This window comes from Aegilops tauschii, chromosome 2 (assembly GCF_002575655.3).
Source record: "Aegilops tauschii subsp. strangulata cultivar AL8/78 chromosome 2, Aet v6.0, whole genome shotgun sequence".
Classification (NCBI taxonomy): Eukaryota; Viridiplantae; Streptophyta; class Magnoliopsida; order Poales; family Poaceae; genus Aegilops; species Aegilops tauschii.
This window is the reverse complement of record NC_053036.3, coordinates 276,175,572-276,752,287: the sequence shown is the minus strand read 5'-3', so window position 1 is coordinate 276,752,287 and position 576,716 is coordinate 276,175,572. Positions and strand designations below refer to the sequence as shown.

General features: G+C 45.7%; 1 protein-coding gene across 1 annotated transcript; it reads right to left on the bottom strand.

Moving 5' to 3' along the window:
* Positions 1–155,108: 155,108 nt before the first annotated feature.
* On the bottom strand, positions 155,109–162,393 carry LOC109733857 (uncharacterized). Its single transcript, XM_020293068.4, has 6 exons — positions 161,857–162,393; positions 160,810–160,969; positions 159,949–160,125; positions 159,797–159,880; positions 155,971–156,052; positions 155,109–155,847 (listed from the first exon to the last, which is right to left on the bottom strand). Exons 1-6 carry the CDS (start codon positions 162,231–162,233, stop codon positions 155,408–155,410), a joined length of 1,320 nt encoding a protein of 439 aa, XP_020148657.1. The 5' UTR covers positions 162,234–162,393; the 3' UTR covers positions 155,109–155,407.
* Positions 162,394–576,716: the final 414,323 nt, after the last annotated feature.

Below are 576,716 nucleotides of genomic sequence, written 5' to 3'. Positions count from 1 at the left end.
ATTTTTGGTCGTATCAAAGGTAGTCATGTCCTCATCATGGTTGGTGTAGCCGTAGCTCTGTCTTGGTGTTGCTCGTCTCGCGGTCTTCTCTTTTGCTCATGAAGCTTGGACTTGGCGTGAAGTAGGTGATGTAGGATGGAACCCTAGGTGGCCGATCTTTCACGAAAGGAGCGGATCCCTACGAAGAATGTGATGAACACGAGGGGAAACACGAGGGAAACACAAGAGGAACACGAGAGAAATCACTGAACCAACAAGAATAGATCACACATGCGCTAGATCAATGAACACAAAGGTAAGATACAAGATCCAAATCCAACAAAGGACGATACAAACGGTAACCGGTTCTTCTCCGTAAGGACGTCTTGATGGGGGCCACCCAAGAGGGGGTCTTGAATCCAAGGTGATCTTCTCCGTAGAGGGGCCGCGGTCTCTCTCGTGGAGTAGATCCGTAATGGATGAGCAAAGCTCTATCTCACATATGAGCTAATCCTTTGTGATAGAGGCAAAGGTGTCCCGTCTTTCGATGAGATGATGGATATCGCCTTGGTGGAAGTCGACTTTGACGATCCGACTACGAACGTGCGATGACGTCGCGCCTTAGCAATCGCTAAACCAACTCTGAGAGGTTATTGACCACGCCGGAGCACGATCAACCTGACCACGAGGGTCTGTTTCTTGCGAGCAAACGAAGAACAAGCAAGAAACGAAGATTGCAATCTGGATATTGCGAATATAAGATGAAAGCTTTATTGATCAAGGTGGGGTTCTGTGACGCCTTTGTCTGGTCGTTGAACACAAACGAAGTACGCCAAGTTGCAGCTATGGCAAACTTTAATCTAAACAAAACCCAAAGTCTAAACGACGCCCTAAGGGCTGTATATATGAAGGAAGAGGGGGGGGGGATTTCGTGGCCCTTGGGGAAGGGGTCCGAAACGAACCCTATCTCTTGTTTCCCCAAACATACGGACTCTAAAAACAGCCTATACTCAAGTATTTCGAAATTACATGGGCCTGGCCCAATAAAAAGGTGACGCAGCACCTAGAATAGCCTCTGGATGAAAGTTATGAAGTAGCATCTTGTATATTTCGTCCAAGGCTTCATGCACGCATTATGGTGGCTTCAACGTCCTGAAATCATCACTTGTAACTCCGTTCTTGTTCCCCATGCGCATGCCATCATCTCCATGCTTGTTCTTGCTCCAATGTTCATCCTTCTCAAAGCTAGGCCCCTCATTTGTAAGCAAAACAAATGTATCCAATTTAGGCAACATCATATTCTCATGAACATTAGAATCATTACCAAGAAACGTAAGTACCTGGTAATTTAATTGGCGTGCGCGAGCTCTAGTAATTGGTCCAGTATGTATAGCAGCAGGGCCTGTGGTTGTAACAATGGTATTGATGTCCTCATCATCCTCCCCTTCTTGAAATGAAGTCGTCCTCGACGGAAGCTCATCTTCCTCACCCAAATCAGGCTTCAAATCTGCAATGTTAAAAGTGGGACTAACCCCAAAATCTGCAGGCAGCTCAAGTTTATATGCATTATCATTTATTTTCTCTAACACCTTAAAAGGACCAACATCACGTGGCATTAGCTTTGATTTGCGCAAATCAGGAAATCTATCCTTACGCAAATGTAACCAAACAAGATCTCCAAGTGCAAACACAACATGTTTTCTACCCTTATCTCCAACAAGTTTATATTTAGCATTCATACGCTCAATGTTTTCCTTAGTTAACTCATGCATTTTAAAAATCAATTCAGCATGTTGTTTAGCATCAAAATTAACCTTCTCCGAAGATGGAAGAGGCAACAAATCAATAGGTGCACGAGGTAGGAAACCATACACAATTTCAAAAGGGCACATCTTAGTAGTAGAATGCAATGAACGATTATAAGCAAATTCAATATGAGGCAAGCATTCTTCCCACATTTTCTTATTATTCTTCAAATAGCCCTAAGCATAGTAGACAATGTTCTATTGACTACTTCAGTTTGTCCATCAGTTTGGGGGTGACAAGTAGTACTGAAAAGCAGTTTAGTCCCCAACTTAGCCCATAAACATCTCCAAAAGTGGCTAAGAAATTTAGTATCACAATCTGAAACAATAGTATTTGGTACACCATGCAAGCGAATAATTTCACGAAAGAACAAATCAGCAACATTAACAGCATCATCGATTTTATGACATGGTATAAAGTGTGCCATTTTCGAGAATCTATCCACGACAACAAATATGCTTTCCCTCTCCTTCTTTGTTCGAGGTAAACCTAAAACAAAGTCCATAGATATATCCTCCCAAGGAACACTAGGTACAGGCAAAGGCATATATAAACCATGAGGATTGAGTCGTGACTTAGCTTTTCGACATGTAGTGCAGCGAGCAACAAAGCGCTCAACGTCCCGTCTCATCTTTGGCCAAAAGAAATGTGTAGTAAGTACGTCCTGCATCTTCTTCACGCCAAAGTGTCCCATTAATCCTCCTCCATGCGCCTCCTGCAACAACAAAAGACGAATGGAGCTAGTGGGAATGCATAGCTTGTTAGCACGGAACACAAATCCATCATTAACGACGAACTTGTTCCATGTTCGTCCTTCTTTACAATTCTGCAATACATCTTTAAAATCAGCATCATGCACATATTGATCTTTGATGGTCTCCAAACCAAATATTTTGAAGTCAAGTTGTGAAAGCATAGTATAGCGACGAGACAATGCATCAGCAATAACATTTTCTTTACCCTTCTTGTGTTTAATAACATAAGGGAAAGCCTCAATGAATTCAACCCATTTAGCATGTCTACGATTCAGTTTAGCTTGACTTTTAATATGTTTCAAAGATTCGTGATCAGAATGTATAACAAATTCTTTGGGCCATAAATAATGTTGCCATGTTTCTAAAGTCCGAACAAGAGCATATAATTCTTTATCATAAGTAGAATAATTCAGACTAGGCCCACTCAATTTTTCAGAAAAGTATGCAACAGGTTTGCCCTCTTGTAATAACACACCTCCTAATCCAATTCCACTAGCATCGCATTCAAGTTCAAAAGTCTTATTAAAATCAGGAAGTTGGAGTAAAGGAGCATGTGTCAACTTATCTTTCAATATCGTGAAGGCTTGTTCCTGTGCGGTACCCCAAACAAAAGGAACATCCTTCTTTGTAAGCACATTGAGAGGTGCAGCAATGGTGCTGAAATCTCTCACAAAACGCCTATAGAATCCGGCGAGGCCTAGAAAACTCCTCACTTGTGTGACCGTTTTGGGCTGCGGCCAACTCTCAATAGCTTCAATCTTGGCTTTATCAACTTCAATTCCCTGTGGAGTAACAACATAGCCAAGAAAATACACTCGGTCGGTGCAAAAGGTGCACTTCCCAAGGTTACCAAACAAACGTGCATCACGTAGAGCAATAAAAACAGCAGGTAAATGTTCCAAATGTTCCTCCAAAGATTTGCTATTAATCAATATGTCATCAAAGTAAACTACCACAAATCATCCAATGAAAGCACGTAAAACTTCGTTCATTAATCTCATGAAAGTACTAGGTGCATTAGTTAACCCAAAAGGCATGACTAACCACTCATATAATCCACACTTAGTTTTAAATGCTGTTTTCCATTCATCTCCCAATTTCATACGAGTTTGATGGTATCCACTACGCAAATCAACTTTGGAGAATATTGTAGAGCCACTCAATTCTTCATGCATATCATCTAGCCTAGGAATAGGATGACGGTAACGAATAGTAATATTATTAATGCCTCTACAATCTACGCACATACGGGAAGTACCATCCTTTTTCGGCACTAAAATGATAGGAACAGCACAAGGACTAAGGGATTCGCTTATATAACCTTTGTCGAGCAGCTCCTGTACTTGACGCATAATCTCCTTCGTCTCCTCTGGATTGGTACGGTATGGTGCACGGTTGGGTAATGATGCATCGGGAATTAAGTCAATCTGATGCTCAATCCTTCGAATGGGAGGTAATCCCGGTGGCACGTCTTGTGGAAAGACGTCAGCGAACTCCTGCAAAATGTTAGTGACAACAGGAGGCAAAGAGGAAGGCACGTCCTTGAATGAAAATAATGCCTCTTTGCACACAAAAGCATAGCAAATAGATTTGCTGAAATCTAGCTCATCACTATCAGATTTGATGGCAAATAAACATGCACTTTTCAATTTAATTTCAGAAGCAACACTAGATGGTTTATTATTGGGCTTCATTTGTTGCTCAAATTCTTTTGCCACAATCTGATTCTCACTATTATTCTTCTCGTGTTTTGCTTTATTAGCTCTATTAATATCATCTTTCAAAATGGAATCATGAGTCATAGGAAGCAAAGTAATATTTTTATCCTTATGAACAAGAGTATACTGATTGTTTCTACCATGGTGTACAGAATATTTATCAAATTGCCATGGTCGACCAAGTAATAAGGAACATGCTTGCATAGGTACCACATCACAATCAACATAATCAGCATATGTAGAGATACTAAAATGCACACGAACAGTACGTGTTACCTTAACCTTGCCGCTGTTGTTGAACCATTGGATGTAGTAAGGATGTGGATGTGGTCTTGTGGTGAGAGATAGCTTCTCCACCATCTCCATGCTAGCCAAGTTGTTGCAGCTCCCTCCATCTATGATGACGCGAACAGAACGTTCCTTCACAACTCCCTTTGTATGGAACAAATTATGCCTCTGATTTTGCTCTGCTTGTGTGACCTGCACACTCAAAACACGTTGAGCAACTAAACATTCATACCTGTCAGCGTCTTCAGGAGCCATGTATTGCGTCTCATTTTCAGAATCATCTCCACCATGTTCTTCACGTGTAATAAGAGCCAAAGTCTCCTCATCATAGTCACTAGCGGACTCATACCCACCATCCTCAGTAGCAATCATTACACGCTGAGATTTGCATTCTCGCGCATAATGTCCTCTTCCCTTACAACGACGACAAATAATATCACTTGTGTGCCCTGTTGATGCCATGGAAGAAGAAGAGCTCTGTGCAGGCCTGGCAGGTGCGCTCTTGGCAAATAGTGGTGGTTGTGCCTGCTTTCTTGTATCACGGCTAGAGGTGGAACCTGATGGAGGTGCTGGTGCAGTGGAAGTAGAAGATGCACGCGGTGTCCATGATGAAGGTCGACCTGCAGAAAAGTTAGTTCGCGCCAATGCTTGTCGATCCTGCACTCCACGTTCAGCTTTACAAGCAAGATGGAATAAACGAGTGATATTAGTATACTCCTTATACTCTAGAATGGTCTGAATCTCTCTATTTAAACCACCCATAAAACGTGCAAGCATAGCTTCATTCTCCTCAACAATACCACATCTAATCATGCTAGTTTGTAATTCCTGATAATATTCTTCTACAGAATTTTTCCCTTGTCGTAAACGCTGCAATTTTTGAAGCAATTCACGTTGATAATATGGTGGAACCCAACGAGTACGCATAGCAGTTTTCAAAGCAGCCCAAGTAGCTGGAATAGGATATAATCTACAATGTTCAGACCACCATACACATGCAAAACTAGTGAAAGCACAAACAGCAGCAGCAACCCGTCTCTCCTTGGGATATTGTAAACATGTAAAACGTTGTTCAGTTTCTAACTCCCAAGTAAGATATATATCAGGAACATATCTACCCTCAAATGGTGGAATATTCAATTTCAGTTTAGGAACATGGTCATTATCTCGTACCTGAGGTGGTGGTGCAGGCCTACCGTTGCGAATATATACGTGAGGTCGACCTGCTGGTGGTGGTGCTGGTGGCTGCACGTAGTTCTGATTTTGATCAACCTCATCCTCATAATCACCCGCATAATCGTCATCCTCCTCAGCCGCCGCAGTAGCAGGAGCCAAAGAAGCATCAACAGTAGGTGCAGCGGCACCCGAATTTTGACCAGTCTCAATTGGAACGCGCTGTGCTCGTCCCACTTGATTTGGAAGGCGGCGTTGGAGATGTGGTTGTTGTTGTTGTAGAGGTGCGACAGGTGCAGCCGGTGGTGGTTGGGGAAGACGCTTGAGCAATTCATTAAACTTGTTATCCAGCTTTGTCTCGATGACTTCTCCACGGCATCTATCTTCTCCATAGCCTCTTCAAATCTGTTTAGCACATCTCCCACCTGGCCACTCATCATTTGCTGAAATTTATCATGCAACTCCTTGTTCGTCATGTTCTCCCAATCAGTCTCATCGGCTTGTGATCCTGCCATGGTTAGCAGCAATAGAAACACAAAAGAATATGATCCTACAGACTACTAGGAAGTGGTGGCTGATGAGGACATCAATACCATTGTTACACCCACAGCCCCTGCTGCTATACATACTGGACCAATTACTAGAGCTCGCGCACGCCAATTAAATTACCAGGTACTTTCGTTTCTTGGTAATGATTCTAATGTTCATGAGAATATGATGCTGCCTAAATTGGATACATTTGTTTTCCTTACAAATGAAGGGCCTAGCTTTGAGAAGGATGAACATTGGAGCAAGAACAAGCATGGAGATGATGGCATGCGCATGGGGGACAAGAACGGAGTTACAAGTGATGATTTCAGGACATTGAAGCCACCATAATGCGTCCATGAAGCCTTGGACGAAATATACAAGATGCTACTTCATAACTTTCGTCCAGAGGCTATTCTAGGTGCTGCGTCACCTTATTATTGGGCCAGGCCCATGTAATTTCGAAATACTTGAGTATAGGCTATTTTTAGAGTCCGTATGTGTGGGGACACAAGAGATAGGGTTGGTTTCGGACCCCTTCCCCAAGGGCCACGAAATTCCCCCCTCTTCCTCCATATATACAGCCCTTAGGGCGTCGTTTAGACTTTGGGTTTGTTTAGATTAAAAGTTCGCCATAGCTGCAACTTCGCGTACTTCGTTTGTGTTCAACGACCAGACAAAGGTGTCACAGAACCCCACCTTGATCAATAAAGCTTTCATCATATATTCGCAATATCCAGATTGCAATCTCAGTTGCTTGCTTGTTCTTCGTTTGCTCGCAAGAAACAGACCCTCGTGGTCAGGTTGATCGTGCTCCGGCGTGGTCAATAACCTCTCGGAGTTGGTTTTGCGATTGCTAAGGCGCGACGTCATCGCACGTTCGTAGTCGGATCGTTAAAGTCGACTTCCACCAAAGCGATATCCATCATCTCATCGAAAGACGGGACACCTTTGCCTCTATCAAGTGGTATCAGATTTCCAGGTTGCTCGGTGAGATTTTACAGTTTTTCGTAGTTTAGATCGAGTCTGTTCTTCATACCTACAGTCCACGAAAAAGCCACACAAAAAAAATTAGGGTTAGTTCATCATATCCGAACCAATCTGAGCCTTTGCATAATCTTTTTAGGGTTTTTGCTTTGTTGAATTTGCGGTTGCATCGTCGTGTCAAGTTGCTGGTCTTAGAGTCTAGTCTTTTAGAGTTTCGAGTTCTGGTCATAAGTTGTCACGCCGCCGCCGCACCATCATCATCGCCTTGCCATCTACCACCATTGCTTATCCGCCACCGTTCTGAATCCGTATCCATATACCACCACCAATCCGTATCCATATACCACCACCGATCCGTATCCATATACCACCACCGCAACCATATACCACCACCGCTGCCATATCCTACCACCATATATCCACCACCAATCCGAGTTCTTTTCATATTCGGTTTGTTTTAGAGATCCATCTATTTTCCGTTTCGTGTTTCCTTGCCTGAGTAGGTCTCGGAAAAAAAGAGTCTGGAGACCCCCAGGCAGTTTTTAGGCCAAAATTTCGGCGACCAAAAATATTTTTTCCCTATCCTATTTTTAGGTCCCGGGGAGTGTTTTGAGACACTCGCCATCATAGTGTTTTTTTGTCGCACTTTTTCATCGTCGCTGCCCTGATTTCTGAAAAAAATAGTCTAAAATTTTTTGTGCCTATCCTGTCAGTTTGACCTGGGAAGAGTTTTGAGACACTCGCCATTATAGTGATTTTTCGCACAAAAAAAGAGGAGCGCAAAAAAAAAGAGCGCGAAAAAAAAGAGCAAAAAAAAATTCCAGAGTGTGCTTTTCCCTTGTTTACGTGCAGCGCCGTGATTTGTTAGTGTTCTAGGCTTGCATATCTAGCACGGTCTAGCCTAGGATCAGCACAGTACCGTCGTTGAGCGTTTATTCAACTTTGCATCTCTGAATTGATTATTGCTGACCATTTTTGCTACCATATTATAAGCATTCCCAGCTCCACATACATCTACATCGTGCGTTTGACTCTCCCTGGTAATCGCTCTATCCAAGCTTTGAGAGTTTTGACTACAACGGTTGCCGATCACCACCTGCTGCTGGGTAAGAACTGGTAAGAATTTGAGATTCGCTTGAAGGATTTGTGACACACCACCATCACCACCACTTCCTAGTAGTCTGTAGGATCATCTTCTTTTGTGTTTCTATTGCTGCTAACCATGGCAGGATCACAAGCCGATGAGACTGATTGGGAGAACATGACGAACAAGGAGTTGCATGATAAATTTCAGCAAATGATGAGTGGCCAGGTGGGAGATGTGCTAAACAGATTTGAAGAGGCTATGGAGAAGATAGATGCCGTGGAGAAGTCGCTGGAGACAAAGCTGGATAACAAGTTTACTGAATTACTCAAGAGTCTTCCCCAACCACCACCGGCTGCATATGTCGCACCTCTACAACAACAACAACCACATCTCCAACGCCGCCTTCCAAATCAAGTGGGACGAGCACAGCGCGTTCCAATTGAGACTGGTCAAAATTCGGGTGCCGCTGCACCTACTGTTGATGCTTCTTTGGCTCCTGCTGCTGCGGCGGCTGAGGAGGATGATGATTATGCGGGCGATTATGAGGATGAGGTTGATCAAAATCAGAACTACGTGCAACCACCAGCACCACCACCAGCAGGTCGACCTCAGGTATATATTCGCAACGGTATGCCGGCACCACCACCTCAGGTACGAGATCATGACCATCTCCCTAAACTGAAATTGAATATTCCACCATTTGAGGGTAGATATGTTCCTGATATATATCTTACTTGGGAGTTAGAAACTGAACAATGATTTACATGTTTACAATATCCTGAGGAGAGACGTGTTCCTGCTGCTGTTTGTGCTTTCAATAGCTTTGCATGTGTTTGGTGGTCTGAACATTGTAGATTATATCCTGTTCCAGCTACTTGGGCTGCTTTGAAAACTGCTATGCGTACTCGTTGGGTTCCACCATATTATCAACGTGAATTACTTCAAAAATTGCAGCGCTTAAGACAAGGGAAAAATTCTGTAGAAGAATATTATCAGGAATTACAAACTGGCATGATTAGATGTGGTATTGTTGAGGAGAATGAAGCTATGCTTGCACATTTTATGGGTGGATTAAATAAAGAGATTCAGACCATTCTAGAGTATAAGGATTATAATAATATCACTCGTTTATTCCATCTTGCTTGTAAAGCTGAACGTGAAGTGCAGGATCGACAGGCATTGGCGCGAACTAACTTTTCTGCAGGTCGACCTTCATCATGGACGCCACGTGCATCCTCTACTTCCACTTCAGCATCACCTCCATCAGGTGCCACCTCCAGCCGTGATACAAGAAAGCAGGCACAACCACCACTCTCTGCCAAGAGCACACCTGCCGGGCCTGCGCAGAGCTCTTCTTCTTCCATGGCGTCAACAGGGCACACAAGTGATATTATTTGTCGTCGTTGTAAGGGAAGAGGACATTATGCGAGAGAATGCTAATCTCAACGTGTGATGATTGCTACTGAGGATGGTGGGTATGAGTCCGCTAGTGACTATGATGAGGAGACTTTGGCTCTTATTACACGTGAAGAACATGGTGGAGATGATTCTGAAAATGAGACGCAATACATGGCTCCTGAAGACGCTGACAGGTATGAATGTTTAGTTGCTCAACGTGTTTTAAGTGTGCAGGTCACACAAGCAGAGCAAAATCAGAGGCATAATTTGTTCCATACAAAGGGATTTGTGAAGGAACGTTTTGTTCGCGTCATCATAGATGGAGGGAGCTGTAACAACTTGGCTAGCATGGAGATGGTGGAGAAACTATCTCTCACCACAAGACCACATCCACATCCTTACTACATCCAATGGTTCAACAACAGCGGCAAGGTTAAGGTAACACGTACTATTCGTGTGCATTTTAGTATCTCTACATATGCTGATTATGTTGATTGTGATGTGGTACCCATGCAAGCATGTTCCTTATTACTTGGTAGACCATGGCAACTTGATAAAAATTCTATACACCATGGTAGAAACAATCAGTCTACTCTTGTTCATAAGGATAAAAATATTACTTTGCTTCCTATGACTCCTGATTCCATTTTGAAAGATGACATTAATAGAGCTAATAAAGCAAAACAGGAGAAAAATAAGAGTGAAAATCAGATTGTGGCAAAAGAATTTGAGCCACAAATGAAACCTAATAATAAACCATCTAGTGTTGTTTCTGAAATTAAATTGAAAAGTGCATGTTTACTTGCCACAAAATCTGATATTGATGAGCTAGATTTCAACAAATCTGTTTGCTATGCTTTTGTGTGCAAAGAGGCATTATTTTCATTCGAGGACGTGCCTTCCTCTTTGCCCCCTGCTGTCACTAACATTTTGCAGGAGTTCGCTGACGTCTTCCCACAAGACGTGCCACCGGGATTACCACCTATTCGAGGGATTGAGCATCAAATTGATTTAATTCCCGGTGCATCGCTACCCAACCGTGCACCATACCGTACCAATCCAGAGGAGACGAAGGAGATTATGCGTCAAGTACAGGAGCTGCTCGACAAAGGTTATATACGCGAATCTCTTAGTCCTTGTGCTGTTCCTATTATACTAGTGCCTAAAAAGGATGGTACGTCGCGTATGTGTGTTGATTGTAGAGGCATTAAAGAATATTACTATTCGTTATCGTCATCTTATTCCTAGGCTAGATGATATGCTTGATGAATTGAGTGGCTCTACAATATTCTCCAAAGTTGATTTGCGTAGTGGATACCATCAAATTCGTATGAAATTGGGAGATGAATGGAAAACTGCATTTAAAACTAAGTTTGGTTTATATGAGTGGTTAGTCATGCCTTTTTGGTTAACTAATGCACCTAGTACTTTCATGAGACTAATGAACGAAGTTTTACGTGCTTTCATTGGACGATTTATGGTAGTCTATTTTGATGATATACTGATTTATAGCAAATCTTTGGAAGAACATTTGGAACATTTACGTGCTGTTTTTATTGCTCTACGTGATGCACGTTTGTTTGGTAACCTTGGGAAGTGCACCTTTTGCACCGACCGAGTATCTTTTCTTGGCTATGTTGTTACTCTACAGGGAATTGAAGTTGATAAAGCCAAGATTGAAGCTATTGAGAGTTGGCCGCGGCCCAAAACGGTCACACAAGTGCGGAGTTTTCTTGGACTCGCTGGTTTCTATAGGCGTTTTGTGAGAGATTTTAGCACCATTGCTGCACCTCTCAACGAGCTTACAAAGAAGGATGTGCCTTTTGTTTGGGGTACCGCACAGGAAGAAGCCTTCACGGTATTGAAAGATAAGTTGACACATGCTCCTTTACTCCAACTTCCTGATTTTAATAAGACTTTTGAGCTTGAATGTGATGCTAGTGGAATTGGATTAGGAGGTGTGTTATTACAAGATGGTAAACCTGTTGCATACTTTTCTGAAAAATTGAGTGGGCCTAGTCTGAATTATTCTACTTATGATAAAGAACTATATGCTCTTGTTCGGACTTTAGAAACATGGCAACATTATTTATGGCCCAAAGAATTAGTTATACATTCTGATCATGAATCTTTGAAACATATTAAAAGTCAAGCTAAACTGAATCGTAGACATGCTAAATGGGTTGAATTCATTGAAACTTTCCCTTATGTCATTAAACACAAGAAGGGTAAAGAAAATGTTATTGCTGAAGCATTGTCTCGTCGCTATACTATGCTTTCACAACTTGACTTCAAAATATTAGGTTTGGAGACCATCAAAGATCAATATGTGCATGATGCTGATTTTAAAGATGTATTGCAGAATTGTAAAGAAGGAAGAACTTGGAACAAGTTTGTCGTTAATGATGGATTTGTGTTCTGTGCTAACAAGCTATGCATTCCAGCTAGCTCTCTTCGTCTTTTGTTGTTGCAGGAGGCGCATGGAGGAGGATTAATGGGACACTTTGGCGTGAAGAAGACGGAGGACGTACTTGCTACACATTTCTTTTGGCCAAAGATGAGACGGGATGTTGAGCGTTTTGTTGCTCGCTGCACTACATGTCAAAAAGCTAAGTCACGACTCAATCCTCATGGTTTATATATGCCTTTGCCTGTACCTAGTGCTCCTTGGGAGGATATATCTATGGACTTTGTTTTAGGTTTACCTCGAACAAAGAAGGGAGGGATAGCATATTTGTTGTCGTGGATAGATTCTCAAAAATGGCACACTTTATACCATGTCATAAAAGCGATGATGATGTTAATGTTGCTGATTTGTTCTTCCGTGAAATTATTCGTTTGCATGGTGTGCCAAATACTATTGTTTCAGATCGTGATACTAAATTTCTTAGCCACTTTTGGAGATCTTTATGGGCTAAGTTGGGGACTAAACTGCTTTTTAGTACTACTTGTCACCCCCAAACTGATGGACAAACTGAAGTAGTCAATAGAACATTGTCTACTATGCTTAGGGCTGTTTTGAAGAATAATAAGAAAATGTGGGAAGAATGCTTGCCTCATATTGAGTTTGCTTATAATCGTTCATTGCATTCTACTACTAAGATGTGCCCTTTTGAAATTGTGTATGGTTTCCTACCTCGTGCACCTATTGATTTGTTGCCTCTTCCATCTTCGGAGAATGTTAATTTTGATGCTAAACAACGTGCTGAATTGATCTTAAAAATGCATGAGTTAACTAAGGAAAACATTGAGCGTATGAATGCTAAATATAAACTTGCTGGAGATAAGGGTAGAAAACATGTTGTGTTTGCACCTGGAGATCTTGTTTGGTTACATTTGCGTAAGGATAGATTTCCTGATTTGCGCAAATCAAAGCTAATGCCACGTGCTGATGGTCCTTTTAAGGTGTTAGAGAAAATAAATGATAATTCATATAAACTTGAGCTGCCTGCAGATTTTGGGGTTAGTCCCACTTTTAACATTGCAGATTTGAAGCCTTATTTGGGTGAGGGAGATGAGCTTCCGTCGAGGACGACTTCATTTCAAGAAGGGGAGGATGATGAGGACATCAATACCATTGTTACACCCACAGCCCCTGCTGCTATACATACTGGACCAATTACTAGAGCTCGCGCACGCCAATTAAATTACCAGGTACTTTCGTTTCTTGGTAATGATTCTAATGTTCATGAGAATATGATGCTGCCTAAATTGGATACATTTGTTTTGCTTACAAATGAAGGGCCTAGCTTTGAGAAGGATGAACATTGGAGCAAGAACAAGCATGGAGATGATGGCATGAGCATGGGGGACAAGAACGGTGTTACAAGTGATGATTTCAGGACATTGAAGCCACCATAATGCGTGCATGAAGCCTTGGACGAAATATACAAGATGCTACTTCATAACTTTCGTCCAGAGGCTATTCTAGGTGCTGCGTCACCTTATTATTGGGCCAGGCCCATGTAATTTCGAAATACTTGAGTATAGGCTATTTTTAGAGTCCGTATGTGTGGGGAAACAAGAGATAGGGTTGGTTTCGGACCCCTTCCCCAAGGGCCACGAAATTCCCCCCTCTTCCTCCATATATACAGCCCTTAGGGCGTCGTTTAGACTTCGGGTTTTGTTTCGATTAAAAGTTCGCCATAGCTGCAACTTCGCGTACTTCGTTTGTGTTCAACGACCAGACAAAGGCGTCACAGAACCCCACCTTGATCAATAAAGCTTTCATCTTATATTCGCAATATCCAGATTGCAATCTCAGTTTCTTGCTTGTTCTTCGTTTGCTCGCAGGAAACAGACCCTCGTGGTCAGGTTGATCGTGCTCCGGCGTGGTCAATAACCTCTCGGAGTTGGTTTAGCGATTGCTAAGGCGCGACGTCATCGCACGTTCGTAGTCGGATCATCAAAGTTGACTTCCACCAAAGCGATATCCATCATCTCATCGAAAGACGGGACACCTTTGCCTCTATCAGTGGCGATTGTGGTGTGTCACAAATCCTTCAAGCGAATCTCAAATTCTTACCAGTTCTTACCCAGCAGCAGGTGGTGATCGGCAACCGTTGTAGTCAAAACTCTCAAAGCTTGGATAGAGCGATTACCAGGGAGTGTCAAACGCACGACGTAGATGTATGTGGAGCTGGGAAGGCTTATAATATGGTAGCAAAAAAGGGTCAGCAATAATCAATTCAGATATGCAAAGTTGAATAAACGCTAAACGACGGTACTGTGATGGTCCTAGGCTAGACCGTGCTAGAGACGCGAGCTTAGAACACTAACAAAATCACGACGCTGCACGTAAACAAGGGAGGAGCACACTCTGAAAAAAAAATCTCTTTTTTTCACTCTTTTTTGCACCTTTTTTTTCCTCTTTTTTTTTGCTCTGCAACAATTTTTTTCGAAAGTCTACAAATGGTCTAAAAACTGCCTAGCCAGAATTTTCCAGACTTAGTTTTTTTTAAACTGGAACTATTTTTCTACTGCGGGTAACACGGAAGTTTGGGAGTCTTTCTCTGTCACGACTCGGAGTATGGCGTGATCTGGAAATCCAAAACATAGTAACAAAATACTGGACTTGGACTAGGACTGGTGGCGGAGATGAATCTGGTGGAACTCGGACTGGTGGCGGAGATGAATCTGGTGGAACTCGGACTGGTGGCGGAGATGAATCTGGTGGAACTCGGACTGGTGGCGGATATATGTTGCAGGTGTACTCGGATTGGCATGATGGCGGCGGATATATGTTGCAGGTGTACTCGGATTGGCATGATGGCGGCGGATATGTGGTGGCGTATATGGACTCGGATTGGCGGTCAATATGTGGTGGTATATGGCAGCAGCGATGATGATGATGCGGTGGTGATATATGGCAGCGGCGACGTGACAACCTGTGAATAGAACTCGAAACTCTAAAGGACTAGACGCTAAGACCAGCAACTTGACACGACGATGCAACCGCAAATTCAACAAAGCAAACATAGAAAAGATTATGCAAAGGCTCAGATTGGTTCGGATAGGATGAACTAACCCTAAATTTTTTTTGGCTTTTTCATGGACTATAGCTATGAAGAACAAACTCGATCTAAACTACGAAAAACTGTAAAATCTCACCGAGCAACCTGGAAATCTGATACCACTTGATAGAGGCAAAGGTGTCCCGTCTTTCGATCAGATGATGGATATCGCTTTGGTGGAAGTTGACTTTGACGATCCGACTACGAACGTGCGAGGACGTCGCGCCTTAGCAATCGCTAAGCCAATTCCGAGAGGTTATTGACCACACCGGAGCACGATCAACCTGACCACGAGGGTCTATTTCCTGCGGGCAAACGAAGAACAAGCAAGAAACTAAGATTGCAATCTAGATATTGCGAATATAAGATGAAAGCTTTATTGATCAAGGTAGGGTTTTGTGACGCCTTTGTCTGGTCGTTGAACACAAACGAAGTACGCGAAGTTGCAGCTATGGCGAACTTTAATCTAAAGAAAACCCAAAGTCTAAAGGACGCCCTAAGGGCTGTATATATGGAGGAAGAGGGGGGGGGATTTCGTGGCCCTTGGGGAAGGGGTCCGAAACCAACCCTATTTCTTGTTTCCCCAAACATACGGACTCTAGAAACAGCCTATACTCAAGTATTTCAAAATTACATGGGCCTGGCCCAATAATAAGGTGACGCAGCACCTAGAATAGCCTCTGGACGAAAGTTATGAAGCAGCATCTTGTATATTTCGTCCAAGGCTTCATGCACGCATTATGGTGGCTTCAACGTCCTGAAATCATCACTTGTAACTCCGTTCTTGTTCCCCATGCGCATGCCATCATCTCCATGCTTGTTCTTGCTCCAATGTTCATCCTTCTCAAAGCTAGGCCCTTCATTTGTAAGCAAAACAAATGTATCCAATTTAGGCAGCATCATATTCTCATGAGCATTAGAATCATTACCAAGAAACGAAATTACCTGGTAATTTAATTGGCGTGCGCGAGCTCTAGTAATTGGTCCAGTATGTATAGCAGCGGGGGCTGTGGGTGTAACAATGGTATTGACATCCTCATCACTTTGCTAACCCTAACTAGGACGAGGAGGGGGTCTATATATAGTGTTAGCCCACGAAGGGGTAAGTGAGGGGGGGATACATGGGCCCTTGGCCCGTTCACTGTGCGTAGCCAGGCGCCGGATGTCCGGGCTGGGGCCGGACGTCCGGCAGCTCACGAGGAGCCGGATGTCCGGGCTGGAGTGGCCGATTCTTCTGCTCTCTGGATAGCGTGCGCCGGATTTCCGGGCAGGCGCCGGATGTCCGGCCCGTCGCGGGGCGCCGGATGTCCTGGGGTCGGCCGGATGTCCGGCCGCTGTAGAGTCGCCTGGCTTCTATCTCTCTTTGGTCTTCTTCTGGTTGGTGGCGCCGGATGTCCGGGCTCTCGCCGGATGTCCGGCCGCTGTAGCTCCGCGGCAACTCCACTTGAGGCACTTCTTGATCCGCTTCCGTGTGGACTTGGCGTATGCCTCGAGCATTTCCATGGTCGTCTCCTTGGTTTCTAAGCACATGTAGCATCTTTGCATTAGGTAGCAACCATGTCTCGTACGAGTGGAAAGGGGAAGCATGTAGGAACGGGTTCACCTTAGGTCCAATGGCGTATGCTCGAGTGTACATGGGGATGATCGTAGGATGCTCCGCATCAGTAGGGCTTGTTGGGACTTGTACGTTTGCGCTTGTGGAGCATCTTCATGTTGATGGTGTCGTTGTCGCACTTGAGCTCGTAGTAGATGTCGTTCGTCGTCGTTGTGCACATGATGCTTGGAGGTGTCTTGCCATTCATGACGATGTTGGCGATGGTCGCCATGGAGATGTTGACGTGGACGACTTGCGCTTGCATCTTGTTTGCGCTCCGAAGATGATCTACTTGCTCGCCGCCGCCTTGAGGATGATGAAGGGGAAGAAGACTTGTAGTCGGCCACCATGTCTCGTAGTTGATCCTTTAGCTCGCCCAACTTGGTGTCGATGTAGTTCCTTTTCCTTGCTTCGGAGTGTCGTATGTCGATGGCGAGGTTGTCGAGGCGCTCTCGCAAGGTAGATTGTGCGCCTTGCATTTCGTATTGTAGTCCGAAGATGGACATTTTGGTGATGTAGTTGTTCGCGCCGTCGTTGTTGTCGAAGACCGGAGATGAAATGCCTTGCCTATCCATCACAAGACTCGAGCAAATATGAGTGGGAGAAAGAGAAGAACTTATACCAAATGTACCTTGACCGATGTTGAAAATGGATCAATGATCACTCAATGTGTAACAAGGAAATAGCACAATTGGTACCAATTCTTATCGGTTTCTCACACCTACACAAGTAAGGCTTATGGTGGAGCTCGGTGAGGATAGTGGCACAAAAATTTGATGCAAAATGTTAGCAAGAGTCAATAATGTTGAAAGAGATTCACAAATTCGCAAGTGAAACAAGTAGACCAATAGCAAAGAATGGCACACGGAAACACACACACGGATAGATAAATGGGGTCGTGCAACCAAGGAATGAGCACAAAATGTGGAGTCCACAGAAAACGCTCGTGTTGCACAACTCAAGAGAGACGCTAGCACGATTGCTCAATAGGCGGATACGACACTTGTGCACAACCTATGATATGCAAAATGGAGAAACTTTCTATCCCAAGTATGCTATATATGTATGGTTCCCGGTGTTTCTCTCAAGATGATCCAAGATGATCGGATATGACAATCTTATATGCAATGTGGTATGATGCTATGGCACTTGCTTACAAGCTTCTTTGCTCTTTCTCTTTTGCTTAAAAGCTTATTCTTTTTTTTTGTATGGCCACTTTTGCACAATGCACAAACCATGATAGCAATTGTGTATATGCGGGAACAAACTTGAGGCACACGAGATGATATGATACCAATATGATATGGTATGTATGCAATGTATGGTGTAGATCACTAATGTGCACAAGTACCGTTGCCGGCAATACTCAAATGGCTAATCTCGATAGGCAAGTAACGCAAAATGGGCTAGGAGGTTTACAATTCAATTGCAAGGGAATATACAATGGAGGGACACCACGATACCGAGATGATATGGAGGTTACCGTCCGTGTCGATGATGAGTGGCGATGTTCTTGATGTAGATACCAAGATGATGGAGACTTGTCCCTAAGTAGCCGAAACACCTTAGGAAATGGAAAAACCGCGAACTCAAAATCTCAAATGTCAAATGGTGGTAGCGGGAATGCGGTGGTGTTTTTGCGGAAGCTCAATGTGATTGCGAAAATGCAATGATTGGTTTTGAGCCGCAATGCGGAAGTGGAGGGTAAGGTGGTGAACTATACACGGTGTCGGAGTTGGAAGCATGGTCCCTAAGTAGCCGAAACACCTTAGGAGACACAACTCACAACACAAGCAAAATTGGGTTAAGTTGAGGTGGCGGAAGTGTATGGTGGGCAAGCCTATGCGGAAGTTATGGTGGTGGTTGATGCAGAAGCAATCGTCCCTAAATAGCCGAAACACCTTAGGAGACTTGAATCACAACTCAAAGAACCTCAAATGCAAAGGGGAACAAAATTGGTTAGGTTGCGGAAGTCAGTGGTCTTGAGGGACGATACACATAGAGATCACACGGTCAAAATCCAACAAGGGACGATACATAGGTAACCGGTTCTTCTCCGTGAGGATGTCTTGAGGGGGCCGCCCAAGAGGGGTGATGAGGACATGTCTACCTTGGATACGACCAAAAATATTGCATACATGCATATTTGTGAGGTGATCTCTAGTGCAAACTATTCAATAATCTATTTGTGTTATCCAGAACAAAAATACTTCACACACTTTTGTGTTTTGTCTAATTGCAGGTGTATGGGACATTTGTACAATCCACATATGAAGATAAGGCAAAAGGAGAAGTTTAGGTTCTGTTCAAAAAGTCCTCTCACGTCACTTTTGGGCCAAGAGAAGATAGAGTCCAAGTCTCTCACGTTCTGGATTCAGTTTCGGACTGCACAGACATACCTGACTCAAAACGCCAACAACTTTTTCATACGGACTCCGAATTGGGTGGTTCTTTTTTTGTTGGAAATCAGATTTCGTTCTCTTTCCAACCCAATTGGATTCACCTTTAAATTCGTCCAGAGCGTTGAGATATGGACGAAACAATCTGATGCCGTAGCAGAATCTGAGTCAAACAACAAGTCCAAAGGTGTTGCATCACCTCCAGTTGGGCCCATGAGCCTTGTACGACCTAGGGTTGGTTTTAGGCTGCCTTGGGACGTCCTCCCACCTCCTTGGCCACCACCCCTTGCTCCTATATAAGTAGATCCATCTAGTAACTTTTTCCTTGGGATTTGTTTAGTTAAAAGTTAGCCATTGCAACTTCGTGTACTTTGTTTGTGTCCAACGACCAGACCAAGACCGCTTACGGATCCCCACCATTATCAATACTTCATATATATTCGCAATATTCATATTGCATTATCATATTCTTGCTTGTTCTTCGATTGCGTGCAGGAATAGACCTTCGTGGTCAGGCTGATCGTGCTTCCGGCATCGTCAGTAACCTCAGGAGATTGATTTAGCGATTGCTAAGGTGCAACGTCGTGCACGTTTGTAGTCGGATCGTCAAAGTCGTCTCTACCAAATCGATAGTTATCATCTCATCGAAAGATCGGGACACCCTCGCCTCTATCAAGTGGTATCCGTTTTCAGGTTGCTCGGTGAGAATTTGCAGTTTCCCCTAGATTAGATTTATTTTCTTACCTATTTTCCAAGAAAAAGCCACAAAAAAGTTAGATCTATTCATCCTTTTATCCAAGCCAGTCTGAGCCTTTGCAATTTTCTTTTCATTATTTACATTATTGAATTATCGGTTGCATCGTCGTGTCGAGTTGCTGGTCTTAGTGTCTAGTTCGTTTAGAGTTTCGAGTTCTGTTCACATTAGTCACGCCGCCGCTGCATCGTTATCCCTTCCGCTGTCCACCACCCATACATCAATTTCCACCATGTGCTACCCACCGTTCATTGTCATAATCATAGTTGAGATCGTTCACATCTTCGCTTGATCCAATTTGCATCCTATCTAGTTTGTTTTGGAAATAGGGAGAGAGAAAAAAAAGAGAGAGAAAAGAAAAAAAAGAGAGAAATAAAAAGAAAAAAAGTGTGAGGAAAAAAAAGAGAGAAGAAAAAAAACAAAATTCAGATCTATCTAGACTCAATCTCGTAGTTGAATTCGGATTGGAATCTGTTTTGTGCACTGATCAGTAAAACAGGCGTAACTTCCTCATACAAAGTCCGTTTTGGCTCCGCGAGTACTCAAATGAAAGCTAGCGACGAGCCGTATCTAAATAGTTGCAGAAGCTAGTTCACTATTTGGCACCTCAAAATCGGCTTCTAAATAGGTCTTTTTGCCCTCCGAAGTTCGCGACACAGCTTATTCCAGTTTTTCAAGCCAGTTTTAGAATTTTTTGACTCCACATATCAACTCGGAATTGAGTGATTCTTTTTGCGTTTGAAAGCTTGAGTCAGTGCCATTCTTGAGAAAAGTTATCAGAAAATTGGCTCAAACCTTTCAAAAGGAAAGTTGGAGAGAGAGTTGTTATATATCCTGCTTGGTGATAGAGGCAAAGGTGTCCCGTCTTTCGATGAGAAGGTGGCTATCGTTTTGGAGGAAGTCAACTTTGACGATCCGACTACGAACGTGCGAGAACGTCGCGCCTTAGCAATCGCTAAACCAACTCCGAGAGGTTATTGACCACGCCGGAGCACGATCAACCTGACCACGAAGGTCTGTTTCCTGCAGGCAAACAAAGAACAAGCAAGAAACTAAGATTGCACTCTGGATATTGCGAATATAAGAGGAAAGCTTTATTGATCAAGGTGGGGTTCTGTGACGCCTTTGTCTGGTCGTTGAACACAAACGAAGTACGTGAAGTTGCAGCTATGGTGAACTTTTAATCTAAACAAAACCCAAAGTCTAAACGGTGCCCTAAGGGCTGTATATATGGAGGAAGAGGGGGGAATTTCGTGGCCCTTGGGGAAGGTGTCCGAAACAAACCCTATCTCTTGTTTCCCCACACATACGGACTCTAAAAACAGCCTATACTTATGTATTTGGAAATTACATGGGCTTGGCCCAATAATAAGGTGACGCAGCACCTATAATAGCCTCTGGACGAAATTTATGAAGTAGCATCTTGTATATTTCGTCCAAGGCTTCATTCACTCCTTATGGTGGCTTCAAAGTCCTGAAATCATCACTTGTAACTCCGTTCTTGTTCCCCTTGCGCATGCCATCAACTCCATGCTTGTTCTTGCTCCAATGTTCATCCTTCTCCAAGCTAGGCCCTTCATTTGTAAGCAAAACAAAAGTATCCAATTTAGGCAGCATCATATTCTCATGAACATTAGAATCATTACCAAGAAACGAAAGTACCTGGTAATTTAATTGCCGTGCGCGAGCTGTAGTAATTTGTCCATTATATGTAACAGTAGGGGCTGTGGGTGTAATAATGGTATTGATGTCCTCATCACTTGGCAGTTGTTTTTCATCATTATCTTTACTGCCGTTGTGATCTTCACTTATATCTTGCTGTCCAGAGCTACTTAGTATCCGTCATTGATACTAGTTGTGCTACGCCGTGACCTCATTAGTGTTCTAGGCTCGCGTCTCTAGTCCGGTCTAGCCTAGGACCAGCACAGTACCGTCATTGAACATTTATTCAACATTGCATCTCTGAATTGATTATTGCTAATCTTTTGCTACCATATATTTAAGCCTTCCAAGCTCCACATATTTCTACACCGTGTATACGTGCGTTCCCCTGGCAATCGCTTTACTCAATCTTCGGAGTTATTTGACACCGCTGGTTGCCTGTCACCACCTGCTGCTTGGTAAGAACTTGTAAGATATTGATATTTGCTTTACTGTGAGCACTTTACAACCACATCCTAGTAGTTCATCGGAACATTATTCTCGAATTTTGTTTCTTGTTTCTACTAATCATGACAGGTTCCGGAGATAGAAGTTCTTTGATGACGGACACATCATTATCATCACGAGAGTTGGGACAACACACACAAGCACATGGTTAGGTTATCTCTTTACCGTCATTTGAGGGTAGATTTAATCCTGCTATTTATCTAGCTTGGGAGCTTGAAGTAGAGCAAGTTTTTAGTCACCATGACTTTTCTGAACATGAGCGAGTACGAACTGCCACTAGAGCATTTACTGGTTTTGCTTCTGTTTGGTGGAGTGTGCATTGTAAGAAAAACATTGATAACCAACCCACAACTTGGAAAGATTTGAAAGATGTAATGAGACAACAATTTTCCCTCCTTACTATAGTTGTGAATTGCTTCGCAAATTTGAACAATTTAAACAAGGCAACAACACTATTCATGCTTACTACCAAGAGTTCAAATCTTATATGCATCATTGTGACATAGAAGAATCTGAGGATGATACAATGAATAGATTTTTTGGTGGTTTGAACCATGATATTCAGGCACGATTTCAGTATATTCCTCGTTGCATTACTGGTATGTATGTTCGTGCTTGTACCTTTGAGAGACAGTTACAGGAGGATGCATTGGGTGACTACAACAACTACTATTCTAGTTCATGCTCACCACCACCGCTTGGTTCCACCACCGTTGCACCTACTAGAGCAGCCACACCTCAGATTGTGAGCGCGACATCATCTCAAGTGTATGGTACATTGCCATCATCCGTACCTACATCAGCTACATCTTTACGACAAGGTAACTGTAAAGGTATTGATGATATAACTTCACATGAGAATGATGCATGCCTAGTTAACTTGAATACATCATGTGTTGAGTTACCTGTTGATTTGAGCGCATCACCTATTTTAGAGAATCATGTTACTGTCATGAATGCGTCATGTGATCAAACAACGGAAATACCAACAATTTTGAGTGCACCCAATGAATTAACTGTTGATGCAAAAGAACCAATGTCTAATCATTTTGATATGACCTCTAATCTTGGTGATGATTCTGTGTCAAATGACTTATTGCATGTTTGCTTATTTAAGCATGTTGTAGCATGTAAATTTGATGCAAGTAAGGTTTATTCACCAATGTTGGGATGGTTTAATGATGAATATTGTCAATCTTTTCATATGAATAAGAGCTTCACTTATATGTGCAAACTGAGTTCCAATACATGTGATATTATTTTGCCTTCTACTTCTTGTGATATTATTTTGCCTTCTACTTCTTGTGATATTATTTTGCCTTTATATTTTATTAACTATGAAAGTTACTCATGTATACATGTGTCATATGTGCATCCAAGGGAAGTAAAAATGGATGACATATACATATACAACATGTACACCTTTTCTCTTTTGTTAGGCACATTTCAGATTAAGCAACGCCGGAGACGGCCTTATTTTCAAAAAGGGGAGGATGATGAGGACATGACTACCTTGGATACGACCAAAAATATTGCATACATGCATATTTGTCAGGTGATTTCTAGTGCAAACTATTCAATAATCTGTTTATGTTATCCAGAACAAAAATACTTCACATACTTTTGTGTTTTGTCTAATTGCAGGTGTATGGGACATTTGTACAATCCACATTTGAAGATAAGGGAACAGGAGAAGTTTAGGTTATGTTCAAAAAGTTCTCTCACGTCACTTTTGGGCCAAGAGAAGATAGAGTCCAAGTCTCTCACGTTCTAGATTCAGATTCGGACTGCACAGACATACCTGACTCAAAACGCCAACAACTTTTTCATACGGACTCCGAATTGGGTGATTCTTTTTTTGTTGGAAAGTAGATTTCGTCCTCTTTCCAACCCAATTGGATTCACCTTTAAATACGTCGGGAGCGTTGAGATATGGACGGAACAATCTGACGCAGCAGCAGAATTCAAGTCAAACAACAAGTCCAAACGTGTTGCATCACCTCCACTTGGGCCCATGAGCCTTGTACGACCTAGGGTTGGTTTTAGACTGCCTTGGGACGTCCTCCCACCTCCTTGGCCGCCACCCCTTGCTCCTATATAAGTAGATCCATCTAGTAGCTTTTTCCTTGGGATTTGTTTAGTTAAAAGTTAGCCATTGCAACTTTGTGTACTTCGTTTGTGTCCAACGACCAGACCAAGACCGCTTACGGACCCCCACCTTTATCAATACTTCATATATATTCGCAATATTCATATTGCACTATCATATTCTCGCTTGTTCTTCGATTGCGTGCAGGAATAGACCTTCGTGGTCAGGCTGATCGTGCTTCCGGCATCGTCAGTAACCTCAGGAGATTGGTTTAGCGATTGCTAAGGCGCAACATCGTGCACGTTTGTAGTCGGATCTTCAAAGTCGTCTCCACCAAATCGATGCTAAACCAACTCCGAGAGGTTATTGACCACGCTGGAGCACGATCAACTTGACCACGAAGGTCTATTCCTGCAAGCAATCGAATAATAAGCAAGAATATGATAAAGCAATCTGAATATTGCGAATATAGATGAAGTATTGATAAAGGTGGGGATCCGGAAGCGGTCTTGGTCTGGTCGTTGGACACAAACGAAGTACATGAAGTTGCAATGGCTAACTTTTAACTAAACAAATCCCCAGGAAAAAGCTACTAGATGGATCTACTTATATAGGAGCAAGGGGTGGCTGCCAAGGAGGTGGGAGGACGTCCCAAGGCAGCCTAAAACCGACCCTAGGTCGTACAAGGCTCATGGGCCCAAGTGGAGGTGATGCAACACCTTTGGACTTGTTGTTTGACTCGGATTCTGCTGCAGCGTCAGATTGTTTCGTCCATATCTCAATGCTCCGGAAGAATTTAAAGGTGAATCCAATTGAGTTGGAAAGAGGACGAAATCTACTTTCCAACGAAAAAAGAATCACCCAATTCGGAGTCCATATGAAAAAGTTGTTGGCGTTTTGAGTCAGGTATGTCTGTGCAGTCCGAATCTGAATCCAGAACGTGAGAGACTTGGACTATATCTTCTCTTGGCCCAAAAGTGACGTGAGGGGACTTTTTGAACAGAACCTAAACTTCTCCTTTTCCCTTATCTTCACATGTGGATTGTACAAATGTCCCATACACCTGCAATTAGACAAAACACAAAAGTATGTGAAGTATTTTTGTTCTGGATAACATAAATAGATTATTGAATAGTTTGCACTAGAAATCACCTGACAAATATGCATGTATGCAATATTTTTGGTCGTATCCAAGGTAGTCATGTCCTCATCATCTTTTTTTTGCTCCGCAATATTTTTTTTCGAAAAAGTCTACAAATGTCCTAAAAACTGCCTAGCCAGAATTTTCCAGACTTAGTTTTTTTAAACTAGAACTATTTTTCTTCTGCGGATGGCTCGGAAGTTGGGGAGTCCTACTCTGTCACGACTCGGAGTATCGCGTGATCTGGAAATCGAGAGCAAAGCAATAATTACTGGACTCGGACTAGGATTGGTGGCGGAGATGAATCTGGTGGAAACTCGGACTGGTGGCGGATATTTGCAGGGCAATGGAACACGGACTGGTGGCGAATCTGTGATGGAGGTGGACTCGGATTAGCGTGATGGCGGTGGATCTGTGGTATACGGTAGCGGTGATGACGATGGTGGTATATGGCAGCGGTGATGATGATGGTGCGGCGGCGGCGTGACAACTTGTGAACAGAACTCGAAACTCTAAAGTACTAGACGCTAGGACCAGCAACTTGACACGACGATGCAACTGCAAATTCAACAAAGCAAATACAGAAAAGATTATGCAAAGGCTCAGATTGGTTCGGATAAGATGAACTAACCCTAATATTTTTTTGGCTTTTTCGTGGACTATAGGTATGAAGAACAGGCTCGATCTAAACTACGAAAAACTGTAAAATCTCACCGAGCAACCTGGAAATCTGATACCACTTGATAAGCCTTCCCAGCTCCACATACATCTACATCGTGCGTTTTACTCTCCTTGGTAATCGCTCTATCCAAGCTTTGAGAGTTTTGACTACATCGGTTGCCGATCACCGCCTGCTGCTGGGTAAGAACTGGTAAGAATTTGAGATTTGCTTGACGGATTTGTGACACCCACCACCACCACTTGTTAGTAGTCTATAGAATCATATTCTTGTGTGTTTCTATTGCTGCTAACCATGCCAGGATCACAAGCCGACGAGATTGACTGGGAGAACTTAACGAACAAGGAGCTTCATGATAAGTTTCAGCAAATGATGACTGAACAGGTGCAAGATGTGCTGAACAATTTTGAAGAGGCCATGGAGAAGATCACTGGCCTTGAGAAGACGTTCGAAACAAAGCTTGATAACAGATTTAATGAACTGCTTGCGCGTCTTCCACCACCGGCTGCACCTGCCGCACCTCTGCAACAACAACAACAACAACAACAACAACAACAACAACAACAACAACAACAACAACGACTACCTCCATGTCGGGAAACAGCCCTTCGCCGAGCGAGTCGTGTCCCTCTTCAGCCTGGCCAAACTGCTGGTGCTGCTGTTGATACTTCTGTGGCTCCTGCTGCTGATGTGGAGGAGGATGATTATGCGGGAGATTACGAGGATGAGGTTGATCAAAATCAGAACTACGTGCAACCACCAGCACCACAACCACCAGGTCGTCCACACGCAAATAATGGCAATGTTAGGGCTCCCCCTCAGGTACGAGATCATGACCATCTCCCTAAACTGAAATTGAATATTCCACCATTTGAGGGTAGATATGTTCCTGATATATATCTTACGTGGGAGTTAGAAACTGAACAACGATTTACATGTTTATAATATCCTGAGGAGAGACGTGTTCCTGCTGCTGTTTGTGCTTTCACTAGCTTTGCATGTGTTTGGTGGTCTGAACATTGTAGATTATATCCTGTTCCAGCTACTTGGGCTGCTTTGAAAACTGCTATGCGTACTCGTTGGGTTCCACCATATTATCAACGTGAATTACTTCAAAAATTGCAGCGCTTAAGACAAGGAAAAAATTCTGTAGAAGAATATTATCAGGAATTACAAACTGGCTTGATTAGATGTGGTATTGTTGAGGAGAATGAAGCTATGCTTGCACGTTTTATGGGTGGATTAAATAGAGAGATTCAGACCATTCTAGAGTATAAGGATTATAATAATATCACTCGTTTATTCCATCTTGCTTGTAAAGCTGAACGTGAAGTGCAGGATCGACAGGCATTGGCGCGAACTAACTTTTCTGCAGGTCGACCTTCATCATGGACACCACGTGCATCATCTACTTCCACTGCACCATCACCTTCTTCAGGTGCCACCTCCAACCGTGATACAAGAAAGCAGGCACAACCACCACTATCTGCCAAGAGCACACCTGCCGGGCCTGCACAGAGCTCTTCTTCTTCCATGGCGTCAACAGGGCACACAAGTGATATTATTTGTCGTCGTTGTAAGGGAAGAGGACATTTTGCGAGAGAATGCAAATCTCAGCGTGTGATGATTGCTACTGAGGATGGTGGGTATGAGTCCGCTACTGACTATGATGAGGAGACTTTGGCTCTTATTACAGATGAAGAACACGGTGGTGATGATTCTGATCATGAAACGCAATACATGGCTGCTGAATATGCTGACAGGTATGAATGTTTAGTTGCTCAACGTGTTTTGAGTGTGCAGGTTACATAAGCTGAGCAAAATCAGAGGCATAATTTGTTCCATACAAAGGGAGTTGTGAAGGAACGTTCTATTCGCGTCATCATAGATGGAGGGAGCTGCAACAACTTGCTAGCATGGAGATGGTGGAGAAGCTATCTCTTACCACAAGACCACATCCACATCCTTACTACATCCAATGGTTCAACAACAGCGGCAAGGTTAAGGTAACACGTACTGTTCGTGTACATTTTAGTATCTCTACATATGCTGATTATGTTGATTGTGATGTGGTACCTATGCAAGCATGTTCCTTATTACTTGGTAGACCATGGCAATTTGATAAATAATTTGTACACCATGGTAGAAACAATCAGTATACTCTTGTTCTTAAGGATAAAAATATTACTTTGCTTCCTATGACTCCTGATTCCATTTTGAAAGATGATATTAATAGAGCTAATAAAGCAAAACAGGAGAAAAATAAGAGTGAAAATCAGATTGTGGCAAAAGAATTTGAGCAACAAATGAAGCCTAATAATAAACCATCTAGTGTTGCTTCTGAAATTAAATTGAAAAGTGCATGTTTACTTGCCACCAAATCTGATATTGATGAGCTAGATTTTAGCAAATCTGTTTGCTATGCTTTTGTGTGCAAAGAGACATTATTTTCATTCGAGGACGTGCCTTCCTCTTTGCCCCCTGCTGTCACTAACATTTTGCAGGAGTTCGCTGACGTCTTCCCACAAGACGTGCCACCGGGATTACCACCTATTCGAGGGATTGAGCATCAAATTGACTTAATTCCCGATGCATCACTACCTGACCGTGCACCTGATACAGGAAAGGTGTCCCGTCTTTCGATGAGATGATGGATATCGCTTTGGTGGAAGTCGACTTTGATGATCCGACTATGAACGTGCGATGACGTCGTGATGAGGACATCAATACCATTGTTACACCCACAGCCCCTGCCGCTATACATACTGGACCAATTACTAGAGCTCACGCACGCCAATTAAATTACCAGGTACTTTCGTTTCTTGGTAATGATTCTAATGTTCATGAGAATATGATGCTGCCTAAATTGGATACATTTGTTTTGCTTACAAATGAAGGGCCTAGCTTTGAGAAGGATGAACATTGGAGCAAGAACAAGCATGGAGATGATGGCATGCGCATGGGGGACAAGAACGGTGTTACAAGTGATGATTTCAGGACATTGAAGCCACCATAATGCGTGCATGAAGCCTTGGACGAAATATACAAGATGCTACTTCATAACTTTCGTCCAGAGGCTATTCTAGGTGCTGCGTCACCTTATTATTGGGCCAGGCCCATGTAATTTCGAAATACTTGAGTATAGGCTATTTTTAGAGTCCGTATGTGTGGGGAAACAAGAGATAGGGTTGGTTTCGGACCCCTTCCCCAAGGGCCACGAAATTCCCCCCTCTTCCTCCATATATACAGCCCTTAGGGCGTCGTTTAGACTTCGGGTTTTGTTTCGATTAAAAGTTCGCCATAGCTGCAACTTCGCGTACTTCGTTTGTGTTCAACGACCAGACAAAGGCGTCACAGAACCCCACCTTGATCAATAAAGCTTTCATCTTATATTCGCAATATCCAGATTGCAATCTCAGTTTCTTGCTTGTTCTTCGTTTGCTCGCAGGAAACAGACCCTCGTGGTCAGGTTGATCGTGCTCCGGCGTGGTCAATAACCTCTCGGAGTTGGTTTAGCGATTGCTAAGGCGCGACGTCATCGCACGTTCGTAGTCGGATCATCAAAGTTGACTTCCACCAAAGCGATATCCATCATCTCATCGAAAGACGGGACACCTTTGCCTCTATCACGTCGCGCCTTAGCAATCGCTAAACCAACTCCGAGAGGTTGTCGACCACGCCGGAGCACGATCAACCTGACCACGAGGGTCTATTTCCTGCGAGCAAACGAAGAACAAGCAAGAAACTGAGATTGCAATCTGGATATTGCGGATATAAGATGAAAGCTTTATTGATCAAGGTGGGGTTCTGTGAGGCCTTTGTCTGGTCGTTGAACACAAACGAAGTACGCGAAGTTGCAACTATGGCGAACTTTTAATCTAAACAAAACCCAAAGTCTAAACGACGCCCTAAGGGCTGTATATATGGAGGAAGAGGGGGGAATTTCGTGGCCCTTGGGGAAGGGGTCCGAAACCAACCCTATCTCTTGTTTCCCCACACATACGGACTATAAAAACAGCCTATGCTCAAGTATTTCGAAATTACATGGGCCTGGCCCAATAATAAGGTGATGCAGCACCTATAATAGCCTCTGGACGAATGTTATGAAGTTGCATCTTGTATATTTCGTCCAAGGCTTCATGCACGCATTATGGTGGCTTCAACGTCCTGAAATCATCACTTGTAACTCCGTTCTTGTTCCCCATGCGCATGCCATCATCTCCATGCTTGTTCTTGCTCCAATGTTCATCCTTCTCAAAGCTAGGCCCTTCATTTGTAAGGAAAACAAATGTATCCAATTTAGGCAGCATCATATTCTCATGAACATTAGAATCATTACCAAGAAACGAAAGTACCTGGTAATTTAATTGGCGTGCGCGAGCTCTAGTAATTGGTCCAGTATGTATAACAGCAGGGGCTGTGGGTGTAACAATGGTATTGATGTCCTCATACTCTAGAATGGTCTGAATCTCTCTATTTAAACCACCCATAAAACGTGCAAGCATAGCTTCATTCTCCTCAACAATACCACATCTAATCATGCCAGTTTGTAATTCCTGATAATATTCTTCTACAAAAAATTTCCCTTGTCGTAAACGCTGCAGTTTTTGAAGCAATTCACGTTGATAATATGGTGGAACCCAACGAGTACGCATAGCAATTTCAAAGCAGCCCAAGTAGCTGGAATAGGATATAATCTACAATGTTCAGACCACCATACACATGCAAAACTAGTGAAAGCACAAACAGCAGCAGCAACCCGTCTCTCCTCGGGATATTGTAAACATGTAAAACGTTGTTCAGTTTCTAACTCCCAAGTAAGATATACATCAGGAATGTATCTACCCTCAAACGATGGAATATTCAATTTCAGTTTAGGAACATGGTCATGATCTCATACCTGAGGTGGTGGTGCAGGCCTACCGTTGCGAATATATACCTGAGGTCGACCTGCTGGAGGTGGTGCTGGTGGCTGCACGTAGTTCTGATTTTGATCAACCTCATCCTCATAATCGTCCGCATAATCGTCATCGTCCTCAGCCGCCGCAGTAGCAGGAGCCAAAGAAGCATCAACAGTAGGTGCAGCGGCACCCGAATTTTGACCAGTCTCAATTGGAACGCGCTGTGCTCGTCCCACTTGATTTGGAAGGCGGCGTTGGAGATGTGGTTGTTGTTGTTGTAGAGGTGCGACAGGTGCAGCCGGTGGTGGTTGGGGAAGACGCTTGAGAATCTCATTAAACCTGTTATCCAGCTTTGTCTCAAACGACTTCTCCATGGCATCTATCTTCTCCATAGCCTCTTCAAATCTGTTTAGCACATCTCCCACCTGGCCACTCATCATTTGCTGAAATTTATCATGCAACCCCTTGTTCGTCATGTTCTCCCAATCAGTCTCATTGGCTTGTGATCCTGCCATGGTTAGCAGCAATAGAAACACAAAAGAATATGATCCTACAGACTACTAGGAAGTGGTGGTGATGGTGGTGTGTCACAAATCCTTCAAGCGAATCTCAAATTCTTACCAGTTCTTACGCAGCAGCAGGTGGTATTGCCAGCCGTTGTAGTCAGAACTCTCAAAGCTTGGATTGAGCGATTACCAGGGAGAGTCAAACGCACGACGTAGATGTATGTGGAGCTGGGAAGGCTTATAATATGGTAGCAAAAAGGGTCAGCAATAATCAATTCAGATATGCAAAGTTGAATAAACGCTCAACGACGGTACTGTGCTGGTCCTAGGCTAGACCGTGCTAGAGACGCGAGCCTAGAACACTAACAAAATCACGGCGCTGCACGTAAACAAGGGAGGAGCACACTCTAAAATTTTTTTCACTTTTTTTTGCACATTTTTTCCTCTTTTTTTTTTGCTCCGCAACAATTTTTTTCGAAAGAGTCTACAAATGGTCTAAAAACTGCCTAGCCAGATTTTTTTTTTGAAACTGGTACTATTTTTCTACTGCGGGTAACACAAAAGTTTGGGAGTCCTTCTCTGTCACGACTCGGAGTATGGCGTGATCTGGAAATCCAAAACAGAGTAACAAAATACTGGACTTGGACTAGGACTGGTGGCGGAGATGAATCTGGTGGAACTCGGACTGGTGGCGAAGATGAATCTGGTGGAACTCGGACTGGTGGCGGATATATGTTGCAGGTGTACTCGGATTGGCGTGATGGCGGCGGATATGTGGTGGCGTATATGGACTCGGATTGGCGGTGAATATGTGGTGGTGGTATATGGCAGCGGCGATGAAGTTGGTGCGGTGGTGGTATATGGCAGCAGCGATGATGATGATGCGGTGGTGATATATGGCAGCCGCGACGTGACAACCTGTGAACAGAACTCGAAACTCTAAAGGACTAGACGCTAAGACCAGCAACTTGACACGATGATGCAACCCTAAATTCAACAAAGCAAACACAGAAAAGATTATGCAAAGGCTCAGATTGGTTCGGATATGATGAACTAACCCTAAATTATTTTTTTGGCTTTTTCGTGGACTATAGGTATGAAGAACAAACTCGATCTAAACTACGAAAAACTGTAAAATCTCACCGAGCAACCTGGAAATCTGATACCACTTGATAGAGGCAAAGGTGTCCCGTCTTTCGATGAGATGATGGATATCGCTTTGGTGGAAGTCGACTTTGACGATCCGACTACGAACGTGCGATGACGTCGCGCCTTAGCAATCGCTAAACCAACTCCGAGAGCTTATCGACCACGCCGGAGCACGATCAACCTGACCACGAGGGTCTGTTTCCTGCGAGCAAATGAAGAACAAGCAAGAAACTGAGATTGCAATCTGGATATTGCGAATATAAGATGAAAGCTTTATTGATCAAGGTGGGGTTGACGCCTTTGTCTGGTCGTTGAACACAAACGAAGTACGCGAAGTTGCAGCTATGGCGAACTTTTAATCTAAACAAAACCCAAAGTCTAAACGACGCCCTAACGGCTGTATATATGGAGGAAGAGGGGGGAATTTCGTGGCCCTTGGGGAAGGGGTCCGAAACCAACCCTATCTCTTGTTTCCCCACACATACGGACTTTGAAAACAGCCTATACTCAAGTATTTCGAAATTACATGGGCCTGGCCCAATAATAAGGTGACGCAGCACCTATATTAGCCTCTGGACGAAAGTTATGAAGTAGCATCTTGTATATTTCGTCCAAGGCTTCATGCATGCATTATGGTGGCTTCAACGTCCTGAAATCATCACTTGTAACTCCGTTCTTGTTCTTGCTCCAATGTTCATCCTTCTCAAAGCTAGGCCCTTCATTTGTAAGCAAAACAAATGTATCCAATTTAGGCAGCATCATATTCTCATGAACATTAGAATCATTACCAAGAAACAAAAGTACCTGGTAATTTAATTGGCGTGCGCGAGCTCTAGTAATTGGTCCAGTATGTATAACAGCAGGAGCTGTGGGTGTAACAATGGTATTGATGTCCTCATCAGCACCATACCGTACCAATCCAGAGGAGACGAAGGAGATTATGCGTCAAGTACAGGAGCTGCTCGACAAAGGTTATATACGCGAATCTCTTAGCCCTTGTGCTGTTCCTATTATACTAGTGCCTAAAAAGGATGGTACGTCGCGTATGTGTGTTGATTGTAGAGGCATTAATAATATTACTATTCATTATTGTCATCCTATTCCTAGGCTAGATGATATGCTTGACGAATTGAGTGGCTCTACAATATTCTCCAAAGTTGATTTGCGTAGTGGATACCATCAAATTCGTATGAAATTGGGAGATGAATGGAAAACAGCATTTAAAACTAAGTTTGGTTTATATGAGTGGTTAGTCATGCCTTTTGGGTTAACTAATGCACCTAGTACTTTCATGAGACTAATGAACGAAGTTTTACGTGCTTTCATTGGACGATTTGTGGTAGTCTATTTTGATGATATACTGATTTATAGCAAATTTTTGGAAGAACATTTGGAACATTTACGTGCTGTTTTTACTGCTCTACGTGATGCACGTTTGTTTGGTAACCTTGGGAAGTGCACCTTTTGCACCGACCGAGTATCTTTTCTTGGCTATGTTGTTACTCCACAGGGAATTGAAGTTGATAAAGCCAAGATTGAAGCTATTGAGAGTTGGCCGCAGCCCAAAACGGTCACACAAGTGCGGAGTTTTCTTGGACTCGCTGGTTTCTATAGGCGTTTTGTGAGAGATTTTAGCACCATAGCTGCACCTCTCAACGAGCTTACAAAGAAGGATGTGCCTTTTGTTTGGGGTACCGCACAGGAAGAAGCCTTCACGGTAATGAAAGATAAGTTGACACATGCTCCTTTACTCCAACTTCCTGATTTTAATAAGACTTTTGAGCTTGAATGTGATGCTAGTGGAATTATTAGGAGGTGTGTTACTACAAGATGGCAAACCTGTTGCATACTTTTCTGAAAAATTGAGTGGGCCTAGTCTGAACTATTCTACTTATGATAAAGAATTATATAATCTTGTTTGGACTTTAGAAACATGGCAACATTATTTATGGCCCAATGAATTTGTTATACATTCTGATTATGAATCTTTGAAACACATTAAAAGTCAAGCAAAACTGAACCGTAAACATGCTAAATGGGTTGAATTCATTGAGACTTTCCCTTATGTCATTAAACACAAGGGTAAAGAAAATGTTATTGCTGATGCATTGTCTCGTTGTTATACTATGCTTTCACAACTTGACTTTAAAAAATTTGGTTTGGAGACCATCAAAGATCAATATGTGCATGATGCTGAATTTAAAGATGCATTGCAGAATTGTAAAGAAGGTAGAACATGGAACAAGTTCGTCGTTAACGATGGATTTGTGTTTCGTGCTAACAAGCTATGCATTCTAGCTAGCTCCGTTCGTCTTTTGTTGTTGCAGGAGGCGCATGGAGGAGGACTAATGGGACACTTTGGCGTGAAGAAGACGGAGGATATACTTGCTACACATTTCTTTTGGCCAAAGATGAGACGGGATGTTGAGCGTTTTGTTGCTCGCTGCACTACATGTCAAAAAGCTAAGTCACGACTCAATCCTCATGGTTTATATGTGCCTTTGCCTATACCTAGTGTTCCTTGGGAGGATATATCTATGGACTTTGTTTTAGGTTTACCTCGAACAAAGAAGGGGAGGGACAACATATTTGTTGTCGTGGATAGGTTCTCGAAAATGGCACACTTTATATCATCTCATAAAAGCGATGATGCTGTTAATGTTGCTGATTTGTTCTTTCGTGAAATTATTCGCTTGCATGGTGTGCCAAATACTATTGTTTCAGATCGTGATACTAAATTTCTTAGTCACTTTTGGAGATGTTTATGGGCTAAGTTGGGGACTAAACTGCTTTTTAGTACTACTTGTCACCCCCAAACTGATGGTCAAACTGAAGTAGTCAATAGAACATTGTCTACTATGCTTAGGGCTGTTTTGAAGAATAATAAGAAAATGTGGGAAGAATGCTTGCCTCATATTGAATTTGCTTATAATCGTTCGTTGCATTCTACTACTAAGATGTGCCCTTTTGAAATCGTGTATGGTTTCCTACCTCGTGCACCCATTGATTTGTTGCCTCTTCCATCTTCGGAGAAGGTTAATTTTGATGCTAAACAACGTGCTGAATTGATCTTAAAAATGCATGAGTTAACTAAGGAAAACATTGAGCGTATGAATGCTAAATATAAACTTGCTGGAGATAAGGGTAGAAAACATGTTGTCTTTGCACCTGGAGATCTTGTTTGGTTACATTTGCGTAAGGATTGGTTTCCTAATTTGCGCAAATCAAAGCTAATGCCACGTGCTGATGGTCCTTTTAAGGTGTTAGAGAAAATAAATGATAATGCATATAAACTTGAGCTGCCTGCAGATTTTGGGGTTAGTCCCACTTTTAACATTGCAGATTTGAAGCCTTATTTGGGTGAGGAAGATGAGCTTCCGTCGAGGACGACTTCGTTTCAAGAAGGGGAGGATGATGAGGACATCAATACCATTGTTACACCCACAACCCCTGCTACCATACATACTGGACCGATCACTAGAGCTCGCGCACGCCAATTAAATTACCAGGTACTTTCGTTTCTTGGTAATGATTCTAATGTTCATGAGAATATGATACTGCCTAAATTGGATACATTTGTTTTGCTTACAAATGAAGGGCCTAGCTTGGAGAAGGATGAACATTGGCGCAAGAACAAGCATGGAGTTGATGGCATGCGCAAGGGAGACAAGAACAGAGTTTCAAGTGATGATTTCAGGACTTTGAAGCCACCATAATGAGTGCATGAAGCCTTGGACGAAATATACAAGATGCCACTTCATAATTTTCGTCCATAGGCTATTCTAGGTGCCGCGTCACCTTATTTTGGGCCAGGCCCATGTAATTTTGAAATACTTCAATATAGGCTGTTTTTAGAGTCCGTATGTGTGGGGAAACAAGAGTTAGGGTGGGTTTCGGACCCCTCCTCCAAGGGCCGCGAAATTCCCCCCCCCCTCTTCCTCCATATATACAGCCCCTAGGGCATCGTTTAGACTTTGGGTTTTGTTTAGATTAAAAGTTCGCCATAGCTGCAACTTCGCGTACTTTGTTTGTGTTCAACGACCAGACAAAGGCGTCACAGAACCCCACCTTGATCAATAAAGCTTTCCTCTTATATTCGGAATATCCAGATTGCAATCTTAGTTTCTTGCTTGTTCTTCGTTTGCCTGCAGGAAACAGACCTTCGTGGTCAGGTTGATCGTGCTCCGGCGTGGTCAATAACCTCTCGGAGTTGGTTTAGCGATTGCTAAGGCGCGACGTCCTCGCACGTTCGTAATCGGATCGTCAAATTCGACTTCCTCCAAAACGATAGCCACCATCTCATCGAAAGACGGGACACCTTTGCCTCTATCAAGTGGTAGATTGCAATCTGGATATTGCGAATATAAGAGGAAAGCTTTATTGATCAAGGTGGGGTTCTGTGACGCCTTTGTCTGGTCGTTGAACACAAACGAAGTACGCGAAGTTGCAGCTATGGTGAACTTTTAATCTAAACAAAACCCAAGCAAAAAGCTACTAGACGTCCCAAGGCAGCCTAAAACCAACCTAGGTCGTACAAGGCTCATGGGCCCAAGTGGAGGTGATGCAACACCTTTGGACTTGTTGTTTGACTCGGATTCTGCTATAGCGTCAGATTGTTTCGTCCATATCTCAACGCTCCGAACAAATTTAAAGGTGAATCCAATTGGGTTGGAAAGAGGACGAAATCTACTTTTCAACAAAAAAAGAATCACCCAATCCGGTGATAGAGGCAAAGGTGTCCCGTCTTTCGATGAGATGATGGATATCGCTTTGGTGGAAGTCGACTTTGACGATCCGACTACGAACGTGCGAGGACGTCGCGCCTTAGCAATCGCTAAACCAACTCCGAGAGGTTATCGACCACGCCGGAGCACGATCAACCTGACCACGAGGGTCTGTTTCCTGCGAGCAAACGAAGAACAAGCAAGAAACTGAGATTGCAATCCGGATATTGCGAATATAAGATGAAAGCTTTATTGATCAAGGTGGGGTTCTGTGACGCCTTTGTCTGGTCGCTGAACACAAACGAAGTACGCGAAGTTGCAGCTATGGCGAACTTTTAATCTAAACAAAACCCAAAGTCTAAACGACGCCCTAAGGGCTGTATATATGGAGGAAGAGGGGGGGGGAATTTCGTGGCCCTTGAGGAAGGGGTCCGAAACCAACCCTATCTCTTGTTTCCCCACACATACGGACTCTAAAAACAGCCTATACTTATGTATTTCGAAATTACATGGGCCTGGCCCAATAATAAGGTGACGCAGCACCTAGAATAGCCTCTGGACGAAAGTTATGAAGTAGCATCTTGTATATTTCGTCCAAGGCTTCATGCACGCATTATGGTGGCTTCAACGTCCTGAAATCATCACTTGTAACTCCGTTCTTGTTCCCCATGCGCATGCCATCATCTCCATGCTTGTTCTTGCTCGAATGTTCATCCTTCTCAAAGCTAGGCCCTTCATTTGTAAGCAAAACAAATGTATCCAATTTAGGCAGCATCATATTCTCATGAACATTAGAATCATTAGCAAGAAACGAAAGTACCTGGTAATTTAATTGGCGTGCGCGAGCTCTAGTAATTGGTCCAGTATGTATAGCAGGAGGGCCTGTGGGTGTAACAATGGTATTGATGTCCTCATCATCCTCCCCTTCTTGAAATGAAGTCGTCCTCGACGGAAGCTCATCTTCCTCACCCAAATAAGGCTTCAAATCTGCAATATTAAAAGTGGGACTAACCCCAAAATCTGCAGGCAGCTCAAGTTTATATGCATTATCATTTATTTTCTCTAACACCTTAAAAGGACCATCAGCACGTGGCATTAGCTTTGATTTGCGCAAATCAGGAAATCTATCCTTACGCAAATGTAACCAAACAAGATCTCCAGGTGCAAACACAACATGTTTTCTACCCTTATCTCCAGCAAGTTTATATTTAGCATTCATACGTTCAATGTTTTCCTTAGTTAACTCATGCATTTTTAAGATCAATTCAGCACGTTGTTTAGCATCAAAATTAACCTTCTCCGAAGATGGAAGAGGCAACAAATCAATAGGTGCACGAGGTAGGAAACCATACACTATTTCAAAAGGGCACATCTTAGTAGTAGAATGCAATGAACGATTATAAGCAAACTCAATATGAGGCAAGCATTCTTCCCACATTTTCTTATTATTCTTCAAAACAGCCCTAAGCATAGTAGACAATGTTCTATTGACTACTTCAGTTTGTCCATCAGTTTGGGGGTGACAAGTAGTACTAAAAAGCAGTTTGGTCCCCAACTTAGCCCATAAACATCTCCAAAAGTGGCTAAGAAATTTAGTATCACGATCTGAAACAATAGTATTTGGCACACCATGCAAGCGAATAATTTCACGAAAGAACAAATCAGCAACATTAACAGCATCATCGCTTTTATGACATGGTATAAAGTGTGCCATTTTCGAGAATCTATCCACGACAACAAATATGCTATCCCTCCCCTTCTTTGTTCGAGGTAGACCTAAAAAAAGTCCATAGATATATCCTCCCAAGGAACACTAGGTACAGGCACCTAATCCAATGCCACTAGCATCACATTCAAGCTCAAAAGTCTTATTAAAATCAGGAAGTTGGAGTAAAGGAGCATGTGTCAACTTATCTTTCAATATCGTGAAGGCTTCTTCCTGTGCGGTACCCCAAACAAAAGGCACATCCTTCTTTGTAAGCTCGTTGAGAGGTGCAGCAATGGTGCTAAAATCTCGCACAAAACGCCTATAGAAACCAGCGAGTCCAAGAAAACTCCGCACTTGTGTGACCGTTTTGGGCTGCGGCCAACTCTCAATAGCTTCAATCTTGGCTTTATCAACTTCAATTCCCTGTGGAGTAACAACATAGCCAAGAAAAGATACTCGGTCGGTGCAAAAGGTGCACTTCCCAAGGTTACCAAACAAACGTGCATCATGTAGAGCAATAAAAACAGCACGTAAATGTTCCAAATGTTCTTCCAAAGATTTGCTATAAATCAGTATATCATCAAAATAGACTACCACAAATCGTCCAATGAAAGCACGTAAAACTTCGTTCATTAGTCTCATGAAAGTACTAGGTGCATTAGTTAACCCAAAAGGCATGACTAACCACTCATATAAATCAAACTTAGTTTTAAATGCAGTTTTCCATTCATCTCCCAATTTCATACGAATTTGATGGTATCCACTACGCAAATCAACTTTGGAGAATATTGTAGAGCCACTCAATTCATCAAGCATATCATCGAGCCTAGGAATAGGATGACGATAACGAATAGTAATATTATTAATGCCTCTACAATCAACACACATACGCGACGTACCATCCTTTTTAGGCACGAGTATAATAGGAACAGCACAAGGACTAAGAGATTCGCGTATATAACCTTTGTCGAGCAGCTCCTGTACTTGACGCATAATCTCCTTCGTCTCCTCTGGATTGGTACGGTATGGTGCACGGTTGGGTAGCGATGCACCGGGAATTAAGTCAATTTGATGCTCAATCCCTCGAATAGGTGGTAATCCCGGTGGCACGTCTTGTGGGAAGACGTCAGCGAACTCCTGCAAAATGTTAGTGACAGCAGGGGGCAAAGAGGAAGGCACGTCCTCGAATGAAAATAATGCCTCTTTGCACACAAAAGCATAGCAAACAGATTTGCTGAAATCTAGTTCATCAATATCAGATTTTGTGGCAAGTAAACATGCACTTTTCAATTTAATTTCAGAAACAACACTAGATGGTTTATTATTAGGTTTCATTTGTTGCTCAAATTCCTTTGCCACAATCTGATTTTCACTCTTATTTTTCTCCTGTTTTGCTTTATTAGCTCTATTAATGTCATCTTTCAAAATGGAATCAGGAGTCATAGGAAGCAAAGTAATATTTTTATCCTTATGAACAAGAGTATACTGATTGTTTCTACCATGGTGTACAGAATTTTTATCAAATTGCCATGGTCTACCTAGTAATAAGGAACATGCTTGCATGGGTACCACATCACAATCAACATAATCAGCATATGTAGAGATACTAAAATGCACACGAACGGTACGTGTTACCTTAACCTTGCCGCTGTTGTTGAACCATTGGATGTAGTAAGGATGTGGATGTGGTCTTGTGGTGAGAGATAGCTTCTCCACCATCTCCATGCTAGCCAAGTTGTTACAGCTCCCTCCATCGATGATGACGCGAACAGAACGTTCCTTCACAACTCCCTTTGTATGGAACAAATTATGCCTCTGATTTAGCTCTGCTTGTGTGACCTGCACACTCAAAACACGTTGAGCAACTAAACATTCATACCTGTCAGCGTCTTCAGGAGCCATGTATTGCGTCTCATTTTCAGAATCATCTCCACCATGTTCTTCACGTGTAATAAGAGCCAAAGTCTCCTCATCATAGTCACTAGCGGACTCATACCCACCATCCTCAGTAGCAATCATGACACGCTGAGATTTGCATTCTCTCGCAAAATGTCCTCTTCCCTTACAACGACGACAAATAATATCACTTGTGTGCCCTGTCGATGCCATGGAAGAAGAAGAGCTCTGCACAGGCCCGGCAGGTGTGCTCTTGGCAGAGAGTGGTGGTTGTGCCTGCTTTCTTGTATCACGGCTGGAGGTGGCACCTGATGGAGGTGATGGTGAAGTGGAAGTAGAAGATGCACGCGGTGTCCATGATGAAGGTCGACCTGCAGAAAAGTTAGGTCGCGCCAATGGCTGTCGATCCTGCACTTCACGTTCAGCTTTACAAGCAAGATGGAATAAACGAGTGATATTATTATAATCCTTATACTCTAGAATGGTCTGAATCTCTTTATTTAATCCACCCATAAAACGTGCAAGCATAGCTTCATTCTCCTCAACAATACCACATCTAATCATGCCAGTTTGTAATTCCTGATAATATTCTTCTACAGAATTTTTTCCTTGTCTTAAACGCTGCAATTTTTGAAGTAATTCACGTTGATAATATGGTGGAACCCAACGAGTACGCATAGCAGTTTTCAAAGCAGCCCAAGTAGCTGGAACAGGATATAATCTACAATGTTCAGACCACCAAACACATGCAAAGCTAGTGAAAGCACAAACAGCAGCAGGAACACGTCTCTCCTCAGGATATTGTAAACATGTAAATCGTTGTTCAGTTTCTAATTCCCAAGTAAGATATATATCAGGAACATATCTACCCTCAAATGGTGGAATATTCAATTTCAGTTTAGGGAGATGGTCATGATCTCGTACCTGAGGTGGTGGTGCCGGCCTACCGTTGCGAATATATACCTGAGGTCGACCTGCTGGTGGTGGTGCTGGTGGCTGCACGTAGTTCTAATTTTGATCAACCTCATCCTCATAATCGCCCGCATAAGCGTCATCCTCCTCAACCGCCGCAGGAGCAAGAGCCAAAGAAGCATCAACAGTAGGGGCAGCAGCACCCGAATTTTGACCAATCTCAATTGGAACGCGCTGTGCCCGTCCCACTTGATTTGGAAGGCGGCGTTGGAGATGTGGTTGTTGTTGTTGCGACATGTGCAGCCGGTGGTGGTTGGGGAAGACGCTTGAGTAATTCAGTAAACTTGTTATCCAGCTTTGTCTCAAACGACTTCTCCACGGCATCTATCTTCTCCATAGCCTCTTCAAATCTGTTTAGCACATCTCCCACCTGGCCACTCATCATTTGCTGAAATTTATCATGCAACTCCTTGTTCGTCATGTTCTCCCAATCAGTCTCATCGGCTTGTGAACCTGCCATGGTTAGCAGCAAAAGAAACACCAAAAGAATATGATCCTGCAGACTACTAGAAGTGGTGGTGATGGTGGTGTGTCACAAAACCTTCAAGCGAATCTCAAATTCTTACCAGTTCTTACCCAGCAGCAGGTGGTGATCGGCAACCGTTGTAGTCAAAAACTCTCAAAGCTTGGATATAGCGATTACCAGGAAGAGTCAAACGCACGATGTAGACTTATGTGGAGCTGGGAAGGCTTATAATATGGTAGCAAAATGGTAAGCAATAATCAATTCAGAGATGCAAAGTTGAATAAACGCTCAACGACGGTACTGTGCTGGTCCTAGGCTAGACCGTGCTAGAGACGCGAGCCTAGAACACTAACAAAATCACTGCGCTGCACGTAAACAAGGGAAAAGCACACTCTGGAATTTTTTTTCGCTTTTTTTTCCGCTCTTTTTTTTTTGTTTGCGCTCCTCTTTTTTTTTTTTGCGAAAAATCACTATAATGGCGAGTTTCTCAAAACTCTTCCCAGGTCAAACTGACAGGATGGGCACAAAATTTTTTGACTATTTTTTTTTTCGGAAATCAGGGCAGCGACGACGAAAAAGTGCGACAAAAAATCACTATGATGGCGAGTGTCTCAAAACACTACCCGGGGCCTAAAAATAGGATAGGGAAAAAATATTTTTGGTTGCCGAAATTTTGGCCTAAAAACTGCCCGGGGGTCTCCAGACTCTTTCTTTTTTTTTTGCCGAGACCTACTCAGGCAAGGAAACACGAAACGGAAAATATATGGATCTCTAAAACCAACCGAATATGAAAAGAACTCGGATTGGTGGTGGATATAGATACGGATTCAGAGCGGTGGCATATAAGCAATGGTGGTAGATGGCAAGGCGATGATGATGGTGCGGCGGTGGCGTGACAACTTATGACCAGAACTCGAAACTCTAAAAGACTAGACTCTAAGACCAGCAACTTGACACGACGATGCAACCGCAAATTCAACAAAGCAAAAACCCTAAAAAGATTATGCAAAGGCTCAGATTGGTTCGGATATGATGAACTAACCCTAATTTTTTTTTGTGGCTTTTTCGTGGACTGTAGGTATGAAGAACAGACTCGATCTAAACTACGAAAAACTGTAAAATCTCACCGAGCAACCTGAAAACTGATACCACTTGATAGAGGCAAAGGTGTCCCGTCTTTCGATGAGATGATGGATATCGCTTTGGTGGAAGTCGACTTTGACGATCCGACTACGAACGTGCGAGGACGTCGCGCCTTAGCAATCGCTAAACCAACTCCGAGAGGTTATCGACCACGCCGGAGCACGATCAACCTGACCACGAGGGTCTGTTTCCTGCGAGCAAACGAAGAACAAGCAAGAAACTGAGATTGCAATCCGGATATTGCGAATATAAGATGAAAGCTTTATTGATCAAGGTGGGGTTCTGTGACGCCTTTGTCTGGTCGCTGAACACAAACGAAGTACGCGAAGTTGCAGCTATGGCGAACTTTTAATCTAAACAAAACCCAAAGTCTAAACGACGCCCTAAGGGCTGTATATATGGAGGAAGAGGGGGGGGGGGAATTTCGTGGCCCTTGAGGAAGGGGTCCGAAACCAACCCTATCTCTTGTTTCCCCACACATACGGACTCTAAAAACAGCCTATACTTATGTATTTCGAAATTACATGGGCCTGGCCCAATAATAAGGTGACGCAGCACCTAGAATAGCCTCTGGACGAAAGTTATGAAGTAGCATCTTGTATATTTCGTCCAAGGCTTCATGCACGCATTATGGTGGCTTCAACGTCCTGAAATCATCACTTGTAACTCCGTTCTTGTTCCCCATGCGCATGCCATCATCTCCATGCTTGTTCTTGCTCCAATGTTCATCCTTCTCAAAGCTAGGCCCTTCATTTGTAAGCAAAACAAATGTATCCAATTTAGGCAGCATCATATTCTCATGAACATTAGAATCATTAGCAAGAAACGAAAGTACCTGGTAATTTAATTGGCGTGCGCGAGCTCTAGTAATTGGTCCAGTATGTATAGCAGCAGGGCCTGTGGGTGTAACAATGGTATTGATGTCCTCATCATCCGGAGTCCGTATGGAAAAGTTGTTGGCGTTTTGAGTCAGGTATGTCTGTGCAGTCCGAATCTGAATCCAGAACGTGAGAGACTTGGACTCTATTTTCTCTTGGCCCAAAAGTGACGTGAGAGGACTTTTTGAACAGAACCTAAACTTCTCCTTTTCCCCTATCTTCATATGTGGATTGTACAAATGTCACATACACCTGCAATTAGACAAAATATAAAAGTGTGTGAAGTATTTTTGTTCTGGATAACATAAATAAATTATTGAATAATTTGCACTAGAAATCACCTGACAAATATGCATGTATGCAATATTTTTGGTCGTATCCAAGGTAGTCATGTCCTCGTCATCCTCCCCTTCTTGAAAATAAAGCCGTCCTCGCCGTTGCTTAATCTGAAATGTGGCTAACAAAAGAGACAAGGTGTACATGTTGTATATGTATATGTCATCCATTTTTACTTCCCGTGCATTTTGCACATATAACACATGTATACATGAGTAACTTTCATAGTTAATAAAATATAAAGCCAAAATATTATCACAAGAAGTAGAAGGCATGGAAGTATTGCAACTCAGTTCGCACATATAAGTGAAGCTCTTATTCATATGAAAAGATTGACAATATTCATCATTAAACCATCCCAACATTGGTGAATAAACCTTACTTGCATCAAATTTACATGCTACAACATGCTTAAATAAGCAAACATGCAATAAGTCATTTGACACAGAATCATCACCAAGATTAGAGGTCATATCAAAATGATTAAACATTGGTTCTTTTTCATCAACAGTTAATTCATTGGGTGCACTCAAAATTGTTGGTATTTCAGTTGTTTGATCACATGACACATTCATGACAGTAACATGATTCTCTAAAATAGGTGATGCGCTCAAATCAACAGGTAACTCAACACATGATGTATTCAAGTTAACTAGGCATGCATCATTCTCATGTGACGTTATATCATTAATACCTTTACAGTTACCTTGTCGCAAAGATGTAGCTGATGTAGGTATGGATGATGGCAATGTACCATACTCTTGAGATGATGTCGCGCTCACAATCTGAGGTGTGGCTGCTCTAGTAGGTGCAACGGTGGAGGAACCAAGCAGTGGTGGTGAGCATGAACTTGATGAGGACATCAATAACATTGTTACACCCACAGCCCCTACTGTTACATATAATGGACCAATTACTAGAGCTCGCGCACGCCAATTAAATTACCAGGTACTTTCGTTTCTTGGTAAAGATTCTAATGTTCATGAGAATATGATGCTGCCTAAATTGGATACTTTTGTTTTGCTTACAAATGAAGGGCCTAGCTTGGAGAAGGATGAACATTGGAGCAAGAACAAGCATGGAGTTGATGGCATGCGCAAGGGGAACAAGAACGGAGTTACAAGTGATGATTTCAGGACTTTGAAGCCACCATAAGGACTGAATGAAGCCTTGGACGAAATATACAAGATGCCACTTCATAAATTTCGTCCAGAGGCTATTCTAGGTGCTGCGTCACCTTATTATTGGGCCAGGCCCATGTAATTTCGAAATACATTAGTATAGGCTGTTTTTGGAGTCCGTATGTGTGGGGAAACAAGAGATAGGGTTGGTTTCGGACCCCTTCCCCAAGGGCCACGAAATTCCCCCCCCCCCCCTCTTCCTCCATATATACAGCCCTTAGGGCACCGTTTAGATTTTGGGTTTTGTTTAGATTAAAAGTTCGCCATAGCCGCAACTTCGCGTACTTCGTTTGTGTTCAACGACCAGACAAAGGCGTCACAAAACCCCACCTTGATCAATAAAGCTTTCCTCTTATATTCGCAATATCCAGATTGCAATCTTAGTTTCTTGCTTGTTCTTCGTTTGCCTGCAGGAAACAAACCTTCGTGGTCAGGTTGATTGTGCTCCGGTGTGGTCAATAACCTCTCGGAGTTGGTTTAGTGATTGCTAAGGCGCGACGTCCTCGCACGTTCGTAGTCGGATCGTCAAAGTCGACTTCCTCCAAACGATAGCCACCTTCTCATCGAAAGACGGGACACCTTTGCCTCTATCAAGTGGTATCAGATTTCCAGGTTGCTCGGTGAGATTTTACAGTTTTTCGTAGTTTAGATCGAGTCTGTTCTTCATACCTATAGTCCACGAAAAAGCCAAAAAAAAATATTAGGGTTAGTTCATCTTATCCGAACCAATATGAGCCTTTGCATAATCTTTTCTGTATTTGCTTTGTTGAATTTGCGGTTGCATCGTCGTGTCAAGTTGCTGGTCCTAGCGTCTAGTACTTTAGAGTTTCGAGTTCTGTTCACAAGTTGTCACGCCGCCGCCGCACCATCGTCATCACCGTTGCCATATACCACCATCATCATCACCGCTGCCATATACCACCATCGTCATCACCGCTACCATATACCACATATCCACCGCCATCACGCTAATCCGAGTCCACCTCCATCACAGATTCGCAACCAGTCCGTGTTCCATCGCCCTGCAAATATCCGCCACCAGTCCGAGTTTCCACCAGATTCATCTCCGCCACCAGTCCGAGTCCAGTAATTATTGCTTTGTTCTCGATTTCCAGATCACGCGATACTCCGAGTGGTGACAGAATAGGACTCCCCAACTTCTGAGCCATCCGCAGAAGAAAAATAGTTCCAGTTTAAAAAAAAGACTAAGTCCGGAAAATTCTGGATAGGCAGTTTTTAGGACATTTGTAGACTTTTTCGAAAAAAATTGTTGCTGAGCAAAAAAAAAGAGGAAAAAAAGTGCAAAAAAAAAGTGAAAAAAAAATTCAGAGTGTGCTCCTCCCTTGTTTACGTGCAGCGCCGTGATTTTGTTAGTGTTCTAGGCTCGCGTCTCTAGTACGGTCTAGCCTAGGACCAGCACAGTACCGTCGTTGAGCGTTTATTCAACTTTGCATCTCTGAATTGATTATTGCTGACCCTTTTTGCTACCATATTATAAGCCTTCCCAGCTCCACATACATCTACATCGTGCGTTTGACTCTCCCTGGTAATCGCTCTATCCAAGCTTTGAGAGTTTTGACTACATCAGTTGCCGATCACCGCCTGCTGCTGGGTAAGAACTGGTAAGAATTTGAGATTTGCTTGACGGATTTGTGACACCCACCACCACCACCACTTGTTAGTAGTCTATAGGATCATATTTTTGTGTGTTTCTATTACTGCTAACCATGCCAGGATCACAAGCCGACGAGATTGACTGGGAGAACTTAACGAACAAGGAGCTTCATGATAAGTTTCAGCAAATGATGACTGAACAGTGATGAGGACATCAATACCATTGTTACACCCACAGCCCCTGCTGCTATACATACTGGACAAATTACTAGAGCTCGCGCATGCCAATTAAATTACCAGGTACTTTCGTTTCTTGGTAATGATTCTAATGTTCATGAGAATATGATGCTGCCTAAATTGGATACATTTGTTTTGCTTACAAATAAGGGCCTGGCTTTGAGAAGGATGAACATTGGAGCAAGAACAAGCATGGAGATGATGGCATGCGCATGGGGAACAAGAACGGAGTTACAAGTGATGATTTCAGGACGTTGAAGCCACCATAATGCGTGCATGAAGCCTTGGACGAAATATACAAGATGCTACTTCATAACTTTCGTCTAGAGGCTATTCTAGGTGTTGCGTCACCTTATTATTGGGCCAGGCCCTTGTAATTTCGAAATACTTGAGTATAGGCTGTTTTTAGAGTCCGTATGTGTGGGGAAACAAGAGATAGGGTTGGTTTCGGACCCCTTCCCCAAGGGCCACGAAATTCCCCCCCCCTCTTCCTCCATATATACAGCCCTTAGGGCGTCGTTTAGACTTTGGGTTTTGTTTAGATTAAAAGTTCGCCATAGCTGCTACTTCGCGTACTTCGTTTGTGTTCAACGACCAGACAAAGGCGTCACAGAACCCCACCTTGATCAATAAACCTTTCATCTTATATTCGTAATATCCAGATTGCAATCTCAGTTTCTTGCTTGTTCTTCGTTTGCTCGCAGGAAACAGACCCTCGTGGTCAGGTTGATCGTGCTCCGGCGTGGTCAATAACCTCTCGGAGTTGGTTTAGCGATTGCTAAGGCGCGACGTCATCGCACGATCGTAGTCGGATCGTCAAAGTCGACTTCCAGCAAAGCGATATCCATCATCTCATCGAAAGACGGGACACCCTCGCCTCTATCAAGTGGTATCAGATTTCCAGGTTGCTCGGTGAGATTTTACAGTTTTTCGTAGTTTAGGTTAAGTCTGTTCTTCATACCTATAGTCCACGAAAAAGGCAAAAAAAATTTAGGGTTAGTTCATCCTATCCGAACCAATCTGAGCCTTTGCATAATCTTTTCTGTGTTTGCTTTGTTGAATTTGCGGTTGCATCGTCGTGTCAAGTTGCTGGTCTTAGCGTCTAGTCCTTTAGAGTTTCGAGTTCTGTTCACAGGTTGTCACGTCGCCGCTGCCATATATCACCACCGCATCATCATCATCGCTGCTGCCATATACCACCACCGCACCAACTTCATCGCCGCTGCCATATACCACCACCACATATTCACCGCCAATCCGAGTCCATATACGCCACCACATATCCGCCGCCATCACGCCAATCCGAGTACACCTGCAACATATATCCGCCACCAGTCCGAGTTCCACCAGATTCATCTCCGCCACCAGTCCGAGTTCCACCAGATTCATCTCCACCACCAGTCCGAGTCCAAGTCCAGTATTTTGTTACTCTGTTTTGGATTTCCAGATCACGCCATACTCCGAGTCGTGACAGATAAGGACTCCCAAACTTCTGTGTTACCCGCAGTAGAAAAATAGTTCCAGCTTCAAAAAAAAACTAAGTCTAGAAAAATTTGGCTAGGCAGTTTTTAGACCATTTGTAGACTTTTTCGAAAAAAAAATGTTGCGGCGCAAAAAAAAGAGGAAAAAAAGTGCAAAAAAAGTGGAAAAAAGAGAAATAAAATTCAGAATGTGCTCCTCCCTTGTTTACGTGCAGCGCCGTGATTTTGTTAGTGTTCTAGGCTCGCGTCTCTAGCACGGTCTAGCCTAGGACCAGTACAGTACCGTCGTTCAGCGTTTATTCAACTTTGCATATCTGAATTGATTATTGCTGACCCTTTTTGCTACCATATTATAAGCCTTCCCAGCTCCACATACATCTACGTCGTGCGTTTGACTCTCCTTGGTAATCGCTCTATCCAAGCTTTCAGAGTTTTGACTACAACGGTTGCCGATCACCACCTGCTGCTGGGTAAGAACTGGTAAGAATTTGAGATTCGCTTGAAGGATTTGTGACACACCACCATCACCACCACTTCCTAGTAGTCTGTAGGATCATATTCTTTTGTGTTTCTATTGCTGCTAACCATGGCAGGATCACAAGCCGATGTGATGAGGACATGACTACCTTGGATACGACCAAAAATATTGCATACATGCATATTTATCAGGTGATTTCTAGTGCAAACTATTCAATAATCTATTTATGTTATCCAGAACAAAAATACTTCACACACTTTTGTGTTTTGTCTAATTGCAGGTGTATGGGACATTTGTACAATCCACATATGAAGATAAGGCAAAAGGAGAAGTTTAGGTTCTGTTCAAAAAGTCCTCTCACGTCACTTTTGGGCCAAGAGAAGATAGAGTCCAAGTCTCTCACGTTCTGGATTCAGATTCGGACTGCACAGACATACTTGACTCAAAACGCCAACCACTTTTTCATACGGACTCCGAATTGGGTGATTCTTTTTTTGTTGGAAATTAGATTTCGTGCTCTTTCCAACACAATTGGATTCACCTTTAAATTCGTCCGGAGCATTGAGTTATGGTCGAAACAATCTGACGTTGCACCAGAATCCGAGTCAAACTACAAGTCCAAAGGTGTTGCATCACCTCCACTTGGGCCCATGTGCCTTGTACGACCTAGGGTTGGTTTTAGGCTGCCTTGGGACGTCCTCCCACCTCCTTGGCTGCCACCCCTTGCTCCTATATAAGTAGATCCATCTAGTAGCTTTTTCCTTGGGTTTTGTTTAGATTAAAAGTTCGCCCTAGCTGCAACTTCGCGTACTTCGTTTGTGTTCAGCGACCAGACAAAGGCGTCACAGAACCCCACCTTGATCAATAAAGCTTTCATCTTATATTCGCAATATCCGGATTGCAATCTCAGTTTCTTGCTTGTTCTTCGTTTGCTCGCAGGAAACAGACCCTCGTGGTCAGGTTGATCGTGCTCCGGCGTGGTCGATAACCTCTCGGAGTTGGTTTAGCGATTGCTAAGGCGCGACGTCCTCGCACGTTCGTAGTCGGATCGTCAAAGTCGACTTCCACCAAAGCGATATCCATCATCTCATCGAAAGACGGGACACCTTTGCCTCTATCAAGTGGTATCAGTTTTCAGGTTGCTCGGTGAGAATTTCCAGTTTCCCCTAGATTAGATTTATTTTCTTACCTATTGTCCAAGAAAAAGCCACAAAAAAGTTAGATCTATTCATCCTTTGTCCAAGCCAGTCTGAGCCTTTGCAGTTTTCTTTTCATTGTTTGCATTATTGAATTATCGGTTGCATCGTCGTGTCGAGTTGCTGGTCTTAGTGTCTAGTTCCTTTAGAGTTTCGAGTTCTGTTCACATTAGTCACGCCGCCGCTGCATCATTATTCCTTCCGCTGTCCACCATCCCATTCATCCATTTCCACCACGTGCTACCCACCGTTCATTGTCTTCATCATAGTTGAGGTTGTTCACATCTTCGCTTGATCCAATCTGCATCTTATCTATTTTGTTTTGGAAAGAGGGAGAGAAAAAAAAGAAAAAAAAAGAGAGAAAAAAAAGTTCAGAAAAAAAGAGAGAAAGAAAAAGAAAAAAAAGTGTGAGGAAAAAAAAGAGAAGAAAAAAAAACAAAAATTCGGATCTATCTAGACTCAATCTCGTAGTTGAATTCGGATTGGAATCTGTTTTGTGCACTGTTCAGTAAAACAGGCATAACTTCCTCATACGAAGTCAGTTTTGGCTCCACGAGTACTCAAATGAAAGCTAGCGACGAGCCGCATCTAAATAGTTGCAGAGACTAGTTCACTATTTGACACCTCAAAATCGTCTTCTAAATAGGTCTTTTTGCCGTCCGAAGTTCGCGGACACAGCTTATTCCAGTTTTTCAAGCCAGTTTCAGAATTCTTTGACTCCTCATATCAACTCGGAATTGAGTGATTCTTTTTGCATTGGAAAGCTTGAGTTAGTAGCATTCTTTGAAAAAAATTATCAGAAAATTGGCACAAACTTTTCAAGAGGAAAGTTGGAGAGAGTTGTTGTATATCCTGCTTGGCAGTTGTTTTTCATCATTATCTTTACTGCCGTTGTGATCTTCACTTATATCTTGCTGTCCAGAGCTACTTAGTATCCTTCATTGATGCTAGTTGTGCTACGCCGTGACCTCATTAGTGTTCTAGGCTCGCGTCTCTAGTCCGGTCTAGCCTAGGACCAGCACAGTACCGTCGTTGAGCGTTTATTCAACATTGCATCTCTGAATTGATTATTGCTAATATTTTGTTACCATATATAGCCAACCCAGCTCCACATATTTCTACACCGTGTATACGTACGTTCCCCTGGCAATCGCTTTACTCAATCTTTGGAGTTATTTGACACCGCTGGTTGCCTGTCACCACCTGCTGCTTGGTAAGAACTTGTAAGATATTGATATTTGCTTTACTGTGAGCACTTTACCACCACATCCTAGTAGTTCATAGGAACATTATTCTTGAATTTTGTTTCTTGTTTCTACTAATCATGACAGGATCTAGAGTCAATTCATGGGGTTTGTCGATCGTGGGAGATGTGCCATCACCTATGCAAATACCACAACCGTCACGAGAGGTGCACAAACATCCAAATGCACATGATCAGGTTAATGTTTCTATACCACCATTTAATGGCCGTTTTAGACCTGCTTTATATATTGAATGGGAGTTTGACCTAAATAATATATTTGCTTCCAATAATTTTGATGTACGTAAAAAAGTTAAGGTTGCGGTTGGTTCTTTCACTGGTTATGCTGTAGTTTGGTGGAGTGAATATTGTCGGTTACACCCTAATGATATACCTACTACTTGGGATGATTTGAAACTTGCCATGCGACATACATTCGTTCCCGCTTATTATACTCGTGACATGATTACAAAGTTGCAACATTTAAAACAAGGTAGTGACACTGTAACGAAATATTATGATACTTTACAAACTACCTTGCTGCATTCCTCTTTAGAAGAAAGTGAAGAAGATTTTATGGATAGATTTTGGGGAGGATTAAATCGTGACATTCAGGAGATACTAATACATGAAGAGTGTTATCCTATGGACCATTTGTTTCATCTTGCTTGCAAAGCTGAACAGGAAATAAAACGACGTGTTGCGCACAAGGAGAACAAGCACGAGATGCACATTCCAAGAGTTGATACGGTTGTCCCTTCAACTACTAAGCATACTATGACAACCACATCCGTTGTTGTGAGGACTACATCACCTCCACCATGTGACACATCATCACCGAGAGTGCCTACCTCATCTGAGTTAATCATAAGAGGTAATGACAAAGGTACTAATCTTCCACTTCCACATGAGTATGATGAATGTCTTGTCAATTTAAGTGCACCATGCGGTGAGCTACCCACTACTTTGATCACACCAGCTACCTTAGAGGACTATGTTGATGATTTGACTTTGCCATGTGATCAAACAATTTTGAGTGAGCCCATTGAATTAACCATCGATGCAAAAGAATCAAGTGAATCAGGGAATAAATCAGATTTGGATCAAATATGTTTGAAAATAATTGTGCCAATGTTTAATCATTTTGATATGACCTCTCATCTTGGTGATGGTTCATCAATGTTGGGATGGTTTAATGATGAATATTGTCCATCTTTTCATATGAATAAGAGCTTCACTTATATGTGCAAACTGAGTTGCAATACTTTCATGCCTTCTACTTCTTGTGATAATATTTTGGCTTTATATTTTATTAACTATGAAAGTTACTCATATATACATGTGTCATATGTGCAAAATCCACGGGAAGTAAAAATGGATGACATATACATATACAACATGTACACCTTGTCTCTTTTGTTAGCCACATTTCAGATTAAGCAACGCCGAGGACGGCTTTGTTTTCAAGAAGGGGAGGATGATGAGGACATGACTACCTTGGATACGACCAAAAATATTGCATACATGCATATTTATCAGGTGATTTCTAGTGCAAACTATTCAATAATCTATTTATGTTATCCAGAACAAAAATACTTCACACACTTTTGTGTTTTGTCTAATTGCAGGTGTATGGGACATTTGTACAATCCACATATGAAGATAAGGCAAAAGGACAAGTTTAGGTTCTGTTCAAAAAGTCCTCTCACGTCACTTTTGGGCCAAGAGAAGATAGAGTCCAAGTCTCTCACGTTCTGGATTCAGATTCGGACTGCACAGACATACTTGACTCAAAACGCCAACAACTTTTTCATACGGACTCCGAATTGGGTGATTCTTTTTTTGTTGGAAATTAGATTTCGTGCTCTTTCCAACACAATTGGATTCACCTTTAAATTCGTCCGGAGCATTGAGTTATGGTCGAAACAATCTGACGTTGCACCAGAATCCGAGTCAAACTACAAGTCCAAAGGTGTTGCATCACCTCCACTTGGGCCCATGTGCCTTGTACGACCTAGGGTTGGTTTTAGGCTGCCTTGGGACGTCCTCCCACCTCCTTGGCCGCCACCCCTTGCTCCTATATAAGTAGATCCATCTAGTAGCTTTTTCCTTGGGTTTTGTTTAGATTAAAAGTTCGCCCTAGCTGCAACTTCGCGTACTTCGTTTGTGTTCAGCGACCAGACAAAGGCGTCACAGAACCCCACCTTGATCAATAAAGCTTTCATCTTATATTCGCAATATCCGGATTGCAATCTCAGTTTCTTGCTTGTTCTTCGTTTGCTCGCAGGAAACAGACCCTCGTGGTCAGGTTGATCGTGCTCCGGCGTGGTCGATAACCTCTCGGAGTTGGTTTAGCGATTGCTAAGGCGCGACGTCCTCGCACGTTCGTAGTCGGATCGTCAAAGTCGACTTCCACCAAAGCGATATCCATCATCTCATCGAAAGACGGGACACCTTTGCCTCTATCACGATGAGACTGATTTGGAGAACATGATGAACAAGGAGTTGCATGATAAATTTTTCAGCAAATGATGAGTGGCCAGGTGGGAGATGTGCTAAACAGATTTGAAGAGGCTATGGAGAAGATAGATGCCGTGGAGAAGTCGTTCGAGACAAAGCTGGATAACAAGTTTAATGAATTGCTCAAGTGTCTTCCCCAACCACCACCGGCTGCACCTGTACAACAACAACAACCACATCTCCAACGCAGCCTTCCAAATCAAGTGGGACGAGCACAGCGCGTTCCAATTGAGACCGGTCAAAATTCGGGTACCGCTGCACCTACTGTTGACGCTTCTTTGGCTCCTGCTACTGCGGCGGCTGAGGAGGATGATGATTATGCGGGCGATTATGAGGATGAGGTTGATCAAAATCAGAACTACGTGCAGCCACCAGCACCACCACCAGCAGGTCGACCTCAGGTATATATTCGCAACGGTAGGCCTGCACCACCACCTCAGGTACGAGATAATCACCATGTTCCTAAACTGAAATTGAATATTCCACCGTTGAGGGTAGATACATTTCTGATGTATATCTTACTTGGGAGTTAGAAACTAAACAACGTTTTACATGTTTACAAGATCCCGACCATTCTAGAGTATAAGGAGTATACTAATATCACCCGTTTATTCCATCTTGCTTGTAAAGCTGAACGTGAAGTGCAGGATCGACAAGCATTGGCACGAACTAACTTTTCTGCAGGTCGACCTTCATCATGGACACCGCGTGCATCCTCTACTTCCACTGCACCAGCACCTCCATCAGGTGCCACCTCCAGCCGTGATACAAGAAAGCAGGCACAACCACCACTATCTGCCAAGAGCACACCTGCCGGGCCTGCACAGAGCTCTTCTTCGTCCATGGCATCACCAGGGCACACAAGTGATATTATTTGTCGTCGCTGTAAGGGAAGAATGCAAATCTCAGCGTGTGATGATTCTTACTGAGGATGGTGGGTATGAGTCCGCTAGTGACTATGATGAGGAGACTTTGGCTCTTATCACACGTGAAGAACACGGTGGAGATGATTCTAATCATGAGACGCAATACATGGCTCCTGAAGACGCTGACAGGTACGAATGTTTAGTTGCTCAACGTGCTTTGAGTGTGCAGGTCACACAAGCTGAGCAAAATCAGAGGCATAATTTGTTCCTTACAAAGGGAGTTCTGAAGGAACGTTCTGTGCGCGTCATCATAGATGGAGGGAGCTGCAACAACTTGGCTAGCATGGAGATGGTGGAGAAGCTATCTCTCACCACAAGACCACATCCACATCCTTACTACATCCAATGGTTCAACAACAGCGGCAAGGTTAAGGTAACACGTACTGTTCGTGTGCATTTTAGTATCTCTACATATGCTGATTATGTTGATTGTGATGTGGTACCTATGCAAGCACGTTCCTTATTACTTGGTCGACCATGGCAATTTGATAAAAAATCTGTACACCATGGTAGAAACAATTAGTATACTCTTGTTCATAAGGATAAAAATATTACTTTGCTTCCTATGACTCGTGATTCCATTTAATAGAGCTAATAAAGCAAAACAGGAGAAGAATAAGAGTGAAAATCAAATTGTGGCAAAAGAATTTGAGCAACAAATGAAGCCCAATAATAAACCATCAAGTGTTGCTTCTAAAATTAAATTGAAAAGTGCATGTTTATTTGCCACCAAATCTGATATTGATGAGCTAGATTTCAGCAAATCTGTTTGCTATGCTTTTGTGTGCAAAGAGGCATTATTTTCATTCGAGGACGTGCCTTCCTCTTTGCCTCCTGCTGTCACTAACATTTTGCAGGAGTTCGCTGACGTCTTTCCACAAGACGTGCCACCGGGATTACCTCCAATTCGAGGGATTGAGCATCAGATTGACTTAATTTCCGGTGCATCATTACCCAACCGTGCACCATACCGTACCAATCCAGAGGAGACGAAGGAGATTATGCGTCAAGTACAGGAGCTGCTCGACAAAGGTTATATTCGCGAATCCCTTAGTCCTTGTGCTGTTCCTATTATTCTAGTGCCGAAAAAGGATGGTACGTCGCGTATGTGTGTTGATTGTAGAGGCATTAATAATATTACTATTCGTTATCGTCATCCTATTCCTAGGATAGATGATATGCTTGATGAATTGAGTGGCTCTACAATATTCTCCAAAGTTGATTTGCGTAGTGGATACCATCAAATTCGTATGAAATTGTGAGATGAATGGAAAACAGCATTTAAAACTATGTTTGGATTATATGAGTGGTTAGTCATGCCTTTTGGGTTAACTAATGCACATAGTACTTTCATGAGATTAATGAACGAAGTTTTACGTGCTTTCATTGGACGATTTGTGGTAGTTTACTTTGATGACATATTGATTTATAGCAATTCTTTGGAGGAACATTTGGAACATTTACGTGCTGTTTTTATTGCTCTACATGATGCACGTTTGTTTGGTAACCTTGGGAAGTGCACCTTTTGCACCAACCGAATGTCTTTTCTTGGCTATGTTGTTACTCCACAGGGAATTGAAGTGGATAAAGCCAAGATTGAAGCTCTTGAGAGTTGGCCGCAGCCCAAAACGGTCACACGAGTGAGGAGTTTTCTAGGCCTCGCAGGATTCTATAGGCGTTTTGTGAGAGATTTCAGCACCATAGGTGCACCTCTCAATGAGCTTACAAAGAAGGATGTGCCTTTTGTTTGGGGTACCGCACAGGAAGAAGCCTTCACGGTATTGATAGATAAGTTGACACATGCTCCTTTACTCCAACTTCCTGATTTTAATAAGACTTTTGAACTTGAATGCGATGCTAGTGGAATTGGATTAGGAGGTGTGTTATTACAAGATGGCAAACCTGTTGCATACTTTTCTGAACAATTGAGTGGGCCTAGTCTGAATTATTCTACTTATGATAAAGAATTATATACTCTTGTTCAGACTTTAGAAACATGGCAACATTATTTATGGCCCAAAGAATTTGTTATACATTCTGATCACGAATCTTTGAAACATATTAAAAGTCAAGCTAAACTGAATCGTAGACATGCTAAATGGGTTGAATCCACTAAGACTTTCCCTTATGTCATTAAACACAAGAAGGGTAAAGAAAATGTTATTGCTGATGCATTGTCTCGACGCTATACTATGCTTTCAAAACTTGACTTCAAAATATTTGGTTTGGAGACCATCAAAGATCAATATGTGCATGATGCTGATTTTGAAGATGTATTGCAGAATTGTAAAGAAGGACGAACATGGAACAAGTTCGTCGTTAATGATGGATTTGTGTTCCGTGCTAACAAGCTATGCATTCCCGCTAGCTCCATTCGTCTTTTGTTGTTGCAGGAGGCGCATGGAGGAGGATTAATGGGACACTTTGGCGTGAAGAAAACGGAGGACGTACTTACTACACATTTCTTTTGGCCAAAGATGAGACGGGATGCTGAGCGCTTTATTGCTCGCTGCACTACATGTCAAAAAGCTAAGTCACGACTCAATCCTCATGGTTTATATATGCCTTTGCCTGTACCTAGTGTTCCTTGGGAGGATATATCTATGGACTTTGTTTTAGGTTTACCTCGAACAAAGAAGGGGAGGGATAGCATATTTGTTGTCGTGGATAGATTCTCGAAAATGGCACACTTTATACCATGTCATAAAAGCGATGATGCTGTTAATGTTGCTGATTTGTTCTTTCGTGAAATTGTTCGCTTGCATGGTGTACCAAATACTATTGTTTCAGATCGTGATACTAAATCTCTTAGCCACTTTTGGAGATGTTTATGGGCTAAGTTGGGGAGTAAACTGCTTTTCAGTACTACTTGTCACCCCCAAACTGATGGACAAACTGATGAGGACATCAATACCATTGTTACACCCACAGCCCCTGCTGCTATACATACTGGACCAATTACTAGAGCTCGCGCATGCCAATTAAATTACCAGGTACTTTCGTTTCTTGGTAATGATTCTAATGTTCATGAGAATATGATGCTGCCTAAATTGGATACATTTGTTTTGCTTACAAATGAAGGGCCTAGCTTTGAGAAGGATGAACATAGGAGCAAGAACAAGCATGGAGATGATGGCATGCGCATGGGGAACAAGAACGGAGATACAAGTGATGATTTCAGGTCGTTGAAGCCACCATAATGCGTGCATGAAGACTTGGACGAAATATACAAGATGCTACTTCATAACTTTCATCCAGAGGCTATTCTAGGTGTTGCGTCACCTTATTATTGGGCCAGGCCCATGTAATTTCGAAATACTTGAGTATAGGCTGTTTTTAGAGTCCGTATGTGTGGGGAAAAAAGAGATAGGGTTGGTTTCGGACCCCTTCCCCAAGGGCCACGAAATCCCCCCCCCCTCTTCCTCCATATATACAGCCCTTAGGGCGTCGTTTAGACTTTGGGTTTTGTTTTGATTAAAAGTTCGCCATAGCTGCAACTTCGCGTACTTCGTTTGTGTTCAACGACCAGACAAAGGCGTCACAGAACCCCACCTTGATCAATAAAGCTTTCATCTTATAGTCGCAATATCCAGAATTGCAATCTCAGTTTCTTGCTTGTTCTTCGTTTGCTCGTAGGAAACAGACCCTCGTGGTCAGGTTGATCGTGCTCCGGCGTGGTCAATAACCTCTCGGAGTTGGTTTAGCGATTGCTAAGGCGCGACGTCATCGCACGTTCGTAGTCGGATCGTCAAAGTCGACTTCCACCAAAGCGATATCCATCATCTCATCGAAAGACGAGACACGTTTGCCTCTATCAAGTGGTATCATATTTCCAGGTTGCTCGGTGAGATTTTACAGTTTTTCATAGTTTAGATCGAGTTTGTTCTTCATACCTATAGTCCACGAAAAAGCCAAAAAAAAATTAGGGTTAGTTCATCCTATCCAAGCTAATCTGAGCCTTTGCATAATCTTTTCTGTGTTTGCTTTGTTGAATTTGCGGTTGCATCGTCGTGTCAAGTTGCTGGTCTTAGCGTCTAGTCCTTTAGAATTTCGAGTTCTGTTCACAGGTTGTCACGTCGCCGCTGCCATATATCACCACCGCATCATCATCATCGCTGCTGCCATATACCACCACCGCACCAACTTCATCGCCGCTGCCATATACCACCACCACATATTCACCGCCAATCCGAGTCCATATACGCCACCACATATCCGCCGCCATCACGCCAATCCGAGTACACCTGCAACATATATCCGCCACCAGTCCGAGTTCCACCAGATTCATCTCCGCCACCAGTCCTAGTCCAAGTCCAGTATTTTGTTACTCTGTTTTGGATTTCCAGATTACGCCATACTCTGAGTCATGACAGAGAAGGACTCCCAAACTTTTGTGTTACCCGCAGTAGAACAATAGTTCCAGTTAAAAAAAACTAAGTCTGGAAAATTCTGGCTAGGCAGTTTTTAGACCATTTGTAGACTTTTTCGAAAAAAATTGTTGCGGAGCAAAAAAAATGAGGAAAAAAAGGGCAAAAAAAATTCAGAGTGTGCTCCTCCCTTGTTTACGTGCAGCGCCGTGATTTTGTTAGTGTTCTAGGCTCGCGTCTCTAGCACGGTCTAGCCTAGGACCAGCACAGTACCGTCGTTGAGTGTTTATTCAACTTTGCATATCTGAATTGATTATTGCTGACCCTTTTTGCTACCATATTATAAGCCTTCCCAGCTCCACATACATCTACGTCGTGCGTTTGACTCTCCCTGGTAATCGCTATATCCAAGCTTTGAGAGTTTTGACTACAACGGTTGCCGATCACCACCTGCTGCTGGGTAAGAACTGGTAAGAATTTGAGATTCGCTTGAAGGATTTGTGACACACCACCATCACCACCACTTCCTAGTAGTCTGTAGGATCATATTCTTTTGTGTTTCTATTGCTGCTAACCATGGTAGGATCACAAGCCAATGAGACTGATTGGGAGAACATGACGAACAAGGGGTTGCATGATAAATTTCAGCAAATGATGAGTGGCCAGGTGGGAGATGTGCTAAACAGATTTGAAGAGGCTATGGAGAAGATAGATGCCGTGGAGAAGTCGTTTGAGACAAAGCTGGATAACAGGTTTAATGAATTGCTCAAGCGTCTTCCCCAACCACCACCGGCTGCACGTGTCGCACCTCTACAACAACAACAACCACATCTCCAACGCCACCTTCCAAATCAAGTGGGACGAGCACAGCGCGTTCCAATTGAGACTGGTCAAAATTCGGGTGCCGCTGCACCTACTGTTGATGCTTCTTTGGCTCCTGCTACTGCGGCAGCTGAGGAGGATGACGATTATGCGGACGATTATGAGGATGAGGTTGATCAAAATCAGAACTACGTGCAGCCACCAGCACCACCTCCAGCAGGTCGACCTCAGGTATATATTCACAACGGTAGGCCTGCACCACCACGTCAGGTACGAGATCATGACCATGTTCCTAAACAGAAATTGAATATTCCATCGTTTGAGGGTAGATACATTCCTGATGTATGTCTTACTTGGGAGTTAGAAACAGAACAACGTTTTACATGTTTACAATATCCCGAGGAGAGACGGGTTGCTGCTGCTGTTTGTGCTTTCACTAGTTTTGCATGTGTATGGTGGTCTGAACATTGTAGATTATATCCTATTCCAGCTACTTGGGCTGCATTGAAAACTGCTATGCGTACTCGTTGGGTTCCACCATATTATCAACGTGAATTGCTTCAAAAACTGCAGCGTTTACGACAAGGGAAAAATTCTGTTGAAGAATATTATCAGGAATTACAAACTGGCATGATTAGATGTGGTATTGTTGAGGAGAATGAAGCTATGCTTGCACGTTTTATGGGTGGTTTAAATAGAGAGATTCAGACCATTCTAGAGTATAAGGAGTATACTAATATCACTCGTTTATTCCATCTTGCTTGTAAAGCTGAACGTGAAGTGCAGGATCGACAAGCATTGGCGCGAACTAACTTTTCTGCAGGTCGACCTTCATCATGGACACCGCGTGCATCTTCTACTTCCACTGCACCAGCACCGCCATCAGGTTCCACCTCCAGCCGTGATACAAGAAAGCAGGCACAACCACCACTATCTGCCAAGAGCGCACCTGCCGGGCCTGCACAGAGCTCTTCTTCTTCCATGGCATCAACAGGGCACACAAGTGATATTATTTGTCGTCGTTGTAAGGGAAGAGGATATTATGCGCGAGAATGCAAATCTCAGCGTGTAATGATTGCTACTGAGTATGGTGGGTATGAGTCCGCTAGTGACTATGATGAGGAGACTTTGGCTCTTATTACACGTGAAGAACATGGTGGAGATGATTCTGAAAATGAGACGCAATACATGGCTCCTGAAGACGCTGACAGGTATGAATGTTTAGTTGCTCAACGTGTTTTGAGTGTGCAGGTCACACAAGCAGAGCAAAATCAGAGGCATAATTTGTTCCATACAAAGGGAGTTGTGAAGGAACGTTCTGTTCGCGTCATCATAGATGGAGGGAGCTGTAACAACTTGGCTAGCATGGAGATGGTGGAGAAACTATCTCTCACCACAAGACCACATCCACATCCTTACTACATCCAATGGTTCAACAACAGCGGCAAGGTTAAGGTAACACGTATTGTTCGTGTGCATTTTAGTATCTCTACATATGCTGATTATGTTGATTGTGATGTGGTACCCATGCAAGCATGTTCCTTATTACTTGGTAGACCATGGCAATTTGATAAAAATTCCGTACACCATGGTAGAAACAATTAGTATACTCTTGTTCATAAGGATAAAAATATTACTTTGCTTCCTATGACTCCTGATTCCATTTTGAAAGATGACATTAATAGAGCTAATAAAGCAAAACAGGAGAAAAATAAGAGTGAAAATCAGATTGTGGCAATAGAATTTGAGCAACAAATGAAACCTAATAATAAACCATCTAGTGTTGTTTCTGAAATTAAATTGAAAAGTGCATGTTTACTTGCCACAAAATCTGATATTGATGAGCTAGATTTCAACAAATCTGTTTGATATGCTTTTGTGTGCAAAGAGGCATTATTTTCATTCGAGGACGTGCCTTCCTCTTTGCCCCCTGCCGTCACTAACATTTTGCAGGAGTTCGCTGACGTCTTTCCACAAGACGTGCCACCGGGATTACCACCTATTCGAGGGATTGAGCATCAAATTGACTTAATTCCCGGTGCATCGCTACCCAACCGTGCACCATACCGTACAAATCCAGAGGAGACGAAGGAGATTATGTGTCAAGTACAGGAGCTGCTCGACCAAGGTTATATACGCGAATCTCTTAGTCCTTGTGTTGTTCCTATTATACTTGTGCCTAAAAAGGATGGTACATCGCGTATGTGTGTTGATTGTAGAGGCATTAATAACATTACTATTCGTTATTGTCATCCTATCCTAGGCTAGATGATATGCTTGATGAAGTGAGTGGCTCTACAATATTTTCCAAAGTTGATTTGCGTAGTGGATACCATCAAATTCGTATGAAACTGGGAGATGAATGGAAATAGCATTTAAAACTAAGTTTGGTTTATATGAGTGGTTAGTCATGCCTTTTGGGTTAACTAATGCACCTAGTACTTTCATGAGACTAATGAACGAAGTTTTACGTGCTTTTATTGGACGATTTGTGGTAGCCTATTTTGATGATATACTGATTTATCGCAAATCTTTGGAAGAACATTTGGAACATTTACGCGCTGTTTTTATTGCTGGTTTCTATAGGCGTTTTGTGAGAGATTTCAGCACCATTGCTGCACCTCTCAACGAGCTTACAAAGAAGGATGTGCCTTTTGTTTGGGGTACCGCACAGGAAGAAGCCTTCACGGTATTGAAAGATAAGTTGACACATGCTCCTTTAGTCCAACTTCCTGATTTTAATAAGACTTTTGAGCTTGAATGTGATGCTAGTGGAATTGGATTAGGAGGTGTGTTATTACAAGATGGTAAACCTGTTGCATACTTTTCTGAAAAATTGAGTGGGCCTAGTCTGAATTATTCTACTTATGATAAAGAACTATAAAAGTCAAGCTAAACTGAATCGTAGACATGCTAAATGGGTTGAATTCATTGAAACTTTCCCTTATGCCATTAAACACAAGAAGGGTAAAGAAAATGTTATTGCTGATGCATTGTCTCGTCGCTATACTATGCTGTCACAACTTGACTTCAAAATATTTGGTTTGGAGACCATCAAAGATCAATATGTGCATGATGCTGATTTTAAAGATGTTTTGCAGAATTGTAAAGAAGGAAGAACCTGGAACAAGTTTGTCGTTAATGATGGATTTGTGTTCCGTGCTAACAAGCTATGCATTCCAGCTAGCTCTCTTCGTCTTTTGTTGTTGCAGGAGGCGCATGGAGGAGGATTAATGGGACACTTTGGCGTGAAGAAGACGGAGGACGTACTTGCTACACATTTCTTTTGGCCAAAGATGAGACGGGATGTTGAGCGTTTTGTTGCTCGCTGCACTACATGTCAAAAAGCTAAGTCACGACTCAATCCTCATGGTTTATATATGCCTTTGCCTGTACCTAGTGTTCCTTGGGAGGATATATCTATGGACTTTGTTTTAGGTTTACCTCGAACAAAGAAGGGGAGGATAGCATATTTGTTGTCGTGGATAGATTCTCAAAAATGGCACACTTTATACCATGTCATAAAAGCGATGATGCTGTTAATGTTGCTGATTTGTTCTTCTGTGAAATTATTAGTTTGCATGGTGTGCCAAATACTATTGTTTCAGATCGTGATACTAAATTTCTTAGCCACTTTTGGAGATGTTTATGGGCTAAGTTGGGGACTAAACTGCTTTTTAGTACTACGTGTCACCCCAAACTGATGGACAAACTGAAGTAGTCAATAAAACATTGTCTACTATGCTTAGGGCTGTTTTGAAGAATAATAAGAAAATGTGGGAAGAATGCTTGCCTCATATTGAGTTTGCTTATAATCGTTCATTGCATTCTACTACTAAGATGTGCCCTTTTGAAATAGTGTATGGTTTCCTAACTCGTGCACCTATTGATTTGTTGCCTCTTCCATCTTCGGAGAAGGTTAATTTTGATGCTAAACAACGTGCTGAATTGATCTTAAAAATGCATGACTTAACTAAGGAAAACATTGAGCGTATGAATGCTAAATATAAACTTGCTGGAGATAAGGGTAGAAAACATGTTGTGTTTGCACCTGGAGATCTTGTTTGGTTACATTTGCGTAAGGATAGATTTCCTAATGTGCGCAAATCAAAGCTAATGCCACGTGCTGATGGTCCTTTTAAGGTGTTAGAGAAAATAAATGATAATGCATATAAACTTGAGCTGCCTGCAGATTTTGGGGTTAGTCCCACTTTTAACATTGCAGATTTGAAGCCTTATTTGGGTGAGGGAGATGAGCTTCCGTCGAGGACGACTTCATTTCAAGAAAGGGAGGATGATGATGACATCAATACCATTGTTACACCCACAGCTCCTGCTGCTATACATACTGGACCAATTACTAGAGCTCGCGCACGCCAATTAAATTACCAGGTACTTTCGTTTCTTGGTAATGATTCTAATGTTCATGAGAATATGATGCTGCCTAAATTGGATACATTTGTTTTGCTTACAAATGAAGGGCCTAGCTTTGAGAAGGATGAACATTGGAGCAAGAACAAGCATGGAGATGATGGCATGCGCATGGGGAACAAGAACGGAGTTACAAGTGATGATTTTAGGACGTTGAAGCCACCATAATGCGTGCGTGAAGCCTTGGACGAAATATACAAGATGCTACTTCATAACTTTCGTCCAGAGGCTATTCTAGGTGCTGCGTCACCTTATTATTGGGCCAGGCCCATGTAATTTCGAAATACTTGAGTATAGGCTGTTTTTAGAGTCCGTATGTGTGGGGAAACAAGAGATAGGGTTGGTTTCGGACCCCTTCCCCCAGGGCCACGAAATTCCCCCCCTCTTCCTCCAGATATACAACCCTTAGGGCGTCGTTTAGACTTTGGGTTTTGTTTAGATTAAAAGTTCGCCATAGCTGCAACTTCGCGTACTTCGTTTGTGTTCAACGACCAGACAAAGGCGTCACAGAACCCCACCTTGATCAATAAAGCTTTCATCTTATATTCGCAATATCCAGAGTTGCAATCTCAGTTTCTTGCTTGTTCTTCGTTTGCTCGCAGGAAACAGACCCTCGTGGTCAGGTTGCTCGTGCTCCGGCGTGGTCAATAACCTCTCGGAGTTGGTTTAGCGATTGCTAAGGCGCGACGTCATCGCACGTTCGTAGTCGGATCGTCAAAGTCGACTTCCACCAAAGCGATATCCATCATCTCATCGAAAGACGGGACACCTTTGCCTCTATCAATTTGACATTTGAGATTTTGAGTTTGCGGTTTTTCCGTTTCCTATGGTGTTTCGGCTACTTAGGGACGAGTCTCCATCATCTTGGTATCTACATCAAGAACACCGCCACTCATCATCGCCAAGGACGGTAACCTCGACGACACCATTGTATATTCCCCTTGCAATTGCATTGTTAACCCCTAGCCCATTTTGCGTCACTTGCCTATTGAGACTAGCCATTTGAGTATTGCCGGCAACGTTACTTGTGCACATTAGTGATCCACACCATACATTGCATACATACCATATCATATTGGTATCATCATATCATATCTTGTGTCACAAGATTGTTCCCGCATATACACAATTGCTATCTTGGTTTGTGCATTTTGCAAAGTGGCCATACAAAAAAAGAATAAGCTTTTAAGCAAAAGAGAAGAGAAAAGAAGCTTGTAAGCAAGTGCCATAGCATCATACCACATTGCATATAAGACTGTCATATCCGATCATCTTGGATCATCTTGAGAGAAACACCGGGAACCATACATACATAGCATACTTGGGATAGAAGTTTATCCATTTTGCATATCATAGGTTGTGCACAAGTGTCGTATCCGCCTATTGAGCAATCATGCTAGCGTCTCTCTTGAGTTGTGCAACACGAGCGTTTTCCGTGGACTCCACATTTTGTGCTCATTCCTTGGTTGCACGACCCCATTTATCTATCCGTGTGTGTGTTTCCGTGTGCCATTCTTTGCTGTTGGTCTACTTGTTTCACTTGTGAATTTGTGAATCTCTTTCAACATTATTGACTCTTGCTAACATTTTGCATCAAATTTTTGTGCCACTATCCTCACCAAGCTCCACCATAAGCCTTATTTGTGTAGGTGTGAGAAACCGACAAGAATTGGTACCAATTGTGCTATTTCCTTGTTACACATTGAGCGATCATTGATCCATCTTCAACATCGGTCAAGGTACATCTGGTATAAGTTCTTCTCTTTCTCCCACTCATATTTGCTCGAGTCTTGTGATGGATAGGCAAGGCATTTCATCTCCGGTCTTCGACAACAACGACGGCGCGAACAACTACATCACCAAAGCGTCCATCTTCGATCTACAACGACAAATGCAAGGAACACAATCTACCTTGCAAGAGCGACTCGACAACCTCGCCATCGACATACACCACTCCGAAGCAAGGAAAAGGGACTACATCGACACCAAGTTGGGCGAGCTAAAGGATCAACTACGCGACATGGTGGCCGACTACAAGTCTTCTTCCCCTTCATCATCCTCAAGGCGGCGGCGAGCAAGTCGATCATCTTCGGAGCGCAAACAAGATGCAAGCGCAAGTCGTCCACGTCCACATCTCCATGGCGACCATCGCCAACATCGTCATGAAGGGCAAGTCACCTCCAAGCATCATGTGCACGACGACGACGAACGACATCTACTACGAGCTCAAGTACGACAACGACATCATCAACATGAAGATGCTCAACAAGCGCAAATGCACAAGTCCCAACGAGCTCTACTTCACGCCAAGTCCAAGCTTCATGAGCATAAGAGAAGACCGCGAGATGAGCACCACCAAGACGGAGCTACGGCTGTAACAACCACTTCGGCATCTTCGCCAAGTGCTATGAAGGCATCTTCGCCTTTGGACGTACGACATCTTCGCCTACTTCCCATGAGTTCGCCTACATCGACATCTTCAACAACAAGGCGACCACCTACGAGCAAGGGTGACACTTCCATCTTCGGAAGCCCCTCAAAGAAGTTGGCCGAGCATGGGAAATTCCCTTCGGTCATGGAGACGAGCTACGAGGTGCCACATCATATGGGCCTCCAACAACAAGACGACGACAAGAAGGTTGAGCATGGGACTATCCCTTCAACCAAGGCGGCGATAGGAGTTGAGCATGGAGACATTTGCACCAACATCTCTCCGTCACCCACATATCATGAGACGACCCAATTGCCATGTGAGGAGAGCCACCCAACCATGAGTGACATGAGTGACTCCACCATATATGACATTGAATGCATTTCCTATGAGAGGATGAGTGTGACCACCACTAGCCCCACACATGAGAGCATGCCACACATCCTATGTGAGGTTGAGTGCCATTTGAGTGACTCCACCAACCATATGAGTGAGAGCATCTTACCGGGAGTGAGTGAGCCACAACACTTAGTGAGTGAGGTAGTTGACACGGCATGTGAGGCCACTATGATTTCTAACGACTTACCCTCTACTCTGAGTGTGTTTTCTTCTTTGGTGCTAGGTCTCCAACATGACGACATGCCTATCCTCGACGAGTCCATACCTCCAATGGAGACGACGATGGCCATGGTGGACAATGATGAACCCCCCACATGGTACCATCTAGTTGCAACCTCACCTACAACACATGAGCTACGCTCCAAAGGTAACATAGGTGATGGTGCTTCTCTTGTCCCACTAGTGGACTATCTCACCAATGATTGTTTGCATGATGATGACACACCTATTACCATGCTTCATGCTAGTGCGACTTCTTCATTTCATGACTTACCCATTTATGATGAATATGATGATGAGCATGTTGAGTTGCCTAGTTGTGATGCTATGCTCCATAGGATATCTTGTGAAAATTCTATTGGTCACTTCATGTTTGACAATCCTTTGAACTTGTCATATGCTATGAGTGAGATCTCCCATATTGTTTCATTTCAATCTCAACATAGTGACTATGCATGCCCCATTAAAATACATCCCATTTGCACTTATGGCATAGATGACGAAATGATGGTCATTGGCTTTTGTTTTTCATGTGATTATATTGCCATGCTTCCTTTACATGATTTACGCAATTCATCTACTATGCCATGCCATGATCACATTGCTCCGAATATGCATTGTTTTGGATTTTGTCAATATTCTCCATGTGATGTTTCTACAAATGCTCATGAGGAGACTCCCATAGTTTCCTCATACATATTAGGAGATCTTGATGCATTCCATACTTTGCATGATTCCCATAATTGTTTGCACCATATGCATTCCATTCATAACAATGCTCTAGATATCACTAGTGATGCATTACACAATTTGAGTCTCCATTATGCTATACATAATAACAAACCTCTCATGATGGATGACATGTTTCTATATCACGCATCTCATTTATTTGAGCATTGGATATTTTGTGCTAACCGACACAAGCACGTATGCATCATGATGGATGATGTGTACATCTACCACGCACACACAATTTTCCCTTTGTCTTTGTTTTGTGTAGGTACTTATGAACACTCGTCAACCTCACAATCCCATGAGTTGACGAAACGAGCTCTTGAGAGCAAAGATGACTTGGGATCCCGTGGATTGTCCTTCCCACCATTCCCTTCGCGCAACGACTTCGCATTCCTTTTACTTGGCTCTCACACGGCTTTGGGCTATATATCACTTGTTACGTTATGTCCATTTTCCCGTGTTCACTTTGCATGTTATGCCTCTTTCTATGATTTTGCCATGCAATTGTGACCCTTGCTTGCATCTACCCATGATTCACCATTATGCTACTCCTATGTGTATTTGCATGTTTGGAGGAGATCCTTGTTGATATTGCCATGTTTATCATGTGCCTCATGCTATTGTCAATTCTTGTGTTGGGAGAGTCATGATGTTCCATTGCTATTTACATAGGACTTCTTGCCAATCATTGATGATATATTGCTCATATCTTGCTTTCATGCTTTTGATATGTCTTGTGAATTATTTATGCCCACTATTTGCACACATGACATGCTTGCCATGATTCCTTCTAGTATGTTGCATCTTCGCACTTCTAGCTTGTTTGACTTGATCAATATGATTGCTTGCTTTGTTGCATCACCCATGTTCCATTCTTACTCGCTTTCTTGGGTTGATGACATATATATTCATGCCTCTCACTTGATTTGTCTTGATCATTGTCTCTTGTCTCCATTAGTTGCATCTCTCATATCACCTTGTATTGAGTGCCAACTTGCTATGCTTATTGATCGTGGAGACTTGGACATGTTACTTGTGCAGCATGCTTGTTTCATTGAGCCTATTGTATTTGGTTGTTCTCGCATCATACGCCTCCATACCATGAACTACACCGTTGTACTTTCTTATGTTGAGCATGATGCATACTCTTGTTGGGTATCTTACCACACGAATGCTAGGTTTTGCATTTACGCTAACCTCATTTGTTTTTCTGAGTGTTTGTCATGTTCTTTCGTTTTGAAGGATTCACAAGGTGGTACGATCATGAAACATTTTGGTTATGAGAAGGCATACATGATGCGCAACTCCATCACCCTTGAGAAACTACTAAAGGTGAACTCATTCCCTTTGAGCCATCTCAAATATGCATATTGGATGGGCCATACTTTCATTGTTGTTTCCTTCTTCTTGTCTACATGATACATATATTGGATGGATGATAGAGGCAAAGGTGTCCCGTCTTTCGATGAGATGATGGATATCGCTTTGGTGGAAGTCGACTTTGACGATTCGACTACGAACGTGCGATGACGTCGCGCCTTAGCAATCGCTAAACCAACTCCGAGAGGTTATTGACCACCCCGGAGCACGATCAACCTGACCACGAGGGTCTGTTTCCTGCGAGCAAACGAAGAACAAGCAAGAAACTGAGATTGCAATCTGGATATTGCGAATATAAGATGAAAGCTTTATTGATCAAGGTGGGGTTCTGTGACGCCTTTGTCTGGTCGTTGAACACAAACGAAGTACGCGAAGTTGCAGCTATGGCGAACTTTTAATCTAAACAAGACCCAAAGTCTAAACGACGTCCTAAGGGCTGTATATATGGAGGAAGAGGGGGGAATTTCGTGGCCCTTGGGGAAGGGGTCCAAAACCAACCCTATCTCTTGTTTCCCCAGACATACGGACTCTAAAAATAGCCTATACTCAAGTATTTCGAAATTACATGGGCCTGGCCCAATAATAAGGTGACGCAGCACCTAGAATAGCCTCTGGACGAAAGTTATGAAGTAGCATCTTGTATATTTCGTCCAAGGCTTCATGCACGCATTATGGTGGCTTCAATGTCCTGAAATCATCACTTCTAACTCCGTTCTTGTCCCCCATGCGCATGCCATCATCTCCATGCTTGTTCTTGCTCCAATGTTCATCCTTCTCAAAGCTAGGCCCTTCATTTGTAAGCAAAACAAATGTATCCAATTTAGGCAGCATCATATTCTCATGAACACTAGAATCATTACCAAGAAACGAAAGTACCTGGTAATTTAATTGGCGTGCGTGAGCTCTAGTAATTGGTCCAGTATGTATAGTAGCAGGGGCTGTGGGTGTAACAATGGTATTGATGTCCTCATCAGGGATAGCATATTTGTTGTCGTGGATAGATTCTCGAAAATGGCACACTTTATACCATGTCATAAAATCGATGATGCTGTTAATGTTGCTGATTTGTTCTTTCGTGAAATTATTCGCTTGCATGGTGTGCCAAATACTATTGTTTCCGATCGTGATACTAAATTTCTTAGCCACTTTTGGAGTTGTTTATGGGCTAAGTTGGGGACTAAACTGCTTTTTAGTACTACTTGTCACCCCCAAACTGATGGACAAACTGAAGTAGTCGATAGAACATTGTCTACTATGCTTAGGGCTGTTTTGAAGAATAATAAGAAAATGTGGGAAGAATGCTTGCCTCATATTGAGTTTGCTTATAATCGTTCATCGCATTCTACTACTAAGATGTGCCCTTTTGAAATTGTGTATGGTTTCCTACCTCGTGCACCAATTGATTTGTTGCCTCTTCCATCTTCGGAGAAGGTTAATTTTGATGCTAAACAACGTGCTGAATTGATCTTAAAAATGCATGAGTTAACTAAGGAAAACATTGAGCGTATGAATGCTAAATATAAACTTGCTGGAGATAAGGGTAGAAAACATGTTGTGTTTGCACCTGGAGATCTTGTTTGGTTACATTTGCGTAAGGATAGATTTCCTGATTTGCGCAAATCAAAGCTAATGCCACGTGCTGATGGTCCTTTTAAGGTGTTAGAGAAAATAAATGATAATGCATATAAACTTGAGCTGCCTGCAGATTTTGGGGTTAGTCCCACTTTTAACATTGCAGATTTGAAGCCCAGACAAAGGCGTCACAGAACCCCACCATGCACCGACAAGTGAACAATGAAGAAGAAGATGATCACATCTTTTGTGACGACGACTCAAGTCCCGCTCTTGTTGTCTCCAAGGTCTTGACTCTTCAACATCAACAAGACGAAGATCAAAGATGCCATATCTTCCACACAAAGGCCGGCATCAATGGACGGTCCGTCAAGGTCATCATCGATGGAGGGAGTTGCCATAACTTGGCAAGTGAAGAACTATGCTCCAAACTCCAATTGGTCAAGATGAAGCACCCGCACCCCTACAAGGTTCAATGGCTAAGTGACACCGGCACCATACAAGTCGAGCAAAGAGTACAAGTCTCTTTCAAGATCGGCGCCTATGAAGACACTTTGGAGTGTGATGTCCTTCCGATGACCGTGTGCCACCTCCATCTTGGACGGCCATGGCAATTTGACCGAGGTGTCATTCACAATGGGCGTACAAATCACTATAGCTTCAAGATGAAAGGGAAAGAGTTTGTGCTACGTCCTATGTCTCCAAGCCAAGTGCTCGCCGACAAGCAAAACACCCATCGTGGAGAGAATAGTGAGAGAGTGAACCACCAAAAAGAGAGTGAGCGCCACAAGCCCAAATTGAGTGCCTCCACGATGAGCGACAAGAAAAACTTAGTCCTATTTGCCACCAAACGTGAGATGAGAGAAGTGTGTGAGAACCCATCAAGTGTCCTACACTATGTCCTATTGTGCAAGGATGAGGCATCAAAAACTAACAACTCTCACGATCTACCTTCGGTGTTATCTTCTTTATTGCAGGAATTCCAAGATGTTTTCCCCGATGAGCTACCTCCGGGTCTACCTCCACTACGAGGCATTGAGCACCGAATTGATCTCATCCCCGGAGCGCCGCTTCCAAACAAAGCGCCCTACCGCGTCAACCCCGAAGAAACCAAAGAAATTCAAAGGCAAGTAAAGCATTTCATAGACCATGGACATGTGCGTGAAAGTTTGAGTCCTTGTGCCGTACCGGTCATTATTGTGCCAAAACGAGACGGTAGCTTTCGCATGTGTTCCGATTGTAGACCTATCAATGCTATAACCGTTCGTTATAGGTATCCCATTCTACGCCTTGATGATATGCTTGATGAACTTTGCGGTGCCACTATCTTTTCCAAAATTGATCTTAAAAGTGGTTACTATCAGATCCGCATACAAGAGGGTGATGAATGGAAAACCGCTTTCAAAACAAAGTTTGGTCTATATGAGTGGTTAGTCATGCCTATGGGTTTATCAGAAGCACCCGGTACTTTCATGCGTCTTATGCATTACGTGTTTCGCCCTTACATTGGTGAATTTGTTGTTGCCTACTTTGATGATATCCTTGTGTTTAGCAAATCTCTCAAAGAGCATGTCACCCACCTTCGCACCGTGCTACAAACTCTTCAAAAAGAGCAACTTTATGCTAATATGGAAAAATGCCTATTTGGTGTTGATAAGCTTGTTTTCTTGGGTTTCGTAGTATCTTCTAAGGGTGTTCATGTTGATGAATCTAAGATCAATGCTATTAAAACTTGGCCCCAACCAACCAATTTGCAACAAGTGCGTAGTTTTCTTGGTTTAGCCGGTTTCTATCGCAGAGTTGTGAAGGATTTTAGCACCATTGCTTCACCTTTGCATGCTTTGAGTAAGAAAAATGCACCGTTTGTTTGGGGAACATCTCAAGATATCGCTTTCAATGAGCTTAAGAATTTGCTTACTCATGCTCCCGTGCTTGCATTACCCAACTTTGACAAACCTTTCGAAATTCGTTGCAATGCTAGTGGTAATGGCATAGGAGGTGTGTTAACGCAAGAGAAGCGCCCAATTGCTTATTTTAGTGAGAAACTCTCCGGAGCGCAACTCAATTACCTACGCCCTCATGAGTTCATCATCCATACCGACCATGAAACGCTTAAATACCTTAAGGGTCAAACTAAGTTGAACAAGCGTCATGCTAAATGGAGTGAGTTCATTGAGTCGTTTCCTTATGTCATCAAGTATATTAAAGGTAAGGAAAATGTTGTGGTGGATGCACTTTCCCGTATATGCATGCTTGTTAATCAACTTTAGTTAAATGTCATTGGCTTTGAGCATATAAAAGACTTGTATGAGCATGATCCTACATTTTCTATTCCTTATGCCAAGTGTTTGACGCATACTTCTTGGGATCGATACTACATCAAAGATGGATATCTTATGAGAGCTAACAAACTTTGCATCCCCGAGTCCTCTCTTCGCTTGTTGCTTTTGCGGGAATCTCATGGAGGCGGACTCATGGGACACTTTGGACGCGACAAGACATTTGCTACGCTCTCCAAGAACTACTTTTGGCCCAAGATGTTCCGCGACGTCAATCGCTTCACCAACCGATGCTCTACATGTCGCAAAGCTAAGTCCAAAGCTCAATCTTGATGAGGACATCAATACCATTGTTACACCCACAGGCCTTGCTGCTATACATACTGGACCAATTACTAGAGCTCGCGCACGCCAATTAAATTACCAGGTACTTTCGTTTCTTGGTAATGATTCTAATGTTCATGAGAATATGATGCTGCCTAAATTGGATACATTTGTTTTGCTTACAAATGAAGGGCCTAGCTTGGAGAAGGATGAACATTGGAGCAAGAACAAGCATGGAGATGATGGCATGCGCATGGGGAACAAGAACGGAGTTACAAGTGATGATTTCAGGACGTTGAAGCCACCATAATGCGTGCATGAAGCCTTGGACGAAATATACAAGATGCTACTTCATAACTTTCGTCCAGAGGCTATTCTAGGTGCTGCGTCACCTTATTATTGGGCCAGGCCCATGTAATTTCGAAATACATAAGTATAGGCTGGTTTTAGAGTCCGTATGTGTGGGGAAACAAGAGATAGGGTTGGTTTCGGACCCCTTCCTCAAGGGCCACGAAATTCCCACCTCTTCCTCCATATATACAGCCCTTAGGGCGTCGTTTAGACTTTGGGTTTTGTTTAGATTAAAAGTTCGCCATAGCTGCAACTTCGCGTACTTCGTTTGTGTTCAGCGACCAGACAAAGGCGTCACAGAACTCCACCTTGATCAATAAAGCTTTCATCTTATATTCGCAATATCCAGATTGCAATCTTAGTTTCTTGCTTGTTCTTCGTTTGCTCGCAGGAAACAGACCCTCGTGGTCAGGTTGATCGTGCTCCGGCGTGGTCGATAACCTCTCGGAGTTGGTTTAGCGATTGCTAAGGCGCGACGTCCTCGCACGTTCGTAGTCGGATCGTCAAAGTCGACTTCCATCAAAGCGATATTCATCATCTCATCGAAAGACGGGACACCTTTGCCTCTATCAAGTGGTATCAGATTTCCAGGTTGCTCGGTGAGATTTTACAGTTTTTCGTAGTTTAGATCGAGTCTGTTCTTCATACCTACAGTCCACGAAAAAGCCACAAAAAAATTAGGGTTAGTTCATCATATCCGAACCAATCTGAGCCTTTGCATAATCTTTTTAGGGTTTTTGCTTTGTTGAATTTGCGGTTGCATCGTCGTGTCAAGTTGCTGGTCTTAGCGTCTAGTCTTTTAGAGTTTCGAGTTCTGGTCATAAGTTGTCACGCCGCCACTGCACCATCATCATCGCCTTGCCATCTACCACCATTGCTTATCCGCCACCGCTCTGAATCCGTACCTATATACCACCACCAATCCGTATCCATATACCACCGATCCGTACCATATACCACCACCGCTGCCATATCCTACCGCCATATATCCACCACCAATCCGAGTTCTTTTCATATTCGGTTGGTTTTAGAGATCCATATATTTTCCGTTTCGTGTTTCCTTGCCTGAGTAGGTCTCGGGAAAAGAAGTCTGGAGACCCCGGGCAGTTTTTAGGCCAAAATTTCGGCAACCACAAATATTTTTTCCCTATCCTATTTTTAGGCCACGGGTAGTGTTTTGAGACACTCGCCATCATAGTGATTTTTTGTCGCATTTTTTCGTCGTCGCTGCCCTGATTTCCGAAAAAAAAAATAGTCAAAAAAATTTTGTGCCCATCCTGTCAGTTTGACCTGGGAAGAGTTTTGAGACACTCGCCATTATAGTGATTTTTCGCAAAAAAAAAGAGGAGCGCAAAAAAAAGAGCGAAAAACAAATTTCCAGAGTGTGCTTTTCCCTTGTTTACGTGCAGCGCCGTGATTTTGTTAGTGTTCTAGGCTCGCGTCTCTAGCACGGTCTAGCCTAGGACCAGCACAGTACCGTCGTTGAGCGTTTATTCAACTTTGCATCTCTGAATTGATTATTGCTTACCATTTTGCTACCATATTATAAGCCTTCCCAGCTCCACATAAGTCTACATCGTGCGTTTGACTCTCCCTGGTAATCGCTATATCCAAGCTTTGAGAGTTTTTGACTACAACGGTTGCCGATCACCACCTGCTGCTGGGTAAGAACTGGTACGAATTTGAGATTCGCTTGAAGGTTTTGTGACACACCACCATCACCACCACTTCTAATAGTGATAGAGGCAAAGGTGTCCCGTCTTTCGATGAGATGATGAATATCGCTTTGATGGAAGTCGACTTTGACGATCCGACTACGAACGTGCGAGGACGTCGCGCCTTAGCAATCGCTAAACCAACTCCGAGAGGTTATCGACCACGCCGGAGCACGATCAACCTGACCACGAGGGTCTGTTTCCTGCGAGCAAACGAAGAACAGGCAAGAAACTGAGATTGCAATCTGGATATTGCGAATATAAGATGAAAGCTTTATTGATCAAGGTGGGGTTCTGTGACGCCTTTGTCTGGTCGCTGAACACAAACGAAGTACGCGAAGTTGCAGCTATGGCGAACTTTTAATCTAAACAAAACCCGAAGTCTAAACGACGCCCTAAGGGCTGTATATATGGAGGAAGAGGGGGGGAATTTCGTGGCCCTTGAGGAAGGGGTCCGAAACCAACCCTATCTCTTGTTTCCCCACACATACGGACTCTAAAAACAGCCTATACTTATGTATTTCGAAATTACATGGGCCTGGCCCAATAATAAGGTGACGCAGCACCTAGAATAGCCTCTGGACGAAAGTTATGAAGTAGCATCTTGTATATTTCGTCCAAGGCTTCATGCACGCATTATGGTGGCTTCAACGTCCTGAAATCATCACTTGTAACTCCGTTCTTGTTCCCCATGCGCATGCCATCATCTCCATGCTTGTTCTTGCTCCAATGTTCATCCTTCTCAAAGCTAGGCCCTTCATTTGTAAGCAAAACAAATGTATCCAATTTAGGCAGCATCATATTCTCATGAACATTAGAATCATTAGCAAGAAACGAAAGTACCTGGTAATTTAATTGGCGTGCGCGAGCTCTAGTAATTGGTCCAGTATGTATAGCAGCAGGGACTGTGGGTGTAATAATTGTATTGATGTCCTCATCATCCTCCCCTTCTTGAAATGAAGTCGTCCTCGACGGAAGCTCATCTTCCTCACCCAAATAAGGCTTCAAATCTGCAATATTAAAAGTGGGACTAACCCCAAAATCTGCAGGCAGCTCAAGTTTATATGCATTATCATTTATTTTCTCTAACACCTTAAAAGGACCATCAGCACGTGGCATTAGCTTTGATTTGCGCAAATCAGGAAATCTATCCTTACGCAAATGTAACCAAACAAGATCTCCAGGTGCAAACACAACATGTTTTCTACCCTTATCTCCAGCAAGTTTATATTTAGCATTCATACGCTCAATGTTTTCCTTAGTTAACTCATGCATTTTTAAGATCAATTCAGCACGTTGTTTAGCATCAAAATTAACCTTCTCCGAAGATGGAAGAGGCAACAAATCAATAGGTGCACGAGGTAGGAAACCATACACAATTTCAAAAGGGCACATCTTAGTAGTAGAATGCGATGAACGATTATAAGCAAACTCAATATGAGGCAAGCAGTCTTCCCACATTTTCTTATTATTCTTCAAAACAGCCCTAAGCATAGTAGACAATGTTCTATTGACTACTTCAGTTTGTCCATCAGTTTGGGGGTGACAAGTAGTACTAAAAAGCAGTTTAGTCCCCAACTTAGCCCATAAACATCTCCAAAAGTGGCTAAGAAATTTAGTATCACGATCTGAAACAATAGTATTTGGCACACCATGCAAGCAAATAATTTCACGAAAGAACAAATCAGCAACATTAACAGCATCATCGCTTTTATGACATGGTATAAAGTGCGCCATTTTCGAGAATCTATCCACGACAACAAATATGCTATCCCTCCCCTTCTTTGTTCGAGGTAAACCTAAAACAAAGTCCATAGATATATCCTCCCAAGGAACACTAGGTACAGGCAAAGGCATATATAAACCATGAGGATTGAGTCGTGACTTAGCTTTTTGACATGTAGTGCAGCGAGCAACAAAACGCTCAACATCCCGTCTCATCTTTGGCCAAAAGAAATGTGTAGCAAGTACGTCCTCCGTCTTCTTCACGCCAAAGTGTCCCATTAATCCTCCTCCATGCGCCTCCTGCAACAACAAAAGACGAAGAGAACTAGCTGGAATGCATAGCTTGTTAGCACGGAACACAAATCCATCATTAACGACAAACTTGTTCCAGGTTCTTCCTTCTTTACAATTCTGCAATACATCTTTAAAATCAGCATCATGCACATATTGATCTTTGATGGTCTCCAAACCAAATATTTTGAAGTCAAGTTGTGAAAGCATAGTATAGCGACGAGACAATGCATCAGCAATAACATTTTCTTTACCCTTCTTGTGTTTAATGACATAAGGGAAAGTTTCAATGAATTCAACCCATTTAGCATGTCTACGATTCAGTTTAGCTTGACTTTTAATATGTTTCAAAGATTCATGATCAGAATGTATAACAAATTCTTTGGGCCATAAATAATGTTGCCATGTTTCTAAAGTCCGAACAAGAGCATATAGTTCTTTATCATAAGTAGAATAATTCAGACTAGGCCCACTCAATTTTTCAGAAAAGTATGCAACAGGTTTGCCATCTTGTAATAACACACCTCCTAATCCAATGCCACTAGCATCACATTCAAGCTCAAAAGTCTTATTAAAATCAGGAAGTTGGAGTAAAGGAGCATGTGTCAACTTATCTTTCAATACCGTGAAGGCTTCTTCCTGTGCGTTACCCCAAACAAAAGGCACATCCTTCTTTGTAAGCTCGTTGAGAGGTGCAGCAATGGTGCTAAAATCTCTCACAAAACGCCTATAGAAACCAGCGAGTCCAAGAAAACTCCGCACTTGTGTGACCGTTTTGGGCTGCGGCCAACTCTCAATAGCTTCAATCTTGGCTTTATCAACTTCAATTCCCTGTGGAGTAACAACATAGCCAAGAAAAGATACTCGGTCGGTGCAAAAGGTGCACTTCCCAAGGTTACCAAACAAACGTGCATCACGTAGAGCAATAAAAACAGCACGTAAATGTTCCAAATGTTCTTCCAAAGATTTGCTATAAATCAGTATATCATCAAAATAGACCACCACAAATCGTCCAATGAAAGCACGTAAAACTTCGTTCATTAGTCTCATGAAAGTACTAGGTGCATTAGTTAACCCAAAAGGCATGACTAACCACTCATATAAACCAAACTTAGTTTTAAATGCAGTTTTCCATTCATCTCCCAATTTCATACGAATTTGATGGTATCCACTACGCAAATCAACTTTGGAGAATATTGTAGAGCCACTCAATTCATCAAGCATATCATCGAGCCTAGGAATAGGATGACGATAACGAATAGTAATATTATTAATGCCTCTACAATCAACACACATACGCGACGTACCATCCTTTTTAGGCACGAGTATAATAGGAACAGCACAAGGACTAAGAGATTCGCGTATATAACCTTTGTCGAGCAGCTCCTGTACTTGACGCATAATCTCCTTCGTCTCCTCTGGATTGGTACGGTATGGTGCACGGTTGGGTAGCGATGCACCGGGAATTAAGTCAATTTGATGCTCAATCCCTCGAATAGGTGGTAATCCCGGTGGCACGTCTTGTGGGAAGACGTCAGCGAACTCCTGCAAAATGTGAGTGACAGCAGGGGGCAAAGAGGAAGGCACGTCCTCGAATGAAAATAATGCCTCTTTGCACACAAAAGCATAGCAAACAGATTTGCTGAAATCTAGTTCATCAATATCAGATTTTGTGGCAAGTAAACATGCACTTTTCAATTTAATTTCAGAAACAACACTAGATGGTTTATTATTAGGTTTCATTTGTTGCTCAAATTCCTTTGCCACAATCTGATTTTCACTCTTATTTTTCTCCTGTTTTGCTTTATTAGCTCTATTAATGTCATCTTTCAAAATGGAATCAGGAGTCATAGGAAGCAAAGTAATATTTTTATCCTTATGAACAAGAGTATACTGATTGTTTCTACCATGGTGTACAGAATTTTTATCAAATTGCCATGGTCTACCTAGTAATAAGGAACATGCTTGCATGGGTACCACATCACAATCAACATAATCAGCATATGTAGAGATACTAAAATGCACACGAACAGTACGTGTTACCTTAACCTTGCCGCTGTTGTTGAACCATTGGATGTAGTAAGGATGTGGATGTGGTCTTGTGGTGAGAGATAGCTTCTCCACCATCTCCATGCTAGCCAAGTTGTTACAGCTCCCTCCATCTATGATGACGCGAACAGAACGTTCCTTCACAACTCCCTTTGTATGGAACAAATTATGCCTCTGATTTTGCTCTGCTTGTGTGACCTGCACACTCAAAACACGTTGAGCAACTAAACATTCATACCTGTCAGCGTCTTCAGGAGCCATGTATTGCGTCTCATTTTCAGAATCATCTCCACCATGTTCTTCACGTGTAATAAGAGCCAAAGTCTCCTCATCATAGTCACTAGCGGACTCATACCCACCATCCTCAGTAGCAATCATGACACGCTGAGATTTGCATTCTCTCGCAAAATGTCCTCTTCCCTTACAACGATGACAAATAATATCACTTGTGTGCCCTGTCGATGCCATGGAAGAAGAAGAGCTCTGCACAGGCCCGGCAGGTGTGCTCTTGGCAGAGAGTGGTGGTTGTGCCTGCTTTCTTGTATCACGGCTGGAGGTGGCACCTGATGGAGGTGATGGTGAAGTGGAAGTAGAAGATGCACGCGGTGTCCATGATGAAGGTCGACCTGCAGAAAAGTTAGTTCGCGCCAATGGCTGTCGATCCTGCACTTCACGTTCAGCTTTACAAGCAAGATGGAATAAACGAGTGATATTATTATAATCCTTATACTCTAGAATGGTCTGAATCTCTTTATTTAATCCACCCATAAAACGTGCAAGCATAGCTTCATTCTCCTCAACAATACCACATCTAATCATGCCAGTTTGTAATTCCTGATAATATTCTTCTACAGAATTTTTTCCTTGTCTTAAACGCTGCAATTTTTGAAGTAATTCACGTTGATAATATGGTGGAACCCAACGAGTACGCATAGCAGTTTTCAAAGCAGCCCAAGTAGCTGGAACAGGATATAATCTACAATGTTCAGACCACCAAACACATGCAAAGCTAGTGAAAGCACAAACAGCAGCAGGAACACGTCTCTCCTCAGGATATTGTAAACATGTAAATCGTTGTTCAGTTTCTAACTCCCAAGTAAGATATATATCAGGAACATATCTACCCTCAAATGGTGGAATATTCAATTTCAGTTTAGGGAGATGGTCATGATCTCGTACCTGAGGTGGTGGTGCCGGCCTACCGTTGCGAATATATACCTGAGGTCGACCTGCTGGTGGTGGTGCTGGTGGCTGCACGTAGTTCTGATTTTGATCAACCTCATCCTCATAATCGCCCGCATAATCGCCATCCTCCTCAGCCGCCGCAGGAGCAGGAGCCAAAGAAGCATCAACAGTAGGGACAGCAGCACCCGAATTTTGACCAATCTCAATTGGAACGCGCTGTGCCCGTCCCACTTGATTTGGAAGGCGGCGTTGGAGATGTGGTTGTTGTTGTTGTAGAGGTGCGACATGTGCAGCCGGTGGTGGTTGGGGAAGACGCTTTAGTAATTCAGTAAACTTGTTATCCAGCTTTGTCTCAAACGACTTCTCCACGGCATCTATCTTCTCCATAGCCTCTTCAAATCTGTTTAGCACATCTCCCACCTGGCCACTCATCATTTGCTGAAATTTATCATGCAACTCCTTGTTCGTCATGTTCGCCCAATCAGTCTCATCGGCTTGTGAACCTGCCATGGTTAGCAGCAATAGAAACACAAAAGAATATGATCCTGCAGACTACTAGAAGTGGTGGGATGGTGGTGTGTCACAAAACCTTCAAGCGAATCTCAAATTCTTACCAGTTCTTACCCAGCAGCAGGTGGTGATCGGCAACCGTTGTAGTCAAAAACTCTCAAAGCTTGGATATAGCGATTACCAGGGAGAGTCCAACGCACGATGTAGACTTATGTGGAGCTGGGAAGGCTTATAATATGGTAGCAAAATGGTAAGCAATAATCAATTCAGAGATGCAAAGTTGAATAAACGCTCAACGACGGTACTGTGCTGGTCCTAGGCTAGACCGTGCTAGAGACGCGAGCCTAGAACACTAACAAAATCACGGCGCTGCACGTAAACAAGGGAAAAGCACACTCAGGAATTTTTTTTTTCGCTCTTTTTTTTTTTTTTGCGCTCTTTTTTTTTTTTTTGCGCTCCTCCTTTTTTTTTTTTTTGCGAAAAAATCACTATAATGGCGAGTGTCTCAAAACTCTTCCCAGGTCAAACTGACAGGATGGGCACAAAATTTTTTGACTATTTTTTTTTTCGGAAATCAGAGCAGCGACGACGAAAAAGTGCGACAAAAAATCACTATGATGGCGAGTGTCTCAAAACACTACCCGGGGCCTAAAAATAGGATAGGGAAAAAATATTTTGGGTTGCCGAAATTTTGGCCTAAAAACTGCCCGGGGGTCTCCAGACTTTTTTTTTCCGAGACCTACTCTGGCAAGGAAACACGAAACGGAAAATATATGGATCTCTAAAACAAACCGACTATGAAAAGAACTCGGATTGGTGGTGGTATATGGATACGGATTCAAAGCGGTGGCGGATAAGCAATGGTGGTAGATGGCAAGGCGATGATGATGGTGCGGCGGCGGCGTGACAACTTATGACCAGAACTCGAAACTCTAAAAGACTAGACTCTAAGACCAGCAACTTGACACGACGATGCAACCGCAAATTCAACAAAGCAAAAACCCTAAAAAGATTATGCAAAGGCTCAGATTGGTTCGGATATGATGAACTAACCCTAATTTTTTTTTGTGGCTTTTTCGTGGACTGTAGGTATGAAGAACAGACTCGATCTAAACTACGAAAAACTGTAAAATCTCACCGAGCAACCTGGAAATCTGATACCACTTGATAGAGGCAAAGGTGTCCCGTCTTTCGATGAGATGATGAATATCGCTTTGATGGAAGTCGACTTTGACGATCCGACTACGAACGTGCGAGGACGTCGCGCCTTAGCAATCGCTAAACCAACTCCGAGAGGTTATCGACCACGCCGGAGCACGATCAACCTGACCACGAGGGTCTGTTTCCTGCGAGCAGACGAAGAACAGGCAAGAAACTGAGATTGCAATCTGGATATTGCGAATATAAGATGAAAGCTTTATTGATCAAGGTGGGGTTCTGTGACGCCTTTGTCTGGTCGCTGAACACAAACGAAGTACGCGAAGTTGCAGCTATGGCGAACTTTTAATCTAAACAAAACCCAAAGTCTAAACGACGCCCTAAGGGCTGTATATATGGAGGAAGGGGGGGGGGGGAATTTCGTGGCCCTTGAGGAAGGGGTCCGAAACCAACCCTATCTCTTGTTTCCCCACACATACGGACTCTAAAAACAGCCTATACTTATGTATTTCGAAATTACATGGGCCTGGCCCAATAATAAGGTGACGCAGCACCTAGAATAGCCTCTGGACGAAAGTTATGAAGTAGCATCTTGTATATTTCGTCCAAGGCTTCATGCACGCATTATGGTGGCTTCAACGTCCTGAAATCATCACTTGTAACTCCGTTCTTGTTCCCCATGCGCATGCCATCATCTCCATGCTTGTTCTTGCTCCAATGTTCATCCTTCTCAAAGCTAGGCCCTTCATTTGTAAGCAAAACAAATGTATCCAATTTAGGCAGCATCATATTCTCATGAACATTAGAATCATTAGCAAGAAACGAAAGTACCTGGTAATTTAATTGGCGTGCGCGAGCTCTAGTAATTGGTCCAGTATGTATAGCAGCAGGGACTGTGGGTGTAATAATTGTATTGATGTCCTCATCAAATAGTCTGCAGGATCATATTCTTTTGTGTTTCTATTGCTGCTAACCATGGCAGGTTCACAAGCCGATGAGACTGATTGGGAGAACATGACGAACAAGGAGTTGCATGATAAATTTCAGCAAATGATGAGTGGCCAGGTGGGAGATGTGCTAAACAGATTTGAAGAGGCTATGGAGAAGATAGATGCCGTGGAGAAGTCGTTCGAGACAAAGCTGGATAACAAGTTTACTGAATTACTCAAGCGTCTTCCCCAACCACCACCGGCTGCACATGTCGCACCTCTACAACAACAACAGCCACATCTCCAACGCCGCCTTCCAAATCAAGTGGGACGGGCACAGCGCGTTCCAATTGAGACTGGTCAAAATTCGGGTGCTGCTGCACCTACTGTTGATGCTTCTTTGGCTCCTGCTCCTGCGGCGGCTGAGGAGGATGACGATTATGCGGGCGATTATGAGGATGAGGTTGATCAAAATCAGAACTACGTGCAGCCACCAGCACCACCACCAGCAGGTCGACCTCAGGTATATATTCGCAACGGTAGGCCGGCACCACCACCTCAGGTACGAGATCATGACCATCTCCCTAAACTGAAATTGAATATTCCACCATTTGAGGGTAGATATGTTCCTAATATATATCTTACTTGGGAGTTAGAAACTGAACAACGATTTACATGTTTACAATATCCTGAGGACAAACATGTTCCTGCTGCTGTTTGTGCTTTCACTAGCTTTGCATGTGTTTGGTGGTCTGAACATTGCAGATTATATCCTGTTCCAGCTACTTGGGCTGCTTTGAAAACTGCTATGCGTACTCGTTGGGTTCCACCATATTATCAACGTGAATTACTTCAAAAATTGCAGCGTTTAAGACAAGGGAAAAATTCTGTAGAAGAATATTATCAGGAATTACAAACTGGCATGATTAGATGTGGTATTGTTGAGGAGAATGAAGCTATGCTTGCACGTTTTATGGGTGGATTAAATAAAGAGATTCAGACCATTCTAGAGTATAAGGATTATAATAATATCACTCGTTTATTCCATCTTGCTTGTAAAGCTGAACGTGAAGTGCAGGATCGACAGCCATTGGGGCGAACTAACTTTTCTGCAGGTCGACCTTCATCATGGACACCGCGTGCATCTTCTACTTCCACTTCACCATCACCTCCATCAGGTGCCACCTCCAGCCGTGATACAAGAAAGCAGGCACAACCACCACTCTCTGCCAAGAGCACACCTGCTGGGCCTGCGCAGAGCTCTTCTTCTTCCATGGCATCGACAGGGCACACAAGTGATATTATTTGTCGTCGTTCTAAGGGAAGAGGACATTTTGCGAGACAATGCAAATCTCAGCGTGTTATGATTGCTACTGAGGATGGTGGGTATGAGTCCGCTAGTGACTATGATGAGGAGACTTTGGCTCTTATTACCCGTGAAGAACATGGTGGAGATGATTCTGAAAATGAGACGCAATACATGGCTCCTGAAGACGCTGACAGGTATGAGTGTTTAGTTGCTCAACGTGTTTTGAGTGTGCAGGTCACACAAGCAGAGCAAAATCAGAGGCATAATTTGTTCCATACAAAGGGAGTTGTGAAGGAACGTTCTGTTCGCGTCATCATAGATGGAGGGAGCTGTAACAACCTGGCTAGCATGGAGATGGTGGAGAAGCTATCTCTCACCACAAGACCACATCCACATCCTTACTACATCCAATGGTTCAACAACAGCGGCAAGGTTAAGGTAACACGTACTGTTCGTGTGCATTTTAGTATCTCTACATATGCTGATTATGTTGATTGTGATGTGGTACCCATGCAAGCATGTTCCTTATTACTAGGTAGACCATGGCAATTTGATAAAAATTCTGTACACCATGGTAGAAACAATCAGTATACTCTTGTTCATAAGGATAAAAATATTACTTTGCTTCCTATGACTCCTGATTCCATTTTGAAAGATGACATTAATAGAGCTAATAAAGCAAAACAGGAGAAAAATAAGAGTGAAAATCAGATTGTGGCAAATGAATTTGAGCAACAAATGAAACCTAATAATAAACCATCTAGTGTTGTTTCTGAAATTAAATTGAAAAGTGCATGTTTACTTGCCACAAAATCTGATATTGATGAGCTAGATTTCAGCAAATCTGTTTGCTATGCTTTTGTGTGCAAAGAGGCATTATTTTCATTCGAGGACGTGCCTTCCTCTTTGCCCCCTGCTGTCACTAACATTTTGCAGGAGTTCGCTGACGTCTTTCCACAAGACGTGCCACCGGGATTACCACCTATTCGAGGTATTGAGCATCAAATTGACTTAATTCCCGGTGCATCGCTACCCAACCGTGCACCATACCGTACCAATCCAGAGGAGACGAAGGAGATTATGCGTCAAGTACAGGAGCTGCTCGACAAAGGTTATATACGCGAATCTCTTAGTCCTTGTGTTGTTCCTATTATACTAGTGCCTAAAAAGGATGGTACGTCGCGTATGTGTGTTGATTGTCGAGGCATTAATAATATTACTATTCGTTATCGTCATCCTATTCCTAGGCTAGATGATATGCTTGATGAATTGAGTGGCTCTACAATATTCTCCAAAGTTGATTTGCGTAGTGGGTAGTATCAAATTCGTATGAAATTGGGAAATGAATGGAAAACTGCATTTAAAACTAAGTTTGGTTTATATGAGTGGTTAGTCATGCCTTTTGCGTTAACTAATGCACCTAGTACTTTCATGAGACTAATGAACGAAGTTTTACGTGCTTTCATTGGACGATTTGTGGTAGTCTATTTTGATGATATACTGATTTATAGCAAATCTTTGGAAGAACATTTGGAACATTTACGTGCTGTTTTTATTGCTCTACGTGATGCACGTTTGTTTGGTAACCTTGGGAAGTGCACCTTTTGCACCGACCGAGTATCTTTTCTTGGCTATGTTGTTACTCCACAGGGAATTGAAGTTGATAAAGCCAAGATTGAAGCTATTGAGAGTTGGCCGCAGCCCAAAACGGTCACACAAGTGCGTAGTTTTCTTGGACTCGCTGGTTTCTATAGGCGTTTTGTGAGAGATTTTAGCACCATTGCTGCACCTCTCAACGAGCTTACAAAGAAGGATGTGCCTTTTGTTTGGGGTACCGCACAGGAAGAAGCCTTCACGGTATTGAAAGATAAGTTGACACATGCTCCTTTACTCCAACTTCCTGATTTTAATAAGACTTTTGAGCTTGAATGTGATGCTAGTGGAATTGGATTAGGAGGTGTGTTATTACAAGATGGCAAACCTGTTGCATACTTTTCTGAAAAATTGAGTGGGCCTAGTCTGAATTATTCTACTTATGATAAAGAACTATATGCTCTTGTTCGGACTTTAGAAACATGGCAACATTATTTATGGCCCAAAGAATTTGTTATACATTCTGATCATGAATCTTTGAAACATATTAAAAGTCAAGCTAAACTGAATCGTAGACATGCTAAATGGGTTGAATTCATTGAAACTTTCCCTTATGTCATTAAACACAAGAAGGGTAAAGAAAATGTTATTGCTGATGCATTGTCTCGTCGCTATACTATGCTTTCACAACTTGACTTCAAAATATTTGGTTTGGAGACCATCAAAGATCAATATGTGCATGATGCTGATTTTAAAGATGTATTGCAGAATTGTAAAGAAGGAAGAACCTGGAACAAGTTTGTCGTTAATGATGGATTTGTGTTCCGTGCTAACAAGCTATGCATTCCAGCTAGCTCTCTTCGTCTTTTGTTGTTGCAGGAGGCGCATGGAGGAGGATTAATGGGACACTTTGGCGTGAAGAAGACGGAGGACGTACTTGCTACACATTTCTTTTGGCCAAAGATGAGACGAGATGTTGAGCGTTTTGTTGCTCGCTGCACTACATGTCAAAAAGCTAAGTCACGACTCAATCCTCATGGTTTATATATGCCTTTGCCTGTACCTAGTGTTCCTTGGGAGGATATATCTATGGACTTTGTTTTAGGTTTACCTCGAACAAAGAAGGGGAGGGATAGCATATTTGTTGTCGTGGATAGATTCTCGAAAATGGCACACTTTATACCATGTCATAAAAGCGATGATGCTGTTAATGTTGCTGATTTGTTCTTTCGTGAAATTATTCGCTTGCATGGTGTGCCAACTACTATTGTTTCAGATCGTGATACTAAATTTCTTAGCCACTTTTGGAGATGTTTATGGGCTAAGTTGGGGACTAAACTGCTTTTTAGTACTACTTGTCACCCCCAAACTGATGGACAAACCGAAGTAGTCAATAGAACATTGTCTACTATGCTTAGGGCTGTTTTGAAGAATAATAAGAAAATCTGGGAAGAATGCTTGCCTCATATTGAGTTTGCTTATAATCGTTCATTGCATTCTACTACTAAGATGTGCCCTTTTGAAAGTGTGTATGGTTTCCTACCTCGTGCACCTATTGATTTGTTGCCTCTTCCATTTTCGGAGAAGTTTAATTTTGATGCTAAACAACGTGCTGAATTGATCTTAAAAATGCATGAGTTAACTAAGGAAAGCATTGAGCGTATGAATGCTAAATATAAACTTGCTGGAGATAAGGGTAGAAAACATGTTGTGTTTGCACCTGGAGATCTTGTTTGGTTACATTTGCGTAAGGATAGATTTCCTGATTTGCGCAAATCAAAGCTAATGCCACGTGTTGATGGTCCTTTTAAGGTGTTAGAGAAAATAAATGATAATGCATATAAACTTGAGCTGCCTGCAGATTTTGGGGTTAGTCCCACTTTTAACATTGCAGATTTGAAGCCTTATTTGGGTGAGGAAGATGAGCTTCCGTCGAGGACGACTTCATTTCAAGAAGGGGAGGATGATGAGGACATCAATACCATTGTTACACCCACAGGCCCTGCTGCTATACATACTGGACCAATTACTAGAGCTCGCGCACGCCAATTAAATTACCAGGTACTTTCGTTTCTTGGTAATGATTCTAATGTTCATGAGAATATGATGCTGCCTAAATTGGATACATTTGTTTTGCTTACAAATGAAGGGCCTAGCTTGGAGAAGGATGAACATTGGAGCAAGAACAAGCATGGAGATGATGGCATGCGCATGGGGAACAAGAACGGAGTTACAAGTGATGATTTCAGGACGTTGAAGCCACCATAATGCGTGCATGAAGCCTTGGACGAAATATACAAGATGCTACTTCATAACTTTCGTCCAGAGGCTATTCTAGGTGCTGCGTCACCTTATTATTGGGCCAGGCCCATGTAATTTCGAAATACATAAGTATAGGCTGGTTTTAGAGTCCGTATGTGTGGGGAAACAAGAGATAGGGTTGGTTTCGGACCCCTTCCTCAAGGGCCACGAAATTCCCACCTCTTCCTCCATATATACAGCCCTTAGGGCGTCGTTTAGACTTTGGGTTTTGTTTAGATTAAAAGTTCGCCATAGCTGCAACTTCGCGTACTTCGTTTGTGTTCAGCGACCAGACAAAGGCGTCACAGAACTCCACCTTGATCAATAAAGCTTTCATCTTATATTCGCAATATCCAGATTGCAATCTTAGTTTCTTGCTTGTTCTTCGTTTGCTCGCAGGAAACAGACCCTCGTGGTCAGGTTGATCGTGCTCCGGCGTGGTCGATAACCTCTCGGAGTTGGTTTAGCGATTGCTAAGGCGCGACGTCCTCGCACGTTCGTAGTCGGATCGTCAAAGTCGACTTCCATCAAAGCGATATTCATCATCTCATCGAAAGACGGGACACCTTTGCCTCTATCAAATCTCATGGCCTCTATATGCCACTTCCAATTCCATATCACCCATGGGAAGACATTAGCATGGACTTTGTGCTTGGTTTGCCTAGAACTCGAAATGGCAAGGATTCCGTTTTTGTTGTTGTGGACCGATTCTCCAAAATGGCACATTTCATTCCTTGCAACAAGATAGACGATGCTTCACATGTTACAAATTTGTTTTGTAGGGAAATCTTGCGCCTTCATGGAGTGCCAAAGACGATTGTCTCGGACCGCGACGTCAAGTTCTTGAGTTACTTTTGGAAGACATTGTGCGCCAAGCTCGGAATCAGGCTTTTGTTCTCTTCGGCATACCATCCACAAACCGACGGCCAAACGGAGGTGACCAACCGCACGCTCTCCACTCTACTATGCGTGTTGATAAAGAAGAACATAAGGAGTGGGAGGAGTGCCTACCCATCGTCGAGTACGCCTACAATCGTGCAAGACATTCGACTACCGGCCAGTCCCCCTTCGAGGTCGTCTATGGCTTCACCCATTGTCTCCATTGGACATTCTACCTCTACCGCTACAAGAGCGCACAAACATGGACGCGAGTGCCCGAGTCAACTTCCTCAAGAAGATGCACGAAGATACAAGAAACACCATCGAGCGCCAAGTACAACGACTCGCGACCAAGCTCAACGTCAACAAGCAACCCATGATGTTCAATGTTGGAGATCTTGTGTGGCTACACCTTTGCAAGGATCGCTTCCCCAAGGAACGCAAGTCCAAGCTACTACCCCGAGCGGATGGACCCTTCAAGGTGCTTGCACGCTACAACAACAACGCATACAAGATCGACATCCCACGCGACAAGTACTCCGTGAGCGACATCATCAACATCAAAGATCTATCCCCGTACCATGGTGATGACAATTTCGATCCGAGGTCGGATCTTTCCCAAGGGAGGGGAGATGATGCGGAGCATCCTACGGTCATCCCCATGGACCTACCATCGTCTCATCAAGAGCCAAGAGGACCTATGACACGAGCACGAGCTAGAGCTCTCGAGAACGAGGTGACTTCCTTCCTTAGTGATATCACATATGATCCACTCGAGACATGGCTGCTACCTAAGTCCGATATGCTATGCATGATTAGGTGTCAAGAGAAGCCTCCCGAGGATGCACGTGAAGACGGACAAGCCGCCAAGTCCATGGATGAAGGGAACCAACGGAAACGGGCAAGTTAACCTTCCAGGCCCCGGACATCCGGCCATGACCCCGGACATCCGGCCCCTGGAGCATCCACAGCAGCAGTAGCCCAGACGCCCAAGCCTACAGGGCCCGGACATCCGGCGTCCAGCCCGGACATCCGGCCGAAGCCCGAAAATCCGGCCAAAAGCCCGGACATCCGGCGCCACGCTACAGAACATCCAGAAGTTTTGCCCTCCAGCCCGGACATCCGGCCTCTCCTGAAGCCCCGGACATCCGGCCCGTCGCCCAGACATCCGGCCACCCCTGTCTGCGCACAGTAAGGGCCGAGGCCCGTGTACCCCTTCGACCCCCTAGACTATATATACTCCTTCTCCTCCATCTTTCTAGGGTTAGCATTGGTTTAGCTCATATGTGAGATAGAGCATTGCTCATCCATACGGGTCTCCTCCTTGCGAGAGACTGTGGCCCCTCTTCGGAGACGATCCACATTGGATTCAAGTCCCCCTCTTGGGTGGCCCCACCTCAAGACCTCCTTTCGGAGAAGAACCGGTTACCTATGTATCATCCCTTGTTGGATTTGGATCATGTATCTCTTTGTGTTTCGAGGATCTAGCACATGTGTGATTGTTCTTGCTGGTTTGAGTGATTCTCTCGTGTCTTCCCCTCGTGTTTCCCCTCGTGTTCTTCGTGTTCTTAGTTGGGATCCGCTCCTTTCGTGAAAGATCGGCTATTTGGGTTCCACCCTACATCACATATCGTTGCTCTTCATTGTGTTGGGGTCGGGGATGATGACGCCCATGTCGTCGAGGATTGACAATCTCATGTTGTGCTTGGCAAGGAGGGTGGTCTTCCTCATGTTGCTCTTGGCGAGGAGGGTTGTCTTCCTCATGATGCTCTTGGCGAGGAGGTGGTCCATTGTCTTCTTGCTCTCGATGGACTTGACGTTCTTGTCTCGCATGAGGAGAAACTTGTCTATCTTGACGAGGAGCTTGTCGATCTTGACGAGGGGCTTGACGATGCACACGTGCTTCGTAAATCCTTTCTTGAGCTTCGTTGCGAAGTGCTTCTTGATGTAGTCGAGCTTGTCGGCCTCGATTGGCTACGGCACAACTTGAGTCTTGAAGAGCACGTTGCGCCTCAAGTGCTTGAGCTTCACGTAGTTGTCGTTCTTGACGTTGCGCCTCGGCGTCTTGTGCATCTTGATGTTGTCGCGCTCGCTCCTCTTGTTCTTGTTGTCGTTGGCATTGCCGTTCTTGTGCTTGTGCGAAAGCAGCTTGGTTGTGATGATGTCGATGCTCTTGCGAGTCGGTGTCGTATAGAGGATTGCGGTTAGCTTGACGGTCTTGACGCGCGGCACGACGAAGAGTGTTCGATGTCGGTGTACTTGAACCGGAGATGGTGTCGTCGTAGTGTCGACTTGAGCGGCTCCGTCTTGACGAGGACGAAGTTGTAGAAGAGCGGACCATCATGGTTCGGATATCTTCTTTGAGGGAACTCATGGATGTGTCGAAGTAGTCTCTTGTACGTTGCTCGGATTGTCGTAGGTCGGTGGCGAGATTGTCGATGCGGTCGCCCAAAGCAAGTTGTTCTTGATGCAAAGCTCGGTGTGCACCAAATAGTTGAGTCTTGGTGACGTAGGATGACATGTCGTCGTCTTGCTCCAAGAAGAGTGGGTTGGTAGAAGTACTTGGCCTATCCATCATTCCAAACAAAGATATGTGAGTGGGAGAAAGAGAAGAACCAATACCAAATGTACCTTGACCGATGTTGAAAATGGATCAAAGATCACTCCAATGTGTATCAAGGGAATAGCACAATTGGTACCATTTCTTGTCGGTTCTCACACCTACACAAGTAAAAGCTTATGGTGGAGCTTGGTTAGGATGGTGGCACAAAATTTGATGCAATTGTAAGTGAGACTCAATAATGTTGGAAAAGATTCACAAATTTGCAAATGCAACAAGTAGACCAATAGCAAGATATGGTACACGGAAACACACAGCAAAAAGATAAGTGGGGTTGGGCAACCAAGGGTGAGCCAAAATGTGGAATCCACCAAGATGCTCTTGTTGCACAACACTAGAGAGACGCTAGCACGATTGCACAATAGGCGGATACGAACTTGTGCACAATCTACTAAGCAAAAATGCAACGACTTCTATCCCAAGTATGCTATATGTATGATGTTTCTATGCTTTGATCCAAGATGATCGAGTATGACAATCTTAATGTTGTATGATGCTATGGTTCTTGCTTAAGCTCTTTGCTTATCTTTCCCTTTTGCTTAAAAGCTTGTTTGGCTCTTTGTTGTTTGAGCTCTTTTCTCATGCAATGCTTCACGAACCAAGATAGCAATTGTGTATGCGAAGACAACTTTTGTGACACAAGAGATGATACCAAGATATGCAACTCAATGATGGTATGTATGCTATGTGAAGTATGAACACTAATGTGCACAAGTCACGTTGCCGGCAATACTCAAAGGCTAGTCTCGATGGGTAAGCTACGCAAAAGTAAGGCCATGGGTTTATCAATGCAAATGCAAGAGAGTATGATAATATCACGATACCAAGATGATATGACGGTGAAGGTGATACTAAAGTAATGTAGCCGTTCGTAGTAGTCCTTGGCGAAGATGAGCGGTGGTGATGTTGTTGCCGAACCGTACCTAGATAGCCGAAACACAATAGGATACGGAAACCACAACTCAAATTCTCAAAACAAAATGGGTCAAAATTATCGGAGTTGGTAGCGGGAAAGGCTATGGTGGTGCTATGCGGAAGTGGTGGTGGTATGTGGAAGTGTATGTGGGCACCGGGACAAAATTTGGTGAGAGTTAGGCGGTAAACGGAGTGGAGGATGGAGTTGATGCTGTCAGGGGCCGGATGTCCGGGCTGATGGCCGGATGTCCGGGCTGGTCGGGCCGGATGTCCGGGCTCGGGATCCGTGGATGAACACCGCATGGAGAGGTCAAATCCGGGGCGAAATTCGGAAGATTTTGTGGATGGAAATTGGGGAAAAGATGGGGAAAAGCTAGATCTACCTGCAACACACGAAATCCGCGGATCAAATCCAACAAAACTTCATCACACCAACAAATCACAAAAAAACTTGGGGCTATTTTTGTCGGTCAATTTTCGGGTTAGGACGAAAAACAACAAAATCAAGCTAGAAAACAAAGAGAGGGGGCTCCGAAATCGTGATCAACGTGGCTCATGATACCAAGATGATGTAGGGTGGAACCCTAGATGGCCGATCTTTCACGAAAGGAGCGGATCCCTACGAAGAACGTGATGAACACGAGGGAAACACGAGAGAAATCACTCAACCAACAAGAATAGATCACACATGCGCTAGATCGATGAACACAAAGGTAAGATACAAGATCCAAGTCCAACAAAGGACGATACAAAGGGTAACCGGTTCTTCTCCGTGAGGAGGTCTTGATGGGGGTCTTCTCCGTGAGGAGGTCTTGAATCCAAGGGGATCTTCTCCGTAGAGGGGCCGCGATCTCTCTCGTGGAGTAGATCCGTAATGGATGAGCAATGCTCTATCTCACAAATGAGCTAAACCAATGCTAACCCTAGAAAGATGGAGGAGAAGGAGTATATATAGTCTAGGGGGTCGAAGGGGTACACGGGCCTCGGCCCTTACTGAGCGCAGACAGGGGTGGCCGGATGTCCGGGCGACGGGCCGGATGTCCGGGGCTTCAGGAGGGGCCGGATGTCCGGGCTGGGGGGCCGGACGTCCGGGCTGGAGGGCAAAACTTCTGGATGTTCTGTAGCGTGGCACCGGATGTCCGGGCTTTTGACCGGATTTTCGGGCTGGGGCCGGATGTCCGGGCTGGACGCCGGATGTCCGGGCCCTGTAGGCTTGGGCGTCTGGGCTGCTGCTGCTGTGGTTGCTCCAGGGGCCGGATGTTCGGGGACTTGGCCGGATGTCCCGGGCCTGGAAGGTGAACTTGCCCGTTTCCGTTGGTTCTCTTCATCCGTGAACTTGGCGGCTTGTCCGTCTTCACGTGCATCCTCGGGAGGCTCCTCTTGACACCTAATCATGCATAGCATATCGGACTTAGGTAGTAGCCATGTCTCGAGTGGATCATATGTGATATCACTAAGGAAGGAATCATGCTCTAGCTCGTGCTCGTGTCATAGGTCCTCTTGGCTCTTGATGAGACGATGGTAGGTCCATGGGGATGACCGTAGGATGCTCCGCATCACTTCCGCCACCTCAACTTAACCCAATTTTGTTTGTGTTGAGAGTTGTGTCTCCTAAGGTGTTTCAGCTACTTAGGAACCGTGTTTCGAACTCCGACACCATGTATAGTCCATCCACCTTACCCTCGACTTCCGCATTGCGTCTAAAAACCCATCATTGCATTTCCGCAATCCCATTGAGCTTCCGCAAAACCACCACCGCTTACACTACCATCGTCTGACTTTTGTCCTTGAGATTTTGAGTTGTGGTTTTTCCGTTTCCTAAGGTGTTTCGGCTACTTAGGGACGAGTCTCCATCATCTTGGTATCTACATCAAGAACACCGCCACTCATCATCGCCAAGGATGGTAACCTCGACGAAACCATTGTATATTCCCCTTGCAATTGCATTGATAACCCTGAGCCCATTTTGCGTCACTTGCCTATCGTGACTAGCCATTTGAGTATTGCCGGCAACGTTACTTGTGCACATTAGTGATCTACACCATACATTGCATACATACCATATCATATTGGTATCATCATATCATATCTTGTGTCACAAGATTGTTCCCGCATATACACAATTGCTATGTTGGTTTGTGATAGAGGCAAAGGTGTCCCGTCTTTCGATGAGATGATGGATATCGCTTTAGTGGAAGTCGACTTTGACGATCCGACTACGAACGTGCGATGACGTCGCGCCTTAGCAATCGCTAAACCAACTCCGAGAGGTTATTGACCACGCCGGAGCACGATCGACCTGACCACGAGGGTCTGTTTCCTGCGAGCAAACGAAGAACAAGCAAGAAACTGAGATTGCAATCTGGATATTGCGAATATAAGATGAAAGCTTTATTGATCAAGGTGGGGTTCTGTGACGCCTTTGTCTGGTCGTTGAACACAAACGAAGTACGCGAAGTTGCAGCTATGGCGAACTTTTAATCTAAACAAAACCCAAAGTCTAAACGACGCCCTAAGGGATGTATATATGGAGGAAGAGGGGGGAATTTCGTGGCCCTTGGGGAAGGGGTCCGAAACCAACCCTATCTCTTGTTTCCCCACACATACAGACTCTAAAAATAGCCTATACTCAATTATTTCGAAATTACATGGGCCTGGCCCAATAATAAGGTGACGCAGCACCTAGAATAGCCTCCGGACGAAAGTTATGAAGTAGCATCTTGTATATTTCGTCCAAGGCTTCATGCACGCATTATGGTGGCTTCAATGTCCTGAAATCATCACTTGTAACTCCGTTCTTGTTCCCCTTGCGCATGCCATCAACTCCATGCTTGTTCTTGCTCCAATGTTCATCCTTCTCAAAGCTAGGCCCTTCATTTCTAAGCAAAAGAAATGTATCCAATTTAGGCAGCATCATATTCTCATGAACATTAGAATCATTACCAAGAAACGAAAGTACCTGGTAATTTAATTGGCGTGCGCGAGCTCTAGTAATTGGTCCAGTATGTATAGCAGCAGGGGTTGTGGGTGTAACAATGGTATTGATGTCCTCATCAAGCACCTAGAATAGCCTTTGGACGAAAGTTATGAAGTAGCATCTTGTATATTTCGTCCAAGGCTACATGCACGCATTATGGTGGCTTCAACATCCTGAAATCATCACTTGTAACTCCGTTCTTGTTCCCCATGCGCATGCCATCATCTCCATGCTTGTTCTTGCTCCAATGTTCATCCTTCTCAAAGCTAGGCCCTTCATTTGTAAGCAAAACAAATATATCCAATTTAGGCAGCATCATATTCTCACGAACATTAGAATCATTACCAAGCAACGAAAGTACCTGGTAATTTAATTGGCGTGCGCGAGCTCTAGTAATTGGTCCAGTATGTATAGCAGTAGGGGCTGTGGGTGTAACAATGGTATTGATGTCCTCATCAGTTTGTGCATTTTGTATATCCAATTCAGCACGTTCTTTAGCATCAAAATTAACCTTCTCCGAAGATGGAAGAGGCAACAAATCAATTGGTGCACGAGGTAGGAAACCATACACAATTTCAAAAGGGCACATCTTAGTAGTAGAATGCAATGAACTATTATAAGCAAATTCAATATGAGGCAAGCATTCTTCCATTCAAACCAGCCTAAGCATAGTAGACAATGTTCTATTGACTACTTCAGTTTGTCCATCAGTTTGGGGGTGACAAGTAGTACTAAAAAGGAGTTTAGTCCCCAACTTAGCCCATAAACATCTCCAAAAGTGGCTAAGAAATTTAGTATCACGATCTGAAACAATAGTATTTGGCACACCATGCAAGCGAATAATTTCACGAAAGAACAAATCAGCAACATTAACAGCATCATCACTTTTATGACATGGTATAAAGTGTGCCATTTTCGAGAATCTATCCACGACAACAAATATGCTATCCCTCCCCTTCTTTGGTCGAGGTAAACCTAAAACAAAGTCCATAGATATATCCTCCCAAGGAACACTAGGTACAGGCAAAGGCATATATAAACCATGAGGATTGAGTCGTGACTTAGCTTTTTGACATGTAGTGCAGCGAGCAACAAAACCCTCAACATCCCGTCTCATCTTTGGCCAAAAGAAATGTGTAGCAAGTACGTCCTCCATCTTCTTCACGCCAAAGTGTCCCATTAATCCTCCTCCATGCGCCTCCTACAACAACAAAAGACGAAGAGAGCTAGCTGGAATGCATAGCTTGTTAGCACGGAACACAAATCCATCATTAACGACAAACTTGTTCCAGGTTCTTCCTTCTTTACAATTATGCAATACATCTTTAAAATCAGCATCATGCACATATTGATCTTTGATGGTCTCCAAACCAAATATTTTGAAGTCAAGTTGTGACAGCATAGTATAGCGACGAGCCAATGCATCAGCAATAACATTTTCTTTACCCTTCTTGTGTTTAATGACATAAGGGAAAGTTTCAATGAATTCAACCCATTTAGCATGTCTACGATTCAGTTTAGCTTGACTTTTAATATGTTCCAAAGATTCATGATCAGAATGTATAACAAATTCTTTGGGCCATAAATAATGTTGCCATGTTTCTAAAGTCCGAACAAGAGCATATAGTTCTTTATCATAAGTAGAATAATTCAGACTAGGCCCACTCAATTTTTCAGAAAAGTATGCAACAGGTTTGCCATCTTGTAATAACACACCTCCTAAGCCAATTCCACTAGCATCACATTCAAGCTCAAAAGTCTTACTAAAATCAGGAAGTTGGAGTAAAGGAGCATGTGTCAACTTATCTTTCAATACCGTGAAGGCTTCTTCCTGTGCGGTACCCCAAACAAAAGGCACATCCTTCTTTGTAAGCTCGTTGAGAGGTGCAGCAATGGTGCTAAAATCTCTCACAAAACGCCTATAGAAACCAGCGAGACCAAGAAAACTCCGCACTTGTGTGACCGTTTTGGGCTGCGGCAACTCTCAATAGCTTCAATCTTGGCTTTATCAACTTCAATTCCCTGTGGAGTAACAACATAGCCAAGAAAAGATACTCGGTCGGTGCAAAAGGTGCACTTCCCAAGGTTACCAAACAAACGTGCATCACGTAGAGCAATAAAAACAACACGTAAATGTTCCAAATGTTCTTGATAGAGGCAAAGGTGTCCCGTCTTTCGATGAGATGATGGATATCGCTTTGGTGGAAGTCGACTTTGACGATCCGACTACGAACGTGCGAGGACGTCGCGCCTTAGCAATCGCTAAACCAACTCCGAGAGGTTATCGACCACGCCGGAGCACGATCAACCTGACCACGAGGGTCTGTTTCCTGCGAGCAAACGAAGAACAAGCAAGAAACTGAGATTGCAATCTGGATATTGCGAATATAAGATGAAAGCTTTATTGATCAAGGTGGAGTTCTGTGACGCCTTTGTCTGGTCGCTGAACACAAACGAAGTACGCGAAGTTGCAGCTATGGCGAACTTTTAATCTAAACAAAACCCAAAGTCTAAACGACGCCCTAAGGGCTGTATATATGGAGGAAGAGGGGGGGGGGAATTTCGTGGCCCTTGAGGAAGGGGTCCGAAACCAACCCTATCTCTTGTTTCCCCACACATACGGACTCTAAAAACAGCCTATACTTATGTATTTCGAAATTACATGGGCCTGGCCCAATAATAAGGTGACGCAGCACCTAGAATAGCCTCTGGACGAAAGTTATGAAGTAGCATCTTGTATATTTCGTCCAAGGCTTCATGCACGCATTATGGTGGCTTCAACGTCTTGAAATCATCACTTGTAACTCCGTTCTTGTTCCCCATGCGCATGCCATCATCTCCATGCTTGTTCTTGCTCCAATGTTCATCCTTCTCAAAGCTAGGCCCTTCATTTGTAAGCAAAACAAATGTATCCAATTTAGGCAGCATCATATTCTCATGAACATTAGAATCATTACCAAGAAACGAAAGTACCTGGTAATTTAATTGGCGTGCGCGAGCTCTAGTAATTGGTCCAGTATGTATAGCAGCAGGGACTGTGGGTGTAACAATGGTATTGATGTCCTCATCATCCTCCCCTTCTTGAAATGAAGTCGTCCTCGACGGAAGCTCATCTTCCTCACCCAAATAAGGCTTCAAATCTGCAATGTTAAAAGTGGGACTAACCCCAAAATCTGCAGGCAGCTCAAGTTTATATGCATTATCATTTATTTTCTCTAACACCTTAAAAGGACAATCAGCACGTGGCATTAGCTTTGATTTGCGCAAATCAGGAAATCTATCCTTACGCAAATGTAACCAAACAAGATCTCCAGGTGCAAACACAACATGTTTTCTACCCTTATCTCCAGCAAGTTTATATTTAGCATTCATACGCTCAATGTTTTCCTTAGTTAACTCATGCATTTTTAAGATCAATTCAGCACGTTGTTTAGCATCAAAATTAACCTTCTCCGAAGATGGAAGAGGCAACAAATCAATAGGTGCACGAGGTAGGAAACCATACACAATTTCGAAAGGGCACATCTTAGTAGTAGAATGCAATGAACGATTATAAGCAAACTCAATATGAGGCAAGCATTCTTCCCACATTTTCTTATTATTCTTCAAAACAGCCCTAAGCATAGTAGACAATGTTCTATCGACTACTTCAGTTTGTCCATCAGTTTGGGGGTGACAAGTAGTACTAAAAAGCAGTTTAGTCCCCAACTTAGCCCATAAACAACTCCAAAAGTGGCTAAGAAATTTAGTATCACGATCGGAAACAATAGTATTTGGCACACCATGCAAGCGAATAATTTCACGAAAGAACAAATCAGCAACATTAACAGCATCATCGATTTTATGACATGGTATAAAGTGTGCCATTTTCGAGAATCTATCCACGACAACAAATATGCTATCCCTCCCCTTCTTTGTTCGAGGTAAACCTAAAACAAAGTCCATAGATATATCCTCCCAAGGAACACTAGGTACAGGCAAAGGCATATATAAACCATGAGGATTGAGTCGTGACTTAGCTTTTTGACATGTAGTGCAGCGAGCAACAAAACGCTCAACATCCCGTCTCATCTTTGGCCAAAAGAAATGTGTAGCAAGTACGTCCTCTGTCTTCTTCACGCCAAAGTGTCCCATTAATCCTCCTCCATGCGCCTCCTGCAACAACAAAAGACGAAGAGAGCTAGCTGGAATGCATAGCTTGTTAGCACGAAACACAAATCCATCATTAACGACAAACTTGTTCCAGGTTCTTCCTTCTTTACAATTCTGCAATACATCTTTAAAATCAGCATCATGCACATATTGATCTTTGATGGTCTCCAAACCAAATATTTTGAAGTCAAGTTGTGAAAGCATAGTATAGCGACGAGACAATGCATCAGCAATAACATTTTCTTAACCCTTCTTGTGTTTAATGACATAAGGGAAAGTTTCAATGAATTCAACCCATTTAGCATGTCTACGATTCAGTTTAGCTTGACTTTTAATATGTTTCAAAGATTCATGATCAGAATGTATAACAAATTCTTTGGGCCATAAATAATGTTGCCATGTTTCTAAAGTCCGAACAAGAGCATATAGTTCTTTATCATAAGTAGAATAATTCAGACTAGGCCCACTCAATTTTTCAGAAAAGTATGCAACAGGTTTGCCATCTTGTAATAACACACCTCCTAATCCAATGCCACTAGCATCACATTCAAGCTCAAAAGTCTTATTAAAATCAGGAAGTTGGAGTAAAGGAGCATGTGTCAACTTATCTTTCAATACCGTGAAGGCTTCTTCCTGTGCGGTACCCCAAACAAAAGGCACATCCTTCTTTGTAAGCTCGTTGAGAGGTGCAGCAATGGTGCTAAAATCTCTCACAAAACGCCTATAGAAACCAGCGAGTCCAAGAAAACTCCGCACTTGTGTGACCGTTTTGGGCTGCGGCCAACTCTCAATAGCTTCAATCTTGGCTTTATCAACTTCAATTCCCTGTGGAGTAACAACATAGCCAAGAAAAGATACTCGGTCGGTGCAAAAGGTGCACTTCCCAAGGTTACCAAACAAACGTGCATCACGTAGAGCAATAAAAACAACACGTAAATGTTCCAAATGTTCTTGATAGAGGCAAAGGTGTCCCGTCTTTCGATGAGATGATGGATATCGCTTTGGTGGAAGTCGACTTTGACGATCCGACTACGAACGTGCGAGGACGTCGCGCCTTAGCAATCGCTAAACCAACTCCGAGAGGTTATCGACCACGCCGGAGCACGATCAACCTGACCACGAGGGTCTGTTTCCTGCGAGCAAACGAAGAACAAGCAAGAAACTGAGATTGCAATCTGGATATTGCGAATATAAGATGAAAGCTTTATTGATCAAGGTGGAGTTCTGTGACGCCTTTGTCTGGTCGCTGAACACAAACGAAGTACGCGAAGTTGCAGCTATGGCGAACTTTTAATCTAAACAAAACCCAAAGTCTAAACGACGCCCTAAGGGCTGTATATATGGAGGAAGAGGGGGGGGGGAATTTCGTGGCCCTTGAGGAAGGGGTCCGAAACCAACCCTATCTCTTGTTTCCCCACACATACGGACTCTAAAAACAGCCTATACTTATGTATTTCGAAATTACATGGGCCTGGCCCAATAATAAGGTGACGCAGCACCTAGAATAGCCTCTGGACGAAAGTTATGAAGTAGCATCTTGTATATTTCGTCCAAGGCTTCATGCACGCATTATGGTGGCTTCAACGTCTTGAAATCATCACTTGTAACTCCGTTCTTGTTCCCCATGCGCATGCCATCATCTCCATGCTTGTTCTTGCTCCAATGTTCATCCTTCTCAAAGCTAGGCCCTTCATTTGTAAGCAAAACAAATGTATCCAATTTAGGCAGCATCATATTCTCATGAACATTAGAATCATTACCAAGAAACGAAAGTACCTGGTAATTTAATTGGCGTGCGCGAGCTCTAGTAATTGGTCCAGTATGTATAGCAGCAGGGACTGTGGGTGTAACAATGGTATTGATGTCCTCATCATCCTCCCCTTCTTGAAATGAAGTCGTCCTCGACGGAAGCTCATCTTCCTCACCCAAATAAGGCTTCAAATCTGCAATGTTAAAAGTGGGACTAACCCCAAAATCTGCAGGCAGCTCAAGTTTATATGCATTATCATTTATTTTCTCTAACACCTTAAAAGGACAATCAGCACGTGGCATTAGCTTTGATTTGCGCAAATCAGGAAATCTATCCTTACGCAAATGTAACCAAACAAGATCTCCAGGTGCAAACACAACATGTTTTCTACCCTTATCTCCAGCAAGTTTATATTTAGCATTCATACGCTCAATGTTTTCCTTAGTTAACTCATGCATTTTTAAGATCAATTCAGCACGTTGTTTAGCATCAAAATTAACCTTCTCCGAAGATGGAAGAGGCAACAAATCAATAGGTGCACGAGGTAGGAAACCATACACAATTTCGAAAGGGCACATCTTAGTAGTAGAATGCAATGAACGATTATAAGCAAACTCAATATGAGGCAAGCATTCTTCCCACATTTTCTTATTATTCTTCAAAACAGCCCTAAGCATAGTAGACAATGTTCTATCGACTACTTCAGTTTGTCCATCAGTTTGGGGGTGACAAGTAGTACTAAAAAGCAGTTTAGTCCCCAACTTAGCCCATAAACAACTCCAAAAGTGGCTAAGAAATTTAGTATCACGATCGGAAACAATAGTATTTGGCACACCATGCAAGCGAATAATTTCACGAAAGAACAAATCAGCAACATTAACAGCATCATCGATTTTATGACATGGTATAAAGTGTGCCATTTTCGAGAATCTATCCACGACAACAAATATGCTATCCCTCCCCTTCTTTGTTCGAGGTAAACCTAAAACAAAGTCCATAGATATATCCTCCCAAGGAACACTAGGTACAGGCAAAGGCATATATAAACCATGAGGATTGAGTCGTGACTTAGCTTTTTGACATGTAGTGCAGCGAGCAACAAAACGCTCAACATCCCGTCTCATCTTTGGCCAAAAGAAATGTGTAGCAAGTACGTCCTCTGTCTTCTTCACGCCAAAGTGTCCCATTAATCCTCCTCCATGCGCCTCCTGCAACAACAAAAGACGAAGAGAGCTAGCTGGAATGCATAGCTTGTTAGCACGAAACACAAATCCATCATTAACGACAAACTTGTTCCAGGTTCTTCCTTCTTTACAATTCTGCAATACATCTTTAAAATCAGCATCATGCACATATTGATCTTTGATGGTCTCCAAACCAAATATTTTGAAGTCAAGTTGTGAAAGCATAGTATAGCGACGAGACAATGCATCAGCAATAACATTTTCTTAACCCTTCTTGTGTTTAATGACATAAGGGAAAGTTTCAATGAATTCAACCCATTTAGCATGTCTACGATTCAGTTTAGCTTGACTTTTAATATGTTTCAAAGATTCATGATCAGAATGTATAACAAATTCTTTGGGCCATAAATAATGTTGCCATGTTTCTAAAGTCCGAACAAGAGCATATAGTTCTTTATCATAAGTAGAATAATTCAGACTAGGCCCACTCAATTTTTCAGAAAAGTATGCAACAGGTTTGCCATCTTGTAATAACACACCTCCTAATCCAATGCCACTAGCATCACATTCAAGCTCAAAAGTCTTATTAAAATCAGGAAGTTGGAGTAAAGGAGCATGTGTCAACTTATCTTTCAATACCGTGAAGGCTTCTTCCTGTGCGGTACCCCAAACAAAAGGCACATCCTTCTTTGTAAGCTCATTGAGAGGTGCAGCAATGGTGCTAAAATCTCTCACAAAACGCCTATAGAAACCAGCGAGTCCAAGAAAACTCCGCACTTGTGTGACCGTTTTGGGCTGCGGCCAACTCTCAATAGCTTCAATCTTGGCTTTATCAACTTCAATTCCCTGTGGAGTAACAACATAGCCAAGAAAAGATACTCGGTCGGTGCAAAAGGTGCACTTCCCAAGGTTACCAAACAAACGTGCATCACGTAGAGCAATAAAAACAACACGTAAATGTTCCAAATGTTCTTGATAGAGGCAAAGGTGTCCCGTCTTTCGATGAGATGATGGATATCGCTTTGGTGGAAGTCGACTTTGACGATCCGACTACGAACGTGCGAGGACGTCGCGCCTTAGCAATCGCTAAACCAACTCCGAGAGGTTATCGACCACGCCGGAGCACGATCAACCTGACCACGAGGGTCTGTTTCCTGCGAGCAAACGAAGAACAAGCAAGAAACTGAGATTGCAATCTGGATATTGCGAATATAAGATGAAAGCTTTATTGATCAAGGTGGAGTTCTGTGACGCCTTTGTCTGGTCGCTGAACACAAACGAAGTACGCGAAGTTGCAGCTATGGCGAACTTTTAATCTAAACAAAACCCAAAGTCTAAACGACGCCCTAAGGGCTGTATATATGGAGGAAGAGGGGGGGGGGAATTTCGTGGCCCTTGAGGAAGGGGTCCGAAACCAACCCTATCTCTTGTTTCCCCACACATACGGACTCTAAAAACAGCCTATACTTATGTATTTCGAAATTACATGGGCCTGGCCCAATAATAAGGTGACGCAGCACCTAGAATAGCCTCTGGACGAAAGTTATGAAGTAGCATCTTGTATATTTCGTCCAAGGCTTCATGCACGCATTATGGTGGCTTCAACGTCTTGAAATCATCACTTGTAACTCCGTTCTTGTTCCCCATGCGCATGCCATCATCTCCATGCTTGTTCTTGCTCCAATGTTCATCCTTCTCAAAGCTAGGCCCTTCATTTGTAAGCAAAACAAATGTATCCAATTTAGGCAGCATCATATTCTCATGAACATTAGAATCATTACCAAGAAACGAAAGTACCTGGTAATTTAATTGGCGTGCGCGAGCTCTAGTAATTGGTCCAGTATGTATAGCAGCAGGGACTGTGGGTGTAACAATGGTATTGATGTCCTCATCATCCTCCCCTTCTTGAAATGAAGTCGTCCTCGACGGAAGCTCATCTTCCTCACCCAAATAAGGCTTCAAATCTGCAATGTTAAAAGTGGGACTAACCCCAAAATCTGCAGGCAGCTCAAGTTTATATGCATTATCATTTATTTTCTCTAACACCTTAAAAGGACAATCAGCACGTGGCATTAGCTTTGATTTGCGCAAATCAGGAAATCTATCCTTACGCAAATGTAACCAAACAAGATCTCCAGGTGCAAACACAACATGTTTTCTACCCTTATCTCCAGCAAGTTTATATTTAGCATTCATACGCTCAATGTTTTCCTTAGTTAACTCATGCATTTTTAAGATCAATTCAGCACGTTGTTTAGCATCAAAATTAACCTTCTCCGAAGATGGAAGAGGCAACAAATCAATAGGTGCACGAGGTAGGAAACCATACACAATTTCGAAAGGGCACATCTTAGTAGTAGAATGCAATGAACGATTATAAGCAAACTCAATATGAGGCAAGCATTCTTCCCACATTTTCTTATTATTCTTCAAAACAGCCCTAAGCATAGTAGACAATGTTCTATCGACTACTTCAGTTTGTCCATCAGTTTGGGGGTGACAAGTAGTACTAAAAAGCAGTTTAGTCCCCAACTTAGCCCATAAACAACTCCAAAAGTGGCTAAGAAATTTAGTATCACGATCGGAAACAATAGTATTTGGCACACCATGCAAGCGAATAATTTCACGAAAGAACAAATCAGCAACATTAACAGCATCATCGATTTTATGACATGGTATAAAGTGTGCCATTTTCGAGAATCTATCCACGACAACAAATATGCTATCCCTCCCCTTCTTTGTTCGAGGTAAACCTAAAACAAAGTCCATAGATATATCCTCCCAAGGAACACTAGGTACAGGCAAAGGCATATATAAACCATGAGGATTGAGTCGTGACTTAGCTTTTTGACATGTAGTGCAGCGAGCAACAAAACGCTCAACATCCCGTCTCATCTTTGGCCAAAAGAAATGTGTAGCAAGTACGTCCTCTGTCTTCTTCACGCCAAAGTGTCCCATTAATCCTCCTCCATGCGCCTCCTGCAACAACAAAAGACGAAGAGAGCTAGCTGGAATGCATAGCTTGTTAGCACGAAACACAAATCCATCATTAACGACAAACTTGTTCCAGGTTCTTCCTTCTTTACAATTCTGCAATACATCTTTAAAATCAGCATCATGCACATATTGATCTTTGATGGTCTCCAAACCAAATATTTTGAAGTCAAGTTGTGAAAGCATAGTATAGCGACGAGACAATGCATCAGCAATAACATTTTCTTAACCCTTCTTGTGTTTAATGACATAAGGGAAAGTTTCAATGAATTCAACCCATTTAGCATGTCTACGATTCAGTTTAGCTTGACTTTTAATATGTTTCAAAGATTCATGATCAGAATGTATAACAAATTCTTTGGGCCATAAATAATGTTGCCATGTTTCTAAAGTCCGAACAAGAGCATATAGTTCTTTATCATAAGTAGAATAATTCAGACTAGGCCCACTCAATTTTTCAGAAAAGTATGCAACAGGTTTGCCATCTTGTAATAACACACCTCCTAATCCAATGCCACTAGCATCACATTCAAGCTCAAAAGTCTTATTAAAATCAGGAAGTTGGAGTAAAGGAGCATGTGTCAACTTATCTTTCAATACCGTGAAGGCTTCTTCCTGTGCGGTACCCCAAACAAAAGGCACATCCTTCTTTGTAAGCTCGTTGAGAGGTGCAGCAATGGTGCTAAAATCTCTCACAAAACGCCTATAGAAACCAGCGAGTCCAAGAAAACTCCGCACTTGTGTGACCGTTTTGGGCTGCGGCCAACTCTCAATAGCTTCAATCTTGGCTTTATCAACTTCAATTCCCTGTGGAGTAACAACATAGCCAAGAAAAGATACTCGGTCGGTGCAAAAGGTGCACTTCCCAAGGTTACCAAACAAACGTGCATCACGTAGAGCAATAAAAACAACACGTAAATGTTCCAAATGTTCTTGATAGAGGCAAAGGTGTCCCGTCTTTCGATGAGATGATGGATATCGCTTTGGTGGAAGTCGACTTTGACGATCCGACTACGAACGTGCGAGGACGTCGCGCCTTAGCAATCGCTAAACCAACTCCGAGAGGTTATCGACCACGCCGGAGCACGATCAACCTGACCACGAGGGTCTGTTTCCTGCGAGCAAACGAAGAACAAGCAAGAAACTGAGATTGCAATCTGGATATTGCGAATATAAGATGAAAGCTTTATTGATCAAGGTGGAGTTCTGTGACGCCTTTGTCTGGTCGCTGAACACAAACGAAGTACGCGAAGTTGCAGCTATGGCGAACTTTTAATCTAAACAAAACCCAAAGTCTAAACGACGCCCTAAGGGCTGTATATATGGAGGAAGAGGGGGGGGGGGGGGGGAATTTCGTGGCCCTTGAGGAAGGGGTCCGAAACCAACCCTATCTCTTGTTTCCCCACACATACGGACTCTAAAAACAGCCTATACTTATGTATTTCGAAATTACATGGGCCTGGCCCAATAATAAGGTGACGCAGCACCTAGAATAGCCTCTGGACGAAAGTTATGAAGTAGCATCTTGTATATTTCGTCCAAGGCTTCATGCACGCATTATGGTGGCTTCAACGTCTTGAAATCATCACTTGTAACTCCGTTCTTGTTCCCCATGCGCATGCCATCATCTCCATGCTTGTTCTTGCTCCAATGTTCATCCTTCTCAAAGCTAGGCCCTTCATTTGTAAGCAAAACAAATGTATCCAATTTAGGCAGCATCATATTCTCATGAACATTAGAATCATTACCAAGAAACGAAAGTACCTGGTAATTTAATTGGCGTGCGCGAGCTCTAGTAATTGGTCCAGTATGTATAGCAGCAGGGACTGTGGGTGTAACAATGGTATTGATGTCCTCATCAGTTCTTCCAAAGATTTGCTATAAATCAGTATATCATCAAAATAGACTACCACAAATCGTCCAATGAAAGCACGTAAAACTTCGTTCATTAGTCTCATGAAAGTACTAGGTGCATTAGTTAACCCAAAAGGCATGACTAACAACTCATATAAACCAAACTTAGTTTTAAATGCAGTTTTCCATTCATCTCCCAATTTCATACGAATTTGATGGTATCCACTACGCAAATCAACTTTGGAGAATATTGTAGAGCCACTCAATTCATCAAGCATATCATCTAGCCTAGGAATAGGATGCGATAACGAATAGTAATATTATTAATGCCTCTACAATCAACACACATACGCGACGTACCATCCTTTTTAGGCACTAGTATAATAGGAACAGCACAAGGACTAAGAGATTCGCGTATATAACCTTTGTCGAGCAGCTCCTGTACTTGACGCATAATCTCCTTCGTCTCCTCTGGATTGGTACGGTATGGTGCATGGTTGGGTAGCGATGCACCGGGAATTAAGTCAATTTGATGCTCAATCCCTCGAATAGGTGGTAATCCCGGTGGCACGTCTTGTGGGAAGACGTCAGCGAACTCCTGCAAAATGTTAGTGACAGCAGGGGGCAAAGAGGAAGGCACGTCCTCGAATGAAAATAATGCCTCTTTGCACACAAAAGCATAGCAAACAGATTTGCTGAAATCTAGCTCATCAATATCAGATTTTGTGGCAAGTAAACATGCACTTTTCAATTTAATTTCAGAAACAACACTAGATGGTTTATTATTAGGTTTCATTTGTTGCTCAAATTCTTTTGCCACAATCTGATTTTCACTCTTATTTTTCTCCTGTTTTGCTTTATTAGCTCTATTAATGTCATCTTTCAAAATGGAATCAGGAGTCATAGGAAGCAAAGTAATATTTTTATCCTTATGAACAAGAGTATACTGATTGTTTCTACCATGGTGTACAGAATTTTTATCAAATTGCCATGGTCTACCAAGTAATAAGGAACATGCTTGCATGGGTACCACATCACAATCAACATAATCAGCAAATATAGAGATACTAAAATGCACACGAATAGTACGTGTTACCTTAACCTTGCCGCTGTTGTTGAACCATTGGATGTAGTAAGGATGTGGATGTGGTCTTGTGGTGAGAGATAGCTTCTCCACCGTCTCCATGCTAGCCAAGTTGTTACAGCTCCCTCCATCTATGATGACGCGAACAGAACGTTCCTTCACAACTCCCTTTGTATGGAACAAATTATGCCTCTGATTTTGCTCTGCTTGTGTGACCTGCACACTCAAAACATGTTGAGCAACTAAACATTCATACCTGTCAGCGTCTTCAGGAGCCATGTATTGCGTCTCATTTTCAGAATCATCTTCACCATGTTCTTCACGCGTAATAAGAGCCAAAGTCTCCTCATCATAGTCACTAGCGGACTCATACCCACCATCCTCAGTAGCAATCATTACACGCTGAGATTTGCATTCTCTCGCATAATGTCCTCTTCCCTTACAACGACGACAAATAATATCACTTGTGTGCCCTGTCGATGCCATGGAAGAAGAAGAGCTCTGTGCAGGCCCGGCAGGTGCGCTCTTGGCAGATAGTGGTGGTTGTGCCTGCTTTCTACTATCACGGCTGGAGGTGGAACCTGATGGAGGTGCTGGTGCAGTGGAAGTAGAAGATGCACGCGGTGTCCATGATGAAGGTCGACCTGCAGAAAAGTTAGTTCGCGCCAATGGCTGTCGATCCTGCACTTCACGTTCAGCTTTACAAGCAAGATGGCATAAACGAGTGATATTATTATAATCCTTATACTCTAGAATGGTCTGAATCTCTTTATTAATCCACCCATAAAACGTGCAAGCATAGCTTCATTCTCCTCAACAATACAACATCTAATCATGCCAGTTTGTAATTCCTGATAATATTCTTCTACAGAATTTTTCCCTTGTCTTAAGCGCTGCAATTTTTGAAGTAATTCACGTTGATAATATGGTGGAACCCAACGAGTACACATAGGAGTTTTCAAAGCAGCCCAAGTAGCTGGAACAGGATATAATCTACAATGTTCAGACCACCAAACACATGCAAAGCTAGTGAAAGCACAAACAGCAGCAGGAACACGTCTCTCCTCAGGATATTGTAAACATGTAAATCGTTGTTCAGTTTCTAACTCCCAAGTAAGATATATATCAGGAACATATCTACCCTCAAATGGTGGAATATTCAATTTCAGTTTAGGGAGATGGTCATGATCTCGTACCTGAGGTGATGGTGCCGGCCTACCGTTGCGAATATATACCTGAGGTCGACCTGCTGGTGGTGGTGCTGGTGGCTGCACGTAGTTCTGATTTTGATCAACCTCATCCTCATAATCTCCCGCATAATCGTCATCCTCCTCAGCCGCCGCAGTAGCAGGAGCCAAAGAAGCATCAACAGTAGGTGCAGCGGCACCCGAATTTTGACCAGTCTCAATTGGAATGCGCTGTGCTCGCCCCACTTGATTTGGAAGGCGGCGTTGGAGATGTGGTTGTTGTTGTTGTAGAGGTGCGACTTGTGCAGCCGGTGGTGGTTGGGGAAGACGCTTGAGTAATTCAGTAAACTTGTTATCCAGCTTTGTCTGGAACGACTTCTCCACGGCATCTATCTTCTCCATAGCCTCTTCAAATCTGTTTAGCACATCTCCCACCTGTCCACTCATCATTTGCTGAAATTTATCATGCAACTCCTTGTTCGTCATGTTCTCCCAATCAGTCTCATCGGCTTGTGATCCTGCCATAGTTAGCAGCAATAGAAACACAAAAGAATATGATCCTGCAGACTACTAGGAAGTGGTGGTGATGGTGGTGTGTCACAAAACCTTCATGCAAATCTCAAATTCTTACCAGTTCTTACCCAGCAGCAGGTGGTGATCGGCAACCGTTGTAGTCAAAACTCTCAAAGCTTGGATAGAGCGATTACCAGGGAGAGTCAAACGCACGATGTAGATGTATGTGGAGCTGGGAAGGCTTATAATATGGTAGCAAAAATGGTGAGCAATAATCAATTCAGAGATGCAAAGTTGAATAAACGCTCAACGACGGTACTGTGCTGGTCCTAGGCTAGACCGGGCTAGAGACGCGAGCCTAGAACACTAACAAAATCACGGCGCTGCACGTAAACAAGGGAAAAGCACACTCTGGAAAAAAAATTCTCTCTTTTTTTTCACGCTCTTTTTTTTGCGCTCCTCTTTTTTTGCGAAAAATCACTATAATGGCGAGTGTCTCAAAACTCTTTCCAGGTCAAACTGACAGGATGGGCACAAAATTTCTTTGACTATTTTTTTCAGAAATCAGGTCAGCGACGACGAAAAAGTGCGACAAAAAATCACTATGATGGCGAGTGTCTCAAAACACTCCCCGGGACCTAAAAATAGGATAGGGAAAAAATATTTTTGGTTGCCGAAATTTTGGCCTAAAAACTGCCCGGGGGTCTCCAGACTCTTTTTTTTCGAGACCTACTCAGGCAAGGAAACACGAAACGGGAAATAAAAGTATCTCGAAAACAAACCTAATATGAAAAGAACTCGGATTGGTGGTGGATATATGGTGGTAGGATATGGCAGCGGTGGTGGTATATGGTAGCGGTGGTGGTATATGGATACAGATCGGTGGTGGTATATGGATACAGATTGGTGGTGGTATATGGATACGGATTCAGAGCGGTGGCGGATAAGCAATGGTGGTAGATGGCAAGGCGATGATGATGGTGCGGCGGCGGCGTGACAACTTATGACCAAAACTCGAAACTCTAAAAGACTAGACTCTAAGACCAGCAACTTGACACGACGATGCAACCGCAAATTCAACAAAGCAAAAACCCGAAAAAGATTATGCAAAGGCTCAGATTGGTTCGGATATGATGAACTAACCCTAATTTTTTTTTGTGGCTTTTTCGTGGACTGTAGGTATGAAGAACAGACTCGATCTAAACTACGAAAAACTGTAAAATCTCACCGAGCAACCTGGAAATCTGATACCACTTGATAGAGGCAAAGGTGTCCCGTCTTTCAATGAGATGATGGATATCGCTTTGGTGGAAGTCGACTTTGACGATCCGACTACGAACTTGCGATGACATCGCGCCTTAGCAATCGCTAAACCAACTCCGAGAGGTTATTGACCACGCCGGAGCACGATCAACCTGACCACGAGGGTCTGTTTCCTGCGAGCAAACGAAGAACAAGCAAGAAACTGAGATTGCAATCTGGATATTGCGAATATAAGATAAAAGCTTTATTGATCAAGGCGGGGTTCTGTGACGCCTTTGTCTGGTCGTTGAACACAAACGAAGTACGCGAAGTTGCAGCTATGGCGAACTTTTAATCTAAACAAAACCCAAAGTCTAAACGACGCCCTAAGTGATAGAGGCAAAGGTGTCCCGTCTTTCGATGAGATGATGGATATCGATTTGGTGGAAGTCGACTTTGACGATCCGACTACGAACGTGCGATGACGTCGCGCCTTAGCAATCGCTAAACCAACTCCGAGAGGTTATTGACCACGCCGGAGCACGATCAACCTGACCACGAGGGTCTGTTTCCTGCGAGCAAACGAAGAACAAGCAAGAAACTGAGATTGCAATCTGGATATTGCGAATATAAGATGAAAGCTTTATTGATCAAGGTGGGGTTCTGTGACGCCTTTGTCTGGTCGTTGAACACAAACGAAGTACGCGAAGTTGCAGCTATGGCGAACTTTTAATCTAAACAAAACCCACAGTCTAAACGGTGCCCTAAGGGCTGTATATATGGAGGAAGGGGGGGGGGAATTTCGTGGCCCTTGGAGAAGGGATCCGAAACCAACCCTATCTCTTGTTTCCCCACACATACGGACTCTAAAAACAGCCTATACTTATGCATTTAGAAATTACACAGGCCTGGCCCAATAATAAGGTGACGCAGCACCTAGAATAGCCTCTGGACGAAATTTATGAAGTGGCATCTTGTATATTTCGTCCAAGGCTTCATGCACGCATTATGGTGGCTTCAATGTCCTGAAATCATCACTTGTAACTCCGTTCTTGTTCCCCTTGCGCATGCCATCAACTCCATGCTTGTTCTTGCTCCAATGTTCATCCTTCTCAAAGCTAGGCCCTTCATTTCTAAGCAAAAGAAATGTATCCAATTTAGGCAGCATCATATTCTCATGAACATTAGAATCATTACCAAGAAACGAAAGTACCTGGTAATTTAATTGGGGTGCGCGAGCTCTAGTAATTGGTCCATTATATGTAACAGTAGGGGTTGTGGGTGTAACAATGGTATTGATGTCCTCATCACTAAGGGCTGTATATATGGAGGAAGAGAGGGGAATTTCGTGGCCCTTGGGGAAGGGCTCCGAAACCAACCCTATCTCTTGTTTCCCCACACATACGGACTCTAAAAACAGCCTATACTCAAGTATTTCGAAATTACATGGGCCTGGCCCAATAATAAGGTGGCCGACTACAAGTCTTCTTCCCCTTCATCATCCTCAAGGCGGCGGCGAGCAAGTCGATCATCTTCGGAGCACAAACAAGATGCAAGCGCAAGTCGTCCACGTCCACATCTCCATGGCGACCATCGCCAACATCGTCATGAAGGGCAAGTCACCTCCAAGCATCATGTGCACGACGACGACGAACGGCATCTACTACGAGCTCAAGTACGACAACGACATCATCAACATGAAGATGCTCAACAAGCGCAAATGCACAAGTCCCAACGAGCTCTACTTCACGCCAAGTCCAAGCTTCATGAGCATAAGAGAAGACCGCGAGACGAGCACCACCAAGACGGAGCTACGGCTATAACAACCACTTCGGCATCTTCGCCAAGTGATATGAAGGCATCTTCGCCTTTGGACGTACGGCGTCTTCGCCTACTTCCCATGAGTTCGCCTACATCGACATCTTCAACAACAAGGCGACCACCTACGAGCGAGGGTGACACTTCCTTCTTCGGAAGCCCCTCAAAGAAGTTGGCCTGGGAAATTCCCTTCGGTCATGGAGACGAGCTACGAGGTGCCACATCATATGGGCCTCCAACAACAAGACGGCGACAAGAAGGTTGAGCATGGGACTATCCCTTCAACCAAGGCGGCGATAGGAGTTGAGCATGGAGACATTTGCACCAACATCTCTCCGACACCCACATATCATGAGACGACCCAATTGCCATGTGAGGAGAGCCACCCAACCATGAGTGACATGAGTGACTCCACCATATATGATATTGAGTGCATTTCCTATGAGAGGATGAGTGTGACCACCACTAGCCCCACACATGAGAGCATGCCACACATCCTATGTGAGGTTGAGTGCCATTTGAGTGACTCCACCAACCATATGAATGAGAGCATCTTACCGGGAGTGAGTGAGCCACAACACTTAGTGAGTGAGGTAGTTGACACGGCATGTGAGGCCACTATGATTTCTAACGACTTACCCTCTACTTCGAGTGTGTTTTCTTCTTTGGTGCTAGGTCTCCAACATGACGACATGCCTATCCTCGACGAGTCCATACCTCCAATGGAGACGACGATGGCCATGGTGGACAATGATGAACCCCCCACATGGTACCATCTAGTTGCAACCTCACCTACAACACATGAGCTATGCTCCAAAGGTAACATAGGTGATGGTGCTTCTCTTGTCCCACTAGTGGACTATCTCACCAATGATTGTTTGCATGATGATGACACACCTATTACCATGCTTCATGCTAGTGCGACTTCTTCATGTCATGACTTACCCATTTATGATGAATATGATGATGAGCATGTTGAGTTGCCTAGTTGTGATGCTATGCTCCATAGGATATCTTCTGAAAATTCTATTGGTCACTTCATGTTTGACAATCCTTTGAACTTGTCATATGCTATGAGTGAGATCCCATATTGTTTCATTTCAATCTCAACATAGTGACTATGCATGCCCCATTAAAATACATCCCATTTGCACTTATGGCATAGATGACGAAATGATGGTCATTGGCTTTTGTTTTTCATGTGATGATATTGCCATGCTTCCTTTACATGATTTACGCAATTCATCTACTCTGCCATGCCATGATCACATTGCTCCGAATATGCATTGTTTTGGATGTTGTCAATATTCTCCATGTGATGTTTCTACAAATGCTCATGAGGAGACCCCCATAGTTTCCTCATACATATTAGGAGATCTTGATGCATTCCATACTTTGCATGATTCCCATAATTGTTTGCACCATATGCATTCCATTCATAACAATGCTCTAGATATCACTAGTGATGCATTACACAATTTGAGTCTCCATTATGCTATACATAATAACAAACCTCTCATGATGGATGACATGTTTCTATATCACGCATCTCATTTATTTGAGCATTGGATATTTTGTGCTAACCAACACAAGCACGTATGCATCATGATGGATGATGTGTACATCTACCACGCACACACAATTTTCCCTTTGTCTTTGTTTTGTGTAGGTACTTATGAACACTCGTCAACCTCACAATCCCATGAGTTGACGAAACGAGCTCTTGAGAGCAAAGATGACTTGGGATCCCGTGGATTGTCCTTCCCACCATTCCCTTCGCGCAACGACTTCGCGCATTCCTTTTACTTGGCTCTCACACGGCTTTGGGCTATATATCACTTGTTACGTTATGTCCATTTTCCCGTGTTCACTTTGCATGCTATGCCTCTTTCTATGATTTTGCCATGCAATTGTGACCCTTGGTTGCATCTACCCATGATTCACCATTATGCTACTCCTATGTGTATTTGCATGTTTGGTGGAGATCCTTGTTGCTATTGCCATGTTTATCATGTGCCTCATGCTATTGTCAATTCTTGTGTTGGGAGAGTCATGATGTTCCATTGCTATTTACATAGGACTTCTTGCCAATACATTGATGATATATTGCTCATATCTTGCTTTCATGCTTGTGCTATGTCTTGTGAATAATTTATGCCCACTATTTGCACACATGACATGCTTGCCATGATTCCTTCTAGTATGTTGCATCTTCGCACTTCTAGCTTGTTTGACTTGATCAATATGATTGCTTGCTTTGTTGCATCACCCATGTTCCATTCTTACTCGCTTTCTTGGGTTGATGACATATATATTCATGCCTCTCACTTGATTTGTCTTGATCATTGTCTCTTGTCTCCATTAGTTGCATCTCTCATATCACCTTGTATTGAGTGCCAACTTGCTATGCGTATTGATCGTGGAGACTTGGACATGTTACTTGTGCAGCATGCTTGTTTCATTGAGCCTATTGTATTTGGTTGTTCTCGCATCATACGCCTCCATACCATGAACTACACCGTTGTACTTTCTTATGTTGAGCATGATGCATACACTTGTTGGGTATCTTACCACACGAATGCTAGGTTTTGCATTTACGCTAACCTCATTTGTTTTTCCAAGTGTTTGTCATGTTCTTTCGTTTTGAAGGATTCACAAGGCGGTACGATCATGAAACATTTTGGTTATGAGAAGGCATACATGATGCGCAACTCCATCACCCTTGAGAAACTACTAAAGGTGAACTCATTCCCTTTGAGCCATTCTCAAATATGCATATTGGATGGGCCATACTTTCATTGTTGTTTCCTTCTTCTTGTCTACATGATACATATATTGGATGGAGGACCGACATTGGATATGGGCCCTTTGGACCTTCAACGGACCACCATTTCCACCACGACATTGAGCCATGGTACACCAACTCCCATAACAAGTTTGCACTTTATACATGGATTGACTTGCATTATGATTGCCTTGGTGCATCTTGTATTTCTATGTCATTCATGATATATGAGCTTGAGCACTTTCTTAGCAAATTTGTTGTGATCCTTCTTGATGGCATATTCATACATAATGATCGCATTGCCTACCACCAATTGCATGATAACATAATCATATTGAGCATCCACTGCCATATTCATGCTATTGATAAATCGTCTCACTATGACATCATTTTGCACCGTGGTTGCATTCATCATATTCACAACACATTTGTGTGCACAATGTATGATTTTTCTCTCATGAACGCTTCGCATATCATTCTCTATTATCTTGATAAGCTTCATGTGTTTTGTCACGAACAATCTTGCCGCACGGACTCATTCTTACATGATGGACACTTTGTGTGCACTAACCATTGTATTTTCGAGTGTCGTTTGTGTTTGCTCTCTTTGCATGTATACCACTCCGGAGACATCGTGGAGTACTTGGATTGCGCCATGACTTCCACTCCGTCCACGACAACTGTTTCCATGGTGATGAAGATTTCGATCCGTGGTCGGATCTTTCCCAAGGGAGGGGAGATGATGCGGAGCATCCGACGATCATCCCCATGTACACTCGAGCCTACGCCATTGGACCTAAGGTGAACTCGCTCCTTTCCGAATATTCCCTTTCCGCATGCAAGACATGGATGCTACTTCAAGCGCGGACCTTGTTCATTCTCAGAAGACACCCGAAGTTGAACCAAGTCAGCCCGGACATCCGGCTCCCAGGCCCGGACATCCGGCCCGTCGCAAGCCGCCGGACATCCGGCCCAGCTCCTGGAAATCCGGCGCCCCATCATAGAAGCTGGACCCTGCCAGCCCGGACATCCGGCCCCAGCGCCCGGACATCCGGCGTCTCGGGAAGGCCCGGACATTCGGTCCGTCCCCCGGACATCCGGCCCCTCCTACCTGCGTGCAGTGTATCCGGGCCGAAAGCCCATCTACCCCTTCACCCTTAGACTATATATACTCCCCCTCCACCTATGTTTTAGGGTTAGCATTGGTTTAGCTCATTTGTGAGATAGAGCATTGCTCATCCATTACGGATCTACTCCACGAGAGAGACCGCGGCCCCTCTACGGAGAAGATCCCCTTGGATTCAAGACCTCCTCACGGAGAAGACCCCCCTCAAGACCTCCTTTCGGAGAAGAACCAGTTACCTATGTATCGTCCCTTGTTGGATTTGGATCGTGTATCTCTTTGTGTTTCGAGGATCTAGCACATGTGTGATTGTTCTTGTTGGTTTGAGTGATTCTCTCGTGTCTTCCCCTCGTGTTTCCCCTCGCGTTCTTCGTGTTCTTAGTTGGGATCCGCTCCTTTCGTGAAAGATCGGCCATCTAGGGTTCCACCCTACATCAGATAGGGTGCGCCGGATTTCCGGGCAGGCGCCGGATGTCCGGCCCGTCGCGGGGCGCCGGATGTCCGGGGGTCGGCCGGATGTCCGGCCGCTGTAGAGTCGCCTGGCTTCTGCCTCTCTTTGGTCTTCTTCTGGTTGGTGGCGCCGGATGTCCGGGCTCCTGCCGGATGTCCGGCCGCTGTAGCTCCGTGGCTACTCCACTTGAGGCACTTCTTGATCCGCTTCCGTGTGGACTTGGCGTATGCCTCGAGCATCTCCATGGTCGTCTCCTTGGTTTCTAAGCACATGTAGCGTCTTTGCATTAGGTAGCAACCATGTCTCGTACGAGTGGAAAGGGGAAGCATGTAGGAACGGGTTCACCTTAGGTCCAATGGCGTATGCTCGAGTGTACATGGGGATGATCGTAGGATGCTCCGCATCACAAAGGTAAGATACAAGATCCAAATCCAACAAAGGACGATACAAGAGGTAACCGGTTCTTCTCCGTGAGGAGGTCTTGATGGGGGTCTTCTCCGTGAGGAGGTCTTGAATCCAAGGTGATCTTCTCCGTAGAGGGGTCGCGGTCTCTCTCGTGGAGTAGATCCGGTATGGATGAGCAAATCTCTATCTCTAAATGAGCTAATCATTTGCTGACCCTAGAAAGAGGAAGGGGATGGAGTATATATAGTCTAGGGGGCGAAGAGGTACATGGGCCTCGGCCCTTTACTGTGCGCAGACAGGCGGAGCCGGATGTCCGGGCGTCGGGCCGGATGTCCGGGCCTTCAGGAGGAGCCGGATGTCCGGGCTGGGGGCCGGATGTCCGGGCCTTCAGGAGGAGCCGGATGTCCGGGCTGGGGGCCGGATGTCCGGGCCTTCAGGAGGAGCCGGATGTCCGGGCTGGGGGTCGGATGTCCGGGCTAGCGGCGATAGCTTATGTAGGTTCTGGTGCATGGCGCCGGATTTCCGGGCTTCTGGCCGGATTTCCGGGATCGGGCCGGATGTCCGGGCTGGACGCCGGATGTCCGGTCCCTGTAGACGTGGGCGGCAGGGCTTCGGCTGGTGTGGTCGCTCCAGGCGCCGGATGTCCGGGGCCTTGGCCGGATGTCCGGGGCCTGGAAGGTGAACTTGCCCGTTTTCGTTGGTTCTCTTCATCCATGGACTTGGCGGCTTGTCCGTCTTCACGAGCATCTTCGGGAGGGTCCTCTTGACACCTGATCATGCATAGCATATCGGACTTAGGTAGTAGCCATGTCTCGAGTGGATCATATGTGATATCACTAAGGAAGGAAGTCACCTCGTTCTCGAGAGCTCTAGCTCGTGCTCGTGTCATGGGTCCTCTTGGCTCTTGATGAGACGATGGTAGGTCCATGGGGATGATCGTAGGATGCTCCGCATCAATAAACTTCGTCCAGAGGCTATTCTAGGTGCTGCGTCACCTTATGATTGGGCCAGGCCCATGTATTTTCGAAATACATAAGTATAGGCTGTTTTAGAGTCCGTATGTGTGGGGAAACAAGAGTTAGGGTTGGTTTCGGACCCCTTCTCCAAGGGCCACGAAATTCCCCCTCTCTCCTCCATATATACAGACCTTAGGGCATCGTTTAGACTTTGGGTTTTGTTTAGATTAAAAGTTCGCCATAGCTGCAACTTCGCGTACTTCATTTGTGTTCAACGACCAGACAAAGGCGTCTCAGAACCCCACCTTCATTAATAAAGCTTTCCTCTTTTATTCGCAATATCCAGATTGCAATCTCAGTTTCTTGCTTGTTCTTCGTTTGCTCGCAGGAAATAGACCCTCGTGGTCAGGCTGATCGTGCTCCGGCGTGGTCAATAACCCCTCGGAAGTTGGTTTAGCGATTGCTAAGGCGCGACGTCTTCGCACGTTCGTAGTCGGCTCGTCAAAGTACGGTTTGCCTGAGTAGGTTTCGTGTTTCCCAAAATTTTCGTAAGGAGGTCTTGATGGGGGTCTTCTCCGTGAGGAGGTCTTGAATCCAAGGTGGATCTTCTCTGTAGAGGGGTCGCGGTCTCTCTCGTGGAGTAGATCTGGTATGGATGAGCTGATGAGGACATCAATACCATTGTTACACCCACAACCCCTACTGTTACATATAATGGACCAATTACTAGAGCTCGCGCACGCCAATTAAATTACCAGGTACTTTCGTTTCTTGGTAATGATTCTAATGTTCATGAGAATATGATGCTGCCTAAATTGGATACTTTTTTTTGCTTACAAATGAAGGGCCTCGCTTGGAGAAGGATGAACATTGGAGCAAGAACAAGCATGGAGTTGATGGCATGCGCAAGGGGAACAAGAACGGAGTTACCAATGATGATTTCAGGACTTTGAAGCCACCATAAGGAGTGAATGAAGCCTTGGACGAAATATACAAGATGCCACTTCATAAATTTCGTCCAGAGGCTATTCTAGGTGCTGCGTCACCTTATTATTGGGCCAGGCCTGTGTAATTTCTAAATGCATAAGTATAGGCTGTTTTTAGAGTCCGTATGTGTGGGGAAACAAGAGATAGGGTTGGTTTCGGATCCCTTCTCCAAGGGCCACGAAATTCCCCCCCCCCCCTCCTCCATATATACAGCCCTTAGGGCACCGTTTAGACTGTGGGTTTTGTTTAGATTAAAAGTTCGCCATAGCTGCAACTTCGCGTACTTCGTTTGTGTTCAACGACCAGACAAAGGCGTCACAGAACCCCACCTTGATCAATAAAGCTTTCATCTTATATTCGCAATATCCAGATTGCAATCTCAAATTCTTGCTTGTTCTTTGTTTGCTCGCAGGAAACAGACCCTCGTGGTCAGGTTGATCGTGCTCCGGCGTGGTCAATAACCTCTCGGAGTTGGTTTAGCGATTGCTAAGGCGCGACGTCCTTGCACGTTCGTAGTCGGATCGTCAAAGTCGACTTCCATCAAAGCGATATCCATCATCTCATCGAAAGACGGGACACCTTTGCCTCTATCAAGTGGTATCAGATTTCCAGGTTGCTCGGTGAGATTTTACAGTTTTTCGTAGTTTAGATCGAGTCTGTTCTTCATACCTACAGTCCACGAAAAAGCCACAAAAAAAATTAAATTAGGGTTAGTTCAGTATATCCGAACCAATCTGAGGCTTTGCATAATCTTTTTAGGGTTTTTGCTTTGTTGAATTTGCGGTTGCATCGTCGTGTCAAGTTGCTGGTCTTAGAGTCTAGTCTTTTAGAGTTTCGAGTTCTGGTCATAAGTTGTCACGCCGCACCATCATCATCGCCTTGCCATCTACCACCATTGCTTATCCGCCACCGCTCTGAATCCGTATCCAATACCACCACCGCTACCATATACCACCACCGCTGCCATATCCTACCACCATATATCCACCACCAATCCGAGTTCTTTTCATATTCGGTTTGTTTTAGAGATCCATCTATTTTCTGTTTCGTGTTTCCTTGCCTGAGTAGGTCTCGGAAAAAAAAGAGTTTGGAGTCCCCCGGGCAGTTTTTAGGCCAAATTCCAGAGTAAGCTCGCGTCTCTAGCACGGTCTAGCCTAGGTCCAGCACAGTACCGTCGTTGAGCGTTTATTCAACTTTGCATCTCTGAATTGATTATTGCTGACCATTTTTGCTACCATATTATAAGCCTTCCCAGCTCCACATACATCTACATCGTGTGTTTGACTCTCCCTGGTAATCGCTCTATCCAAGCTTTGAGAGTTTTGACTACAACGGTTGCCGATCACCACCTGCTGCTGGGTAAGAACTGGTAAGAATTTGAGATTCGCTTGAAGGTTTTGTGACACACCACCATCACCACCACTTCCTAGTAGTCTGCAGGATCATAATCTTTTGTGTTTCTATTGCTGCTAACTATGGCAGGATCACAAGCCGATGAGACTGATTGGGAGAACATGACGAACAAGGAGTTGCATGATAAATTTCAACAAATGATGAGTGGCCAGGTGGGAGATGTGCTAAACAGATTTGAATAGGCTATGGAGAAGATAGATGCCGTGGAGAAGTCGTTCGAGACAAAGCTGGATAACAAGTTTACTGAATTACTCAAGCGTCTTCCCCAACCACCACCGGCTGCACATGTCGCACCTCTACAACAACAACAACCACATCTCCAACGCCGCCTTCCAAATCAAGTGGGACGAGCACAGCGCGTTCCAATTGAGACTGGTCAAAATTCGGGTGCCGCTGCACCTACTGTTGATGCTTCTTTGGCTCCTGCTACTGCGGCGGCTTAGGAGGATGACGATTATGCGGGGATTATGAGGATGAGGTTGATCAAAATCAGAACTACGTGCAGCCACCAGCACCACCACCAGCACGTCGACCTCAGGTATATATTCGCAACGGTAAGCCGGCACCACCACCTCAGGTACGAGATCATGACCATCTCCCTAAACTGAAATTGAATATTCCACCATTTGAGGGTAGATATGTTCCTGATATATATCTTACTTGGGAGTTAGAAACTGAACAACGATTTACATGTTTACAATATCCTGAGGAGAGACGTGTTCCTGCTGCTGTTTGTGCTTTCACTAGCTTTGCATGTGTTTGGTGGTCTGAACATTGTAGATTATATCCTGTTCCAGCTACTTGGGCTGCTTTGAAAACTGCTATGCGTACTCGTTGGGTTCCACCATATTATCAACGTGAATTACTTCAAAAATTGCAGCGCTTAAGACAAGGAAAAAATTCTGTAGAAGAATATTATCAGGAATTACAAACTGGCATGATTAGATGTGGTATTGTTGAGGAGAATGAAGCTATGCTTGCACGTTTTATGGGTGGATTAAATAAAGAGATTCAGACCATTCTAGAGTATAAGGATTATAATAATATCACTCGTTTATTCCATCTTGCTTGTAAAGCTGAACGTGAAGTGCAGGATCGACAGCCATTGGCGCGAACTAACTTTTCTGCAGGTCAACCTTCATCATGGACACCGCGTGCATCTTCTACTTCCACTGCACCAGCACCTCCATCAGGTTCCACCTCCAGCCGTGATACAAGAAAGCAGGCACAACCACCACTATCTGCCAAGAGCGCACCTGCCGGGCCTGCATAGAGCTCTTCTTCTTCCATGGCATCGACAGGGCACACAAGTGATATTATTTGTCGTCGTTGTAAGGGAAGAGGACATTATGCGAGAGAATGCAAATCTCAGCGTGTAATGATTGCTACTGAGGATGGTGGGTATGAGTCCGCTAGTGACTATGATGAGGAGACTTTGGCTCTTATTACACGTGAAGGACATGCTGGAGATGATTCTGAAAATGAGACGCAATACATGGCTCCTGAAGACGCTGACAGGTATGAATGTTTAGTTCCTCAACGTGTTTTGAGTGTGCAGGTCACACAAGCAGAGCAAAATCAGAGGCATAATTTGTTCCATACAAAGGGAGTTGTGAAGGAACGTTCTGTTCGCGTCATCATAGATGGAGGGAGCTGTAACAACTTGGCTAGCATGGAGATGATGGAGAAGCTATCTCTCACCACAAGACCACATCCACATCCTTACTACATCCAATGGTTCAACAACAGCGGCAAGGTTAAGGTAACACGTACTGTTCGTGTGCATTTTAGTATCTCTACATATGCTGATTATGTTGATTGTGATGTGGTACCCATGCAAGCATGTTCCTTATTACTTGGTAGACCATGGCAATTTGATAAATATTCTGTACACCATGGTAGAAACAATCAGTATACTCTTGTTCATAAGGATAAAAATATTACTTTGCTTCCTATGACTCCTGATTCCATTTTGAAAGATGACATTAATAGAACTAATAAAGCAAAACAGGAGAAAAATAAGAGTGAAAATCAGATTGTGGCAAAAGAATTTGAGCAACAAATGAAACCTAATAATAAACCATCTAGTGTTGTTTCTGAAATTAAATTGAAAAGTGCATGTTTACTTGCCACAAAATCTGATATTGATGAGCTAGATTTCAGCAAATCTGTTTGCTATGCTTTTGTGCGCAAAGAGGCATTATTTTCATTCGAGGACGTGCCTTCCTCTTTGCCCCCTGCTGTCACTAACATTTTGCAGGAGTTCGCTGACGTCTTCCCACAAGACGTGCCACCGGGATTACCACCTATTCGAGGGATTGAGCATCAAATTGACTTAATTCCCGGTGCATCGCTACCCAACCGTGCACCATACCGTACCAATCCAGAGGAGACGAAGGAGATTATGCGTCAAGTACAGGAGCTGCTCGACAAAGGTTATATACGCGAATCTCTTAGTCCTTGTGCTGTTCCTATTATACTAGTGCCTAAAAAGGATGGTACGTCCCGTATTTGTGTTGATTGTAGAGGCATTAATAATATTACTATTCGTTATCGTCATCCTATTCCTAGGCTAGATGATATGCTTGATGAATTGAGTGGCTCTACAATATTCTCCAAAGTTGATTTGCGTAGTGGATACCATCAAATTCGTATGAAATTGGGAGATGAATGGAAAACTGCATTTAAAACTAAGTTTGGTTTATATGAGTGGTTAGTCATGCCTTTTGGGTTAACTAATGCACCTAGTACTTTCATGAGACTAATGAACGAAGTTTTACGTGCTATCATTGGACGATTTGTGGTAGTCTATTTTGATGATATACTGATTTATAGCAAATCTTTGGAAGAACATTTGGAACATTTACGTGCTGTTTTTATTGCTCTACGTGATGCACGTTTGTTTGGTAACCTTGGGAAGTGCACCTTTTGCACCGACCGAGTATCTTTTCTTGGCTATGTTGTTACTCCACAGGGAATTGAAGTTGATAAAGCCAAGATTGAAGCTATTGAGAGTTTGCCGCCGCCCAAAATGGTCACACAAGTGCGGAGTTTTCTTGGACTCGCTAGTTTCTATAGGCGTTTTGTGAGAGATTTTAGCACCATTGCTGCACCTCTCAACGAACTTACAAAGAAGGATGTGCCTTTTGTTTGGGGTACCGCACAGGAAGAAGCCTTCACGGTATTGAAAGATAAGTTGACACATGCTCCTTTACTCCAACTTCCTGATTTTAATAAGACTTTTGAGCTTGAATATGATGCTAGTGGAATTGGATTAGGAGGTGTGTTATTACAAGATGGCAAACCTGTTGCATACTTTTCTGAAAAATTGAGTGGGCCTAGTCTGAATTATTCTACTTATGATAAAGAACTATATGCTCTTGTTCGGACTTTAGAAACATGGCAACATTATTTATGGCCCAAAGAATTTGTTATACATTCTGATCATGAATCTTTGAAACATATTAGAAGTCAAGCTAAACTGAATCGTAGACATGCTAAATGGGTTGAATTCATTGAAACTTTCCCTTATGTCATTAAACACAAGAAGGGTAAATAAAATGTTATTGCTAATGCATTGTCTCGTCGCTATACTATGCTTTCACAACTTGACTTCAAAATATTTGGTTTGGAGACCATCAAAGATCAATATGTGCATGATGCTGATTTTAAAGATGTATTGCAGAATTGTAAAGAAGGAAGAACCTGGAACAAGTTTGTCGTGAATGATGGATTTGTGTTCCGTGCTAACAAGCTATGCATTCCAGCTAGCTCTCTTCGTCTTTTGTTGTTGCAGGAGGCGCATGGAGGAGGATTAATGGGACACTTTGGCGTGAAGAAGATGGAGGACGTACTTGCTACACATTTCTTTTGGCCAAAGATGAGACGGGATGTTGAGCGTTTTGTTGCTCGCTGCACTACATGTCAAAAAGCTAAGTCACGACTCAATCCTCATGGTTTATATATGCCTTTGCCTGTACCTAGTGTTCCTTGGGAGGATATATCTATGGACTTTGTTTTAGGTTTACCTCGAACAAAGAAGGGGAGGGATAGCATATTTGTTGTCGTGGATAGATTCTCGAAAATGGCACACTTTATACCATGTCATAAAAGTGATGATGCTGTTAATGTTGCTGATTTGTTCTTTCGTGAAATTATTCGCTTGCATGGTGTGCCAAATACTATTGTTTCAGATCGTGATACTAAATTTCTTAGCCACTTTTGGAGATGTTTATGGGCTAAGTTGGGGACTAAACTGCTTTTTAGTACTACTTGTCACCCCCAAACTGATGGACAAACTGAAGTAGTGAATAGAACATTGTCTACTATGCTTAGGGCTGTTTTGAAGAATAACAAGAAAATGTGGGAAGAATGCTTGCCTCATATTGAATTTGCTTATAATCGTTCATTGCATTCTACTACTAAGATGTGCCCTTTTGAAATTATGTATGGTTTCCTACCTCGTGCACCAATTGATTTGTTGCCTCTTCCATCTTCGGAGAAGGTTAATTTTGATGCTAAAGAATGTGCTGAATTGATTTTAAAAATGCATGAGTTAACTAAGGACAACATTGAGCGTATGAATGCTAAATATAAACTTGCTGGAGATAAGGGTAGAAAACATGTTGTGTTTGCACCTGGAGATCTTGTTTGGTTACATTTGCGTAAGGATAGATTTCCTAATTTGCGCAAATCAAAGCTAATGCCACGTGCTGATGGTCCTTTTAAGGTGTTAGAGAAAATAAATGATAATGCATATAAACTTGAGCTACCTGCAGATTTTGGGGTTAGTCCCACTTTTAACATTGCAGATTTGAAGCCTTATTTGGGTGAGGAAGATGAGCTTCCGTCGAGGACGACTTCATTTCAACAAGGGGAGGATGATGAGGACATCAATACCATTGTTACACCCACAACCCCTACTGTTACATATAATGGACCAATTACTAGAGCTCGCGCATGCCAATTAAATTACCAGGTACTTTCGTTTCTTGGTAATGATTCTACTGTTCATGAGAATATGATGCTGCCTAAATTGGATACTTTTGTTTTGCTTACAAATGAAGGACCTGGCTTGGAGAAGGATGAACATTGGAGCAAGAACAAGTATGGAGTTGATGGCATGCGCAAGGGGAACAAGAACGGAGTTACCAGTGATGATTTCAGGACTTTGAAGCCACCATAAGGAGTGAATGAAGCCTTGGACGAAATATACAAGATGCCACTTCATAAATTTCGTCTAGATGCTATTCTAGGTGCTGCGTCACCTTATTATTGGGCCAGGCCCATGTAATTTCGAAATACATAAGTATAGGCTATTTTTAGAGTCCGTATGTGTGGGGAAACAAGAGATAGGGTTGGTTTCGGACCCCTTCTCCAAGGGCCACGAAATTCCCCCCTCTTCCTCCATATATACAGCCCTTAGGGCACCGTTTAGACTGTGGGTTTTGTTTAGATTAAAAGTTCGCCATAGCTGCAACTTCGCGTACTTCGTTTGTGTTCAACGACCAGACAAAGGCGTCACAGAACCCCACCTTGATCAATAAAGCTTTTATCTTATATTCGCGATATCCAGATTGCAATCTCAGTTTCTTGCTTGTTCTTCGTTTGCTCGCAGGAAACAGACCCTCGTGGTCAGGTTGATCGTGCTCCGGCGTGGTCAATAACCTCTCGGAGTTGGTTTAGCGATTGCTAAGGCGCGACGTCCTTGCACGTTCGTAGTCGGATCGTCAAAGTCGACTTCCATCAAAGCGATATCCATCATCTCATCGAAAGACGGGACACCATTGCCTCTATCATGAGCAAAGCTCTATCTCACATATGAGCTAATCCTTTGCTAACCCTAACTAGGAGGAGGAGGGGGTCTATATATAATGTTAGCCCACGAAGGGGCAAGTGAGAGGGGGGATACATGGGCCCTTGGCCCGATCTCTGCGCACAGGCAGGTGTCGGATGTCCGGGCTGGGGGCCGGATGTCCGGCGGCTCACAAAGAGTCGGATGTCCGGGTCTCTGGCCGGATGTCCGGGCTGACGGGGTTCAGCTTCGGGTGCGTTCTGTGATGGGCGCCGGATTTCCGGGCTGGGGCCGGATGTCCGGGCTTGCGGGAGGGGCCGGATGTCCGGGGTCTGGCCGGATGTCCGGGTCCTGTAGCACTTCGGTTGCTGGGCTGCTGCTGTTGTTGACATCTTCAGGGGCCGGATGTCCTGGCCAGGGGCCGGATGTCCGGCTGCTGTAGCAGCTTGCACTTCTTCCTTCTCCTTCCTTTGCTCCCGCGCACACTTGGCCTTGGTCCTTGGGCTCTCCATGGTCTCCGCGGGTGTACCTGAGTATGCACAAGGTCCGGGCTTGAAGTAGCATCCATGTCTCATATGCGAAAAGGGACGCTTCGGAAAGGAGCGAGTTCACCTTGTGTCCAATGGTGTAAGGTTGAGGTCTCGTCGTAGTGTACATGGGGATGATCGTAGGATGCTCCGCATCATCTCCCCTCCCTTGGGAAAGATCTGACCTCAGATCGAAATCCTCATCACCATGGAAACGGTTGTCGTGGACGGACTTGTAATTGGACGGAGTGGAAGTCATGGCGCAATCCAAGTACTCCAAGGTGTCTCCGGAGTGGTAGACATGCAAAGAGAGTAAACACAAACGGCACTCGGAAATACAATGGTTAGCGCACACAAAGTGTCCATCATGTAAGAATGAGTCCGTGCGGCAAGATTGTTCGTGACAAAACACATGAAGCTTATCAAGATGATAGAGAATGATATGCAAAGCGTTCATGAGAGAAAAATCATACATTGTGCACACAAATGTGTTGTGAATATGATGAATGCAACCACGGTGCAAAATGATGTCATAGTGAGACGGTTTTATCAATAGCATGAATATGGCAATGGATGCTCAATATGATTATGTTATCATGCAATTGATGGTCATTATGTATGAATATGCCATCAAGAAAGATCACAACAAATTTGCTAAGGAAATGCACAAGCTCATATATCATGGATGACATGGAAATAGATGCAACAAGACAAGCATAATGTGAGTCAATCCATGCATAGGGTGCAAGCTTGTGGTGACTATGATATGTCCATCGAGCATGACATGTGTGAGCACAATCAACAAATATGGAGGTGTTGATGCAATGTGTCAAAGGAGTGTTGATGTACCAATGCTCGATGTCGTGGCATGAGTGGAGGTTGGAAGGTGCATCCAATAAGTGCGAGCGCTCCTCAATGTGAAGGTCCATAGAGCCAATCTCCAATGTCGCTCCTCCATTCGCGATATGTATCATGTAGACAACAAGAAGGAAACAACAATGAAAGAATGACCCATCCAATATGCGTATTTGAGGATGGCTCAAAGGGAAGGAGTTCACCTTTAGTAGTTTCTCAAGGGTGATGGAGTTGCACATCTTGTATGCCTTCACATAACCAATATGTCTTGTGATGGTACCTCCTTTTGAATCCTTCAAAATGAAAGAACATGACAAACACTCGGAAAAACAAATGAGGTTAGCGTAAATGCAAAACCTATCATTCGAGTGGTAAGATACCCAACAAGTGTTCTCATCATTCTTATCATAAGAAAGGACAAGGTGTGGTATGGTATGAAAGCAAGCATGCATCACAAGTAATATGTCCAAGTCTCCAAGATCAATAAGCATAGTATGGTTGCACTCACTACAAGTAGATATGAGAGAGGCAACTAATGGACACAAGAGACAATGGTCAAGATATATCATGTGAGAGGCATGAACATATATGTCATCAACCCAAGAAAGCGTGTAATAATGGAACATGGGTGATGCAACCAAGCAAGTACTCATAGTGATCAAGTCAAGCAAGCTAGTAGTGCGAAGATGCAACGTACTAGAAGGAATCATGGCAAGCATGTCATGTGTGCAAATAGTGGTCATGAATAATGCACAAGACATATCACAAGCATGAAAGCAAGATATGAGGGAAGTATCATCATTATATTGGCAAGAAGTCCTATGTAAATAGCAATGGAACATCATGACTCTCCCAACACAAGAATCAACAATAGCATGAGGCACATGATAAACATGGCAATAGCAACAAGGATCTCCACCAAGCATGCAAATACACATAGGAGTAGCATAATGGTGAATCATGGGTAGATGCAAGCAAGGGTCACGATTGCATGGCAAAATCATAGAAAGAGGCATAGCATGCAAAGTGAACACGGGAAAATGGGTATAACGTAACAAGTGATGATGCGGAGCATCCTCTGGACATCACCATGTCAAGAGTCCATTCGGCGAGTGACACGTGTGACATCTACTTCACATACACAAAGGTGAATCATCTCCTTTACACGTGCTCACTTGACACCTTCGAGGATGGTATACTACTTGACACTCCACTCGTGTGCATGCATAGGTATTGTCGGAACACTACGGACGACGTGGAGGAGTGCAAGCGCCAAGATACAACCACACCATCCGCGAGGGAGGCCTGGAAGCGACGACGGAAGAAGAAGACGGAGACAGCTCCCAGGACCCGGACATCCGGCCAGGACCCCGGACATCCGGCCCCTGGAACCTCACAACAGCAGCAACCCAGCCAGTGAAGTACTACAGGGCCCGGACATCCGGCCCCATGCCCCGGACATCCGGCTCCTTCGGAAGCCCCGGAAATCCGGCCTCTCGCCCGGACATCCGGCCCCGCCTATCCAGAGACTACAGAAGGTTGCACCGTCAGCCCGGACATCCGGCCCCCAACCCGGACATCCGGCCCCTCCTGAAGCCCCGGACATCCGGCCCGACGCCCGGACATCCGGCTCCGTCTGTCTGCGCACAGTAAAGGGCCGAAGCCCATGTACCTCTTCACCCCCTAGACTATATATACTTCATCCCCTTCCTCTTTCTAGGGTTAGCAAAGGATTAGCTCATTTAGAGATAGAGCTTTGCTCATCCATATCGGATCTACTCCACGAGAGAGACTGCGGCCCCTCTACGGAGAAGATCCACCTTGGATTCAAGACCCCTCACGGGAAGATCCCCTCGTGGATTCAAGACCTCCTCACGGAGAAGAACCGGTTACCGTTTGTATCGTCCGTTGTTGACTTTGGATCTTGTATCTTACCTTTGTGTTCATCGATCTAGCGCATGTGTGATCTATTCTTGTTGGTTGTGTGATTTCTCTCGTGTTCCTCTCGTGTTTCCCTCGTGTTCATCACGTTCGTTGTAGGGATCCGCTCCTTTCGTGAAAGATCGGCCACCTAGGGTTCCGCCCTACATCATCCTGGTATCACGAGCCACGTTGATCACGATTTCGGAGCCCCCTCTCTTTGTTTTCTAGCTTGATTTTGTTGTTTTTCGTCCTAATCCGAAAATTGCCCCACAAAAATAGCCCCAAATTTTTTTGTGATTTGTTGGTGTGATGAAGTTTTGTTGGATTTGATCCGCGGATTTCGTGTGTTGCAGGTAGATCTAGGTTTTCCCCAATTTCCATCCACAAAATCTTCCGAATTTTGCCTCGGATTTGACCTCTCCACGCGTTATTCATCCACGGATCCCGAGCCCGGACATCCGGCCCGACCAGCCCGGACATCCGGCCCTTGACAGCATCAACTCCATCCTCCACTCCGTTTACCTCCTAACTTTCGTCAAATTTTGTCCCGGTGCCCACATACACTTCCGCATAGCACCACCATAACTTCCGCATAACCACCACCGACTTCCGCAACCTCACCAATTTTGTCCCCCATAGCATTTGTGGTTGTTTGAGTTGTGATTCGAGTCTCCTAAGGTGTTTAGGCTACTTAGGGACGATTGCTTCTTCATCAACCGCCACCATAACTTCCGTATAGGCTTACCCACCATACACTTCCACCACCCCAACTTAACCCAATTTTGTTTGTGTTGTGGGTTAGCAAAGGATTAGCTCATATGTGAGATAGAGCTTTGCTCATGATAGAGGCAAAGGTGTCCCGTCTTTCGATGAGATGATGGATATCGCTTTGGTGGAAGTCGACTTTGACGATCCGACTACGAACGTGCGATGACGTCGCGCCTAGCAATCGCTAAACCAACTCCGAGAGGTTATTGACCACGCCGGAGCACGATCAACCTGACCACGAGGGTCTGTTTCCTGCGAGCAAACGAAGAACAAGCAAGAAACTGAGATTGCAATCTGGATATTGCGAATATAAGATGAAAGCTTTATTGATCAAGGTGGGGTTCTGTGACGCCTTTGTCTGGTCGTTGAACACAAACAAAGTACGCGAAGTTGCAGCTATGGCGAACTTTTAATCTAAACAAAACCCAAAGTCTAAACGACGCCCTACGGGCTGTATATATGGAGGAAGAGGGGGGAATTTCGTGGCCCATGGGGAAGGGGTCCGAAACCAACCCTATCTCCTGTTTCCCCACACATACGGACTCTAAAAATAACCTATACTCAAGTATTTCGAAATTACATGGGCCTGGCCCAATAATAAGGTGACGCAGCACCTAGAATTCCCTCTGGACGAAAGTTCTGAAGTAGCATCTTGTATATTTCATCCAAGGCTTCATGCACGCATTATGGTGGCTTCAATGTCCTAAAATCATCACTTGTAACTCCGTTCTTGTCCCCCATGCGCATGCCATCATCTCCATGCTTGTTCTTGCTCCAATGTTCATCCTTCTCAAAGCTAGGCCCTTCATTTGTAAGCAAAACAAATGTATCCAATTTAGGCAGCATCATATTCTCATGAACATTAGAATCATTACCAAGAACCGAAAGTACCTAGTAATTTAATTGGCGTGCGCGAGCTCTAGTAATTGGTCCAGTATGTATAGCAGCAGGGGATGTGGGTGTAACAATGGTATTGATGTCCTCATCATCCTCCCCTTCTTGAAATGAAGTCGTCCTCGACGGAAGCTCATCTCCCTCACCCAAATAAGGCTTCAAATCTGCAATGTTAAAAGTGGGACTAACCCCAAAATCTGCAGGCAGCTCAAGTTTATATGCATTATCATTTATTTTCTCTAACACCTTAAAAGGACAATCAGCACGTGGCATTAGCTTTGATTTGCGCAAATCAGGAAATCTATCCTTACGCAAATGTAACCAAACAAGATCTCCAGGTGCAAACACAACATGTTTTCTACCCTTATCTCCAGCAAGTTTATATTTAGCATTCATACGCTCAATGTTTTCCTTAGTTAACTCATGCATTTTTAAGATCAATTCAGCACGTTGTTTAGCATCAAAATTAACCTTCTCCGAAGATGGAAGAGGCAACAAATCAATAGGTGCACGAGGTAGGAAACCATACACAATTTCAAAAGGGCACATCTTAGTAGTAGAATGCAATGAACGATTATAAGCAAATTCAATATGAGGCAAGCATTCTTCCCACATTTTCTTATTATTCTTCAAAACAGCCCTAAGCATAGTAGACAATGTTTTATTGACTACTTCAGTTTGTCCATCAGTTTGGGGGTGACAAGTAGTACTAAAAAGAAGTTTAGTCCCCAACTTAGCCCATAAACATCTCCAAAAGTGGCTAAGAAATTTAGTATCACGATCTGAAACAATAGTATTTGGCACACCATGCAAACGAATAATTTCACGGAAGAACAAATCAGCAACATTAACAGCGTCATCACTTTTATGACATGGTATAAAGTGTGCCATTTTTGAGAATCTATCCACGACAATAAATATGCTATCCCTCCCCTTCTTTGTTCGAGGTAAACCTAAAACAAAGTCCATAGATATATCCTCCCAAGGAACACTAGGTACAGGCAAAGGCATATATAAACCATGAGGATTGAGTCGTGACTTAGCTTTTTGACATGTAGTGTAGCGAGCAACAAAACGCTCAACATCCCGTCTCATCTTTGGCCAAAAGAAATGTGTAGCAAGTACGTCCTTCGTCTTCTTCACGCCAAAGTGTCCCATTAATCCTCCTCCATGCGCCTCCTGCAACAACAAAAGACGAAGAGAGCTACCTGGAATGCATAGCTTGTTAGCACGGAACACAAATCCATCATTAACGACAAACTTGTTCCAGGCTCTTCCTTCTTTACAATTCTGCAAAACATCTTTAAAATCAGCATCATGCACATATTGATCTTTGATGGTCTCCAAACCAAATAATTTCAAGTCAAGTTGTGAAAGCATAGTATAGCGACGAGACAATGCATCAGCAATAACATTTTTTTACCCTTCTTGTGTTTAATGACATAAGGGAAAGTTTCAATGAATTCAACCCATTTAGCATGTCTACGATTCAGTTTAGCTTGACTTTTAATATGTTTCAAAGATTCATGATCAGAATGTATAACAAATTCTTTGGGCCATAATAATGTTGCCATGTTTCTAAAGTCCGAACAAGAGCATATAGTTCTTTATCATAAGTAGAATAATTCAGACTAGGCCCACTCAATTTTTCAGAAAAGTATGCAACAGGTTTACCATCTTGTAATTACACACCTCCTAATCCAATTCCACTAGCATCACATTCAAGCTCAAAAGTCTTATTAAAATCAGGAAGTTGGAGTAAAGGAGCATGTGTCAACTTATCTTTCAATACCGTGAAGGCTTCTTCCTGTGCGGTACCCCAAACAAAAGGCACATCCTTTTTGGTAAGCTCGTTGAGAGGTGCAGCAATGGTGCTAAAATCTCTCACAAAACGCCTATAGAAGCCAGCGAGTCCAAGAAAACTACGCACTTGTGTGACCGTTTTGGGCTGCGGCCTACTCTCAATAGCTTCAATCTTGGCTTTATCAACTTCAATTCCCTGTGGAGTAACAACATAGCCAAGAAAAGATACTCGGTCGGTGCAAAAGGTGCACTTCCCAAGGTTACCAAACAAACGTGCATCACGTAGAGCAATAAAAACAGCACGTAAATGTTCCAAATGTTCTTCCAAAGATTTGCTATAAATCAGTATATCATCAAAATAGACTACCACAAATCGTCCAATGAAAGCACGTAAAACTTCGTTCATTAGTCTCATGAAAGTACTAGGTGCATTAGTTAACCCAAAAGGCATGACTAACCACTCATATAAACCAAACTTAGTTTTAAATGCAGTTTTCCATTCATCTCCCAATTTCATACGAATTTGATGGTATCCACTACGCAAATCAACTTTGGAGAATATTGTAGAGCCACTCAATTCATCAAGCATATCATCTAGCCTAGGAATAGGATGACGATAACGAATAGTAATATTATTAATGCCTCTACAATCAACACACATACGCGACGTACCATCCTTTTTAGGCACTAGTATAATAGGAACAACACAAGGACTAAGAGATTCGCGTATATAACCTTTGTCGAGCAGCTCCTGTACTTGACGCATAATCTCCTTCGCCTCCTCTGGATTGGTACGATATAGTGCACGGTTGGGTAGCGATGCACCGGGAATTAAATCAATTTGATGCTCAATCCCTCGAATAGGTGGTAATCCCGGTGGCACGTCTTGTGGGAAGACGTCAGCGAACTCCTGCAAAATGTTAGTGACAGCAGGGGGCAAAGAGGAAGGCACGTCCTCGAATGAAAATAATGCCTCTTTGCACACAAAAGCATAGCAAACAGATTTGTTGAAATCTAGCTCATCAATATCAGATTTTGTGGCAAGTAAACATGCACTTTTCAATTTAATTTCAGAAACAACACTAGATGGTTTATTATTAGGTTTCATTTGTTGCTCAAAGTCTTTTGCCACCATCTGATTTTCACTCTTATTTTTCTCCTGTTTTGCTTTATTAGCTCTATTAATGTCATCTTTCAAAATGGAATTAGGAGTCATAGGAAGCAAAGTAATATTTTTATCCTTATGAACAAGAGTATACTGATTGTTTCTACCATGGTGTATAGAATTTTTATCAAATTGCCATGGTCTACCAAGTAATAAGGAACATGCTTGCATGGGTACCACATCACAATCAACATAATCAGCATATGTAGAGATACTAAAATGCACACGAACAGTACGTGTTACCTTAACCTTGCCGGTGTTGTTGAACCATTGGATGTAGTAAGGATGTGGATGTGGTCTTGTGGTGAGAGATAGTTTCTCCACCATCTCCATGCTAGCCAAGTTGTTACAGCTCCCTCCATCTATGATGACGCGAACAGAACGTTCCTTCACAACTCCCTTTGTATGGAACAAATTATGCCTCTGATTTTGCTCTGCTTGTGTGACCTGCACACTCAAAACACGTTGAGCAACTAAACATTCATACCTGTCAGCGTCTTCAGGAGCCATGTATTGCGTCTCATTTTCAGAATCATCTCCACCATGTTCTTCACGTGTAATAAGAGCCAAAGTCTCCTCATCATAGTCACTAGCGGACTCATACCCACCATCCTCAGTAGCAATCATTACACGCTGAGATTTGCATTCTCTCGCATAATGTCCTCTTCCTTACAACGATGACAAATAATATCACTTGTGTGCCCTGTCGATGCCATGGCAGAAGAAGAGCTCTGTGCAGGCCCGGCAGGTGTGCTCTTGGCAGAGAGTGGTGGTTGTGCCTGCTTTCTTGTATCACGGCTGGAGGTGGCACCTGAGGGAGGTGATGGTGAAGTGGAAGTAGAGGATGCACGTCGTGTCCATGATGAAGGTCGACCTGCAGAAAAGTTAGTTCGCGCCAATGGCTGTCGATCCTGCACTTCACGTTCAGCTTTACAAGCAAGATGGAATAAACGACTGATATTATTATAATCCTTATACTCTAGAATGGTCTGAATCTCTTTATTTAATCCACCCATAAAACGTGCAAGCATAGCTTCATTCTCCTCAACAATACCACATCTAATCATGCCAGTTTGTAATTCCTGATAATATTCTTCTACAGAATTTTTCCCTTGTCTTAAGCGCTGCAATTTTTGAAGTAATTCACGTTGATAATATGGTGGAACCCAACGAGTACGCATAGCAGTTTTCAAAGCAGCCCAAGCTGGAACAGGATATAATCTACAATGTTCAGACCACCAAACACATGCAAAGCTAGTGAAAGCACAAACAGCAGCAGGAACACGTCTCTTCTCAGTATATTGTAAACATGTAAATCGTTGTTCAGTTTCTAACTCCCAAGTAAGATATATATCAGGAACATATCTACCCTCAAATGGTGGAATATTCAATTTCAGTTTAGGGAGATGGTCATGATCTCGTACCTGAGGTGGTGGTGCCGGCCTACCGTTGCGAATATATACCTGAGGTCGACCTGCTGGTGGTGGTGCTGGTGGCTACACATAGTTCTGATTTTGATCAACCTCATCCTCATAATCGCCCGCATAATCGGCATCCTCCTTAGCCGCCGCAGTAGCAGGAGCCAAAGAAGCATCAACAGTAGGTGCAGCGGCACCCGAATTTTGACCAGTCTCAATTGGAACGCGTTGTGCTCGTCCCACTTGATTTGGAAGGCGGCGTTGGAGATGTGGTTGTTGCTGTTGTAGAGGTGCGACATATGCAGCCGGTGGTGGTTGGGGAAGACGCTTGAGTAATTCAGTAAACTTGTTATCCAGCTTTGTCTCGAACGACTTCTCCACGGCATCTATCTTCTCCATAGCCTCTTCAAATCTGTTTAGCACATCTCCCACCTGGCCACTCATCATTTGCTGAAATTTATCATGCAACTCCTTGTTCGTCATGTTCTCCCAATCAGTCTCATCGGCTTGTGATCCTGCCATGGTTAGCAGCAATAGAAACACAAAAGAATATGATCCTACAGACTATTAGGAAGTGGTGGTGATGGTGGTGTGTCACAAATCCTTCAAGCGAATCTCAAATTCTTACCAATTCTTACCCAGCAGCAGGTGGTGATCGGCAACCGTTGTAGTCAAAACTCTCAAAGCTTGGATAGAGCGATTACCAGGGAGAGTCAAACGCACGATGTAGATGTATGTGGAGCTGGGAAGGCTTATAATATGGTAGCAAAAATGGTCAGCAATAATCAATTCAGAGATGCAAAGTTGAATAAACGCTCAACGACGGTACTGTGCTGGTCCTAGGCTAGACTGTGCTAGAGACGCGAGCCTAGAACACTAACAAAATCACGGCGCTGCACGTAAACAAGGGAAAAGCACACTCGGGAAATTTTTTTTTGCTCTTTTTTTTCGCGCTCTTTTTTTTTTGCGCTCCTCTTTTTTTTTGCGAAAAATCACTATAATGGCGAGTGTCTCAAAACTCTTCCCAGGTCAAACTGACAGGATAGGCACAAAAATTTTTTGACTATTTTTTTCGGAAATCAGGGCAGCTACGACGAAAAAGTGCGACAAAAAATCACTATGATGGCGAGTGTCTCAACACTCCCCGGGACCTAAAAATAGGATAGGGAAAAAATATTTTTGGTCGCCGAAATTTTGGCCTAAAAACTGCCCGGGGGTCTCCAGACTTTTTTTTCCGAGACCTACTCAGGCAAGGAAACACGAATCGGAAAATAGATGGATCTCTAAAACAAACCGAATATGAAAAGAACTTGGATTGGTTGTGGATATATGATGGTAGGATATGGCAGCGGTGGTGGTATATGGATACGAATCGGTGGTGGTATATGGATACGGATTGGTGCTGGTATATGGATACGGATTCAAAGCGGTGGCGGATAAGCAATGGTGGTAGATGGCAAGGCGATGATGATGGTGCGGCGGCGGCGTGACAACTTATGACCAGAACTCGAAACTCTAAAAGACTAGACTCTAAGACCAGCAACTTGACACGACGATGCAACTGCAAATTCAACAAAGCAAAAACCCGAAAAAGATTATGCAAAGGCTCAGATTGGTTCGGATATGAGGAACTAACCCTATTTTTTTTTGTGGCTTTTTCGTGGACTGTAGGTATGAAGAACAGACTCGATCTAAACTACGAAAAACTATAAAATCTCACCGAGCAACCTGGAAATCTGATACCACTTGATAGAGGCAAAGGTGTCCCGTCTTTCGATAAGATGATGGATATCGCTTTGGTGGAAGTCGACTTTGACGATCCGACTACGAACGTGCGATGACGTCGCGCCTTAGCAATCGCTAAACCAACTCCGAGAGGTTATTGACCACGCCGGAGCACGATCAACCTGACCACGAGGGTCTGTTTCCTGCGAGCAAACGAAGAACAAGCAAGAAACTGACATTGCAATCTGGATATTGCGAATATAAGATGCCACTTTATAAATTTCGTCTAGAGGCTATTCTAGGTGCTGCGTCACCTTATTATTGGGCCAGGCCCATGTAATTTCGAAATACATAAGTATAGGCTGTTTTTAGAGTCCGTATGTGTGGGGAAAGAAGAGATAGGGTTGGTTTCGGACCCCTTCTCCAAGGGCCACGAAATTCCCCCTCTTCCTCCATATATACAGCCCTTAGGGCACCGTTTAGACTGTGGGTTTTGTTTAGATTAAAAGTTCGCCATAGCTGCAACTTCGCGTACTTCGTTTGTGTTCAACGACCAGACAAAGGCGTCACAGAACCCCACCTTGATCAATAAAGCTTTCATCTTATATTCGCAATATACAGATTGCAATCTCAGTTTCTTGCTTGTTCTTCGTTTGCTCGCAGGAAACAGACCCTCGTGGTCAGGTTGATCGTGCTCCGGCGTGGTCAATAACCTCTCGGAGTTGGTTTAGCGATTGCTAAGGCGCGACGTCCTTGCACGTTCGTAGTCGGATCATCAAAGTCGACTTCCATCAAAGCGTTATCCATCATCTCATCGAAAGGCGGGACACCTTTGCCTCTATCATGAGCAAAGCTCTATCTCACATATGAGCTAATCCTTTGCTAACCCTAACTAGGAGGAGGAGGGGGTCTATATATAATGTTAGCCCACGAAGGGGCAAGTGAGAGGGGGGATACATGGGCCCTTGGCCCGATCTCTGCGCACAGGCAGGTGCCGGATGTCCGGGCTGGGGGCCGGATGTCCGGCGGCTCACAAAGAGCCGGATGTCCGGGTCTCTGGCCGGATGTCCGGGCTGACGGGGTTCAGCTTCGGGTGCGTTCTGTGATGGGCGCCGGATTTCCGGGCTGGGGCCGGATGTCCGGGCTTGCGGGAGGGGCCGGATGTCCGGAGTCTGGCCGGATGTCCGGGTCCTGTAGCACTTCGGTTGCTGGGCTGCTGCTGTTGTTGACATCTTCAGGGGCCGGATGTCCGGGTCCTGTAGCACTTCCGTTGCTGGGCTGCTGCTGTTGTTGACATCTTCAGGGGCCGGATGTCCTGGCCAGGGGCCGGATGTCCGGCTGCTGTAGCAGCTTGCACTTCTTCCTTCTCCTTCCTTTGCTCCCGCGCACACTTGGCCTTGGTCCTTGGGCTCTCCATGGTCTCCTCGGGTGTACCTGAGTATGCACAAGGTCCGGGCTTGAAGTAGCATCCATGTCTCATATGCGGAAAGGGACGCTTCGGAAAGGAGCGAGTTCACCTTGTGTCCAATGGTGTAAGGTTGAGGTCTCGTCGTAGTGTACATGGGGATGATCGTAGGATGCTCCGCATCATCTCCCCTCCCTTGGGAAAGATCCGACCTCGGATCGAAATCCTCATCACCATGGAAACGGTTGTCGTGGACGGACTTGTAATTGGACGGAGTGGAAGTCATGGCGCAATCCAAGTACTCCAAGGTGTCTCCGGAGTGGTAGACATGCAAAGAGAGCAAACACAAACGGCACTCGGAAATACAATGGTTAGCGCACACAAAGTGTCCATCATGTAAGAATGAGTCCGTGCGGCTAGATTGTTCGTGACAAAACACATGAAGCTTATCAAGATGATAGAGAATGATATGCAAAGCGTTCATGAGAGAAAATTCATACATTGTGCACACAAATGTGTTGTGGCGACGAGGCGCCGTCGGAAGCGTTCCTGCTAGATAGGGTCTTCAGGGACTATGAAGTCCTTGGAACCAAGGCTCTCGTCTTCCCAGGATTCTGGCATATAATTGCCGTCGGCCCCTTCAAAGAGGTCGTCGGGGTCCTGGTCCTCGGGGATTCCTTCGGGGCTGGCATGTCGCTCTGGGGAACCTTGAAGATCCTCCTCCCCTGGGTCGTCAGCCTTCTCGGCTACCGCACCGCCATTATCGGTTGTGGCGTTGTTCTCGCTGGGGTCCCCTTGGTGCCCCGTCCGCGTCTGTGCCGAAGTCTGGATGGGTTTCTAGGAGTGTCGACCATATATACATCGTAAGTAGATGTTGCGGTCCACTTGCCGATGTTTATCAATAGTGAAGTGTTTTCTGTAGGGCCATCGACATCTTCCATGCCAATGGCCTCGTCATAGTCTAACACGTCAGTTAAATCATTGACCATGGCGACTAGGTGGGTGGTGGGTGGGACGTAAATTTCTTGATCGTCGGCTTTAAATCTTATCCTGTCATAAACCGAGGTATTGCCATCCGAGATTGATAAGCTCTGGATGCGATCGAGCATCTCATGTAGTCGATATTATTCCTCGGGGTTCATGGCCTGGCCGTAGGCGAGGCTAATTCGAAGTACGCTCGGCGTGTCTTCGGCATGGTGAGGATCCAAAGTTAACTCCAGATTCGGCACAAGGGCCGGTTCTAAATCTGATGTAGTTTCCGAGATGGGGGACGGATTAGTGTCAGGGCTTGATGTCGAGATGAGATCTTCTGGGGTTGACATGTTTGGTTCCTCCAGTGGTGTCGGGGAGCCTGGTCCGACATCCTCGAAGGAGATCGGTTTCGGAGTCGAGCCTCCGATGTCTGATAGACCTTCAGTCCGACCGGGAGTCCAGCCTAACAGAACGAGCTTGCTACGGGAGTCCGCGGTGTATTCCAAGCCTCTGAAAGTCACGATTTGATCTGGGGCATAGTTCTCGATGGAAGCCAGATCACCCGCCGAGTCTGCGCAAAAGATCATGCTACCAAACAAAAAAAGTTGGCCGGGGACGTATATGTTCCCGTAGCCGGTGCCACAGTAGATCTGCAGACGAGCCATCGATCCCTCTATTGATCGCACAGTGGAACTCTCAATGAAAGCACAAGTGCCGATGTAAAATCCGGCAGAGCTCGGGGTAGGGGGTCCCGAGCTGTGGATATCGAATTGGTGGTAACAGGAACAAAGGGGATGATGTTGATGGAAATATGCCCTAGAGGCAATAATAAAATGGTTATTATTATATTTCCTAAATCATGATAAAGGTTTATTATTCATGCTAGAATTGTACTGACCGGAAACTTAAATACATGTGTGGATACATAAACAAATATCGTGTCCCTAGTGAGCCTCTACTAGACTAGCTCATTGATCAAAGATGGTTAAGGTTTCCTAACCATAGACATGAATTGTCATTTGATAACGGGGTCATATCATTAGGAGAATGATGTGATGGACAAGACCCATCTATAAGCTTAACATTTGATTGTTCAGTTTATTGTTATTGCTTTCTTAATGTCAAATACATATTCCTTCGACTATGAGATTATGCAACTCCCGGATACCGGAGGAACACCTTATGTGCTATCAAGTGTCACAACATAACTGGGTGATCATAAAGATGCTCTACAGGTATCTGTGAAGGTCTTTGTTGAATTGGCATAGATCGAGATTAGGATTTGTCACTCCGTGTATCGGAGAGGTATCTCTGGGCCCTCTCGATAATACACATCACAAGCAGCTTGCAAGCAAAGTGACTAAGGAGTTAGTTACGAGATGATGTACTATGCAACGAGTAAACAGACTCGCTGGTAACGAGATTGAACTAGGTATGAAGATACCGATGATCGAATCTCGGGCAAGTAACATACTGACAACAAAGGGAATTACGTATGTTGTCATAAGGTTCGACCGATAAAGATCTTCGTAGAATATGTAGGAACCAATATGGGCATCCAGGTTCCGCTATTGGTTATTGACCGGAGAGGTGTCTCGGTCATGTCTACATAGTTCTCAAACCCGTAGGGTCCGCACGCTTAACGTCCATTAATGATATAGTATTGTATGAGTTATTTGAATTGATGACCGAATGTTGTTCGGAGTCCTGGATGAGATCACGGACATGATGAGGAGCTTTGGAATGGTCCGGAGGTAAAGATTAATATATAGGACGATAGTATTTGGTCACCAGAAAGGTTTCGGAAGTACCGGGTATTTTATCGGGGTGCCGGAAGGGGTTCAGGGAGGCCACCGGCAAGCGGTGGGCCTTATGGACCAAAGGGGAGAAGCACACGAGCCCACAAGGGGCCTGGTGCACCCCTCCAACCCTTTCCCACACACCAAAGAGGGAGGGAAGGAGGGGGAGGCGCCCCAAAGGCAGCCAGCCCCCCTTTCCTCCCCCCCCCCATGCACAAATATGGAAGGGGGGATTCGGCCAGGGCAGGCGCCCTAGGGCAGCCGCCGGCCACTTGGGGCGCCCTAGAGGCTGCCTCCCCTCCCCCTCCACCTATATATATGAGAGGAGGGAGAGGGGAAACACACACCACGATTCTCTAGCCGTGTGCGGCGCCCCTCTCCCTCTAGTCCATCCTCGGTCATATTTTCGTAGTGCTCGGCGAAGCCCTGCGGAGATAGTTGCATCACCACCATCACCATGCCATCGTGCTTCTAGAACTCATCTACTACTTCGTACGTCTTGCTGAATCAAGAAGGTGAGGACGTCACCGAGCTAAACGTGTGCTGAACACGGAGGTGTCGTACGTTCGGTACTTGATCGGTTGGATCGCGAAGAAGTTCGACTACACCAACCGCATTACTAAACGCTTCCGCTTACGGTCTACGAGGGTGTGTAGACACTTCCCCCTCTCGTTTCTATGCATCTCCATGGATAGATCTTGTGTGTGCGTAGAAATTTTTTTGTTTTCCATGCAACATTCCCCAACAGTGGCACCCGAGCCAGGTCTATGCGTAGATGATATGCACGAGTAGAACACAAAGAGTTCTGGGCGGTGATAGTCATACCGCTTACCACCAACGTTTTATTTTGATTCGGCGGTATTGTGGGATGAAGCGGCCCGGATCAACCTTACATGTCCACGTACATGAGACCGGTTCCACCGACTGACATGCAACTTGTTTTGCATAAAGGTGGCTGGCGGGGGTCTGTTTCTCCTACTTTAGTTTAATCGGATTTGACTACAGTCGGTCCTTGAAGAAGGTTAAAACAGCAAACTTGATAAATCAACATTGTGGCTTTTGCGTAGTTACGAACGGTTATTGCTAGAAGCCCGTAGCAGACACGTAAAACTTGCAACAACAAAGTAGAGGACGTCTAACTTGTTTTTGCAAGTCATGTTGGGATGTGATATGGTCAAGACATGATGTGATATACTTTATTGTATAAGATGATCATGTTTTGTAATATCGACAACCAGCAGGAGCCTTTGGGTTGTCTCTTAATTATTGTATGAAATGCAAGCGCCATGTAATTGCTTTACTTTATCACTACGAGTTAGCAATAGTTGTAGAAGCAATAGTTGGCGAGATGACCCTGATGCAACGATAGAGATCAAGGTGTCGTGTCGGTGACGATGGAGATCATGACGATGCTTTGGAGATGGAGGTCAAAAGCACAAGATGATGAAGGCCATATCATGTCACATATTTTGATTGCATGTGATGTTTATCCTTTATGCATCTATTTTTCTTAGAACGGCGGTAGCATTATAAGATGATCCCTTCACTAAATTTCAAGATAAAAGTGTTCTCCCCGAGTATGCACCATTGCCAAAGTTCGTCGTTTCGAAGTACCTCGTGATGATCGGGTGTGATAGACTCTACGTTCACATACAACGGGTGTAAGACAGTTTTGCACATGCAGAATACTTGGGTTAAACTTGACGAGCCTAGCATGTACAGACATGGTCTTAGAACACTGGAGACAGAAAGGTCGAGTGAGTCATATAGTAGATATGATCAACATAGAGATGTTCACCATTGATGACTGCCCCATCTCACGTGATGATCGGACATGGGCTAGTTGATTTGGATCATGTATCACTTAGATAACTTGAGGGATGTTTATTTAAGTGGGAGTTCATTAGTAATTTGATTCATTGAACTTAATTTATCATGAACTTAGTCTTAATAGTTTTTGCATATCTATGTTGTAGATCAATAGCTCGCAATATAGCTCCCCTATTTTGATATGTTCCTAGAGAAAACTAAGTTGAAAGATGATAGTAGCAATGACGCGGACTGGGTCCGTGATCTGAGGATTATCCTCATTGCTGCACAGAAGAATTATGTCCTGCATGCACCGCTAGGTGACAGACCTATTGCAGGAGCAGATGCAGAAGTTATGAATGTTTGAAAAGTTCGATATGATGACTACTTAATAGTTTAGTGTGCCATGCTTTACGGCTTAGAAACGAGACTTCAAAAACGTTTTGAATGCCACGGAGCATATGAGATGTTCCAAGAGCTGAAATTGGTATTTCAGACTCATACCCGGGTCGAGAGGTATGAGACCTCTGACAAGTACTTTCCCTATAAGATGGAGGAGAATAGCTCAGCCAGTGAGCATGTGCTAAGAATGTCTAGGTACTACAATCACTTGAATCAAGTAGAAGTTAATCTTCCAGATAAGATAGTGATTAACAGACTTCTCTAGTCACTATCACCAAGCTACTAGAACTTCATGATGAACTATAATATGCAAGGGATGACGAACACGATTCTTGAGCTCGTCACGATGTTGAAATCAGTGAAGGTAGAAATCAAGAAAGAGCATCAAGTGTTGATGGTTAACAAGATATCTAGTTTCAAGAAAAAGGGCAAGGGAATGAAAAGGAACTTCAAGAAGAAGGGAAAGCAAGTTTCCACTCCTGTGAAGAAGCCCAAAGCTAGACCTAAGCCTGAAACTAAGAGCTTCTACCGAAAAGGGAATGGTCACTGGAAGCGGAACTGCCCCAGATACTTGGCGGATAAGAAGGATGGCAAAGTGAACAAAGGTATATTTGATATACATGATATTGATGTGTACTTTACTAGTGTTCGTAGCAACCCCTGGGTATTTGATACCGGTTCAGTTGCTAAGATTAGTAACTTGAAACAGGAGTTGCAGAATAAACAAAGCCTAGTTAAGGACGAGGTGACGATGTGTGTTGGAAGTGATTCCAAGGTTGATACGATCACCATCGCACACTCCCTCTACCTTTGGGATTAGTGTTGAACCTAAATAAATGTTATTTGGTGTTTGTGTTGAGCATGAATATGACTGGATCATGTTTATTGCAATACGATTATTCATTAAAGTCAGAGAATAATTGTTGTTCTGTTTACATGAATAAAACCTTCTATGGTCATACACCCAATATGAATGGTTTATTCTCGATCGTAGTGATAGACATATTCATAATATTGATGCCAAAAGATGCAAAGTTGATAATGATAGTGCAACATACTTGTGGCACTGTCGTTTAGGTCATATTGGTGTAAAGCGCATGAAGAAACTCCATGTGGATGGACTTTTGGAATCACTTGATTATGAATCATTTGATACATGCGAACCATGCCTCATGGGCAAGATGACTAAAACTCCGTTCTCCAGAATAATGGAGCGAGCTATGACTTATTGGAAATAATACATACTGATGTATGCGGTTCGATGAGTGTTGAAGCATGCGGCAGGTATCATTATTTTTCTGACCTTCACAGATAATTTGAGTAGGTATGGGTATATTTACTTGATGAAACACTAAGTCTGAAACATTTGAAAAGTTCAAAGAATTCCAGAGTGAAGTGGAGAATCATCATAATAAGAAATAAAGTTTCTATGATCTGATCGCGGAGGCGAATATTTGAGTTACGAGTTTGGCCTTCATTTAAAACAATGTGGAATTGTTTCACAACTCACGCCACCTGGAACACCACAGTGTAATGGTGTGTCCGAACGTCGTAACCGTACTTTATTGGATATGGTGCGTTCTATGATGTCTCTTACCGATTTACCACTATCGTTTTGGGGTTATGCATTAGAGGCATCCGCATTTAAGTTAAATAGGGCACCGTCTAAATCCGTTGAGACGACACCGTATGAACTATGGTTTGGCAAGAAACCTAAGCTGTCGTTTCTTAAATTTTGGGGATGTGATGCTTATGTCAAAAGGCTTCGGCCTGATAAGCTCGAACCTAAATCGAAGAAGTGTGTCTTCATAGGATACCCTAAGGAAACTATTGGGTATACCTTCTACTACTGATCCGAAGGCAAGATCTTTGTTGTTAAGAATGGATCCTTTCTAGAGAAGGAGTTTCTCTCGAAAGAAGTAAGTGGGAGGAAAGTAGAACTTGATGAGGTAATTGTACCTTCTCTTGAATTGAAAAGTAGCACATTAGAGAAAACCGTTCCCGTGATGCCTACACCAACTATAGAGGAAGCTAATGATGATGATCATGAAACTTCAGATCAAGTTACTACTGGATCTCGTAGGTCGACCAGAACACGTTCCGCACCAGAGTGGTACGACAATCCTGTCCTGGAAGTCACGTTGTTGGAAAACAGCGAACATACGAACTATGAAGAAACTATGGTGAGCAGATTCCAAAAAATGGCTTGAGGCCATGAAATCTGAGATAGGATCCATGTATGAGAACAAAGTGTGGACTTTGGTGGATTTGCCCGATGATCGGCAAGCCATAAAGAATAAATGGATCTTTAAGATGAAGACGGACGCTGACGGTAATATCACTGTCTACAAAGCTCGACTTGTTGCAAAAGGTTTTCGACAATTTCAAGGGGTTGACTACGATGAGACTTTCTCACAGCGATACTTAAGTCTGTCCGAATCATGTTAACAATTGCCGCATTCTATGAAATCTGGCAAAAGGATGTCAAAAACTTGCGTTCCTTAAAGGGTTTCTTGAGGAAGAGTTGTATATGATGCAACCGGAAGTTTTTGTCAATCCTAAAGGTGCTAACAAAATGTGCAAGCTCCAGCGATCCATCTAGGACTGATGCAAGCATCTCAGAGTTGGAATATACGCTTTGATGAGGTGATCAAAGCATATGGTTTTATACAGACTTATGGTGAAGCCTGTATTTACAAGAAAGTGAGTGGGAGCTCCATAGCATTTCTGATATTATACCTGGATGACATTTTGTTGACTGGAAATTATATAGAATTTCTGGATAGCATAAACGGATACTTGAATAAGAATTTTCAATGAAAGACCTCGGTGAAGCTGCTTATATATTGGGCATCAAGACTATAGGGATAGATCAAGACGCTTAATAGGACTTTCACAAAGCACAACCTTGACAAAGTTTTGAAGAAGTTCAGAATGGATCAGTCAAAGAAAGGGTTCTTGCCTGTGTTACAAGGTATGAAATCAAGTCAGACTCAAAGCCTGACCACTGCAGAAGATAGAGAGAGAACGAAAGTCATTTCCTATGCCTCTGCCATAGGTTCTATAAAGTATGCCATGTTGTGTACCATACCTATTGTGTACCTTGCCATGAGTTTGGCAAAGAGGTACAATAGTGATCCAGGAGTAGATCACTGGACAGCGGTCAAAATTATCCTTAGTTACCTAAGAGGACTAAGGAAATATTTCTCGATTATGGAGGTGATAAAGAGTTCATCGTAAAGAGTAACGTCGATGCAAGCTATGATACCGATTTGGATGACTCTGAGTCTCAATCTGGATACGTATTGAAAGTGGGAGCAATGAGCTAGAGTAGCTCCAAGCAGAGCATTGTAGACATAGAAATTTGAAAATACATACGGATCTAAATGTGACAAACCCATTGACTAAACTTCTCTCACAAGCAAAACATGATCACACCTTAGTACTCTTTGGGTGTTAATCACATGGCGATGTGAACTAGATTATTAACTCTACTAAACTCTTTGGGTGTTGGTCACATGGCGATGTGAACTGTGGGTGTTAATCACATGGCGATGTGAACTAGATTATTGACTCTAGTGCAAGTGGGAGACTGATGGAAATATGCCCTAGAGGCAATAAAAAATGGTTATTATTATATTTCCTAAATCATGATAAAGGTTTATTATTCATACTAGAATTGTATTTACCGGAAACTTAAATACATGTGTGGATACATAAACAAATATCGTGTCCCTAGTGAGCCTTTACTAGGCTAGCTCGTTGATCAAAGATGGTTAAGGTTTCCTAACCATAGAAATGAGTTGTCATTTGATAACGGGATCACATCATTAGGAGAATGATGTGATGGACAAGACCCATCCGTAAGCTTAACATTTGATCGTTCAATTTATTGCTATTACTTTCTTAATGTCAAATACATATTCCTTCGACTATGAGATTATGCAACTCTCGAATACTGGAGGAATACCTTGTGTGCAATCAAACATCACAACATAACTGGTTGATTATAAAGATTATCTACAGGTATCTCGGAAGGTGTTTGTTGAGTTGGCATAGATCGAGATTAGGATTTGTCACTCCGTGCATCGGACAGGTATCTCTGGGCCCTCTCGGTAATACACATCACAAGAAGCTTGCAAGCAAAGTGACTAACGAATTAGTTACGAGGTGATGTATTATGGAACAAGTAAAGAGACTTGCCGGTAACGAGATTGAACTAGGTATGAAGATACCGACGATCGAATCTCGGGCAAGTAACATACCGACAGACAAAGGGAATTACATATGTTGTCATAAGGTTCGACCGATAAAGATCTTCATAGAATATGTAGGAACCAATATGGGCATCCAGGTTCCGCTATTGGTTATTGACCGGAGAGGTGTCTCGGTCATGTCTACATAGTTCTTGAACCCGTAGGGTCCGCACGCTTAACGTTCGTTGACGATATAGTATTTTAGGATTATGTGAGTTGATGACTGAATGTTGTTCGGAGTCTCGGATGAGATCACGGACATGACGAGGAGCTCCGTAATGGTCCAGAGGTAAAGATTGATATATAGGACGATAGTATTTGGTCACCAGAAAGGTTTTGGAAGTACCGGGTATTTTATCGGGGTGCCGAAAGTGGTTCGGGAGGCCACCGACAAGCGGTGGGCCTTATGGGCCAAAGGGGGGAAGCACACTATCCCACAAGGGGGTGGTGCGCCCCTCCACCCCTTGCCCACGCACCAAAGAGGGAGGGGAGGAAGGGGGAGGCGCCCCAAAGGCAGCCAACCCCCTCCCCCCCCCCATGCACAAATATGGAAGGGGGATTCGGCCAAGGCAGGCGCCCTAGGGTAGGCGCTGGCCACTTGGGGCACCCTATGGGCTGCCTCCCCTCCCCCTCCACCTATATATATGAGAGGAGGGAGAGGGGCAACACACACCACGATTCTCTAGTCGTGTGCGGCGCTCCTCTCCCTCTAGTTCATCCTCGGTCATACTTTCGTAGTGCTCGGCGAAGCCCTGCGAAGATAGTTGCATCACCACCATCACCACGCTGTCGTGCTGTCGGAACTCATCTACTACTTCGGTCGTCTTGCTGGATCAAGAAGGCGAGGACGTCACCGAGTTGAACGTGTGCTGAACGCGGAAGTGTCGTACGTTCGGTACTTGATCGGTTGGATCGCGAAGAAGTTCAACTACATCAACCACGTAACTAAACGCTTCCAATTACGGTCTACGAGGGTACGTACACACACTCTCCCCTCTCGTTGCTATGCATCTCCATGGATAGATGTTGCGTGTGCGTAGAATATATTTTTTTTCCATGCAACGTTCCCCAACAAATGTTGCCCAGGTTTGGGCGCTCTTGATGGAGGTAAAACCCTACGTACTACTCGTGTTTATATTGATGGAGATGTATCGAGTACAAGCTTGATCTACCTCGAGATCGTAAGTTGTGTTCTAACCCTAGGGCTAGGTGAATGTAATTGTGATTCGGTCCCCTCTACGGCCTAAATCCATTGGCTTATATACACGCCAGGTAGTGCATCTAGGGTTACATGGTCGGTATCCAAGGGATCGCATGGACCTTAATGGGAATGAGGGCCCACTGGCCCAGCCTGAGGACTACGGGCCGACTAGGTTAGTACCCCCTAGTCTAGGACACCTTCACTTGGGGAAGAATTTTTACAAGATTGGGTGCGTTTCATGGATGGAAATGGTGGGGGAGATGTGGAGAAGCTAGATCCACCTGCACCACTTCGAATCCATGGATCAAAATCAACAAAACATCATCAAACCAACAAATCACAAAAAAATTGGTATGGCTATTTTTGTGGGGATTTTCGAATTTGGGCAAAAGCAAACAAAATTAGGCTAGAAAAGTGGGGGATTGGGGCTCCAAGTTGTGAATTAACCTAAGCTTTGATCCAAGATGTTGTAGGGTGAAACCCTAGTTCATGATCATATCACACTTGGAGGTGGGGAAAGGAGCAAATCAAGAGATAAACACAAGAAGAACACTCCATTGACAAAGATCCAATCACACATGTGCTAAATCCACATACACATAGAGGGGTACAAAGGCTCAAATCCAACACAAGAAGGCAAAAGAGGAACTAGTTCATCCCAATCCTTAGAGGAATTGAGGGCTTGGTATCCAAGAGGATCTTCCCTAGAAGGGGTCTGGAATCCACTAGGGAATCTTCTCACATGAGGCCTTGATATGCATGGGAGAGGGATGGTGGATGAGCAAAACTCAATCTCAAATGAGCTAAACCTTTGTTAACCCTAGCTAGAAGGAGGAGGGGGAGGGGTCCTATATATAGTCTTGGGCGAAATAAGAGAGGAGACGGGTTACATGGGCCTCTGGCCCGGCTGTGCACTCGCAGGTGTGGGATGTCCGGGTTGGGGGTCGGATGTCCAGGGTTGGGGCAGGATGTCCGGCCTGGGGCTTGTCCAATTTCTGTAAGCTTCCAGTGTCCTCGGGCCGGATATCCGGGCGGACGACGAATGTCCGGGCGGTCGGGGCCATATTTCTGGGGCGGGGCCGGATGTCCAGCTCATGTAGCTTTTGCAGCGCAGCCTCACTGCTGTTGCTTGCGTGCTGGGGCGCCGAATGTCTGGGCTGCTGGCCGAATGTCCGACCGCTGTAGACTTTCAGCAACTCCTTTCTTTGTGCTTTTTCGTGCGCATCCGTGGGGACTTGAGTGTCTCTGAGGTCATGTACTCACGTTGTTGGTACCTAAGCATGCACGCACAACACTTCCGTTTGAGGTAATAGCTATGTCTCATGTGGTTCATATGGAAGTCCGTAAGGAGAGATGTCACCTCGGTCTCGATAGCTCTTGCACGTGCTCTTGTCATCGGTCCACTTGGCACTTGGGAGACGACGGTGCGTCCATGGGGATGACTGTGGGATGCTCCAATCACCTTTTAAAAAATCTATATGCACTACATTGTGGAACTGAGGGAGTATAATATAGCATGAACAATCAAAAAATATAAATACATGTGAGACATATCAAGCCACTCCTCCTGCCATTTCTTGTTGGTTTTCAAGAACTCTCCACGTAGGTAATCAGATCCAACATGCTTGATGATGACGGTTCCGCCCTATGCCTAGGTCTTGTCTATGTTCATCTAGAGCTTTACGCGGAAATACTTCCTCAACAAGCTGAAGTTTGGGGAGAAAGGTTTCGTAGAGCGTGATAAAGCACGGAATGTGCAGAATGAAATTTGCGAGGAAATGGTGAAGCTGAATGCAGTAAAACTGTAAAAGGCCTCGAAAGAAGAGATGAATTAGAAAACCCAAACCACAGATGAGGAAGAAAAATCCTCTCATTTGGCTCTGACTGTGGCAACACCTCTGCCTTGACATTCCCGTTGCCAGCCACGGTGCCTAGGACCGCGTGAAGGCGACGGTAGGCTGTGGAAGATATCCATTTGCAGCAAGGCAAACTTGTTGGCTGCACGTGGACGACATCCACTTGACCTTTGTCTTGGAGGTGACTCGCTCCTTGTTTGGTGTGGCAGCGACACCTCGGCCAGTGTCGACGGATTCACCACCCTTCATCAGACGACGGTCGCGGCCCATGGCAGTGCGTAGGGACTGCGAAGAAGCGCTTCTGCGATGGAGCAACTGACAAGCGCGACATCCACTTGACCTTTGTCTTGGAGGTGACTCGCTCCTTGTTTGGCGTGGTAGCGACACCTCGGCCAGTGTCGACAGGTTCACCACCCTTCATCAGACGACGGCCGCGGCCCATGGCAGTGCGTAGGGACTAGGAAGAAGCGCTTCTGCGATGGAGCAGCTGAGAAGCGCAGCAATAGCGTGAGGAAGAAGAAAAGGGCAGAAGAAAATAAATGTCTCATCTGTCCATCTGCCATATGGTGTTGGAAAGGTGAAAAAGCGACAGTAAATATGTGCCATACGGAGAGTAAGCTCTTTGCATCCCGATTACTACCTCCGTCCTGGTTTATTGGTCCTCGTTGTAATCTGTGTAAAATTTTGACCATAAATTTAACTAACAAAATATTCGCGCATGTCAGCAAAAAGTATATCTTTGAAAACTATGTTCAAATATGAATCCAACGATATATTTTTTGTTGACAACTTGACATACACTAACATTTTATTAGTTAAATTTTTGATCAAAATTTAGCACAAATTACAAAAGGGACTAATAAACAAGGACGGAGGTAGTACAAATAAGGACGGAGGTAGTACAAATAAGGACGGAGGTAGTACAGCGTTAAGTGCGCATAGGAATTGAGGCACACGATGGGACATGGCACTGATGGGACCCACACCCACTATGATTAGTCGGTCAAGCCTGAGAAGTTTGGTCTGATGCTCAGATGTATGCACATACACTCACCTTTATGAACCCAATGCACACACTTTACCCTATGAACATCTCCAAGAGACTCAGTCAACACATCATCTTGAGATTAATGAAGTCACCACAAACGCCTTCGCCTTCGCCTTCGACGGGAACATCTCCTTTGAAGTCGGAAGGCCTGAAATAAATCCAACAAAATGCGAGCATCAGTGTCAAGTTTAGGACTTAAACCCTCATGAGTTGACCACTGTCCTCCTAATCATCTCGCTTGAAAAAATTATAATCATCTCGCTTGAAAAAACTATGTTGATGTGATGCCCAAAGTGTAATATTTCACGTCGAATCTCTTATCTCCCGCTATTGGGGATCCTATTTGCGCCAGTGGCCAGCCAGAAAATGATGGCATGAACACAAGTGAAAGTTCGATAGCACTTGCCAAAAGGATCTAGCTTCATACAGGTTCTTCCGCAGTCAATATGCACTTCAAGTCAGCACCGCACAAGATAATCGTCAGCAAACATCAGGAAAAACCCAATGGAACGTACAAAGCTGAAAAGTGCACTCTTGGAACTTGGAAGTTAGCAAATGTTGTTAACAGAACTCACATCTTGAGATACATCGTCATCTAACGATTCCTGATACCACATAATCGGTTATAGCAAGACACATTTGCGATATACTGCTTAAAAGGCACAATCCAAAATTAGGCACCCGAATTATCTGCATCCTGTAGTATGGTATGGATTTCATTCCTTTATCCTCGGTCTCGATTGCGACTTTCTAGACAGAGACAGGCCCTGATGGTCGTGAAGCTCACTTTGTGGATGCTGGTAGATGCTCATCACTTCTTTGCCTGCCTTCTTGCAGCTCCAAGTAAGAGGGCCTTCCCTACAATTCCGGTGTTAAGCACGCAAACGGCAGCCACCGCGCCACCGACCACCACCCACTTCCAGTCGAAACCATGTTGGACTGCCCTGGAGTTGTCGTCCTCTGTACTGGCTTGTTCTGTGCTGAAGGGCCCTTGATCCAAGGAGCCATCAGAACCAGCAATGCATGTCTTGGTGGTCACCCGAGCCATGATGGCACTGCGTGACAGGATGTTTTCTGATTTTCTCATTAGCTGATATGCTCTAAAGCCGGACTGCAGCTTTTTAACAGCACCCCACATGCCGTGGCGGACACCAACTTTAGCAACATCCTTGGGTATGCCCATATCCTCGTAGTGAAACAGTGTTACTTCACATGCCATGTGTTGCTGGCCATCTTTTTTGGGCGATTGAACTGCAGTTTTGCACAGAGAAAAGGAACCGAGTGTCAGAAAGGTCTGAACAATTGGATAGCTATACCTGGAATGTTCAGAACAAATCCAATCGAGGGAATACTGGCAGTAAGAAAAAGAATTACCAGGTCTAATACGCCAACTCGAGAAGTACAATTCCACACGCCTCGGTTTTTCCTTCTTGGGCAAAGATGGATAAGGAATTCCCTGCAAATGTAAGTTGCACAGGGCTATCAAGTCGAATCATAGTATATGCTCTTACATAGCACACGAGTGAAAAAATTCCATGTACTGTATGCCTCAATATTAAGGCTGGCCATGCAAGCATGTCAAACAATGAGGCACCTAATTCTCTGGGCTGAGATCCCGAGTGTGATTAAACAGCAAGCTAACTAACAATAAGGTTGAAAGGTTGTTACTGTGTGGGTTTGTTTTCGCTCACATCAGTTGCTCTAGTCAACTACTTTCAGAAAGAAGAGCATTCTTTGCAAGCATGCCACACAACATTGCCAGGAAAAACAGTGTGAAATATAAGCCGGTCTTTTTTCTTTAGAGAAGGTCAGAAACAAACTGCCGAAAAAGTGGAGCAATATACTCATAAGCAGGTCTATCTTCTCCTAGACCTAGAATACTCGAAAGAAATTGTAATTGTCCAAACAGTTCAGTTACAAAAGATATCATTAGTACAACATCAACCAAAGTCAGGCTAGCACCTAGCATATCACAAAAATGGCTTAATATGAAAATAATTCAAATATTAGTACCAACAGCACTAGATGAGTACTGCGTTATGGCTGCAGGCAATTCAGTGAAACCGAAAACATAACAAAATGTTGATCCTTGAGAAAGGGAAAGCTGGATCTAGGTCGACACAAAAGTGGTGAGCGATATCCTGCCTTAATAGGAAATATAACTACTGATGTTAACAAGGTGCAGCGTGCTTGACCTAGGGGTAATTTGAGAATGGATGACGGACCAGGAAATTCTTCCTGGGTACGCACGAAACATTAGTTTTGGTCTGTGGGGGGCAATATAGATCACGCCAGGTGTAACGGCTGGGAACTGGTGGTTGTGGCCGGGTCGCTACCAAATGATATCAGAGCCAACCCTTGTGGTCACAAGGCCGTGTGTGGCTCTAGGGCGCGGGCATATGGTGCATGGCGTGTGTGGCCCGTCATGGCACATGTGCCGGCACTGGACGGATTGACGTGTGCCAAGAGGGAAGGTTCCTACTGAGCCGACGAGAACGTTGGTTCCTTGAGTGGGGGTGTATGTGACATCCTGCTTAATAGGAATGATAGACTACTCAATGCCAGAAGCATTAGTCAAAGAAGACCTGCAGCACCCGTCGAAGAACCTGAAGCAGCAAGCAGACGCTTAAGTCTCACAATATCCTGCTCAGTCAAGACAATGGCTGAAGATTTCGAAGTAGAAGCACGAGTCCCATAAGAACATGTGCACCCCTTGTTGCGCATGTGCCGCTTCTTCGTGAAGCAATCAGACTCGGGGTGACCATCCTTGTTGCAGTAGCTGCAGTGAGTACGAGAGCGACCCTCACCACCAGGAGGAGTGGGTAGGGGCGGCGGAGCACCAGAGCGGGTGCAGCAAACGCGTAGCTGAATCGCGTGCAGTGAGCACAGAGGGAACCTCAAGTAAACCAGCACCACGTAGGCAAGTCTCCTCAGCACCACTCTGAAAGCGCCTCCATAAGAGAAACACGACCACGAGCTAAAAGTTGACTGTACTGCGGCTCAAACGGAGCCGAGATAAGAACTCGTAGACGCGCTGAAACTTCAAGTCTGACCGCACAGCCTGATAACACTCAACACTGGCAGGTACCACAACCGGCAGTGCGGAGAGTGACGAGCTGGCGCCAAATAGCAGAACTCTCTGCGTAGAAATCATCAACAGTGGAGTCACCTTGCTGAAGAGCATCACCAAATGACTGATAGCAGTGTCGAAAATGGGTCCACATTACCTCAAAGACAATAGTGAGCCCATAAATTCAGAGGCAAACTGAGATAGGACACTGGCACTGAGAACAACCGCAGCACGAGCATCATCATCAAACCACTGAGTGTAGACAGAGCTCATCACGATACATCTCAAGGGCCACTTGGTAGTTCAAGGCTTGCTGCTCATAAGTAGTAACCGCAACATCATCAGCAACCTTGGCAGCATCCTTATCAGCCTAGGAAGCATCCGAGGCAACTGGTGGCGTCGGTGGAGTAGGAGCCACAAGAGGGACAAAGCGCTGCGGACAGAGAATCTTACTAGAAAGAACGCTCCATAGACGAAGGCCACGCATATGAATGCGCATAAAGGCAAAGAACTCGGTGTAGTTAGTATCATCAAAAATCACCGGGCGATGAGGGATGGCGACATAGCCCGATGACGAAGACATTGTACCTTTTTTTACCGATCTAGTTCACGGGTGAGGCCAGCAACTCGATTCAATGGGATCAAACCATAGGGCCGGCTGGGCGTTGAACCAGGAGGTGGCATCGCGTCGAAACTCGGACAGGCGAGCCGACGGGCACGGGGTAGGCAAAGCAAGCCAGCGGGCGAGGCAGAGTTCGGGTGGAGGGGCGGAGTGAGCCGGCATGGAGCAGAAGCGGCGAGGCAGAGGATTGGGAGGCAAGCAGGCAGCCAAGGGGGCAGCGGCCAGGGGGGCTGCAGAGGGCAGGCGGCGGGCAGATGGCGAGCAGAGGCGCGCGTGGGTGGCGGAGGGCAGGAACAACGGAATGAGATCAGGCGGCTGCGTGGATTGGAGATGGTGGGGTGGGGCAGCAGCAGTCGGAGGTACAGTGGCGACGGAGGAAGAAGGAGCAGCAGCGGCCGGAAAGACGGCGGCGACGACGCGTGGACCTGAGCACGAGTAAAAAATTAACCTAGGGCTCTAATACCATGTTAGGAAATATGCAACTTGTATTTCCTAGCGGGCTAAGGGCCAGTATATATATATATGTACATGTACAGGTGGTAAGTATGCAGGACCCCCCCCCCCCCCCCCCCCGCGTACAACAGGGAGAATATACAAGCTATACATGGAACATAATATAACTCTTAACATATCCTTGGGCTAGAAAAACATTTTAAAACCCTACATTTTAAGACTAGTGGATAAATCTGCTCAACTGGTTTGTCATTCTTCCATAACACGCGGTAACACTAAGTCAAACACAAGGAAATAATAGATACACGCTGGAGAAATAGTTAGGGAGAGTAAATGATAAATACCATGGCGCGCATATGTGACAGGATTAATAGTATTGTGTTGCATTTTCTTTTTGAATACATGGCATGCATACATGTTAGGATTAATTGATTGAGCGGTTTATTATAGCCAATGACAGAAAAAATACAATTCATGGGCACTATTGTCACATTAATCGCCTATATCATTTTTTTACCTTGCAATCACCTAAGAGAAGATTTATTTTCTCTGATCAATATTTTTTAGGCCAGAGAGTGTTTAGATCACTAAAGTAGTGATCTAAGCGCACTTATATTTCGTTACGGAGGGAGTACCAAATAAACATGCAACAAGATTTTCAGTTCAAAAGATAAAAAGGAAATTAGACATGCCAAACTCGTTCATCATGCTACAAATGTAACCACGTCACAAGATAGGTTTGTTACCCAAACATGAATGTTCTTCAATTGTTGTCATGTTAAAGTATTTGTAACATCATTTCTTCACATACAATCAATTGGTAAGAATATATGGGAATACAATTTTCATATATCAATTGGTATTTCACAAATTTATTGCTTACTTCTATTCTAAATATTGAAACATAAAAGATACTAATACCTATTTAAGAGTAATGGCTGACCGAGATAATATGTCACCATGTTTTATGTAGACCCTTGGATAAAAAGGTATAGTTCAAAATTGTTTGAGAACATCTTACAATTTCTCATCGACAAAAGTATTTTTGCAGATACCTTCGTAACACAATAGTAAGCCTTCCCCGACTCCCAGATACGCCGCCCAAAAATGTATTCACGGTCACTGCAGAAGAAAGGGAACTGGAAAACAAACATGTTGGAATTGTGAAATTAAACAATGAAAGTAAAGGAATTACAACTAATCAAACCTTTTTAATCCAGTGAATAATTGTGGTTCCATTCAGAGGGAACTCATCCAAAATTTTGAAGCACACAAGCATGGGGTCCCACTTTAGACGAAAATCATCATCCCAGAAGAAATCTCTAACCAGTTCAGGAGTAGCATCCTCGAAAATGGTCTGGCTACAATGCATTATAGGTCCCACCTAAAAAAAACATGAACAAATTAGAGCGCTGCACATGAAAAATTAAATGACAAGATGTTGACAGTTTAGCCATGATATATATTCTCTGCATGTTCCTACAGTTTCTCGATCAAGTAACTTCAGAAAAAAAAGATCGAAATCTAACAAAACACGTAGCAGATGGATAAAGGTATACTAGCAAGTCAATGACATGATAAAAAAAAAAGGGCAGCCCGGTGCATGTAGCTCCCGCTTGCGCAGGGTCCGGCCACTTTGGGTCTATAGTACGCAGCCTTTCCCTGCATTTCTGCAAGAGGCTGTTTCCAGGACTCGAACCCGTGACCTCATGGTCACAAGGCAACAGCTTTACCGCTGCGCCAAGGCTCCCCTTCAAGTCAATGACATGATAACATTGCAAAAAAAATGGCATGATAATATTACCATGAGAGAAAAAGGCCATTTCGCCAGGAAAAAATTACCATGGGGTAAAAGAGCGCTACTGGACTTTAAGTATTCATAACCTATGTCCATGGGGTATTTATTTGAAGTGTTGAAATTCTTCTTTGCTTTTAGAGGCTTATACTACCAACCTGAGAAAAGAAGCAAATACTACCTCTTATAATGAAGGAAGCTTCTTTTTTATATATAAAAATACTATATCTTAGCATCTGTTTCTCTTTCTAGAATCCCATTGACAAAACAAACCTCGGGCTCATGCCTCCAGGCCTTGTACGTCATGTTGGAAGTGGTACGCTCCATCAAATGCTGCCATGTTGTATGCCCACTCTCCTTATTATCTAAAAGCTGCACGAGGTGATCTAGGTCCTTCTCAGTGACAATACCATGCTTGACCTCAAAAATTGACCTTGTAAAAAAATATGTTTAGTGGAAGAGATCGTTGGATAAATGTACATTGATGGGGCTTTTTGGTGCATTCATATCTGAAGAATACAATTTATCTATGTTACCATGCCTCTACTGAAACATATAAACTGAATAATCAAACTAAAGAAACTTCATCACGATCAATCGGACGAAACAAGCAGGTCAAAACAAATTTAAATGATGCTTATCATTAGTCCTTACACTGAAATCAGTCAACTTTAGTTTTCCTATCACAATTCACAGACAACCAATCATTTATTTAACTATTTTGTCACATTGATTTAGCCTATCCTTCACTGCAATGACCATGCCTACATCAAATGCAATTGTTCAAGTAAGTAGAAGACACTTAACCCTCACCTCCATGACCTGGCCATAACAGTAAGCCCAAACACAAGCGGTCAACTACAATTTATAACCTTACTGGCAGTAACTAGTTCTTTATCATAATAGTCAGGCAAGGTAAGCTATATGTTGCAAATCCTTGAACCGTGCAATCTAAACCCAGAAGGCAAAGTTTCGCACAACTGAGGGACACGGGTCATCAGGGAGCCCCAAAACACCCTCAGGAAGTAAACACTACAAAATTTCATCACCACCTATCCAATTAGAAATACAAACCCGCTGTCGCACTAATCTTGCTCCACAACCTCCGTAATCGATTCAGTTTTACTAGTTCAATTTGATGAAAAAACTGTGAAAGCTCCCAAAATTGGTGTTGGTCATTGGCTGAATTGAAGCATATCACACTTCCGTTCTCGTAATTTGTAAATACGGAGACCCGAACCAATTCCAACCAACACAATTGACAAGTCAAATGCCGCCCTGTGCTTCACAGCCAGATAGATTCGACTAGTACGCTCTCACCTGCCGTTAGCGCAAGCGCCAGAATCCCCGCAGGCGTCCGTGTCGTCGTTCGAGGGATCCTTGCGCTGGTACTTCCCATGGCGGCGGAAGGCGGAGGAGAGCAGCTGCGGCGCGACGGAGAAGGCGGAGAGCGCGGTGCAGGCGAGCCATAGGCGGCGCGCGCCGAGCCCGGGAGGCACGTAGAGGAGCCGGAGACGGCTGCGGAAACCGAGGAAGATCAGCCCGGTCCAGCGCGGCCGCCATGCCCACCCTATGAAGAGGCCGATCATGACCGCCGCCCAGATCGGCACGGCGCACAGCAGCACATCTACCGCCATCTCCGCCAACGCCGACCGGCGCAGCAGCAGACCCGCCGCCTCCTCGTACCACCCCGCCATTGCTAGGGCCGGCACCTTCCTCTCCCTCTCCCTCTCGCCACCTTTTTCGTTTTTGATTGATTGCTTTATTTTCTTGGCAAAAATGGCGGAGAGAACAGGAGGGGAAGACACGAGCCGGGACGAGGTCGTTTCTGTCGGTGAGGCTGACCTGTGGGCCGCGATACCGCGCCCCAACAGCCCGCACTCGGCGCCGAAAAAATCCCCCAATCACGCCCTCGAGACGTCGAAATCCATCGGGTTGGCCCGTTTTTGGGCCGGCGACCGCAGGCCGAACTCAGCACATTGGGGGCGCTCGGGGGCTTCGGCGCAAGGGGAAAACACGCCTGGGCCATACTGTCAGGCGAAAAGTCAAGTCAATCGTCCAGATTCGCCCCCACCCCCCGCGCGCTCGGCCACCACCCCGCCGATCCCGGCGCCGCCCAGCACCGCTAGATAGGCCATTTCCCGTCGGAAATGAGAGAAGGTGTCGCCACGGAAGCCTCTCCACCACCGTCCGGGCCAGTTTTCCGGCGCTCCGGCCGCGCAGAGCGGTATACCGATGGGTGTGCGCCCACCACGCCCCGCCAGGTGTTCGGCGTTTTGTCTGCTCGACGATGGACTCGGACGAGGAGGAGGCGCTTGCGGCGCTGCTGCAGGAGGAAGCTGATGCCGACATCCAGGCCGAGGAACACCTCATGGTCCTCGCCGCCCTCGTCGGCCTGCTCGCGAGCAATGAAAAGCCGCGGCGAGGTGGCTCGGCGTCGGGGCGGCTGAAAGCAAAGAAATGGCATCGTCTGGAAGGCTATTGCATGCTCTACTCCGACTTGCGAACACCCAATGCGGAAGACACTGCTTGGATCCTAGTACAGAATGCAGCAAGAGAATTTCCTGGGATGCTTGGAAGCATCGACTGCATGCATTGGAAATGAAAGAACTGCCCATTTGCTTGGTAGGGGATGTACAAAGGCGCCAAAGGCGGTTGTAGTGTGGTACTTGAGGCGGTGGCCACACAGGACCTCTGGATTTGGCATTCCTGTGCTAGGATCTGAGCAGTGTCTTCCGCATTGGGTGTTCACAAGTATTGCGGTCCAAACACTGCCACCACTGCCCCGCAGAACTTGTAGAAACACTCAGTGTCCATGGACTCGGCCATGCGTCCATAGTTGTCGAGTGAATCACCAGGAGCTCCGTATGCAAGCATCATCATAGCTTCGTGCACTTCTGGATTGAGGTGAATCCAAGTTTGCCGGTGCGATCCTTCTTGCACTTGAAGTAGTTGTCGAACTCCCGGATGGAATTCACAATCCTGAGAAAAAGCTTTCGGCGCCGAAATACTTTGCCACCGTGCAGTGGAGCGTCGGCGAAGTAGTCGGAGTAGAGCATGCAATAGCCTTCCAGACGACGTCGGATCTCTTCTTTCAGTCGCCCTGGCGCCGAGCCACCTCACGCGCAGCTTTTCATTGCTCGCGAGCAGGGCGGCGAGGACCATGAGGTGTTCCTCGTCCTGGACGTCAGCATCGGCTTCCTCCTGCAGCAGCGCCGCGAGCGCCTCCTCGTCGTCTGAGTCCATCGCCGAGCAGAAAAAACGCCGAACACCTGGCGGGCGTGGTGGGCGCACACCCGCCGGTATACCGCCCTACGCGGCCGGAGCGCCAGAAAACTTCTCTCTTTTTCGGCGGGGAATGGCATATCTAGCGGTGCTGGGCGGTGGGCGGCACCGGGATTGGCAGGGTGGTGGCCGAGCGCGCGTAGGGTGGGGGGAAACTGAACGATTGACTTGACTTTTCGCCTGACAGTGTGGCCCAGGCGTGTTTTCCCATTGCGCCCCCCAGTGCACTGGGTTCGGCCTGCGATCGCCGGGCCCAAAAACGGGCCGAGCCGGCGGATTCCGGCGTCTTGGGGGCACGAGTGGGGGGGGGTTTCGGCGCCGGCGCGTAAAAAGGCGCCCTGTGGGCTTGTTGGGGGCGCGGCTGGAGATGCTCTCATGCTGCATCGTATCCGCCATCCTGGGCGAGTCTAGCCTGGCTAAGCCTATGAAAAAATGGGTAGAGATATATGTTTGGTTGTGTGTATGATATTGGGCAGGCCAATGCGAGATGGTGTTTGGAAGTCTGTATGAGAAATTGGTGCTCCTGCACCACCAGCGCCCCTGTGACGCCCCCGATTCAATCATACACTAATCATGCACGCAAACGTGTACGATCAAGATCAGGGACTCACGGGAAGATATCACGACACAACTCTAAAAGTAAATAAGTCATACAAGCATCATAATACAAGCCATGGGCCTTGAGGGCTCGAATACAAGTGCTCGATCATAGACGAGTCAGCGGAAACAACAATATCTGAGTACGGACATAAGTTAAACAAGTTTGCCTTAAGAAGGCTAGCACAAACTGGGATACAGATCGAAAGAGGCGTAGGCCTCCTGCTTGGGATCCTCCTAAACTACTCCTGATCGTCGTCAGCGGCCTGCACGTAGTAGTAGGCACCTCCGGTGTAGTAGGAGTCGTCGTCGACGATGGCGTCTAGCTCCTGGGCTCCAGCATCTGGTTGCGACAACCAGGTAGAATGGAAAGGGGGAAAAGAGGGAGAAAAGTGATGTAGGGTGGAACCCTAGATGGCCGATCTTTCACGAAAGGAGCGGATCCCTACGAAGAACGCGATGAACACGAGGGGAACACGAGGGAAACACGAGGGGAACACGAGAGAAATCACTCAACCAACAAGAATAGATCACACATGCGCTAGATCGATGAACACAAAGGTAAGATACAAGATCCAAGTCCAACAAAGGACGATACAAAGGTAACCGATTCTTCTCCGTAAGGAGGTCTTGATGGGGCCACCCAAAAGGGGGTCTTGAATCCAAGGGGATCTTTTCCGTAGAGGGGTCGCGGTCACTCTCGAGGAGACGATCCGTATGGATGAGCAAAAGCTATCCTCACATATGAGCTACTACTTTGCTAACCCTCAAATGGAGGAGGAGGGGGTCTATATATAGTGCTAAGCCACGAAGGGGTAAGTGAGGGGCGAAGGGGTAAGTGAGGGGCGAAGGGGTACACGGGCCTCGGCCCAAGTCATGCGCACAGGCAAGGTCCGGATGATCCGGATGATCCGGGTGTCGGGGGTCCGGATGATCCGGGCGGCCGTCCGGATGATCCGGCTTCGTCGAGCAGGCTTCGGGTGTCTTCGGGCACATTACCCGGATCATCCGGGTGGGGGTCCGGATCGTCCGGCTGGGGATCCGGATGATCCGGGCAAGTCCTGTCTTGCTCCGTCTTCTTCTTCCTTCTCCTCTTCCATGCTTGGCCTTGGTCCTTGGATCCTCCATGGTCATCACGGTTGTTCCTGAGTATATGCAAGGTCCATGCATGAGGTAGTAACCATGTCTCATATGTGGAAAGTGTCGGTTCGAAGAGGACTGAGTTCACCTTGTGTCCCATGGCGTATGGTCGAGGTCTTATGTATGTCCTTTTGGGGCTTGGGGAATAGTCGAAGTGTACATGGGGATGATCGTGGGATGCACCGCATCATCTCCGCCCCCTTGGGAAAGATCCGACCTCGGATCGTGATCCTCATCACCATGGAAACGGTTGTCGTGGACGGACTTGTGGTTGGACGAAGTGGAAGACATGGCGCAATCCAAGTACTCCAAGGTGTCGCCGGAGTGGTATACATGCAAGAAAAACAAACACAAACGACACTCGTAAATACAATGGTTAGCGCACACAAAGTGTCCATCAAGGAAGTATGAGTCCGGGAGGCAAGATTGTTCGTGAAAAAACATATGAAGCTTAGCAAGATGATATGGAATGAGATGTAAAGCATTCATGGGAGCAAAATCATTCATTGTGCACACAAATGTATTGCGAATGTGATCAATGCACCCATTGTGCAAAATGATGTCATAATGGGACGGTGTATCAAAAGCATGAACATGGTAATTGGTACTCAAAGTGATTATGTTGTCATGCAATTGATGGTAGGCAATATGATCATGATGTATGAATATGTCATCAAGAAAGATCACAACAAATTTGCTAAGGAAATGCAAAGCTCATATATCATGGATGACATAGAAATACAAGATGCAACAAAGCAATCATAAGGTGAGTCAATCCATGCATAAGATGCAAATTTGCTATGGGTATGATATGTCCATCGAGCATGACATATGGGAACACAATCAACAAATATGTATGTGTTGGTGCAGTGTGTCAAAGGAGTGTTGATGCACCAATGCTCGATGTCGTGGCACTCCTCAACGTGAAGGTCCATAGGGTCCATCTCCAATGTTGGTCCTCCATCCAATATGTGTAGCATGTAGACAAGAAGAAGGAGACAACAATGAAAGAATGACCCATCCAATATGCGTATTTGAGGATGGCTCAAAGGGAATGAATTCACCTTTATGAGAATGCCGAAAATGTTGGTGTTGTGCATCGTGTACGCCTTCACATGACCAAAGTGTCTCGTGATGGTGCCGCCTTGTGAATCCTTCAAAACGAAAGAACATGGCAAAACACTCGGAAAAACAAATGAGGTTAGCGTAAATGCAAAACCTATCATTCGTGTGGTAAGATACCCAACAAGTGTATGCATCATGCTCATCATAAGAAAGGACAAGGGAGCATTTCATAGTATGGAGGCATATGATGCGATAACAACCAAAGACAATAGGCTCAATCAAACAAGCATGCATCACAATTAATATGCCCAAGTCTCCACGATCAATAAGCCTAGCAAGTTGGCACTCAATACAAGGTGATATGAGAGATGCAACTAATGGAGGCAAGCGGCAAATATCAAGATATATCACGTTAGAGGCATGAATATATATGTCATCAACCCAAGAAAGCGAGTAAGAGTGGAACATGGGTGATGCATCATAGCAAGTAATCGTAGTGATGAAGTCAAGCAAGCTAGTAGTGCGAAGATGCAACGTACTAGGAGGAATCATGGCAAGCATGTCATGTGTGCAAATAGCGGGCATGAATAATTCACATGGCATAGCACAAGCATGAAAGCAAGATATGAGGAAGGTATCATCAATGTATTGGCAAGAGGCCATATGTAAATAGCAATGGGTCATCATGACTCTCCCAACACAACAAGCATCAATAGTATGAGGCACATGATAAACATGGCAATAGCAACAAGGATCTCCACCAAGCATGCAAATACACATATGAGTAGTAAAATGATGAATCATGGGTAGATGCAAGCATGGGTCACAATCGCATGGCAAAGGCATAGAAACAAGCATAACATGCAAAGTGAACATGGTAAAATGGGCATAATGTGACAAGTGATATATAGCCCATAGCCGTGTGAGAGCCAAGTAAAAGAGATGCGTGTAGTCCTTGTGCGAAGGGAATGGTGGTAAGGATAGTCCACGAGATCCCAAGTCATCGTTGCTCTCAAGAGCTCGTTTTGTCAACTCTTGGGATTGAGAGGTTGACGAGTATACATGAGTACCTACACAAAACAAAGGCAAAGGGAAAATTGTGTGTGCGTGGTATATGTACACATCATCCATCATGATGCGCACGTGCAAGTGTTGGTTAGCACAAAATATCCAATGCTCAAATAAATGAGATGCGTGATATAGAAACATGGCATCCATCATGAGAGGTTTGTTATTATGTATAGCATAATGGAGACTCAAATTATGTAATGCATCATGGGAAATATCTAGAGCATTGTTATGTGCGGAATGCAAATTGTGCAAGCAATTATGGGAATCATGCAAAGTATGGAATGCATCAAAATCTCCTAATATGTATGAGGAAACTATGGGGGTCTCCTCATGAGCATTAATGGAAACATCACATGGAGAATATTGACAACATCCAAAACAAAGCATATTTGGAACAATGTGATCATGGCATGACATAGTAGATGAATTGCGCAAATCATGTAAAGGAAGCATAGCAATATCATCACATGAAAAACAAAAGCCAATGACCATCATCTCGTCATCTATGCCATAAGTGCAAATGGGATTTATCTTAATGGGGCATGCATAGTTACTATGTTGGGATTGAAATGAAGCAATATGGGAGATCTCACTCATAGCATATGACAAGTTCAATGGATTGTCAAACATGATGTGATCAAAAGAATTTTCACATGATATCCTATGGAGCATAGCATCACAACTAGGCAATTCAACATGCTCATCATCATATTCATCATAAATAGGTAAGTCATGACATGAAGAAGTCGCACTAGCATGAGGCATGGGAATAGGTGGATCAACATCATGCAAGCAATCATTGGTGAGATAGTCCACTAGTGGGACAAGAGAAGAACCATCACCTATGTTGCCTTTGGAGCATCGCTCATGTGTTGTAGGTGAGGTGTCGAAGATCCACTCGTTGTCATCTTCATCTTGATGGAACCATGTGGGTGGTGCATCGTCGTCCACCATGGCCATCGTCGTCTCCATTGGAGGTATGGACTCGTCGAGGATAGGCATGTCGTCATGTAGGAGACCTAGCACCAAAGAAGAAAACACACTAGGAGTAGAGGTTAAGTCATTAGAAATCATAATGGCCTCACATGCCGTGTCAATTACCTCACTCACTAAGTGTTGTGGCTCACTCACTCCCAATATGATGCTCTCACTCGTATGGTTGGTGGAGTCACTCAAATGGCTCTCAACCTCACATAGGATGTGTGGCATGCTCTCTTGTGTGGGGGTAGTGGTGGTCACACTCATCCTCTCGTAGGAAATGCTCTCGATGTCACGTATGGTGGAGTCACTCATGTCACTCATGGTGGGGTGGCTCTCCTCGCATGGAAATTGGGACATCTCGTCATATGTGGGTGCCGAAGAGGTGTAGGTGCAAACGTCTCCATGCTCAACTCCTATCGCCGCCATGGTTGAAGGGATAGTCCCATGCTCAACCTTCTTGTTACCATCTTGTTGTTGGAGGCCCATATGATGTGGAACCTCGTAGCTCGTCTCCATGACCGAAGGGAATTTCCCATGCTCGGCCATCTTCCTTGAGGGGCTTCCGAAGATGGAAGTGTCGCCCTCGCTCGTGGGTGGTCGCCTTGTTGTTGAAGATGTCGATGTAGGCGAACTCACGGGAAGTAGGCGAAGATGCCGTACGTCCAAAGGCGAAGATGCGTTGATAGCACTTGGCGAAGATGCCGATGTGGTTGTTGTAGCCGTAGCTCCGTCTTGGTGGTGCTTGTCTCGCCGTCTTCTCTTTTGCTCATGAAGCTTGGACGTAGCTTGATGTAGAGCTTGTTGGGACTTGTAGGTAGGCACATATCGAGCATCTTCATGTTGATGGTGTCGTTGGCGCACTTGAGCTCGTAGTAGATGTCGTTTGTCGTCGTCATGCACATGTTGCTTGGAGGTGACTTGCCCTTCATGACGATGTGGATCACGAACGTGATGGTGGTCGCCATGGAGATGTGGACGTGGACGACTTGCGCTTGCATCTTGTTTGCGCTCCGAAGATGATCGACTTGCTCGCCGCCGCCTTGAGGATGATGAAGGGGAAGAAGACTTGTAGTCGGCCACCATGTCTCGTAGTTGATCCTTTAGCTCGCCCAACTTGGTGTCGATGTAGTCCCTTTTCCTTGCTTTGGAGTGGTGTATGTTGACGGCGAGGTTGTCGAGGCGCTCTCGCAAGGTAGATTGTGCGCCTTGCATTTGTCGTTGTAGATCGAAGATGGACGCTTTGGTGATGTAGTTGTTCATGCCGTCATTGTTGTCGAAGACCGGAGATGAAATGCCTTGCCTATCCATCACAAAACTCGAGCAAATATGAGTGGGAGAAAGAGAAGAACTATACCAAATGTACCTTGACCGATGTTGAAGATGGATCAATGATCACTCAATGTGTAACAAGGAAATAGCACAATTGGTACCAATTCTTGTCGGTTTCTCACACCTACACAAATAAGGCTTATGGTGGAGCTCGGTGAGGATAGTGGCATAAAATTTTTGATGCAAAATGTTAGCAAGAGTCAATAATGTCGAAAGAGATTCACAAATTCGCAAGCGAAACAAGTAGACCAATAGCAATATGTGGCACACGGAAACACACACACGGATAGATAAATGAGGTCGTGCAACCAAGGAATGAGCACAAAATGTGGAGTCCACGGAAAACGCTCGTGTTGCACAACTTAAGAGAGACGCTAGCACGATTGCTCAATAGGCGGATACGACACTTGTGCACAACCTATAAGATGCAAAATGGATAAACTTTCTATCCCAAGTATGCTATGTATTTATGGTTCCCGGTGTTTGATCCAAGATGATCGGATATGACAATCTTATGTGCAATGTAGTATGATGCTATGGCTATTGCTTACAAGCTTCTTTGCTCTTTCTCTTTTGCTTAAAAGCTTATTCTTTTTTTTTGATATGGCCACAATGCGAAATGCACAAACCAAGATAGCAATTGTGTATATGCGGGAACAATCTTGTGACACAAGGGATAATATGATGATACCAATATGATATGGTATGTATGCAATGGAAGGGTGGATCACTAATGTGCACAAGTAACGTTGCCGGGCAATACTCAAATGGCTAGTCTCGATAGGCAAGTGACGCAAAATGGGCTAGGGGTTATCAATGCAATTGCAAGGGGAATATACAATGGTGTTGTCGATGTCGACCCGTCCCTAATTAGCCGAAACACCTTAGGAAACGGAAAAACCACAACTCAAAATCTCAAGGACAAAAGTCAAATGGTGCTAGTGGAAATGCAATGATGGGTTTTGCGAGTAGGCAATTTGGGGTGGAGGGTTATGGGGTTATGTGAGTCGGAGTTGAAGTTCACCGTCCCTAAGTAGCCGAAACACCTTAGGAGACACAACTCACAACACAAACAAAATTGGGTTAAGTTGGGGTGGCAGAAGTGTATGGTGGGCAAGGTTATGCGGAAGTGGTGGTGGTGGTTGATGAAGAAGCAACCGTCCCTAAGTAGCCGAAACACCTTAGGAGACTCGAATCACTACTCAAGCAACCACTAATGCTATGGGGAACAAAATGGGTTAGGTTGCGGAAGTCGGTGGTGGTAATGCGGATGATATGGTGGAGGGCCTAGGCAAACTTGCCAAATTTCCGAAATTATGATGGAGTCAAATGATGGTGGTGGTATTTTTGTGGGAAGGGGGATGTCAATAGCTTCAAAACGAGCTAAAGAACGTAAAAAACGGAGTTGCCAAAACAAGATTTCAGCCGAGTTAGTGTCAGGGTTAGCCGGACATCCGGGAGGAGGTCCGGATGATCCGGGTGTTTGGCCGGATGATCCGGGTTCGTCAAGGCCGGTTCTGTTGTCTAGGTGTCCGGACGTCCGGGAGAGGGTCCAGCTGATCCCGGAGGTGTCCGGATGATCCGGGAGAACGTCCGGATGATCCGGGCAAGTCAAACTGCTCGGGATTTCCTCTTGGGGACGAATTTTTTGGCGGAAATGGATGATTTTCGGGGCAAAATTGAGGAGATTTCGTGGATGGAAGGTGGGGAAACTTGGGGAGACGCTAGATCCACTCGAAACCAAGCAAATCCATGGATCAAAATCAACAAAACATCATCAAAACCAACAAATCACAAAAAAAATTGGGGCTATTTTTGGTGGGGATTTTCGAATTTAGGACGAAGTCAAGCAAAAGAAGGCTAGAAAAAGAGGGGTAGGGGCTCCAAATTCGTGATCAACCTTGCTCTGATCCAAGATGATGTAGGGTGGAACCCTAGATGGCCGATCTTTCACGAAAGGAGCGGATCCCTACGAAGAACGCGATGAACACGAGGGGAAACACGAGGGAAACACGAGGGGAACACGAGAGAAATCACTCAACCAACAAGAATAGATCACACATGCGCTAGATCGATGAACACAAAGGTAAGATACAAGATCCAAGTCCAACAAAGGACGATACAAAGGTAACCGGTTCTTCTCCGTAAGGAGGTCTTGATGGGGCCACCCAAAAGGGGGTCTTGAATCCAAGGGGATCTTCTCCGTAGAGGGGCCGCGGTCACTCTCGAGGAGACGATCCGTATGGATGAGCAAAAGCTATCCTCACATATGAGCTACTACTTTGCTAACCCTCAAATGGAGGAGGGGGTCTATATATAGTGCTAAGCCACGAAGGGGTAAGTGAGGGGCGAAGGGGTACACGGGCCTTGGCCCAAGTCATGCGCGCAGGCAAGGTCCGGATGATCCAGATGATCCGGGTGTCGGGGGTCCGGATGATCCGGGCGGCCGTCCGGATGATCCGGCTTCGTCGAGCAGGCTTCGGGTGTCTTCGGGCACATTACCCGGATCATCCGGGTGGGGGTCCGGATCGTCCGGGCTTGGTCCGGATCGTCCGGCTGGGGATCCGGATGATCCGGGCAAGTCCTGTCTTGCTCCGTCTTCTTCTTCCATGCTTGGCCTTGGTCCTTGGATCCTCCATGGTCATCACGGTTGTTCCTGAGTATATGCAAGGTCCATGCATGAGGTAGTAACCATGTCCCATGTGTGGAAAGTGTCGGTTCGAAGAGGACTGAGTTCACCTTGCGTCCCATGGCGTATGGTCGAGGTCTTATCGTATGTCCTTTTGGGGCTTGGGGAATAGTCGAAGTGTACATGGGGATGATCGTGGGATGCACCGCATCAAAAAGTAACCGTGAGTACTCATCCAAAGTACTTGCAAGCAAGGATCTACACTACATATGCAGGGGTATCTGTGTAAAGGGGCAATATCGATGGACTGAACTGCAGAATGCCAGAATAAGAGGGGGATAGCTAGTCCTGTCAAAGACTACGCTTCTGGCAGCCTCCATCTTGCAGCATGTAGAAGAGAGTAGATGGTAAGTTCACCAAGTATCATCGCATAGCATAATCCTACCCGGCGATCCTCTCCTCGTTGCCCTGTTAGAGAGCGATCACCGGGTTATATTTGGCACTTGAAAGGGTGTGTTTTATTAAGTATCCGGTTCTAGTTGTCATAAGGTCAAGGTACAACTCCGGGTCGTCCTGTTACCGAGGATCACGGCTATTCGAATAGATAAACTTCCCTGCAGGGGTGCACCACATAACCCAACACGCTCGATCCCATTTGGCCGGACACACTTTCCTGGGTCATGCCCGGCCTCAGAAGATCAACACGTCGCAGCCCCACCTAGGCACAACAGAGAGGTCAGCACCCCGGTCTAAATCCTATGGCGCAAGGGTCTGGGCCCATCGCCCATTGCACACCTGCACGTTGCGTGGGCGGCCGGAAGCAGACCTAGCCTCCCTAATACAAGAGCAGGCGTTCCAGTCCAATCCGGCGCGCGCCGCTCAGTCGCTGACGTCAAGAAGGCTTCGGCTGATACCACGACATCGAGTGCCCATAACTGTTCCCGCGTAGTTGGTTAGTGCGTATAGGCCAGTGGCCAGACTCAGATCAAATACCAAGATCTCGTTAAGCGTGTTATTATGAAGTAACCGCGAACGCCGTCCAGGGCTAGGCCCACCTCTCTCCTAGGTGGTCTCAACCTGCCCTGTCGCTCCGCCACAAAGTAACAGCCGGGGGCCGTCGGGAACCCAGGCCCACCTCTACTGGGATGGATCCACCTGCCCATTCAGCCCCCATCTCCGAACAGTATCATAAGTAATGTAACAGTATAAAGTATATAATATATGCCCGTGATCACCTCCCGAAGTGATCAGGCCCAGTAGTATAGCATGGCGGACGGACAAGGGTGTAGGACCACTGATGGAATACTAGCATCCTATACTAAGCAATTAGGGTTGCAGGTAAGGGTAACAACAGTAGTAACAAGGACAGGCTATGCATCAGGATAGGATTAACGGAAAGCAGTAACATGCTACACTACTCTACTGCAAGCAGTAGAGAGAAGAATAGGTGATATCTGGTGATCAAGGGGGGGGGGGCTTGCCTGGAAGCTCAGCCGAGAAGGAGGGGTCGTCAACACCGTAGTCGTACTGGGTAGCAGCGGCGTCGGTCTCGGTGTCTAACGAGAGAAGAGGGGGAGAAACAATAAATATAATGCAAACATAAGCATGACGGTGCATGACAAGACAATGCGCAGTGCTAGGTGTGCCCTAACGCGGTAGGAGGTGATACCGACGAAGGGGGGGGGACATCCGGGAAAGTATCCCCGGTGTTTCGCGTTTTCGGACAGATGAACCGGAGGGGGAAGGTTGCAGGTTTGCTATGCTAGGGATGCGTGGCAGACGAACGGGCTGCGTATCCGGATTCGTCTCGTCATTCTGAGCAACTTTCATGTACAAAGTATTTTCATCCGAGCTACGGATTATTTTATATTAATTTTTAAAGATTTAATTCATTTTTAGAATTAACATAATTAATTTAATTAGAAAATGCAATTATGACATCGGCATGATGTCAGGGTGATGTCAGCAGTCAGCTAGTCAGTTGACCTAGTCAAACTGACATGTGGGTCCCACTATCATTGTCTAAGACTAACTAAGCAGGTTTAATTAGTTTAGTTAATTGATTAGGTTAATTAAACTCAATTAATTAAGTTAATTAAGTTAATTAATATTTTTATTTTTTAAATTCCTTTTTTAATATCTTTTTTAAAACATTTTGGGGTGGGGGGTGGGTGGGACCCCATTCGTCATAGGGCCAAAGGCCATAGTGGGCACGGGCGACGGCAGTTACGCGCACGGGCGCCGGGTCGCCTGGACCCGGGCGCGCACGGGCTGGCCGGCGGCCACGGCAGGGTAGCCGCAACCGACCGAAGCGGGTCAGCGGGGTGAGAGGGCGGTGACCAAGCGCGGCACAGAGGGGTTGCGTGCGGGCGCGCACAGCAGGCGGCGGGCGCGGCGCGGATGCAGCAGGGGCTGCGGCGCGCGGCGACGGGGTCCGGCACGGGGAGTAAGGGCGGCGGCTGGACGACGCAAGGGGGCGGTTGCGCGAGCGGGGGTCTGTGCTGGAGAGAGCTGCGGGAGGCCGGGGTCGGGGCGCGTCTGGGGCGCGGCCAGTGCGGCGAGGCGGGGAGCGGAGCAGCACGGGCGGCGGCGGTGGGCGCGGGCAGCGCAGGGGGTGCGGCAAGGTACTGGAGAGGACGAGCGCACGCGTTTGGGCACGGTGGAGGATCCGCCGGGGAGGAAGAGGGGAAGGGAAGAGGGGCTCACAGCGCCCTGTAGTTGAGCGAGGCATGCTCGGGGAGGAGTCGGGGAAGCACTCGGGGAGGCCGGCGGGTCGGAAAGGTGGCCGAAGGCGAGTAGACCGACGACGACGACGTGCGGCGGGAGGTCGGGGCGGCCATGGATGGAGCGCGTGTGGAGCTCGGGGAAGACGACGTTGTGCAGGAAGGAGGCCGGGAGGGGCGGCGCCGGCGAGGTAGCGTCGCGAAGGAGGTCGGAGGCGCGGTGGGGCGGCGTCAGGGGCATTTCCCCCGATCTGGATCGGGGGACAGAGGGAGGAGAGGGGATCGTGTGGGGGCGAGTGGGGAAGTGGGGGTTTGGTCTAGGGTTACGGGGTGCGGGGAGGTTAAGTGGTGGGAGGTGGGCCGGTCGACTGGGCTAAAGCTCAGTGTGGCCGGGGGGTGGGGTCTAACCTTTTGATTTTTGTTTTTCTTATATTTCATTTTGTTTTCTGTTTATTTAATATTTCAAATTATTTTAGTTTTGTAAAACATATAATTAGTACCTAAACTAGTAATAGTGATTATACCACTGCCACAATTAACTTGGCACCTAGAATATAATAGTTGTAATCGTTTATCATTTTAAAAGCATTTAATTAATTGTTTCTTTTTGCTACTGTTTAAATCTTTATAGTCCATTTAAGCATTTTATAAAAGGTTGATTTCTCCACCATATGTACTTCAGATTTATTTGACACAACCCGAACATTTTAGTTTTAATTTTTGAAAACTTTTGTTGTTTGCCTCGATTTTGAATTCGAATTCGAACGGGATTTGAATCATCGTGAGATCAACAACAGTAATCGTGGTGACGTGGCATCCTTAGTAGAGGGTTACTATAGCTTAATTATCCGGGCGTCACAGCCCCATGGCGCCGCCGCGACCACCGGCGGTCGGGCCGAGCCGGCAGAAGCGCGCCTCCCCCTCCGACGCATCTCCTGCAAGCACGCGCATCCAGGTACCGACGAGTAGAGGAGCATGGACGTTCAGCGACGGGCTCGCGGCGGATGATGGAGCTCGGACTGGTGGCGAAAGAGGGAGCTAGGATGGCGGGGTTTTGACGAACAAGGGAGCTATGGCCAGTTGCGGAGGTGGTAGCTCTGATCGGCGGCACAAGAAGAAGCTCCGGCGGCGGCGATTTGTTTCCTCGATCCGATCTGTGAGTAAAGGATAGAGAGTTGCGGAGGCAGTTTTGAAGTAATTCTGGACAATATTAGGGTCATTCTCGTGTACCGCTTCGCTTTAAGTGGAAGCGCGGGTGCAGGCGCGAGGCTGCATCGCAGGAACGCTCGATTCATGTGTTCCTCTCAGCCTGGCTGGGAGGCCTTCTTTTGCATCAGTTGGGCCAGGCTGAGAAGGCCGCACAGGACACCAAACATGCCAACTTTTGCATGCTTGGTGCGATGCAAGTGCGAGCAGAGAAACCAAACACGCCCTAGGTGAACGGTTGCATGTGCTGTCATGTTTATTCCGAGTGCCGGAGTGGATCAAAACAGTAATTAATGCCATTGGTTTATGATAAGATCAGTGTTGGCTTTGCAAAGGGACATTGAATTGGCTGTGGGCAGATCATCCAAAAGGTAGTTCCTAAGACCAGCCATAGCATGGAGTAAGTTAGACTAGTAATATAATAGGGCACTAATCTACGCCGGCGCGGCGGCCCAAATTTGGGCCGGTCGGCCCGCAGCCGTCTGATATGCATGCTAACAACCGTTCGGTTATAGCCTAATATTCGTCCTCGTTCACCTCTCGCACGCAGAGAAACAAAAAGGAAAGTCAAACCAACACTGTGCAATGCCCTCAGCCTCAAAGCACCGTGCACACGTTCTCATGCCGTCGCTGCCCTCGTCGCCGGTCGCCGTCATCGCCGGTCACCATCGTCGCTGTCGGTTGTCGTCTTCAGCTTCGTGCATGCAGCAGCATGCTCCCGCGGTTGTAGTTCCCCATGGCGACGGTCGCAGCTCCGGTGCGCTCGCTGCAGCTCCGATGGCAGTCGGCCATCCTCGTCGCCGGTTGCAGAATCAAAATGGCACAACCGCGTAGCTTACAACCGAAAAAGTGGTGGTAGCAAAAATCTATGCCGATTCCAGCAAAACAAACATACTTTGGAAGCAAAAAAAAAAAGAAATGGGGCACCGGTTCCAGCAAAAACTCGCACAGGGGGTGGAACCAAAAAAATACGAGACGCCGGTTCCAGCAAAAACATGATATGGTGGAAGCAAAATCACACACTGGTTCCAACAAAAATCAAGACTGCGGTAGCAAAAAAATGGTTGTTTCCAGCAAAATCCGAAGACAGTAGTAGCAAAAAATGGGGTTGGTTGTAGCAAAAAACAAACTGGTTGCAGCATCACTGTCGGGCCGTGGTCACCACCGCCGTGGGATGACCCCCACTGGTTGTAGCAAATCTCGTCGCCGGTCGTAGCTTTCCCGGTGCCGGCTGCAGCAAAATCGCAGGACCGACGTCGCCGCCACAAAATCACCGTCGCCTCCCTTGTAACAAATCCGATCGTCGGTTTTAGCATGGCCGATCACTGGTTGTAGCACGGCTATGCAGCCATGGAGCTGCGAGTACGCCATGACCGTGGCCGGAGGAGGACGAGAAGGAAAGTGGTGGACAACCATGGCACCCGCCCAAGGAGCTCAACAGTGTCGACCTCCCGTTCATGCTACATGGAGTCCACCCCAAGGAGCTCGTTGGTGACAACCATGGTGCCCGCGCAAGGAGCTCGCCATCGGAGAAAGAAGAAAGAAAGAGGAGCGAGATATGTGGAGCGGGGACAGGGGTGGGGGAGGGTCGGGGTCACATGGTTCGGGGCACGGGATCGCAGCTGCGGTGATGTGCGGCGATGCCGATGGTGCGGGATGGTGCGATGCGCTGGATGTGAGTAGTAGCAGCGAAGAGAAAGGGGATAAGGAAAAGAGCAGTGTGCGGTGGCCCGATGGCACGTGTTATGACCCGTGACTGCTAGCGCGGGCTGTGTGGCGCACGGTCTAAAAGGATCGTAGGGAGCCCGTGCGACCGGTGCCCGGCTGTAAACGTTTACCAATATAATATGCATATATTACTAGTCTATGTTACTATCTCTATAGTGAGGAGTAAGGGCATCTTAAACGACAACCTGCAAATTTTCTTCAGCATCCGTCCGTGGACAGGGGGACTGATGTAGCTTGAACTACGGCGGTATTTCCCCAAAGAGGAAGGGATGATGCAGCACAGCTACGGTAGGTATTTCCCTCAGTTATGAAACTAAGGTATCAATCCAGTAGGAGAACCAAGCAACACTATGTAAACGGTACCTGCACACAAAGACCAAATCCTTGCAACCAGAAGTGTAAGAGGGGTTGTCAATCCCTCCACGGTAAAAAGATAGATTGTTTTGTGGTAGATTGGATAAATAGATCTCGATAAAACGCAAACACAATAAGTAACAAAAAATTGCAGCAAGGTATTTTTGGGTTTTTGGAATAATAAATCTGGAAATAAAAGTGGCAAATAATAGATCGGAAAGCAAATATGATAAAGAATAGACCGGGGGTGTAGATTTCACTAGTGGCTCTCTCAATAATTAGCAAACGGAGGGTAAACAAATTACTGTTAGGCAATTGATAGAACTTCAAATAATCATGACGATATCCAGGCAATGATCAATATATAGGCATCATGTCCAATATTAGTAGACCGACTCCTGCCTACATCTACTACTATTACTCCACACATCGACCGCTATCCAGCATGCATCTAGTGTATTAAGTTCATGGAGAAACGGAGTAATGCAATAAGAATGATGACATGATGTAGACAAGATCTATCCATGTAGGAATAAACCCCATCTCGTTATCCTTAAAAGCAACGATCAATACGTATCTTGCTGCCCCTTCTGTCACTGGGAAAGGACACCGCACGACCGAACCCATCACAGAGCACCTCTTCCCATGGCAAGAAAAATCGATCTAGTCGGCCTAACTAAACCAAGGATTCGAAGAAGAAATACGATACTATAGATAATCATGCATATAAGAGATCAAAACTCAAATAACTTTCATGGATAAAATAGATCTGATCATAAACTCAAAGTTCATCAGATCCCAACAAACACACCGCAAAAGGAGTTACATCAAATAGATCTCCGAGAGACCATTGTATTGAGAATCAAAAGAGAGACAGGAAGCCATCTAGCTACTACCTACGGACCTGTAGGTCTATAATGAACTACTCACGCATCATCGGAGAGGCACCAATGAGGATGATGAACCCCTCTGTGATGGTGTTTAGATTGGATCTCGTGGTTCTGGAACTTGCGGCGGCTGGAATTGTGTTTCGTCGACTCCCCTAGGGTTTTCGGAATATTTGGGTATTTATAGGGCGAAGAGGCAGCGGGAGGCCACCGAGGTGGGCATCTCCAGGCGCACCCAGGTAGGTTGTGCCCCCCTCGGGGCACTCCTCTGGTACTTCTTTGGCCCATGTTGTTCCATTTGGTCTAGAATTTTTTTCCAAAAAGTTTCGCTGCGTTTGGACTCCGTTTGGTAATGATTTTCTGCGAAGTAAAAAACAAGCAAAAAACAGCATCTGGCACTGGGCACTAAGTCAATAGGTTAGTCCTAAAAAATGATATAAAGTTACTATAAAATGATTGTAAAACATCCAAGAATGATAATATAACAGCATGGAACAATAAAAAATTATAGATACCTTGGAGACGTATCAGCATCCCCAAGCTTAATTCCTACTCGTCCTCGAGTAGGTAAATGATAAAAACAGAATTTTGATGTGGAATGCTGCCTAACATGTTCATCACATAATCTTTTATTTTGTAGCATGGACATTTGGACTTTATATGATTCAAACCAATAATCTAGTTTTGACATGAAGATTTCAATACTCAAGCATATCAACAAGCAACCATGTCTTTCAAAATATCAACGCTAAAGCAAGTTATCCCTAGCCCATCATGCTCAATCATTGGTCCATTCATGAAACACACTAGCATATTAGCTACACCCAATGCTCAAGTACGATCATAGTGCCCCTTAGTTGGTGCTTTATAAGAGAAGATGGAGACTCAAATAAAAATAAAAATTGCATAAAGTAAATAGAAAGGCCCTTCACAAAGGGAAGTAGGGATTTGTAGAGATGCCGGATCTCAAAGCTTAAATTGAGAGATAAAAATTTTGAGAGGCATACTTTTCCCGTCAACGAAAACGACCGAGTAATTCCCAACACTTTCCATGCTAGATATATCGTAGGCGGTTCCCAAATAGAAAATAAAGTTTATTCCTTTTCCCACCATTCTTTCACTTTCCATGGCTAGCCGTATCCATGGGTGCCTTCCATACCAACACTTTCCAAGGAATTTATTATTTGACAACATAAAGTAAATTTCTTTTTCACTTTGGGACTGGGCATCCCTATTACCACCGTACTCTCGTGCAATGACAAGTGAATAAACACTCATCTTGAGAATAACACATCTAGCATGGAAAATATTGGCCACCCCCTGCCGCTTCATGAGCGGTACGAGCACACAAAAAGGAATTTTATTTTGAAAGTTAGAGATGGCACATACAAATTTGCTTAGAACGGCACGGGAATACCGCATATAGGTAGGTATGGTGGACTCATATGGCAAAACTGGGTTTAAGGATTTTGGATGCACAAGTAGTATCTCTACTTAGTACAAGTGAAGGCTAGCACATAGATTGAGAAGCATCCAACCAAGAAACAAAAAATCACATAAGCGAGCATTAAGCATAAGTAACACCAAATAATGCACCACAAGTAGGATGTAATTTCATTGCACAACTATTGACTTTCGTGCTTGCATAGGGAATCACAAACCTTAACACCAATATTCTTACTAAAGCATAATTACTCACCAACATGACTCACATATCACTATCATCGTATCGCAAAACTATTACAAAGAATCAAGTTTATTTTGTCCAATGATCTTCATGAAAGTTTTTATTATATCCCTCTTGAATATCTATCACTTTGGGACTAATTTCATATGTTGCTTTTGATAGCTCAAACAAATCTAAGTGAAGAACATGAGCATAAAAATTTTCATCTCTCAAAATAATATAAGTGAAGCATGAGAGAATTTCTTCAAAAATTTACTAACTCTCAAATAAATCTAAGTGAAGCATGAGAGCAATTCTTCAAAAATATTAAAGCACACCGTGCTCAAAAAGATATAAGTGAAGCACTAGAGCAATTCCATAGCTCATTTTTTAAGTGAAGCATAGAGAGCAATTCTAACAAATCATAGCATAATTTTGGCTCTCTCAAATAGGTGTGTCTAGCAAGGATAGATGACTCTAACTAAAAAGTAAAATAAGCAAAGACTCATATAATACAAGATGCTCCGAGCAAAACTCATGATATGTGACGAATAAAAATATAGCTCCAAGTAAAATACCGATGGTCGTTAGAAGAAAGAGGGGATGCCTTCTGGGGCATACCCAAGCTTAGTTGCTTGTTTCTCTTTGGATAATAACTTGGGGTGCCATGGGGCATCCCCAAGCTTAGGCTCTTCTTACTCCTTATTCCTTCATCCATCGTGATCTCACCCAAAACTTGAAAACTTCAATCACACAAAACTCAACAAAACCTTCATGAGATCCGTTAGTATAAGAAAGCAAATCACTACTCTAAATACTGTTGCAAACCCATTCATATTTTATTTTTGCATTCTATCTACTGTATTCCAACTTTACCATGGCTTATACCCTCCAATACAAACCATAGATTCATCAAAATAAGCACACAATGCAAAGAAAATAGAATGTGTCAAAAAACAGAACAGTCTGTAGCAATATGAAAACTTTGTATACTTATGTAGCTCCAAACATTCTGAAAAATTAGGATGATGTAGGCAATTTGTATATCAATCTTGAGGAAAAAAACAGAATTTTTCGTTGCTTCTGTGATTTATTGAAATTATTTTACTGGACGCAAAAGTTTCTGTTTTCCAACAAGATCAAATCAACCATCACCAAACATAACCCCACAGGATTTACTTGGTACAAACACTAATTAAAAAAATAAAAAACACAATCATAACAGTAGCATAATTGTGCAAACACTCAAGAACAGAAAGAAAAAGGCAAAAATAAAATTTATTCATTGGGTTGCCTCCCAACAAGCGCTATCGTTTTATGCCCCTAGCTAAGCATAATGCATAGATTCAAGTGTTGTCATCTTTCTCCTTATTTTCCTTATATGTGTTTTTGTCAGGAGGTTTTGCAAAAATAACTTGAAACAAATTATCCATTGATACTTTAGCATTATCAAGTTGCTTATCAGCATATTCCCTTTGATTTCCGGCAACAATCCAAGAATAGTGTTGATTAACATCATTGAAAACTTGTTGGATTATATCTAAAACAGGCATTTCCTTTTTAATATTCTCATGAAAATTTTGATTATTTCCAAGCAATGTCTCAACATATAATCACTATTATAAAGGATCTCATCTATCACCGGTTTTTCACGGTCCATACCATAAAAATCAAAAATTTCCCTAGCTTCTCGTATTATGTAATCAAATTCATTAATAAGAACAAGGGTAGCCGACTTTTTAGCTTTGGGATTCTCCATAACGTGTAGCTCATAAAACAATCTTTGCAAGGTAGGATGGGTACGGATAAATTTATTTTCAAGTTTCAGAACTAGTGCTGAAATAGCTTCCGCATAAGATTTAGTTCTTTTAAGTATAGGAGCATCATCAAGAGTTATATTTCCAACACAATTGAAAAATTCTTGGATATGTTCTTTTCCCATAACATTCCCTTGCCCCAAAACAAAGTTTTAGCATCCAGATTGCCAGATCGTCCAATTTTAGGAGTTAGGAGATCATCTGTTTCTGCCATACCAAAATCACTCATGATGACAAGTTCAAGCAAGCAAGAGATCCGACGAAAAAACAGCGAACGAAAAAGAGGGCGAATAAAACGACAAAGTTTTGTGAAGTGGGGGGGATGAAAATGAGAGTCAAATGGCAAATAATATAAATTGCAAGGAGATCAGGTTTGTGATTAGGAACCGGATAGATGTTGATGATGTCTCCCCGGCAACGGCGCCATAAATTCCTTTTGATGCCGCTTGAACTACGTCGGTATTTCCCCAAAGATGAAGGGATGATGCAGCACAACTACGGTAGGTATTTTCCTCAGTTATGAAACCAAGGTATCAATCAAGTAGGAGAACCAAGCAACACTATGTAAACGGAACCTGCACACAAAGAACAAATACTTGCAACCCGACGCGTAAGAGGGGTTGTCAATCCCTCCACAGTAAAAAGATAGATTGTTTTGTGGTAGATTGGATAAATAGATCTCGATAAAAAGCAAAATAAAATAAGTAACAAAAAATTGCAGCAAGGTATTTTTGGGTTTTTGGAATAATAGATCTGGAAATAAAAGTGGCAAATAATAGATCGGAAAGCAAATATGATAAAGAATAGACCCGGGGGCCGTAGATTTCACTAGCAGCTTCTCTCAAGAAATAGCACACGGTGGGTAAACAAATTACTGTTGGGCAATTGATAGAACATCAAACAATCATGACGATATCCAGGCAATGGTCAATATATAGGCATCACGTCCAAGATTAGTAGACCGACTCCTGCCTGCATCTACTACTATTACTCCACACATCGACCGCTATCCAGCATGCATCTAGTGTATTAAGTTCATGGAGAAACGGAGTAATGCAATAAGAATGATGACATGATGTAGACAAGATCTATTCATGTAGGAACAGACCCCATCTTGTTATCCTTAATAGCAACGATCAATACATGTCTTGCTGCCCCTTCTGTCACTGGGAAAGTACACCACACGACCGAACCCATCACAAAGCACCTCTTCCCATGGCAAGAAAATCGATCTAGTCGGCCTAACTAAACCAAAGATTTGAAGAAGAAATACGAGGCTATAAATAATCATGCATATAAGAGATCAAAACTCAAATAACTTTCATGGATAAAATAGATCTGATCATAAACTCAAAGAGTTCATCGGATCCCAAAAAACACACAGGAAAAAAGAGTTACATCAAATAGATCTCCGAGAGACCATTGTATTGAGAATCAAAAGAGAGACAGGAAGCCATCTAGCTACTGCCTACGGACCCGTAGGTTTATAATGAAATGCTCACGCATCATTGGAGAGGCACCAATGAGGATGATGAACCCCTCCATGATGGTGTTTAGATTGGATCTCATGGTTCTGGAACTTGCGGCGGCTGGAATTGTGTTTCATCGACTCCCTTAGGGTTTTCGGCATATTTGGGTATTTATAGGGAGAAGGGGCGGTGCGGGAGGCCACCGAGGTGGGCAGAACCCACCAGGGCGCACTACAAAAAAAAGACACATCCGTGACATTTTGGGCCGAACGAAATTTTTTTCTGTCATACATATGACACTTCTATGACGATAATTGTGACAAAACCCGGTATCATCATAGATGTGGTGGGCTCCTACTTCTATGACAAAAAATCATGACAGAAAATGGGCTTTTCGTCCTGGGCGGGCCGGAGACGCAGCTGCATGACATTCTTTGGGCCGTCCATGACAGAAAAAACCATGGTAGAAGCGAGGGCGAGGAAAATTTTGGGGAGTTCCCGGTTACGGTGGGAGGTCGGGGGCCGAGCGATGCGCGTTTCTCTCGTACACGTACGCGCGTGTGTGCGAGGCGTTGGCTCTAACTGAACCCGAGCGAGGCGTTGGGCTCTAAATGAACCCGAGTGATTGCACTGCAAGCTACGCGTTACTGAACCCGAGCAATCGATCGATGGCTGTTAACTGAACCCGATCGAGCGATTCCTTCGCTACTGCTGCTAACTGAAGCCGATCGATGCTGCCTCTGGATGAACAGTGAGCGTTGCTGGGGGGTTTGGATGAACAGTTCCCAGTGGGGGTGGATGAACAGGACCCCGTGGTGTTGCCTGTGGATGAACAGGACCCCGATCGATCGAGCCGGTTGGGGCTGGATGAACAGGACCCCGTGGAGGGCAGGATGAACAGGACCACCCCGTGGAGGGCAGAATGAACAGTAGACGGTGGAGGGCTGGATGAATAGTAGCCCGTGGAGGGGTGGTTGAACAGGAGCCCGTGGAGAGGGCTGGTTGAACAGTAGCCGGTGGAGTAGCGCGTGGTGGAGGCTGGATGAATAGGAGCCCGTGGATGAACAGTCGTAGGTGGAGGCTGGAGGAGGTCGACGGTGGATGAACAGTAGCCCGTGGAGGCGGGAGGGGGTCGACGGTGGAGATGAACAGTGTCTCGTGGAGTCCCGTTTTGCGGTACGCCAGACCCCTCCCGATGAACAGGACCCCCGTTTCGACCATAGCACTCCAACACAAGTCCGTTTCCTCCGTTTTGCGGTACGCCACACCCCTCCCAGGACCCCCGTTTCGACCGTAGGAGGTCCGTTTCCTCCGTTTTGCGGTACGCCAGACCCCTCCCGATGAACAGGATCCCGTTTCAAACGTGGCCGGTCGAACACAAGGCCGTTTCATCCGTTCTGCGGTACGCCATGCCTCGTTTCCAACGGCTGTTCCGTCCAAGCCCTCCTGATGAACACGACGACGCATTCCGTTCCGACCCAGCCGGTTGGCTCCCCATGAACACGACGACGACGCTGTTTCTCCGTTCCGACCCAGCCATGTACATGAGCCCTGGCCGTACGTATGCGCGAGTAGGCGTTCGAGACCCTGCCCGTATGTACGTACGTGGCCGTATTTTCTTTCTTGCACACTGGCCGTTGTACGTACGTGTACATGCTACGTGCGCGCCTCTACTACGACACGTGCGCGCCTCTACATCGACCAGTATGTACGTACACGTTCGCGAGCAGAATGACAATGCTACGTACGCTTCGACCAGGTGGGTCCCGACTGTCAGGCACTTCCTTGCCTGCGAAGATGTAGCTAGTGGGTCCCAGCAGTCAGGGGGGCGAATCGTTTTTTTTTGCCCGGACGCACTTCCTTGCGTGCGAAGATGTAGCTGGTGGATCCCAGCAGTCAGGGGGAAACGTTTTTTTCATGAAATACAGTGGCCCGTCCGGTGGGTCCCAGCTGTCAAGTGGAGGAATCGTTATTTTCCGCGTAATAAGGAGGCACTTCCTTGCTGCGGCCGTGGACCCAGCTGTCAGCCTCTCCACGTACAGTCCACGTCCGATGGAAGTCGTTCCTTGACCATGTTGACCATGCCGCGCCGAGAGCACCAGGGCGGTGGACGACGGCAAGGCCTAGGAAGGGGACGACGCGGAGCCGGTGAAGACGTGGCAGTGGAAGCCCGCGCGGAGAGGAGTACGAGGGTTCACTGGTTCGGCTACGGTGTGAGGCTGCCGTCGCCGCAGGGCCTGGCCAGCGGTGGGAATAGTAGGGGGCGGTGAGGCCTCCGCGGCAGCACAGCCGGACACGGGAGGCAGGAGCATGCGGCACGACCGGCGCTGCTTTGGGCGGCTGGAGCAAGAAGACCAGAGGTTGAAGAAGCACTACGGCCGTTGGATGGACATCGTAGGATCACTGGAGCTAGAATCGTTCATATTGACTAAAGTTGACAAAGGCCCCCGTCCCAGTCAACTTAGTAGGCCCACAAGTCAGCCTCCCACCATGGTGGGTCCCAGCTAGCAGGGGGAGTATTCATTTTTTTTGTGCGTAATAAGGAGGCACTTCCTTGCGTGCGAAGATATAGCTAGTGGGTCCGAGTTGTCAGCGGCGGTAACATTTTTTTCGCGAAATACAGAGGCCCTTTCGGTGGGTCCCTGATGTCAGGTGGAGGAATCATTATTTTGCGCGTAATAAGGAGGCATTTCCTTCCGTGCGGCCGTCGACCCAGCTGTCGGCCTCTCCACGTACAGTCCACTTCAGATGCATGTCGGTCGTTGACCACGTTGACCAGGCCGCGCCGAGAGCACCAGGGCGGTGGACGACGGCGAGGCCTAGGAAGGGAACGACACGGAGGCAGGGAAGACTCGGCAGTTGTTTCCCATGCGGAGGGGAGTACGACTGTACGAGGGTTTACTGGTTCGTCTGCCGTCGCCGGAGAATAACAACAGGTGTGGGTGAGTAGAGGGATGGCTAGGCCAGCGATGGGAGTACGGTGGGGCGGTGAGGCCGGCGCGGCAGCAGAGCCGGCCATGGGGAGGAGGGAGCAGGCAGTCCCGCCGGCGCTTGTTTGAGCGGCTGGAGCAGGAAGAGCAGAGATTGAAGAAGCACGACGACCGTTGGATGGCCATCCAACAGTCACTGCTTGTGCGTCAACCTTTTTTTAGGAACGCCTCAAATCTGTGGAAAACAGCATACAACCCATCTGCCATTATTTCTAATAATTTACAGCCCATTTGCTAATTATTAAGGTTTTTTTAGAGCCCATATTCTTTTTTGTTAGCATTACAGCCCATATTGTGGCCACGATTAAAAAATTATACGAAATTTTGCATATTTCGGTGCGGTCCGAACTGTTTTTAATCCCAAAATTTCGACTCACATTCAAACTGATTTTAAAAATAAATGTATATCAATATAAAATCCAACAAATTCTCCACGCATAAAAATTAATGTAATTTAAAATCTCGAAATGAAAAAAAAAGATATTTGAAACTAATTGCCGGTTTGATGTGTTTTAAAAATGTACAACCCATTTCTCATTACTGATGGGCCATTTTCTCGGCCAGCCGAATGAAAGCTCTCCTCGTCTTGAAAGATTTGTAGCCCAACAGGCCTGACAAAGCGACTTACTTGGCAAATGATAGAGGCAAAGGTGTCCCGATGTTTCGATGAGATAGCGATCGTTTTCTGTGGGAGTCGACTTTGACGATCCGACTACGATCGTGCGAAGACGTCGCGCCTTAGCAATCGCTAAACCAACTTCCGAGGGGTTATTGACCACGCCGGCGCACGATCAACCTGACCACAAGGGTCTATTTCCTACGAGCAAACGAAGAACAAGCAAGAAACCGATATTGCAATCTGGTATTGCGAATAAAAGAGGAAAGCTTTATTAATGAAGGTGGGGTTCTATGACGCCTTTGTCTGGTCGTTGAACACAAACGAAGTACGCGAAGTTGCAGCTATGGCGAACTTTTAATCTAAACAAAACCCAAAGTCTAAACGATGCCCTAGGGGCTGTATATATGGAGGAAGAGGGGGGAATTTCATGGCCCTTGGAGGAGGGGTCCGAAACCCACCCTAACTCCTGTTTCCCCACACATACGGACTCTAAAAACAGCCTATATTGAAGTATTTCGACATTACATGGGCCTGGCCCAAAAATAAGGTCACGCAGCACCTAGAATAGCCTCTGGACGAAAATTATGAAGTGGCATCTTGTATATTTCGTCCAAGGCTTCATGCACTCATTATGGTGGCTTCAAAGTCCTGAAATCATAACTTGAAACTCTGTTCTTGTCTCCCTTGCGCATGCCATCAACTCCATGCTTGTTCTTGCTCCAATGTTCATCCTTCTCCAAGCTAGGCCCTTCATTTGTAAGCAAAACAAATGTATCCAATTTAGGCAGCATCATATTCTCATGAACATTAGAATCATTACCAAGAAACAAAAGTACCTGGTAATTTAATTGGCGTGCGCGAGCTCTAATAATCGGTCCAGTATGTATAGTAGCAGGGGTTGTGGGTGTAACAATGGTATTGATGTCCTCATCATCCTCCCCTTCTTGAAATGAAGTCGTCCTCGACGGAAGCTCATCTTCCTCACCCAAATAAGGCTACAAATCTGCAATGTTAAAAGTGGGACTAACCCCAAAATCTGCAGGCAGCTCAAGTTTATATGCATTATCATTTATTTTCTCTAACACCTTAAAAGGACCATCAGCACGTGGCATTAGCTTTGATTTGCGCAAATTAGGAAACCTATCCTTACGCAAATGTAACCAAACAATATCTCCAGGTGCAAAGACAGCATGTTTTCTACCCTTATCTCCAGCAAGTTTATATTTAGCATTCATACGCTCAATGTTTTCCTTAGTTAACTCATGCATTTTTAAAATCAATTCAGCACGTTGTTTAGCATCAAAATTAACCTTCTCCGAAGATGGAAGAGGCAACAAATCAATGGGTGCATGAGGTAGCAAACCATACACAATTTCAAAAGGGCACATCTTAGTAGTAGAGTGCAATGAACGATTGTAAGCAAATTCAATATGAGGCAAGCATTCTTCCCACATTTTCTTATTATTCTTCAAAACAGCCCTAAGCATAGTAGACAATGTTCTATTGACTACTTCAGTTTGGCCATCAGGTTGGGGGTGACAAGTAGTACTAAAAAGTAGTTTAGTCCCCAACTTAGCCCATAAACATCTCCAAAAGTGACTAAGAAATTTAGTATCACGATCTGAAACAATAGTATTTGGCACACCATGCAAGCGAATAATTTCACGAAAGAACAAATCAGCAACATTAACAACATCATCGCTTTTATGACATGGTATAAAGTGTGCCATTTTCGAGAACCTATCCACGACAACAAATATGCTATCCCTCCCCCTTCTTTGTTCGAGGTAAACCTAAAACAAAGTCCATAGATATATCCTCCCAAGGAACACTAGGTACAGGCAAAGGCATATATAAACCATGAGGATTGAGTCGTGACTTAGCTTTTTGACATGTAGTGCAGCGAGCAACAAAACGCTCAACATCCCGTCTCATCTTTGGCCAAAAAAATGTGTAGCAAGTATATCCTCCGTCTTCTTCACGCCAAAGTGTCACATTAGTCCTCCTCCATGCGCCTCCTGCAACAACAAAAGACGAACGGAGCTAGCTGGAATGCATAGCTTGTTAGCACGAAACAGAAATCCATCGTTAACGACGAACTTGTTCCATGTTCTACCTTCTTTACAATTCTGCAATATATTTTTAAATTCAGCATCATGCACATATTGATCTTTGATGGTCTCCAAACCAAATATTTTAAAGTCAAGTTGTGAAAGCATAGTATAACGACGAGACAATGCATCAACAATAACATTTTCTTTACCCTTCTTGTGTTTAATGACATAAGGGAAAGTCTCAATGAATTCAACCCATTTAGCATGTCTACGGTTCAGTTTAGCTTGACTTTTAATGTGTTTGAAAGATTCATGATCAGAATGTATAACAAATTCTTTGGGCCACAAATAATGTTGCCATGTTTCTAAGGTCCGAACAAGAGCATATAATTCTTTATCATAAGTAGAATAGTTCAGACTAGGCCCACTCAATTTTTCAGAAAAGTATGCAACAGGTTTGCCATCTTGTAATAACACACCTCCTAATCCAATTCCACTAGCATCACATTCAAGCTCAAAAGTCTTATTAAAATCAGGAAGTTGGAGTAAAGGAGCATGTGTCAACTTATCTTTCAATATCATGAAGGCTTCTTCCTGTGCGGTACCCCAAACAAAAGGCACATCCTTCTTTGTAAGCTCATTGAGAGGTGCAGCTATGGTGCTAAAATCTCGCACAAAACACCTATAGAAACCAACGAGTCCAAGAAAACTCCTCACTTGTGTGACCGTTTTGGGCTGCGGCCAACTCTCAATAGCTTCAATCTTGGCTTTATCAACTTCAATTCCTTGTGGAGTAACAACATAGCCAAGAAAAGATACTCGGTCGATGCAAAAGGTGCACTTCCCAAGGTTACCAAACAAACGTGCATCACGTAGAGCAATAAAAACAGCACGTAAATGTTCCAAATGTTCTTCCAAAGATTTGCTATAAATCAGTATATCATCAAAATAGACTACCACAAATCGTCCAATGAAAGCACTTAAAACTTCGTTCATTAGTCTCATGAAAGTACTAGGTGCATTAGTTAACCCAAAAGGCATGACTAACCACTCATACAAACCAAACTTAGTTTTAAAAGCTGTTTTCCATTCATCTCCCAATTTCATACGAATTTGATGGTATCCACTACACAAATCAACTTTGGAGAATATTGTAGAGCCACTCAATTCATCAAGCATATCATCTAGCCTAGGAATAGGATGACGATAACGAATAGTAATATTATTAATGCCTCTACAATCAACACACATACGCGACGTACCATCCTTTTTCGGCACTAGAATAATAGGAACAGCACAAGGACTAAGGGATTCGCGAATATAGCCTTTGTCGAGCAGCTCCTGTACTTGACGCATAATCTCCTTCGTCTCCTCTGGATTGGTACGGTATGGTGCACGGTTGGGTAGCGATGCACCGGGAATTAAGTCAATTTGATGCTCAATCCCTCGAATAGGTGGTAATCCCGGTGGCACGTCTTGTGGGAAGACGTCAGCGAACTCCTGCAAAATGTTAGTGACTGCAGGGGCAAAGAGGAAGGCACGTCCTCGAATGAAAATAATTCCTCTTTGCACACAAAAGCATAGCAAACAGATTTGCTAAAAACTAGCTCATCAATATCAGACTTGGTGGCAAGTAAACATGCACTTTTCAATTTAATTTCAGAAGCAACACTAGATGGTTTATTATTAGGCTTCATTTGTTGCTCAAATTCTTTTGCCACAATCTGATTTTCACTCTTATTTTTCTCCTGTTTTGCTTTATTAGCTCTATGAATATCATCTTTCAAAATGGAATCAGGAGTCATAGGAAGCAAAGTAATATTTGTATCCTTATGAACAAGAGTATACTGATTGTTTCTACCATGGTGTACAGAATTTTTATCAAATTGCCATGGTCTACCAAGTAATAAGGAACATGCTTGCATAGGTACCACATCACAATCAACATAATCAGCATATGTAGAGATATTAAAATGCACCTGAACAGTACGTGTTACCTTAACCTTGCCGCTGTTGTTGAACCATTGGATGTAGTAAGGATGTGGATGTGGTCTTGTGGTGAGAGATAGCTTCTCCACCATCTCCATGCTAGCCAAGTTGTTGCAGCTCCCTCCATCTACGATGACGCGAATAGAACGTTCCTTCACAACTCCCTTTGTATGGAACAAATTATGCCTCTGATTTTGCTCAGCTTGTGTAACCTGCACACTCAAAACACGTTGAGCAACTAAACATTCATACCTGTCAGCATCTTCAACAGCCATGTATTGCGTCTCATGATCAGAATCATCTCCACCGTGTTCTTCATGTGTAATAAGAGCCAAAGTCTCCTCATCGTCACTAGCGGACTCATAACACCATCCTCAGTAGCAATCATCACACGCTGAGATTTGCATTCTCTCGCAAAATGTCCTCTTCCCTTACAACGACGACAAATAATATCACTTGTGTGCCCTGTTGACGCCATGGAAGAAGAAGAGCTCTGTGCAGGCCCGGCAGGTGTGCTCTTGGCATATAGTGGTGGTTTTGCCTGCTTTCTTGTATCACGGTTGGAGGTGGCACCTGAAGGAGGTGATGGTGCAGTGGAAGTAGATGATGCACGTGGTGTCCATGATGAAGGTCGACCTGCAGAAAAGTTAGTTCGCGCCAATGCCTGTCGATCCTGCACTTCACGTTCAGCTTTACAAGCAAGATGGAATAAACGAGTGATATTATTATAATCCTTATACTCTAGAATGGTCTGAATCTCTCTATTTAATCCACCCATAAAACGTGCAAGCATAGCTTCATTCTCCTCAACAATACCACATCTAATCAAGCCAGTTTGTAATTCCTGATAATATTCTTCTACAGAATTTTTTCCTTGTCTTAAGCGCTGCAATTTTTGAAGTAATTCACGTTGATAATATGGTGGAACCCAACGAGTACGCATAGCAGTTTTCAAAGCAGCCCAAGTAGCTGGAAGAGGATATAATCTACAATGTTCAGACCACCAAACACATGCAAAGCTAGTGAAAGCACAAACAGCAGCAGGAACACGTCTCTCCTCAGGATATTGTAAACATGTAAATCGTTGTTCAGTTTCTAACTCCTAAGTAAGATATATATGAGGAACATATCTACCCTCAGATGGTGGAATATTCAATTTCAGTTTAGGGAGATGGTCATGATCTCGTACCTGAGGGGGAGCCCTAACATTGCCATTATTTGCATGTGGACGACCTGGTGGTTGTGGTGCTGGTGGTTGCACGTAGTTCTGATTTTGCTCAACCTCATCCTTGTAATCTCCCACATAATCATCCTCCTCCACATCAGCAGCAGGAGCCACAGAAGTATCAACAGCAGCACCAGCAGTTTGGCCAGGCTGAAGAGGGACACGACTCGCTCGGCGGAGGGCTGTTTCCCGACGTGGAGGTAGTCGTTGTTGTTGTTGTTGCAGAGGTGTGGCAGGTGCAGCCGGTGGTGGAAGACGCGCAAGCAGTTCATTAAATCTGTTATCGAGCTTTGTTTCGAACGTCTTCTCAAGGTCGGTGATCTTCTCCATGGCCTCTTCAAAATTGTTCAGCACATCTTGCACCTATTCAATCATCATTTGCTGAAACTTATCATGAAGCTCCTTGTTCGTTAAGTTCTCCCAGTCAATCTCGTCGGCTTGTGATCCTGGCATGGTTAGCAGCAATAGAAACACACAAGAATATGATCCTATAGACTACTAACAAGTGGTGGTGGTGGGTGTCACAAATCCGTCAAGCAAATCTCAAATTCTTACCAGTTCTTACCCAGCATCAGGCGTTGATCGGCAACCGATGTAGTCAAAACTCTCAAAGCTTGGATAGAGCGATTACCAGGGAGAGTCAAACGCACGATGTCGATGTATGTGGAGCTGGGCAGGCTTATAATATGGTAGCAAAAAGGGTCAGCAATAATCAATTCAGAGATGCAAAGTTGAATAAACGCTCAACGACGGTACTGTGCTGGTCCTAGGCTAGACCGTACTAGAGACGCGAGCCTAGAACACTAACAAAATCACGGCGCTGCACGTAAACAAGGGAGGAGCACACTCTGAATTTTTTTCTTTTTTCACTTTTTTTGCACTTTTTTTCCTCTTTTTTTTGCTCCGCAACAATTTTTTTTCGAAAAAGTCTACAAATGGCCTAAAAACTGCCTAGCCAGAATTTTCCAGACTTAGTTTTTTTTTAAACTGGAACTATTTTTCTTTTGCGGATGGCTCGGAAGTTGGGGAGTCCTACTCTGTCATGACTTGGAGTATCGCGTGATCTAGAAATCGAGAACAAAGCAATAATTACTGGACTCGGACTGGTGGCGGAGATGAATCTGGTGGAAATTCGGACTGGTGGCGGATATTTGCAGGGCGATGGAACACGGACTGGTGGCGAATCTGTGATGGAGGTGGACTCGGATTAGCGTGATGGCGGTGGGTATGTGGTATATGGCAGCGGTGATGACGATGGTGGTATATGGCAGCGGTGATGATGATGGTGGTATATGGCAGCGGTGATGATGATGGTGGTATATGGCAACGGTGATGACAATGGTGGTATATGGCAGCGGTGATGACGATGGTGCGGCGGTGGCGTGACAACTTGTGAACAGAACTCGAAACTCTAAAGTACTAGACGCTAGGACCAGCAACTTAACACGACGATGCAACTGCAAATTCAACAAAGCAAATACAGAAAAGATTATGCAAAGGCTCAGATTGGTTCGGCTAAGATGAACTAACCCTAATATTTTTTTGGCTTTTTCGTGGACTATAGGTATGAAGAACAGACTCGATCTAAACTATGAAAAACTGTAAAATCTCACCGAGCAACCTGGAAATCTGATACCACTTGATAGAGGCAAAGGTGTCCCGATGTTTCAATGAGATATCAATCGTTTTCTGTGGGAGTCGACTTTGACGATTCGACTATGATCGTGCGAAGACGTCGCGCCTTAGCAATCGCTAAACCAACTTCCGAGGGGTTATTGACCACGCAGGCACACGATCAACCTGACCACGAGGGTCTATTTCCTGCGAGCAAACGAAGAACAAGCAAGAAACTGAGATTGCAATCTGGATATTGCGAATAAAAGAGGAAAGCTTTATTAATGAAGGTGGGGTTCTGTGACGCCTTTGTCTGGTCGTTGAACACAAATGAAGTACGCGAAGTTGCAGCTATGGCGAACTTTTAATCTAAACAAAACCCAAAGTCTAAACGATGCTCTAGGGGCTGTATATATGGAGGAAGAGGGGGGGGGGGGATTTCGTGGCCCTTGGAGGAGGGGTCCGAAACCCACCCTAACTCTTGTTTCCCCACACATACGGACTCTAAAAACAGCCTATATTGAAGTATTTCGAAATTACATGGGCATGGCCCAAAACTAAGGTGACGCAGCACCTAGAATAGCCTCTGGACGAAAATTATGAAGTGGCATCTTGTATATTTCGTCCAAGGCTTCATGCACTCATTATGGTGGCTTCAAAGTCCTAAAATCATCACTTGAAACTCTGTTCTTGTCTCCCTTGCGCATGCCATCAACTCCATGCTTGTTCTTGCTCCAATGTTCATCCTTCTCCAAGCTAGGCCCTTCATTTGTAAGCAAAACAAATGTATCCAATTTAGGCAGCATCATATTCTCATGAACATTAGAATCATTACCAAGAAACGTAAGTACCTGGTAATTTAATTGGCGTGCGCGAGCTCTAGTAATCGGTCCAGTATGTATAGTAGCAGGGGTTGTGGGTGTAACAATGGTATTGATGTCCTCATCAGCAAATCACAAAAAAACTGGGCTGTGGCCGTGGACCCAGCTGTCAGCCTCTCCATGTACAGTACTCTTCCGATGGAAGTCGTTCCTTGACCACGTTGACCACGCCGCGCGGAGAGCACCACGGCGGTGGACGACGGCGAGGCCTAGGAAGGGGACGACGCGGAGCCGGGGAAGACGCGGCAGTGGAAGCCAGCGCGGAGAGGAGTACGAGGGTTCACTGGTTCGACTGCGGTGTGAGGCTGCCGTCCCCGCAGGGCCTGGCCAGCGGTGGGAATAGTAGGGGGCGGTGAGGCCTCCGCGGCAGCACAGCCGACCACGGGAGGCAGGAGCATGCGGCACGACCGGCGCTGCTTTGGGCGGCTGGAGCAAGAAGACCAGAGGTTGAAGAAGCACTATGGCCGTTGGATGGACATCGTACGGTCACTGGAGCTAGAATCGTTCATATTGACTAAAGTTGACAAAGGCCCCCGTCCCAGTCAACTTAGTAGGCCCACAAGTCAGCCTCACACCATGGTGGGTCCCAGCTAGCAGGGGGAGTATTCATTTTTTGTGCGTAATAAGGAGGCACTTCCTTGCGTGCGAAGATATAGCTGGTGGGTCCGAGCTGTCAGCGGCGATAACGTTTTTTTCGCGAAATATAGAGGCCCTTTCGGTGGGTCCCTGATGTCAGGTGGAGGAATCATTATTTTGCGCGTAATAAGGAGGCATTTCCTTGCGTGCGACCGTGGACCCAGCTGTCGGCCTCTCCACGTACAATCCACTTTAGATGCATGTCGGTCGTTGACCACGTTGACCAGGCCGCGCCGAGAGCACCAGGGCGGTGGACGACGGCGAGGCCTAGGAAGGGAACGACACGGAGGCAGGGAAGACTCGGCAGTTGTTTCCCACGCGGAGGGGAGTACGACTGTACGAGGGTTTACTGGTTCGTCTGCCGTCGCCGGAGAATAACAGCAGGTGTGGGTGAGTAGAGGGATGGCTAGGCCAGCGATGGGAGTACGGTGGGGCGGTGAGGCCTGCGCGGCAGCAGAGCCGGCCGCGGGGAGGAGGGAGCAGGCAGTCCCGCCGGCGCTTGTTTGAGCGGCTGGAGCAGGAAGAGCAGAGATTGAAGAAGCACGACGGCCGTTGGATGGCCATCCAACAGTCACTGCTTGTGCGTCAACCTTTTTTTAGGAAAGCCTCAAATCTGTGGAAAACAGCATACAACCCATCTGCCATTATTTCTAATAATTTACAGCCCATTTGCTAATTATTAAGTTTTTTTTGGAGCCCATATTCTTTTTGTTAGCATTACAGCCCATATTGTGGCCACGGTTAAAAAATTATACGAAATTTTGCATATTTCGGTGCGGTCCGAACTGTTTTTAATCCCGAAATTTCGACTCACATTCAAACTAATTTTAAAAATAAATGTATATCAATATAAAATCCAACAAATTCTCCACGCATAAAAATTAATGTAATTTAAAATCTCGAAATGAAAAAAATGATATTTGAAACTAATTGCCTGTTTGATGTGTTTTAAAAATGTACATCCCATTTCTCATTACTGATGGTCCATTTTCTCGGCCAGCCGAATGAAAGCTCTCCTCGTCTTGAAAGATTTGTAGTCCAACAGGCCTTACAAAGCGACTTACTTGGCAAATCACAAAAAAAACTGGGCTGTGGCCGTGGACCCAGCTGTCAGCCTCTTCACGTACAGTACTCTTCCGATGGAAGTCGTTCCTTGACCACGTTGACCACGCCGCGCGGAGAGCACCACGGCGGTGGACGACGGCGAGGCCTAGGAAGGGGACGACGCGGCAGTGGAAGCCCGCGCGGAGAGGAGTACGTGGGTTCACTGGTTCGGCTGCGGTGTGAGGCTGCCGTCGCCGCAGGGCCTGGCCAGCAGTGGGAATAGTAGGGGGTGGTGAGGCCTCCGCGGCAGCACAGCCGGCCACGGGAGGCAGGAGCATGCGGCACGACCGGCGCTGCTTTGGGCGGCTGGAGCAAGAAGACCAGAGGTTGAAGAAGCACTACGGCCGTTGGATGGACATCGTACGGTCACTGGAGCTAGAATCGTTCATATTGACTAAGTTGACAAAGCCCTTCGTCCCCGTCAACTTAGTAGGCCCACAAGTCAGCCTCCCACCAAGGTGGGTTCCAGCTAGCAAGGGGAGTATTCATTTTTTTGTGCGTAATAAGGAGGCACTTCCGGTGGGTCTGAGCTGACAGCGGGGGGAACAGTTTTTTCGCGAAATACGGTGGCCCGTCAGGTGGATCCCAGTAGTCAGGGGGCAAACGTTTTTTTCACAAAATACGGTGGCCCGTCCAGTGGGTCCCTGCGGTCAGTTGGAGGAATCATTATTTTCCGCGTAATAAGGAGGCACTTACTTGCTGCAGTCGTGGACCCAGCTGAGACTCTCCACGTACAGTATACTTCCGATGGAAGTCGTTCCTTGACCACGTTGACCTCGCCGCGTTCCATTGCATGCATGCGTCCATGGGCGTGGTGCGTCCCCACTATCAGCCTCTCACGTACAGTCATATTCCGATGACTCTCGGCTGCTGACCACGTTGACCACACCGTGCCGAGCGCACCCAGACTGGAACGACCCGGAGATGGGGAAGACGGGGCAGTGGAGTCGCAGATGGAGAGGAGTGGGAAACTTCACTGGTTCAGGTGCGCGGCAGCACAGCCGCGGTGCCGCCCACGGGAGACAGGAGCAAGAACAGAGGTTGAAGAAGGAGCACGGCTGTTGGATTAACATCCAACGGTCCAGCTGCTAGAATCATTTGTTGATTAAGTTGACAAAGCCGTGCGTACACGTCCGCTTAGTAGGCCCACAAGTCAGTCACCAAATCTGACGGGTCCCAGCTGTCAACGGGATGAATAATTTTTTTTGTGAAACAAGGAGGCACTTCCTTCCGTGCGAAGATACAGCCGGTGGGTCCCAGCTGTCAGGTGGAGGAAACATTTTTTTCAGCTTAATAAGGAGGAACTTTCCTTGCGTGCGACCATGGACCTCGTGGGTACCAGCCGCCAGGCTCTCCACGTATAGTCCTCTTCCGATGACTCTCGTTTGTTGACCATGCCGCACCGAACGCAGCGAGGCGGTGGACGACGGCGAGGCCTTGGACGGGAACGACTCGGAGATGGGAAAACGCGGCAGTGGAGTCGCAGATTGAGAGGAGGAGAAGGGTTATAACTGGTTCTGTTGCGGCGTGGGGCTGTAGTCTGTGGAGAATAACAGGAGGTGTCGAGGGGTGGAGGGATAGCCTGGCCGGCGGTGGGGTAGCGCTTCGCAGCAATGCGTGCTAAGCAGAGCCGCTAGCCGCCGGAGGCCGGACCAGGCGGTCCCGACGACGCTGGAGGAAGAAGACGAGAGATTGAAGGTGCATGCCGGCCGTTGGATATAAATCCAATGGCTGTGGATGACACAATCATTTGTTGACCAAGTTGACAACGCCCTGCGTAGGCTTCGACCTATTGGCCCACATGTCAGCCTGCAAAAATGTGGCATATACTTAACCCATGTTTTCTAGAATGTATAGTCCATTTGCTGGGCTGGGTGAACAAATAATTTCGCGTCAATCAGGTCCATTTATATTTTCTAAGAAAACCCAGCCCATTTGCACTTCCTTGAAATACACGTATTAGGTGGGCTCGTTATATATATATAATGTTATGTTAGAAGGAGCAATTAATATCAAAGAATAATCCGGAGAGGCACATTATATGTAAATAATTAAGAAATTAGTGAATTATTGCTCAAAATAAAAATGAGCGCGTTATTATTAAATTGGTCCTTAAAATCTTCGCAAGCTTTTGTACGCAATCACCAGGATTTTCCTTGCCTGTGAGTCAAAAACAACCAGGATTTTCCTTGCCAACTTCCGTTAAACATTTACTTTTATAAGTTAATAACACGTGGGATGTTTTTATAATGTATATATAAGTCTCTATAAAATATACGATAATAGTAATAATATAAATATATATAATGTGGTTAGAAGGGAAAACATACATTGGACACAACATTACTTTTATAAGAGACCTGCGTTTTATACCCCACAGTAGGCATACTAACAAGTTCACACACAAATACAACAGAAAAGGTAAACATTCATATCAAACTCAGGTTCACAGGACACGTTCATATTCATAGCCAACATTCACTATCAACAACTCAAAAGATTCATATATACACAAGCTCAGCATATCTATGCATCCAAATGATTGATAGATCACACGACAATATTCATACATAATTCACAAAAAGATTCAGATATACACATGTTCAGTATGTTTATGCATCCAAATGATTGAGATCACAGCCAATATGATCCATGGACGAACTTTAATTACCTAGGGTACAGACTGGTAAATGGTGTTCAATAGGAGGTACTTCTTGCTAAAATTAGTTCTTGTACGAGTAAACTTTCGAGTACATAAGAGGCAGCACAGACAATCCGAACTTTGCTTGTAGGTTTATCCTCAAATAGTGGCCTCGTGCCGAGGGAGGTTTGAGCAACTTGGCCGCTACTTTCATCCAACTAGTTTACTGGCTCATCTTGGTCCTGTATCTTGCCAAAATTCTACATTGCAGACGAGAAAGGAGGCAGTTGAGAAAATGAACCACCCAATTTTTTTGTGCAGTTCAACTGAAATGGAGCATCCTTGGCGTGCAGACTGATTAAGTGCCAGATGAATATACGCGTCAACCAACTTGTCTAGAATCTTTAGACTCCATGCCATATAGTTTGCTACCATATGTGCCGATAACCAAAAGGCACAAGTTGGGACCAAAGACTGGACTGTGTTTTTCTGGGCTATGCACCAAGCAATATTTTTGGCGTTCACTCTCCTAATACTTGGAGTTTGACAATTGGTTGACGCCGGTTGATACTCGAATGAATATAGGCACTTCTTGTCAACATCGATGCTTGTCTGAGTGAACTTTGGAGTACATAGCAGCAGCATAAGTACCTGTCCATCTGATCATTTTGTGCAGTTCTACTGAAATCACCCGATGTAATGATTTGCCTGTGAGTTCAGGCTCCAAATTACTCCTTTATGAAATCGGCAAACAGTAGCACAATACCAAATTACCAATACATATGACAGGCACAATAATCAGGATAAAGACCAGTACCAACCTGTGTGAGGTAGCATATCAATTACTATTTCCTTTGACTGGAAGCCGAGATAAGCCAAGCGACTGACAGCAAAGGAAGAAAGCAAGCGGAGATTAGCGACTGACAGGAAAGGACGGAAGCTGTCGAGGCAATGAAGCACCCAAAGTTTTTGTGCAGTTCCACCAAAATCGAGCATCCCTGTTGGCACATATATTGCGAGAGTGAGATTACTGTAATAGTGGGACTAGTTGATGAAACATACACTAACAAATAGAAGCACCCTCATTATCTTAATGGGTAAAGTTAGCAACATAGTAGTCTTGCTTAAAGAGAGGTATTAGTTTATTTAATCAGTGCCAATATGCTCAACTCAACACTCAAAGCATTGCCATTTATCATAGGTTGCAAAACTTTAACGTGCAAAGATAAAGGAGTTTCTCATGACAGTAGCACGATACAAATAGAGATGACAACAAACTAATATGGATGAAAGCCTTAGGCCCGTACCAACCTGAGAAAAAAAGCTTATTCATGTAGTCCCATAAGAGATGATAAAGCACTCACTGGAATCACACAATAGTATATATTTTTGTGCACTTCAAATGCATGGTTGAAATCACTCTTGTTTACCAGTGCTGAGATTATATCGAAAGATTATCAAGACTTCCAGCAGAGTTAAAGCACTGGCTGGGATACAGTTCATTGTATTGTCTTGTGTAGTTCCACTAAAATGTATGATTGGCACAACATGATCCCTGTTTGCACAAGTAGGAACAAGGTGAAACCTTCATTAGCTTAGTGAGAAAGGATAGGAAGACATTAGCATATTACTCAAACAGTAGCATCAAATTCATGATGGACAATACGCAAAACATTGCCTCATTGAACCAATGGCAATAAATTGACATGCAAAACAATAGCACTATTATGTCATGACACTAATAATATTCCCTCCCTGCTCCACCACATGATTCACCTCCATAGACAAACATACACACGTACATGATTCAGCATAGGGCCCTACTAAAGATTTGTTTAACTCCAACAGGAAAATTAGGCAGTAATAAATTAGTGGTACTTAAGTACTCCTAATTAATTAAGTGAGACATCAGAAGTGGAAGGGCTCCCTGGAGGATCGTCTCACATGTAAGGTAGTCGTTGCCAAAGCCCTTGAATGGCCTCGACTGAGGCCTCTGGCTTCAGCAAGATCGCCTTGGCACTGTTTCTCTTCTTCTTCTTCCTCTTCATGCTCTATTTCTCTTTCTCCTCACCAGTTGGTGAAACCAAGTACATGATTGGCCTTCTAATTCAGAATTGGTTTTGTCAGTGAGGGAGTACAAGTGTACTAGTAAAAAACATCATTATCTTCTCATGGCAGTCGGAAAATAGAGATGAACACATGCATTAAATATCATTCTTACCTAAAGGAAGGTTATGGCGCCAATATGGATGATGAGGATTGGAACACATATCTCCCTTTGTGCAGTTCCACCAAAATGAACCAACTGTTCCATTCTGACATTCCAGTTAAACAGCACAAAAGTCACTTCTTTTAAGAAGAGTTTTGTGCAGTGCACCAAAAGGTCACAACAGCAACCAGGTGAATTGGATATCCCTGTTTGCACAAAAAGGCACAGAGGAAATAGTCAGAGTCTCAAACAATTACAGGAAAAAACATTTGGCTAAACTTGTCATGGTTTATAACAGTGGCATGGCTTCATTTTTACCAGGGACATTAGATTAAGAACATCTAAGGCTGCGTTCGGTTCACAGGTTTGGTGCAGGATTTTCGTAGGAACACAATTCCTATGGTATTCTTTCCCTTCCAACCGTTCGGAACACGGGAAAGGTGAATAGTGTTTCGTAGGAAAGCTGGTCTGGTAGTACTGATTCCATAGGATTAGAAACATCCACGCGCTGCTCATTTTTTGGGCGGAAGCCCGAGGCAGGCGCTTGCTGCCATGCGTTAGACAGGTTGCTGTGCTGTCTTGCCGGAATAAAAAAATTCAACCTATGTGTGGTACGTGAGGTGAGGACAAGAGTAGTCACTGTGCAGCTGAATAAACAAATAGCATCTCATACTGCCAAGCATGCTACTCTAAAAAAACAAATCTGTACATTTCGTAGTCCATCCGAACACATTCTCTTGAGAGTTTCCTCCGGTTCGCTATTCCATAGTTTTATACCTACATTCCTTTCCTATTCCTCTATTTTCATCAAGACCTATGTTTTCTGCCCCTTTATTCCGAACGGAGCCTAAATATTTGGTATAAGGGCACGGGACAGTGGGTGCACCAGCAGTCCAGCACCATGTACGTAAACAGGGGCATAAAGTGGTGATTCATAGTTTGTTGCCCCGAGAAACAAACATCCAAGAAACATATCTGGGTTGGTCCCATTTTTGTTCACTCTAGCCACCTACTCCTATGTGTGGATAGCAAATCTAGTCCTGGTCATACCACTGTGTACAGCGTTACCCCTATATTTCCCTTTTCGATCAAGAGACCGGTTGGATGACCAGTCTGTACTACTTTCACTCCCTTTCCTTCCTGTTTGTACCAAGTCCGATGTACACATACTAAATTCCCCCACCCCCACTTTATTTCTTGTTTGAACCAAGTACTCCCTCCGTCCGGAATTACTTGTCATCAAAATGGATGTGTCTAGAACTAAAATACATCTAGATACATCCATTTCAATGACAAGTATTTTTGGACGGAGGGAGTACAAGATTCGACTCCATGAAGTAGCTTTACCTCTAACAATAGAAGAAAAAAATATGTGACATTGGACCATCCGATCGAGAGGGGCTGAGAGGTAGAAAATGATGCACATGCAGCGACGTAGTGAGCTGGGGAAGTAGAGCTAAGGCGGTTTCGAACGAAGATATACCTGAAGGTCGCCGGGATGTGGATAGGTGGGCGGCGGGAGGCCGGATCCGCCCACAGGCAACGACGAAGGGATCGGAGGACCTCCCGCGCCGGCGCTCGGCCAGAGATAACGGTGCGGCCCGCAGTGGGTCTCCTCCCTCGCTGTCGACGACGGCCTAAACGCTGCCCCTCCTCCCCTTCACCGGCGGAGGGGGATACGTCCGGATCTGTAACCAGCGGTGAGGATAGAAAGCCAGTGTTTTTTGAAGGGAGAAAGACAGTGTTACTACCCCTATCTTGTTTAGATCTGGAGAGGATGAGAGTGTGTGAATAGAGCAACCCTAGCAAGCAAGCGCGGAGGCTCCGGCCTATATATACGTAGTGGGGTAGTTTTCCTTTTTCACTTCATCAAAACAATCGTTTAGAATTGTGTACTACTACATGCCAGGTCGCGGTTTTTTTTAGTTGTTGATTGTTTTTTGAGATAGCTACCCGCTTGTTCCAAGTGGTGTTACGGTGTGCCAGGTCGCACTTTGTATCGTTCAAGTCTGGTACTACAAGTCCCTCCATTAAATGAACAACCAACCCCTCGTAAAAATTGTGAACAAGCCCACGGCTAAAATTAGCGGAAACGTGTGTTGCCCCAACATGCATTATTATTTATATTTTCTACTCCCTCCATTCCTAAATATAAGTCTTTTTTATAAGCCACACCTAAGACAAGATTTTTTTATTAGCAGTGAACCCCACATGTCATAGACACAAAAATTGTGGCAAGATTCCCTTAGGCAAGCCAAAGTGTGTCTAACAATTTGAGCAACTCAGGTTAGGCAAGTGTGGCAAGTGTGGGAAAAATAATGTGGAAACATAAGACAAACATAGTCACAATCCAAACAGCCCCGTAATTTTTTGTGACATGCATGAAAATTTGGTTAGTTAAATTTATAGTCAAAATTTGGCAAGGTGCATCAAATCAACACATGCAAGTATCAAAAGGAAAGTCACGACATGCATGCATGCGTTGTACTCCCTCCGTTTCCAAATATAAGTCTTTTTAGAGATTGCAACAAGTGACTACATACGAAGCAGAATATGTCTACTCCTACATACGAAGTAGCCCATTTTAAATGTGTAAAAAGACTTATATCGAGTGCAGTGCTTTGATGTGTCGCGTCAACTCGTACAAGACCGAGAAATTTGATTACTACAACGCCCTCTCCCTCGCGGACTGAGCTCCGGTGCCTTAACTGCACCTGCCTTTGGCTGCATGACAGGAGGGCCAACCACCTGTTGGGCCCACCTGTCATAGACGCAAAGGCAGGAGCAATAAGTAGAAGCTTTCGCTACACGATATCCCTCCCGCACAAGGTGGACGGACATGCAACAGTGGATTCGATACTGTAGAAGTAGGAGTAACATCATTGTTCGTCTTCTCGAAGAGGCGAAGAGCCAAGCACAACCCGAACGTGGCAGTTGCGTACGCTCGCGTGGTGCGGTTCCTTGGATTACTAGCCAGGCTCTTGCATGAGACAAAATTGCTATTGTTTAACAATTAAACTCCATTATCCATTGGTTGATACTCATTCTGCATAGGTCCACGCGCTTAGCACCGTTTCCTCCTGGGGTCACCAATGTTTATTTGCTAATTAATAGCATTGCATGCAATGAACTAGCCATTGCAAGTCATTAAAAGCATGCACACCTCTCATCTCTTATTGGTTGATATGTCAAGAAACAAGAAACAAGGTAGAAGTTAATGCACCGCGCCTAAGTGTTTTGGGACTATTTGGTTTTCGTAAGATGACTTACACACCTAGACGGAGGGAGTAGTATAGCCCTGTAAACCGGAAAGGAGTATTTGCCTTTCTAGAGATTTCAACAAGTGACTAGGCTGCACAAGGTAAAAAATAATGGCTTATTACCATAGTTGTGGTTTTTGATTATTTGCAATGTGCTTGCTAATATGTTAGGGTTGTGCAGGTGCCGGTGGACGTCCTTGATGATTTCGATGTCGTGGCCCGTCCTGTTGGCATCGCCCCGGAGATCGATTCCGATGCCGCTGTCCATCGTATGGACATCGCCCCAGAGATCGATTCCGATGTCGCGGTCAGTCCTGTGGACATCGCCCCAGAAATCGATTCCCATGCCGCTGTCCGTGCTGTGGTCATTGCCCGAGAGATCGATGACAAGAAATAGTTGGTCGCGCTAATCCTTCAGGGTAGCTTGCATTGCCCTGTGTTTAATTACCAGAACGATGCGTGTTATCAAACCATCTTAGGGCTAGTGCACTGTCTTGTGTGGGCGGATCTTGCTACTTTTGTTTGATAGTGAATCATGCGATGAATCATGCGAACCCTCTCCGAGTTATGGAACCAGATGTATCCTCACCAGCTTTTGATGTAATATATGGCATGCTTAGATGTAAGTTTGAACTGTTTATCATATCAGCAGGGCTTGTTTGATGATTCTTGGTGTTAGTAGGCTAGCTACTGTGCGAGCTATAGTACTTGCAAAACACTCACCGAAGAGAAACGTTGGGGCTGATGAGCTCATGGTACGCTTATACTTATCCCTCGTCGATCGACCAATAGCCCTAGCTCCTAAAATTGTAGGCTTAGCGATCGACCAGACAATAGTCGACATACATTCAGGCCTCATTTGGTTCATAGGGTAGGAAAATCGTAGCAAAAGTACAGAGAACGTGCAACACAAAATCATAGCAGTGCAGAGACGTACTCCCTCCGTTCCAAAATAGATGACCTAGGCGGGCTAGTTTGGCCTAGTGGGTTTCAGTGATATGACGTGGTACAGTGCCGTCCAGTCTTCGCGTGTGGTAGCAGTATTGCGGGTACAGTAAGTTTTCTTGAAGAAGCGGAACTCAACGAAGTCATGATGGTTCCTTCGTCCGAACAACTTACAGTGGGAAAGGTTGGGCCTGCGATACGACCGGGGTAGACCAGGATAATTTTGTGCATGGCAGGTGGACCAGGATGGTCGACGTCCCACATGTCGGCGAATGAAAGTATTCTTTCCGATATAGAGGACGAGCAACGAGTATTCATTGTTTATTTTTGATGAAAGCTATTGTCTCCACTGTTACAACGGAGGAGTGTGAAACACGGCAGCCCAGTGAACTTGGCATGTGCACCACTCCCTCCTTCCTCATGTAATGCCCAGGTTACAGCTTTTTCTCACTTTCTCTCTATCTATTTCCTCTCAAATGTTTTTACCTTTCTTTTTTTAAGACACAATTGTTTTTTATGCCTTTTTTTTAGAATTATTATTTTTATACCTAGGAGCACGTGTAGAGACGGGCTCTTGCAGAGCCCACTCCTTGACTTTGTCAATGCCTCTCTCTCCTCCACATAAGGAGTACTACTTGCTATGCATGCATGCGGCGGGCAGCTGGCGTCTTGAGGGGCCAGGGCGGTGAGAGCGGGCTCCGGAAGCGGTCCGGACTCCAGCATGGCCCACCTCACATTATCACCATATATTTCTTGGAGTCCGTGCGCGGCAGGCGGGCGATCTCTTCTCCCTCCCCCGTTTCTCTCTTCTCAGCCGACGCCCGCCGAGCGATTAGATTTCGGCTATCGACAGTTTATTCAATTACGGTCCCACATGTCAGTGAAATTGCAAGACAACGCGTGTCCCCTCTGGTGAGCGGCGTGCGAGCCAGACTATCGGGGTTGCGACGCGTACGAGTCGTAAGTGTGCCGCCTTTTCCTTTAGAACTTGCGAAGCGTAACATTTTCGCGCGATCGATCGATAGAAATCCAGAACAAAATGACGAGGGCGATGCTTTCCCGCTCGTTAGGCGGGCTAGTTCGAGTGATATGACGTGCTACAGTGCCGTCCACTTGCTCCATTTTTATGTAAGCAAGAGTTTACACTCTTACGCGGGAGGAGTGCGAAACACCGCGGATCTGATTTTGATCGAGGGATAACTGTTCCCTGCCAAATAATGGAGGATTGTTAGCGATTATAGCATGATAGTTAGGGCATCTCCAGTGCTGGCCCACAAATATACATCGGCATCTGTCCGAGGACACTAATGGATGCCATCCGATGCTGCCCGCATACCTTTCGACAACTATATGAACTAACCGGGCGAAATTCGTGCAAACAAAGCAAATTTCAAATTATCCGGATGAAATTCATTACATTTCGAAAACTTTTCCTACAAACTGGACGAAATTCATTACATATTTCGCACAAACCGTACTAAAACCTACTGTAAACCTAATCTAAACGATCGCCGGCGCCCGACCACCATGTCCGGCCATGAACCCGAGAAAGCCGGCCATTGCCTTTGCCTCCTCCTCATCCGCCTCGATAACCTCCTCCTCCAGAGCGGCGGCGACCTACCCTGTACTACTCTTCCTCGCTGTCAGCTGAGCCCGCGCGCGCGCCGGCTTCGTGGTCGTGGCGGCGGAGGGCGGCCGGGGGGTGCCGGCGATCTCCTTCGTTTGCTCCTGCGACAGTACGTCGAAGAGAGCTTTGGAGCGCGCCCGGAGCGGAGCCGCCGATGTCCCTCGTCTGCTCCTACGACAGTACGTCCAAGAGAGCTTCGGAGCGCCAGGAGGCCATGGTTGAAGTGGTGCCGACAGAAGGAAGGGACCGGAGGAGAATAAGTGTGGGTCTGGCTATGGCTGGGAGCTGGGGCTCAAGTTAATATAGCGGGCGAATGGCAATGGGCCGCGGCAGACGGATGGACAACTGGCGCCGGAGTAGGTTCGTCGGGCGTGAATGCGGACGCTGCTTCAGTGACTTAACTGCAGATGCGTTTGGGTTACTGACATGTGGGCCCAACGGGCATCTGGCCCGCATGTCAGTGACACACCAATTGCACCTGCAGTTAAGTCCGGTGAATGTGGCATTGACATTCTGGAGAGACGGTGACCGTTTCAGGCGGGAAGCGCGCGCTAGCGATGGAAGGGGTTTCGGTGTGCAGTGGCACTAAGATCGGTCGCTCACGATAGTACATACTCCGTACCATACTACCATAGTACCCTCTCTAGCTTAGGCTGTTTTATAGATTGTCGTTGTGATGGACGATATACATGAGCAAGGCGGTCCGAGTATGACCGTTGGTGTTGAGCCAGGTGAATACATGCTCGGCATTCGCGTAGGCCTCCATCAAACGTCTAAACAGTAATGTCAGGCACCGCCGGGGCGCGCAGGTGATGAGCTCGCCGTTTGCGTTGCGCCATGAGCAGGACATTGATTTAGAGGGCGACGTGCATGCATTAGCATGCTTTGACAGCGTGAGCATGAGTGTCTGACGCGAAGTATTTCATTTTCATTTGGCTGATGATGGTGCATTGCAGCGACGAGTCCGTGGTTTGATTCCCCACATACGCATAATTTTGGTTTTTACAGTATTTCTTTCTCCATTGACAAGTAGGCCCGTGTAGATAGATAAAGAACACGAGCTGATGAGGCGCATGCGGACTGTTTGACTGGTCAACCAGACAAATACGGAGCTATACGCTGAGCTAGTGACCGTATAATCACCATATCTCGTATACAATGATCAAAGTGAGCTATCAAGACAAGTTCGATGACCGCCAATGCATTTTACTTGGTAATAAATGACCAGGATTGAAGGGGAATCCAAATTTGCTTCATCTTCTGTCCTTGAGCTCTTGACAAACCAATGCACTATACGGTTGTCCGGCCACTCCACCCCAGAGCTCTCACCAAGCGTCGTTCATGCCACCGCGCCGCACTACCGGTAAGGCAGCGATGGCATCCCGCCGCGCCGAGTTCCTCGCCGCCCACGACCGCACACAAAATGGTAGGGAAGCGATGGCATCCCGCCGTGCCGAGTTCATCGCCGCTCGCGACCTCACAACTATGTGGGAGGAATTTGAAGATGCCAAGGCCGAATGGGCGGTAGAGCAAGAGGCGGCCAAAGCCGCACAGAGGGAGCAGAAAAGTCAGAAAGCACTCAAGAAAAGAGAGGCCCGCCGCCGCAAGAAAGAAAAGGACGCACGCGCTGCTGCGGAGAGGTCGGCGGAGATCCAAGCACGATGGGGTGTCGCCGACAAAGCCGGGAAGGAGAACGACGGCGTCTGGCCAGCATGTGAGAAGTAGTAGTACTAGTAGTTAGTGTGTGTGTCTGTGTCTGAGTACGAGCATGTACCAATACTACTAGTTACTACTGTAGTTTTTAGAGCAAATTACCAGTACATTAGCCTAGACTAAATGAAAAAATTCCTATCCTAAGCATCAAATGGCATCTCTTTCTCTATAAGAATTGAGATGCATGTCATCTCACTTCCTATGATTTTCATATTCCTATCCTATGAACGAAAGGAGGCCTCTGTTGGAGTAACTACTGTAGCTAGCAGTACTGCTGGTACAGTAGTTTTCTTCAAGAAGCGGAATTCAACGAAGTCATGATGGTTCCTTCGTCCGAGCAACTTCAAAGTGGGAAGTGGGCCTGTGATTTGACGGCTCATTAGTCATTGTTACTGCGGCGCGACGACCTGGGTGACTCTCCCTTGGAGTTCTGCGTGCATGGCAAGTGGACCAGGATGGTCGACGTCCCACATGTTGGCGAACGGAAGTATTCTTTCCGATATCGAGGAGCAAGGAAACCGCGTGGTATAGTATCACTGCTGATTGGTTCACAAAAAATAGTATCACTGCCGATTTATAATTATTTTTTATTTCTGATGAATGCTAGCGTTTCAACTCTTACGACGAAGGGTGCCAAACACGGCACGTGCTGGATGTTCCACACGTCAGCAAAAGGAGTGGGACATGAACAGCGTGGTAGAGCCCAGCGTAAAAAAACAGCGTGGTAGAGCGTCTCCACTTCTTCCACTTCTGGGTCGGAGACCACACGTAGTAGTACTTAGTGGTATGAACGATACAAAGTGCGACCTGGAGAGAAAGACACGTCTAGTTGGAAGGTCTCGGGGCATACACGTAAACAAATATAAAAGTTAATATGTGCCTCCAACTAATATAGTAGTAGTAGAGTACTTAGGCACGTACTCCATAACATCACCGTGCATTGCACGTACAACATTTAGTGGTAGTACGTAGTAAGAGACAAATGCCGCCCAAGAGTTCCCTTCTCGACCTACTTTTGGGTGTTTGGTAGAGTGTATGGAGGGTGCATGAGTCCACACTAGTTTAGCACAAATACACTAGAAGCATGCATGAAGAGAGCATGCATGAAGAGGGGTGTTGAGTTGAGCATGCATGAAGAGGGAACAACTATGCTGAGACGAGAACGCAACCAAACACACCCTATATGCCACGCATGTTCATACCATTTGTGCCTTTCTACTTCACTTACTGCGCTACATTACTCAAGTTCGTACGTCCACTCCTGGGTACATGTTCGTCTCGTAGTTCCAGTCCCACGTGTTCTTCATATAGATGGAATGATCCTTGCATAACACGTGCACCTTGATGCTAGATGTCTCGCGTGTTGGCAAAAGGATGAACAAAGCTCACGTAAAAAAATAGAGTGGAAGAACATAGATTCCGGACGACCGAGAAGGAGCAAGGAACCTCGTGGTGGAGCGTCTGCACTCATAATATTTAATATTATTCAGCGATATAAAATTAACCAACCATCTCCACAGTGGACTGGAAGAGTACGAAACACGGCAGCCCAGTGTAGTTACATCATACTAGTACATGGCTAACCCACGCTATCACCATATTTCTTGGCTTCCGTGCGACACCTATCGCTAGTAATCCAGCAGCCTGTATCGCTTCTCCCTCCTCGTCTCTATCAAAGTGCGGCAGGCTGGCGTTTCTGCCGTCTATTGAGGTCGGTTAACTATCACATGTTAGCGACATGCCAAGAGCATTCTAAAAAAATTCCTTTCACGTTCCGTTTTCAAAAAGAAAAAAATCCTTTCACGTACAAATTTGCCTGTATGCTTTGAGCAACTTGCATGTCCTATACTGCTCCTGTTTGATACTCTAACTTAGCTAGAGGTTAGACTAACTCATGACTAACCCTGAACTAACTGTAGCCAAAGAGGTGTTTGGGTGACAGGGTTAGATTGACAATTTCATGGAGAGAGAAAAGTGATTTTTCAGTGGTCCCAATGAGAACTATCTCCAGTTAGCACCTCTTGGGTGGGATAGTTTTTTTTGGTGGGTTCGGCGCAACTTGCTCCAATTTAAACCCTCATGCTTGGATACTTTAGGGCTATTTGAGCCCCAACTAGCTCAAACTAACTCCAACCCATGGATCCAAACAGGGCCTATGGCCAGTCTCGACGCGGAGCAGTCGCGTGCACCGAGAAGCGGCGCTCTCTCGGCCGTCGCGCCACTTCAAAGTCGGCGCTAGTGAGAGGTCGCCTCCGCTCTGGCCGGGCATTAATGCGGCACTGACGCTCCAGGGCGACGCTGACCGTTTCACGCGGGAAGCGCGCGCTGGCAAGGGAGTATAGGTTTTGAACCGTTTCAGGTGTAGTACTGGTAGTTTGCAAAACTACTCAATTATTGCACTCAGTTTCCTAAGAAATTGTGGTAAAAAACGTTACTCCACAGCCCACTTCCCTTCTCCTTCCTCTTCCACCGCCCGCGCACGTCCGCGGGAAGCGACCGGTCAACCCTTATATAGGAGTGCTAGCACAAGAAGATGCATGCATGACCACTAAAATTTCCATATTAAAGTGTCGCTCCGGCGGAAGTATGGCGTATGTTGTTACCTTCGGCCGGCCCATGGCTACCGGGCGACGGCGACCAGAGGAGAGGTCGCGGGAGGGGAATGAATGCAGCTACTGTTTGGGTTCGCCTTCCGGCTTAAATAAATGCGCAGCATCACGTGTACCCGCGGGTGCACAAATTGTAACATACATGTCTGCTTAAGTGGGCGTCATGTAACTGGTGTGTGTGTGTGTGAGAGATTCTGAGAGACAGAGTGCGTGTGTGCGACTCTACTCTTCGGACATATATTCAACCTTTTGCATCGGGATATAAGTATAATGGTATTTACTTTAGCTAGTGATTTACGTGGCCATGTTAACGTGGTTGTGTCAAAAAAATGTCACTTCCTGCTCGTGATTTGCGTTATATAATTACAAGAAAGATTCTCGTGCATTGCACGGAACATCAATATGCATTTTTTACAGAACACCTGTTGTGATTGACCCATGCAGGAGTAATCCCATGTGTAAAAACTAATGATATCTCGAGAATTTTATGGGAAAACTGGTATCTCGAGAATGTCATCGAAAAAATGAAAGATGAGAGATAAGGCGAGGAGGAGTGGAGCGTGGTGGTGACTGGTGGTCGGAATGGGCGGAGGCATGGGGATGGACGGCGCCGGCAGGCGGCAGCGGCCACCATGCATGCTAGATTGTTCCAGAGACTTATTCCTTTTTTAATTGCTAAGCAATGAGGTTGCGGGAGATAATGATGTGGAGAGAGGTGCGGGTATCTTTTGTAAAATTATCATAGTTTGCTATCCTCAGATATAGATCATACGGTCTGTATTACAAGATGGCAGGCACACCATCACCGCCAACTCGTTTTTTTATAAGGGTACATATGATAAGTTTGCTGACTACTAAAGTAAAGTGGAATTTGTCCATGTTATGCAAGTAAATAAAGGTGATTGTTTATCATACGGGTAAGGTTGGATGAACGGTGGTAGGAACAAATGCTCCGCCTAGAGCATGTGTGTGTGAGATGGAGTCTTAGTGTGTGTGTGGGGTGTGTGTGAGAGAGAGAGAGAGAGAGAGGAGAGAGAGAGATGGAGTCTTAGTTTGTGTGTGTGTGTGAGAGAGAGAGAGATGGAGTCTTAGTGTGTGTGTGTGGGGGGGGGGTGTGCGTGCGTGCGTGTGTGTGTGTTTGTGAGAGAGAGAGAGAGATGGAGTCTTAGTGTGTGTGTGTGTGGGGGGGTGCGTGCGTGCGTGTGTGTGTGTGTGTCGCGGGGTCCTCTGTGGCGGATGTAATTTAAGTGTGCATGGCTTCATCATAGAGAGGTGATGTGTATGGCAGAGGCCACCAACGATGGGGTGCGAGAGAGAAAATGCCCGTAGAGAGGGAAGAGAAGGTGTGTGCGCGTGAGAGGAGTCGACATCGAGAGAACGTGTTTGTTCGAGAGACACCGAGGAAGACTACTATATATCGATGGTGCATGTAGGCGGGAATTAAACAGAGGGATGGTCTTATTGGTTTGGGGGATATAGGGGAGGAGTGAGAGCGGGGGGGGGGGGGGGGGGGTAGCTAGAAGGAGATTGTTAAGTGTGAGTGTGTGTTTTACCCATCCAGGCGAAAGTTATGTGCACAAAAGAGGAGAACGATTCGATGTGGCGTTAGGATTGAGGGTAATTAACTACGTATGGAGACAGAGAGACCTTGAACGTGCATGTGTGAGAGGTATACATGTATACGTGGGATGTGTATGTGCGCGCGCGCATGATCGAGATAAAAGAAAGAAGACATAAGTCATAAGATCAACGACATGGGAGAGACGGATCGGTATGACAATATGCATGCATGTGAGAATGCAGGGAAGAAGGCCCGACAATTGAGCATGTGTTTTTGTCTTTAAGAGATAGTGGCGTGGGCTGTAGCATGCATCTATGGCGAGCAGAGGGAGCGAGGCGCAACGATTGTGCAAAACAGACCAAGCTATAAATGCATATGTATATATGGAGAGACATATATAGTGTGGGTGATAGGAAGCAAGACTCCGTGCGAGAAAGAAATGTTGACGGAGAAACTACAGATAGATACAGAGATGGAGATGCTAGCTAGAGGGACATCCGCTAGTTTGGGTGTTGGAGATGACCGTCGGGTGGTTCAAAGGGTGAAGTTATATATGTGTGTGAGAGGGCACTTGACTGCATGTAGAGAGAAACATATGTAGTGTGCGTGATAGGAATCAAGAGTGAGGGCGAGAAAGAAGGTTGATGGAGAAACAGATAAATAGAAAGATAAAGATGCTAGCTAGTGTGCGTTAGAGATAGGAGTCGATTGGATCAGAAGGCTGGGTTATGTGTGTGGGTGTGAGAGAGATAGAGAGAGGGTGCATGTGAGTCACATACAAACAGATATCAGAGAGAAATGAGATCCAGAGAGACGGAGTTCTGTGTCTGCGAGAGAGAAAGATATTTCACAACGAGAGTGATAGCTAGAGAGACATACGAGGGAACGCAAGATATCTCTAGGGAGAGAGGGTGTGTGTGAGCGACATACAAGAGAACAATGGAGAAATATGAGACCCTGGGAGACAGAGTTTGTGTTTGTGTGTGAGAAAGAGTCATTGAAGAGGAAGAGTCGTAGGTTCTCATATCTAAGGAGCGAAAGACATCTCTGTATGAGGGGTGTGCGAGTGGCACACATGGGAATAGTAGAGATAAATGAGACCCCGGGAGACAAAGTTTTGTGTTTGTGTGAGAGAAAGAGATTCCACATGGAGAATCATAGTTAGAGACACATAGCAGGGAGCGAGATATACTTAGAGAGAGATAGAGTGATGAAGGTCGAGGGAGAGAGTACCGTCAGTGTGTTACGAAGATAAAAGATCATTGTCGACATACAGGTAGCAGGAGAGATACCTGAGAGACGATGAACGCGTATAGGTCCAGAGAGATAGTCCTATATAAGCATGAGTGATAGCTATATGAGACGAATATCTGGATTAAAGGGGATTCAAATATTTAAACTGGAGATCACGACATCGATAATATCATAACGCAAATTGGTGTATCAAAAATGCATATTCATTTGAATTTGGGCACACGTGTAATGTTATATAGTTTATCAATATTGGTGATCCATAGATTCTTCAATTACAAACAATGCATGGTTTATATGGAATTAATGTCTAAACGGGATTACACTATATGTTGCGTGTGTGAAACACATTATACATGTTTGAGAAGTAAAAAAACCCGCATGAAACACACATTAATTGGAGACAGTTAGCGAGGAATGCATACATTGGATTTCAACATAAAGTGGTTTCAAATATTTGAAAATCCAAATTGATGGATACAACCTTATGAATCTGAGATCATGCCATTTGTAAACCATATTTATGTATAAATGGTGTTGTGCTTTTGAAAGTATATATAAAAAAATGATGTATATAGAATGTAATTCCAATTGAAAATGGATCCCGCCCGAAAAAATATAGAATACAAACGGGATTCGAATTGAGTTGGCACGGTAAACGTGCACTCTGCAAAATTTGAACGAAGCGGGGAAAGTCGCAGTAGCCACCCGAAACCAAAATCTGCGAGTTGGAAATCACTACTGCCTATCCCTGCCACGCAAAGCCTATCTGCTGGATTTCTATAGTGATAGAGGCAAAGGTGTCCCGTCTTTCGATGAGATGATGGATATCGCTTTGGTGGAAGTCGACTTTGACGATCCGACTACGAACGTGCGAGGACGTCGCGCCTTAGCAATCGCTAAACCAACTCCGAGAGGTTATCGACCACGCCAGAGCACGATCAACCTGACCACGAGGGTCTGTTTCCTACGAGCAAACGAAGAACAAGCAAGAAACTGAGATTGCAATCTGGATATTGCGAATATAAGATGAAAGCTTTATTGATCAAGGTGGAGTTCTGTGACGCCTTTGTCTGGTCGCTGAACACAAACGAAGTACGCGAAGTTGCAGCTATGGCGAACTTTTAATCTAAACAAAACCCAAAGTCTAAACGACGCCCTAAGGGCTGTATATATGGAGGAAGATGGGGGGGGGGGGAATTTCGTGGCCCTTGAGGAAGGGGTCCGAAACCAACCCTATCTCTTGTTTCCCCACACATACGGACTCTAAAAACAGCCTATACTTATGTATTTCGAAATTACATGGGCCTGGCCCAATAATAAGGTGACGCAGCACCTAGAATAGCCTCTGGACGAAAGTTATGAAGTAGCATCTTGTATATTTCGTCCAAGGCTTCATGCACGCATTATGGTGGCTTCAATGTCTTGAAATCATCACTTGTAACTCCGTTCTTGTTCCCCATGCGCATGCCATCATCTCCATGCTTGTTCTTGCTCCAATGTTCATCCTTCTCAAAGCTAGGCCCTTCATTTGTAAGCAAAACAAATGTATCCAATTTAGGCAGCATCATATTCTCATGAACATTAGAATCATTACCAAGAAACGAAAGTACCTGGTAATTTAATTGGCGTGCGCGAGCTCTAGTAATTGGTCCAGTATGTATAGTAGCAGGGGCTGTGGGTGTAACAATGGTATTGATGTCCTCATCATCCTCCCCTTCTTGAAATGAAGTCGTCCTCGACGGAAGCTCATCTTCCTCACCCAAATAAGGCTTCAAATCTGCAATGTTAAAAGTGGGACTAACCCCAAAATCTGCAGGCAGCTCAAGTTTATATGCATTATCATTTATTTTCTCTAACACCTTAAAAGGACCATCAGCACGTGGCATTAGCTTTGATTTGCGCAAATCAGGAAATCTATCCTTACGCAAATGTAACCAAACAAGATCTCCAGGTGCAAACACAACATGTTTTCTACCCTTATCTCCAGCAAGTTTATATTTAGCATTCATACGCTCAATGTTTTCCTTAGTTAACTCATGCATTTTTAAGATCAATTCAGCACGTTGTTTAGCATCAAAATTAACCTTCTCCGAAGATGGAAGAGGCAACAAATCAATAGGTGCACGAGGTAGGAAACCATACACAATTTCAAAAGGGCACATCTTAGTAGTAGAATGCAATGAACGATTATAAGCAAACTCAATATGAGGCAAGCATTCTTCCCACATTTTCTTATTATTCTTCAAAACAGCCCTAAGCATAGTAGACAATGTTCTATTGACTACTTCAGTTTGTCCATCAGTTTGGGGGTGACAAGTAGTACTAAAAAGCAGTTTAGTCCCCAACTTAGCCCATAAACATCTCCAAAAGTGGCTAAGAAATTTAGTATCACGATCGGAAACAATAGTATTTGGCACACCATGCAAGCGAATAATTTCACGAAAGAACAAATCAGCAACATTAACAGCATCATCGCTTTTATGACATGGTATAAAGTGTGCCATTTTCGAGAATCTATCCACGATAACAAATATGCTATCCCTCCCCTTCTTTGTTCGAGGTAAACCTAAAACAAAGTCCATAGATATATCCTCCCAAGGAACACTAGGTACAGGCAAAGGCATATATAAACCATGAGGATTGAGTCGTGACTTAGCTTTTTGACATGTAGTGCAGCGAGCAACAAAACGCTCAACATCCCGTCTCATCTTTGGCCAAAAGAAATGTGTAGCAAGTACGTCCTCTGTCTTCTTCACGCCAAAGTGTCCCATTAATCCTCCTCCATGCGCCTCCTGCAACAACAAAAGACGAAGAGAGCTAGCTGGAATGCATAGCTTGTTAGCACGGAACACAAATCCATCATTAACGACAAACTTGTTCCAGGTTCTTCCTTCTTTACAATTCCGCAATACATCTTTAAAATCAGCATCATGCACATATTGATCTTTGATGGTCTCCAAACCAAATATTTTGAAGTCAAGTTGTGAAAGCATAGTATAGCGACGAGACAATGCATCAGCAATAACATTTTCTTTACCCTTCTTGTGTTTAATGACATAAGGGAAAGTTTCAATGAATTCAACCCATTTAGCATGTCTACGATTCAGTTTAGCTTGACTTTTAATATGTTTCAAAGATTCATGATCAGAATGTATAACAAATTCTTTGGGCCATAAATAATGTTGCCATGTTTCTAAAGTCCGAACAAGAGCATATAGTTCTTTATCATAAGTAGAATAATTCAGACTAGGCCCACTCAATTTTTCAGAAAAGTATGCAACAGGTTTGCCATCTTGTAATAACACACCTCCTAATCCAATGCCACTAGCATCACATTCAAGCTCAAAAGTCTTATTAAAATCAGGAAGTTGGAGTAAAGGAGCATGTGTCAACTTATCTTTCAATACCGTGAAGGCTTCTTCCTGTGCGGTACCCCAAACAAAAGGCACATCCTTCTTTGTAAGCTCGTTGAGAGGTGCAGCAATGGTGCTAAAATCTCTCACAAAACGCCTATAGAAACCAGCGAGTCCAAGAAAACTCCGCACTTGTGTGACCGTTTTGGGCTGCGGCCAACTCTCAATAGCTTCAATCTTGGCTTTATCAACTTCAATTCCCTGTGGAGTAACAACATAGCCAAGAAAAGATACTCGGTCGGTGCAAAAGGTGCACTTCCCAAGGTTACCAAACAAACGTGCATCACGTAGAGCAATAAAAACAGCACGTAAATGTTCCAAAAGTTCTTCCAAAGATTTGCTATAAATCAGTATATCATCAAAATAGACTACCACAAATCGTCCAATGAAAGCACGTAAAACTTCGTTCATTAGTCTCATGAAAGTACTAGGTGCATTAGTTAACCCAAAAGGCATGACTAACCACTCATATAAACCAAACTTAGTTTTAAATGCAGTTTTCCATTCATCTCCCAATTTCATACGAATTTGATGGTATCCACTACGCAAATCAACTTTGGAGAATATTGTAGAGCCACTCAATTCATCAAGCATATCATCTAGCCTAGGAATAGGATGACGATAACGAATAGTAATATTATTAATGCCTCTACAATCAACACACATACGCGACGTACCATCCTTTTTAGGCACGAGTATAATAGGAACAGCACAAGGACTAAGAGATTCGCGTATATAACCTTTGTCGAGCAGCTCCTGTACTTGACGCATAATCTCCTTCGTCTCCTCTGGATTGGTACGGTATGGTGCACGGTTGGGTAGCGATGCACCGGGAATTAAGTCAATTTGATGCTCAATCCCTCGAATAGGTGGTAATCCCGGTGGCACGTCTTGTGGGAAGACGTCAGCGAACTCCTGCAAAATGTTAGTGACAGCAGGGGGCAAAGAGGAAGGCACGTCCTCGAATGAAAATAATGCCTCTTTGCACACAAAAGCATAGCAAACAGATTTGCTGAAATCTAGTTCATCAATATCAGATTTTGTGGCAAGTAAACATGCACTTTTCAATTTAATTTCAGAAACAACACTAGATGGTTTATTATTAGGTTTCATTTGTTGCTCAAATTCCTTTGCCACAATCTGATTTTCACTCTTATTTTTCTCCTGTTTTGCTTTATTAGCTCTATTAATGTCATCTTTCAAAATGGAATCAGGAGTCATAGGAAGCAAAGTAATATTTTTATCCTTATGAACAAGAGTATACTGATTGTTTCTACCATGGTGTACAGAATTTTTATCAAATTGCCATGGTCTACCTAGTAATAAGGAACATGCTTGCATGGGTACCACATCACAATCAACATAATCAGCATATATAGAGATACTAAAATGCACACGAACAGTACGTGTTACCTTAACCTTGCCGCTGTTGTTGAACCATTGGATGTAGTAAGGATGTGGATGTGGTCTTGTGGTGAGAGATAGCTTCTCCACCATCTCCATGCTAGCCAAGTTGTTACAGCTCCCTCCATCTATGATGACGCGAACAGAACGTTCCGTCACAACTCCCTTTGTATGGAACAAATTATGCCTCTGATTTTGCTCTGCTTGTGTGACCTGCACACTCAAAACACGTTGAGCAACTAAACATTCATACCTGTCAGCGTCTTCAGGAGCCATGTATTGCGTCTCATTTTCAGAATCATCTCCACCATGTTCTTCACGTGTAATAAGAGCCAAAGTCTCCTCATCATAGTCACTAGCGGACTCATACCCACCATCCTCAGTAGAAATCATGACACGCTGAGATTTGCATTCTCTCGCAAAATGTCCTCTTCCCTTACAACGACGACAAATAATATCACTTGTGTGCCCTGTCGATGCCATGGAAGAAGAAGAGCTCTGCGCAGGCCCGGCAGGTGTGCTCTTGTCAGAGAGTGGTGGTTGTGCCTGCTTTCTTGTATCACGGCTGGAGGTGGCACCTGATGGAGGTGATGGTGAAGTGGAAGTAGAAGATGCACGCGGTGTCCATGATGAAGGTCGACCTGCAGAAAAGTTAGTTCGCGCCAATGGCTGTCGATCCTGCACTTCATGTTCAGCTTTACAAGCAAGATGGAATAAACGAGTGATATTATTATAATCCTTATACTCTAGAATGGTCTGAATCTCTTTATTTAATCCACCCATAAAACGTGCAAGCATAGCTTCATTCTCCTCAACAATACCACATCTAATCATGCCAGTTTGTAATTCCTGATAATATTCTTCTACAGAACTTTTCCCTTGTCTTAAACGCTGCAATTTTTGAAGTAATTCACGTTGATAATATGGTGGAACCCAACGAGTACGCATAGCAGTTTTCAAAGCAGCCCAAGTAGCTGGAACAGGATATAATCTACAATGTTCAGACCACCAAACACATGCAAAGCTAGTGAAAGCACAAACAGCAGCAGGAACACGTCTCTCCTCAGGATATTGTAAACATGTAAATCGTTGTTCAGTTTCTAACTCCCAAGTAAGATATATATCAGGAACATATCTACCCTCAAATGGTGGAATATTCAATTTCAGTTTAGGGAGATGGTCATGATCTCGTACCTGAGGTGGTGGTGCTGGCCTACCGTTGCGAATATATACCTGAGGTCGACCTGCTGGTGGTGGTGCTGGTGGCTGCACGTAGTTCTGATTTTGATCAACCTCATCCTCATAATCGCCCGCATAATCGTCATCCTCCTCAGCCGCCGCAGGAGCACGAGCCAAAGAAGCATCAACAGTAGGTGCAGCAGCACCCGAATTTTGACCAATCTCAATTGGAACGCGCTGTGCCCGTCCCACTTGATTTGGAAGGCGGCGTTGGGGATGTGGTTGTTGTTGTTGTAGAGGTGCGACATGTGCAGCCGGTGGTGGTTGGGGAAGACGCTTGAGTAATTCAGTAAACCTGTTATCCAGCTTTGTCTCAAACGACTTCTCCACGGCATCTATCTTCTCCATTGCCTCTTCAAATCTGTTTAGCACATCTCCCACCTGGCCACTCATCATTTGCTGAGATTTATCATGCAACTCCTTGTTCGTCATGTTCTCCCAATCAGTCTCATCGGCTTGTGAACCTGCCATGGTTAGCAGCAATAGAAACACAAAAGAATATGATCCTGCAGACTACTAGAAGTGGTGGTGATGGTGGTGTGTCACAAAACCTTCAAGCGAATCTCAAAAATCTTACCAGTTCTTACCCAGCAGTAGGTGGTGATCGGCAACCGTTGTAGTCAAAAACTCTCAAAGCTTGGATATAGCGATTACCAGGGAGAGTCAAACGCACGATGTAGACTTATGTGGAGCTGGGAAGGCTTATAATATGGTAGCAAAATGGTAAGCAATAATCAATTCAGAGATGCAAAGTTGAATAAACGCTCAACGACGGTACTGTGCTGGTCCTAGGCTAGACCGTGCTAGAGACGCGAGCCTAGAACACTAACAAAATCACGGCGCTGCACGTAAACAAGGGAAAAGCACACTCTGGATTTTTTTTTTTCACTCTTTTTTTTTGCGCTCTTTTTTTTTTGCGCTCCTCTTTTTTTTTTTTTGCGAAAAATCACTATAATGGCGAGTGTCTCAAAACTCTTCCCAGGTCAAACTGACAGGATGGGCACAAAATTTTTTGACTATTTTTTTTCGGAAATCAGGGCAGCGACGACGAAAAAGTGCGACAAAAAATCACTATGATGGCGAGTGTCTCAAAACACTACCCGGGGCCTAAAAATAGGATAGGGAAAAAATATTTTTGGTTGCCGAAATTTTGGCCTAAAAACTGCCCGGGGGTCTCCAGACTCTTTTTTTTTATTTTTTTCCGAGACCTACTCAGGCAAGGAAACACGAAACGGAAAATATATGGATCTCTAAAACCAACCGAATATGAAAAGAACTCGGATTGGTGGTGGATATATGGCGGTAGGATATGGCAGCGGTGGTGGTATATGGTAGCGGTGGTGGTATATGGTAGCGGTAGTGGTATATGGATACGGATCGGTGGTGGTATATGGATACGGATTGGTGGTGGTATATGGATACGGATTCAAAGCGGTGGCGGATAAGCAATGGTGGTAGATGGCAAGGCGATGATGATGGTGCGGCGGCGGCGTGACAACTTATGACTAGAACTCGAAACTCTAAAAGACTAGACTCTAAGACCAGCAACTTGACACGACGATGCAACCGCAAATTCAACAAAGCAAAAACCCTAAAAATATTATGCAAAGGCTCAGATTGGTTCGGATATGATGAACTAACCCTAATTTTTTTTGTGGCTTTTTCGAGGACTGTAGGTATGAAGAACAGACTCGATCTAAACTACAAAAAACTGTAAAATCTCACCGAGCAACCTGGAAATCTGATACCACTTGATAGAGGCAAAGGTGTCCCGTCTTTCGATGAGATGATGGATATCGCTTTGGTGGAAGTCGACTTTGACGATCCGACTACGAACGTGCGAGGACGTCGCGCCTTAGCAATCGCTAAACCAACTCCGAGAGGTTATCGACCACGCCAGAGCACGATCAACCTGACCACGAGGGTCTGTTTCCTGCGAGCAAACGAAGAACAAGCAAGAAACTGAGATTGCAATCTGGATATTGCGAATATAAGATGAAAGCTTTATTGATCAAGGTGGAGTTCTGTGACGCCTTTGTCTGGTCGCTGAACACAAACGAAGTACGCGAAGTTGCAGCTATGGCGAACTTTTAATCTAAACAAAACCCAAAGTCTAAACGACGCCCTAAGGGTTGTATATATGGAGGAAGGGGGGGGGGGAGAATTTCGTGGCCCTTGAGGAAGGGGTCCGAAACCAACCCTATCTCTTGTTTCCCCACACATACGGACTCTAAAAACAGCCTATACTTATGTATTTCGAAATTACATGGGCCTGGCCCAATAATAAGGTGACGCAGCACCTAGAATAGCCTCTGGACGAAAGTTATGAAGTAGCATCTTGTATATTTCGTCCAAGGCTTCATGCACGCATTATGGTGGCTTCAATGTCTTGAAATCATCACTTGTAACTCCGTTCTTGTTCCCCATGCGCATGCCATCATCTCCATGCTTGTTCTTGCTCCAATGTTCATCCTTCTCAAAGCTAGGCCCTTTATTTGTAAGCAAAACAAATGTATCCAATTTAGGCAGCATCATATTCTCATGAACATTAGAATCATTACCAAGAAACGAAAGTACCTGGTAATTTAATTGGCGTGCGCGAGCTCTAGTAATTGGTCCAGTATGTATAGTAGCAGGGGCTGTGGGTGTAACAATGGTATTGATGTCCTCATCATATAGGTTTCAATAGGGGTAGGTTTGTAATTTCACCCAAACGTGACGTAACCGCCTCTCACCTGGATTCATACACGGTGGGCGCCAAAACACAGTGTGTCCTCGGCCGAAATCGACTCCCTCCCTGATTCATATTCATGCACGGTGGGCGCAAAAACAAACTCTCGTCGGCAAATATTCGGTGTATGCGAGATTACCGTCCTATCCCCAACCGACTAATGTTGCTGTGATGTAGTAGAAATTTGAAACGGGGGCTAAGTTTGTAAATTTCCTCGCATTTGAGACAAGCGCGCCCTGAATACATGGTTCCCCCTTCCTCTCTACCTCCCTTTCCCCCATTCGTACTCTGTGGGCGCCAAAACACCCTCTCCACCCCACCCTCCTCCGTCCGCCGCTGTCCGCCACCCCATCCACCGCCGTCCTTGATAGAGGCAAAGGTGTCCCGATCTTTCGATGAGATGATAACTATCGATTTGGTGGAGACGACTTTGACAATCCGACTACAAACGTGCACGACGTTGCGCCTTATCAATCGCTAAACCAATCTCCTGAGGTTACTGACGATGCCGGAAGCACGATCAGCCTGACCACGAAGGTCTATTCCTGCAAGCAATCGAAGAACGAGCAAGAATATGATAATGCAATCTGAATATTGCGAATATATATGAAGTATTGATAGTGGTGGGAATCCGTAAGCGGTCTTGGTCTGGTCGTTGGACACAAACTAAGTACACGAAGTTGCAATGGCTAACTTTTAACTAAACAAATTCCAAGGAAAAAGCTACTAGATGGATCTACTTATATAGGAGCAAGGGGTGGCGACCAAGGAGGTGGGAGGACGTCCCAAGGCAGCCTAAAACCAACCCTAGGTCGTACAAGGCTCATGGGCCCAAGTGGAGGTGATGCAACACCTTTGGACTTGTAGTTTGACTCGGATTTTAGTGCAACGTCAGATTGTTTCGACCATAGCTCAATGCTCCGGACGAATTTAAAGGTGAATCCAATTGGGTTGGAAAGAGCACGAAATCTAGTTTCCAACAAAAAAAGAATCACCCAATTCGGAGTCCGTATGAAAAAGTTGTTGGCGTTTTGAGTCAGGTATGTCTGTGCAGTCCGAATCTGAATCCAGAACGTGAGAGACTTGGACTCTATCTTCTCTTGGCCCAAAAGTGACGTGAGAGGACTTTTTGAACAGAACCTAAACTTCTCCTTTTGCCTTATCTTCATATGTGGATTGTACAAATGTCCCATACACCTGCAATTAGACAAAACACAAAAGTGTGTGAAGTATTTTTGTTCTGAATAACATAAATAGATTATTGAATAGTTTGCACTAGAAATCACCTGACAAATATGCATGTATGCAATATTTTTGGTCGTATCCAAGGTAGTCATGTCCTCATCATCCTCCCCTTCTTGAAAACAAAGCCGTCCTCGGCGTTGCTTAATCTGAAATGTGGCTAACAAAAGAGACAAGGTGTACATGTTGTATATGTATATGTCATCCATTTTTACTTCCCGTGGATTTTGCACATATGACACATGTATACATGAGTAACTTTCATAGTTAATAAAATATAAAGCCAAAATATTATCACAAGAAGTAGAAGGCATGAAAGTATTGCAACTCAGTTTGCACATATAAGTGAAGCTCTTATTCATATGAAAAGATTGACAATATTCATCATTAAACCATCCCAACATTGATGAACCATCCCAACATTGATGAACCATCACCAAGATTAGAGGTCATATCAAAATGATTAAACATTGGCACAATTATTTTCAAACATATTTGATCCAAATCTGATTTATTCCCTGATTCACTTGATTCTTTTGCATCGATAGTTAATTCAATGGGCTCACTCAAAATTGTTTGATCACATGGCAAAGTCAAATCATCAACATAGTCCTCTAAGGTAGCTGGTGTGATCAAAGTAGTGGGTAGCTCACCGCATGGTGCACTTAAATTGACAAGACATTCATCATACTCATGTGGAAGTGGAAGATTAGTACCTTTGTCATTACCTCTTATGATCAACTCAGATGAGGTAGGCACTCTCGGTGATGATGTGTCACATGGTGGAGGTGATGTAGTCCTCACAACAACGGATGTGGTTGTCATAGTATGCTTAGTAGTTGAAGGGACAACCGTATCAACTCTTGGAATGTGCATCTCGCGCTTGTTCTCCTTGTGCGCAACACGTCGTTTTATTTCCTGTTCAGCTTTGCAAGCAAGATGAAACAAATGGTCCATAGGATAACACTCTTCATGTATTAGTATCTCCTGAATGTCACGATTTAATCCTCCCTAAAATCTATCCATAAAATCTTCTTCACTTTCTTCTAAAGAGGAATGCAGCAAGGTAGTTTGTAAAGTATCATAATATTTCGTTACGGTGTCACTACCTTGTTTTAAATGTTGCAACTTTGTAATCATGTCACGAGTATAATAAGCGGGAACGAATGTATGTCGCATGGCAAGTTTCAAATCATCCCAAGTAGTAGGTATATCATTAGGGTGTAACCGACAATATTCACTCCACCAAACTACAGCATAACCAGTGAAAGAACCAACCGCAACCTTCACTTTTTTACGTACATCAAAATTATTGGAAGCAAATATATTATTTAGGTCAAACTCCCATTCAATATATAAAGCAGGTCTAAAACGGCCATTAAATGGTGGTATAGAAACATTAACCTGATCATGTGCATTTGGATGTTTGTGCACCTCTCGTGACGGTTGTGGTATTTGCATAGGTGATGGCACATCTCCCACGATCGACAAACCCCATGAATTGACTCTAGATCCTGTCATGATTAGTAGAAACAAGAAACAAAATTCAAGAATAATGTTCCTATGAACTACTAGGATGTGGTGGTAAAGCGCTCACAGTAAAGCAAATATCAATATCTTACAAGTTCTTACCAAGCAGCAGGTGGTGACAGGCAACCAGCGGTGTCAAATAACTCCAAAGATTGAGTAAAGCGATTGCCAGGGGAACGTACGTATACACGGTGTAGAAATATGTGGAGCTGGGTTGGCTATATATGGTAGCAAAATATTAGCAATAATCAATTCAGAGATGCAATGTTGAATAAACGCTCAACGACGGTACTGTGCTGGTCCTAGGCTAGACCGGACTAGAGACGCGAGCCTAGAACACTAATGAGGTCACGGCGTAGCACAACTAGCATCAATGAAGGATACTAAGTAGCTCTGGACAGCAAGATATAAGTGAAGATCACAACGGCAGTAAAGATAATGATGAAAAACAACTGCCAAGCAGGATATACAACAACTCTCTCCAACTTTCCTCTTGAAAAGTTTGTGCCAATTTTCTGATAGTTTTTTTCAAAGAATGCTACTAACTCAAGCTTTCCAATGCAAAAAGAATCACTCAATTCCGAGTTGATATGAGGAGTCAAAGAATTCTGAAACTGGCTTGAAAAACTGGAATAAGCTGTGTCCGCGAACTTCGGACGGCAAAAAGACCTATTTAGAAGACGATTTTGAGGTGTCAAATAGTGAACTAGTCTCTGCAACTATTTAGATGCGACTCGTCGCTAGCTTTCATTTGAGTACTCGTGGAGCCAAAACTGACTTCGTATGAGGAAGTTATGCCTGTTTTACTGAACAGTGCACAAAACAGATTCCAATCCGAATTCAACTACGAGATTGAGTCTAGATAGATCCGAATTTTTGTTTTTTTTCCTTCTTTTTTTTTTCCTCACACTTTTTTTTCTTTTTCTTTCTCTCTTTTTTTCCTCTCTTTTTTTTTCTTTTTTTTCTCTCCCTCTTTCCAAAACAAAATAGATAAGATGCAGATTGGATCAAGCGAAGATGTGAACAACCTCAACTATGATGAAGACAATGAACGGTGGGTAGCACGTGGTGGAAATTGATGAATGGGATGGTGGACAGCGGAAGGAATAATGATGCAGCGACGGCGTGACTAATGTGAACAGAACTCGAAACTCTAAAGGAACTAGACACTAAGACCAGCAACTCGACACGACGATGCAACCGATAATTCAATAATGCAAACAATGAAAAGAAAACTGCAAAGGCTCAGACTGGCTTGGACAAAGGATGAATAGATCTAACTTTTTTGCAGCTTTTTTGGACAATAGGTAAGAAAATAAATCTAACCTAGGGATAACTGGAAATTCTCACCGAGCAACCTGAAAACTGATACCACTTGATAGAGGCAAAGGTGTCCCGATCTTTCGATGAGATGATAACTATCGATTTGGTGGAGACGACTTTGACAATCCGACTACAAACGTGCACGACGTTGCGCCTTATCAATCGCTAAACCAATCTCCTGAGGTTACTGACGATGCCGGAAGCACGATCAGCCTGACCACGAAGGTCTATTCCTGCAAGCAATCGAAGAACGAGCAAGAATATGATAATGCAATCTGAATATTGCGAATATATATGAAGTATTGATAGTGGTGGGAATCCGTAAGCGGTCTTGGTCTGGTCGTTGGACACAAACTAAGTACACGAAGTTGCAATGGCTAACTTTTAACTAAACAAATTCCAAGGAAAAAGCTACTAGATGGATCTACTTATATAGGAGCAAGGGGTGGCGACCAAGGAGGTGGGAGGACGTCCCAAGGCAGCCTAAAACCAACCCTAGGTCGTACAAGGCTCATGGGCCCAAGTGGAGGTGATGCAACACCTTTGGACTTGTAGTTTGACTCGGATTCTAGTGCAACGTCAGATTGTTTCGACCATAGCTCAATGCTCCGGACGAATTTAAAGGTGAATCCAATTGGGTTGGAAAGAGCACGAAATCTAGTTTCCAACAAAAAAAGAATCACCCAATTCGGAGTCCGTATGAAAAAGTTGTTGGCGTTTTGAGTCAGGTATGTCTGTGCAGTCCGAATCTGAATCCAGAACGTGAGAGACTTGGACTCTATCTTCTCTTGGCCCAAAAGTGACGTGAGAGGACTTTTTGAACAGAACCTAAACTTCTCCTTTTGCCTTATCTTCATATGTGGATTGTACAAATGTCCCATACACCTGCAATTAGACAAAACACAAAAGTGTGTGAAGTATTTTTGTTCTGAATAACATAAATAGATTATTGAATAGTTTGCACTAGAAATCACCTGACAAATATGCATGTATGCAATATTTTTGGTCGTATCCAAGGTAGTCATGTCCTCATCAGTCCTCCTCCACCATGCCGGAGCTGATACCCTGACACCGCCGTCCATTACAAGAGATCGACCTCTCTCATCCACGGCTTCGGACCGGGATCCTTGCATCCCATCCTCTCGCTTCATCCCCGCCGTCGTCCACCTTGCCGGCGCCACTCCTACGACCGTCTCGTCCACCGTGCCCCGCCGCCACCGTCTACCCTCCTAGATCTGCTTCCACGCTGCCGACAGCCATCACTACCGCAGCACCGTGAAATTCTCAGCAGATGCGTACACGGCGCTGCACCAGAGGCAGTACTCTTTCGTATCTGCTCAACTTATTTATCGCAGCAAGGAAATAGATCGCCACTGCTTTACTCTGATTTCTTGTCTTGGTTGCGAAGTTGCCTTTGTCTGGTTTGCGCCTTCAGATCCGCCATGGCACGCTCAACACTATACTCCCAATGCTTATGGTTTTCCCCTTTTATATTCCACACTAGTTAAATCATAGTAGACTAAATTTCAAAATTGGGTCAGTCGATTTTTCAGAGCTCGCCGGAGTTCGCTGGTGCGAACGAAGGGGCTCGGGTGGTTGTGGGTCCTCGCCGAACGAAGAAAACTCGACGCGGGTGGGGGTTGAGGCGGGGGTGGGGGGTGGGGGTGGCGGAGGAACACAGGCGGCGGGGGCCGGTGGTCCGGCCGGCAGCCCGTGCGGTGTTCTGTATGGGAAGAATCAGAGACGAGGAAGAAGATGGGTTAGGAGACGTAGGATCTTCATCCAACCGCCTGAAATGGTCGAGAGACAGCTGGGAGTTGCATTCTTAATGCGCTCTGGTTCATCATGTGTGGGCACTGCGCAACCAACATTTTATTATCCAAAATCTGCTTGCTCTTCTTTACCATGTTCCTCTTCCGTTCTTCTTTAATATGTACTCTCTCCGTTCCTAAATACAAGTCTTTGTATTGATTCCACCATGGACTACATATGGAGCAAAATGAATGAATCTACACTCTAAAATGTATCTGGATACATCTGTATGTGATCCATAGTGGAAATCTCTACCAAGACTTATATTTTGGAACAGAGGGAGTATGATAGTGGTACAGTATGTACCTTGTACTGAAGATGAGCAGGGACTTTTGCAGTGTAGAGGTCTATACGGTCGGTTGTGATGGACACTTTGAGCCTCTTTGATTCGTAGGATCTTGTAAACATAGGAATAGGATTTGTAGTCACCTGCCCACTTGAATCCTATAAGAATAGCAAGGAAATGCGGGGAGCTGTGTCGCCTTTGAGAGTAACACTGATATTAACAGTACCGCACCTTCACTTGAAGAGAGCTGGTATCTGAAGCCTTTCTAGCCGTACTGGCAATACTAGCACATGTATTCCAGCAAGTTCCACTTTGCTGATTTTACTCTGATGCTTACGGTTTTCCCCGTTATATCTACACTATGATCTGTGTAGCTGCTTTGTGTCGCACTAGCAGCAGTCCACTCTTGAAGCTAAACACTGCAATGACTTACAAAATTGGCACCAAGGCATTGAGTGCCATTCTGGATGCAATGAAACTCATACGCTCCCCACCTGTTGATTCTTGTTCAGAATATGATCCTAATGACTCTTGTTCAAAATTGCCACATATAGAGAGACAACATGGAATTGCATTTCTTTGGGCGCTGTGATTCATCATGAGTGGGCAACCAACATTGTATGCAATGAAGCGGAACCTCAAGAATATGCTTCCTCTTCTGTTCTTTAACATGTTCCTCTTTGTTTATTCTGTATTTAGTACGTACAGTATGTTCCTTGTTAGGAAGGGGCGCAGGGACATCTGCTGTCAACAACTGATAGAGCTGGCCTATACGTGATCGATAGGCTTTCAATTACTAGCGGCAATACAACACCGTATTTTCAAGCCAGTTCCACTTTCCTGATTTATATATCGTGGTTATGGTGTACCCCTGTTATGTACACTATGATCTGCCTAGTTGTTGTGTGCTCTTGTTATCATGGTTTGGCAATAAACTCTCTATATAGTATATTATGAACCTATCATCTGCCAGCTATCCTTACTTCTGGAGCCTTTTTTTTGTGTACTTGTGCCAGATTATATAAATGCACACACCATATTACAGCACACATGAGCTCTCTCATCAGAATCCAGTGATAGCACACAAGTGTTTACGGGGGCGCCCCTATATTAGAATATCATCTGCATTACAAAGATAATCTCACAACTATTTATGTTTTCATGGTTCTCAGATATTATACGCAATTACAGTGAATATCAGAATCCGCGCATCAGAAGAATATTGTGGAACACTGCAATGACTTACAAAATTAGCACCAAGGCATTGAGTGCCATTCTGGAAGCAATGAAACTCATACGCTCCCCACCTGTTGATTCTTGTTCAGAATATCATCCTAATGACTATTCTAACCTCGAGGAGTCAAAGGCAGATGGCCTGTCCTGTTCACCCATCAAGGTGCATGTTCTAATTTGGCAAGGTTTTATTGATTGCGCGTATCTTGCATATGTGTCTTGCATTTCTTCCACTTTGTTGCACCGCCATCTGCTTAGTTTACTCATCATCTAACTCGAGATGCCATGCCCATCCATTATCAATACATATTCCATCTGTCATCATACCATGTTTTCCACTCAAATGCTGTTCTTGTGCATCAGACATCAAAAAGGAAGAGGGTGATTGCCGAACCTGAAGGAGCACCAGCAAAGTCCTTGAAAAACGTGGTGGTGCCGGAGAAATCAGACAGCGCCCCACTTATATTGGCTGTACAACCAGTGACACTAAACGTAGGACCGACTCCAGCAGACTGTACCCATACTTCACTGGCCACACCACTAGCCCCACCACACAGGACCTGCACTCCAGCAAAAGGTATACTGATTTCATTTGCCATAGCACCAGCTGTACCACAGAAAAATCCCACTCCAGCAAAAAGTACAGCAAGTCCACCGGCCGAAGACCTATCCCAACCGCAGAGACGGCCAATTCCTGCAGATTGGAACCCCATTCCATTTATTCCCAGTTTAAAAGACAATGCTTTCAATGTTGTTAGGGACTACGTGCATATATTCCCATCATGGGAAGATTATAGTGAAGACAAACACCATTTTCACATCTTCCTGTCCAACTTACGTGTAAGTGCTATTATTCATGGTTATTATTTTCCTGTTTTCTGCTGATCGAACACATCAATGATTTACATTACATTGTTGTAACTAGGCGAGGGTCAATCTGGATAGTCATGACGAGCAAAGCTTGCTTGTGCTTTTCAAGGAAGCATTGCAGCAGTATCGGTGTTACCTGAGGAAATCACACTTTGATGGCAAGTCTATAAACGAATTTCCGGTGAAGTCTCTTGTGCTAAATTTAGAAGACATTGAATGGAAAAACCTTGTTATGTACTGGTCTCGTTCCCAGGATGAGGTACTGTCTATCAAATCAAATGACAATTTGAACTTCTACTTTTCCGCATGTGCCTTACGGATCTTTTTTGCAGGAAATCTGCTCGAAGAAGAATTCCGGTTTGAAAAGAACGACAGGATATCGCAAATATGCTGCCCGCTGCTTTGCTCTTGTTAGTACCTGTTGTCCTGTATCACTGTACTTGCATACATACCTTGTTCATTATGTGACAGCGGTATGCAGGATAGCTTGCTTATCAATTGTTCGCTCCAAATTATCTGATCTGTATGAATGGTTACATTAGTGTAGAATATATCCAATGCCAATGATTTTTTTAGCTCTGCATTGTTCTTGTAAGTACATGCTGTCCTTTATCAGTGTACTTATATTGACAGGTAGTTGTTCATGTACCATCACTCTGCAGCTTATTTTCCTTTGCCCTCCATTTTCTACACATCAGATCTATATTTACTCTTACCATAAGGTTGGTACTGAAGAAGTTTAGCTGTGCATTGCTCTTAGCTGTGCCTTTTGCCTGTATCGCTGCACATACATTTATAGCTACTTGGTTATGTAGCATCACTCTTCATCTTATCTTAAATATTCTCCATTTTTTGTATATTATCACATCGATATTTACTCTTAACAAAATGTAGAATAAAGGCAATGCTTATGAAGAAGATTCTGTGGTAAACTTCTTGAATTGCCCCCCCCCATCAGCATGGACAAGGGCTTTATAGAGCCTGTCTTCACCAGTAATGTAAGTTTGTCCTTCTCAAGCCTTCAAACTTTGTTGTGTATATTTGGTTAGGCATGACTGCAACAGCTGTTTATTTTTGGTGTTTGCATCAAATTGCATGTTTAAAGTTTATTATGTAGTTCATAAACAAAAGTTTGTCCTTCTCAATTTAAGTTTTCAGTTGTACAACCAAGTTCCTTCTTCATACCATGTAAATTAAACTATACAGAGCAAGTGATCTTCTTTTGCACTGCATGTATGCTTCTGTTCTTCATCCGTAATCCAGTGGCGTGGTGAACCTACCCACTACAACACATTGTCATATTCTGCAATGTCTTAACTATGAACAATGTCATAACATTCTACTATTATTTAAACCGTCTCTTTATTTGCCAATCTGAAATGGGATAAATCGACAGCACACTAACCATTGATACTTATGAGTTCTTGATCTGTAATCCAGTGGTGTCGTGAAGCTGCCAACTCCTTCACAATGTCATTTCCTGCCATGTCTTGACCTGAACAATACCATATTGTGTTAATGCAATTTTAAACTGTGTCACTTTATTCGTCAGTAAGAAATGTGATGAATTGTCAGCACTGATACTTTTATGTGCAAAACCTGTCATCTGTCTACTTGTTTATCTTTCAGAGTGAGGAAGATATATGTGTTGAACAAGCGCAGTCTCATCATCTTGCTCAGGTGGTTGCGCTGCAGCTCGCCAGCAGGGCTAACCTTTCTTGAACTCTATTGAAGTGCTGTCGGTTTTGTATATTATTTTGTCGGCGTGTTTATTTGCCCTGGTGGCGATATTTGATGCCCAGTGTATGTAATCTGCTATCTGCTTGTGCTTTATTATCGTAGTGGCGAACTTTGATGCCCAGTGGATGTAATATGCCGTAATTTCTTTATTGTATAGTCTAGGTTTTTTCTTATTCACGATGCTGCAGTTATTTTACTGTATATATATCCTGTCTTCGCAGTAAACCGGCCAAACCGTAAAATTACGGTACATAATCGGGCCGTCATGCAATCACGATGTATGATCCGCATCATGGGCCTCGTCAAACTGGCCCACTAGTAGATTCGGGCCTTTAATAGGCCGAGTAACCCCCGGCCCTCTTTTCGCAAGAAAACTCAATGGGCTTTTAGGAGGCTAAGAAGTAGGTTGGGCCTGAAACGTGCCGAACAACTCACGGGCCAGCAGCAGCCCGAAATGGAGCCCGGCCCATGATTGTGCGAATCAAATCATGGGATTTTAACAGGCCAAAATTGTCTCGGTCCTTGTTTGTCCCAATCAGATATCGGCTGCGAGCAGGCCGGATGCAAATCGGGCCGTAGTTAGGCCCAACTATATGACGGGCTTTTAACAGGCCGAAATTAATATAGGGCCGAAATGTTAAACGGGCCCTTAACAGGCCGAAACTAATATCAGGCCGAATTACTAAATGGGCCTTTAGCAAGTGCGCCCAAAAGCATAGCGTCCAGTTAACGGGCCCAATCTGATATGGGCCATAATTGAGGCCAAAGCCTCTTAAAGGGCCGGACCTGATCTGGGCCATGATTTGGCCCAGAACGTGGGAGGCTTTTAACGGGCCGGATCTCATATGGGCCATTATTAGGCCCGGAACGTGGCAGGCCATTAATGGACCGGATCAAATATGGGCCGGCATTTGGCCCAAAACATGGCAGCCAGTTAATGGGCCGGCCTACTAGGGTCCTCAAAATCTTGTGGGCCTACAGCTAGGCCGGCCCATTAGTGTCGGCGAAATCTCGTGGGCCTTTAGCTGGGCCGGCCCATTATGATCCGCAAGAATTTTGTGGGCCTTTACCTGGGCCGGCCCATTATGGCACACAAAAATCTTGTGGGCCTTTACCTGGGCCGGCCCATTATGGCCCGCGAAATCTTGTGGGCCTTTAGCTGGGCCAGCCCATTATGGTCCGCAAAATCTCATGGGCCTTTAGCTAGACCGGCCCATTATGGTCCACAAAATCTTGTGGGCCTTTAGTTGGACCGGCCCATTTAAACTTGATGGGCCGTGCCACGTGTCGACGTATCATAGGCGCCTTCTGTCCAATGAGTGGATGACATCTGTCCCAACGATGAGCCGACACGTGTTTCCTCCAGCCAATGATGATTTTACACATGGAAAATCCCCATTGGTCGCGGCTGTTAACGGGTTATCGGATCCAAAACCCGACCCGATAGCTTAACGGCGTTCCGTTATGGTGGATGCCACGTGTCGGTCACCCTTGACGAAAGCACTTCTGTGACGCGCGATTTATCGTCATGGAAGTGGACACTTCCGTGATGATAATTTTGGTAATGTCATGGAACACTTCTACGACAGCACAGGTATGACTATCTTGATTCTGTCATAAATTTTTCATGGATGTACATGCATGACAAAAAAGCGACCTACTGTGACAAACACGTATCATCACGGAAGTGTATTTTTTTTGTAGTGGCGCGCCTGGAGGTGGGTTGTGCCCCCCTCGGGGCACCCCTCTGGCACTTCTTTGGCCCATGTTGTTCTTTCTGGTCCAGAAAAATTCTCCAAAAAGTTTCGCTGCGTTTGGAGTCCGTTGGTAATGATTTTCTGTGAAAACAAGCAAAAAAACAGCAACTGGCACTGGGCACTAAGTCAATAGGTTAGTCCCAAAAAATGATATAAAGTTGCTATGAAATGATTGTAAAACATCCAAGAATGATAATATAACATCATGGAACAATAAAAAATTATAGATACATTGGAGACGTATCAGGGGCCAGCCCGCGGACATGGATGCGGGAGGCCACCATCCAACCATAGCCGCATACATTTTGACAATAGTTCGAACCAACCGAACGAGATTCGTGCAAACATGGCCGAATTTCATATAAACATGAGAGATGTCATTACATTTACATCAACTACAGTGATAGTCCGGCTTTGGAGGTATAAGTAATACCTAATCTAAATGGTCGCCGGCACCCGATCCCCGTGTCCGGCCATGAGCCCTGAGAACAGAAGTTTCGCCTTCTCCGGCTCTGCCTACAGAGACCTAGGAACTGAAGTTGTCCGCCTCGACGTCGCCGCCAAGCGATTAATCGGTCGACGATGCTCAACCCACCTAGCTCGGCGTCGACGGGAGGGGAAAGCGGTGGCCTTCCTCAGACCAAAGCGCTGGCGACCTACCGTGCACTACACTTCGTTGCTGCGGGCGGCGCCCATGGACGTGCCGGCTTCGTGGTCATGGCGGCGGAGCGCGGCCTCAGCGATGTCCTCCTCATCGTCAGTCTCACCGAACACCGCTTAGCCCGCCTCCTCATTGCACTCCTTGTCGGCAGCTGCCACCTCTGCCACCCACTGGCGGTACCGCTAGAGGGCGAGGCGATTCTCACGGGCGGAGCGGTAAGACTCAAGCGGGGTCTCCTGCTCCGCCATGTCCACGTCCGGCACGACTGCCCTGCCATGGCGAGCTGCTCCTCTGTCTGCAGATGCTCCTGGAGGTGGTGGTTGTAGGCGGCGTCAGCCTGCCCCTTCCCAAACTGCTTCTACCGCTCCTCCCGCACCATGTCCATGTAGTGGGAATGGGCCTCGCCAATGGTCATGGTGCAATGCACCGGCGAGGGTGACACGGAGGAGGAGGATGGTGGCGCGGATGAGGATGGTGGCACCAGCTCGTCGTCATCAACCGTGTCCTCCATTGGGACGTCGTCGTCCTCTGGCTGCCTGCTGGCCAGCCAGCCGACGGTAATGGCGGTCATCTCCTTCTTCTGGTCCGGCATCAGCCTGTCCCAGAGAGCTTTGGCGAGGAAGGAATCCATGGTGGGAATGGTGCAGCGAGGGATCGGAGGCGGATGAATGTTGCTATGGCCGGGGCAGTGACTTGTATAGAAATGATGGGCAGTAGAGGGATGGACGGGTGGCATCAAAGGAGACGCCTCGGCAACCGTGCACCATCAATGTGGGTGGCAGACGGACAAACGGACGGCCGTTGTGTCATTTGAATGCGCAGTAGTCGCCTGCACCGGGAAGCGGTGCAGGCGACACTCTCTTGGTTGGCGCGCCGCTTCAATGCTGGCGCTAGTGAGCAGTCGTGTCCGCTCTGGCCGGGTATGAATGCGGGCACTAGCGCTCTGGAATGGCGCTGACTGTTTTGGGTGGAAGCGCGCGTGGGAGGGAGGAGGCGTTTTCAGCGGGCCAAGGCGGTCAGAAGTGGACGTGGGATCGATCCCAACTCCACAAAGCCCCCCCACGTTTGTCTCTAGTTTGTGGGAGAAAACGCGTCCGGACCGTGCCACAGACCGATGCAGGGCCTACATTGGATGGCTTCCGATGTCCGGACAGCGCGATCCGGATGGATGCGAGAGGTTTGAGAGTCGGTGTTGGAGATGCCCTAACATATGTGTGGTGTCCTGCAACACTTCATTTATTAGGTTATAGACTCAGCTTGTGTGGGTAAGTGTGATGTTACCCATAGTGTGAGTAATTATCTATTTTACATATTTTTCTCTCCGCTCATTAATTAGCTGCCAAATCATCTTTTTGCTTAGGTGTCTGATACATCCATTTTGCATCGTGTTACCCTACTGTTATTTATAATGTTTTGGGACAATATTTCACTTGATGAGGCAATTATAATGATTTTTCTCTCTTATTTTGCAAGTTTCACATGAAGAGGGAAATTGCCGGCAGCTGTAATTCTGGACTGAAGAAGATACGGCGGAGATAGATATTCTCCGACGCTCCAAATAACCTAAAAATTTATGAATAATTATTTTGGAATTAATAAAAAGTACTCTAAGAAGAATCATCGGGTGGGGGCCACCAGCAGGCCTCCATGGCCCCCCTTCTCCATATGATGCCATTTTCTCTAGAAAAAATGAGAAGAAGACTTTCGGGACGAGCGCAGCCATCTCGAGGCGGAACCTGGGCAAGAGCACTTTTGCTCTCCGGTGGAGTGATTCCGCCAAGGATACTTCCCACCGGGAGGGGAAATCGAAGCCATCGACATCACCAACGATCCTCTCATCATGGGAGGACCAACCTTCATCAACATCATCACCAACACCATCTCTCTCAAACCCTAGTTCATCTCTTGTATTCAATCCTTGTCTCAAAACCTCAGATTGGTACCTGTGGGTTGCTAGTAGTGTTGAATACATCTTGTAGTTGATGCTAGTTGGTTTATTTGGTGGAAGATTATATGCTCAGATCCTTAATCATATACAATACACCTCTAATCTTGAACATGAATATGATTTGTGAGTAGTTACTTTTGTTCTTGAGGACATGGGAGAAGTCTCGTTATAAGTAATCTTGTGAAGCTGGTATTCGTTCAATATTTTGATGATATGCATGTTGTTCTTCCTCTAGTGGTGTCGTGTGAACATCGACTACATGACACATCACCATGTTTGGGCCTAGCTAGCGTAAGGCATTCGGGTGTAATGAGTAGATGATGGGTTGCGAGAGTGACCGAATCTTAAACACTAGTTTATGAGTTATTCCGTAAGGGGCTAATTTGGATCTGTATGTTTCATGCTATGGTTAGATTTATCTTGAATCTTCTTCCGTAGTTGCACCGGTCCACCCACATATGAAATTATCAAAGTAGTGAATGTGAATCAACTAAATATGATGAACGTGACTAGACGAGAAGTCCCATGTGTCCTCGAGAATGCTTGCTTACTATAAGAGAAATTCCCGGCTTGTCCTTTGATATAAAAAGGATTGGGCCACCTTGCTGCAGCTTTCTTACTTTTGCTACTTGTTAGTTGCTATGAATCACCTTGCTACAAAACTCTTTGTCGCCGTTACTTTCAATAATTGCAGAGAATACCTTGCTAAAACCACTTATCATTTCCTTCTGCTCCTCGTTGGGTTCGACACTCTTACTTATCGGAAGGACTACGATTGATCCCAGATACTTGTGGGTCATCAAGACTCTTTTCCGACGCCATTACCAGGGAGTGAAGCGCCTTTGGTAAGTGGAATTTGGTAAGGAAACAGTTTTATTATGTGCAATTTTTTTTGTTACTTGTCACTATGGAAAATAATCCTTTGAGGGGCTTGTTCGGGGTATCTTCACCTCGACTGGAAGCGGTAAGAGTTGCTCCTCAAACTACAGAAGCTACTGAAAATATTTACTATTAAATTCCTCCGGGTATTATGGAGAAACTACTTGCTAATCCATATCTAGGAGATGGAACAATACATCCTGATATGCACCTGATATATATGGATGAAATTTGCGGATTGCTTAAGCTTGCAGGTTTAATAGAGGATGGAGTTAAGAAGAAGATGGTTCCTTATCTTTGAGGGAAAAATCATTATCTTGGTACAGTGATGCGGAGCATCCGACGATCATCCCCATGTACACTCGAGCCTACGCCATTGGACCTAAGGTGAACTCGCACCTTTCCGAATCTTCCCTTTCCGCATGCAAGACATGGATGCTACTTCAAGCGCGGACCTTGTTCATACTCAGGTACACCCAAGGAGACCATGGAGAACCCAAGGACCAAGGCCAAGCGTGCGCGGAAGCAAAGGAAGGAGAAGGAAGAAGAGACAGCTGCTACAGGCCCCGGACATCCGGCCCCAGCCCGGACATCCGGCCCCAGCCCGGACATCCGGCCCGACCCCCGGAAATCCGGCGCCCATCACAGAACGCACCCGAAGCTGAACCCCGTCAGCCCGGACATCCGACCAGAGGCCCGACATCCGGCTCTTCCCGAGCCGCCGGACATCTGGCCCCCAGCCCGGACATCCGGACCCCGCCTATCCAGAGAGCTCCGAGACCGGCCATGCCAGCCCGGACATCCGGCCTCCCTGCCCGGACATCCGGCCCGTCGCGAAGCCCCGGACATCCGGCCCGTCGCCCGGACATCCGGCGCCTGTCTGCGCACAGTGAACGGGCCAAGGGCCCATGTATCCCCCCTCTCACTTACCCCTTCGTGGGCTAACACTATATATAGACCCCACCTCCTCCTAGTTAGGGTTAGCAAAGGATTAGCTCATTTAGAGAGAGAGCTTTGCTCATCCATATCGGATCTCCTCCTCGAGAGAGACTGCGCCCCCTCTTCGGAGAAGATCACCTTGGATTCAAGACCCCCACTTGGGTGGCCCCCTTTAAGACCTCCTCACGGAGAAGAACTGGTTACCCTTTGTATCGTCCTTTGTTGGACTTGGATCTTGTATCTTACCTTTGTGTTCATCGATCTAGTGCATGTGTGATCTATTCTTGTTGGTTGAGTGATTTCTCTCGTGTTCCCCTCGTGTTTTCCCCTCGTGTTCATCGCGTTCTTCGTAGGGATCCGCTCCTTTCGTGAAAGATCGGCCACCTAGGGTTCCACCCTACATCATCTTGGTATCAGAGCCAGGTTTATCACGATTTCGGAGCCTCCCCGTTGTGTTTTCTAGCCTAGTTTTGTTGATTTTGTCCCAAATTCAAAAAATCCGCACCAAAATAGCCCCAATTTTTTTGTGATTTGTAGGTTTGATAATGTTTTGTTGATTTTGATCCATGGATTTTCTTGGTTTCGAGTAGATCTAGCTTTCCCCCAATTTTCCCCACTTTCCATCCACGAAATCTCTCCAATTTTGCCCTTGAAATCATCAATTTCCGCCCCAAAAATCGAGTTCCTCGAGTTCATCCTCGGATTTGGAGCCCGGACATCCGGCCCATAGCCCCGGACATCTGCCCCCCCCGGACATCCGGCCCGTGCCCCGGACATCCGGCTCCTGGAGCGCATTTTCGCGCGCGGTTCTGGACATCAGGTCCCGGAAATCCGGCCAAACCCCCGGATGTCCGACCCCTGTACATTTCAGCCACCAGTGTTTCACCGTTTTGACCGTAACTTTCACATCCGGAGTCCGATTTTCGCGTTCTTTAGCTTGTTGAGTAGCTATTGACATCCTCTATCCCTCTAGATAGGTCCCACCACCATTTGACTCCATCAAATTTTTGACACTTTGGCATCTTTGCCTAGGGCTTCCACCATAACTTCCGCATAGCCACCACCGACTTCCGCAACCTAACCAATTTTGTTCCCCTTTGCATTTGAGGTTGTTTGAGTTGTGATTCAAGTCCCCTAAGGTGTTTCGGCTACTTAGGGATGGTTGCTTCTTCATCAACCACCACCATAACTTCCGCATAGGCTTACCCACAATACACTTCCGCCAACCCAACTTAACCCAATTTTGTTTGTGTTGTGAATTGTGTCTCCTAAGGTGTTTCGGCTACTTAGGGACCGTGCTTCCAACTCCCACACCGTGTATAATCCACCACCTTACCCTCCACTTCCACATTGCGTTCTCCAAACCCCATCATTGCATTTCTGCAATCCCTTTGAGTTTCGGCAAAACCACCACCGCATTCCCGCTACCACCATTTGACATTTGACATTTGAGATTTTGAGTTCGCGGTTTTTCCGTTTCCTAAGGTGTTTCGTCTACTTAGGGACGAGTCTCCATCATCTTGGTATCTACATCAAGAACACCACTACTCATCATCGTCTCGGACGGTAACCTCCATATCATCTTGGTATCGTGGTATCCCTCCATTGTATATTCCCTTGCAATTGCATTGATAACCCCTAGCCCATTTTGCGTCACTTGCCTATCGAGACTAGCCATTTGAGTATTGCCGGCAATGTTACTTGTGCACATTAGTGATCTATACCTTCCATTGCATACATACCATATCATCTTGGTATCATATCATCCCTTGTGTCACAAGTTTGTTCCCGCATATACACAATTGCTATCTTGGTTTGTGCATTTCGCAAAGTGGCCATACATACAAAAAAAAGAATAAGCTTTTAAGCAAAAGAGAAAGAGCAAAGAGCTTGTAAGCAAGTGCCATTGCATCATACCACATTGCACATAAGATTGTCATATCCGATCATCTTGGATCATCTTGAGAGAAACACCGGGAGCCATACATACATAGCATACTTGGGATAGAAAGTTTATCCATTTTGCATATCATAGGTTGTGCACAAGTGTCGTATCCGCCTATTGAGCAATCTTGCTAGCGTCTCTCTTGAGTTGTGCAACACGAGCGTTTTCCATGGACTCCACATTTTGTGCTCATTCCTTGGTTGCACGACCCCATTTATCTATCCGTGTGTGTGTTTCCGTGTGCCATTCTTTGCTATTGGTCTACTTGTTTCACTTGCGAATTTGTGAATCTCTTTCAACATTATTGACTCTTGCAAACATTTTGAATCAAATTTTTGTGCCACTATCCTCACCGAGCTCCACCATAAGCCTTATTTGTGTAGGTGTGAGAAACCGACAAGAATTGGTACCAATTGTGCTATTTCCTTGTTACACATTGAGTGATCATTGATCCATCTTCAACATCGGTCAAGGTACATTTGGTATCGTTCTTCTCTTTCTCCCACTCATATTTGCTCAAGTCTTGTGATGGATAGGCAAGGCATTTCATCTCCGGTCTTCGACAACAACGACGGCGCGAACAACTACATCACCAAAGCGTCCATCTTCGATCTACAACGACAAATGCAAGGCGCACAATCTACCTTGCGAGAGCGCCTCGACAACATCGCCATCGACATACACCACTCCGAAGCAAGGAAAAGGGACTACATCGACACCAAGTTGGGCGAGCTAAAGGATCAACTACGCGACATGGTGGCCGACTACAAGTCTTCTTCCCCTTCATCATCCTCAAGGCGGCGGCGGGCAAGTCGATCATCTTCGGAGCGCCAAAACGATGCAAGCGCAAGTCGTCCACGTCCACATCTACATGACGACCACCATCACGTTCGTTATCCACATCGCCATGAAGGGCAAGTCACCTCCAAGCAACATGTGCACGACGACGAACGACATCTACTACGAGCTCAAGCACGACAACGACACCATCATCATGATGATGCTCCACAAGCGCAAACCTACAAGTCCCAACAAGCTCTACTTCACGCCAAGTCCAAGCTTCATGAGCACAAGAGAAGACCGCGAGACGAGCACCACCAAGACGGAGCTACGGCTACAACAACCACTTCGGCATCTTCGCCAAGTGCTATGAAGGCATCTTCGCCTTCGGATGTACGGCATCTTCGCCTACTTCTCACGAGTACGCCTACAAGGACTTCATCAAGTCCAAGGCGACCACCTACAAGCGAGGGCGACACTTCCATCTTCGGAAGCCCCTCAAGGAAGATGGCCGAGCATGGGAAATTCCCTTCGGTCATGGAGACGAGCTACGAGGTGCCACATCATATGGGCCTCCAACAACAAGACGGCGACAAGAAGGTCGAGCAAGGGCCATCCCCTTCGACCACGGCGACGAGCGCGAACCTCTTCAACAACACGAAGACGGCGCCCATATTGGACTCATACTCCGAGTGAAGCTACGAGACTGCACATGAGACCTTATCTTTGGTCTTGGAGGAGAGTGATGATGTGCCATCTTCGGCCTTCATCCACGGCTACGACTACGACATGATTGAGCATGGAGACATTTGCACCAACATCTCTCCGACACCCACATATCATGAGATGACACAATTGCCATGTGAGGAGAGCCACCAACCCATGAGTGAGATGAGTGGCTCCACCATATGTGACATTGGGTGCATTTCCTATGAGAGGATGAGTGTGACCACCACTAGCCCCACACTTGAGAGCATACCACACATCCTATGTGAGGTTGAGAGCCATTTGAGTGACTCCACCAACCATATGAGTGAGAGCATCTTACCGTGAGTGAGTGAGCCACAACACTTAGTGAGTGAGGTAGTTGACACGGCATGTAAGGCCACTATGATTTCTAACGACTTAACCTCTACTCCGAGTGTGTTTTGTTCTTTGGTGCTAGGTCTCCTACATGACGACATGCCTATCCTCGATGAGTCCATACCTCAATTGGAGACGACGATGGCCATTGTGGACGACGATGCACCCCCCACATGGTTCCATCAAGATGAAGATGACCACGACTTGGTCTTCGACACCTCACCTACAACACATGAGCGATGCTCCAAAGGTAACATAGGTGATGGTGCTTCTCTTGTCCCACTAGTGGACTATCTTACCAATGATTGCTTGCATGATGTTGATCCACCTATTCCAATGCTTCATGCTAGTGCGACTTCTTCATGTCTTGACTTACCAACTTATGATGAATATGATGATGAGCATGTTGAGTTGCCTAGTTGTGATGCTATGCTCCATAGGATTTCATGTGAAAATTCTATTGGTCATTTCATGTTTGACAATCCATTGAACTTGTCATATGCTATGAGTGAGATATCCCATATTACATCATTTCAATCTCAACATAGTAACTATGCATGCCCCATTAAAATAAATCCCATTTGCACTTATGGCATAGATGACGAGATGATGGTCATTGGCTTTTGTTTTTCATGTGATGATATTGCCATGCTTCCTTTACATGATTTGCGCAATTCATCTACTATACCATGCCATGATCACATTGTTCCAAATCTGTATTGTTTTGGATGTTGTCAATATTCTCCATGTGATGTTTCCATTAATGCTCATGAGGAGACCCCCATAGTTTCCTCATACATGTTAGGAGATCTTGATGCATTCCATACTTTGCATGATTCCCATAATTGCTTGCACCATATGCATACCATTCATAACAATGCTCTACATATTTCTCATGATGAATTACATAATTTGAGTCTCCATTATGCTATACATAATAACAAACCTCTCATGATGGATGACATGTTTCTATATCACGCATCTCATTTATTTGAGCATTGGCTATTTTGTGCTAACCGACACAAGCACGTATGCATCATGATGGACGATGTGTACATCTACCACGCACACACAATTTTCCCTTTGTCTTTGTTTTGTGTAGGTACTCATGTATACTCGTCAACCTCTCAATCCCAAGAGTTGACGAAACGAGCTCTTGAGAGCAACGATGATTTGGTATCCCGTGGACTATCCTTACCACCATTCCCTTCGCGCACGGACTATGCGCATCTCTTTGACTTGTCTCTCACACGGCTTTGGGCTATATATCATTTGTCACCTTATGCCCATTCTATCGTGTTCACTTTGCATGTTATTCCTCTTTACATGACTTTGCCATGCAATTGTGACCCTTGCTTGCATCTACCCATGATTCACCATGTTGCTACTCATATGTGTATTTGCATGCTTGGTGGAGATCCTTGTCGCTATTGCCATGTTTATCATGTGCCTCATGCTATTGTTGATTCTTGTGTTGGGAAAGTCATGATGTTCCATTGCTATTTACATAGGACTTCTTGCCAATACATTGATGATACCTTCTTCATATCTTGCTTTCATGCTTGTGCTATGTCATGTGAATTATTCATGCACACTATTTGCACCCATGACATGTTTGCCATGATTCCTCCTAGTACGTTGCATCTTCGCACTACTAGCTTGCTTGACTTGATCACTATGATTACTTGCTTGGTTGCATCACCCATGTTCCATTACTCGCTTTCTTGGGTTGATGACATATATGCTCATGCCTCTCACATGATATATCTTGTTTATTGTCGCTTGCCTCCAATAGTTGCCTCTATGCTTAATGATCTTGGAGACTTGGATACTTTACTTGTGATGCATGCTTGTTTTATTGAGCCTATTGTCTTTGGTTGTAGTTGCATCATATGCTTTCATACCATACCACACCTTGTCCTTTCTTATGATAAGAATGATGAAACCACTTGTTGGGTATCTTACCACTCGAATGATAGGTTTTGCATTTACGCTAACCTCATTTGTTTTTCCGAGTGTTTGTCATGTTCTTTCATTTTGAAGGATTCAAAAGGAGGTACCATCACGAGACATATTGGTTATGTGAAGGCATACAAGATGTGCAACTCCATCATCCTTGAGAAACTCCTAAAGGTGACCTCCTTCCCTTTGAGCCATTCTCAAATACGCATATTGGATGGGTCATTCTTTCATTGTTGTTTCCTTCTTGTTGTCTACATGATACATCTCGTGAATGGAGGAGCAACATTGGAGATGGACCCTATGGACCTTCAAGTTGAGAAGTGCTCGGACTTAGCGGATGCACCACCGGACCAACACTTCTACCACGACATCAAGCTATGGTACAACACCACCCATAACAAATTTGCATCTTATGCATGGATTGACTCACATTATGATTGCCTTGTTGCATCTTGTATTTCGATGTCATCCATGATATATGGGCTTGTACACTTCCTTAGCAAATTTGTTGTGATCTTTCTTGATGGCATATTCATACATCATGATCATATTGCCTACCATCAATTGCATGATAACTTATTCATATTGAGCATCCATTACCATATTCATGCTATTGATAAACCGTCTCACTATGATATCATTTTGCACCGTGGTTGCATTGATCACATTCACAACACATTTATGTGCACAATGAATGCTTTTGCTCCCATGAATGCTTTACATCTCATTCCATATCGTCTTGCTAAGCTTCATGTGCTTTGTCATGAACAATCTTGCCTCACGGACTCATTCTTACATGAGGGACACTTTGTGTGCGCTAACCATTGTATTTCCAAGTGTTGTTTGTGTTTGCTATTTTTGCATGTGTACCACTCCGGACACACCTTGGAGTACTTGGATTGCGCCATGTTTTCCACTTCGTCCAACTACAAGTCCATCCACGACAACCGTTTCCATGGTGATGAGGTTTTCGATCCGAGGTCGGATCTTTCCCAAGGGAGGGGAGATGATGCGGAGCATCCGACGATCATCCCCATGTACACTCGAGCCTACGCCATTGGACCTAAGGTGAACTCACACCTTTTCGAATCTTCCCTTTTCGCATGCAAGACATGGATGCTACTTCAAGCGCGGACCTTGTTCATACTCAGGTACACCCGAGGAGACCATGGAGAACCCAAGGACCAAGGCCAAGCGTGCGCGGAAGCAAAGGAAGGAGAAGGAAGAAGAGACAGCTGCTACAGGCCCCGGACATCCGGCCCCAGCCCGGACATCCGGCCCGACCCCCGGAAATCCAGCGCCCATCACAGAACGCACCCGAAGCTGAACCCCGTCAGCCCGGACATCCGACCAGAGGCCCGGACATCCGGCTCTTCCCGAGCCGCCGGACATCTGGCCCCCAGCCCGGACATCCGGACCCCGCCTATCCAGAGAGCTCCGAGACCGGCCACGCCAGCCCGGACATCCGGCCCGTCGCCCGGACATCCGGCGCCTTCTGCGCATAGTGAACGGGCCAAGGGCCCATGTATCCCCCCTCTCACTTACCCCTTCGTGGGCTAACACTATATATAGACCCCCACCTCCTCCTAGTTAGGGTTAGCAAAGGATTAGCTCATTTAGAGATAGTGCTTTGCTCTCCATATCGGATCTCCTCCTCGAGAGAGACTGCGGCCCCTCTTCGGAGAAGATCACCTTGGATTCAAGACCCCCTCTTGGGTGGCCCCCTTCAAGACCTCCTCACGGAGAAGAACCGGTTACCCTTTGTATCGTCCTTTGTTGGACTTGGATCTTGTATCTTACCTTTGTGTTCATCGATCTAGCGCATGTGTGATCTATTCTTGTTGGTTGAGTGATTTCTCTCGTGTTCCCCTCGTGTTTCCCTCGTGTTTTCCCCTCGTGTTCATCGCGCTCTTCATAGGGATCCGCTCCTTTCGTGAAAGATCGGCCACCTAGGGTTCCACCCTACATCATACATGCTATTGTTGGAACGTGGGACGGGAACCGACTGAAGCTGGAATTCCACCAGAAAATTTTATCCCATACACTTGGTTCATCATGATCGTAATTATATATATAGTTTTTGGCCTCGTAAAGGAGAAAGTATCGCTCAAGCTTGGGTATGCTTAAATATATGATGCACACATGCCCCAACCATGAGCTCTTAAGAGAGATGATTATACCAAACTTTTATGCTCGGCTTTCTCATAATGATTGATCAATGCTTGATACTTCTTTGACTGGTTCCTTTATGAAAAGAACTACTAAATTCAAATGGGATCTTCTTGAATGAATTAAACGCAACTCAGAAGATTGGTAAATTGTGATGCCATCGAAATTAATCATGCACTAAACATCCACACAGCATGCACGATCAAGATCAGCGACACACGGTATAATATCACAACACAACTCTACGACACAAAGGATAAATATAGAAACAACATAGATTACAAGCCAGGGTCGCAAGACCCAAAATTACATCAAGAGTTAGGTTTGAGTACACACATTTACAAAGGTGCCTTAAGAAGGCAAAAACAAACAATGACTCTAGACCGGAAAGGTGCAGGCCTCCTGCCTGGGGCCTCCGGTCGTCAGTCTCCACGTATTAGTAGGCTCTGTTGGTGTAGTAGTAGTCATCGGCGGGTTCAGTTGGCTCCGTCATCTGATCACAGCAATCAGGTAAAGGGGTAAAAGGTAGCAAATCAACCATGAGTACTCATCCAAAGTACTCGCAAGACTTACATCAGGTCTAAGCTAAATATGCATTGGTATCAATGGGAAGGGGTTGTATTTGTGGACTATACTGCAGAATGCGAGAGTAGAGGGGTAATGCCTAGCCTATCGAAGACTAGCATCTTGCAGCAACACAAGAGAGTAGAATAACATAACATATAGTAACAAGTATATATTAGCCATGCCCAAAGATCCTTCCTCGACTACCTACGAGAAAGCGACCCCGGAGCCATCATATCAGTTTAGTGTAACAAGTATCCAGTTCTTGTTGTAGTAGATCGGGATACAACTCTGAGCATCCCTTACCGTGGACACGAATAGATTACTTCCCTGCAGGGGTGGACCAACTTACCCAAAACGCTCGATTAACTCCCATCGGACACACTTTTCTGGGCTATGCTCGGCCTCGGCTGATCGAAATGTCGTTGTCCTACCTAGGCTTCACAGAGAGGTCCCCGCCGGTCTACATTGTAAGCGCGAAGGGGTTGTTCGGCCGCTCACCCCTAAGCACTCCGGGTTGTTCCGAGGGTGATCGGGACCAAACGGAACTCTTCCAGGCTCCGCTTGCCCGACCACGCTGCAATGCTAAACTGGACATTTGACAAAGCTTTCGGGAGAATTGTACAACGCCGAGTGCCCATACTTATTCCCGCGTGGTGATTCGTGCGAAAAGGCTAGAGGCCTACTCAGATCACATATCCAAACCCGTTAGGGTAAAAGGAGCTCGCAGAAACGCCCAGTGATCCTCTCGCCCTGTCTCGCGGTCTTATGACAAGGGCAGGCCCAGCCCTCTCCTGGGGCGGTCTCTGCCTGCCGGGTCGTGCCGCGTCATTATCTCACGGGTACCGTCAGGGTCAACTTGACTTCAGTAACTCTCGCGGGTACCCCTTGGGTCGACCCGACTTCAACAAAGGATTGAGGTGAAAGTCAAGGTATCCGTGTGTCCATAACATCAAGGGGAATCTAAGGAATCACCCTAGATGGATTCCTACTCGATGTAACTGCCAAGGTGACCTTGGAGGAATCACCCTCGAAGGGTTCACACTTGAGATGTTGCACGGCAGAGTCATCATCTGGAGTGGTGAATGAGGAATCACCCTTAGTAATCCACGACCGATTAGCTACACTATAGACATATCATCAGGAGTGAGATTCCAGGTATCACCCTCGGCACTCGACAGTAACTCTACAGAGTCGTACAACTAAAGGGGTGCTGGTGACGTGTCGGTCTCTGCACCTCGATCACATTGATCGAGTCACCCGAAAGCAAAGCATGGTAACATGGACAAGGGTGCAGGGCCACTGATGGATCATTAACCAATCTATACTAAGCATATAAGATAACATGTAAAGTAACAACAACAGGCTACAACTAGCAGGCTATGCATCAGAATAGGAGCTACCGAACAACGGTAGCAAAATCTAATGCAAGCATGAGAGAGAAAGAATGGGTGATATAGGAATGATCAAGGGGATTTGCTTGCCTCGAAGCTGTGTTGCAAGTGGTAAACGTCTGTGGTGTAGTCATATTCAGTAGCGTCAGCGTCGGTCTCGGGGTCTACCGGAGAGAAGAGGGGGGAAGAAACAGTAAATATAAATCCAACAAAGGCATCAAAAAGCATGACATGGCAATATGTTGCACTAGGGGTGACCTAATGCAGTGCTACGCATTACAGGCGCAGCGGGAAAGTATATGTGATTATTTTCCTGGCTTCACGTAGTTATCGGACACACAAACCGGAGGGGAAGGTTCCATGTTTGTAGTGTTAGAGGCATGTGATAGGTATGTGGATAGTATAATCAGATTCGTCTCATTTTTCCGATCAACTTTCATATATAAATTATTTTCATCGGAGTTATGTTTTATTTTCTATGAATTTCCAAAGTTTTATTGAATTTCTAGAATTATTATAAATTTGAATTAAAAACAGAATATACTTTTGTTACCTAGTGTTACTCTAGCCAGAGTGTATGACAGTGGGCCGGGGGGTGCTGAGTCAGCGGGGTCAATAGTCGACATTGACTGTGTTGACTGGTCAAATCAAGGAAGTGGGGCCGAGGTGTCATAGGATCATTTGTTTAGCAGATTGTTTAATTAGTCCAATTAGTTGTGGGGGTCCACATGTCATAGACACACCAGTTAACACGGGTTTAATTTTGTTAGCTAGCCAGCGGGGCCCATTAGTCTGTGGGGGTTTGGGGTTTAGTTTGTTGCCTAAACTAATTAGGCCACTCTAATTAAACGATGCGGGGGCCCGCTGGTAGTGGCACAAGGCCACCCCAGTGCGGCTGTGTGCACGAGCGTGCTCAGTTAGTGGCCATGGCCACGACCCGGCCGACAGTGACGGCAGCCAGCGGTGGCCGGAAGTGGGCTCGGCCGGCCGGAGGCGGGGAGCGACCGCGGGAGCGCGCGAACATGGTGGGGGTGCGCGCGGGCGAGGCGAGGCTGCAGGCGGCGGCGATGACAAAAGCAGCAACAGGGCAGGTGCCCTCGAAAGTGGCGCGGGGCAGGGACGGCACTAGGCAACAGCGCGAGCAGGAGCGACATGGGCGGAGCCACGCACGAGCGTGCGGGAGAAGCGTTCGGGGGGGGGGGCGAACGAGGCATGGCACAATGGCGCCGAGCAGCGGCAAGCAGGCGCGCGAGCTAGGCGCGGGGTGCGGCAAACGCGGGCGTGGCCCGGGCACGCATAGGGGGCGTAGCAGGCGTAGGCAGACACGGCCGGGGCGGGCAAGGGCTCACGGCGAGCATGACCAGCGATGGGTGGGCGCGGCTAGCGATGAGCAGGCGCGGCCAGAGGCACGAATGCGCAAGGGAAAAAATGGGGGCGGAGGAGGCTCACCGTGAGGAGGCCGGTGGCGAGCTCGGTACGGGTCGGGGAGGCATCGGTGCTGTAGTGGCAACAGTGAGGCAACGGCGGGCGGACGCGGTGATGACGCCCGATCCGGCTGCAGGGGCCTCCGCGGCTCGCGCTCGTGAGCAGGGGTAGCATGGACGAGCGCGGCTAGGCCCCTGGACACCCTGGTGGGGATGGGGAGTGACAACAGTGTAAGTGCATCTAGTGCCACCCCTAGTTGGTTTTGGAGTATTGGCGACAAACTTGGTTGAGGGACTAATGTGTTAGTGAGAATTGCAGGATAACATAGGTAGTAGTCCCTTATTGGTTCGGTTTACCTACCAGAGATGACCCCTAAAAATGTGTGAAGACATTGAAGACAATGGTGGGCTGTGAAGACATTCACAGTGAAGATTATGACATGAGAAGACATTCATGTGAAGACTATGGAGTGCGAAGACATAGTTGTTTCGTAGTTTCTTTTCTTCTTTGTTGAGTCATAGGAACCATCGTACTGTTAAGTGGGGTCCAAGTGAACAAAGTCAGAGTGAATGAAGTGATGCTCAACCAAATCATGTGTCTTCGAGCGAAGACAATGAGAGCAAATCTTATCCAGAGCTAGATGAGTCAGCTTTACTTGTAGCCCAAGTCAAGCTGCCGCGTCTGTTTGAAATCCGACCGTTGGACACGTGTCGGTTCCTTAGTGACCCAGAGTCATTTCGGACAAATCAGGTCGGGTTGCCTCCTGGCTATATATAGCCCACCCCCTACACCATAAATTGGTGGCTGCTCGGAGTTAGTCACGGCTTTTGTCGTTTGAGAGCAACCCAGCTCCGAAGCATTTGAGAGAGGGATCGTTGCGAGGACAAAGCCCAAAACACCCAGAGCCAAAGAGTGTTAGGCATCACTGAAGTCTTTCTGTCCGCGTGATCTGAAGACTTGTTACACTTGAGGACTGTGAATCCTCCAGCCGGTTAGGCGTCGCGTTCTGAGCATCCAAGAGCCATTGTGGATCGCCGGTGAACGAAGTCTGTGAAGGTTTGGAAGTCTACCTTGAAGACTTACCAGAGTGATTGGGTGAGGACTGGGTGTCCTTAGCTCAAGGGGAATAAGGTGAAGACGCGGTCTTCTGAGTTAAATCCCAGCCTCCCTAACCAGACGTACAGTTGTCACAGCAACTGGACCCGGTCTACCAAATCCTTGTCTTCACCAAGCAACTGGTTCCATCCTCTACTTCCCTTTACTTTACAGATCGTCTTCGTGAACTCATTGCTTGCTTGTCTGATCTGTTTGTCTTCACTGTTTGTCTTCACTGTGTGAAGACAATTTATTGTTTGGCTGCATACTGTCTTCCATCCTGATCCATACTACCTAGCTGCTGATAGTCTTCGTGCTTTCACTTCATTGCTTACTTGACTATGGCTTGTGTAGTGTAGTGTACCTTCCACTGCATATCAATAGGTTCATTTCTACTGTTTGTCTTCAAAGACCTCGTGTTTTGAAGACTTTCATAAAAATCACCCATTCACCCCCTCTGGTCGATAACTAGCACTTTCAATTGGTATCAGAGCAAGGTGCTCCCTTGTTCTATGTGATTCGGTTTAACCACCTGGAGTTTTAGCTATGTTGACTGCAGGGATAATCAAGGTCTCCGCTGCATGCCCTGTCTTCGATGGCACTGATTACCCCTACTGGAAGAACAAGATGCGCATGCATCTTGAAGCCATTGATGTCGACCTCTGGTATGTCGTCAAGAATGGCGTTCCCAAGGTCGGTGAAGGTGTCACCGCTGCTGATGTCAAGAGGTTCATTCAACTGGATTCTACTGCCAAGAACATCATATGTGGTCATTTGACCAAAGGACAGTACGGCCGTGTGAGTGCACTGGAAACTGCGAAGCTAGTTTGGGACTGGCTCTCCAAGGTCAACGAAGGCGTCTCAACTCAGAGATATTCAAGGATTGATGTTCTTCGCAGCCTCTTCAACCGCTTCAAGAGAAACGACAATGAGAATGTCCAGCTCACATTTGATCGCCTCACTGATATCACAAATGAGCTTCGCGCACTTGGCGCCACTGAGATCACCAAGCACGAAATCGTCAAGAAGCTTCTGAGATCACTTGACAGCTCATTGGACACCCTGGCCCCGATGATTCAAGAACGTCCTGACTTCAAAGATCTCGATCCGTCTGACATACTTGAGAGGCTCAACACACATGAGTTCCAATTATCTGAGAAGAGAGATATCTATGGCCCCAACTATGGCCGAACCCGGGCTTTGAAGGCAAAGGTTGTTTCCTCATCTGAAGAAGAATCTGACTGCAGTTCTGGTGATCCTAAAGACATTGGAAAGGAACTAGCTATGCTCGTGAAGAAGTTCTCCAAGAAGAAAGGTTACAAAAAGTCTTCAAGATCCAGCTCAAGAAATGATGAAGCTTCTACTCGTGACCACAAGAAGAGAACATGCCACAAATGCAAGAAACCAGGTCACTACATCTACGAGTGTCCTCAATGGGACAATGAGACCAAGAAGAAGAAGAAGAAGAAGAGCAAGGAATATGATTTTGATGACAAGAAGAAGAAATCCTCAAAGTCTTCTTCAAAGTCTTCATCAAAGTCTTCATCTCACAAGAAGAGCTCATCCAGCAAGGCTCGTGCGTTTGTTGGCAAGGAGATGGATTCAGAGGAGGAGTCTACATCTGAGGAGGCGGAGGTGGAGTCTGAGGAGGAGTCTGATTCAGGTATGGCAAGCCTGGCTCTAGCTTCAGCTTATGTCGCCAAGTCCATCTTCAACACTGAAGACAATGGCCTCGTCACCAACGCTGATGCTAATGATGAGGATGACTCTGCTCCTACCTACCGCTTCATGGCACGTGGTGCCAAGGTAAACTCACGCGATGCTTACTTTCAAACATCCAGTGAAGATGACTCTGAATGTGAATCTAAACCTAGCTACAAAACACTTGCTAAAATTGCAACTAAACAACAAACTGCTATGGAACATATTCAAAAGTTGCTAGACAAAAGCGATGACCTGTTGGACGCGGAAATGACTCGAACTCAGTCCTTAATTGAAGACATTAAAAACCTTCACGTTAAGTATGAGGAACTTGAAAGTCGTGATGAAACACTCTCAGCTACTCATGAGAAGCTTTCCTATGATTATCTTCAAAGGAAGCAAGAACTTGAGAACCTGAGAGTGACTCTTGAAGATCTTCAAAAGGAGAGTCACTTCACGCTCAATAGACCAGTTCCGCTCAGGAAGGTTTCGAGCCACCATGTTTAAAATGTCTTGAGCGTGATGATGCTGTCTCTGTTGCTGAATGTTCTACTGCTGCTACTATTGCAATATCTTCAACTGCTGATGTGGTCACTAACCCCTCTACTGAGGATACCACTACCATTGCTGATGAGAATGCTAGCTTGAAGACATTGCTTGAAACAGGATGTACAAAAGCCTCAAAGGGCATCAGACACTCTGTGATGTCCTCAAGAAACAGATTCTAAACCGAAACCCTAGGAAAGAGGGTGTTGGGTTCGAGAGGAAAATGAATGTTGATGGTTCATACTGGAAGCCTGAGCAGTACCCCAAAACCACATGGGTTGGTGCAAAAGAACCTTCAGTGGATCCATCTACCTTATCTGGCTTCACTTGTGCTAACCCGATTATCATTGATGAATCCTTTGATGCAAACTATAACCGTTTAAGAATCAGAATGCTGAAGTGTTTGCCAGGTATATTGGTACTAACTGCAGGAATGGACCACCTTTGAAGAAGATCTGGGTGCCCAAAAGTTGTCTTGAGAAGCTTCCCGTGAATGTCATCATGACACCACCTGGGAAGAAGACAAACCCCAGACCAAGGGCTTCATATGGTCTGAAGGCTTCATACAGACAGAGGACTCACCAGAGTCACCCTAACGCCAATGTGTTCCAGGGAAACCATACTCAGACTTATGAATATGAGCATGTTTCATCAAACCGCTATGTTCATAAGACCAAGAACTTTTCTGCTTATTCTTATGAATATTATTCACCTCCTGCAAGGCTATTTGCTAGGGCTCCAAAGCCAAAGTTCTCAGATGCTGCACTTAGACTCATTGCTTCTAAGCCACCCCTAAAGATGTGGGTGGTTAAGAAAAATTAACTCTCTTTTGCAGGGAAAGGTCTCTAGCCAGAAATCAAAGGCTTCTGATGCTTATGCTGGGGACCTAAAACATCTTGTGGGACGCAAGATAAAATGCCAAAATGGTCTTACTATGTCTTTCGTCCCAGGATTTGTTGACAAACATCCTATCTACCCTAACCAGGATCTGAACTTTGATAATATGCTTGTTCGTCAAATGTTTATGCTTCACATTTCCCTTGGTGAAGCCTATCCCCCAAACTGCACTGTAGGGTACGACACCAAAGGCTTCTGAGTGGATTATGGACAGTGGATGCACTAACCACATGACTGGTGATCGAAGTCTCCTTATGGATTCAACCCTACGTCCGTCTGACAAAAGTCACATCACATTTGCTGCCACTGGTAAAAGCAAGGTATTGGGCCTAGGTAGAGTTGCAATCTCAAGTGATCAGCACATGGATAAAGTGATGCTTGTTGAATCCCTTGGTTTCAACTTAATGTCTGTCTCAATGCTTTGTGCTCTGAACATGATTGTGATATTTGGAAAATATCGTTGCCTTGTGCTTATGGAATTTGACAAATCTCCTGTCTTCGAAGGGTATCGAAAAGACGATCTGTATATGGTAGATTTCTTCGCAGGACCACAGCTGGCCGTGTGTCTTCTAGCAAAAGCTTCAGAGTGCTGGCTATGTCATCGAAGGCTAGGGCATGCGGGCATGAGGAACTTACACACTCTCGCGAAGAAGAAGCATGTCATAGGCATCGAGGGCGTCAAGTTCAAGAAGGATCATCTATGTGGTGCCTGCGAAGCTGGAAAGATGACTCTGGCTAAGCATCCCTCGAAGACAATCATGACGACGACACGCCCCTTCGAGCTGCTTCACATGGACTTATTTGGCCCTACTCACTACTCTACCCTCACTACCACTGCTTGCCTCTATGGCTTCGTCATTGTTGATGATTACTCGAGATATACATGGGTGCACATAATTCTCTACAAGACTGAAGTGTAGGATGTCATCAGATGATTCGCCAACCGTGTGATGACCAACTATGGCATCAAGATCAAGCACATTCGAAGTGACAACGACACATAATTCAAGAACACCGGCCTCGACACTTATCTTGATACATTGGGCATCACACATGAGTTCTCAGCTCCATACACACCTCAGCAGAATGGCATCGTGGAGCGTAAGAACAAAACCCTCATTGAGATGGCACTGACGATGCTTGATGAGTACAAGACTCCAAGGAAGTTCTGGCCTGAAGCCATTGATACTGCATGCCACATCATCAACGTGTTTATCTTCACAAGTTTCTAAAGAAGACATCATATGATCTTCTGACTAGTAAGAAGCCAAACGTCAGCTATTTCAGAGTATTTGGTGCTAGGTGCTGGACCAAGGATCCGCATCACACTTCAAAATTTGCACCGAAAGCACATGAAGGTTTTATGCTTGGTTACGGAAAGGTCTCGCACTCCTACAGAGTCTTCAACCTCTTTCACTATAAAGTGGTTGAAACCGTGGATGTGCGGTTCGATGAGACTAACGGCTCGCAAAGAGAGCACCTGCCAAATGTGCTAGATGAAGCTACACTAAGTGAATCTATCAAGCTTATGGGTACTGGAGAAATCATACCTTCAGAGGCACCGGCTGAAGAGGAAATCATCATTTCTGCACCTAATCAGCCCGAAGACACTCTCAGCCTGAAGCCAATGCTGAAGATGAAGACAATGACCAGCAAGGGTAGAATCTTCGTCCAGTTCATCCTCGTGTTGCAAATGAAGTACAGATAGAGAAGATAATTGATAGCATCAATGCACATGGTCCACTCACTCGTTCTAGAGCAACACAACTAGCAAATTTCTATGGGCACTTCGCATTTGTCTCTATATCTGAACCCAAGAAAGTTGATGAAGCCTTCATGGAACCTGAATCGATTCAAGCTATGCAAGAAGAGCTTCAACAGTTCGAGCTGAACAATGTATGGGAGCTAGTAAAGCGTCCTGATCCTCGCAAGCACAATATCATCGGCACCACATGGATCTATTGCAACAAACACGATGAGCATGGTCAAGTTGTCAGAAACAAGGCTCGTCTCGTTGCTCAATGTTACACAGAAGTTGAAGGGATTGACTTCGATGAAACATTTGCCCCGTGGCTAGACTTGAAGTCGTTCGCATACTCCTAGCCTATGCCAACCACAACAACACTCTTCTATACCAAATGGATGTAAAGGGCGCCTTTCTCAATGGCAAAATTGAAGAAGAAGTGCATGTTGCACAACCACCTGGTTTTGAAGACCCAAAGCGTCCTAACATGGTATGCAAGCTCAACAAGGCACTGTATGGCCTCAAACAAGCACCTCGAGCTTGGTATGACACACTCAAAGACTTCCCGAAGAGCAAAGGCTTCAAACCTGGTTCTCTAGATCCCACTCTCTTCATGAAGACATATGATGGTGAACTATTTGTATGCTAAATCTATGTGGATGACATTATCTTCGGCTGCACTGACAAGAGATACTGTGATGAGTTTGGGCATATGATGCAAGAGCAATATCAGATGTCCATGATGGGTGAGCTGAGATTCTTCCTTGGTCTTCAAATCCGTCAGCAGAGCAATGGCATCTTCATTTCATAAGAAAAATATCTCAAACATTGCCTGAAGAAGTTTGGAATGCAAGATTGCAAAGGGTACACGATGCCAATGCCAACCAAAGGCCAATTGGGCCCCGACGACAATGGTAAAGAGTTTGATCAAAAGGTATACCGCTCCATGATTGGTTCTTTACTCTACTTATGTGCATCTAGGCCTGATATAATGCTTAGCGTTTGCATGTGTGCCCGATTCCAAGCGGCACCAAAGGAATCGCATCACTTAGCTGTTAAGCGGATTCTTTGATATTTGGCTTACACCCTAACACTAGGATTATGGTATCCAAAGGGCTCAGAGTTTGATCTAGTTGGATTATCAGATGCTGATTATGCTGGTGACAAGGTTGATCGCAAGTCCACATTAGGCACATGTCACTTTCTTGGACGATCTCTTGTCTGTTGGTCTTCAAAGAAGCAGAACTGTGTATCCCTCTCCACTGCTGAATCTGAATACATTGCTGCTGGGTCTTGCTGCGTTTAGCTTCTATGGATGAAGCAAACTCTCAAGGACTATGGCATCCACCTAAAGCATGTGCCACTCTACTGTGACAATGAAAGCGCCATCAAGATTGCCAACAATCCAGTTCAGCACTCAAAGACAAAGCACATTCAGATCCGTCATCACTTTCTCAGAGATCATGATGCGGAGCATCCTACGGTCATCCCCATGGACCTACCATCGTCTCATCAAGAGCCAAGAGGACCTATGACACGAGCACGAGCTAGAGCTCTCGAGAACGAGGTGACTTCCTTCCTTAGTGATATCACATATGATCCACTCGAGACATGGCTACTACCTAAGTCCGATATGCTATGCATGATTAGGTGTCAAGAGGAGCCTCCCGAGGATGCACACGTGAAGACGGACAAGCCGCCAAGTTCACGGATGAAGAGAACCAACGGAAACGGGCAAGTTCACCTTCCAGGCCCCGGACATCCGCCCAAGTCCCCGGACATCCGGCCCCTGGAGCAACCACAGCAGCAACAGCCCAGACGCCCAAGCCTACAGGGCCCGGACATCCAGCGTCCAGCCCGGACATCCGGCCCCAGCCCGGAAATCTGGCCAAAAGCCCGAACATCCGGCGCCACGCTACAGAACATCCAGAAGTTTTGCCCTCGAGCCCGGACATCCGCCCCCCAGCTCGGACATCCGGCCCCTCCTGAAGCCCCGGACATCCGGCCACCCCTGTCTGCGCACAGTAAGGGCCGAGGCCCGTGTACCCCTTCGACCCCCTAGACTATATATACTCCTTCTCCTCCATCTTTCTAGGGTTAGCATTGGTTTAGCTCATATGTGAGATAGAGCATTGCTCATCCATCCGGATTCTCCTCCTCGTGAGAGACTGCGGCCCCTCTTCGGAGACGATCCACGTTGGATTCAAGACCCCCTCTTGGGTGGCCCCCCTCAAGACCTCCTTTCGGAGAACAACCGGTTACCTATGTATCGTCCCTTGTTGGATTTGGATCGTGTATCTCTTTGTGTTTCGAGGATCTAGCACATGTGTGATTGTTCTTGTTGGTTTGAGTGATTCTCTCGTGTCTTCCCCTCGTGTTTCCCCTCGCGTTCTTCGTGTCTTAGTTGGGATCCGCTCCTTTCGTGAAAGATCGGCTATATAGGGTTCCACCCTACATCATCTTGGTATCATGAGCCACGTTGATCACGATTTCGGAGCCCCCTCTCTTTGTTTTCTAGCTTGATTTTGTTGTTTTTCGTCCTAACCCGAAAATTTCCCCAATTTTTTTTGTGATTTGTTGGTGTGATGAAGTTTTGTTGGATTTGATCCGCGGATTTCGTGTGTTGCAGGTAGATCTAGCTTTTCCCCATCTTTTCCCCAATTTCCATCCACAAAATCTTCCGAATTTTGCCCCGGATTTGACCTCTCCACGCGGTGTTCATCCACGGATCCCGAGCCCGGACATCCGGCCCGACCAGCCCGGACATCCGGCCCGGCCCGGACATCCGGCCATCAGCCCGGACATCCGGCTCCTGACAGCATCAACTCCATTCTCCACTCCGTTTACCGCCTAACTTTCGTCCAATTTTTTTCCGGAGCCCACATACAGTTCCGCATACCACCACCACTTCCGCATAGCACCACCATAGCCTTTCCCGCTACCAACTCCGACAATTTTGACCCGTTTTGTTTTGAGAATTTGAGTTGTGGTTTCCGTGTCCTATTGTGTTTTGGCTATCTAGGCACGGTTCGGCAACAACATCACCACCACTCAGCTTCGCCAAGGACTACTACGAACGGCTACATTACATTGGTATCACCTTCACCTTCATATCATCTTGGTATAGCGATATCATCATACTCTCTTGCATTTGCATTGATAAACCCATGGCCTTACTTTTGCGTAGCTTACCCATCAAGACTAGCCTTTGAGTATTGCCGGCAACGTGACTTGTGCACATTAGTGTTCATACTTCACATAGCATACATACCATCATTGAGTTGCATATCTTGGTATCATATCTTGTGTCACAAAAGTTGTCTTCGCATACACAATTGCTATCTTGGTTCGTGAAGCATTGCATGAGAAAAGCGCTCAAACAACAAAGAGCCAAACAAGCTTTTAAGCAAAAGGAGAAAGATAAGCAAAGAGCTTAAGCAAGAACCATAGCATCATACAACATTAAGATTGTCATACTCGATCATCTTGGATCAAAGCATAGAAAAATCATACATATAGCATACTTGGGATAGAAGTCGTTGCATTTTTGCTTAGTAGGTTGTGCACAAGTTCGTATCCGCCTATTGTGCAATCGTGCTAGCGTCTCTCTAGTGTTGTGCAACAAGAGCATCTTGGTGGATTCCACATTTTGGCTCACCCTTGGTTGCCCAACCCCACTTATCTATTTGCGTGTGTGTTTCCGTGTACCATATCTTGCTATTGGTCTACTTGTCGCATTTGCAAATTTGTGAATCTTTTCCAACATTATTGAGTCTCACTTACAATTGCATCAAATTTTGTGCCACCATCCTAACCAAGCTCCACCATAAGCTTTTACTTGTGTAGGTGTGAGAACCGACAAGAAACAGTAGCAATTGTGCTATTCCCTTGATACACATTGGAGTGATCTTTGATCCATTTTCAACATCGGTCAAGGTACATTTGCTATTGGTTCTTCTCTTTCTCCCACTCACATATCTTTGTTTGGAATGATGGATAGGCCAAGTACTTCTACCAATCCACTCTTCTTGGAGCAAGACGATGACATGTCATCCTACGTCACCAAGACTCAACTATTTGGTGCACACCGAGCTTTGCATCAAGAACAACTTGCTTTGGGCGATCGCACCGACAACCTCACCACCGATCTACGACAATCTGAGCAACGTACAAGAGACTACTTCGACACATCCATGAGTTCCCTCAAAGAAGATATCCGAACCATGATGGTCCGCTCTTCTACAACTTCGTCCTCGTCAAGACGGAGCCGCTCAAGTCGACACTACGACGACACCATCTCCGGTTCAAGTACACCGACATCAAACACTCTTCGTCGTGCTGCGCGTCAAGACCGTCAAGCTAACCGCAATCCTCTACACGACACTGACTCTCAAGAGCATCGACATCGTCACAACCAAGCTGCTTTCGCACAAGCACAAGAACGGCAACGCCAACGACAACAAGAACAAGAGGAGCGATCGCGACAACATCAAGATGCACAAGACGCCGAGGCGCAACGTCAAGAACGACAACTACGTGAAGCTCAAGCACTTGAGGCGCAACGTGCTCTTCAAGACTCAAGTCGTGCCGTAGCCAATCGAGGCCGACAAGCTCGACTACATCAAGAAGCACTTCGCGACAAAGCTCAAGAAAGGATTTACGAAGCACGTGTGCATCGACAAGCTCCTCGTCAAGATCGACAAGCTCCTCCTCATGCGAGACAAGAACGTCAAGTCCATCGAGAGCAAGAAGACAATGGACCACCTCCTCTCCAAGAGCATCATGAGGAAGACAACCCTCCTCACCAAGAGCAACATGAGGAAGACAACCCTCCTCGCCAACAGCGACATGAGATTGCCAATCTCACCGACATGGGCGTCATCATCCCCGACCCCAACACAATGAAGAGCAACGATATGGCAAGCTAAAGTTCACCATGCCCAAGTTTACCGGAAGCAATGACCCCGAAGAGTACATATCATGGGCATTGAAGGTTGACAAAATCTTCCGCTTGCACAACTACGAAGAAGAGAAGAAAATCGCAATGGCATCCCTCGAATTCCAAGACTACGTCCTCATTTGGTGGGAACAAGTCATTGAGCGCCAGGCGGCAAGAGGTGAACCACCTATCACCACTTGGGCACAAATGAAGGATGTCATGAGAGCACGATTCACGCCAAACTACTACAACCGCGACCTCTTCAAGAAACTCCAACAACTCAAGCAAGGAACCAAGAGCGTTGAAGAGTACTACAAGGAAATGGAGATTGCCATGATACGAGCCAATGTCAAAGAAGATGATGAGCAAACTATGGCACGTTTCTTGAATGGACTCAATCACCCTATCAAGAAGATTGCCGACTTCCAACCATACTCGAACCTCATCGAGCTAGTGCATCAAGCTACCAAAGCAGAACGGCAAGTACAAGACGACTTCAAGTATGCCAAGTTCTCATCCAAGTCCTATGGCCTCTCCAACAATCAAGCTTCGACGACTCCCACCACGAGCAATGGCGACAAGTCAAGTTACAAGAAAGCTTCGACAAGCTCAACTCGTCCTCCTACTACAAGCAACTTCAAGCCGAAAGCTTTATCATCATCTACTCCAACCGATGAGACCATCAAGACAAGTTCCATCAAATGTTTCACATGCGGAGGCCGAGGCCACAAGTCCTTCGAGTGAACAAACAAGCACACCATGATCCTCAACGACGACGGCACCTACGACTCCATGAGTGAAGGAGAAATGGAAGCTCTTGAGCAAGTGGCCATGCACCGACAAGTGAACAATGAAGAAGAAGATGATCACATCTTTTGTGACGAAGACTCAAGTCCCGCTCTTGTTGTCTCCAAGGTCTTGACTCTTCAACATCAACAAGACGAAGATCAAAGATGCCATATCTTCCACACAAAGGCCGGCATCAATGGACGGTCCGTCAAGGTCATCATCGATGGAGGGAGTTGCCATAACTTGGCAAGTGAAGAACTATGCTCCAAACTCCAATTGGTCAAGATGAAGCACCCGCACCCCTACAAGGTTCAATGGCTAAGCGACACCGGCACCATACAAGTCGAGCAGAGAGTACAAGTCTCTTTCAAGATTGGCACTTATGAAGACACTTTGGAGTGTGATGTCCTTCCGATGACCGTGTGCCACCTCCTTCTTGGACGGCCATGGCAATTTGACCGAGGTGTCATTCACAATGGGCGTACAAATCACTATAGCTTCAAGATGAAAGGGAAGAGTTTGTGCTACGTCCTATGTCTCCAAGCCAAGTGCTCGCCGACAAGCAAAACACCCATCATGGAGAGAATAGTGAGAGAGTGAACCACCAAAAAGAGAGTGAGCGCCACAAGCCCAAATTGAGTGCCTCCACGATGAGCGACAAGAAAAACTTAGTCCTATTTGCCACCAAACGTGAGATGAGAGAAGTGTGTGAGAACCCATCAAGTGTCCTACACTATGTCCTATTGTGCAAGGATGAGGCACCAAAAACTAACAACTCTCACGATCTACCTTTGGTGTTATCTTCTTTATTGCTGGAATTCCAAGATGTTTTCCCCGATGAGCTACCTCCGGGTCTACCTCCACTACGAGGCATTGAGCACCGAATTGATCTCATCCCTGGAGCGCCGCTTCCAAACAAAGCGCCCTACCGCGTCAACCCCGAAGAAACCAAAGAAATTCAAAGGCAAGTAAAGCATCTCATAGACCATGGACATGTGCGTGAAAGTTTGAGTCCTTGTGCCATACCGGTCATTCTTGTGCCAAAACGAGACGGTAGCTTTCGCATGTGTTCCGATTGTAGACCTATCAATGCTATCACCGTTCGCTATAGGTACCCCATTCCACGCCTTGATGATATGCTTGATGAACTTTGTGGTGCCACTATCTTTTCCAAAATTGATCTTAAAAGTGGTTACTATCAAATCCGCATACAAGAGGGTGATGAATGGAAAACCGCTTTCAAAACAAAGTTTGGTCTATATGAGTGGTTAGTCATGCCTATGGTTTATCGAAAGCACCCGGTACTTTCATGCGTCTTATGCATTACGTGTTTCGCCCTTACATTGGTGAATTTGTTGTTGTCTACTTTGATGATATCCTTGTGTTTAGCAAATCTCTCAAAGAGCATGTCACCCACCTTCGCACCGTGCTACAAACTCTTCGAAAAGAGCAACTTTATGCTAATATGGAAAATGCCTATTTGGTGTTGATAAGCTTGTTTTCTTGGGTTTCGTAGTATCTTCTAAGGGTGTTCATGTTGATGAATCTAAGATCAATGCTATTAAACTTGGCCCCAACCAACCAATTTGCAACAAGTGCGTAGTTTTCTTGGTTTAGCCGGTTTCTATCGCAGATTTGTGAAGCATTTTAGCACCATTGCTTCACCTTTGCATGTTTTGAGTAAGAAAAATGCACCGTTTGTTTGGGGAACATCTCAAGATATCGCTTTCAATGAGCTTAAGAATTTGCTTACTCATGCTCCCGTGCTTGCATTACCCAACTTTGACAAACCTTTCGAAATTCATTGCGATGCTAGTGGTAATGGCATAGGAGGTGTGTTAACGCAAGAGAAGCGCCCAATTGCTTATTTTAGTGAGAAACTCTCCGGAGCACAACTCAATTACCCTATCTATGACAAAGAGCTATATGCTTTGGTGCGAGTTTTGCATGAATGGGAACATTACCTACGCCCTCATGAGTTCATCATCCATACCGACCATGAAACGCTTAAATACCTTAAGGGTCAAACTAAGTTGAACAAGCGTCATGCTAAATGGAGTGAGTCATTGAGTCGTTTCCTTATGTCATCAAGTATATTAAAGGTAAGTAAAATGTTGTGGCGGATGCACTTTCCCGTATATGCATGCTTGTTAATCAACTTGAGTTAAATGTCATTGGCTGTGAGCATATAAAAGACTTGTATGAACATGATCCTACATTTTCTATTCCTTATGCCAAGTGTTTGACGCATACTTCTTGGGATCGATACTACATCAAAGATGGATATCTTATGAGAGCTAACAAACTTTGCATCCCCGAGTCCTCTCTTCGCTTGTTGCTTTTGCAGGAATCTCATGGAGGCGGACTCATGGGACACTTTGGACGCGGCAAGACATTTGCTACGCTCTCCAAGAACTACTTTTGGCCCAAGATGTTCCGCGACGTCAATCGCTTCACCAACCGATGCTCTACATGTCGCAAAGCTAAGTCCAAAGCTCAATCTCATGGCCTCTATATGCCACTTCCAATTCCATATCACCCATGGGAAGACATTAGCATGGACTTTGTGCTTGGTTTGCCTAGAACTCAAAATGGCAAGGATTCCGTTTTTGTTGTTGTGGACTTCTCCAAAATGGCACATTTCATTCCTTGCAACAAGATAGACGATGCTTCACATGTTGCAAATTTGTTTTGTAGGGAAATCTTGCGCCTTCATGGAGTGCCAAAGACGATTGTCTCGGACCGCGACGTCAAGTTCTTGAGTTACTTTTGGAAGACATTGTGCGCCAAGCTCGGAATCAAGCTTTTGTTCTCTTCGGCATACCATCCACAAACCGACGGCCAAACGGAGGTGACCAACCGCACGCTCTCCACTCTACTACGCGTGTTGATAAAGAAGAACATCAAGGAGTGGGAGGAGTGCCTACCCATCGCCGAGTACGCCTACAATCATGCAAGACATTCGACTACCGGCAAGTCCCCCTTCGAGGTCGTCTATGGCTTCAACCCATTGTCTCCATTGGACATTCTACCTCTACCGCTACAAGAGCGCACAAACATGGACGCGAGTGCCCGAGTCAACTTCCTCAAGAAGATGCACGAAGATGCAAGAAACACCATCGAGCGCCAAGTACAACGACTCGCGACCAAGCTCAACGTCAACAAGCAACCTATGATGTTCAATGTTGGAGATCTTGTGTGGCTACACCTTCGCAAGGATCGCTTCCCCAAGGAATGCAAGTCCAAGCTACTACCCCGAGCGGATGGACCCTTCAAGGTGCTTGCATGCTACAACAACAACACATACAAGATCGACATCCCACGCGACAAGTACTCCGTGAGCGACATCTTCAACATCAAAGATCTATCCTCGTACCATGGTGATGAGGATTTCGATCCATGGTCGGATCTTTCCCAAGGGAGGGGAGATGATGCGGAGCATCCTACGGTCATCCCCATGGACCTACCATCGTCTCATCAAGAGCCAAGAGGACCTATGACACGAGCACGAGCTAGAGCTCTCGAGAACGAGGTGACTTCCTTCCTTAGTGATATCACATATGATCCACTCGAGACATGGCTACTACCTAAGTCCGATATGCTATGCATGATTAGGTGTCAAGAGGAGCCTCCCGAGGATGCATGTGAAGACGGACAAGCCGCCAAGTTCACGGATGAAGAGAACCAACGGAAACGGGCAAGTTCACCTTCCAGGCCCCGGACATCCGGCCAAGTCCCCGGACATCCGGCCCCTGGAGCAACCACAACAGCAACAACCCAGATGCCCAAGCCTACAGGGCCCGGACATCCGGCGTCCAGCCCGGACATCCGGCCCTAGCCCGGAAATCCGGCCAAAAGCCCGGACATCCGACGCCACGCTACAGAACATCCAGAAGTTTTGCCCTCCAGCCCGGACATCCGGCCCCCAAGCCCGGACATCCGGCCCCTCCTGAAGCCCCGGACATCCGGCCCGTCGCCTGGAGATCCGGCCACCCCTGTCTGCGCACAGTAAGGGCCGAGGCCCGTGTACCCCTTCGACCCCCTAGACTATATATACTCCTTCTCCTCCATCTTTCTAGGGTTAGCATTGGTTTAGCTCATATGTGAGATAGAGCATTGCTCATCCATACGGATTCTCCTCCTCAAGAGAGACTGCGGCCCCTCTTCGGAGACGATCCACGTTGGATTCAAGACCCCCTCTTGGGTGGCCCCCCTCAAGACCTCCTTTCGGAGAAGAACCGGTTACCTATGTATCGTCCCTTGTTGGATTTGGATCGTGTATCTCTTTGTGTTTCGAGGATCTAGCACATGTGTGATTGTTCTTGTTGGTTTGAGTGATTCTCTCGTGTCTCCCCCTCGTGTTTCCCCTCGCGTTCTTCGTGTTCTTAGTTGGGATCCGCTCCTTTCGTGAAAGATCGGCTATATAGGGTTCCACCCTACATCAGATCATGTCATGAAGGAAGGTATTGATATCATCATGTCAACACTGAAGAGCAATTGGCAGATATCTTCACAAAGCCCTTGGATGAGAAAAGGTTTTGCAAGTTGTGGTGTGAGCTAAATATCTTAGAATCCTCAAATGTCCTGTGATTGGACACACATCCTAACGCTTATGCATGTTGATGACTTAGATGTGCAACACACGAAGTAACGTATATCTTCAATCAATGAAGACATACACGTGTGAATACATTAACGCGGAATTTATCTTTGGAGCGCCACGACAATTGTGCGCCGTGTCTGGGTCTAATACTTCCTATACGGTGGGTAACGCCACCACCAAACTTTTTCAAAGATTTTCATTTGGCGTCATAATTGCATTATCTTCGCATTTGGTTTGTCTTCAACATTGATTTGACTTCACGGTTTATCTTCGCAATGTTGACTTGGTCTTATACTGATATATTTATATATATGCGTGTTCAGTCCTCTACAGCATTCACTTATAGCTATGTCTTCAAACTTGCATTTTTTTTGAACTAAGTGAATGTGATCGGACCCTAACCCCTTCTGTGCTTGTTCCTCAAACTCTATCTGTCTAGTCATATGCATTCTGTTGAAACGTGTCGAATGTCTTCACTGGGTCCTTGTCAGCTGAAGATACAGCGACACACATTTAAACCTGTTTTTAATGCTATATCTCTTTTGCGTGAATACTGGAGAAGCCGGAATGACCACCCGCCAAACCAGGCGTGCGTGGGAACATGGAACAACTTCCAATGCGTTACATGCATGCCACGTGTCCATCAGATGTGAACCACCAGGGGCACCTGCATAATTGCGCTGTGCAGCCCTTTACCTTATAAATACCCACACCGCGCGGTCATTATCTCCTCTTCCACCTTGCTACCTCGCTCAAACCCTAGCGCCACCGCTAGCTCGCGTCGACGCCGGAGACGAAGCGCTTAGCTGCCGCGACCTCTTCGCCGCCGTCCTCACGCCGGCCGTGGACCTCGTCTTCTCCGCCGCCGCCGTAGGTGTCTTCCACCGCCAAGTTAGGGCACGGGAGATTGGACTGCTCGGCCTCTCATCTGCCTCATCTAGCAGTTCATCTGTGGTAATTAAATCTCACTTTTTACAGTCTTTTTGATCTTTCAAATCCATCCACTTCAACCAAAAGTGGTTTCTACACTTCCAAATCTGGATCTGTCTCTTTCTGAATCTCATATCTTGCCAAGTTGTTCACTTATGCTTGTACTTATTCCTGGATTTGTACAAATCTGGAACCAACTCACTTCAAATAAGTGAATGTCTTCGCACTATGAGGTCATTGTCTTCAAACTGATTTAGCTTCAAAATCTTCTGAGAATGCATATGACCTCTTCCCCTTCCCTCACATCTCTAATGCTGGCACAGGTACATGTCCGTGGGAGAATCCCTTGGTTCTCATAGTCTGCATTCATTTGCAGAATTCTTACAACATCATATTCACTCCCCTGAAGCTAGTTCTTGCTTGACAAGTAGACGGAAGCCATTCACTGTTCTGAAGCCTATCTGTTTGAATATCATGGCCACTGAGAAATCAGCAAGGAAAGGTGGCAGGCAACACCGTTGCAATACTGCTCTAGATCTGCCTCCGGATCTATATGAGATGTACAAGACCGATCCAGAGGAGAACTACAATCAGTGCAAGACCAGAATCCAATGGATCCAAAGATATTGGGCAGAACAGTGGTTCAAGTATAACTTCGTCACTGCTGAATATGCTGAGAAGAATGCCATCAAGCGCCCGTGGGGCGATATTCTTTACAAGAATCAGCAACCCAAGTCAAAGCCTGAAGCTATTGCCCAAGGCTTCTATCCTTGCATGGTCCGAGGACCGAAGCCTGAGAATGCCGACCCATCATCCTTATTATGGTGTCGTGACTCGCAAAAGAGTCAGCTGCGAAGAACAAGAAGGATCTCAGACTCAACTTCAACCCTGGTCCGTCTGCTCCAAGGCCGGATGGCACACGTGAAGAAGCCAAAGGCTCACGGGAGCGCATGAAGTACTATGCGCCGAAATGTGTTCAAGCACATAATGAAGCTGAGAAGCGAAAGGCACTTGGGCGTCCTGGCATCGACCCCAGAATGGCTGCCAAGCAAAAGAAGAAGTCTGCTGCGGCCCAACCCGAAGCACAACGGCGGGAAGAACCTAGCATTGTCTTCCCTGCCAGTATGACTGGCTCGAAGCCAAAGGTCACCTCAGCAGCTTCAGAGCTGAAGAAGACAAGGCAAGCTGAAGCCGAAGCCAGGAAGAGGAAGCACAAAGACACCTCTGATGATGCTCCCTTCAAGAAGAAATTGAAGACAAAGGCTTCAAAGTCTTCCAAGAAAGAGCGTGCTACTGCCATAGAGCCCCTCAACGTTGAACCCATTTCAGTTGCTCTCCCTGCCTTCACCAACCGTGAACGTCGCCTAGTGATCCATGAGCCTGCTTCCACAGAAAGTGAAGAAGTTCCAGCTGTTGACCCCAACGCAGCTAAAGACATTGGTCAAGAAAACAATGTGCATGATGATGTAGTCCTTCCTCAGCTCCAGCCCCAGTTGGTATCATCTCCTGCTCTCACGAGCAGTGAACTCATTAGCATTGGTCATCCATTGACGCCAATTGCTCAAGATGACTCATGGGCTGAGCGACAACAACAAGATACCCCTCTGCAAGATGAGACACCAAGAACACCACCACCTCAAGTCACCACTCCGGTGCTTGACGATGACAACTACATGGAGCAGACCACTCCCTCTCCAAAGGCGTCGCCAGCATTTCGCAGGCTTCGCAAAGGCCTCAAGCCGTAGGTCCCCATGTCAAGCATTCCTAAAGGGGAAGTGCAACACAGCTCAGTCGCACGTCAAGTGTTTCCCGAAGCCACCCTTTCTGCGTCCGCCTCTGAGTCTAAAGCCAAAGTTGCTGAAGACATTCCGGCTGCATCAACCGATGATAAAGAAGATGATAAAGGAGAAGAAAGAGAAGCCACACCCCCTGCAAGTGATCCAGTCATTCATGAAGTGAATGTGATCGTGTCCGACCCTCCAGTCCTTGAATAGATGGAGGTTGAAAACAATGAGGCTGCCACCAACAATGCCACTGAAGCCAATGTGAATGATGAAGCCTCTGTGACGCCAATCACCTCCGATGGCGCTGTTCCACCCCCCAAGGCCTCATACAATGGAAAACGCATTCAATCGAGAAGGCCAGCTTGTCACAGTCAAATGGCCCATTATGGTTCCACCCACTGCTCCCGGGCCACAATATGATTATCATGTGGAGCAGAGGCCTGAAGTTCAGAAGCCAAATCCTAGGCTGCCAAGGCTTCCAAGTGCTGCTACAACACAGGGCTCGTTCAGCGTGCACAACTTCAGATAGCACAATACATTCTTTGACAACTCTAAGAACCCTTACATGAAGCCCAAGATCTCCCCAGACAGGTTTTGGAGCCATCAGCAGCGAAGCTATTACTCGTGCATCCTCTACAACCAAGACCGGATTTCTCCGCACCAGCGTCTGGACTGTGATGCTATGGCTGGGCTGCCATGTCTTGAGGAAGCCCTTGACTGTTTTAGGGATGTTGGACTTCTGCCCTTCGCGACTGACAAGGAACATTGGAATGAAGAGCTCCTGCTGCAGTTCTACGCCACTCTACATATTCGAGGGTACAACAGGGATCTGAAGACTTGGGTCCTTGAGTGGATGACAGGTGATGTTCATCACGAAGCCAAAGCTGAGGATATCATCGAGCTTACTTCCCTGCCCACTCCAGGTGAGTCATATGAACCTGGTTGTCAGCTTCATCAGAATGAGCTGCAGAGCATTTTTCAGAAGCCGGAGCCAAACATGAGTCAAATGCTCAGCATGATGAAGCCATTGCCCCAAGACGCCGAATATCCAAAGGAATTCTTTGTGAAGGACCTTGAGTACCTGCCACGCACAGTGTACCATATTCTGAGGCATACTCTCTGGCCTATCAAAGGATATTCTTCTGAAGCTAAACTTGAAGGCGCTATGAAGACTTTGGTATTCTATATCATCAATGGCATCAGATTCAATACTCGGGATTTCTTCATCAGCCAACTTGCTGCTTCCGGGATTGATCTGTTTGGCCTGAAATTCTATGCTCCATGGGTGATGCGTTTGATTAAGCTTCATTCCACCATTGACTATCAGCCTTCAGCGCACAACCATGTCGTCTTTCTGCCTGAAGTTGATATGTCCATTGAAGCCATCTACCCTGAGCCTGCCAAGAAGCCACTCCACCTTCAGAATGCCGAATTTCAAAGCTTCACGCAGCCAATTGAAGGGATCCTTGTGCCCAATGCTGCAACACCTGCTTATCCTCTGGCTGGAAACATGAGAGTGCCACACCATGCTAATACTGAAGCCACTGCCAGCACAATAGCTCAAAGGCCTCAAAGGCGTCCCCGTGTCCTCAATGACCGTGAGCTTCTGGTAGCTTTACATCAAAAGCAGGATAGGCATCATGACTGGCTGAAGCATCAGATGCAGAGTCTCTTGGTGGATGTTAATCACATTCGCAACTTGGCCACCAAGAACTCACTTGTTGCACATGAAGCCTGTCGGCGGTCCTGGAAGAGCCTCACAATGCTTTGCCCTGAAGAAGATCTTCGCAAAGATGGCTTCACAGAGAACTTCAAGTTTGACTCCAGGCCTCCACAGAATGCAAGCTGGCGTCGCACTCCATCTATTGAAGATTATGAATATTTGTCTTCGGCTGCAACTGTTGTTGCAAGAGTCGTCGATGAAGAAGACGACACCACTTCACCGACTTTGGCTGCACCGCATCAAGATTCTGCGTCAGGCCCGTCTGCACCACCAAACTCCAACGTCGACCCTACTCCATCTTCTACTCCAACTGGGAACGAGTAGATCCTCTATGTCTTCAAACCTTTTTGGTCATTTCTGAAAAAGGGGGAGAAGCATATGAGGTTGATAGTCTTCAAGCGGTTCCATATGGGTGGTTGCATTATTTTTGCTAAGTTTTTACAACTCTCGTTTTGAAACAATTTGGCTTTTGAGTTGTAACACTTAAACTTGATGGTCGTCTGCTACCTTTTGCTTCTACTTTGTGATGCAATGATAAATTCCCCATGAAGTCATTCTGCAGACGCCCATTTCTCATTATGCATGTCATTATCTTTGTTATCTGTTTATATGCATGATGAATTGTCTTCGCAAGTTGAAGAGGATCTCCACAAAGCAAAACCTGCAATGTGCATTTGCATTCAAAAGCAAACTACTTATATGCACATCTTCAGGGGGAGCCTTCTGTAACTTATGAAGACAATGCCTTAATCCTTTACTTTCACATACTTTTATCCCCGTTGAAAACTTCAACCAGTTTGTCACCAATCACCAAAAAGGGGGAGATTGTAAGTGCATCTAGTACCACCCCTAGTTGGTTTTGGAGTATTGACGACAAACTTGGTTGAGGGACTAATGTGTTAGTGAGAATTGCAGGATAACACAAGTAGTAGTCCCTTATTGATTCGGTTTACCTACCAGAGATGACCCCTGAAAATGTGTGAAGACATTGAAGACAATAGTGGGCTATGAAGACATTCACAGTGAAGATTATGACATGAGAAGACATTCATGTGAAGACTATGGAGTGCGAAGACATAGTTGTTTTGTAGTTTCCTTTTCTTCTTTGTTGAGTCATAGGAACCACCGTACTGTTAAGTGGGGTCCAAGTGAACAAAGTCAGAGTGACTGAAGTGATGCTCAACCAAATCCTATGTCTTCGAGCGAAGACAATAAGAGCAAATCTTATCCAGAGCTAGATGAGTCAGCTTTACTTGTAGCCCAAGTCAAGCTGCCGCGTGTGTTTGAAATCCAATCGTTGGACACGTGTCGGTTCCTTAGTGACCCAGGGTCATTTCGGACAAATCAGGTCGGATTGCCTCCTGGCTATATATAGCCCACCCCCTACACCATAAATTGGTGGCTGCTCAGAGTTAGTGCACGGCTTTTGTCATTTGAGAGCAACCCACCTCTGAAGCATTTGAGAGAGAGATCCTTGCGAGGACAAAGCCCAAAACACCCAAAGCCAAAGAGTGTTAGGCATCACTGAAGTCTTTTTGTCCGCGTGATCTGAAGACTTGTTACACTTGAGGACTGTGAATCCTCCAGCCGGTTAGGCGTCGCGTTCTGAGCATCCAAGAGCCATTGTGGATCGCCGGTGAACAAAGTCTGTGAAGGTTTGGAAGTCTACCTTGAAGACTTACCAGAGTGATTGGGCGAGGACTGCGTGTCCTTAGCTCAAGGGGAATAAGGTGAAGACGCGGTCTTCTGAGTTAAATCCCAGCCTCCCTAACCAGACGTACAGTTGTCACAGCAACTGAAACTGGTCTACCAAATCCTTGTCTTCACCAAGCAACTGGTTCCATCCTCTACTTCCCTTTACTTTACAGATTGTCTTCGTGAAATCATTGCCTGCTTGTCTGATTTGTCTGTCTTCACTGTGTGAAGACAATTTATTGTTTGGCTTCATACTGTCTTCCATCCTGATCCATACTACATAGCTGTTGATAGTCTTCATGCTTTCACTTCATTGCTTACTTGACTATGGCTTGTCTAGTGTAGTCTACCTTCCACTACATATCAATAGGTTCATTTCTACTGTTTGTCTTCAAAGACCTCGTGTTTTGAAGACTTTCATAAAAATCGCCTATTCACCCCCCTCTAGTTGATAACTAGCACTTTCAGACGGCCATGGGCTTGACGACACATGCGCGGGCGGCCTCGGGCGAGCAAAACCGAGAGGAAGAGGGCAAGCGAGGCAGAAATTGGGGCTATGGTTTTGAGGGGAGTTGGTGTGACCTTTTAGGACGTCGGTGCGTCGCTCGATGGCCGGTAGGTGGCCGATCCGTCCATGGACGCCGTGGGCGCGTCCAGCGCGCCTCCTGTGAACAGGAGGTAGGAGGAAACCTCGTGGTGGGTTGGGTCAGGCACTGTTGACTTGAAGCCCAATAGTGCAGTGCAACTCTATCCTTCTCATTTTCTTTTTCTGTTTATTCCTCTAGCTACTGTTTTCTATTTAGTTTGCACAACAAATGATTTTTTTAGATGGGAACTTCACACATAAATACAAGGCAAGAATCCAAGGGTGCACAAAAGGTTTCAGCCCATTAGAATTACTTACACATTTTTTAGAAATTGAAATAGTCAACTAATTTGTTGCTGGTCCACTTTGAAAGTTGCTATGGTTAATTTAAAAATTCAATTGATGTTGGTTTCACTTGGTAAATTACCAGGAGATTATTTAAAATATTGTAAAAAAATGTTTGTCCATTTGAAGAAATGATTTCTAACTTGCATTTTTAAATTGGATTTTTGGAGTTGATTTGAAATAGGTGGCAATTTGGCTTAGTCAAACTTGATGGCATGGCACCATTAGTGTGATGCCACTATAGCACGACACTAGGGTGTTACAAATCTCCTCCACTACAAGAAATCTCATCCCGAGATTTAAGAGGTAGAGTTAAGGGGAAGGAATTTCTCACGAAATTCTAGCGAGTCTTCTCTGTCTTGGTTCCTTCTCCCGAAGTAGTTGATCCTTTTCGTTGATGTCTTTATTTCTCTGCTCCAGGTCATCATGAAGAAGTCGTCATCCTTTCTTCAGGATCTTTATCGTACTTACGAAAAGGATAATGGGTAAATTCGGAAGAACAGACCTTTACAAGGTTGATTATCTGGTAGATAAATCAGGGATTGTGGCAGAAAGTATCTCTTGAATTGAAACTTAATAAAACACCGAGAGCAAAGTAAGAAGGTACAATAAGGAGTTTCAAGCAGATACGCAAGCGTTTTATGCCTGAAACAAAGTGTGCAGGGGGTTCAGAGCAAGGGAATAAGTATTGTGTCTGATACTAGAATAGATCATCCCTTAGACGGTGGCTCATGAATTATATATGAAGCCAAGTGCAAAGGGTACTTCGGAATCAAGGATCTACAGGAGAGTCAGGTTTCGATCCTGTGGAACTGTGGTTAATGTGTATTAAAAGTAGGAAGGGCGGTGACATCTTGCATGGTGACGATAGCAAGGTATGTCCGAGTATAGCTTGTCAGCTATGTCGGCAATAATGTCGGTACCAAGGGCGGGGGACGAAGAGAACCATTTTCCCGCTTGTTAAGCGAGGCAGACTAGTAGGCAAAGTTCTCATCCACCGCGGTTACCAGAATATCATCAACAATAGTAACATGGCTTTAGTTGACAGGGTTGTACTTGGGGGTGTTGACATAAGCAGGGAATTATCACTGCTCAGATAATTTAGATTACAAGAAAGGTTAAACAAACGAATGGAAAGGAAAATGTGATTATCAGATTAAACAGGCCAATGGAAAGGAAATGTGTTTAGACACAAGTATTAGGAGATATACTTCACAAGAACAAGCAGAGCATGATATACATAACATGACAGCAAGTAGATAACCATTTAGATAAAGGGGCGAGGGAATTCATGATGTTACCCATACAACGGTGTTTGGATAATTGATCAAGAAATATTTAGCATTATGCTTCCAATGTTCTTGCTGATTTTTGAGTACCACAATCATGCTTCGAGGTAGCAAAGATATGGTGTTTCAAATAAGGGTTGGGTCTGAAGATCACAAGAATGCCCAAGGAACAATTTCAGGAATAGCAAGGAAAACAATGTATAAGCAGAACATGACCAAGTCTGTGTTGGTAAGAAGTCAAGGATGTTGTCAATGATAACAAAAATCATCGAGGGGCAAGGATGGTATTTCTCATCGTGAATTTAACTAACATCTCGGAAGAAGTCAAAATGTTGATGATGATAACGACACATTTTCTTGAGAGGTTTCATGACGATCAGCGACATCATCAAGCAAAAGGAATGGCGAAGCAAAAGGTTATTGGAACCACAAATAAGATGTATTCTCAGATTCCGTAATGTTATGTAAGCAAAACGACACGACGGTGAAAGTTTGACACAGGGTTAGGTTATTGTCAGAAATGTGCACTAGAAAGAAGGACTAGGTAGCACAGTTAAAACTAGCACGATAATGATGTAGTCGATCAGGCTAGGAATGACATGATGGAGTATTAAGCTTCCCATCAACAAAAAATATTAGGGGGTATTGAATGGTAGTGCGGATTCGATTCACTTATAGGTGTTCTGGTTGACGAAAAACCCATAACCTATGGGATGACTTGTAACATCCCAAAATTCTAAGAAACCCATAACTAATCATGGTTAGCCGTGTCCCCGGTTATGGACATCTTGAGTATCTGGTTCTTGGATTATCATATGGATCTCATCACTTTAAATTAATTTGTTGGGTTGTTAACTTTTAATTGGGATTGAGTTGGAGGAACCTTCTCAATAATTTTCAACCATCTTGGTAGTTAAATAAAATTTATTCCTCTGATGTAGGAAAAAATTAGCTTTATGCAAAACTAAACTTAGAGCCTCCACTAGCCAAATATGCATGTAGTGATAGCCATTATTCAGCATTGCTCTACAGTGTGAAATTGCCAGTACATTCAATGTACTGACCTATATGGCTGCAACGTCTCATGTTGCAGGATTCTTACGACGAGTAAGTGATACGTTAGGGTTACGATTTCTACACTCAACTTTGCCGTTGGTGTTGATGGTAATCCACAACCTTGTTGTTACTTCCGCTATTTGGATTGAGGTAATAGTATTTACGTTATTTATACATGTGATTTACCTCTGTTATAAATCCTCGAGTACTGTGTGTGTCAGCATACCGACTCAGGGATGAAACTTAAGCACAGAGACTTGACCGTATGAGGTCGGGTCGCTACAAGATGGTATCAGAGCACATGTTGACTGTAGGACGTGACCCTAGAAACTGGCAAGCCCATAGGAAAGATTTTTCTCTACAACTTCATTTTCAAAAGGATCTTTTACCTCTCTTCTCTTCTGAGCTTATTCAAAAATTCCCTTTTAAGTGAGACTATACCCCTTTCCCCATTTGACCACACAAGGATTCGACGGATGAGACCACTCCAAATAGTACAAGATATCGGACAACTAAGACCACTTCGGAATGAAGAGGATTTTAGTGGGCTGTGAATAATGGAAACTACAACGGTTGAAGACTCCGAAGACTAGGAGAATTTGAAGGCTCCGAAGAATTTCCAGATTGGTATGACCCAGGAAGGCTACCCTTATGTAACTTGTGAGACTATGGAAGCTGTCAATACCCGAGATCAAGGTTTGTCAGAGAAGGACCGGAACATGGAGAGTTAAAGCTCAAAGTTTTTGTCAAGAAAACCCTAAGGCAGGAGATATCAACTATGGAATGATAGCTCATGGCAATGACAAGGGCAGAAGCACGGCTATTCATGATGTTATCGCCCGCTTATGCTATTGTCACCATGCTGAGATAAGCATACATTTCTTCGGAAGGATTAGATGGTAGAAGGCTGATGGAGCATCTATCAGCAAAGGATGAAGTTTTAACCTTAGCTGGTGTATCGCCAGGGTCTAGAGTATTACATCAAGAAGTTTAGGATGGACATTTAGGAAGCCGTATTTGACAAGGAAGCATTTCGTGAAGAACTCGGTACCCTAGAGGCGGAAAGTAGCCAAGCTGGAGGAGCAAGACCTCGAGATACTGGAGATCCGTCAGGAACTGAAGGACAGTAGGACATGGTTCATGCCAAGGATGTTGAAACCAGAAGTTTGGAACGCAACTCCAGAATATTGAAGGACGTCATAAGAGACTTCGCGTCAACAGAGATGATCTGGCAAAAGAACATGAGAAGGACAAGCACGATCGGAAGAAGCCATCGGAGACATGAACAATACTTGAAGAGTTTGGCGACGTTGAGGACCTTAGAAGACCAAACCCCTGTTATATACTTACGTTAGATGCGACGTTTGTGAGCTGTCATTTGTTTGATGTTTTTCCGACAGCCACAAATAAAATCTGTCTTTTCAAAACTATTGTTTGTATTGTGTGTATCCCTCTCTCTCTCTCTCTTATCTCACCCCAAACCCATGGACCCAATAGAGGATGAATGGAGATGAACTCATGTTCCCTGGACCGATAAGTCAATTAGAGACAGACCGATGGATTCAGAACATGGAGGACCACATGAAGAATAACCCTATAGCCGGAAAGGATATGGCCCAACATGCTCTTCAGTGTTTTGAAAGAGGTGCTGCTACTTGGTGGAAGATGTACCAAACCATCAATGGATGGCAAGGAGTAACCACTTGGAAAGAATTTAAGTTGACTTTGCCAAAGTCTCGGTTTGTGTCCCAGAAATTGAAGCCTTATGGAAAGGATATGAAGAAAACTTGTGCATGCAAGCTCTGTGGAGAAAAAGGACACAACCATAAGGAACACAAGGATGAATGCCCAAATTGTGAAGGAAGTCACCTAGCTGAAGAATGCCCAACTAGGCAGATTACTTGTTTCTTGTGTGAAGGGACTACCCACTACCCTGCTCAGTGTCACATTTACCCCATGGTACAAAGAACCGTACAACAGAAGAAAGAAGCAATGAAAGGAGCCCTCATGGAAATTTTAGAAGAACCTGTGATGAAGGAAGAGGTGGAGGACACACCCAAAGAAGACACAATTAAACCCTGCACCAAATCATGCTATTCATGTGGAGAAGAAGGACACATCTCCCAGAACTGTATGAATGGGGATCTAGTAGAATTCCCGACACAGGAAGTAGAGTATGACCCACAGGAAATAGAAGCCCCGATTGGAACGGAAAAGTCCAGGAAGAGGAATAGATTGGATTCCAGGAAGGACCTAAGTCATATCACCTGTTACAGGTGCAAGGAGTCAGGGCACTACCTCAGCAGTTGCCCAAAAAGGAAGCCGAGGACCCAAGGAGGCTATATGATCACAAGGAAACCTCGAGACTTGTCAGAAGTAATATGTTTTCGTTGTAATGAAGCAGGGCACCTTGCGAGAGATTGTCCCAAGGAGAAGGAGACTTGTGATAATTAGTTGTGTTTGTGAGAAATATAGTAGTAGCAGTGGGAACAATTCTTTATATTGAGGTGTTGAGTTGAGGCATGTAATGGAAATGCAGGAGATTGAAATGATTTGAGAACTAATGAAATTAGCATCGATTGGTACTGATATGGATTTTATGAGTTGTTATTCTATGGAGAAAGATTTTGACCATTTTCGAGGATATGAGAAATATGGTCTAAGGATGAGTTTGTGCTTTTCAAGGGTGGTAGTAACTGTGAGGACCCTTGACCCCTGGAAAAGATAATGATATTCCATGGAGTGGACTTTGGACAAAATAAGTAAGAGTTTTGTCTCGATATGTGGGATACCCCAAGGGTATGAAGGGATGAAGTACTACTGGATATAAAGGAGGTATGATGTTGGTAATGTGGAGCAATTATAACTCCAGGATGAGTCTGAGTAACTACGTCTTAGTTTGGAACCAATAGAAGGAAGAAAGACAGTACAATTGGATTTAAGAATGCTAGAAGTTGGATGTTGGAATAATGATCAGTTGCCCCGAGGATGAGTTCAAGGTTTACAAGTGATGAGATGGCCCATAACCCACAGGCCCCAGGACCTGCCAAGAAGCAAGCACACTCTTGCTGAAGGAAAAACCCTGGAAGAGGATATGCCTTTATCAATAGACGATCTTATAGGAGTTACGCAAAACTTGAGAGTTGTGAAGGAACGATAGATGTTTGTTTGGCTTGTAGAATCAATGGATTTTTCCGAACTTAGTTCGTCGACAAGAGAAATTCTGCAATGCTTGTGAGGATGACCGAGTGTTAGAATGCGGGATTCACTAAACCGTATACAAGGTAATGATTTGGGTGCGGGATGGATTGATCACCATACCGACTTACTCTTACTATTCGCCTTACTATATGGGATGGTAAATCTCAGTGACTTACCTATAGTAGAGTGACGACGATCAATACCTTGTTTAAACCTTAGAATGGTAGGACAATTTTTCCCTTGTACAAGGCAGCTGTTCCCAATCATAGGTCATACGGTGAGGTTCAACCCAGACCCATTTCCTACAGGAGAAACCATAAATGGTTGACCACCATGAGATATCAATAGTTGTTTAGCATTGGCGCCAGACCCGTCAGCTAAGAAGACCCAATCACAGAAGAACCTTACCAAGATGAAAGGATAGAAGAATTGCGCTAAAGGTTATGCTACTACCGGAAGAGCCCAGAGTAGGAATTTTCCTGAGGATCTGAGAAGATCGACACTGCCAAGAATAAGGATGGAGTATATGAGTTTTGATGGAACCGTAACCATGCTTCTAAGGGTGGTAGCACCCCAGACCCTCTGCGACGATCAATGGATATTGAGAAGACCCCAAACCTAACCTATTTCTTGCTAGCCTCTCCGAATCTCGAGGACGAGATTCATTTTAAGGGTGGTAGGTTTGTAACATCCCAAAATTCTAAATTTTGGAATGTTATAATTAATAGATAGTTATGATTGATAGTTTGATTGATTGTGTGAAGTTGAGTGAAATTTGAAACTTTTGAAAGTTAAATGAGAGGGAATAAAAGGACTTTCCTAAACTTTCATCTTTGCTTTCTGATCTCCGTGAATTCAAACTCTTTTCAAATACAAAACCCTAGAGAGAAGATGACATGACTTCTTCCATTTAAATAAATGAAAAGGGTTTTGAAAAGATTCGAATTTTATTTGGAAATATTTCCAATTCATAAACTTCATGCAACTCAATGATTTTCATGAGAGAAGATAAAATGACTTCTTCAAAATATATGAAATATGAGTTGGAAGTTTTAAAAGAATTTAAAATCCTTTTGAAATTATTCTCAATTTGGAGTTATTTGGATTTTATTCAAATTATTTTTCTCCAAAAATAAAATATATGGAAATTAGGGTAAAATGATTCCCTACAATAGAAAATTGGAGAGAAATAAATTTTAAATTATTTTGGTATTTTTAAAATGATTTTTATGAGGCTTTATTGCATGAGTAACACTCTTTGTTTTATTTAAATCTGTGTGTATTTTATTTTATTTTACAAAATGTTCAGGTTGTAGGAAATCTTTTTCTGAAAATTTTGATATATTATGTGCCTATAGTTTTATTTTATTTTATTTAGTTTATATTATATTTTTCTTGTCTATAAAAATTGTTTAAAAAAAGAGAAGCCCATCGACCGCGCCAGGCCAGGCCACCCGGCCCAGCCCAGCAGCGGCCTCCTGCGCAGCGCCCGCAAACCACCTCCCGCTCGCTCGCCCGCTCGCAGCCCCGACCGGCCGCCGCCTCTCTCTGTCACCGACAGGTGGGTCCCACCTGTCGGGTTCGTCGCCAACCTCCCACCGGAGTCCCGCATGCGCACGCCTCGCTGGCCGACGTCGAGTCCGCTCGGGACTCTTCCCCGTGCCTCGACCCTTGCCCAAGCCACGCCTCCTATAAATACCCGAGGCCCCGACCTGTTTTTTCCCCATCGAACCACGCCACCACCGCCTCCCCACGCCCCGCACAAATCTCGCCGGAGCTCGAGCTCTGACGAGATCTGCCGCCGTTGCCCCGCGCCCCACCGCCGTCGTCGACCCTCGTCGACACCACCGTTGCCGCACTTAGCAGATTCATCTCCAAGTCTGCCGAGCGGGCCTTGCAGTTCTTTAAAATTTAGAAGAAGGCAGGGCCCATGAAGTGGACCCCGGAAGTAGACGCAGCATTACAAGATTTGAAGACCTACTTGTCCTCTGTGCCCACTTTGGTTGCTCCCAAACCACAAGAGCCGTTGCTACTATACTTAGCAGCAACTAATCAAGTGGTTAGTGTAGCCCTAGTGGCACAACGGGAAGTAGAGGAAACAGTGAGTGAGCAAAGCCCGGCAGGACCGGATGAGGATTAGGACAAAGAGGAGCACGGCAGCAGGGGCAACCCTAAGGACGTGGCAGGGAAGAAAGTGGTGCAACGCCCAATATACTTCATCAGTTCCCTGTTACAAGTTGCTAGATTGAGGTACTCTGTTGTGCAAAAGTTGATTTTTGGCCACTACTTCCAAGCCCATGAGATCACGGTTGTCACCCGCTTTCGTTGCAAAGGATACTCTGAAACCCTAAGGCTACCGTCAGAATAGGGGAGTGGGCTTTGGAGTTATCCAGCTTTGGCCTGAAATTTGAGAGCACATCAACAATTCAGAGCATGGCATTGGTAGAGTTTATTGCAGAATGGACGCCAACCCCTGATGAAGAAGTGCTGGAAATAGTTACCCTCGGCAAGGAAGCGCCCCAAGAATGGATCATGTATTTCGATGGTGCATTCTCCCTACAAGGTGCAGGGGCTGGCATACTTCTCGTTGCTCCCACTGGAGAGCACCTAAAGTACGTCGTCCAGATGCATTTTCCCCGGGAGGAGGCAACCAACAATACAATAGAGTATGAAGGGCTCCTTGCCGGGCTCAGGATCGCCACAGAATTGGGAATCAAGAAACTGATCATTTGAGGAGATTCACAACTTGTGGTGAGACAAGTCAACAAAGACTACCAAAGTCCATTGATGGAGGCATACGTTGAGGAAGTGGGAAGATTGGAGGAGCACTTTGACAGATTGCAAACAGAGCACGTACCTCGTGCGGAAAACAGCATAGCTGATCATCTATCAAAGTGTGTTGCGCAAAAACTTCCTATGGAACTAGGAACTTTTGTTCTCCATCTTATTCAGCCCTCCGTATCCCCGGCAACAATGGCCCGAAAGAGGAGGAAGTTGGACTCTGGTAAGCCTCTCCCGGTAGAGCCTCCTGGGGCTCCTGGCAGGGACCCTGCCGGAAACAACTCCCCATCGATTGCCGGGCTGCGCCCCCTGCCCGGCCACTGGTCCCCGCAGTCGAGGAACTCGCTCCCGCAGATGAGGAGGTGCCACTAGTCCTTGTTGCCGAGCCCCAGGCTCCAACTTGGGCGAGGCACATAGTCCATTTCCTCCAAACTGGAGAACTTCTCGATGAGCAAGAGGAAGATGAAAGAGTAGCCCAGAGGGCCAGTATGTATCAGTTTGTCGATGACACTCTATACGGAAGGAGGCCCAATGGTGTGAAAGTGCATTTGCCGAGAAGAAGGAAAGGAACTGCTGGCAGAAATACACAAAGGCATGTGCGGCTCCCACGTTGAATCAAGGGCATTAGTTGGGAAAGCATTCCGGCAAGGATTCTATTGGCCCACAGCCCTCCAAGGTGCGGTCGAGCTAGTCAACAAGTGTGAAGCCTGCCATTTCCATTCCAAGAACATCCATCTGCTTGCACAAGATCTTCAGACAATCCCTTTGTCATGGTCGTGTTCGGTCTGGGGGCTCGATATCCTCGGCCCTTTCCCCCGAGCTGCCAGGGGGGTTTGAATTCTTGTTCGTTGCCATCGACAAGTTTACAAAGTGGCCAGAAGTAGATGCCATGAGAAAGGTGACAGCTCAGTCAGCTATCAAGTTCTTGAAAGGATTGGTTTGCCGCTTCGGGGTCCCTGCCCGGATCATCACCGACAACGGCACCCAGTTCACGAGTCGCGCCTTCATGCAATACATTCATGCCCTCGCAAGCAAGATCTCATTTGCTTCTGTTGCACATCCCAGAAGCAATGGACAACCTGATAGGGTGAACGCTGAAGTGTTCCGAGGACTCAAGACAAGAAGATTTGATACGCTGCAGAAGTGTGGCAGGTGATGGATCGATGAGCTGCGAGTAGTTCTCTAGTACGACACCAAGTCGAGCTACCGGGCAGACTCCCTTCTCCCTAGTTTATGGGGCAGAAGCAGTTATCCCCAAGGAACTCATTTACGGGTCGCCTCGAGTGCTTGCCTACGATGAAGTAGCGTAGGATCAGCACCGGCGTGACGATGCTGTGCTGCTCAAGGAGAACCGTCCCCGGGCTGCTACGCGTGCTGCATGGTACCAGCAAGTCCTGCGTCGCTATCACAGCCGCAAGGTTCATGCCCGGTGTTTTGAGGAAGGCGACCTTGTCCTTAGGCGCGTCCAGTCTGCCAAGGGTGCAAACAAGTTGACGCCGAAGTGGGAAGGCCCTTACCGGGTAGTACGAGTCACCAGATCTGGCGCAGTCCGTCTGGAGACCGGAGATGGCATTCAATTGCAAAACTCATGGAATATTGAGCATCTCTACAAGTTCTACCCGTAAGGCGCGGCTGTCGGGCCCTGCCCGGCAGCCACCCTTTTGTACAGGCCTTGCCTTAGTTGCATGTAACCCCTTGTACAAAGCCAGGCGCAGACCCTGAGCAAAGGAGAAATAAATGAAGCGCTGGGGGCCCCCAACAAGTTGCATGCATGCATAAGCATTTCATGAGCATCGCATGTTCATGTAGATAAGATCGCATCTAGCATCATTTCCATCTACATAAAACTGTAGGTTGCTACCGAAAACTTGGCCTCCAAGGGGAGATGGAAGGATGAGCCAACACAGCAATCTCCGGCTAGCCAAACAGATAAGTTCTATCTCTTGTCCATACGTGTTCTGTAAGCGAAGACTTGTGCATAAGAAAACCTCGCCACTTTTTGAAACTTAGGTGCTCTCATCCCTTGACCCGAACATTGCTTTGGTCAGGATGGTCGTAGTGGCCTTTGATGAAAAAAAGATTGGCGGGGGGCTGGTCCCTCGTCACAATTTAAAAATATAGAGGCATTCCACCTCTGCATGGACATATACATGCACGAGTCCCCAACAAGGTTCATCTTTTTCATTAATATGTTGATCAAGCATGTACAGACCTTACAGGAGATAGACATGGATTCAAGAGATTACATTATTTGAACTAAAATTTGGCAAGTGCCTACAGATTTAAGATTGAAAAAAGATAAGTGCCCCGTGATGCCCTTTCTTGTCCGTCTCCTCCTAGGCACTGCAGCAGGAAGTGAAGAGGCCAAAAGGGGTGCCTGGGCAGAAGCCCAGCCTGACCCTGTCGGGCTCCAGGAGAGGTAGCCTGGCGGGGGCGGGAGGGCACAAACGGAGGCAATGATGAAGAGCATAGCGGAGGCGACCGGTCAACCACCACCACCAGGGCCAGCAGGATGCGACAGGGCTAACGGAGCTGCAACCCGCGAGGAAGCCTGTCGGGGTCCAGCTGGAAGGCTGCTGGAGGAGCCGGAGGCACCACCCCCACCTCTGCTCCCAACTCCCCGGCAAATCACCCTGCCAGAAAGGAGGTGCAGATGCAGATGGTGCTGCCGCCGCCTGATGGTGACGGTCCGGCTGATGCTCAGCCGGAGTCAGAGGCGTCGCCCTCCCGATCGATGTCGTCGTCATCACCGTCACTGTCCTCCTCATCGCTATCGCTCGAGGAGGAGCTTTCGTCATCGGTCGAGCTCTCTGCGCAGCACCCTAAGCGAGCACCCGAGCTCCCAAAAACTTTGACGGAAAGGAAACCACCCTCCATTAACTTAAAATGGAGGATGTGCCCTTCCGACAAGCTATGGGCACGAGCAAAAGTCTTCCAGCCTCGGCGGAAGTACATGTCGTGAGGGGCGGAGAAATCTACATCCACTCATATGCTGCCATTCCCGTAGCCCCTCATGTGCAATCTCAGTGCGCGAGGTAGTTCGAGCTCCATCTCCCTGGCGAATGGGGTGGGGAGGCGGAGACGGCCACAAACAGGCTTGTACAGCCTGATAACGAACTCCTGTGGCTGATCTCCGACATGGCCTTCTAGCGGAGGAGGAGCGTTCGGCGGGGGCGCAATCAGAGCACCGCCCCGTCCTCCCCCTCATCGAGTGCCACAACGACCACGACCTCGCCCCCTCCCTCCTCCTCTCGCGGCGGGTTCCACCTCCGTGTTGTCCAGAGGAGGAGGGATATGCTGTCGAGCAGAAGCTCTCGTCGCCGCCACTGGAGCGCCACCGCGTCCAAGCGCTCTCACCATGGCAAGCGGGGAATGTTGGAAAGGGGAGAAGGAAAGTGTGTGAGCAAATGCATCGTTCATGCCCCCTTTTATAGAGGGAAAATGCAGGGGGCTGGCCTCTCACCCAGGAAGCAACCGGCCTGCTCCTCTAATAGGGCCACCTTGCACCTTCAATAGCTCGGAGAATTAGAACTGACCCTCTACGCCAACCAACGACGCCTGGTTTTCTGCCATGGTGCCCATCCCCGCGCACTCCGCATCCACCGCCTACCATACCCAATGCATGAGGCACATGTGGCGGATGCACCTGAGGCGGGAGGCGAGTGGAATGGCAGTTTTCGCCCCATGATCGTGGGGCGTGGGCAATCCACGGGCCACGATCTGGCTTTTTCCATAACGCTCAGCACGACGCATGGGAAAACCGAAAACTGGCCCGGACTCAAGTTAATGAAGAAGCAAAGAAGATCTCAAGGGGCCAGCCACTTCTACGCCCCTGCCCGTGCACTGGTTAGGGCCTACCCCGACGACGCTCGACAGTGCGATCGGGCCACGGGGGCTCCTGTCGGTGCAACAAAACCCTGAGTCCGTTGCCCAGACTATGCACAGGCACAAGAACAAGATCACAACACCAAGATCAGATTTAAGCACAAGGGATCAATTCTTCGAAGGACCAATGTGCAGCACAAAAGGACCAAGACTAGCCAGAGAAGCAAGATATCGCTAAGGGAAAAACCTCCCTTGCCGGGCAGGCGAGCCTGGCAGGATGGGGTTGCCCCCGGAAGCAAGCCTTCGGGTCATCCCGGCAGGCCTGCCAGGGCTTATGGAGGCAAAACCACTCCACCGCACCACCTCATCACGACGCACGTCATCGATCAGTGCGGTGTCAAGCTCCAAAGTGACTAAGTGGCTGCTATTCGCCACATGGCAGCCACTTCCTACAGAAAATACCTCCAAGCGACACCCGTCCTGAGACGTGTCAAGCAAGCAGGTGTGAAGCTGGCAAAACAACCCGGTAGAGCCTGCCGGGCGAGCTATGATGTGACGTTGAGCGGCGCATTTAATGCGCTCTGTCAGCCTATAGAGTTAGGTATGATAGCATTGTTTGCTATCTAATAAGTGTGTAATGACTGATTTGCCACTATGGTGACCCCTTGATCTATAAAAGGAGGCCCAAGGCAACCAAGAAAGGGTTGGCTGATTCATACCCTCACACACTCATACGTGCATAGCCGTTCTCGCCCCGAGGCAACCCTGCCGGGCAAACGTGCTGCGCTCACCACCATCTTGTTCACCATTAATCCACCAAAGCAGGAGTAGGGTTTTACACCTCATGGCGGCCCGAACCTGGGTTAAAACTGCCCGTGTGATCTCCGTCGTGCCGTTCCACGCTTATCCGCTCTTTGTGCAACATGCCATCCCCCCGCCGAACCAGAAAGGGGCTCTTGGTCCCATAGGTGGTCGTGGTTTCCTGATGAACAACTAGCTGTAAGAAATGCTTCTCATAATACTCCTTAGTATGCTGACTACGCTAATTATATTGTTGCTAAATTTATACCACCTAGTTTCACATACGAACAAAAGAAAAAAAATCTTCTATGATTTCAGACATTACTTTTGGGATGACCCACATCTTTATAAAGGATTAGATGGTATTATTAGACGTTGTGTACCTGAGCATGAACAGGAACAAATCCTACGGAAATGTCACTCCGAAGCCTATGGAGGACATCATGCGAGAGATAGAACTGCTCACAAGGTATTACAATCTGGTTTTTATTAGCCTACTCTTTTCAAGGATGCCCGTAAGTTTGTCTTGTCTTGTGATGAATGTCAAAAAATAGGCAAATCGGTAAGCGTCAGGAAATGCCTATGAATTATTCACTTGTTGTTGAACCTTTTGATGTTTGGGGCTTTGATTGTATGGGACCTTTTCCTTCCTCTAATGGGTATACACATATTTTGGTTGCTGTTGATTATGTCACTAAGTGGGTAGAAGCTATTCCAACTAGTAGTGATGATCATAACACCTCCATTAAAATGCTTAAAGAATTTATTTTCCCAAGGTTTGGAGTCCCTAGATATTTAATGATTGATGGTGGTTCACACTTTATTCATGGTGCTTTCCCTAAAATGCTTGCTAAATATGATGTTAACCATATAATTGCATCACCCTATCATCCTCAATCTAGTGGTCAAGTTGAACTTAGAAATAGAGAAATAAAATTAATATTAGAAAAAATGTCAATAGGTCCCGAAAGAACTGGTCTAAGAAATTAGATGATGCACTTTGGGCCTACATAACAGCTTATAAAAATCCTATGGGTTTGTCTCCATATAAAATGGTTTATGGAAAAGCTTATCATTTGCCTGTTGAGTTAGAACATAAAGCATATTGGGCAATCAAAGAACTCAATTATGACTTCAAACTTGCCAGTTAAAAGAGGTTATTTGATATTAGCTCACTAGATGAATGGAGAACCCAAGCATATGAAAATGCCAAACTATTTAAAGAAAAAGTTAAAAGATGGCATGACAAAGGAATCCAAAAGTGGGAATTCAAACTTGGTGAACATGTTCTATTGTACAACTCTCGTTTTAGATTTTTGGCAGGAAAACTTCTTTCCAAATGGGAAGGACCATATATCATCAAAGAAGTTCATCACTCTGGAGTTATTAAGATCAATAATTCCAAAGGTACTAACCCGAAGGCGGTCAATGGACAAAGAATTAAACACTATATGTCAGGTATGCCTATTAATGTTGAAACCAATATTATTCAAACCATGACACCAGAGGAACACATAAGAGAAACCTTTCAGAACACTCCAGAACCCTGAAAAGGAAGAGGTACGTGATACGGTAAGTAAAGGAACTCCAAAAAATCTGCAAAAATATTTTCAGTCAGTTTTGGAATATTAGAAAAAATAGGAAAATACGAAACAACCGGGAAGGCCCCACAAGACACCAGGGCGCCCTGCCCCACCTGCGTGCCTTGGTGGGTGGTGGGCCCCTCGGGCACCTTCCCAATTCCGTTTTCCTTTCGTATGCTTGTTTCCCAAGTTAAAAAATATTTATATATACTCCCAGATGATTTGACCACCGTATCGCGGAGAAATCCTATATTCTTGTTTTCGTGTTGTTTCTCTTTCAGATCCATCAAGCCAGGCATCATGTTTCTCCCCCGCCAACAACATAGAAGAAGATGCTCGGCTAATGAAGATGGAATTGAAAATAGAGGGACCAAAAGAAGCCATCAAGGAGGACAAGGGTAAGGAAGCTACGGGAGATCAAGTTCAAGCAGGAGGGCAGGCCATGCTGGCAGAAGAAGAAGAAGATGTCCTTCAACCATACTACAATCATCTCACCCCTATTGAAATTGAAGCCGTTAGGGCCTTTGAAACAGGTTGTGTTCAAAATAAATATCTCACTCGTGAAACTGTTCTGCTACCAGAATAAATTATCGCCCTCCGGAGCATCATTCGTAGATTGGAGTACCTTTTGAGCCTGAAGTGTGACACTACTACCTCATCACCACCATCGTCATCATCTTCCCCACCAAATGAGACTTGAGTACACGGGTATGGGCACTCCCCTTGGCTTTTGCCAAGCTTGGGGAGATGCCCCGGTATCGTATTGATACGTCTCCAACGTATCTATAATTTTTGATTGTTCCATGCTGTTACATTATCATTCTTGGATGTTTTACATTCATTTTATAGCAAATTTATAGCATTTTTTGGGACTAACCTATTGACATAGTGCCCAGTACCAGTTGCTGTTTTTTGCTTGTTTTTTACTTCGCAGAAAATCAATACCAAATGGAGTCCAAACGCAGCGAAACTTTTTGGAGAATTTTTCTGGACCAGAAGACACAAGATGGGCCAAAGAAGTACTAGAGGGGCGCCCCGAGGGGGGCACAACCCACCTGGGCGCGCCTGGGGGCCCAAGCGCGCCTTGGTGTGTTGTGCCCACCTCGGTGGCCTCCCGCACCGCCCCTTTGCTATATAAATACCCCAATATTCCAGAAACCCTAGGGGGGTCGACGAAAATCAATTCCAGCCGCCGCAAGTTCCAGAACCACCAGATCCAATCTAGACACCATCACGCAGGGGTTCATCATCCTCATTGGTGCCTCTCCGATGATGTCTGAGTAGTTCATTGTAGACCTACGGGTCCGTAGTTAGTAGCTAGATGGCTTCCTCTCTCTCTTTTGATTCTCAATACAATGGTCTCTTGGAGATCTATTTGATGTAACTCTTTTTGCGGTGTGTTTGTTGGGATCCGATGAACTTTGAGTTTATGACCAGATCTATGTTTCTATCCATGAAAGTTATTTGAATTTTTTGATCTCTTATATGCATGATTACTTATAGCCTCGTATTTCTTCTTCTAATCTTTGGTTTAGTTAGGCCAACTAGATCGATTTTTCTAGCCATGGGAAGAGGTGCTTTGTGATGGGTTCGATCTTACGGTGCTTGATCCCAGTGACAGAAGGGGAAACGACACGTATGTATCGTTGCTATTAAGGATAGCAAGATGGGTCTATTTCTACATAAATAGATCTTTTCTACACTATGTCATCGTTCTTATTGCATTACTCCGTTTTCCATGAACTTAACACACTAGATGCATGCTGGATAACGGTCGATGTGTGGAGTAATAGTAGTAGATGCAGGCAGGAGTTGGTCTACTAATCTTGGACGTGATGCCTATATAATGATCATTGCCTGGATATCGTCATGATTATTTGAAGTTCTATCAATTGCCCAACAGTAATTTGTTTACCCACCGTATGCTATTTTTCTCGAGAGAAGCCACTAGTGAAATCTACGGCCCCCGGATCTCTTCTTTATGATATTCGCCTTCGAGATCTATTTTTATTTGTTTTTTTTTTCAAATCTATATTTCCAAAAACCCAAAAATACATTGTTGCACTTTAATTTATTTTGCTTTTATTCGTGATCTATTTATCAAATCTATCATATTTTTATCCCGTCAACTCAACAATTTCTGGCACTGTTACCCGAAAGGGATTGGCAGCCCCTTTAACACGTAGGGTTGCAAGTATTTGTTCTTTGTGTGCATGTACTATTTATGTAGTGTTGCGTGATTCTCCTATTGGTTCAATAACCTTGGTCTCATCACTGAGGGAAATACCTACCGTCGCTGTGCTGCATCATCCCTTCCTCTTTGGGGAAATACCGACATAGTTCAAGCCGCATCAAAAGGAATTTCTGGCGCCGTTGCCGGTGAGACATCATCAACATCTACCAGGTTCCTAATCACAAATCTCATCTCCTTGCAATTTACATTATATGCCATTTGCCTCTCGTTTTCCTCTCCCCCACTTAACAAAAAAATTGCCATTTTATTCGCCCTCTTTTTCGTTCGTCGTTTTTCTCGTCAGATCTGTTTTTGCGTGCAATCTTGTTGCGTAGTGATGATGCCTAAAAGAAAATATTATGATGTTCCTTACCCCAATATTTTGCTTGAAATTGAGAAAGTACTAAGGAATATATGACTACACAATTTGAGCAAAATAAGTATTTTACCGAAGAACTTAAGGAGCACTTTGTTGTGCTAGATGCTATAACAAAACAACTTGATGATATTAGTAGAGAAGTTTGCAATCTCCAATCTAAGTATGCTTTTGCTGAAAGTCTGTTAGGCAAAATATCCGATGCACAAGCTACCCTAGTAAATCAAATGGCCGCTAAACCAATCTCGTTAGAAGATAAAAATAATGAAAATCTTAAAGTGATTGGTGTTTCTTCTATTGATTCTTTGTTTAGTAAAATAAAAATTGATAAAAAAGGAACTGAAGAAGAGTCAACTTTAGTTTGAAGGCGTCTCGATAATTTGGAGGGTGAAAATCTTATTGAGAAAATTGATAAAAGTGGGTTTGGAGAGGTCAAAACTTTAACTAGTGATGTGCCCACTCTTTTGGATTACAAAGACTTTAATTATGATAATTGCTCTTTGATTGATTGTATTTCTTTGTTGCAATCCATGATAAATTCACCCTATGCTTATGAACAAAATAAAGCTTTTACTAAACATATTGTTGATGCTATGATGAAAGCTTTGGAAGAAAAGTTGGAATTAGATATTTCAATTCCTAGAAAATTACATGATGAATGGGAACCTACTATCAAAGTCAAAATTAAAAATTATGAGTGTTTTGCTTTATGTGACTTGGGTGCTAGTGTTTCTACAATTCTAAAATCTTTATGTGATCTGCTTGGTCTTACCGATATTGAAGAATGCTCTTTAAATTTGCACCTGGCAGATTCTACTATTAGAAAGCCTATGGGAAGAATTAATGATGCTCTTATTCTTGCAAATAGGAATTATGTGCCCATAGATTTTATTGTTCTTGATATTGATTGCAATCCGTCTTGTCCAATTATTCTTGGTAGACCATTTTTATGCAGTATTGGTGCCTTGATTGATATGAAAGAGGCAATATTAAATTTCAATTTCCACTAAGGAAGGGTATGGAACACTTCCCGAGAACAAGAATTTGGCCACCATATGAATCAATATGAGGGCATCTTATGGATCTAGAACCAAAGATGAGGGCATAAAATGATAGCGCTCGTTGGGAGGCAACCCAATGAATAAAATTTATTTTTGTCTTTTTCTTTCTTTGCTTGAGTGTTTGCACAATTATGCTACTATTATAATTGTGTTTTTTATGTTTTAATTGGTGTTTGTGCCAAGAAAAGCCTTTGGGATCATGTTGGGTGATAGTTTCTTGGATCTTGTTGGAAAAGAGAAACTTTTGCGTCCAGTAAAATAATTTTGAATAATCACAAAAGCGACAAAAAATTCTAAGTTTTCTAACACAAGATTGATATACAAATTTTCCACGTTGTCCTAATTTTTCAGAATTTTTGGAGTTACTGAAGTATCAAAAGTTTTCATATTGCTACAGACTGTTCTGTTTTTGAGAGATTCTGTTTTGTTTGTGTTGTGTGCTTATTTTGATGAATCTATGGACTCTTTCGGGGGGTTTTAGCCATATCAAAGTTGGAATATAGTAGATATAATGCAAAAATAAAATATGAATGGGTTTGCAACATTACTTATGGTAGTGATTTGCTTTCTTATACTAATGGATCTCACGAAGGTTTTGTTGAGTTTTGTGTGAATGAAGTTTTCAAGTTTTGGGTGAGAACATGATGGATGAAGGAATAAGGAGTAAGAAGAGCCTAAGCTTGGGGATTCCCATGGCTTCCCAAGCTATTATCTAAAGAGAAGCAAGTAACTAAGCTTGGGGATGCCCGAGTGGCATCCCCTCTTTCGTCTAACGATCATCGGTATTTTACTTGGAGTTATATTTTTATTCGTCACATATCATGAGTTTTGCTTAGAGTGTCTTGTATGATACGAGTCTTTGCTTGTTTTGATTTTTATTTTTTTTCATGAATCCTTGCTGGATACACCTATTTGAGAGAGCCAAAATTATGCTATGACTTGTTAGAATTTCTCTCTATGCTTCACTTAAATCTTTTTGAGCCATGGAATTGCTCTAGTGCTTCACTTATATCTTTTTGAGCACGGTGTGCTTTAGTATTTTTGAAGAAATGCTCTCATGCTTCACTTAGATTTCTTTGAGAGTTAGTAATTTTTTTAAGAAATTCTCTCTTGCTTCACTGAAATTATTTTGAGAGAAGAAAATTTTTATGCTCATGTTCTTCACTTAGATTTGTTTGAGCTATCAAAAGCAACATATGAAATTAATCCAACGTGATAGATATTCAAGAGGGATATAATAAAAACTTTCATGATGATCATTGGACAAAATAAACTTGATTCCTTGCAATAGTTTTGCGATATGATTATATAATGGGTGAGTCATGTTGATGAGTAATTATGTTTTAGTAAGAATATTGGTGTTAAGGTTTGTGATTCCCTATGCAAGCACGAAAGTCAATAGTTTGCAACGAAATTACATCCTACTTGTGGTGCATTATTTAGTGTTAGTTATGCTTAATGCTCGCTTATGAAATTTTTCGTTTCTTGGTTGGATGCTTCTAGATCTTTTGCTAGCCTTCATTTGCACTAAGTGTGATCACTACTTGTGCATCCAAAATCCTTAAACTAGTTTTGCCATATGAGTCCACTATACCTACCTATATGCGATATTCTTTTGTCGTTCTAAGCAAATTTGTATGTGTCATCTCTAATTTTCAAAATAAACTTCTCTTTTGTGTGCTCGTACCACTCATGAAATGGTAGGGGGTGGCTGATATATTTCCATGCTAGATGTGTTATTCTTTGTATGCTGATTTATTCAGTTGTCATTGCACGAGAGTACGGCAAAGGTGACGGTGTCCTGGACTAGGGGGTACTCACCACGTCGTCTCCCGGCTAGGTGGATTGGGCCGAGGACCCCCATGGCTGTTTACTCATAGGCCAGTTCGGACAGCCAATACATACACGAGGAAGATTCCGCAAAACTTGGTGATCATGACAAGGACTCCTCTCCACCAATGTATTAGACTAGGACTCTTGTTTATCCTAGGCCCCTGGTACATTATATAAGCCGGGGCCAGGCTAGTCGATAGAGGATTATGAATTATTCATCATACCCTTAGGTTTTAGACCACAACATATGGTCTCGAGGTAGATCAACTCTTGTAATCTCTATATTCATCAAGATCAATCAGCAGGAAGTAGGGTATTACCTCCATTAAGAGGGCCCGAACTTGGGTAAACATCATGTCCCCTGTCTCCTGTTACCCATCGATCCATGATCCACAGCTTGGCACCCCTACCCCGAGATATGCCGGTTTTGACACCGACAATGGTGCTTTCATTGAGAGTTCCGCTGTGAGATCAACGAAGGATCGATGGCTCGTCTACAGATTAATTGCGACGTCGGCATCTTCGTCACCAGCTCGACTAGTCACCTTGGCTCGACCGAGGACTGCACTCCGCGTCAGATCGTCATGTTCAGACGATGACCTTCATCAACATCAACTCCGATCTCTCTCAAGATAATGGAGGAATCATTCATGAAGACCGGGGGCTCAACGTCAACATTGCCCTTGAGCGACCGTATTGTTTTTCTGGACAATGAACTTGTATCCACCGCCACTGCCTCCTCGAGTGTCGTTTTAATGATTGCTTCTGTGGAATTGTGCGAAATTAAGTCTACAACAACCGTGCAAAATTCGTCGAGTTCCGATGGAGGAATCTCCGGCAATCTACGATATACCAGAGCCCTGTCAAATTTGGACGGGAATCTGGACGAGTTTAGGGCGTGGTCTCTAGAGCCCAGCTCGGAGTTCCTTTGGAAGATCCAACCATTCATCAGCTGCGGAATTCCCATATCTACCACCCCTCAAATTTTTAGCTCGACCCGATGGTTCAAACTCCGGGAACCTTCCGATGAGTGGACCAATTTTCTGATCTGTTTTCTGCGCGAATACAGATCCGACCCGAATTCATGTTTCTTTATGAACGTGTTATTGGACAACCTTTTTAAAGGAAATTTCTTCTAGGGTATTGTGCGTTGTTCTTAACACATGCCCATAAATTTTTAAGCCTTCTTTGAGGTACTCTTCACCATCATGTTGGTGTCAAACCAGTCCGGTAACATTGCTGCATGGCTACCGACCTGCGCCAGAAGGATCGTCGCTTCATCGACCGAGCCCAACCTCATCGGATCATCATCTCGGCAAGCCGAACAAGAGTTCGGAATCATGAAGGCTAAATCATAACCAACATCATCGCCCGACGTTGCTGCATGGTCACTTCAGCAAGCGGGCGTCGACCGCGTCACAAAATCCAGCCTGCGTCGGCATCGCTGCACTATTGCTTCTTCAAGCCTGAATGCGACCTCTGCGTCCGAAGATCGGGAGTCAATTCTGGCCGGACTCACCTCTCTTATCCCGAATCTAGCTTCAAGTCTTGATGCGACTTCGGCGTTCGAACACCAGGAGTCAACCCTGGCCGGGCTCGCCCCTCGCACCATTGTACTGGAGGACGACTCCGAAGAAATCCCAGATACTAATCCGGCCAACCAAGCCGATGTCCACCACACCGACCTGCTTTGACACCTCGGCTAGCATGGTGCTGCAAACGTCACACTACCGACCTGCCCCGTCACCTCGGCTAGACCGGGGGGCTTCGCCATGTCTTCATCAACCTACTCCGGTGACTTTGGCGTCACCAGCCGACCAGCTTCGTCACGTTAGCTAGACCGGGGGGCTTCGCCTCGCCACATTCACTGTGCGGCATCACCACCTCATCAAGCCGAGCACCCCGCTCGGCCACCTCAGGCTTGGGGGCTTGGACCTTGGCTAGGCTGCGGAATACGTCTTCGTCCCGGCATGAGCTCGGACCTCGTCAAGAATACCGAGACATTAACCAGCTAAGTCGCCTCCATGCTCAGTTTTTTATTTCAATTTATTAATTCTTGTTCGGTTCAACCAAACATTATACTTGTGTTAAACAATAAAGTTGTTCATTCAAACGTTGATTGTTGAACACTTCTTTTTTCGTCACATCGGTCATGAGAGTTTTCGTCGCCTCGGCTGGACCAGGGGCTTCGGCTCGTCACATCGACCGTGCGACATCGCCACTTGATCAAGCCGAGCTCTTCGCTCGGACACCTCGGGATTGGCTTGGAGGCTGGGACCTCGACCGTCTGCAAGCTCGACCCGCGTCATCAACGCCGAACACATTAATCAGCTAAGTCGCTTTCATGCTCAAAGTTTTTACTTTTTTTAATTTGTGTTGGGTTCGACCATACTCACGTGAGTTGTTTGTTAAAAGAACCCCCTTTACGCATGTTAACTGCGGGCTCTTAAAATTTATTTGAGTTGTTCTATAATAAATGTGTTTTCTTCTTGTTCGTTGCAAAGTCTTTTTCTATCACTCCTTCCTCGACTCGAGTATGTGGTCAATAGTCGGATAGCCTGGTTTCTCTCTAAAGTCACTCGAGTTTAGTTCGCTAAACTGGCCTGAGAAGCACTCCGCCTTAGGGATAGGAGGTTGAAGCCGAAGGCTGACCCACTCGAAGTCTTGAGATCGGATGTGTCATGTTAAAGCACGACAGAAGCACAAACTAATTTTAAGACCAATTTTCCGATTGGCACCAAAAAAACTTGATTTAGTTCGGACGTAAAGTTTCCGCATATTTTTTTGGTTTTTTAAGCTTATGGCACTTTTGATCTATTTGTGTGTTTTTCTTTTATGATGCGGGACATCCTCTTGACCGAGGTACCCTGCGTAATAAGCCAGCTTGGGAAGTCTTTTTCGACCCATAGTTCGGCATTTTTCCTGCAGACCTGCACCTCGGTGGTGGGTCCGAGCATAAATTCCGCAGTACACTGCCGAACACTTTTTAAGCATCGACAATATCAACGGGGGGCTGCGACTTGAGCCGAACCCACCAAAAGCCAAGGTACTCCGGGGAGTCCTCGGCAAAATGTTCTCGGATATTGCTTTATATGCATCAGTTTTGAATTGTGTCTTCGGTCAATAGTTGGTTTGCCTGACTCATGTGCTTGCCTCCTACGTTTCGCTTTGTTCGGCTAGGTGCGCAAAGGGAGAACCACTGCGATTGTGCTTCCATCTAGCATGGTTAAGCACCTCAGTGGAGAAAGCCGAAAGCTGACTGTCACAATAAGCGTAAGTTGGTCAGCGATTCGATGACTGTATTAAACTATAAGATCGATAGAGGTCACCCCATGTTAAATGACGGTCCGTTGATAACATTGGCCGAAGTGTTTACGGCTTGACCTCGACTGTCGCCGAACACTAACCGGGGGCTAGTAACTGGCCTCCCAACTTTAAGCTCCTATGACTAAGTGAAAGTTATAAAGCCCGCATATCTGATTGCCTTGTTTCAGCTAGCACAACCGCCTCCGGGCACCGAGACGTTGGCTAAGGGTTGCCTTGTTATTGCGGAAACACCCTGCATAGCATCTACAAAGGGGTAGAAGCCGATGATGGGCCACTTTCAAATGATAAACGGTCGCAACGGAGTCAAAATAAACATATATCATCAGTGTTTGTATTCATTACACAAGCGCTGCCTTCCATAATTATCGTTATAAAGCCATAAATATGCATCAATTTGACTTAAGATTTTGGCCAAGCTGGGTTGCCTGGCTCCTGTGCTTACCCCTACGTTCCCAATCGTTCGGCTAGGCGGTAAAGGGAGCACCTCTATGATTGTTACTACCGGGTCATCCGAGTTAGTACCTCAGACTAGGTGAAGCCGAAAGCTAGCCATCTTAAAGGATATAATTGGTCGGCAACGACGGAGGTGAAAATTCAGGTGCACTAAAGACCACATAGTTTGGGAACTTTCCCCAAACTAAATCCTCAATATTTTCCTCCCGCATTGATCGGATCTGAGGTTTCATGATCATGATCAGCATGGCACCCCAAAGAAAGGAACCGATAGCGGAACTATTTTCTTTGGAAGATATTTCTTCATATAAATATCTCTCCGCATACCTTTGTTTATAAAACCGTATGGCCGAATTGCCTCGTTTGCCACAAATCCTTGCGCTCATAAAGGCTTTAAAAAGTGGGACAAACACTCCCTGGCTACTGGCCGAGGAGGTTGAAGCCGATGGTCGGTCAACAAAGTTTTGTACAATGCGGATCCGAGCATTAATGATGTAAAGTACTTGGGTACATAGAATCATTACACATAAATTGTGAGCAAAAACCAAATTTTCCGTAGCCAATCTTTTAAAGAACCAATGGCACAGTCTCTTTGAGACAACCGAGCAGCTGACATAACGCTCTCATAGTTCCCTATAGGCATTGATTTCCTATCTATTAAGCCCCTTAAGGCTGAACTTGGCGAGCTTAGCTTTCGCTAGCTCTAACTCCTTTATGAGATCTTTAATCTCTTTCCGAGAAGTTTCTGTTAAACACAAGAAAATTTTCTGTCAAACGGATATCGATCCTTAATTTAGCCACCTGTGCCCACATTAAGGCTCGGGGGCTACTGGGCTTCGCGCTTATCGTTTACAAATATTAAGGGGGCACATCGATCCCATGATCTCGTGTTGCCACCCGACCAGTGGCTCGGGGGCTACTGCATCGCCTATTCAATGCAGAAATTTCAAAATGCTCATTGTTCAGTTTGACCTAGCTATGGGTAAATGCGTCTTCGGACAACAATAGGTACCATCTGGACCTATCTGACATCAAGCTAATATATTACGGCAACTTCTCAAAGACCCTCTCTCAAGGGCCCGTTCGCCGATCACTATTTCCTCTAATATATTACATCGCGTTTCTATTCCTAAGTATGCTGCCGAGCTGGGAATTGATCCTCAGGCTGATTTCACTAATCGACCTTAGTCTCAGGGGCTACTAGGATCAGCGGTTTCATGTTTTCCTTCAGGTGCATCTCGGGTTTTAGACTGACACACACCTTGACGGCTACTGGTTATACATATCAGCAGTGAATAAATTGCACCAATCGGAAACAATTCCATAAAAAATCAGTTCATGACCAAGGTGGTAAACCACCTCAGATGTAGTCCGACATAAAGCTTGCACACAAGTGGTTGGCTCCATAGAGGGCATTTCTGGCATTAAGCTCAGCTGAATTCCTTCAAGTTTTTCGAACCAAGGTGATCTATGACACCTCAGATATAGTCCGACATTGGAGCTTGGATACAGTCCAGCGTTGGAGCTCGGATATAGTCCGGCGTTGGAGCTCGGATATAGTCCGGCGTTGGAGCTCGGATACAGTCCGGTGTTGGAGCTCGGACACAAGAAGACATGATGAGGACATGACTACCTTGGATACGACCAAAAATATTGCATACATGCATATTTGTCAGGTGATCTCTAGTGCAAACTATTCAATAATCTATTTGTGTTATCCAGAAAATAAATACTTCACACACTTGTATTTTGTCTAATTGCAGGTGTATGGAATATTTGTACAATCCACATATGAAGATAAGGCAAAAGGAAAAGTTTAGGTTCTATTCAAAAAGTCCTCTCACGTCACTTTTGGGCCAAGAGAAGATAGAGTCCAAGTCTCTCACGTTCTGGATTCAGATTCGGACTGCACAGACATACCTGACTCAAAACGCCAACAACTTTTTCATACGGACTCCGAATTGGGTGATTCTTTTTTTGTTGGAAAGTAGATTTTGTCCTCTTTCCAACCCAATTGGATTCACCTTTAAATTCGTCCGGAGCGTTGAGATATGGACGAAACAATCTGACGCAGCAGCAAAATCCGAGTCAAACAAGTCCAAAGGTGTTGCATCACCTCCACTTGGGCCCATGAGCCTTGTACGACCTAGGGTTGGTTTTAGGCTGCCTTGGGACGTCCTCCCACCTCCTTGGCCGCCACCCCTTGCTCCTATATAAGTAGATCCATCTAGTAGCTTTTTCCTTGGGATTTGTTTAGTTAAAAGTTAGCCATTGCAACTTCGTGTACTTCGTTTGTGTCCAATGACCAGACCAAGACCGCTTACGGATCCCCACCATTATCAATACTTCATATATATTCGCAATATTCAGATTACTTTATCATATTCTTGCTCGTTCTTCGATTGCTTGCAGGAATAGACCTTCGTGGTCAGGCTGATCGTGCTTCCGGCATCGTCAGTAACCTCAGGAGATTGGTTTAGCGATTGCTAAGGCGCAACGTCGTGCACGTTTGTAGTTGGATCGTCAAAGTCGACTCCACCAAATCGATAGTTATCATCTCATCGAAAGATCGGGACACCCTCGCCTCTATCAAGTGGTATCAGTTTTCAGGTTGCTCGGTGAGAATTTCCAGTTTCCCCTAGATTAGATTTATTTTCTTACCTATTGTCCAAAAAAAGCCACAAAAAAGTTAGATCTATTCATCCTTTTGTCCAAGCCAGTCTGAGCCTTTGCAATTTTCTTTTCATTGTTTGCATTATTGGATTATCGGTTGCATCGTCGTGTCGAGTTGCTGGTCTTAGTGTCTAGTTCATTTAGAGTTTCGAGTTCTGTTCACATTAGTCACGTCGCCGCTGCATCGTTATCCTTCCGCTGTCCACCACACCATCCATCAATTTCCACCACGTGCTACCCATAGTTCATTGTCACAATCATAGTTGAGGTCGTTCACATCTTCGTTTGATCCAATCTGCATCTTATCTAGTTTGTCTTGGAAAGTGGGAGAGAAAAAAAGAGAGAGAAAAAAAAGAGAGAAAAAAAAAGAAAAAAAGTCAGAGAAAAAAAAGAGAGAAAGAAAAAGAAAAAAAAGTGTGAGGAAAAAAAGAGAGAAAAAACACAAAATTCGGATCTATCTAGACTCAATCTCGTAGTTGAATTCGGATTGGAATCTGTTTCGTGAACTGTTCAGTAAAACAGACATAACTTCCTCATACGAAGTCCGTTTTGGCTCCGCGAGTATTCAAATGAAAGCTAGCGACGAGCCGCATCTAAATAGTTGCAGAGACCAATTCACTATTTGGCACCTCAAAATCGGCTTCTAAATAGGTCTTTTTGCCCTCCGAAGTTCGCAACACAGTTTATTCTAGTTTTTCAAGCCAGTTTTAGAATTTTTTGACTCCTCATATCAACTCAGAATTGAGTGATTCTTTTTGCGTTTGAAAGCTTGAGTCAGTGCCATTCTTGAGAAAAGTTATCAGAAAATTGGTTCAAACTTTTCAAGAGGAAAGTTGGAGAGAGGGTTGTTGTAAATCCTGCTTGGCAGTTGTTTTTCATCATTATCTTTACTGCCGTTGTGATCTTCACTTATATCTTGTTGTCCAGAGCTACTTAGTATCCTTCATTGATGCTAGTTGTGCTACGCCGTGACCTCATTAGTGTTCTAGGCTCGCGTCTCTAGTCCGGTCTAGCCTAGGACCAGCACAGTACCGTCGTTGAGCGTTTATTCAACATTGCATCTTTGAATTGATTATTGCTAATCTTTTGCTACCATATATAGCCAACCCAGCTCCACATATTTCTACACCGTGTATACGTACGTTCCCCTGGCAATCGCTTTACACAATCTTCAGAGTTATTTGACACTGCTGGTTGCCTGTCACCATCTGCTGCTTGGTAAGAACTTGTAAGATATTGATATTTGCTTTACTGTGAGCGCTTTACCACCACATCCTAGTAGTTCATAGGAACATTATTCTTGAATTTTGTTTCTTATTTCTACTAATCATGACAGGATCTAGAGTCAATTCATGGGGTTTGTCGATTGTGGGAGACGTGCTATCACCTATGCAAATACCACAACCGTCACGAGAGGTGCACAAACATCCAAATGCACATGATCAGGTTAATGTTTCTATACCATCATTTAATGGCCATTTTTAACCTACTTTATATATTGAATGGGAGTTTGACATAAATTATATATTTGCTTCCAATAATTTTGATCTACGTAAAAAAGTAAAGGTTGCGGTTGGTTCTTTCACTGGTTATGCTGTAGTTTGGTGGAGTTAATATTGTCGGTTACACCCTAATGATATACCTACTACTTGGGATGATTTGAAACTTGCCATGCGACATACATTCGTTCCTGCTTATTATACTCGTGACATGATTACAAAGTTGCAACATTTAAAACAAGGTAGTGACACCGTAACGAAATATTATGATACTTTACAAACTACCTTGCTGCATTCCTCTTTAGAAGAAAGTGAAGAAGATTTTATGGATAGATTTTGGGGAGGATTAAATCGTGACATTCAGGAGATACTAATTCATGAATAGTGTTATCCTATGGACCATTTGTTTCATCTTGCTTGCAAAGCTGAACAGGAAATAAAACGACGTGTTGCCCACAAGGAGAACAAGCGCGAGATGCACATTCCAAGAGTTGATACGGTTGTCCCTTCAACTACTAGGCATACTATGACAACCACATCCGTTGTTGTGAGGACTACATCACCTCCACCATGTGACACATCATCGCCGAGAGTGCCTACATCATCTGAGTTGATCATAAGAGGTAATGACAAAGGTACTACTCTTCCACCTCCACATGAGTATGATGAATGTCTTGTCAATTTAAGTCCACCATGCGGTGAGCTACCCACTACTTTGATCACACCAGCTACTTTAGAGGACTACGTTGTTGATTTGACTTTGCCATGTGATCAAACAATTTTGAGTGAACCCATTGAATTAACTATCAATGCAAAAGAATCAAGTGAATCAGGGAATAAATCAGATTTGAATCAAATATGTTTCAAAATAATTGTGCCAATGTTTAATCATTTTGATATGAACTCTAATCTTGGTGATGGTTCATCAATGTTGGGATGGTTTAATGATAAGCATTGTCAATCTTTTGATATGAATAAGAGTTTCACTTATATGTGCAAACTGAGTTGCAATATTTTCATGCCTTTGACTTCTTGTGAAAATATATTGGCTTTACATTTCACGACTTTTGAAGGGTACTCTTGTATAACTGTGTCACATGTGCACCAAATGAGATCAGTAAAAACGGATGACATATAATACAACGTGTACACCTTGTCTCTTTTGTTAGCCAGATTTCAGGTTAAGCAACGCCGAGGACGACTTTGTTTTCAAGAAGGGGAGGATGATGAGGACATGACTACCTTGGATACGACCAAAAATATTGCATACATGCATATTTGTCAGGTGATCTCTAGTGCAAACTATTCAATAATCTATTTGTGTTATCCAGAACAAAAATACTTCACACACTTTTGTGTTCTGTCTAATTGCAGGTGTATGGGACATTTGTACAATCCACATATGAAGATAAGGCAAAAGGAGAAGTTTAGGTTCTGTTCAAAAAGCCCTCTCACGTCACTTTTGGGCCAAGAGAAGATAGAGTCCAAGTCTCTCACGTTCTGGATTCAGATTCGGACTGCACAGACATATCTGACTCAAAACGCCAACAACTTTTTCATACGGACTCCGAATTGGGTGATTCTTTTTTTGTTGGAAAGTAGATTTCGTCCTTTTTCCAACCCAGTTGGATTCACCTTTAAATTCGTCCGGAGCGTTGAGATATGGACGAAACAATCTGACACAGCATCAGAATCCGAGTCAAACAACAAGTCCAAAGGTGTTGCATCACCTCCACTTGGGCCCATGAGCCTTGTACGACCCAGGGTTGGTTTTAGGCTGCCTTGGGACGTCCTCCCACCTCCTTGGCCGCCACCCCTTGCTCCTATATAAGTAGATCCATCTAGTAGCTTTTTCCTTGGGATTTGTTTAGTTAAAAGTTAGCCATTGCAACTTCGTGTACTTCGTTTGTATCCAATGACCAGACCAAGACCGCTTACGGATCCCCACCATTATCAATACTTCATATATATTCGCAATATTCAGATTGCTTTATCATATTCTTGCTTGTTCTTCGATTGCTTGCAGGAATAGACCTTCGTGGTCAGGCTGATCGTGCTTCCGGCATCGTCAGTAACCTCAGGAGATTGGTTTAGCGATTGCTAAGGCGCAACGTCATGCATGTTTGTAGTCGGATCGTCAAAGTCGACTCCACCAAATCGATAGTTATCATCTCATCGAAAGATCGGGACACCCTCGCCTCTATCAAGACACCACCACACGGGAACAACTTCAAACCCGAGGTGTGGCGTGAAGAATAACAAGGCATTGATAACGGCCGAAAACTTAAAGGTCTGCTCGGATGCCCGACGTGTGCACTCTTCGGGTTTAGCTCGGCAATCCTCAAGATCAAACATGGGAAGATTTGTTGAACCAGTTTTCCAGACCGACGACAAGAACCGAGGAGCGTCCCCAACTTGAAGACCGGTTCAGGGGGCTACTGACGGTGTCTTGGACTAGGGGGTACTCACCACGTCGTCTACCGACTAGGTGGATTGGGCCGAGGACCCCCATGGCCATTTACTCATAGGCCAGTTCGGACAGCCGATACATACACGAGGAAGATTCCACAAAACTTGGTGATCACGACAAGGACTCCTCTCCACCAACGTATTCGACTAGGACTCTTGTTATCCTAGGCCCCTGGTACATTATATAAGCCGGGGCCAGGCTAGTCGATAGAGGATTATGAGATTATTCATCACACCCTTAGGTTTTAGACCACAACATATGATCTCGAGGTAGATCAACTCTTGTAATCTCTATATTCATCTAGATCAATCAAGCAGGAAGTAGGGTATTACCTCCATTAAGAGGGCCCGAACCTGGGTAAACATTGTGTCCCCTGTCTCCTGTTACCCGTCGATCCATGATCCACAGCTTGGGACCCCCTACCCCAAAATCTGTTGGTTTTGACAACGACAAAAGGTATTAGGGATGCCTAGTCCCAAAATGAAAAATGAATTTACTTTATGTTGTCAAATAATAAATTCTTTGGAGAGTGTTGGTATGGAAGGCACCTGTGGATACGGCTAGCCATGGAAAGTGAAAGTATGGTGGAAAAAGGATTAAACTTTATTTTCTGTTTGGGAACCACCTATGATATATCTAGCATGGAAAGTATTGGGAACTACTCGATCATTTTCGTTGGCTGGAAAAGCATGCCGCCCAAAATGTTTTTATCTCTATCTTTTTCGCTTTGTGCTCTGGCACCTCTACAAATCCCTACTTCCCTCCGCGAAGGGCCTTTCTATTTACTTTATGCAATTTTTATTTTGAGTCTCCATCTTCTCTTATAAAGCACCAACTAAGGGGCACTATGATCGTACTTGAGCATTGGGTGTAGCTAATACTAGTGGACTCGTTGCGCCAAATGGCGCAGAGACCCGCTGAATCCATGTCCGGATTGAAAAGAAAATCCATGGTTTAGTTGGGGCAAGCACATACGTTAACAAATTTATCACCCTTTAATTAAAAAAAGAAGATTGGTTTCTTGCTGTGTACAATAAGATGTACACATACATTTAAATTTGGCAGCATAAAATTTCAATGAAAACCATGTTGCACTGAAAATATGTGTATATTTTCAGTAATCTTCCATTTGAGCAACCACACACATTACGAATTTAGATCCCATGTATACAAAAAATATGCATAACAGTTAAGAAGGCCTTTATTTTTTTCAAGGTATTGCTTGCATCAATTTGTTTGTGTGTGTGTGTGTGTTTTCGGAAAAAAGATGACCCGCTACACCAAATGGCACAGATGCCCACTTAAACCATGAGCGTGCTTTCAAAAAAAATTGCATTTGTTAATAACTTCATATTTGAGGGCATGTGTACCTCTTGATCCATTGGAACAAACATGGTGTGTTTTAAAAAACTAAGTCTTTGTTGATAAAATTAGGTTTTAGCAATAACATGAGATATATGTTTTTCCTGTCGGGATGATTTAGAGCATCATTATGTTTGACATACATAGCCTAGGCAAGTCTTTCAGCAGTAGGCGATTCCCTAAAGTTCGGTACAGAAATAGAGACCCAACAAAATATTTCAAGATTGTCTTAGCAGGTGTGGTCATCAATTCACAGCTTTGAGTTGGTATACAAAGAATAAATTGGATAGTTATAGGTTGTTCAACTAAGATTAAAGAACCAGAATGTGCGTACAGGGTCAAGCAACCGGATGCCTCTTCTGACACACATAAAACAGATACATCATCTGCTGCCATCCCTCATTCAAAGAAGAGATGCCTATAGAACAAAAACTGGATCGCTGACCTTGATGCTTTTTCCAGGTGGAAAGTGCCATTATGGAGATACTTATAAAGAAAAAAACATTAAGAACAAATGGCCTTCATAAGAGTTCAAATAGTTTCCTAAAAAATAATTTGAACAACAAAGTGGCAAGACAAACGTACAACAGTGGAGACCCGACGACAGCCTCAAATACATGCATTGTGACAACTAACCAGTATACAACAAAAACGTGCTTAAGAGAGTGAGGGACACAACTGGAAAATATATATTATGTGTAACATTACTAACCGATCTCACTACCACAGAGTATAATGAACAACCATATGTTAAGGATGTATTTGGTCATACAAACCGCATTTCTGATCCCTTTTCCATTATATCTAAATAATATCCAGTGGAGTTTTAATTTTTTTAGAGAACCCATCACCAAATGGTGTACCATTATCAAGAAAATTCGGATGAAAGACTGCCAATTCGGTACAACATGTGTTTAATCTTATCCAAGTGTTTAAACCCCCTAAAGCGATCTCATACTAATTCCGTATCTTCAAATATCATTCTAGATGGGAAAGGAAAAAACAATGCATTAACCAAGGACCCTAGTAACATTTTAATTTATATTGAGAGCACTATGATATATATTCTTCTGTGGCAGCAATATAGAACATCATTCATGTATAGTAGTTGTAGGCATCTTTTTTGCTTTTGATACATGGATATTCTGATTGCACGATTCTTTGCAAATCTGCAGTAGTTGTAGGAATCTTCTTTGTTTTTGAATTAAAAAAAGGAGAGTTAGCCGAAATAATACATCAAGTTTTGCAGCATAGCAATCCAAAGAAATCGGTAATACCTATCTCAATCAAAGCCTTGTTTGGAAATAAATAAACAGTGCTCTCATCTTGTTCACGAGCGAGCATGAAAAAAGTTTGGTATATGCTCATGCAAATGGAATAAAACTTACTTGATAGAACAAACAACAAACCTATTATACTCCATGGATATACTATACTATTGCTTTTCAGAGCCAAAATGATCGGAAGTAATGAAATAACACCAAAGTAAATCAACGGCATGATTTGGGACCAGAAAGACATAAAATCATTATACGAAAAGTGCCACACCATATGTTTATTCAAGGCAGAATAATCATGAGCAATGCATAATGAAGAAAGTAATTTCTTACAGAAACAACAGCCAGCTGAGCTGTGGACCATTCATGCTCCTGCAACTTGTAATAACACACTCAAGTTAATGGGATAAGCACACACATTATTTGCAGCGTAAAAAAAGACTTCCCTAAAGATGCAGCGGATATAAGCTCACATTTCTAGACGTAATATGATTTAATAGAAACAAAATCCATTGGATTTGTGGCACCAGTTTGATGACAACAGGTAAGATAGAAACGCACCAAGCGGCCTGCTTGGTAAGGTACCAACAAGAAATTATAATCAAAGAAATGCATACGGAACTATGGCTACTGTTTGTATTTCAGAAAGTTCTAAAGTAGCACAGCTTAATTCTTTTACCAACAGTTAAAGAAAATATGACTGCCAAACTCAATTAGAGCCCATACAGCTACCATATGACAATAGCTCAGAGCCATGTTTCACTTAATTATTTTGTTGACAAAATTAGTGCAGGACTTGTGGAGCATTTAGAAAGAATCGAAGAACAAAAGCACAAGGTACTTGGAAAGTTGGAATATAATACAACATAGGTGTGAAAGTATTATATGTACTCAGTAGAAAAATACTCGTGAAAGTACACTGTTCCAACATGGAACGATAAATTTGACGAACTTGATAACAATCTGAAGCTGAAATCCTACCTTCAGGACATATATGCATTTTGTTATGGAATGCATTGAGGCATAACTACCCTGCCAGGAAAGAAACTCACACAATCAGGATCATTATACACTAAGAGGAAGGACTAAAGCAAAAAATGCAGTCAAATAAAAGTATTAACACACAAAGCTCAATCAGCACCAAGAAAAGGGGTCAGCAAAAGATGTACAGCTGAACCGAACTGAATGTTATTGGGGCTTTTCCATGAACGCAAGCTATTGTTTTATTCGCCTGAGAAAATTACAGTGATGTTGTCTACACAACACAGATTACTCTTCCACCCTGATCAGCTCCTACATTACAATGAGCTAAATGGCACAAATACATCTATTTAACTATTACACCACTTCGAGTAAAACGGAAGGATAGCGCATTAACTAATCAATGCAGGAAACTACTATCACAATATATTGAAAATCATCACCAGGCTGAATCTGTGTTATTGGTTGGACTATACAAAACGTGAAACATGGTCTGGTCTACTGTAATTGAACGACTGGGATTCCAACCATTGTGTGGGATGAGTGATACAATTTTGGTAGGTAAGACTTTAGTTAACATGACGAAAGTGCTTAGGGAACTGGAAAAAATAGTAACTTTAGAAAAACTGAAAAAGACCTCCATGCCAAAAATAACCTCTCCAACCTGTATGGAAAGTTGCAAACAATATTGATTTGATATGAATTGAAACAAAAACAGGAATCAAGAGAAGTCAAGAAGTGCATACCGGACCATGCTTAAACTCCGTCAGGGGTTCGATCTTAAGTCAGGCCTACTAAACGTCCTGCACACACAAACATACAAAAAGTCAAGCTAAGAAGGACGTCATGGTTGATTTAGTCTAGCTGAAATTGACGCACCAAAAATGGCACACGCCAAATTGAGCAGTAGTTCTACTACTGCATAATGCAAGGTTTAATATAAATGGACCAGATTTATTTAAGCCCTGTCATGCAAATCACATAGGTCCAGTATACGTTAACAGAGAAAAATCTTTGATATGTGTACATGTAAGGTCGCCTCATTTCTGAAAGCACAAATCCACCCTAACTTTTCACATGAACAAAATGCAGATTTTCTCTTCCTTAAAATATTACATGACTCGGCATCTTCTTGTATGGAAGGGGGAAAGTAAAGAAAGAAGAAAATAGCACAGGCAATTGCTCACAAGACTACACTCACCTTCAAATGATCTAAAACAAGAAAAAAATTGCAAGAGGCGTGAAGGGGGAGAAGGATTGAGAGAAGCTCACCTTGACATCATCCGAGCTCCTCCCGTGCGTACCATCTTCAGCCGTCGGGACTTCACCTTCCCTGCTGCTCCATGAGGATTCTGCTCCTTCTCTGTCGCTGATACGTCTCCAACGTATCTATAATTTTTGATTGCTCCATGCTATTATATATTCTGTTTTGGATGTTTAATGGGCTTTACTATACACTTTTATATTATTTTTGGTACTAACCTATTAACCCAAGTCCCAGTGCAAATTGCTGTTTTTTTTGCCTATTTGAGTGTTTCGCAGAGTCCAAACGGAATGAAACCTTCGGGAGCGTGATTTTTTGAACAAACGTGATCCAGAGGACCTGGAGTGGACGTCAAGAAATCAACGAGGAGGCCACGAGGCAGGGAGGCGTGCCCCCACCCTCGTGGGCCCCTCGCAGCTCCACCGACCTACTTCTTCCTCCTATATATACCCATGTACCCCGAAACCAACCAGGGGCACCGCGAAACCCTATTTCCACCACCGCAACCTTCTGTACCCGTGAGATCCCATCTTGGGGCCTTTTCCGGTGCTCCGCCGGAGGGGGAATCGATCACGGAGGGCTTGTACATCAACACCGTAGCCTCTTCGATGATGTGTGAGTAGTTTACCATAGACCTTCGGGTCCATAGTTATTAACTAGATGGCTTCTTCTCTCTCTTTGGATCTCAATACAAAGTTCTCCTCGATCTTCTTGGAGATCTATTCGATGTAACTCTTTTTGCGGTGTGTTTGTTGAGATCCGATGAATTGTGGGTTTATGATCAAGATTATCTATGAACAATATTTGAATCTTCTCTGAATTCTTTTATGTATGATTGGTTGCCTTTGCAAGTCTCTTCGAATTATCAGTTTGGTTTGGCCTACTAGATTGATCTTTCTTTCAATGGGAGAAGTGCTTAGCTTTGGGTTCAATTTTGCGGTGCTCGATCCCAGTGACAGAAGGGGAAACGACACGTATTGTATTGTTGCCATAGAGGATAAAAAGATGGGGTTTATATCATATTGCTTGAGTTTATCCTTCTACATCATGTCATCTTGCCTAATGCATTACTTTGTTCGTATGAACTTAATACTCTAGATGCATGCTGGATAGCGGTCGATGTGTGGAGTAATAGTAGTAGATGCAGGCAGGAGTCGGTCTACTTGTTGCGGACGTGATGCCTATATACATGATCATGCCTAGATATTCTCATAATTATGCACTTTCCTATCAATTGCTCGACAGTAATTTGTTCACCCACCGTAATACTTATGCTACCTTGAGAGAAGCCACTAGTGAAACCTATGGCCCCCGGGTCTATTTTCCATCATATTAATCTTCCGTCAACTAGCTATTTCTGTCGCCGTTTATTTTGCAATCTTTACTTTTAATCTTTATCATAAAAGTACCAAAAATATTATCTTATCATCTCTATCAGATCTCACTTTTGCAAGTGGCCGTGAAGGGATTGACAACCCCTTTATCGCGTTGGTTGCAAGGTTCTTATTTGTTTGTGTAGGTACGAGGGACTTGGCTGTGGCCTCCTACTGGATTGATACCTTGGTTCTCAAAAACTGAGGGAAATACTTACGCTACTTTGCTGCATCACCCTTTCCTCTTCAAGGGAAAACCAACGCATGCTCAAGAGGTAGCAAGAATGATTTCTGGCTCCGTTGCCGGGGAGGCTTACACCAAGTCAAGTTAAGAATTGATCTCCCGCCAACGTGCTATTTCTGGCGCCATTGCCGGGAAGTCTACGCACAAGTCAAGACATACCAAGTACCCATCACAAACTCTTATCCCTCGCATTACATTATTTGCCATTTGCCTCTCGTTTTCCTCTCCCCCGCTTCCCCTTGCCGTTTTATTTGCCCTCTCTTTCCGTTCGCCTCTTTTCGCTTGCTTCTTGTTCGCTTGTGTGTTGGATTGCTTGCTTGTCACGATGGCTCAAGATAATACTAAATTGTGTGACTTTGCCAGTACCAACAACAATGATTTTCTTAGTACTCCGATTGCTCCTCTTACCGATGCTGAATCTTGTGAAATTAATGCTGCTTTGCTGAATCTTGTCATGAAAGATCAATTCGCTGGCCTTCCTATTGAAGATGCCACTACCCATCTAAATAGCTTTGTTGATTTGTGTGATATGCAAAAGAAGAAAGATGTGGACAATGATATTGTCAAATTGAAGCTATTTCCTTTTTCGCTTAGAGATCGTGCTAAAACTTGGTTTTCGTCTTTGCCTAAAAATAGTATTGATTCTTGGAATAAGTGCAAAATGCTTTTATCTCTAAGTATTTTCCTCCCGCTAAGATCATCTCTCTTAGAAACGATATTATGAATTTTAAGCAAATTGATCATGAACATGTTGCACAAGCTTGGGAGAGAATGAAATTAATGATAAGTAATTGCCCTACACATGGTTTGAATCAATGGATGATTATACAAAAAAATTATGCCAGATTGAATTTTGCTTCTAGAAATCTTTTAGATTCGGCCTCGGGAGGCACTTTTATGGAAATCACTTTAGGAGAAGCTACTAAACTCCTAGATAATATTATGGTTACTTATTCTCAATGGCACACTGAAAGATCTACTAGTAAAAAGGTGCATGCAATTGAAGAAATTAATGTTTTGAGTGGAAAGATGGATGAACTTATGAAATTATTTGCTAATAAGAGTGTTTCTTCTGATCCCAATGATATGCCTTTGTCTACCTTGATTGAGAATAATAATGAACCTATGGACGTGAATTTTGTTGGTAGGAACAATTTTGGTAACAACGCTTATAAAGGAAACTTTAATCCTAGGTCGTATCCTAGTAATTCCTCTAATAATTATGGTAATTCCTACAACAACTCTTATGGAAATTTTAATAAGATGCGCTCTGATTTTGAGACTAGTGTTAAAGAATTTATGATTTCTCAAAAGAATTTCAATGCTTTGCTTGAAGAAAAATTGCCTAAGATTGGTGAATTGGCTAGGAACGTGGATAGAATTTCTCTTTATGTTGATTCTTTGAAACTTAGATCTATTTCACCTAAGCATGATATCAATGAGTCTCTCAAGGCTATGAGAATTTCCATTGATGAGTGCAAAGAAAGAACCGCTAGAATGCGTGCTAAAAAAGATTGCTTTGTGAAAGCGCGTTCTTCCAGTTTTCATGATAATAAGGATGAAGATCTAAAAGTGATTAATGCGTCTCCTATTAAATCTTTGTTTTGCAATATGAATCTTGATAATGATGAGACTGGAGATGAGTCAACTTTAGTTAAAAGGCGTCCAAATGATTCGGAGTTTTTAGATCTTGATGCAAAAATCGGTAAAAGTGGGATTGAAGAGGTCAAAACTTTACATAGCAATGAACCCACTATTTTGGATTTCAAGGAATTTAATTATGATAATTGTTCTTTATTAGATTGTATTTCCTTGTTGCAATCCGTGCTAAATTCTCCGCATGCTTATAGTCAAAATAAGGCTTTTACCAAACATATCGTTGATGCTTTAATGCAATCTTATGAAGAAAAACTTGAATTGGAAGTTTCTATCCCTAGAAAACTTTATGATGAGTGGGAACCTACTACTAAAATTAAAATTAAACATCATGAGTGCTATGCTTTGTGTGATTTGGGTGCTAGTGTTTCCACGATTCCAAAAACTTTGTGTGATATGTTAGGTTTTTGTGAATTTGATGATTGTTCTTTAAACTTGCACCTTGTGGATTCCACCATTAAGAAACCTATGGGAAGAATTAATGATGTTCTTATTGTTGCAAATAGGAATTATGTGCCCATAGATTTCATTGTCCTTGATATAGATTGCAATCCTTCATGTCCTATTATTCTTGGTAGACCTTTCCTTAGAACGATTGGTGCAATTATTGATATGAAAGAAGGGAATATTAGATTCCAATTTCCGTTCAGGAAAGGCATGGAACACTTTTCTAGAAATAAAATTAAATTACCTTATGAACCTATTATGAGAACCACTTATGGATTGCATGCCAAAGATGACAATACCTAGATCTATCCTTGCCTTTATGCCTAGCTAGGGGCGTTAAACGATAGCGCTTGTTGGGAGGCAACCCAATTTTATTTTTGTTTCTTGCTTTTTGGTTCTGCTTAGGAATAAATCTTTGATATATCCTCTGGTTAGATGTGTTTTTATGTTTTAATTAGTGTTTGTGCCAAGTAGAACCTTTGGGAAGACTTGGGTGAAGTCTTTTTGATCGTGCTGTAAAAAACAGAAACTTTAGCGCTCACGAGATTAGCTACAACTTTTTACTGGAGAGTGCTATTTAGTTGATTCTTTTTGCAGAAGATTAATAGATAAATTCCTCACGTCCAGAAATTTATTTTAGAATTTTTGGAGTTCCCGAAGTATGCGTTTGATACAGATTACTACAGACTGTTCTGTTTTTGACAGATTCTGTTTTTCGTGTGTTGTTTGCTTATTTTGATGCATCTATGGCTAGTATTGGAGGTTATAAACCATAGAGAAGTTGGAATACAGTAGGTTTAACACCAATATAAATAAATAATGAGTTCATTAGGGTACCTTGAAGTTGTGTTTTGTTTTCTTTCGCTAACGGAGCTCACGAGATTTTCTGTTAACTTTTGTGTTGTGAAGTTTTCAAGTTTTGGGTAAAGATTTGATGGATTATGGAACAAGGAGTGGCAAGAGCCTAAGCTTGGGGATGCCCAAGGCACCCCAAGGTAAAATCCAAGGACAACCAAAAAGCCCAAGCTTGGGGATGCCCCGGAAGGCATCTCCTCTTTTGTCTTCGTCCATCGGTAACTTTACTTGGAGCTATATTTTTATTCACCACATGATATGTGTTTTGCTTGGAGCGTCTTGTATGATTTGAGTCTTTGCTTTTTAGTTCACCACAATCATCCTTGCTGTACACACCTTTTGGGAGAGACACACATTAATCGGAATTTATTAGAATACTCTATGTGCTTCACTTATATCTTTTGAGCTAAACAATTTTGCTCTAGTGCTTCACTTATATCTTTTAGAGCACGGTGGTGGTTTTATTTTATAGAAATTATTGATCTCTCATGCTTGACTTATATTATTTTGAGAGTCCTTTAGAACAGCATGGTAATTTGCTTTGGCTATAAAATTAGTCCTAATATGATAGGCATCCAAGTTGGATATAATAAAAACTTTCATATAAGTGCATTGAATACTAGGAGAAGTTTGATACTTGATGATTATTGTGAGATATGGAGATAGTGATATTAAAGTTGTGCTAGTTGAGTAGTTGTGAATTTGAGAAATACTTGTGTTGAAGTTTGCAAGTCCCGTAGCATGCACGTATGGTAAAAGTTGTGTAACAAATTTGAAACATGAGGTGTTCTTTGATTGTCATCCTTATGAGTGGCGGTCGGGGACGAGCGATGGTCTTTTCCTACCAATCTATCCCCCTAGGAGCATGCGCGTAGTGCTTGGTTTTTGATGACTTGTAGATTTTTGCAATAAGTATGTGAGTTCTTTATGACTAATGTTGAGTCCATGGATTTTACGCACTCTCAACCTTCCATCATTGCTAGCCTCTTCGGTACCGTGCATTGCCCTTTCTCACCTTGAGAGTTGGTGCAAACTTCGCCGGCGCATCCAAACCCCGTGATACGATACGCTCTATCACACATAAACCTCCTTATATCTTCCTCAACAGCCACCATACCTACCTATTATGGCATTTCCATAGCCATTCCGAGATATATTGCCATGCAACTTTCCACCGTTCCGTTTATTATGACATGCTTCATCATTGTCATATTGCCTTGCATGATTATGTAGTTGACATCGTATTTCTGGCAAAGCCACCATGCATATTATTTCATACATGTCACTCTTGATTCATTGCCCATCCCGGTACACCGCCGGAGGCATTCATATATAGTCATATTTTGTTCTAGTATCGAGTTGTAAGCATCGAGTTGTAAATAAATAGAAGTGTGATGATCATCATTAATAGAGCATTGTCCCAAATAAAAAAGAGAGAGAGGCCAAATAAAAAAAGGAGGCCCAAAAAAAGAGAAGAAAAAAAAGAAAAAAAAGAAAAAAAGAAGAGAAATAAAAAGGGACAATGCTACTATGCTTTTTCCACACTTGTGCTTCAAAGTAGCACCATCATCTTTATGATAGAGAGTCTCTTGTTTTGTCACTTTCATTTACTAGTGGGAATTTTTCATTATTGAACTTGGCTTGTATATTCCAACAATGGGCTTCCTCAAATGCCCTAGGTCTTCATGAGCAAGAAAGTTGGATGCACCCACTTAGTTTCTTTTGTTGAGCTTTCATACATTTATAGCTCTAGTGCATCCGTTGCATGGCAATCCATACTCCTTGCATTGACATCAATTGATGGGCATATCCCTAGCCCGTTGATTAGCCGCGTCAATGTGAGACTTTCTCCTTTTTGTCTTCTCCACACAACCCCCATCATCATATTCTATTCCACCCATAGTGCTATATCCATGGCTCACGCTCATGTATTGCGCGGAAGTTGAAAAAAGTTTGAGATTACTAAAGTATGAAACAATTGCTTAGCTTGTCATCGGGGTTGTGCAAGATGAGAGCATCTTGTGTGACAAAAATGAAGAATGGCCAAACTATATGATTTTGTAGGGATGAGCTTTCTTTGGCTATGTTATTTTGAGAAGACATAATTGCTTGGTTAGTATGCTTGAAGTATTATTATTTTTATGTCAATATTAAACTTTTATCTTGAATCTTTCGGATCTGAACATTCATGTCACAATATAGAAAATTACATTGAAGAATATGCTAGGTAGCATTCCACATCAAAAATTCTGTTTTTATCATTTACCTACTCGAGGACGAGCAGGAATTAAGCTTGGGGATGCTTGATACGTCTCCAACGTATCTATAATTTTTGATTGCTCCATGCTATTATATATTCTATTTTGGATGTTTAATGGGCTTTACTATACACTTTTATATTATTTTTGGGACTAACCTATTAACCCAAGGCCCAGTGCAAATTGCTGTTTTTTTGCCTATTTCAGTGTTTCGCAGAAAAAGAATATCAAACGGAGTCCAAACGGAATGAAACCTTCGGGAGCGTGATTTTTGGAACAAACGTGATCCAGAGGACTTGGAGTGGACGTCAAGAAATCAACGAGGAGGCCACGAGGCAGGGAGGCGCGCCTGCCCCCCTGGGCGCGCCCCCACCCTCGTGGGCCCCTCGCAGCTCCACCGACCTACTTCTTCCTCCTATATATACCCATGTACCCCGAAACCAATCAGGGGCATCATGGAGGGCTTCTACATCAACACCATAGCCTATCCGATGATGTGTGAGTAGTTTACCACAGACCTTCGGGTCCATAGTTATTAGCTAGATGGCTTCTTCTCTCTCTTTGGATCTCAATACAAAGTTCTCCTCGATCTTCTTGGAGATCTATTCGATGTAACTCTTTTTGCGGTGTGTTTATCGAGATCCGATGAATTGTGGGTTTATGATCAAGATTATCTATCTTCGCTGAATTCTTTTATGTATGATTGGTTATCTTTGCAAGTCTCTTCGAATTATCAGTTTGGTTTGGCCTACTAGATTGATCTTTCTTGCAATGGGAGAAGTGCTTAGCTTTGGGTTCAATCTTGCGGTGCTCGATCCCAGTGACAGAAGGGGAAACGACACGTATTGTATTGTTGCCATAGAGGATAAAAAGATGGGGTTTATATCATATTGCTTGAGTTTATCCCTCTACATCATGTCATCTTTCCTAATGCGTTACTCTGTTCTTATGAACTTAATACTCTAGATGCATGCTGGATAGCGGTCGATGTGTGGAGTAATAGTAGTAGATGCAGGCAGGAGTCGGTCTACTTGTTGCGGACGTGATGCCTATATACATGATCATGCCTAGATATTCTCATAATTATGCACTTTTCTATCAATTGCTCGACGGTAATTTGTTCACCCACCGTAATACTTATGCTATCTTGAGAGAAGCCATTAGTGAAACCTATGGCCCCCGGGTCTATTTTCCATCATATTAATCTTCCGTCAACTAGCTATTTCTGTTGCCGTTTATTTTGCAATCTTTACTTTTAACCTTTATCATAAAAATACCAAAAATATTATCTTATCATCTCTATCAGATCTCACTTTTGCAAGTGGTCGTGAAGGGATTGCCAACCCCTTTATCGCGTTGGTTGCAAGGTTCTTATTTGTTTGTGTAGGTACGAGGGACTTGCGTGTGGCCTCCTACTGGATTGATACCTTGGTTCTCAAAAACAGAGGGAAATACTTACGCTACTTTGCTGCATCACCCTTTCCTCTTCAAGGGAAAACCAACGCATGCTCAAGAGGTAGCAGTCGCCAGCCTCTCCTCCACCCCGTGAGGCGTCCGCCGCCTGGGTCACCGGCCTCGCTGCTCCACCCCACACCGCTGGCCTCTTGGCCCTCCCCTGCTCGTTCACCCCTAGAGGCGCCATCTAGCCGAGGAGGGGGTGTTGAAGAAGAACATGAGGATGGAAGACAGGGGCGAGGCGCATGAAGGAGGAACGTCACAAGAGAGAGAGAGAGAGAGAGAGAGAGAGAGAGAGAGAGAGAGAGAGCAAGAGAAGAATGAGGGTGCGGCGGCAGACAAGGGAGGGACCAGGGAGGGAGACGTGGTTGCTGTGATTCGAGGCTGCCCACGACGGGCCGCACGATGTGCTCCGTGCGAGGACGGGCCGCATGACGCGTCGTACTTTCCCCTTGGCGTCTAGGCCACACGTCGGACTTTCGCTCGCACCACGACCCCGACGAAACGGCATCCAGGGCAGCCGACGAGCGGGACCAAGAGCAGCGCTGGGCCACCCGTCATCCCGGAAGCCCAAAGGTGGGTGCAGAAACTGAGTGCACACGCACCGGCCGGCCCCCGCAGCTGCTGCCCACAACGCACGACGCGGGCAGCATGCTAGGAGCATCCCGCCAAGAGCGGTTGACCCCAAAAAAATCTAGCCAACACCTACACCACGGGACATGCACTGGTGCAACCGACGAACAGGACCAAGGCAGCATCGGCCCACCAGTCAGCAGCCGCGGGCGGAGACACCGGGTGCATAAGCGCCGGCTCACGCCGGACGACGCGGACTCCGTGTGATGGGACACGCGACGCTGCAGGACTGGGTGGCCCGAGTAAATCTGACCCCGTGACGCTCGCGCGCGCAGCGCAGCAGGATCGACCGCCCAGGCACCCAAAAAAGGCTCACCCAGCCAATCGGTTGAGAGGCCGAGCCCACAGGTCATGGTCTGCATGAACTCACCCCGCGGTCAAGGCAAAAATGACCGAAGATCCAACGTCAACCAACGAATTTTTTTGCTGTTTGACCCTCATCCAACGGCCCAAATGGAAACAAAATGAGGGACAACCGAGGAGACGAGTTGGCTAGCCTCATTATATGTTAAAATGCGAGTGTGTTTCATGAATGGATCAATGATTGAGCATAATGGGCTAGGGATAACTTGCTTTAGTGTTGATATTTTGAAAGACATGGTTGCTTGTTGATATGCTTGAGTATTAAAATCTTCATGTGTCGTGGGAAACCACGGCCACCTATGGGGCCATGAGCCCCTTGTGGTTCGGCAGGGGGAATGAGCACATTGCACAAAGAGCACTGAGCATCGCACAACACATCAGAGATCACACGGGAAATTTTACCCAGGTTCGGGCCGCCGCGAGGCGTAAAATCCTACTCCTGCTTTGGTGGATTGATGGTGGATGGTGGTGGAAATGCAGCGCTCTAGCCCAGCAGGGTTGCCTCAGGGCGAGAGGAGCTACGCGCGTATGAGTATACAAGGGTCTGCCCCCTTACTACGGTTGCCACAGTGGCAAATAAGTCATTATGTACTGTTTAGATAGCAAATAGTGCTATCATACCTAACTCTGCAAGCGGGATAGGGCGCATTAAATGCGCTGTCACATCACGGAGCGCCCGGCAAGCCTAGCCAGGCTGTTCACCAGCTTCGCGCCTGCCTGCTTGACACGTTTCTGGACGGGTGTCATTTGGAGATGGTTTTTGTAGGAAGTGGCTACCATGTGGCGAAAGACAACCACTTAGTCACTCTGGGGCTTGACACCGCATCGATTGGTGACTTGCATCGCTGTGAGGTGGTGCGGTGGAGCCTTGGCGGGGTAGTGCGCCCCATAAGCCCCGGCAGGCCTGCCAGGACGGTCTTGAGGCTTGCTTCCAGGGCAACCTCGACCTCGCTAGGCTCGCCTGCCCGGCGAGGGAGGTTTCCCCTTGGTGAAATTTTGCTTCTCTGGCTTGACTTGGTCTTCTTGATCTGCACTCTGACTCTTCAAAGAGCCGATCTCTTGAACTTGGTTTGGCCTTGGTTGTTGTAATCTTGATCTTGGGCCTGTGCGCGGTCTGGGTAATAGACCTAGGGTTTGTTGCACCGATGCCCCCGGGCTTGGCCCGAACTCGCTGCTGGGCGTCACCGGGGTAGGCCCTAACCAGTGCACATGCGAGAGAGGAGTAGCCGCTCGTCCTTTGAGATCTTCTTTGCTTCTTCATTAACTTGAGCCCAGGTCAGTTTCCGGTTCTCCCGCGCGTCGTGTAATGCAAATTGAAGTGAGGGAGATAATGGGCCACGACTCGCGGAGCGCCCATGTCCCACTTTCACGGGATGAAAACTGCCAATCCACTACCCTTCCCGTTCCAAGCGCTTCCGCCACATGAACTGCATGCATTGCGCAGGTCGGTGGCGGATGCGGAGGGCACGGGAAAGGGTGCCATGGCAGAAAGCTAGGTGTCGTGGATTGGAGCAGAGGGTCGGCCTTGATTCTTCGAGCCGTTAATGGTGAGGAGAAGCTGGACTGGTCGAGCGGGGCGGTCACGTTCATGAAGAAAAAACCATCCCCCACTCCGCCCGTCTATTGAAGGGGTCGTGGGGTGAAGTGCTCTCCATATCTTCTTCCTTCTCCATTCCAGTAGTGATCCCCGTCTATCATGGTGAGAGGTCGAGAGTCCGGACCTGCTTCAATGGCAACGAGAACTTCTGCTCGACAGCGTCTCCCTCCTCCTTCCAAGGATGCAGGGGCGGAGCCAGCCGTGAGAGGAGGCGGGAGGGGGCGAGGGCGAGGTCGTCGTGCCGCACGGGGCCGAGGAGGAAGAGGTGGCACTCTAATCGCGCCTCCATCGGCCGCTCCTCCCCCGATGGAAGGCCACGTCGAGACCAGCCTCTGGAGTTTGTCATTAGGCTGTATAAGCCTCCGCGTGGCCGCCTCCATCTCCCCACTCCATTCACAAGGGCGATGGAGCTTAAACAGCCGCGTGCGTTGAGACTGCACATGAGGGGCTGCAGGAATGGCAGCATATGTGTGGATGTGGATTTCCCCGCCGCTCAGGTCATGTACTTTCGCCATGGCTCGAAGACTTTTGCCCGCGCCCATAGTTTGTCAGAGGGGTAAGTCCTCTAATTTAAGTTAATGGAGGCCGGTTTCCTCTCCGTCAAGGTTTTTGGGAGTTCGGGAGCTCTCTTAGGGTGCTGCGCGGAGAGCTCGGCCAATGACGAAAGCTCCTCCTCGAGTGATAGCGACGAGGAGGACAATGACGGCGATGACGACAGCGCCGACCGGGTGGGCGACGACTCTGACTCTGGCTGATCTCCAGCCGCATCATTACCATCAGGCGGCGGCACCACCATCTGCACCTGTATCTCCTCTCCGGCAAGGTGATTTGCTGGGGAGTTGGGTGCAGGGGTGGGGATGGTGCCCCGGGCTCCTCCAGCAGCTTTCCCGCTAGGCCCCGGCAGGCTTCCTCGTGGGCTGCAGCTTCGTTCGACCTGCCGCGTCCTATTGGCCCTAGTGGTGGCAGTTGACGGGCTGTCTCCACCGTTCTCTTCACCATCACCTTCGCCTGCGCCTTCTCGGTCTTGTCTGGCTACCTTTCCTGGAGCCCGTTAGGGTCAGGCCGGGCTTCTGCCTAGGCGCCCCCTTTTGCCCTCCTCACCTCCTACCACAGTGCCTAGGAGGAGAGGGACAAGAAAGGGCATCATAGGGCACTTATATTTTTTCAATCGAAAATCTGTAGGCACTTGCCAAACTTTAGTTCAAATTATGTAATCTCCTTTATCCACGTTTCCGTTCTGTAAGATTTGTACTTATTGGTCAGCATATTAATGAAAAAGATAAACCTTGCCGGGCACTTCTGCATGTAATGTGTCCATGTAGAGGGGGGATGCCTCTATACTTTTAAGTAAACACGTTTCCCGGCAAGCTATCCTGCCGGTACCCTCAGTTTGCTACCGCGGAGCTAGGCCTACTGGGCACAAATCGTAAAGAGGGACCAGCCCCCCGCTAACCTTTTCACCAAAGGCCACTGCAACCTTCCTGACCGAAGCAACGTTAGAGTCACAGGATGGGAGCACCTAAGTTTCAAAGGCAGCGAGGTTTTCTTATGCACAAGTCTCTACTTACATAATGCGTATGGATAAAAGGAAGAACTTATCTGTTTGGTTTGCCGGGGATCGAAATGTAGGCTCATCTTCTCTTCTCCTCTTTGGGATCAAGTCCACGGTAGGAGCCTGCAGTTTATGCAGATGAAAATGATGCCAGATGTGATCTTATCCACATGAACATGCAATGCTCATGATATGTTTATGCATGCATGCATTTTGTCGGGCCCCCCCCCAGCGCTTCATTTATTTCTCTGTTGCTCAGGGTCTGCACCTGGCTTTGTACAAGGGGTTACATGCAATAGAGGCAAGGCCTGTACAAAAGGGTGGCTGCTGGGCAGGGCCCGATAGCCGTGCCTTACGGGTAGAACTTGCAGAGATTCTCAATGTTCCATGAGTTTTGCAACTGAGTGTCATCTCCGGTCTCCAGACGGACTGCGCCAGGTCTGGTGACTTGTACTACCCAGTAAGGGCCTTCCCACTTTGGTGTCAACTTGTTTGTACCCTTGGTGGACTGAACGCGCCTAAGGACAAGGTCGCCTTCCTCAAAACACCGGGCATGAACCCTGCGGCTATGATAGCGATGCAAGGCTTGCTGATAGCGTGCAGCATGCGTAGCAGCCCGGAGACGGTTCTCCTTGAGAAGCACAGCGTCGTCATGCCGGTAATGTTCCTGCATTACTGCATCATAGGAAAGCACTCGAGGTGCCGTAAACGAGTTCCGTGGGGATAACTACTTCTGCCCCATAGACTAGGGAGAAGGGAGTCTGCCCGGTAGCTCGATTTGGTGTCGTTCTGAGGGACCAAAGAACCACCGCAAGCTCGTCGATCCATCGTCTGCCACACTTCTGCAGCTTATCAAATGTTCTCGTCTTGAGTCCTCGCAACACTTCAGTGTTCGCCCTCTCAGCTTGCCCATTGCTCTTTGGATGTGCAATAGAGGCAAATGAGATCTTACTTCCGAGGGCATGAACGTATTGCATGAAAGCTTGGCTCGTGAATTGGGTGCCATTGTCAGTGATGATGCGGGGAGGGAATCCGAAGTGGCACACCAATCCTTTCAAGAACTTGATAGCTGACTAAGCAGTCACCTTTCTCACGGCTTCTACTTCCGGCCACTTTGTAAACTTGTCAATTGCAACGAAGAAGGATTCAAAGCGCCCGATAGCACGGGGGAAACGGCCGAGGATATAGAGCCCCCAGACCGAAAACGGCCATGACAAAGGGATTTTTTGAAGAGCTTGGGCAGGCAGATGGATGTTCTTGGAATGAAACTGGCAGGCTTCACATTTGGTGACTAGCTCAACTACATCTTGGAGGGCTGTGGGCCAGTAAAATCCTTGCCAGAAGGCTTTTCCAACCAGAGCCCTTGATCCGATGTGTGAGCCGCACATGCCTTTGTGTATCGCTGCCAACCGTTCCTTTCCTTCTTCCCGGCAAATGCACTTCAATTTCACACCATTGGGCCTTCTTCTGTATAGTGTGTCATCCACGAACTGATACATACTAGCCTTCCGGGCTACTCTTTCAGCTTCTTCTTGCTCTTCGGGAAGTTCTCCAGTTTAGAGGAAATGGAGTATGTGCCGCGCCCAAGTTGGAGCCTGAGGCTCGGCAACGAGGACCAGCGGCACCTCATTCGTGTGAGTGCGCTCCTCGACCATGGGGACCGGTGGTCTAGCGGGAGGATGCAGCTCAACATCCGAAGGGGAGTTGTTCTCGGTAAGCCCCCTGCCGGGATCCTCGAGAGGTTCTACCGGGAGAGGTCTACCGGAGTCCAGTTTTCTCCTCTTTCTGGCCATTGTTGCCGGGGATACGGAGGGCTGAGTCAGATGGAGAACAAAAGTTCCTGGTTCCACAGGGAGCTTTTGCGCAGCGCCCTTTGACAGGTGATCAGCAATGCTGTTTTTCGCACGGGGTACGTGCTCTTTTTGCAACCCGTCAAACCGCTCCTCCAACTTTCTCACTTCCACAACATATGCCTCCATCAATGGACTTTGGTAATCCTTGTTGACTTGTCTCACCACAAGTTGTGAGTCTCCACGGATGATCAACTTCTTGAACCCCAACTCTGTTGCAATCCTGAGCCCGGCAAGGAGCCCCTCATACTCTGCAGTATTGTTGGTAGCCTTCTCCCGGGGAAAATGCATCTAGAGGATGTACTTCAAGTGTTCCCAGTGGGGGCAACGAGAAGCACGCCACCCCTGCACCTTGTAGGGAGAAGTCGCCATCAAAATACATGATCCATTCTTGGGGCGCTTCCTTGCCGGGGATAACTGTTTCTATCACTTCTTCATCAGGGGTTGGCATCCATTCAGCAATAAATTCTGCCAATGCTCTGCTCTGAATAGTTGACGTGCTTGTCGGATTATGGGTTCTGGCAAAACCTTGAGATTCGAACTCTGGGGTGCGCACGAAGATCTCTCTCTCCCTAGCTCGCTCTCGCAACGATCTCAAGGCCTAGCTTGCCGAACCTAAGGAACAAGAGACACGAGAGTTTATACTGGTTCGGGCCACCGTTGTGGTGTAATACCCTACTCAAGTGTGGTGTGGTGGATTGCCTCGTGGGCTAAGGATGAACTAGTACAGTGGATGAACAGTCTCCTGAGGAGAGGTGTTCTTGAGCTCGATGAGCTGGTGAGATGGCCTTGGTGGAGTGGATCCGATCCAAGATGAGCCGATCCCTAACTACGGTGGTGGCTAGTCCTATTTATAGAGGCCCCGGTCCTCTTCCCAAATGTTAGGCGGGAAGGGAACCCACAACGGACAATTTTGAAGGGAGACAACTAGTACAAGCTATCCTGACAAAAGGTGGTCTTCGCTTGCCAAAGGTTCTGGTGGTGACGCCGCCGTGGGCTCCGCGGTGACCTCCATCCCGCCGTCCTGCTGGTGTTGGTCTTGTTGCACCGATATGGAAACCTTTGCCTAATGCCTCGGGACTCCTCACCTGCGTTTGCCCCTTTAGCACCAAAGAGGAAACATGTACTCTGCGCCCGCTGGCACCCGCCTGGCCTTGGTCATCATGGCTCATGTCACGCGGACCTCGCGAGGTACCCCTTCCATAGATATCCCCGCTCCTCGGGAGTCAGCCTAGCGAGGCCGCCCCTGAGGAGGTCTTGGTGTCGTCTGCCTCGCGAGGCTTGGCCCCTCACGAGGGTCTTGAGTGGTTGCCGCCGAAGGTGGGCCGTACCAGGACGTTGGTGGAGCCACGCCCTGGGCCGCAGGTAGGCAAGTCTGAGTACCCCCGTTCCCAGGACACGACAGTAACCCCCGGGCCCAAGGCGCGCTCGGACTTGGCTTCGAGGCGAAGCCAAAGGGCAAGTGCGGAGCGCCGCGGGCCCCATTCACCTGTGGCCTTGATTGACGCGTGGCGACTGACAGGACGTGGGCGTCTCCACTTACCCATGCTGCCTCGGCAACTGTTCGATTTGACGTGTCCCTGCTGCTTGCAGAAGAGAAACCATCATTACCTGTGATCGTGGAGGCCGGTGTTTGGCGTCCTTCTGACTATAAATGGGGAGAGGGGCGGAGCCCCCGTTGCTCATCTCTTCCTCCATTCCACCATGCTTCTTCTTCCTCTTTGCTCCACCGCCTTGCAACGACACTTATGGCGCCGACAAAGAGGTTGAAGGTTCGCCAGGAGGGGCCTGACTCGCCACCGCCTAAGAGGGGATGTGGTCGCCCTCGCAAGCACGTCGCAACCCCCGCTGTGGTCCCTCGTGGGCGCGGACGAACTTATTTGGGGTCCGGCGCCGTCCCTGGCGGCCGCGGCGGCGTCTCCTCGCGCGGCGGGAGCCACCCGAGACGCGGCAGTCCTGCCCACGAAAGGAGGCGCGCCATGGTCGCTCGGCCTCCCCGGCCGCGCTTCCACTCGGCGGAGGTGCTGCTGGAGTTCGTCGTGTGGTCGGAGAAGCCAGCCGGCACCTGGCTTCAGCTTCGCGCTCCTTTGCCGGCGAGCTGCCGGCCACGGGTCCTGGCGGCCTCTGGCTGCAAGCCGATGGCTGCTGCAGCAAGGCTTCATGGGTCGCGGTGGAGGTCTGATAGAGGCAAAGATGTCCCGATGTTTCGATGAGATGGTGGCTATCGTTTTCTGTGGGAGTTGACCTTGACGATCCAACTACGAACGTGCGAGATGTCGCGCCTTAGCAATCGGTAAACCAACTTCCGAGGGTTATTGACCACGCCGGAGCACGATCAACCTGACCACGAGGGCCTGTTTCCTGCGAGCAAACGAAGAACAAGCAAGAAACTAAGATTGCAATATGGATATTGCAAATATAAGAGGAAAGCTTTATTGATCAAGGTGGGGTTCTGTGACGCCTTGGTCTGGTCATTGAACACAAACGAAGTACGCGGAGTTGCAGCTATGGCGAACTTTTAATCTAAACAAAACCCAAAGTCTAAACGACGCCCTAAGGGCTGTATATATGGAGGAAGAGGGGGGATTTCATGGCCCTTGAGGGAGGGGTCCGAAACCAACCCTAACTCTTGTTTCCCCACACATACGGACTCTAAAAACAGCCTATACTTAAGTATTTCAAAATTACATGGGCCTGGCCCAATAATAAGGTGACACAGCACCTAGAATAGCCTCTGGACGAAATTTATGAAGTGGCATCTTGTATATTTCGTCCAAGGCTTCATGCACTCCTTATGGTGGCTCCAAAGTCCTGAAATCATCACTTATAACTCCGTTCTTGTTCCCCTTGCGCATGCCATCATCTCCAGGCTTGGTCTTGCTCCAGTGTTCATCCCTATTCTCCATGCCAGGCCCTTCATTTGTAAGCAAAACAAATGTATCCAATTTAGGTAGCATCATATTCTCATGAACATTAGAATCATTACCAAGAAACGAAAGTACCTGATAATTTAATTGGCGTACGCGAGCTCTAGTACTTAGTCGGTGCAAAAGGTGCACTTCCCAAGGTTACCAAACAAACATGCATCACGTAGAGCAATAAAAACAGCACGTAAATGTTCCAAATGTTCTTCCAAAGATTTTCTATAAATCAGTAATCATCAAAATAGACTACCACAAATCGTCCAATGAAAGCACGTAAACTTCGTTCATTAGTCTCATGAAAGTACTAGGTGCATTAGTTAACCCAAAAGGCATGACTAACCACTCATATAAACCAAACTTAGTTTTAAATGTTGTTTTCCATTCATCTCCCAATTTCATACGAATTTGATGGTATCCACTACGTGATGAGGACATCAATACCATTGTTACACCCACAGCCCCTGCTGCTATACATACTGGACCAATTACTAGAGCTCGCGCACGCCAATTAAATTACCAGGTACTTTCGTTTCTTGGTAATGATTCTAATGTTCATGAGAATATGATATTGCCTAAATTGGATACATTTGTTTTGCTTACAAATGAAGGGCCTAGCTTTGAGAAGGATGAACATTGGAGCAAGAACAAGCATGGAGATGATGGCATGAGCATGGGGAACAAGAACGGAGTTACAAGTGATGATTTCAGGACGTTGAAGCCACCATAATGCGTGCATGAAGCCTTGGACGAAATATACAAGATGCTACTTCATAACTTTCGTCTAGAGGCTATTCTAGGTGCTGCGTCACCTTATTATTGGGCCAGGCCCATGTAATTTCGAAATACTTGAGTATAGGCTGTTTTTAGAGTCCGTATGTGTGGGGAAACAAGAGATAGGGTTGGTTTCGGACCCCTTCCCCAAGGGCCACGAAATTCCCCCCTCTTCCTCCATATATACAGCCCTTAGGGCGTCGTTTAGACTTTGGGTTTTGTTTAGATTAAAAGTAAGCCATAGCTGCAACTTCGCGTACTTCGTTTGTGTTCAACGACCAGACAAAGGCTTCACAGAACCCCACCTTGATCAATAAAGCTTTCATCTTATATTCACAATATCCAGATTGCAATCTCAGTTTCTTGCTTGTTCTTCGTTTGCTCGCAGGAAACAGACCCTCGTGGTCAGGTTGATCGTGCTCCGGCGTGGTCAATAACCTCTCGGAGTTGGTTTAGCGATTGCTAAGGCGCGTCATCATCGCACGTTCGTAGTCGGATCGTCAAAGTCGACTTCCACCAAAGCGATATCCATCATCTCATCAAAAGACGGGACACCTTTGCCCCTATCAAGTGCTATCAGATTTCCAGGTTGCTCGGTGAGATTTTACAGTTTTTCGTAGTTTAGATCGAGTTTGTTCTTCATACCTATAGTCCACGAAAAAGCCAAAAGAAATTTAGGGTTAGTTCATCCTATCCGAACCAATCTGAGCCTTTGCATAATCTTTTCTGTGTTTGCTTTGTTGAATTTGCGGTTGCATCGTCGTGTCAAGTTGCTGGTCTTAGCGTCTAGTCCTTTAGAGTTTCGAGTTCTGTTCACAGGTTGTCACGTCGCCGCTGCCATATATCACCACCGCATCATCATCATCGCTGCTGCCATATACCACCACCGCACCAACTTCATCGCCGCTGCCATATACCACCACCACATATTCACTGCCAATCCGAGTCCATATACGCCACCACATATATCCGCCACCAGTCCGAGTTCCACCAGATTCATCTCTGCCACCAGTCCGAGTTCCACCAGATTCATCTCCGCCACCAGTCCTAGTCCAAGTCCAGTATTTTGTTACTCTGTTTTGGATTTCCAGATCACGCCATACTCCGAGTCGTGACAGAGAAGGACTCCCAAACTTTTGTGTTACCCGCAGTAGAAAAATAGTTCCAGTTTCAAAAAAAAAACTAAGTCTGGAAAATTCTGGCTAGGCAGTTTTTAGACCATTTGTAGACTTTTTTGAAAAAAATTGTTGCGGAGCAAACGAAAAAGAAGAAAAAAAGTGCAAAAAAAAGTGAAAAAAATTTCAGAGTGTGCTCCTCCCTTGTTTACGTGCAGCGCCGTGATTTTGTTAGCGTTCTAGGCTCGCGTCTCTAGCACGGTCTAGCCTAGGACCAGCACAGTACCGTCGTTGAGCGTTTATTCAACTTTGCATATCTGAATTGATTATTGCTGACCCTTTTTGCTACCATATTATAAGCCTTCCCAGCTCCACATACATCTACGTCGTGCGTTTGACTCTCCCTGGTAATCGCTCTATCCAAGCTTTGAGAGTTTTGACTACAACGGTTGCCGACACCACCTGCTGCTGGGTAAGAACTGGTAAGAATTTGAGATTCGCTTGAAGGATTTGTAACACACCACCATCACCACCACTTCCTAGTAGTCTATAGGATCATATTCTTTTGTGTTTCTATTGCTGCTAACCATGGTAGGATCACAAGCCGATGAGACTGATTGGGAGAACATCACGAACAAGGGGTTGCATGATAAATTTCAGCAAATGATGAGTGGCCAGGTGGGAGATGTGCTAAACAGATTTGAAGAGGCTATGGAGAAGATAGATGCCGTGGAGAAGTCGTTTGAGACAAAGCTGGATAACAGGTTTCATGAATTGCTCAAGCGTCTTCCCCAACCACCACCGGCTGCACCTGTCGCACCTCTACAACAACAACAACCACATCTCCAACGCCGCCTTCCAAATCAAGTGGGACGAGTACAGCGCGTTCCAATTGAGACTGGTCAAAATTCGGGTGCCGCTGCACCTACTGTTGATGCTTCTTTGGCTCCTGCTACTGCGGCGGCTGAGGAGGATGACGATTATGCGGGCGATTATGAGGATGAGGTTGATCAAAATCAGAACTACGTGCAGCCACCAGCACCACCTCCAGCAGGTCGACCTCAGGTATATATTCACAACGGTAGGCCTGCACCACCACCTCAGGTACGAGATCATGACCATGTCCCTAAACTGAAATTGAATATTCCACCGTTTGAGGGTAGATACATTCCTGATGTATATCTTACTTGGGAGTTAGAAACTGAACAACGTTTTACATGTTTACAATATCCCGAGGAGAGACGGGTTGCTGCTGCTGTTTGTGCTTTCACTAGTTTTGCATGTGTATGGTGGTCTGAACATTGTAGATTATATCCTATTCCAGCTACTTGGGCTGCTTTGAAAACTGCTATGCGTACTCGTTGGGTTCCACCATATTATCAACGTGAATTGCTTCAAAAACTGCAGCGTTTACGACAAGGGAAAAATTCTGTAGAAGAATATTATCAGGAATTACAAACTGGCATGATTAGATGTGGTATTGTTGAGGAGAATGAAGCTATGCTTGCACGTTTTATGGGTGGTTTAAATAGAGAGATTCAGACCATTCTAGAGTATAAGGAGTATACTTATATCGCTCGTTTATTCCATCTTGCTTGTAAAGCTGAACGTGAAGTGCAGGATCGACAAGCATTGGCGCGAACTAACTTTTCTACAGGTTGACCTTCATCATGGACACCGCGTGCATTTTCTACTTCCACTGCACCAGCACCTCCATCAGGTTCCACCTCCAGCCGTGATACAAGAAAGCAGGCACAACCACCACTATCTGCCAAGAGCGCACCTGCCGGGCCTGCACAGAGCTCTTCTTCTTCCATGGCATCAACAGGGCACACAAGTGATATTATTTGTCGTCGTTGTAAGGGAAGAGGACATTATGCGCGAGAATGCAAATCTCAGCGTGTAATGATTGCTACTGAGGATGGTGGGTATGAGTCCACTAGTGACTATGATGAGGAGACTTTGGCTCTTATTACACGTGAAGAACATGGTGGAGATGATTCTGAAAATGAGACGCAATACATGGCTCCTGAAGGCGCTGACAGGTATGAATGTTTAGTTGCTCAACGTGTTTTGAGTGTGCAGGTCACACAAGCAGAGCAAAATCAGAGGCATAATTTGTTCCATACAAAGGGAGTTGTGATGGAACGTTCTGTTCGCGTCATCATAGATGGAGAGAGCTGTAACAACTTGGCTAGCATGGGGATGGTGGAGAAACTATCTCTCACCACAAGACCACATCCACATCCTTATTACATCCAATGGTTCAACAACAGCGGCAAGGTTAAGGTAACACGTACTGTTCGTGTGAATTTTAGTATCTCTACATATGCTGATTATGTTGATTGTGATGTGGTACCCATGCAAGCATGTTCCTTATTACTTGGTAGACCATGGCAATTTGATAAAAATTCTGTACACCATGGTAGAAACAATCAGTATACTCTTGTTCATAAGGATAAAAATATTACTTTGCTTCCTATGACTCCTGATTCCATTTTGAAAGATGACATTAATAGAGCTAATAAAGCAAAACAGGAGAAAAATAAGAGTGAAAATCAGATTGTGGCAAAAGAATTTGAGCAACAAATGAGACCTAATAATAAACCATCTAGTGTTGTTTCTGAAATTAAATTGAAAAGTGCATGTTTACTTGCCACAAAATCTGATATTGATGAGCTAGATTTCAACAAATCTGTTTGCTATGCTTTTGTGTGCAAAGAGGCATTATTTTCATTCGAGGACGTGCCTTCCTTTTTGATAGAGGCAAAGGTGTCCCATCTTTCGATGAGATGATGAATATCGCTTTGATGGAAGTCGACTTTGACGATCCGACTACGAACGTGCGAGGACGTCGCGCCTTAGCAATCGCTAAACCAACTCCGAGAGGTTATCGACCACGCCGGAGCACGATCAACCTGACCACGAGGGTCTGTTTCCTGCGAGCAAACGAAGAACAGGCAAGAAACTGAGATTGCAATCAACACACATACGCGATGTACCATCCTTTTTAGGCACAAGTATAATAGGAACAACACAAGGACTAAGAGATTCGCGTATATAACCTTTGTCGAGCAGCTCCTGTACTTGACGCATAATCTCCTTCGTCTCCTCTGGATTGGTACGGTATGGTGCACGGTTGGGTAGCGATGCACCGGGAATTAAGTCAATTTGATGCTCAATCCCTCGAATAGGTGGTAATCCCGGTGGCACGTCTTGTGGAAAGACGTCAGCGAACTCCTGCAAAATGTTAGTGACAGAAGGGGGCAAAAAGTGATGAGGACATCAATTCCATTGTTACACCCACAGCCCCTGCTGCTATACATACTGGACCAATTACTAGAGCTCGCGCACGCCAATTAAATTACCAGGTACTTTCGTTTCTTGGTAATGATTCTAATGTTCATGAGAATATGATGCTGCCTAAATTGGATACATTTGTTTTGCTTACAAATGAAGGGCCTAGCTTTGAGAACGATGAACATTGGAGCAAGAACAAGCATGGAGATGATGGCATGCGCATGGGGAACAAGAACGGAGTTACAAGTGATGATTTTAGGACGTTGAAGCCACCATAATGTGTGCATGAAGCCTTGGACGAAATATACAAGATGCTACTTCATAACTTTCGTCCAGAGGCTATTCTAGGTGCTGCGTCACCTTATTATTGGGCCAGGCCCATGTAATTTCGAAATACTTGAGTATAGGCTGTTTTTAGAGTCCGTATGTGTGGGGAAACAAGAGATAGGTTTGGTTTCGGACCCCTTCCCCAAGGGCCACGAAATTCCCCCCTCTTCCTCCATATATACAGCCCTTAGGGCATCGTTTAGACTTTGGGTTTTGTTTAGATTAAAAGTTTGCCATAGTTGCAACTTCACGTACTTCGTTTGTGTTCAACGACCAGACAAAGGCGTCACAGAACCCCACCTTGATCAATAAAGCTTTCATCTTATATTCGCAATATCCAGATTGCAATCTCAGTTTCTTGCTTGTTCTTCGTTTGCTCGCAGGAAACAGACCCTCGTGGTCAGGTTGATCGTGCTCCGGCGTGGTCAATAACCTCTCGGAGTTGGTTTAGCGATTGCTAAGGCGCGACGTCATCGCACGTTCGTAGTCGGATCATCAAAGTCGACTTCCACCAAAGCGATATCCATCATCTCATCAAAAGATGCCTCTATCACTACGCAAATCAACTTTGGAGAATATTGTAGAGCCACTCAATTCATCAAGCATATCATCTAGCCTAGGAATAGGATGACGATAACGAATAGTAATATTATTAATGCCTCTACAATCAACACACATACGCGACGTACCATCCTCTTTAGGCACTAGTATAATAGGAACAGCACAAGGACTAAGAGATTCGCGTATATAACCTTTGTCGAGCAGCTCCTATACTTGACGCATAATCTCCTTCGTCTCCTCTGGATTGGTACGGCATGGTGCACGGTTGGGTAGCGATGCACCGGGAATTAAGTCAATTTGATGCTCAATCCCTCGAATAGGTGGTAATCCCGGTGGCACGTCTTGTGGAAAGACGTCAGCGAACTCCTGCAAAATGTTAGTGACTGTAGGGGGCAAAGAGGAAGGCACGTCCTCGAATGAAAATAATGCCTCTTTGCACACAAAAGCATAGCAAACAGATTTGCTAAAATCTAGCTCATCAATATCAGATTTAGTGGCAAGTAAACATGCACTTTTCAATTTAATTTCAGAAGCAACACTAGATGGTTTATTATTAGACTTCATTTGTTTCTCAAATTCTTTTGCCACAATCTGATTTTCACTCTTATTTTTCTCCTGTTTTGCTTTATTAGCTCTATTAATATCATCTTTCAAAATGGAATAAGGAGTCATAGGAAGCAAAGTAATTTTTTATCCTTATGAACAAGAGTATACTGATTGTTTCTACCATGGTGTACAGATGTTTTATCAAATTGCCATGGTCTACCAAGTAATAAGGAACATGCTTGCATAGGTACCACATCACAATCAACATAATCAGCATATGTAGAGATACTAAAATGCACACGCACAGTACGTGTTACCTGATGTAGGGCGGAACCCTAGGGGCCGATCTTTCGCGTTTGGAGAGGATCCCTACGAGGAACACGAAGAACGCGCAGAAGAACACGAGGGAAATCACGGGGGAAAACAAGAGAAACACTCAACCAACACGAATATGATCACACATGCGCTAGATCCAAGAACACAAAAGAGATACACGATCCACGATCAACAAGGGACGATACATAGGGTAACCGGTTCTTCTCCGTGAGGTCTTGATGGGGCCACCCAAGAGGGGGTCTTGAATCCAAGGGGATCTTCTCCGTAGAGGGGCCGCGGTCTCTCTCGTGGAGTAGATCCATAATGGATGAGCAAAGCTCTATCTCAACTATGAGCTAAACCAATGCTAACTCTAACTAGGAGGAGGGGGTGGTCTATTTATAGTCTAAGGCACGAAGGGGTAAGTGGGAAAGGGATACATGGGCTGCGGCCCAAGTCTTTGCACGCAGGCAGGCCGGAAGTTCCGGTCGGGTTCCGGGCTATCCAGAGAGTTGGCGCTCGGGGCTGGTCTGGACTCCAGGGGCCGGAGGTTCCGTGCAGGCCGGTGGGTCCGGGGCCCGAAAGTTCCGGGCTGAGGCCGGAAGTTCCGGGCTTTCCAGAAGCTTGTCCCTGCTTCTTCTTCCTTCTCCTCTTCCATGCTTGGCCTTGGTCCTTGGATCCTCCATGGTCGTCGCGGTTGTACCTGAGTGTATGAAGGTCCATGCATGAGGTAGTAGCCATGTCTCACATGTGGAAAGTGACGGTTCGAAGAGGAGTGAGTTCACCTTGTGTCCAAAAGCGTATGGTCGAGGTCTCATCATATGTCCTCTTGGGGCTTAGAGAGTAGTCGGAGTGTACATGGGGATGAATGTGGGATGCTCCGCATCATCTCCCCCCCCCCTTGGGAAAGATCCAACCTCGGATCGTGATCCTCATCACCATGGGAATGGTTGTCGTGGACGTACTTGTAGTTGGACGAAGTTGAAGACATTGCGCAATCCAAGTACTCCAAGGTGTCTCCGGTATGTGGTACATGCAAAATGAGCAAACACAAAGTACACTTGGAAATACAATGGTTAGCGCACACAAAGTGTCCATCAAGTAAATCTGAGTCCGTTCGGCAAGATTGTTCATGACAAAGTGCATGAAGCTTATCAAGATGATATAGGATGATATGCATCATGGGAGCAAAAGCATTCATTGTGCACACAAATGTATTGTGAAAGTGATCAATGCAACCACGGTGCAAAATGATGTCATAGTGAGACGGTTTATGAATAACATGAATATGGCAATGGATGCTCAATATGTGTATGTAACCATGCAATTGATGGTGGGCAATATGATCATGATGTATGAATATGCCATCAAGAAAGATCACAACAAATTTGCTAAGGAAGTGTACAAGCTCATATATCATGGATGACATGGGAATATAAGATGCAACAAGGCAATCATAATGTGAATCAATCCATGCATAGGGTGCAAACTTGTGGTGAGTATGATATGTCCATCGAGCATGACATGTGTGAGCACAATCAACAAATATGGAGGTGTTGGTGCAATGTGTCAAAGGAGTGTTGATGTACCAATGCTCGATGTCGAGGCATGAGTGGAGTTCCGAAGGTGCATCCAATAAGTGCGAGCGCTCCTCAATGTGAAGGTCCATAGAGACAATCTCCAATGTCGCTCCTCCGTTCGCGAGATGTATCATGTAGACAACAAGAAGGAAACAACAATGAAAGAGTGACCCATCCAATATGCGTACTTGAGGATGGCTCAAAGGGAAGGAGTTCACCTCATGAATGTTCCCGAAGATGTTGGAGTTGCGCGTCATGTATGCCTTCACATGACCAAGTTGTCGCATGACGGCACCGCCTTGTGAATCCCTCAAAATGAAAGAACATGACAAACACTCAGAAAAACAAATGAGGTTAGCGGAAGGACAAAACCTATCATTCGTGTGGTAAGATACCCAACAAGTGTATGCATCATGCTCATCATAAGAAAGGACAAGGGAAGGTGGCATTGTATGGAAGCATATGATGCGAGAACAACCAAATACAATGTGCTCAATCAAACAAGCATGCATCACAAGTAATATGTCCAAGTCTCCATGATTAATAAGCATAGCAAGTTGGCACTCAATACAAGGGGATATGATAGAGGCAACTAATGGAGATAAGAGACAATGATCAACAAAAATCAAGTGAGAGGCATGAACATATATGTCATGATGCGGAGCATCCTACGATCATCCCCATGGACCTACCATCGTCTCATCAAGAGCCAAGAGGACCCATGACACGAGCACGAGCTAGAGCTCTCGAGAACGAAGTGACTTCCTTCCTTAGTGATATCACATATGATCCACTCGAGACATGGCTACTACCTAAGTCCGATATGCTATGCATGATCAGGTGTCAAGAGGACCCTCATGAAGATGCACATGAAGACGGACAAGCCGCCAAGTCCATGGATGAAGAGAACCAACGGAAACGGGCAAGTTCACCTTCCAGGCCCCGGACATCCGGCCCCTGAAGATACCAACAACAGCAGCAGCCCAGCCGCAGAAGTGCTACAGGGCCCGGACATCCGGCCCCATGCCCCGGACATCCGGCTCCTCCCGAAAGCCCGGAAATCCGGCCCCTTTCGCCGGACATCCGACCCCGCTTATCCAGAGACTACAGAAGTTTTGCACCGCCAGCCCGGACATCCGGCCCCCAGCTCGGACATCCGGCCCCTCCTGAAGCCCCGGACATCCGGCCCGACGTCCGGACATCCGGCCCGACGCCCGGACATCCGGCTCCGCCTGTCTGCGCACAGTAAAGGGCCGAAGCCCATGTACCTCTTCGCCCCCCTAGACTATATATACTCCATCCCCTTCCTCTTTCTAGGGTTAGCAAAGGATTAGCTCATATGTGAGATAGAGCTTTGCTCATCCATTACGGATCTCCTCCTCGAGAGAGACTGCGGCCCCTCTTCGGAGAAGATCACCTTGGATTCAAGACCCCCTCTTGGGTGGCCCCCATCAAGACCTCCTTTCGGAGAAGAACCGGTTACCTCTTGTATCGTCCTTTGTTGGATTTGGATCTTGTATCTTACCTTTGTGTTCATCGATCTAGCGCATGTGTGATCTATTCTTGTTGGTTGAGTGATTCTCTCGTGTTTTCCCTCGTGTTTCCCTCGTGTTTCCCCTCGTGTTCATCACGTTCTTCGTAGGGATCCGCTCCTTTCGTGAAAGACCGGCCACCTAGGGTTCCGCCCTACATCATCTTGGTATCATGAGCCACGTTGATCACGATTTCGGAGCCCCCTCTCTTTGTTTTCTAGCTTGATTTTGTTGTTTTTCGTCCTAATCCAAAAATAGCCCCACAAAAATAGCCCCAAATGTTTTTTGTGATTTGTTGGTGTGATGAAGTTTTGTTGGATTTGATCCGCGGATTTCGTGTGTTGCAGGTAGATCTAGCTTTTCCCCATCTTTTTCCCAAATTCCATCCACAAAATCTTCCGAATTTTGCCCCGGATTTGACCTCTACACGCGGCGTTCTTCGAGTTCGTCCACGGATCCCGAGCCCGGACATCCGGCCCGACAGCCCGGACATCCGGCTGCCCCGGACATCCGGCCATCAGCCCTGACATCCGGCCCCTGACAACGAAATTTCCATCCTCCACTCCGTTTACCGCCTAACCCTCGCCAAATTTTGTCTCGGTGCCCACATACACTTCCGCATAGCACCACCACTTCCGCATAGCACCACCATAGCCTTTCCCACTAACAACTCTGACAATTTTGACCCGTTTTGCTTTGAGAATTTGAGTTGTGGTTTCCGTGTCCTATTGTGTTTCGGCTATCTAGGTACGGTTCGGCATCAACATCACCACCGCTCATCTTCGCCAAGGACTACTACGAACGGCCACATCACTTTGGTATCACTTTCACTTACTATCGTCTTGGTATCGTGATATCATCATACTCTCTTGCATTTGCATTGATAACCCCATGGCTTTACTTTTGCGTAGCTTACCCATCGAGACTAGCCTTTGAGTATTGCCGGCAACGTGACTTGTGTACATTAGTGATCATACTTCCCATAGCATACATACCATCATCGTGTTGCATATCTTGGTATCATCTCTTGTGTCACAAAGTTGTCTTCGCATACACAATTGCTATCTTGGTTCATGAAGCATTGCATGAGAAAAGAGCTCAAACAACAAAGAGCCAAACAAGCTTTTAAGCAAAAGGGGAAAGATAAGCAAAGAGCTTATAAGCAAGAACCATAGCATCATACAACATTAAGATTGTCATACTCGATCATCTTGGATCAAAAGCATAGAAACATCATACATATAACATACTTGGGATAGAAGTCGTTGCATTTTTGCTTAGTAGGTTGTGCACAAGTTCGTATCCGCCTATTGTGCGATCGTGCTAGCGTCTCTCTAGTGTTGTGCAACAAGAGCATCTTGGTGGATTCCACATTTTGGCTCATCCTTGGTTGCTCAACCCCACCTATCTATTTGCGTGTGTGTTCCTGTGTACCATATCTTGCTATTGGTCTACTTGTTGCATTTACAAGTCGCGAATCTTTTCCAACATTATTGAGTCTCACTTACAATTGCATCAAATTTTTGTGCCACCATCCTAACCAAGCCCCACCATAAGCTTTTACTTGTGTAGGTGTGAGAACCGACAAGAATTGGTACCAATTGTGCTATTTCTTTGCTACACATTGGAGTGATCTTGGATCCAATTTCAATATCGGTCAAGGTACATTTGGTATTGGTTCTTCTCTTTCTCCCACTCACATATCTTTGTTTGGAATGATGGATAGGCCAAGTACTTCTACCAACCCACTCTTCTTGGAGCAAGACGACGACATGTCATCCTACGTCACCAAGACTCAACTATTTGGTGCACATCGGGCTTTGCATCAAGAACAACTTGCTTTGGGCGACCGCATCGACAATCTCGCCACCGACCTACGACAATCCGAGCAACATACAAGAGACTACTTCGAAACATCCATGAGTTCCCTCAAAGAAGATATCCGAACCATGATGGTCCGCTCTTCTACAACTTCGTCCTCTTCAAGACGGAGCCGCTCAAGTCAACACTCTGAAGACACCCTCTCCGGTTCAAGTACACCGACATCAAACACTCCTCGTCGTGCCGCGCGTCAAGACCGTCAAGCTAACCGCAATCCTCTACACGACACCGACTCCCAAGAGCATCGACATCGTCAAAACCAAGCTGCTTTCGCACAAGCACAAGAACGGCAACGCCAATGGCAACAAGAACAAGAGGAGCGAGCGCGACAACATCAAGATGCACAAGACGCCGAGGCGCAACGTCAAGAACAACAACTACGTGAAGCTCAAGCACTTGAGGCGCAACGTGCCCTTCAAGATTCAAGTTGTGCCGTAGCCAATCGAGGCCGACAAGCTCGACTACATCAAGAAGCACTTCGCGACGAAGCTCAAGAAAGGATTTACCAAGCACGTGTGCATCGACAAGCTCCTCGTCAAGATAGACAAGCTCCTACTCAAGCGAGACAAGAACGTCACGTCTATCGAGAGCAAGAAGACAATGGACCCCCTCCTCGCCAAGAGCAACATGAGGAAGACAACCCTCCTCGCCAAGAGCAACATGAGATTGTCAATCCTCACCGACATGGGCGTCATCATCCCTGACCCCAACACAATGAAGAGCAACGATATGGCAAGCTAAAGTTCACCATGCCCAAGTTTACCGGAAGCAATGACCCCGAAGAATACATATCATGGGCATTGAAGGTTGACAAAATCTTCCGCTTGCACAACTACGAAGAAGAGAAGAAGATCACAATGGCATCCCTCGAATTCCAAGACTGCGTCCTCATTTGGTGGGAACAAGTCATTGAGCGCCAAATGGCAAGAGGTGAACCACCCATCACCACTTGGGCACAAATGAAGGATGTCATGAGAGCTTGATTCGTGCCAAACTACTACAACCGCGACCTCTTCAAGAAACTCCAACAACTCAAGCAAGGAACCAAGAGCGTTGAAGAATACTACAAGGAAATGGAGATTGCCATGATACGAGCCAATGTCAAAGAAGATGATCAGCAAACTATGGCGCGTTTCTTGAATGTACTCAATCACCCTATCAAGAAGATTGCCGACTTACAACCATACTCGAACCTCATCGAGCTAGTGCATCAAGCTACGAAAGCGGAACGGCAAGTCCAAGACGACTTCAAGTATGCCAAGTTCTCATCCAAGTCATATGGCCTCTCCAACAATCAAGCTTCGACGACTCCCGCTACGAGCAACGGCGACAAGTCAAGTTACAAGAAAGCTTCGACAAGCTCAAGTCGTCCTCCTACTACAAGCAACTTCAAGCCGAAAGCTTCATCATCATCTACTCCAACCGATGAGACCATAAAGACAAGTTCCATCAAATGTTTCACATGCGGAGGCCGAGGCCACAAGTCCTTCGAGTGCACAAACAAGCGCACCATGATCCTCAACGACGACGGAACCTATGACTCCATGAGTGAAGGAGAAATGGAAGCCCTTGAGCAAGTGGCCATGCACCGACAAGTGAACAATGAAGAAGAAGATGATCACATCTTCTGTGACGAAGACTCAAGTCCCGCTCTTGTTGTCTCCAAGGTCTTGACTCTTCAACATCAACAAGACGAAGATCAAAGATGACATATCTTCCACACAAAGGCCGGCATCAATGGACGGTCCGTCAAGGTCATCATCGATGGAGGTAGTTGCCATAACTTAGCAAGTGAAGAACTATGCTCCAAACTTCAATTGGTCAAGATGAAGCACCCTCACCCCTACAAGGTTCAATGGCTAAGCGACACCGGCACCATCCAAGTCGAGCATAGAGTACAAGTCTCTTTCAAGATCGGCGCCTATGAAGACACTTTGGAGTGTGATGTCCTTCCGATGACCATGTGCCACATCCTTCTTGGACGACCATGGCAATTTGACCGACGTGTCATTCACAATGGGCGTACAAATCACTATAGCTTCAAGATGAAAGGGAAAGAGTTTGTGCTACGTCCTATGTCTCCAAGCCAAGTGCTCGCCGACAAGCAAAACACCCATCGTGGAGAGAATAGTGAGAGAGCGAACCACCAAAAAGAGAGTGAGCGCCACAAGCCCAAATTGAGTGCCTCCACGATGAGCGACAAGAAAATCTTAGTTCTCTTTGCCACCAAACGTGAGATGAGAGAAGTGTGTGAGAACCCATCAAGTGTCCTACACTATGTCCTATTGTGCAAGGACGAGGCACCAAAAACTAACAACCCTCACAATCTTCCTCTAGTGTTATCTTCTTTATTGCAGGAATTCCAAGATGTTTTCCCCGATGAGCTACCTCCGGGTCTACCTCCACTAAGAGGCATTGAGCACCGAATCGATCTCATCCCCGGAGCGCCGCTTCCAAACAAAGCTCCTTACCACGTCAACCCCAAAGAAACCAAAGAAATACAAAGGGAAGTAAAGCATCTCATAGACCATGGTCATGTGCGTGAAAGTTTGAGTCCTTGTGCCGTACCGGTCATTCTTGTGCCAAAATGAGACGGTAGCTTTCGCATGTGTTCCGATTGTAGACCTATCAATGCTATCACCGTTCGTTATAGGTACCCCATTCCATGCCTTGATGATATGCTTGATGAACTTTGCAGTGCCACTATCTTTTCCAAAATTGATCTTAAAAGTGGTTACTATCAAATCCGCATACAAGAGGGTGATGAATGGAAAACCGCTTTCAAAACAAAGTTTGGTCTATATGAGTGGTTAGTCATGCCTATGGGTTTATCGGAAGCACCCGGTACCTTCATGCGTCTTATGCATTATGTGTTTCGCCCTTACATTGGTGAATTTGTTGTTGTCTACTTTGATGACATCCTCGTTTTTAGCAAATCTCTCAAAGAGCATGTCACCCACCTTCGCACCGTGCTACAAACTCTTCGAAAAGAGCAACTTTATGCTAATATGGAAAATGCCTTTTTGGTGTTGATAAGCTTGTTTTCTTGGGTTTCGTAGTATCTTCTAAGGGTGTTCATGTTGATGAATCTAAGATCAATGCTATTAAAACTTGGCCCCAACCAACCAATTCGTAACAAGTGCGTAGTTTTCTTGGTTTAGCCGGTTTCTACCGTCGATTTGTGAAGGATTTTAGCACCATTGCCTCACCTTTGCATGCTTTGAGTAAGAAAAATGCACCGTTTGTTTGGGGAACATCCCAGGATATCGCTTTCAATGAGCTTAAGAATTTGCTTACTCATGCTCCCGTGCTTGCATTACCCAATTTTGACAATCCTTTTGAAATTCATTGCGATGCTAGTGGTAATGTCATAGGAGGTGTGTTAACGCAAGAGAAGCGCCCCATTGCATACTTTAGTGAGAAACTCTCCGGAGCGCAACTCCACTATCCCATCTATGACAAAGAGCTATATGCTTTAGTGCGAGTTTTGCATGAATGGGAACATTACCTTCGCCCTCATGAGTTCATCATCCATACCGACCATGAAACGCTTAAATGCCTTAAGGGTCAAACTAAGTTGAACAAGCGTCATGCTAAATGGAGTGAGTTTATTGAGACTTTTCCTTATGTCATCAAGTATATTAAAGGTAAGGAAAATGTTGTGGCGGATGCACTTTCCCGTATATGCATGCTTGTCACTCAACTTGAGTTAAATGTCATTGGTTTTGAGCACATAAAAGACTTGTATGAGCATGATCCTACATTTGCTATTCCTTATGCCAAGTGTTTGACGCATACTTCTTGGGATCGATACTACATCAGAGATGGATATCTTATGACAGCTAACAAACTTTGCATTCCCGAGTCCTCTCTTCGCTTGTTGCTTTTGCAGGAATCTCATGGAGGCGGACTCATGGGACACTTTGGACGTGACAAGACATTTGCTACGCTCTCCAAGAACTACTTTTGGCCCAAGATGTTTCGCGACGTCAATCGCTTCACCAACCGATGCTCTACATGACGCAAAGCTAAGTCTAAAGCTCAATCTCATGGCCTCTATATGCCACTTCCAATTCCATATCACCCATGGGAAGATATTAGCATAGAGTTTGTGCTTGGTTTGCCTAGAACTAGAAATGGCAAGGATTCCGTTTTTGTTGTTGTGGACCGATTCTCCAAAATGGCTCATTTCATTCCTTGCAACAAGATAGATGATGCTTCACATGTTGCAAATTTGTTTTGTAGGGAAATCTTGCGACTTCATGGAGTGCCAAAGACGATTGTCTCGGACCGCGACGTCAAGTTCGTGAGTTACTTTTGGAAGACCTTGTGCGCCAAGCTCGGAATCAAGCTTTTGTTCTCTTCGGCATACCATCCACAAACCGAGGGCCAAACGGAGGTGACGAACTGCACGCTCTCCACTCTACTACGCGTGTTGATAAAGAAGAACATCAAGGAGTGGGAGGTGTGCCTACCTATCGCCGAGTACGCCTACAACCGTGCAAGACATTCGACTACCGGCAAGTCCCCCTTCGAGGTCGTCTATGGCTTCAACCCATTGTCACCATTGGACATTCTACCTCTACCGCTACAAGAGCGCACAAACATGGACGCGAGTGCCAGAGTCAACTTCCTCAAGAAGATGCATGAAGATACAAGGAACACCATCGAGCGCCAAGTACAACGACTCGCAACCAAGCTCAACGTCAACAAGCATCCCATGATGTTCAATGTTGGAGATCTTGTGTGGCTACACCTTCGCAAGGATCGCTTCCCCAATGAACGCAAGTCCAAGCTACTACCCCGAGCCGATGGACCCTTCAAGGTGCTTGCACGCTACAACAACAACGCATACAAGATCGACATCCCACGCGACAAGTACTCCGTGAGCGACATCTTCAACATCAAAGATCTCTCCCCGTACCATGGTGATGAGGATTTCGATCCGAGGTCGGATCTTTCCCAAGGGAGGGGAGATGATGTGGAGCATCCTACGATCATCCCCATGGACCTACCATCGTCTCATCAAGAGCCAAGAGGACCCATGACACGAGCACGATCTAGAGCTCTCGAGAACGAGGTGACTTCCTTCCTTAGTGATATCACATATGATCCACTCGAGACATGGCTACTACCTAAGTCCGATATGCTATGCATGATCAGGTGTCAAGAGGACCCTCACGAAGATGCATGTGAAGACGGGCAAGCCGCCAAGTCCATGGATGAAGAGAACCAACGGAAACGGGCAAGTTCACCTTCCAGTCCCCGGACATCCGGCCAAGGCCCCGGACATCCCGCCCCTGAAGATACCAACAACAGCAGCAGCCCAGCCGCAGAAGTGCTACAGGGCCCGGACATCCGGCCCCATGCCCCGGACATCCGGCTCCTCCCGAAAGCCCGGAAATCTGGCCCCTTTCGCCGGACATCCGACCCCGCCTATCCAGAGACTACAGAAGTTTTGCACCGCCAACCCGGACATCCGGCCCCCAGCCCGGACATCCGGCCCCTCCTGAAGCCCGGACATCCGGCCCGATGCCCGGACATCCGGCTCCGCCTGTCTACGCACAGTAAAGGGCCGAAGCCCATGTACCTCTTCGCCCCCCTAGAATATATATACTCCATCCCCTTCCTCTTTCTAGGGTTAGCAAAGGATTAGCTCATATGTGGGATAGAGCTTTGCTCATCCATTACGGATCTCCTCCTTGAGAGAGACTGCGTCCCCTCTTCGGAGAAGATCACCTTGGATTCAAGACCCCCCTCTTGGGTGGCCCCCATCAAGACCTCCTTTCGGAGAAGAACCGGTTACCTCTTGTATTGTCCTTTTTTGGATTTGGATCTTGTATCTTACCTTTGTGTTCATCGATCTAGCGCATGTGTGATCTATTCTTGTTGGTTGAGTGATTCTCTCGTGTTTTCCCTCGTTTTTCCCTCATGTTTCCCCTCGTGTTCATCATGTTCTTCGTAGGAATCTGCTCCTTTCGTGAAAGATCAGCCACCTAGGGTTCCGCCCTACATCATGTCATCAACCCAAGAAAGCGAGTAAGAATGGAACATGGGTGATGCAACAAAGCAATCAATCATAGCGATCAAGTGGTGCAAGCTAGTAGTGCGAAGATGCAACGTACTAGAAGGAATCATGGCAATCATGTCATGGGTGCAAATAGTGTGCATGAATACTTCACATGACATAGCACAAGCATGAAAGCAAGATATGAGGAAAGTATCATCAATGTATTGGCGAGAGGCCATATGTAAATAGCAATGGGTCATCATGACTCTCCCAACACAACAAGCATCAATAGCATGGGGCACAAAGAAATCATGGCAATAGCTACAAGGATCTCCACCAAGCATGCAAATACACATAGGAGTAGTAGAATGATGAATCATGGGTAAGTGCAAGCAAGGGTCACAATTGCATGGCAAAGGCATAGAAGCAAGCATAATATGCAAAGTGAACACGGAAAAATGAGCATAAGGTAACAAGTGATATATAGCCCATAGCCGTGTGAGAGCCAAGTAGAAGAGATGCGCGTAGTCCTTGTGCGGAGGGAATGGTGGTAAGGATAGTCCACAGGATCCCAAGTCATCGTTGCTCTCAAGAGCTCGTTTCGTCAACTCTTGGGATTGAGAGGTTGACGAGTATACGTGAGTACCTACACAAAACAAAGACAAAGGGAAGATTGTGTGTGCGTGGTAGATGTACGCATCATCCATCATGATGCATATGTGCTTGTGTTGGTTAGCACTAAATAGCCAATGCTCAAATAAATGAGATGCGTGATATAGAAACATGTCATCCATCATGAGAGGTTTGTTATTATGTATAGCATAATGGAGACTCAAATTATGTAATGCATCATGGGAAATATGTAGAGCATTGTTATGCGTGGAATGCATATGGTGCAAGCAATTATGAAAATCATGCAAAGTATGGAATGCTTCAAAATCTCCTAATATGTATGAGGAAACTATGGGGATCTCCTCATGAGCATTTGTAGAAACATCACATGGAGAATATTGACAACATCCAAAACAAAGCATATTTGGAACAATGTGATCATGGCATGGCATAGTAGATGAATTGTGCAAATCATGTAAATGAAGCATGGCAATATCATCACAAGAGAAACAATAGCCAATGACCATCGTCTCGTCATCTATGCCGTAAGTGCAAATGGGATTTATCTTAATGGGGCATGCATAGTTACTATGTTGAGATTGAAATGATGCAATATGGGAGATCTCACTCATAGCATATGACAAGTTCAATGGATTGTCAAACATGACGTGACCAATAGAATTTTCACATGATATCCTATGGAGCATAGCATCACAACTAGGCAAATCAACATGCTCATCATCATATTCATCATAAATTGGTAAGTCATGACATGAAGAAGTCGCACTAGCATGAAGCATGGGAATAGGTGGATCAACATCATGCAAGCTATCGATGTCAAGATAGTCCACTAGTGGGACAAGAGAAGTACCATCACCTATGTTACCTTTGGAAGGTCGCTCATGTGTTGTAGGTGAGGTGTTGAAGACCAAGTCGTGGTCAACTTCATCTTGATGGAACCATGTGGGGGGTGCATCATCGTCCACCATGGCCATCGGTGTCTCCATTGGAGGTATGGACTCATCGAGGGTCAGCATGTCGTCATGTAGGAGATCTAGCACCAAAGAAGAAAACACACTAGGAGTAGAGGTTAAGTCGTTAGAAATCATACTGGCCTCACATACCGTCTCAACTACCTCACTCACTATGTGTTGTGGCTCACTCACTCCCTCAAGAATGCACTCAATCATATGGTTGGTGGAGTCACTCAAATGGCTCTCAACCTCACTTAGGATGTGTGGCATGCTCTCATGTGTGGGGCTAGTGGTGGTCACACTCATCCTCTCATAGGAAATGCTCTCAATGTCACGTATGGTGGAGTCACTCATGTCACCCATGTGGTAGTGGCTCTCCTCACATCTCTTCATATGTGGGTGTCGGAGAGGTGTAGGTGCAAATGTCTCCATGCGCGGTCGCATAGCTTGACTCGGAGTACGAGTCCAATATGGGCGTCGTCTTCATGTTGTTGAAGAGGTTCGCGCTCGTCACCGTGGTCGAAGGGGATGGCCCTTGCTCGATCGTCTTGTCGCCGTCTTGTTGTTGGAGGCCCATATGATGTGGCACCTCAAAGCTCGTCTCCATGACCGAAGGGAGTTTTCCATGCTCGGCCATCTTCCTTGAGGGGCTTCCAAAGATGAAAGTGTCGCCCTCGCTCGTAGGTGGTCGCCCTGTTGTTGAAGATGTCGATGTAGGCGAACTCGTGGGAAGTAGGCGAAGATGCCGTACGTCCAAAGGCGAAGATGCCTTGAGAACACTTGGCGAAGAGGCCGAAGTGGTTGGTGTAGCCGTAGCTCCGTGTTGGTGGTGCTCGTCTCGCGGTCTTCTCTTATGCTCATGAAGCTTGGACTTGGTGTGAAGTAGGGCTTGTTGGGACTTGTGCATTTGCGCTTGTTGAGCATCTTCATGTTGATGATGTCGTTGTCGTGCTTGAGCTCGTAGTAGATGTCGTTCGTCGTCGTTGTGCACATGATGCTTGGAGGTGTCTTGCCCTTCATGACGATGTTGGCGACGGTCGCCATGGAGATGGGGACGTGGACGACTTGCGCTTGCATCTTGTTTGCGCTCCGAAGATGATCGACTTGCTCGCCGCCGCCTTGAGGATGATGAAGGGGAAGAAGACTTGTAGTCGGCCACCATGTCTCGTAGTTGATCCTTTAGCTCGCCCAACTTGGTGTCGATGTAGTCCCTTTTCCTTGCTTCGGAGTGGTGTATGTCGATGGCGAGGTTGTCGAGGCGCTCTCGCAAGGTAGATTGTGTGCCTTGCATTTGTCGTTGTAGATCGAAGATGGACGCTTTGGTGATGCAGTTGTTCGCGCCGTCGTTGTTGTCGAAGACCGGAGATGAAATGCCTTGCCTATCCATCACAAGACTCAAGCAAATATGAGTGGGAGAAAGAGAAGAACTTATACCAAATGTACCTTGACCGATGTTGAAAATGGATCAATGATCACTCAATGTGTAACAAGGAAATAGCACAATTGGTACCAATTCTTGTCGGTTTCTCACACCTACACAAATAAGGCTTATGGTGGAGCTCGGTGAGGATAGTGGCACAAAAATTTGATGCAAAAATGTTAGCAAGAGTAAATAATGTTGAAAGAGATTCACAAATTCGCAAATGTAACAAGTAGACCAATAGCAAAGAATGGCACACAGAAACACACACACGGATAGAAAAATGGGGTCGTGCAACCAAGGAATGAGCACAAAATGTGGAGTCCATGGAAAACGCTCGTGTTGCACAACTCAAGAGAGACGCTAGCATGATTGCTCAATAGGGGGATACGACACTTGTGCACAACCTATAAGATGCAAAATGGATAAACTCTCTATCCCAAGTATGCTATGTATGTATGGTTCCCGGTGTTTCTCAAGATGATCCAAGATGATCGGATATGACAATCTTATGTGCAATGTGGTATGGTGCTATGGCACTTGCTTACAAGCTTCTTTGCTCTTTCTCTTTTTGCTTAAAAGCTTATTCTATTTTTTGATATGGCCACAATGCGAAATGCACAAACCAAGATAGCAATTGTGTATATGCGGGAACAATATTGTGACACAAGGGATGATATGATGATACCAATATGATATGGTATGTATGCAATGGAAGGGTGGATCACTAATGTGCACAAGTAACATTGCCGGCAATACTCAAATGGCTAGTCTCGATAGGCAAGTAACGCAAACTGGGCTAGGGGTTATCAATGCAATTGCAAGGGAATATACAATGGAGGGATACCACTATAACAAGATGATATAGAGGTTATCGTCAATGGCGATGATGAGTGGCGGTGTTCTTGATGTAGATACCAAGATGATGGAGACTCGTCCCTAAGTAGCCGAAACACCTTAGGAAACGGAAAAACCGCGAACTCAAAATCTCCAAAGGCAAATGTCAAATGGTGGTGGCAGAAAGCGGTGGTAGTGTGCACTTGGCAATGCGGAAGTGGAATGATGGGCTATACACGGTGTCGGAGTTGGTAGCACGGTCCCTAAATAGCCGAAACACCTTAGGATACTCAACTCACAACACAAACAAAATTGAGTTAAGTTGGGGTGGCGGAAGTGTATGGTGGGCAAGCCTATGCGGAAGTTATGGTGGTGGTTGATGAAGAAGCAACCGTCCCTAAGTAGCCTAAACACCTTAGGAGACTCAAGTCACTACTCAAACAACCTCAAATGCCATGGGGAACAAAAAGGGTTAGGTTGCGGAAAGCTATGGTGGTATTGCGGATGATGTGGTGGAAGCCCTAGGCAAAGATGCCAAAGTACCAAAAATTTGATGGTGGCAAAAGGTGATGAAACTAAGGTGAGGACCTCGGGCACGTCAATAGCTTCAAAACGAGCCAAAGAACACCCAAATCGGAGTTCCGAGCGAAAAGTTGTGATGAAAACGGTGAAGAAGGCTGATGCTGAAATTCCGTGCAATGTTTCGGGTTAGGCCGGAAGTTCCGGGGTTAGGGCCGGAAGTTATAGGGGGTGGCCGGAAGTTCCGGGGGTCGCGGAAAAAGTGCGGGGAGTCTGGGGATTTTTGGGGTAAACTTTCTGCTTAGCCCGGAAGTTCCGGGGTAAGGACGGAAGTTCCGGGGGAGTCCGGAAGTTCCGGGGGTCGTGGAATTTCTTCCGGGCGAACCCTAAATCCCAGATCTGAGAATGGGGGCGGAAAAACTCAATTTCCCGGGGCAAAATTGAGACGATTTCGAGGATGGAAAGTGGGGAAACTTGGGGAGATGCTAGATCCACTTGAAACCAAGCAAATCCATGGATCAAAATCAACAAAACATCATCAAAACCAACAAATCACAAAAAAATCTGGGGGCTATTTTTGGTGGGGATTTTCGGATTTAGGACGAAATCAACAAAATCAAGCTAGAAAACAAAGGATGGGGGCTGCAAAAACGTGATCAACATGACTCATGATACCAAGATGATGTAGGGCGGAACCCTAGGGGCCGATCTTTCACGTTTGGAGAGGATCCCTATGAGGAATACGAAGAACGCGCGGAAGAACACGAGGAAAATCACGGGGGGAAACAAGAGAAACACTCAACCAACACGAATATGATCACACATGCGCTAGATCCAAGAACACAAAAGAGATACACGATCCACGATCAACAAGGGACGATAAATAGGTAACCGGTTCTTCTTCGTGAGGAGGTCTTGATGGGGCCACCCAAGAGGGGGTCTTGAATCCAAGGGGATCTTCTCCGTAGAGGGGCCGCGGTCTCTCTCGTGGTGTAGATCCGTAATGGATGAGCAAAGCTCTATCTCAACTATGAGCTAAGCCAATGCTAACTCTAACTAGGAGGAGGGGGTGGTCTATTTATAGTCTAAGCCACGAAGTGGTAAGTGGGAAAGGGATACATGGGCTGCGGCCCGAGTCTTTGCACGCAGGCAGGCCGGAAGTTCCGGGCTCCGGAAGTTCAGGGCAGGTTCCGGCCGGGTTCCGAGCTATCCAGAGAGTTGGCGCGCTCGGGGCTGGTCTAGACTCCGGGGGCCGGAGGTTCCGAGCAGGCCGAAGGGTCCGGGGGCCGGAAGTTCCGGGCTGAGGCCGGAAGTTCCGGGCTTTCCAGAAGCTTGTCCCTGCTTCTTCTTCCTTCTCCTCTTCCATGCTTGGCCTTGGTCCTTGGATCATCCATGGTCGTCGCGGTTGTACCTGAGTGTATGCAAGGTCCATGCATGAGGTAGTTGCCATGTCTCACATGTGGAAAGTGACGGTTCGAAGAGGAGAGAGTTCACCTTGTGTCCAAAAGCTTATGGTCGAGGTCTCATCGTATGTCCTCTTGGGGCTTGGAGAGTACTCGGAGTGTACATGGGGATGAACGTGGGATGCTCCGCATCATTACCTTAACCTTGCCGCTGTTGTTGAACCATTGGATGTAGTAAGGATGTGGATGTCGTCTTGTGGTGAGAGATAGCTTCTCCACCATCTCCATGCTAGCCAAGTTGTTGCAACTCCCTCCATCTATGATCACGCGAACAGAACGTTCCTTCACAACTCCCTTTGTATGGAACAAATTATGCCTCTGATTTTGCTCAGCTTGTGTAACCTGCACACTCAAAACACGTTGAGCAACTAAACATTCATACCTGTCAGCATCTTCAGGAGCCATGTATTGCGTCTCATGATCAGAATCGTCTCCACCGTGTTCTTCACGTGTAATAAGAGCCAAAGTCTCCTCATCATAGTCACTAGCGGACTCATACCCACCATCCTCAGTAGCAATCATCACACGCTGAGATTTGCATTCTCTCACAAAATGTCCTCTTCCCTTACAACAACGACAAATAATATCACTTGTATGCCCTGTTGATGCCATGGAAGAAGAAGAACTCTGTGCAGGCCCGATAGGTGTGCTCTTGGCAGATAATGGTGGTTGTGCCTGTTTCCTTGTATCACGGCTGGAGGTAACAACTGATGGAGGTGTCGGTGCAGTAGAATGTTTGGAAGTAGAGGATGCATGCGGTGTCCATGATGAAGGTCGACCTGCATAAAAGTTAGTCCGCGCCAATGCCTGTCGATCCTGCACTTCACGTTCAGCTTTACAAGCAAGATGGAATAAACGAGTGATATTATTATAATCCTTATATTCTAGAATGGTCTGAATCTCTCTATTTAATCCACCCATAAAACGTGCAAGCATAGCTTCATCCTCCTCAACAATACCACATCTAATCATGCTAGTTTGTAATTCCTGATAATATTCTTCTACAGAATTTTTTCCTTGTCTTAAGCGCTGCAATTTTTGAAGTAATTCACGTTAATAATATGGTGGAACCCAACGAGTACGCATAGCAGTTTTCAAAGCAGCCCAAGTAGCTGGAATAGGATATAATCTACAATGTTCAGACCACCAAACACATGCAAAACTAGTGAAAGCACAAACAGTAGCAGGAACACGTCTCTCCTCGGGATATTGTAAACATGTAAAACGTTGTTCAGTTTCTAACTCCCAAGTAAGATATATATCAGGAACATATCTACCCTCAAATGGTGGAATATTCAATTTCAGTTTAGGAAGATGGTCATGATCTCGTACCTCATGTGGTGTTGCATCCCTACCGTTGCGATGATATGCATGAGGACGACCTGGTGGTAGTGGTGCTGGCAGTTGCACGTAGTTCTGATTTTGATCAACCTCATCCTCGTAATGGTCCTCCACCTCTGCAGTAGCAGCAAGAGCTACAGAAGCATCAACACCAGGTACAGCAGCTCCAGAAGTTTGACCATCCTCAAGAGGAACACGCTTCGCTCGTCCGAACTGATTCGGAAGGGGGCGTTGTTGTTGTCGTTGTAGAGGTGCGATAGGTGCAGCCGGCGGTGGTGGTGGAAAACGCGAAAGCAATTCAGCAAACTTGTTATCGAGCTTTGTTTCAAACGTCTTCTCCATGCCATCTATCTTCTCCATGGCCTCTTCAAATCTGTTTAGCACATCTTGCACCTGTCCACTCATCATTTGCTGAAACTTATCATGAAGCTCCTTGTTCGTCAAGTTCTCCCAGTCAGTCTCGTCGGCTTGTGATCCTGGCATGGTTAGCAGCAATAGAAACACAAAAGAATATGATCCTACAGACTACTAACAAGTGGTGGTGGTGGCGGGTGTCGCAAATCTGTCAAGCAAATAAATTCTTACCAGTTCTTACCCAGCAGCAGGCGGTGATCGGCAACCGATGTAGTCAAAACTCTCCAAGCTTGGATAGAGCGATTACCAGGGAGAGTCAAACGCACGATGTAGATGTATGTGGAGCTGGGAAGGCTTATAATATGGTAGCAAAAAGGGTCAGCAATAATCAATTCAGAGATGCAAAGTTGAATAAACGCTCAACGACGGTACTGTAATGGCGAGTGTCTCAAAACTCTTCCCAGGTCAAACTAACAGGATGGGCAAGAAATTTTTTTGACATTTTTTTTTTCAAAAATCAGGGCAGCGACGACGAAAAAGTGCGACAAAAAATCACTATGATGGCGAGTGTCTCAAAAGACTCAGAAAAGCCTAAAAATAGGATAGGGAAAAAATATTTTTGGTCGCCAAAATTTTGGCCTAAAAACTGCCCGGGGGTCTCCAGACTCTTTTTTTTTCGAAACCTACTCAGGCAAGGAAACACGAATCGTAATTTAGATAGATCTCAAAAACAAACCTAATATGAAAGAAACTCGGATTGGTGTTGGATATATGATGGTGGTATATGGCAGCGGTGGTGGTAGTGATGGTAGTATATGGATATGGATCGGTGGTGCTATATGGATACGGATTCAGAGCGGTGGTGGTAGGTGGCAGGGGCGATGATGATGGTGCGGCGGCGGCGGCGTGACAACTTATGACCAGAACTCGAAACTCTAAAAGACTAGACGCTAAGACCAGCAACTTGACACGACGATGTAACCGCAAATTCAACAAAGCAAAATACTGAAAAGACTATGCAAAGGCTCAGACTGGTTCTGATACGATGAACTAACCCTAATTTTTTTTGGCTTTTTCGTGGACTATAGGTATGAAGAACAGACTCGATCTAAACTACGAAAAACTATAAAATCTCATCGAGCAACCTGGAAATATGATACCACTTGATAGAGGCAAAGGTGTCCCGATGTTTCGATGAGATGGTGGCTATCGTTTTCTGTGGGAGTTGACCTTGACGATCCAACTACGAACGTGCGAGACGTCGCGCCTTAGCAATCGGTAAACTAACTTCCAAGGGTTATTGACCACGCCGGAGCACGATCAACCTGACCGCGAGGGCCTATTTCCTGCGAGCAAACGAAGCACAAGCAAGAAACTAAGATTGCAATCTGGATATTGTGAATATAAGAGGAAAGCTTTATTGATCAAGGTGGGGTTCTGTGACGCCTTGGTCTGGTCGTTGAACACAAACGAAGTACGCGAAGTTGCAGCTATGGCGAACTTTTAATCTAAACAAAACCCAAAGTCTAAACGACACCCTAAGGGCTGTATATATGGAGGAAGAGGGGGGAATTTCGTGGCCCTTGAGGGAGGGGTCCGAAACCAACCCTAACTCTTGTTTCCCCACACATACGGACTCTAAAAACAGCCTATACTTAAGTATTTCGAAATTACATGGGCCTGGCCCAATAATAAGGTGACGCAGCACCTAGAATAGCCTCTGGACGAAATTTATGAAGTGGCATCTTGTATATTTCGTCCAAGGCTTCATGCACTCCTTATGGTGGCTCCAAAGTCCTGAAATCATCACTTATAACTCCGTTCTTGTTCCCCTTGCGCATGCCATCATCTCCAGGCTTGGTCTTGCTCCAGTGTTCATCCCTATTATCCATGCCAGGCCCTTCATTTGTAAGCAAAACAAATGTATCCAATTTAGGTAGCATCATATTCTCATGAACATTAGAATCATTACCAAGAAACGAAAGTACCTGATAATTTAATTGGCATGCGCGAGCTCTAGTAATTGGTCCAGTATATGTAGCAGTAGGGGCTGTGGGTGTAACAATGGTATTGATGTCCTCATCAAGGTCTCCATCACGGGCAACGTAGCCCTGGCCCGCAGCTGGCAGACGTTTGCCCGCGCGGGCGGTCTGAGCAGGCGGTGCACCCTCCACTTCAAGTACGACGGTGCCGCGACCCTCTTCGTGAGGGTGTTCGGGGAAGACGGTCGCCGCGCCGGTTGCTGCCCTAAAGACAGCGATGGTGACGAAGTGCCCGGCCTTGGCGACGGCCGTGACGAGGACGAGGGTGGACTCGCCCTCGGCGACGGCCGCGGCTCGTCCGGTAATGACAGCTCCTCCTCCAGCGAAAGCTCCAGCAGTGGCGGCTATGACCAGCCGCCACGTTGTCGGGCTCCCTTCAAGGACGGTGGCGGGTCGTCCCGTCACCGTGCCCCAGTGAAGCACGAGGAGGGCTCCGGCTGAGCCCGGGCGGCCGATCCTCGTGAGCAGCCGCTGAGGGAGTCCTGGACTAAGGGGTCCTCGGGCGTCCGGTCTGTTATCCATTGGGCCGGACTGATGGGCTGCGAAGACATGAAGGCCGAAGACTGTACCCGTGTTCGGATTGGACTCTACTTAGCGTGGAAGGCAAGCTTGGCAACCGACTATGTAGATTCCCTCTGATGTAACCGACTCCATGTAACCCTAGATCTCTGTGGTGTCTATATAAACCGGAGAGCGTAGTCCGGATAGATAGATACACATTACCCTAGTCATACAGGCTAGACTTCTAGGGTTTAGCCATTACGATCTCGAGGTAGATCAACTCTTGTAACATTCATATTCATCAAGATCAATCAAGCAGAAGTAGGGTATTACCTCCATAGAGAGGGCCCGAACCTGGGTAAACATCGTGTCCCCCGTCTCCTGTTACCATCGATCCTAGACGCACAGTTCGGGACCCCCTACCCGAAATCCGCCGGTTTTGACACCGACATTGGTGCTTTCATTGAGAGTTCCACTGTGCCGTCGACCAAAGGTTCGATGGCCCCTTCAATCATCGACAATGACGCTGCCCAAGGAGGAACCTTCCTTCCCGGACAGATCTTCGTATTCGGCGACTTCGTACTGCGGGCCAACTCACTTGGCCATCTGGAGGAGATCGATAGCTACACCCCTGGCCATCAGGTCAGATTTGGAAGCTTGAACTATGTCGCGGATATCCGTGGAGACCTGATCTTTGACGGATTTGAAACCGCGGCCCTTCGCCCCGATAAGCATGGCTTAAACCTGCCATCGGGCCACATCCAGGAGATAGCTCCCGTAACAACTCTGGCCTTAGATCCGGAGCAGATCGAGTCGCCCGAAGATGGGAAGCTCAACCCCATCACGGAGGCTACCGATTCCGCGGCATTGGAGCCGCACACAGATTCTGCTTCATACGATATCTGCATCAACGGAACCCCGGACTCGTCTCCGGAGACAAGTTCTGAACCCGGCGAGTCCACGAATACCGAACTCAATCGGTTATCAATCTTCAAGTTTAGCGCCGCAGACGTCTTCCAACACTCGCCCATGGGCGACGTACTAAACTCACTAAAAAAACCTATCCCTGGCAGGCGACTCGCCGCTGAACTATGTTCGGTTCGAACTTGCGGCGGACGATGGAGAATTTTTCTTCCCACCCACCACCCACTTCATAGCCACTGTCGAAGACCCAACCAACACGCTTGACCTCGGCTCCGAAGACATCGACGGTATGGGCGACGATGAGGGGCAAGGCCAGAACTCACAACCCGCTAGACGCGGGATGGCCACTTCATGGTACGACGTGTGTATGGTAGACACACCCAATGACGCTCTCAACGATGACAAGGAGGATCCGGTTGAGGATAAACCTCTTGGTACATAGTCCGAACACCGGCGCACCCGGCGCCGCTCTAAGTCACGTCGCTCAAGAGAAAACAATACTAGCACCGGAGAAGATAACACTCCGGACAATGAAGACCCTGTTGAGGTAGGATCCGAACAGGAGGAACAGAAAGGCGGGCAAGACAACCCTGATGAACAGGCCACATATGGAGACTCAGAGGATAGCAATTATCTCCCACTCTCCGAGGAAGAGGAGATCCTCAGGAACGAGGATTTTATCATGCCTAAGGAACCCCTCGAGCAGGAGCGCTTTAAACGCCGGCTCATAGCCACTGCCAGGAGCCTAAGGAAGAAGCAGCTGCAGCTTCAAGCGATCCAAGATTTGCTCAATGATAGATGGACCGAGGTCTTGGCCGCCGAAGAATACGGCCTTAGCGGCCTAGACAAAAGCCACCCCAAGAGTAGCTGGCTCCCTCAGTACGATGGCAGGGCGTTGGAGCCCACACCACCATCGAATAATGCGACAGGCCGACCACAGTTCGGTCCGGATAAAGCAGCAGCCCAAGCAGAGCACCATACCAACCCATCCGGCCGTCAAAACAAGAACAAAACAGCTTGGGGAATACTCGCGACATCCAAAAAGACAAGGAGGGTAGAACAGGACACACAAAATCGATATACAGATCGCAGAGACATGCCCCGATCGGTGATGATGGTTACCTATTCGGACACAACAGAGCCGACCACGCCCGGTCCGAACACCGTAAACGGAGTCCGCCGGAAGTGCTTCATAGTGTGGCCCAACATAGAGGAGCCGCACACCCTCTCTGCTTCACTGACGTGGTAATGGAGCATGAATTTCCAGACGGGTTTAAACCCATTAACATCGAGTCATACGATGGAACAACAGATCCCGCGGTATGGATTGAGGATTACCTCCTCCATATTCACATGGCTCGCGGAGACGACCTTCATGCCATTAAATACCTACCTCTCAAGCTCAAAGGGCCAGCTCGTTACTGGCTAAACAGTTTGCCAGAAAATTCTATTGGCAACTGCGAAGATTTGGAAGACGCCTTTCGAGACAACTTCCAAGGAACATATGTCCGGCCACTAGATGCCGATGACTTGAGTCATATTGTCTAGGAGCCCGACGAGTCAGCCAGGGAGCTCTGGACTAGGTTCTTAGTCAAAAAGAACCAAATTGTCGACTCTCCAGACGCAGAAGCCCTCGCGGCCTTCAAACATAGCGTTCGGGATGAATGGCTAGCGCGTTACCTCGGCCAGGAAGGACCCAAATCCATGACAGCCCTTACCTCTCTAATGACTCGCTTTTGTGTGGGAGAAGACAACTGGCTCACTCGTAAAAGCAACAACGCCAGCGACCCGGGCACTTCTGAAATCCGAGACAGCAACGGTAAGCCACGACGAACCAAACACAACGGTCGCAATAATACTGAAAGATTACGCGACACAGCGGTCAACGCCGGATTTCACAATCCAAAACCCGGTCAATGGAAGAAGCCACTAAAGGCAAACAAGGATGGACCATCCACCCTTGACAAGATATTGGACCGACCTTGTCAGATTCACGGTCACCCTGATAAGCCAGCTAATCATACCAACAGAAACTGTTGGGTCCTCAAGCAGGCAGGCAAGCTTAACGCCGATCACAAGGGGAGGAGGCCACCAGGCGATAAAGACGACGGAGCGGCTCGCCAGCTGAGCACCAGGGGCCAGAAACAATTTCCCTCTGAAGTTCGATCACTCCCGGAACGGAAATGACAGTTCGGTTTCCGCCACCCACCTACTATACTGGCAAGATTTACACCACGCGTACATCACTACGCACTCAAGATACCATGGGCATTGGCGAAAGCACAATACGAACAACCCTGCAAGCATTCCCGTAACGTTTTTATCTGTTTTCATTATTTTTCTGTATCATCTTTTAAGAACAGGTGACCAACAGGACAGCATCTACAACGGACTCTATCGGAGTTCGGATCCGTACACTCACCTAAGGGGCTACTTCCGTTAAGGATTCCCCTCCCCGAGGACGGGCGGCGCAGACGTGCGACAGGAGGTCCAAAATAACTTTTTGTAGACCGCACTCTTTATTCCGAGCCTGTATTATGCCCTTTTTCCTCTGTTCCCGACCCCGAGCATGTCAAATAGTCGGGTTTGTGGTTTCCTTTATATATATATATACATAAATTTATCATTGGCATATTGCTCCGCTCCCAGTAAACCTCATCCGAACTAATCTTTCATACTCTTTCAACAATGAGTACGGCCTCAACGGCTGCTTTACAGATGCACCTCGGCATACCCTGCCAGGGGCTCGGTATGGGAACGAATGAGTTGCCAGTAAAAGTCCGAACAGCTCTATAGCATACTTCGGCGTCGCAAGTTTGGCCTTATATGCATCAGCTCCGAATCATTGTCTTGGGTCAATAGTTGGGTTGCCCGGCTCCTGTGCTTGCTACCCTACGTTCCGCTCTATCGGCTAGGGTAGTAAAGGGAGAACTACTGCGATTGTGCCCTGGTCTAAACCGGATGAGCACCTCAGTAGAGAAAGCCGAAGACTGACTGTCATGATGCGACGAGAGCTGGTCAACCACTTGACGACTTCTTGGAATCCTTAGCGATTCTCCGTATCACACGAGGGATCTTTTTCAGATCAAATATGTAAGGCACTATACGCCGCATACATACTAGGGGCTATGTCGTAGTCCCACCATAAAACTCCTATGGCTAAGTGAGAGTGTTAACGCCTTATAGTCCGATTGCCTGGTTCGCTGCATTATCACCTCCTTCACGGACCAAGACGTTGGATAAAGAGTGATTAAATGCTTTTCCGAACACCCCCGTAATTCCTACGAGGGGGCTGAAGCCGACGACTGGAAAACTTTCAGGTTATATTAAAACGGTCGCACAAGAGGAATTCATGCTTTTGAGCAAAAATATAAAAATAGATCAATTATAAAATTGTCTTTTACAATTCTAATACACCTCACTCGAACATTATGTTCTTCGAGCATTGACCCTCTATCTGGCGGGCGGCTTCCAGGACGTCTTCAGCATAATGCTCTGGTTCACTACGGTCCTTGCCCTTGGGCGGACTCTTCGCCACAACATCGACGGCCTTCATCTTCCCCCAGAACGTCTTGACTCGAGCAAAGGCCATCCGTGCACCTTCAATGCACGCCGACCGCTTCGCAGCATCGATACGCGACACCGCATCAACAAGACGTTGCACCAGGCCAAAGTAGCTCTTTGGAACAGGCTCATTCGGCCACAACCGGATTATGACGTTCTTCATGGCGTCGCCGGATATCCTATGAAGCTCTGCCCATTGGGACATCTCTTCATTCAGCAACAAAGGGCGCTTTGATGCGCCAAATTGTGACCAGAAAAGCTTCTCCGTTGCATACCCCTCTTGTGCTTGGTAAAATTGTGCCGCATCGGAAGAACTCTTCGGCAAGTCCAAAAATTCAGCCGGAGAACTCCAGACCTGGTTCAGCTGAGCATAGTCCGGATCGCCAAACTTAGTCTGAAGCAAAAAGGGCTTACCGGCCGCTATCTCCTTAGCCTGCCGAATCTCTTCATGAGCTGCCCTAGATTCAGACCGAGCTTCACTCGCCTCTCGTACGGCCTTATCAAGTTCAGCCATTTTGGCTTTATTCTCCTTCTCAAGGTATTCACAGCGGCTGGCAGTATTCTTCAATTCAAGCGCCAGTGCGGAAATTTTCTCCTCATTTTGGCGCCGAGCTGCTTGTTCGGCTATTAGATCAGCCGATGCCTTCTCGGCAGCCGCATCACTACACCGGGCCTGCTCCTTGGCCCGGGCTAGCTCCGCCTGAAGAGCTTCAATGGCGGCAGCACCATCTGCACTCATGCACATTTCATATAAAACTCTTTTCGGCATCAAGCCTAAATTACAAGCACATTGGTGTAAGGAATGCTCGAAATATATACCTTGCGAGTCGTCAAGACGCCTGTTGATCAATGCAATGTCATCTTCCGCAATATCCAGCTTTCGCTGCAGTTCGGCCACTTTCGTATTTCGGGTAGCTGCAGGAGGGGAGGCAGCCTGTATTCCAAGTTAAATCAAGGTTAGTACCTGAGCATATCTTTTTGATCCTCCGACCGCTTCCTTCGGAAGCCAATCCGAGTCTCAGGGGCTATTGCATATACAACAGGTGCATTCTGTCAATATTATTCAATTGGCAAAACTACATCACAAACCTCAAAACCTCTTAGAAGGCTCGAGAAGGCCTCGTTCAATCCGCTCTTCGCGGATAGAACCTTTTCGACCACCGTAACCATCAAGGCACGGTGCTATCTGAAATGGACGCTTGTCGCAGCATGTCCGTCAGCATTTCCGGCGCTCCGGGATCTTCGGAAAACGCCGCCGAAGTACGGCATTCCTTTGAAGGAATCCGCTTACTCGCCTCCAGAATCGTCTTCGGCTGTAAACCGGACGGTTCGGGGCCGTCATTCTTGATTCCCGAACCCTGAGTGACAGAGGCACCACCTTCGGGTAACACCTTCTTCGTTTCCTGCACTACTTGACGATCGGGAGGAGCCCTTCGGGACGATACCTCGGTATCATCCCCCCTGTTGGGCGAGGAGGCCGGAGAAAACGTGTCACTCTCCATCATCTCCGGAAGAAGGTCTCCCGAGGAGGAGGACGATTGAGAAACACAAGTCGTTAACCTGCGTGGATGTACATAGTCGGATGATTACTTCACTAATAGGAAAAGAATGAGGTACGTTTAAAGTGCCCCAGCTTCACTTACGGTTTGGCCAGAGGTTCGTCCTCGTCATAAAACCCTACTACAGCATCGCTCACCCGGCCCAAGCCGCCCGACGATGGCATTTTTCCTCTCTTGGAAGGCTTCCCCTCTTGATCTTCGGAAGCGGCGCTCTTTTTGCCATGGATGGCTTCCTCTGCACCTTTGCCCTTGGGCAAAAGGGTTTCGGTTTCCCCGAACACAGCATCTAATTTATCCTCAGGACGGGGATCACATCTGGTCCCCCTGTTCTTGCCCCCTCTGCAGAGACCTAGTACGGTGTTGGAATCAGCATTCTCGTCAGCAGGGCGGTCGCAGAGTCTTCGGGAAGGGGCGCCGGACACCAGATTAACACCGCTTTCTTTATCCACTCCTGTATAGGGATGGATTGTTCAGTATCTTGTCAAGAGATGCTTGAATGGAAGGTGTTCGGAGATTGAATACTTACCGCAGTGTCCGGATGATTGCAGTCAAGGCCAACATCTTCGGTGGTGTCCGGCCATTGCTCTCGTTCCCCGAAATATAATTTCCACATTCCTTCGTGCGTGTTGCCGAAGAAGTGCTGAAGACTCCGCCGCCCTTCTGGATTAGACTCCCACATACGGAGAGGCCGCCACTGACATGGCAGGGTCCGGCAGACTAGCATTACTTGAACGTCGTTCACAAGATCGATGCCCTTCTTGGTAAGGCTTCGGATGCGACTTTGCAGAGTCTGCACTTCATTGACGGATCCCCAGTCCAATCCCTTATTGATCCATGAAGCAAGCTGAATTGGAGGGCCGGGTCGGAACGCAGGCGTAGCCGCCCACTTGGAGCCCCGCGGCTCGTTGATATAAAACCACCCATGTTGTCATAGGCCGGAAGACTTGGCGAAAGATCCTTCAAACCAAACCGCGCTGCCAAGCTTGCCTATTATGACGCTGCCGCACTCTGCCTGCTCCTCCTCTGTCACCTGCGGCCTCACGTCAAAGGTCTTGAGCCACAAACCAAAGTGCGAAGGAGTCCGGGGGAAGGCCTCAGACGTGACGATAAATGTCGAGATGAGGAGAATAGAGTCCGGGGCCAGATCATGAAAATCTAGCCCATAGTAGAACATGAGCCCCCGGACGAAGGGGTTAAGCGCGAACCCTAACCCATGGAGGAAGTGGGACACAAATACTACCCTTCACCGGATTTGGGGGTAGGAATAACCTGCCCCTTTGCGGGAAGCCGATGAAGGATTTCTTGGGTCAGATACCTCGCCGCGCGGAGCTTTGCAATGTCCTTCTCCGTGACAGAAGAAGCCACCCACCGGACTGGACGGCTGGATCCAGACATGATTGGGGCTGGTGGAGATTGGAACCCGAGAGTTAGAACTCGAGGTGGCGGGGGTTGAGGAAGAAGCAAGCGCAAAAGAAAAAGACGAGACTGGGTCCCTATATAAAGACCTCGAATACTGGGCGTCTCCCCTGGGTCTCGAAACTTACCTATCTCCAAAGAGTTGTGCCCAGGGGACAGTTGGGTTATCCACGCCTGCATTAATGAAAATCTCGTGAATAAGGGGACACGATCTTTGCTTTGACAAGACGTGCCAATAAAGCCGCGTCCCGAACCGTGGAGCGACGGGTTAGCCAACGGTTGGAAATAATAAACGGGCAGGCGTGATGCAATGTCATAAACAATTGTCAATGAATTGGACTCGTGGAATATTATATTCTCCACAATTGTATGCACTGGTCCGGATAATCATCCGAAGAGTATCTTGGAGTTCAGGAAAAAGGGGAACCCGCCTTGTAATGCCGAAGACAATCTGCGCGCCGGACTCCTCGTCATTGAAGCCAGGTTCAGGGGCTACTCAGGGAGTCCTGGACTAAGGGGTCCTCGGGCGTCCGGCCTATTATCCATTGGGCCGGACTGATGGGCTGCGAAGACATGAAGGCCGAAGACTGTACCCATGTTCGGATTGGACTCTACTTGGCGTGGAAGGCAAGCTTGGCAACCGACTATGTAGATTCCCTCTCATGTAACCGACTCCATGTAACCCTAGATCTCTCAGGTGTCTATATAAACCGGAGAGCATAGTCCGGATAGATAGATACACATTACCCTAGTCATACAGGCTAGACTTCTAGGGTTTAGCCATTATGATCTCGTGGTAGATCAACTCTTGTAACACTCATATTCATCAAGATCAATCAAGCATGAAGTAGGGTGTTACCTAAATAGAGAGGGCTCGAACCTGGGTAAACATCGTGTCCCCCGTCTCCTTTTACCATCGATCCTAGACGCACAGTTCGGGACCCCCTACCCGAGATCCGCCGGTTTTGACACCGACAGCCGCGTCGTAGGAGCCGCTTTTGCCTATCCTTTCCTTTCCTCCTGCATTACAAGAAACAAGTATGTGGCCCTGCGAGGGCGTGTAATGAACCGTAGTGCTTATGCTGCTTTGTGCTATGTTTATTGTCTCTGGATTGTGTTGTGGAATCTGTGCTTTATGCGAGCGTAGAGTTATAACTTAGCTTGATACATCCGGGGTAGCTTCCACCTTGTGAGGGCGCGCGCCTCCTGGCATCTTGTGGGGCTTCCCTGCCGCCGACTCGGGCGACATCACGAAGCTGCGAAAATTCGTTAGGAAATCCTTATCCCTCCTTGCGCAAGGCCTCAGGCATGGGCTGATCATGGCCTAGTGCACCATGTTGCGGTACCCGTGGGGCACGGACTTAAAAGGGGGTGCGCCGATCACAAGCTCAATTGAGGGCGCCTTGCGGAGACCAAGGGAGCGCGCACACGCACGCACACCTGTCCAGCCCCCTCGCGAGGCGTGCGAGGGAGAGCCTCGGGCAACTGCCGCCCTCCCTGGCACAAAACAAAGAATCGAGGGAAGAATCAGAGAGAAGAGGGGATTCAACCAAGCCATCGAGAAATGCCAAAACTTTGAATTCCATTAAAAAGGGGCAAACCAAATACAAAAAGCAGATGAACAGCCGCTTCCGGCACCTTGTCTAGTCTTCTCACCAGCGCGGAGCTAAGTGCTACCACTAGGACGTGGGAGGGAGCCCCCGAGGCCTGAGGGTGGCACTCCGGAGACTCCGGGGCATGTTCAGCCCCACTCATTATTACGTGAGAGTGTCACGAGCGGAGACCTTCACAGGCACTAGGCCTTGCTTCTTGGGTAGAACTTCTGGAGGTGATGGATGTTCCAGGCGTTCTGGATGGGGATCCCGTCCTACGTCTCCAGGCGCGCGGCGCCAGGCCTGGAAACGCGGGCAATCCTAAACGGGCCCTCCCACATGGGTGAGAGCTTATGCAGCCCTTCCCTGGAGAGCACCCGCCTCAGGACAAGATCGCCCACTTCGAGCGTCCTGGAGCGGACGCTGTGGCAGTGATACCGTCGCAGCGCCTGCTGGTACCTTGCCACTCGGAGCGAGGCTTGGCGGTGGCGTTCCTCCCCCAGCACAAGGTCCATCCCCCGCATGGCATCCTGATGCGTCTCATCAAACGCTAGGACCCGCGTGGAGCGATGCCTGACCTCATGAGGGAGAACCGCTTCTGCTCCGTAGATGAGGAAGAACGGGGTCTCGCCTGTTGGCTTGGTGGCGGTGGTGCGGATGGACCACAACACGGACTGGAGCTCGCCTTGCCAGCACCTGCCGCAGGCCTCGAGCTTCTTCTTGAAGGTCCTGGTCTTCAGGCCTCTCAAGACCTCCGCGTTGGCATGCTCGGCTTGGCCATTGCTCCTGGGGTGTGTCACCGAAGCGTAGCAAATCTGCGTTCCAAGGTTAGCACAATATGTCTTGAAGATATTGCTAGTGAACTGCGAGCCGTTGTCAGTGATGATGCGGTTAGGGACCCCAAACCGGCTCACGAGGCCCTTGATGAACATGACCGCGGACCCGGCTGGGATGGTGCAGACGGCTTCCACTTCCCCCCATTTGGTGAACTTGTCGATGGCGACGTAGAGGTAGCGGTAGCCCCCGGGCGCTCGAGGGAATGGACCCAGGATATCCAGCCGCCATGCCGCGAATGGCCAGTATAGTGGGATAGTCTGGAGGCCTTGAGTCGGCCGGTGGATTTGCTTGGCATGGAACTGGCAGGCCTCGCAGGATCTCACCAGCTCGGTTGCATCGTTTAGTGTCGTGGGCCAGTAGAACCCGTTGCGGAACGCCTTGCCCACCAGGGTGCGCGACGCGTGATGCCCGCAATCTCCGCCGTGTATGTCGGCCAGCAGCTCGCACCCCTGCTTCCTGGAAATGCATCGTAAGGAAACATCGTTTGGTCGTTTTCTGTATAGCTCACCATCCTGGATGCAGTATGCTGTAGCCTGCCGGGCCACGCGCTCTGTGTCCTCCTCCTTCTCCGATGGTACTCCTTGTCCCAGGTACGCCTTGAACTCTGCAGTCCAACACCCCTCCTGAGGTTCGAGCGCGAGGAGCAGGCGCACTCCTGGATTCGGGCCGCAGGCTGGGGCGCCTGAGGCTGGTGTGGCAGGGGAAGCTCCTCCCGAGGCGGTGTGGACCCCGCAGCCGAACAGGCCGCAGAAGGTTTGAAGAGCCGCTCCTCGAAGACACCAGGTTCCTGTGGCTGACGCTTGGACGCCCTCTTGGCGATGTCATCGGCTTCCTTGTTCGTGCCGCGACGCACGTGCTGTAGCTCCAGGCCCAGAAATTGCTTCTCCATCTTGCGCACCTCCGCGAGGTATGCCTCCATGTGCTCGTCCCTTGGCTCATACACTTTGTTGGAAAAGTTGACGAGGTGCTGAGAGTCGCCCTTGGTGGTGAGGCGTTTCAGTCCCAAGGCCACCGCAGCCTTGAGACCGGCGATCAACCCCTCATATTCCGCGATATTGTTGGAGACCTTCTCGCCCCGCTGGAAGCAGAGTTGCACGGCGTAGTAGATCTTGTCTTGGGTGGGCGATGAGCACGGCGCCAGCCCCCGCGCCTTGGCGTGCAAAGGCGCCATCGATGTACATGACCCAGCCATCTGGTGCTTCACTTCCTGGCGAGAGGGACCGGCTCTCCCCTGCTTCGGGCTCCGGAGTGTCGTTCCATTCTGCCACGAAGTCAGCAAGAGCGACTCCCTTGATGACCCTGGTTGTGCTAAACTCCAGCTGAAACGCTTGCAGTTTGATGTTCCACTCAGCGACTCTTCCCGCATCGTTGGGGCTCCGGAGCACCCTCTCCAGTGGGTAGACCGAGACGACCTTGATCGGGTGGCCTTGAAAGTAATGACGCAGCTTGCTTGAGGCCACCAGGAGCGCGAGCAAGAGCTTCTGTGGCATGGGGTATCATGCTCTTGCATCCCGTGACACCGTGCTGAGAAAGTATACCGGGTGCTCCACGAGGGCGGGAGCGTCGGTGGAGCCCGTGGCCTCCGGAGGTTGTGGCGCCTCCCGAGGTGGGGGGACCTCAGGAGCTTGGTCACCCATCATGGCCTCCGCAGGCCCAGAAACACCGTCTTGGCTTTAGTGGCGCCGTCTTAGCGCCGCACCGTCTCGGCTGAAGGTACGGCATTACGCGGCGCGTCCTTGGCCCGGCGCTCCTCCCGGACAGCCACCAACGCCACGCTAGCTGAGTGGGGCGTGGCGGCCATGTAGAGCACCAGGGGCTCGAGGGGTCGAGGCGCAACCATCACCGGAGGGCTGGTCAAATATCTCTTGAGGTCTTGAAACGCCGGGTTGGCCTGTGGGGTCCACTCGAATGGGCCCTTCTTCTTCATCAGCTTGAAGAACGGCAGGGCGCGTTCTCTGAGCTTGGAGATGAAGCGCCCCAACGAGGTCACGCAGCCCGCGAGCTTCTGCATTTCCTTGAGAGTTTGCAGCGGGCTCATGTCTTCTATCGCCTTGACCTTTTCCGGGTTGGCCTCGATCCCCCTGTGCGACACGAGGAAGACCAGAAGCTTGCCGGAGGGAACACCAAACACGCCCTTCTCCGGGTTGAGCCGCAGGTCCACCTGGCGCAGGCTGGTGAAAGTCTCCTCCAGGTCCTGGATGAGGGTTCTTGGCTCCCGAGATTATACCACGATGTCGTCGACGTAGGCTTCAGCGTTTCTCCCTAGCTGCTGGCCCAGGGCGATGTGCATCAGCCGCTGGAAGGTCGCCCCAGTGTTGCGTAGCCCGAACGGCATGCAGGTGTAGCAGTATACCCCACACGGGGTCAAGAAGGCCGTCTTCTCCACGTCTTCCACCGCCATCTTGATCTAGTGGTAACCCAAGAATGCGTCCAGGAAACATAGCAGGTCGCACTCGGCGGTGGAGTCGACAATCTCGTCGATGCGCGGGAGCGGGAACGGGTCTTGGGGGCAGGCTTTGTTGAGGTTGGTGAAGTCGACACACATGCGTTCCTTCCCGCCTTTCTTGGGCACGATGACGGGGTTCGCTAGCCATTCCGGGTACTGGACTCCGCGAATGGCGCCTACCGCTTGTAGTTTGCGAGTTTCCTGGATGATGAAGGACTGCTTCTCCGTGGACTGTCGCCGCGCCTTCTGCTTCACAGGGCGCACATTGGGGCACACCTTTAAGTGGTGTTCGCTTACCCCCCTTGGGACCCCTACTAGCTGCTTGGGCTCCCAGGCAAATACCTCCTTGTTCGCGCGCAGGAACTTCACCAATGCCTCCTCTTGGTCCGGGTCGAGGTTAGCGCCTATGGTGAAGGTGCCTCCCGAGGATCCATCCTCCTCGACCGGCACTTGCTTCGTTTCGGCCCGATCCTGAGTGAACAACTGCTTCTTTTTTGCCGGCGCGGCTCCCTTAGCTCCTGGGGCGGCTTCGTCGGCCGGGCGCGCTGCCGAGGCAGCCCTGAAGGCGAGCTTGAGGGCCGGCAGAGCCTCCTTGGTGTCTCCAGCCACGGTGAGGACGCCGCTACTGCCCAACATCTTCGTGAGGTTGTAGGCCGGATGGGTCACTGCCATGAACTGAGCTAGGGCAGGGTACCTGAGGATGGCGTTGTATGGGAGGACGATGCGGGCGATGTCGAAGTTGACCAGCTCGGTGCGGTAGTTGTCCCAAGTACCAAAGGTGACCGGGAGGCGTATTTGCCCCAGGGGGTTGGTGGATCCGCTACCAACTCCGGAGAAAGGCTTGGCGGGGCAGAGTCGGCCGTACGACACGTGAAGCAAGCTGAAAGCTTCCACGGAGAGGACATTGAGGCCAGCTCCGCCGTCGATGAGGGTCTTGGTCATGGCGACGTTGCAGATGGTGGGTGTGCAGAGCATCGGGAGTGCGCCCGAGCCTGTAGTGGTAGCGGGGTGGTCCCCTGAGTCGAAGGTGAGGTCGGCCTTGGGCGCCGCCCATCCTGGAGGGGCTCCCTGTTGTACAGAGGCGACGCCGATCTGCGGAAGAACTGCTTGACATGGCGGTCCGAGGGCGGTGCCCGTGAGCCGCCGAGGAGAGCCGCGACGGCAACAGGAGCCGGCGCCGCGAAGCGTGCGACAAAAAGGCCGCGCGGCTCCTACCAAGAAGCCACAGAGGACCCCGGCAGGTTGAGCAGCCAGGCGCGCGGTGCGCCAGCAAGGGCCATAGGAAACCAGTTGGCCATGACCTTGTCGTCGCCTCCAGCCTCCAGAACGGCCTCCTCGTATGCCAGCGGGAAGGTTGACGGATCCGCCGCGCCGTCATAGCGGGGTGGCATCTCCGGCCTGAACTTGTGCGGCCACTGCACCCGCCGTAAGGCGGGGGTGAGGGCCCTGAGCCCCATGGCGCCGTCGCGGGCGTCCGTCGGCCCAGTCGGAGGAGCGGCGCCGGCCATGGGGGTCGAACGTGATAGAGGCAAAGGTGTCCTGATGTTTCGATGAGATGGTGGCTATCGTTTTCTGTGGGAGTCAACCTTGACGATCCGACTACGAACGTGCGAGACGTCGCGCCTTAGCAATCGCTAAACCAACTTCCGAGGGTTATTGACCACGCCGGAGCACGATCAACCTGACCACGAGGGCCTGTTTCCTGCGAGCAAACGAAGAACAAGCAAGAAACTAAGATTGCAATCTGGATATTGCGAATATAAGAGGAAAGCTTTATTAATGAAGGTGGGGTTCTGTGACGCCTTGGTCTGGTCGTTGAACACAAACGAAGTACGCGAAGTTGCAGCTATGGCGAACTTCTAATCTAAACAAAACCCAAAGTCTAAACGGTGCCCTAAGGGCTGTATATATGGAGGAAGAGGGGGGAATTTCGTGGCCCTTGGGGAAGGGGTCCGAAACCAACCCTATCTCTTGTTTCCCCACACATATGGACTCTAAAAACATCCTATACTTATGTATTTCGAAATTACATGGGCCTGGCCCAATAATAAGGTGACGCAGCACCTAGAATAGCCTCTGGACGAAGTTTATGAAGTGGCATGTTGTATATTTTGTCCAAGGCTCATGCACTCATTATGGTGGCTTCACAGTCCTGAAATCATCACTTGTAACTCCGCTCTTGTTCCCCTTGCGCATGCCATCAACTCCATGCTTGTTCTTGCTCCAATGTTCATCCCTCTTATCCATGCCAGCCCCTTCATTTGTAAGCAAAACAAATGTATCCAATTTAGGCAGCTTCATATTCTCATGAACATTAGAATCATTACCAAGAAACGAAAGTACCTGATAATTTAATTAGCGTGCGCGAGCTCTAGTAATTGGTCCAGTATATGTAGTAGTAGGGGCTGTGGGTTTAACAATGGTATTGATGTCCTCATCATCCTCCCCTTCTTGAAATGAAGTCGTCCTCGACGGAAGCTCATCTTCCTCACCCAAATAAGGCTTCAAATCTGCAATGTTAAAAGGGGGACTAACCCCAAAATCTGCAGGCAGCTCAAGTTTATATGCATTATCATTTATTTTCTCTAACACCTTAAAAGGACCATCAGTACGTGGCATTAGCTTTGATTTGCGCAAATTAGGAAACCTATCCTTACGCAAATGTAACCAAACAAGATCTCCAGGGGTAAAGACATGTTTTCTACCCTTATCTCCAGCAAGTTTATATTTAGCATTCATACACTCAATGTTTTCCTTAGTTAACTCATGCATTTTTAAGATCAATTCAGCACGTTGTTTAGCATCAAAATTAACCTTCTCCGAAGATGGAAGAGGCAACAAATCAATGGGTCCACGAGGTAGGAAACCATACACAATTTCAAAAGGGCACATCTTAGTAGTAGAATGGAACGGACGATTATAAGTAAATTCAATATGAGGCAAGCATTCTTCCCACATTTTCTTATTATTCTTGAAAACAGCCCTAAGCATAGTAGACAATGTTCTATTGACTACTTCAGTTTGACCATCAGTTTGGGGGTGACAAGTAGTACTAAAAAGCAGTTTAGTCCCCAACTTAGCCCATAAACATCTCCAAAAGTGGCTAAGAAATTTAGTATCACGATCTGAAACAATAGTATTTGGCACACCATGCAAGCGAATAATTTCACGAAAGAACAAATCAGCAACATTAACAGCATCATCGATTTTATGACATGGTATAAAGTGTGCCATTTTCGAGAACCTATCCACGACAACAAATATGCTATCCCTCCCCTTCTTTGTTCGAGGTAAACCTAAAACAAAGTCCATAGATATATCCTCCCAAGGAACACTAGGTACAGGCAAAGGCATATATAAACCATGAGGATTGAGTCGTGACTTAGCTTTTTGACATGTAGTGCAGCGAGCAACAAAACGCTCAACATCCCGTCTCATCTTTGGCCAAAAGAAATGTGTAGCAAGTATATCCTTCGTCTTCTTCACGCCAAAGTGTCCCATTAGTCCTCCTCCATGCGCCTCCGGCAACAACAAAAGACGAACAGAGCTAGCTGGAATGCATAGTTTGTTAGCACGAAACACAAATCCATCGTTAACGACGAACTTGTTCCATGTTCTACCTTCTTTACAATTCTGCAATACATCTTTAAATTCAGCATCATGCACATATTGATCTTTGATGGTCTCCAAACTAAATATTTTAAAGTCAAGTTGTGAAAGCATAGTATAACGAAGAGACAATGCATCAGCAATAACATTTTCTTTACCCTTCTTGTGTTTAATGACATAAGGGAAAGTCTCAATGAATTCAACCCATTTAGCATGTCTACGGTTCAGTTTAGCTTGACTTTTAATGTGTTTCAAAGATTCATGATCAGAATGTATAACAAATTCTTTGGGCCATAAATAATGTTGCCATTTTCTAAGGTCCGAACAAGAGCATATAATTCTTTATCATAAGTAGAATAGTTCAGACTAGGCCCACTCAATTTTTCAGAAAAGTATGCAACAGGTTTGCCATCTTGTAATAACACACCTCCTAATCCAATTCCACTAGCATCACATTCAAGCTCAAAAGTCTTATTAAAATCAGTAAGTTGGAGTAAAGGAGCATGTGTCAACTTATCTTTCAATACCGTGAAGGCTTCTTCCTGTGCGGTACCCCAAACAAAAGGCACATCCTTCTTTGTAAGCTCGTTGAGAGGTGCAGCAATGGTGCTAAAATCTCTCACAAAACGCCTATAGAAACCAGCGAATCCAAGAAAACTCCGCACTTGTGTGACCGTTTTGGGCTGCGGCAAACTCTCAATAGCTTCAATCTTGGCTTTATCAACTTCAATTCCCTGTGGAGTAACAACATAGCCAAGAAAAGATACTCGGTCGGTGCAAAAGGTGCACTTCCCAAGGTTACCAAAAAAACGTGCATCACGTAGAGCAATAAAAACAACACGTAAATGTTCCAAATGTTCTTCCAAAGATTTGCTATAAATCAGTATATCATCAAAATAGACTACCACAAATCGTCCAATGAAAGCACGTAAAACTTCGTTCATTAGTCTCATGAAAGTAGTAGGTGCCTTAGTTAACCCAAAAGGCATGACTAACCACTCATATAAGCAAAACTTAGTTTTAAATGCTGTTTTCCATTCATCTCCCAATTTCATACGAATTTGATGGTATCCACTACGCAAATCAACTTTGGAGAATATTGTAGAGCCACTCAATTCATCAAGCATATCATCTAGCCTAGGAATAGGATGACGATAATGAATAGTAATATTATTGATGCCTCTACAATCAACACACATACGCAACGTACCATCCTTTTTAGGCACTAGTATAATAGGAACAGCACAAGGACTAAGAGATTCGCGTATATAACCTTTGTCGAGCAGCTCCTGTACTTGACGCATAATCTCCTTCGTCTCCTCTGGATTGGTACGGTATGGTGCACGGTTGGGTAGCGATGCACCGGGAATTAAGTCAATTTGATGCTCAATCCCTCGAATAGGTGGTAATCCTGGTGGCACGTCTTGTGGGAAGACGTCAGCGAACTCTTGCAAAATGTTAGTGACAGCAGGGGGCAAAGAGGAAGGCACGTCCTCGAATGAAAATAATGCCTCTTTGCACACAAAAGCATAGCAAACAGATTTGCTAAAATCTAGCTCATCAATATCAGATTTGGTGGCAAGTAAACATGCACTTTTCATTTTAATTTCAGAAGCAACACTAGATGGTTTATTATTAGGCTTCATTTATTGCTCAAATTCTTTTGCCACAATCTGATTTTCACTCTTATTTTTCTCCTGTTTTGCTTTATTAGCTCTATTAATATCATCTTTCAAAATGGAATCAGGAGTCATAGGAAGCAAAGTAATATTTTTATCCTTATGAACAAGAGTATATTGATTGTTTCTACCATGGTGTACAGAATTTTTATCAAATTGCCATGGTCTACCAAGTAATAAGGAACATGCTTGCATAGGTACCACATCACAATCAACATAATCAGCATATGTAGAGATACCAAAATGCACCCGAACAGTACGTGTTACCTTAACCTTGCCGCTGTTGTTGAACCATTGGATGTAGTAAGGATGTGGATGTGGTCTTGTGGTGAGAGATAGCTTCTCCACCATCTCCATGCTAGCCAAGTTGTTGCAGCTCCCTCAATCTATGATGACGCGAATAGAACGTTGCTTCGCAACTCCCTTTGTATGGAACAAATTATGCCTCTGATTTTGCTCAGCTTGTGTAACCTGCACACTCAAAACACGTTGAGCAACTAAACATTCATACCTGTCAGCATCTTCAGCAGCCATGTATTGCGTCTCATGATCAGAAACATCTCGACCGTGTTCTTCATGTGTAATAAGAGCCAAAGTCCCCTCATCATAGTCACCAGCGGACTCATACCCACCATCCTCAGTAGCAATCATCACACGCTGAGATTTGCATTCTCTCGCAAAATGTCCTCTTCCCTTACAACGACGACAGATAATATCACTTGTGTGCCCTGTTGACGCCATGGAAGAAGAAGAGCTCCGCGCAGGCCCGACAGGTGTGCTCTTGGCAGAGAGTGGTCGTTGTGCCTGCTTTCTTGTATCACGGCTGGAGGTGGCACCTGATGGAGGTGATGGTGCAGTGGAAGTAGAGGATGCATGTGGTGTCCATGATGAAGGTCGACCTGCAGAAAAGTTAGTTCGCGCCAATGCCTGTCGATCCTGCACTTCTTGTTCAGCTTGACAAGCAAGATGGAATAAACAAGTGATATTATTATACTCCTTATACTCTAGAATGGTCTGAATCTCTCTATTTAATCCACCCATAAAATGTGCAAGCATAGCTTCATTCTCCTCAACAATACTACATCTAATCATTCTAGTTTGTAATTCCTGATAATATTCTTCTACAGAATTTTTTCCTTGTCTTAAACGCTGCAATTTTTGAATTAATTCACGTTGATAATATGGTGGAACCCAACGAGTACGCATAGCAGTTTTCAAAGCAGCCCAAGTAGCTGGAATAGGATATAATCTACAATGTTCAGACCACCAAACACATGCAAAGCTAGTGAAAGCACAAACAGCAGCAGGAACACGTCTCTCCTCAGGATATTGTAAATGTGTAAATCGTTGTTCAGTTTCTAACTCCCAAGTAAGATATATATCAGGAACATATCTACCCTCAAATGGTGGAATATTCAATTTCAGTTTAGGGAGATGGTCATGATCTCGTACCTGAGGGAGAGCCCTACCATTGCCATTATTTGCATGTGGACGACCTGGTGGTTGTGGTGCTGGTGGTTGCACGTAGTTCTGATTTTGATCAACCTCATCCTCGTAATCTCCCGCATAATCATCCTCCGCATCAGCTGCAGGAGCCACAGAAGTATCAACAGCAGCACCAACAGTTTGGCCAGGCTGAAGAAGGACACGGCTCGCTCGGCGGAGGGTTGTTTCGCGAAGTGGAGGTAGTCGTCGTTGTTGTTGTTGTTGTGGCAGAGGTGCGGCAGGTGCAGCCGGTGGTGGAAGACGCGCGAGCAGTTCATTAAATCTGTTATCGAGCTTTGTTTCGAATGTCTTCTCAAGCCTAGTTATCCTCTCCATGGCCTCTTGAAAATTGTTCAGCACATCTTGCACCTGTTAAGTCATCATTTGCTGAAACTTATGATGAAGCTCCTTGTTCGTTAAGTTCTCCCAGTCAATCTCGTCGGCTTGTGATCCTGGCATGGTTAGCAGCAATAGAAACACACAAGAATATGATCCTACAGACTACTAACAAGTGGTGGTGGTGGTGGGTGTCACAAATCCGTCAAGCAAATCTCAAATTCTTACCAGTTCATACCTAGCAGCAGGCGGTGATCGGCAACCGATGTAGTCAAAACTCTCAAAGCTTGGATAGAGCGATTTCCAGGAGAGTCAAACGCACAATGTAGATGTATGTGGAGCTGGGAAGACTTATAATATGGTAGCAAAAAGGGTCAGCAATAATCAATTCAGATATGCAAAGTTGAATAAACGCTCAACGACGGTACTATGCTGGTCCTAGGCTAGACCGTACTAGAGACGCGAGCCTAGAACACTAACAAAATCACGGCGCTGCACGTAAACAAGGGAGGAGCACACTCTGATTTTTTTCTTTTTTCACTTTTTTGCACTTTTATTCCTCTCTTTTTTTGCTCCGCAACAATTTTTTTTCGAAAAAGTCTACAAATGTCCTAAAAACTGCCTAGCCAGAATTTTCCAGACTTAGTTTTTTTTAAACTGGATCTATTTTTCTTCTACGGATGGCTCGAAAGTTGGGGAGTCCTACTCTGTCACGACTCGGAGTATCGCGTGATCTGGAAATCGAGAACAAAGCAACAATTACTGGACTCGGACTGGTGGCGGAGATGAATCTGGTGGAAACTCGGACTGGTGGCAGATATATGCAGGGCGGTGGAACACGGACTGGTGGCGAATCTGTGATGGAGGTGGACTCGGATTAGCGTGATGGCGGTGGATATGTGGTATATGGTAGCGGCGATGATGATGGTGGTATATGGCAGCGGTGATGACAATGGTGGTATATGGCAGCGGTGATGATGATGGTGGTATATGGCAGCGGTGATGACAATGGTGGTATATGGCAGCGGTGATGACGATGGTGCGGCGGCAGCGTGACAACTTGTGAACAGAACTCGACACTCTAAAGTACTAGATGCTAGGACCAGCAACTTGACACGACGATGCAACCGCAAATTCAACAAAGCAAATACAGAAAAGATTATGCAAACGCTCAGATTGGTTCGGATAAGATGAACTACGAAAGATTATGCAATTTTTTTTGGCTTTTTCATGGACTATAGCTATGAAGAACAAACTCGATCTAAACTACGAAAAACTGTAAAATCTCACCGAGCAACCTAGAAATCTGATACCACTTGATAGAGGCAAAGGTGTCCCGATGTTTCGATGAGATGGTGGCTATCGTTTTCTGTGGGAGTCAACCTTGACGATCCGACTACGAACGTGCGAGACGTCGCGCCTTAGCAATCGCTAAACCAACTTCCGAGGGTTATTGACCACGCCGGAGCACGATCAACCTGACCACGAGGGCCTGTTTCCTGCGAGCAAACGAAGAACAAGCAAGAAACTAAGATTGCAATCTGGATATTGCGAATATAAGAGGAAAGCTTTATTAATGAAGGTGGGGTTCTGTGACGCCTTGGTCTGGTCGTTGAACACAAACGAAGTACGCGAAGTTGCAGCTATGGCGAACTTTTAATCTAAACAAAACCCAAAGTCTAAACGGTGCCCTAAGGGCTGTACATATGGAGGAAGAGGGGGGAATTTCGTGGACCTTGGGGAAGGGGTCCGAAACCAACCCTATCTCTTGTTTCCCCACACACACGGACTCTAAAAACAGCCTATACTTATGTATTTCGAAATTACATGGGCCTGGCCCAATAATAAGGTGACGCAGCTCCTAGAATAGCCTCTGGACGAAGTTTATGAAGTGGCATGTTGTATATTTCGTCCAAGGCTTCATGCACTCATTATGGTGGCTTCAAAGTCCTGAAATCATCACTTGTAACTCCGTTCTTGTTCCCCTTGCGCATGCCATCAACTCCATGCTTGTTCTTGCTCCAATGTTCATCCTTCTCAAAGCTAGGCCCTTCATTTGTAAGCAAAACAAATGTATCCAATTTAGGCAGCATCATATTCTCATGAACATTAGAATCATTACCAAGAAACGAAAGTACCTGATAATTTAATTGGCATGCGCGAGCTCTAGTAATTGGTCCAGTATATGTAGTAGTATGGGCTGTGGGTGTAACAATGGTATTGATGTCCTCATCATAACGGGAAGGTGAAGCTGGTGGAGGGGCGAAGCTTCGGCGCACCCCTACCTGGCGCGCCAAATGTCGGATTACGGGTTCCGGCAAACCCTTGAGGTTCGGACTCTGGGGTGCGCACGAAGATCTCTCTCTCCCTAGCTCGCTCTCGCAACGATCTCAAGGCCTAGCTTGCCAAACCCAAGGAAAAAGAGACACGAGAGTTTATACTGGTTCAGGCCACCATTGCGGTGTAATACCCTACTCCAGTGTGGTGTGGTGGATTGCCTCGTGGGCTAAGGATGAACAGCCTCCTGAGGAGAGGTGTTCTTGAGCTCGATGAGCTGGTGAGATGGCCTTGGTGGAGTGGATCCGATCCATGATGAGCTGATCCCTGACTACGGTGGTGGCTAGTCCTATTTATAGAGGCCCCGGTCCTCTTCCCAAATGTTAGGCGGGAAGGGATCTCACAACGGCCAATTTTGAAGGGAGACAACTAGTACAAGCTATCCTGACAAAAGGTGGCCTTCGCCTACCAAAGGTTCTGGTGGTGACGCCGCCGTTGGCTCCGCGGTGACCTCCGTCCTACCGTCTTGCTGGTCTGGGTCTTGTTGCACTGATATGGAAAACCTTTGCCTGATGCCTCGGGACTCCTCGCCTGCGCTTGCCCCTTTAGCACCAAAGAGGAAACAGGTACTCTGCGCCCGCTGGCGCCCGCTTGGCCTTGGTCGTCATGGCTCACGTCACGCGGGCCTCGCGAGGTGCCCCTTGCATAGATATCTCCGCTCCTCGGGAGTCAGCCTAGCGAGGCCGCCCCTGAGGATGTCTTGGTGTCGTCCGCCTCGTGAGGCTTGGGCCCTCGCGAGGGTCTTGAGTGGTTGCTGCCGAAGGTGGGCCATACCAGGCCGTTGGTGGAGCCACGCCCTAGGCCGCAGGCAGGCAAGTCTGGGTACCCCCGTTCCTAGGACGCCGACAGTGCTCTCAAACTTCAAACTAAAGTTGGATAACTCTAATGCCCATTCCACTATTCTGCCGGTAGACTCAGGGTTCCGGAGTATCCGTTGCAGAGGAAAACGGGTGACAACTGTGATCTCGTGGGCTTGGAAGTAGTGGCGCAGTTTCCTTGATACCATGACAAGGCCAAAAATCAACTTCTGCATGCCAGAGTACCCGGATCTAGCCCCCCACAACAGGGTGCTGACGAAGTATAGTGGGCGCTGCACCACCTTCTTCCTTGCCGCAACCTTGGGGCTGCCTCCGTTGCCTTGCTCTTCTCTGATTTGATGTTTATCTGACCTTGCCGGGGTGTGCTCACTTTCTTCCTTGGAGGGGACGCTGTCTGTGGCTGCCGCTTCTTCCACTTCCCGCTGTGCCACTAGTGCTACACTAACCACTTGATTAGTTGCCGCCAGGTACAACAACAATGGCTCTTGTGGTTTGGGAGCAACCAAAGTGGGCACAGTGGACAAGTAGGCCTTTAAATCTTGTAGTGCAGCGTCTACCTCTGGCGTCCACTCCACGAGACCTTCCTTCTTCAAGATTTTGAAGAAAGGCAAGGCATGCTTGACAGACTTGGAAATGAACCTGCTAAGCGTGGCAACACATCAAGTCGAACACCTCACATCCTTGACTGTCTTAGGTGCCTGAATCTACTCGATGGCCTTGATCTTGTCGGGATTCGCCTCTATCCCGCCATGGGATACGAAGAAACCAAGTAGCTTGCCGGAACGAACGCCAAACACGCACTTCTCCGGGTTCAACTTCAAGTTGATCTTGTGCAGAATAGCCAATGTCTCTTTTAAATCCAGGATGAGGGTTGATCTGTCCTTGGTCTTGACCACAATATCATCCATGTAAGCTTCAATGTTCCTGTGCAACTATGACTCAAAACCAATCTGGACTGCCCTTGCAAACGTGGATCCGGCGCTCTTCAACCCGAAAGGCATTCACATGAAGCAATATGTGCCACATGGGGTGATGAATGAGGTCTTCTCTTTGTCCTCCTAGGACATAAAGATCTGATGGTATCCAGAGTATGCATCCAGAAAAGAGAGCAAATCACACCCGGAAGTTAAAACCACAATCTGATCGATGCGCGGCAAGGGGAATGGATCCTTCGGGCATGCCTTGTTTAGATCCGTAAAATCTATGCACAGCCTCCATTTCCCATTAGCCTTGCGTACAACCACAGGATTTGCTCACCATGTTGGATGCAGTACTCCCCCGACAAAACCAGCAGCCTCAAGTTTCTTGATCTCCTCGGCAATGAACTGCTGCCGCTCCAAGGCTTGCTTTCAGGCCTTCTGCTTGACGGGTCGGGCATGTGGGCAGACAGCAAGGCGGTGCTCGATTACCTCCCTGGGAACACCGGGGATATCAAATGGTGCCCAGGAAAACACATCGATATTCTCACGCAGGAAGGCAACGAGTGCGCTTTCCTATTTGTCATCGAGGGTGGCGCTGATAGTAAAAGTACCATCAGCACCAACTAGCCTCGCCGGGACCTTTTTCACAGTGGGCGCAACAGCCTTGGGTCTCTTGTTGTTGGAACTCTCCGGCTAGTCTTCAACGGGCGCAGCATTCTCCGAAGAGATATATTTCCCGGATTCCTTGCTGGCATCCTTGCTACCTCTCTTCTTTGTCTTGCTTTCCTTGGCGGGAGCAGTGACTTCGGCGGCCTCTGCCACAACTGTGTCCCGGTACATCTTGTCTATGCAAATGATTGCGTCCTTTCGTCTGACGGAATGGAAATGACGCCCACTGGCCCTGGCATCTTTAAGGTGTTGTAGGCATAGTGGGATGCCGCCATGAATTTGGCCAAGGCTGGGCGACCAAGGATTCCATTGTACAGCAGGGGGAGGTTAACCACATCAAACACAACCTTCTCAGTCCGGTAATTAAACTCTCCCCCGAACGTTGTCGGCAACGTGATCTTCCCCTTGGGGCGACTCCTGCCAGGGTTGATCCCTTGAATCGTGCCAGTAACCTTAAGCTCTTCCTCTGCTATCTGAAGTTTGCTGATGACCTTTGGAAAAATCAGATTCAACCCGCCCCCACCGTCAACCAACATCTTCGTGACCTTGAGGTTGCGAATTGATGGTGAGACCAACAACAGCAAGCACCCTACCGCAGTGGTGCAGTCAGGGTGGTCCTCTTCGTCGAAGATGATGGGCGTGCGGGACCACTTGAGCGGCCTCCGAGAATCTGCCGCTAGCTCCACGGCATTGACTTCACACACCCACTGTTTAAGTTGGCGGTGAGAGGAGTGCAGAGACGCACCCCCGTCAGTGCATAGGGCATCAGTTGCCTTCTGGAACTCCTGCTCACTGGTTTCCTATTCATTCCCTCCATCACCGTCATCACAGCAATCCTCCTTCTCATGGCCTTTGGTGGGTTTTCCTTGCCTTCTGGAACTCCTGCTCACTGGTTTCCTATTCATTCCCTCCATCACCGTCATCACATCAATCCTCCTTCTCATGGCCTTTGGTGGGTTTTCCTTGATTCCGAGGAGCCTTGCCGGGGCGACTTGCTTCGCCGCCTCGGCCCTTCCCGCCAACGCCATTCTGACCTTTCTCCTTGTCACGCTTCTCATACTCAGCCCTCTGCTTCTTGACGAGCTGTTCAACCTGATGACACTCCTGGAGATCATGGCCCTTGGTCCGATGGATCTTGCAATACGACCATCACCTTTCCCAGCCTTCTCGGCAGCCGCAGCATCCCGACAATCAGTGCATGCGGCAACTTCCTTGCCGGGGGCTTCGGTCTTGGCCTTCTTGCCGGTACTAGGCGTGCTCGATCCCTCAATGGTCATTACCGCTTTATCTTTGCGCCTTTTGTTGCGCTTCTTGTTCTTCTTCTTCTGACTGATAGCCTCATCGTCGTCCTTTGAATCGACGTCGACGCCATCCTCTTCTCCAGGGAGCCTCCTCCCTTCCTCCACCCAAGCACACTTGTCCACCAAAGTGTAAAGCTCCTTCACAGTCTTGGGCAATCGAACATTCATCTTGGAACGTATCCGATGATTGCGCACGTTGGACTGGAACGCGGCTATCACAGCTGCTGGGTGGATGTCTAGAATATTTCTGTCGACTCGGTTGAACCTCTGCATGTACTTCCGCAGAGTCTCTCCTTCCTTTTGTGGGAGAAGCTGCAAATCGCTGGGTCGCCCTGGTTCTTGATGGCCGCCTGTGAAGGCGCCAATGAACTCATGGCACAGTCAGCCCAGGACTAAATGGAGTTCTCCGGCAGGTGCATCAGCCTAGACCTCATGTTTGGCTTGAGTGCCAAAGGGAAGTAGTTGGCGAAAAGCTTCTCATCTCTTCCCCCGGCAGCTTGAACAACGATGGTGTAGATGCTCAAGAACTCTTCCGGGTTTAGCCTCCCATCGTACTTCTCTGGTATCTCTTGCTTGGACGTATGAGCCGACGACCAACGGACTTGTTATAGCTCTCGAGTGAAGGCGGGGCACCCAGCCTCGGAAGGCAGGCAACCACCTTCATTGAGCGCGGGCTCATCGATGTTGTGGCCGTTGCGCCTGTCGGGCCGGTGGTGGTTGTCGCGGCACCACTCGACGGCGACGCGCGCGCCTTCCCTCCGCCTGTCCTCCAGGGCGTTGCTGGCCTTGGCGCGCTCGAGGGTCAGATGAGGCCATCGAGGCGTCATCGAGCTCTTGTTGTGTGGCTCCCGCGACGGCTACCATGGAGGGGACTACACCGTGGGGGTAGCCCCTTCCGCATGACCAGCAGCGGGAGCCGTCGTCGTTGCCTGGGGAGGCTATGGCGGGCCAGCTCACTGTGATCCTCCCGCTTCAGCAAAACCAATCAGGCCCTGAATGGTGGCTCTCCATTCATCCATCTGATCGGCTGCTGGGAAAATCTGAATAGCAGTTGGGCTCGTGCCATGGCCTCCGAAGCGGTGCTCGGCATGGATGTCGATGAAGATCGTAACATCTCTCGGCTCCTGATGGTGCTGGTAGTGATCATGCCGTGCTCTCGCCGCCACGAGCCAGCCGCTTGGATGGCGTGGTGACGAGGTGGGGGTGCTTGAGGACCAGTGGCTCCGTTTGGCGGATTGGCTAGGTCAACTCGCTCCGGGGGAGGTGCGTGTCCTGCGACCGCGCCCGCGATGGGGGCGGCCGGAGGATTGCGGTTTGCCCTAGAGCGAGTACCACTGCTGTGGCTGTGCCCTTCGGCTGGGCGGAGAGGTGCAGAAGGAATAATCTCTCTACCCGTACCTCGTTGAGCGTGGTCGCCAGGATGCTGTTGGTGCTGTCCTTCTCCGGTGTCTCCTACTCCTGTTTCAGCCGCAGGGGAGGTGGTAATGACGCCGCCTACGTCGACCACGTCCCCTGCAGAGTCCACATCCCCATGTGTCCTCGTAGCCCCCGTGTTGTCGGCGGTCGCGGGCGGCGGGGCCTTCGATGTGGACGGGTGAGCTGCGGCACCAGGCTTCTTCTTGGGCGCCATGGTCGATGGAGCCGTCGATGAAGAGAATGGTGATGAAGATGACACGCTGCTTACGCTCTCGGGTTCACGCAAGTGATCCCCCTACCTGACGTGCCAAAGATGTCGTGGGAAACCACGACCACCTATTGGGCCATGAGCCCCTTGTAGTTCGGCAGCGGGGATGGGCACATTGCACAAAGAGCAGAGAGCGTCGAGCAGCACGACAGAGATCACACGGGCAATTTTACACAGGTTCGGGCCGCCGCGAGGCATAAAACCCTACTCCTGCTTTGGTGGATTGATGGTGGATGGTGGTGGAAATGTAGCGCTCTAGCCCGACAGGGTTTCCTCAGGGCGAGAGAAGCTACGCGAGTACGAGTGTACAAGGGTCCGACTCCTTACTATGGTTGCCATGGGCCTCCTTTTATAGGTCAAGGGGTCACCACAGTGGCAAATCAGTCATTATGTACTGATTAGATAGAAAATAATGCTATCATACGTAACTCTGCTTGCAGGAGATGGCGCATTAAATGCACCGCTTAGTGTCACATCACGGAGCGCCCGACAAGCCTTGCCGGGCTGTTTCGCCAGCTTCGCGCCTGCCTGCTTGGCACGTTTCTGGACGGGTGCCATTTGGAGATGGTTTCTATAGGAAGTGGCTGCCATGTGGCGAAAGACACCCACTTAGTCACTTTGGGGCTTGACAGCGCACCGATTGGTGACTTGCGTCGCTGTGAGGTGGTGTAGTGGAGCCTTGGCAGGGTACACTACTAGGGAGAAGCCTATACACAGAATCTTACCAGCAGCGCGCTTTAAAATAAGGCGCTGCTGCTAACTAGCAGTAGCGCGCTCGCACAAACCTCGCTGCTGAAATAAATGTATCAGTAGCGCGCCTGCTCTAAGACGCGCTCTGCTATAATTGCCACGACGCCGCCGCGAGGCTAGTTCTAGCAGCAGCGCGCTAATATGATGAGCGCTACTACTAGGGACCATAGCAGTAGCGCATTTACACAATAACTGCTACTGCTAAGTTTACTAAAAAAATTAGTCCCACCTCGCTTCGTGAAGAGAGTTTGTACCACCTTAAATATACTACTTCTCAAACTTTCACAACCACTTGGTCTTCATTGAACTCTATGTGTAGAATTTGTGGCCGCAATATGAGTCTTCACCAGTTCCTAAACTGGTGAGGACTCATATTGACAAATCAGATTGTACACAAAAAGATCATTGATGATCAATGTATTTTTGATGTCTATTTTTACATGCTGACACATAATAGTTGCGCGCTCTTTGTGAAAGGCGCTACTGCTAGGTCATTTAGCAGTAGCGCCTTTTGATATAGCGCGCTACTGCTAAGCCATTCCATCTCCCCCACTCTCGGACCTATCCGATCCACTCACACTCACACTCACTCGATCTCGCCCTCAACCCCCACGCCGGTCCTCCCCCGTCACCCCTCCTCCGATCTGCGCTGCCACCACCTCCTCCTCCTCGCTGGACTCGGTACCGGCCTCCTCCTCCGTCCTCCCTCTAGTCGCCGCTGGCCGATCCCTCCTCGCTCCGCCTTCCTCCTCCGTCCTCCCTCCACTCGCCGCCGGCTGGCCCCTCCTCGCTCCGTCTTCCTCCTCTGTCCTACTCTCTTATCCCTCCTCGAGTCGCCCCTCCTTCTCCCTCCTCCCTCCTCCATCTAGTTGGATTTAGTTGATTTAGAACATCTTGATTTAGTTGATTTAGTAGGCTAGTTGATTTAGAACATTTTGATTTAGTTGATTTAGTATGCTAGTGGATTTAGTAGGCTAGTTGATTTAGTTGATTTAGTATGCACCATTTTATTGTTATTTTTTTCTATACATGGATAGGAAGATGCTTTTGTTTTTTTGTAATAAGATATTTTTTGGCAAAATGTAGGTGCCAATTTAGTTAAATTTGCCACTTGTTTTTTTAATCAATTATCTTAGGCAATAGGGGCCAAATGAGATGAAATGTCTTGGTAGGTGGTACCCTTATTTGGTACATATTTGTGAAAAGTTTTTTCGGCAATAGGTGCCACCGAAATGCTTTGTCCATAAAATTGCTTCTCGCGGAAGAACCAAAAATATCACATGCTACTGTTTTTCTTTCTTGTGAAGTGAATCGTTAATCCTTTGCTCATATTGCTTTAGGAAAATGGCGCCACCACCACCACCACTATGTCGACTGTGCAAGTCATGGTGCGCTAGCAGCCTTGCAACTGGCAAGCTGTTCGGCATCTACTTCCAGCCGAGTTTTTGTCATGCGGCGGTAAGAAATTAGATGAAATGTGAGGTTGAAATTTTTAGTGTTGGCATTACTGCATTGTGTCATTTTGCTTAGTTTACACAGATCGTCCCATGCAATGTGAGGTTGAAATTCAACAAGCTGACGAGAGAAACTGTGACATTTGAGGCTCCTGGGGGCCGTACACTATGGAGGTCGAGAAAGGACGCGATATGTCGCAGATTGGAGGAGATGGATGGGCCCGTTTCCTTGCCCACATGCGTCTTACTGGTGGTGAGTTGATCAGCGCCTCTTTCAGAGCAGAAAGACCCAAGCTGGCTGTCATTTATCTCAACCTGGTGGAAGATGACGAAGATGATGAAGATAATGAGGGCCCACTCGATGAAGATGATGAGAACCCACTTCATGAAGCCATCATAGCTCAAAGAATGAGGCTGAGCGAGGAGGAGGTGTGCAACCTATGGGACATAATTCCGCCACGTGATGACTTTGTCAGGGTGCCATTCGTGACCCGCCTGACAAGTACCATGGTCGATCGGCATGAAATGGTATGTTATACGTACTGCCTGTAGTAATTTGATGATACATATATGCTTTATTGTTATACTTACAAATGCAAATTATTCGATGATATGCTTAGTGAATCCAATGATATGCTTAGTGTAGAGTCCAATGATATGCTTTGTGGAATCTAGTCAATGATATGCTTTAGTGTAGAGTCTGATCACATGCTCTTATTAGTGTAGAATCCAAGGAACTATTAATAGTCTAGATAATCCATATATACTTATTAGTAGAATTCATGATTAGTTAGTACAAATGCGTAGTACTGTGTCTTTTGATAGTGTAGAAATCTAGACTTAATAGAAATATATTTGCAAGAGTATGTGCGAGGCTATTTATTAATTGATATGTTTTTCTTATTCAGAAATTGTCAAGGAACCTATCTGTGAGTTGTGGTATCGAGCCTGATGAAGAAGGCTCAGCTGGACTACGCCTTATCGCAAGGGGCTCTGTCACCACCTGTACTTACCGCATGGACACAGACGGTCGCACACACAAACTCGGTTGGGTGGAAGAGATTCCTCGTTGGCAAGAATCTTCGTGTTGGACAGGCCATCCTAATTACTATCAGGAACACCCACCGCCCAGGCTTGAGAATGATGATTGTCGTCGATATCATCTAGAACTGCATATGTGTGTGTGTGGCTATATCATCTAGAACTACATATGATGATCGTCGTCGATATCATGTAGAACTACATATGATGATCGTCATCGATATTATCTAGAACTACATATGATGATCGTCGTCGATATCACCTTGTACTGCTTGAGGATGCATGTTGAGTATATATGAAATTATTATCTAGTACCCCCTCCGTTCCAAATTACTCGTCGTGGTTTTAGTTCCAATTTGAACTAAAACCACGACGAGTAATTTGGAACCAAGGGAGTACTACCTAGTACCTATAATGCTTTATGAAATTGATATCTAGTAGTACCTAGTATCTGGAAATTGCTGTTTATTGAAGCTGAAACGGGGTAGGAAGCCGGGGGGAAATGATGAAAGATATAGCAGTAGCGCGGGGCCAAGAAATCGCTACAGCTAATTAATAGTAGCGCGTTCCGGAAAAGCGCTGCTGATACAGTCCATAGTAGTAGCGCGGGTACAGACCGCGCTACTACTAACAGTTAGCTGTAGCGCCTTATTGGTAGCGCGGCTGCCCGCGCTGCTGATAGCCTCAAAACCCGCGCTACTACTAGGGTTTTCCCAAGTAGTGGTAGTGCGCCCCCGTAAGCCCCGACAGGCCTACTGGGACGGTCTTGAGGCTTGCTTCCGGGGCAACGTCGACCTCGCCAGGCTCGCGTGCCCGGCGAGGGAGGTTTCCCCTTGGTGATATTTTGCTTCTCTGGCTTGACTTGGTCTTCTTGAACTGCACTCTAACTCTTCAAAGAGCTGATCTCTTGAACTTGGTTTGGCCTTGGTTGTTGTAATCTTGATCTTGGGCCTGTGCGCGGTCTGGGCAGTAGCCCAGGGTTTGTTGCACCGACATCATGTCAAAACTAGACTATTACTTTGATCATATAAAATTCCAAATGTCCATGCTACAAAGAAACGAATATGTGATGAACTGTTAGGCAGCATTCCACATCAAAAATTCTGTTTTTATCATTTACCTACTCGAGGACGAGCATGAATTAAGCTTGGGGATGCTGATACGTCTCCAATGTATCTATAATTTTTGATTGTTCCATGCTGCTATATTATCATTCTTGGATGTTTTACAATCATTTTATAGCAACTTTATATCATTTTTTGGGACTAACCTATTGAAGTAGTGCCCAGTGCCAGTTGTTTTTTGCTTGTTTTTTACTTCACAGAAAATCAATACCAAACGGAGTCCAAACGCAGCGGAACTTTTTGGAGAATTTTTTTGGACTAGAAGACACAAGATGGGCTGCAGAAGTACCAGAGGGATGCCCCGAGGGGGGCACAACCCACCCAGGCGTGCCATGGTGGGTTTTGCCCACCTCAGTGGCCTCCCGCACCGCCTCTTTGCTCTATAAATACCCAAATATTCCAGAAACCCTAGGGGAGTCGACGAAAATCAGTTCCAACCCCCGCAAGTTCCAGAACCACCAGATCCAATCTAGACACCATCACAGAGGGGTTCATCATCCTCATTGGTGCCTCTCCGATGATGCGTGAGTAGTTCATTGTAGACCTACAGGTCCGTAGTTAGTTGCTAGATGGCTTCCTCTCTCACTTTTTGTCGGCGTCCTGGGACCGGGGGTGCCCAGACTTGCCTGCCTGCGGCCCACGGCGTGGCTCTATCGACGGCCCGGTACGGCCCAGCTTAAGCAACAACAACCCAAGATCCTCGCGAGGTGGACGACACCAAGACCTCCCTGGGGGGCGGCCTCACTAGGCTGGCTCCCGAGGAGCGGAGATATCTATGCAGGGTGCACCTCGTGAGGTTCATGTGACGTGAGCCATGACGACCAAGGCCAGGCGGGCACCAGCGGGCGCAGTGTACCAGTTTCCAGTTTGGTGCTAAGGATGCAAGCGCAGGCGCGGGGTCCAGAGGAATCAGCAAAGGTTTCCATATCGGTGCAACATGACCAAGACCGCCAGGACGGAAGGACGGAGGTCATTGTGGAGCCCACTACAGCGTCACTACCAAAGGCTTTTGTGGTGAATACCACTTTTGTCAGGATAGCTAGTACTAGTTGTCTCCCTTCGAATTTGGCCGTTGTGGGATCCTTTCCCGCCTACATTTGGGGAGAGGACCAAGGCCACTACAAATAGGACTTAGCCACCACCATAGAGGGGAAGGCTGGACGGATCATTCAGATCATCCTCTCATCCACCAGCTCATCAAGCTCAAGAACACCTCACCTCCAGAGGCTGTTCAACCACTGTACTACTTCATCCTCAGCCCCTCGAGGAAATCCGCCACGAAGCTGGAGTAGGGTATTACACGGCAAGGTGGCCTGAACGAGGATAAACTGCTATGTCTCTCGTCCCCTGGGTTCGTCGAGCTAGGTCGTGGAATCGTTGAGCAGGCAGACTGGGGACGATGAGTTCTTCAGACGCACCCCAGAGTTCAAACCACTGAAGGGTCTGCGGAACCCCCAATTCGACATTTGGCGCACCTGGTAGGGGTGCGTCGGAGCCTCTCTTCCGCTGGACGACTCGCCACCGCTCCACCGCTTCCATGGCTGACACCCAACGAGCCCGTGCCGAGCGTCGGGCCGCCCTCGCCGCTCCCGTCGCCCAGACGGCGCCCGCCGGCCGGCCTCCCCGACGGTCTCCATCACCTGCCGCCAACGCCGCCACTGCCCCGACGGGGCACGAGCAGCAAGCGTCGTCGCTGCACCCCTCCATGCGGCGCGATGGACGCACCACCACCCCGTCGCTGACTCCGGCTGGCTCGTCGTCTCATGCTCGTCACGGGCCAGCAGACGCGCAGGCTGCGCTGCTCATGGCGCGCGAGCTCCTACACTACTGCCCCATCGACGACTTCTACGAAGACTGGCTGGACCGCATCGCCGAGCTTGTTAGCGCCGCTAGGGGCTCGCCTGCGCCGACTCTCTCGCTTCCTCGCCTGCCGCCCGCCGCGGGCGACTTAGCCCATGGAGCGCCTCCGCCACCTCCCCATCAAGATGTTGCCCTCACACTAAGGCGTGCGGCCCCACGGCGTGACCCGTCGCGCAGGGCGCCCGCGCGTGAAGAAGAAAGCTGCCAGGAGGTCCAGCGGCCGCAAGACGATGCTCCTGCACTCCCAGCACCACCACGTCAAGACCGTGCGCCACCTATGGCAGTGGAGCGTGAGCGCCAAGATCAGGCTCCACCTCCGCGACGGGCTGGAGTGACCACGGCGGGCTGCCGCGCCTTCACTCCCGAGCTTCGTAACGTTGTCTGGACGGGGAACTTCAAGCCCGATCTGCCTCGACGCTACGACGGCACCCCCTATAGCTGAGCATCGAGGCGGCCAATGGCGACGAGAAGGTCATGGCAAACTGGTTTCCCATGGCTCTCAAGGATGGCACATGCTCGTGGCTCCTAAACCTACCCGCGGGATCGATATCCTCCTGGGGTGAAATGCACGAGCGCTTCGTCGCCAACTTCCAGGGCACTCACGACCACCCGCCTGCAGCGGGTGACTTGCGGCGCATCAAGCAGCAGCCAGGGGAGACCTTGCAGAAGTACATTTAGCGCTTCAATAGCGTCTGCCTCAAGATCCCCAAGGTGTCGGACGAGGCCATCATTTCGGCATTCTCTGATGGCATCCGCAACGTCAAGATGAAGGAGGAGCTCGTCATACACGAGGACATGTGCACGGCTCTGGAGATGTTCAACAAGGCGACCAAGTGCGTGAGAGCTGAGGAAGGACGCCTCTCCTTCCTCGAGCTCCCAGCGGCCGACCCAGAAGAAAAGAAGGCCAAGGCCAAGGACGTGAAGCGCTAGGGGGCGGCCATGCTCACGGTAGAACCAGAGATGAAGCGCAGCTGCGGCCACCCAGAACCATCCAAGGGCAGCCGCCCATTCTGCGTCTTCCACAATGTACACGGCGACAACACCAATGACTGTCAAGAGCTCAGGGCCATCCGCGACGGGCGCCTCGGTCGTCGCCCCGAGCGCAACGATCGAGGCTACGGCCGCGGAGGAGGCCGAAGTGGAGGACGCTGGGACGACCGTTGCCTCCCGTCAGGAGTGGCGTGACCAGCCTCGTGAGGACCATTGGCAGGGCCAGCCTCGCGAGGGCGCCTGGAGATATCAGCCTTGTGAGGACCGCCCTCAGGGCAACGCCGGCCTCCCTCTGCTGCCACCTCCACCAAGAAGGAACAACGACCACCACTAGGACGAAGGGGCTGGGGGCTTCCAGGAGCCTCGTGCCATCGCCTGCATCTTGGGCGGTGCTAAGGCCCAGCCTCTCAACGCATCTTCAAGCAGTTCGCCCGCGAGGTGAACGCGACCCTCCCCAGGCTCGAGGCAGGTGGTCCAAGTGCACCATCACCTTCAGCTCGTCCGACCATCTCAAGTGCGCGGCAACTGCCGGCGCCCTCCCGGTGTTTTGCTCGCCTGTCATCAGCAACGTCCTCGTCACTAAGACCCTCATCAATGGCGGTGCGGGGCTCAATGTTCTTTCCATTGAGACGTTCGACCGCCTCCAAGTGCCCTATGATCAACTGCAGCCCACCAAGCCTTTCTCAGGAGTGACCAACGGCTCCACCACCCCGATAGGGCAGATCCGCCTCCTTGTCACCTTCGGCCAGCGCGACAACTACCGCACTGAGCTCATCGACTTCGACGTCGCCCACATTCGCCTTCCGTACAATGCCATCCTTGGGTATCCAGCCCTGGCCAAGTTCATGGCGGTGACTCATCATGGTTACAATGTCCTCAAGATGCTAGGGAACTGTGACATCATCATGATCGCCTGCGAGGAGAAGGATGCGGTGGGCTCTCTCGAGCGCGCCTACCAGGCTGCAACGGTCGAGGACCCAGACAACAAAGGCACCATCTACCATCCTATGGCCATCCCCAAGAAGAAGCAGCAGCTCTGCGAAGAGCCTCAGGAGAGCAGTGTCTCTAGTGGCACCACCTCAGGACCTGCACCCACGGATGGGGCGCCTCCCTCTCTCGCATAGGAAGGCGCGCCCGACGCCCCTCTCAGGCTGGGCTCGGGGGATCTCTTCTGGAGGGCCTCTAACTTAGCCAACGTCACGAGGGAGGCGCTCCGGCACCACGTGGAGGCGTGCTTCAGCACACGTTTCCCCCACGAGGTCACAAGGCATGGGGGTGCCCGGTGCTCAGGAGTCCATCACCAAGGCAACCGAGGAGCTTCAAGAGGCAAGGGCCATGCGCAGCGACCGCCGCCCACCACCTGGCGCGGCTCCTCGTCCTGGCGAGGACGACGAGCTGCGTGTCTGCATCAACATTCCAGGGCTCAACAGGGCCGCATCCTAGGAGCGCTTCTGGCCATAACGCGTTGGCCGGTGTGAGGGCCCCCCTCACAGCTACATTCGCATGCCCTTCGGTCTCCCGAACGCGGCTGTCACCTTCCAGCGCCACCTGCGGAGTGTTCTGGCGGCTTAGGAGGCCAAGCACCACACGGTCCGGGCGGAGATGGCGACGGTCCTTCGCGAGCCCCCTGTGCACCCAGAGCCTCCCGAGGTTCGGGACCCAGGCGGCTCATGAGGAGCGACTTCTTCAGCGTGCATCTTCAGCTACTTCAACATCTCTTCAGCAACGATGCCAGGTGACATTTTCTGGTTTATTCAGTTGGGGGCGCCCCCCGGGCTGCATCATCGCCAGATCGCATGGGCCTGTCCCTGCGATGTGTATCCTTTTGCATCTTTGATTCCCTCTGTTGGGGGCGCCCCTCGGGTTGCATCATCCCCAGGCCGTGTGGGTCTCTCCCTATGGCATGTATCGTTCTTGCATCTACTAGAACTCGATCTGCCTTCTTCCACGAATTGCTGAATGTTTACCACCAACTTGCATGTTGTTTATTGCCCTTCGCGGCCTCCCGCGTTGCTGACTGGCCCTCTGCTCATCCCGCAATGGGGGCTACACATGCTGGCATGGCGCTTGTGCTCGGGTCCGTCCCTGCAACGCTGAAAAATCTGAGAGATCGAGCTCTGGCTCGCGGCCCGCCCCGCGCACTTCACCTCACCAGGTCCTCAGTGCCTTCATTTTCTTGCGGAAAGATCAGCGGCAGGACAGCAAACGCGATTATGAGTTATATTCTCCTCTCGAACTAACCCACAGGAATCTCCGGAGCTTAAGTACAGGCGGCCATGCCGACCGTCCCTTTTTTACGCAATTCGCTTGCGCGTTAAAGGGGGGCTCCTGAGCACCGCGCCTCAGGAGCTCCTACTGACTCTCCAGCCCTCACCCCCTGGCCTTGACCACGGCATCGTGACCTAGCATACCAGCGGCGGTAGAGCCTCGCTCAAGGGTCGGGACCCGAGGACGTAGAGCACTTAGATGAGCGAGGAAAGGGGAGGCCGGTGCGTGCCCTACCTGGTAGCACGCTGCTAAAGCGCAAGCAGGCGCCGCACAAACGAATCACCTCAGGCACGTTAAGATAAGTCACCTATTCGTGTTAGCGTGACACCGCTGTCTGGAATTTTCGACTCTCGCAGCCTTGCTTCGGCAATGCCGCCTTCCCTTTCGGCCTTCAGGAAGCTGCTTGCACGCCAAAGGGGACCTCTTGAGCATGGCGCCTCAGGATCTCTTACCGGACCATGGGCCGCTCACCTCCTGGCCTTGACCACGGCATCGCGACCTGGCATACCAACGACGGCCGAAGCTTGCCTGGGGACTAGGACCTACTGGCATAGAGCGCTAAGCTACCGTGAGGATGAAAAGGGGGAATAATGCCGAAGCAAAACACGCACCCGCAACCTTATGCTAGGAGTAATAAACATTGGAGCAAAAGCATTACAAGTTCTTTACATACCCCCACTGGGTTTGTCTCGATTCCTCACAGGGAACAAAAGAAGAAAAAACTCAAGGAGCCCTGGCTATGGGCATCGCCATCGACGCCATCATCAACAGTGGGCCACGTGACGCCGATGCCAACCCCGTCCGGATCACCGTTGACACCGAGCGGTGCCGCTGCAGCGCTCCTGGCACGGCGAGAGCTCGGAGGCACATACCTGTCGTCGCTCTACTCTGGAGACTCGCTCAGCTCGGGAGAGTCGCTGGACTCCGAGGATTCGTCGCTGCTGCTGGAGGAGCTGTCGGCAGGACCGGAGGCAGGTTCAACGCCCGCTGCAGCGCCATGCTGGTGGCTTCCCCCGGGGCAGCACTCCAGGTGGCGACCTTCCTCGTCGAAGACCTTGAAGAACAGCATGGAGGCGCCATCATACTCAAAATGGATGGCGAGGGCCCCTCCGCGTGGCCGGCGCAGGCGGCCTCGCCCCATCCTCGAGTCATGACGATTTTGCCCAGAGGGACGACCTCGACCTCCGCCCCCGTGGCCAGACTGCAGCACCCGACATGCTGCAGCCACAGCTCAAGTGCCCCCCTTGGCGGCATCTCCTCGGCGAAGAACTGCGGGAGCTGGATCATGTGCGTGGTCGCATCATCGCCCACACCACGAACTCGCGTGAGGAGCCTTCGGCGTGAGTACGCGGGCCGGCAGCCTGTGCGACCTCAGCTGCGGCTTATACGGCGTTGGGCGCTGCCGCCTCCCCCGGAGCCTTGCGCCTGGGCGTACAGAGGTAGCGGGAAGCCGGGCGGAGGTCGCTCGTACCAAGGCCGCGTCACCTCTGGCCTATCGCCGGCATCGTGGGGGCAGCTCAGCCTTTTCTTCGGCGGGAGTGGCCCCTGCTCCTCGCGAGGGGTTTTTCCTTTCTCCGCTGCAGAAAACCTCCTGATCGGCGCCATGGGTACTACGGCAAGACGGCGAGGCGAGAAGGAAGAAGGAGTGGGTGGCAAGAAGAAGGAGATGAGCAAGGAGGGCTCCGCCCCTCCCCCCATTTATAGTCGGAAGGAGGCCAACCGCCGGCCTTCATGATCGCACGTAATGATGGATTTTTTCTACATGCAGCAGAGTCTCGACAAGTCAAACGGATGCCGAGGTAGTGTGGGGAAGCGGAGGCGCCCACGTCCCATCAATCGCCACGCGTCAATCCAGGCCGCAGGCGGTTGGGGCCCGTGGCGCTGCGCACTTGCCCTTTGGCTTCGCCTTGAAGCCAAGTTTGAGCGCGCCTTGGGCCTGGGGGCTACTATCGATGTCCTGGGACCGGGGATGCCCAGACTTGCCTGCCTGCGGCCCATGGCGTGGCTCTATCGACGGCCTGGTACGGCCCAGCTTCAGCAGCAACAACCCAAGACCCTCGCGAGGGGCCAAGCCTCGCGAGGCGGACGACACCAAGACCTCCCTAGGGGGCGGCCTCACTAGGCTGGCTCCCGAGGATCGGAAATATCTATGCAGAGGTTCATGTGATGTGAGCCATGATGACCAAGGCCAGGCAGGTGCCAACGAGCGCAGTGTACCAGTTTCCCTCTTTGGTGCTAAGGAGGGAAGCGCAGGCGCGGGGTCCCGAGGAATCAAGCAAAGTTTTCCATATCGGTGCAACAAGACCAAGACCGCCAGGACGGCAGGATGGAGGTCATCGCGGAGCCCAGTGCAGAGTCAGCACCATAGGCTTTTACAGGCGAAGACCACTTTTGTCAGGATAGCTTGTACTAGTTGTCTCCCTTCGAATTTGGCCGTTGTGGGATCCCTTCCCGCCTACATTTGGGGAGAGGACCAAGGCCACTATAAATAGGACTTAGCGACCACCATAGAGGGGAAGGCTGGACGAATCATTCAGATCATCCTCTCATCCACCATCTCATTGAGCTCAAGAACACCTCACCTCCTGGGGCTGTTCAACCAATGTACTAGTTCATCCTCAGCCCCTCGAGGCAATCCACCACAAAGCTGGAGTAGGGTATTACACCGCAAGGTGGTCCGAACCAGGATAAACTGCTGTGTCTCTTGTCCTCTGGGTTCGCCGAGCTAGGCCGTGGAATCGTTGAGCAGGCAGACTAGGGAGGATGAGTTCTTCGCACGCACCCCAGAGTTTGAACCTCTCAAGGGTCTGCGAAACCCCGAATCCGACACTTTTGATTCTCAATATAATGGTCTCTTGGAGATCTATTTGTTGTAACTCTTTTTGCGGTGTGTTTGTTGGGATCCAATGAACTTCGAGTTTATGATCAGATCTATGTTTTTATCCATGAAAGTTATTTGAGTCTTTTGATCTCTTATATGCATGATTACTTATAGCCTCGTATTTCTTCTTCTAATCTTTGGTTTAGTTAGGCCAACTAGATCGATTTTTCTTGCCATGGGAAGAGGTGCTTTGCGATGAGTTCGATCTTAGGGTGCTTGATCCCAGTGACAGAAGGGGAACCGACACGTATGTATCGTTGCTATTAAGGATAACAAGATGGGGTCTATTTCTACATAAATAGATCTTGTCTACATCATCATCGTTCTTATTGCATTACTCTGTTTTCCATTAACTTAATACACTAGATGCATGCTGGATAGCGGTCGATGTGTGGAGTAATAGTAGTAGATGCGGGCAGGAGTCGGTCTACTGATCTTGGACGTGATGCCTATACAATGATCATTGCCTGGATATTGTCATCGTTATTTGAAGTTCTATCAATTGCCCAACAGTAATTTGTTTACCCACCGTATGCTATTTTTCTCGAGAGAAGCCACTAGTGAAATCTACGGCCCCGGGTCTCTTCTTTATCATATTCACCTTCGAGATTTATTTTTATTCGCTTTTATTTTCAGATCTATATTTCCAAAAACCCAAAAAATACCTTGCTGCACTTTATTTTATTTTGCTTTTATTCACGATCTATTTATCCAATCTATCATATTTTTATCCCGTCAACTCAACAATTTTTGGCACCGTTACCCGAAAGGGATTGACAACCCCTTTAACACGTTGGGTTGCAAGTATTTGCTCTTTGTGTGCAGGTACTGTTTACGTAGTGTTGCGTGATTCTCCTACTGGTTCGATAACCTTGGTCTCATCACTGAGGGAAATACCTATCGTCGCTGTGCTGCATCATCCCTTCCTCTTTGGGGAAATACCGACATAGTTCAAGCCACATCACGTATCACCATCACTTTTACTACATTTACCTATCTTAGTTCGATCTTTAGCTATTTCGTGATTTAGTTGAATAAAAGTTTAGTATGATCTATTTTCAACTGCTAGTTTCGTGATCTATCTATCTATGTAATCGAGTGAGAGTTATACAATAAAGTTTAGTTTAAGTTTTTGCTTCTTTACTTTTATGTTTCAATCAAAATGAAAGGAAATAATGAAAAATATCATATGCTAATCTTATGGTAAGTAATGACATCACATAAGGAAAAGTATAAGTGGTAAAAAAAATTGGAAGTTGACGAACACAGCATTGGTCAATGATGCAATTCATGAAAGAATTAATAAGGGGAGAGAAGATTCACATGCAAATACACTATCTTCGACATCTTTTATGATTGTGAGCCCCCACTAAATATCTTACGCCAAACTGTTGACGTTTGACAAGGAAGACAACGTAATGATTTATGTTTGTTCATATTCACATAGAATCTATATTGTCATAGATCCTTCAACATGTGGTGCTTGCTCAATATCTTTGCTAGCCAAGATTCCGCACTAAGTAGGGATACTAGTTGTGCATCCAAAAAACTTAAACCCAAACTATTGTTTTGAGAGTCCACCATACCTACCTATGGATTGAGTAAGATCCTTCAAGTAAGTTGTCATCGGGTGCAATAAGGCAATAAAATTGCTTCTAAATGTGTTTGATCATTTAGTGTAAGAGAAATTAAGTGTTGTACGAACTTGTGATGACAAAGTAATAAAGGCGACAAACTACATAATAAAGGTTGCTATCATAAGGGGAAATATAACGTGACATTCTTTTGCATTAAGAGATTGTGCATACAAACCGAAAGGCGCATGACAACCTATGCTTCCATCTGCGAAGGGCCTATCTTTTACTTTTATGTATTTGCTTTTTATGCAAGAGTCAAAGTTTTTTCCTCTATTCCTTTTTATTTTCTATTTGGCAAGCATCATGTGGTGGGGAAATATCTAGGCACATATATCCAGCTGAATATGAGTGAGCATGAGTTATTATTGTTGATATCAGGCTTGAGGTGAATAAGTTGGGAGGCGAAACTATAAGCCCCTATCTTTCTATGTGTCCGGTCAAAACTTTCTGCTCATATGTATGCTGTGAGTGTTAGTAATCATAGAATATTAAATGATGGTTGAGTACGTGGACTTGCCAAAAAGGCTCCGATACGTGACCCTTCCTGAAAATATGATGAATTGTAGTTGCAAAGTTGACTGAGAACATAGTTTGTTGGTTTTCAATAAAGTTTTAGCTTTTTACTTAGATGTTGTGATGAATTGTTACTTGTACACGAGAAGTTATATGATAGAGGTTTATGCTAAAGTTTTTTGCTGTTATAATAATAAGCATGATGCTACTATGTCCGTATTTTGTTTTTATCGACACCTCTCTCTCTCTAAACATGTGGACATGATTTTCGATATCGGCTTTCGCTTGAGGACAAGCGTGGTCTAAGCTTGGGGGAGTTGATATGTCCATTTTGCATCATGTTAAATACTATTATTTATAATGTTTTTATGCATAATAATGCTTTATGGAGTAATTCTAATGCCTTTTCTCTCATAATATGCAAGGTTTGCATAAAGAGGGAGAATACTGGCAGCTGGAATTCTGGACCTCAAAAAGCTATGTCAAAGATACCTATTTCTGCACATCTCCAAATGAGATGAAATTTTATGGAGAAATATTTTGGAATATATAATAAATATTGGAGCAAATAACTACCAGAGGGGGGCTGCCTGGTGCCCACAAGACACCAGGGCGCGCCAGGCCCCCCAGGCGCGCCCTGGTGGGTGGTGGGTAGCCTAGCCCACCTCCGGTGCCCATCTTCTAGTATAATGTCTTTTGACCTAGAAAAAATAAAGGAGGACTTTCGGGACGGAGGGCCGCCATCTCGGGGCGGAACTTGGGCAGGAGCACTTTTGCCCTCCGGTTGAGCGATTCCGCCGGGGGAACTTCCCTCCCGGAGGGGGAAATCAAAGCCATAGTCATCACCAAGAACCCTCTCATCTTTGGGAGGCCAATCTCCATCAACATCTTCAACATCACCATGTCATCTCAAACCCTAGTTCATCTCTTCTGTTCAATCTTTGTACCGGAACCTCAGATTGGTACCTGTGGGTGACTAGTAGTGTTGATTACATCTTGTAGTTGAATACTATATGGTTTATTTGGTGGAAGATTATATGTTACATTATGCTATTTAATACCCCTCTGATCTTGAGCATGAATATCATTTGTGAGTAGTTACCTTTGTTATTGAGGTCATAGGAGAAGTCATGTTGCAAGTAATCATGTGAACTTGATATGTGTTCAATATTTTGATGATATGTATGTTCTGATTCCCTTAGTGGTGTTATGTGAATGTTGACTAGATGACATTTCACCATCTTTGGGCCTAAGGGAATGCATTGTGGAGTAGTTATTAGATGATGGGTTGCTAGAGTGCAGAAGCTTAAACCCTAGTTTATGCGCTATTTTGTAAGGGGCCGATTTGGATCCATATGTTTAATGCTATGGTTAGATTTTATCTTAATAATTTTCTCGTAGTTGCTGATGCTTGCGAGGGGGTTAATCATAAGTGGGAGGCTTGTTCGAGTAAGAACAGCACCCAAGAACCGGTCCACCCACATATCAAATTATCAAAGTAGCAAACGCGAATCAAACCAACAATATGAAAGTGACTAGATGAAATTCCCATGTGCCCTCAAGAACGCATTGCTTATTATCTGAGACCGTACCGGCCTGTCCTTTGCCATCAAAAGGATTGGGCTACCTTGCCGTACTTACTGTTAACATTGTTACTTGTTAATTGTTATGAATTATCTTTCTATCAAATAACCTGTTATCAACAATTTCAGTGCTTGCAGAAAATACCTTGTTGAAAACCACTTGTCATTTCCTTCTGCTCCTCGTTGGGTTCGACACTCTTACTTATGGAAAGTACTACGATTGATCCCCTATACTTGAGGGTCATCAATCCTATAGAACATGTTCCTTCTTATCATGCTTCAGAACAATTCCCAAATTTCTATACCATGTGGTAAAGTTTGTTCCCTTAACTTTATCTTTTTCCAAGAATGATTTCAAAGCAAAGTTGGGTTGAGCAGGTGGTGCCATTGATCTACAACAGAAAAATATGCAATCACTAAGTAATGTGTTTATGTAGAGTAATTCAAGCCTTAAACAGAAATACTCCCACTGAAGTCGGCATCCCTCAGCAAACTCGCATTGATTCAGGATCCGACTAGCGCATGCGACTAGTGACCATTAGCATCACTGCTAGCCAACATGCCTATCCGGTAAGCAACTCCTTGCTAATCGTATCTCTATACGACTCATGTCGGTTGGGAAGGTATCTCATACCCCGGCCCCCAACCTTCTTTGCCACGAGGCCCAAAACCGTTTTGATAGCCTTGTCAAGTCGACCTGATGCGGTGCATGTCCGTGTCCGACACTAACCCTTCAGTTCAAGGACACCTAGCAGCACCCCAATTTTATGAGCCCACTTGAAAGTGCAAGTGGCACTTAAAATATATTTTTGGTGTGATGACAACGTGGTTAGTGGAACTAATATTGGTTGCTAAAATCTATCTCAGGATATTGGTTCCGTATATTGCTTTTGATGGAGATGTGCGACCCCCAATTAAAAAAGATCAAAGGCGTGGTCTTCCGGCGATTCGAAGGTTTCATTTTTGGGTCAGTAAAGACCGCACTATTAAGAGAGGTCGGTGTGGATATGTGTTGTGTGGGAATGTCATTGCAAAAACATAAACACTAGCCTACCCATTCCTACCACTTAAACCCATAGTGTGTGTGTGCTTGAGGTAATCAGAAAGCTAGCAACGGAAAGTTTCTGGGTACCCCGTGCGCATGGGGTCTTTTGACCCTCGTGCGCATGGGGTACTGTGTAACTCTCTGGGCACCCCGTGCGCACGGGGTCTTTTGATCCCATGCGCGCAGGGTGATGTGAAAGTCTCTAAGTACCCCATGCGCACGGGGCTGACTTAGCCCGTGCACACGGGGTCCAACGGGCAGAAACGGCCACCCGGGCATGAACACTATAAAAGCCCCCCTTCTTCCTCCTCCATCCCTAACCCTAATGTCTTGTTGAGCTCCACCATTGCTACACTCCATTTTGCTCAATACTCTCAATCCCTCCACCCAAACTTGTTGAAACTTTGGGGATTGGGAGAGCAAGACCCAATCTACATCTTGACCAAACCAAATTGTGTTCCCCGCAACATTTCTTCCACATTGACTTGTTACTCTTGGAGCTTGGGCTCCTAGGCGGTTAGAGGTTCCTTCGGAAGTTTCCTTGCTTGTGGTGTGCTCGGGAAAAGTTTGTAAAGGTGTGGTGGTCACCTTCAAGACCAACCCCGAGTGATTCGAGGCTCATCCGTTCGGGTGACTCGAAAGAGACTACAGTGAGCCTTCGTGGTGTTCCTCAAGCTTTGGCTCCAACACCTGATAGAGGCGAGGGTGTCCCGATCTTTCGATGAGATGATAACTATCAATTTGGTGGAGTCGACTTTAACGATCCGACTACAAACGTGCACGATGTTGCGCCTTAGCAATCGCTAAACCAATCTCCTGAGGTTACCGACGATGCCGGAAGCACGATGAGCCTGACCACGAAGGTCTATTCCTGCAAGCAATCGAAGAACAAGCAAGAATATGATAAAGCAATCTGAATATTGCGAATATATATGAAGTATTGATAATGGTGGGGATCCGTAAGCGGTCTTCGTCTGGTCGTTGGACACAAATGAAGTACATGAAGTTGCAATGGCTAACTTTTAACTAAACAAATCCCAAGGAAAAAGCTACTAGATGGATCTACTTATATAGGAGCAAGGGGTGGCGGCCAAGGAGGTGGGAGGACGTCCCAAGGCAGCCTAAAACCAACCCTAGGTCGTACAAGGCTCATGGGCCCAAGTGGAGGTGATGCAACACCTTTGGACTTGTTGTTTGACTCGGATTCTGCTGCAGCGTCAGATTGTTTCGTCCATATCTCAACGCTCCGGACGAATTTAAAGGTGAATCCAATTGGGATGGAAAGAGGACGAAATCTACTTTCCAACAAAAAAGAATCACCCAATTCGGAGTCCGTATGAAAAAGTTGTTGGCGTTTTGAGTCAGGTATGTCTGTGCAGTCCGAATCTGAATCCAGAACGTGAGAGACTTGGAGTCTATCTTCTCTTGGCCCAAATGTGACGTGAGAGGAATTTTTGAACAGAACCTAAACTTCTCCTTTTCCCGTATCTTCATATGTGGATTGTACAAATGTCCCATACACCTGCAATTAGACAAAACACAAAAGTGTGTGAAGTACTTTTGTTTTGGATAACATAAATAGATTATTGAATTGTTTGCACTAGAAATCACCTGACAAATATGCATGTATGCAATATTTTTGGTCGTATCCAAGGTAGTCATGTCCTCATCATCCTCCCCTTCTTGAAAATAAAGCCGTCCTCGGCGTTGCTTAATCTAAAATGTGGTTAACAAAAGAGTCAAGGTGTACATGTTGTATATGTATATGTCATCCATTTTTACTTCCCGTGGATTTTGCACATATGACACATGTATACATGAGTAATTTTCATAGTTAATAAAATATAAAGCCAAAATATTTTTACAAGAAGTAGAAGGCATGAAAGTATTGCAACTCAGTTTGCACATATAAGTGAAGCTCTTATTCATATGAAAAGATTGACAATATTCATCATTAAACCATCCCAACATTGGTGAATAAACCTTACTTGCATCAAATTTACATGCTACAACATGCTTAAATAAGCAAACATGCAATAAGTCATTTGACACAGAATCATCACCAAGATTAGAGGTCATATAAAAATGATTAAACATTGGTTCTTTTGCATCAACAGTTAATTCATTGGGTCCACTCAAAATTGTTGGTATTTCAGATGTTTGATCACATGACACATTCATGACAGTAACATGATTCTCTAAAATAGGTGATGCGCTCAAATCAATAGGTAACTCAACACATGATGTATTCAAGTTAACTAGGCATGCATCATTCTCATGTGAAGTTATATCATCAATACCTTTACAGTTACCTTGTCGCAAAGATGTAGCTGATGTAGGTACGGATGATGGCAATGTACCATACTCTTGAGATGATGTCGCGCTCACAATCTGAGGTGTGGCTGCTCTAGTAGGTGCAACGGTGGAGGAACCAAGCGGTGGTGGTGACCATGAACTAGAATAGTACTTGTTTTAGTCATCCAATGCATCCTCCTGTAACTGTCTCTCAAAGGTACAAGCACGAACATACATACCAGTAATGCAATGAGGAATATACTGAAATCGTGCCTGAATATCATGGTTCAAACCACCAAAAAATCTATTCATTGTATCATCCTCAGATTCTTCTATGTCACAATGATGCATATAAGATTTGAACTCTTGGTAGTAAGCATGAACAGTGTTGTTGCCTTGTTTAAATTGTTCAAATTTGCGAAGCAATTCAAAAATTGTTGTCTCATTACATCTTTCAAATCTTTCCAAGTTGTGGGTTGGCTATCAATGTTTTTCTTACAATGCACACTCCACCAAACAGAAGCAAAACCAGTAAATGCTCTAGTGGCAGCTCGTACTCGCTCAAGTTCAGAAAAGTCATGGTGACTAAAAACTTGTTCTACTTCAAGCTCCCAAGCTAGATAAATAGCAGGATTAAATCTACCCTCAAATGACGGTAAAGAGATAACCTGACCATGTGCTTGTGTGTGTTGTCCCAACTCTCGTGATGATAATGATGTGTCCGTCGTCCAAGAAATTCTATCTCCGGAACCTGTCAAGATTAGTAGAAACAAGAAACAAAATTCAAGAATAATGTTTCGATGAACTACTAGGATGTGGTTGTAAAGTGCTCGCAGTAAAGCAAATATCAATATCTTACAAGTTCTTACCAAGCAGCAGGTGGTGACAGGCAACCAGCGGTGTCAAATAACTCCGAAGATTGAGTAAAGCGATTGCCAGGGGAACGTACGTATACAGGTGTAGAAATATGTGGAGCTTGGAAGGCTTGAATATATGGTAGCAAAAGATTAGCAATAATCAATTCAGAGATGCAATGTTGAATAAACGTTCAATGACGGTACTGTGCTGGTCCTAGGCTAGACCGGACTAGAGACGCGAGCCTAGAACACTAATGAGGTCACGGCGTAGCACAACTAGTATCAATGAAGGATACTAAGTAGCTCTGGACAACAAGATATAAGTGAAGATCACAACAGCGGTAAAGATAATGATAAAAACAACTGCCAAGCAGGATATACAACAACTCTCTCTCCAACTTTCCTGTTGAAAAGTTTGAGCCAATTTTCTGATAACTTTTCTCAAGAATGGCAGTGACTCAAGCTTTCAAACGCAAAAAGAATCACTCAATTCCGAGTTGATATGTGGAGTCAAAAAATTCTAAAACTGGCTTGAAAAACTGGAATAAGCTGTGTCGCGAACTTCGGAGGGCAAAAAGATCTATTTAGAAGCTGATTTTGAGGTGCCAAATAGTGAACTAGCCTCTGCAACTATTTAGATGTGGCTCGTCGCTAGCTTTCATTTGAGTACTCATGGAGCCAAAACTGACTTCGTATAAGGAAGTTATGCCTGTTTTACTGAACAGTGTACAAAACAGATTCCAATCCGAATTCAACTACGAGATTGAGTCTAGATAGATCCGAATTTTGTTTTTTTCTCTCTCTTCTTTTCCTCACACTTTTTTTTCTTTTTATTTTTCTGATTTTTTTACATTTTTCTCTCTTTTTTTTCTCTGTCTCTTTTTCTCTCTCTCTCTTTCCAAAACAAACTAGATAAGATGCAGATTGGATCAAGCAAAGATGTGAACGATCTGAACTATGATTATGACAATGAATGATGGGTAGCACGTGGTGGAAATTGATGGATGGGTGGTGGACAGCGGAAGGGATAACGATGCAGCGGCGACGTGACTTATGTGAACAGAACTCGAAACTCTAAACGAACTAGACACTAAGACCAGCAACTCGACACGACGATGCAACCGATAATTCAATAATGCAAACAATGAAAAGAAAATTGCAAAGGCTCAGACTGGCTAGGACAAAGGATGAATAGATCTAACTTTTTTGTGGCTTTTTCTTGGACAATAGGTAAGAAAATAAATCTAATCTAGGGATAACTGGAAATTCTCACCGAGCAACCTGAAAACTGATACCACTTGATAGAGGCGAGGGTGTCCCGATCTTTCGACGAGATGATAACTATCGATTTGGTGGAGTCGACTTTGAAGATCCGACTACAAACGTGCACGACGTTGCGCCTTAGCAATCGCTAAACCAATCTCCTGAGGTTACTAACGATGCCGGAAGCACGATCAGCCTGACCACGAAGGTCTATTCCTGCAAGCAATCGAAGAACGAGCAAGAATATGATAAAGCAATTTTAATATTGCGAATATATATGAAGTATTGATAATGGTGGGGATCCGTAAGCGGTCTTGGTCTGGTCGTTGGACACAAACGAAGTACAGGAAGTTGCAATGGCTAACTTTTAACTAAACAAATCCCAAGGAAAAAGCTACTAGATTGATCTACTTATATAGGAGCAAGGGGTGGCGGCCAAGGAGGTGGGAGGACGTCCCAAGGCAGCCTAAAACCAACCCTAGGTCGTACAAGGCTCATGGGCCCAAGTGGAGGTGATGCAACACCTTTGGACTTGTTGTTTGACTCGGATTCTGCTGCAGCGTCAGATTGTTTCGTCCATATCTCAACGCTCCGGACGAATTTAAAGGTGAATCCAATTGGGTTGGAAAGAGGACGAAATCTACTTTCTAACAAAAAAAGAATCACCCAATTCGGAGCCCGTATGAAAAAGTTGTTGGCGTTTTGAGTCAGGTATGTCTGTGCAGTCCGAATCTGAATCCAGAACGTGAGAGACTTGGACGCTATCTTCTCTTGGCCCAAAAATAACGTGAGAGGACTTTTTGAACAGAACCTAAACTTCTCCTTTTCCCCTATCTTCATATGTGGATTGTACAAATGTCCCATACACCTGCAATTAGACAAAACACAAAAGTGTGTGAAGTATTTTTGTTTTGGATAACATAAATAGATTATTGAATAGTTTGCACTAGAAATCACCTGACAAATATGCATGTATGCAAAATTTTGGTCGTATCCAAGGTAGTCATGTCCTCATCAACACCGCTCTAAACAGAGAGTAGCTCTTCCCCAAGGAAGAGTGAACTTCGGGATAAAATCCGCGTCCTCGCCTCACTTGTGGTTAATGCTTTCCTGCACTTTACTTTGCCTTGTATGCTTGTTGGCTTGCGAATTAGATTGTTGCCTATCATATTTGCTTTAAGCTTGCTTGTCATATAGGTTGTGTTCACCTAGTTGCATATCTAGTGAGCCCTATTTATCCGCTAAACCTTAAAATTGACAAGAAATATTAAAAAAAAATTAGTCTCCTATTCACCCCCCTCTAGTCGACCATATCGATCCTTTCAATTGGTATTAGAGCCTCGTGCTCTATTATAAGGTTTTGCAACCTTAGAGGATATGGTCGATCTAGGGAATATGGGAGGTGGCACACCCATTACGGAGGATGGTGAAAACCTACCCCGCCGCGCCCGATGCACTTGGTGCTCCGGTCGTTGCTCCCGCCGCTCCCGTTAACACGGGCGCCCCGTTGACCACAAACGATATTCTTTCAATGTTTGTGGACCTCAAAGCTGCTATGTTGAACGTTCCTCGGTCAAGGAGGAAATTGTTGCTCGCTTAAAGCCCTCGACTTCCGCATCAAACTCATTTGAACCAAATGCTATTCATGATGCGGATGACTCGAGAGAACCTCTTGCATCTCTGGCTCGTACTCAAGTTCCCAAGTACAATGTCGTGGGACCCCTTTACTCGCCGCAACCCTTGCAACATCCTCGCATTAATCCTGTTGGGCCTCCGCCCCCTTTGAAAGCTAATGCGTTTGCTAAGTGGAAGCTAGATACGGAGTCTCATATTCGCAGTGTTTCAACACAACTTTGGTGGATTTTGGTCAATGGATTCAACCCCATGGACCCAATGAATCTCACTCCAAGAGAAGCGGTTGATGATCAACTTAATGCAACCGCCCACAACATGTTGCGCACCGTGGTGGCCAAAGACAGTAGTGGATCCATTGCTCTCCTTAAGACCGCCAAGGAACTCTGGGATTGCCTTGAGGAGGCTCTCGAAGGAGATGAAGCAATTTGAAGATCTTGATTGGCTTTTCTCAAGCAAGAAGTCAATCTCTTTGTGAGGAATGAGGGCGAGGTCCGTGAAAGAGGTTTATCGAAGGCTAAAGTCCCTTGTGCTCAACTTGAGAACCTTTGGGTACACTTGGGCAAATGATGATTTCATCAGGGACAAGTTCATAGATGCTATGGTTCTCGCGGAACATACCATGGTCATGATGATACATCAACGTCCGGATTATCAGAACTTGGCTGTGGCTCAAGTTGTCTCCACTTTCTCCACTCATGTTCTTTTGGAGACCAAGTCCAAGAGGACCTTTGCAATTGCTCAAGCAACCAAGAACTCCAATCTTGCTTTGAAGGCCAAGAAAGTGATTAGCCAACCCACAAGGGATGAAGAATTGAGTGAAGAGACTTGTGAGGAAGATGTTGACAACTCATGCCCGACAAATGACTTTGCAGAAGACTTGGCTCTCTTAGTCAAGAAGTACTCCGGGACCATGGCAAACAAAGGGAAGAATCTTCAAGGGAGATCTTTTGGACGAAGGAAATGCTACAATTGTGATAGCCCAAGACACTTTGTGCATGATTGTCCTTATGAAAGACATGAAGACAAATATGAGAAGCTTGTGCTCAAGAAGAAGAAGTTCACCAAGTTTGCGAAGAGGAAAGATTTATAAGCCTCTTGTTCATGAAGAATGCATGTCCAGAGATGAAGATGATGGTGATGATGATCAAGTGGGCACGGCCGCCATTGCCATGCATGCCACTACGAACTCCTCCGCCACCAGCCTCTTCGACTCTCCAAACGAGGACAAGCCTTTCTCTCATAGGTGCCTTATGGCCAAAGAAGTAAAAACAAAGTCCAAATCTAAAAATCCGCCATCTCACTCCCAATGTCTCATGTGAGATAGTGGAGGATGAGTGTGACGAGGGCGTGGATAATGATGAGGAATCCTTGGTGGCTTTCATGAAAACTCTTAATGGTGAAGCTTGTGCTCGTTTTGGCGATCTCCTTAAGTCACTCGCCAAACGCGATGACTTCATTGAGAACGTTGAAAACCTCCTCATTGTGGAAAAAGAGAGAGTCAAACTAAATGAAGAGAGTGTCATGAGAGCATCACTTGAGGAAACCTTGTAGGATCATCAAATTGACTTTGTTAAAACCAATGATTCTTTGCAACTTGCTCTTGAGAACAAAGATGCTCTTAATGTTAGGGTTGAAAATCTTCTAGTTGATCACATGAGACTTGTTGAGGAATATGAGTTCCTCGTGACTAGTTCCAAGGTTGTCAAAGGTGACCTCATTGCCCTCACCGAGTCTTATGAGCTACAACCATTAAGGCACTCACTTCCGTACCTCATATGGATTTAAATGATGATTTTTGTATGGCTAACTTTGTTCATGATTGCGCCTCGCTCCAAGAGGATAATAAGAAGTTGAAGGTCCAATTTGAGAAAGGGCTTGTATCATGCATCAAATGGGAGAAAAACCTTAATGACCTCTTGATTAACCAAAAGGAGTGTGTTGCCAAGGAGGGAGTTGGGTTTGATCCCGCATCCAAGAATGGTAAGAACGAGAAGAAGAGCAACAAGATCGGTCCGACTCCTCCTCCTCCCCAGAAGGTAGTGTTTGTGCAAGAAGGGCACAAGGGGCAGGAGAAGGAAAAAGGGGTTGTTGGGAGTGTCGGTGTCCTGGGAACGGGGGTACCCAGACTTGCCTGCCTGCGGCCCACGGCGTGGCTCTGTCAACGGCCCGGTACGGCCCAGCTTCAGCAACAACGACTCAAGACCCTCGCGAGGGGCCAAGCCTCGCGAGGCGGATGACACCAAGACCTCCCTGAGGGTGGCCTCGCTAGGCTGGCTCCCGAGTAGAGGAGATATCTATGCAAGGTGCACCTCGCGAGGTTCATATGATGTGAGCCGTGACGACCAAGGCCAGGCGGGCGCCAGCGGACGTAGTGTACAGTTACCTCTTTGGTGTTAAAGAGGCAAGCGCAGGTGCAGGGTCCCAAGGAATCAGCTAAAGGTTTCCATATCGGTGCAACAAGACCAAGACCGCCAGGATGGCAAGACGGAGGTCATTGCGGATCCCACTGCAGCGTCACCACCAGAGCCTTTTGCAGGCGAAGACTACTTTTGTCAGGATAGCTTGTACTAGTTGTCCCCCTTCAAATTTGGCCATTGTGGGATCCCTTCCTGCCTACATTAGGGAAGAGGACCAAGGCCACTATAAGTAGTACATAGCCACCACCATAGAGGGGACGGATCAATTCCACCCTGACCACCTCACTAGCTCATCGAGCTCAAGAACACCTCACCTCCTGAGGCTGTTCAACCACTGTACTAGTTTATCCTCGGCCCCTCGAGGCAATCCACCACAAAGCTGGAGTAGGGTATTACACCGCAAGGTGGCCCGAACCAGGATTAACAGCTGTGTCTCTTCTCCCTTGGGTTCGACGAGCTAGGCCGTGGAATCACTGAGCGGGAAGACTGGCAGGGGAGAGTTCTTCGCATGCACCCCAGAGTTCGAATCTCTCAAGGGTCTGCAGAACCCTGAATTCGACATTTGGCGCGCCAGGTAGGGGTGCGTCGATGCCACTCTTCCATTGGTCGACCCGCCGCCGCTCCACTGCCTCCATGGCTGATGCTCGCCGAGCCCGTGCCGAGCGTCGAGCCGCTCTCGCCGCCCGTGTCGCCCAGACGGCGCCCGTCGGCGGGCCTGCCCGCCGCTCTCCATCACCTGTCGCTAACGCCGCCACTGGCCCGGCGGGGCTCGAACAACAAGCTTCGTCGCTGCACCCCTCCATGCGGCGGGACGGATGCACCGCCACCCCGTCGCTGACTCTGACCGGATCGTCGTCTCACGCTCGTCGCGGGCTGGCGGACGCGCAGGCTGCGCTGCTCATGGCACGCGAGCTCCTGTGCTACCGCCCCGTCGACGACTTCTACGAAGACTGGCTGGACCGCATCGCCGAGCTTGTCAGCGCCGCTGGGGGCTCTCCTGCACCGTCCCTTTCGCTACCTCGCCCGCCTCCTGCCGCGGGCGATGTAGCCCATGGAGCGCCTCCGCCACCTCCCCATCAAGACGTCGCCCTCGCACCAAGGCGCGCGGCCCGATGGCGTGACCTGCCGCTCAGGGCGCCCGCGCATGAAGAAGAAAGCTGCCAGGAGGTCCAGCGGCCGCAATAAGTTGGTCCTGCACTCCCAGCACCACCACGCCAAGACCGCGCGCCGCCTGCGGTGGCAGCGCGTGAGCGCCAAGACCAGGCTCCCCCTCCACGATGGGCTCCCATGACCACTGCGGGCTGCCGAGCCTTCACTCCCAAGCTACGTAGTGTCATCTGGCCGGGGAAGTTCAAACCCGACCAGCCTCCACGCTACGACGGTACCCCCGACCCTGCGGAGTTCCTGCAGCTCTATGAGCTGAGCATCGAGGCGGCCAACGGCGACGAGAAAGTCATGGTGAACTTGTTTCCCATGGCTCTCAAGGACGGCGCGCGCTCCTGGCTCCTGAACCTGCCCGCGGGATCGATCTCCTCCTGGGGCGAGATGCACGAGCGTTTCGTCGCCAACTTCCAGGGTACTCACGACCGCCCGCCTACCGCGGGTGACCCGCGGCGCATCAAGTAGCAGCTAGGGGAGACCCTGCAGAAGTACATCCAGCGCTTCAACAGCGTTCGCCACAAGATCCCCAAGGTTTTGGACGAGGCCATCATCTCGGTGTTCTCCGATGGCGTCCGTGATGTCAAGATGAAGGAGGAGCTCGCCATCCACGAGGACCTGTGCATGGCTCTAGAGATGTTCACCATGGCAACCAAGTGCGCTAGAGCTGAGGAAGGGTGCCTCTCCCTCCTCGAGCTTCCAGCTGCCGAGCTAGAAGACAAGAAGACCAAGCCCATGGACGTGAAGTGCACGGGGGCTGCAGTGCTTGCGGCTGAACCAGAGATGAAGCGCGGCAGCGACCACCGAGAGTCATCCAAGGGCAGTCGTCCGTTCTGCGTCTTCCACAACATACACAGCCAAAACACGAATGACTGTCAAGAGCACAGGGCCATCCGCGATGGGCGCCTCGGTCGATGCCCCGAGCGCAACGACCGGGGCTACGACCGCGGAGGAGGCAGAAGTAGAGGACGCTCGGACGACCGTGGCCCCTGCCAGGAGTGGCGTGACCAGCCTCGTGAGGACCGCTGGCAGGGCCAACCTCGCGAGGGCGCCTGGACGGATCAGCCTCGTGAGGGCCGTCCCCAGGGCAATGCCGGCCTCCCTCCGCTGCCACCACCACCAAGAAGGAACGAAGACCACCACCAGGACGAGGGGGCTGGGGGCTTCCAAGAGCCACGCGCCATCGCCTGCATCTTGGGTGGTTCTCAGGCGCCAGCCTCTCAGTGCATCTTCAAGCAGTTCGCTCGTCCGGTGAACGCGGCCCTCCCCAGGCTCGAGACCACACGTCCGCTCAGGTGGTCCAAGTTCACCATCACCTTCAGCTCGTCCGACCAGCTCAAGTGTGTGGCAACTGCCGGCACCCTCCCGATGCTATGCTCGCCCATCATCAGCAACGTCCTTGTCACCAAGACCCTCATCGACAGCGGTGCGGGGCTCAATGTTCTTTCCATCGAGACGTTCGACTGCTTCCTAGTGCCATATGATCAGCTGCAGCCCACGAAGCCTTTCTCAGGAGTGACCGACGGCTCCACCGCCCCGATAGGGCAGTTCTGCCTCCCTCTCACCTTCAGCCAGCATGACAACTACCGCACCGAGCTCATCGACTTTGACGTCGCCCACATCTGCCTCCCGTACAATGCCATCCTTGGATATCCAGCCCTGGCCAAGTTCATGGCGGTGACCCATCATGGCTACAACGTCCTCAAGATGCCAGGGAACTGCGACATCATCACGATCGCCTGCGAGGAGAAGGACGCGGTGTGCTCTCTCGAGCGCGCCTACCAGGCCGCGGCGGTCGAGGACCCAGAAAACGAAGGCGCCATCTACCCTCCTAAGGTTGTCCCCAAGAAGAAGAAGCAGCTGCTCCGCCAAGAGCCTCAGGAGAGCGGTGTCTCCAGCGGCACCACCTCAGGACGTGCACCCACGGATGGGGTGCCTCCCTCTCTTGCATAGGAAGGCACGCCCGGCGCCCTCCTCAGACTGGGCTCGGGGGCTCTCTTCTGGAGGGCCTCTGACTTAGCCAATGTCACGAGGGAGGCGCTCGGGCACCACGTGGAGGCGTGCTTCATCGCACGTTTCCCTCACGAGGGCACAAGGCACAGGGTGTCGAGTGCTCAGGAGTTCATCACCAAGATGACCGAGGAGCTTCAAGAGGCGAGAGCCATGCGCGGCGACCGCCGGCTACCACCTGGCGCGGCTCCTTGTCCTGGCGAGGACAACGAGCTGCGCGTCTGCGTCAACATTCCAGGGCTCAACAAAGCCGCATCCCAGGAGCGCTTCTGGCCATCGCACATTGGTCGGTGTGAGGGCCCCCTCACAGCTACATTTGCATGCCCTTTGGCTTGCCGAATGCGTCTGTTACCTTCCAGCATCGCCTGCGGAGCGTTCTGGCGGCTCAGGAGGCCAGGCACCACGCGGTCCTGGCAGAGGTGGCAACTGTTCTTCATGAGCCCCCAGAGCCTCCTGAGGCTCAGGACCCAGGCGGCTCGTGAGGAGCGACTTCTTCAGTACACGTCTTCAGCTAGTTCAACACCTCTTCAGCAACGGTGCTAAGTGACATTTTCCAGTTTATTCAGTTAGGGGCGCCCCTGGGGCTGCATCATCCCCAGGTCGCGTGGGCCTGTCCCTGCTGCATGTATCGTTCTTGCATCTATCAGGACTAGCTTTACCCCCTCCCATGAGCTGCCTTATGATTATTATCTGCCTATCCGGTACTTCGATACCATGAACGTCGTACGCCCTTGCAAACCCACCCACGACCGCCTCATGATTAAGGACGGGCACGGCGTCTGTGCTCGGGTTCGTCCCTGTAGCGTCGCTAAACCCAAGAGGCTGAGCTCTGGCTCACGGGCCAGCTCCTGTGCACGTCACCTCCCATGGCCCTTGGTGCCTTATTCTCGCATGAGCTAATCATGAGCGGACAAGCCAGGGCACGAGACTCGGTGCCTCATCACCATGGGAGCCGCGCGCCGGTTGTCTTTCTTCAGGTTTTCGCATGAGAAGACTGGGCACGACGTCTGTGCTCGGGTCCGTCCCTGCAGCATCGATAAACACAACGACTGAGCTCTGTCTGGCGGGCTGGCCCCGTTCACGTCACCTCCTGGGGTCGTTGGTGTTTGGCCTTCTCATGTGATAACCTCAGGAGATTCATTCGACGCAGGTTGCCTAACCATCTCATAGGGCCATCACAAGTGTCAAGAATCAAACTCAGGCGCAACCCGCCTTGAGGTAGGGCCTCGTGAGTCCCGCGCTGGCTCACGAGTGCCCAGACACACCTCGTCTACCCCTGCCGTGCAAGCCACATGTCAGGGCAGGGCTGTACATGCCCCGGGGGCTCCACTCAGAGGGAGCCCCCACCCACGCGCCTGTGGAAGCACCACACTTCGCGCTGGCAGTCGACACGGTCGAGGAGTGGCTATGCCCGTGCAAGTGCGGAAGCGCCATGCTCCGCGCTGGTGATAAACAACTGAGGGCGGCCCCATGGCCGCATCAACCTCACGGAGCCGCCAGGCTCAGTTTTCAGCCTCATCGCAACACTTTCCCCTCAGGAGAGTCGGGCGAGGGGGCTGGGCATGGGGGCTACGCTCAGGTCACGCCTAGCGCGCGCCACCCTGCCAGGTCCCTCGGACCTGGTCGTCGCGCGCCCCTCCCGAGCGGGACCTCGGTGAGGAAAGGTATGGAGGTCTGTTCGTACGTCAAGGGGGACTCCCGAGCATCGCGACTCAGGAGCCTAACTGGTCACGTAGCCCCTCACTCCTTGGTCTCGTCATGGCGATCCGGACGACCCAACGGCGGCTGAGGTATGCGCGGTGCCGGGCCCTGCCGACGCAGAACGCTAAGGCCTACTCTCGCATCTCCTTCCCGTGGGTTGTTCGTACGTCAAGGGGACTCCTGAGCATCGCGACTCAGGAGCCTAACTGGTCACGTAGCCCCTCACTCCTTGGTCTCGTCCTGGCGATCCGGACGACCCAACGGCGGCTGAGGTATGCGCGGAGCCGGGCCCTGCCGACGCAGAACGCTAAGGCCTACTCTCGCATCTCCTTCCCGTGGGCTGTTTGTACGTCAAGGGGGACTCCTGAGCATCGCGACTTAGCAGCCTAACTGGTCACGTAGCCCCTCACCCCTTGGTCTCGTCCTGGTGATCCAGATGACCCAATGGCGGCTGCGATATGCGCGGGGTCGGGCTCTGCCGACGCAGAACGTCAAAGCAAACGGGAAGGAAATCGCAAAATCCTAGCAAATTATTACAAGAAACGCTGTCTCTTAAAAGGTGAAGAACACATAAAGTTTTAACACCTCCACGAGGCACGGTGCATGTCGCAGGAAATAAAAATGGAGGGAAGCGCTGCCAGCAAGCCTCTTCTTTAGCCTTGGGCGCTGCCATCACCCGCAAGGAGTACCCCATCGTCGACAGCATCGCCGTCAGCTGTACCATCGACGGTGGCCGTAGGTTCGGCGGCGCCGTCAGCCGGGGCCGCGGGGTTGATGGCGAGGAACTTCTGCAGTAGGGCCTCCACCTAGCCCTTTACGGCTTTGGCAGCGGCGGCGCAGTGCTCCTCGTCCACAGGATCAAGCAGGGCTCCAAAGTTGGTGATGGGGTCACGAAGATGGAGGTGGCTGAAGACGTGCGTCATAGCTGAAGAGGAGAGCATGCGGGCCTCTCCTTCCACCATGGGGCCGACCCCAAGGACAACGCCCTAGAGCGCCGTGACCAACTGGGGAAGCAGCTCAGGGGGCCTTCCTAAGCAGTCACCAACGGCTTCTTCAACCCCCTCCCGTAGAGTTCCCACAGTGCCTTGCGGGACCTCCACTCAAGAGAATCGAAGGCGGCACGATCATGGGCAAGGATTTTCGCCTGGGCCTCCAGTCGGGCCTTCTCCGCCTCCACCTCCTTCTTCAACTTCTCTAGGCGGTCGTGCTCCACGGCCTGCTCCAGCGCCGATTGCTCCAGCTCGGTGTCACTACAGGCGACCGCGTCTTCTCGGGCCTTCATCTCCTCCTCCCGCACCTCGCGCCGATGGGCCTCGGCGGCAAGCTCGGTGCGCAGGGTCTCCAGCCCGGCCTTCGCCACCCGGCAGCGCTCCTCGGAAGCCTCGGCGTCCTTCAACGCCGCATCACGGGCGGCCTTGGCCAAGCCGGCAGCCCGTTCACCCTCCTTGGAGGCTGCTACGGCCTATCTCCACGCCGCCGTGATGGACGCGTCGGACCGCAACCATCCCGAGATATCCTCCAGGCGCCCCAACGCCAGGCGGCGGTCGGCGCCTTGAAGGTCGTCGCGAAGCTGGGTCAGTGTGGAAAGAGCCTCCTCGAGAGCATCCGGCGAAGCAGAAGAATCATGGCCCAGCGGCGTGATGGAAGGGGGAGGAGGCAGCACCGGCGTGAGGATCGGCATGTTAGCAGTGGCAGAGGGGGCCAGGGGCTCCGGAGCCTTTGGGGACCTCAGTAGGCGAGCTAAGGGCGAGCGCCTCTGGAGCCGGCTTGGCTACAGAGACCGCCTTCTCCTGAGGCCGGGCCTCAGAGTCTCGCGAGGATGACCCAGCCATAGAAGGACGAGAGCCATCATCATCCTTCTGTGCCAGAGGTGGCGCGGCCACGGCAGGCTGCTAGGTCTCAGAGATCTCGGCCGTCTCCTTCTTCTTCTTTATCGCCGGTGTCGACCTACACATAAAAAAGGAAGGTATCAAGATACCGCAACAAGAGCAAGGAACGAGTATCAAGGCGGAGCACTTACTGGTCCACAGCGGCATAATCCCTCGTCCTCTTCAGGAGTGTCACGTCCGCGGTCTTCACGGACTGGGGCACCGGCGCACGAGCTCCAGCAGCGGACGATGGCACAACGCCCGAGCCTGCGGCGGCCTCGACCGGCGACTAGGCAGAGCCACCGCCTCGTGGGATCAGTGCCGACCTGCTCTTCTTCGGCACCCCCTGATTCAGCTCCTTCGGAGGGGTGCCCTTGGACCTTGTGGTGACCCGGCGGAGTGCGGCGACTCCCTCACCGGGTGCTCGCCGGTGTCGTCGTCGTCAGGGAGAATGCAGAGGAGAAGTCTCCCCCGTCCCCTCCCCGGTCGCCTCCGAGTCCGACCTCTCCTCCTGGTCGGACTGGCCCGAGGACAACGTCACCGGGGAGCCTGGGGCCCAGTAGGCGCCAGTGGTATAAGCCCGCGCTCGTTGAAGGCAGGCATGGCGGCGGTGATCTTTTCCCCATATAGGCAGTGGTATAGCGGCAGATGAGTGTCTGGCGGGCAACCTTTGTCCTTCCCAGCCAGGAGGCGCAGGACCTTGTTCAGCTCCTCTTTGGGCAGGTCGTCCGGGCGCAGACGGAGTTTGCCTCCCTCGTCCGCAATCTTCCACAAGGGGCACGAGCGTGCCTGGAGTGGAGCCAGGCGTTGTGTTAGGAATTCCTTGACAATCATGGCCCGTGTCAGCTTCTTCGCCTTCGGGTCGTCCGGCTTCAGGTCGGCCACCATCTTCTCCATCAACTGCTCCACCCGGGGATCGGTGAGCTTCTCATGATTCCATCCCTCGTGAGGCGCTGGCATCCCAGTCGGCAACGCCAGGCGAGGGTAGGAGCGCTTGGCGTCCATGAAGATCCACTTGTTCCTGAAGTCCTCCACCTTCTTCCCGGCTCGCGAGATCGTGTTGCTGCCGTTGGCCGCGACGAAGTTGGCACACCCCGAATACTTGCCCTTCTTGACCCGGAGGTAGAAGAAATGGCGGAGCAGCACCACGGACGGCATCACCCCCACGAATGCCTTGCAGTAAAAGGCAAAGATCAACAGGAGGAGGACGGAGTTGGGATAAAGATGGAGGGCGTGGAGATTGTAATGGTGAAGGACGGCATAGAAGAAGCCGGAGAAAGGAGGGACCAGCCCTGCGAAGACGCTGTGCAAGAAGGGATAGAAGGTACCGCCCAAGGTTCCCGGCTTGACGGAGCCGGCCTGGAGCGTTGTCTCTCCCCCCTCGTTGCTGCCATCCGTCATCACTAGGAGCGCGGCGGCGAGGTTCTTCTCCGTGACTGTAGACGCGCTCATGGCAGGCTCGAACCAGGAGGGCGAGCGCGCGGCCTTTGCCTTGTCGGTGGCCATCGGTTGCGGGCTTGGGGGAGAGTTTCGGTGGATTTGGAGGCTCTCTGGGCGAGAAGGGGAAGGGGATCTGGAGCAAGATGAAGGAAGGGCAATGGAAGCCATGTAGCAGGCGCCGGCCTTTTTGTCAGGTAAGGACGGTTGCCGAGGCAGCATGAGGAAGCGGAGGCGCCCACGTCCTATCAATCGCCATGCGTCGACCGAGGCCATAGGCGGTTGGGGCCCGCGGCGCTCCGCCCTTGCCCTTTGGCTTCACTTCGAAGCCAAGTTCGAGCGCGCCTTGGACCCCGGGGCTACTATCGGCGTCCTGGGAACGGGGGTACCCAGACTTGCCTGCCTGCGGCCCACAACGTGGCTCTATCAATGGCCCGGTACGGCCCAGCTTCAGCAACAATAACTCAAGACCCTCGCGAGGGGCCAAGCCTCACGAGGTGGACGACTCCAAGACCTCCTTGGGGGCGGCCTCACTAGGCTGGCTCCCGAGGAGCAGTGATATCTATGCAAGGTGCACCTCGCGAAGTTCATATGACGTGAGCCGTGACGACCAAGGCCAGGCGGGTGCCAGCGGGCGCAGTGTACCAGTTTCCTCTTTGGTGTTAAAGAGGCAAGCGCAGGCGCAGGATCCTGAGGAATCAACTAAATGTTTCCATATCGATGCAACAAGACCAAGGCCGCCAGGACGGCAGGACGGAGGTCATCGCGGAGCCCACTGCAGCGTCACCACGAGAGCCTTTTGCAGGCGAAGACTACTTTTGTCAGGATAGCTTGTACTAGTTGTCCCCCTTCAAATTTGGCCGTTGTGGGATCCCTTCCCGCCTACATTTGGGAAGAGGACCAAGGCCACTATAAATAGGACTTAGCCACCACCATATAGGGGACGGATCAATTCCACCCTGACCACGTCCCCGGCTCATCAAGCTCAAGAACACCTCACCTCTTGAGGCTGTTCAACCACCGTACTAGTTCATCCTCAGCACCTCGAGGCAATCCACCACAAAGCTGGAGTAGGGTATTACACAGCAAGGTGGCCCGAACCAGGATAAACTGCGGTGTCTCTTGTCCCTTGGGTTCGACGAGCTAGGTCGTGGAATCACTGAGCGGGCAGACCGGGAGGGGAGAGTTCTTTGCACGCACCCCAGAGTTCGAACCTCTCAAGGGTCTGCGGAACCCTAAATCTGACAGGGAGTGGCAAGGTCATTAGGGACAAGGCCATTCCCAAGTATTTTGCCGGCAAGAACAATCCATCTTATGTCCTCATGAGAGGAGATGATGGCTATACATTTGCAAAATTTGTTGGTACTAACTACGATTATTTTGCTTGGACTATTTGGGTTCCTAAGACCCTTGTTGCTAACTCTCCAGGACCCATTGCAAAATGGGTACCTATAACCACAGCTTGATTCTTGTAGGACTATTCTCCGATCGAAAACAATGGGTGACCGATAGTGGATGCACCAATCATATGACCGGAGAAAGTGAGATGCTTGTGGAGTTCGTTGATTCACTCAAGGCCTCTCCGAACATCTCTTTTGGTGACAATAGAAAGGGCAAGGTATTGGGTTTGGGCAAGGTGGTAATCTCTAATTATTCCTCACTTTCAAATGTCATCACTGGTACAACGACGTGCTATACAAACGGTTTTTAACCCCTTTTCGCGACGGTGTTTGGAACCGTCTCCAAGTGAGTGTGGGCGATAGGGGGGTCCTTCCCACATGACCCAGTAACCATCAGGGATAGGCCCTCCTAGCTCACAGGCTGGGGCAAAATGAGCTCGTGTGCGATCTGGCGGGGCATCAAAACCCAATTGTTTCCGTTCGTATGTACATCCCACACAGTGAATCCCAAAAAATCATTTCCGTTCGTATGTATATCACACACAGTTCTTTGTGTGGAAACGTTTGTGCAAGGTGGCCTGATAGAGGCGAGGGTGTCCCGATCTTTCGATGAGATGATAACTATCGATTTGGTGGAGTCGACTTTGACGATCCGACTACAAACGTGCACGACGTTGCGCCTTAGCAATCGCTAAACCAATCTCCTGAGGTTACTGACGATACCGGAAGCACGATCAGCCTGACCACGAAGGTCTATTCCTGCAAGCAATCGAAGAACGAGCAAGAATATGATAAAGCAATCTGAATATTGCGAATATATATGAAGTATTGATAATGGTGGGGATCCGTAAGCGGTCTTGGTCTGGTCGTTGGACACAAACGAAGTACACGAAGTTGCAATGGCTAACTTTTAACTAAACAAATCCCAAGGAAAAAGCTACTAGATGGATCTACTTATATAGGAGCAAGGGGTGGCGGCCAAGGAGGTGGGAGGACGTCCCAAGGCAGCCTAAAACCAACCCTAGGTCGTACAAGGCTCATGGGCCCAAGTGGAGGTGATGCAACACCTTTGGACTTGTAGTTTGATTCGGATTCTGGTGCAACGTCAGATTGTTTCGACCATAACTCAATGCTCCGGGCGAATTTAAAGGTGAATCCAATTGGGTTGGAAAGAGCACGAAATCTAGTTTCCAACAAAAAAAGAATCACCCAATTCGGAGTCCGTATGAAAAAGTTGTTGGCGTTTTGAGTCAGGTATGTCTGTGCAGTCCGAATCTGAATCCAGAACGTGAGAGACTTGGACTCTATCTTCTCTTGGCCCAAAAGTGACGTGAGAGGACTTTTTGAACAGAACCTAAACTTCTCCTTTTGCCTTATCTTCATATGTGGATTGTACAAATGTCCCATACACCTGCAATTAGACAAAACACAAAAGTGTGTGAAGTATTTTTGTTCTGGATAACATAAATAGATTATTAAATAGTTTGCACTAGAAATCACCTGACAAATATGCATGTATGCAATATTTTTGGTCGTATCCAAGGTAGTCATGTCCTCATCATGGCCTAACGCAAACAGTTATCTGCCGGAAGACGTGTGTGATTGTTAGTTTATCGAACACGCGTACTTTCTAGAAATCGTGTTGGTTGTTTGAGTTCATCACCCGTGGTGCTGTCTGAGTAACTGTCTGCAATAGAAAACCCCAATAAGCAGGGTAATTAGCCTATTATTGATAATCCATGTACTAATCAAATTGATATTTCTTATAAAACACACCAGATATTTCATATCCGTATAACAGCAACCAGGATTTCATAATCGAATTACATCACATAGCTTCGACACTCAGTTACGCCATTACTGAACAGCACCAAGTTTCACATGCAACATCAAAAACCTTTGGTTAGTAGCATCATACATGGTAAATAGACAGATGAATCTCATCTGGGAAACTGCAGAAGCGGAAGGCAAATATTGAGCCTTTAGTGATGTGGAATGTCCTTGCAACTTTAGGCCAGTGGCTATGGATAATTGCCCGCCCAACCTTCATCCTCTTCAGCAAGACTTCAATATTGTACCGTGGGTGTTGAATGAATACCTTCCTCGCCTCTTGACCATGCAGGTGGTTTGAGAGGTAATCATCGTTGAACTGCTTTGAAAAGTACAGAAAACAAAGATATGCATAAATCGCTGTTATAAATTTTGAAATGGCGCAAGGGGTAAAAACAAGGTAAAAGAGTTACTACCATCCTATAGTTGACTGATGTCTTGTTCATTATGCAAACAAAGATCTTGCTGTTATTTGTCACAAGTTTCTTCATCCTAACAATCTTTCTGAGTTCCTTGACTTGACTGATATTCATGGACATCTCATTTCCCCACATGCAAAATGGGTCGAACAGTGTGTCTAAGCCTCTGATAGCAGAACCTACATGTGCAAGCCCAAATTGTAAGAAACCTAAATATTAGAATGATTCCTGCAACTGCACAATAATGTGCTATTAGCCAAAGGACCATGCTTGAACAAACCTCGATGGTAAACCGTAGTGTCTCCCATTGTTTCTGATGAGGACATCAATACAATTATTACACCCACAGTCCCTGCTGCTATACATACTGGACCAATTACTAGAGCTCGCGCACGCCAATTAAATTACCAGGTACTTTCGTTTCTTGCTAATGATTCTAATGTTCATGAGAATATGATGCTGCCTAAATTGGATACATTTGTTTTGCTTACAAATGAAGGGCCTAGCTTTGAGAAGGATGAACATTGGAGCAAGAACAAGCATGGAGATGATGGCATGCGCATGGGGAACAAGAACGGAGTTACAAGTGATGATTTCAGGACGTTGAAGCCACCATAATGCGTGCATGAAGCCTTGGACGAAATATACAAGATGCTACTTCATAACTTTCGTCCAGAGGCTATTCTAGGTGCTGCGTCACCTTATTATTGGGCCAGGCCCATGTAATTTCGAAATACATAAGTATAGGCTGTTTTTAGAGTCCGTATGTGTGGGGAAACAAGAGATAGGGTTGGTTTCGGACCCCTTCCTCAAGGGCCACGAAATTCCCCCCCTCTTCCTCCATATATACAGCCCTTAGGGCGTCGTTTAGACTTTGGGTTTTGTTTAGATTAAAAGTTCGCCATAGCTGCAACTTCGCGTACTTCGTTTGTGTTCAGCGACCAGACAAAGGCGTCACAGAACCCCACCTTGATCAATAAAGCTTTCATCTTATATTCGCAATATCCAGATTGCAATCTCAGTTTCTTGCCTGTTCTTCGTTTGCTCGCAGGAAACAGACCCTCGTGGTCAGGTTGATCGTGCTCCGGCGTGGTCGATAACCTCTCGGAGTTGGTTTAGCGATTGCTAAGGCGCGACGTCCTCGCACGTTCGTAGTCGGATCGTCAAAGTCGACTTCCATCAAAGCGATATTCATCATCTCATCGAAAGACGGGACACCTTTGCCTCTATCAGTTTCCTTGCAACACACATAAGGAAGAGCTTGATCAGGTTAACTGAGAGTTGCCATACTATCAGTAGAATATGTATTGAGTACGGCCAAATTCGATTTATTTCACATGCATAACAATACAAAATTGTACCCACAACAAATGAAAATCAAATTGCAGAACTGAACCAAATAGTTAAATGGACAGCAGACCAAATGAACCAAAATAGTTAACTGGGAACGACATTGCAGAATAGAAACATGTACTAGAAGATAAGACAGTTAACAAAACAAAGAATGCTTGAGAACAGTACTAAGAAATGTAGCAATTGTTGGACCAAAGTGTTAACTGAACATTACATTTCAGAGGACCAAACTGTTAACTGAACATCATATTGCATATTAACACTATAGAGGACAAATCACTAGAAGGCACTGGCGGTGGCCTCGAGAAAACAACACGAACTGTATTTTGAAGTAGACAACCGCGTGGCAGTGTCGACGGTGGCCTCGAAGACGAGGTGCTCCTCCAAGAACTGGCGGTCGGCACGCATGGTAGCCATAGCGACCTTGTGCGCGCGTGCGGCCGCATGCTACTGAGCTCCGCGTTATACTGCGTGCAAAACGGCTGTGGGCGACGCTTAATTGGAGGAGGGGGACGGTGATTTCGGCGGAAGGTGTAGCGTCGTCGGTCGGGGCATGTGGGATGGGAAAGGAGGAGGATGGTGTGGGTGGGGTGTGGATTACCTGACCATATCAACGAGGCTGTGCAGGAAGAAGAAGGGTTGGCGGCGAGGAGGCCGCGCAGCAAGAAGGGTCGCCGGCGAGGAGGCAGCGCTACAAGAAGAAGGGTCGCCGGCGAGGAGGCCGAGCTGCCAGTAAGCACCAGTGAAGGTTTGAACTTGGAAAGCAAGGAGGAACAATGGAAATGTGGCTTTTGGTGGGAGGGAAGGGGCGGGGAGATAGATATTTCCGCGGTGGCAAAATTTTTTTGCTCGGTGCCGCGAGAAACTGGCAAGCAAGTGTGGTTCAAGCGGGGGCGGTGGACTGTAGACGATGAAGCTTCCTGCGTAAGCCAGACAAGACAGTGCACCAAGATATTTTGTATCGCATCCCACACGATTCTTTCTAGTAAACTGTTTGTGGTATACCTGATTTTTTTATTATGTTTTGAAAGAGAAAATGGTGTTACGGAGGGAAAGGATGGTGTTCGAATAGCTAGAACATTTACGTACAGTGAACATGCAACTAGTACATGAGTGTCGTGTTTAAATTTGGAAATATTCCGGGTTTGTTTGGCTTTTTTATGCATTAATTGAGTTTCTCGGCATTTAATGTGCATAATTCAAATTTGAACTACAAGCACATGCTCCAGTGCACCAAAGTTTGTTGAAAAATCACATGTGTGTCTTTGGGGTGAATTTATAGGTCCCATGCAAGAAATGGGAATGAAATTCAAACATCTGGGCGTCGTGGCTCGGCCGGAAAGATTGAGAAACTTGGTTTTTTAATTCCTGTAAATCCAAAACACGCCTGAAAATCATGAAACTTGGCATGGTGTCATGACATGGCACCAACATGCTGCGGTAAATTTTTGGCCGAATTGGGACAAGCTTCGGTGTAAGCTTCTTGCAAACTGGAGCTTCTCTCAAGAAGGCTCGTGGTTCCGAGAGGGAACGTGTCACCTCCGTGTGCGAAATGACATACGCACAATGCCTTCTCCCACCTTAATATTTTTACAGAGGCGGATTAGACCAAATAGAAGTATCGTGCTAAATTTTGGAATTATTTCTGGTCGTTTGGCCTTTTTATACATTAATTGAGTTTCTGGGCATTTAATGTGCATAATTCAAATTTGAACTACAAGCACATGCTTCAGTGCACCAAAGTTTGTTGAAAAATCACATGTGTGTCCTTGCCTCCTTGGGTGAATTTCTACGTCCCATGCAAGAAATGGGAATGAAATTCAAACATCTGGGCGTCGTGGCTCGGCCGGAAAGATTGAGAAACTTGGTTTTTTAATTCCTGCAAATCCAAAACATGCCTGAAAATCATGAAACCTGGCACGGTGTCATGACATGGCACCAACATGCTGCAGTAATTTTTTTGGCCGAATTGGACAAGCTTTGGTGTAAGCTTCTTGCAAACCGGAGCTTCTCTCAAGAAGGCTCGTGGTTCCGAGAGGGAAGGTGTCACCTCTGTGTGCGAAACGACATACGTACACTGCCTTCTCCTGCCTTAATTTTTTACACTGGCAGATTAGACCAAATAGAAGTATCGTGCTAAATTTTGGAATTATTCCCCGTTCGTTTGGCCTTTTTTATACATTAATTGAGTTTCTAGGCATTTAATGTGCATAATTCAAATTTGAACTACAAGCACATGCTCCAGTGCACCAAAGTTGGTTGAAAAATCACATGTGTGTTCTTGGGTGAATTTTTAGGTCCCATGCAAGAAATGAGAATGAAATTCAAACATCTGCGCGTCGTGGCTCGGCCGGAAATATTGAGAAACTTGGTTTTTTAATTCATGTAAATCCAAAACACGCCTAAAAATCATGAAACTTGGCATGGTGTCATGACATAGCACCAACATGCTGCGGTAATTTTTTTGGCCGAATTGGGACAAGCTTTGGTGTAAGCTTCTTGCAAACCGGAGCTTCTCTCAAGAAGGCTCGTGGTTCCGAGAGGGAACGTGTCACCTCCGTGTGCGAAACGACATAAGTACACTGCCTTCTCCCGCCTTAATTTTTTTACACAGGCAGATTAGACCAAATATAAGTATCGTGCTAAATTTTGGAATTATTCCGGGTTCGTTTTGCCTTTTTTATACATTAATTGAATTTCTGGGCATTTAATGTGCATAATTCAAATTTGAACTACAAGAACATGCTCTAGTGCACCAAAGTTGGTTGAAAAATCACATGTGTGTCCTTGGGTGAATTTCTAGGTCCCATGCAAGAAATGGGAATGAAATTAAAACATCTGGCGTCATGGCTCAGCCGGAAAGATTGAGAAACTTGGTTTTTTAATTCCTGTAAATCCAAAACACGCCTGAAAATCGTGAAACTTGGCATGGTCTCATGACATGGCACCAACATGTTGTGGTAATTTTTCTGTCCGATTTGCGAAGGCGCACACATTAACAATCAACAAAGTCATTTTGGAACAAGTGCTGTCACGTTACAAATCGGAAACACAAGTATTATTGAAACCGTGGGCGTTCTACTTACCAATTACGTGCCGCCACGCATCCCTTTTTTTATTGGGAGAAGAATCATAATCATAGTCATACAGGCTAGACTTCTAGGGTTTTAGCCATTACGATCTCGAGGTAGATCAACTCTTGTAATACTCATATTCATCAAGATCAATCAAGCGGGAAGTAGGGTATTACCTCCATAGAGAGGGCCCGAACCTGGGTAAACATCATGTCCCCTGTCTCTTGTTACCATCGACCTTAGACGCACAATTCGGGACCCCCTACCCGTGATCCGCCGGTTTTGACACCGACAGCAGACGCAAGGGAACGAAGATGAATGACTTGTTTGTTTTTGCGGATGAGGAGTTGAGGAGGAATGTGCAGTCATCTTGGAGTAGTAGTATTTATAAACGAGTACTAATACGCTCCTAAGTGTGAAACCGTTTAGGTTTTGATCGGTGTGAACAGGTTTGCAATGAAATATAGCGTGGCAGTAATTTGGAATGTGACGGGACGCAGGCTCAAAATTTATTGATGGTTATAGGTGCGGCACTATTCCCGGAAGGCGTAACATGGGCACGCCTTCTTGGCCTCGTACGTGGTGTTTGCACCATAGGGTGCACCGCAATAGGCAATGTCGACACACGTCTTGTTCCAACAACCGTGCGCGCTCGTTATTACCATTGCGCACGCTTCTTTTAATTAGAATGTGTGTGCTCGTCTAGCGCACACAAGTTGATCTATCGAACTGTTTCTGTTTGTCGTGGCTAATCGCAAACAGTTCATCCGTGTGAAGTGTATGCCATCAATTGCAGACACTTTGATCTGGGTGACCAGTTTCTGTTCTGTTGCCTAATCGCAAACAGTTAATTCTTCTGAAGCATATGCCCTCAATCACACACACCTTTATCTAGCTGCCCGTTTCGATTGTTCCTCCTCATCACAAACAGTTCATCCGAGTGAACTGTATGCTGTATATCGCACACGCCTTCATCTGGCTGCCCGTTTCTTTTGTTCCGCCTCATCGCAAACAGTTCATTGAACTGAATTGTATGCCCTGCATCGCACTCGCAATTAAAATTAGAACTGTGTTTGATGCATCCGGCATCGCAAATGTTTTGCACCTTTTTTGACGGTTCTTTTACACCACCGTTTGCAATTATTGCATCGCACACAGTTTCGTTGAAGGGTCTCTGATCATAGTGCCGCGTTAGCAGCATCCTGTAGTAGTGCATGCTTGTCCAATCCCTTCACTACAATTTACTTTCAACAATTCAATTGGCATGTACCGGTTATGACTCTCATTTCGGTGAATTCCCTGTGACCGTCTTTAAGAGAAGAAATCTCAAAGTGGTCTTTGTTGGGCATGTTGAAGACAACCTTTACGTGGTTGATTTCTCAAAAGAGAAAGCTCATCTTGCAACATGCCTCATGGCCAAGGCTGACGTGGGGTGGCTATGGCACCGACGACTAGCCCACGTTGGCATGAGAAATTTACAAGCTCTCTTAAAGGGGGAGCACATCCTTGGACTAACCAATGTGTCTTTTGCCAAAGATCATCCTTGTAGTGCTTGCATTGCCGGAAAACTACATGAAAAAGCTCATTAAGTGAAGACTATCATCACCACCTTGAGGCCCCTTGAGCTTATCCACTTGGATCTTTTTGGGCCTCCAACTTATGATAGTTTGGGAGGGAGGAGGTATTGCCTTCTCATTGTCGATGACTTCACAAGATATACTTGGGTGTTCTTTCTCAAGACCAAAGATGAAACTCAAGAAACCTTCATCAACTTTGCCAAAGAAGCTCAATGTCAACATAATTGTTAGATCAAGGCCATGCGAAGTGACAATGGCACCGAGTTCAAGAATTACATGGTGGATGAATTCTTGAGTGAAGAGGGGATAAAGCATCAATATGCCGCGCCATATACTCCCCAACAAAATGGTCTTGCAAAGAGGAAGAATCGGACTCTTATTGAGATGGCTAGGACCATGCTTGATGAGTACATGTCTCCATACAAGCTTTGGGCCAAAGCCATCAACACCGCGTGTCATGCTTCAAACCGGCTTTATCTTCGCAAGCTCAATAATAAGACCCCATTTGAACTCCTAATCAGGAGAAAGCCTAAAGTCAAATACTTTCGGGTATTCGGTTGTAAGTGTTTCATTCTAAACAAGAAATCCCGGTTAGCTAAGTTTGAGCCTAAAACTTATGAGGGCATATTTGTTGGATATGCATCAAACTCTCATGCTTACCGAGTTCTCAATAAATCCACCGGATGGATTGAGGAAACGGTAAATGTGGAGTTTGATGAAGATAACGGCTCCCGTGTGGAGCAAATTGTTCCTAGTGAGGGCTTGGTATTCTTAACCTGGGGGTGCAGAATGTGGCTCTGCTTCTCAAACATGCAAACAATTTCCTAAATAGGAAAGATCTTCCTTGGGTGTCCTTAATTTGGGACTCATATTACCATGGCAGGGTACCCCAGGGAACTTCTGACTATGGTTCATTTTGGTGGAGAGATATTTGCAAGGTAGTGCAGAGCTTCAGAGATTGTTCCTGGGTTCAGATAAATGAAGGTGACACTGCACTTTTGTGGTCTGACAACTGGCAACTTGATCATGAGGTTTCTACCCTCCAGTCCAGATTTCCTAGGCTTTTCCCATATGCTAAGGACCCTTGGATTTCTGTTAATGAGATTTTTGACATACAAGATGTCCACCAGCATTTTCATCTTCCACTGTCAGCTCACGCATATGATGATTTGGTTTTGTTGTAGTCTCTGATGGACAACCATAATAGAATACCTCGGACCAAGGATGTTTGGTTCTGGCAAGCCTCCTCGAAGGAGTACAAGCCCAAGATGTTCTATTCCCACACTTTTGCTACTGAATCCTTTAATCCCTTGACCTCCTGGATATGGAAATCCTCTTGTACTATGAAAATCAAGGTGTTTGCTTGGATGCTCATTATGGACAGATTTAACACAAAAGATATGGTGGAAAGGAGACACTAGCATATGGAAGATGGAGTACACTGTGTGCTTTGCCATTTGCAAGCAAGAGAAAGCAGGGATCATCTGTTTTTAACTGCAATTTTAGTGTGAGAGTGTGGAACTATCTGCAGATTGATTGGTCCTCTGGTGACTCAATGACTGAATTGGTTATTCAGGCTAGGAGAAGTTTTGACAAACCTTTCTTCACCGGAGTGGTTTTTATTGCCTGTTGGAATATTTGGATCATTAGAAACGCCAAAGTCTTCAGGAGTGAGAGGGCCAGTTTTAATAAATGGAGATGTGCTTTTCGGCATGATATCAACCTTATGCAATACAGAGTAAAAGCTGCCTACAAGGATGATCTCTTGAGATGGGTTTATTTTCTGCCCCCTTGAGGATTAATTTTGTAACCTTTTAACTTCTTTTTGTTTTTTAGGCTAGTTTGTTTGATTGCCTCTTGTAATCCCCGTATTGTACTTGTACCTTTTTTGTCTTACTAAAGTTTTTGATATGTTGTGGGGGTGTTGCCCCATAGTTCCCAGTAAAAAAAATTGTTCCTAGTGTTGTAGGTGATGGGGATAGGCCACATTATTCCACAAGAAACACCCCAAGTCTAAGTAGAAGAAGAAGGAGTAAGAGCCCCTCTTGTGGAGTCTTCATAAGGGAAGTCATCACCCGCACCACTTGTACAAGATGCCACAGGAGATCATGAACCTATCCAAGAACAAGATTAAGTCCCTCATATTCCTGAGCAAGATCAAAGGCAAGCTCATTCAAATGGTGAAGAACCAATTATTGAGGCTCAAGATCAAGATCAAACCCAATCACAAGGTTCTTCATCATTGTCACTTCCCAATGAACAAGAACTTGTGGTCGGAAACAGAAGGGTGTCTCCAAGGCTAAAACGATCTCAAGGTCAAGCTTCTTCATCAAGTCGAAAACCAAGTGAAGAAGAGCTTGCAATCAAAGAGCAAAAAGTAGTTGCCAAGCTAAAGCATCTTCAACATCTCACCGAGAACATCTATGGAAGCATCAAAAAGGGGGTAACTACTCGTAGACGTTTGGCAAACTTTTGTGAGCATCACTCATTTGTCTGTGGTGTTGAGCCCCTTAAGGTTGAAGATGCGCTTGACGATCCTGATTGGGTAGATGCCATGCATGAAGAACTCAACAACTTCACCCGCAACAAAGTATGGAACCTTGTAGAAAGACCCAAAGAGCATCATAATTTCATTGGAACAAAGTGGATCTTCAAGAACAAACAAGATGAACATGGACAAGTAATAAGGAACAAGGCAAGGTTAGTGGCACAAGGTTTCACCTAAGTTGAAGGTTTGGACTCTGGTGAAACTTTTGCCCCCGTTCCCGTCTTGAATCCATTTGCATCTTGCTTGCATATGCCTCTCATCATGATTTTAAATTATATCAAATGGATGTGAATAACACATTTCTTAATGGTCCTCTTAAGGAGTTGGTTTATGTCAAGCAACCTTCCGGTTTTGAAGACCCCGGTCACCCCTCTCACGTTTATGAACTCCATAAGACGCTGTATGGACTTAAACAAGCACCTCGTGCTTGGTATGATCACCTTACGGCGTTCCTAAGCAAGAAGGGGTTCCAGATTGGGGTGATAGATTCCACTCTCTTCTCAAAGAGGGTAAAAGGATGATTGTTTATGTGCCAAATATGTTGATGATATTATCTTTGGGTCCAATAACCATGCTATTAACGTTGAGTTTGAGAATCTTATGACTAAGGAATTTGCTATGAGCATGATGGGAGAGTTGAAGTTCTTCCTCGGTTTTCAAGTTGAGAGGAGGAACCTTCATCAACCAATCTCTTTATATTCGAGACATGCTCAAGAGGTTCAAAATGCAAGATGCCAAGCCCATGAAGACACCCATGCCCACAAACGGCCAACTTCATCTTGATCCCAATGGTAAAGAAGTGGATCAAAAGGTATATCGCTCAATGATCAGTTCCTTGCTTTACCTTTCTGCATCTAGACCGGATATTATGTTGAGTGTGTGTGTATGTGTGCAAGATTACAATCCGCTCCTAAGGAGAGCCACTATTCGGCAGTGAAAAGAATCCTTCGATATTTGGTTCATACCCCAAACTTGGGCCTTTGGTATCCCAAAGGATCATCTTTCGAGTTAATGGGATACTCGGATTCGGATTGGGCCGGAGACAAGGTTGACCGCAAGTTCACTTCCGGTTCATGTCAATTCCTAGGGAGATCTTTGGAAAGTTGGTCTTCAAAGAAGCAAAAGTGTATATATCTCTCAATGGCCGAAGCCGAGTACATTGCTGCCGGAAGTTGTTGTGCTCAGTTATTATGGACGAGGCAAACTTTGATGGATTATGGTGTCAAATGTGACAAAGTGCCTCTTTGGTGCGACAATGAAAGTGCAATCAAGATCGCCGAGAATCCAGTACAACACAGCAAGACCAAGCATATTGAGATTCATCATCATTTCATTAGGGATCATGTGGCCAAGGGAAACATTGAACTACTCCATGTCAACACTAAGAATCAACTAGCCGATATTTTCATCAAGCCACTTGATGAAGCAAGATTCCGCGAGTTAAGGCATGAGCTAAATATCGTGGATATAAGTAACTCGGGTTGAGATTCTTGCTCATGAACACATACTCATATAATATCTTGCTTAGATGTAGGCACATGTCTAGGGGGAGCTAGCTCAACTAATGAGTTACCTCGTCCTATATGATAGAGGCAAAGGTGTCCCGTCTTTCGATGAGATGATGGATATCGCTTTGGTGGAAGTCGACTTTGACGATCCGACTACGAACGTGCGATGACGTCGCGCCTTAGCAATCGCTAAACCAACTCCGAGAGGTTATTGACCACGCCGGAGCACGATCAACCTGACCACGAGGGTCTGTTTCCTGCGAGCAAACGAAGAACAAGCAAGAAACTGAGATTGCAATCTGGATATTGCGAATATAAGATGAAAGCTTTATTGATCAAGGTGGGGTTCTGTGACGCCTTTGTCTGGTCGTTGAACACAAACGAAGTACGCGAAGTTGCAGCTATGGCGAACTTTTAATCTAAACAAAACCCAAAGTCTAAACGACGCCCTAAGGGCTGTATATATGGAGGAAGGGGGGGGGGAATTTCGTGGCCCTTGGGGAAGGGGTCCGAAACCAACCCTATCTCTTGTTTCCCCACACATACGGACTCTAAAAACAGCCTATACTCAAGTATTTCGAAATTACATGGGCCTGGCCCAATAATAAGGTGACGTAGCACCTAGAATAGCCTCTGGACGAAAGTTATGAAGTAGCATCTTGTATATTTCGTCCAAGGCTTCATGCACGCATTATGGTGGCTTCAACGTCCTGAAATCATCACTTGTAACTCCGTTCTTGTTCCCCATGCACATGCCATCATCTCCATGCTTGTTCTTGCTCCAATGTTCATCCTTCTCAAAGTTAGGCCCTTCATTTGTAAGCAAAACAAATGTATCCAATTTAGGCAGCATCATATTCTCATGAACATTAGAATCATTACCAAGAAACGAAAGTACCTGGTATTTTAATTGGCGTGCGCGAGCTCTAGTAATTGGTCCGGTATGTATAGCAGCAGGGGCTGTGGGTGTAACAATGGTATTGATGTCCTCATCACTATAAGTGCATAAATTAAACAAGATCTTTCTCATTAGCCACTTTTATGTGGTACTTGTGCTTCAAAGTTGAGTGTTAGTCTTGGACCCAAGGTTCATATCTTCGCGGTGCTACTGCCCTCCTTTGAGGTTTTTGTCAGTTTTCTTGTGTGTGGTGTTTTTGGCCTTCTTTTGTTTTTCTTGTGTTTTGATTGCTCTTTGTCCTTTCCCTTCTAGTACAAGTGCTCCATATATTCCTTTCTCGTAGTTATAGGTTTTCCTCGCGACGTATTCAGAAACATAGACCGAGATTCTTCGAAAAAGCTTGGTAAGGGTTTTCACTCAGCCATGCTTTCAAGAAGTACTTCTGGTCGAAATTCCTGAGTACCCGTGCCACGAGCATGTACCATGCGCATGGGGTGCACTTAGTCCATGCGCACGGGGTCTGCGGTTCTAGGCCCTAAAGAGGTGGGGCATGGGGGAGGGGGTTTGGGTTCATTCCCACCCATTCGCCCCCTCCACTCCCCAGGACACCTCCAGGACCGCCGCCGTCGCCTCCACCCACCGGTGCTTCTCCGAGCGCCGCCGGGACCCTTTGAGCCGTGGAGTTCGTTCGGGATGGGATCTTCTTCCGGTACTCCCCCTCCCCTGGTCCTTCCTCTCTTGCTCCATGGATTTCCTTCTAGTTTTAGGGTTTCCTTGTGTTTTCTTAGGTAGGGTAGGTATTCCCCATTAGTTGAACATAGCCTAGTGCTACCCTCACATGGTTCCTCTGCTGCAATCACTCCTAGATCTCGATCTGGAAGCGGCTGCCGCTGGGGAACCCCCGTGTCCACGGTTTGTTTGACGCCCATGCGCATGGGGGCCCGTGTCCATGGTCTTGTACCGTGCGCACAGGACCCCGTGCCCACGGGGGTCTGGCGCCCGTGCACATGGGGTACACAGAGATGTCAGCTCTGGTTCTTCTCTGTTCCTTCCTTACCAATTATCTCAAAGCAATTGTACTGATTTGTGTTATTTGTGTCGTGTGGTGTTGTTGTGTGTTTTGTGTTTCAGACTCCGCCGACAAGACGGCCGAGCTCCGTTGCAAGCGCACAAAGGCAGGTTCCAAGGAGTTCTCTATTGCTCGTCGCAAGCCATCTGAGGGCATTGGTCAGGAGTCTGGGTTAGGACAGGGCCGTGTTCACCGTGCAGCCACCAAGCAGCCCGTTGTTGAGTCCTCCGATGATTCATAGGAAGAGTATGACTCTCAGGATGATGCTCACTATGTCAACCCAGAAGATGATGCCGAGATAGAGGCTGAGGATGATCTTGTTGATGGAGGTGATGAAGATGAGGATGATTAAGAGATATCTAGTCCTGAGCAAGCCATCACTGGCGGATGAGATCTCAGGAACCTTCCCCTTGCCAAATGGACCAAGACAGAGCTTTGGGCTAAGAGACAAAGTCATCCATATGCTGCTACCACATGTTTGCGAGTGGATCCCCGGTTCAAGAATGAATTTCAGCAAAGAGTGTACCATGAGCTACTCATGACCAATGCAAAGAAGGTTGCTCAGCACAAGCAGGTTAATATTGGGAGTTTGCGAGACAATGATCATCTGTATCCGAGTGTATATTTAGCTCTTGGGAGGTTGGGGCTCCTTCCGTTTGTCACATTCAACCACCCATACAATGAGGATCGTGATGTAGTTCTTCGCCACCTTGTTCTTCTCTAATGATTCTGCTTGCACCCTCACATGGATGTCCGGGATGCATCGGTGCTCTGCTCCTATGGCCAAGTTTTCTGAGATCATTCCCTATCTATTCATTGATGAAGATGTCATGGTGGAACACGATCACCTACGGGGCCATCAGCCCCTTGTGGTTCGCCAAGGGGGAGGGTCACGTTGCACAAAGAGCGGAAGCCATGAAACAACACGATAGAGGTGACATTGGTGGTTCTTACCCAGGTTCGGGCCGCTGGGAAGCGTAAAACCCTACTCCTGCTTTGGTGGATTAAGTGGAGGACCACGATGAACACGCTGCGCTCAAGCCCGGCAAGGTCGCCTCGGGGAGAGCAGCTACGCGCGTCTGAGTATACAAGGGTCCGAATCCTTTTCTAGGTAGCCATGGCCCTCCTTTTATAGACTATGGGGTAACAATATTGGCAAAACAATCATTATCTAGTGATTAGATAGCTAAAAGTATTATCATACCTAACTCTGGCAGTTAGGACAAAGCGCATTAAATGCACTGCTAGGTGTCACGCTGAGGATGTAGCCCGGCAAGCCTGTCACGCCGCTTAATCATCTTCTACCTCTACTTGACACGCCTCTGGACGGGTGTCATATAGGGGCAATCTTCCTTCCAAATGACTGCCACGTCCCAAATAATGGCCACTTAATCACCTGGGGGCTCGACACCGCACTGATAGATGACTTGCATGGTGGAGCGGCGGAGTCTTGGTGGGGAGACTCGCCTTTAGCAGCCCAGGCAAGCATGCCGTGGAAATCTTGGATTCGTCCTTGGGGAGGCATCGACCTGACCAGGCTTGCCTGCTCGGCAAGGGAGGCTTCCCCTTAGTTATGTCTTGCCGCTTTGGCTTGTCTTGGTCTTCTTGATCCACCCTTTGATCCCTCAAAGTGCTATTTGTCTAGCTTGATTTTGACTTGGATGCTTGGTGAAGTTTGCTTCCTTTGCCATAGTGCCTGTGTACAGTCCGGGCAACATACGCAAAGGTTTCTTGCACCGATAGGAGCCCCCGGGCCTGGTCCAACGTGCTGCCGAGCATCGTTGGGGTAGGCCCTGTCAGGTACACATGCAGGTGTAAGTGCATCTAGTGCCCCTTAGTGATTTTGGTGTATTGAAGACTTATAGGTTAAGGGACTAACGTGTTTATGAGTGTACACAGGTCTATAAGTCTATGAGGAGTTTGAGATTTACAGAGAAAGTCGACCCCTAAAAATGAAGTTCTTCGATTGAAGACTTTGGATTTCTGAAGACTGTCTGAAGACTTTGAAAGTGAAGAAATTAGTGTGACCTTGAAGACTTGGCATTCATTCGAGGAACATGAAGCGTGAAGACTTTTGTTTTCGTAGTTTCTGTTTCTCTTTCTTGAGTCATAGGAAACACCGTACTGTTAAAGGGGGTCGAGGAAATACTAAGGAAAATTTTCCAAGTGATGCTCAACTCAAATCCTACACCTACCAATCCCTTCGAGTGAAGCCATTGGAAATCTCATACAGCTCAGTCAATTTCTTCAGTGACAGAGACGAAGTTCTTCTGGTCTCTGAGGAATTTGTTCTGACTGAGGAGTTAGGAATTCGCCAGTGCGGATTGCCTACACAGTGAGGAACATGATAGCCCTGAGGAATATGATACTCAAAATTCCGACCACTGCTGTGCTATGTGCCAGCTGTCCCAAAATATCTACCCACCTAACGGTCAGATCATTGAAGGGCATTTATGTCTTATCATTTCGGGCTGCTCCCTAGGCTATAAATAGCCGCCCCCTACAACCACTAGCTGGTTGGCTGCTCTGAGAGAAACTGACACTTGTCATTTGAGAGCATCCCATCCTCCGAGGACTTTGAGCGAAAATCATCAAGTGAGGAAAACCCAAACCCAAACCCAAACACCTACAAACCCAAAGTGATTGAGCATCACTGAAGAGATTGATCCTGCGTGGATCCGACGCTTGTTACCTTTGAAGACCGTGCATCTTCCAAACAGTTAGGCGTCATGGTCTAAAGCATCCAAGAGGAAATTGTGGATCGCCGAGTGACCGAGTTTGTGAAGGTTTGGAAGTCACCTGAAGACTTACCACGAGTATTTGTGCGAGGTCTATGTGACCTTAGCTCGAGGATAATACGGTGAGGACTGTGTGTCCTCGGGTTTAAATACCTAGCCGCTCCAACCAGACGTACAACTGTCACAGCAGTTGGAACTGGTCTACCAAATCATTGTCTTCACCAAGCCTACTGGTTCTATTTCCTCAACTCTTTCATTTCCTCATTACAGTTGTTGTGTGCATGTTCATATCTGTTTGAAGACTTTGACTTTGACTTTCTCAATTTCCTCAGTTCAATTTCTTCAGCCTGTTTGTCTTCATCTTGTGTTATCCTGTGTTTACGCTTTCTGTGTACTCTGTTTGCTTTCATTTCATCACGATGATCATGTTTATGTTCTACCATGTATGCATCTGAGTACTTATTCCGCTGCAAGTAGTTCTTCACTTAGGAATTTCCTCACCTTGAAATTCCTCAGTGAAGAATTCATAAAAATCTCCTATTCACCCCCCTCTAGCGATATAACGCACTTTCAATTGGTATCAGAGCGAGGTACTCCCTTGTTCTATGTGATTTTAGTTTAACCGCCTAGAGTTTTAGTTATGTCGACCGCAGGAATGAAGACTGTTTCATGCCCCATCTTTGACGGTCACGACTATCCCAAGTGGAAGGCCATGATGAAGAAGCGCCTCATGGCGATGAACAGCGAGCTGTGGACCGTCATTGAGATTGCTCTTACCGATCTGTGCAAGACGGCGGAAGCTGATGACATTCGCAAGTTCACTCTTCTCAATCTCACGGTGAAGGACGTCATTTGCTCCTATCTGTCTCAAAATCAGTTCAGGAATATCATGCATCCCGATCATGTGTAGCTTATCTGGGACCGTCTCTCTGAGGTCTATGAAGGTCATCGAACCCGTCATGATCCTTGGTTTGAGGATTTCAAGGAATCTCTCAAAGCGATGACATTCGAACCAGAATCATCATCTTCTACACCATGCCTTATGGCAAAAGGTGCTAAGGTAACTGAATGCTACCTATCTGAGTCTAGTGATGATGAATCTGGTGATGAATTTGGACCCAGTTATGTCAAACTTGCTTCCCTTGCCACTAAACAACAAAGAGATTTGGAAAAAAGATCAATACATGCTAAATAAGAGCGATGATATGTTGGGTGAAGAAATGGATCAGTCGAAAGCTTTGGCCGAAAGTCTTCAGAGACTTCAGTCTAAGTTTGACACCCTTCAAGGTCATCATAACACTCTCTTATCAGGTCATGAGAAGCTTTCTTATGAATTTCTTCAAAGAAAGCAAGATCTTGAAAAGCTAAGAGTGAGTTATGAAGATCTTCAGAAGGAGAGCGATTCATTACTTGCTCAACAAATCAGCGCTGCTCGGGAAGAATTTGTTCCTCCATGTTTGAAGTGCATTGAACGAGAATCTGCTAATTCTTCACCTGAATGTTCCAATGCTTCTAATGCTACAAATTCTTCAACTATCTCTGCTATTACTAATTCCTCATCTGAGGACACTACTAGTATCACTAATGATGCAGGGCTGAAGGAATTGTACATGACAGGCATGTACAAAAGCCAAAGGGCATCAGGCTCTTTGTGATGTGCTTAAAAAGCAGATCCTCAACAAGAACCCTAGGAAAGAGGGTATTGCCTTTGAGAGGAAACTCAATGCTGATGGGACATACTGGAAGCCTGAGCAGTATCCCAAAACCTCATGGGTTGCTGCAAAGGGACCTCCAGTAGATCCATCTACCTTGTCTGGCTTTACATGTGAATCTCCTCATTCTGCTGACGAGTCAGTTGACTCCAACTATAAACTGTTCAAAAATCAGAATGGTGAAGTATTTGCTAGATATGTTGGCACTAACTACAGGAAAGGTTCTCCTATGAAGAAAATCTGGGTTCCCAAAAGGTGCCTTGAAAGTCTTCAGGTGAATGTCATCATGACACCACCTGTGAAGAATAGGAACCCCAGATCAAATTCTTCATATGGACCAAATTCTTCATATGGATCCAAGTCCTCATACGGACCAAATTCCTCACGTGGATCAAATTCCTCAAAAGGATCAAAGTCCTCATATGAACATCATCATGCTAACACTTCTGTTTCACAGGGAAGATTTAAGGGCTATGAATATGAGCATTATTCTTCAAACCATTATGTTCATAAGTCCTCAAAGAATTTCTCTGCTTATTCATATGCTTATCCTAACTCCTCTTATGTGAAACGAAGTGGACTGCCTTCTATGCCACCTTTCTATTGTGGAGCTCGCAGAGTGATGAACTCTTTGCCACCCCTTCATATGTGGGTGGTGAAGAAAAAGAACAAATCTCTTATGAAGGGTCAGGTCTTCAGACGTGCTTAAACGTTTGAAGAATTTGCTGGAGACCTGAAAAATTGCCTGAAAGGACGCATTTCTCACGTCCTAATACTGTTTTATCTGTTTTATTGCTTGATAAAATTGATCTGATGAATTTGATATCTTATTCTTCACTGATAAAGTATATGAGTTCGTAAGCTGCACTGATTCATCTGCAGGATGATCAACCCAAAGCCAATGAGTGGGTCCTCGATAGTGGATGTACAAATCACATGACTAGTGACAAGAATCTATTGATGGATGTTCCCTTATCTCCATCGCATCTGAAGCATATCATCTTCGCTGACAAAGGCAAAAGTCAGGTATGGGGTCTAGGTAAGGTTGTGACCTCAAAGGATCGACACATGGACAAAGTCATGCTTGTCGAGTCCTTAGGATACAACCTCATGTCTGTCTCAATGCTTTGTGATCTTGATATGGTTGTTGTCTTTGGCAAGTATCGTTGTGTTGTGATCATGGAAGCTGACAATTCCAAAGTCTTCGAAGGCTTTAGGAGAGGAGATTTGTATATTGTTGATTTCTCCACAGGACCTCAACCAGCTGTATGTCTACTTGCAAAAGCTACAGAAGGCTGGCTATGGCATCGACGACTTGGTCATGCCGACATGAGGAATTTGCACACGCTCGCGAAGAAGAAGCATGTCATTGGCATTGAGAATGTCAAATTCCTCAAGGATCACTTGTGCGGAGCCTGCGGAGCTGGAAAGATGACCAAGGCCAAACATCCAGCGAAGACTATCATGACTACCACTCGACCATTTGAATTGCTTCACATGGATCTCTTTGGTCCTAATCATTATTTAGCTGTTACAAATGATGCATCTCTATATGGCTTTTGTTATTGTTGATGATTACTCTCGTTACACATGGGTGCATATTGTCACTTACAAACATGAGGTGCAGGAAGTCTTCAAACAATTCTCCTCGAGGGCTTCATCTAACTTTGGTGTGAAGATCAAGCACATCAGAAGTGACAATGGAACTGAGTTCAAGAATTCTGGTCTTGATGACTATCTTGATGAACTTGGTATTACTCATGAGTTATCTGCTCCTTATACTCCTCAGCAGAATGGCGTCGTGGAGCACAAGAACAGGACTCTTGTTGAGATGGCTCGCACTATGCTCGATGAGTACAGACGCCTCATCGTTTCTGGACTGAGGCAATTGATACTGCATGCCACATCATCAACAGGGTATATCTTCACAAATTCTTCAAGAAGACTGCATATGAACTCCTCACTGACAAGAAACCCAATGTGAGTTATTTCAAAGTCTTCGGTGCTAAATGTTGGATTAGAGATCCTCATCACAGTTCTAAATTTGCACCGAAAGCACATGAAGGTTTCATGCTTGGTTACGGAAAGGACTCGCACACCTACAGAGTCTTCAACAACGTTCACCGCAAAGTTGTTGAAACTGTAGATGTGTGGTTCGATGAAACTAATGGCTCGCAAAGAGAGCACCTACCTTCTGTGTTAGATGAACAATCACCTGAGGAAACTATCAGGTTCAAGGCTACTGAGGATGTCATTCCTACCAAGAATCTGTTGAAGAAATCATTCCAGATCGTGAAGAACGTCATGCCAATGCACCTGAAGAAAATGGTGCTGAAGAAAATGCTGATCAAATTCCTCAACGACAACCCGCTCATCCTCGCGTTGCAAACGAAGTGCAGATTGAGAAAATCATCAGCGACATCAACATTCCAAGTCCTCTCACACGCTCAAAAGCTTCACATTTGTCTAACTTTTGTGGGCACTTTGCTTTCGTCTCTATAACAGAGCCCACTAAGGTAGATGAAGCATTTCTGGAGCCTGAGTGGATTCAAGCTATGCAAGAGGAATTACATCAATTCGAGCTCAACAACGTCTGGGAACTGGTCAATCGTCCAGATCCTCGCAAGCACAATATCATTGGCACAAAGTGGATCTACCGCAACAAGCAAGATGAAAATGGCCATGTGGTGAGGAATAAGGCACGGCTTGTAGCTCAAGGCTACACACAGGTTGAAGGAATTGATTTTGATGAAACTTTTGCACCTGTTGCTAGACTTGAGGCTATTCGCATATTATTTGCTTATGCTAACCATCATGATATCACTTTATATCAAATGGATGTGAAAAGTGCATTCCTCAATGGTAAGCTTGAGGAAGAAGTATATGTTGCTCAACCCCCAGGTTTTGAAGATCCAAAGCATCCTGACGAAGTCTTCAGACTCAATAAGGCCCTCTATGGCCTCAAGCAGGCCCCTCGGGCGTGGTATGATACTTTGAAGGAATTCCTCATGAAGAAAGGCTTCAAACCCGATTCACTTGACCCAACTCTTTTCACTAAATCTTATGATGATGAATTGTTTGTGTGCCAAATTTATGTTGATGATATCATTTTTGGTTGTACTGACCAACATTACAGTGATGAATTTGCCTATATGATGAGTGAAGAATACCAAATGTCTATGATGGGAGAACTGAAATTCTTCTTAGGTCTTCAAATTCGTTAACAACGCAATGGCATATTCATATCTCAGGAGAAATACCTCAAGGACGTATTGAGGAAATTTGGCATGCAAGATTGCAAAGGCGTCAAAATCCCTATGCCCACAAATGGCCATCTATGCACTGATGAAAATGGTATTGACTTTGATCAAAAGGTATACCGCTCCATGATTGGCTCTTTATTGTATTTATGTGCATCTAGGCCCGATATTATGCTTAGGGTTTGCATGTGTGCCCGATTTCAAGCTACACCGAAGAAATCACACCATAAGGCTGTGAAGCACATTCTTCGATATCTAGCTCACACACCAACACTTGGATTAGGGTACCCCAAGGGCTCAGCTTTTGATCTCATTGGATATTCAGACTCTGACTATGCTGGTGATCGTGTGGACCGCAAGTCAACATCAGGCACATGACATTTCCTCGGACAATCTTTGGTCTGTTGGTCCTCGAAGAAACAGAACTGCGTATCACTGTCTACTGCTGAAGCTGAGTACATTGTTGCTGGTTCTTGTTGCACTGAATTGCTGTGGATGAAGCAAACTCTAAAGGACCACGGCATCAACATGAAGAATGTGCCTCTCTACTGTGACAATGAGAGTGCAATCAAGATTGCTCATAACCCAGTTCAGCACTCGAAGACAAAGCGCAGTCAGATTCGTCATCATTTTCTTCATGATCATGTGTGGAAGGGCAACATCTCTATTGAGCATGTGAGGTCTGAAGAACAGCTAGCCGATATCTTCACAAAGCCCTTGGATGAGAAGAGATTTAGCAAGTTGCGGTGTGAGCTAAATATCCTAGAGTCTTCGAATGTTCTTTGAAAAGGACACTCATCGTAACACTTATGCAAAATTGATGACTTAGATGTGCAACACACGAAGAAACGTTTTTCTTCAATCAATGAAGACTAACACTCTAAGTGTGAAGAAATTAACGAAGAATTTGATTCTCAGAACCCTACGACAATTGTACGCGGTGTCTGAAATCATCATTCTTATATGGTGGGTCACGCCACCACCAAAAAATGAAAATCTTCAATTTGAGTTTTTCCCCAGTTTTGAAATTCCTCAGTTGTTCATTTTTTTCAACTTTGCAATGTCTTCACCATTTCCGTCGTTTTTCTTCATTGGCTATATATATATGAGTTTATGTCCTCTACAGCATTCACTTATTGCTATTTCTTCAAGTTGTTTTTTTTCAAGTGAATGTGATCGGACCCTTCCCCCTCTATGCTAAACTCAACCCAGTCTATTCACAAATTCTTCATGTGTGTTTTATTTGAAACTTGTTCAAAATCTTCACTATGTCCTTGTCAGCTGAAGAATTTGCGAACGCAACTTTAAAACTTATCTTATCTGAATTTTCGGTGTTTGCCGCTCAAACCGTTCCACATTCCACGATAATACTTATCTATTCACCCACGATCTCACACGATCGCCACCTCTCAGTACGTGGGTGACACATGTCAAGCGAATGAGAAGGGCCAGGGGCACGTTCGTCTAATTTCTTCGGGCGAACAGTTTTTCACTTCGACTACAAATACCCCTCCCCTTCCTCACTTCGTTTTTACTCCGCTCGACCTCTCTCCCGCTCGAGCCTCTCAAAACCTAGCGCCGCCGCTACTTCATCATCGCCGGTGAGAGCTTCACTGCCTCGACCTCGTCGCCGTGGTACTCGCGCCGGTTGCGGATTTCTTCACTCCGCCGCCGCCGTTGATGTCTTCCTCTACCAAGTTAGGGCGTGGAAGATCTGAACCGACGAGCTTCACATCTACACTTCCCAGTTCATCGTGTTCTTTGTCAAGGGTAATTAAAATTTACTTTTACTACCCTCTTTCATTCAAATGTTTTCTACAAAATCTTCAAAAGGTGTTTATTCTTCAAATCTTCACACACTGAACACCTCACATGTCATTTGTTCTTGATCCTTTTCTCTAAGCAACATTTTTCTTCAAGATTCCTCAATTGTGTTGTACAACTCTGGAACCTAAGTCAAAGAATGCTTAGTGAAATTCTTCAAGACTCATCTGGTCAAATTCCTCAAACTTGTTCTTATTGCAAAACCTTCTGAGAATGCATATGACCTCTCCAAACTCCTCGCAACTATACTCTGTTCACAGGTACACATGCCTGCTGCGGAATCACTAGGTTCTCATCAACTTAACTCATTTGCAGCGTTCCTTGAAGAAAAGTTGCACACCACTTCAGAGAATTCCATTGCTCAAATTCCTCAGCTGAAGAAAATGGCTGACGGTAAGAAGCCATAGAAGGGAGGAAAGAGGCCTGAGGTCAATACTGCTTTCGAGATTCCTGATGACATATACAAGGATTATTGCACTCCTGATGAGGCCAAGTTTGGCAAGGAGGACAAAAATCAGCGCAAGGTGCGCATACAAAGGATAGAGAGGAGATGGGCACGGGAATGGAGGGAGTACAGATATGTTACTCCCAAGTATATGAAGAAATTCGCTCTTAATCCTCCATGCCCAAGACCTCCATTGGCACCTGGCCAAGAAGCTGATCCCACCAGCCTCAAGCGTGGTGAGGACTATCCTGATGAATGGGCCAAGCGCCCGGCCAAGCTAGCCAAAATGGCTAAGGAAGCAGTGAGGAAATTAATGAAGACTCTGTTGTTGCTGCTACCACTGCTGAGGCCTCTGCTGATAAGCCAAGTGCTTCACTCCCAATGCCATCACGGCCAAGTTCCTCAGCAATGCCCTCACGACCAGATTCTTCAATGCCCTCACGGCCAGATTCTTCAAAGCCCTCACGGCCAATTCCTCAAGCTGCTCCAGCTCCTCCAAAGTCCTCAGCTCCTCCGTCAAAATCCTCAGCACCTGTGCATCTCGCCTCGTGCCAAAGGACAACAGGCATCTCTATTGCCTCAGGAGCTTCTGCTAGTTCTTCAGCTCCACTGAATTCATCTACTAGCCCGTCTCTGCTAAAGAAAAAGGCCACTGCTGGACCAGGCTCTCGACCAAGTCCCCACAATAAGTAGGTCGCCTTTCAAGTGCCGTCTGATGAAGATAAAGCTGATGATGAAGAACTTGCTGAAATCATCAGGGACAGGCAACTCAGGGCCGCTAGAGCCAAAGGCACAAATGTGCCTCTGCTTTTGGATCCAAAATTGATCCTTGATTACATTGATCTCTGGCACCAGGACCCCGACACTCCTATGCCTAACTTCAAATTGACTCCTGGCCAAAGTCATATGTTGACTGCCTTCATTCAGGAAGAAAAATGGAAATTTGAAAAGGCCAGGCAGTTGAAGAAAGCGCAGTACAAGAAGGAGTGCTTCCTGAAGAAAAACATTGTCACTATGACAACTGAAGAACTTGTCACTACTCAATCTGAGATCAAGAAACTCAGTGATGAATTTGACGCTTACCGCGCTGATTGGCTGGGAGCCAAGGTCTGTTTTGTGAAACTAGCTGAAAAATTCACTTCCAATGTTGCAGCCACAACGCAACAAGAAAATCCTCAGGCTGAGGCATCTGCTCAGCCTACTGAAGAGCATGCCAGCACCGCTGATGAAAATCAGGCTGCTGAAGAAACTCAGAGTACCAGGGCTGATGACTGCATTCCAGCTGCTGAAGAAATTGCCAGGGCAACCACTAGTGTTGCGCCTGAAGAAACTGAAGAAGTCAGGGCAATTGCATCAGTTGTGCGTGAAGTAATTGAACCAAATTCCTCTGCTCCTCCTGCACCTACCCCAACTCCGATCCTTCCGTCTGCATCAAATGTGAAGAAAACCAAGGCTGCAGAGCGTGCAGCGGTGAAGAAAAGGAAAGCATCAACTTCATCAGATTCTTCAGCTCCGAAGAAGATGAAGCCATTGACCAGCTCTTTTGAGAATCCAATTGATGCTATTCCGGTCTCATCCATGCCATCAAAGGACCTTGTTCCTTTTGATGAAGAATATGTGATCCCAAGCGGATCAGATGAAGAGATTCCTTTTGTTGCTTCGTCAGAGCAGTTGGATGAAGAAATTGAAGCGGATGTGATCCCTTCAACCCCAATAGTCTCATCGCCCATGCCTCAGTTCACTGCTGAAGAGGCCGACATTAAAGAAAAGAGTGAAGAAGAAGATGTGGACATTGGGTGCACAACTCTAGTGTTGAACGATGACTTTTGGGAAAGTCAGCACCCCAATTCTCCTCTATTCACACCTCTGCAACAAATTCCTCAGTCCCCTATGAACACTGAAGTACAGATGGGATCTAAAGAACCACATGCCACACCGTCTGTCCATGAAGAGATTCCAGCCATTAGTGCTGAAGAAAATGTTAATGAAGAATTGAAGACCCAGGCTGCCACTAAAAAAGAAGCTGAAATTCCTCAGCCTGTGGATCCTGAGATTGCGATTCCTGAGGTGGTGATGCAATTGACCGATACTACTCAGCCCAAGCCAAAGGATCCCTTCTCGAAGAAGCATAAATTCAAGGCTGATGACTTCTTCGGCGAGCATGTGTTCTTCACAGACTATAGTCCTTATGACTCTGCTTGTCTTAGAAGGAAGCGCTTCTGGACTGCCAGCCAAGCAAATTTTTATTCTTCACTGCTCTGCAACAAGGACAAAGTCTTTGACCATGAGCATATTCCTCACGTGGACATGGAATCACTACCTTGCTTCACCCCAGTCCTCAGTGTGCTTCATGATGCAGGACTGCTCAACTTTTCCACGGATATTTGCGATTGGAATGAAGAGCTCATTCTTCAATTCTATGCAACTCTGCACATCACAGGCGATGTTGACGTTGTGAACTCTTGGGTTTTGGACTGGATGACCGATAATACTCACTATAAAGCACCGGCCTCTGAAATACTTCACGCCCTGCCAATCAGTCCTCCCCTTGAAGGAGCTCATTGCCTGTACCATGAGCCTGAACTCACTGCCCATTACATGCAAGTGCTAATGAAGCCTCTGAAGCCCGGTCAAGCCCCAAGGACCAAATTCCTCGTGAAGGAATTGTTGTATGTGCCTCGGATAGTCTATCGCATTCTGACGAAGACTTTGAGTCCTATCAAAGGCCACGACTCGACTAATGAGGAAGTTGTTGGCATCATGAAGAATCTGCTATTCAATATCATGCATGGCATTCCTGTCAACTATCACGATTTCTTCATGAGGACTCTGGCTAATGTTGCTCTCTCTCCATTTGAGTTGAAACCTTATGCTCCTTGGATTATGAGATTCCTCATAACAAGGTCTTAATTCAACTACAAGGCTAATTTTTAGAATCACCTCAGCTACTTGCTCCCAATCGAAGTCCTCAAGCGGATATATTCCTCAGCTGATGAAAAGGGCAAGGCACCTGTTGTTATTGATGAAGGCATTCGTCCATTGGATGGTCAGTTTCGCAAAGCTGCATCTTATTCCACCAATGATGACTCTGCCACTCATGACTCTGCTGCCCATGCATCCAAGCCGAATCCTCAAGCCACAGCTCCAAGAGTGATGACTGACCGTGAGCTTTTCTCCTCAGTCTTCACCAGAAGGTGGATCGAAACCACAAAAGGGTTAAGCGTCAGTTTGGCTCTTTTCTTCACAACATGACTGCTACACACAATGCAGTGAAGAAAAACCATTTCTACCTCCATGAAGTCTTCGGTCGCACCTGGCTATTTTATCACATCTGTATGGTGAAGAAGGTCTGAAGCAAATGGGTCTCAAGGAGGATTTTGATTGGTCTGCTCCTCCACCTAAGAAATTCAAAAAGGTCAAGGTTCCTTCCTTGGTGGCCAGCTCATATTCTTCATCACGCGAAACCGATGAGCATGAAGACTTGGACGACACTGCGGCAGGCCCTACAATAACAAACGACCGCAACAACGCTGGCGCTCCTCCATCAACATGATATTCTTCAGGGGCGTTAGTCCTCATTGTTCGACCCTTTTGGTCATTCGATGACAAGGGGGGAGAAATTTGAGTTAGTCTTCAAGCGGGCCTACAAATATGGGTGTTTTTTTGCTAAGTTACAACTCTCGTTCTTCTGAGACTTTGTTGGATCGAGTTGTAAACTTAAACTCTATGGTGGTCTGATACTTTTGATGTGTTCTTCTGCATGCTTACTCCTCATATATGTTAATGCACGCATGCTGAATTACATCAGTCACCATATTTCATCATGCATTTCAAATTCTTCATATTATATGTCAAATGCATGTATGAATTACAAGATATAGGGGGAGATCTCCATGATTCTACTCTTCAAGTGTGCATTGCCTTAAAAGCAAATTCCTCACTATGCACATCTTCAAGGGGAGTTCTTCTATATCTTGCAATCAAATTCCTCAATATCAGTATTTACACTTCATATGCTTATCCCCGTTGAAAACTTAACCTATATTGTCATCAATCACCAAAAAGGGGGAGATTGTAAGTGCATCTAGTGCCCCTTAGTGATTTTGGTGTATTGAAGACTTATAGGTTAAGGGACTAATGTGTTTATGAGCGTACATAGGTCTATAAGTCTATGAGGAGTTTGAGATTTACAGAGAAAGTCAACCCCTAAAAATGAAGTTCTTCGATTGAAGACTTTGGATTTCTGAAGACTTTCTGAAGACTTTGAAAGTGAAGAAATTGGCGTGACCTTGAAGACTTGGCATTCATTCGAGGAACATGAAGCGTGAAGACTTTTGTTTTCGTAGTTTCTTTTTCTCTTTCTTGAGTCATAGGAAACACCGTACTGTTAAAGGGGGTCGAGCAAATACTAAGGAAAAATTTCCAAGTGATGCTCAACTCAAATCCTACACCTACCAATCCCTTCGAGTGAAGCCATTGGAAATCTCATACAGCTCAGTCAATTTCTTCAGTGAAGAGACGAAGTTCTTTCGGTCTCTGAGGAATTTGTTCTGACTGAGGGGTTAGGAATTCGCCACTGCGGATTCACTACACAGTGAGGAATATGATAGCCTTGAGGAATTTGATACTCAAAATTCCAACCGCTGTTGTGCTATGCGCCAGCTGTCCCAAAATATCTACCCACCTAACGGTCAAATCATTGAAGGGCATTTATGTCTTATCATGTCGGGCTGCTCCCTAGGCTATAAATAGCCGCCCCCTACAACAACTAGCTGGTTGGCTGCTCCGAGAGAAACTAACACTTGTCATTTGAGAGCATCCCATCCTCCGAGGACTTTGAGCGAAAATCATCAAGTGAGGAAAACCCAAACCCAAACCCAAACACCTACAAACCCAAAGTGATTGAGCATCACTGAAGAGATTGATCCTGCGTGGATCCGACGCTTGTTACCTTTGAAGACTGTGCATCTTCCAGCCGGTTAGGCGTCATGGTCTAGAGCATCCAAGAGGAAATTGTGGATCGCCGAGTGACCGAGTTTGTGAAGGTTTGGAAGTCACCTGAAGACTTACCACGAGTGTTTGGGCGAGGTCTGTGTGACCTTAGCTCAAGGAGAATACGGTGAGGACTGTGTGTCCTTAGGTTTAAATACCTAGCCGCTCCAACCAGACGTACAACTGTCACAACAGTTGGAATTGGTCTACCAAATCATTGTCTTCACCAAGCCTACTGGTTCTATTTCCTCAACTCTTTCATTTCCTCATTACAGTTGTTGCGTGCTTGTTCATATCTGTTTGAAGACTTTGACTGAAGACTTTCTCAATTTCCTCAGTTCAATTTCTTCAGTATGTTTGTCTTCATCCTGTGTTATCCTGTGTTTACGCTTTCTGTACTCTGTTTGCTTTCATTTCATCACGATGATCATGTTTATGTTCTACCATGTATGCATCTGAGTACTTATTCCGCTGCAAGTAGTTCTTCGCTTAGGAATTTCCACACCTTGAAATTCCTCAGTGAAGAATTCATAAAAATCGCCTATTCACCACCCCTCTAGTCGATATAACGCACTTTCAGCAGGGCGCTCGAGATAATTTTCTCCTTATCCTTGATTTTTTCTTTGCTTCTTCATTAACCTGTGCTTGAGTCAGTTTCGGTTTTCCCGTGTGTCCCGCGACTCCAAATGTGGTGGGGCCATAGCTGTGATGGCCCATGAATGACCTTTATTCACGGGGAGGTAACTTCCATTTCACTCTTCCCACTACGCCCGTCCTTTCCACCACATACGCCGCATGCATCACGCGGGGTAGGTAACATGTGCGTATGGTGCAGGAAGGAGCGTTGTGGTAGAAAACCAAACGTCTCGGATTGGTGCAAGAGGGCGGTCGATGAGTCCAGCCGCCGTCAGTCTCATAGATGGGTCGGATTGGAAGGAGCCCCCAGGGGGGTGGAGAACCAGCCCCCGGCCCCAGCTCGCCTATAAAAGAGAGCACGAGGGGGAACGGAGGCATTCATATTGCTTGCCTTCTTCTTCATTATGCCGAGGGAAAGAGGCCGGGGCCTGGCCCCGGGCCTCGGCTCGGGAGCGACGATTCCAAAGGCTCGTATTGACACTTGGGGAGTGAGTCTGGTCCGGGGCCGTGGGAGATGCGGTGGTCGTGGTTGGGGCGGACGCAGTTTGTGGCAGTGCACCCATTGCCGCATCAACTCTGGTATGGAAGGGGTCGTGCTTCTCCTTAATGGCAGAGCGTTCGCACCATCCATGCAAGCTATCCGTCTAGGGTAGGGGTGTCTCCTCTGCCGCAAGCCGCTGGAGTTTGAAAACTCGTCGGCGAAGTCTTCAGGGCTTGTGGTGCCCGCCTGTGGTGCTGTGCTCAGGATCTTTACTAATCCCAGCGTTGCTCTCTCCGGCGAGGTTGGGGACGACGCTGAAGATGGTGACGCCCTCCTGCTCGCCAAAGTGGGAGGCGGCGCCCCCAACACACCTTGGGTGTCATCACCACCATCAGCAGCCTCTTCGGGGGAGGCGACGGGCCAAGGGCCCGACGTCTTCTCGGAGCGACACTGACGAGGAGAAAACCATCGAAGATGTGGAAGGGGGGTGGCAGGCCGTCAGGTTGGAGTACGATGGCACCGATGCCTTCATCTCGTATTGCCTGCTTGCTGCTCCGTTTTTCGACTCTTCCCTCATCCCGGCACCATCATCACCAGCCTCTTCCACACGATTTCCGGGGGAAGCTCTCTTGGTGCCTTCTGCTGCGTGCACCCCGCCTAGGTGCTCCTTTTGCCCTTTTCGCTCTCGAGATGAATCCTGGGAGAAGGAGGGCAATAAAGGCATCATGAGGCATCTGCCCTTTTTATATTTCAAAGGATGTAGGTGCTCGCCAAATTTAAGTCTTAAATATGTAATTTCTTTTATCCATGTTTTTATTCTGTAAGGTTTGTACTTGTTTATCTGCATATTAATGAAAAAAGACATGCTTTCCGGGTACTTGTGCACGTACTACATCCATGCAAAGGAGGAGAGCCTCTATACTTTCAAGTAAACAAGTTTTTTCCGGCAAGCTATCTTGCCGGTGCCTTCCGTCGTTGCCGCGGGGTCTTGGCCTGCCGGGCTCAAAACTATGGAAGGGAAACGTCCCCTTATTGAACTTCCTCTGTCAAATGCCATTACAACCATTTTGACCAAAATAACGTTCTGATCAAAGGATGGGAGCACAAATGTCTTCAAAATTTACAAGGTTTTTCTACGCACAAGTTTTCTTCTTAAAGAGACATGTTACGGATAAAAAGGAAACTTATTTGTTGGGCCTGTCGGGGATCGATATGTAAGCTTGTTTCCATCTCTCCTTCCTGGGATCAAGTTCACGGCAAGAACCCTATAGTTAGTACAGAGGAAAACATAGTGGCATATGATCCAATATAAATAATCATGGCAAATTTATGCTAAGCTAATCATGCATGCAAGTTTTTAGGGCGCCAACGCTTCGTTTTATTATCTGTGCTCACGGTCTGCACCTGGCTTGGTACAAAGGGTTACATGTGCATCAGCAAGGCTTGTACAAAAGGCTGGCTGCTGGGATTGGACCCGGCAGCCGCGCCTTACGGGTAGAACTTGCGAAGATGCTCAATATTCCATGAGTTTTGCATTTTGATGCCATCTTTGGTCTCCAGACGGAATGCGCCAGGTCTGGTGACTCGTACTACCCGGTAACGGCCTTCCCACTTTGGTGTCAACTTGTTGGCACCCTTGGCAGATTGAACATGCCTAAGGACTAGGTCGCCTTCCTCAAGGCTCCGGGCTTGGACCCTGCGGTTGTGATAGCGGCGCAGGGCTTGCTGGTAGCAGGCAGCACACACAGCAGCCCAGAGACGGTCTTCCTCAAGGAGCATGGCATCGTCATGCCAGTGCTGCTCTTGCTCTACTTCATCGTAGGCAAATACTCGAGGTGACCCATATATGAGTTCCGTGGGGATCACTGCTCCTGCCCCATAGACTAGGGAGAAGGGAGTCTGGCCGGTAGCTCGATTTGGTGTCGTACGGAGGGACCAAAGAACCACCGGCAACTCGTTGATCCAGCGTCTGCCGCACTTTTGCAACTTATCAAAAGTCCTTGTCTTGAGCCCACGTAGCACTTCAGTGTTCATCCTCTCAGCCTGTCCATTGCTCCTGGGATGAGCAACAGAGGCGAATGAAACTTTCACGACTTCAGGATGGTCCAAACACGACAGTCGAATCAGAGACCCTTCGACGAAACTGTGTGCGATGCATCAATCACAAACTGTGATGTAATAAAACCGTTAAAAAAGATGCAAAACATTTGCGATGGCGGCGACATCAAACACAGTTCATATTAGATTTGCGTGTGCCATGAATGGCAAACAGTTAATCCAGAAGAACTGTTTGCGATGATGCAGAACAATAGAAATGGGCAGCCAGATGAGAGTGTGTGCGATATACGGCATACAGTTCACTAGGATGAACTATGTGTGATTAGGCAACACAATGGAAACGGTTCAACTGAACAAGATGTGTGTGATACATGGCAAACAGGTCCGTAATCAGAAATGTGTGCGAAGACCAATAATAACGGAGACGATTGCTGCTAATAAGCTGTGTGATTTGCTCTGTCTACAGAATAATAACATGTATATATATACATACACACACACACACACATATATATATAATTGAAATAAACATCCAATTACATAAGTGACGATACAGATCATTCGCACACACCTCAATAAACAATTGCATGCATTCTAAACTAGGAAAACGATCGTCTAGTCATCTACTTCTTGTGACACTCCCGCCACTGCTCTGTGGCTCGATCCCTCGTCTAGGGCAGGAAGAAGACACTTCCTCATGTCAACGATCCGCCTGTACATCTCGTCGCTTGTGTACGCGTCCTTGGCCGCGTACTTGACGTGTTGTTCATCTAGTCTCTCATGCCAGACACTGTGCCAGGCATTCTTGTCCTTCTTGCTCTCATCCTTGATCTTCATGCAGTAGGGGTTGATGATGGCCGAGGCGAGGTCAACCAGGGAGTTCTGTTTGTTGTTGTCGCTGCCCCAGACCTTGTAGTGGTCCTGGATGTTGACAAGATTCTGGCATTTCAAGCCCGAAACCTTGAGCACTTTTAGATTGTTGGTGGTGTCCACCGTAGCGAAACTGTAGTCGCAACTGTTGATGAACCTGCAGAAACGCTCGCAAGGCCTTATGGCCAGGTGGTAGTGGTAGACGAGGACGTCATGTCACACGCACAACTGGGTGACAGCAACCTTCTGATCATGCCCGGCACGACCAATGGTGTACTCGAGGTCGACGCCGACCACTTGGTACTTGTCCTCGGCAAGCAACTGCTCCATAGTTTAGATGGAGCTCTTCACCGAGACCGGATCGTTCGTGTACACCATTGAGAGGGCCTTCCCCCTCACATGGGTGTCCACTACGTGATGCGTGGTGAACTGCCCGCCGTTGTCGTTGTCGGCCGCTGGGAGCACCATTGGAACCGCTGGATGTCCTCACTGTATGTCTCGTCGTGGATGTGCTTATTATGTCGTGTGGCGTGAGAGATGAAGGTAAATGGCCGCAGGAATAAATGATGGTCGGGCGGCCTAGATATTCTCGGTGCGTCCACATGGCAGTTTTTGCAGCAGGTACTCCATTATCGCGCCAAACCCGGCGCAACCGCATGCACACGAATGTGCGTGATCTTGCGCCGGCCCCAAACACTGGCAGCGCGCGTGGGGGACCAGGACAAAGCGCCCGGAGGGACGCGAGAGCAGAGCGCGTGCGGCGGGACGCGAGCAGAGCGCGCCGCGGCCGTCTCAACCGCAAGCAACCACACACATAGTGCAGCTGAACACGCAGGAAATGGTCGCCTACAAGCCGCCCGATAGTTGCGTCGCTGCGTAGAGAGCGGCCGTGTGCTACTACCTCGGTCTTGGCCTAGTAGTCCCCTTTATATTCTGTGCCATACTTTGCCCTTAAATTTAACCAACAAAATGTTAATGCATGTTATAAAAATTATATAACTGGAAACTATGTTCAAATACGAATCCAACTATATAATCTTTGGCGACATGGATTCGTTTTTTATTAGTTAAATCCTACTTATAAACTTGGACGGGGGTATAGTAGGTAATTAAATCGCAAATATTTTTTTATTAACCGTATGTGTACGTGGCCTTTCGTCCTCCTCTCGCACATGTTGTCACCCTGCTGCTGCAGACAGCTTACAGTGCAAGCTTGCGCAGCGCGTGGGGGCGTTCTTTTGGCCAAACGGTGGCTCGAAGTGGCGCCAATGAATCGTCGGTGAGCTCGTTCCCGCGCAACCTCGTAGGTTCCCGTGCAAGCTTCTGGCCCGACTCGGTGAAATCCCCCAAAATCCCAATGCTTACCGGCCTGCTATATAAACCCTCACGGCCCGCGAGTCATGCGTCGCATTTTCCCCTCCCTCCCTGTAGCTTATCTCGTCTGCTTCTCCCACAGTCGCCAATGGCACCGGTCCATCATTGTCGCTCAGCCACTCCGCCATCATCAGAGGATAGCTCCAGGTGGGAGGCTACACTGCGGCGGCGGCAGTCCCCGGCGTAGTGTAGTGCGCGTGGCGTCCCTGTTGGGTGTGCGCGGAATACCCACCACCCGCTCCGCTGCCGCTGCCCGTCGGCAGTTGTTGCCGGCCGCCGTTGCCGCCACACCACCATTGAAATCCAGGGCCATCGCCCGCTCCGCCGCCGCGGCCCGAAGGCGGGAGGTGGCCGTCGTGGCCGCCACCCCACTGCCAGCTACCGTGGCCATCACCCGCTCCGCCACCGCGGCCCGAAGGCGGGAGGTGGTGGTCATGGCGGCCACCCCATCGTCGGCCGCCGTGGCCGCCAGCTCACCGTCGACTGCGGGGGTCATCACCCGCTCCCCCCCACCGCCCGAAGGCTGGAGGCGGAGCTGGAGGCCCGCACGTGCGTCAGCGACCTTGCGCGCTACACCGAGTTCCTGTGGGAGGAGGAGGAGCGCCTCGTCGAGCATGTAAAGAGCCTTACTGCCGCCGTGGCCGCTGCACATGCCGCCTCATAGGGGAGGAATCAGGATATCTACGAGGAGAACCACCGCTTCGAGAGGGGTCATCTGGAGTGACAGAGGGTGTTCGAGGTGAGCGTCGCTGAAGGTGCAGCAGCGGCAGACACCATATTGCAGTTGTCCAGCTCATCGGTAGGCTCCTCCTCCTCTGCCTCTTATTGAGCGCGCTTGGCAGAGGAGAGGCTGCCAGTAGAAGTACAAAGCCCCTCCATAGTATTAGTATTTAGGGGCTATTTTGTTCAGTTCATCTGACTATAGATGTGGTGGAACTGTACAACGTACTTAAAATTAGGTAGTATATATAGTTGAACTAGCTATTTCAGTACGTGGTTGGCAACAATTGGGGAAAAGTTTGGTCGGTTCAGCTGTCGAGTTGAACTGTTTGTATAAATTAAGAACGACTACTTAATCTATGAATGAAATCTATGCTTAATTACTGAATTTTAGTTGCAAAAATTAGATAGTGCTAGTGATTTTTAGCTACATATTTTGACAAATCACAGTGTTACAAGGTTGACAAATGGCAATGTTACTAAAATCAACGAATGACAATCTTTCCAGTTTGACAAATGGCAATATACCCAATATAATAGATGCAAATCTTATCAAATTTTCTGTACATGGTTGCACACAGGTCATCCAAAACAACCGTTTGCGTTGAAGGGATGTACAAATCCTGCTCGGCACATTTTATCTTGGCTTAGCGCCGAAGTCTGGCTCTGCATACCGTATTCAATCTGAACCGTTTGCATTGAAGAGATGCACAAATCCCGCGCCGCGAATTTTCCCTTGACTTAAGGGGGAAGACCATAGCTCTCACTTTGCATACGGGTGTTCTATCTAAAACGTTTGCGATCAAGAGCTGCACAAATCCTGCTCGGCACATTTTCCCTTGGCTTCCTGGGGAAGCTGTCGGTTTGCATACGGGTGTTCTAACTAAAACGTTTGCAATGAGTATTTTATATTTAAAAACCATTGAAGTTTTTTCAAAAGAAAATCGTTTGATAAGTCTGTACATTAAGAGAGAAAAACACAAGTTCGTTCAAACCATATCTTTCATTTAGTCCCACTGCAAATTTATATTCTTATGATCGAGATACAGTATTAAACCCCCAAAAAAACTATTTTCGGCGGCGGCGGAGGCGGCGTGCCGCGCCGTCGTTTTCGTTGTTGTCCTCTGAGACGCCGTTGTCACTACAAAAAAAGACACATCCGTGACATTTTGTGCCGAACGAATTTATTTTCTGTCATGCTTATGACGCTTCTATGAGGATAATTGTGACAAAACCCGGTATCATCATAGATGTGGTGGGCTCCTACTTCTATGACAAAAAATCATGATAGAAAATGGGCTTTTCGTCCTGGACGGGCTGGAGACGCAGCTGCATGACATTCTTTGGGCCGTCCATGACGGAAAAAACCGTGGTAGAAGCGAGGGCGAGGAAAATATCGGGGAGTTCCCGGTTACGGTGGGTGGTCGGGGCTGAGCGATGCATGGAGGTTTGCACGTTCCTCTAGTACACGTACGCGCGTGTGTGCGAGGCGTTGCGCTCTAAACTGAACCCGAGTGAGGCGTTGGGCTCTAACTAAACCCGAGCAATTGCACTAGCTACGTTACTGAACCCCGATCGATCCCTTGCTGTTAAGTGAACCCGAATGATTCCTTCGCTACTGCTGCTAACTGAAGTCCCCGATCGATGCTGCCTCTTGCTGAATAGTGAGTGTTGTTGGGGGCTTGGATGAACAGTTCCCGGTGGGGGGTTGGATGAACAGGACCCCGTGGTAGTAGCGGTCATTGCTGCTTGATGAACAGGACCCCGATCGAGCCGGTTGGGGGGGGGGGTCGATGAACAGGACCCGTGGAGGGCTGGATGAACAGGGCCCCGTGGAGGGCTGGTTGAACAGTAGCCGGTGGAGGGCTGGATGAATAGTAGCCTATGGAGGGGTGGTTGAGCAGGACCGCGTGGAGAGGGCTGGTTGAACAGTAGCCGGTGGAGGAGTGGTGGAGGCTGGATGAACAGGAGCCCGTGGATGAACAGTTGAAGGTGGAGGCTGGAGGAGGTCGACGGTGGATGAACAGTAGCCCATGGAGGCTGGACGAGGTCGACGGTGGAGATGAACAGTATCCCGTGGAGTCCCGTTTTGCGGTACGCCACACCCCTCCCGATGAACAGTACCCCCGTTTCGACCTTGGAGCTGCAACACAAGTCCGTTTCCTCCGTTTTGCGGTACGCCACACCCCTCCCGATCAACATGACCCCGTTTTGACCGTAGGAGGTCCAAGAGAAGTTCGTTTCCTCTGTTTTGTGGTACGCCAGACCCCTCCAGATGAACATGATCCCATTGCGGCCGTGGCCGGTCGAACACAAGGCCGTTTCCTCCGTTCTGCGGTACGCCAGGCCTTATTTTAATCGGCTGTTCCATCCAAGCCGGTTGGCTCCCGATGAACATGACGTATTCCGCTGCCTCCCGATGAACACGACGCATTCCGTTGCCTCCTCATGAACACGACGACGCAGTTTCTCCATTCCGACCCAGCCATGTACACGAGTCCTGGCCGTACGTATGCGCGAGTAGGCATTCGAGACCCCGCCCGTATGTACGTACGTGGCCGTATTTACTTTCTTGCACCCTGGATGCTGTACGTATGTATACATGATATTAACAGGACTGCGTGACATGCTACGTGCGCACCTCTACTACGACCCGTCCCCTTCCTTACACAGCCACGGTTCATCGCTGCAGCCTGTAGACAGACCGATCGACCAGTATGTACGTACACGTTCGCGACCAGGATGACAACGCTATGTACGCTTCGACCAGGTGGGTCCCGACTGTCAGGCACTTCCTTGCATGCGAAGATGTAGCTGGTGGGTCCCAGCAGTCAGGGGGTGGATCATTTTTTTGCCCATAATATGGACGCACTTCCTTGCGTGCGAAGATGTAGCTGGTGGGTCCCAGCAGTTAGGGGGAAACGTTTTTTTGCCCGTAATATGGACGCACTTCCTTGCGTGCGAAGATGTAGCTGGTGGGTCCCAGCAATCAGGGTGGAAACATTTTTTCACGAAATACGGTGGCCCGTCCGGTGGGTCCCTGCTGTCAGGTGGAGGAATCATTATTTTCCACGTAATAAGGAGGCACTTCCTTGCTGCGGCCATGAACCCAGCTGTCAGCCTCTCCACGTACAGTACTCTTTCGATGGAAGTCGTTCGTTGACCACATTAACCACGCCGTGCCAAGAGCACCAAGGCGGTGGTGGACACCGAGGCCTAGGAAGGGGACGACGTGGAGCCGGGGAAGATGCGGCAGTGGATGCCCACGCAGAGAGGAGTACGAGGGTTCACTGGTTCGGCTGCGGTGTGAGACTGCCGTCACCGTAGGGCCTGGCCAGCGTGGGAGTAGTAGGGGCGGTGAGGCCTCAACGGCAGCATAGTCGGCCACTGGAGGCAGGAGCAGGCGGTCTCGCCGGCGCTGATTTGGGCGGCTGGTGCAAGAAGAGCAGCGATTAAAGAAGCAGCAGGACCGTTCGATTCAAATCCAACGGTCACTGCTGCTAGAATCGTTTGTTGACTAAGTTGACAAAGCCCTACGTACGCGTCAACTTAGTAGGCCCACAGGTCAGCCTCCGAACCGGTGCGCCCCAGATGTCAGTGGGAGGAATCATTTTTTCGCGTAATAAGGAGGCAGTTGATTGCGTGCGTCCAGGCCAGCGGAGGGAGTAGGGTGGGCCGGTGAAGCCCGCGCGGCATCACAGCGGGCCACGAGAGGAGGGAGCAGGCAGTGCCGCCGGCGCTGGTTTAGGCAGCTGGAGCAGGAAGATCATAGATTGAAGAAGCACGTCGGTCGTTGGATGGACATCCAACAGTCACTGCTGCTAGAATCGTGTGTTGACTGACAAAGCCTTGCGGAAACAAGTCAGCCTCGAAATCTGTGGCGTGTACAGCCCATTTGCTATTATTTTTATAATTTTTACTCATTTTCTAATTCATATAGAATTTATTGCAGCCCATTTTCCATTTTTAGAATTGCTGCCCATTTTCTGGTCAGTACCAGGGTTAAAAATTTGAACTAAAAATGTGCAAAATTTTGAAAATTCGCAAATTTTTGCTGGGGAACAAAATATTCTTAATCCAAAAATTAGTAGCCATACTAAAACAAATTTAGAAATAAATTAGTACTATGTCATGTTAAAATCCAATGAAATATAAAATATCAGTGAAGAACAAAAACAAAAAAGAAACTAATTCCCATTTGCTATAATTTTTTTGGAATTTTCAACCCCTTTGATATTACTTTCAACAGATACTGACCATACTCTTTGGCTAGACGGGAATGCATCCCTCCTCATTTTGAAAGATTTGCAGCCGAGTAAGTCGGAGAAAACAAATGGACCTAGCTTGGATATTTGATACGTCTCCAACGTATCTATAATTTTTGATTGTTCCATGCTATATTATATTCTGTTTTGGATGTTTAATGGGCTTTATTATACAGTTTTATATTATTTTTTGGGACTAACCTATTAACTGGAGGCCCAGCCCGAGTTGCTGTTTTGAGGATATCACACGGAGTCCAAACGGAATGAAACCTTCGGGAACATGATTTTCAGAACAAACGTGATCCAGACGACTTGGAGTGGACGTCAAGCAACCAACGAGGAAGCCACGAGGCAGGGGGCGCGCCTACCCCCCTCGGCACGCCCTCCACTCTCATGGGCCCATTGTGGCTCCACCGACCTACTTCTTCCTCCTATATATACCTACGTACCCCCAAAACCATCAGATACATAGCCAAAACCCTTTTTCCACCGCCGCAACCTTCTGTACCCGTGAGATCCCATCTTGGGGCCTTCTCCGGCGCTCCGCCGGAGGGGCATTGATCACGGAGGGCTTCTACATTAACACCATAGCCTCTCAGATGATGTGTGAGTAGTTTACCTCAGACCTTCGGGTCCATAGTTATTAGCTAGATGGCTTCTTCTCTCTTTTTGGATCTCAATACAAAGTTCTCCTCGATTCTCTTGGAGATCTATTTGATGTAACTCTTCTTTTTGCGGTGTGTTTGTCGAGATCCGATGAATTGTGGGTTTATGATCAAGATTATCTATGAACAATATTTGAATCTCCTCTGAATTCTTTTATGTATGATTGGTTATCTTTGCAAGTCTCTTCGAATTATCAGTTTGGTTTGGCCTACTAGATTGATCTTTCTTGCAATGGGAGAAGTGCTTAGCTTTGGGCTCAATCTTGCGGTGCTCGATCCCAGTGACAGTAGGGGAAACGACACATATTGTATTGTTGCCATCGAAGATAAAAAATATGGGGTTTATATCATATTGCATGAGTTTATCCCTCTACATCATGTCATCTTGCTTAAAGCGTTGCTCCGTTCTTATGAACTTAATACTCTAGATGCATGCTAGATAGCGGTTGATGTGTGGAGTAATAGTAGTAGATGCAGGCAGGAGTCGGTCTACTTGTCACGGACGTGATGCCTATGTACATGATCATACCTAGATATTCTCATAACTATGCTCAATTCCATCAATTGCTCGACAGTAATTCGTTTATCCACCGTAATACTTATGCTATCTTGAGAGAAGCCACTAGTGAAACCTATGGCCCTCGGGTCTATTTTCCATCATATTAATTTTCCGTCAACAAGCTATTTCTTGTCTTTATCATAAAAATACCAAAAGTATTATCTTATCATCTCTATCAGATCTCACTTTTGCAAGTGGCCGTAAAGGGATTGACAACCCCTTTATCGTGTTGGTTGCAAGGTTCTTATTTGTTTGTGTAGGTGCGTGGGACTTGAGCGTGGCCTCCTACTGCATTGATACCTTGGTTCTCAAAAACTGAGGGAAATACTTACGCTACTTTACTGCATCACCCTTTCCTCTTCAAGGGAAAACCAACGCAGTGCTCAAGAGAAGAAGGATTTCTTGCGCCGTTGCCGGGGAGTCTACGCACAAGTCAAGACATACCAAGTACCCATCACAAACTCTTATCCCTCTCATTACATTATTTGCCATTTGCCTCTCGTTTGCCTCTCTCCCACTTCACCCTTGCCGTTTTATTCGCCCTCTTTTCCGTTCGCCTCTTTTTCGCTTGCCTCTTGTTTGCTTGTGTGTTGGATTGCTTGTTCGTCATGATGGCTCAAGACAATACTAAATTGTGTGACTTTACCAATACCAACAACAATGATTTTCTTAGCACTCCGATTTCTCCTCTTACCGATGTTGAATCTTGTGAAATTAATGCTGCTTTGTTGAATCTGGTCATGAAATATCAATTCGTCGGCCTTCCTAGCGAAGATGCCGCTACCCATCTAAATAGCTTTGTTGATTTGTGTGATATGCAAAAGAAGAAATATGTGGCCAATGATATTGTTAAATTGAAGCTATTTCCTTTTTCGTTTAGAGATCGTGCTAAAACTTGGTATTCGTCTTTGCCTAAAAATAGTATTGATTCTTGGAATAAGTGCAAAGATGCTTTTATCTCTAAGTATTTTCCTCCCGCTAAAATCATCTCCCTTAGAAACGATATTATGAATTTTAAGCAACTTGATCATGAACATGTTGCACAAGCTTGGGAGATGATGAAATTAATGATACGTAATTGCCCTACTCATGGTTTGAATTTGTGGATGATTATACAAAAAAATTATGCCGGATTGAATTTTGCTTCTAGAAATCTTTTAGATTCGGCCGCGGGAGGCACTTTTATGGAAATCACTTTAGGGGAAGCTACTTAACTCCTAGATAATATTATGCTTAATTATTCTCAATGGCATACCGAAAGATCTACTAGTAAAAAGGTTCATGCAATTGAAGAAATCAATCTTTTGAGTGGAAAGATGGATGAACTTATGAAATTGTTTGCTAATAAGAGTGTTTCTTCTGATCCTAATGATATGCCTTTGTCTACCATGATTGAGAATAATAATGATTCTATGGATGTGAATTTTGTTGGTAGGAATAATTTTGGTAACAACGCATATAGAGGAAACTTTAATCCTAGGCCGTATCCTAGTAATTCCTCTAATAATTATGGTAATTCCTACAACAACGCTTATGGAAATTTTTAATAAGATGCCCTCTGATTTTGAGACTAGTGTCAAAGAATTTATGATTTCTCAAAAGAATTTCAATGCTTTGCTTGAAGAAAAATTGCCTAAGATTGATGAATTGGCTAGGAACGTGGATAGAAGTTCTCTTGATGTTGATTCTTTGAAACTTAGATATATTCCACCTAAGCATGATATCAATGAGTCTCTCAAAGCCATGAGAATTTCCATTGATGAGTGCAAAGAAAGAACCGTTAGGATGCGTGCTAAGAAAGATTGCTTTGTAAAAGCGTGTTCTTCTAATTTTTATGAGAATAAAGATGAAGATCTAGAAGTTATTGATGTGTCCCCTATTAAATCTTTGTTTTGCAATATGAATCTTGATAATGATGGGACTGGAGATGAGTCAACTTTAGTTAGAAGACGTCCCAAAAATTCGGAGTTTTTAGATCTTGATGCAAAAATTGGTAAAAGTGGGATTGAAGAGGTCAAAACTTTAGATATCAATGAACCCACTATCTTGGATTTCAAGGAATTTAATTATGATAATTGCTCTTTAATTGATTGTATTTCCTCGTTGCAATCCGTGCTAAATTCTCCTCATGCTTATAGTCAAAATAAAGCTTTTACTAAACATATCGTTGATTCTTTGATGCAATCTTATGAAGAAAAACTTGAGTTGGAAGTTTATATTCCTAGAAAACTTTATGATGAGTGCGAACCTACTATTAAAATTAAAATTAAAGATCATGAATGCTATGCTTTGTGTGATTTGGGTGCTAGTGTTTCCACGATCCCAAAAACTTTGTGTGATTTGTTAGGTTTCCGTGAAATTGATGATTGTTCTCTAAACTTGCATCTTGCGGATTCCACTATTAAGAAACCTATGGGAAGAATTAATGATGTTCTTATTGTTGCAAATAGGAATTATGTGCCCGTTGATTTTATTGTTCTTGATATAGATTGCAATCCTTCATGTCCTATTATTCTTGGTAGACCTTTCCTTAGAACGATTGGTGTAATTATTGATATGAAGGAAGGGAATATTAGATTCCAATTTCCATTAAGGAAAGGCATGGAAGGCTTCCCTAGGAAGAAGATTAAATTACCTTATGAATCTATTATGAGAGCCACTTATGGATTGCCTACCAAAGATGGCAATACTTAGATCTATCCTTGCTTTTATGCCTAGCTAGGGGCGTTAAACGATAGCGCTTGTTGGGACACAACCCAAATTTTATTTTAGTTTTTGCTTTGTGCTCCTGTTTAGGAATAAATCTTTGATCTAGCCTCTGGTTAGATGTGTTTTTATGTTTTAATTAGTGTTTGTGCCAAGTGAAACCTATAGGATCTTCTTGGACGATAGTTATTTGATCTTGCTGAAAATTCCAGAAACTTTTTGTTCACAAAAACAATTGTTAAAAATCACCAGAACGTGATAAAATACTGATTCCAATTGCAGAGGATCAAGAAACAAATTATCAAGGTCGTTCTATTTTGGTAGATTTTTCTAAGTTCCAGAAGTTTGCGTTAGTTACAGATTACTACAGACTGTTCTGTTTTTGACAGATTCTGTTTTTCGTGTGTTGTTTGCTTATTTTGATGAGTCTATGTTAGTAAAATAGTTTATAAAACATAGAGAAGTTGGAATACAGTAGGTTTAACACCAATATAAATAAAGAATGAGTTCAATACAGTACCTTGAAGTGGTGTTTTGTTTTCTTTCGCTAACGGAGCTCACGAGATTTTCTATTAAGTTTTGTGTTGTGAAGTTTTCAAGTTTTGGGTAAGGATTTGATGGATTATGGAACAAGGAGTGGCAAGAGCCTAAGCTTGGGGATGCCCAAGGCACCCCAAGGTAAATCTAAGGACACCAAAAAGCCAATGCTTGGGCATGCCCTGGAAAGCATCCCCTCCTTCGTCTTCGTCCATCGGTAACTTTACTTGGAGCTATATTTTTATTCACCACATGATATGTGTTTTGCTTGGAGCGTCTTGTATGATTTGTGTCTTTGCTTTTTAGTTTACCACAATCATCCTTGCTGTACACACCTTTTGAGAGAGACACACATGATTCGGAATTTATTAGAATACTCTATGTGCTTCACTTATATCTTTCGAGCTATATAGTTTTTGCGCTAGTGCTTCACTTATATCTTTTAGAGCACGGTGGTGGTTTTGTTTTATAGAAACTATTGTTCTCTCATGCTTCACTTATATCATTTTTGAGAGTCCTACAAAACAGCATGGTAATTTGCTTAAATTGTGAAATTAGTCCTAATATGATAGGCATCCCAGATTAGTAAAAACTTTCTTATAAGTGCGTTGAATACTAAGAAAAGTTTGATGCTTGATGATTGTTTTGAGATATGGAGGTAGTAATATTAAAGTTGTGCTAGTTGAGTAATTGTGAATTTGAGAAATACTTGTGTTGAAGTTTGCAAGTCCCGTAGCATGCACGTATGGTAAACGTTGTGTAACAAATTTGAAACATGTGGTGTTCTTTGATTGTCCTCCTTATGAGTGGCGGTCGGGGACGAGCGATGATCTTTTCCTACCAATCTATCCCCCTAGGAGCATGCGCGTAGTGCTTGGTTTTTGATGACTTGTAGATTTTTGCAATAAGTGTGTGAGTTCTTTATGACAAATGTTGAGTCCATGGATTATACGCACTCTCACCCTTCCATCATTGCTAGCCTCTTCGGTACCGTGCATTGCCTTTCTCACCTTGAGAGTTGGTCCAAACTTCGCCGGTGCATCCAAACCCCGTGATACGATACGCTCTATCACACATAAACCTCCTTATATCTTCCTCAAAACAGCCACCATACCTACCTATTATGGCATTTCCATAGCCATTCCGAGATATATTGCCATGCAACTTTCCACCGTTCCATTTATCATGACATGTTTCATCATTGTCATATTGCCTTGCATGATCATGTAGTTGACATCGTATTTGTGGCAAAGCCACCATGCATATTATTTCATACATGTCACTCTTGATTCATTGCCCATCCCGGTACACCGCCGGAGGCATTCATATAGAGTCATACTTTGTTCTTGTATCGAGTTGTAATCATTGAGTTGTAAATAAATGGAAGTGTGATGATCATCATTCATAGAGCATTGTCCCCCCAAAAAAAGAGAAAGGCCAAATAAAAAAAAAGTAAAGGCCAAAAAAAGAGAAAAGAAAATAAAGAAGGGGCAATGCTACTATCCTTTTTTCGACACTTGTGCTTCAAAGTAGCACCATGATCTTTATGATAGAGAGTCTCTTGTTTTGTCACTTTCATATACTAGTGGGAATTTTTCATTATAGAACTTGGCTTGTATATTCCAACAATGGGCTTCCTCAAATGCCCTAGGTCTTCGTGAGCAAGCAAGTTGGATGCACACCCACTTAGTTTCTTTTGTTGAGCTTTCATGCATTTATAGCTCTAGTGCATCCGTTGCATGGCAATCCCTACTCCTTGCATTGACATCAATCGATGGGCATCTCCTCGTTGATTAGCCGCGTCAATGTGAGACTTTCTCTTTTTTTGTCTTCTCCACATAACCCCCATCATCATATTCTATTCCACCATAGTGCTATATCCATGGCTCACGCTCATATATTGCGTGAAAGTTGAAAAAAGTTTGAGATTACTAAAGTATGAAACAATTGCTTGGCTTGTCATCGGGGTTGTGCATGATGAGAGCATTCTTGTGTGACGAAAATGGAGCATGACCAAACTATATGATTTTGTAGGGATGGACTTTCTTTGGCCATGTTATTTTGAGAAGACATAATTGCTTAGTTAGTATGCTTGAAGTATTATTACTTTTATGTCAATATTAAACTTTTATCTTGAATCTTTCGGATCTGAATATTCATACCACAAATAAGAGAATTACATTGAAAATTATGCTAAGTAGCATTCCACTTAAAAAATTCTATTTTTATCATTTACCTACTCGAGGACGAGCAGGAATTAAGCTTGGGAATGCTTGATACGTCTCCAACGTATCTATAATTTGTGATTGTTCCATGTTATATTATATTCTGTTTTGGATGTTTAATGGGCTTTATTATACACTTCTATATTATTTTTCTGGACTAACCTATTAACCGGAGGCCCAGCCCGAATTGCTGTTTTTTTTGCCTATTTCAGTGTTTTGAAGGAAAAGGATATCAAAAGGAGTCCAAACGGAATGAAACCTTTGGGAACGTGATTTTCGAAACAAACTTGATCCAGAGGACTTGGAGTGGACGTCAAGCAACCAACAAGGAAGCCACGAGGCAGGGGGCGCGCCTACCCCCCGGGCACGCCCTCCACCCTCGTGGGCCCGTCCTGGCTCCATCGACCTACTTCTTCCTCCTATATATACCTACGTACCCCCAAACCATCAGATACAGAGCCAAAATCCTATTTCCACCGCCGCAACCTTCTGTACCCATGAGATCCCATCTTGGGGCCTTTTCCGGCGCTCCGTCGGAGGCGGCATTGATCACGGAGGGCTTTACATCAACACCATAGCCTCTCCGATGATGTGTGAGTAGTTTACCTCAGACCTTCGGGTCCATAGTTATTAGCTAGATGGCTTCTTCTCTCTTTTTGGATCTCAATACAAAGTTCTCCTTGATTCTCTTGGAGATCTATTTGATGTAACTCTTCTTTTTGCGGTGTGTTTGTCGAGATCCGATGAATTGTGGGTTTATGATCAAGATTATCTATGAACAATATTTGAATCTCCTCTAATTCTTTTATGTATGATTGGTTATCTTTGCAAGTCTCTTCGAATTATCAATTTGATTTGGCCTACTAGATTGATCTTTCTTGCAATGGGAGAAGTGCTTAGCTTTGGGTTCAATCTTGTGGTGCTCGATCCCAGTGACAGTAGGGGAAACAACACGTATTGTATTGTTGCCATCGAGGATAAAAAGATGGGGTTTATATCATATTGCATGAGTTTATCCCTCTACATCATGTCATCTTGCTTAAAGGGTTACTCCGTTCTTATGAACTTAATACTCTAGATGCATGCTGGATAGCGGTCGATGTGTGGAGTAATAGTAGTAGATGCAGGTAGGAGTCGGTCTACTTGTCATGGACGTGATGCCTATATACATGATCATACCTAGATATTCTCATAACTATGCTCAATTCTATCAATTGCTCGACAATAATTCGTTTACCCACCGTAATACTTATGCTATCTTGAGAGAAGCCACTAGTGAAATCGATGGCCCCCGGGTCTATTTTCCATCATCTTAATCTTCCGTCAACAAGCTATTTCTTTTGCCGTTTATTTTGCTTTCTTTACTTTGAGTCTTTATCATAAAAATACCAAAAATATTATCTTATCATCTCTATCTTTGCAAGTGGCCATAAAGGGATTGGCAAGCCCTTTATCGCGTTGGTTGCAAGGTTCTTATTTGTTTGTGTAGGTGCGTGGGACTTGAGCATGGCCTCCTACTGGATTAACACCTTGGTTCTCAAAAATTGAGGGAAATACTTACGCTACTTTACTGCATCACCCTTTCCTCTTCAAGGGAAAACCAACGCAGTGCTCAAGAGGTAGCAGTATTCTTCAAAAAGGAATAGTGGGCTACCTATTTTCCCAAGGAAAAAACTTTTGGGTTGGTCATGTTGTTAGACGGGCCACAGAAACCGCACAACCCAGTTTATAGCCTGCTCCTCCGAACAAATCCTCAAAAAAAAGTTGTGCAATTCTGTCGTTAATTGACTATATGTTGAAAATGATGTGGGTCCCAGATATCAGCAGGGTGGATTAGATTGAAAAAACGAGGGGTGCATCTGAGTAGTAAAAGAGGCGCTTGCTTGTGTTCGGGAGTGGACTTGGTGGGTCTGTACTGTCATACTCACAACTACAGTCCTATCCCGATTCGCTATGTTGACAGGGCCAGACGGCGGCGCCACAGTGAGCGCACCAAGGCAGAGGATAAAGTGCTGTCGCCAATGTGCTGGGCTGGGTTGGACATTCTTATTGAAAAATAAAAATGGACCGGAATTATTTATGACGTTGACTACGATTTGCATGGGTATGCTGGCTGCAGGAAGAAAATTGTGGGAGAAAGAAGGATGGTCACTATCTTTGCCTAAGAATAATATCGACTGAATGTAACGACACTATCATAGGAAATAATATCCTCCTGTTAAATCGTGAATTTAAAGAACTGGTGCATGAGCATTTAGCTTTATTTATTTATTTATTTATTTACTAATTTATGTTTAGGGGACCATGAGCATGTACCTGGGCCGAATTCATGTGAGAGCCTCCCTTCCAGTTAATTATAGGCTCCTCTATTGGGCCTTCATCAGTGGGCTGCATGTTATCAACACGTGGAAAATGTGTTCTGTACGAAAAATTGTATGCGCTACGTACGGTACGGGGCACTAAAGGATCAGACCGTGCAACGACTTCCAAAACATTGTGTTTGTCGTTCTAACAACACATTTATTCAACCAACAGACGAAATATACTACTGATTGTACATTGAAAACATCAGCAGCAACAACCAGGGCTAGGGGTGCAACATAAGCCGTAAGCAGGCCAGAAGAGTAAAGATGCAGCTCTCTCTTCCAAACCAAACACCAGCCATCATTACAAAAGGTCTACCAAAAAATAAAAATGTATGCATCAAGCTAAATAAAGATCCTACTACACCAAGTATATGCATCTAACTAACTGGCTCAGTTAGACGTTACTATTTGTTAAGCTGTGGAGATTGGCTGACGGCTTGAACCAGATGGGTGCCTAACGGGGGAAACTCCAGCCAGTAGGTCGAAGTCTGATACTTGCGACCCTCTCTCCTACTTTGGGCTGCAGAGCGTGGCGGCACATATCATGGTATGGTGCATGCAGAGACGCATGGTACGCTGTGGACACACAGTTTTGCCTAATGAACGAAACCGCGCTGCCATCATGATCCTTGCCGTCGGTTATCTCCTGGTTAATCGAATAATTCAGTCCGAGAAACAGAGAGCGTGTACCAAGGCTACTTACCAGCCTCCATTCAAAAATTCCTGAAGGCCCAGAGCTGGGATCCTGCTCAAAGACCTTGCAGTGACTGTGATTGTATTCCGCGAAACAACACGTCCGGTACGTGCGAACGATCATCAATCGTTCGCCATCGTCTGATCGAGCCAGGAACCACTTGCAACTGCCATGCCGCTTTTCTTTGAAAGGTTCTGGAATTAGGAAGGGTAGGGACACCAGGCGGCCTACAACATCATATCAAGTTGGAGTCAAATAAAAAAGGGCTCTTAATGTAGTCAATCTTAAGAACAACATGTTATGAGCATGAATATTTTTTTGTTGACAGTAATATAAGCAAGCCATCATGTAGGAAGTAACATGCTGTAACAGCTGTTTGTAGCAATGATTGGACTAGGCCAGCAATACGTCCAGCCATAGAAGGAGTCGACAGTGTAAATGAAGCCCTTGTGTTCCATGGCATCAGAGAACCATGGAGGATGTATGATCCTGCGATGGATGTGCAGATTTATCCACTTACCGCAGTTACCTGTCAGATAATCGAGACCGCGGTTGAAGAACGCAATTAGCCTGAAGTCTTCATAATTCGCAAATCTTGTGGGCACTTGGCAGATTACAACCTTCAGCAAATCAAACTTGGTATCATGTTGGCTACTGTAAGATTCCGAGTTCTGGGCCACGGTGCCAAAGCAGTGCAATGTTAATCGAAGGAAGGGGGATCAATCACCGGGTGTAGACCTCCACGAGCATCCAGCTGCCGCGACCGTCGACGAGCACCATCCAAGACGTGTTCATGCCGACCTAGTACATACCGTGAATGTAGTTGAGGGTGACAGGGATCGGATCGCAGTCAAGGGGGTTGATGCTCACCACCCTACGATCATTATGCTGCGTGACACTCTGTTTATGAAGATCAGGCGGCAACAGCAAGCAAGGATCTAGCTTACAAAGCTCCGTCCTGAGGGCTTTGAGTAAACGGTACAGCCCCGACGAGCATGTGGCGAGCGGCATGGTACTGAGATTGTCCACACGGGAAACAATGAGCTTGATTACCTCTGTGGGGAGCGAATTACAGCCACTCTTTCGGCGGACGATGCTCGGTTCTACCATTGTTAGTGCTTGGGTTTCGGAAGAGGGGGGAGGTGCCTTAGCGGGGATGGAAGATTAGACGATTATGTGCGGACAAAGATGGAGAAGCGAATATGTGGTGCGGGAAGTGGATAGGTGATGATGACTACAGCACGCCGCTTGATTTACGAGACACATACCAGCAGCGTAGGGTCATATCGATGCCAGACAACTTGCTTGAGTGATCACAGTACTGGTACTCCATACAGTACCTACTACTATGCCCTAACTTGCCTGAGTAGAGTAGTAGTGGAGTCGGACTCTGCTCTACTACTAGCACCGGAGGATTAGTATATTCTAATCTAAAATAGTTACAAACTTCAATGCCCGAGCGTGGAACAACTACGAACCGCCATCGGTGCTAACTCCAATCCCCAGCAAACGTTCGCTGGCACACATGGCAGCTGCAAACGCCCGCGACGCATTTACAGTACGTGTGTAAGGGTGGCAGTTTTGTCAAATACTATGGCTTAAAAACAGGCCACCGTTGGATGGAAATCTGACAGTTACGTGGGATTCGTCAGGATTGAGCTTGTGGCGAACAATCGCCAGATATCATTACTAAAAAAAGGTTAAAACACCCGGGGCTATAACTTGCACCGGCTGACCACTAGCAATGATACTAACATAGTTGTAAAATGGTCAAAGATCGTGTCTACGTGGTGTTTGGAATTATATGCAAAAAACTAGCAAGATGCACGTGCATTGCACGGAACATCAAGATGCATTTTTTTACAAAACACCTGTTGTGATTGACCCATGCAGGAGTAATCCCATGTGTAAAACTAATGATATCTCGAGAATTTTATCGGAAAAATGGTATCTCGACCATTTCATCGAAAAAATGATATCTCGAGAAAGATGATAGATAAGGTGAGGAGGAGTGGGGCGTGGTGGTGACTGGTGGTCGGACTGGGTCGAGGCATGGGGATGGACGGCACCGGCAGCGGCCACCATGCCAGATTGTTCCAGAGACTTCCTTTTTTAATTGCTTAGCAATGAGGTTGTGGGAGTTAAGGATGAACGAGGCAAGGCCTTATCTGTAAATGTGGAGAGAGGTGCGGGTATCTTCTGTAAAATTGTCATAGTTTGCTTTCTATCCGTCAGATATAGATCGGACGATCTATACTATAAGATGGCAGGCAAACCATCATCACCAACTCGGTTTATTCTCTACTCCTACTCCTATAAAAGACTCAGTTGGTGATGATGGTGTGTCTGCCATCCGCCATTTCTGACCATTAGATCTGCATCTAACGGCTGTGATGTAAGTTGTGGCCTTTTGCAACAATTCCCACTTCTCTGCTCCAGTTTACACAAAACCCCTTATTATCTTGAAACCAACCACATTGCTCCCTTACCTCGTCAAAACAGCCCAAAGAACACCTGGTGTACTGGTCCGGGTCGGATGCTCACAGCGCGATGACCTGAGTTCGAATTCTGCCCTAAACTTTAGTTTTTTATATATTTTTAATATATACTTCTTTCGCTAGTGTACTGGGAGTGGAACCCACAGAGTATTTAGAATACAAGATTAAGGATGGATTTGTTTCTTTTTAACTTTTCTGTACGAATCTGTAGCGAGCCTGCAAGTCATGTACACTGTACTGACAATGGAACCCACAGAGTACTTAGAATACAAGATTAAGGATGCAATTAACTTTTTATAAAGGGGGAATCATACACGCAATTAACTCAAATGGATTGGACGTGACTCTATTATTCTCCAATGGCAACCGACAAATTTCCTCCCGTGGGCCGGAGTAGGTTTCTCGGTTTGCATGCAGGTTTAGCGGAGGCAAGGAGGCGTGTTCAGCCAGGCGTGCAGTGGGCGACGCAGTACTATTCGATTTGACAACTACTAGTATATTATAAAAAAGAAAGAAGAGTAGTAGAGATAGAGATAAGAGTAGAGATAGAGACTAGGGTCGAGCACCATCTACTGCTTCGTGTGCTACTCCTGTGCTCCATTCGGCAGCCGCAACGCCCCCTACAGCCACTCCCTCCTGCGCTCCATTCGGCGGGCGCTGTTGAAATTTGGGGAGCGCACTCTCGCGACTGCTGGCAGCGACGACTTCACCGACGATGACTTCTTCCCTGACCTCGGCAACCTCTACCTCAATGACATGGGCGACAACCTCAACGCCAATGGTGCTGCTCCCATTGCACCGTATGTGTTTCTGTCCTTCCTGTTCGAAATCGCGGTAGAATTCATGTTTCTAGTCTGTGTCCTAGATTCGATATGTTCATCTACTATGCTAGTCCACATGATTAGTTTAATCTCTGTTATAGCCGTCATGATTTATTTTGTGCTTATTCGGACTAAATCTCGTAGTAACTTGCTCATATATTCAATTGGCGCAACGTCCCCTACAGCCGCTCCCGTTTCATGGACAGCCTGGTCGATGCCACCAAGGAGCCCTTCGTCTACTGCTATGAGTGCCCGACCACTAGTGCATCACCTCGCGCAGGCGTCCGGCGATCACTAGTGGTGCTTGGCGGAGAACATCAAGTACGAGACGTACTACCCGTTCGCCGTGTCGGAGTCGCTGGAGGATCACCGCCGCCTGCTAGTCCAGGGAGCACACCGCATCTCTTTCTTCGCAGGGGACCGTGATGACTCCGCCGCTTCCTGGCATTTTGAGGACGTTGTAGCCGTGGTGGGTCACCGCCATGAACTTGGCCAATGCTGGTGATAGAGGCAAAGGTGTCCCGTCTTTCGATGAGATGATGAATATCGCTTTGATGGAAGTCGACTTTGACGATCCGACTACGAACGTGCGAGGACGTCGCGCCTTAGCAATCGCTAAACCAACTCCGAGAGGTTATCGACCACGCCGGAGCACGATCAACCTGACCACGAGGGTCTGTTTCCTGCGAGCAAACGAAGAACAGGCAAGAAACTGAGATTGCAATCTGGATATTGCGAATATAAGATGAAAGCTTTATTGATCAAGGTGGGGTTCTGTGACGCCTTTGTCTGGTCGCTGAACACAAACGAAGTACGCGAAGTTGCAGCTATGGCGAACTTTTAATCTAAACAAAACCCAAAGTCTAAACGACGCCCTAAGGGCTGTATATATGGAGGAAGAGGGGGGAATTTCGTGGCCCTTGAGGAAGGGGTCCGAAACCAACCCTATCTCTTGTTTCCCCACACATACGGACTCTAAAAACAGCCTATACTTATGTATTTCGAAATTACATGGGCCTGGCCCAATAATAAGGTGACGCAGCACCTAGAATAGCCTCTGGACGAAAGTTATGAAGTAGCATCTTGTATATTTCGTCCAAGGCTTCATGCACGCATTATGGTGGCTTCAACGTCCTGAAATCATCACTTGTAACTCCGTTCTTGTTCCCCATGCGCATGCCATCATCTCCATGCTTGTTCTTGCTCCAATGTTCATCCTTCTCAAAGCTAGGCCCTTCATTTGTAAGCAAAACAAATGTATCCAATTTAGGCAGCATCATATTCTCATGAACATTAGAATCATTAGCAAGAAACGAAAGTACCTGGTAATTTAATTGGCGTGCGCGAGCTCTAGTAATTGGTCCAGTATGTATAGCAGCAGGGACTGTGGGTGTAATAATTGTATTGATGTCCTCATCATCCTCCCCTTCTTGAAATGAAGTCGTCCTCGACGGAAGCTCATCTTCCTCACCCAAATAAGGCTTCAAATCTGCAATATTAAAAGTGGGACTAACCCCAAAATCTGCAGGCAGCTCAAGTTTATATGCATTATCATTTATTTTCTCTAACACCTTAAAAGGACCATCAGCACGTGGCATTAGCTTTGATTTGCGCAAATCAGGAAATCTATCCTTACGCAAATGTAACCAAACAAGATCTCCAGGTGCAAACACAACATGTTTTCTACCCTTATCTCCAGCAAGTTTATATTTAGCATTCATACGCTCAATGTTTTCCTTAGTTAACTCATGCATTTTTAAGATCAATTCAGCACGTTGTTTAGCATCAAAATTAACCTTCTCCGAAGATGGAAGAGGCAACAAATCAATAGGTGCACGAGGTAGGAAACCATACACAATTTCAAAAGGGCACATCTTAGTAGTAGAATGCAATGAACGATTATAAGCAAACTCAATATGAGGCAAGCAGTCTTCCCACATTTTCTTATTATTCTTCAAAACAGCCCTAAGCATAGTAGACAATGTTCTATTGACTACTTCAGTTTGTCCATCAGTTTGGGGGTGACAAGTAGTACTAAAAAGCAGTTTAGTCCCCAACTTAGCCCATAAACATCTCCAAAAGTGGCTAAGAAATTTAGTATCACGATCTGAAACAATAGTATTTGGCACACCATGCAAGCGAATAATTTCACGAAAGAACAAATCAGCAACATTAACAGCATCATCGCTTTTATGACATGGTATAAAGTGCGCCATTTTCGAGAATCTATCCACGACAACAAATATGCTATCCCTCCCCTTCTTTGTTCGAGGTAAACCTAAAACAAAGTCCATAGATATATCCTCCCAAGGAACACTAGGTACAGGCAAAGGCATATATAAACCATGAGGATTGAGTCGTGACTTAGCTTTTTGACATGTAGTGCAGCGAGCAACAAAACGCTCAACATCCCGTCTCATCTTTGGCCAAAAGAAATGTGTAGCAAGTACGTCCTCCGTCTTCTTCACGCCAAAGTGTCCCATTAATCCTCCTCCATGCGCCTCCTGCAACAACAAAAGACGAAGAGAGCTAGCTGGAATGCATAGCTTGTTAGCACGGAACACAAATCCATCATTAACGACAAACTTGTTCCAGGTTCTTCCTTCTTTACAATTCTGCAATACATCTTTAAAATCAGCATCATGCACATATTGATCTTTGATGGTCTCCAAACCAAATATTTTGAAGTCAAGTTGTGAAAGCATAGTATAGCGACGAGACAATGCATCAGCAATAACATTTTCTTTACCCTTCTTGTGTTTAATGACATAAGGGAAAGTTTCAATGAATTCAACCCATTTAGCATGTCTACGATTCAGTTTAGCTTGACTTTTAATATGTTTCAAAGATTCATGATCAGAATGTATAACAAATTCTTTGGGCCATAAATAATGTTGCCATGTTTCTAAAGTCCGAACAAGAGCATATAGTTCTTTATCATAAGTAGAATAATTCAGACTAGGCCCACTCAATTTTTCAGAAAAGTATGCAACAGGTTTGCCATCTTGTAATAACACACCTCCTAATCCAATGCCACTAGCATCACATTCAAGCTCAAAAGTCTTATTAAAATCAGGAAGTTGGAGTAAAGGAGCATGTGTCAACTTATCTTTCAATACCGTGAAGGCTTCTTCCTGTGCGGTACCCCAAACAAAAGGCACATCCTTCTTTGTAAGCTCGTTGAGAGGTGCAGCAATGGTGCTAAAATCTCTCACAAAACGCCTATAGAAACCAGCGAGTCCAAGAAAACTCCGCACTTGTGTGACCGTTTTGGGCTGCGGCCAACTCTCAATAGCTTCAATCTTGGCTTTATCAACTTCAATTCCCTGTGGAGTAACAACATAGCCAAGAAAAGATACTCGGTCGGTGCAAAAGGTGCACTTCCCAAGGTTACCAAACAAACGTGCATCACGTAGAGCAATAAAAACAGCACGTAAATGTTCCAAATGTTCTTCCAAAGATTTGCTATAAATCAGTATATCATCAAAATAGACCACCACAAATCGTCCAATGAAAGCACGTAAAACTTCGTTCATTAGTCTCATGAAAGTACTAGGTGCATTAGTTAACCCAAAAGGCATGACTAACCACTCATATAAACCAAACTTAGTTTTAAATGCAGTTTTCCATTCATCTCCCAATTTCATACGAATTTGATGGTATCCACTACGCAAATCAACTTTGGAGAATATTGTAGAGCCACTCAATTCATCAAGCATATCATCGAGCCTAGGAATAGGATGACGATAACGAATAGTAATATTATTAATGCCTCTACAATCAACACACATACGCGACGTACCATCCTTTTTAGGCACGAGTATAATAGGAACAGCACAAGGACTAAGAGATTCGCGTATATAACCTTTGTCGAGCAGCTCCTGTACTTGACGCATAATCTCCTTCGTCTCCTCTGGATTGGTACGGTATGGTGCACGGTTGGGTAGCGATGCACCGGGAATTAAGTCAATTTGATGCTCAATCCCTCGAATAGGTGGTAATCCCGGTGGCACGTCTTGTGGGAAGACGTCAGCGAACTCCTGCAAAATGTGAGTGACAGCAGGGGGCAAAGAGGAAGGCACGTCCTCGAATGAAAATAATGCCTCTTTGCACACAAAAGCATAGCAAACAGATTTGCTGAAATCTAGTTCATCAATATCAGATTTTGTGGCAAGTAAACATGCACTTTTCAATTTAATTTCAGAAACAACACTAGATGGTTTATTATTAGGTTTCATTTGTTGCTCAAATTCCTTTGCCACAATCTGATTTTCACTCTTATTTTTCTCCTGTTTTGCTTTATTAGCTCTATTAATGTCATCTTTCAAAATGGAATCAGGAGTCATAGGAAGCAAAGTAATATTTTTATCCTTATGAACAAGAGTATACTGATTGTTTCTACCATGGTGTACAGAATTTTTATCAAATTGCCATGGTCTACCTAGTAATAAGGAACATGCTTGCATGGGTACCACATCACAATCAACATAATCAGCATATGTAGAGATACTAAAATGCACACGAACAGTACGTGTTACCTTAACCTTGCCGCTGTTGTTGAACCACTGGATGTAGTAAGGATGTGGATGTGGTCTTGTGGTGAGAGATAGCTTCTCCACCATCTCCATGCTAGCCAAGTTGTTACAGCTCCCTCCATCTATGATGACGCGAACAGAACGTTCCTTCACAACTCCCTTTGTATGGAACAAATTATGCCTCTGATTTTGCTCTGCTTGTGTGACCTGCACACTCAAAACACGTTGAGCAACTAAACATTCATACCTGTCAGCGTCTTCAGGAGCCATGTATTGCGTCTCATTTTCAGAATCATCTCCACCATGTTCTTCACGTGTAATAAGAGCCAAAGTCTCCTCATCATAGTCACTAGCAGACTCATACCCACCATCCTCAGTAGCAATCATGACACGCTGAGATTTGCATTCTCTCGCAAAATGTCCTCTTCCCTTACAACGACGACAAATAATATCACTTGTGTGCCCTGTCGATGCCATGGAAGAAGAAGAGCTCTGCACAGGCCCGTCAGGTGTGCTCTTGGCAGAGAGTGGTGGTTGTGCCTGCTTTCTTGTATCACGGCTGGAGGTGGCACCTGATGGAGGTGATGGTGAAGTGGAAGTAGAAGATGCACGCGGTGTCCATGATGAAGGTCGACCTGCAGAAAAGTTAGTTCGCGCCAATGGCTGTCGATCCTGCACTTCACGTTCAGCTTTACAAGCAAGATGGAATAAACGAGTGATATTATTATAATCCTTATACTCTAGAATGGTCTGAATCTCTTTATTTAATCCACCCATAAAACGTGCAAGCATAGCTTCATTCTCCTCAACAATACCACATCTAATCATGCCAGTTTGTAATTCCTGATAATATTCTTCTACAGAATTTTTTCCTTGTCTTAAACGCTGCAATTTTTGAAGTAATTCACGTTGATAATATGGTGGAACCCAACGAGTACGCATAGCAGTTTTCAAAGCAGCCCAAGTAGCTGGAACAGGATATAATCTACAATGTTCAGACCACCAAACACATGCAAAGCTAGTGAAAGCACAAACAGCAGCAGGAACACGTCTCTCCTCAGGATATTGTAAACATGTAAATCGTTGTTCAGTTTCTAACTCCCAAGTAAGATATATATCAGGAACATATCTACCCTCAAATGGTGGAATATTCAATTTCAGTTTAGGGAGATGGTCATGATCTCGTACCTGAGGTGGTGGTGCCGGCCTACCGTTGCGAATATATACCTGAGGTCGACCTGCTGGTGGTGGTGCTGGTGGCTGCACGTAGTTCTGATTTTGATCAACCTCATCCTCATAATCGCCCGCATAATCGTCATCCTCCTCAGCCGCCGCAGGAGCAGGAGCCAAAGAAGCATCAACAGTAGGGACAGCAGCACCCGAATTTTGACCAATCTCAATTGGAACGCGCTGTGCCCGTCCCACTTGATTTGGAAGGCGGCGTTGGAGATGTGGTTGTTGTTGTTGTAGAGGTGCGACATGTGCAGCCGGTGGTGGTTGGGGAAGACGCTTTAGTAATTCAGTAAACTTGTTATCCAGCTTTGTCTCAAACGACTTCTCCACGGCATCTATCTTCTCCATAGCCTCTTCAAATCTGTTTAGCACATCTCCCACCTGGCCACTCATCATTTGCTGAAATTTATCATGCAACTCCTTGTTCGTCATGTTCGCCCAATCAGTCTCATCGGCTTGTGAACCTGCCATGGTTAGCAGCAATAGAAACACAAAAGAATATGATCCTGCAGACTACTAGAAGTGGTGGGATGGTGGTGTGTCACAAAACCTTCAAGCGAATCTCAAATTCTTACCAGTTCTTACCCAGCAGCAGGTGGTGATCGGCAACCGTTGTAGTCAAAAACTCTCAAAGCTTGGATATAGCGATTACCAGGGAGAGTCAAACGCACGATGTAGACTTATGTGGAGCTGGGAAGGCTTATAATATGGTAGCAAAATGGTAAGCAATAATCAATTCAGAGATGCAAAGTTGAATAAACGCTCAACGACGGTGCTGTGCTGGTCCTAGGCTAGACCGTGCTAGAGACGCGAGCCTAGAACACTAACAAAATCACGGCGCTGCACGTAAACAAGGGAAAAGCACACTCAGGAATTTTTTTTTTCGCTCTGTTTTTTTTTTTTTTTTTTTGCGCTCTTTTTTTTTGCGCTCCTCTTTTTTTTTTTTTTTTTTTTTTTGCGAAAAAATCACTATAATGGCGAGTGTCTCAAAACTCTTCCCAGGTCAAACTGACAGGATGGGCACAAAAATTTTTTGACTATTTTTTTTTCGGAAATCAGGGTAGCGACGACGAAAAAGTGCGACAAAAAATCACTATGATGGCGAGTGTCTCAAAACACTACCCGGGGCCTAAAAATAGGATAGGGAAAAAATATTTTTGGTTGCCGAAATTTTGGCCTAAATATTTTTTTTTTTCCGAGACCTACTCAGGCAAGGAAACACGAAACGGAAAATATATGGATCTCTAAAACAAACCGACTATGAAAAGAACTCGGATTGGTGGTGGATATATGGCGGTAGTATATGGCAGCGGTGGTGGTATATGGCAGCGGTGGTGGTATATGGATACGGATTCAAAGCGGTGGCGGATAAGCAATGGTGGTAGATGGCAAGGCGATGATGATGGTGCGGCGGCGGCGTGACAACTTATGACCAGAACTCGAAACTCTAAAAGACTAGACTCTAAGACCAGCAACTTGACACGACGATGCAACCGCAAATTCAACAAAGCAAAAACCCTCAAAAGATTATGCAAAGGCTCAGATTGGTTCGGATATGATGAACTAACCCTAATTTTTTTTGTGGCTTTTTCGTGGACTGTAGGTATGAAGAACAGACTCGATCTAAACTACGAAAAACTGTAAAATCTCACCGAGCAACCTGGAAATCTGATACCACTTGATAGAGGCAAAGGTGTCCCGTCTTTCGATGAGATGATGAATATCGCTTTGATGGAAGTCGACTTTGACGATCCGACTACGAACGTGCGAGGACGTCGCGCCTTAGCAATCGCTAAACCAACTCCGAGAGGTTATCGACCACGCCGGAGCACGATCAACCTGACCACGAGGGTCTGTTTCCTGCGAGCAAACGAAGAACAGGCAAGAAACTGAGATTGCAATCTGGATATTGCGAATATAAGATGAAAGCTTTATTGATCAAGGTGGGGTTCTGTGACGCCTTTGTCTGGTCGCTGAACACAAACGAAGTACGCGAAGTTGCAGCTATGGCGAACTTTTAATCTAAACAAAACCCAAAGTCTAAACGACGCCCTAAGGGCTGTATATATGGAGGAAGAGGGGGGGAATTTCGTGGCCCTTGAGGAAGGGGTCCGAAACCAACCCTATCTCTTGTTTCCCCACACATACGGACTCTAAAAACAGCCTATACTTATGTATTTCGAAATTACATGGGCCTGGCCCAATAATAAGGTGACGCAGCACCTAGAATAGCCTCTGGACGAAAGTTATGAAGTAGCATCTTGTATATTTCGTCCAAGGCTTCATGCACGCATTATGGTGGCTTCAACGTCCTGAAATCATCACTTGTAACTCCGTTCTTGTTCCCCATGCGCATGCCATCATCTCCATGCTTGTTCTTGCTCCAATGTTCATCCTTCTCAAAGCTAGGCCCTTCATTTGTAAGCAAAACAAATGTATCCAATTTAGGCAGCATCATATTCTCATGAACATTAGAATCATTAGCAAGAAACGAAAGTACCTGGTAATTTAATTGGCGTGCGCGAGCTCTAGTAATTGGTCCAGTATGTATAGCAGCAGGGACTGTGGGTGTAATAATTGTATTGATGTCCTCATCAGCTGGATACCCAAGGATGGCGTTGTACGGCGGACGGACATGGGCGACGTCGAAGTCAATGAGCTCGGTGCGGTAGTTGTTGGGCTGGCCGAAGGTGACAGGGAGGCGGACCTGCCCTATCAGGGTGGTGGAGCCGTCGGTCACTCCTGAAAAGGCTTAGTAGGCTGTAGCTGATTGTATGGCACTTGGAGGCTGTCGAACGTCTCGACGGATAGGACACTGAGCCCCGCGCCACAGTCGATGAGGGTCTTAGTGGCTTGGACGTTGCTGATGACGGGTGAGCAAAGCATCGGGAGGGCGCCGGCAATAGCCTCGCACTTGAGCTGGTCCGACGAGCTGAAGGTGATGGCGCACTTGGACCACCTGAGCGGGCGCGTGGCCTCGAGACTGGGAAGGGCCGCGTTCACCTCGCGAGCAAACTGCTTGAAGATGCGCTGGGAAGCTGCGGCCTGAGCACCGCCCAAGATGCAAGCGATAGCGCGCGGCTCCTGGAAGCCCCCAACACCCTCGTCCTGATGGTGGTCGTTGTTCCTTCTTGGCGGTGGCGGCAGCGGAGGGAGGCCAGGATTGCCCTAAGGAGGGTCCTCACGAGGCCGGTCCTGCCAGTGGTCCTCGTGGGGCCGGTCGTGCCACTCCTGGCGGGGGCTACGGTTGTCCCAGCGTCCTCCACTTCGTCCTCCTCCTCGGCCGTAGCCTCGGTCGTTGCACTCGGGGCCTCGACCAAAGCGTCCATCTCGAATGGCCCTGACCTCTTGGCAGTCATTGGTGTTGTGGCTGTGTACGTTGCGAAAGGTGCAGAATGGACGGCTGCTCTTAGACGACTCGGGGTGGTCCCGGCCACGCTTCGTATCCGCCTCCGCCGCAAGCACGGCTACCCCCTTGCGCTTCACGTCCTTGGCCTTGGCTTTCTTCTCTTCTAGGTTGGCAGTAGGGAGTTCGAGGAGGGAGAGGCGCCCCTCCTCAGCTCTCACACACTTGGGCGCCATGTTGAACATCTCCAGTGCCGTGCATAGCTCCTCGTGGATAGCGAGCTCCTCCTTCATCTTGACGTCGCGGACGCCATCAGAGAACGCTGAAATGATGGCCTCGTCCGTTACCTTGGGGATCTTGAGGCGAACACCGTTGAAGCGCTGGATGTACTTCTGCAGGGTCTCTCCCGGCTGCTGCTTGATGCGGCGTAGGTCACCCGCGGCCGGCGGGCGGTCGCGAGTGCCCTGGAAGTTGGCGACGAAGCGGTCGCGCATCTCACCCCAGGAGGAGATTGACCCCGAGGCAGATTCAGGAGCCACGACCGAGCACCATCTTTGAGAGCCATGGGAAACCAGTTTGCCATGACTTTCTCGTCGCTGTTGGCCGCCTTGATGCTCAGCTCGTAGAGCTGCAAGAACTCTGCAGGGTCGGCGGTGCCGTCGTAGCGCGGAGGCAGGTCTGGCTTGAACTTGCCTGGCCAAACGACGCTACGCAGCTCCGGAGTGAAGGCATGGCAGCCTGCTGTGGCCACCGGGGCCCGCCGCGGGGGCGAAGCTTGGTCTTGATGCTCGCGCACCGATGCCGCCGGCGGCATGCGGTCTTGACATGGTGGCGCGGGGAGTGCGGGAGCGTCTTCTCGCGGTCGGGGAACTTCTTGGCAGCTTCCTTCTTCATGCGCGGGCGCCCGGCGCGGCGGGTCGCGCCGTGGGGCCGCGCGTCTTGATGCCAGGGCGCCGCCTTGGTGTGGTGGCGGCAGAGGCACTCCACGAGCTACATCGCCCGCAGCTGGAGGGGGGCGAGGCAGTGAGAGGGACGGTGCGGGGGATCCCCCAGCGGCGCGGACGAGCTCGGCGATGCGGTCCAGCCAGTCCTTGTAGAGGTCGCCGACCGGGCGGTAGCGCAGGAGCTCGCAAGCCATGAGCAGCGCGACCTGTGCGTCCGTGGGCGCGCGACGAGCGTGGGACGATGAGCCGGTCGGAGTCAGCGACGGGGTAGCGGTGCGGCCGTCCAGCCGCACAGAGGGGTGCAGCGAATATGCTTGCTGCTCGTTTCCTGTCAGGCCGGTGGCGGCATTGGCGGCGGGTGATGGAGAACGATGGGGAGGCCCGCCGACAGGGACTGTCTGAGCGACACGGGCGGCTAGGGCGGCGCGGCGCTTGGCGCGAGCTTGACGCGTGTCTGCCATGGACGTGGTGGAGCGGTGGAGCGTGGATCGACGGAAGGAAAGCTCAGCGCACCCCTACCTGGCGCGCCAAATGTCGGATTACGGGTTTCGGCAAAACCCTTGAGGTTCGAACTCTGGGGTGCGCATGAAGATCTCTCTCCCCCTAGCTCACGCTCTCACCACGATCTCAAAGCCTAGCTCGCCGAACCCGAGGAACAAGGGACACAAGAGTTTATACTGGTTCGGGCCACCGATGTGGTGTAATACCCTACTCCAGTGTGGTGGATTGCCTTGTAGGCTGGGATGAACAAGTACAAGGGAAGAACTACCTCCTGAGGAGAGGTGTTCTTGAGCTCGGTGAGCTTGTGCGTGTGTGGACGGAATGGATCTGATCCAAGATCAGTTGCCTCCTATGTTGGTGGCTAGTACTATTTATAGAGGCTCGTGTCCTCTTCCCAAATGTTAGGCGGTAAGGGATCCCACAACGACCAATTCGAAGGGGGACAGCTACTACAAGCTATCCTGACAAAAGGTGGTCTTTGCCTGGCAAAGGCTCTGGTGGTGACGCCGTCGTGGGCTACGCGATGACCTCCATCCTGTCGTCCTGCTGGTCTTGGTCTCGTTGCACCGATATGGAAACCTTTGCATGACGCCTCAGGACTCCTCGCCTGCGCCTGCTCCTTTAGCACCAAAGAGGAAACCAGTACTCTGCGCCTGCTGGCGTCCGCCTGGCCTTGATCGTCATGGCTCACGTCACGGGAACCTCATGAGGTGCCCCTCGCCTTGATCTCTCTGCTCCTCGCGAGCCAGCCTAGTGAGGTTGCCCCTGAGGAGGTCTTGTGTCGCCCGCCTCGCGAGGCTTGGCCCCTCGCGAGGGTCTTGAGTGTTTGCTGGTGAAGATGGGCCGTACCAGGCCGCTAGTGGATCCACGCCGTGGGCCGTAGGCAGGCAAGTTTGGGGACCCCCGTTCCCAGAACACCGACAAACACTCTTTCAATTACTTTCGTTTAGCCTCGTGTTCTTCGTATATGTTGTAGTTTCTGTTTCTCTTAGCCTCGTGTTCTTCGAACTGTAATAAGAAGAGTCTTTATCGTCCCAATGCTTGCGTTTTTAGCTTGATGTAGGAAGTGGGTGTTCTCACCTTGTAGTCTGTTTTTATATTTTTCCTTTTGAATTCACTTCTCCGAGTCCTGTTTATCTGGCTTCTACTAAATGGATCTGGGTTCCTCTGAGTATTGATCTAAAAAAGAAGTTACTTCATGTCAGGATGCAGTTCCTGCGAGGAGGGAAGTATGGTCAACCTCGAGATCATGTTTCCAAAATGAGGCTGGATTACACACAAGGTGCCAGTTCCCTAATGATGCTGGATTAGACACAAGGTGCAAATTCCCAGATGATGTTGGATTACACACAAGCCAGGTGGAGTCGTCAACTGTTCGTGTCCTCGTGGCTCTAGTAAAGGCTGAAAGAAAGCATGCAGCAGCCCTTGAGAATGTAGCTGAGTTCCTAAAGAAGCAAAAAGAGCAATCAGATGCTCTCTTCACCCAAGCCAAAGAAGAGATGGAAGAAGCCAGAAATAAGCTAGCACAGGCAGAGCAGGCTAGGCATCTCCTGCTATCTAAAACTGTTGTCAATACAAATTTTTCTTTCTAATAGCTAGGTTCAAATGTTTATCCAATCAGCATGCCTGTTGTGATTTCCGTGCATCTACTGATGTGGCACAAAATAATTTTTTCGGGTCATGTAATAACAGCAATTACTTTCCAAACAATAACAGACGAAGCATTAGACATGGTATAGTTTACGCGCAAGCCCAACATTCCAAGTTCAACTTCCACATCAAACTCATGTTCACAGATATCTGCACATTCATAGATAATGTGCACAACCATGATTCACTTCAAAGCCAAAAAAATGTGAGGAGAGTTATAAGTAAAGAAAAACCTCTAGCTCCTGCTACCGTGCGAGCACAACAAGTCAAGACCATGCGTAATTAATTATATTTTGGTCATTTTTTGTGTTCTAAAATGCCGGTCATCTCGCGGAAGGATGTGTTGCCGACACACGCACGGATTCAATGGAGGCAGGCGGGGCAGTCTAAAGCCGGTTGCATGCGGCGAGGAGGCGCGTTCAGCCAAGCCTGCAGCGAGTGCGGCCCTCTTGGTCGGCATGTCGGTTCAATGCCTGCACTATGAGAGGTCGCGTCCGTGTCAGAGCAATCACTCCCTCCAGTCCTTTTCTGTTTGGGTATAACAAAATCTCGTTTTCCATTCACACTTTACAAGTAAAATTTGTGGACAAACTTTGACCCAAAATACGATGGGGCCTAGTAAACCAGAACTGGTAGTAGTTTTTTTAATCAAAGAAGGGTTTCCCCCTTCCGATTTTCATTACTGAAAACCAACATCTAAACCATAGTATTTGCCCTAGAACTACCAGGTTCAACATCTCGCAACATAAACCCATACAACCATACGCCAAGGAGGTAGTAGTTATGAATTCCATTTTCGCTCCATACCAATCTTTCTAAAAACTACTTAGTACTTATAACGCGCCATTGAAAATTGGAACTCTTACCCTGCTAAAAAATGATATTTTAAACGTGGCTACTCGACCTGTGGCAACTAGCGAGCCACCGCCTCCAGGTCGTTCACCTGTGGTCCCGACCATCAACTCCTACGGATCAAATTATCACGCGAGCTGACTATTCCTACAAAGGTGCGCTCCACCACGTACCCGGTACCCGCGCATGCAGCAATCGTGCACCTAGGGTTTTAGGGTTTACTTGTTAACGGTGCCTTTACGTAACTCTCATGTGTGCGAGACAGCGAGAGACCGACTGCGTGCGTGCGCCTCTTCTCTTCGTATATGTACTCCATCGTTTGGCTAGTGTCCAAAAAATTATACAGTAGTAATAACTACTAGCAATGTGCCAATGTGTTGCCACACGATCAAAGTAGATTAATACATATTCACTGATTTGATAGAAAAAATAGTCTAGTTTTGAAATACATATATCACTAAAAATATGTTATGTTTCACACAAAATATATTCCTTTGGCGATTTTGATGAGATAAGGGAGGAATTTTGTTGGTTTCAAGATTCGAGAAGTGGTATATCTCTAATTTCTACTCTTACTAGCAAGATGCGCGTGCATTGCACGAAACATCAAGATATTGTGGGAGAAAAGGATGAACAAGGGAAGGCCTTATCTGCAAATGTGGAGAGGAGTGCGGGTAAATTGCCATAGTTTCCTTCCTATCCGTTAGATATAGATCGGACGACCTATATTGCAGGATGACAGGCACACCATCATCACCGACTATGCTTTTTATAAGAGTAGAGATAAAAAACAGAGTTGGTGATGATGGTGTGCCTGCCATCCCGCAATATAGGCCGTCCGATTTATGTCTGACGGATAGGAAGGAAACTATGGCAATTTTGCAAAAAGATACCCACACCCATCTCCACATTTGCAAATAAGGCCTTCCCTCGTTCATCCTTTTCTCCCACAAGATAAACTACTCATACAAATGCATCTTGATGTTCCGTGCAACACATGGGCATCTTGCTAGTTGTTGCAAAAAGCCCATGTGTGTGTGTTGTGTGTGGGAGAGAGAGGGAGAGAGGAGGAGGACGGAGTGCATGTGTGACAAAGACACAAAGAGTGTGTGTGCGAGAGGTATCAGCTTAAAATGAGGCGATAGTGTGTGTGTGCACGATCGAGAGGGCGTGTCTCAAGAAGGGACGAAAAATCTACATAGATACAAGGAGCAGGAGAGAGAGATGTACGCGATAGTGGAAGCACGAGTGCGCGGGTGTATAAACCTATCTGGAGGCTAGTTGATCAATGTTTGTGAGAGAAATACGAGTCGGGGGTGCGAAAGCGAGAGTTTTGTGTGTGTGAGAGAGAGACGGTAGTCGGGAAGGGGAGTGGAAGTTGGAGTTGTGTGTGTGTGTGAGAGAGAGGGGGGAGTTTGTCTGATTGGTAAACAAATGAATAATGTCAGTTCTATAACTGGGATGGAGACGGAAAGGAGATCACAACAAATGTTGTGTCTGCAGGAGAGAGTAGTTTTAGTGGTATGAGTCATATCTAGAGACATATAGGGTGTGTGAGAGAACCCCATAGAGAGAAAGACAAAGTGAAAGACGAGCGAGACTGTGTGTGTGGCGGTGAAAAAGAAAGCTTAGGTACCTAGTGATACCAGAGAACGGTAGAGACGTGAGAGATAATGAAAACCATGTAATGTATAATGATAGGGAGAGTGTGACACTTCTCAAGGGAGACGTCGAGATACCATGTTTGCAAAGATAGGAGAAACATGAAATGAATGTGCGGGTGAGCTGGAGAAAAGAGAGTGATAGCTACATTAAGGAGCATGCGAGAGAGATGGGCGTGAAAGGAGTCAACAGAAAAGGGATTCAAATATTTGAATTCGAGATGATGATACATGTGATTCATACTCAAACCAAAATTGATCTATCAAACATGCATACTCATATGAATTCACGCGCATCTATGTTATTTAATATGTAGATATTACTGATCCATACATTTTAGTAGAACATAATTTGGTTTAAATTTTTTGAATTCAACCTTATGATTTTGAGATCATTGTATTTGTAAATCATATTATACATATAAAGGAGCAGAATTCTTTGTTGTGCTTTTGAAAGTATATATAAAATAATGTGTATATAGAATTTTATTCCAATCGAAAATGGATCCTGCCCGAACAAAAATAGAACACAAACTGGATTCGAATTGAGTTGGCATGGTAAACGTGCACTCTTGCTCTGCAAAAAATTGAACGAAGCGGGGAAAGTCGCAGTAACCGCCCGAAATGAAAATCAGCGAGATGGAAATTACTGCCTATCCCTGACATGAAAAGCCTATCGGCTCGATTTAGGTTTCGATAGGGGTAGGTTTGTAATTTCACTCAAACATGACATAACCGCCTCTCACCCGGATTCATACACGGTGGGCGCCAAAACATAGTGTCTCCTCGGTCGAAATTGACTTGGTGGGCGCCAAAAACAAACTCTCGTCGGCAAATATTTGGTGTATGCGAGATTACCGTCCTATCCCCAACCGACTAATATTGCTGTGATGTAGGAAATTTTAAACGGGGGCTAAGTTTGTAAATTTCCTCGCATTTGAGACAAGCGCATCCTGAAGACATGGTTCCCCCTTCCTCTCTCCCTCCATTTCCCCATTCGTACTCCGTGGGCGCCAAAACACCCTCTCTACCCCAGCCTCCTCCGTCCGCCACCCCATCCACCGTCGTCCTCCTCCACCATGCCGGAGCTGATGCCCCGACGCCGTCGTCCATTACAAGAGATAGACCTCTCTCATCCACGGCTTCAGACCGGGATCCTTGCATCCCGTCCTCTCGCTTCATCCCCGCCGTCGTCCACCTTGCCCATGCCGCTCCTACGACCGTCTCGTCCACCACGCGCCGCCGCCACCGTCTACCCTCCTAGATCTGCTTCCACGCCGCCGACAACCATCGCTACCGCAACACCATCAAATTCTCAACAGATGCATACACAGGGCCGCACCAGAGGCGGTACGCTTTCGTATCTGCTCAACTTATTTATCGCATCAAGAAAATAGATCGCCACTGCTTTACTCTGATTTCTTGTCCATCACTTACTTGTTAGTTGAAAGCAAACATTGGTTGCGAAGTTGCCTTTGTCCGGTTTGCACCTTCAGATCCGCCATGGCACGCTCAACACTATACTCGCAATGCTTATGGTTTTCCCCTTTTATATTCCACACTAGTTAAATGACAGTAGACTAAATTTCAAAATTGGGTCAGTCGATTTTTGAGAGCTCGCCGGAGTTTGCCGGTGCGAAGGAAGGGGCTTGGGTGGGGATGGTGGTTGTGGGGGCGGTGGTGGGGCCTCGCCAAACGAAGAAAACTCGACGTGGGTGGTGGCGGGGGTGGGGGTGGCGAAGGAACACAGGCGGTGGGGGCGGTTCAGGGGAGGGCGGGTCGGGGCCGGTGGTTCGGTCGGCGGCCTGTGCGGTGTTCTGTATGGGAAGAATGAGAGACGAGGAAGAATAAGGGTTAGGAGATGTAGGATCTTGATCCAACCGCCTGAAATGGTCGACTGACCCAAATGACAAAAGTCACGCGACTTGCATGCAGACATGCCTTTATATTCAGTACCGTCATCGTAGCTGCTTAGCACTGCTCCTGAATCCATCAAGCTAAACAACGTGCCACTCATAATTCCAAACTTGTTGCTCAAATACGAATCTGATATGATGCCGATATTACTAAAATAGATAACGTTTAATTGGTCAGCTAATGTTCCTACTTTACTTTTGAAAAGCACGTGCACCACATATAGAGAGACTCAGGGAGTTGCATTCTTAATGCGCTCTGGTTCATCATGTGTGGGCACTGCGCAATGAACATTTTATTATCCAAAATCTGCTTGCTCTTCTTTAGCATGTTCCTCTTCCGTTCTTCTTTAATAAGTACTCTCTCCGTTCCTAAATACAAGTCTTTGTATAGATTCCACCATGGACTACATATGGAGCAAAATGAGTGAATCTACACTCTAAAATGTATCTGTATACATCTGTATGTGATCCATAGTGGAAATCTCTACAAAGACTTATATTTTGGAACGGAGGGAGTATGATAATAGTATAGTATGTTCCTTCTAGCGAAGATGAGCATGGACACTTGCAGTGTAGATGTCTATACGGTCGGTTGTGATGGACACTTTGAACTCTTCGGGCCTCTTTGATTCGTAGGATTTTGTAAACATTGGAATATGAATTGTAGTGGCCTGCCCACTTGAATCCTATAAGATTAGCAAGGAAATGCGGGGAGTTGTGTCGCCTTTGAGAGTTACACTGATATTAACAGTACCGCACCTTCAGTTGAAGAGAGCTGGTATCCGAAGCCTTTCTAGCCGTACCGGCAATACTAGCACATATATTCCAGCAAGTTCCACTTTGCTGATTTTACTCCTCATGCTTACGATTTTCCCGTTATATCTACACTATGATCTGTGTAGCTGCTTTGTGTCGCACTAGCAGCAGTCCACTCTTGAAGCTAAACAACACACCAATCATAAGTCCAAAGCTTACTTATTCAAATACGAATTGTGATAAAATACTGATATTAGTTAACAGACACACATTTAATTGGTCAGGTAATGCTCCCACTTGATTTCCCAAATGCATGTGGCCACATATAGAGAGACAACACGGAATTGCATTTCTTTGGGCGCTATGATTCATCATGAGTGGGCAACCAACATTGTATGCAATGAATCGGAACCTCAAGAATATGCTTCCTCTTCTGTTCTTTAACATGTTCCTCTTTTGTTATTCTGTATTTAGTACGTACAATATGTTCCTTGTCGGTAAGGGGATCAGGGACATCTGCAGTCAACAGCTGATAGAGCTGGCCTGTACGTGATCGATAGGCTTTCAATTAGTCGTGGCAATCAACACCATATTTTCCAGCCAGTTCCACTTTCCCGATTTATATATCGTGGTTATGGTGTACCCCTTTTATGTACACTATGATCTGCCTAGTTGTTGTGTGCTCTTGTTATCATGGTTTGGCAATAAACTCTCTATACAATATATTATGAACCTATCATCTGCCAACTATCCTTACTTCTGGAGCCTATTTTTCTGTGTACTTGTGCCAGATTGCACGCACCATATTACAGCACACATGAGCTCTCTCATCAGAATCCAGTGATAGCACACAAGGGTTTACAGGGGCGCCCCTATATTAGAATATCCTCTGCATTACAAAGATAATCTCACTACTATTTATGTTTTCATGGTTCTCAGATATTATACGTAATTACAGTGAATATCAGAATCCGTGCATCAGAAGAATATTGTGGAACACTACAACGACTTACAAAATTGGCACCAAGGCATTGAGTGCCATTCTGGATGCAATGAAACTCATACGCTCCCCACCTGTAGATTCTTGTTCAGAATATGATCCTAATGACTATTCTAACCTCGAGGAGTCAAAGGCAGATGGCGTGTCCTATTCACCCATCAAGGTGCCTGTTCTAATTTGGCAAGGTTTTATTGATTGCGCGTATCTTGCATATGTTGTCTTGCATTTCTTGTACTTTGTTGCACCGCCATCTGCTTAGTTTACTCATCATATATGTCAAGATGCCATGCCCATCCATTATCAATACATATTCCATCTGTCATCATACCATGTTTTTCCACTCAAATGTTGTTCTTGTGCATCAGACATCAAAAAGGAAGAGGGTGATTGCCGAACCTAAAGGAGCACCAGCAAAGTCCTTGAAAAACATGGTGGTGCCGGAGAAATCAGACAGCACCCCACTTATATTGAATGTACAACCAGTGACAAAAAAGTAGGACCGGCTCCAGCAGACCATACCCATACTTCACTGGCCACACCACTAGCCCCACTACACAGGACTTGCACTCCAGCAAAAGGTATGCCAATTTCAGTAGCCATAGCACAAGCTGTACCACAGAAAAATCCCACTCCAGCAAAAAGTACAACAAGTCCACCGGCCGAAGACCTATCCCAACTGCAGAGATGGCCAATTCCTGCAGATTGGAACCCCATTCCATTTATTACCAGTTTAAAAGACAATGCTTTCAATGTTGTTAGGGACTATGTGCATATATTCCCATCATGGGAAGATTATAGTGAAGACAAACACCATTTTCACATCTTCCTGTCCCACTTACGTGTAAGTGCTATTATTCATGGTGATTATTTTCCTGTTTTCTGCTGATTGAACACATCAATGATTTACATTACATTGTTGTAAGTAGACGAGGGTCAATCTGGATAGTCATGACAAGCAAAGCTTGCTTGCGCTTTTCAAGGAAGCATTGCAGCAGTATCGGTGTTACCTGAGGAAATCACACTTTGATGGCAAGTCTATAAACGAATTTCTGGTGAAGTCTCCTGTGCTAAATTTAGAAGACATTGAATGGAAAAACCTTGTTATGCACTGGTATCTTTCCCAGGATGAGGTACTGTCTATGATATCACATGACAATTTGAACTTCTACTTTTCCACATGGGTGTTACGGATCTTTTTTGCAGGAAATTTGCTCGAAGAAGAATTCCGATTTGAAAAGAACGACAGGATATTGCAAATATGCTGCCCGTTGCATTGCTCTTGTTAGTACCTGTTGACCTGTATCACTGTACTTGCATTCATACCTCGTTCATTATGTGACAGCAGTATGCATGATAGCTTGCTTATCAACTGTTCGCTCCAAATTACCTGATCTATATGAATGGTTACATTAGTGTAGAATATATCCAATGCCAATGAATTTTTTTGCTCTGCATTGTTCTTGTAAGTACGTGCTGTCCTTTATCAGTGTACTTATATTGACAGGTAATTATTCGTGTACCATCACTCTGCAGCTTATTTTCCTCTGCCCTCCATTTTCTACACATCAGATCTATATTTACTCTTACCATAAGGTTGGATAACACCGATGGTGCTGAAGAAGTTTAGCTCTGCATTGCTCTTGGCTGTACCTTTTGCCTGTATCGATGTACTTACATTTATAGCTACTTGGTTATGTAGCATCACTCTTCATCTTATCTTAAATATTCTCCATTTTTTATTATATTATCACATCTATATTTACTCTTAACAAAATGTAGAATAAAGGCAATGCCTGTGGTAAACTTTTTGAATTCCCCCCCATCAGCATGGACAAGGGCTTTATAGAGCCTGTCTTCACCAATAATGTAAGTTTGTCCTTCTAAAGCCTTCAAACTTTGTTGTGTATATTTGGTTAGGCATGATTGCAACAGCTATTTATTTTTGGTGTTTGCATCAAATTACATGTTTAATGTTTATTATGTAGTTCATAAACAAAAGTTTGTCCTTCTCAATTTAAGTTTTCAGTTGTACAACCAAGTTCCTTCTTCATACCATGTATATTAAACTATACAGAGCAAGTGATCTTCTTTTGCACTGCATGTATGTTTCTGTTCTTGATCCCTAATCCAGTGGTGTGGTGAACCTATCCACTACAGCACAATGTCATATTCTGCAATGTCTTAACTATGAACAATGTCATATCATTCTACTATTATTTAAACCATCTCTTTATTTGCCAATCTGAAATGGGATAAATTGATAGCACACTAACCATTGATACTTATGATTTCTAGATCTGTAATCCAGTGGTGTCGTGAAGCTGCCAACTCACAATGTCATTTCCTGCCATGTCTAAACCTGAACAATACCATATTGTGTTAATGCTATTTTAAAATGTGATGAATTGTCAGCACTGATACTTATATGTGCAAAACCTGTCATCTGTTTGCTTGTTTATCTTTCAGGGTGAGGAGGATATAAGTGTCAACCAAGTGCAGTCTCATCATCTTGCTCAGCTGCTTGTGCTGCAGCTCCCGAGCAGGGCTAACCTTTCTTGAACTCTATTGAAGTGCTGTCGGTTTTGTATATTATTTTGTCGGCGTGTTTATTTGCACTGGTGGTGATCTTTGATGCCCAGTGTATGTAATATGTTGTCTGCTTGTGCTTTATTATCATAGTGGCGAACTTTGATGCCAGTGGATGTAATATGCCATAATTTCTTTATTGTATAGTCTAGGTTTTTTCTCACGATGCTGCAGTTATTTTACTGTATATATATCATGTCTTCGCAGTAAACCGGCCAAACCGTAAAATTACGGTACATAATCGGGCCGTCATGCAAATCACTATGTATGATCTGCCATAATCGGGCTGCAGTTATTTTACTATATATATATATCATGTCTTCCCAGTCATCTTGGTCCGTTAATAGGCCTAAATGTAAACTGGCCCACTAGTAGATTCGGGCCTTTAATAGGCCGAGTAAACTGCCGGCCCTATTTTCCAAGAAAACTCAATGGGCTTTTAGGAGGCTGAAAAGTAGGTTGGGCCTGAAACGTGCCGAACAACTCACGGGCCGGGAGCAGGTCGAAATAGACCCCGGCCCATTATTGTGCCAATCACATCACGGGCCGTTAACAGGCCAAAATTGTCTCGGTCCTTGTTTGGCCCAATCAGATTATCGGCAGTGAGCAGGCCGGATGCAAACCGAGCCGTAGTTAGGCCCAACTATATGACGGGCTTTTAACAGGCCAAAATAAATATAGGGCCGAAATGTTAAACGGGCCTTTAACAGGCCGAAAATAATATCAGGCCGAATTACTAAAGGGGCCTTTAGCAAGTGGGCCCAAAAGCATAGCGTCCAGGTGACGGGCCGAATATGATATGGGCCATAATTGAGCCCAAAGCCTCTTAAAGGGCCGGATCTGATCTGGGCCATAATTTGGCCCAGAACGTGGTAGGCTTTTAATGGTCCGGATCTCATATGGGCCTTTATTAGGCCCGGAACGTGGCAGGCTGTTAATGGACCGGATCAAATATGGGCCGGCATTTGGCCCAAAACATGGCAGCCTGTTAACGGGCTGGCCCACTAGTGTCCTCAAAATCTTGTGGGCCTTTAGGTGGGCCGGCCCATTATGGTCGGCGAAATCTCGTGGGCCTTTAGCTGGGCCGGCCCATTATGGTCCGCAAAATCTTGTGGGCCTTTAGTTGGGCCAGCCCATTTAATCTTTATGGGCCACTTTTGGGCCGGTCCATGTTTCAACATATCATAGGCACATCTCGCCCATTGGATGAGTGACACCTGTGCCAACGCGGAGCTGACACGTTGTTCCGTCGGCCAATGAGAATTTTATACATGGAAATCGGCATTGGTCGTGGCTGTTAGCGGGTTACCGGATCCAAAACCGGACCCGATAGCTTAATGGCGACCAGTTACGGTGGATGCCACATGTCGGTCACCCTTGACGAAAGCACTTCCATGACGCGACATTTATCGTCATGGAAGTGAACACTTCTGTGATGATAATTTTGGTAATGTCATGGAACACTTCTACGACAGCACAGGTATGACTATCTTGATTATGTCATAAATTCGTCATGGATGTACATGCATGACAGAAAACGTGACCTACTATGACAAACACGTATCATCACGGAAGTGTATTTTTTTGTAGTGTGTTGAAGTCTTCAAGACAGCACGAATGTTCTTCACTTGGAAATCAAACGTCATGTCATCGCACGATCGACTGGCGGGGCGCGGGAGGACAGCAACTGGCGGCGCTAAGAGGTAGCGGTCGACGTCGGCGTCCCATGCCGCTGAGGGGGGGCGCACGGGCACGGGCGCTGGCATGTACACGAGCTCGCGCGGGTCCGTGGAGACCTCGCTGACGCCTGCGGCTTCCAGCTCTGCGATAGTGCTCGGCGGCCAGCCCGTCAATGCTATGGGGATGGTCGCTGGCGCGGGCGCGGGGATGGGAGCTGGGACGGGAGCGGGGGCAGCAATCACCGCAGCCAGCTCATTCAGGGCCATGTCCATGAGGCCCCATTCCTCCTTATTTTCTATCTCCTCTGGCTCGGAGTCGACCTCACCAAACTTGAAGACTAGTGGTAGATGATCCTTCTGCGCCATGGTGTTGGTGGAGGTGTGCGGGAGGGAGGGGAATGGGAGGCGAACAGTAAGGCCGCCCATATTAAACAGCGACTCGGGCGCCATTAATGGAGAGGATGCGATCAAGGCGGGCGGCCATGGAAGTCAAAGGGCTCACTTCCCAGTGAGCCTGCACAGCGCACAGCTCGCATGCTTCCCGGCGAGCCTATGCATTGGAGAACAGCTTGCACGCCTCTCGGTCAGCCTGCACACCGGACTGCGCTCGCACGCCTCCCGTTCAGTCAAGCAGCTGTCCGCACGACACCTCCTATAGCCATTAAAACCAAGACACGTGGCATCACATGAATGGTTAATAGAACGCACATGATTTGAATTATACAAACGTTTGAGATGTTAAAGTGGCAGCTATTTTTTCAAAATGCATTTTTTGGCTGTTATTCGAGTGCGCCTTCTCTCAAAATGGACACGAAAAATACCACAGCATGTCGGGTGCCATTCCATGATAGCATGCCAAGTTTCATGAATTTCAGACGAGTTTTGGATTTACTAGAATTTAAAAACAAAGTATCTCAACATTTTGCCGGCAATCAACAGTGCCCTGGTGTTTGAAATTCATTCCCATTTCTTACATGGGACCTAAGCATGCACCCAAGGACACACATTTCATATGTCAACCCATTTTCTACACTCGAGCATGTGCATGTAGTTCAAATTTGAATTGTGCTCATAAAATGCCTACAAAACCGAGTTAATGTATAAAATTGTCCAAGAGAACCCCGGAAAATCCCAAAAATTGACACAACACTCATGTTGTTCTATGTTGACACTAGAAAAATTTTGAAAGCAAGAAGAGGCAACAGATATCGTTTCGTCCCCAAGGGTGGCACGTTCCCTCCCGAAACCATCAGGCTTGTTGTGAGAAGCTCTGGTTTGCAAGAACCTTATACCCAAACCTGCCCCAAATGGGACAATTTTTTTACCACAGCATGTTGATGCCGCTCCATGATAGCATGTCAAGTTTCATGAACTTCAGACGAGTTTTGAATTTACTAGAATTTAAGAACCATGTATCTCAATGTTTGCGGTCGAGCGACGGCGGCAAGGTGTTTGACATTCATTCCCATTTCTTGCATGGGACCTAAGCATGCAGCCAAGGACACATATTTGGATTTTCAAACAATTTACATGCACTGGAGCATGTGCCTGTAGTTCAAATTTGAATTATGCACATAAATGCAAAAAACTCAGTTAATGTATAAACATGTCCAAACGAACCCCAAAAATTCCTAAAATTAACACAACACTCATGTTGTTCTGTGTTGACACGAGAAAAAAAATTGAAATCAAGAAGAGGCAACGGATATTATTTCGTCCAGAAAGGTGAAACGTTCCCTACCATAACCATGAGGCTTGTTGTGAGAAGCACTGGTTTGTGAGAAGCTTATATACCCCAACCTGCCCCAAATGGGACAATATTTTACCACTGCATGTTGATGCTGTTCCATGCTAGCATGTCAAGTTTCATAAATTTTAGACGCGTTTTCGATTTACTAGAATTTAAAAACCATGTATCTCAATGTTAGCGGCAGAGCGACGGTGGAAAGGTGTTTGACATTCATTCTCATTTCTTGCATGGGACTTAAGCATGTAACCAAGGACACAAAATCCAATTTTGAACCCATTTATATGCACTGGAGCATGTGCATGTAGTTCAAATTTGAATTACGCACATTAATGCATGGAAAACTCAGTTATAAAAATGTCTAAGCGAACCCCGAAAAATCCCAAAAATTAACACAACACTCCTGTTGTTCTATGTTGACACGAGAAAAATTTTGAAAGTAAGAAGAGGCAACAAATACCGTTTTGTCCCCCAAGGTGGCACGTTCCCTACCGAAACAATCAGGCCTATTGTGAGAGAAGCTCTGGTTTGCGAGAAGTTTATACCCAAAACTGCCCCAAATGGGAAAATATTTTTACCACGGCATGTTGATGCCGTTCCATGATATCGTGTCAAGTTTCATGAATTTCAAATGAGTTTTCGATTTACTAGAATTTTAAAACCATGTATCTCAATGTTAGCGGCCGAGCAACAGTGTCAAGGTGTTTGGCATTCATTCTCATTTCTTGCATGTGACCTAAGCTTGCAACCAAGGACAAACATTTGATTTTGCAACCCGCTTTGATGGACTAGAGCATGTGCATGTAGTTCAATTTTGAATTATGCACATAAATGCCTAGAAAACTCAGTTAATGTATAAAAATGTCCAAACGATCGCCAAAAAAATCCAAAATTTAACACAACACGCCTATTGTTCTATGTTGACACCAGGAAAAAAATTGAAAAGAAGAAGAGGCGACGAATATCGTTTTGTCCACAAAGGTGACATGTTTCCCTAACGGAACCATGAGGCTTCTTGTGAGAAGCTTTGGTTTGTGAGAAGCTTATACCATAACCTGCCCCAAATGGGACAATATTTTTTACCCCAGCATATTGATGCCATTCCATGATAGCATGCCAAGGTTCATGAATTTCAGACGGGTTTTGGATTTACTAGAATTACAAAAGCAAGTGCCTCAACGTTTGCCGAAGAGCCATGGTGCCGTGGTGTTCGAAATTCGTCCCCATTTCTTGCATGGGACATAAGCATATACCCATGGACACATATATGATTTTACAACCCATGTTGGTGCACCGGAGCATGTGCATGTAGTTTAATTTTGAATTGTGCAACTGAAATGGCTAGAAAACCAATTTAATGTATAAAATGTCCAAACGAACCATGAATAATTCCGAAAAAATTACGACACACATATTGCATGTTCACTGCAGATAAAAGTTCTAGCAATTCAAACACCCTCCATTGCCGCTGTGACCCCAGTATGTAATTCAAATCAGACGAAAAATCAAGTAGATCCCACATAGTTTATTATCACCAACCATGTGAGATGCAGTACAAAATATCTTGGAGCACCGTCAGTGTATAGTACGCCTATGGCTTACGCGAGAAGGTGCGTTGCCTACAGTCTACAGCCGGCGTGTCAAGCACACTATCGTGCTAACAAGGTGCATGAGTGCAGCCGCAATCCGCGATCGGGCGGCCAAGGCAGCCCAAACGGCCTCTGTTGCTTCTCAGGTGGCGGCATCAAAATCTGCCTCGGGGATAGCAACTGGCGAGAGCGGCACAGCAGCTGTCCGTTCCGCAGCGGCAGCCTTAGCCCTGATGGAGGCCGCCCATGACCATGTCGAGGACACCCATGCCCAGCTCATGGCGGTCACCGCACAAATCGAACGATGCTTCTGTTGGAAATATGCCCTAGAGGCAATAATAAATTGGTTATTATTATATTTCCTTGTTCATGATAATCGTTTATTATCCATGCTAAAATTGTATTGATAGGAAACTCAGATACATGTGTGGATACATAGACAACACCATGTCCCTACTAAGCCTCTAGTTGACTAACTCGTTGATCAATAGATGGTTACGGTTTCCTGACCATGGACATTGGATGTCGTTGATAACGGGATCACATCATTAGGAGAATGATGTGATGGACAAGACCCAATCCTAAGCCTAGCACAAGATCGTGTAGTTCGTCTGCTAAGAGCTTTTCTAATGTCAAGTATCATTTCCTTAGACCATGAGATTGTGCAACTCCCGGATACCGTAGGAATACTTTGGGTGTACCAAACGTCACAACGTAACTGGGTGGCTATAAAGGTGCACTACAGGTATCTCCGAAAGTGTCTGTTGGGTTGGCACGAATCGAGACTGGGATTTGTCACTCCGTGTATACGGAGAGGTATCTCTGGGCCCACTCGGTAGGACATCATCATAATGTGCACAATGTGACCAAGGAGTTGATCACGGGATGATGTGTTACGGAACGAGTAAAGAGACTTGCCGGTAACGAGATTGAACAAGGTATCGGGATACCGATGATCGAATCTCGGGCAAGTAACATACCGATTGACAAAGGGAATTGTATACGGGATTGATTGAATCCCCGACATCGTGGTTCATCCGATGAGATCATCGTGGAACATGTGGGAGCCAACATGGGTATCCAGATCCCGCTGTTGGTTATTGGCCGGAGAACGTCTCGGCCATGTCTGCATGGTTCCCGAACCCGTAGGGTCTACACACTTAAGGTTTGATGACGCTAGGGTTATAGGGAATAGATATACGTGGTTACCGAATGTTGTTCGGAGTCCCGGATGAGATCCCGGACGTCACGAGGAGTTCCGGAATGGTCCGGAGGTAAAGATTTATATATGGGAAGTCCTGTTTTGGTCACCGGAAAAGTTTCGGGTGCTATCGGTAATGTACCGGGACCACCGGGAGGATCCCGGGGGTCCACCAGGTGGGGCCACCGGCCCCAGAGGGCTGCGTGGGCCAAGTGTGGGAAGGGACTAGCCCCTAGGTGGGCTGGTGCGCCTCCCACAAGGGGCCCAGGGCGCAGGAAGTGGGGGAAGGGGGAAACCCTAGGCTCAGATGGGCCTAAGGCCCACCTAGTGGTGCGCCCCCCTCTCTCCCCCCTTGGCTGCCCCCCAAGTCCCATCTAGGGCTGGCCGCACCCCTTTTGGGGGAACCCTAGATGGGGGCGCAGCCCCTCCCCCTCCCCTATATATAGTGGGGGTTTTGGGGCTGCCATAGACATGAGACTTCCTCTCTCTTTGGCGCTGCCCTACCCCTCTCCTCCTCCTCCTCTCCCGCGGTGCTTGGCGAAGCCCTGCAGGATTGCCACGCTCCTCCATCACCACCACGCCGTCGTGCTACTGCTGGATGGAGTCTTCCCCAGCCTCTCCCTCTCTCCTTGCTGGATCAAGGCGTGGGAGACGTCACCGGGCTGCACGTGTGTTGAACGCGGAGGCGCCGTGGTTCGGCGCTTAGATCGGAATCAACCGCGATCTGAATCGCTACGAGTACGACTCCTTCATCCGCGTTCTTGCAACGCTTCCGCATCGCGATCTACAAGGGTATGTAGATGCACTCCCCTTCCCCTCGTTGCTAGATTACTCCACAGATTGATCTTGGTGATGCGTAGAAAATTTTGAATTTCTGCTATGTTCCCCTTCAGTGGCAGCATGAGCTAGGTCTATGCGTAGTTTCTATGCACGAGTAGAACACAAAGTAGTTGTGGGCGTCGATTTTGTCAATTTACTTGCCGTTACTAGTCTTATCTTGATTCGGCGGCATCGTGGGATGAAGCGGCCCGGACCGACCTTACACGTACACTTACGTGAGACAGGTTCCACCGACTGACATGCACTAGTTGCATAAGGTGGCTAGCGGGTGTCTGTCTCTCCCACTTTAGTCGGATCGGATTTGATGAAAAGGGTTCTTATGAAGGGTAAATAGAAATTGGCATACCACGTTGTGGCTTTTGCGTAGGTAAGAAACGTTCTTGCTAGAATCCCATAGCAGCCACGTAAAACATGCAACAACAAGTAGAGGACGTCTAACTTGTTTTTGCAGGGTATGCTATGTGATGTGATATGGCCAAAAGGATGTGATGAATGATATATGTGATGTATGAGATTGATCATGTTCTTGTAATAGGAATCACGACTTGCATGTCGATGAGTATGACAACCGGCAGGAGCCATAGGAGTTGTCTTAATTTATTGTATGACCTGCGTGTCAATGAAAACACCATGTAATTACTTTACTTTTGCTAACCGTTAGCCATAGTAGTAGAAGTAATAGTTGGCGAGACAACTTCATGAAGACACAATGATGGAGATCATGATGATGGAGATCATGGTGTCATGCCGGTGACGAAGGTGATCATGCCGCGCCTCAAAGATGGAGATTAAAGGCGCAAGATGATATTGGCCATATCACGTCACTTTATGATTTGCATGTGATGTTTGTCATGTTTACATCTTATTTGCTTAGAACGACGGTAGCATAAATAAGATGATCCCTCACTAAAATTTCAAGAGACGTGTTCCCCCTAACTGTGCACCGTTGCGAAGGTTCGTTGTTTCGAAGCACCACGTGATGATCGGGTGTGATAGATTCGAACGTTCGAATACAACGGTGTTGACGAGCCTAGCATGTACAGACATGGCCTCGGAACACATGCGAAACACTTAGGTTGACTTGACGAGCCTAGCATGTACAAACATGGCCTCGGAACACAAGAGATCGAAAGGTCGAACATGAGTCGTATAGTAGATGCGATCAACATGGAGATGTTCACCGATGATGACTAGTCCGTCTCACGTGATGATCGGACACGGCCTAGTTTGACTCGGATCATGTATCACTTAGATGACTAGAGGGATGTCTATCTGAGTGGGAGTTCATTGAATAATCAGATGAACTTAATTATCATGAACATAGTCAAAAGGTCTTTGCAAATTATGTCATAGCTTACGCTTTAGTTCTACTGGTTAAGATATGTTCCTAGAGAAAATTTAGTTGAAAGTTGATAGTAGCAATTATGCGGACTGGGTCCGCGAACTGAGGATTGTCCTCATTGCTGCACAGAAGGCTTATGTCCTTAATGCACCGCTCGGTGTGCTGAACCTCAACGTCGTCTGTAGATGTTGCGGAACATCTGACATACACGTTTTGATGACTACGTGATAGTTCAGTGCGTAATGCTAACGGTTTAGAATTGTGGCACCAAAGACGGTTTTGAAACGTCGCAGAACATATGAGATGTTCCGAAGACTGAAATTGGGATTTCAGACTAGTGCCCACGTCAAGAGGTATGAGACCTCTGACAAGTTTCTTAAGCCTGCAAACTAAGGGAGAAAAGCTCAATCGTTGAGCATGTGCTCAGATTGTCTGAGTACTGCAATCGCTTGAATCGAGTGGGAGTTAATCTTCCAGATGAGATAGTGATGGTTCTCCATAGTCACTGCCACCAAGCTATTAGAGCTTCGTGATGAACTATAACATATCAGGGATAGATATGATGATCCTTGAGCAACTCGCGATGTTTGACACCGCAAAAGTAGAAATCAAGAAGGAGCATCAATTGTTGATGGTTAGTAAAACCACTAGTTTCTAGAAGGGCAAGGGCAAAAGGGATACTTCATGAAATAGCAAATCATTTGCTGCTCTAGTGAAGAATCCCAAGGTTGAACCCAAACCCGAGACTAAGTGCTTCTGTAATGAGGGGAACGGTCACTGAAGCAGAACTACCCTAGATACTTGGTAGATGAGAAGGCAGGCAAGGTCGACAGAAGTATATTGGATATACATTATATGAATGTGTACTTTACTAGTACTCCTAGCAGCACCAGGGTATTAGATACCGGTTCGGTTGCTAAGTGTTAGTAACTCGAAATAAAAGCTGCGGAATAAACGGAGACTAGCTAAAGGAGAGATGACGATGTGTGTTGGAAGTGTTTCCAAGGTTGATGTGATCAAGCATCGCATGCTCCCTCTACCATCGAGATTGGTGTTTGCGTTGAGCATAAACATGATTGGATTATGTTTATCGCAATACGGTTATTCATTTAAGGAGAATAATGGTTACTCTGTTTATTTGAATAATACCTTCAATGGTCTTGCACCTAAAATGAATCTCGATCGTAGTGATACACATGTTCGTGCCAAAAGATATAAAATAGTAATGATAGTACCACATACTTGTGGCACTGCCATTTGAGTCATATTGGTATAGAACGCATGAAGAAGCTCCATGTAGATGGATCTTTGGACTCACTCGTTTTGAAAAGATTGAGACATGCGAACCATGTCTATTGGTATATATGCATGAAGAAACTCCATGCAGATGGATCCTTTGGACTCACTTGATTTTGAATCACTTGAGACATGCAAATCATACCACATGGGCAAGATGACTGAAAAGCCTCGTTTTCAGTAAGATGGAACAAGAGAGCAACTTGTTGGAAGTAATACATTTGATGTGTGCAGTCCAATGAGTGCTGAGGCACGCAGTGGATATCGATATGTTCTTACTTCACAGATGATTTGAGTAGATGCTGAGAATATTTACTTAATGAAACACAAGTCTGAATTACTGAAAGGTTCAAGTAATTTCAGAGTGAAGTTGAAGATCGTCGTGACAAGAGGATAAAATGTCTGTGATATGATCATAGAGATGAGTATCTGAGTTACGAGTTTGGCACACAATTAAGACATTGTGGAAAGTGTTTCACAATTAATACTGCCTGGAACACCATAGTGTGATGGTGTGTCCGAACATCATAACTGCACCCTATTGGATATGGTGCATACCATGATGTCTCTTATCGAATTACCACTATCGTTTATGGGTTAGGCATTAGAGACAACCGCATTCACTTTAAATAGGGCACCATGCAATTCCGTTGAGACGACATCGTTTAGAGAAACCTAAGTTGTCGTTTCTTAAAAGTTTGGGGCTGTGATACTTATGAGAAAAAGTTTCAAGCTGATAAGCTCGAACCCAAAGCGGATAAATGCATCTTCATAGAATACCCAAAACAGTTGGGTATACCTCCTATTTCAGATCTAGAAGCAAAAGTAATTGCTTCTAGAAACGAGTCCTTTCTCGAGGAAAAGTTTCTCTCGAAAGAATTGAGTGGGAGGATGGTGGAGACTTGATAAGGTTATTGAACCGTCACTTCAACTAGTGTGTAGAAGGGCACAGGAAGTTGTTCCTGTGGCACCTACACCAATTGAAGTGGAAGCTTATGATAGTGATCATGAAACTTCGGATCAAGTCACTACCAAACCTCGTAGGTCGACAAGGATATGTACTACTCCTGAGTGGTACGGTAATCCTGTCTTAGATATCATGTTGTTAGACAATACTGAACCTACGAGCTATGGAGAAGCGATGGTGGGCCCATATTCCAACAAATGGTTAGAAGCCATGAAATCCGAGATAGGATCCATGTATAAGAACAAAACATGGACTTTGGTGAACTTGCCCGATGATCGGCAAGCCATTGAGATAAATGGATCTTTAAGAAGAAGATGGACATGGACGGTAATGTTACTGTCTATGAAGCTCGACTTGTGGCAAAGAGTATTTTCACAAGTTCAAGGAGTTGACTACGATGAGATTTTCTCATCCGTAGCGATGCTTAAGTCCGTCGGAATCATGTTAGCATTAGCTGCATTTATGAAATCTGGCAGATGGATGTCAAAACAAGTTTCCTTACCAGTTTTCGTAAGGAAAGGTTGTATGTGATACAATCAGAAAGGTTTTGTCGATCCTAAGGATGCTAACAAGTATGCAATGCTCCAGCAATCCTTCTAAGGACTGGAGTAAGCATCTCGGAGTTGGAATGTACGCTTTGATGAGATGATCAAAGATTTTGGGTTTATACAAAGTTTATGAGAAACTTGTATTTCCAAAGAAGTGAGTGGGAGCACTATAGAATTTTTGATGAGTATATGTTGTTAACATATTGTTGATCAGAAATGATGTAGAATTTCTGGAAAGCATACAGGGTTATTTGAAAGGTGTTTTTCAATGGAAAACCTGGATTGAGCTACTTGAACATTGAGCATCAAGATCTATAAGGATAGATAAAAAACGCTTAATAGTACTTTCAAATGAATACATACCGTGACAAGATTTTGAAGGAGTTCAAAATAGACCAGCAAAGAAGGAGTTCTTAGCTGTGTCACAAGGTGTGAGTATTGAGTAAGACTCAAGACCTGACCACAGCAGAAGAGAGAGAAAGGACGAAGGTCGTCCCCTATGCTTTAGACGTAGGCTCTACAGTATGCTATGCTGTGTACCGCACATGAAGTGTGCCTTGCCATGAGTTGGTCAAGGGGTACAATAGTGATCCGGGAATGGATCACATGACAGCGGTCGAACTTATCCTTAGTATCTAGTGGACTAAGGAATTTTCTCGATTATGGAGGTGAAAAGGAGTTCGTCGTAAAGGGTTACGTCCATGCGAACTTTGACACTAATCCGGATGACTCTGAGTAGTAAACCGGATTCGTATAGTAGAGCAGTTATTTGAAATGGCTCCAAGTAGCGTGTGGTAGCATCCACAAGATGACATAGATATTCGTAAAGCACACACGGATCTGAAAGGTTCAGACCCGTTGACTAATAACCTCTCTCACAAGCATAACATGATCAAACCAGAACTCATTGAGTGTTAATCACATAGTGATGTGAACTAGATTGTTGACTCTAGTAAACTCTTAAAATGTTGGTCACATGGGGATGTGACCGGTGAGTGTTAATCACATGGTGATATGAACTAGATTATTGACTCTAGTGCAAGTGCGGGACTGTAGGAAATATGCCCTAGAGGCAATAATAAATTGGTTATTATTATATTTCCTTGTTCATGATAATCGTTTATTATCCATGCTAAAATTGTATTGATAGGAAACTCAGATACATGTGTGGATACATAGACAACACCATGTCCCTAGTAAGCCTCTAGTTGACTAGCTCGTTGATCAATAGATGGTTACGGTTTCCTGACCATGGACATTGGATGTCGTTGATAACGGGATCACATCATTAGGAGAATGATGTGATGGACAAGACCCAATCCTAAGCCTAGCACAAGATCGTGTAGTTCGTCTGCTAAGAGCTTTTCTAATGTCAAGTATCATTTCCTTAGACCATGAGATTGTGCAACTTCCGGATACCGTAGGAATACTTTGGGTGTACCAAACGTCACAACGTAACTGGGTGGCTATAAAGGTGCACTACAGGTATCTCCGAAAGTGTCTGTTGGGTTGGCACGAATCGAGACTGGGATTTGTCACTCCGTGTATACGGAGAGGTATCTCTGGGCCCACTCGGTAGGACATCATCATAATGTGCACAATGTGACCAAGGAGTTGATCACGGGATGATGTGTTACGGAACAAGTAAAGAGACTTGCCGGTAACGAGATTGAACAAGGTATCGGGATACCGACGATCGAATCTCGGGCAAGTAACATACCGATTGACAAAGGGAATTGTATACGGGATTGATTGAATCCCCGACATCGTGGTTCATCCGATGAGATCATCGTGGAACATGTGGGAGCCAACATGGGTATCCAGATCCCGCTGTTGGTTATTGGCTGGAGAACGTCTCGGCCATGTCTGCATGGTTCCCGAACCCGTAGGGTCTACACACTTAAGGTTCGATGACGCTGGGGTTATAGGGAATAGATATGCGTGGTTACCGAATGTTGTTCGGAGTCCCGGATGAGATCCCGGACGTCACGAGGAGTTCCGGAATGGTCCGGAGGTAAAGATTTATATATGGGAAGTCCTGTTTTGGTCACCGGAAAAGTTTCGGGTGCTATCGGTAATGTACCGGGACCACCGGGAGGGTCCCGGGGGTCCACCAGGTGGGGCCACCGGCCCCAGAGGGCTGCGTGGGCCAAGTGTGGGAAGGGACCAGCCCCTAGGTGGGTTGGTGCGCCTCCCACAAGGGGCCCAGGGCGCAGGAAGGGGGGGAAGGGGGAAACCCTAGGCTCAGATGGGCCTAAGGCCCACCTAGTGGTGCGCCCCCCTCTCTCCCCCTTGGCTGCCCCCCAAGTCCCATCAAGGGCTGGCCGCCCCCCTTTTGGGGGAACCCTAGATGGGGGCGCAGCCCCTCCCCCTCCCCTATATATAGTGGGGGTTTTGGGGCTGCCATAGACATGAGACTTCCTCTCTCTTTGGCGCAGCACTACCCCTCTCCTCCTCCTCCTCTCCCGCGGTGCTTGGCGAAGCCCTGCAGGATTGCCGCACTCCTCCATCACCACCACGCCGTCGTGCTGCTGCTGGATGGAGTCTTCCCCAGCCTCTCCCTCTCTCCTTGCTGGATCAAGGCGTGGGAGACGTCACCGGGCTGCACGTGTGTTGAACGCGGAGGCGCCGTGGTTCGGCGCTTAGATCGGAATCAACCGCGATCTGAATCGCTACGAGTACGACTCCTTCATCCGCGTTCTTGCAACGCTTCCGCATCGCGATCTACAAGGGTATGTAGATGCACTCCCCTTCCCCTCGTTGCTAGATTACTCCATAGATTGATCTTGGTGATGCGTAGAAAATTTTGAATTTCTGCTACGTTCCCCTTCAGCTTCTCCGACAACGGTCGGCAACCCATGGCCGAAGAGTTGGCAATCGTCGAGAGCGTTCAAGCGGCCGTCCGTTCCTTCGCCGCATACCTTGCCACGACGGAGCCCACACCCAGCTCGTGGCGGCCTTTTCCAAAGAGATGGCGGACACGGAGGGCAAGATGCTTGCCGAGTATGGTGCGATGGATGCCATGGAGCCCCTTCCCCAGGAGACCGTTGGGCGCGAGTTGGACATGGAGGAGGCGGCGGAGATCGACGAGCACCAGTGATGCGGAGCATCCTACGATCATCCCCATGTACACGCGAGCCTACGCCTTTGGACCTAAGGTGAACCCGCTCCTAAATGCTTCTCCTTTCCATTCATGTGAGACATGGTTGCTACCTAATGCAAGGACACTACATATGCCTAGGTACCAAGGAGACCCTCTCGGAGATGCTCGGAATGATGGACAAGTCCCCAAGTACAAGGATGAAGGAGCACGACGAGAGGAACCGGAGAAAGGCTACAGGACCCGGACATCCGGCCAGGCCCCGGACATCCGGCACCAGCCCGGAAATCCGGCGCCCATCGCAGAAGGCACCCGAAGCTGAACCACGTCTGCTCGGACATCCGGCCACAGGCCCGGACATCCGGCTCTTCCCGAGCCGCCGGACATCCGACACCCCAGCCCGAACATCCGACCCTGCCTATCCAGAGACTACAGAAGTTTGCACCGCCAGCCCAGACATCCGGCCCCCAGCCCGGACATCCGGCCACTCATGAAGCCCCGGACATCCGGCCCGTTGCCCGGACATCGAGCTCCGTCTGTCTGCGCACAGTAAAGGGCCGAGGCCCGTGTACCCCTTCGACCCCTAGACTATATATACTCCTTCTCCTCCATCTTTCTAGGGTTAGCAAAGGATTAGCTCATTTAGAGATAGAGCTTTGCTCATCCATATCGGATCTACTCCACGAGAGAGACTGCGGCCCCTCTACGGAGAAGATCCACCTTGGATTCAAGACCCCTCACGGGAAGATCCCCTCGTGGATTCAAGACCTCCTCACGGAGAAGAACCGGTTACCATTTGTATCATCCGTTGTTGACTTTGGATCTTGTATCTCACCTTTGTGTTCATCGATCTAGCGCATGTGTGATCTATTCTTGTTGGTTGAGTGATTTCTCTCGTGTTTCCCTCGTGTTCATCGCGTTCTTCGTAGGATCCGCTCCTTTCGTGAAAGATCGGCCATCTAGGGTTCCACCTACATCATCTTGGTATCATGAGCCACGTTGATCATGATTTCGGAGCCTCCCCATTGTGTTTTCTAGCCTAGTTTTGTTGATTTTGTCCCAAAATTCAAAAATCCCCACCAAAAAATAGCCCCAGATTTTTTTTGTGATTTGTTGGTTTGATGATGTTTTGTTGAATTTGATCCGTGGATTTGCTTTGTTACTTGTGGATCTAGCTTTACCCCAATTTTCCCCACTTTCCATCCACGAATATCTCTCCAATTTTGCCCCCAAAATCATCAATTTCCACCCCAAAATCGAGTTCATCCTCGGATTTGGAGCCCGGACATCCGTCCCGTAGCCCCGGACATCCGGCCCGTGGCCCGGACATCCGGCTCCTGGAGCGCATTTTCGCGCGCGGTTCTGGACATCAGGTCCCGGAAATCCGGCCAAATCCCCGGATGTCCGACCCCTGTACATTTCAGCTTTTCGGTTTCACCGTTTTGTGCATAACTTCCACATCCGGACACCGATTTTCGCGTTCTTTAGCTCGTTGAGTAGCTATTGACATCCTCTACCCCTCTAGATAGGTCCCATCACCATTTGACTCCATCAAATTTTGACAACTTTGGCATCTTTGCCTAGGGCTTCCACCACAACTTCCGAATTGCCACCACCGACTTCCGCAACCTAACCAATTTTGTTCCCCTTTGCATTTGTGGTTTTTTGAGTTGTGATTCGAGTCTCCTAAGGTGTTTTGGCTACTTAGGGATGATTCCTTCTTCATCAACCGCCACCATAACTTCCGCATAGGCTTACCCACCATACACTTCCACCAACCCAACGTAATCCAATTTTCTTTGTGTTGTGAGTTGTGTCTCCTAAGGTGTTTCGGCTACTTAGGGACCGTGTTACGAACTCCGACACCGTGTATAGTCCATCCACCTTACCCTCGACTTCCGCATTGCGTCTCAAAACCCATCATTGCATTTCCGCAATCATCAAGAACACCGCCACTCATCATCGCCAAGGATGGTAACCTCGACGACACCATTGTATATTCCCTTGCACATTGCATTGTTAACCCCTAGCCCATTTTGCGTCACTTGCCTATCGAGACTAGCCATTTGAGTATTGCCGACAATGTTACTTGTGCACATTAGTGATCTATACCTTCCATTGCATACATACCATATCATATTGGTATCATATCATCCCTTGTGTCACAAGATTGTTCCCGCATATACACAATTGCTATCTTGGTTTGTGCATTTTGCAAAGTGGCCATACAAAAAAAAGAATAAGCTTTTAAGCAAAAGAGAAGAGCAAAGAAGCTTGTAAGCAAGTGCCATAGCATCATACCACATTGCATATAAGATTGTCATATCCGATCATCTTGGATCATCTTGAGCGAACACCGGGAACCATACATACATAGCATACTTGGGATAGAAAGTTCATCCATTTTGCATATCATAGGTGGTGCACAAGTGTCGTATCCGCCTATTGAGCAATCGTGCTAGCGTCTCTCTTGAGTTGTGCAACACGAGCGTTTTCCGTGGACTCCACATTTTGTGCTCATTCCTTGGTTGCACGACCCCATTTATCGATCCGTGTGTGTGTTTCCGTCTGCCATTCTTTGCTATTGGTCTACTTATTTCACTTGCGAATTTGTGAATCTTTTTCAACATTATTGACTCTTGCTAACATTTTGCATCAAATTTTTGTGCCACTATCCTCACCAAGCTCCACCATAAGCCTTATTTGTGTAGGTGTGAGAAACCGACAAGAATTGGTACCAATTGTGCTATTTCCTTGTTACACATTGAGTGATCATTGATCCATCTTCAACATCGGTCAAGGTACATTTGGTATAAGTTCTTCTCTTTCTCCCACTCATATTTGCTCGAGTCTTGTGATGGATAGGCAAGGCATTTCATCTCCGGTCTTCGACAACAACGACGGTGCGAACATCTACATCACCAAAGCGTCCATCTTCGATCTACAACGACAAATGCAAGGAACACAATCTACCTTGCGAGAGCGCCTTGACAACCTCGCCATCGACATACACCACTCCGAAGCAAGGAAAAGGGACTACATCGACACCAAGTTGGGCGAGCTAAAGGATCAACTACGCGACATGGTGGCCGACTACAAGTCTTCTTCCCCTTCATCATCCTCAAGGCGGCGGCGAGCAAGTCGATCATCTTCGGAGCGCAAACAAGATGCAAGCGCAAGTCGTCCACGTCCACATCTCCATGGCGACCATCGCCAACATCGTCATGAAGGGCAAGTCACCTCCAAGCATCATGTGCACGACGACGACGAACGACATCTACTACGAGCTCAAGTACGACAACGACACCATCAACATGAAGATGCTCCACAAGCGCAAATGCACAAGTGCCAACAAGCTCTACTTCACGCCAAGTCCAAGCTTCATGAGCACAAGAGAAGACCGCGAGACGAGCACCACCAAAACGGAGCTACAGCTACACCAACCACTTCGGCATCTTCGCCAAGTGTTCTCAAGGCATCTTCGCCTTTGGACGTACGGTATCTTCGCCTACTTCCCATGAGTTCGCCTACATCGACATCTTCAACAATAAGGCGACCACCTACGAGCGAGGGCGACACTTCCATCTTTGGAAGTCCCTCAAAGAAGATGGCCGAGCATGGGAAATTCCCTTCGGTCATGGAGACGAGCTACGAGGTGCCACATCATACGGGCCTCCAACAACAAGACGACGACCAGAAGGTTGAGCATGGGACTATCCCTTCAACCAAGGCGGCGATAGGAGTTGAGCATGGAGACATTTGCACCAACATCTCTCCGACACCCACATATCATGAGATGACCCAATTGCCATGTGAGGAGAGCCACCCAGCCATGAGTGACATGAGTGACTCCACCATATATGACATTGAGTGCATATCCTATGAGAGGATGAGTGTGACCACCACTAGCCCCACACATGAGAGCATGCCACACATCCTATGTGAGGTTGAGTGCCATTTGAGTGACTCCACCAACCATATGAGTGAGAGCATCTTACCGGGAGGGAGTGAGCCACAACACTTAGTGAGTGAGGTAGTTGACACGGCACGTGAGACCACTATGATTTCTAACGACTTAACCTCTACTCCGAGTGTGCTTTCTTTGATGCTAGGTCTCCGACATGACGACATGCCTTTCCTCGACGAGTCCATACCTCCAATGGAGACGACGATGGCCATGGTGGACGGTGATGCACCCCCCACATGGTTCCATCAAGATGAAGATGACTACGAGTGGATCTTCGACACCTCACCTACAACACATGAGCGATGCTCCAAAGGTAACATAGGTGATGGTGCTTCTCTTGTCCCACTAGTGGACTATCTCACCAATGATTGCTTGCATGATGTTGATCCACCTATTCTCATGCTTCATGCTAGTGCGACTTCTTCATGTCATGACTTACCCATTTATGATGAATATGATGATGAGCATGTTGAGTTGCCTAGTTGTGATGCTATGCTCCATAGGATATCATGTGAAAATTCTATTGGTCACTTCATGTTTGACAATCCTTTGAACTTATCATATGCTATGAGTGAGATATCCCATATTGCATCATTTCAATCTCAACATAGTAACTATGCATGCCCCATTAAAATAAATCCCATTTGCACTTATGGCATAGATGATGAGATGATGGTCATTGGCTTTTGTTTTTCATGTGATGATATTGCTATGCTTCCTTTACATGATTTGCGCAATTCATCTATTATGCCATGCCATGATCACATAGAACCAACTATGCTTTGTTTTGGATGTTGTCAATATTCTCCATGTGATGTTTCTACAAATGCTCATGAGGAGACCCCCATAGTTTCCTCATACATATTAGGAGATTTTGATGCATTCCATACTTTGCATGATTCCCATAATTTTTTGCACCATATGCATTCCATGAATAACAATGCTCTACATATTTCTCATGATGCATTACACAATTTGAGACTCCATTATGCCATACATAACAACAAACCTCTCATGATGGATGACATGTTTCTATATCACGCATCTCATTTATGTGAGCATTGGCTATTTTGTGCTAACCAACACATGCACGTATGCATCATGATGGATGATGTGTACATCTACCACGCACACACAATTTTCCCTTTGTCTTTGTTTTGTGTAGGTACTTATGAACACTCGTCAACCTCACAATCCCATGAGTTGACGAAACGAGCTCTTGAGAGCAAAGATGACTTGGGATCCCGTGGATTGTCCTTCCCACCATTCCCTTCGCGCAACGACTACGCGCATCTCTTCTACTTGGCTCTCACACGGCTATGGGCTATTTACCATTTGTCACCTTATGCTCATTTTCCCGTGTTCACTTTGCATGCTATGCTTGCTTCGATGCCTTTGCCATGCAATTGTGACCCTTGCTTGCATTTACCCATGATGCAACATTATGATACTCCTATGTGTATTTGCATGCTTGGTGGAGATCCTTGTTGCTATTGCCATGTTTATCATGTGCCCCATGCTATTGATGCTATTTTGCTCACATCTTGCCTTTATGCTTGTGAAATGTCATGTGCATTATATATGCCCACTATTTGCACACATGACATGCTCGCCATGATTCCTTCTAGTACGTTGCATCTTCGCACTACTAGCTTGCTTGACTTGATCACTATGATTACTTGCTTGGTTGCATCACCCATGTTCCATTACTCGCTTTCTTGGGTTGATGACATATATGCTCATGCCTCTCACATGATATATCTTGTTTATTGTTGCTTGCCTCCAATAGTTGCTTCTATGCTTAATGATCTTGGAGACTTGGATACTTCACTTGTGATGCATGCTTGGTTGATTGAGCCTATTGTATTGGGTTGTTCCCGCATCATCCGCCTCCATACCATGAACTACACCGTTGTACTTTCTTATGATGAGCATGATGCATACACTTGTTGGGTATCTTACCACACGAATGCTAGGTTTTGCATTTCCGCTAACCTCATTTGTTTTTCTGAGTGTTTGTCATGTTCTTTCGTTTTGAAGGATTCACAAGGCGATACGATCACGAAACATTTTGGTTATGAGAAGGCATACATGATGTGCAACTCCATCACCCTTGAGAAACTACTAAAGGTGAACTCCTTCCCTTTGAGCCATTCTCAAATACGCATGTTGGATGGGTCATTCTTTCATTGTTGTTTTCTTCTTGTTTTCTACATGATACATCTCGTGAACGGAGGACTGACATTGGAGATGGACCCTATGGACCTTTAAGTTGAGGAGTGCTCGGACTTAGTGGATGCACCACCGGACCAACACTTCTACCACGACATCGAGCTATGGTACAACACCACCCATGACAAATTTGCATCTTATGCATGGATTGACACACATTATGCTTGTCTTGTTGCACCTATTCCCATGTCATCCATGATATATGAGCTTGTGCATTTCCTTAGCAAATTTGTTGTGATCTTTCTTGATGGCATATTCATACATAATGATCACATTGCCTACCATCAATTGCATGATCACATACTCACATAGAGCATCCATTGCCATATTCATGCTATTGATAAACCATCTCACTATGACATCATTTTGCACCGTGGTTGCATTCATCATATTCAAAACACATTTGTGTGCACAATGTATGATTTTTCTCCCATGAACGCTTTGCATCTCATTCCATATCATCTTGCTAAGCTTCATGTGCTTTGTCATGAACAATCTTGCCTCACGGACTCATTCTTACATGATGGACACTTTGTGTGCGCTAACCATTGTATTTCCAAGTGTTGTTTGTGTTTGCTCTTTTTGCATGTGTACCACTCCGGACACACCTTGGAGTACTTGGATTGCGCCATGTTTTCCACTTCGTCCAACTACAAGTCCGTCCACGACAACCGTTTCCATGGTGATGAGGTTTTCGATCCGAGGTCGGATCTTTCCCAAGGGAGGGGAGATGATGCAGAGCATCCTACGATCATCCCCATGTACACTCGAGCCTACGCCTTTGGACCTAAGGTGAACCCGCTCCTAAATGCTTCTCCTTTCCATTCATGTGAGACATGGTTGCTACCTAATGCAAGGACACTACATATGCCTAGGTACCAAGGAGACCCTCTCGGAGATGCTCGGAATGATGGACAAGTCCCCAAGTACAAGGATGAAGGAGCACGACGAGAGGAACCGGAGAAAGGCTACAGGACCCGGACATCCGGCCCCTCCCGCAAGCCCGGACATTCGGCACCAGCCCGGAAATCCGGCGCCCATCGCAGAAGGCACCCGAAGCTGAACCACGTCAGCTCGGATATCCGGCCAGAGGCCCGGACATCCGGCTCTTCCCGAGCCGCCGGACATCCGGCACCCCAGCCCGGACATCTGACCCCGCCTATCCAGAGACTACAGAAGTTTGCACCGCCAGCCCGGACATCCGGCCACTCCTGAAGCCCCGGACATCCGGCCCGTCGCCCGGACATCCGGCTCCGTCTGTCTGCGCACAGTAAAGGGCCGAGGCCCGTGTACCCCTTCGACCCCCTAGACTATATATACTCCTTCTCCTCCATCTTTCTAGGGTTAGCAAAGGATTAGCTCATTTAGAGATAGAGCTTTGCTCATCCATATCGGATCTACTCCATGAGAGAGACTGCGGCCCCTCTGCGGAGAAGATCCACCTTGGATTCAAGACCCCTCACGGGAAGATCCCCTCGTGGATTCAAGACCTCCTCATGGAGAAGAACCGGTTACCGTTTGTATCATCCGTTGTTGACTTTGGATCTTGTATCTCACCTTTGTGTTCATCGATCTAGCGCATGTGTGATCTATTCTTGTTGGTTGAGTGATTTCTCTCGTGTTTCCCTCGTGTTTCCCCTCGTGTTCATCGCGTTCTTCGTAGGGATCCGCTCCTTTCATGAAAGATCGGCCATCTAGGGTTCCACCCTACATCAACCAGCCATAGTAGTACTCTTTGTTTTGTTTAATTAAGAGCGCCGGTCTTTAATTTGTTAGAGTAATTTTAGGTCAGCTAGCTCTGCTTAATTGATGAACTTGCTCGATTAAGAAGTGTGGGTGTGCTGTAGTCTCCTTTGTGTACCCAAATTATGCAATGACGTGGATGACCACTGTAACCAGGGAAATTCAAACCAAAATTTTTAACATTCAAACTCATCACACACTGGTTAAGCAATCTTAATCGTTTGTGATGTTCACATATCGTACACAGTTCTGAATAAGGGACCGTGTCTGAAGACACTTTGCGCTCCTGTTTTTTCGCTGAACCGATTCGAAATTTTCGGCTTCCGCGGAAATATCTACCTCCCCGCTCCTCCCCCTTACCAAAATCCACATTTCCCCTGTTTCCGCCTTCCTTTCCAAGTTGAAACCTTCACTCCTTGCTTGCAGCACCGCCTCCTCGCCGGCGACCCTCCTTCACGCTGCTCGGCCTCGTCTATCCAGGCAGGTAATCCACACCCGACCCCCATCCTCCTTCTCCTTCCACATCCCACATGCCCCGACTGCCGGCACGACACCTTCCACCCAAATCATCGACCCCACCACCAAATAAGCGCTGCCCTAAGCGATGGTGCACGTAGTATTGCTAGGAGCTCAAGGAGCATTTGGCAGCAGAGAAGCAAATCGCGGCCGCACGCGCGGATGAGGTCGCGATGGTTGCCATTCGTGCCGAACCCCAGATCCTAGAGGAGCACCTTTCCATTTGCTAGCTACGCCGGTTAAGCATGCTCGATCCTGTTGCGTGTGCTGCTCCTGCCTTTCCTTAACAAATTCTAGTGATTTGTGCTATCTAATTTTACCATGCAATCTGTTGCTCTAGTGTATATGTTCTATATGTCGTGTAGCGTGGTGCTCACTTATTAACTGTTTGGTTAATTAGTTGTCATCTTCAGTTAACTGTTTTCTTCAATTCTATAAATGTGATGTTGAATTCTCCAGGCTGCAATTTTGTATTGTCTTCCATGTGAGAAATAAATTGAATTTATCTTAACAAAATACATGAGAAACGAATACAATTGCTATATTTCCAAGTTGTCAAGCATGCTTGGTTTGGTTAACTGTCTGATCTTCTAGTAAGTTATACATTGTGCAATGTGATGCTTAGTTAACGTTTGGTTCATTTGTTGTGGTGTTTAGTTAACTGTTTGGTTCAATTCTGCAATGCGATGTTCAATAGTTGTGGGTGCATTCTGTTATTGTATACCATGTGAGAAGTAAATCGAATTGGGCTGTACTAAATACATGAGAAACCAATACAATTGCTATATTTCCAAGTTGTTAAGCATGCTTGGTTTGGTTAACTGTCTGATCTTCTATTAGGAGTATGTTATATTGTGCAATGTGGTGCTCAGTTAATGTTTGGTTCATTTGTTGTGGTGTTTAGTTAACTGCTTCGTTCAATTCTGCAATGCGATGTCCAATTGTCGTGGGTAGAATTTTGTATTGTTGTGCATGTGAGGAATAAATCGAATTTGGTTGAACTTAATACATGAGAAACATATACAAGTGATATATTTCCTAGTTCTTAATCATGCTTGGTTTGGATAAATGGGTTTTCCATGTGGCTTGAATTAATTTGATGAATCTGCAATGTGCTTATTTTTCATCAACATATTTTATTGATAGCATGCGAACCCTCACTTAACTTGGTGACTAACTACCTTATATATGCTTCAGGGAAACAATGGGAAGCACTGAGGTTTACAATCAAGGTTAGCACGTGCATGGTCCGTTGTCTAATAGCACATTGTTGTGCAATTGCAGGAACCATTCTAATATTTAGGTTTTAACAATTTGGTCTTGTACATGTAGGTCCTGCTGTCAGAGGTTTTGACCCACTATTCGACCCTTTTTGCATATGGGGGAATGAGTTGTCCATGAATATCAAGTCAAGAAACACAGAAAGATTGTTAGATAAAGAAATCACCGACAAAAAACAACAAGATCTTTGTCTGCACAATGAATAAGACATCAGTTCACTACAAGATGGTGCTAACTATTATAGCTTGCCTTTTTTATTCCTTTGCCCCATTTCCAATATAGAGAAGATATTTATGCACATCCTTGTTTTCAGGCCTTTCCAAAGCAGTTCACTGATGATTACCTCTCAAACCACCTCTATGGTCAAGAGGCGAGGAAGGTTTTCATACAACACCCATGGTTCAATATTGAAGTGTTGCTGAAGAGGATGAAGGATGGACGGTCAATCATCCACAGGCACTGGCCTAAAGTTGCAAAGACCTTCAACATCAATGAAGGCTCAATATTCGCCTTCCACTTCAGCAGTTTTCCAGATGAGATGCATCTGTCTATGTACCGTCTATGATGCTAATTTCGAAAGGTTCTAGATGTTGCATGTGAAACTTGGTGCTCGTGCAGTTGTGTAATGGGGTAGCTGAGTGCTGAAGCTATATGATGTTGTACTATGATGTATTTCAATTATGAAATCCTGCTTCCTTAATATGGAAATGAAATATATTATGTGCTTAATATGAATGTCAATTAGATTAATAAATGGATTATTAATAATAGGGCAATTAGCCTGCTAATTGGGGTTTTCCATTGCAAACCGTTATTGAGAAAACACCATGGGCGATGACCTCAGTCAACGCACAGAGTTTCTAGGAATAAACCGTGTTGGATCAATGAACAATCACACACAAAATCCTCTTAAAAACTGTTTGCGTTAGGCCACCTTGTGCAAACGTTTACCACATAAAAATTGTGTGTGATGGACAACCTTTGCCACACAGTTTCTTCTACGCACCGTGTGTGATGCATTCAATAACACAAACGACAAAATTGTTAATATCTTGTGCAATGGCAACACGATCACAAACGATTTAATGGGGAAATTTTTGTGTGATGTACCTGCAAACGGAAACATTTTCCTTGGAGTGACTGTGTGGGATGTATATACGAACGGAAACGTTCAGCGGGGACTGACTGTGTGGGATGTACTTACGACCGGAAACGATTTCGCCTGTATAATTGTATTGTTTTAGCACTACTGTACATATAACCATATTTGATCGCTCGCCGGTCGCGCACGACCTCATTTTGCCGAGCGTGTGTGCCAGGAGGGCATATCCCAGATGGTTTCTGGGTCCTGTGGGAAGGACCCCCCTATCGCAGTCACTCACTAGGTGACGATTTAGAACACCGTCGCGGAAAGGGGTTAAAAATCATTTGTATAGCACCTCTCTGTACCACCGTTTGCTTCTGAGGGTTTGAACGTATTGCATGAAGGCGCGGCTTGTGAATTTGGTGCCATTGTCAGTGATAACTCTGGCGGGTACTTTGAAATGGCACACCTATCCTTTCAAGAACTTGATAGCTGACTGTGCAGTTACCTTCCTCACAGGCTCCACTTCCGGCCACTTTGTAAGCTTGTCGATTGCGACGTACAAGAATTCAAAGCCCCCGGTAGCACGGGGGAAGGGGCCCAAGATGTCGAGCCCCCAGACCGAAAATGGCCATGATAAAGGGATCGTCTGGAGAGCTTGAGCAGGTTGATGGATGTTCTTGGAATGGAACTGGCAGGCTTCACATATGGTGCCAAGCTCAATCGCATGTTGGAGAGCCGTGAGCCAGTAGAAACCTTGCCGGAAAGCTTTTCCAACCAAGGCTCTTGATCCAATATGGGAGCCGCACATGCCTTTGTGTATGTCTGCCAATAGTTCCTTCCCCTCTTCCCGGCAAATGCACCTCAATTTCACACCATTGGGCCTTCTTCTATACAATGTGTCATCAACAAATTGGTACATACTGGCCCTCCGGGCTACTCTTTCGGCTTCTTCTTGTTCCTGGGAAGTTCTCCAGTTTGGAGGTAGTGGACTATGTGTCGTGCCCAAGTTGGAGCTTGAGGCTCGGCAACAAGGACAAATGGCACCTCCTCATTCATGGGAGCGCATATCTCAACTGCAAGAACTTGTGGTTCGGCAGGAGGGTGCTGCTCACCAAGCTAAGTGGAGTTATCCCCGGCAGCCTCTCTACCGGGGGCTTCAGGAAGCCCTGCCAGGAGATGCTTGCCGGAGTCCAATTTCCTCCTTTTATGGCTATCATTGTCGGGGAAACTGAGGGTTGAGTCACGTGGAGAACAAAAGTCCCTGGTTCCACAGGAAGTTTTTGTGCAGCGCACTTTGAAAGATTGTCAGCAATGCTGTTTTCCGCACGCGACACGTGCTCTGCTTGTAATCCATCAAAATGCTCTTCCAGCTTCCTCACTTCCTCTACATATGCTTCCATTAATGGGCTCTGGTAATCCTTGTTTACTTATCTCACTACGAGCTGCGAGTCTCCAGGAATGATCAACTTCTTAGTTCCCAACTCTATTGCAATTCTAAGCCCGGCAAGGAGCCCTTCATATCCTGGAGTGTTGTTGGTGGCTTTCTCCTGGGGGAAATGCATTTCGATCACATATTTGAGGTGTTCTCCAGTGGGCACAACAAGGAGCACGCCAGCCCCTGCGCCTTGTAACGAGAAGCCATCCATTCTTTGGGCGCCTCCTTGCCGGGGATAACTATTTCTGGGGTCTCTTCATCTGGAGTGGGTTTCCATTCTACAATGAACTCTGCCAGTGCCATGCTTTGAATGGTTGAGGTACTCTCATACTTCATACCAAAACTTGACAGCTCTAATGCCCATTCTACTATTCTGTTGGTGGCCTCAAGGTTCCTGAGTATGTTTTGCAAAGGGAAACGAGTGACAACTGTGATCTCGTGGGCTTGGAAGTATTGGTGCAGTTTCCCTGAGTCCATGATGAGGCCGAAGATCAACTTTTTCATTCCAGAGTACCTTGACCTAGCCCCCTGCAATAGGGAGCTAACAAAGTAAACTGGCCGCTGCACTACCTTCTTCTTTGTCGTGGCTTCAGAACTGCTACTGCCAGCTTACCCTGTTTCTCCTTGATCTGTATCCAACCTTGCTGTGACTGGTTCAGTTCCTTCTTTGGGGAGGACAATTGATGAGGACATCAATACCATTGTTACACCCACAGCCCCTACTACTACATATACTGGACCAATTACTAGAGCTCGCGCACGCCAATTAAATTATCAGGTACTTTCATTTCTTGGTAATGATTCTAATGTTCATGAGAATATGATGCTAATTGGATACATTTGTTTTGCTTACAAATGAAGGGCCTGGCATGGATAAGAGGGATGAACATTGGAGCAAGAACAAGCATGGAGTTGATGGCATGCGCAAGGGGAACAAGAACGGAGTTACAGGTGATGATTTCAGGACTTTGAAGCCACCATAATGAGTGCATGAAGCCTTGGACGAAATATACAAGATGCCACTTCATAAACTTCGTCCAGAGGCTATTCTAGGTGCCGCGTCACCTTATTATTGGGCCAGGCCCATGTAATTTCGAAATACATAAGTATAGGCTATTTTTAGAGTCCGTATGTGTGGGGAAACAAGAGATAGGGTTGGTTTCGGACCCCTTCCCCAAGGGCCACGAAATCCCCCCTCTTCCTCCATATATACAGCCCTTAGGGCACCGTTTAGACTTTGGGGGGTTTTGTTTAGATTAAAAGTTCGCCATAGCTGCAACTTCGCGTACTTCGTTTGTGTTCAACGACCAGACCAAGGCGTCACAGAACCCCAACTTCATTAATAAAGCTTTCCTCTTATATTCGCAATATCCAGATTGCAATCTTAGTTTCTTGCTTGTTCTTCGTTTGCTCGCAGGAAACAGGCCCTCGTGGTCAGGTTGATCGTGCTCTGGCGTGGTCAATAACCCTCGGAAGTTGGTTTAGCGATTGCTAAGGCGCGACGTCTCGCACGTTCGTAGTCGGATCGTCAAGGTCGACTCCCATAGAAAATGATAGCCACCATCTCATCAAAACATCGGGACACCTTTGCCTCTATCAAGTGGTATCAGATTTCCAGGTTGCTCGGTGAGATTTTACAGTTTTTCATAGTTTAGATCGAGTCTGTTCTTCATACCTATAGTCCACGAAAAAGCCAAAAAAAATTAGGGTTAGTTCATCCTATCTGAACCAATCTGAGCCTTTGCATAATCTTTTCTGTATTTGCTTTGTTGAATTTGCGGTTGCATCGTCGTGTCAAGTTGCTGGTCCTAGCGTCTAGTACTTTAGCGTTTCGAGTTCTGTTCACAAGTTGTCACGCCGCCGCCGCACCATCGTCATCACCGCTGCCATATACCACCATTGTCATCACCATTGCCATATACCACCATCATCATCCCCGCTGCCATATACCACCATCGTCATCACCGCTGCCATATACCACCATCGTCATCGCCGCTACCATATACCACATATCCACCGCCATCACGCTAATCCGAGTCCACCTCCATCACAGTTTCGCCACCAGTCCGTGTTCCATCGCCCTGCAAATATCCGCCACCAGTCCGAGTTTCCACCAGATTCATCTCCGCCACCAGTCCTAGTCCAAGTCCAGTAATTATTGCTTTGTTCTCGATTTCCATATCACGCGATACTCCGAGTCGTGACAGAGTAGGACTCCCCAACTTCCGAGCCATCCGCAGAAGAAAAATAGTTCCAGTTTCAAAAAAAACCAAGTCTGGAAAATTCTGGCTAGGCAGTTTTTAGGACATTTGTAGACTTTTTCGAAAAAAATTTATTGCGGAGCAAAAAAAAGAGGAAAAAAAGTGAAACAAGAAAAAAATTCAGAGTGTGCTCCTCCCTTGTTTATGTGCAGCGCCGTGATTTTGTTAGTGTTCTAGTCTCGCGTCTCTAGTACGGTCTAGCCTAGGACCAGCACGGTACCGTCGTTGAGCGTTTATTCAACTTTGCATCTCTGAATTGATTATTGCTGACCCTTTTTGCTACCATATTATAAGCCTTCCCAGCTCCACATACATCTACATCGTGCGTTTGACTCTCCCTGGTAATCGCTCTAGCCAAGCTTTGAGAGTTTTGACTACATCGGTTGCCGATCACCGCCTGCTGCTGGGTAAGAACAGGTAAGAATTTGAGATTTGCTTGACGGATTTGTGACACCCACCACCACCACTTGTTAGTAGTCTATAGGATCATATTCTTGTGTGTTTCTATTGCTGCTAACCATGCCAGGATCACAAGCCGACGAGATTGACTGGGAGAACTTAACGAACAAGGAGCTTCATGATAAGTTTCAGCAAATGATGACTGAACAGGTGCAAGATGTGCTAAACAATTTTGAAGAGGACATGGAGAAGATCACTGGCCTTGAGAAGACGTTCGAAACAAAGCTCGATAACAGATTTAGTGAACTGCTTGCGTGTCTTCCACCACCGGTCGCACCTGCCGCACCTCTGCAACAACAACAACAACAACGACTACCTCCACGTCGGGAAATAGCCCTCCGCCGAGCGAGCCGTGTCCCTCTTCAGTCTGGCCAAACTGCTGGTGCTGCTGTTGATACTTCTGTGGCTCCTACTGCTGATGTGGAGGAGGATGATTATGCGGGAGATTACGAGGATGAGGTTGATCAAAATCAGAACTACGTGCAACCACCAGCACCACAACCACCAGGTCGTCCACATGCAAATAATGGCAATGTTAGGGCTCCCCCTCAGGTACGAGATCATGACCATCTCCCTAAACTGAAATTGAATATTCCACCAACTGAGGGTAGATATGTTCCTGATATATATCTTATTTGGGAGTTAGAAACTGAACAACGATTTACATGTTTACAATATCCTGAGGAGAGACGTGTTCCTGCTGCTGTTTGTGCTTTCACTAGCTTTGCATGTGTTTGGTGGTCTGAACATTGTAGATTATATCCTGTTCCAGCTACTTGGGCTGCTTTGAAAACTGCTATGCGTACTCGTTGGGTTCCACCATATTATCAACGTGAATTACTTCAAAAATTGCAGCGCTTAAGACAAGGAAAAAATTATGTAGAAGAATATTATCAGGAATTACAATCTGGCTTGATTAGATGTGGTATTGTTGAGGAGAATGAAGCTATGCCTGCACGTTTTATGGGTGGATTAAATAGAGAGATTCAGACCATTCTAGAGTATAAGGATTATAATTATATCACTCGTTTATTCCATCTTGCTTGTAAAGCTGAACGTGAAGTGCAGGATCGACAGGCATTGGCGCGAACTAACTTTTCTATAGGTCGACCTTCATCATGGACACCATGTGATAGAGGCAAAGGTGTCCCGATGTTTCGATGAGATAGTAATCGTTTTCTGTGGGAGTCGACTTTGACGATCCGACAACGAACGTGCGAAGACGTCGTGCCTTAGCAATCGCTAAACCAACTTCCGAGGGGTTATTGACCACGCCGGAGCACGATCAACCTGACCACGAGGGTCTATTTCCTGCGAGCAAACGAAGAACAAGCAAGAAACTGAGAGTGCAATCTGGATATTGCGAATAAAAGGGAAAGCTTTATTAATGAAGGTGGGGTTCTGTGACGCCTTTGTCTGGTCGCTGAACACAAACGAAGTACGCGAAGTTGCAGCTATGGCGAACTTTTAATCTAAACAAAACCCAAAGTCTAAACGGTGCCCTAAGGGCTGTATATATGGAGGAAGAGGGGGGAATTTCGTGGCCCTTGGGGAAGGGGTCCGAAACCAACCCTATCTCTTGTTTCCCCACACATACGGACTCCAAAAACAGCCTATACTTATGTATTTCGAAATTACATGGGCCTGGCCCAATAATAAGGTGACGCAGCACCTAGAATAGCCTCTGGACGAAATTTATGAAGTGGCATCTTGTATATTTCGTCCAAGGCTTCATTCACTCCTTATGGTGGCTTCAAAGTCCTGAAATCATCACTTGTAACTCCGTTCTTGTTCCCCTTGCGCATGCCATCAACTCCATGCTTGTTCTTGCTCCAATGTTCATCCTTCTCCAAGCTAGGCCCTTCATTTGTAAGCAAAACAAAAGTATCCAATTAAGGCAGCATCATATTCTCATGAACATTAGAATCATTACCAAGAAACAAAAGTACCTGGTAATTTAATTGGCGTGCGCGAGCTGTAGTAATTGGTCCATTATATGTAACAGTAGGGGCTGTGGGTGTAACAATGGTATTGATGTCCTCATCATCCTCCCCTTCTTGAAATGAAGTCGTCCTCGACGGAAGCTCATCTTCCTCACCCAAATAAGGCTTCAAATCTGCAATGTTAAAAGTGGGACTAACCCCAAAATCTGCAGGTAGCTCAAGTTTATATGCATTATCATTTATTTTCTCTAACACCTTAAAAGGACCATCAGCACGTGGCATTAGCTTTGATTTGCGCAAATTAGGAAATCTATCCTTACGCAAATGTAACCAAACAAGATCTCCAGGTGCAAACACAACATGTTTTCTACCCTTATCTCCAGCAAGTTTATATTTAGCATTCATACGCTTAATGTTTTCCTTAGTTAACTCATGCATTTTTAAAATCAATTCAGCACGTTCTTTAGCATCAAAATTAACCTTCTCCGAAGATGGAAGAGGCAACAAATCAATTGGTGCACAATGTAGGAAACCATACACAATTTCAAAAGGGCACATCTTAGTAGTAGAATGCAATGAACGATTATAAGCAAACTCAATATGAGGCAAGCATTCTTCCCACATTTTCTTATTATTCTTCAAAACAGCCCTAAGAATAGTAGACAACGTTCTATTGACTACTTCAGTTTGTCCATCAGTTTGGGGGTGACAAGTAGTACTAAAAAGCAGTTTAGTCCCCAACTTAGCCCATAAACATCTCCAAAAGTGGCTAAGAAATTTAGTATCACGATCTGAAACAATAGTATTTGGCACACCATGCAAGCGAAAAATTTCACGAAAGAACAAATCAGCAACATTAACAGCATCATCGCTTTTATGACATGGTATAAAGTGTGCCATTTTCAAGAATCTATCCACGACAACAAATATGCTATCCCTCCCCTTCTTTGTTCGAGGTAAACCTAAAACAAAGTCCATAGATATATCCCAAGGAACACTAGGTACAGGCAAAGGCATATATAAACCATGAGGATTGAGTCGTGACTTAGCTTTTTGACATGTAGTGCAGCGAGCAACAAAACGCTCAACATCCCGTCTCATCTTTGGCCAAAAGAAATGTGTAGCAAGTATATCCTCCGTCTTCTTCACGCCAAAGTGTCCCATTAGTCCTCCTCCATGCGCCTCCTGCAACAACAAAAGACGAACGGAGCTAGCTGGAATGCATAGCTTGTTAGCACGAAACACAAATCCATCGTTAACGATGAACTTGTTCCATGTTCTACCTTCTTTACAATTCTGCAATACATCTTTAAATTCAGCATCATGCACATATTAATCTTTGATGGTCTCCAAACCAAATATTTAAAGTCAAGTTGTGAAAGCATAGTATAATGACGAGACAATGCATCAGCAATAACATTTTCTTTACCCTTCTTCTGTTTAATGACATAAGGGAAAGTCTCAATGAATTCATCCCATTTAGCATGTCTACGGTTCAGTTTTGCTTGACTTTTAATGTGTTTCAAAGATTCATGATCAGAATGTATAACAAATTCTTTGGGCCAGAAATAATGTTGCCATGTTTCTAAAGTCCGAACAAGAGCATATAATTCTTTATCATAAGTAGAATAGTTCAGACTAGGCCCACTCAATTTTTCAGAAAAGTATGCAACATGTTTGCCATCTTGTAATAACACACCTCCTAATCCAATTCCACTAGCATCACATTCAAGCTCAAAAGTCTTATTATAATCAGGAAGTTGGAGTAAAGGAGCATGTGTCAACTTATCTTTCAATACCGTGAAGGCTTCTTCCTGTGCGGTACCCCAAACAAAAGGCACATCCTTCTTTGTAAGCTCGTTGAGAGGTGCAGCAATGGTGCTAAAATCTCTCACAAAACGCCTATAGAAACCAGCGAGTCCAAGAAAACTCCGCACTTGTGTGACCATTTTGGGCTGCGGCCAACTCTCAATAGCTTCAATCTTGGCTTATCAACTTCAATTCCCTATGCAGTAACAACATAGCCAAGAAAAGATACTCGGTCGGTGCAAAAGGTGCACTTCCCAAGGTTACCAAACAAACGTGCATCACGTAGAGCAATAAAAACAGCACGTAAATGTTCCAAATGTTCTTCCAAAGATTTGCTATAAATCAGTATATCATCAAAATAGACTACCACAAATCGTCCAATGAAAGCACGTAAAACTTCGTTCATTAGTCTCATGAAAGTACTAGGTGCATTAGTTAACCCAAAAGGCATGACTAACCAGTCATATAGACCAAACTTAGTTTTAAATGCTGTTTTCCATTCATCTCCCAATTTCATACGAATTTGATGGTATCCACTACGCAAATCAACTTTGGAGAATATTGTAGAGCCACTGAATTCATCAAGCATATCATCTAGCCTAGGAATAGGATGACGATAAGAATAGTAATATTATTAATGCCTCTACAATCAACACACATACGCGATGTACCATCCTTTTTCAGCACTAGAATAATAGGAACATCACAAGGACTAAGGGATTCGCGGATATAACCTTTGTCGAGCAGCTCCTGTACTTGACGCATAATCTCCTTCGTCTCCTCTGGATTGGTACGGTATGGTGCACGGTTGGGTAGCGATGCACCGGGAATTAAGTCAATTTGATGCTCAATCCCTCGAATAGGTGGTAATCCCGGTGGCACGTCATGCGGGAAGACGTCAGCGAACTCCTGCAAAATGTTAGTGACTGCAGGGGGCAAAGAGGAAGGCACGTCCTCGAATGAAAATAATGCCTCTTTGCACACAAAAGCATAGAAAACAGATTTGCTAAAAAATAGCTCATCAATATCAGATTTGGTGGCAAGTAAACATGCACTTTTCAATTTAATTTCAGAAGCAACACTAGATGGTTTATTATTAGGCTTCATTTGTTGCTCAAATTATTTTGCCACAATCTGATTTTCACTCTTATTTTTCTCCTGTTTTTATTAGCTCTATGAATATCATCTTTCAAAATGGAATATGGAGTCATAGGAAGCAAAGTAATATTTGTATCCTTATGAACAAGAGTATACTGATTGTTTCTACCATGGTGTATAGAATTTTTATCAAATTGCCATGGTCTACCAAGTAATAAGGAACATGCTTGCATAGGTACCACATCACAATCAACATAATCAGCATATGTAGAGATACTAAAATGCACCTGAACAGTACGTGTTACCTTAACCTTGCCGCTGTTGTTGAACCATTGGATGTAGTAAGGATGTGGATGTGGTCTTGCGGTGAGAGATAGCTTCTCCACCATCTCCATGCTAGCGAAGTTGTTGCAACTCCCTCTATCTATGATGACGCGAATAGAACGTTCCTTCACAACTCCCTTTGTATGGAACAAATTATGCCTCTGATTTTGCTCAGCTTGTGTAACCTGCACACTCAAAACACGTTGAGCAACTAAACATTCATACCTGCCAGCATCTTCAGCAGCCATGTATTGCGTGTCATGATCAGAATCATCTCCACCGTGTTATTCATGTGTAATAAGAGCCAAAGTCTCCTCATCATAGTCACTAGCGGACTCATACCCACCATCCTCAGTAGCAATCATCACACACTGAGATTTGCATTCTCTCGCAAAATGTCCTCTTCCCTTACAACGACGACAAATAATATCACTTGTGTGCCCTGTTGACGCCATGGAAGAAGAAGAGCTCTGTGCAGGCCCGGCAGGTGTGCTCTTGGCAGATAGTGGTGGTTGTGCCTGCTTTCTTGTATCACAGTTGGAGGTGGCACTTGAAGGAGGTGATGGTGCAGTGGAAGTAGATGATGCACGTGGTGTCCATGATGAAGGTCGACCTGCAGAAAAGTTAGTTCGCGCCAATGCCTGTCGATCCTGCACTTCACGTTCAGCTTTACGAGCAAGATGGAATAAACGAGTGATATTATTACAATCCTTATACTCTAGAATGGTCTGAATCTCTCTATTTAATCCACCCATAAAACGTGCAAGCATAGCTTCATTCTCCTCAACAATACCACATCTAATCAAGCCAGTTTGTAATTCCTGATAATATTCTTCTACAGAATTTTTTCCTTGTCTTAAGCATTGCAATTTTTGAAGTAATTCACGTTGATAATATGGTGGAACCCAACAAGTACGCATAGCAGTTTTCAAAGCAGCCCAAGTAGCTGGAACAGGATATAATCTACAATGTTCAGACCACCAAACACATGTAAAGCTAGTGAAAGCACAAACAGCAGCAGGAACACGTCTCTCCTCAGGATATTGTAAACATGTAAATGGTTGTTCAGTTTCTAACTCCCAAGTAAGATATATATCAGGAACATATCTACCCTCAAATGGTGGAATATTCAATTTCAGTTTAGGGAGATGGTCATGATCTCGTACCTGAGGGGGAGCCCTAACATTGCCATTATTTGCATGTGGACTACCTGGTGGTTGTGGTGCTGGTGGTTGCACGTAGTTCTGATTTTGATGAACCTCATCCTCGTAATCTCCCGCATAATCATCCTCCTCCACATCAGCAGCAGGAGCCACAGAAGTATCAACGGCAGCACCAACAGTTTGGCCAGGCTGAAGAGGGACATGGCTCGCTCGGCGGAGGGCTGTTTCCCGACGTGGAGGTAGTCGTTGTTGTTGTTGTTGTTGTTGTTGTTGTTGTTGCAGAGGTCCAGCTGGTGGTGGAAGACGCGCAAGCAGTTCATTAAATCTGTTATCAAGCTTTGTTTCGAACGTCTTCTCAAGGCCAGTGATCTTCTCCATGTCCTCTTCAAAATTGTTCAGCACATCTTGCACCTGTTCAGTCATCATTTGCTGAAACTTATCATGAAGCTCCTTGTTCGTTAAGTTCTCCCAGTCAATCTCGTCGGCTTGTGATCCCGGCATGGTTAGCAGTAATAGAAACACACACAAAATATGATCCTATAGACTACTAATAAGTGGTGGTGGTGGTGGGTGTCACAAATCCGTCAAGCAAATCTCAAATTCTTACCAGTTCTTACCCAGCAGCAGGCGGTGATCGGCAACTGATGTAGTCAAAACTCTCAAAGCTTGGATAGAGCGATTACCAGGGAGAGTCAACGCACGTTGTAGATGTATGTGGAGCTGGGAAGACTTATAATATGGTAGCAAAAAGGGTCAGCAATAATCAATTCAGAGATGCAAAGTTGAATAAGCGCTCAACGACGGTACTGTGCTAGTCCTAGGCTAGACCATCTAGAGACGCAAGCCTAGAACACTAACAAAATCACGGCGCTGCACGTAAACAAGGGAGGAGCACACTCTGAATTTTTTTTCTTTTTCCACTTTTTTTGCACTATTTTTTCCTCTCTTTTTTCTCCGCGACAATTTTTTTTTAAAAAAAGTCTACAAACGTCCTAAAAACTGCCTAGCCAGAATTTCCCAGACTGGAACTATTTTCCTTCTGCGGATGGCTGGGAAGTTGGGGAGTCCTATTCTGTCACGACTCGGAGTATCGCGTGATCTGGAAATCGAGAACAAAGCAATAATTACTGGACTCAGACTAGGACTGGTGGCGGAGATGAATCTGGTGGAAACTCGGACTGGTGGCGGATATTTGCAGGGCGATGGAACACGGACTGGTGGCGAATCTGTGATGCAGGTGGACTCGGATTAGCGTGATGGCGGTGGATATGTGGTATATGGTAGCGGCGATGACGATGGTGGTATATGGCAGCGGTGATGACGATGGTGCGGCGGCGGCGTGACAACTTGTGAACAGAACTCGAAACTCTAAAGTACTAGACGCTAGGACCAGCAACTTGACACGACGATGCAACCGCAAATTCAACAAAGCAAATACAGAAAAGATTATGCAAAGGCTCAGATTGGTTCGGATAAGATGAACTAATCCTAATACTTTTTTTGGCTTTTTCGTGGACTATAGGTATGAAGAACAGACTCGATCTAAACTACGAAAAACTGTAAAATCTCACCGAGCAACCTGGAAATCTGATACCACTTGATAGAGGCAAAGGTGTGCCGATGTTTCGATGAGATAGCAATCATTTTCTGTGGGAGTCGACTTTGACGATCCGACTACGAACGTGCGAACACGTCGCACCTTAGCAATCGCTAAACCAACTTCCGAGGGGTTATTGACCACGCCGGAGCATGATCAACCTGACCACGAGGGTCTATTTCCTGCGAGCAAACGAAGAACAAGCAAAAAACTGAGAGTGCAATCTGGATATTGCGAATAAAAGAGGAAAGCTTTAGTAATGAAGGTGGGGTTCTGTGACGCCTTTGTCTGGTCGTTGAACACAAACGAAGTACGCGAAGTTGCAGCTATGGCGAACTTTTAATCTAAACAAAACCCAAAGTCTAAACAGTGCCCTAAGGGCTGTATATATGGAGGAAGAGGGGGGAATTTCGTGGCCCTTGGGGAAGGGGTCCGAAACCAACCCTATCTCTTGTTTCCCCACACATACGGACTCTAAAAACAGCCTATACTATTTCAAAATTACATGGGCCTGGCCCAATAATAAGGTGATGCAGCACCTAGAATAGCCTCTGGACGAAATTTATGAAGTGGCATCTTGTATATTTCGTCCAAGGCTTTATTCACTCCTTATGGTGGCTTCAAAGTCCTGAAATCATCACTTGTAACTCCGTTCTTGTTCCCCTTGCGCATGCCATCAACTCCATGCTTGTTCTTGCTCCAATGTTCATCGTCTCCAAGCTAGGCCCTTCATTTGTAAGCAAAACAAAAGTATCCAATTTAGGCAGCATCATATTCTCATGAACATTAGAATCATTACCAAGAAACGAAAGTACCTGGTAATTTAATTGGCGTGCTCGAGCTGTAGTAATTGGTCCATTATATGTAACAGTAGGGGCTGTGGGTGTAACAATGGTATTGATGTCCTCATCACCATGTGCATCATCTACTTCCACTGCACCATCACCTCCTTCAGGTGCCACCTCCAACCGTGATACAAGAAAGCAGGCACAACCACCACTATGTGCCAAGAGCACACCTGCCGGGCCTGCACAGAGCTCTTCTTCTTCCATGGCGTCAACAGGGCACACAAGTGATATTATTTGTTGTCGTTGTAAGGGAAGAGGACATTTTGCGAGAGAATGCAAATCTCAGCGTGTGATGATTGCTACTGAGGATGGTGGGTATGAGTCCGCTAGTGACTATGATGAGGAGACTTTGGCTCTTATTACACATGAAGAACATGGTGGAGATGATTCTGATCATGAGACGCAATACATGGCTGCTGAAGATGCTGACAGGTATGAATGTTTAGTTGCTCAACGTGTTTTGAGTGTGCAGGTTACACAAGCAGAGCAAAATCAGAGGCATAATTTGTTCCATACAAAGGGAGTTGTGAAGGAACGTTCTATTCGCGTCATCATAGATGGAGGGAGCTGCAACAACTTGGCTAGCATGGAGATGGTGGAGAAGCTATCTCTCACCACAAGACCACATCCACATCCTTACTACATCCAATGGTTCAACAACAGCGGCAAGGTTAAGGTAACACGTACTGTTCAGGTGCATTTTAGTATCTCTACATATGCTGATTATGTTGATTGTGATGTGGTACCTATGCAAGCATGTTCCTTATTACTTGGTAGACCATGGCAATTTTATAAAAATTTTGTACACCATGGTAGAAACAATCAGTATACTCTTGTTCATAAGGATACAAATATTACTTTGCTTCCTATGACTCCTTATTCCATTTTGAAAGATGATATTCATAGAGCTAATAAAGCAAAACAGGAGAAAAATAAGAGTGAAAATCAGATTGTGGCAAAAGAATTTGAGCAACAAATGAAGCCTAATAATAAACCATCTAGTGTTGCTTCTGAAATTAAATTGAAAAGTGCATGTTTACTTGCCACCAAATCTGATATTGATGAGCTAGTTTTTAGCAAATTTGTTTGCTATGCTTTTGTGTGCAAAGAGCCATTATTTTCATTCGAGGACGTGCCTTCCTCTTTGCCCCCTGCTGTCACTAACATTTCGCAGGAGTTCGCTGACGTCTTCCCACAAGACGTGCCACCGGGATTACCACCTATTCGAGGGATTGAGCATCAAATTGACTTAATTCCCGGTGCATCGCTACCCAACCGTGCACCATACCGTACCAATCCAGAGGAGACGAAGGAGATTATGCGTCAAGTACAGGAGCTGCTCGACAAAGGTTATATACGTGAATCTCTTAGTCCTTGTGTTGTTCCTATTATACTAGTGCCTAAAAAGGATGGTACGTCGCGTATTTGTGTTGATTGTAGAGGCATTAATAATATTACTATTCGTTATCGTCATCCTATTCCTAGGCTAGATGATATGCTTGATGAATTGAGTGGCTCTACAATATTCTCCAAAGTTGATTTGCATAGTGGATACCATCAAATTCGTATGAAATTGGGAGATGAATGGAAAACAGCATTTAAAACTAAGTTTGGTTTATATGAGTGGTTAGTCATGCCTTTTGGGTTAACTAATGCACCTAGTACTTTCATGAGACTAATGAACGAAGGTTTACGTGCTTTCATTGGACGATTTGTGGTAGTCTATTTCGATGATATACTGATTTATAGCAAATCTTTGGAAGAACATTTGGAACATTTACGTGCTGTTTTTATTGCTCTACGTGATGCACGTTTGTTTGGTAACCTTGGGAAGTGCACCTTTTGCACCGACCGAGTATCTTTTCGTGGCTATGTTGTTACTCCACAGGGAATTGAAGTTGATAAAGCCAAGATTGAAGCTATCGAGAGTTGGCCGCAGCCCAAAACGGTCACACAAGTGAGGAGTTTTCTTGGACTCGCTGGTTTCTATAGGCGTTTTGTGAGAGATTTTAGCACCATTGTTGCACCTCTCAATGAGCTTACAAAGAAGGATGTGCCTTTTGTTTGGGGTACCGCATAGGAAGAAGCCTTCACAGTATTGAAAGATAAGTTGACACATGCTCCTTTACTCCAACTTCCTGATTTTAATAAGACTTTTGAGCTTGAATGTGATGCTAGTGGAATTGGATTAGGAGGTGTGTTATTACAAGATGGGAAACCTGTTGCATACTTTTCTGAAAAATTGAGTGGGCCTAGTCTGAACTATTCTACTTATGATAAAGAATTATATGCTCTTGTTCGGACTTTAGAGACATGGCAACATTATTTATGGCCCAAAGAATTTGTTATACATTCTGATCATGAATCTCTGAAACATATTAAAAGCCAAGCTAAACTGAATCGTAGACATGCTAAATGGGTTGAATTCATTGAGACTTTTCCTTATGTCATTAAACACAAGAAGGGTAAAGAAAATGTTATTGCTGATGCTTTGTCTCGTCGCTATACTATGCTTTCACAACTTGACTTCAAAATATTTGGTTTGGAGACCATCAAAGATCAATATGTGCATGATGCTGATTTTAAAGATGTAATGCAGAATTGTAAAGAAGGACGAACATGGAACAAGTTCGTTATTAATGATGGCTTTGTGTTCCGTGCTAACAAGCTATGCATTCCTGCTAGCTCTGTTCGTCTTTTGTTGTTGCAGGAGGCGCATGGAGGAGGACTAATGGGACATTTTGGCGTGAAGAAGACGGAGGATATACTTGCTACACATTTCTTTTGGCCAAAGATGAGACGGGATGTTGAGCGTTTTGTTACTCGCTGCACTACATGTCAAAAAGCCAAGTCACGACTCAATCCTCATGGTTTATAAATGCCTTTGCCTGTACCTAGTGTTCCTTGGGAGGATATATCTATGGACTTTGTTTTAGGTTTACCTCGAACAAAGAAGGGGAGGGATAGCATATTTGTTGTCGTGGATAGATTCTCGAAAATGGCACACTTTATACCATGTCATAAAAGCGATGATGCTGTTAATGTTGCTGATTTGTTTTTTCGTGAAATTGTTCGCTTGCATGGTGTGCCAAATACTATTGTTTCAGACCGTGATACTAAATTTCTTAGCCACTTTTGGAGATGTTTATGGGCTAAGTTGGGGACTAAACTGCTTTTTAGTACTACTTGTCACCCCCAAACTGATGGTCAAACTGAAGTAGTCAATAGAACATTGTCTACTATGCTTAGGGCTGTTTTGAAGAACAATAAGAAAATGTGGGAAGAATGCTTGCCTCATATTGAATTTGCTCAGAATCGTTCGTTGCATTCTACTACTAAGATGTGCCCTTTTGAAATTGTGTATGGTTTTCTACCTCGTGCACCCATTGATTTGTTGCCTCTTCCATCTTCGGAGAAGGTTAATTTTGATGCTAAACAACGTGCTGAATTGATCTTAAAAATGCATGAGTTAACTAAGGACAACATTGAGCGTATGAATGCTAAATATAAACTTGCTGGAGATAAGGGTAGAAAACATGTTGTCTTTGCACCTGGAGATCTTGTTTGGTTACATTTGCGCAAGGATAGGTTTCCTAATTTGCGCAAATCAAAGCTAATGCCATGTGCTGATGGTCCTTTTAAGGTGTTAGAGAAAATAAATGATAATGCATATAAACTTGAGCTGCCTGCAGATTTTGGGTTTAGTCCCACTTTTAACATTGCAGATTTGAAGCCTTATTTGGGTGAGGAAGATGAGCTTCCGTCGAGGACGAATTTCAAGAAGGGGAGGATGATGAGGACATCAATACCATTGTTACATCCACAGCCCCTACTACTACATATACTGGACCAATTACTAGAGCTCGCGCACGCCAATTAAATTATCAGGTACTTTCGTTTCTTGGTAATGATTCTAATGTTCATGAGAATATGATGCTGCCTAAATTGGATACATTTGTTTTGCTTACAAATGAAGGGCCTGGCATGGATAAGAGGGATGAACATTGGAGCAAGAACAAGCATGGAGTTGATGGCATGCGCAAGGGGAACAAGAACGGAGTTACAAGTGATGATTTCAGGACTTTGAAGCCACCATAATGAGTGCATGAAGCCTTGGATGAAATATACAAGATGCCACTTCATAAACTTTGTCCAGAGGCTATTCTAGGTGCTGCGTCACCTTATTATTGGGCCAGGCCCATGTATTTTTGAAATACGTAAGTATAGGCTGGTTTTAGAGTCCGTATGTGTGGCGAAACAAGAGATAGGGTTGGTTTCGGACCCCTTCCGCAAGGGCCACGAAACCCCCCCCCCTCTTCCTCCATATATACAGCCCTTAGGGCACCGTTTAGACTTTGGGGGGTTTTGTTTAGATTAAAAGTTCGCCATAGCAGCAACTTCGCGTACTTCTTTTGTGTTCAACGACCAGACCAAGGCGTGAGAGAACCCCAACTTCATTAATAAAGCTTTCCTCTTATATTCGCCATATCCAGATTGCAATCTTAGTTTCTTGCTTGTTCTTCGTTTGCTCGCGGGAAACAGGCCCTCGTGGTCAGGTTGATTGTGCTCCGGCGTGGTCAATAACCCTCAGAAGTTGGTTTAGCGATTGCTAAGGGGCGACGTCTCGCACGTTCGTAGTCGGATTGTCAAGGTCGACTCCCACAGAAAACGATAGCCACCATCTCATCGAAACATCGGGACACCTTTGCCTCTATCAACAATAGCTGCGGCTGTTCCTTCATCCACTTCCCGCTGCGCCACCAGCGCTGCACTAACCACTTGATTGGTTGCCTCCAAGTTTAGTAGCAACGACTATTTTGGTTTAGGAGTGACCAAGGTGGGAGCAGAGGAAAGATAAACTTTCAAGTCATGCAGCGCTACTTCTGCCTCCGGGGTCCACTTCATTGGCCCTGCCTTCTTCAGAATTTTGAAGAACAGCAGGGCGCGCTCGGCAGACTTGGAAATGAACCTACTCAGCGCAGCAACACATCCAGTTAAACGCCTCACGTCCTTGAATGTCTTGGGTGCTTGAATCTGCTCGATCGCTATGATCTTGTCGGGGTTGACCTCTATCCCTCGGTGAGATACAAAGAAGCCAAGTAGCTTGCCGGACGGAATGCCATACACACATTTCTTAGGGTTCAACTTCAAGTTAATCTTGTGCAGGTTTGCAAACATTTCTTCCAAATCCTGAATAAGTGTTGATTTGTCCTTGGTTTTGACCACTATATCATCCATGTAAGCTTCAATATTCCTGTGCAACTGAGGCTCAAACCCAGTTTGCACTGCTCTTGCAAAAGTGGATCCAACGCTTTCTAACGCGGAGGGCATCCGCACAAAGTAGTACGCGCCACATGGAGTTATGAATGCGGTCTTCTCCTCGTCTTCCTTGGACATGAATATCTGATGGTACCCGGAGTATGCATCCAAGAAGGAAAGCAGATCACACCCGCAAGTGCAATCCATGATCTGATTGATGCGCGGCGAGTGAAAAGGGTCCTTTGGGTAGGCCTTGTTCAGATATGTGAAGTCCCTCCATTTCCCATTTGCTTTGCGCACCACCACCGGATTCACCAACCACGTTGGATGCAACACTCCTCTGACCAAACCAGCCGCTTCAAGTTTCTTAATCTCCTCGGCAAAAAAATGCTGCCGCTCCAAAGCTTGCTTCCTGACCTTCTGCTTGACGGGCCGAGCATGAGGGCAAACAACAAGGTGGAGCTCGATTACCTCCCTGGGAACACTGGGGATGTTAGATGGTTGCCAAGCAAACACATCGACATTTGCCCGCATGAAGGCAACGAGCACGCTTCCCTATTTGTCATCAAGGGTGGAGCTGATGGTGAACGTACCATCAGCGCCATCCAGCCCTGCCAGGATCTTCTTCACAGCAGGCGAAGCAACTTTGAATCTCTTGCTAGTGGAACTCTCTGGCAAATCATCGACGGGTGCAGCGTACTCCGGAGAGGCGCGCTTCCCGGATTCCTTGCCGGCATCCCTTCTAAACTTCTTCCCTTTCTTGTTTTCCTTGGCGGGAGATGCGGCTTCAGTGGCCTCGACAGCCACCGCATCCCGGTACATCTGATCCACGCATATGATTGCATCTTTCTTGTCTGACGGAATGGAAATGACGCCCATTGGCCCCGGCATTTTCAGTGTGTTGTAGGCATAGTGAGATGCCGCCATGAATTTTGCCAGAGCTGGATGACCAAGAATCCATTGTACGGCAAGGGGAGTTCAACCACATCAAACACAATCCTCTCGGTCCGGGAGTTTAGTTCTCCGCCAAACGTCACCGGCATCTTCCCCTTAGGACGAATCCTGACGGGGTTGATTCCTTGAAACGTGCCAGTAACCTTGAGCTCTTCATCTGATATCTGAAGTTTGCTAATCACCTGGGGAAAATCAGATTCAACCCTGCCCCTCCGTCAACTAGCATCTTTGTGACCTTGAGGTTGCGGATTGTTGGCCAAACCAACAACGGCATACAACCTACCGCAGTGGTGCGGTCAGGGTCATCCTCTTCGTCAAAGATGATAGGCGTGCGCAACCATTTGAGTGGCTTCCGGGAATCTGCTGCTGGCTCTACGACATTGACCTCACGCGCCCACTGTTTGAGCTGGCGGTGAGAGGAGTGCAAAGATGCGCCTCCGTCAATGCACAGGGCCTTAGTCGCTTTTTGGAGCTCCTGCTCACTGGTTTCCTCTTCATCCCCTTCATCACTTTCATCATTACCTTCCTTCTTTTCACGGCCTCTAGCAGGCTTTTCTTGCTGCTGGGGAGTCTTGCCGCGGCGACCTCCTCTGCCGCCTCGGCCCTTCCCGCCAGCACCTTCTTGGTCTCTCTCCTATTCTTGCTTCTCGTACTCAGCCTTCTGCTTCTTGACAAGTTGCTCAACTTGATGACACTCTTGGAGATTATGGCCCTTGGTTCGGTGGATCTTACAGTATGGTCCGTCGGCCTTCTCGGCTTTTTCGGCTACCGCAGCTTCCCGGCAATCAGTGCACGTGGCAACTTCCTTGTCGGGGGCTTCGGTCTTGGCTTTCTTGCCGGGATTAGGTGTGCCAGAACCCTCAACAGCCAGTACTTCCTTCTCTTTACGCTTCTTGTTGTGATTTTTACTCTTCCTCTTCAGGTTAGTGGCATCATCGTCATCCTCTGAGTCAACTTCGATGTCGTCTTATTCTCTGGGGAGTCGCCTCCCTTCCTCTATACGGGCGCACTTATCTACCAAGATGTATAGCTCATTCACAGTCTTGGGCAACCGGACGTTCATCTTGGAACATATCCTCCGGTGGCGCACATTTGACTGGAACGCGACATTACCAGCTGTCGGGTGGATATCTGGAATGTTCCTATGCACCCGGCTAAACCTCCGCATATACTTTCGCAAACTTTCCCCTTCCTTCTGTGGGAGGAGTTGCAGGTCGCTCGACCGTCCTGGTTCTTGGTGGGCGCCCATGAAGGCATCAACAAACTCATTGCACAGGTCAGCCCAGGACGAAGTGGAATTCTCCGGCAGGTGCATCAGCCATGACCATACGTTTGGCATGAGTGCCAAAGGGAAGTAGTTGGCGAACACCTTCTCACATCTTCCTCCGGTGGCTTGAACAACAATAGTGTAGATGCTCAAGAACTCTGCTAGGTTCAGCCACCCATCATACTTTTTTGGTATTTCTGTCTTAAAGACGCCGACAGATGGCCAATGGACTTGACGCAGCTCGCGAGTGAAGGCAGGGCACCCAACCTCGAAAGGCAAGTATCCGCCTTCACTAGGCGCGGGTTTTTCGGCGTCTGGGCCATTGCGCCCGTCAGATTGGCGGCGGGTTTCGCGGCGTCGCTCTATAGTGATGCGCACATCTTCCATCCGCCGATCTTCCAGGACCTGCCGCTGATCTTGACGGGCCCGAGGATCAGATGAGGCCATTGATGCCTCATCGGGCTCCTGGTCGCGCGGTTCTGGTTGCAGCCTCTGCACTGGCTGCCGTGGATGGGATTGCACCATTGGAGGGGCCCCTTCAGCACGGTCAGCAGCTCAGGCCGTTGTTGTTGCTTGTGGGCGCCGCGGCGGTCCCGCCCGCCGTGATCCTTCTGCCTCAGCAAAACCAATCAAACTCTAGATGCTGGCTCTCCACTCATCCATTTGATCGGCCGCTGACGGGAATCTTAGCAGGAGCTGGGCTCGCGCCATGGCCTCTGATGACCCACGAGTATAGGGGATCTATCATAGTCCTTTCGATAAGTAAGAGTGTCGAACCCAACGAGGAGCAGAAGGAAATGACAAGCAGTTTTCAGCAAGGTATTCTCTGCAAGCACTGAAACTATCGGTAACAGATAGTTGTGTGATAAGATAATTCGTAAGGGGTAGCAAGTAACAAAAGTAAATAAGGTGTAGCAAGGTGGCCCAATCCTTTTTATAGAAATGGACAAGCCTGGACGAACTCTTATATAAAGCAAAGCGCTCCCGAGGACACATGGTTATTACTGTCAAGCTAGTTTTCATCAAGGTCATATGATCCGCGTTCGTTACTTTGATAAGTTGATATGTGGGTGGACTGGTGCTTGGGTGCTTTCCTTACTTGGACAAGCCTCCCACTTATGATTAACCCCTCTCGCAAGCATCCGCAACTACGGAAGAAGAATTAAGATAAATCTAACCATAGCATGAAACATATGGGTCCACATCAGCCCCTTACGAAGCAACACATAAACTAGGGTTTAAGATTCTGTCACTCTAGCAACCCATCATCTACTTATTACTTCCCAATGCCTTCCCCTAGGCCAAAATAATGGTGAAGTGTCATGTAGTCGATGTTCACATGACAACACTAGAGGAAAGACAACATACATCTCATCAAAATATCGAACGAATACCAAATTCACATGATTACTTATAACAAGACTTCTCCCTTGTCCTCAGGAACAAACGTAACTACTCACAAAACATATTCATGTTCATAATTAGAGGGGTATTTAATAGCATTAAGGGTCTGAACATATGATCTTCCACCGCATAAACCAACTAGCATCAACTGCAAGGAGTAACCTACACTACTAGCAACTCACAGGTACCAATCTGAGGTTTTGAGACAAAGATCGGATACAAGAGATGAACTAGGGTTTGAGAGGAGATGGTGCTGGTGAAGATGTTGATGGATATTGACCCCCTCTTGATGAGAGGATCGTTGGTGATGACGATGGCTTCAATTCCCACCTCCGGGAGGGAATTTTCCCCGGCAAAATAGCTCCGTCGGAGCCCTAGATTGGTTCTGCCCAAGTTTTGCCTCGAGACGGCGGCGCTTCGTCCTGAAAGCTTCCCCTTGAATTTTTCCAGGTCAAAACACACCATATAGCAGAAGATGGGCACTGAGGGCCTGCCAGGTGGGCGGCAAGGTAGGGGGCGCCCCTAGGGGGTAGGGTGCGCCCCCACCCTTATGGTTGCTTGTGGGTCCCCTCTGGTGCATTCTTCGCCCAATATTTTTCATATATTCCAAAATAATTCTCTGTGAAGTTTCAGGAATTTTGGAGTTGTGCAGAATAGGTCTCTCAGATTTGCTCCTTTTCCAGTCCGGAATTCCAGCTGCCGGCATTCTCCCACTTTGTGTAAACCTTGTGAAATAAGAGACAAAAGGCATAAGTATTGTGCCATAATGTGTAATAACAGCCCATAATGCAATAAATATGCATATAAAAGCATGATGCAAAATGGACGTATCAACTCCCCCAAGCTTAGACCTCGCTTGTCCTCAAGCGAAAGCCGATATCGGAAAATATGTCCACATGTTTAGAGATAGAGGTGTCGATAAAATAAAATACGGACATGAGGGCATCATGATCAGCTTTAGAAAAATAACATATATTGTCATATAATTTCTTATGCCAAAGTAAAAATTCGTTCACAAGGTAAAGTATGAATTAGAAACTTCATTAGAAACTAACAAACTATGATCTCAGTCATTGAAGCAATTGCAATTTATCATAGCATCAAAAAGAGTCAATATAAGAGCTTTTCAGCAAGTTCACATACTCAACTATCATTTAATCTTTCACAATTGCTAACACTCACGTGATACTTATGAGTTCAAAGCTTTAGTCGGACACAGAGAAAGATAGGGGCTTATAGTTTCGCCTCCCAACCTTTTACCTCAAGGGTAATGCCAACAATAATACTTTATAATAACCTACATCCGAGTGGATATATACATCTGGATCTTTCTCCAACATATAGTGCTTGCCAAAAAGAAAAAGTGTAAAAGGAAAGGTAAAGATCACCATGACTCTTGTATAAGGGTAGAAACTAAAAGTAGCAGATAGGCCCTTCGCAAAGGGTAGCAGAGGTTGTCATGCGCTTTCATAGTTGGATGCAATAAATCTTAATGCAAAAGAATGTCACTTTATATTGCCGCTTGTGATAAAGAACTTTATTATGCAGTCTATCGCTTTTATTTCTTCCATATCACAAGTTCGTATAAATCTTATTTTCTTCACACTAATAGATCATACATATTTAGAGAGCAATTTTTATTGCTTGCATCGATGATAACTTACTTGAAGGATCTTACTAAATCCATAGGTAGGTATGGTGGACTCTCATGGCAAAACTGGTTTAAGGGATGTTTGGAAGCACAAGTAGTATCTCTACTTGGTGCAAAGGATTTGGCTAGCATAAGAGGTAAAAGCAAGCTCAACATGTTGGAGGATCCATATCAATATAACTTCTATTCGGATATAAGAAAACATAACCTATTATGTTGTCTTCCTTGTCCAACATCAACTTTTTAGCATGTCATATTTTAATGAGTGCTCACAATTACAAAAGATGTCCAAGATAGTATATTTATATGTGAAGCCTCTCTTTCTTTATTACTTCCTATTAATTGCAACAATGACCAAAACTATGTTTGTCAACTCTCAACAACTTTTATTCATCATACTCTTTATATGTGAAGTCATCACTCTCCATAAGATCATTATATGATCTTTTCATTTCTTTTTATTCTTTTATTCCCTCAAGATCATAGCGAGAAAGCAAAGCCCTCAACTCAAAACTACTCTTTATTATATATAACTCAAGGTCTCGATTACATAGGTAGATCTCAAAACAAAACTCAAAGCTAGAACATACTAAAGACTTTATTCTACTAGATCAAGATATAACCAAAAGGGTCAAACTAAGAAAAATGATAAAGGTAAAGGTGTGATGGTGATACGATACCGGGGCACCTCCCCCAAGCTTGGCAGTAGCCCTGGGGAGTGCCCATACCCATGTATTTATGTCCCTTTGTTCGGAGGTGGAGATGATGGAGTTGTTGATGATGTAGGCTTGTCATCCATCTTCCAGGGCATAGGATCACCATCATAGAAGGATGAACGAGTCTCCAGGATCCTCAAATCTACAGTCAAACTCATCCTCTTAAATCTGTATTCATACTCACAGTTTTGGTTTTGCAGATCATAGATCTGTGCTTGGAGGTGCTCGATTTTCTCATGAAGATTGAAGATGGCCTCCCCAATGTTGTTGGCATCTAGCTTGTGATTATTGGTAAATTCCACAATCATCAAGTGATTGGCGTTGAGTCCACGTTCCACCATCCCTTGACACTTGAAACCTTGCTGCTCCATTGCTTCGAGTCTTGTCTCCATGCTTCCAGTCTTCTTTGGCCCTTCAACATCGCGGATGTGCAGCACCCCTCACGCATCTCAATGGTTTGAGGGTGTTGCAGCCCCTCCACGAGGTAGGGGTTGATGACCTTCTCAAAAAACTCGTCCTTGGGGGCACTTGGAGACGTCATGGTGATCTAGATCTGTCAAAAAAACAGCTCGAAACAAGAACAGAGGGTTTTGTCGTGGTACAGTGATCAAAACCTTCGAGAGATTATATAATGAATTTTTACCGACAAAAAGAAGTATTGTGCAAGAAAACGGAGTCCGGAGAGCACACGAGGTGGCGGCAAGGTACAAGGGCGCGCCCTACCCTTGCCTTGCCACTTCCTCGTGCACTTTTCGAACTGCTTTTAATTTTCCTAAATTTTTAAATATCCCAAAACGGAGAAAAATTGCCATTGGAAACGTTTTGGAGTAGGTTTACTTACCCTAACACATACCTATTCCTTTTCGGAGTCTGAAACGTTCTGGAAAGTGTCCCTTATGTACTCCTCCGATGTTATGGTATTAATTATATTGGTCTCAACATTTATGGGAGTAACTGAGATATAATGTTAGATTCTTTGACCGTTTAACACCTTCGGATTTGTGCCTTCGGCGTTGTTGTTCTTGATGGCACCAGAACGATAAACCTCCTCGATAATGTAAGGGCCTTCCCATTTAGAGAGAAGCTTTCCTACAAAAAATCTTAAACGAGAGTTGCATAGCAAAACATGATCACCTACATAAAACTCACGCTTTTGTATCCTTTTGTCATGCCATCTTTTAACCTTTTCTTTAAACAACTTGGAATTCTCATAGGGTTGGGTTCTCCATTCATCAAGTGGGCTAATGTCAAACAACCTCTTTTCACCGGCAAGTTTGAAATCATAGTTGAGCTCTTTAATAGCCCAATAAGCTTTATTCTAGTTCAAGAGGTAAGTGACACGCTTTTCCATAAACCATTTTATATGGAGACATACCCATAGGGTTTTTATAAGTAGTTCTATAAGCCCATAATGCATCATCAAGTTTCTTAGACCAATTATTTCTAGATCTATTAACAGCCTTTTGCAAAATCAATTTAATATCTCTATTGCTCAATTCCACTTGACCACTAGACTAAGGGTGATATGGAGATGCAATTCTATGGTTGACATCATATTTAGCAAGCATTTTACGGAAAGCACCATGAATAAAATGTGAACCACCATCAGTCATCAAATATCTAGGGACTCCAAACCTCGAAAAAATAACTTCTTTAAGCACCTTAATAGAAGTGTTATGATCAACACTACTATTTGGAATAGCTTCTACCCACTTAATAACATAATCAACGACAACTAAAATATGTGTATACCCATTAGAGGAAGGAAAACATCCCATATAATCAAAGCCCGAAACATCAAATGGTTCAATAACTAGTGAATAATTCATAGGCATTTCCTGACGTCTACTAATATTCCCAATCCTTTGGCATTCATCACAAGACAAGACAAACTTACGAGCATCCTTGAAGAGAGTAGGCCAATAAAAACCAGATTGTAATACCTTGTGTGTAGTTCTATCTCCAGCGCGGTATCCTCTGTAGGCCTCAGAGTGACTTGTGTAGGATCTGTTCCTATTCATGCTCATGTACACAACGTATAATAACACCATCTACTCCTTATTGATAAAGGTGTGGGTCATCCCAAAATTAATGTCTTAAATCATAGAAAAACTTCTTTTGATGGTATGTGAAACTAGGTAGTATAAATTTAGAAATAATGCAACTGGCATAATCAGCATACCAAGGAGTATTACGAGAAGTATTCATGACAGCTAATTACTCAACAGAAAAGCCACCATCAATAGGCAGTGGATCATCAAGAACATTTTCTAACCTAGACAAGTTGTCTGCAACGGGGTTCTCATCTCCCTTTCTATCAATAATATGCAAATCAAATTCTTGTAACAAGAGAACCCATGTAATAAGTCTAGGCTTACCATCTTTCTTTTCCATAAGATATTTAATAGCAGCATGATTAGTGTGAACAGTTACTTTGGAAGCAACAATATAAGATCTGAACTTGTCACAAGCAAAAACAAATGCTAAAAAATCTTTTTCAGTAGAAGCATAATTTCTCTCGGCATTGTCTAGAGTTTTACTAGCATAATGAATAACATTCAATTTCTTATCAACTCTTTGCCCTAGAATAGCACCAACAACATAATCACTAGCATCGCACATAATTTCAAAGGGTAAATTCCAATCAGGTGGCTGAACAATAGGTGCAGAAATCAAGGCTTTCTTAAGTATTTCAAATGCTTCTACACAATCATCATAAAAAAGGAACATCTTTTTGCAAGAGATTAGTGAGAGGCCTAGAAATTTTAGAGAAGTGTTTAATAAACCTCCTATAGAAACCAACATGACCAAGGAAACTTCTTATACCTTTTATATCTTTAGGACACGGCATCTTTTCAATAGCATCTACTTTAGCTTTATCAACTTCAATACCTCTTTCAGAAATTTTAGGCCGCAAGGCAATACCTTCATTAACCATAAGTGGCACTTCTACCAATTCAAAACAAGATTAGTTTCTTCGCATCTCTGCAAAACTCGATCAAGGTTGATTAAGCAATCATCAAAAGAAGTTTCGTAAATAGAGAAATCATCCATGAAAACCTCAACAATCTTTTCACAGAAGTCAGAGAATATAGCAGTACTAGATCTTTGAAAGGTAGCAGGTGCATTGCATAAACCAAAAGGCATACGCCTATAAGCAAAAGTACCGAAAGGGCAAGTAAAGGTGGTCTTCTCTTGATCCTCTTTTGACACAGGTATTTGAGAAAACCAGAATAACCATCTAGAAAGCAAAATTGTGTATGTTTGGATAGTCTTTCTAGCATTTTACCAATAAAAGGTAGAGGGTAATGATCTTTTCCAGTAGCTTTGTTTAATTTGCGAAAATCAATTACCATTCTATAACTTGTAACAATTTTCTGTGGAATCAATTCATTCTTATCATTAGGAACAATAGTAATACCTCCCTTCTTAGGGACACAATGAACATGACTTAACATCTACTATCATCAATAGGACAAATTATACCTGCCTCTAGAAGCTTTAGCATTTCATTTCTTACCACTTCGTTCATCTTAGGATTTAACCGCCGTTGATGATCAACAACTGGTTTAGCATCAGGCTCCATATTAATGTTGTGCTAGGACTAATGCCCTTAAGGTCATCAAGAGTATATCCAATAGCGGCATGGTGGTTCTTTAGAGTTTTCAATAATTTATTTTCTTCATGCTCTGAAAGGTTAGCACTAATAATAACAGGATATATCTTCTTTTCATAAAGATAAGCATTATTCAAAGTATCAGGTAACTGTTTAAGCTCAAACACGGATCACCTTTAGGTGGAGGAGGATCTCCAAGGATTTCAACAGGCAAATTGTGCTTCAAAACAGGCATTTGGTTAAAGAATATTTCATCTAATTCCTTTCTTTCATTCATAAACATATCATTTTCATGGTCTAGCAAATATTGTTCTAAAGGATCAGTAGGAAGCACGACAATAGAAGCAAGACCAATAATTTCATCCTTACTAGGCAATTCTTTATCATGGGGTTGTCTACGAAATTTAGAGAAATTAAAATCATGAGACACATCCCCAAAACTGACAATAACAATTTCCTTTTCGCAATCTATCCTAGCAGTAACAGTGTTCAAGAAAGGTCTACCAAATATAATGGGACAAAAATCATCTTGTGGGGAACCAAGAACACGAAAATCAGTAGGGTATTTTATTTTCCCACACAAGACTTCAACATCTCTGACAATCCCAATTGGTGATATAGTATCTCTATTGGCAAGCTTAATAGTAACATCAATATCTTCTATCTCAGCCGGTGCAATAGGAATTGCACTCACACTAGCACCCACATCACATAAGCCATGATAACAATGATTTCCTATTTTAACAGAAACAACAGGCATGCCAACGATAGGTCTATGTTTGTCTTTAATATCGGGTTTAGCAATCCTAGCAGCTTCATCACAGAAATAAATAACATGCCCATCAATATTATAACCAAGAGATCTTTAACCACAAAAATACTAGGTTCAACTTTAATTTGTTCAGGGGGTGTAGGTGTCCTAGTATTACTCTTACGAACCACATCTAAAGCTTTAGCATGATCCTTTATCCTAACAGGAAAAGGTAGTTTCTCAATATAAGCAGTAGGAACAATAGGATCAACATTATAAATAACAGTTTCTTCTTCAACTTTAAGAGGTTCTCCTACTTTCACTTCAATGGGAGGATGATATTTAAACCATTTATCCTTAGGGAGATCAACATGAGTAGCAAAAGATTAACAGAAAGAAGCTACTATCTCAGAGTCAAGTCCATATTTAGTGCTAAATTCACGAAAAGCATCGGTATCAACAAAAGATTTTACACAATCAAACTTAAGGTTTATACCTGACTCATTACCTTCGTCGAGTTACCAATCTTCAGAGTTGCATTTAATTCTCTCCAATAAATCCCATTTGAATTCAATAGTCTTCTTCATAAAGGAACCAGTGTAAGAAGTATCAATCATGGATTGATCATTACGAGAAAGCCGAGCATAAAAATTCTGAATAATAATTTCTCTTGAGAGCTCATGATTGGGGCATGAATATAAAATTGACTTAAGCCTCCCCCAAGCTTGAGCGATACTTTCTCCTTCACGAGGCCAAAAATTATAAATATAATTTCGATCACGATGAACCAGATGCATAGGATAAAACTTCTGATGAAATTCCAATTTCAATCGGTTGTAGTTCCATGATCCGATATCATCACATAGCCTATACCATGTCAATGACTTTCCCTTCAAAGATAAAGGGAAGACCTTCTTCTTGACATCATCCTCGGGCAAGCCCGAGGGGAAATCTTGGATCCGTACTTGGGGAGGCCTCGACCTGACTAGGCTCGCCTACCTGGCAAGGGAGGCTTCCCCTTAGTGATGTCTTGCCGCTTTGGCTTGTCTTGGTCTTCTTGATCTGCCCTTTGACCCCTCAAAGAGCTGTTTGTCTAGCTTGGTTTTGACTTGGATGCTTGGTGAAGCTTGCTTCCTTTCCATCGTGCATGTGTACAGTCCGGGCAACATACGCAAATGTTTGTTGCACCGACAGAAGAAGAGGCAACTGATGATTTTGGCAGGGTTCGTGAGAGTGGACAACACACTAAGGATGAGATTGCGTTCTCCTACAAGCAAGATAAGTCTTTTATCACCGAGTCCATCAAAGACCTTGTGCCTCTCTATGATACTATGTGCCATATCTTGAGGTATACTCTCACTCCAAAGGCCGGTGATTCTCACAACATTCGGAGTTCCATGTTGGATGTCTTTTTGTATGTTCAAAAGAAGAAGAGAGTGGATGTTCTGGACTTCATGTTCTATGAGCTTCGTTAGTGTGTGCAAGAGAACAAGTCTTTGATCTATGATCCCTTCATCCAGGCGTTGATTGAGTCCGTCTACACAGCTAAGTACATCTCTCAGTACAAGACCTCCATTCCCAAGCGCAACTCCAACTAGACCCCAGCTGCTCCTGCTCCATACGTGGCTCCCAAGAAGGGATGCAATCCTAGGCTTGAGGATCATGCCACATACACTCCTGGTATGTCCTCCACTGCACAGATCCCTCGTGGTAAGGCCAAGAAGATAGGTTCTGAGGCTGTTTTTGCTAGAGGGGAGAAGAAGTCGTTGTTCAAGACTATGAGCAACTTGTTCAAGATGTGCTAGTCTATTCAGCACCGTCAGGTTAAGGAGATCAACAAGGAGAAGCTTGTGAGACGTCAGCAAAAGGCAGAGAAGGCTGCAACTGGTGAGGAGGTTGGCCCGGGGTCAGAGGACAATGACAATGAAACCATAGCTTGTTCCTTTCCGATGGCAGGATGGCGCTTTAATGATGATGATGATGCCTGCAGCGCTTCTCCTCTTATCTAGTGTGTCTGTGTGTCTCGTTTTCTCCTTTTTGTTGTCTTGACGACAAAGGGGAGAAGTGAAGTGGTGTGTTGGGGATCTTTAGTGTGTGTTGAGATCTCAAGCCTCGTGTTTCTCTGCTTTGTTGGTTTTAGTTGGCTTGAGATACTCTTATATGCTTGTCTTGGTGTGGTTATGAACTACTTGTATTTGCTCGTGAGACTCTAGCATTTATCTTGAACCTTATATGCAATGGTTATATTGTGCTTATTATGTTGTTTATAATGTGTCTCACAATAATTGCTCACCACACCATTTCGTGAGATCTAGGCACCGTTATAGGTTTATTATGTTGATCTCATGTCTTGACAATGTTGATCTTGGGGGGAGCCCCCTATGTGTGTACCTGATGCATTCTCAAGCATTTTTTTTATCCGGGCACACATATAGGGGGAGCTACTATGATCAACCATTGTCACGTGGCTATTTAAAATTTTCATATAATTTATGCCATGCTCTAACCACGTTGTCATCAATGCACCAAAAAGGGGGAGATTGAAAGTGCAAGTGGCACTTAAAATATATTTTGGTGTGATGACAATGTGGTTAGTGGAACTAATATTGGTTGCTAAAGTCTATCTCAGGATATTGGTTCCATATATTGCTTTTGATGGAGATGTGCGACCCCCAGTTCAAAAAGATCAAAGGCGTGGTCTTCCGGCGATTCGAAGGTTTTATTTTTGGTTCACTTCGAGTCGTAGGAAAGACCGCATTATTAAGGGGGGTCGGTGTGGATATGTGTTGTGTGGGATTGTCATTGCCAAAACATAAACAACAACCTACCCATTCCTACCATTTAAATACATAGTGTGTGTGCTTGAGGTACTCAGAAAGCTAGCAACAGAAAGTTTCGGGGTTTGACCCCCATGCGCACGGGGTACTGCGTAACTCTCTGGGTACCCCATGCGCACGGGGTCGGGGTACTGGTAACTCTCTGAGTACCCCGTGCGCACGGGTCGTTTTGACCTCCATGCGCACAGGGTGGTGTGAAAGTCTCTGGGTACCCCGTGTGCACGGGGCTGACTAAGCCCGTGCACACGGGGTCCAACAGGCAGAAACGGCCACCCAGGCATGAACACTATAAAAGCCACCCTTCTTCCTCCTCCATCCCTAACCCTAATGTCTTGTTGAGCTCCACCATTGCTACACTCCATTTTGCTCAATATTCTTAATCCCTCCACCCAAACTTGTTGAAACTTTGGGGATTGGAAGAGCTAGACCCGGTCTACACCTTGACCAAACTGAATCGCGTTCCCTGCAACATTTCTTCCCCCATTGACTTGTTACTCTTGGAGCTTGGGCACCTAGGCGGTTATAGGTTCTTCCGGAAGCTTCCTTGCTTGTGGTGTGCTCCGGAGAAGTTTGTAAAGGTGTGGTGGTCGCCTTCAAGACCAACCCCGAGTGATTCGTGGCTCATCCGTTGGGGGTGACTCAAAAGAGACTACAGTGAGCCTTCGTGGCGTTCCACAAGCTTTGGCTCTGGCACCTCTCTAAACGGAGACTAGCTCTTCCCCAAGGAAGAGTGAACTTCGGGTAAAATCCGTGTCCTCGCCTCACTTGTGGTTAATCCTTTCCCGCACTTTACTTTGTCGTGTATGCTTGTTGGCTTGCTAATTAGATTGTTTCCTAGCATACTTTGCTTTAAGCTTGCTCGTCATATAGGTTGTGTTCACCTAGTTACATATCTAGTGAACCCTATTTATCCGCTAAACCTTAAAATTGACAAGAAAGATTAAAATTCGTAGTCTCCTATTCACCCCCTCTAGTCGACCGTATCGATCCTTTCAGCACTACTAGACGTACTTGACGTGCGAAGGTGCAACATCGGGGATGGCAATTCACTTGATATTAACGAGGGATTTTTCTACCATTTTAACATGCATAGAAACAAAGAAGCATAACAATCACAAATAAACATATATATTGTGAAATAGTATGGCTCCTTCATGGACATTCTGCCAGGTCGGCTCCGACTCCGATGACCATCTAGGAACTCCATCTTGTTCGTCACGCGAGGACGCCAAGCTGTCGGCGTTCTAGGAACCAGGGTACCCAAACTTGCCTGCCTGCGGCCCATGGCATGGCTCCATCAACGGCCTGGTATGGCCCATCTACAACACCTTCAAGACAAGACCCTCGCGAGGGGCCGAGCCTCGCGAGGCAGACAACATCAAGACCTCCGATGGGAGCGGCCTCCCCGGGCTGCCTCCTTAGGAGCAGAGATTTCTATTGAGGTACCCACCTCATGAGGTTGAGGTGACGTGATCCATGACGACCAAGGCCAGGTGGGCGCCAGCGGGCGCAGAAGAGCAGGTTTCCTCTTTGGTGCTAAGGAGGCAAGCACAGGCGCGGGGTCCCGAGGAATCAGCCAGAGGTTTCCACTCCCGTGCAACGAGACCAAGACTGCCAGAACAGTAGGACGGATGTCATCTCTGAGCCCACCGTAGCGTCACGACCAGAAGCGTTGCAGGCGAAGACCACCTTTCGTCAGGATAAAATGTACTACTTGTCCCCTTTCAAATTAGCCACTATGGGATCCCTTCCCGCCTACGTTTTGGTGGAAGAGGACCGAGGCCACTATAAATATAGCTTAGCCACCACCATAGGAGGTGGGAGCTCTCTAGATCAGATCCACACCTCATCAGCTCACACCCACACTAGAGCAGACCTGGTGAGGTTGTTCTTCCCTTGTACTAGTTCATACTCAGCCCCTCGTGAGGCTAATCCACCGCAAAGCAGGAGTAGGCACTAGTACAACGAGGTGCTATACAAACGGTTGTTAACCCCTTTCCGCGACGACATTTGGAACCGTCGCCTAGTGAGTGACTGCGATAGGGGGGTCCTTCCCACATGACCCAGGAACCGTCGGGGATATGCCCTCCTGGTACACACGCTCAGCAAAATGAGGTCATGTGCGACCGGCAAGCGAACAAATACGGTTATACGTACAGTAGTGCTAAAAAAATATAATTATACAGGCGAAATCGTTTCCGATCGTAAGTACAACCCACACAGTCAGTCCCCGCTAAATGTTTTTGTTTGTATATACATCCCACACAGTCGCTCCAAGGAAAACGTTTCTGTTCGCAGGTATATCACACACAATTTTCCCTGTTAAATCGTTTGTGATAGCGTTTCCATTGCACACGGTATTAACAATTTTATCGTTTGCATTATTGAATGCATCACACACGGTGTGTAGAAGAAACTGTGTGGCAAAGGTTGTCCCTGACACAAAGTTTTTATGTGGTAAACGTTTGCGCCAGGTGGCCTAATGCAAAGAGTTTTCTAGAGGATGTCGTGTGTGATTGTTCATTAATCCAACACGGTTTATTCCTAGAAACTGTGTGCGTTGCCTGACGTTAACGCCCGCGGTGTTTTCTTAATAACCGTTTATAATAGACAAACCCAATTAGTAGGCTAATTGTCCTATTATTAATAATCCATTTATTAATCTAATTGACATTTCATATTAAGCACACTATATATTTCATTTTCATATTAAGGAAGCAGGATTTCATAATTGAAATACATCAAAGTACAACATCACAAACCTTCAGCACTCAGCTACCCCATTACACAACTGCACCAGCACCAAGTTTCACATGCAACATCTATAACCTTTCGGAATTAGCATCATAGAAGGTACATAGACAGATGTATCTCATCTGGAAAACTGCTGAAGCGGAAGGCGAATATTGAGCCTTCATTGATGTTGAAGGTCTTTGCAACTTTAGGCCAGTGCATGTGGATGATTGACCGTCCATCCTTTGTCCAGTTCAGGAACACTTCAGTATTGAACCGTGGGTGTTGTACGAATACCTTCCTCGCCTCCTGACCATATAGGTGGTTTGAGAGGTAATCATCAGTGAACTGCTTTGGAAAGGTCTGAAAACAAGGATGTGCATAAATATCTTCTCTATATTGGAAATGGGGTAAAGGAATAAAAAAGTCAAGGTATAATAGTTAGTACCATCCTGTAGCGAGCTGATGTCTTCTTCGTTGTGCAGACAAAGATCTTGTTGTTCTTTGTCGCTAATTTCTTTATCCTAACAATCTTTCTGAGTTTCTTGACTTGACTGATTTTCATGGACAACTCATTTCCCCATATGCAAAAAGGGTCGAACAGTGGGTCAAAACCTCTGATAGCAGGACCTACATGTGCAAGACCAAATTGTTAAAAACCTAAATATTAGAATGGTTCCTGCAATTGCACAATAAGGTGCTATTAGACAAAGGCCCATGCATGTGCAAACCTCGATTGTAAACCTCAGTGCTTCCCATTGTTTCCCTGCAACACATATAAGGTAGTTAGTGATCAGGTTAAGTGAGGGTTCGCACGTGTCACACCCTGATTTTCATACCACAACACTTAAGCTAATAATTTATGATAAAATGTGGTTTGACGAAAACTTTTGAGTGTTTTGGATTTTGCTTGATTGGATTTTTTCTATTGTTTGAAAGTGCTCTAAAAATCAAATAAACCCTCCAACTCCTATACTTCATCTCCTTGATCCAAAACTTTTCCCAATGATCATGCCATGTGTATAGGTCAGAATAGTATTTTTCTTGTAAAATAATTTGGCCAAAATGTATTTTCTAAATTAGGTTTTCCAAAAACCCCTGATTTAAGGCTTGAACTACAAGTACTTAATCTGGGATGTGAAAAATATTTCAAAAGTTATATTTGAATCCTATTAGATATAGGACTCCCTAAAACCACAAAAATATTATTTTAAAAGTTATTTTGCTATTTTATTTAAAGGCTTTTTCTTTAGGCCAGAAATGGTCTTTAATAGGTAAAAATTAGTTTAAATTTTCAAAAATATTTGAGAAAATTTAGGGATACTCAGTGGACATATATTCTCCATATATATGAGTTTCAACACACGGCCATGTTCAAAATATTGGACAAAACCTTCCAAAACCATTTCTGTTCATTTCAAGTATTTGAAATATTTAAATAAGAAATATTTTCAAATAAATCCAGGAAAAATTCTAGCAAGTCACATATGCATAATCTGATGGTCTTGCAAAGTTTTATCTCAAAAAATATCATTTTGGTTCACAAAAGTGCCCCAAAACCCACTGTGTCCAGAATCAACCTTGAACAACTCTACATTCCCAACTTTCTCCTTTTGACCCCAATTTTTCTGGACATGCTTAAAACCTCTAATGATGTGATAGAGGCAAAGGTGTCCCGTCTTTCGATGAGATGATGAATATCGCTTTGATGGAAGTCGACTTTGACGATCCGACTACGAACGTGCGAGGACGTCGCGCCTTAGCAATCGCTAAACCAACTCCGAGAGGTTATCGACCACGCCGGAGCACGATCAACCTGACCACGAGGGTCTGTTTCCTGCGAGCAAACGAAGAACAGGCAAGAAACTGAGATTGCAATCTGGATATTGCGAATATAAGATGAAAGCTTTATTGATCAAGGTGGGGTTCTGTGACGCCTTTGTCTGGTCGCTGAACACAAACGAAGTACGCGAAGTTGCAGCTATGGCGAACTTTTAATCTAAACAAAACCCAAAGTCTAAACGACGCCCTAAGGGCTGTATATATGGAGGAAGAGGGGGGGAATTTCGTGGCCCTTGAGGAAAGGGTCCGAAACCAACCCTATCTCTTGTTTCCCCACACATACGGACTCTAAAAACAGCCTATACTTATGTATTTCGAAATTACATGGGCCTGGCCCAATAATAAGGTGACGCAGCACCTAGAATAGCCTCTGGACGAAAGTTATGAAGTAGCATCTTGTATATTTCGTCCAAGGCTTCATGCACGCATTATGGTGGCTTCAACGTCCTGAAATCATCACTTGTAACTCCGTTCTTGTTCCCCATGCGCATGCCATCATCTCCATGCTTGTTCTTGCTCCAATGTTCATCCTTCTCAAAGCTAGGCCCTTCATTTGTAAGCAAAACAAATGTATCCAATTTAGGCAGCATCATATTCTCATGAACATTAGAATCATTAGCAAGAAACGAAAGTACCTGGTAATTTAATTGGCGTGCGCGAGCTCTAGTAATTGGTCCAGTATGTATAGCAGCAGGGCCTGTGGGTGTAACAATGGTATTGATGTCCTCATCATCCTCCCCTTCTTGAAATGAAGTCGTCCTCGACGGAAGCTCATCTTCCTCACCCAAATAAGGCTTCAAATCTGCAATGTTAAAAGTGGGACTAACCCCAAAATCTGCAGGCAGCTCAAGTTTATATGCATTATCATTTATTTTCTCTAACACCTTAAAAGGACCATCAGCACGTGGCATTAGCTTTGATTTGCGCAAATCAGGAAATCTATCCTTACGCAAATGTAACCAAACAAGATCTCCAGGTGCAAACACAACATGTTTTCTACCCTTATCTCCAGCAAGTTTATATTTAGCATTCATACGCTCAATGTTTTCCTTAGTTAACTCATGCATTTTTAAGATCAATTCAGCACGTTGTTTAGCATCAAAATTAACCTTCTCCGAAGATGGAAGAGGCAACAAATCAATAGGTGCACGAGGTAGGAAACCATACACAATTTCAAAAGGGCACATCTTAGTAGTAGAATGCAATGAACGATTATAAGCAAACTCAATATGAGGCAAGCATTCTTCCCACATTTTCTTATTATTCTTCAAAACAGCCCTAAGCATTGTAGACAATGTTCTATTGACTACTTCAGTTTGTCCATCAGTTTGGGGGTGACAAGTAGTACTAAAAAGCAGTTTGGTCCCCAACTTAGCCCATAAACATCTCCAAAAGTGGCTAAGAAATTTAGTATCACGATCTGAAACAATAGTATTTGGCACACCATGCAAGCGAATAATTTCACGAAAGAACAAATCAGCAACATTAACAGCATCATCGCTTTTATGACATGGTATAAAGTGCGCCATTTTCGAGAATCTATCCACGACAACAAATATGCTATCCCTCCCCTTCTTTGTTCGAGGTAAACCTAAAACAAAGTCCATAGATATATCCTCCCAAGGAACACTAGGTACAGGCAAAGGCATATATAAACCATGAGGATTGAGTCGTGACTTAGCTTTTTGACATGTAGTGCAGCGAGCAACAAAACGCTCAACATCCCGTCTCATCTTTGGCCAAAAGAAATGTGTAGCAAGTACGTCCTCCGTCTTCTTCACGCCAAAGTGTCCCATTAATCCTCCTCCATGCGCCTCCTGCAACAACAAAAGACGAAGAGAGCTAGCTGGAATGCATAGCTTGTTAGCACGGAACACAAATCCATCATTAACGACAAACTTGTTCCAGGTTCTTCCTTCTTTACAATTCTGCAATACATCTTTAAAATCAGCATCATGCACATATTGATCTTTGATGGTCTCCAAACCAAATATTTTGAAGTCAAGTTGTGAAAGCATAGTATAGCGACGAGACAATGCATCAGCAATAACATTTTCTTTACCCTTCTTGTGTTTAATGACATAAGGGAAAGTTTCAATGAATTCAACCCATTTAGCATGTCTACGATTCAGTTTAGCTTGACTTTTAATATGTTTCAAAGATTCATGATCAGAATGTATAACAAATTCTTTGGGCCATAAATAATGTTGCCATGTTTCTAAAGTCCGAACAAGAGCATATAGTTCTTTATCATAAGTAGAATAATTCAGACTAGGCCCACTCAATTTTTCAGAAAAGTATGCAACAGGTTTGCCATCTTGTAATAACACACCTCCTAATCCAATGCCACTAGCATCACATTCAAGCTCAAAAGTCTTATTAAAATCAGGAAGTTGGAGTAAAGGAGCATGTGTCAACTTATCTTTCAATACCGTGAAGGCTTCTTCCTGTGCGGTACCCCAAACAAAAGGCACATCCTTCTTTGTAAGCTCGTTGAGAGGTGCAGCAATGGTGCTAAAATCTCTCACAAAACGCCTATAGAAACCAGCGAGTCCAAGAAAACTCCGCACTTGTGTGACCGTTTTGGGCTGCGGCCAACTCTCAATAGCTTCAATCTTGGCTTTATCAACTTCAATTCCCTGTGGAGTAACAACATAGCCAAGAAAAGATACTCGGTCGGTGCAAAAGGTGCACTTCCCAAGGTTACCAAACAAACGTGCATCACGTAGAGCAATAAAAACAACACGTAAATGTTCCAAATGTTCTTCCAAAGATTTGCTATAAATCAGTATATCATCAAAATAGACCACCACAAATCGTCCAATGAAAGCACGTAAAACTTCGTTCATTAGTCTCATGAAAGTACTAGGTGCATTAGTTAACCCAAAAGGCATGACTAACCACTCATATAAACCAAACTTAGTTTTAAATGCAGTTTTCCATTCATCTCCCAATTTCATACGAATTTGATGGTATCCACTACGCAAATCAACTTTGGAGAATATTGTAGAGCCACTCAATTCATCAAGCATATCATCGAGCCTAGGAATAGGATGACGATAACGAATAGTAATATTATTAATGCCTCTACAATCAACACACATACGCGACGTACCATCCTTTGTAGGCACGAGTATAATAGGAACAGCACAAGGACTAAGAGATTCGCGTATATAACCTTTGTCGAGCAGCTCCTGTACTTGACGCATAATCTCCTTCGTCTCCTCTGGATTGGTACGGTATGGTGCACGGTTGGGTAGCGATGCACCGGGAATTAAGTCAATTTGATGCTCAATCCCTCGAATAGGTGGTAATCCCGGTGGCACGTCTTGTGGGAAGACGTCAGCGAACTCCTGCAAAATGTGAGTGACAGCAGGGGGCAAAGAGGAAGGCACGTCCTCGAATGAAAATAATGCCTCTTTGCACACAAAAGCATAGCAAACAGATTTGCTGAAATCTAGTTCATCAATATCAGATTTTGTGGCAAGTAAACATGCACTTTTCAATTTAATTTCAGAAACAACACTAGATGGTTTATTATTAGGTTTCATTTGTTGCTCAAATTCCTTTGCCACAATCTGATTTTCACTCTTATTTTTCTCCTGTTTTGCTTTATTAGCTCTATTAATGTCATCTTTCAAAATGGAATCAGGAGTCATAGGAAGCAAAGTAATATTTTTATCCTTATGAACAAGAGTATACTGATTGTTTCTACCATGGTGTACAGAATTTTTATCAAATTGCCATGGTCTACCTAGTAATAAGGAACATGCTTGCATGGGTACCACATCACAATCAACATAATCAGCATATGTAGAGATACTAAAATGCACACGAACAGTACGTGTTACCTTAACCTTGCCGCTGTTGTTGAACCATTGGATGTAGTAAGGATGTGGATGTGGTCTTGTGGTGAGAGATAGCTTCTCCACCATCTCCATGCTAGCCAAGTTGTTACAGCTCCCTCCATCTATGATGACGCGAACAGAACGTTCCTTCACAACTCCCTTTGTATGGAACAAATTATGCCTATGATTTTGCTCTGCTTGTGTGACCTGCACACTCAAAACACGTTGAGCAACTAAACATTCATACCTGTCAGCGTCTTCAGGAGCCATGTATTGCGTCTCATTTTCAGAATCATCTCCACCATGTTCTTCACGTGTAATAAGAGCCAAAGTCTCCTCATCATAGTCACTAGCGGACTCATACCCACCATCCTCAGTAGCAATCATGACACGCTGAGATTTGCATTCTCTCGCAAAATGTCCTCTTCCCTTACAACGACGACAAATAATATCACTTGTGTGCCCTGTCGATGCCATGGAAGAAGAAGAGCTCTGCACAGGCCCGGCAGGTGTGCTCTTGGCAGAGAGTGGTGGTTGTGCCTGCTTTCTTGTATCACGGCTGGAGGTGGCACCTGATGGAGGTGATTGTGAAGTGGAAGTAGAAGATGCACGCGGTGTCCATGATGAAGGTCGACCTGCAGAAAAGTTAGTTCGCGCCAATGGCTGTCGATCCTGCACTTCACGTTCAGCTTTACAAGCAAGATGGAATAAACGAGTGATATTATTATAATCCTTATACTCTAGAATGGTCTGAATCTCTTTATTTAATCCACCCATAAAACGTGCAAGCATAGCTTCATTCTCCTCAACAATACCACATCTAATCATGCCAGTTTGTAATTCCTGATAATATTCTTCGACAGAATTTTTTCCTTGTCTTAAACGCTGCAATTTTTGAAGTAATTCACGTTGATAATATGGTGGAACCCAACGAGTACGCATAGCAGTTTTCAAAGCAGCCCAAGTAGCTGGAACAGGATATAATCTATAATGTTCAGACCACCAAACACATGCAAAGCTAGTGAAAGCACAAACAGCAGCAGGAACACGTCTCTCCTCAGGATATTGTAAACATGTAAATCGTTGTTCAGTTTCTAACTCCCAAGTAAGATATATATCAGGAACATATCTACCCTCAAATGGTGGAATATTCAATTTCAGTTTAGGGAGATGGTCATGATCTCGTACCTGAGGTGGTGGTGCCGGCCTACCGTTGCGAATATATACCTGAGGTCGACCTGCTGGTGGTGGTGCTGGTGGCTGCACGTAGTTCTGATTTTGATCAACCTCATCCTCATAATCGCCCGCATAATCGTCATCCTCCTCAGCCGCCGCAGGAGCAGGAGCCAAAGAAGCATCAACAGTAGGGACAGCAGCACCCGAATTTTGACCAATCTCAATTGGAACGCGCTGTGCCCGTCCCACTTGATTTGGAAGGCGGCGTTGGAGATGTGGTTGTTGTTGTTGTAGAGGTGCGACATGTGCAGCCGGTGGTGGTTGGGGAAGACGCTTTAGTAATTCAGTAAACTTGTTATCCAGCTTTGTCTCAAACGACTTCTCCACGGCATCTATCTTCTCCATAGCCTCTTCAAATCTGTTTAGCACATCTCCCACCTGGCCACTCATCATTTGCTGAAATTTATCATGCAACTCCTTGTTCGTCATGTTCGCCCAATCAGTCTCATCGGCTTGTGAACCTGCCATGGTTAGCAGCAATAGAAACACAAAAGAATATGATCCTGCAGACTACTAGAAGTGGTGGGATGGTGGTGTGTCACAAAACCTTCAAGCGAATCTCAAATTCTTACCAGTTCTTACCCAGCAGCAGGTGGTGATCGGCAACCGTTGTAGTCAAAAACTCTCAAAGCTTGGATATAGCGATTACCAGGGAGAGTCAAACGCACGATGTAGACTTATGTGGAGCTGGGAAGGCTTATAATATGGTAGCAAAATGGTAAGCAATAATCAATTCAGAGATGCAAAGTTGAATAAACGCTCAACGACGGTACTGTGCTGGTCCTAGGCTAGACCGTGCTAGAGACGCGAGCCTAGAACACTAACAAAATCACGGCGCTGCACGTAAACAAGGGAAAAGCACACTCAGGAAATTTTTTTTTTCGCTCTTTTTTTTTTTTGCGCTCTTTTTTTTTTTTGCGCTCCTCCTTTTTTTTTTTTTGCGAAAAAATCACTATAATGGCGAGTGTCTCAAAACTCTTCCCAGGTCAAACTGACAGGATGGGCACAAATTTTTTTGACTATTTTTTTGTTTTCGGAAATCAGGGCAGCGACGACGAAAAAGTGCGACAAAAAATCACTATGATGGCGAGTGTCTCAAAACACTACCCGGGGCCTAAAAATAGGATAGGGAAAAAATATTTTTGGTTGCCGAAATTTTGGCCTAAAAACTGCCCGGGGGTCTCCAGACTTTTTTTTTTTTTTTCCGAGACCTACTCAGGCAAGGAAACACGAAACGGAAAATATATGGATCTCTAAAACAAACCGACTATGAAAAGAACTCGGATTGGTGGTGGATATATGGCGGTAGTATATGGCAGCGGTGGTGGTATATGGATACGGATTCAAAGCGGTGGCGGATAAGCAATGGTGGTAGATGGCAAGGCGATGATGATGGTGCGGCGGCGGCGTGACAACTTATGACCAGAACTCGAAACTCTAAAAGACTAGACTCTAAGACCAGCAACTTGACACGACGATGCAACCGCAAATTCAACAAAGCAAAAACCCTAAAAAGATTATGCAAAGGCTCAGATTGGTTCGGATATGATGAACTAACCCTAATTTTTTTTTGTGGCTTTTTCGTGGACTGTAGGTATGAAGAACAGACTCGATCTAAACTACGAAAAACTGTAAAATCTCACCGAGCAACCTGGAAATCTGATACCACTTGATAGAGGCAAAGGTGTCCCGTCTTTCGATGAGATGATGAATATCGCTTTGATGGAAGTCGACTTTGACGATCCGACTACGAACGTGCGAGGACGTCGCGCCTTAGCAATCGCTAAACCAACTCCGAGAGGTTATCGACCACGCCGGAGCACGATCAACCTGACCACGAGGGTCTGTTTCCTGCGAGCAAACGAAGAACAGGCAAGAAACTGAGATTGCAATCTGGATATTGCGAATATAAGATGAAAGCTTTATTGATCAAGGTGGGGTTCTGTGACGCCTTTGTCTGGTCGCTGAACACAAACGAAGTACGCGAAGTTGCAGCTATGGCGAACTTTTAATCTAAACAAAACCCAAAGTCTAAACGACGCCCTAAGGGCTGTATATATGGAGGAAGAGGGGGGGAATTTCGTGGCCCTTGAGGAAAGGGTCCGAAACCAACCCTATCTCTTGTTTCCCCACACATACGGACTCTAAAAACAGCCTATACTTATGTATTTCGAAATTACATGGGCCTGGCCCAATAATAAGGTGACGCAGCACCTAGAATAGCCTCTGGACGAAAGTTATGAAGTAGCATCTTGTATATTTCGTCCAAGGCTTCATGCACGCATTATGGTGGCTTCAACGTCCTGAAATCATCACTTGTAACTCCGTTCTTGTTCCCCATGCGCATGCCATCATCTCCATGCTTGTTCTTGCTCCAATGTTCATCCTTCTCAAAGCTAGGCCCTTCATTTGTAAGCAAAACAAATGTATCCAATTTAGGCAGCATCATATTCTCATGAACATTAGAATCATTAGCAAGAAACGAAAGTACCTGGTAATTTAATTGGCGTGCGCGAGCTCTAGTAATTGGTCCAGTATGTATAGCAGCAGGGCCTGTGGGTGTAACAATGGTATTGATGTCCTCATCATGATGACACTATACCTAGTGGTGCATCAAGGAGAAAAGATTTGCATGACTAAATCTTGGTAAAACCATTTCTATTGATTTCTAGGGTTTGCCAAAGTTACATTGGCAACTTCCTCCAAATTGACTCAAACATGGTGATCAACCTCATTTATATATTCCATTTGATCCTGTTAATTCTCATGTCAAGTGAAGTTCATTTGATTGCCCAAAAAACATCAAACACCTTCTGCCATATTTCCAAAATCATCATTTTGAACTCTTCCACTATTCTCCTTGAGTTCAAATTTTTACCAGAGCTTCTCCTAGTCCTACTCTACCTCCAGTAACAATGGCAAGTTCACAGCTCCATTATTGAGGAGTGAAAATCTTTCCCTCTCTCTCTGGACAACCTCTTTCTCTCTCTCCCTCAACCTCTCTCCTTTCCTAGTGGCTCTCCAGGGCATCCAATGCCTCTCCCCACTTCTTTACTACTCCCTAGCACAACTGGACATAAGTGGCCGCGCCCACCCCCATTTTTTATGCCATGATGCGCCACACGCATGCTCCAGAGTGCGCTACAGTGCTCCCATGCACTGTAGACGTCCTCTGCCCGAGCCACCCAGCCACCTAAGCTCTCCCCCACGCGCCAAGAGAACCACCTCAACGTCCGGGACACGGAACACAGTCAGCCCCCTCCTCCCTCTCTCTCCCTTGGCCTCCCCACGCGTGAAAAGAGCGTCACCCCGCTCCGCCACTCCCTGTCCTCGCCAGGGCCCCGCCTCGACCTCGCCCCGCTCCTTCTCTCCCTTCCCAGCGCCCTACACCACCCCCATGAGCACCACACAGCCTCCCCTGCTCTCTCCCATGGCCACTAGGGCCATCACCGCAGCCGCCCGTGCGCCCCATCCACGGTGAGCCACGGACCGGCTATTTAAAGCCTCCTCGAGCCCCTTTCTCTCCATCCCTCGTCTCCTCCAACTCCAAATAGACCCCCTGCACCCCCCGTTCATCCCCAGAACCGCTCGATCTCAAGATCGAGCTCGAGCTCCGCCGCCTCGGGTCGCCGTTGATCCAGAGGTACACGCCCTCTCTGCCCCCACTCTCGCTCGATCTGGAGCCACAAGACCCTGCTGATCGATTCCCCTCTCTCTTCCGCATTGGTTGCAGGCCGAGCAGAGCAGTCCATCCACCTCCCGACGTGCTGCCACCTTGCCTTGATGAGGACATGACTACCTTGGATACGACCAAAAATATTGCATACATGCATATTTGTCAGGTGATTTCTAGTGCAAACTATTCAATAATCTATTTATGTTATCCAGAACAAAAATACTTCACACACTTTTGTGTTTTGTCTAATTGCAGGTGTATGGGACATTTGTACAATCCACATATGAAGATAAGGCAAAAGGAGAAGTTTAGGTTCTGTTCAAAAAGTCCTCTCACGTCACTTTTGGGCCAAGAGAAGATAGAGTCCAAGTCTCTCACGTTCTGGATTCAGATTCGGACTGCACAGACATACCTGACTCAAAACGCCAACAACTTTTTCATACGGACTCCGAATTGGGTGATTCTTTTTTTGTTGGAAACTAGATTTCGTGCTCTTTCCAACCCAATTGGATTCACCTTTAAATTCGTTCGGAGCATTGAGTTATGGTCGAAACAATCTGACGTTGCACCAGAATCCGAGTCAAACTACAAGTCCAAAGGTGTTGCATCACCTCCACTTGGGCCCATGAGCCTTGTACGACCTAGGGTTGGTTTTAGGCTGCCTTGGGACGTCCTCCCACCTCCTTGGCCGCCACCCCTTGCTCCTATATAAGTAGATCCATCTAGTAGTTTTTTCCTTGGAATTTGCTTAGTTAAAAGTTAGCCATTGCAACTTCGTGTACTTCGTTTGTGTCCAACGACCAGACCAAGACCGCTTACGGATTCCCACCACTATCAATACTTCATATATATTCGCAATATTCAGATTGCATTATCATATTCTTGCTCGTTCTTCGATTGCTTGCAGGAATAGACCTTCGTGGTCAGGCTGATCGTGCTTCCGGCATCGTCAGTAACCTCAGGAGATTGGTTTAGCGATTGATAAGGCGCAACGTCGTGCACGTTTGTAGTCGGATCGTCAAAGTCGTCTCCACCAAATCGATAGTTATCATCTCATCGAAAGATCGGGACACCCTCGCCCCTATCAAGTGGTATCAGTTTTCAGGTTGCTCGGTGAGAATTTCCAGTTTCCCCTAGATTAGATTTATTTTCTTACCTATTGTCCAAGAAAAAGCCACAAAAAAGTTAGATCTATTCATCCTTTTGTCCAAGCCAGTCTGAGCCTTTGCAATTTTCTATTCATTGTTTGCATTATTGAATTATCGGTTGCATCGTCGTGTCGAGTTGCTGGTCTTAGGGTCTAGTTCGTTTAGAGTTTTGAGTTCTGTTCACATTAGTCACGTCGCCGCTGCATCGTTATCCCTTCTGCTGTCCACCACACCATCCATCAAATTCCACCACGTGCTACCCATAGTTCATTGTCACAATCATAGTTGAGGTCGTTCACATCTTCGCTTGATCCAATCTGCATCTTATCTAGTTTGTCTTGGAAAGAGGGAGAGAAAAAAAAGAAAGAAAAAAAAAGAAAAAGAAGTCAGAAAAAAAAGAAAGAAAAAAAGTGTGAGAAAAAAAAAGAGAAGAAAAAAAACAAAATTCGGATCTATCTAGACTCAATCTCGTAGTTGAATTCGGATTGGAATCTGTTTTGTGCACTGTTTAGTAAAACAGGCATACCTTCCTCATACGAAGTCCGTTTTGACTCCGTGAGTACTCAAATGAAAGCTAGCGACGAGCCGCATCTAAATAGTTGCAGAGACTAGTTCAATATTTGACACCTCAAAATCGTCTTCTAAATAGGTCTTTTTGCCCTCCGAAGTTCGCGGACACAGCTTATTCCAGTTTTCAAGCCAGTTCCAGAATTCTTTCACTCCTCATATCAACTCGGAATTGAGTGATTCTTTTTGCATTGGAAAGCTTGAGTTAGTAGCATTCTTTGAAAAAAATTATCAGAAAATTGGCACAAACTTTTCAAGAGGAAAGTTGGAGAGAGTTGTTGTATATCCTGCTTGGCAGTTGTTTTTCATCATTATCTTTACTGCCGTTGTGATCTTCACTTATATCTTGCTGTCTAGAGCTACTTAGTATCCTTCATTGATGCTAGTTGTGCTACGCCGTGACCTCATTAGTGTTCTAGGCTCGCGTCTCTAGTCCGGTCTAGCCTAGGACCAGCACAGTACCGTCGTTGAGCGTTTATTCAACATTGCATCTCTGAATTGATTATTGCTAATATTTTGCTACCATATATAGCCAACCCAGCTCCACATATTTCTACACAGTGTATACGTACGTTCCCCTGGCAATCGCTTTACTCAATCTTTGGAGTTATTTGACACCGCTGGTTGCCTGTCACCACCTGCTGCTTGGTAAGAACTTGTAAGATATTGATATTTGCTTTACTGTGAGCGCTTTACCACCACATCCTAGTAGTTCATAGGAACATTATTCTTGAATTTTGTTTCTTGTTTCTACTAATCATGACAGGATCTAGAGTCAACTCATGGGGTTTGTCGATCGTGGGAGATGTGCCATCACCTATGCAAATACCACAACCGTCACGAGAGGTGCACAAACATCCAAATGCACATGATCAGGTTAATGTTTCTATACCACCATTTAATGGCCGTTTTAGACCTGCTTTATATATTGAATGGGAGTTTGACCTAAATAATATATTTGCTTCCAATAATTTTGATGTACGTAAAAAAGTTAAGGTTGCGGTTGGTTCTTTCACTGGTTATGCTGTAGTTTGGTGGAGTGAATATTGTCGGTTACACCCTAATGATATACCTACTACTTGGGATGATTTGAAACTTGCCATGCGACATACATTCGTTCCCGCTTATTATACTCGTGACATGATTACAAAGTTGCAACATTTAAAACAAGGTAGTGACACCGTAACGAAATATTATGATACTTTACAAACTACCTTGCTGCATTCCTCTTTAGAAGAAAGTGAAGAAGATTTTATGGATAGATTTTGGGGAGGATTAAATCGTGACATTCAGGAGATACTAATACATGAAGAGTGTTATCCTATGGACCATTTGTTTCATCTTGCTTGCAAAGCGGAACAGGAAATAAAACGACGTGCTGCGCACAAGGAGAACAAGCGCGAGATGCACATTCCAAGAGTTGATACGGTTGTCCCTTCAACTACTAAGCATACTATGACAACCACATCCGTTGTTGTGAGGACTACATCACCTCCACCATGTGACACATCATCACCGAGAGTGCCTACCTCATCTGAGTTGATCATAAGAGGTAATGACAAAGGTACTAATCTTCCACTTCCACATGAGTATGATGAATGTCTTGTCAATTTAAGTGCACCATGCGGTGAGCTACCCACTACTTTGATCACACCAGCTACCTTAGAGGACTATGTTGATGATTTGACTTTGCCATGTGATCAAACAATTTTGAGTGAGCCCATTGAATTAACTATCGATGCAAAAGAATCAGGGAATAAATCAGATTTGGATCAAATATGTTTGAAAATAATTGTGCCAATGTTTAATCATTTTGATATGACCTCTAATCTTGGTGATGGTTCATCAATGTTGGGATGGTTTAATGATGAATATTGTCAATCTTTTCATATGAATAAGAGCTTCACTTATATGTGCAAACTGAGTTGCAATACTTTCATGCCTTCTACTTCTTGTGATAATATTTTGGCTTTATATTTTATTAACTATGAAAGTTACTCATGTATACATGTGTCATATGTGCAAAATCCACGGGAAGTAAAAATGGATGACATATACATATACAACATGTACACCTTGTCTCTTTTGTTAGCCACATTTCAGATTAAGCAACGCCGAGGACGGCTTTGTTTTCAAGAAGGGGAGGATGATGAGGACATGACTACCTTGGATACGACCAAAAATATTGCATACATGCATATTTGTCAGGCGATTTCTAGTGCAAACTATTCAATAATCTATTTATGTTATCCAGAACAAAAATACTTCACACACTTTTGTGTTTTGTCTAATTGCAGGTGTATGGGACATTTGTACAATCCACATATGAAGATAAGGCAAAAGGAGAAGTTTAGGTTCTGTTCAAAAAGTCCTCTCACGTCACTTTTGGGCCAAGAGAAGATAGAGTCCAAGTCTCTCACGTTCTGGATTCAGATTCGGACTGCACAGACATACCTGACTCAAAACGCCAACAACTTTTTCATACGGACTCCGAATTGGGTGATTCTTTTTTTGTTGGAAACTAGATTTCGTGCTCTTTCCAACCCAATTGGATTCACCTTTAAATTCGTTCGGAGCATTGAGTTATGGTCGAAACAATCTGACGTTGCACCAGAATCCGAGTCAAACTACAAGTCCAAAGGTGTTGCATCACCTCCACTTGGGCCCATGAGCCTTGTACGACCTAGGGTTGGTTTTAGGCTGCCTTGGGACGTCCTCCCACCTCCTTGGCCGCCACCCCTTGCTCCTATATAAGTAGATCCATCTAGTAGTTTTTTCCTTGGAATTTGCTTAGTTAAAAGTTAGCCATTGCAACTTCGTGTACTTCGTTTGTGTCCAACGACCAGACCAAGACCGCTTACGGATTCCCACCACTATCAATACTTCATATATATTCGCAATATTCAGATTGCATTATCATATTCTTGCTCGTTCTTCGATTGCTTGCAGGAATAGACCTTCGTGGTCAGGCTGATCGTGCTTCCGGCATCGTCAGTAACCTCAGGAGATTGGTTTAGCGATTGATAAGGCGCAACGTCGTGCACGTTTGTAGTCGGATCGTCAAAGTCGTCTCCACCAAATCGATAGTTATCATCTCATCGAAAGATCGGGACACCCTCGCCCCTATCATGCCTCCTCGTCGCCGGTGAACCAGGCCACCCCGGTGACCAACTCCACCTCCATCCGAACGATGGCACCTCCCTGAGCTCAATGGTACCCCCCATGCATCCATCCGTGCCCTATATCACCGCCGGCGAGCTCGTCGTCGCCTCTGGACAGAAGTATACAACAACGGCCGTGGGCCCTGTCCGTCAGCCTCACGTCCTCACGGGTGGACCCACCCGCCAGGTTTAAAATGCATGCGCGTGCACCATTTCGCTGCGTCGGCTGGAGGCGTATTTCACAAATACGCCTTCGACGTGGCAGCCTCGCGCGGGCTGAATCTCCTATGGGTCTGCTGCACTGTGGCCTTTCTAGCCCAGTGGCACAGTGCCATTTCCCTTTTTCTTTTCTCTCTGTTTTCTAAAAATTCCATAGGATAAACTATTTTTACAAATGCAATGATTCCAACTCCTATATTCCCCTAAAACCCCCACTTATTTAATGGTATAACTTTGAGGCAAATCCATCAAACTTTTCTATACTGTTCAAATTTAAAGTCAAATCTGAGCATTTATATTCCCCTATGAAATTCCATTTCCGTTATTTTGTAACTCCAAATCCAAAACTAAGAATTTTTACATTCTTAGTTTTCATCCTAATATTTAACAAAAATCAGTGAACATTTTTAAGAGTACTTTTATTTTTCTATTTTTGCTATTGCCTTATTTTCCGTTATTCTTTTGCGACGATTAGATTCCGTGTCTGACGAAGTTATCAGAGAGGGTGTCAAAACCGGCAGATCTTGGGTAGTGGGTCCCGAACTATGCGTCTGAGAATCAATGGTAACAAGGGACAATGGGGACACAATGTTTACCCAGGTTCGGGCCCTCTTAAAGGAGGTAAAACCCTACGTCCTGGTTGATTATATTCAATGAGTATTGGGGTTACAAGAGTTGATCTACCTTGAGATCGTAATGGCTAAACCCTAGTTGTCTAGCCTATGAGAATTTTGACCCTCTCTATGGACTAAGCCCTCCAGTTTATATACACATCGAAGGGGTCTAGGGTTGTACAGAGTCGGTCTGCAGAGGAAGGAATAGTATATCCGGACACCAAACTTGTAGTTCACGCATACAGGAGTCCTACCCGGACATGGGGGAAAAGTCTTCTGCTTTTATCTTCATGGCCCATCAGTCCGGCCCATATCAAATAGTCCGGACACCCAAGGACCCCCTAATCTAGGACTCCCTCAGTAGCCCCTGAACTAGTCTTCGATGACGATGTGTTCGGCATGCAGATTGTCTTCGGCGTCGCAAGGCAGGTTCCTTCTCTTGAACATTTTAGGATAACTCTCTACACAGAGGAACTGTATCCGACTCTGTATAGTCAATATAACTCTTAGCCACAAAGGCAAAATATCAAAATAAAACAATGTCTTTTACTGACAACTTTTTTTCGACGAAGCGTCAGATCTGGCTTTTTAACATTTCGAACCGTTCCCACGCCCCCGTTTCGTGTTTCGAGGCATAGCCTCCATTGGCACGTCTTGTCAAAACAGAGATCATGCCCGCCCATTACGGGATTCCCATTAATACGGTTTTGGGTAATCCAACCGTGTCGTTCGCACGATCTCTTTGGGAAAAGGCGAGTTTTAAGGCTTGAGAGGGGGGCGTCTGGTATTTCACTGCCTATAAGAGGGCAAGATTCCTCCTTTCTCCCTCACGCCTTCTTCTAGCTCCTGCCTTCCCATCTCCGAGCTGCAGCGCCCAAAACTTCAATCTTTTCCACCGCCACCAACCTCCCCAGCCATGTCTGGATCCAGTTCCAAGGGCAAGTGGGAGGCCTCCTCTGTCACCGAGAAGGACATCAAGGAGCTCCAGAGTGCGGGATATCTGTCCGCGGACATCACACACAGGCTCCCCGACGAGGACCAAGTCATCCCCACTCCGGAGCCCGGCGAGAGGGTCGTATTCATTCCCCACTTCCTCCTAGGTCTAGGGTTTCCCCTCCTTCCTTTCGTCCGGGGCCTCATGTTCTACTACGGGCTAGACTTCCATGATCTGGCCCCAAATTCTTTCCTCCACATCTCGGCGTTCATCGTCGTGTGTAAGGCTGTCCTCCGCATCCCCCCACACTTCATCCTATGGCTCAAGGTCTTCAATCCAAAGCCGAAGGTAGTCGATGGTCAGCATGCGGATTGCGGCGGCGCTATGGTAAGCAAGCTTCCCAACGCCATCTGGCCCAAAGGGACTTTCCTCGAGACTGTAAAGGTGCGGCAGCAGGAGTGGTTCTATATCACGGAACCCCGCGAAGTCAACTGGGCGGCCACACCTGATTTCAGATCCGGTCCTCCCACGAGACTCACCTCATGGACCGCCAAGGGCCTAGACTGGGGGTCTAAGTTGGAAGTGCAAATGCTGGACAAACGCATCACCAGCGTGCTAGGCGAAAACACCGGTCCCACAAACATGATTCACGTGATGCTCGTCCGCCGCACTCTTTCCTGCCAACTCCGGGCCTCCCCCATGTGGGAGTTCAATCCGGAGGGGCCCCGGACTTTGAAGCGCTTCTTCGGCACCATGCACAAAGATATATGGAAGCAGCTCTTCAAGGCCAGAAAAACTGGCTACGGAAGACCAAGGAAATCGGACTTGATATCAAGAATCCGGCCTCAGTGGTGAGCATAATCCGTCCCAAGACTTATCCGGTTAATACTTCGGATATAACAAAGTTTATAATATCTATTTTCCATACAGGGCTGGACAGCGAAGGCGGAGCGGATCAGCTGTCCGGCTCCGCTACCCGAGGATCCAGCCACACACCAGCCAATAAAGATGCTGGTCCCGGCGCCATATCAGGCGCCGGAGAAGAAGACCAAGAAGAAGAAGGGCAAGGAGGCCAAAGGCGGCCCTCGACAAAAAGGTCCTTCGGACGCAGTGTCCGGAGAGACCGAAGCCCTCTCCTCCCATGAGGGAGACGAGGAGGAAGAGGAGGAGAGGAGGTGGAAAGCGACTCCCCTCGCAAAAGGACGGCCTTCGAAGACCCAGAGGGGGAGGTGCCCAAGAGAGGGAAAACTGTCCTCCAGGACAGTTCGGACTCAGAATCCGAACAAGTCTACAAGAAGCCTCCAAGGACAAAGCCCCTGACTGAATCATAAGTATTCAGATACTCATTGTTTATCTTTAATCCTCCCTTTCTATTATATAAGCTATTTTGCTATGTGCTTTTTAGCCCTCCATGCGAGCTCCCGAACACTCCATTATCGGAGGGAAGCTCTCTGCCACCCAAGATGGCAGAGAGCGAGACGCCGCCACGAGCCTCCTCGCCTGTCACCATGGATGACACCGAGGTGTTGTCCCGAAGGACCTCTCCTGGCCAAGGAGGGACGGGCGAGGCTATCGAGAAGGCGCCCGAGGTTAACACCTCGGTCGCCGAAGACATAGGGGAGGCGACCCCTATGACGACCGACGGTGGGGACCCCCCAGCAATCCGGGCCCCAGCCGGACACCATTCCGGAGATCAATCCGGCTTCGGGATCGGGTGGGCAACCCCCTTTGAAAGAGGGGGGAGGAGGATCGGCTCCGTCGGCGACCTCCACCAATCCGGAGGCGTCGAATACTCTATCGGAAGCACTGCAACATGCTTCCATCGTGGAGGAGCACCGCACCCTGATGGGTGCGGTAGTAGAGAAGGTTCAGTTTGCTAAGAGCAGACTGAACGGAGCCTTTCACAGCCTATTGATAGGCTTCAAGGTATGCGACGTAATGCTCTAAACGATTCTCCATTATAGAGGAATATACCTGTATACAGACAATAGCCCCTGAGGCTCTGTCCGGTGTAAAAGAAACCAGACAGAGGATCCACATAAAATTTGGGAAAGCTAATATACTTCTATGTTTATCGTAACAGGCTTCCCTGTTGGTGGCAACCGCCCAGGCCGCAGAAGTTTCCAAACTCAATCGAAAGCTTAAGTTGGTCGATGAAGAAATCGACTGCGTTAACAAGCGGTTCGATGAGACGCAAGGTATGTGTATAGTGTTAAATGTTTAGCTGTATATCATAAGTGTAATTATATTCAGAGACTAACTCATGTAATGGTTTGATTATGAGCATAGTTGGGGCGGCCGAGGTCGAGACCCTCAAAGGCGCCCTTGCCAAGGCCCAACAAGAGGCGAAGCCAAATAAGGCAGTCGCTGACAAAGCGGCTGCAGAGCTGAAGACCGAGCAGGCCGCCCACCGCCAACACGAAGCTCGGGTGGCCGAAGTCGACCAGGAGCTGAAGGACGCCATCCTCAAATGCGAGGAATTGGAGGAGAAGACTTTGGCCCAATCGTCCGAACTCGCCAAAGCCCTCCAGGAGGCTAAAGAGGCGCGGGTCGAGTCCCGGAGTGCTCATGAGGAGATCCGTCAGGCGAAGCAGATAGCGGCTGGTAAGGCCTTTCTTTTGCAAAGTACTTGATGTAGGGTGGAACCCTAGGTGGCCGATCTTTCACGATTGGAGTGGGATCCCTCGAAGAACACGGGGAAGAACGGAGAGAAATCACAAGGGGGAACACTCAAGAACAAGTCCAATCACACATCCACTAGACAATCAAACACACAAGATCCACAAGGTACATGAACAACAAAGGGAAAGATACAAGGTAAGGTTCATCTCCATGAGGAGATCTTGAAGGGGGCCGCCCAAGAGGGGGTCTTGATCGATATATCCCGCAGGATCTTCTCACATGGAGGTCTTGAACTCCATGGGAGTGATGGTCTCTCTCTCTCTCAAGAGTAGAGTGGTATAAGGAGCAAAGCTCTCTATCAAATGAGCTATCACTTTGCTCACCCTAGAAAGGAGGTGGAGGAGGTCTATTTATAGTCTAAGCCACGAAGGGGTAAGTGAGGGGGCAGAATGGGTACATGGGCCTCGGCCCGAGTCATGCGCGTAGGCAAGGCCGGATGATCCGGGCGGGGTCCCGGATGATCCGGGCGTCGGGGGTCTGGATGATCCGGACGGAGTCCCGGATGATCCAGCTTCGGTGGAAGCCTTCGGGTGTCCTCAGCACAGTTATCCGGATGATCCGGAAGGGGACCCGGATGATGCGGCTGGGTCCGGATGATCCGGACAGCGGTCCGGACGTCCGGGCTAGCTTCAGCAGCTGCTCCGTCTTCTTCTCCTTTCTTCCTTCTTCTCTTCCATGCTTCCCTCGCGAATGGTGTAGACGTACACTTGCGCTCGCACTCCTCCTCGACATCCGTGATGTTCCGACAATACCTATGCATGCACACGGAAGGAGTGTCAAGTAGTATACCATCCTCGAGAGGGTCAAGTGAGCACGTGTAAAGGAGATGATTCACCTTTGTGTATGTGAAGTAGATGTCGCACGTGTCACTTGCCAAATGGACTCTTGACATGGTGATGTCCGTAGGATGCTCCGCATCATCCCCTCCCCCTTGGGAAAGATCCGACCTCGGATCGAAATCCAAATCACCATGGGAAAGAGATGGCGTCGCCATGTAGAAGTGGTCGATCACCAAGTTGTCGTCATCTTGAAGCTCGAAATGGGCACTCTCCAATGTCGCACCGTCTTGGGATTCCTTCAAAAGGAGCAAAGACAACAAACACTTGGAAAAACAAATGTGGTTAGCGTTAGTGCAAAACCAAGCATTCAAGAGGTGATTCACCCAACAAGTGTCGTCATCAAGCATAGCATATGGTGTGACAAAGGATTGTGACATGGCATGTAAGCACATAAATTGAGCACAAAGAAGGACATCATGGAAACAAGCATGTAAATGTGAGGTAGTGATGCAAATATGTGTAACAAGAGAAGAAGCATCAATCTCACTGTCATAGCGATCATGCATAAAGCGCTCGACAAATGGTCGATGGTAGGCATAGGAGTCATTCACAACACCAAATATAATGATATGTCTAAACACATGGGGCAAGTGCAAGACAATCCAAGCATAATGTGCATAGGGTGTAGTGAAGATATCGTGGCACTCAACGCAATGGAAAGAGCAATTGTTCATCATGTGTGAGGCGATCAAGTCAATCATGTAGCAATCAATGGGACATAGCATATGTGAAGTGATGACATTGTTGCAACCAAACATGTGATAGGAACAAGTAATCCAAGAATTGGATGCAACACACAAGGCATATATATCATGATGCATGGAATGGTGAAAATGACAAGTCGAAGCAAGATCTCTAACATGTGTGCAATCAAGTGGTCCAAGATGAATAATAAGTCTCATGGGGCAAGCAACACAAGTAGTATGATCCATAATATCCATGATCATGGTTTGGGGTTCTCAAAAGAGAAGGATATCACCTTGAAAGCATGTCCTTGTGCGTCCTTCAATATGCCGAAGCACAAGCAAGTGCGACGTAGAAGCGGTTCGGTCGCAATGGGTTCGCTCTCAAGAGCTCGAATGGTCAACTCACGTGAAGTGGAAGTCGACAGAAAGTCCAAGTATCCTACACATGCACACAATAAAACAAAGAACGTATGCGCATGGTAGATAAACACATCATCCATCATGATGGTTCTCTTCTCTTGCACATAACCATTAGAAGCACAAGTGCATGAACAATATGATGCAATAATGGCTATATTCATGGCACTAGGTATATGGTGCAAAGAGGTAAGACAAGCATGCTTCACAAGGAATATGTCAAAATCTCCAATCATATGCGAGAATGCTATGGGGGCAAACTCATTATCAAGATGAAAGGCATAATTGCACTCAATACATGGCAAATCATCTAGCATGAGAGAGGCAACACATGGAGATATATGACAAGAAGTAATAATAATCATGTGCAAAGCATGTAGGTGGTTGTCATCAACCGCATGAAATAAGCAAGTATGAATCATTGGTGATGCAACAAGGCAAGCAATCATAGAAATCATGTCGTGCAAACTAGTGGAGCGAAGATGCAACACACTAGGTGAAATCATGGCAATCATGTCATGTGAGCAAATAATAGGCATAGGCAATGCACATGACATATCGCAAGCACGAACACGAAGCAAGATCATAGTATCATCATAGGCATGGGGCACAAAGCAAACATGGCAATAACAAGTGATGTCTCCACCAAGCTTGCAAATACACATACAAGTACTAGAATCAATCATCATGTGTAATGCAAAGCATGGGTCACAAATGCATTTCAAAGGCATAGGAATGAGCATATCATGCAAAGTGAACATGGAAAGATGGGCATATAATATGTAATGGACAATAACCCATAGCCAAGTGAGGGACATGTAGAAGAAATGCGCGAAGACTTCACGTGAAGAGTGGTGGGAAAGGCAATCCATGGGATCGCAAGTCATCATTGCTCTCTAGAGCTCGTTTTGTCAACTCGTGGGATTGCGAGGTTGACAAGTAATCATGGGTACCTACACAAAAGAGACACAAACCAAAAAAATTGTGCGCGTGGTAAATGTACACATCATCCATCATGATGTGTATGTGCACGTGTGAGTTAGCACAAGATAAGCATCGCTCAAAGAAATTTGATGCATGGTATAAGAACATGTCATCCATCATGAAAGAATAGTTATTGTGTATAACACGATGGGGATGCAAATTGAGCATACAATTATATGGCACATCAATAGCATTTTCATTCATGGGAAGCATATTGTGCACACAAGTATTTGGATCATGCAATGGATAGGATGAATCAAAATCTCCTAAAATGTATGAGGAAACTATGGGGGTCTCCTCATGAGCAATATTGGAAACATCATATGGAGAAAATGGACAACATCCAAAACAATGCATATCCGAAGCTAGTTGGTCATGGCATGGCATATGAGATAAATGATGCAAAGGGAGCATATCAATATCATCACAAGAAAAACAAATGCCAATAACCATGGGCTTGTCATCTATGCCATATGTGCAAATTGGGTTTATTTTAATGGCATATGCATAGTCACTACGAAGAGATTGCAAATATGACATATGGTTGATCTCATTCATAGCATATGACAAGTCAAGCGGATTGTCAAACATGATGTGACCTAAAGAATTGTCACAAGAAATCCTATGTAACATGGCATCACAACTAATAGACTCCACATGGCAATATTCAAACTCATCATAAATGGGTAAATCATCGCATGAGGAAGTCGCACTAGCATGAAGCATGGAAATAGGTTGATCAACATCATGCAAGCAATCAATGTCAAGAATGTCCACTAGTGGGACTAGAGCATCACCTTCACCTATGTTACCTTGTTCATTCCACTCAAGTGGTGTAGGTGAGGTGGGAAAGACCAAATGATGGTCATCTTCATCTTGATGGTACCATGTGGGGGGTGCATCATATTCCACCATGGCCATCGTCTTGTCCAAAGAAAGGACGAACTTGTCGCGAAACGGCGCGTCATCATATATGGGACCTAGCACCAAATGAGAAGACACAATAGAGGTAGAGGTTAAGTCGTTAGAAATCGAAGTGGCCTCACATGCCCTATCAACTATCACACTCTCTCTATGTGGTGGTTCACTCACTCCCTCAATGTAGGTGCACTCAATCTCACGTATGGTGGAGTCACTCATCTCACTCAAGTGGTGGGGGTTGTGGCTCTCCTCACATGGGAATTGGGACAATACATCATATGTGGGGCTAGTGGTGAAGTCACTCTCACTCTCAATATGGTGGCACAAGTCATTCAAGTCATCATACGTCGCCGTGGTCGAGGTGAAATACTCGACCATCTCACGATCGTCGTCGTGGATGAAGGCCGAAGATGGCACATCATCACTCTTGCCTCCTAAGATGGAAGCATCATCCTTGCTCGCCACCTTGTCGCTCGCCTCCAAAGCTTGGTCCTTGAGGTTCTCTGTAGTCGTACTCGTCGCCGCACCGTCTTGAAAAAGAGTCAAAGTAGACTCGGAACCATCAATGCCACAAAGAGGGATGGCGGTGAAGTCGAACTTGGGAGCATCGTCTTGGTGCTCGTCGGGCTTGGACATCTTGGTGGTACTATCCTCATGCTCGCCTTCTTGGAGCTTGGTCTTCGAGAAGTGTGCTTGGGGTGGAGAAGCCTTGGCCTTCATGAGTTCTTGTTCCGCCGTGAGAGCACCAATGTAGTTGTCGTCGAGGGACTTGTAGTTCTCGAGGAAGATTATCTTAGAGATGTCAATGTTGATAGAGGCGGGGTGTCCCGATCTTTCGATGAGATGATAACTATCGATTTGTGGAGACGACTTTGACGATCCGACTACAAACGTGCACTACGTTGCGCCTTAGCAATCGCTTAACCAATCTCCGTGAGGTTACCGACGATGCCGGAAGCACGATCAGCCTGACCACGAAGGTCTATTCCTGCATGCAATCGAAGAACAAGCAAGAATATGATAAAAGCAATCTGAATATTGCAAATATGGATGAAGTATTGATAAAGGTGGGGATCCGTAAGCGGTCTTGGTCTGATCGTTGGACACAAATGAAGTACACGAAGTTGCAATGGCTAACTTTTAACTAAACAAATCCCAAGGAAAATGCTACTACATGGATCTACTTATATAGGAGCAAGGGGTGGCGGCCAAGGAGGTGGGAGGACGTCCCAAGGCAGCCTAAAACCAACCCTAGGTCGTACAAGGCTCATGGGCCCAAGTGGAGGTGATGCAACACCTTTGGACTTGTTGTTTGACTCGGATTCTGCTGCAGCGTCAGATTGTTTCATCCATATCTCAATGCTCCGGATGAATTTAAAGGTGAATCCAATTGGGTTGGAAAGAGGACGAAATCTACTTTCCAACAAAAAAAGAATCACCCAATTCGGACTCCGTATGAAAAAGTTGTTGGCGTTTTGAGTCAGGTATGTCTGTGCAGTCCGATCTGAATCCAGAACGTGAGAGACTTGGACTCTATCTTCTCTTGGCCCAAAAATGACGTGAGAGGACTTTTTGAACAAAACCTAAACTTCTCCGTTTCCCCTATATTCATATGTGGATTGTACAAATGTCCTATACACCTGCAATTAGACAAAACACAAACGTGTGTGAAGTATTTTTGTTCTGGATAACATAAATATATTATTGAATAGTTTGCACTAGAAATCACTTGACAAATATGCATGTATGCAATATTTTTGGTCGTATCCATGGTAGTCATGTCCTCATCATCCTCCCCTTCTTGAAAATAAAGCCGTCCTCGGCGTTGCTTAATCTGAAATGTGGCTAACAAAAGAGACAAGGTATACATGTTGTATATGTATATGTCATCCATTTTTACTTCCCGTGGATTTTGCACATATGACACATGTATACATGAGTAAC

What these genes read in the sequence shown, in the direction of transcription:
- LOC109733857 (XM_020293068.4), bottom strand. Translation starts at nt 162,233, where the DNA reads ATGGCGGGGTGGTACGAGGAGGCGGCGGGTCTGCTGCTGCGCCGGTCG. An exon ending in CTTACTATTGTGTTACGAAG is followed by an intron (nt 156,053 to 159,796) that starts GTATCTGCAAAA and finishes TTACATTTGCAG; the next exon opens with GGAATTCCTTATCCATCTTT. An exon ending in GAGTTGGCGTATTAGACCTG is followed by an intron (nt 155,848 to 155,970) that starts GTAATTCTTTTT and finishes GCAAAACTGCAG; the next exon opens with TTCAATCGCCCAAAAAAGAT.